Source organism: Homo sapiens, chromosome 13 (assembly GCF_000001405.40).
Source record: "Homo sapiens chromosome 13, GRCh38.p14 Primary Assembly".
In the NCBI taxonomy this organism is placed as follows: domain Eukaryota; kingdom Metazoa; phylum Chordata; class Mammalia; order Primates; family Hominidae; genus Homo; species Homo sapiens.
In genome coordinates, this window is record NC_000013.11 from 112619189 (window position 1) to 113122410 (window position 503222).

The window sequence follows — 503222 nt, forward strand, 5'->3', positions numbered from 1 at the left end:
CCTCCCAAAGTGCTGGGATTACAGGTGTGAGCCACAGCGCCTGGCCGGTTGTGACACCTACTAATGGTTTCTACTGTTATTGTTCCTAAGATTCCTTTTGACCCTGGTTGGCACGTGGGGACTCGGCCACTTTGAGCAGAATGCTGGGTTCGTCCTGCTGTGCATGCTTCCAACACCAGCCCGTTTTTCCTAAACCATGAACGTTTGGGGTTTAGGAAATGGAATAAATTAAAATTCATATCACATTCTGTTCTGTCTATATTTTTATGAGATACATTGTAAGGGATACATTTGCATTAATGATTCCGTATTCTTTATTGCTGAAAGGTAAAGAATAAAGATTCTCTTCTATTTTAGAATGCACAGGTAGTCGTAATAACTAGGCATGTCTTGTGTACCAAATTTAAGTATATTACATATGCCAACCTATTTGATTGCCGATCTCCTGACAATCCAGTGAGGTAGGCACTATTATTATCCCCACTTTAAAGATGAGGAAAAGAGGCCCACGTGTGGCAGGAGAACAGGGAATGAGGGTAGCCAAGGGATAAGGCAGAAGCAAAAGAACAGCAGGTGCAGCCAGTTCTGGGCAGGATCAGGCAGCACTCAGGCCACAGCCTCACTCCTGAAATAACGAGACTGTCTCCACTTCAGCCTCTGATTGGCCATGAGCTGCCTCCACTTCAGCCTCTGATTGGTCGTGGGGCAATAGGATGTAGCCAATTGGAGGCCTCTATAGGGCACCTGGGGGTGTTACCAAATTCTTTTAGCTTAATAACATCCCTAACGGGGGACTCTGGAGCCGCTGGCGCAAGTTCCCTCCCACTCTGTGGAAGTACTTTTGCTTCCGTAAATCTGCGCTTTTGTTGCTTCTTCTTTCGTTGCTTCATTCTTTTGTTGCTTTGTTTGTTTTGTTCAATTCTTTGTTCGACGTGCCAAGAACCTGGACAGCTCTCAGCCGAGACCCTTCATCTGGTGACGAATGGACGTTGAGTGAGTGCTCAAGCTCAGACAGCTGCCTAACAAGGTTCTCGAAGTCCCCGCCACACACACACCTTTTTTTTTTTTCCTGTATAGATAAATACGTGAGAGACAGAGGACTGTGCTGTATTCTCCAGGGCCCAGGAGGGCTAGTGCAGAGTGCCATGCTTCTTTCCAGTGCTAATTTGAAAAACCTCAGTGCACCGTGGGTCACCTGCACGGCCACCTTAGGAGTGAGTGTTGTTGTGGCACGGCCTGCACTCAGGACTGGGTTTATCATCAAGAACCTGGCAGGCTGCCTCTAAAGAGAGCGTCACCTGCTTATGGGGCCCATGTACGTCTTTCCACTGCAGCTAGACAAGTCCCGAATTCAAATGACGATTACGCATGTTAAAAGCTTGGACTAGGCCAGGTGTGGTGGCTCATGCCTGTAATCTCAGCACTTTGGGAGGCCAAGGCAGGCGGATCACCTGAGGACGGGAGTTCGAGACCAGCCTGCCAACAAGGATAAACCCCGTCTCTACTAAAAATACAAAATTAGCCGGTTGTGGTGGCACATGCGTGTTATCCCAGCTACTTGGAAGGTTGAGGCAGGAGAATCGCTTGAACCCGGGAGGCAGAGGTTGCTGTGAGCCGAGATTGCGCCATTGCACTCCAGACTGGGCAATAAGAGTGAAATTCCGTCAAAAAAAAAAAAAAAAAGCTTGGACTAGTTATGAAGTCAACACTTATTTTTGCAATGAGAAGACATTTTCTGGCAGAGACCAGCCTAGGCAACATAGGGAGACCCCATCTCTACAAAAAAAATATGCAGACAAAAAATTAGCCGGCCGGGCACAGTGGCTCACGCCTGTAATCCCAGCACTTTGGGAGGCCAAGACAGGTGGATCACCTGAGGTTAGGAGTTTGAGACCAGCCTGACCAACATGGTGAAACCCTATCTCTACTGAAAATACAAAAAAATTAGCCAGGCATGGTGGCACATGCCTGTAATCCCAGCTACTTGGGAGGCTAAGGCAGGAGAATCACTTGAATCTGGGAGGTGGAGGTTGCAATGAGCCGAGATGGTGCCACTGCACTCCAGTCTGAGAGACAGAGTGAGACTCCATCTTAAAAAAAAAAAAAAAAAGTGGACCAGGGAAGCACAAAACGTGCCAATGTATGAGTATTTTAGATAAACCCAAGCGACTCATCTATTATGAAGAATGCTGTTGATTCGGATTTTATTGATTGTATAGTTTCGTCTTATTTGATTTGTTGTAAATATAAAGAGTTCATACATAATTTCACACTTAGGTATAGTTAAGTCATAGCATAATTTTAAAATACTTTGTTGAAAATATAAAGCCATAGAAATATTTTTTTCAAATGGGATCCATTTATTTCTCAAGTTCAACACAAAGTAATAAAGATAGCTTACACATATGTTAATGTTCGTTGGTTCTAATCTATCGGGGGGACTAACAAACTTCAAATTTTTTATTGTGCTGAATGTGTTGATACTTCGTCTCAAAGGTTCTGCCGGCTACAAATTGAGTGATGACTGCAGCTTAATTTCTAGAGCTTACTCTACTCACATATAATACTGAGATAACACCAACATCACGGGGAATTTGTGAGCACTTGGTTTATGATGTGTGTGACCACACCCTGTAGACTCCTAGCATAATGTGAGTTATCTGTGTATGTGCGTGTATGTATATTTTTACTGAATTTATTCACATTAAACTTAGCTACAGACTTCAGGCAGCTCTCTAGCCTTCCTTTTCTGAAATTAGGTAAACGAGTATTATTAATCCACTAATCATTACATTTTCCTAAGATATATCTTTTATTTTCAAACTTAAAACTCAAATATTTTCTTTTATTAGTCTTTTGATGAAAAATCTCTCTGTATACATGAGAATAGTAATTGCTTTCTGGACTTTTCCTTACTTTAGTATTTATTTCTCAAGTTCGGCAATGAAAAGAATATATAGATTTCCAGGTGCGGAGATAGGCGGGAAGACGTGTTCTGCTGTTTCCAGCGTCCTTCCTAATAGAGCACAGCAATATTTGCTGATGTTTTTGTTGACCACAGCTGTATCCTGGGTTTGGATTTCATCTGCCTGTGCTGGGACGCTCCACCTGGAGGCTTCTCTTAACCGCAGACTCATCCTGTCTGGAGGGAGGCCTCCCATCACTGCCACCTGCCTCCCCTAGCTGTCCCTGTGTCCTTCCCATCACACGCCTTTATTCCCCTCACCCAGTTCCTGTCGCCAGGTCCCTCCGTTCTCCCTGCCGAGGTCCTGGCCCACCCTTTCCTTTCTGTGTCTGCTGCCAGACCCCAGGTCCTCCACACATTCATTCAAAAGGTTTATTTAGGGACTCTATATGCCAGACCCTCTGCTGGGGTGGGAGCCGGGGTGAGCACTCCACCATAGTCCCTGTCCCCAGGCCCTCTGCTGGGGTGGGAGCTGGGCGAGAACTCCACCACAGTCCCTGTCCCCAGGGAATTCATACGTCAGGCACACTTGTGACAGGTCCTGAACAACAGGACAACTGGTATACTGGGTGAGCCAAGGAGCCACAAGCTGGGCCAGGAGGAGGTGCTCCTGGTTTGCTTTGTTCAAAGAATCCTTCCCAGAAAAGTGGATGCCTACGGAGGATGTTAATGATGAGTATCAGGAACGTTCGAGGAAGAGAAGGTAGAGAGGAGAAAATACACACAGATGGGTGATTCATTCCCCCTCACCTGATCTGCAAAACTCAGCTAATCATTGCTCTTACCTGGTGAGGTTGTTGTGAGAATTAAATCTAATGGAAAAATACATGCAAAGTGTTTAACACCCGACACGGAGGAGGCACCCATACCTGTTGGCTGTTATTATCATTCAGACTGTACAGTCTTTTGGGGAAAATAAGACATACAATATGAAAAGTTCTTCAGAGACAAAAATATCTAAATAACACACTAACCTTCTCCTGGGCAAAGGGCTGAGGTGAGCATCCTGCCTGCAGCTTCTCTCCGTATTATTCCTCCACTTATTTACAACAATCAGCCGCCGCCAGCCGCCAGCACTTACTGCATCCCTGCTGGGCCCTGCGGACTGCTGGACGCTTTGCACGTGTGGTTTTGAATCCTGCCATCATCTGTGCCATCATCTGTGAGGCGTATGTCATATTTCCACTCGTGGATAAAGAAATTAAACCTCACTTTGATAAGGATCTGCCCCCATCTCATAGGTATCTGGGCTAAGATTTGAACCCCAGCCCGTCTGGCTGTGAGCACAGGCTCCCTCCACCAGCACAGAGATCTGGGCTGAGATTTGAACCCCGGCCCGTCTGGCTGTGAGCACAGGCTCGCTCCACCAGCACAGTGAGCACACATGGGAAGCCGTTCTTCATCACCCGCCTCCTCCAGGAATAGCTCAGGAGGACGTCACTTGGGTTCTTCAGCCATTTATGAAAGTGTTCAACCAACTGGTCACAGAAATGTCCAGGCAGGGATCCCTTGGGATGGCAGAACCATGGCTCTGTCAGAGGTGGGCCGGACTATTCTGAGGATAGTCTGTTGCCAGGAGTTCATGTGGGTACCAGGCACCCCTTGGAAGGATGTGATGGGAAGGGCACTTCTTCCCAGAACCCCAGTCGAACCATGGGTAGCACATCAGACAAACCCAAATCGAGGGACTTTCTTCAAAACACAGAACGGTCCAGGTCATGACAGACAAGGAAAGGCCGAGGACTCGCCACAGACTGGAAGACGCTACAGAGACAGGACATCCACATGCAGTAGGCACCTTGGAGGGGATTGTAGGACAGAAAGGGGGCCCTCGTAGAAACACGGGTGAGGTCAGTGAAGTGTGGAGGGTAAGAGCAGCAACCTGTGTGGACGCTCCATTTCCTCCTGTGTTTCCAGGGCTGGCACTGCACGCTGGGCGCCTATGCATGGCCCCAGCTGGACGACCCGAGGGGCTTGGCCTGCGGGGAAGGTGCAGGACATGTGCCAGTGCCTCCGGCAGCAGCACTTGTTCCTGGAATGGAGGCACCACTCAGGGGTCAGCACGGAGCACCGGCTCAGTCCTGCGGCCAGCGCTGCTGCGAAGTCCTTAGAAAGGCTTAGCAGTCCTCCGTTCATTGCCAGCCAGCAAGAAAGTGTCGGCTGAGAGTGTTGTCTCACTGTCTTGCACGACTGTGCACCCAGCTTTGCAGCTCAGACAGACACACTGGGTGGGTGCCACTGCCTGGGATCTACTTGCACCTCCCAATTTACGCAGAGGGAGTCATTCCACTTAGAGCCCCAGGCTGGGGAGGGCGAGTGGCATTTGGGTTGTAAAGACTGAATGCCTACTGTGTTTGGAGCAAAGCAGTGAGCCCCCAAGTCACAGCCCCTGGTGTGGACAGAAACGCCATCAATGGGAACCCCTGAGTATCTTCAGGATTCAGAAGAGGGAAGAGCAGCAGGACTTTGCAGACCTGGGAAACTTCATAGGGAAAGAGGAGTGTTCAGGGTTATTCCAGTAGGGTGAGAGAAGGGAGGAACACCAGGCAGGATGAACACGCTGTGGCCATAGTGGGCTTGGGGAGCAATGCACCGAGGTGCTGTTCCTTTGTTTAGCCCGCATGTTGAACCTACTCTGTCCGATGCTATGCTGGGTGACTTGCGTAATGCTGAACATACAATCAATACATGTCTCTGGCTAGCTGGACATGTAGTTCAAGGAATCAGAAACACAGTCAACAAATAAACAACATTGTAGCTACAAATTGTGGGGAATAAAAACATGAGGGAAGTAATCCCAAGAAGAATAATGAGGCCTCCCTGCGGCACTGGGCAGTTGGCCGTGTGAGAGCTGAAAGGGGAACAGAAACCAGCCAGGTGGAGCTGGTAGAAGGTCACTGCAGGTGCACTGGCCTCCTCTGTGGCCCTGCCCCAACCCCCGAGTCCCACCTCGTGTTCTCATCCTTGCCCTGGTGGTCAGTGTCACACAGCTGCTCTCTGCGGCCCTCGCTTTTCTCCGGGGCATTCCTGATGCAGCGGGGAGGATCCCCGGGCTGGATACATGAGGGCATCAACACTCCCTGTGGCAATGCTTGGACACCAGGGAATAGGGGCCCAGGAGTAACGGGACACCTCCCACCCCACTGCATGGTGGACAGGGCTCCCCTGAGGCCCGTCACCAACAGTGGTGGCCAGCCTGGCAGCACACGCTTAATTTGTCCTTCCTCCCTGCCGGCTCCACACTTCCCAGTCTCCCTCTCCTGCCCCCGGCCTCCCTTCCCAAATCAACCACCTTCACACAGGCCCTTGTCTCCAGCTCTGCTGTCTGGGGGAGCCCAGAGGTGGCCTGAAAAATGCATCCTCAGGATGGGTTTGAGAACTCACTGCTGATGGTACGGGAAGTGGTGTTTTAGTCAGCCCAGGTTAGTATAATACAAACACAACCTGGGTGGCTCAATTTCTCTCTCACCATCCTGGAGACAGGTAAGTCTAAGATCAAGGTGCTGGCAGATTTACTTTGTGATGAGGGCTCTCTTCCTGGTTTGCAGGCAGCCACCTTCTTTCTGTAGCCTCACGTGGCAGGCAGAGAGAGAAGGCGGTGCTCTATCTTCCTCTGCTTAGAAGGAGCCTCACCATTGTGACCGCACCTAAACCTACATAATGCCCAAAGGCTCACCTCTAAATGCCCTCACACTGGGTGTTAGGGCTTCAGCACGGGAGATGTGGAGGGACACACACACTCAGTCCATAGCAGGTGGTGACACACAGGAACATGCAGCTGAGGCTCATACCGTGACCCTCCCAGAGGTGCTCAGGGTGAGGTGCAGGTGGAAAGAAATGCATTAGCTTCCTCGGTCACTGTGGTATTGAACGAAATGGAGGAAATTGCTCTATAAAGACTGTGGAGTTGGCTGACTTTAGAAGCCCCTAAGAAAGAAAACGATGGGCTTGGCAAGCCACCCTCAGCTCAAGGCTCCCTGTGAAAGCCAGAAGGTTCCAAAGGCAGTGTTGATAGAGGCCTCCGCCTCCTGCGGCTGCTGGGGAGGCTGCAGAAGGTCAGGCCCAAGGGCTGATTGAAGAGTAGCAGAGCTACAAGAAAACAGAACTTACAGCCTTGACATATCTCCTGTGCCAAGTCAGGGCCCTGTGATGAGCAGCCCCCTGCGACCTGGGAGGAAACACCTGCTGTCCATGGCCTGACGCTCTCGAATGCCTGACACCCCTGAACCCCCAGAGTGGGCAGAGCGGCTCCCTCCTCCTGCTAGTCACACAGACACTGGCCTGCAGGAGTGAACACGGAACCTGAGTGTGTGTCTCACATGAACACTCTCCAGAGTGTCCACTCCAGAGAAGGAACTTAGCCCCGGGTTACAATATGATGTGTGTGCCTCCCTCAAATGTATATGTGGAAATCCTGACCCCTCAGGGGGTGGTACCAAGAGGTGGGGTCTCTGGGAGGCTCCACCCTCATGCATAGGATTAGCATCTTTTTTTTTTTTTTTTTTGAGACAGAGTCTCACTCTGTCGCTCAGGCAGGAGTGCAATGGTGCCATCTCGGCTCACTGCAACCTCTGCCTCCTGGGTTCAAGTGATTCACCTGCCTCAGTCTCCTGAGTAGCTGGGATTACAGGCACTTGCCATGATGCCCAGCTAATTGTTTTGTATTTTTAGTAGAGATGGGGTTTCAACATGTTGGCCAGGCTGGTCTCGACGTCTTGACCTCAGGTGATCTGCTCACCTTGGCCTCCAAAGTGCTGGGATTACAGGTGTGAGCCACTGTGCCCGGCCGGATTAGCGTCTTTAGAAAAGATGTGTCAGGGGCTTGGGGTGCCCACCTGCCACTCGAGGGCTCTGCAGGAGACACGGTCTGTGAATCTGCCGGCACCTTGGTCTTGAACTCGCCAGCCTTCAGATCCAAGCAACACATTCTTGTCTATAAATTACACCATCAATGACATTTGCTTATAGCAGCCCAATCGTACCAAGCTGACCAGGAAGACAGAATGAGCTGTGGGTGTCAGCAGGCCCCTCTCAGCACTGGTGCCTTCTGGGCCGGTGATGGCACAGCAGGGGTTGGGAGGAGGTGGGTGCAGGCCCACACAGGGGCTCCCTGTCACCCATTCTGCTCCCGGTTCTGCCCACAGCGCCCGACCCTGATGTGGCGTCTCACTGAGGGAACAGCGGGCTGTGCACGTGTTGATCACCTGGGAAGAGGCGGCTGTCTGCACTAGAGCCACCTCCGCTCTGTGTAGGAGGGAGGCTGCTCTGCTAGGTGATGGGCAGTCACAGCAGCAAAAGGGGCCTTGAGAGAACCCACCCAGCTTAGAGGCATGAGGCTCCTCAGAGGGAGGCAGCCCTGAGCGAGGCTGGGGCATTGCTGGTGAATCCGGGTCCCTGGAAGTTGTGTGTGTGTGTGTGTGTGTGTGTGTGTGTGTGTGTGAGAGAGAGAGAGAGAGAGAGAGAGAGACAGGGTCTTGTTCTGTCACCCAGGCTGGAGTGCAGTGGCACGATCACAGCTCATTGCAGCCTAGACCTCCTGGACTCAAGCAATCCTCCCACCTCAGCCTCTTGAGAAGCTGGGACCACAGTCACACACTACCATGCCCAGCTAATTAAAAAAAAAATTTTTTTTTTAGAGATGGGGTCTTGCTGTGTTGCCCAGGCTGGTTGAAAGCTCCTGGCCTCAAGCAGCTTCCTGCCTTGGCCTCCCAAAGTGCTGGGATGACAGGTGTGAGCCACCATGCTCAGTGGAATTTTGCTTCATTGCTTTTTTCAACTAAGCAAAAACTGATTGAATTGGCCACTGTCAGATGCACATGAAAGAAACAGTAAAGGGAGTATTTGCTGCAGAGGGAAAATGATCCCAGATAGAATCCCAGTGATAAAGGAATAAATCGACAACTTCCAGTGACCCGTATTCACCAGCGCTGCCCCAGCCTTGCTCAGGGCTGCCTCCCTCTGAGAAGCCTCATGCCTGTAAGCTGGGTGGGTTCCCTCAAGGTCCCTGGTGCTGCTGTGACTGTCACCTAGCAGAATCTAAATAAAAATAATTGTATAAAATTAACAATTCATTATTTATTTTTAAACATACAGAAAATTAAAATTCATGAATCTGATATCATGTAGGTCCGCGTGGGGTGTTCTATGGGGAAAAGAGCTCTAGGGCCCTTGCATTGTCTCAGAAGGGGTAAAGGTGCTCTCTCACTTCTATTAGAGTTTAATAAGTCAAGGATACATGCCGTAAACTGTAGGCTGACCACTAAAAATAGCAAAAGAATGTCTAACTAATAAACTACTGGGAAGAAATGTGTGATAAAAATTTCTTAAGAGCTTGGCACCGTGGCTCACGCCTGTAGTCCCAGCACTTTGGGAGGCTGAGGCAGGCGGTCACCTGTGGTCAGGAGTTCGAGACCAGCCTGGCCAACATGGTGAAACCCCGTCTCTACTAAAAACGACAAAAATTAGCCAGGTGTGGTGGTGTACATGCCTGTAATCCCAGCTACTCGGGAGGCTGAGGTGGGAGAATCGCTTGAACCTGGGAGGCAGAGGTTGCAGTGAGCTGAGATCACAACACTGCACTCCATCCTGGGCGACAGAGCAAGACTCCATCTCAAAAAAAAAAAAGTTATTAATAAAAAGGTAATCAATAAAAGAGAAAAGGGGATGGCAGAGGAAATGTGAAAAATAGTAAGCAAATAGTAAACTGATAGATTTAAACCCAACAGCTTCTATAATTACACAGAATGTAAAATAGCTAACTATACTGATTTAAAAAATAAAGATTAACAGTTGGAACAACGACAACAAAAAAAACCCAAACCATAACAACTAAGTGTTTCCTAGAAGACGAAATATACCATAAAAATTATGTACTAAAAATAAAAGGATGAGAAAAAACGCATGATGCAAACACCATCTCTACAGGAATGCTGGTGTAGTTACTCCAATATCAGACAAGTAGCCCTTAAAGCAAGAAGATTTACTAGAAATAAAAGTGGAGCGTGATGAGAAAAGTGCCAATTAACAGGGGAGCTGCAGCTCTTCTAAATTTGCATGTGGCCAATAAGAAAGTCTCAAAAGTTATAAAGCACAATTGAAAGACACGAAAAGAGAATTGGACCAACTGACCACCATAATGAGTAAACGGATATTCCTCTTCCGGTGGCCGAGGAGCATAAGGAGGAAACGGAATATTCCTCTTCCGGTGGCCGATGGAACACGTTGACCCCTTCCCTCCTCCCCTCCCCCAAAAAGACTAATTGTGTGGCAGATTTAAACAATCTCAGGAACATAAGTAAGCAAGTATAGAACATTGTACCCAATAACTATGAAATACACATTCTTTTAAAGGTCCTTTGAACAGCTCTAAAGCAAGCCATGGTTGAAAGCACTGCAATGACACAAAGTAGATACTCTTTTTTTTTTTTTTTTCCGAGACGGAGTCATGCTCTGTCACCCAGGCTGGAGTGCGGTGGCTTATCTCGGCTCACTTCAACCTCTGCTTCCCAGTTCAAGGAATTCTCCTGCCTCAGCCTCCCGAGTAGCTGGGATTATAGGCGCCTGCCACCGTGCCTGGCTGATTTTTGTATTTTTAGTAGAGACGGGTTTCACCATGTTGGCCAGCCTGGTCTTGAACTCCTGACCTCAGGTGACTTGCTCGCCTTGGCCTCCCAAAGTGCTGGGATTACAGGCGTGAGCCACTGCGTCTGGCTGAAGTATATACCCTTTAATCTCAGTAGGTTTACGTCAGTGTTTCTCCATCCTTTTTTCATTATTATTCTCTCTAAGGATAAAAATTACACTTAATTTAATTAGTTTAGATTAAATTAAATTTCTAATGAAAGAAATGAAATACTAATGGATAAGATTTTGTCAAAGTTGAGCTTCAGAGAGCAAAATGTTGTAATACTGAAGGATTTTTTGGTCCCTGAATAACGAATTTTTACCACTTCGGTGATGATGTCGCCACTAAACCCTGCCCAATTGAGACTGCATGGTTTAAATGAAATAAAAATCCCCAAATATTCTGAAATTAAGTAATATTTTAATTGTTCATGGCTAAGAAAAAAATATTGGAAATTTAAAATGTTTCAACTAAATGAAAATAAAAATAAGGCTTGTTGAAACTTGTGGCATGCAATTAAAGCCAGACTTTAAAAAACTACATAAATGTAAATGCATACTTTAAAGAAGGTAGAAAGCCTAAGAGGTATCTAAGTATCTACCTTCAGAAGTTAGGGCCGGGCGCCGGGGCTCACGCCTGTCATTCCAGTACTTTGGGAGGCCAAGGCGGGCTGATCACAAGAGATCAGTAGTTCAAGACCAGCCTGGCCAAGATGGTGAAACCACGTCTCTACTAAAAATACAAAAATTAGCCGGGCATGGTAGCAGGCACCTGTAATCCCAGCTACTCGGGAGGCTGATGCAGGAGAATCCCTTGAACCTGGGAGGCGGAGGTTGCCGTGAGCTGAGATTGCGCCATTGCACTCCAGCCTGGGTGACAGAGCAAGGCTCCATCTCAAAAAAAGTTAAGAGGAGAAAGGAGATAAAACATAAGAAAATATGAAAAAAGTGATGATAAGAGTAGAAACTATTGATGTGGGAAAAAATAAAGAGAACCAACTAGGTAAAAACTTATTTCTTTGAAGAATTTCGAAAAACCCAGACAATTGGCAAGATTGATAAACATAAATTTAAAAAACTACACAGATTACCAATATCAGAAATGAAAAATGAAACATCACCGCAGCTCTTACACGTACAACAACAACAAAAGGATATTTTGAACTGTTTTATGTAAGTACTTCGACATCTTAGATGAAATGGATAAATTCCTTGAAAAACACAATTTACCCCAACAGAGGCAAGAAGATATAGAAAACCTGAATAGGCTTTTTCTATTAAGGAAATTGGCATCCATAATTTTAGAACTTTTCACAAAACAAAATCCAAACCTATATGCCTCTCCAGTGAATTCTTCCACAACTTTAAGGAAACACAGTGGTCTCACATGTGCTGATGGAGACAGAAGAAAGACGAGGAAAGTGCACCAACTCGTTTTTGGAACCAGGATAGCCTTCGTACCAAACTTCTAAACACATTGCCAGAAGTAAAACTTACAGACCAACATCCTTTATAAACATAGATGCAAAAATCACATTAAGAATAGCAAACAGGCTGGGCGCGGTGACTCATACCTGTAATCCCAGCACTTTGGGAGGCCGAGGTGGGCGGATCACAAGGTCAGGAGTTCGAGACCAACCTGACCAACATGGTGAAACCCCATCTCTACTAAAAATACAAAAATTAGCCGGGCACGGTGGTGCATGCCTGTAATTCCAGCTACTCAGGAGGCTGAGGAGAATCGCTTGAATCTGGGAGGCGGAGGTTGCAGTGAGCCGAGATCATGCTCCAGCCTGAGTGACGGAGACTCCAACTCAAAAAAAAAGAATAGCAAACTATGTGTAGTATATCTAATTAAAATGAGGATACATTATGACCAAATAGAATTAATCCCAGGAATGCAAAATTAGTCAATGTTAGAAAATCCATCAATATAACTCAGGACAGTAGTAGAACACAGGAGTAAAATGTGTGACAATCTCCAAAGATGCACAAAACATAAAATTCAACATCCAGTCATGATCAAAGTTCTCAGCAATTCATATGGCAACACTTTAAATCTGAAAAATATAATTTACAGAACAACTATAACAAGCTTTCTACTTAATCACACAACAGTAAACAGTGTTACCCTGAGATCAGGAACAGAAAGCAGGTTTACTGTTACCACTCATGCCCTCGCCTTTTAACTGGAGGAGTTCTAGACAGAGAACGAAAGCAAATAATAATAATAATAATAATAATAATAATAATACATTAAGGATTGGAAATGAAGATATAAAACTGTGTTTACTCATGGAAAAAATTATTTTATACGTAAAAAAATTAAATACAGATGAAGGTGACTACAGGTCAATATTCAAAAATAAACTGTGGGCTGGGTATGGTGGCTCACGCCTGTAATCCCAGCACTTTGGGAGGCCGAGGTGGGCGGACCACTTGAGGTCAGGAGTTCAAGACCAGCCTGGCCAACATGGTAAAACCCTGTCTTTAATAAAAATTCAAAAATTAGCCAGGCGTGGTGGTGCACACCTGTAATTCCAGCTACTCGGGAGGCTGAGGCACGAGAATTGCTTGAACCTGGGAGGCAGAGGTTGCAGTGAGCTGTTATCACGCCACTGCACTCCAGCCTGGGTGACAGAGTGAGACTCTGTCACAAAAAAAAACAATAAATAAATAAACAAACAAACTATGAAGATCTGTCTCTAGTGATGACCAAGTAAGCTCCTATCAAACCAATCCTACTGCAGAAAGTACTATAAACTCAAGACAAAGTTTAAAAAAAAATCAACTACCTGGTCAGGCACAGTGGCTCACACCTGCAATTTCAGCACTTTGGGAGGCTGAGACTGGGGGATTGTTTGAGCTCAGGAGTTCAAGACCAGCCTGGCCAACACGACAAGACCCCCGTCTCCACCAAAAATTAAAAATTAGCCAGGCATGGTGGCACGAGCCTGTGGTTCCAGCTACTTGGGAGGGTGAGGTGGGAGGATCGCTTGAGCCTGGGAAACGGAAGTTGCAGCGAACTGAGACTGTACCAGTGCACTCCAACCTGGGTGATAGAGCGAGACCCTGTCTCAAGAAAAAAGAAATAAAAATTCAACTACCTGAAGAATGACTCAAAAGAAGACAAATTCTAGAGGTAAATTGACACTTAAAAAAAGGAAACAGCTTCCCGGTATGTTAGTTTGCTGGGGCTTCCATAACAAAGTACCACGGGCTGTGTGGCTTAAACAATAGATATTTACTTTCTCACAGTTCTAGAGCCTGGAAGTCCAAGGTCAAGGTGCCAGCAGGACTGGTTTCTTCTGAGGCCTCTCCCCTTGGTTTGTAGACAGCTGTCTTCTCCCTGAGTCCTCACCTCGTCTTCGCTCTGTACGTGATATAGTGAGGAACAATTATTCAAAGAACAGCTAACTCCTCATCAGAAACAACAAGGCCAGAGGAGAGTGGAATAATATCTTTTTTTTTTTTTTTTGACAGAATTTAGCTTTGTCACCCAGGCTGGAGTGCATTGGCGCCATCTCAGGTCACTGCAATCTGCCTCCTGGGTTCAAGTGATTCTCCTGCCTCAGCCTCTCGAGTAGCTGGGACTACAGGTGCCCACCATCACACCCGGCTAATTTTGTACTTTTAGTAGAGATGGAATTTGCACCATGTTGGCCAGGCTGGTCTTGAACTCCTGACCTCAGGTAATCTGCCTGCCTCGGCCTCCCAAAGTACAGGGATTACAGGCGTGAACCACCGCACCCGGCCTTAAATATTAATTATTAAACACTTTAATTAAAAGGCAAACATTATCAGAGTGGACTTCAGAATGCAAAGCCCACTGTATGCTGTCCTCAGGAGCTCCCCTTCAGATATAAAGAGTGGGCTAAGAACCAGTGATGACGAAGGATACACCATACAAATAATTAGCTTGAGAACGCTGGACTATCAGCTGTCCCAGTCTCAGTAGACTTCAAGGCAGAGAATTAAGAGAAACAAAGACACATTTCATAATGTCTGAGGAAAAAAAATTCTGTTTTTCCCTACTCTTACACAATGCTATTGAAACCAAACGGGGTGTTTTTCACCCACATCAACCAACCTCCAGTGCTCCAGACACCAATGCAACGTCCTAAAACTCAGTCATGGTATTACTTGGAGCTAGTGGGACCCCGTGGGTTGAGGGCTCAGTCCTGCAAGACTGCCTCCACTTCAGACACCAGTTTCAAGCAGTGGGTCCCCAAGTGACCACTTCTGTCCAATGTAAATGCATATTAGGGTTTCCCACGAACCCCTCTTCAGGTTTCATAGTTTGCTGACAGCTTACAGCACTCAGGGAAACACTTATGTTCACTGACGTATTATAAAGACTATGGATGAATTCTCAGATGAAGAAAGTTGCCAGTGCAGGAGCTGGGGTGCACCCGCAACAACCCCACCTGCAAGCATGTGGGGTTGCTCACCAAATCGGAAGCTCTCCGAACCTCCTAGTTGGGGATTTCACCAAGGTCTCGTCACGTGGGCGTCATCAGTTATGAGCTCCATCTCCAGCTCCCCCGGGAGGTTGGAGCTGAGAGTTCCAGGCTTCTCATGACGGCTCGGTCTTTTCCGGTGACCAGCCCCTCTCCCACAAGCCACCAAGAATCACCTCATTAGAACAAAAGGTGCTCCTATCACCCCAGAAATTCCAAGGAATTAGGGGCTCTGTGCCAGGAACTGGGGACAAAGACCAAATATATATTTCTTGTTATTTCACAATATTACATCTCAAATTAATTTCGCAAATGAGGCAGAAAGGTGAAAACCCGTGCCTTGGTCACTAGAAATGGAACTAGGAGGAAAAGATGAGGGAGAAAGTGCAGCTGTGTGACTCTTAGACAGATGTTGCTCCTTGATAGATCACAATTCAGCCCAGAGCCTTGAAACTTCTTGGTCAGAAACTTGCAGCCTTATAGAAAATTTGCAAAAAAAGTACAAAGAATATCCAATCCTTTCCTCGACTCATTTACTGTTAACATTTTGCCCTATTTGCTTTAGCATTTGTTTTGCTCTCTCATCTGATATATAGTATATAAAATGTGTAAATATATACATAAAAAGGAATAAAATATCCTATATAAATATATATTTTCCCCTAAGTTATTTGAGAATAAATTGTGTATGTTGTGGCCTCTGAATGCTTTATTTAGCCTCTGAACATTTACCTTCTAAATATTTCAGTGTCTTTCCTAAAACCAAAGACATTCTCTAACATAACCACAGGACAGCTATCAATTTCAGTAAATTTAACATTGATAAAATATTTTTATCTAATCTACTGCCTGTGTTCCAGGTTCACCACAGACTGATAATGTCCTTCAGTGTCCTCTTTCCCCCAGCACAGGATCTATTCTAGGATCATAGATGGCTTTTAATTTTCTTGTTTTTTAATCCTCAGCCTTCCTGTCTTTGATGGCATCAGTGCGGTGTTTGCTTTAATGATAATACAGAATGTGTTTATGGCATTGGAGCTATTCCTCTGGTGAGAAGAAGAGAGCCAGAGTCAGGGGCTTCTAGGGTGGGGCAGGCACCCCCCCCAACCCACCGCAACTCTCTCCAACCCAGCAGAGCACCAAGCATCAACAGCCCTCACCTGTGACCCCTCCCCTAACTCTTTCTTGAATCCATTACAGGACCCGCAGGGCAGACAGTCTGCAATCACAAGGCATGGATCTCGTCTCATGCAGGGCAGCCTGTCCCTTGCTCCCACTTTCTGCCCACAGGTGTCAGAGGAAGGGAGGAAAAGAAAGAGGACTTCTGGGACCCCAAGACCCCCACCCCAGGCTTAGAGGAGGCAGGAGTCAGCAATGCCATTCTTGATAGCCCAGGTATCCTGGATGTCAAAGAAACAGAAAGACAGGCTCTGAGAACAGGAGACTCCTTCACGTTCTCCCGTCCTACAGCCACGTGTGCTCCCACCCTGACAGAGATTTGTGGAGTTCAGACTCCAATCCTCGGCTTATCTGAAACAGTCAGAGAGAACCGTGTGCGATCTGCCAGAGGAAAACATTCAAAACCAGTTTTTAGGTGGTACTTAAGTTATTTCAGGCTATCTGAACTCTGGGCTAATCCCAGTTATTTCAGAATTTGAAAATCTTCAAAAGAACAAAAGAAAGCCCTAGAGGCATTACAGATAATTATAATAAAACATGAGTGACATTTTTAATTGCAAAATTGCTCAAGAAATAGCATCTTCAAAGTGGGAATTGATCTATAGCTGATACTGACTATTGCTTATGGTTGCTTCCAAATTATATTCTGCCCCTGACGTTTTTCCGATGGAAAAATCAACATCTCTTTCAAAGATCGAATATTGTGTTTTCCTTAATTGAGCATCTAAATGATTTGCCCCTTCCAGTGGGTTCTTTTTCTGTCTTCATTCACCAGCCGGCTTCCATTTCTATTCTGCAGCGCTGCTTGCTAGCAGTTTCTGTCAAGCCAGTGCTCAAAGTTTGTCAATTACTCATGCAAATGAGCTCGGTTGCCAATCCAGAATTGGAAGAACTGGGTTTCCCTTTTTATTTTAAGATTGTGCTAGAGTGCAGGGAAAACCAGCTGTGTCCGTCAGAATGCTTTCAGCTGCAAGGGACAGAGAACCTCATGAGGGGAGCTCGGCCAGTCGGGAGAACGGGTCACCTCGAGTCACAAGTCCGGGGGGAGTGCAGGTCTGGGGACCCCAAGGAATTCAGGGGCCACAGACACCACAATTCTTCCCTGTCTCTGCTGTAGAATCCAGGCTCTCTCCTCCAAGGGGTGCAGCTGAGGAACTCAGAGAGCAGATTGACCCCGCCGATCCCGGCTGCAGGACTAGCAAGGGCTTCATCTGCAGGTCCCATCCCCTCCAGGGAGGATGGGGATGACAGCCAATGCCCTCGGGTGCGCACCATGGCCAGGACACTGCCCCAACACAGGCCATTCTTTTGATGACCCTGCGAACGTGCACGATGACTGACTCCCGTGTTACAGAGGAGGAGCCAGGAGCACGGAGACGTCAGGAGTCACCCAAGACCATGCAGCCCAGGAGCCAGGATCTGCTCTGCCTGTGCTTTGCACCGACAACCCTCACTGTCTGCACCTCATGGGGTTGTCTGGGTCCTGGGGTTTGTATGAGTAACACGCAGGCAGGCACATGGTCATGCTATCCACTGCCAGCTACCAGTTTTCCGAGCACTATCCCATTTCTTTCCTGGTTCCCAGCTTGTCCCCATGTGGCACCTGGAGGCCAAAGGCAAATCTGGGGCTGTGCATGACAAGGGCTCGGGTGGGAACTCCGCCCACAGACACACCCACCCTCCTGAGGCCCATGTCTGCTCTAGGGCGAGGCCCTGGCTTCCATTGGGTCCACGACAGGCAGGGCTCGAGGTGTCATTATTTCACCCCACAGCCCAACGTGCTTCTGTCAGTCGACGGTTTTTACTCCAGCGAGCAGCATCACCCTTAAAAAGGTGGCAGAAACATGGGAGATGGGTGGGAGGAGGGCAACAGAGCCACCGTCTGCTTTCATCGCCCAAGCGCAGCGGCTCTGCCACCTGGCAGCCGAGGCCATGCAAGATTTCGCAGGAGGAGCCCATGGCCGCGGGGAGGAGGAGTGGGCGCAGGAGCCCACGGAACAGGCCAGGCAGGAGGGAAGGAGGAGTGGGAGACCCAGGCCATTCTCCTTCCCACTTTGGCGCTGGCAGACAGATCCAAGGAGCTGCCGCCAGGGCGGCCTCCAGGCCCCCGAGAAGAATTCCTCAGAGATTTTGCAAAGCCAGGGTTTCCTTCACGCAGTGCCACTGTCACAGGCGTTCGAACCAGAGCAACTCCATCTTGAGTGAGGGCTGGAAAATGAGGCTAGGCCTTGCTGGGCTGCATTCTTAGGAAGTCAGGCATTCCGAGCCTCTAGATGTTTACAGTTCAGGGAACAAATTAACAATGTTTACTAAACAGACCCAGACTTGAGAGTGTCCAGATATCCCCATAACTGGAGAACAAAGGCATTCCTAACTTTGCTTTAAAGCGAATAATATCTATTCTTGTAAAATATAGTAATTAAGAAACCTAATCCTTTATCACAAACCCTTGTAGCAGAGCACATCTCCCCATATGAAGCAGCATTTTCCCAGGGTGGACGCGTCCCTCCTCTTACTTTCTGGAACGTTCTCCTCTGTCTATGGAGCAGCTGCACTTTCACCACTTTGCTTTCTTAATAAACTTGCTTTTACTTTGCCCTGTGAACTCGCCCTGAATTCCTTCTCGCGCAAGACCCAAGAACCCCCTCTTGGGGTCTGGATTGGGACCCCGTCCTGTAACATATTTCTGGCGACCACAGAAGGGATGATAGTGCAGAATCCCTGAGCTGATGGCCACCTGAGGGTGCGTGGTGGGTCCTGCAGCACCCCTGCCTGCCCCACTGGCCACCTCTGCTGCAGGGGGCTTCAGCTGCCACCTCACAGCAGAAAACGTCTCGCCCTGGAAATGAAGTGGGTTCTGCAGGAACCAGGAAGATTTTATTTGATTGCAGTGGTGAAGAGAGAAACGGTCAAAGCTGACTCTGGCACAGGACAGGCTTGGAGGGCGCCGAGGATGAGGTCGAACAGACGATCGCGTGTGCGCCTTGACCTTCCCTGTGCCCTTGCCCTGCCCTGCCCAGCACGATCTGGCCGCCGACATTCTACACGGATAGCAAATGAGGGTCTGAGTCTTCATGTCTTTCCCCTGGAGCTACGCTTCCCACCTGGGAAGCTTTCAAAGCAAACTGGCTGGGACTCCACCCTCAGGTTTCCGATTCCATCACCTGGGGTGTGGCCCTGCCATGGTGTTTCCGACAAGTTCCCACGTGACGCGGCGAGGCCGGCTGCAAAGCTCTGCTCTGGGTCTTTGTTTTGCAGTTTGGAGTAGAAGCATCAACAACGCAGTTAAGCACCAATTCAATGACCCCCTATTTAGTACCTGGCATATTTTGTACTGGGCATGGGACTTGGTTATTGCGCCCCACGTAATTACAGGGTACAGTCCGGGCTGAGAGCCACTTCCCCAGGGATATACACGTCCAGCCCCTGCCTAGGAGGTGTTCCTGGTGGATCTACCTCTTCCTTCAAGTTTACTGTTAAGGGGAGGGATGATTTTTATAGAGAAGGGAGAGTTTCGAAAATGCCAAGTCTCTTAGCTCAGTGTCCGTGCCAGACCCTGCCCTGCTCCAACAGCCCTAGGGCCCCTCTTTCCTGTTCCCTTCAGCCTCTGTTCTTGCTTTTTTGCTGAATCAGCAGAGCATAAAAGTGTCGTCAGATCAACTAGCATCTGCTCCATGCTATGGCCATGTAGGTAGGCAGTGGCTTCTGTCCCACCAGCCACATGGCCACAGTCGTCCAGTTGCCCAGGAGGGGAAGGTGAGTGTAGTATGCCGTCACCACCCTCAGCAGCCTCTCGCGCCACGTCCTGTGACTCGACCCGCATAGTCCTCCCCTCCCAGTGCCCCATCTGGAAATGTAACTCATCTGCCTCTCCAGGGGCTAAAAATCTGATAAATTAATTTCCTTTTAAGATATAAGTGGATTGATAAAGCTTAGTACAGTTACCATCTTAGAGATGCCTCTATTCTGTTGGCCATAGTACCTCCACGTTGAAAGCATGAAGATTCTGTAATGTACATTGGGAGAGAATTCCCCACAGGTCTCTCACATTGCTGTGTGTCTTGCAGGCAAGGCACTAACTGCCTTTGTCCAAAGCTGTCTTTTCCAGAATGACTGTATAGCAAACAGCCTTGAAAGATACAGATCGTTTCTCTCTGGAGCAAAGGGTAAGCATGTTTCCTGCCTATGATAAAAGATTTATATCTTCTGAGCTCAGGGTTTCTCTCTGTAATGCACCTGCTCTGTGTGGGGGCACCCACCTGTGCCCATCCACTTCCAGTACCCCATGGCACTGGAAGACAAGAGGAACTGCCGTAAAGATGCAGATGCCTGTGCTGCCTGTGCCACGAGTGACAGGCTTTTGTCTCTGACCTCGGAATCTCATGCCTCCTACAGAATCTCTGAAATGGGCAGGCTGATGTGTTAGCTCACAAGTGGTGAAATCTCAGTCTTTCACAGTTTCTGGCACTATGTTCACACGGTGGATGATTACACAGCTGTCAGAATGAATGCACTGCAGTGAGACACAACATGGTAAAACTCAGCAACGCAATAGTAAGGCAAAAAGTAGTCTAAAACCACTACAGAAAGCATAATACCACGTTAGTAAAGTTAAGCACGTCTATATTAACACACTTTTTAGGAATACCTATGGGTGCAAAACTATTTTTTAAAAAGTGAAAGTGGAGAAGCAGGGACATGGGATTTAGGATGATGGTCAGCTGGGGGTGAAGAGCTAGGGGATGGTGCGGGAGCATGGGATCAGGTGCAGCCGTGTGGTTTAAGGCAGGTTACAGCCAAAATCCTGGCTTCTGTTTGGGTTGTAGACACTCCATCCACATTATCAAAATAAAACTAGTAGCTCACCGTATTGGCCAATGAATGAAACTGTACTATGTGAAGCAAGGATTATTATTAATTTAGTTTGTTTACCTGAAAATAGTTAGATAAGGATGGACAGATAAATAGATTAAATAAATAAATGCATGGATGAATAGACGGATGGATACATAAACAACAGACAAAAAGCTTGGCGGAAAACCTCCTTCCTGAGGAAGTTTCTTACTCAGGAACTCTTGTCCTTTCTTTTAATCTAAAGATGAAATGAGACATCTTATCGGGAATATTGGTTTAGAGGACTGAGTACCAATGCCACGTGGCAGCGCTTTTTTTTTTCTTTTTTTTTTTTTTTTTTTTTTTGCATAAACACCTGTGATAGCAATTTCTTACATTGCGCAGCCCAGAGACATCCTTCAAGTCCCCCAGTCTGGGCGTGGTCAACTTTGCTGTATGTTCAGGGAGACCCAGCCACAGCATTGAGGGAATTTCTAGAAAAACTCAACAGCTGACCTCTTTGCCTGGCTCCCTGAAGTCCCAAAGAGGCTGAGGGACCCTGGGAACAACTGGAATTGCGGGTTTCTCCCTTGGGTGTTCGCGGGCCTGGGCACAGCGCGATGGGAAACGCAGGTGCCGCCCACCCAGTCGGCAGTTCCGGACCTGCACGGCCGTGCACTCTGCCCCCAGGTGGCGCTCTTGGGATCTGGCCCGCATGGCGGGGTCCTTTGGCTCAGCTTGTTCTGAGCCCCCAGAGCTTGAGCTGCCTGTGCCAATGTCCCCCTAAAAGGGATGCCAGTTTACAGACTTTTCTAGGCCTCTAGGCTTGAGGTAAATCTTACAAGTTAATTTCCTTGAAAGACAGAATTGCTGTGGGTGAAGAAAGGCTTGTATGGCTTGTATGGCCTGAGCAGGGAATGAGGTGTGTAATTTAAAATTACTTCATGGCTGGGCATGATGGCTCACGCCTATAATCCCAACACTTTGGGAACCTGAGGCAAGCAGATCACCGGAGGTCAGGAATTCAAGACCAGCCTGGGCAACATGGTGAATGAAACCCCGTCTCTACTAAAAATACAAAAATTAGCCGGGCATGGTGGCGCATGCCTATAATCCCAGCTACTCAGGAGGCTGAGGCAGGAGAATTGCTTAAACCCGGGATGTGGTGGTTGCAGTGAGCCAAGATTGCACCACTGCACTCCAACCTGGGCAACAGAGCAAGACTCTGTTAAAAAATAAATAACATAAAATAAAATCAGTTCCTAGAAAATGAAATATCGACCGTTGAAATGTGGAGTTTCTGAGGCTACGCAGCCCAGGCCCTGGCTGGAGATTTGTGCTAATAAGCCTCGTGACCCTGGGCACAGCCCAGCTTTATCACCTTCCCTGTGGGTCAGATGCGGAGGCAGCAGCCAGTCTCCAAGTCTGCTTCCAGTGCTGAGATGCCGTCATTCCTGCTTCCACACCACACCCTGGTCCTCGCTGCAGGTGTCCGTTTCCCAGGCCCCTGAAAGAGGAATTGGAAGATAAAGATTCTATTTCAGGCACGATGACCGCTCTCTGATCCCTTCGTCTACACAGCAATTGCACACAACTCCTTTGAGGTTGTTGTTTTTCATCCATGGCCTTCGGTTCACGATGCCCATCACGCCCCCAGTCCAGGAGGATTCATTAGACAATGTCTGTGAAGGGCTGACCTCATCAAAGGGAAGTGCTATATGAATCCGAGGCATTAAAAATAGAAGTGAAGCCAGAAGATGTTTAATCTCAAGGGTAAACGTTTCCTGTGCTGCTCGATAAACCGCACGTGTTCAAAGAGGAGCAGGCAACACAATGCAAGGAGGAGGACGGCGTCTACACGGGAGTAAAAGCAGGCCAGCCCATCGGGCGCTGGAAGAAAAGGCACCCCCGTGCTTAGAGGCCCACTGATGACCAGAGGGGCTGTCCTGGGGCCCACATACGCAGGAGGTGAACAGCATCCCCGTGCCTTGCTCGGCGTTTCCGTGAGGTGTCAAGGCAGCCCTAAGCGGTGCATGTGCCCTGCAATGGGAAGGCGGGGTGGGGCCCTAACCTTCCCCTGGACCTTGGGCAAGCACTTCCTGCCTCTGAGTCCCATCTTGGAGAGGAGGGCTGGCCATACACTTTTCAGTTTGCACAAAGGCCTGTGATGCCTTTGCTGCATGAATTCCATCAAACCCATCCCTGCCTGAGAGGCGTCGGAGCACCGTGGCCAAGAACCCAGATCCTGGAGCCTTGGTTCAAATCTCACTTCTGTCACTTAATATTTCCCCCAATATTTTGTTAAGGAAAAATTTAAACATGGAAAAGCTGCCAGAATGGCTCAGTGAGCACCTGCCCACCCGCCGCCTGCCCGCCACCCACTCCTACATGCTAGCAATGGACATTTTATCACATCTGCCCCCAGGTCCAATGCTCTGTCCACCAACCCATCTTGCTTTCATGTATTTCAAATGAACTTTAGGCCAGGCAGCCTTCCTATCAGGAAGGCTGAGGCATTGGCCTCCCATGGCTGCTCCAGCAACATCTCCAAACCAACAAACAACTCTGCCCAAGAGCAACCAGAGTCGTGTGGATTTCACTTTACAAGTAAGATGCCAGATTAGGGAGAAGGATTACAAATGGGTAGGAAAGTCAGGGATGGTCCCTGTGTGCCTGAGTGCTGTCACTGAACAGCAGCGGGCATCCGTGATTCCGATGCCCACATCAGGGCCCTTCTGAGCACCAGGTAGGTGGCATGTCCAGCACTCCCAGACCCACCAACAGATGACTCGGAAAGGCTGGGCTTTTACTGAAACATCTGTACCAAGAAGTCATCTGCTAATAGTTTTCTTTGTCAGACTCTCTGTTTTCATGTTTCATCATGAGCAATCTCAGCGTTAGAGGAAGTTTGGAGAAAAATAACCCATTGCCCACACCTAACTATTTATGTTTATTTTTATTTATCTATTTTTTTATTTTTTTGCCGGGCCACTTCATGAGACCTCATGTAGTTCACCCTCGGCAACCTCAACATGTCTCTGAAAAACAAGGATGTTCTCCTGCACAGTCAAAGTACCATTCTCACACCTAAGAAAGTCAGTAACGATTCCTTAATACCATCTCCTATCGTGTCCAAATTCAGAATGTCCCCGTTGTCCCCACATGCCTTGTATTACAGAACCAGTCAAAGTTCATGCATTGTATTTTGTTTTTCTGTCTCTATTGCCTCTTTATTTTATTTTATTTTATTTTATTTTATTTTATTTGAGACATAGTCGCACTCTCTTGCCCAGACTGGAGTGCAGTGGTGCCATCTTGGCTCACTGCAACCTCTGCCTCCCGGGTTCAAGCAATTCTGCTGCCTCAGTCTCCTGAGTAGCTGGGATTACAGGTGTCCGCCACCAGGCTCAGCTAATTTTTTGTGTTTTTAGTAGAGATAGGTTTCACCATGTTGGCCAGGCTGGTCTCGAACTCCTGACCTCAGGTGATCCACCCACCTCAGCCTCCCAAACTGTTGGTGGCGTGAGCCACCATACCTGACCTAGAAAAATAATTTACTCTTTAAATTTGATTGGATTTTAACAAAAGTATGTTCATGCCTCCTCAATACATCTTCTATGAGAACTGCATACAGACATTCACCTGTTCACAAGAAACTTTAGTAAATTATTTAAATGTTACTGTGCCCTCCCTGGATTGGACTTTGGAATTTGCCTTTCATTAACACACTACAGTCTGACATGGGGCTAAAATATAAACACTGTCTCTATTTTAAAATAAGTGATCCTACTTAAAATTAGCAAAATGGAACCCTGTTAGGCTGTGAAATGAAGTGCCCAGTTGGACGTCAAGCAAGTGCGGCCTCCCCATTGCCTGACCATCCACCAGTCTCCCTGGAGTGGTGGCTGCTGCATCTGACCCTGACTCAGATGTTAGTTGACTCCAGAGTGTCCGGAGTTTGCCAGCTTCCTGTGTAGAGCCAGAGTGAGACGGGCAGGCAGCCAGGAACGCACCTGCAACAGATGCCCATTGGATGGAGTTTCTCTCCCGGCTTCCCTGCCCTGCTCCCGGAGTCTCCCAGGTCCTAGGCCCTCACTGCCTGAGGCCACAGCCCTGAGTATGCATCAGCTTTTCCTCCCTGAGCTGTGCCAGAGCCCTGAGCCCACCTCGTACCCCCAGGATCCCATCCCTGTCCTCTGGCTTCAGGCTGGAAAGATGGCGGTGTCAGTGGCCCCCAAAAAGGTCATGTCCACTAGAAGCTGTGAATGTGACTTTATTTGGAAATAGGGTCTTTGTGGGCCAGGTGCAGCGGCTCACATCTGTAATCCCAGAACTTTGGGAGGCCAATGCAGGTGGATCACGAGGTCAAGAGATGGAGACCATCCTGGCCAACATGGTGAAACCCCATCTTTACTAAAAACACAAAAATTAGCTGGGTGTGGTGACCTGCACCTGTAGTCCCAGCTACTCGGGAGGCTGAGGCAGGAGAATCACTTGAACCTGGGAGGCAGAGGTTGCAGTGAGCCGAGATCACGCCACTGCACTCCAGCCTGGTGACAGAGTAAGACTCCGTCTCAAAAAAAAAAAAAAAAGGAAATAGGGTCTTTGTGGGTGGAATCAAGTTAAGGTGAGGTCACACTGAAGTAGGGTGAGCTTGGATGCAACCACCAGTGAGTGTCCTTAAAGGAAGGAAATTGGGCCGGGTGCAGTGCCTGTAATCCCAGCACTTTGGGAGGCCAAGGCAGGTGGATCACCTGAGTTAAGGAGTTCGAGACCAGCCTGGCCAACATGGTGAAACCCCATCTCTACTAAAAATACAAAACTTAGCCTGGTGTGGTGGCAGGCGCCTGTGATCCCAGCTACTGAGGAGGCTGAGGCACAAGAATGGCTTAAACCCAGGAAGCGGAGGTTGCAGTGAGCTGAGATGGTGCCACCGCATTCCAGCCTGGGTGACAGAGCGAGAGTCCATATCAAAAAAAAAAGAAGAAGGAAATCTGAACACAGACACACACACACACACACACACACACACACACACACACACACACACACGGGAGACCAGCAAGTGACGTTCAAGGCAGAGGCTGGAGCGATGTGTCCACCAACCAGAGGACACCGAGGATGGCGAGGATGGCGAGGACAGTGAGGATGGTGAGGATGGCGAGGACACCGAGGACGGCGAGGACACCGAGGACGGCGAGGACGGCGAGGACGGCGAGGATGGCGAGGATGGCGAGGACACTGAGGATGGCGAGGATGGCGAGGACGGTGAGGACGGCGAGGACGGCGAGGATGGCGAGGACACAGAGGACGGTGAGCATGGCGAGGACGGCGAGGATGGCGAGGACGGCGAGGACGGCGAGGACGGCGAGGACACCGAGGATGGCGAGGACGGCGAGGACGGTGAGGACGGCGAGGATGGCGAGGATGGCAAGGATGGCTGGCAGCCAGCAGGGGCTGGGAGAGGGGTGAAGGGTCTTCCCCAGAGCCTGCCAAGGGGGCATGTTTCTGCCTACACTTTGACCTTGGGCATTCGGTCCCCAGAACGGTGAGAGAACGCACTTCTGTTGTGTATACTATGCAGTGTGTGACACTTTGTTACGGCAGTCCTAGGACATGAACTCAGGAGGCGTCAGTGACTGGCCAGGGTGTCCTTTCCAAGAAGGTTTTAAAGCAGGACAGTGTCTCAGCTCAGGAGGAAACATCTAAAATGGTGAAGGCGTCGGACCAGCTACTCAGCAGGTAGAAATCATATCTCAGAATGCAAGAAGAGAATTTGAGAAAACTGCTTTGATCTGCAGGTTTTGAAGGAACGGTGGGCATTTTGATGTCACTTTTCTGAGCAATTGTGCTCAAGGCGACCATGTAGACATGGGAAGGCATAACTGTCTGTTTCTAAGCACTGCTGGTAACAGACACCCCTGATCAGACAACCCGATCATTCCTCATCCCAGACCTCCCCCTTTTCCCTGCTAAGGAGATGCTGGCCAGGGAAGAGGCGAATTCACTCAATAATTCAGCAAAATAACTCGATGACTTTTTTTTTTTTTGAGACGGAGTCTCACTCTGTCACCCAGGCTGGAGTGCAATGGTGCCGGCTCGGCTCACTGCAACCTCCACTGCCTCCCAGGTTGAAGTGATTCTCCTGCCTCAGCCTCCTGAGTAGCTGGGACTACAGGAGCCCGTCACCACGGCTGGCTAATTTTTGTATTTTTAGTAGAGACAGGGTTTCACCATGTTGGCCAGGCTGGTCTGGAACTCCTGACCTCAGGTGATCTGCCCACGTCGGCCTCCTAAAGTGATTTAAAAAGGAAATATTCCCTCCTCCCCACTTTCATCTGGTTGTTCACATACTAATTCTGAGAAACACAGCCATTGCACTTTGATACTAATTATTCCATTTCTTACAATCTTTAACCAATACTCTGACAAATTGTTAATTTAAGAAGAATTTGCAAAGCAAGTAACCCTACTATGTTTTTTAAAAGGCAGACAAGAAAAGAGTGTGTGAAAGTGTCTCTTACTGTAACCTGCCCTGGAAGGGTAAGCCTTTTAAAATCACAGCCTAACACACCTGAATTCTGCATCGAGAACTTCAGCTTTCTGTGGTGTGTGACCGTATAATACAAGCTACATATGGTGGTGACCTACCAGTTTGGGTTGAATTAAATATTGAAAGCAAACTCCAGAAATATCTAAAAGGAAACACACCAGCAATATTGTATTGATTGTGGTAGGCTGCTTAATAATTAATTCCCTCACCTCAGTTTTTGAATGTTGTTCTGTTTATGCCTCAGTATCAAAAACAACTGAGAAAGGGGCCGCAGCTCCGGCCTTCATCTGCTATTGCAAATTCGGAGCAGGGTGCTACTGGGGGGTGGGGGAGTAAAGAGAACGGGCCCTTTCTTCGTGTGTCCACTTCGTAGGAACCCAGGCAAGAGTACCCAAGCAGACCTCTGCTTAAAGCAAAAACAGACTGAAGTTGTTTTCCCCTCAACACGGTGACCATCCCCAGGTTTAGCAGAGAGAATCTAAACAATGACCCTTGCAAACACAGCAAGGATACCGACAAACGCTGGAAAGCTCAGCTGTGGAGTTTTAGTCGTGGCTGAGTTTAGGTGGCCTTGCTTCAACGCCATCAGGGTTTTGAACACCGTCGGGGGGAAGACGCCAGTCTGCTCAAGTGGTGCCCAAACCAGAAATGCCAGTGTCATGTCCACGTTTCCGCTTCTTCGGAGAAGGGACCTGTCTCACACGTCCAGCCAGAGCTTCTGAGCTGGAGATGCAACCCTGCGACAGAGAAGCCCTGGTTTGTAATCATACCGAGCTTGGGCAAGGAGGCCGGAAAAGGTAGGTTCTATGTCTTGGGTGGGGCCTTGCTTAATTCTTTTTTGTTGTTGTTGTAGTTTTGAGATGGAGTTCCACTCTTTCACCCAGGCTGGAGCGCAATGGCACGATCTTGGCTCACTGCAACCTCCACCTCCTGAGTTCCAGTGATTCTCCTGTCTCAGCCTCCCAAGTAGCTGGGATTACAGGCATGCGCCACCATGACCGGCTAATTGTTGTATTTTTTAGTAGAGACAGGGTTTCACCATGTTGGCCAGGCTTATCTCAAACTCATGACCTCATGATCCGCTTGCCTCAGCCTCCCAGAGTAGTGGGATTACAGGCGTGAGCCACCGTGCCACGCCTCCTTGCTTAATTCTTAAAAGGCCTGATTGAGTTACGGATTTAACAACTGAATTCGTGAAAATAATCTCACTGGAAGGATTTTGCCAACAGGAAGAGTTCGGGATTGTTCATGGGCATTTTTTGTTTTGTTTTGTTTTCCTCATCACATGCAAAGCCTTCCTTGTTCCACCCACAGATGGGAGATGGAGACGAGTCTTTTCCTGACCAGGTTGTCAAGGCTCACGGGGGGCACACAGACCCTTCGGTCAGCTCCTACCTGCAGCCGGGAGCGGTACTGAGTGCCCAGCTTCAGGTTTCACGGATCTCGCAATGATCCTGACAGGCGCAGCAGCAGGGGGCCCAAGCAGGGTGGTGACTGCCCTGGGGGGCTCAGATAAAGCCAGCAGCACAGGAAAGCACAGCAGGGGCGGGTTTGTAAAGCAAGGGTGATGGTGAGGGGAGGGTTACCACATGGAGCCTGGGGCCGGGCCAGGCAGGAGAAAGAGGGCCTCATTCTGTTTTTCTAACCTTTGTTAGTTTCAGGTTTTAAGTACTGTGAGTATTCAAATTTGGGCTCCTTGCATTACCTGGTTTATGCAGGTAGAATGTAGAATACTATATATTAGGCCAAAAGACCAGTGAAAGCAACATTTCCTACATTTACTCTTTTTTTTTTTTTTTTTTTTTGAGACAGAGTCTCACTCTGTCGCTCAGGCTGAAGTGCAGTAGCGTGATCTCGGCTCACTGCAACCTCTGCCTCCTGGGTTCAAGCAATTCTCCCCCCTCAGCCTCCCGAGTAGCTGGGATTACAGGTACGTGCCACCACGCCTGGCTAATTTTTGTATTTTTAGTAGAGATGGGGTTTACCATGTTAGTCAGGCTGGTCTCGAACTCCTGACCTCACGTGATCCACCTGCCTCGGCCTCACAAAGTGCTGGGATTACAGGGTGAGCCACCACACCTGGCCTCGTCCATTCAATCATTCGTCCATTCAATTCATATTTCTCAAGCACCATCTAAGAGCCGAGCCCTGTACTGGGCCCTGGGTGTGTGGGAAGCTCCACATAGAGCTGCGCTGAGTCCGGTCCTTCCCGGGGCCGCCGCTGGGATTGGTCAGTGCTGCCTCCCACGCGATGCTGTCTCATCGGCGTACCTCCGAGAACACACTGGGTTCTCTTGGCTTTGTGCTGGGAGTCCCGTCATTTGATAACTGACATTGATAACTCGCGTAGGCACCCGAGACTCTACTTCACTGGCTGACATCGCTGATCTAAAATTGGGCGCGCGCCCACTCACTCCCGAGACCGCCCAGTTCCTACATCTTGCTGCAAGAGGCCATTTGGTCTGGGGCAAGGTGGCCTCTGGGTAGCCAGCCTCCACTTCAGCACAGCGTCTGCGAGGTTCAGAAATGCTCACTTCTCTCCAGAAGGCAGGGTGGGGTCCTTGCCACGGTGGGACCCCTCCATCTGACGCTAAGAACTGCAGCGGTGGTTTCTACTCTTGGCCTTTAGGTGCCGTGTCCCCAGGGGCCTTCTGTTTCCCGCCTAGGCACTAGACAGAGCCAGCCCTCCTTCTCTTCTGCCCACACCTAGAGGCCACACCCAGCCCTGGTCCCGTCCCCGCTCCCAGAAGCAGATCCAGTATCACACTCAGGAATGAGAAATTTGTACGGAAGAGTTAACGGGCAGGGGACTCACTCTTCATGCAGCAGAAGGTAACCTGATTCCTCCTGGGCAGTTGTGTTCCCCTCCTAAGTTCTCTCCTTTTGCTCATCCCCACAGTCTCTATGTGAAGCATTGACCTCTCTCTCCCTTGTTGTGAACCATTTACCTCTGAACTCAGCTTCTGGGCTCCATTCAGCCAAACAAAAGTCATGCGGATACTCGGACCATCTATGGTACTTTAAGGGTGCTCCTCGGTGGTCTCAGCCTCCGCACACCTTCCCAACACAAGATGATGGACATATTTTTTCAACTAACAAAATATAAGCAAACAGGCCGGGCGCGGTGGCTCTTGCCTGTAATCCCAGCATTTTGGGAGGCCAAGGCAGGTGGATCACGTGAGGTCAGGAGTTCGAGACCAGCCTGGCCAACATGGTGAAACCTTGTCTCTATTAAAAATACAAAAATTAGCCAGGCATGGTGGCGGGCGCCTGTAATCTCAGCTACCCTGGAGGCTGAGGCAGGAGAATTGCTTGAACCCGGGAGGCGGAGGTTGTAGTGAGCCAAGATTGTGCCATTGCACTTCAGCCTGGGCAACAGAGAGAGGCTCGGTCTCAATAATAATAATAAGAAGAAGCAAACAAAAATATCCTGGCTGGAATGCTATTGCGAAGGAAACATGTTCTCCTTGATATGGGTGGGTGAGGCTTTTCCTGTGATCTAGCCTTGCGCCCTCGGGTCACTGACTCTCCCTGGGCCTCAGTTTCCCCAGCTATAAAAGGAAAGGGTTGGTCTCATAGTCTCAAGTTCTAACTGGATCTGGAGCAACCGGGGACCACCATGGGAGAAGCGTCACTAACACAGAGAGACAATGGCCTCCTCTTCCCAAACGGAGTCATGGAACCATCTTTGGACCCATTAGCCAAATAGTCCTCATTCTCTGCATCATCTGGTTGGAGATGTCTAGAAAGAGACAGAATTCCAATTGTGTGCTAGGTGCCATAAAGAGACCCCTGCGCAGGTGGCTGAGGGGTTGCCATTCTGTCTCCCTGCAGGGCACTGACTTTCACACTAACAATGTCAACTCACCGACAACCCTAGGTGATTCTCCAGAAGTTCACGGCCAGCTGTCTGTTCTCACCACACAGAACCAATGCCCGTTCCCTTTTCCTCTAGCTCTGCCGTTGTTCCTACCTAAGTCACGTGCTGGTCCATCGAGCTCCCTGCATTTTAATGGTTGTTTTTCTGTTTGTTTGAGAGTGGAGGTTGCAAGAGAAGTCTGGTGTACAGCTTAGCGGGGGACAAGACCAAGCCCATGAATGCCGCTGCTATGCTAAAGCTTCCACACAGATCTTCTCTGGGCAAAGCCAGAACCTCATGCCTGTCAAACAAGTCAAAAGGGGTTTCTCTAAAAGCTTTGAAATGCAAGACTGATTCAAGGTAGAACTCAAAAATAACAATGACAACAGCTCCCCAAAGGGCCCACAGTCTCTATCTAAAGCCCTGGTGAGCTAGTCCATCACTCCAGAGCGTGTAAGCATGCAAAGCACTGCCGCGTGATCCCAGGCCCTATAAGCAAGGAAGGCACTACCCTTGAGGGAGGAGCCGTGTGTTAATTCCCATTTTAAAGCAAGTAGAAACCCAGGAAGGTAGAGTGATGTGCAGAAGAGAATCCTGTGGGTCAGAGATTCGGAGGTGCTGGGTCACACGACAAACCCAGGTTTCACCCTGTGCTCTGCCCACTCCGAGGCCCTGGGACCCAAATGTCATAAAACACTCATGCACTTCCCAGGGGCTCAGTGTAAATGGCGCACTCTTGGCACACCTGATTTTAACACTTGTCAAGCAGATAAGGCCTTGAGAAAATTTAGAAGAACAATGATTGGCATTTTGCCACTTAAAACCTTAAATGAACTCCCACTTTAAGACGTCAGCCTTTGAGGTTTATTATCAGGCAGCCTCTTCCACTGGAAAGATTCTCTGTTGCACTGAGGTCTCCGGCTTCACGTGCTGCACAAGAAAAGCACAGCTATTGTGCAAGGAGAATGAGAGGAGCAAAAATGAATATGAATCTGCTGCAAAATGCCCTCCTGATACTCATGTCTTATTCATGAATGTGCCTCATCAACATTGAGACCACAGGGAAATTTGTACTATAAGTGGGAATTCTAGAGAAAGTGGCTAACTTAAATTTTCTTACTTTAACCAGCTCTTGATGAATAATGCATAATATACAAGATGCTTATCAAGTTTGACTTAGAAAATGAGAAAGTAAATTTACTGAAATAAGAAGGAGAGAAAAAAACTCCAAATTATTCAAGGACTTGAGATCTACAATAACAACAAAATATCACAAGCACTTAAAAAAAGCTGACCAAGAGAAATTCCTCTCCTTAGTCATTTAGTCTACATGGAAAAAATCATCATCATTTATGGAGAACTTTATTTAATAAAATAGGCTGGCTGTGTGTAAAACACCCTCTTGTCCTATGTTCCTGTCAACAAAACGAAAATTCAACTTCTGCCTAACACCAGATGCCTAGATGGCCTGCAGTTTCCCTTCCAGCTGTCTGATAACATTGAACAGATAAAATCCTCCTTTAAGAAACAGAGAACTTTTAAGAGTCTGGCAGGCCAAAGAAGTTCTGCTTCAAAAATTAAAGATCTACAATTCTATTAGGACAAAAGGGAGCTTGGGAGCTCCCATGGGAAAGATTCCGTGTCTAGTCTGCAGAGCATCAGGCTTTGATGGGAAACTGGAACACTCAGCCAGCGCCATCTCCCCTGCCAGGAGACGGCCACGGACGGAGGTCACCTGCTCCTGCAGCTGTCGTGGCCACTGGCAGGTCTCAGCAGATCTCATGGTCCCTTAGTCCTGGGGTACCTGGGCATGAGAGGACAGGGACTCAGACTACAAGAGAGAGATGCTAATAAAAAGGAGAGAGTCAGATCCAAGTGACAGAGAGAGACAGAAAAGAGAGCGACTCACCAAAACCAGCACACTGTGGGCCCTTTGTGAACCCCAGATATCTGAGACAGACAGCTCTCAGTTAATTTAGAAAGTTTATTTTGCCAAAGTTAGGGATGAGTGCCCGTGACTCAGTCTCAGGAAGTCCTGGCATGTGCCCAAGGTGGTTGGGGCACAGCTTGGTTTTATACATTTTAGGGAGACATAACACATCAATCAACACGTGTGAGATGTATGTTGGTTCTGTCCAGAAAGGCGGGACAACTCGAAGCAGGGAGGGGGCTTCCAGGTCATAGGTAGGTAAGAGACAAAAGGTTGCATTCTTTTGAGTGTCTGATCAGCCTTTCCAATTCCAGCCATCAGATATGCATCTATGTCAGTGAGCGGAGGGCGAGTTTGAGTTCTGTCTGTCCTTTGTCCACAGGGAAATTCCTTATGAGGGAGGTATGTCACTCTTTTTTTCTTTCTTTCTTTCTTTCTTTTTTAATCTTAGTAGCTTCCTTTTTAAGGAATAGAATGGGATGCAGCTTTGCCCTAAGCAGTTCTCAGCTTGACTTTTCCCTTTAGCTTACTGATTTTGGGGTGCCAAGATTTATTTTCTTTTCACACCTTTCAAGGCAATCCTGCTCTGTCTGCAGAGATGACAGAAAGCTGCACTCAAGCGGGACCCAGCCCCTTTCCATTATGGACGCAGAGAACTGAGGCCCAACACAGTCCTGGCACCCAGCCCCCTTTCCATTACAAACGCAGAGAACTGAGGCCCAAGACAGTTCCTTGGCTGCAGAAGAGAAAGAAAATGAGAAAACCAGGAAGAGCAAGAAAAGGAGGAACAGGAAAGGGAGTTTATCAGTTTCAAATAACACTGTTTAATGAAGCAATTTTTAACTCATTTTTATTTTATTAAGTTGAACCTAATTCAATGTTTTACATTGAACCATATGAAATAGCCATTTTTGCCAGTAAAACTGGAGAATTTCATGTAGTTCCACTTGATGTATCGTCGGTGGGAGTCAGTTCTGACTTGATATATCGTTGGTGGGAGTCAGGTCTGACTTGATATATTGTTGGTGGGGGTCAGTTCTGAGTTGGACCCACATGTTTAGACCCTCTGGGTCAGGAATTCACAGACTTTTTCAAATTACCAAATTCAGGAATGAAAGAGTGGATGACACTGTTGACCAGCCTTACAGAAACAGAAAGGGATGTGATGGGGATTGCTAGGAGAACTGTGTGCCAATAAAGTAGGTAACTAAGAGGAAATGGAAATTTTTACAATAATAAAAGCTACTGAAATGAACTCAAGAAGAAACAGAAAATCTGAATACACCTATAACAAGTAAAGAGACTTAATTAGTAATTTTAAATTTTCCTACAAAGAAAAGCCCAGGCCCAGATAGAAGTAATACCAAAACTTCACTAACTCTTCCAAAAAATAGAAGACCACTTCTAAGGAACACCTCCTGATTCACTGTATGAGGTCAGTATTACCCCAATACCAAAAGCAGGCTAATACTGTCATCACAAGAAAACTACCTCAATGAATATAAATGCAGCCGGGTGTGGTGGCTCAGCCTGTAATCCCAGTACTTTGGGAGGCCGAAGTGAGCAGATTGCCTGAGGTCAGGAGTTTGAGACCAGCCTGGCCAACATGGGGAAACCCCATCTCTACTAAAAATACAAAAATTAGCCAGGCATGGTGGCGACACCTGTAATCCCAGCTACTGGGGAGGCTGAGGCAGGAGAATCACTTGAACTCAGGAGGCGGAGGTGCAGTGAGCCAAGATGGCACCATTGCACTCCAGCCTGGGCGACAGAGTGAGACTCCGTCTCAAAATAATAATAATAATAATGATAACGCGATTTGCTTTGCTTTTTCTTTTACATTGGCTAATTACAAGACACATTAAGAAGGTACTTGAGCACAATTAACTGGGGGTTGAGGGAGAGGGAAGGCCAGAGGCAGACAGAGCTCTAGTGATGATCCTGTGGGTTGAACCGTACAGTCTAGAGTGGCATGAGGGCGTGCACACGCGTCTCCTCTCCTGGCTTGCAATCCCACCGGCCTCACACCCCTGCAAGGTGCTGTCTTCAAGATTATTATAAATAGCAGTGCTGGGGGACTGCAGGACCAAGGACCTGGATGTACTCAATGTGATTGATTACAATGTGATGTGATTACAAAAACTTAACGTTTCAGCTGGGCGTGGGTGGCTCACACCTGTAATCCCAACACTTTGGGAGGCCAAGGCGGGGTATCACCTGAGCTCAAAACTGGCCTGGCCAACATGGTGAAACCCCATCTCTACTAAAAATATAAAATTAGCCAGGCATGGTGGCACATGCCTATAATCCCAGGTACTTGGGAGGCTGAGGCAGGAGAATCGCTTGAACCCAGGAGGTGGAGGCTTCACTGAGCCAAGATCACGTCATTGCACTCCACCCTGGGCAACAGCGAGACTCCGTCTCAAGAAAAAAAAAAAAAAGAAGTAACATTTCTTAGCATAAAGAAAAAAGAGAATACTTCAAGGAAAAAGACAAGTATCAAACTGCAAAAAAAATTTGCAAACATATGACAAGAGGCTAATTTACTGATGCAACAAATTTTACAAAAGAAAAAACCACAGTGGTAAAACTGTCTGAATATGCATCCAGAAATAAACAAAATGGCCAATTGACCAACTTCACGATGAATCTGAGAAATGTCAATTCTAACAGTGATTAAATATTTCACACCTATTTGATTAGCCCTCAGCATTGGAGAGACAGGGAGGTGAATCCGGAACTCTCCTTGGCTGCTGGGGGAGAATAAATTGGTAGAATCTTTTGGGGAGAAATTTGACTTTATAAATGAAAATCATCTATTAAGATGCACACTTTTAAGGTGGAGATTCCACTTAAGACTTCACGCTGAGACAATGGTGATCTGTATGGACAAAGGTTCACTCTGGCATATTTTGCAATAACCAAAAATGAATACAATATGGACGTCTATCACAAGGAGACTGGAGAGATGAATATGATAGAGTGATATAATTCAATATGGGTTTTTTATTTTTATTTATTTTTTTTTGAGATGGAGTTTCACTCTTGTTGCCCAGGCTGGAGTGCAATGCGATCTCGGCTCACTGCAACCTCCGCCTCCTGGGTTCAAGCAATTCTCCTGCCTCAGCCTCCCAAGTAGCTGGGATTACAGGTGCCTGCCACCACACCCGGCTAATCTAATTTTTTGTATTTTTAGTACAGACAGGGTTTCACCATGTTGGCCAGGCTGGTCTCAAACTCCTGACCTCAGGTGATCTGCCTGCCTCAGCCTCCCAAACTCTGCTTTTTTTTTAGTAGCATAGGAGGACCTGATACCTCCCTGCAGCCAAAACCCCTCCTAGCTCCAGGTGGACAGGAGGTGAGAGGGAGAGGAATCACCACAAGAAAAGGTCAGAATCGTCTGAGAGAACGTTTCTCCTTGGGGGAATCCCACAGCAGTGGAATAAAGCAAAGAACCTAGGAGACAGATGCCTCCTGCCAGGGGGCCTGATGTGGGTGCCTTGTTTACTAAGCATTTATTTATCACTGCTAAACACCCCCAGGCCGGTGGCTGAGCTGACCTCAAGATCTGAGATAAAGCTAGGGTGGGTAGAAGCAGAAAGTACAACTGCATAATTTCAGTGCCAATGAATAAAGGAAAACGGTTGTTGGCTAAATGGATCAAGCAGCCCACCCCACAGCCCCAAATACAGCATACGGTAGGAAAACAAATAAGTTATTTCCACTGGCATTGATGCTTTTGGGTCTTTTTGAGAATAATTTACTATAATTCGTGTAGAAAACCTTTGATTTTAGAAAAATGTTTTAAATAAATTAATTTTTTCACAGTCTACTGTTGATACAGGAGTTAAGAAGAAATTAGGCAGATAGTAAGGGTGTGGAAGTCCTCGGTGCGGTTTTTCCTTTTAATGAAAATCAGCCCCAAATCATTTTCCTTTCTAACAAAGAGCAGCCTGTGAAATCGAGCTGCAGACATAGATGCAGGCAGTTGTGCCAATCATTTTCAAGATGGCGGCCCCCTCTTGTCTGTAATCCCAGCTACTCGGGAGGCTGAGGCAGGAGAATTGCTTGAACCCAGGAGGCGGAGGTTGCAGTGAGCCGAGATCGCACCACTGCACTCCAGCCTGGGCGACAGAGTGAGACTCCATCTCAGATAAATAAATAAATAAATAAAGCAGGACTCAATTACAAATCCAAAAAGTGCTGGTGCTCTCAGACAACAGTGGAGGAAATTACCTCTCAATTCTCCTTTAAGGCAAACGGGTCGTGTCAAGGTCAGGAAGAGCAAATGCGTCTCCACTCAAAGGTGCGATTCAGAGCTGCCGGTGGCTGGGGCCCGTCCGCAGCCTTCCCTGAGCTCCCCTGTGAATGCTGTGCGGATTGTTCAGATGGAGATCACTGAACACCTACTAAGCGCCAGGTGTCTGGGGGAGCACGTCACTGAACACCCACTGAGCTCCAGGCGTCTTGAGGGGCACTTTCCACCGATTTTGTCCCTGATGGCAGAGCCGCTGTGGGACTGGAGGTCATAGAATTCTCTTCATCACACAGACAAGGACATGGAGGGTGGAGATGGCCGAGGGTGGCTACGGGCATCTTATCAGGAAGGAGTCTGCCTGGGACCCCACTCAGGGCTCACACCCACACACACACTCTCCATGCCTGGGACCCACACAGGGCGCGCACACACACACACACACACACACACACACACACACACATCCTCCACCTGATTCTTCTGCCTCCTGGATTCTGTCTGGGGCTGAGACCCAGGTAGCGGCCAGCACCAGGTGTCTTTCTGAAGCAGCCAGTACAGAGACCCAAGACAAGGCCCTGGGGCCTCCTTCCTGATGGGGCCTCCTTCCTACTAGGACCTCCTTCCTGGTGGGGTCTCCTTCCTGGTGGGACCTCCTTCCTGATGGGGCCTCCTTCCTGTTGGGGCCTCCTTCCTGATGGGGCCTCCTTCCTGGTGGGACCTTCTTCCTGGTGGGACCTCCTTCCTCATGGGACTTCCTTCCTGGTGGGACCTCCTTCCTGGTGGGGCCTCCTTCCTGTTGGGACCTCCTTCCTGATGGGGCCTCCTTCCTGTTGGGGCCTCCTTCCTGGTGGGGCCTCCTTCCTGGTGGGACCTTCTTCCTGGTGGGACCTCCTTCCTCATGGGACTTCCTTCCTGGTGGGACCTCCTTCCTGGTGGGACCTCCTTCCTGGTGGGGCCTCCTTTCTGATGGGACCTCCTTCCTGGTGGGGCCTCCTTTCTGATGGGACCTCTATCCTGGTGGGGCCTCCTTCCTGGTAGAGCCCATGGGGAGGAGGTAGGGACGGGACTCCCCCTCCTAAGGAGTCTGTCTGCCATGTGCATAGAGACACCTGACACCAGGGTCACAAAGGACCCGCCTTCCCCTTAGTCCCAAACTGAGGGGTTCCCAGAAGGATGGGACTTGCGGTGTTAAAACCAGGAATGTCCCAGGGAGGTGGGAGTGAGCCCAGAGCCCAGGCTTTTGCTGGAGCCCCCGAGTCGCAGGGCAGTGGCCTGGACTATCTCACCAGCTGGAGGAACACTGCCACCTGCCAATGGCGGCACTGCTAATTTCCGGTCACCGCAGTCAGCTAAGATTCATCCCACCTGCCTAGGGGCTAGGCCTCAAACCCACGTCATCTGCGTTGTCTGCAGCTGTCAGCGTCTTGGAATGTGCACCCACAGGGCTCACACGCTGAGCGAACTTGGCTGTGTGATTAGAGCCCCGGGCTTCTGGGTGAAGATTTAATTTCTCTTGTTAAATAATTTACAGCTCTGGCAGGCAGCTGAAGAAGTTTCATTTGCAAATGCCAGTGTTTTTAGCTTAGCTTTTTCCCTCAAAACTCTGAGTTTGAAAGAATAAACTTAAAAAGGATACGTTTCCAGGCTTTCTTCTCCCTTCATTGAATGGTGTTTCTTCATGTAGCTTGAGGAAATGGCTTGGAGTCAGTTGCAGGAAATAAAGTGAAAATTAGAGACTCACAGCCATATTGGCAAGAATGAGAGAGAGACAGACAGAGAGGAAGGTAGGAAGAAAAGAAGGCACATAGAAACCTAGGTTTGTATTATATGTGTGCATACACATGTGTAACCCTCTAGTACATAACGGGAATATGGAGGAGATATTGGGAACCCCTGTGAGACAGTGCACCAGTTTGAGACGATACATTGTGTACTTGGAAATAAGAGAGAACATGCTATGAGTTGTATTTATGTGCTACTTTGTTTATTTATTGTTGTTTTTCCCTGTCAGCAGCAGAATATGTGATATTTTGTCTAAACCTGACTATGTCCATATGTGACAGGCCTGAGGGGAAGCATGGTGTTTCTAACCTGTCTCTCTCTCTTCACTCCCTGCCCCACCTCCTGCCCCTCCCTGTCTCCCAGACCCTTCCCAGGCCTCTTAGGCAGCACGTGGTGGCCAGCAGAGGAAAACAGGATTCCAGAACAGTCATGCCATCTCTTTCAGACAAACACATGTTGTTAATACCAGCTTCCCTAACTTGAAATAAATTCATACATGTTATCTACCCTCACAGACAGTTTTTGAAAATCTCTGTAGTGTCCAGACTGAAACAGAAAAGAGAAGCCAAGATAAACCAAAGATCACAGGGATCCCCGAAGCTCTCCAGGGGCAGGGATGATCCTCCCCAGGGGTCGGAAATTCCCAGGTAACTTTTGACTCTCCAAAAACTTAACCACTGATAGCTTCCTGCTGACCGAAAGTCAATTAACACATATTTTATATGTTATATGTACTGTACACTGCATTGTTATAATAAAGTAAGCTAGAGAAAAGAAAATGTTATTAAGAAACTCAGAAGAAAGAGAAAATGCATTTATGGGACTGTACTGCACTTATGGATGCCGTAAGTTTACTTTCTTTATAAGATGAATCGTCCGTCTGAAATAGCGGCAACCACAGCTGCAGACCTCGATCTACGGTACATACCAAGCATTTCCACTTTTTCTGTTATGTGGTGACGTTTTTCTGCTTCTTGTGGGGGGGGGGGGGTTCCAGCATCACCAGTGGCACTTCGTGTGGGTCCTGTGGTACTATTCAAACACGAGAAATACGTGAGAACTGCAAGAGGTCACTGTTTCCTACCGAACGCGATGTACTGAAGAGACACCTGTTCACATGGAGATGATTAGCGTCACACGGAGTTTTAAGGGATTCCTCAGGATGCTCACGCTCACCATGACAGCTACAGGAGGTGGCTGTAAAGTCTTTGCAGTAGTACAGTACTCACTACAGTTAATTTTTATTCTATTATTATTATCTTTTTTTGACATGGAGTCTCGCTCTGTCACCCAGGCTGGAATGCAGTGGCACGATCTTGGCTCACTGCAAGCTCCACCTCCCAGGTTCATGCCATTCTCCTGCCTCGGCCTCCGGAGTAGCTGGGACGACAGGCACCTTCCACCACGCCCGGCTAATTTTTTTGTATTTTTAATAGACACAGAGTTTCACTGTGTTAGCCAGGATGGTCTCGATCTCCTGACCTCGTGATCCACCCGCCTCTACCTCCCAAAGTGCTAGGATTACAGGCGTGAGCCACCGCGCCCGACACTCACTACAGTTATTTTTATGCAGTTATGACATCACGCTGCATCTTTTTTTGTTATTGTTTTGTTTTGTTTTGTTTTGTTTTGTTTTGTTTTGAGATGAGTCTTGCTCTGTCGCCCAGGCTGGAGGGCAATGGCACAATCTCGGCTCACTGCAGCCTCTGCCTCCTGGGTTCAAGCAATTCTCCTGCCTCAGCCTCCCAAGTAGCTGGGATTACAAGCGTGCACTACCACACCTGGCTAATTTTTGCATTTTTAGTAAAGACGGGGTTTCTCCATGTTGGCCAGGCTGGTCTCAAACTCCTGGCCTCAGGTGATCCACTCCCCTCGGCCTTCCAAAGTGTTAGGATTACAGGCGTGAGCCACCGCACCTGGCCTCACACTGCATCTTCATATTGGTTTACATTTCTCTCAACTGTGAGTGGCACCATGTACAGTCTGTGTTTGTGTGCATACGTTTTCATAAATTTTAACTTTTTATAATCATTTGTGTATATTTTATTTTGGTAAATAATAAAATGGACTGGTATCTACATATATTTTATGTCTTCATGAGATATCTAACCTTTTCTTAATTTTTAAAATATTTCTAGGCTACACATTTTATCTGCAAGTTTTTTCAAATTGTTGCAAATCTCCAAAGTTTTCCAATACATTTGTTGAAAAAAATCTGTGTGTAAGTGGACACATGCAGTTCAAACCCGTGTTGTTCAAGGTCACCTGTAGTAGTTTTGATTTTTATTTATTTTGGATTTCTAATCATTATTTTTATTTTTAATTGATAGAATAATTGTACTTATTTATGGGGTGCAATATGATTTTTTTAATTGAAAGCAAGTTTATTAATAAAGAAATTAAAGAGTGGCTACTCCATCAACAGAGCAGACACAATATGATATTTTGATACATGTATACATTGTGTAATGATCAAATCAGAGTAATCAGCATATTTATGACCTCAAATTCTTATCATTTTTTATGATGGGAACATACAAAATCCTGTCTTCTAGCTAGTTTGAGATATATAATACCTTATGATTGATTATATTCACCCTACCATGCAATAGGACACCAGAATTTATACTTTCGATCTAATTGTAACTTTGTACCGATTGACCAATCTCTCCCTGTTTTCCCCTTACTAACACCCTCCCCAGCCCCTGGTAACTGCTATCCTACTCTCTACTTCTATGAGATCAGGATTTTTAGATTTCACAGATGAGTGAGACACGGGGTATTTGGCTTTCTGTGTCTGGCTTACTTAACATAATGTCCTCCAGGTTCATCTATGTTATTGTAAATAACAGGATTTTGTTCTTTTTTATGGCTGTATAGTACTCCATTGTGTTTATATACCACATTTTCTTTATCCATGCATCTGTTGTGGGATACTTAGGTTGATTCCATATCTTGGCTTTTGTGAATAGTGCTGCGATAAACATTGGAGAGTAGTCATCTCTTAGACATACTGATTTCATTTCCTTCAGCTATATACCCAGAAATGGGATTGCTGGATTATATGGTAATTCTATTTTTAATTTTTTGAGGAACCTCTATACTGTTTTCCATAATAGCTATACATTCCCACCAGCAGTGCACAAGAGTTCCTTTTTCTCCACATCCTCGTCAACACTTATTATCTCTTGTCTTTCCAATAACAGCCATTCTAACAGGAATGAGGTAATGTCTTCTCGTATTTTGATTTGCATTTCCCTGATGATTAGTAATGTTGAGCATTTTTTCACATGCATGTTGGCCATTTATATGTTTTCTTTTGAAAAATGTCTGTTAAGGTCTTTTGCCCATTTTTACATCTGATTTTTTTTTTTTTTTTTTTGCTGTCGAGTTATTTGAGCTCCTTATGTATTCTGGATATTCATCACTTGTCAGATAGATTGTTTGCAAATATCTTCTCCCATTCTATATGTTGTCTTCACTCTGTTGCTTGTTTCCTTTGTTGTACAGACACTTTCTAGTTTGGTGTAATCAAAATTGTCTATTTTTGCTTTTGTTGCCTATGCTTTTGAGTCTTTTTCTTTTTTTTTTTTTTTGAGATGGAGTCTCACTCTGTTGCCCAGGCTGGAGTGCAGTGGCACGATCTCAGCTCACTGCAACCTCTGTCTCCTGGGTTCAAGCGATTTTCCTGCCTCAGCCTCCTAAGTAGCTGGGACTATAGGTGCATGCCACCACGCCCGGCTAATTTTTTGTATTTTTAGTAGAGACAGGGTTTCACCGTGTTAGTCAGGACGGTCTCGATCTCCTGACCACATGATTTCCCTGCCTCGGCCTCCCAAAGTGCTGGGATTACAGGCGTGAGCCACCGCACCCAGCGCTTTTGAGTCTTATTCAAAAAAATCCTTGTCTAGTCTAGTGTCATTAAGTATTTCTTCTATGTTTTCTTCTAATCATTTCATAGTTTTCTGTCTTACATTTAAGTCTTTAATCCATTTTGAGTTGATTTTTGTATATAGTGAAAAATAGGTGTCCAGTTTCATTCTTCGGCCTGTGGACATCCAATTTTCCCAGCACCATTGATTGAAAAGGCTATCTTTTCCTTAATGCGTGTTTTAGCATCTTTGGTCTGAGTGTTTGTTTTTATACCAATATCAGCTTTGTAGTATTATATTTCAAAGTCAGGTAGTGTGATGCCTCCAGCTTTATTTTTATTTAACGCAGGCTCACTTTGGCTATTCTGGGTATTTTATGAATGTGAACTTTATAATTTTTTTTTCTGTGAAAAATGTCATTGGCATAGGAATTGCATTGAATCTGTATATCACTTTGGGTAGTATGGACATTTTAATAATATTAATTCTTCTAATCCACGAACACAAGATATCTTTCCATTTATTTGTGTAAACTTCAATATTTTTCATCAATGTTTTATAGTTTTCAGTGTACAGATCTTTTACCTCCTTGGTTACATTTATTCCTAGGTATCTTTTTTTTTTAGTAGCTATTATGAATGGGATTGTTTTCTTGATTTCTTTTTCAGATACTTTGCTGTTAGTGTACAGAAGCATTACTAACTTGTTTAGGTTAATTTTGTATACTGCAACTTTACTAAATGTGTTTATTAGTTCGTGTTTTGGTAGAGTCCTCAGGGATATATATCAGTGATTGTGTTGCCTGCAAACAGGAACAATTTGAGTAAGTTCAGAAGCAATACTGTGCAAGAAGTGGAGAAAAAGGGTACAGTGGTACAAAGGGATACTAGAATTTTTTAAAACTCTGTATAGTTTGCATTTTTAAGTCATACAAAAATGCTTTCTGTTTAGGACAGGCACAGTGGCTCACGCCTGTAATCCCAGCACTTTGGGAGGCCAAGGCGGGCAGATCACTTGAGGTCAGGAGTTCGAGACCAGCCTCTCCAATATGGTGAAACCCCATCTCTACTAAAAATATAAAAATTAGCTGGGCATGGTGGTGTGCATCTGTGATCTCAGCTACTCAGGAGGCTGAGGCTGGAGAATTGCTTGAACCTGGGAGGTGGAGGTTGCAGTGAGGCAAAATCATGCCACTGCACTCCAGTCTGGGCGACAGAGCCAGACTCCATCAAAAAAAAAAAAAAAAAAAATGCAGGCCAGGCACGGTGGCTCATGCCTGCAATCCCAGCACTTTGGGAGGCTAAGGCAGGTGGATCACGAGGTCAGGAGTTCGAGACCAGCCTGGCCAGCTTGGTGAAACCCCGTCTCTACTAAAAATACAAAAAAAAAAAAAAAATTAGCTGGGCATGGTGGCTCATGCCTCTAGTCCCAGTTACTCAGAAGGCTGAGGCAGGAGAATCACCTGAACCCGGGAGGTAGAGGTTGTGGTGAGCCAAGATCACGTCATTGCACTCCGGCCTGGGCAACAAGAGCGAAACTCCGTCTCAGAAAAAAAAAAAAAGCTCTGTGTGTATATGTAAACTGGATGAGGTCTAGACTCAGAGAATTATAAGGTGCCTGTGCTCCTGCATGAAAGTCCTGGGTGACATTGAAGACACCTAAATGATAGCCGGCATCCCTGGCGCCACTCACTAAATGCCCTTCGACTACTGACAACAGAAATGCCTCGGTATGTTTCCAAAATGCTCCCGGGAGATGCCACCACCTCTGTTGAGAAGACTGACATCCGAGGGTGGAGAATCACTACTGCGAGAAGGAAAACAAAAGGTGTGTCCTTGAATGTGCTGCCGGAGCGTCCAGTGTCTCATAGGGCCCCACGTGTGGGACCCACCAAAGAGAAAGTGATAGGATATCTATGAGTCGATCTCGTCAATGTCCCCACCTTGAAAAGTACAATCCAATGTTGGAACCACTTCCCACCCACCTTCCTCTTCTTTCTCCTCAGCTAGGAAAAGAGGGTGGCGCAGGTCAGTGAGCCCAGGCCAACAGCACGCTCATCTCATCCCAGACAGCTTAGACTTGGCTGCTCACAGCACCATCCACTCCAGTGGCAGCAGCATTACCCAGACATGTTTTAGAACCACGGAATATCAGGCTCTGCCCCAGACTCACTGCATTGGAATCTGTCTTTGCACAACATCTCCTGGTGATTCTGTGCACGTGGAGCGTGAGAAGCACTGCCTTAGAAGAGTCAAATGAGGAGCTACCTTCCTCCTGTGGCAGATGGAGTGAACCCTGATCATCGTTGCTCAAGACGTCCCAGCAGTTAACAAACAGGACACTCTGTTGCATCCCACATCTGGTGGGTTCTCCCTGATAACAAGGCTGAGCGAAGTTCCATCCCACATGGAACCGCCAGGTGTGGTTCTGCATGCATTCTGGCCACTCGCAGCTGGGGCGTCGTCAGGGGCGTGCTGCTTACGTGAACACGGATGTGCTCCCCACCCTGTACATCCTTGGCCTGCAGGAACTTGGTGAACCTGCATCGTTGGCAGAGCTGCGTGTGCACCACCTCCCTCCAGGTTGGGCTGGGTTGCAGGCTGCTCCCTTTCCCTGCACGGGGCCGTGCTCTGCGCTCAGCGCTTCTCCTGGAAGCCTCGCCAAGCCTGCCTCTGCTGCAGCAGGTGCTTTTCTGGTGGCTTCTGCATCACAGGCTTCCCCTGTGATTCTCCTCCAGTGTCTACTGCTGAGTTAAGAGAAGAAATGTTTCTCAATTCTTTCTTCCCAGGTTTAATGTTTCTTCCTGATGTTTGCAGTTTACCAGCTGCCCTGGTCAGATGAAGCAAGTATCACGGCACTAATAAAAGGGTTGTGCTTTATCCTTAAAAATATAATTACAAGTCCCACATATTTTCTTTTTCAGCCTTTACCAAGTAAGTAAGCTTTCCCCGTATGCCCACCATTCGATGCTCCAGTTCTTCCCTAGTGGCAGATGTAACCCAGGTATCATCTGTGGTCTCCCTGCCCTTTGAAATTGCTGAGAAAACTGGGCTCAACCCCCTTTCTATCTTGCTGTTTCCTTCTCCAGATTCAGAAAAACTCTGACAGCTGAGTAAAGCAAGGCAGCTTGTGTATGTGGGTGCGAGAGGAAGCGTGTGAGTGAATGCAGGCCTGTGTGCAAGTGCACTCATGAGTGTGTGTGTAAGGATGTGTGTGTCCGTGTGTGTAAGGGTGTGTGTGTAAGGATGTGTGTGTCCATGTGTGTGTAAGGATGTGTGTCCGTGTGCATAAGGATGTGTGTGTCCATTGTGAGTGTGTGGGAGTGCGTAAGGATATGTGTGTCCATGTGAGTGTGCGGGAGTGTGTAAGGATGTGTGTGCATGTGTGAGTGTGCGGGAGTGTGTAAGAATGTGTGTCCATGTGAGTGTGTGGGAGTGTAAGGATGTGTGTGTCCATGTGTGAGTGTGTGGGAGGCATAAGGATATGTGTGTCCCTGTTTGAGTGTCTGGGAGTGCATAAGGATGTGTGTGTCCATGTGAGTGTGTGGGAGTGTGTAAGGCTGTGTGTGTCCATGTGTGTGTGTGGGAGTGTGTAAGGATGTGTGTGCCTGTGTGTGGGAGTGTGTAAGGATGTGTGTCTATGTGTGAGTCTGGGAGTGTGTAAGGCTGTGTGTGTCCATGTGTGAGTGTGCGGGAGTGCGTAAGGATGTGTGTGTCCATGTGTGAGTGTGCGGGAGTGTGTAAGGATGTGTGTCCATGTGTGAGTGTGCGGGAGTGCGTAAGGATGTGTATGTCCGTGTGTGTGTGGGAGTGCATAAGAATGTGTGTGTGTCCATGTGTGAGTGTGCAGGAGTGCATAAGGCTGTGTGTGTTTCCATGTGTGGGTGTGCGGGAGTGTGTAAAGATGTGTGTGTCCGTGTGTGTGGGAGTGTAAGGATGTGTGTGTCCATGTGTGAGTGTGTGGGAGTGCATAAGGATATGTGTGTCCCTGTGTGTCTGGGAGTGCATAAAGATGTGTGTGTCCATGTGAGTGTGTGGGAGTGTGTAAGGATGTGTGTCCGTGTGTGTGGGAATAAGGATGTGTGTGCAGGAGTGTGTAAGGATGTCTGTGTCCATGTGTGAGTGTGTGGGAGTAAGGATATGTGTGTGTCCATGTGTGAGTGTGCGGGAGTGCATAAGGATGTGTATGTCCATGTGTGAGTGTGCGGGAGTGCATAAGGATGTGTATGTCCATGTGTGAGTGTGCGGGAGTGCATAAGGATGTGTATGTCCGTGTGTGTGTGTGGGAGTGCATAAGGATGTGTGTGTGTCCATGTGTGAGTGTGCAGGAGTGCATAAGGCTGTGTGTGTGTCCATGTGTGGGTTTGTGGGAGTGTATAAGGATGTGTGTGTCCGTGTGAGTGTGTGGGAGCACGTGAGGATGTGTGTGTCCGTGTGTGAGTGTGTGGGAGCACGTGAGGATGTCTGTGTCCGTGTGTGTGTAAGGATGTGTCTGCGTCTATGTGTGAGTGTGTGGGAGTGCATGAGGATGTGTGTATGTCCAGAGCTGTCCAGACCTCTGTTCTGGGGGGGAAAGTGCTGAGATCAGAAGCAAATCAAGCAGGATAGAGACACTAAGAGCAAAGGAAAGGAAAGCCCAGACCACAGTGAGGGAGAACAGAGGAGGCTCATCTCAGAAAGCACGAGGCCATCTTTTCATTCACTTTGTGGACACAACAGAAGTAACAGAAGATGGACCTCTCTGCCAGCAAGTTAGATAACTTAGGTAAAATGAGCCAGTTCCTAGAAAAACAGAAACTGCTAAAAGAGACTCAAAAAGAAATGAAAAATCAAGTAGACTAACAACAAACAGAGGTTTAATTAGTAATTAAAACTTTTCTGCAAAGAAAAGCCCAGGCCCACATGGCTTAACTTGTAAATTCTACCAAACACTTGAAGAAGAATACCAACCTTCACAAATTCTTTCAAAAAGAAAGAAAGAAAGAAAATAGAAGAGGAAGAAACACATTCTAACTCATCCAATGAGATCAGTATCATCCTAACACCAAAATCAGACTGACTTGTGATCAAAGGAAGAGAAAACTACAGGCCAATATCCTCATTGAATATCAGTGCAAAATCCTCAAAAAAATACTGGCAAACCAAATCCAGCAACATCGAAAAGCATTATACAACACAGCCGAGTGGGATTTATCTCAAGAATGCAAGGGCAGTTCAATACGCGAAAATCAACGTAACACAACACTTCCAAAGAGTACGGGACAAAAACCACGTAGTCATCTCAATAGGCACAGAAAGAGCATTTGAGAAAATCCAACACCCCTTCAGAATAAAGCGCCTAAAAAACTGGGAATAGAAGAGAACTTCCTCAGCCCCGCAAGGGGCATCTACAGACAAGCCACAGTTATAGACAAGAATCTGAACGCTTTCCCTGTAGCTCAGGAGCAGAAGGAGGAGGTCTGCTCTCCTGTTTCTATTTAATGTTGTAATGGAGGCTCTAGATAAAACAGTTAGTACAGAATAAGAAGAGAACGAAAGACAGAAAGAGAGAAAGAAAGGCAAGGTCTCCATGCTGGAAATGAAGAAATGAAATTATCTCTGTCTGAAATTTCATGAGAACAGTGCAGACCGAGGCAGGGTGGGCGCAGTCGAAGTGGAGCAGGGTTGGCCAGGAGCTGATAATGATGGATGAACTTTTCCTCTAATTTTTTACATGCTTAAAATTTTATGCAACCTTTGGCCAGGTGCAGTGGCTCACACCTGTAATCCCAGCACTTTGGGAGGCCGAGGCAGATCACCTGAGGTCAGGAGTTCGAGATCAGCCCAGCCAACATGGCAAAACCCTGTCTCTACTAAAAATACAAAAATTAGTCCAGCATGGTGGTGCATAACACCCGTAATCCCAGCTACTTGGGAGGCTGAGGCAGGAGAATCGCTTGAACCTGGGAGGCAGAGGTTGCAGTGAGCCGAGATCACGCCACTGCACTCCAGTCTGGGCAACAGAGTGAGATTCTGTCTCAAAAAAAAAAAATTATGTAACTTTTAAATAAAATTTAATATTGGAAGATGTTTTTAGAGGAGTAATACACATTATCAGAAAATTCAGAGATTTCTAAATCAAAAGAGAAACCATGCCACCTTTTCCTTGTTCTTTTTGAGGCAGGTTAGCCCCAGTTCATGATTGGGGTCTAAAGCTATTGGTAAATTTTACACAAATCAGAACCCATTAACTTTTCATTTAATCCAAGTCTATCACAAAACATCTAGTGAAATATTTACTGATTTTATTTTATTAATAGGGAAAAACCCAACAGTCCGCGCTCATAACAAACAGGTATGTAGAGATGTAAGTTGTTGCCACCGTTTTCCCTGTCATTCTTCCTTACGGAACATAAATAATTCACAAATCCAGTCCCTCTCCTCTTCCCCTAATTAACCTGTAATTAACCCAATGAATTCTTTAAGAACTCGGTTCCGATGTCACTCTCCTGGGGATTGGCTTCCCAGCGCTTCCTGGCTGGGTCTCAAGCCTCTGCCACACGTAGGAGGCTCCGTCACTTTTCCCCAGCGTCTAACTCAGGGGGTTGCCGCAGGCTCCTTTGTAAGATCAGGGGCCACGGTGGGGCTCCCTCACCAGCCTGCATCGTCCTTACTCGGCCAAGGGCTGTGCCTGGCACACACAGGACAGGGGATGAGCCTGGCAGGGCTGAGTGAGAAGATGTGAGAAGGGACAGATGAAGAGACAAACGAACTCACATTGTTACTCGCCAATGCCTCACCCATCGTTATTGTACACCACACAATCTACAAAAAGGAAGTTTCCATGTTTTTCAGTATCTTCTCTATTCCTTTATAAAGTACATCAAACTTAGCCATTTAAACTTATTTATTTGGTTTATGATCCCTCTGTTTTTAATCTTTTAATATTTCCATATACTCAATAGGATACTTCCCTTTGATCATTTTATATTTTTATCCAAGTAAAATTCTAGGCCAGGCATGGTGGCTCACACCTGTAATCCCAGCACTTTGGGAGGCTGAGGCAGGCCAATTACCTGAGGTCAGGAGTTCGATACCAGCCTGACTAACATGGCGAAACCCCATCTCTATTAAAAATACAAAAATTAGCCAGGCGTGGTGGTGGGTTCCTGTAATCCCAACTACTCAGGAGGCTGAGGCAGGAGAATCTCTGGAACCCGAGACCGTGCCATTGCACTGCAGCTTGGGTGACAGAGTGAGACTCCGTGTCAAAAAAAAAAAAAAAAGTAAAATTCTACTTGGCCAGAACTATTATTAGGTTTTTTTTTAATGTCATGGTGTAATTAATTAATTTAATTGGCCCCTTCCAAAAGGAAGCTTATTAAAACATTTAATAGAACCTTAAAGAAAATCCTCACTTGTTGTATTTATTTTGTTAAATTGGTTCGAGTTTAAGAAATCCTCATTGAAGCTTTACTTTCCTTACAGAATGTCAGTAAATTTACCAGGAAAAAACACTTGTACTGTCATTATGTGAGTGAGCCCCAGAAGATGAGGATGCTGCATAATTAATGCCTCCAGCTCTTAACATATGCAGCCATCTGTGCTCTCCCCTACGCAGTCTGCTGGTTTGTTAATAATGTATTCACGTTTGTCTGCAGCCCATACGAGTTGTATGACAGGAGAGATCAGAAAACACAATCCATTTCACGCAGTCTAAGTTACCGGTCGGGTGTGGAGAACAGGTCAGTTTATTATTAACTGTAGTTTCAGGTGAGAGTGACATGACTCAAAACAATGTGACCAAACTAGGAGAAGAACATGAAATCCACGCTCATACAGACAGTGCAGAGGCCAGCAGCCCAGGCTGGAAGTCCTGAGGATCCCAGCCTCCATCCAGCTCACCTTGCTTTGAAGACAGCGCCACCACTGTCCCAGCTCCCAGTGACATGAGAGTGGATGGGGTCACCCTGGCTCCTGCCTGGGTGCCCTTGTTCTACCCCGGCCTCTGCTGCATTTCTTGGGTAATTCACTCTCCTTCCAGGCTCCTGTCAGAGAAGGCCCTGGTGCTGTCATTGCCAAGTTTTTTCTTTTCTTTTTTTTTTTTTTGAGACAAGAGTCTCGCTCTGTCACCCAGGCTGGAGTGTAGTGGCACGATCTAGGCTCACTGCAACCTCCGCTTCATGGGTTCAAGCGATTCTCCTGCCTCAGCCTCCCAAGTAGCTGAGATTACAGGCACGCACCACCATGCCCAGCTCATTTTGTATTTTTAGTAGAGACAGGGTTTCACCATGTTGGCCAGGCTGGTCTCGAACTCCTGACCTTAGGTGATCCACCCGCCTCGGCCTCCCAAAGTGCTGGGATCACAGGAGTGAGCCACTGCACCCAGCCCCCTGAATGTAGTCTTAATAGATTAACAGTCCTCGTTCCCAGATCAGATAGGAGAGCAGCAAGACCGGGTCCAAGTTGCCCTGTGCTGTGAGGAGAAGCCATGATTGCTCCACTGAGGCTGAGAGACGACCTTGGAGTGGAGAGGGTTAGAGGGCAGGCCAAGGGTTGTCGGGTCACAGTAAGAAGTGAAGCTGGCACGATTCCAGTTGCCGTCAACTCCCTGCTGGGATGTAATCTGCATGCAGGTTGGAGTCATCAGAAACCAGAACATTCTCTGACAGAAAACAGGGAAACCACAGAGCACCCGTCTTGTTGACAGTGCTGTCCAGGGCTCGCTCCTGAAGAGGCTGTGAGATCCGGGGGTGCATGTGATCTTCTGGCTGGGGAGGTACCAAGGCCACAGACCCCGATACCTGTGCGGAACCATGTACTCCCCGCCCAGGCTTGGTGCGCTGGAGGGAATGAAAATAAAGAACCTCTTAAAATTTAGTTGGAGAAATAATAAAATATCATTTTCCATAGTCAAACAGAATAGGAAGAAATAATAGCAAATACTCCTCTGACACCGTTTCGAGAGCATTGTGTATAGGAATTCATGCAATCCCACCGTCATCCAGTGAGGCGAGGACTGTCATTGTCCCTGTTTCACAGACAAGGGGCCGCGGGCTCCTCTAGCTTTCCCATGCCTCACAGCTGGTACATGCAAACCCAGGGCTTGAGCCCCAGCAGTGTGGCTCAGGTCTGCGGCACTGACCCATGTCCAAGTCGTTATGTGCACAAGGGATGCTACAGATGTTTATGAGACACACGTGGCGGTGGCTGTTATACATTATCACTGGAGAGCTGAATCCATCAGGGGTCCCAGTTATAAGCAACTGAAACAAATCATGCTATTGCTTTTTTTTTTTTTTTTTATGGAGACAGAGTCTCACTCTGTCGCCCAGGCTGGAGTGCAGTGGTGCAATCTTGGCTCACTGCAACCTCCGCCTCCGGGGTTCAAACGATTCTCCTGCCTCAACCTCCCGAGTAGCTGGGACTACAGGCGCCTGCCACCACGCCAGCTGATTTTTGTATTTTTAGTAGAGATGGGGTTTCATCATGTTGGCCAGGCTGGTCTCAAACTCCTGACTTCAGGTGATCTGCCCATCTTGGCCTCCCAAAGTGCTGGGATTACAGGTGTGAGCTACTGCGCCCGGCCAAATCATGCTATCTAAGAGTCAGAGGGAATTAACTGAAAGGATACAGGAGCTCAAAGAATTGAAGGAGGCCAGAAAGCCAGGATTAGAAATGGCTCCGAAAATTACCAAGAGAGGTGGAGGGGCCGGAGCTGCAGGCAAGTCTGGCTGTCTGAGCTGCAATCATTCCTTTGGGTCCCTGGTCCAAGAATAACATCCGTGCGCTTTGGTCTAACACCACGCACTGGCTGTCCCAGGGAACAGAAAGAGGAGCCTCTCTCCTCACATTCCTTGTAGTCGAAGACCATACTTTGCCCGTTCCACACCAAATGGTCCCCTCCCGTATCAGGTGCCGAAGAAGGGGTGCGTGAGGGAGAGCCGCTCACCTGAAGCAGTAAGGGGCGAGTGGCTGTTGGAACGATCCTCCATCTGAGGCCATGCACAGTGGCACCTCCAGGAGGGAGAGCAAGGCTTTAGAGGCAGGCACGGGTGCCTGCTGGGAAAAATGGAAGCCCAGAAACCATCCCACATCCCCCAGCAGGCCCCACCAAGAGGAGGAAGCTGAGTCCAGCCTCCACAGGCAGAGGGAACGTGATACACAGTTGACGTGTCAGGGGAGCAGCTGGGGTGAACAGGGAGGGCATGGAAGACACCAAGAGACGTGTCCCAGTGCCCCACAGCCTGGGGGGCTCACACCTGCAACAGGGATGACTGTCAGGGTGGGGCTTTGCAAAAAACGGTGGCAACGTGAACGTCCCTCCACCAAAGGAATTCACAAAAGCAGTGCAAGAGGCCATCATAGCATCAGAGAATTACAGTTCTAGCCCTCTCTCTAGCAGAGAAGGCCACACCATGTGCCACAGGATACCTGTCTTTGTTTCTTTCTCTCTTTTTTTTTTCTTTTGAGATGGAGTCTCTTTCTTTCTTTCTTTCTCCCTTTCTTTCCTTTCTCTCTCTTTCTTTCTCCTTTTTGAGATGGAATTTCTTTTTCTTTCTTTCTCTCTCTTTCCTTTCTCTTTCTCTTTTTCTTTCTTTCTCCTTTTTGAGATGGACTTTCGTTCCTTCTTTCTTGCTTGCTTTTTTCTTTCTTTCTCCTTTTTGAGATGGAGTTTCCTTCCTTCCTTCCTTCCTTCCTTCCTTCCTTTCTTCCTTCCTTCCTTCCCTCCTTCCTTCTTTCTTTCTTCTTTTTTGAGACAGAGTCTTGCTCTGTCGCTCAGGCTGGAGTGCAGTGGCGCAATCTCGACTCACTGCAACCTCCACCTGCCGGGTTCAAGCTATTCTCCTGTCTCAGCCTCTGGAGTAGCTGGGATTACAGGCACCCGCCACCATGCCCAGCTAATTTTTCTATTTTTAGTACAAACGGGGTTCACCATGTTGCGCAGGCTAGTCTCAAACTTCTGAGCTCTGGTGATCTGCCCGCCTTGGCCTCCCAAAGTGCTGGGATTACAGGCGTGAGTCACCGCGCCCGGCGCCTGTATTAGTTTCTTTTTGCTGTATAGCAAATGATCCCAGGTTTAGGTGCTTAAAACCACACACGTTTCTCACTCTTCGTTTCCATGGGTCAAGAGTCTGCATGTGACCAGCTGGGTCCTCTCATCGGGGCCTCACAAGGCTGAAGTCAAGGTGCTGCTGGGGCCAGGTGCTCATCCGAAGGTCAAGGTCACCTTCAAGCTTACTGGCTGTTGGCAGCATCCAGGTCCTTGTGCTTGTGGGATTGAGGCCCCTGTTTCCTGCTGCTGCCTGCTGGGAACTGCTCTCAGTTACTAGAGGCCCCTCTGCTCCCTCTCATGTGGCTCTCCACAAAGCACGGCAGTTTCCTCCCTCAAGGCCAACAGGAGCATATCTCTGCAGCCTCAAATCGCTCTAACTTTCCCTATCTTTTATCCAGGTCCACCCAAGATAACCCTCCCTTTGACTAGCTCAAAATTGACTGATTAGGGATCTTAATTCCACTGCAGAATTCCTTCATATTTACAAGAGAATGTAGCCTGATCAGGGGAGAAACATCAGCCTCCGTTCCCACCAAGGAGAGGGGACTGCACGGAGCCCCCGAGCATGGGGTGGGAACATTGTGAGCCCTATCAGAACTGTGCCTCCCGAAGTCCCAGAGACAGAAGCGGCTCAGGAATGAGGGGAGCACGGCAGCACTGAGTCTACAGGGTGGATGCGGTTTGCCCAGCACGGAAGGAAGATGTTCCAGGGGGATGAGACAGCAATGCTGAGAAAGGAAGGAAATCTGGGTAAATATGTAGAGGTTGGCCACATTATGATAGACTGTGACGACCAGTTGGAGAATTTTGTATTTCATGCTATAAAAAGCAACCAAATCTAGTTAATATACGCTAAGTTGGGTAACAGGATCAGATTCTTTACAGTAAAGCTTACAAAAGTAAAATTATTTTATAATTGTATTATAGCAAACAACAGGGTTTAAAAATGGTCCCTTAAAAATGAGCCTTAAAAATAAGCAGCCACTTAATACTCATTTGGGCCTGAAAGCCACAAAGCTATTGACATTTTCTTTCTGCTGAGGAAGTCTTGGTGGTATCGATTCTCATACAGCAGAGATCAAGACAAACATCTTGTACCTCCTCTTCCCCACCTGCCTCTAAAGCAAACGCTGATCTGATGACATTGTCATGAGGCCTGCTCACCCTCAGCAGCTTCCTAGTGTGTCCTGGGTGTGGGCATCCAGTGCCAATAAATGGAGGAAAATGGGCAGACAGGGAGAGGTGGGAGCAGGTGGGAGGAAAGGAAGGGGGGAGGGAGGGAGGCGGAGAAAGGCAAGCTTAAGGGAAAGGTGGGGCATCCTGTCATGCTAGGGTTCACGGAGTGGCAAGAGGTTCCCAGCCCTGCCCGCCGCTGACCCCGGCTCACATGGCCTCACCAGCCTCGCATCAGTCATGGTTCCAAGTCCTCAGGAATAACAACAACAACAAGAGTTAATTTTTTTTATTTTTCCATTGTAATTTATATGGAATTCTGAACAATGGAAAATCAGAGCCCAAACAGGTGACAAAGAAGTTCATTAAGAGCCTTGCGAAACTGAGAGCACATCCAGAATCCCTCTCGCACTTATATCTGTGAAAGACACGACCTCTGGCCAGTCTCCCACAGACACTCCCCATTCCCTATCACGCAATGTGATGTACTCACTGCGACCGCAGGCCTGCTCCTGCTTCCCATCACTTCACCCGTCCTGTTCAGCAGATGCTCCCCTTGAAGAGCTGGAAAAAATTGGTGTTTAGGAAAGGCCTTGAAGATAGAAATGAATGCAAATGCTGTTATTATTATTAATAATATTTCAAAGTGGGCACACGGAACTCGATGACATTTTAATTGTTTGATTTTATTGGACAGGAGGCAAAAGACTTTTTATTTTTATCTTCAAAGTCTAAAGGCGCGTCAGGTGCACAGACTGCAGTAGGGTTTGCTCTGGGTGTTGGGTTCTGGCTGACGATGTTTGCTCAAAAGCTCATTTCTTACAGCTTCTGAAAGTAGATTGAAGAAAGCGCTCCCCACCGTAGCCTCCGTGGTGCAGAGATTCTCCAGGCATTTGCTTGTCATGTGAGATGTTACACTAACCCAAGCACTATAATTTTACTACCTCCTGCTAAGCTAGTCCAGAGATTGATCATTTCTATCCAGAACTGGCAAGCCTCCCTTCCTTTATATTTCAGATTGAAGAACAGGAGAAAAAACTTTCAGAAAATGATTTATAGTGGAAAGGTACTGGTTTAAACTTAACCTACTTGCTATTTGAAACAAGTTCTTTTAATTAAAGTGAAATTCTCTGTGTAAAACATCATTTTAAGAAATTTTCATAATGCATTTTGCTTTTTTAAAGTCTTGTATTTAGTAAAATGCAAAAAGTCTAGTCCTTCTGAAGACTCCCTCATAACATCTCCTCACACACCCACTTGCACTCACACCTCCAATCCAAAGGTTCATGGGGATACTTTGTTATCTAATTTTGTTGTCAATGTGATTCATAGGTTTTTGGTTTTGCTATCTAGTTGTTCTGTTTTAATTTTGGGATTTAGAAAGATTAAACACTATGCCACCACCACGTTTCACTTTGAACATTTTGAAGACAAATATTTCCTACCTGTGACTAACATATCCAGCCAAATTATCCATCACTATAAGGTCAGAAAAATATTTTAACTGCTGATGTTTCATGCACCCTTTCCCAGGAAGCTACTAGAGAATACAGTCCACTAAATTAAACCGATAAATCAAGGAGGAAGAAAAAATCATGGAATGCAGAAAATAAGGGCTTATGAGAGAAGTGGAGGGAATTCCTGATACCTGTGAAGTGTAGCCAGAGTATAGAAGTATGCAGCAAGTTTAGAAACTCACCGTCGATTGCAGCAGGATGCCAAAGGGTGGCAGGAGGGATGTCTCCAGAAAAAAATAGAATGGCACTGACAAATACGAGTGTATGGCTGTGACCGGAGTATAGAAGTATGCAGCAAGTTTAGAAAGTCACCGTCAATTGCAGCAGGATGCCAAAGGGTGACAGGAGGGATGTCTCCAGAAAAAAATAGAATGGCACTGACAAATACGAGTGTATGGCTGTGACCGGAGTATAGAAGTATGCAGCAAGTTTAGAAAGTCACCGTCAGATTGCAGCAGGATGTCAAAGGGTGACAGGAGGGATGTCTGCAGAAAAAAAATAGAATGGCACTGACAAATACGAGCGTATGGCCGTGAACTAGTAGAAACTATACAGAAAGCTAAGAAAATGAGGCCGGGCACAGTGGCTCACACCTGTAATCCCAGCACTTTGGGAGGCCGAGGCAGGAGGATCACTTGAGGTTAGGAGTTCGAGACCAGCCTGGCCAACATGGTGAAACCCCGTCTCTACTAAAAATACAAAAATTAACCAGGCATGGTGGCGGGCCCCTGTAATCCCAGCTACTTGGGAGGCTGAGGCAGGAGGATCGTTTGAACCAGGGAGGCGGAGGTTGCAGTGAGCTGAGATTGTGCCACTGCACTCCAGCCTAGACAACAAAGTGAGACTCTGTCTCAAAAAAAAAAAAAAAAAAAAAAAGAAACCTAAGAAAATGAAAGATGGAGGCAATGATTATCTTCAAGGAAAAAAGGTGGTATAAGAAAGAAGATGCAGTGAAAATGCATGAACAACACAGGGGCAGCGTGTAGCACATGCACGGACATGCAGCTATGAGAATGTAATCTTGTTACCATCACAGGCAGAGATTGAATGGAGACCGGTGTGGCCTCTGTGGGGACACGTGCAGTAGAGAGAGGTAGAGGTAGGAGCACGAATGAGCTAAATATTTATCTTCCTATGTAACTGGTGCTGTTGAAATTTTCAAAATCATGCTATAAGCACATAATTTGGAAATATGGACACAATAAAGGTAGAAGAGCAAAGAGCTATGAGTGATTGTCTCTGCAGGGGGCTCTGGAGTAGGTGATGACAAGGACATCGGGTTATTCTTACAGGCCGGGTAGCACCATTTTCTTTTAAAACTATGCAAATGCAGCCAGGCGCACTGGCTCATGCCTGTAATCTCAGCACTTTGAGAGCCGGAGGCATGTGGATCACCTGAGGTCAGGAGTTTGAGACCAGCCTGACAACATGGTGAAACCCTGTCTCTACTAAAAATATAAAAATTAGCTGGGTGTGGTGGTGGCGCATGCCTGTAATCCCAGCTACTCTAGAGGCTGAGGCAGGAGAATCACTTAAACCCGGGAAGCAGAGGTTGCAGTGAGTCAAGATCACGCTGCTGCATTCCAGCCTGAGCGACAGAGCAAGACTCCAACTCAAAAAAAAAAAAAGCATTTCTTTGGCTAAAATTAAAATAAAGTTGTTTTTTTTAATTTTAATTTTAATTTTAATTTTTATTTTTTAGTATTTATTGATCATTCTTGGGTGTTTCTCGGAGAGGGGGATTTGGCAGGGTCACAGGACAATAGTGGAGGGAAGGTCAGCAGATAAACATGTGAACAAAGGTCTCTGGTTTTCCTAGGCAGAGGACCCTGCGGCCTTCCGCAGTGTTTGTGTCCCTGGGTACTTGAGATTAGGGATTGGTGATGACTCTTAACGAGCATGCTGCCTTCAAGCATCTGTTTAACAAAGCACATCTTGCACCGCCCTTAAGCCATTTAACCCTGAGTGGACACAGCACATGTTTCAGAGAGCACAGGGTTGGGGGTAAGGTCACAGATCAACAGGATCCCACGGCAGAAGAATTTTTCTTAGTACAGAACAAAATGGAGTCTCCTATGTCTACTTCTTTCTACACAGACACAGTAACAATCTGATCTCTCTTTCTTTTCCCCACATTTCCCCCTTTTCTATTCGACAAAACCGCCATCGTCATCATGGCCCGTTCTCAATGAGCTGTTGGGTACACCTCCCAGACGGGGTGGCGGCCGGGCAGAGGGGCTCCTCACTTCCCAGACGGGGAGGCCGGGCGGAGGGGCTCCTCACTTCTGGGACAGGGTGGCCGGGCAGAGACACTCCTCACCTCCCAGACGGGGTGGCAGTTGGGCAGAGACACTCCTCAGATCCCAGACGGGGTCGCGGCCGGGCAGAGACGCTCCTCACTTCCCAGACGGGGTGGCGGCCGGGCAGAGGCTGCAATCTCGGCACTTTGGGAGGCCAAGGCAGGCGGCTGGGAGGTGGAGGTTGTAGCGAGCCGAGATCACGCCACTGCACTCCAGCCTGGGCACCATTGAGCACTGAGTGAACGAGACTCCGTCTGCAATCCCGGCACTTCGGGAGGCCGAGGCGGCAGATCACTCGCGGTCAGGAGCTGGAGACCGGCCCGGCCAACACGGCGAAATCCCGTCTCCACCAAAAATACAAAAACCAGTCAGGCGTGGCGGCGGCGCCTGCAATCCCAGGCACTCGGCAGGCTGAGGCAGGAGAATCAGGCAGGGAGGTTGCCGTGAGCCGAGATGGCGGCAGTACAGTCCAGCCTCGGCTCAGCATCAGAGGGAGACTGTGGAGGGAGAGGGAGAGGGAGACGGGAGAGAGGGACACGGGGGAGAGGGAGACGGGGGAGAGGGAGACCGGGGAGAGGGAGAGGGAGAGGTAAAGTTTTTACAAAGTTTCATTGTAATACAGAAAATAAACTCTTGGTGTACCCTTGTAGAATTACACAGAAGAAAACCAACCATTCGATGCCTTTCTTCTTCCATTCCCAATCAGAAGGTTGTTTCTGACCCATTGAAATATTACCTACAAAGAAGACGGGAGCCTCCTGCAGCAGCCTCTAGTGATCTGAGAGCTGAACCAAGGTTTGAGGCCCATCTCCAGGTGGTCCTGAATATCCGTGCATCCTGGGACCTTGTTAGGATGAACTCACCAGAGGCGAGGCTCTGCGTTGCTCAATGCAGAGACTCTTACCCAGGGTGTCAGCCTCTGAAAGATACACGTGCCTGGGCCTCTTCCCTGAAGATGGACCCGGCAGGTCTGGAGGGAGGCCCCCGTGATGAATCCCGTGATGAGCCGCCGATCCGAGCTCAGGCTGCGTCATGGGACCAGCCACAAGGTTGCCTGACCTATAAAGGTCGCAGGAGTGCCTCAGGGACACAGAAGCAGTTACAGCTGCCAGGTAGGGGCTGGGGAGGGCTCCGAGCTGTGGCTGCAATTTGAAAACTGTGCGGAACCTCAGCAGGGGTGTGAGCTATCAGGAACCTGCCGCTGGACTACAGCGACCAGGAGAATACGGGTTCTGTGCATCCGATGTGGGGGACCAAGCAGAAAGGAAAAACCCTTGCTGAGCAGACTGTGCATTGGGCAGCCTGCCGGCCACTTTATACAGATTCTGTCATTCAGCTGGGGTCTCTCTGCTCCCTGATACTAACCACACCCACCAGACCATCTTCCCTCCAGCTGGGGAAACGTGCCACAGAGCCCTTTACCTTCCAGAGCCTCGGCCCATCTGGCTCTCCTCATCACCCTGGGCCAGGCCCATCACTCCTGTTTCATGCTTGAAGGCAGTGAGGTGGGTGCCGGGCTCCCCTCTCCCACAGGGTGCCAGCGTCTCAGGTGGGACCAAGCCCAAGCCCGTTTGTCCTCGGTCCATGCACTTCTCAGCCCAGCCCTGCCTCTCAACACCTTCCACTGGATGGAGAGCCGCCGCAGTGCTTAATAAAGGGCAAGGGCGGAGACGCGTGGAAGGGGAGGACTCTCCCGGACCTGCTTAAACCTCTCTCCGTTTTTCCCAGACTGATGCTGCCAAGTGTGGAGGAACAGCAGGGGTGGGCGATGCCCTCCTCCCCTCCTGCATCTGCCCTGCTCACTGCAGCAAAGGGTGGGCGGGCCAGGGTCACAGGAGAGGTACCCTGGAGGCAAGACCAGTGCTCGTGGGCATGAGGAGTCATTGAGTGGTGGGGAAATGCAGGGCCCTGGGACCCAGGCCGGGAGCCACTGCCATCCTGCTTTCCACATCCACAGGAGGGCAGCAGGGCAGGAGAGTGTCCCGCCCTGGACCTGAAGGAAGAGATGGACCTGGGCCAGGGCCTTCTGTGGACAAGGTGGGGAAAGCCAGGGAGACCCAGCAGGACGGGTGAGAGGAGTGCGCTTGGGGAAGGTGGCCCCTAGTGCCCGGCCTCAGGCAAAGTCTTTCTCTGTGGATCCAAGAAGTAGGTGGCATGATTGTGCCCAGTTTACAGACAGGCAAGCAGGGGCCTCGGCAGGCTGAGGCATTGCTGCAGGATGCAATGGGCCCTCCCCTGACTGCACAGCTGATGTTCTCAATTCCCTCTTGTTCCATCTTAGCAAGATGGGCCTTGGAGGGAAGTGGGGGAGTGAGGGAGAAGCAGGTGTGTGCCAGAGACCAACAACACCCACTGTGGGTCCCAGCCGTCCTGAGGTGGGTCAGCCCAGCGGACCGCAGGGACCGGGCTGGGAATGGCCGTGATTAGGGGACAGGTGATCCAGCCACAAGCCTGTGGTGGCCTTGGGATCCAGCTGGCCCAGGGGTGATTCCTGCCTTCACTGTCTTCAAGCAGTGGGATTTTGGACTTAGGTTTCCTCATCAGAAAAACCGGAGCAGTGGAGCCCACCACTCGTGTTGCCATCCTTTTACAGAAGTGCACAAAGGTGGGTGTGAGATTCCTGGCACATGGCCAGGTCTCCAGCGCCAGCTTCCATCTCCTCCTTAAAGTTATCCAAGCTGAAGCATGTACCGGTGCAGCCTGTATCACGACATTCAACGTGGCGAGGTTGTGGGCTGCCAACACAACTACGGTGGCATCAGAGTTTTTCTTCACGTGTGTTACTAAGGCAGAAGTCGGTCTCGTCGATGTTGTTTTGTTTCTGTGGTTGTTTTGAGACAGGGTCTTGCTCTGTGGCCCAGGCTGGAGTGTAGTGGCGTGATCACAGCTCACTGCAGCCTCAACCTTCCAGGCTCAGGTGATCCTCCCACTTCAGCCTGCTTCGTAGCTGGTGCCACAGGTGTGAGCCACCACACCCAGCTAATTTTTTATTTTTTGTAGAGACCAGGGTCTTCCCATGCTGCCTAGGCTGGTTTCGAATTCCTGGGTTCAAGTGATCTGCCTGCCTCGGCCTTGCAAAGTGCTGGGATTTCAGATGTGAGCTACTGTGACTGGCTGTTTTTTTTTTTTTTTTTTTGAGACAGAGTCTCACTCTGTCGTCCAGGCTGGAATGCAGTGGGGTGATCTTGGCTCACTGCAACCTCTGCCTCTCAGGTTCAAAGCGATTCTCATGCCTCAGCCTCCTGAGTAGCTGGGATTACAGGCACATGCCACCACACCCGGCTAAAAATATATATATATATATGTACTTTTAGTATAGATGGGGTTTCACTATGTTGATCAGGCTGGTCTTGAACTCCTGACTGGTTTTGGGAGTCTTTCTTCTTCTTGAGCTCTGTCTTCTGAAGTGGAACTCAGAATAATTGAACATTAACATAAAAAGTTATCTCTAGGCCGGGCGCAGTGGCTCACGCCTGTAATCCTAGCACTTTGGGAGGCCAAGGCAGGTGGATCACGAGGTCAGGAGATCGAGACCATCCCGGCTAACACAGTGAAACCCCGTCTCTACTAAAAATACAAAAAATGAGCCGGGCGTGGTGGCGGGCACCTGTAGTCCCAGCTACTCGGGAGGCTGAGGCAGGAGAATGGCATGAACCTGGGAGACGGAGCTTGCAGTGAGCTGAGATTGTGCCACTGCACCCCAGCCTGGGCGACAGAGCAAGACTCCGTCTCAAAAAAAAAAAAGTTATCTCTGGTTCTGGAAACAGCATTTTTTTGTTGTTAACATACAATTGTTGTAACATACAATTTGCCATTTTAACCATTTTAAGTGCACAGTTCAGTGGCATGAAGTATTAGACACTCACATTGTTGTACAAGCACCACCATCCATTCCATGACTTTTACATCATCCCAAACTGAAACTCTGTGCCTATTAAATACTTACTGTCCAATCCTCCCTTACCCCAGCCCCTGTCAGGCCCCATTCTATTATACTTTCTGTCTCTATGGATTTTATATCTCTGGGGATCTCATATCAGTGTAATCTTACAATATTTGCCCCTTGAGTCTGGCTTCACTGAGCAGCATATATTCAAAACCATTTTTTTTCATACTTTTTTGGCTTTTTGAGTAGACTGAGATAATTTCCAGTTATCTAAGAATATTTAAGTATTCTTATAAGTTACAATAGATGAAAAATATTTTAAGGGAAACCATTTTATCTTTCTCTTTAAAAAAGTAAAGGGGTGGCCAGGCGCGGTGGCTCACACCTGTAATCCCAGCACTTTGGGAGGCCGAGGCACGTGGATCACGAGGTTAGGAATTCAAGACCAGCCTGGCCAACACGGTAAAACCCTGTCTCTACTAAAAATACAAAAATTAGCCAGGTGTGGTGGTGGGCGCCTGTAATCCCAGCTACTCGGGAGGCTGAGGCAGGAAAATTGCTTGAACCTGGGAGGCAGAGATTGCAGTGAGCCGAGATCGCATCATTGCACCCCATCCTGGGAACAGAGCAAGACTCTCTCTCAAAAAAAAAAAAAAAAAAAAAAAAAGCAAAGGGGTGAGTTTTCAGTTTTGTAGAAAGTAAACAGTTTAGTTTTACCTTTAAAAGTAAAAAGTTTGATTTTCATAAATTGAACATTCATTAAAGTGATGTTATGTAATATCCAAGCAACTTGCTTGACCAAAGGTACGAATTACTTTGAATAATGCTAAATTTCTAATTATCATCCACCTCTTATTTCAGATACCCTATCATCTTTACTCTGTTGGAGAGGAGCTATAATGGTCTATATTAAAGTTACTGTTCAGACAGATGATTCCAACAAATTGCTTTCATTACTTTATCGGTAATTTTAAGCACTACACAACTTAGTTGTTTTTTTCTGGAAGAAAACTGGAATTAAAATCATTGATCCTTTAGAGAAATAAAACAAAGGAGAAGGGAGTGTACAAAATAAATAAGAAAAGAATTCTTACCATACTTTCCTGTATTCTTACTGAGAAATAAAAATGGGACATTGAGAAGCAAAATTAATCCCGATTAGGCTCGCTTTGGGACAAGCAACCACTTTGCATGATTACCCATCGTTAGGTGTGAAACGGAGCCAATGATCGCTCATTGTCGAGGAGAAAAGACCTGGAGACCACGGCTTATCCAGTCTCGCTCCTGACCTGCATCTGAACACCTGAAGGAAGAAACTTTAACAAGAAAAAGACTTCAAGTGACAGAGGAGACAAAAGTCTCAAAGGTGCAGAATTCAAGAACTCATGGTGTCTCAGGATGGGTGTGAAAGTAACAAATATGAGATCCCCTGACAACTAAACCCAGGCATGTCCAGGAATCCCGGGATGCGGTGAAAGTTTTCACAGTGGAGCTCACAGGAATCCCCAGATGCCGTGAAAGTTTTCTCAGCGGAGCTCACACCAGCATTGTCTGGAATATTAAATGTTGTTATGCTTTGAGATTGGCACTTATGCCATTCAAATTTTTTTATTAAGAAGTACAATGAAATTTAACTTATTCCATTTTTGACACCAATGTAATGACCAAATTAAACTAGATTTTCAAAAATAATCAGAGGCCCTGCCCCACAAACTCCTCCTGGGCACAGGAAGATGTGGGGCCAGTCAGTAGTGACTCCTCTTGGGTGCTGATCCACCATGCTGAATTCAGACCGGCGCCAGTCCCCTGAGCGCCTCCCAATTCCTATGTGATTTCCTGTCCCTAGTATATGAACATGTCAGCCTTGATGTGATCACACAAATTATGGGCCATGACGCATCTACCACTCTTGCCTGTTCTGAAGGGCTGCCTTTAGTTGTCTTGCAAAGAGCACTTACACCTCTTCCCTACGGCACAGAAGCCCTGGGTCTGGGGTGACAGGGGCAGAGACCTGCCTGTCCTCCAGCCACCCAAGACCATGCTTCTGTCTGTAGGTTCCCCCAATAAAACACCCTTTACTGACAGATTTCATTGGTCTGGCTTATTCTTTGGTTTCTCAGCTCCTTCGGCGTTTGAGGGCCATGTTGCATATGTGGCCCTTTCCCGGAACAGGAGACAATGTTCTACGTCACGTTCCAGGACAAATGGCCTGGCAGAGCATGGCAGATGATCTCAGGGGGCGTTTGAGCAGGACCTCACTCTCCATAGCTCTCCTTCCCGGTGACAGGAGTCATGCGGGATAGATGGCCTTGCACGGGGCACTTTTCACTCTGCGAGTGCTCACGCCTTATGCTCTTCATTTTGTTAGTGCTCGTCAGCTAAAATAGCAGGTTAACTAATTCTTTCAGCATCTGCTGAGCACCACGCTATGCCTGAGGAGAGAAAGGTCGATAACTGATGATAACTGATCATCCAACAGGTTCACGTTCAGGTGGGAGACAGACATTGAGATGAACGACTCAGAAACCTGCTACACTGGGAGCTTTTACAAAAGCTTGGACCCCACTCCAAACCAACTGAGTCAAAATGTCTGGAGAAAGGCTGCCTGGGAAGTGCTATTTTATTAGTATTATTATTTGAGACAGTCTCACTCTGTCACCCAGGCTGCAGTGCAGTGGCATGATGGGAACTCATTGCAGCCTCAACCTCCCGGGCTCAAGCAGTCCTCCTACCTCAGCTTCCTGAGTAGCTGGGACTACAGGTGTGGGCCACCATGCCCAGCTAATTTTATTTTTTTGTGTTTTTTTGTAGAGATGGGGTCTTGCTATGTTGCCTAATCGTCTCACCTTGGCCTCTCAAAGTGCTGGAAGTACAGGCGTGAGCCACCACGCCCAGCCTGGGGAAGTGCTATTGGTTAAAAAAAAATTCCCTAAGTGAGTTTAATCTGTAACCGGGGTTGAGAAATACTGCTGTGGAAAAATAACTAAGCTTTACTAAGTGGTGCCATTAGGAATGCTAAGTGGGGGAGTGATTAGTGATAACCGAGCCGGAACCCAGGCAGGTGTAGGGAGAGATGGCATCTGAGAATGACTAAGAGGGGGCCAAACATGGGGTGGGGCAGAAGATTCCAGACCAAGGGACCAGGGAGGTTAGAGAATGGCCTGCGGAGGGGCAGAAAGTGACGTTTCTGCCATTGAAGAACTCTAGGGGCTGGGTGCAGTGGCTCACACTTGTAATCCCAGCACTTTGGGAGGCCAAGGCAGGTGGATCACCTGAGGTCAGGAGTTCAAGACCAGCCTGGGCAACATGGCGAAACCCCATCTCTACCAAAAATACAAAAATTAGCCAGGTGTGGTGGTGGGTGCCTGTAATCCCAGCTACTGGGGAGGCTGAGGCAGTAAAATCACTTGAACCTGGGGGTCAGAGGTTGTGATGAGCCTGGATCACACCATTGCACTCCAGCCTGGGAGACGGAGCAAGACCCTGTCTCAAAGGAAAAAAAAAAAAAAAAAAAAGAACTTTAGGACCAATCCCTGGGGAGATGGTCACCTAGGTAATTCTGGACCTGTGGGGATAGCGACTGAAGACACGTGTGCACAGCATGGGCCAGTAACTTGGAGGAGCAAGGCTGTTTGCCCTCGGAGGCCCAGCTTGAGTCACCACCCTCAGGTAATAGCTCTTTCTAGCACCAAAATGACACTCATTAATAATTCACACTTCCTGGTTCTGTGTCTACAGCAGTTGGCTCTGGCTTTGGGTTTGTCATTTCAGGTCTCGGTGCAACAATTCTTCTGAACTGTCTTTGCAGGAAGACCTCATTTTTTTGCCCCCACTCCCTTATTTCCCCCCAGTTTTTTTCACTTAGGGGCCAATGAATCCAAGATTTCTTTGGAAAGAAAGGTGGAGGGAGGAATGCAGGATAGGTGTTTATGAGTCTGTGTGTAGGTGAGGGTGTGGCCAGGGTGTCACCTGAAGCACCCATTTGCAAACCCACAATTTCAAGTCTTGGGGTTGGCCTCCTAGCTGTTGCCTCCTCCTCATTCATCCCATCCCTCCAGCACTGTGAAGCAGCTGTGCTCGCAGTGGGTCAGGGGTAGGTCCTGGTTATTTGAGGCGAAGACAATTTCATTCCCCTTGGACACTTACTAGTTTGGTGATGTGCACTGACCTCGGGCCTAAGCCAATCATCTCAGGGACTCTGCTACTTGCGTGACAGACTGGGCAGGAGTGGGCACGTGACTTAGCTGGCACGTCACTGTGAAGTCTCTCCTTCTGCTTAGATGTGAAGGAAGAAACTTGCAGGCCCTGGAGTTCTGGCAGTCGTTTCACTTTTGAATGCACTGGGAGGGGCACCAACACATTACATTATCATTTATTCAGTCTATGGTAGATTATTTCCAAAGATAATCCCCCATAAATTCTCTGTATGATAATCCCTCATAAGGATTAGGAGTTCTCATAATCCCTCATAAGGATCCCTGTCTGTACATGGGATCCTCCCATCAAGGAGTGAAATCTACGTTCTTATCCCTTGAATCTAGGCTGGCCTTGGAATTTATATTCACCAGTAGAACATGGTAGAAGTCATATTCTTGGACTTCCAAACCCGGGCCTTACAGGCTGTATAGCGTCCACATTGACCCTCCTGAGCTGCCATGTAAAAAACTCAGGCTAGACCACTGAATGATGAGAAGCCAGAGAGAGACAGCAAGGCCGGCCTGCCCCCAGTGTTCTATCACCCTAGCTGAGACCCCAGCTGTGTGACTAGACCACAGGAAGCTTCCAGCCCCAGCTGACCCCCAGAAGAATGCAGCTGCAGGACAATCCCAGCCAACAACAGGTGGAGCAGAAGCACCATCGCACCAATTCCGCAGGGTCCTGAGAAATGGTAACCCACTCACTGCCGTTTCAGCTCCTGCACTCGCGGTCACTCGTGACACAGCCAAAAATAACTGACTCACAGGGTGTCTTAGTCTGCTCAGGCTGCTGTAACAAAATCCTTTAGATGGCTATTCATACACACAGAAGTTTGCTTCCCACAGTTCTGAAGGCTGAGAAATCCAAGATCAAGGTCCCAGCAGATCTGGCATCTGAGAAAAGTTCTCTGCTTCATAGAAGGCCTCTTCTAAGCATCTTCATATGGCAGAAAGGGCAAGCAGGCTCCCAAAAACCTCAGTTTTAAAGGGCACTAATCCCATTCCTAACCACCTCCCAAGGCCCCCACCTCTTAATATTTGGGATTAGGTATCAGGTATTTGGGATTAGGTTTCCACGTGTGAATTTGGGAGGACACCTTCAGACCATAGCACAGGGTGAGTTGGACTTTGTTTTTTAATAGCCCTGATTTTTTTTTCTTAGATTTACCGTGAAGATGCTGACATGTGTTAGAAACAGAAAATCCAGCTCATGTGGTTTAAACGGAGACGTCTCTCATAGCAGGAAATTCCAGGTGAGGGCAGCAGGATTTTGGTGAATTGCCTGGTTGTGCCACCAAGGACTCCTGCTCTTCTCATCTTCCCAGGCGGCCACCCCAGGGTGAAGATGCTCTTCCGGCCACCTTCTCTTATAAGTGCAAAGGGCTGCGGAGCACCAGGCATTGCATCCAGACAGGGAATGCAACATTCACCAGGGAAAAAGGAGCATTTCCTCTTTATGTTCCTGTAGGAGTGAGAAAACCTTTGCCAGACAACCCCCAGCAGGCTTCCTGTTGGGACTCATTGACTTGAGCTTGTTTGAAGCCAATTGTTGGAAAGAGAAATGGAGTTACCAAGATTTTCTCAAGAGACAGAGTTTACCCTTAGCCACACAGAGTGGATACCTGAACCAGCAAGGATAGAGAGGGCATGGCTGCTGCATTGTCAACCAACAGTATTCACAACAGAATGAAAAACAATTCACATTTACTACTGAATAAAGCAGACACTCCTGACAGACAGGCAGCCTTGATCTAGTGCCTTATACAACCTCTGATTGCGCCTCGACCCCAATCCCACAGTCACGGTTTACAAGGTAGAAGCTTAGTCAAAATCCGGCTTCAGCAGTCAGGGTTCTTGCAGGAAACTGAAGGTGTTCTTGGGAGGGGATTTGGAAGCGAGTTTGATGAAGGACTCTTTGTTGCGGTGTGGTCATGGTTCAAGGATCCTTCAAAGGGTGCTGCTATTTAGGGACCAGCAACAATGGCAGACCGACAACATGTCTCACCCTAAGAGGCTTGGGGGCGGGGAGAAGTTCTGTTCGTAGAGCCTAGAGGAGTTGTGCAATGGAAAGGGCACCCAGGAAGAATCGTAGCCACAGAGTGAAACCAACACTGGTGGGTGTGGGGCCAGGCCAGGAAGGAGAGGGGAAGAGGCCCCTGCCTCCCTCCTACCCGGTCTGCAGCAGGTTGTCCCTGTGGGTGAAGATCCACTGAGGGGGACCGCCAGCTTCCTGAGCACAGGGCAGGCCAGAGCAGGACAGGCTGGGATGGAAAATGAAGAATCAGTGCTTTAGCCGACAACAAATGGGAGCCGTTTACTGTTTAGTCACTATGATTAGTGTTCACTAGTACTCATTTCTCTTCGTCTAAAAAGTGGCCAACACCATCTCTTTTCCACAAGCACTCGGGAGAACATTCATATTCAATTGCCTTCCTAAGACCCAGACGGGGCAGCGCTCTCCACAGGCCACCAAAAGGTGTTGCCTGTTTGGTTTCATCAGTGATTATCTGTGGCAGCAAGACAGGAAGTTGGAAATCAAGTACCTCAATTAAGTCAAGGCTGACCGTGGAATTAGAGAACAAGTGTTTGTTACCCCGGCCAGGTCACCCTAGGGAAAACAGGCATTCTCCGGGATTGAAATGGTGGTGTTTGTGTGGTAAATAGTTCTCAGTCCAGTTCAAAGCCAGCAGCATTAAGGACACGCCACCGCCACCGGGAGCTGGAGACCAGGCGAAGCTGAGCTCCTCTGTGGTTCACCAACCCCTCAGGCCGCCTAAGTGTCTTCTGCTGTCGCAGCTTTGGGGACAGAGGGGTTTCGGAAACAGGGGCCTCTTGTCTGCACCCTCCCCTCCCACTGACAGGCTGGCAGCCCAGGGCAGCCACCTGAGGAGCGTCCCTGTGTCTCTCCATCTGCAGAGCAGGAAAAGCCTGCGGGTCGGTGGCGCCACGCTGGGGCGAGACCCAGCTTCGGCTCAGGAGATCTCCCACCCAGCCGGACTCCCGCTCTCTGCCCGCGGCCCCCTCCCACACTCCCACCTCGCCCCGCGATCTCACTGCCCCATCGAGGCTTCCGGGCGGAGGAGAAAAGTTTTCCGGCAGGAACCCGGGAAGGAAGCCCTGGGACCCTGGCTGAAACTCCGGGTTTCCCCAGTGCCGAGTCCCTTCCCCGCCGCGCCCAGCGCCTGCGCCCCGGGAGGCGGAAGCAACAGGGGGGTTCCTCCCCGCGGCCTCTGACCTCTGCCCTCTGCCCTCTGCCCCCAGGGTCTGGGGCCCGGGCGGAGGCGCGAGGGGGCAGGGCCGGCGCGCGGGTGCGAGCGCGGGTGTGGGCGCGGGGCCGGCGGGGGCTGCGGCCGCGGGGCGCATGCTCACTTGCGCCGGTGACGTGCGCGCCCGGAGCAGGGGCAGGAGCCAGCGGGGCCCGGAGGCTCCAGAGGGCGGCGGGCAGGGGAGGAGGAGACTCGGGAGGAGCAGAGCGCAGGCTCCGCCGCGGCCGGGGTGCTCCAGCCGAGCCCAACCGAGCGGGCGGACCGACGGGGAGAGAGAAGGCGCCAGAGCGCGCGCGCGCGGCCCCGAGCAGCAGCCTTGCCGCCAGTGGAGCAGCTGCCGACGCGCGGGGCCGCGGACCCAGCATTCGCCGGCCGGGCCGGGCATGAGCGCGGAGGGGCCGCGGCCGCCCCCTGCACCGCCCGGCGCGCCGAGGCCGTGACCGGAGCGGGGGGCGCGGCCGCACTAGTACCCCGGAGCCCATGGGCGCGCCGAGCCGGGCGCGGGGGCGCTGAACGGCGGAGCGGGAGCGGCCGGAGGAGCCATGGACTGCAGCCTCGTGCGGACGCTCGTGCACAGATACGTGAGTGCTCCCGGCGCGGGCTGGGGGACCCGGGGACCAGACAGACGCGGGCCGGCCCCGCAGCCCGGACCCTGTGGCCGGTCCAGCCCCGGGGTCCCGGGAGGTCTCCGATGTCTGGGACTCGGACCGCCCCCGGGGACGAGCGGGATGCTGGGGAGGGGCCTCGGAGTTGACACCCTGGGGCTTCCGACGGGGTCTAGGTGGGCACAGCGCGGGGCCCCAGCCCCGGGCGGCCACCTGCTCCCTGGCCGCGGCCGCCTGGCGCCCCCTTCCCGCCCGCAGCGCCCTGGGGGTCCCTCGGAGAGGCTGGCTGGGGTTCGAGCTGTCCCGGCGGACCGGGCGCCCGGAGGGAGCCAACTTCGACCCCGCCGGGGCCCGGGTCTGGGGAGGAACCTTCAGATGCGGCTTCCGCGCAGCCGTGTCTGTAAGATTAAGGGATTGGGAGGAAGCGTTACACTTCTGCAGAAAAAGGTAGCAATTGTGTTTGTTCTTTAACACCCCTGGGGGATTCAGAAGCGGAGTTTGGAATCTTTTTATTTTTTACCTTAAAGTAACCAATTAGATCAGAAGTCCGGGGTCTTCTTGGGTTCCTCTGGAATTTGCCCCTTCAGTGATAAGCAAGTGAAGAGCTCAGGAGGGAAGACTCGGAAGGGGAAAAGTTGATTTTGTTTTACACCAGAGGAGGGGAAACCGGAATCCCTGGCGTTAGGTGTAAAAAGGGGTGTGTGGCCGGGCGCGGTGGCTCACGCCTGTAATCCCAGCACTTTTGGAGGCCGAGGCGGGCGGATCACGAGGTCAGGAGTTTGAGACCAGCCGGACCGACATGGTGAAACCCCGTCTCTGCTAAAAAATACGAAAATTAGCCGGGCGTGGTGGTAGGCGCCTGGGATCCCAGCTACTCAGGAGGCTGAGGCAGGAGAATCGCTTGAACCCGGGAGGCGGTGGTTGCAATGAGCCGAGATCGAGCCACTGCACTCCAACCTGGGTGACAGAGCGAGACTCTGTATCAAAAAAAAAAAAAAAAAAGGGTGTGTGTGTGTGTGTGTGTGTGTAGGAGAGGAAGAAAACTGTCCCAAGCACAGCGTTTCCTGCCACTGTCTTGCACAAGAGGCTTCATTGTTCCATAGAGGCTGGCGGTCACTGGTCAATCACAGGTTCGAGAAGTCGCATGCACCGGGTTTGATACTAGAGAGGGCAGTATTATGGGAACTTTGTTCTTTCCCGGCATAGGAATTACCTCAGGCAGCCTTTCATATTTATGAGCCTTCTTTAAATAGGAGACCTTGGCCAAAGATAGATAGGTTTCTTTTCAGTGGGGGATGCCAGATCAATGCTTTCCCCCGGATTTATTTATTAACCAAAAACCTCGGAGAGTCAAGGAGACTTGAGTGCACCTTACATCGTTTCCTGATCTCGGGGAAGCCTTAGGAAGGTCAGCCTGACTTACTTAAGTGGAGAGAACTCACCCCTGGTGATTCTGATGATTCCGATGCTAGATCTTGAAAGGCTTGGCTCCAGGAGCCTTGTGTTACTCCCTCACTGGTGCTCGAGCCCCCAGTTCAAATCCTAATGTGAGTGGTAAACCTGTGTTTCACTGTGGTAACGTTATAGAAGACCCAATCACAGTGACTATAGGTAACCTGCAGTGTAAGAGAAATGCTTTATTGGGCGGAAGCTTCTGTTCTCAGTTGTGTCGCTCAGAAGTGTGGGTCCCTAGACACCTTATTTTCCTGCTTTGTTTCCTTCGAGCGAAATGGAAGAGGGAAGGGACTAACACTCACTTTGCCCGCGGTGTTCCCAGTTCATTCCGTTCCCTTCTAACACTCAGTGTTAAAAAGGAGGGTCACGTTGTGGGGCTAATGTGCAGCCTCTTTCCATAGAAATGAGAGATGGATGGGCCAGCCCGGCTCACCCTTTGGAGAATCCCCCCTTCCCAGCCGGTTTCTGACCCCTTCATCTTGGGAGGGGGACAGACAGACGTCCAATTTTGATGCTTGACTCCCTTTCTCCAGGCCTTCAGCTGTTTTCTGTTATATAGATCTATATAAGTGTTTGCGTAGCTTGCATTTTTAATTCCCCTTTGCTGTATTATTACGCTTATGGCATCACATTTTCTTTTAATCTAAGCGGTAAATATTCTTTAGTGAACTTTTCCAGCATATACATTATTGGATAACGTCTCGGGAATACGAGTTGTGGGATAATATTATTTCTGTTTTTCTCATTCCACCTGTGTTTTTTGCAGTGTATTCATCTGGCTACCTCACCCATATTTACACACAGAGCCATTCATCTCTATCATTTTAAGTTCATGTCTATGGTATTAAACTAATTTGACTTTTTCCAGAAACAGTCATGATCTGTTTTCTTGTAATTGCGTTATCGTCCACTATGTAGGACTAAATTATATTTCCTTTTGCTACAGAAAAAAGAGTCTGGGATTGAATACTCATATTTCCTCATGGTTTCCTTATGTGACTTACTTTATTAAAAAGGATAGATAAATAGACCCTGTTCCTTCTTGGTGTTCACATAGTCAGAATTCCTGGGACAAAGAAAGCTTTCCAGCTCCTTCTGATGTGTGAGGGTGGCTAAAAGATAAAGAAGTCCTTGGAAAACATTGCTGTAGGCATTTTATTGTGGATTAACCCTGGAGAGATAGCAGAGGCAAATGAGTGAGAGAACAGATGAAGGTTAGGCCAGGGTAGCCAGGTACTCCACACTGTGTGTTACTGGTGGTTTGGGTGTTTGGATGGACCGGAGCCATGCAGAGATACTTTGTATTTGTAAATGGTGCCGTGTTTGTATACCATGAGGAGTGCTTGTGCTTATGGGGTAGTGTATGCTCCCTGGGGTGATGTATGTGCTCTGGGGGGCGTGGGGAAAAGCGTGTGTGCCGTGGGGTAGTGTATGTGCTGTGGGGTAGTGTATGCTCCCTAGGGTGATGTATGTGCTGTCGGGGGCGTGAGGTGGTGTATGCTCTCTGGGGTGATGTATGAGCTGTGGGTACGGGGAGAGGGGACGGGGTGGAGAGTGTGTGTGCCGTGGGGTGGTGTATGTGCTGTGGGAGCCATGGGGTAGCGTGTGTGCCGTGGACTGGCGTATGTGTTGTGGAGTAGTGTATGTGCTATGGGGTAGCATATGAGCCATGGGGTAGTGCATGTGCCATGAGGTAGTTTGACCTCCATGACGTAACACTTTAAAAGCACTTCTAGGCCAGGCGCGGTGGCTCATGCCTGTAATCCCAGCACTTTGGGAGGCCGAGGTGGGTGGATCGCCTGACATCAGGAGTTCAAGACCAACCTGGCCAACATGGTGAAACCCTGTCTCTACTAAAAATACAAAAATTAGCCGGGCATGGTGGCGGGTGCCTGTAATCCCAGCTACTCAGAAGGCTGAGGCAGGAGAATTGCTTGAGCACAGAAGGCGGAGGTTGCAGTGAGCTGAGATCGCACCATTGCACTCCAGCCTGGGCAACAAGAGCGAAACTCGTCTCAAAATAAATAAGAGTATTTTTAACAGCATGGATGGAGAGCGAGTTCCATTTCCTCTTCAGAGCTGTAAGGTGAGCAACACCGATTCAGGTAGTTTAAGTTCCGAGAGGAACCAGGGCAGCCTCAGCGGGTAGCTTAGATACTTTTCTTAGATACTCTCTGGGCAGTGGCCTGAATGCTGAGTGGGAGCCTCCCTGCCCTTCTTAGCCATGTGGCCTTGGGCAAGTGGCTTAATTCCTTCTGCCTCAGTTTTCTCCTCTGAGGGTAAGAGCAGTACTCATTTCATAGCTATTGTGAGGGTTGAATGAGGTAATCTGGGTGGAGAGCCAAGAATGGGGAAGCTCTCAGTCCGTTTGTCATGCCTGGCTGTTAACATAGCTGAGTCCCTGGGTAGGGTTGGCTGGGGAGAGAGCAAACCTATGGGCTGCCAGTGCTGCTGCTCAGCTACCTGTGGGTCCCGGCCTGCTGGCGTCGTGGGTCACAGGAGAGGTAAACCGGGCACCCTGACACTGAGCATGGTGTGGAGCTCAGGTAGGATTCAGAAAGCTTTACACGCTGTGGTAAAACAGCCCTTGATCTCTGTAAGGCTGAGCATCCCGGCGTGGGCAGGATGCTTCCCTCCCTCTTCCCTTCCATGCCTCTATGTAGGGCATTTGATTTTTCTTCAGAGTTCTGTGGGTCAAGAACTCAGTCTTGTTATGGTCCTATAATCTTCTTTCAATGATTCAGCCCAGATATTCCTTGTTAGTTTTGTTCTTTTGCCTGTCAGAGCTTCTGCTTGTTTCTACCTTACCATTCTTGCTTCTTAACATTCTAAGATAGAAAACATTGAAGGATCTGAAGGATTTCCTTGCTGACAGTAGATAATTACTTTCAACACAAACTGTTATAAGTTTTTTTCTAAGAGAAAAATAAACATTTTTGCTTCCCGAGAACTTGAAGCAGTGCTATATTAGAGTGTGTTAAACCTTCTAGAAAGTCCAGCTATTTATATGCATGCATACATATCTGCTTCTTTTATTTATTACCGAATGGTGTATAATGTGAACATCAGTGTTCAACTGTGAGGTTGCCCCTTCTGAAAGACAGACTTATTTATTTAACTCAGTTATGCCAGCCCCTGTTTTAAAATTTTAGAAATGCCACATAATTTTGGAGTTTCTTTTCCTAATCCAGGATTAGACGATCCAGTGGGACCTTGCTGTTGTTCAGCTGCTGGAGTCTACACCACAGGAGCACTAAGTTAAGCTGCTTTAGCTGCCAAGGTCTTCAGGTATTTGAAATAAGTGAATCCTGAGGCATAGAATCCAAGACTAATAATCTGTCTCCAGCAGTGTGGTGGCAAGCCTGCAGTACAGACTCGTAAAGTGTTCATAATGAACAAATGTTTAACCAGGCAGCTCATCACACGAATTCACCAAGCACCCTTCTTGTCTTCAGGGCCTCGTGTCTTCCACCTGGACATTCTAAAGCAGTCTGCCCAGATGCATAATTTCACCTTTGTGTCTACACAAAGGTTGAATCATTTCCATTGCTTTTTGGAACCCTGTTGAATATCTGCTTATTAGGAACAAGCATCTTGAGGTGCTTTTATTTCTTGCCAGGGAGTGAATTTAATAACCTAGAGGGAAAAAAGTTTGTATTATTAGGTTTGGCTATAGTCAGCTAAATTTCTAGGGATAAGAACACTGTCTTCAGTTTACAATTAGTTAAAACTGTGTTGAATCCATGAATAAAAATACATAGTTGCTTAACTACACATGAAATCCTCTATTTACAGATGTATTAAACCCTAAAACCCAAAATACAAATTGTTCTCTGGTGCTTGGAGCATATGTTCAATAGAAACAGGGTTAATAAAAGATTCTCAAGTCCCAGACTTATCAATGTTTTTTTAACCAAGTTAAATGCTGGTAAAAATGCTATTTATTTGCAATAAAAATCAATAGCAAGCAAGTTTTACAGAGTAGAAATTCAAGAAGATCAGATAAGGGATGATTTTCTCTTTCACTTGGATATTATTATCTGAGAAGAACAAAATGGTACATCCCAGAGGTGCCGAGGTTAGGCGTCGGAGTCTGACAGACCCACATTCAAGTTCCGTCTCGGCTGACGGCTGCGTGGCCTTGGCAAGTTGGTTGCCCCCTGTACGCTTGGTGCCCCATCTGCAAGGTGGGGACTATGATGGTGCCCACCTGGTGGGTCTGTGCAGTGACGGGACAGGTCACGGCGCTCGTGCACGCTGGGTGCCCAGTGCACGGGGCGTCTTTGTTGCGCGCATGGACCTGCGGCTGCATCACCGTCCATGCTTCTGGGCTTCTTAAGGAGACCGCCTCTCACCTTGGGCTTTCCGGAACCTTCTCCCCGCACTCCTCTTCACGTGGAGAGTGGGTGACCTTGCCCTGCTCTCCCGGGGAGAGCGGTGGTCACTGGTGGGAACGCCCCTGCCACGCCCAGCAGCCTTTCTGCCTCTGCGCTTGCCTCCTCCGGTTGGAGCGAGTGACCCGTTCTGCCGAAGTCCAGTCCCGTGTGTGCTGCGGCCCCGTCTCTCTCCCTCTCTGAGTGACACTGTCTGCCCTGCTGCTTGCCGTCCCGCTGTTGGCACCGCTTTAGACCCCATATTTCCCAGCGGTCACCGTGCTCATTTTTGGCTTCCAGCTACCGTTTTTCTTAGGTTACCCCGCGTAGCTGGCCCGTCCTTCCTTCTCCTGTCTCTTCTGTGCCTACCGCGGGGGGTTCCCTTACCAAGGTCTCCATCACCCCCAGGCCCACCTCCCTCGGGCCCCTCTCTGCCCTTGCCCTCCACCTCAGCGACTCCGTGGGGCTTTTGTGATCCCAGCTGCAGTTAGCGAGCGCCCCTGTGTGCTCAGAGACACGCCAGTGAGCCGGGAAGGACAGAGACCCAAGTCCCATCCCTCTGGGGCCCCCTTGGAATGGGGGAGGCGAACAGGAAACCACCACAGTGAGTGTTGGGGTGCCCCGCAGGCGACGGTGCTGAGAAAAAGAGAGTGGGGTTGGGGGCAGTGCGTGCGCAGGCTGGCGGGTGGGCGAGGCGGGTGGAGGATGCGTGGGGCGCAGTGCTTGCGCGCAGTGGGTGGCGGGGTGGACGAGGTGAGGGCCTGGCCAGGTGGGTGCCTGCGTGTCCAGCCTGAGGGGCGGCCCACGCAGCAGCCTCTGGGAGCCCTGGGGCCTTCCGTGGGCTGCTTCCTGTGGCGTCCTGCGGGCTGGCCGCCCCTCGGTGGGCTCCGGTGCTGGCCTCTGCCTTCCCCAGGGCCACGGTGGGCTCCTAGTGGCCTTTCTTCCCTCTCCATCAACATCCTTGTCCCAGGAAGAGGCGTCCACTGCCTGCTACACGCCACCCAGCCGTGTTCATTTCCGTGTTCCAGTGTCACCCGTGTGCCTAGAACGTTCCTGGCACAGAAAAGCCACGCAGAAAACAGCTGCTGGGCCAACACCGAGACCCCAGGTCATTAGTGTTAATCAGAGTGATGAAGAGGTTGCCATTGGCAATTCGGAAGGGAATTCAGGGAGAGCAGCCGCAGTGCCCTGTCCCCAGAGCCTGGTGTCCAGAGCCAGAGTTCCGAGGGCCTCCTCATAGTTTTAAAACTCTTTATTTTATTTTTATTTTTTATTTTTGAGACAGAGTCTCACTGTGTTGCTCAGGCTGGAGTGCAGTGGCTTGATCTTGGCTCACTGCATCCTCTGCCTCCTAGGTGCAAGCAGTTCTCTTGCCTCAGACTCCTGAGTAGCTGGGATTTGTGCCACGACGCCCGGCCAGTTTTTTTTTTTTTTTTTTTTTTTTTTAGTAGAGATGGGGTTTCACCATATTGGCCAGGCTGGTCTCGAACTCCTGACCTCAGATGATCCGCCCACCTCTGCTTCCCAAAGTGCTGGGATTGCAGGTATGTGCCACCACGCCCAGCCCTGAAACTACTTTCATTTTAAAACGATGAGTTCCTAAGAACTAGACTCTGATCCCTGGAAACAACATGCCAACCTCTGGCATGCAGGACCTTTGCTTTCCAGGCAGGCATTTCCCAATTTTGTTAGATTCTCAAGGGAGCCCCTGCCCCTGCTAAAGTTAAGACTCCTGTGCTGGGACAGGCAGGCTCCTCTGATGTGGCTGCACGGGCGCACTCAGCAGCCTCGATACAATTTGAACTTCTTGCTGACATTTGAACACAGAGGACGGCACATACATCCCCACATTTCCCCACTTTTTTGGAAGTCTCGTGACTCCTGGCCTGCTGGTTTCCCGAGGACCGCTTCTGCTGGAGCGATGGCCACTTGGGGAGGGTCGGTGCTCTCCACTGGCCTGAGTTGCTGGGCCCATCACTGCTGCGTCGAAGCCTGAGACCACCCCACCCGGTCCCAAGGAGGACACAGGCTTTTCTGGTTTGGTTGAGACTTGCAGAGCCTAAAGAAAACTGCTGAGTTGTTTTTGCGAGTTACCTAATGGTGCTTTAGCTGCTGCATGCTTTTGTCCCATGGTGCGTTTGTTTGTAATTCACCACAGCTGTAATTGCAGCAGAGCCAGAGAGCTTTCTCCTTATTACATATCCTGAGAAGGAAGCCCTGGCAGCCCGACCTGAGAGAGGGTGATGTGGCTCACTCATGCAGGGATGCTGGGACATCAGGCTGGGAGTCAAGAGATGGAATTTTAGGCTTTCTCTGCCACCTTTTACCTTTGTAACTAGGGTTGATGTGTGAACCCTTTGGGCAGATTAATCATTAGTTGCCTCTTTAAACCAATCTTTTATTTATTTATCTTTATTTATTTATTTTTGAGACAAGGTCTCACTCTGTCACCCAGGCTGGAGTGGGTGCAGTGGCGCTATTTCGGCTCAGTGCAACCTCTACCTCTTGGGTTCAAGTGATTCTCATGCCTCAGCCTCCCAGGTAGCTTGGATTACAGGCGCCTGCCACCACGCCTGTCTCATTTTTTAATTTGTATTTTTAGTAGAGACAGGGTTTTGCTATGTTGGCAAGGCTGGTCTCGAACTCCTGACCTCAAATGATCCATCTGCCTCGGCCTCCCAAAGTACTGGCATTACAGGTGTCAGCCACCGCGCCTGGTCTTTAAACCAATCCTTTAAATCTTCTCCATTTTCAAAGTAGAGTGGGAAGAAACTGATTTTTCTATGAATAAAGATTGTGTAAGTCGTTCTTTCAAATGTGATTTGTGTTCACATTCAGAAATTTGTTAGTGACATATTTTCACTTATTTGCAAGTGCCTTTCCTTACAGTTTTTCTGCCACTCAACTCAGATGAGTTATTCTCAAGGATAAAGACCACTTAGATGAATATATTTTCAAATTCTTACTCTGAATGTGTTTAAGTAACCACCCTCTACCCCGTTTGGCAAAATGTTTCCCATTTTTCTGTGGTTTTTATTTTATTTTTTGTGGCTTTCAGAACCAGATCACTTCTTGGAAGGCATATTAGAAGTTTGCAGTTGAGACGATAAAATAAGTCACTTTTTCCTGGGAGGTGGTATTATGTCACACATCATTTGGTATCAAAATTTCCCCCGGCTGTGGCTGCAGAGTTGAAGGACATCAGCTGGCTGCGCTTGGGGTTGGTGGTCCGTTGTGAACTCTGCACCGTATAGTGTGTGTGCTTTATGTGCAAACGTTTTAACAAAGACAGGTTGCTGCGGGCAAGAAGGGTTTTAACTTCTGTTCGTGTTACTTCTGCTGAGTTGGAAGGAGCACATTTCACAGATGATGTCATTGGTGGAGGCCGAGCCTGCCAGCACCTTGTCTGCGTGTGCTTTGGCTGGACGATGGTCTACACTGGGCCCCTGTGCAGCCTCCTGCCGGGGAGCCTGTGTCCCACCTGGCTCTGCTCTGAGCCATTCATGTCGCCTCCAGTGGCAGCTGTAAAATGAAACTCATGGCCTTTGCTGTCTCTCTTGTCCTGGGTGGTGAGGATCAAATGAACCTTTATTAATGGACATGAAAATAACCTTGTAATTTCATACACTGAAATTACACTTTTCGTACGCTTTTCAATGTAACACATTGTAAAGCGCTGTAAAAATATCTCAGGAAAGGGCTGCCAATTTTTGTCACATCTCATGTGACAAAGGTAATTTTTTTTTTTTTTTTGGCTTGGAAAGGGAACGAAAATAAGATCATTTTTCCTGGTAGGAAGGTAAAAGATTTTAAAGAGAAGGTTTGTTACATGTGAAAAAAACGATTTGATCAAAGGCATAATTGGTTGAATTATGCATTCGACAAGGATGGAAATTACACGTTCAACAAAGATGTGAAGAGCGTGCAGCCTGGCAAGGCATCTCTGTCCTTAGCGTGCCCACCCCCAATACGGGAAGGGCAGGAGAGGCTGGCATGAGGCACCCGTGGTCCGTGCTGTGGGCACCTCCGGGAGGCAGCCTGGGACAGGCGGGTCCTGCTCCAGAGAGAGAAGGGGCTGCCGTCCGGCATGTCTGGGAGGCTGGGTCCTTCCTTCCCCAAGGGTTGTATCCACAGCCCCTCTCGATCCTCACAGCAGCCCTGTGAAGGAGCACTGTGCCATCCTGTGACAGGGCAGCCAGGTCTCATTGGCACTGGGTGCTGAGGGTGGTGGGTGGGCGCAGGCCTTGATGCCTGACTCTGACCTTGTTCTCCCCGGCGTGGTCTGCACCCTGTGAAGGGTGAGTGAACGCCCTCCTGGCCCAGTTCAGCCCCAGGTTGTGCCTGTTGTCCCCACATCGTTAATAATTATCCATAGCGTCCCCTTCACTCGCAGAAGCGTCCGAGCTTAGACAGCAGGTTCCACGGCCACTCCAACATGCGGTCTCAAACCCAGGGCCTGCAACTCCCGCCATGTGCCCCGTTCTGCTTGTCACCCGCCTCGCCCTGAGGAGCCTCCAGCTGCTTCAGGACTTGTCCCTGTGTCACACATCCAGGGCAGTTGTTCACTAGCATCCCCGCTACCCCTGAATCCATCTCCACGTGCGTGGGCTTGGACCTGCTTCTCTCGCCCACTTATCTGTGTATCTCTGAGTAGTGAGACTTCCACGTTAGCGCTGTGGGGAAGAGGCTGGGCTTGGCTCAGCTGCTGAGGGATCAGCCGACCCCAGGTCGCTGCGGCCCTTTCAGGAGGACGTTGGGGGGCAGGAGTGGCCGGCGGCCACCTGAGAATGGGAGTGGCACCCGAATATGTGGAATACACAGAAATTCGAGTCCGCCTGTGGCCGTCTCCACGGTCCTTTCTACCATGATTTCTCCATGTCCCCTGCAACAGCGACCCATCCCAGCCAGGAGAGGAGAACTCTGGGAGGTTGCCTGGCAGTTACAAGTGTGTTAAGTATTGTTGCTGCGTGCTTATCAGTTAGGCTCAGGCACAGCTACTAACTTCCAGGCATCTCGGCAGTGTCTGGCGTTTGGCAGTCAAGTTGTGTTTAGTTTTGACTTAAAGATTAAAAGGTTATAGAATACAGGAATAATCTACCTTTTGAAGGAAAACTTGCCAAGTTCGCCTGACCTTTGAAATGCCAAGAATCCCAGAGATGTTGAAGGAAGTGCCCAGAGGAAGATCTGGTCCACAGTGGGTATTCAGCACACTGATTTCTTTCCTATAAAAAATTATCTGTCAGGGCCGGGCGCGGTGGCTCATGCCTGTAATCGCAGCACTTTGGGAGGCCGAGGCGGGCGGATCACGAGGTCGGGAGATCGAGACCATCCTGGCTAACACGATGAAACCCCGTCTTTCCTAAAAATACAAAAAAATTAGCTGGGCGTGGTGGCGGGCGCCTGTAGTCCCAGCTACTCGGGAGGCTGAGGCAGGAGAATGGCGTGAACTGGGGAGGCGGAGCTTGCAGTGAGAGGAGATCGCGCCACTGCACTCCAGCCTGGGCGACAGAGCAGGCTGTCAACACATTTATAACCCCAGCAATGGACTGAGGTGTGAGTAGGTTCCGCGTCGCCCTTTTCCTCCCAGTGTTACCCCCGGCACTGTGCTTGTGTCTCGGCATCCTGTGGATGGGGCCTGCGGTTATCCAGCTGGTGGTTCATGAGCACACACATGCCTGAGGAGATGGATGGAGACAGGCGTTGCTAGTAGCAGTTCCTCCTCTTGTCACAGAGTGTGCAAAAACACTCTTAAGTACAGCCTGGTGCGATGGGTCAAGCCTGTAATCCCAGCACTTTGGGAGGCCGAGGCGGGTGGATCACCTGAGGTCAGGAGTTCGAGATCAGCCTGGCCAATGTGGAGAAATCCTGTCTCTACTACAAATACAAAAATTAGCTGGGCATCGTGGCGGGCACCTGTAATCCCACCTACTCGGGAGGCTGAGGCAGGAGAAGCGCTTGAACCCAGGAGGCAGAGGTTGCAGTGAGCCGAGATCGCACCTTTGCTCTCCAGCCTGGGCAACACAGTGAGATTCTGTCTCAAAAAAAAAAAAAAAAAGAAACCACTGTAAGTACAGACACCGTAGCAACCACACGGAGGCCCCCCGCCCCGCCCCCCGCGTGTTCCAGTGGGAAGCAGAGCCTCGGAAGGCGTGCACACGGGGGGTGCGTGATGGTGTCTCCCTCTGCCCTCAGATGGCCAGGCCTCGGGCCCGATGTGCCAGGGTGGGTTCTTGTGTTCCGCGGGCTTCTTGTCCCTTCTGTCTGCTGTGTTGTGCGTGCGTCTCTCTGGGTGGCCTTGGCCGGGCTTCTCTCTCTGTGAGACAGGCGCATCTCTCAGGGCTTTCTTCGTTCTGCTGATATCTATCCCCTCTCAGGACCACTCGGTTTCAAAAGCGGTAACTAAACTTGTCTAACACGTGTGCATGAGAGGAAGGCGGCCAGAGGCATGGGTCTGAGGGCTTTGCTTGAAGAGCGGGCGGTGTGCGTGTCTCGCAGCGCCCCCACCTCGGTGTCTCAGGGCCTTGCTGTCTTCCGCCTTTTTCCCAGCGTCTCACCAGCAAAGTGAGTTTATGAGAATCATGTTAACACACAGGCTTGATGATTGAGAAAGCAGATGCTGAGAATGTGACTATGGAATGAATAATTTTCATTATGAAAAACTGATACATTGTTTACGACATGATTCTCTGAGATGCTTGTTGCTGAGATTACAAACTTAAATGGTTTTATTGTTATGTAAGCACCTAGCATCTTAGTGTGGAGCTGAACAGGTACTGCCTGTGTTTCAGAGAGCTCAGCCGCTGTTACAGAATACTGCAGGCTGCATGGTTTACGCAATAGAAATTTATTTCTTGTAGCTCTTGAGGCTGGAAATCAGATCAGGGTGTCTGCATGGTGAGGTCTGGTGAGGGGCCCTCCTGGGGGGCAGGAGGCTGTGTCCTCCCAGAGGCGGGGAGAGAACTCTCTCTCTTCCTCCTCGTAACCACACACCAATCCTGTCTGATTAGGACACAGACCTCATGATCTCATCTAATCGTAAGTACCTCGTAAAGGCCCAATCTTCAGGTCCAATCACATTAGGGGTTAGGGCTTCAATATGAGATTTTTGAGGGGATCACAGTTCAGCCCACAGCAGTGTCCTGGTGACCGAGGCACTATTTAGATGGCGAATATTCAGACGGATCGGAAATGGCAAAGAGGACAGTCAGAAAAACACATTACGCCTTGTCTGTTGCTTTATGAAATAGATGACAGAAGCATGTTCCACGAAGTCTGGAAAGACAGAACGTAATTACTTAGTGAGAATGGGTTATTTTTTAAGTTGTGGAACAAAGTTAGGTAATTTGACCCTTCTTAGATGTAACAGACCGCAGTTCCCGTGGTTGGTTCGGATCTAAGGTTCTGTGTATTTATGTCTTCTTTTTGCTTTTTTTTTTCCCACTGGAGAAAGCTGGTAGGGGAGAGGTGGTTGGTATTAAAACAATGCTATAACATATTGTTTTGGTGTTTGCATTACAATCCAAACACACAGCATCTGGCTTATTGACAAGACAGATGTTAGGGTTTACATCACAAAACGGGATTGGGCCTGTCTGCTCAGTAAACTCAGAGGCTGCTGGATCATGATCTGGTTCTTCCAGTAAATGGAATTGCTTTTTGGAGCCCATACTCTGTTCACCTGCGTGTGTGGAGGAGGACGTCTTACCGTTGACAAAATTGGACCGTGCTAGTTGGAAGTTGCACTTGAAATGCAGGTCAGAACAATGGGATACGCTGGTCCTGCTGTCCCAGGCGGGGGAGTCACGGGAGGGCTCGAGTGCCACACCACCCACACGTCAGCCACCATGTGGGTTCCCAAGGCAAGCAGTGAGTTCCCAAGCCAGCTGTCGTCCACCTTTCTGGGTTAGTGTCTTTTTAAATAATCAAAGGTCTTTACCATCCATTAAGTACTGGCCCAGTTGTTGTACGCACAACTCAGAGGTGATTGTAGGTTGTGACTGCTCTCAGTCGGTAGTTAGGGTGGCCTCTGGCGATTGTTGGAGGAATTATGGGTACTTTGCGCTCTCTTTCACTGAAAATGCAAGGCCAAGTGGCTCCAGCACTCAGCAGAAACCATAACTGGTTTTGATGCTCTTGGGAGCCCAAGGCCACAGTGGCTGCTCTGCCCCCGCGTTGTCTTATCTGGAAAGGTCTGTGGGAGGCGAGGCTCTGACTGCGGCGTGCGTCTCAGGTTTGTATCTGGAGCACGTGAGAGTATGAGATGGGCTGGGGGTGTCCCCCTCCCTCTGTACTTGCTCAAGTACAGGAGCAGCTTGCCTGAGTCTGAGATGGGCTGGGGGTGTCCCCCACTCTCTGTACCTGCTCAGGGACAGGAGCAGCTCACCCATTTCCTTCATTCTTTCTGGCTTTGTTGCTCACCATTGCCTGGGAAGGAAGTGGCTGCCTAAATAATTAAATAATCTCCTGCTTCAGAGAAAAGAGGATTTCCTCCAACCTATTTTCAGCAAAGGATTAGGGACAATGAGGTCCTGCCAGTAGAATGCCATCTAGATTTTGGTGTGGTTTTCCAAGGTCTCAGATTGCCCACGAAGACATGGAAATGGCTTTCAGACCTCAGCGGGACCCCTGGTGTGGGGGATGGGAGGTTTGCAGGCAAATGGGACCACAGATTCTCCTTCACTTTCCGATAAAATGCCTCACAAACGTGGAATAACGGGCATCTCCTTTTCTCTCTAGAAAGTGCAGTGAGGTGACGTGATTTCACTCAGATAAATGGAGACAAACCATTAAAATATTAGGTAACCATCAAGTATACACGTGCTTTTTTGTTTTCAGTAATAAATGACTTTGGTATAAATCTGAAAGCAACATGTAAAAAGAAAGCTGGAGCGACTGTCATGGTGGCTGGAGTTTCCTTTTGTCCTCATTTCTGATGTTATTTAACTCCTTTTACCATTTCTCGGATGTAATGTGGAAACAAAATGTGCAGGCCCTCGGCAGCGAATGACACGTAGAGAGGGAAACCCTGGGATTCTCGTAGGGGAGGGTGTGTGATGTCCTCAGCACGCGGGGGTGCTCAGCAGTTGATGTTCATCCCGCACGCACTGAGCAGCTGCTGTATGCGCTGAAGATTCTGTGGGGAGCAAGAGGTACAGGCGCCCCAGCTCTCCTGGAGACTGGGCAAGGATGGAAGGCACATGGCATGTAGCACACCCGCTGTGAGGAGGCGCCAGGGACAAAATGAGAAGGGAAGGGTGTCCGGGACGGGGCATGGAGGACGGGAAGCCGGCAGGGACCATCAGAGGACAGCTCCAGGCAGAGGAAGCCCCCCAGGAGGGATGAGCAGAGGCCTAGTCTGAGACCTAAGCAGGTGTCGACTGCCCCTTTAGTTTTCTTGCTCACAATACAGAATGTATGTGTTGCTTTTCAATAGTGTTTTAAGCTTGTTTAATATTATACGGCCAAAGGAGGAAAATGTTACATAGTAGGTAAATTTGGATGATTTTTAACATTATAAAGATGTATTGCTTTATTGAACGAATATACAATACATTGATTTATAGGTAATTTTTTTATTGTGGCAAAACATACATAAACTTTACCATCTTGTCCATTGTGAAGCGTACAGTTCCATGGCGTTAAATACACTCAGTGCTGTACGATCATCACCGCCAGGTACTTCCAGATCTTTTTCATCATCCCAAACTGAAACTGATTAGGGGCAATTTTAAGTAGTTTCTGCATCTACTATTGTGTAGCTTGCTTTTTGGGCAACACTCTTTTTTTTCATCAGTGAAAGAGATCTTAACGGGTGAAGAGAAGACATTGAAACACAAGTGCTAGTTACGTTTAAATGCAGGATGGACCGAGATAGGAGGATTTTTTTCTTTTAAATAATTGGCCATAGTAAAAGGTAAAAAGGTAAAAACTTGAATGTGAGGACTCATTTGCACTTCATATTTTGCTTAATATGCTGAGAGCTGCAAGAGAGGAGGATCTGGTGTTTCATCTTAGAGCAAATCATACTTGATAGTAAGAGACAGAAAGTCATAAAAGCGTGATGTTCAGCAGGCAGGACATTTAAATCATACAGCTCATAATGATGTTAGTTGATGGTGTTACATGGTTCCATGGCTTTTTCCTAAGTGTGTTTATAAGAAATTGGAACGAGGATGTTTTCTGTGGCATTTTCTTCCAGGAGCTCGGTTCTGCTAATTGCTTGGTTTGAATAAGTGCTCTCTTTCCAGTTGGTCTATAACATTTCTTTTACTATCTAAGAAATTATGAAGAAATAGATTGATTAATTTGAAAATTACATTTAAGAGTATTTTCCTGTAAAATTGTTGGTTCTGTGAAAAACAATTCCTGTTATTTCTTCTCTAAATACAATGAGAATTTTTTTTGTTCTTATATTGAAATAGCTCTTTGATTTCCTAAATTGCTGTGCTGCTTTTTAAAGGACGGCATGGTTTCAGAAGCTATTAGGTTGGTGCAAATGTATTTGCGGTTTTTGCATTGTTGAAATTTGCTGTTTGATATTGGAATACACTCTTAAATCAATGTGGTTATGCCACACATCATTTTAATGTGAATTTCTCACTTTATGCTTTTTTGCGACTGAGTTATTACTTGCCGTTTAAGTTTATTTTAGACTGTGGAAAAGACGTTAGACAAAAAGCAAATTCGAGCGATTTTCTTATTCGAGTTAAGAATGGGTTGTAAAGCAGTGGAGACAACTCGGCAACATCAGCACCACATTGGGCCCAGGAGCCGCTGGGAACCACTAAACGAGCATACAGTGCAGTGCTGGGTCAAGAAGTTTTACAGGCTGGGCGTGGTGGCTCACACCTGTAATCCCAGCACTTTGGGAGGCCGAGGCAGATGGATCACCTGAGGTCAGGCGTTTGAGACCAGCCTGGCCAACATGGTGAAACCTTGTCTCTACCAAAAATACATAATTAGCCCTGTGTGGTGGCACACGCCTGTAATCCCACCTACTCAGGAGGCTGAGGCAGGAGACTTGCTTGAACCCAGGAGACAGAGGTTGCAGTGAGCTAAGATCACACCATTGCACTCCAGCCTGGGCAATAAGAGTGAAATTCTGTCTCAAAAAAAAAAAAAAAAAAAGAAGAAGAAGTTTTGCAGAGGAGACGAGGGCCTTGAAGGTGAGGAGCGTAGTGGCCAGCCTTTGGAAGTTGACAACGACCAACTGAGAGCAGTCATTGAAGCCGATCCTCTTAAAACTACACGAGAAGCTGCTGAAGAACTCAATGTAGCCATTCCACAGTCGACCGGCATTTGACGCAAATTAAAAAGGTGAAAAAGCTCGGTAAGTGGGTGCCTCATGAGCTGAGCGAGAATCAAAAAAATTGTGATTTTGAAGTGTCATCTTCTCTTATTCTACACAACAAAAACAAACCATTTCTCGATCAGATTGTAACGTGCGCCGAAAAGTGGATCTTATATGACAACCAGTGACAACCGGCTCAGTGGTTGGACCGAGAAGCTCCAAAGCACTTCCCAAAGCCAAACTTGCACCAAAAAAAGGTCCTGGTCACTGTCTGGTGGCCTGTGCCGGTCTGATCCACCACAACTTTCTGAATCTCCACAAAACCATTACATCTTGAGAAGTATGCTCAGCAAATCCATGAGACGCTTTGAAAACTACAACGCCTGCAGCCGGCATTGGTCAACAGGAAGGGCCCAATTCTTCTCCATGACAAAGCCCAACCGCACGTCACGCAACCAACACTTCAAAAGTGGAAAAATTGGGCTGCGAAGTTTTGCCTCATCCGCCATATTCACCTGACCTCTCACCAACCAGCTACCACTTCAAGCATCTCGACAACTTTTACAGGGAAAACGCTTCCACAACCAGCAGGATGCAGAAAATGCTTTCCAAGAGTTTGTCGAATCCCAAAGCCTGATTTTTATGCTACAGGAATAAACAAACTTATTTCTCGTTGGCAAAAATGTGTTGATTGTAATGGTTACTATTTTGGTTAATAAAGATGTGTTTGAGCCTAGTTATAATGATTTAAAATTCACGGTCCGAAACCGTAATTACCTTTGTACCAACCTAAGTCCCCTTATTATTAGTAAGAAACTTAATTGTAAAATGGAGTAATTATATATTTTACATCGTTAGACTCATTTAAAAACCGCAAGTATAGCATGAAATTGACTAGAAACCCTATTTGTCAGGTAATCTTCGCAGTTGACAGAAAAGTAAAACGTAAAAGGAGTATTAATGGCTTTTCCTTAGCACCCTCACTCACAATTTTAGTTCATTAAAAAATGGGTTGATATTGATTTCTATCAACATGTCACCCTTGCAAACCTCAGAGCGACTGAGTCTGATGGACAGTTTCTCGGCTTCCCTGGCTGTCACTCAGATGTGGCCTCTCACTGTGGGCCCCACGTGGGCTGCGTGTGGCCCTGTGAGTTGGTCCCACCCCTGCCCGACAAGCCTGTAGCTTTGGTCGTCTTCCAACGAGTGGCTCTCCCGCCTGTGTTTTGAACTCATGGAGGGGGAGGGGGAGTTTGTGCAGAGAATCTAGGATCATGTGCATCTGATTTTATGTTTTTAATGGGCCTGGCCAAGGAAGAGAGAGTGATTTGGTTCCTGTCTTAACTTGAAGACCCTCTGGGGCAGGCACATGTTCCAGGGTAGACTCCGGGAGGGATGGGTGTGATGTGTCTGTAGGGTTCCAGGCGGGAAGGGGAGTGCCGGAAGCAGGTCTGGGAGGGGGAATTGGGTGTCCCCAGCCAGCCTGTCTCAGGGGCCCATGTGGGACTCTTGGCCAGCCCTCTGTGCCCCTCCTGGCTGTGTCTTCAGGACTAAGCTCTGATTTTTTTTTAAATTTACCCAAATTCCTTTCTAAGGGGTCTGGGGAGTCATGCCCTACAAATCATAAATTCTCATCAGATGGGTTTTATTTAACCCTGTATATCATGACTTACTTTCCAATCTGACTCTGGCATAACAAGGAAGAAAATCAAAATGTTTTACCCCAAAATATATTTCCTTGTCATACCTTGAAATTGCCCTGCAAGGTCACTTGTGGGAAAAATCCACATTCTGTAGAGAATCCTCTTCCCCCTTTGTTTTCCTTCTTTCCTTTCCAGGTCCAGGCAATAATCAACTAAGATCCAGGCACCCTTTTAAGTCTGATAAAAAGCAATTTACAACCTGCCTTCTCTGAAGTCCGCTATCTAAGAGCTTCCTCTGCACAATAAAACTTGGTCTCCACAATCCTTTATCTTAACCTGAACATTTCCTTTCTGTCATCCCAGGTCTTCAGATAAACTCAACCAATTGTCAACCAGAAGATGTTTAAATTTACCTATAGCCTGGAAGCCCCTCGCTTTGAGTTGTCTCGCCTTTCTGAACCAAACCAATGTATTTCTTAAATGTATTTAAGTCTCATGCCTCCCTAAAATGTATAAAACCAAGCTGCGCCCGACCACCTTGGACACATGTTCTCAGGACATCCTGAGGGTTGTGCCACTCATATTTGGCTCAGAATAAATCTCTTCAGATATTTTACAGAGTTTGACTCTTGTTGTCAACTGTCTGCAAATAGGAGCTGCGCCCATGAGGGCATAGCCCAGTTAGGCCGCGCTGCTCCCTGCTGCTGACCAGCCCCTGTTGGAGCTGATGCTGCCCACATCCCACAGCTGAGAGCAAGGGTCTCAACAGCACAGGTCCTCTGCCTGCACTCTGCCCTGGAGCTGGGCATCAGCCATGGTGAGGGCCTGGAACTGCGTGACACCCGGGTGTCAGGCGGCCACTCTCAGCATCCACATTCCCTCAGCATCACGGGGAGGCCGGCTGCAGTCGGGAATCACGAGTGTCATCCATGTGGTCCTCCCTCTTTGCAGACGTGTGTGTGGCCGTGGTGTTTAAGTTGTGTCTGCTGCCTTGGGGGCCCTTTGGAAAGGCTCTTTCTCACAAAGAATGCATCGTGTTCGCAAAGCCAGCTCATGCCTCCTAATGTAAACTCAAAACCCAATTCACCCCTAAGCAAGTGGCCCACACCGTGTGTGACTGGAAAAATCAGTGTTTCCCGACAGGATGTGACAAATGGGGCTGTAGCAGGGCAGGGCCGCTCCCCAGAAAACAAGCGCCCCAGGTTTTCCCTTCTCCTGTACCACTGCCCTGGAAGAGTTCTACCCATGAGGGCCCTTGGAGCCATCTCGACTAGAACGTTAACAGGAAGGAAGGAGCCTGCGGGAGAAGACAGGGCTCCAGGAGGCGGCGGAGGCCTCTGTGGTGGCCAAGCAGGCCCCGCAGGGCTGAGCTGCTGGGTTTTCCTGGGCCTGGGCTGCTCTCTGGTTCCAGGGAGGGGTTGTAACACTCCCGGCAGAGCTGTCTCATGGGGAGGGCGTTCACAGGTGGTGAGTGTGGACAGTGAGGGGAAGACCAGTTCCAGTCTTTGGCAAATGCTGATAGTAATGAAAATCATTTTAAAAATCATAACAGGGCAGACAAGTCACAGCTCTGGTTGGTCTTCACCTGCCGTCACTATCATCCCTGCAGGGAGAGAAGGTTCGGCTCCCTGGGGCTCTCCCAGCCCCGCGTCATGTGAGGGGGCACTAGTCACAGTGCGGGAGGCTTCAGAGCGGAGGGCAGGGCCCCTGCCAACCACCCGGAGCCACCCACCCACCCACCCACCGCTGTTTGAAGCAGGGACTCGGTTCTCAAAGTGCCGGGGTCAGAGGTCACCAGAGGCTGCTGAAATCAGGGTTGGAGGGCTGGCATGTTCGTATTTGGGGGAAGGAGGCAGGATCCCAGGGGACCCGTCCTGCGTGCTGACACTTTACCACGAGGCAGCTGGGCCGCGTGCGGCTCTTCCGACTTTTCATCATGCTTCCTGAGCCAGAGCCATTTAAAAAAAAATGCTGAAATTTAGAAGGTAGTATTCGCTCTAAAATTTTGTCGCTTAAAAAAGTGGCTTGAAGTATTCAGCAGGAAAATTGTCCCAAATTACTTGTTAAAACTAAAAGCTGGGCCAGGTGTGGTGATGCACACCTGTGGTCCCATCTACTTGAGAGGCCGAGGTGGGAGGATCAGATCCCCTGAGCCCAGGAGTTCGAAGCCAACCTGGGCAACATAGCAAGACCCTGTCTCTGATACATACGTAAATAAAATAAAAGTTAAAACTCAAAGGGGAGGAACCTGAGATCCAATTTTAAATCCACCTGATGAGAAAAAAAAAAAAGCAGCCCAGGGACGTCACCGTAAACAGGCACCGCATCCACCAGGGGTCAGGAGTCAGGTCAGGGCTCTGGACTGGGAGGGGCACTGCAGGGACATCCCGTCAGCGGGCACCGTGCGTTGAGCCAGGGGTCAGGGCTTTGGACCGGGCAAGACTCTGTTTTGCTTCCATTTTTTAAGCCTCTGGAAGTCCTGGCTGTTCAGAATTCCAGGCTTGAATTGCTAGTGTTCCCGGGACTGGGAAACAGCCCGGATGTGTGGAGTAAGAGGCAGCTCTTGGATTGCTGTGAACGTAGGGGAGCAAGGCTCCACGCCCTCTCCCAGCCTCTCTGCCTTCTGAATACAGCCCAGGAGCCTGGATGACTCACTTTCTGGAGCACATAGATAAGGAGCGGGTGGAGGGGAGAGGCCTTAGTTAATTAACATTCCTAGGAATCTGAGGCTCCTTCTCCCAGCCCTGTTGTCTGGGTAGCAACGTGCTGAACCCAGAGTGAGAACAGCTGGCTGCAGTGTCAGGGGCAGGACCTTTTGTCGATGAGTTTAAAAAACAAAGCAGAAGCTGCCAGGTGCCTCCTTCGCATGTTGGCTCCCACGTGTTTTCCCCGTTCTCCCTCCCCACCCTGAGTGACACACGCTATGCTGCTTGAAAATAGCACAGATGCATTTTGCTTCACGGTGAAATGTGGCCGGTAGTTCCCCAGGAGTAAACAATGTGGTGGTGCCCACGGGGGAAGAGCAGCTTAATTATGCACCCAGCCCCGCATACAAAACGCTCCCTCCATGGTTAGAATTTGCTGGGGCTAAGGGAGTCAGGGCTGGTTTTCTCCAGCAGCCTTGGAGCTAGGTGGTGTCATTTAAATGGCCCTCAAAGCCCTACCTGGATGTCTTCATTGTGCCACACCAGCCTTTATCCAAGCTCACTGGGCCCCACAGTGTGGCTGATAGTGAGGGTCTGGGGGTGGGGGATCGTGAGGTGAGGGACAGCAACCCCGTCCTGTCCTTGTCTAGGCCTCTGAGACAGGCCCGAAGGACAGGCTTTTCTCTCTACTGTGGGTGATGGTCCCGGCTGGTCAGCTAGCGTCCACAGCCCCTCGACTCCCTGCGCAGAGCCCCTCTCACTGGACCGGCGTCAGTGCCCCACAGAGACTGGAAACCTGTTTCCAAGGTGTGGCTCTATGGCCGGACCACAGTCGGTGAGGTGAGGGCCAGTTCCAGCCAGGGTGCCACCTCTGCCTTTTCTTATGTCCACTGGAAAAAATAAAGAGGGTGTTTGTCATCCCCTGTCTTTTGGGACTCGGGGTTCAGTGCAGGCCAGGGGAGGTTGTGTCTCTGGTGTTTGCTGAACACAAAGCGTATGAAAGTGGTAACACCTCGGAGGTGAGGGCTTTCTTTTTATAGCAGCCATGCTGGAACTCAGTGTCTGAGGAGACCTAGAGTATTTGTTTGAATGTTTGAAAGAGACGTATCTGGTTAATGTGAGCAGAGGCTTGGAAATTTAGAGCACGCTCGACTGTATTTCAGTAGACTTATGACAGCAGCTACACATCCATCCATTTTAGCATTCTCAGAGTATTCTAAAACATGGAGGGCTGGGCACGGTGGCTCACACCTGGAATCCCAGCACTTTGGGAGGCTGAGGCAGGCGGATCACAAGGTCAGGAGTTTGAGACCGGCCTGGCCAACATGGTGAAACCCCGTCTCTACTAAAAATACAAAAATTTGCTGGGCATGGTGGTGGGCGCCTGTAATCCCAGCTACTCAGGAGGCTGAGACAGGAGAATTGCTTGAACCTGGGAGGCGGAGGTTGCAGTGAGCCAAGATCATGCCATTGCACTTTAGCCTGGGTGACAGAGCAAGACTCCGTCTCTAAAAAAAATAAATAAAAACATGGAGTTCACAAAGTGGCATGAATAATCATGAAACGAAGTGACTTCAAAGTGTAATGGTTCTCATGCATGTAAGAATTCATGTTATTAAACAAGTATAAATAAAAAAATTGTGCACTGCATAAGTGACAGATAGTTTTGTAGTATTTGTTAAAGTGCCATCATAGCCGCCTGTGAAAGAGGTCTCAGTAGGTGTCTGATTCTTGTTTAATGCCACAGCTTCTGAGACTCCATTTGTTTCAGGCAGAGTGGACATTTCACTCGCGGTTTAATTTGCGGGAAGATCACATTCTGGCCGTTTAATCTTCTGATGACAGACAGCTAACTGTTGATAAGGATAAAATGAAACCAGACATCGGTTTGCATGTGTCCAGTTGAGGGGAAAAAGGCCGAGGATGCTGTCAGGACGCAGGCAGGCAACCTATTTAGGATGGGGAGTAGCAGTTCAGAGGGTGTAGCTTCCATTCCTGGCCCCAGCCTCCCTTCCACTCCTCCCACCCCTGATCCCAGCCTCCCTTCCATTCTTCCCACCCCAGATCCCACGCCTCCCTTCCCACCCAGCTTCCATTCCTGGCCCCAGTCTCCCTTCCACTCCCCCCCACCCCTGATCCCACACCTCCCTTTCACTCCCCCGACCCCTGATCCCACGCCTCCCTTCCACTCCCCCGACCCCTGGTCCCAGCCTCCCTTCCACTCCCCGCACCCCTGATCCCACAACTCCCTTCCACTCCTCCCACCCGGCTTCCTTTCCTGGCCCCACGTCTACTGGAATTCCACTCCTCCCAGCTGTCTTGCACCCGCTCTCTTTCCCCTTGTTTTCTCTTTTCCTTCCCAATTAGCACCGATTTTCCTTCCCCGATTAGCACCTCCCGCTGCCGCTCCAGCTGTGTTCTCCATCTCCTGGTCTGGGGTGTTCCGCTGCAGCCACAGGACCCCACTGTGGGAACCCACGTCTCTGCAGGGAAATGTTTACGGTGACTTTCCTATGTGTGTGGCTGGCTCGTCAGGGAGCGGTGTGGAGGAGACCTGAAGGACAGCCCTTCCCCTTCCCTTTCTCCCTCCTCACTCCCCGAACCCTGCCCAGCTCTGGGCCTCCCCAGGGCTGAGGAGAGGTGGCGTCTCCACTCCTGACCTGGAGGCCCGTCTGGCTTCTGGCTCCAGCCCCCTCTGCTGCCTTCTTTGTGTGTCTGTGATGGAATACGCGTTCTGCGTGATGAGACTGTTATGGAGACGCAAGAGAATGTGAAGGTGAAGCTTCTCGACCTTGGGCTGGAGCGGGTGGGGTGCTGAGAGCACCGAGAGCCCCTTGCCACCTCGGCTTCTGGCAGGTCAGTGAGGCCACTGTGGATCAGGCTTTTAAGATCATGGGAAAACACACATAACAAACATGCAACATCTTGTCTAGATTTATGTGCACAGTTCAGTGCTTTAGCACGTTCACCTTGTGTCACCATCACCACTGCCCCCCCGCAGAACTTCCGCTTCTTCCCAAACTGAAACTCCGTCCCGCTTAAATTCTCTCCTCCTTCCCCCTTCCCGTAGACCCTGGCAGCCCCATTCAACTTTCTGTCTCTAGGTATTTGTCAGCTCAAATGAGTGACTCACACAGGATTTGTCCTTTTGTGACCAGCTCATTTCACTCAGCACAAAGTCCACAAGGGTCCCTGTGTTGTAGCCTGTATGACTCCGCCGTTCCTTTGCATGGATATACCACGTTTTGCTCACACATTCACCTGTTGAAGGACACTTGGGTTGTTTCCTGCGGCAGCTTTTCCTGACCGAAAGCTTCTCAAAAGGACTAGCCCCCTCAGGTGCCCCAAACTCGATTGCAGAAGACTGTGTTGTCACCTGCCTGCTTCTACAGAGAGGCACCAACCTGGGGTGACATGTGCACTCTTGGCTTTGTAGTGTCCTGGCCCATCCCCGGTACCTGGCCAATCCCCTACACCTGGCCCACCTCCCCACACCTGGCCGATCCCCCCACACCTGGCCCACCTCCCCACACCTGGCCCACCTCCCCACACCTGGCCCACCTCCCCACACCTGGCCCATCCCCCACACCTGGCCCATCCCCGTACCTGGCCCATCCCCTGCACCTGGCCGATCCCCACCCTTCACTTGGCTGAGGCCCCCCCCCACCTGCCTGATCCTCCCCACCTGGCTGATCCTCCCTACCTGGCTGATCCCCCCACCTGGTCACACTGCCCCTCCTCCCCAGAGGGTTGCCCCTCTGTATTTACAGTTGATTAAAATCTTACTTTCTCTGGGAATTCTTTACAGATTAATCTTCTTCCAAAGACAACCCTAACCTGTGCCTTTTCAGCAGTTGTGCTATTTTGCAGGACGAATTCGCACCTGTTTCTGTGTTGCTCTGTGATCATTCCCAAGTGGCTTGGGCTTGGAGCCCTGTTGCTCACACCTCTGGGGGCCGGGGAAGGTGTTTGCCAGAGAGACAGAGTGTATGGCCTTGAGGGCACCTTCTCCTTAGAAATCCGATCCCATTCCTTTCCCCTTCTCCCACTAAGGGCTCTCTGAGGGATGGTAGTGGCTGGGTGTGGAATTGGGTTTTGCTTTGCTTTCTCTCCCCAGCAGCTCTGGGCAGGCTGGCTCTGTGGGGGCCTGGGGGTGGCTCCTGCCTGGACTTTGAGAATTGGAGAGGCTTGGAGCTCATTCTCAGTGGAGTTCCCGGTGGCTGCTCCGTCTTCTGAGCCTGGTCCTCTGGCCTTCTGCAGATGCTGGGAGCCACAGCACCCTGTGATAGACCTTTTGCCAGAGCTCCCATGAGAAGCATCCACCGTGGTGGGGCCAAGTCCCTAGGCCCCAGGCATTCCCCATCTGGTGGGAAGTGGGGGCTTTAGCAAGTCGCATCTCTCTCTGCCCCTCCTGGTGAGCTCTGCTCCGACAGCTGTGGGAACCCGTGGGAATGCCCACCTAGGTGCGTGTGGCCTGGCGTCTCCCCAGATTCACTTCCTAGTTTTTCACTTCACGTGGCCCAGACACTCAGAAGGAACCACCAACCCAGTGGTCTGTGGTGGCTCTGGGGGCCTGTGGGGGCCACCACCTCTAGTCTCCTGGTAGGCATCCCCTCCGCCTCTGGGAGGACGGGAGCCGGGACAGAGGGGGCAAGGAGGCCTCCTGGGACTGGGGCGTTCCCCACCTTCCACTGTGCCGGTCTTCATGCAGGGCCAGAGCCTGGCTCGGGGCTGGGTTTGCACTGAGCCAGGTCCTGACTCTCACCCATGTCTTGGGCACGTCGATGGGGCCGGGCCGCTGGAGAGGGTGTGAGAGCAGGTTCCTCCCCAGGTCTCAGCCAGTGACGGGGCCCATCCTGGACTTGGGGGCTCTGCGTGAGTGGGGCAGTGGCAGCTCCTGCAGGGCCCAGGTGGGGTGTGGGTAGGTCGGGGAGGCTGCTGGCCTCCCAGCCTCCCTCAATTTCTGCGTTCTAAAGATGGCTATGTGCAAAATAAAGGTGAAATGATGGGGCAGTACTGGATCAGGTGGACATCCGGGAGCTGGAGGCCCGTGCACTTTCCCTGGGACGGGCAGAGGCTTGTGGTGTCCACCCACAGACGCAGACCCACTGGCCTGCAGGGCCCATAGAGGCTGTTGTTGGCCCTGGTGATGAGTGGGGGACACGAGTATGTTCTGAAATGAGGGGGAGGCTTCTGTTGTGACCTTGACCAGGAAGAGAAAGAGAAGCCAGGAGGAGAGCAGACACGCTTCCGCCTTGAGGACGGCACTTGTTCAAGTGTAAAGAACGGAACAATCGGGACAAAATTTAAAATGCAAATATGGTCTCATTTATTTGTAATAAAAGGCTGCTGGAAAGTAGGTGCAGGAGTGGCCCAGGTTAGCATAATACTTTTTCTCCTAATCACATCCAACTTGTTTTTCTACTCTTATTTCAGAACATGCCCCCCCGCCATCCCAGGAGAAGCAGCAGCTCTCTGCCTCCTTGACTGAGCTCCATTACCTCCAAGCTGAGAGGGTTGTTCAAGAGGGCGTGTGGGATTCTTTTGAAAACACATTTTTAGAAAGCACCCTTTTAACAACTGAACATGATTTGGTTGAAAATAAACATCCCCGGGTACTCTTGTGGTACATGTTTATGATTTTGATGCTTCTGGTCTGAATGTACAACCTTCACATTGTACATTACAAACACTACTGTCAAGTTTATAGATTTTCATTTTATTTGCTAATTCATTTTTCAGTTCTCTGCACTGCTTGTAAATCAGGCAAACCTGATAAACTGTCTAAACATATGATGATACTGAATTGATTAAGTTATGGTCGTAGGTGAGAAAACAGTACATGTTGTGTGATGCCATTCCGAAAAAGTTTCAAACACACATCTGTGCATTAGAAATGATTGCCACGTGGCCAGGCACGGCGGCTCACGCCTGTAACCCCAGCACTTTGGGAGACCGAGGTGGGTGGATCACCTGAGGTCAGGAGTTTGAGACCAGCCTGACCAACATGGTGAAACCCCATCTCTACTAAAAATACAAAAATTAGCTGAGCGTGGTGGTGCATGCCTGTAATCCCAGCTACTCGGGAGCCGAGTCAGGAGAATCACTTGAACCCAGGAGGCAGAGGTTGCAGTGAGCCAAGATTGCACCACTGCACTGCAGCCTGAGTGACAAGAGGGAAACTCCATCTCAAAAAATTAATAAATAAATAAATGATTGCCACCGCCCCCTGCCCCCCACCCCGCCAAGGCGTGAACAGGAGTTGTCTCTCCCCCTTTGCTGTGTGATAGTCTTTTTGCTTGAATTTATTTTGCTTTTCCGTAAAGAACACTCATTGCTTTTACCATTGGATAAAAAGCATAAAAACAATATAGATATTAAAAGCACCTGGATTTTTTTGACGCTTTAACAATTTTAAATTTCTTTTCAGGTGACAATGTTCAACTCTGCTTTTTGTTTGTGCTCATGAAATTTTATTTGTTAGCCAGCCAAAGCCAAGTGTTTCCAGTTAAATTTACAACTCTTCTGTCTGTTCCAAACACAGCCTAAGCAAGAAGACAACTGTGCCGCCTGCCGCAAGTTTCATGTGAAATACCCCCAGAGGGCAGCCGCCTCCGCTGGGGGTCCTCCCTCCGAGGTGTGTGCGGTGGGGATGGGAACCCGCAGAGGCAGCACCCAGCTACTTGCCACTTAGGTTCTTCTAACTGCCCTCGAGAGATTGTCACTGGGTCCTGGATCCCTGGGTTTGGATTAGCAGTCGGACCAGGGTGGGCTTGCAGGCTGCACTTTTTTTTTTTTTTTTGAGACTGAGTTTCATTCTTGTCACCCAGGCTGGAGGGCAATAGCACGATCTTGGCTCACTGCAACCTCCGCCTCCCAGGTTCAAGGGATTCTCTTGCCTCAGCTTCCTGAGTAGCTGGGATTACAGTTGCACGCCAACACTCCCAGCTAATTTTTTTTTCTTTTGTATTTTTAGTAGAGATGGGGTTTTACCATGTTGGCCAGGCTGGTCTCGAACGTCTGACCTCCGGCTATCCACCCGCCTTGCCCTCCCAAAGTGCCGGGATTACAGGCGTGAGCCACTGCACCTGGCCTGCTTTTGAAATAGGACGTAGGGATTGAGGGAGGGTTAGGATTTCAACGATGGCTTTAACAGAAGAAGAGAAGATGCTGAAAGTCCGGCTTATTTGAACTGTGTGTGTGTGACTTTGAATTGCGTCAAATGCCATCTTGGTGAACAGTTGGAGGGGCCCTCAGGATGCCCTGTGACGCGCAGGTGTGACTTTGAATCGCGTCAAAGACCGTCTTGGTGAATAGTCAGGGGCCCTCAGGATGCCCTGTGACGCGCAGGCAGGAAATTATGATGGTGTGTTTCAGGTATGCAAACTGCACCAGAGGCAACACAAAAGCAAGTCAATATAAAAAGACTCAATGCCTTGCATGCCTTTGTTATATTCTCACGTAATCTTCAATCTTCTGTTCATGACTTTGTTTTGAAACACTTTTAAAATGTAAGATTAATTAACTTGTAGGCTGTGGGAATAATCCCATTTGCCGAATCAAAATAATGTATCCTTGATTCCAACTGTCAGAAGACAAAATTACAAAACATTTAGTTATAGATCTGATTGGATTTTAATTACAATTCCTTAACGGGGCAGCGTCCGTTCTACATAATGAGAGCTCCCACTGGGCAATGGCAGAACAGTCAGTTTTGTAAGGTGGAAGCAAGGAAACAGAATAAGAAGCTGATGGTGAACTTCAGGTTACTTCAGGTTACTTCAGGTTACTTCTTTGTAGAGGGTAAAGCAGAGGGGACTTTGTCACTTGCTGACTCAGGTCAACAGAATCTCCTATTTTTGAGAAAAACCGGTCTGTTTTGGGACCTGTCACTTCTTTAAAGTTCCATTTTGGTGACGTGGCATTGAGCAGGAGCAACTCCATTCCTGTTTGGTCTGGTCTGTTGGGGCCTAGTGCTGGAGCTCAGTCCAAAACAACAGTCTCCCATAATTTAAAAAAAAGTATTTCCATTTCATTTCTGGAAATTCAGCCTAAGAAAGTCATATCCCAAGTGCCCACAATCATATCAGAATGTTCTTTGCAGCAGTATCTGTTGTAGCAATGAAAACATCTCAAGTCTGTGGATAAGGGATTGATCAAATACATTAATGACCATTCTGTTAATGGAAAGACCAAAGTCTGTAAACTATTTTAAAGAGGTTTATTCTGAGCCTGTCTAAGTGACTGTGGGCTGGGGAAACAGAGTCTGAGAAGGTGCACCTGAGGCAGTCAGATCACAGTTTGGGTTTGTATATTTTAGGGAGACAGGACTCACAGGCAAAGCCACAAATCGGTACATGGAAGGTATACATTGGTTTAGCCCAGAAAGGTGGGATTTCTTGAAACGGGTGTCACAGGCCATAGGTGGAGTCGGAGATTCTTCAGTGTGCGATTGGTTAAAGCAGTAAAGCTTTGTTGAAAGCCTGGAGCCAGTGGAAGGGAGTGTTTAGATGAGGAAACCCACGCCCGACGCGCAGGGTCAGGGTTACCTGTGGGGTGCGTTCACCTTCGTCTGCTGTGGCCGCGGGTCCCGTGAGCCTGGGTTGAGGCAAAGAGGTTGTGGAGACCGGGGCTTTATCACGCAGATGAAGCCTCTGGGTAGAGTCTGTTTGTTTTTTTTTTAATTTTTTTGAGACGGAGTCTCGCTCTGTCGCCAGGCTGGAGTACAGTGGCATGATCTCAGCTCACTGCAACCTCTGCCTCCTAGGTTCAAGCGATTCTCCTGCCTCAGCCTCCTGAGTAGCTGGGACTACAGGTGTGCACCACCACGCCCGGCTAATTTTTGTATTTTTTGTAGAGATGGGGTTTCACCGTGTTGGCCAGGCTGGTCTCGATCTCTTAACCTTGTGATCCACCTGCCTTGGCCTCTCAAAGTGCTGAGATTAGTCTTCCGTGATGTCTACTTTGACATCAGTACCTAAAATCCAAATGGGAGGGGCCAGGCGTGTTCAACCTCCCTTATGTCGTGGCCGAGAATTCAGTTTTGAAGTTGCCTCTGGGGTTCCTTTGGCCAAGAGGGGTCCATTCTGTTAGTGGGGGCCGAGCTGGAATTTGGCTCTTGAAGTCAGAAGGTGAACCACAGGCCACAGTCCGCAGCCTCCAGGAGCTACTGCCGCCAGCTGAGGGCCACAGTTGCTGATCGGGAAAGGGTGTATGTAAGGCCAGTCCTCTGTCCGGTCAGAAGTGGAAGGGTCTGGGTTGTAAATCAGAGTTAGGGTCCGATTGCTCCTCTCATTAGGGAGTTGGAGTGTGTTTTTTTCTTGTAGCCTTAGGAATTTAGGAAGTTGCTGGAACCCTCTGCCCCGCAGGTAACTTTTGTTTCCTTAGCGTTAGGGTCCATCTTAGTCAAGAAAACTGTTTGTTTTGGTCTCTTAGATCACAAATGTTACGGGAAAGAAGCAGGAAGGAAGGCTGAAAAGAGAAAACGTACCTTTGCTCACTAAGCACTAAGAACAAAGAGGCTTTGTTCTCTTGCGTGTGCATTTGGATATGTCGAGGGAAGCCGGGTACTCCAGGCAGGGCCCAGAGGTGGTGTCACCCTGGCAGCACACTGCAGCGGTCACTGCTGAAGACACAGAAACAGCTTCCCGTGTTCTTGGACTTGACATCAAAGATGGAACGGGGATGTGGCCTGGGAACGAGGAACGTGGAAGCCAGGAGTGAGGAAGTGGGAGGGTCCCACAAGACAGCAGAAGGGCCTGGGGTTAGTCCCGGGGTCAGTTGTGGGACGCTGGTGCTCCCTCTCCTCCACGGCTGGGCTTCCCGGGGTCATGAACCTGTCTCCTGCCCGCCTCTTCTGGCCCCCAGCGAATGACATTGCATATAACTGCTTTTTTAGAGTGTTAAGAAAAAGGCTGTTTCCCAAATTCAGATTAGTATGAGCAAAAAGAAGGAGACCACATAGGAGCCAGGATGTGAGGGCGACCAGGAGGTTCACCAGGCCGTCAGCACCGCAGCCGCTGGAGGCGCCAAGTGCAGGCCGTGGCAGACAAGGGGAGGCCGGCACACTGCCCACCATGGGAGCTGCTGGGTCATTTTAACTTAAATATCCTGGGGCCACATAACCCTGCAATCTGAAGGACGCTACAGTTTGCAAAAACCAAACTCTGTATCAGTGAAGGGTCCAACTCACAATATTTGAGGAGATTTATTCTGAGCCAAATATGAGTGACCATGGCCTGTCACACAGTCCTCAGGAGGTCCTAAGAACAGGTGCCAAAGTGGTCGGGGCACAGCTTGGTTTTATACATTTTAGGGAGACATGAGACATCAATCATTGTACAATGGTTTTGCCCAGAAATGCAGGACAGCTGTAAGTGGGCCGGCGGGGGGTAGGGGGACCGGGGAGGAGGGTGGGCCCGGGGAGAGGGGGGCGGCCAGGGGAGAGGGTTTCCAGGTTATAGGTAGATTTAAATTTTTTCTAATGGACAGTTGGTTGAAAGACTTATCAGTAGAAAGGAATGTCTGGGTTGGGGTAAAGAGGTTGTGGAGACAGGGCTTTATCAGGGTAGCGAGTTTCAGGGAGAATGAATAGATTGTAAATGTTTCTCAGTGGACTTCAGGTCTGTGCCAGCGTTTGTGCTGGTCAGCCTTTCCTGAATTCCAAAAGGAAGGAGGGGGTGAGGAGGCATCCGAGTCCCATCAGGGCCGGAAGCAGGTTTTCAGGATAACTTTGGAGTGCCCTTGGCGGAGAGGAGGGCTCCATTCAGATGGGTGAGGGCCCTTCAAATTTACTTTTGGTTTACATACGTAAAATACTTTAGAAAGATTTATTCTGAGACAATATGAGTGGCCGTGGCTTGGAAAAACACAAACCTGAGAACCATCGAGGAAGTGGTCCAAGGTGGTGGGGCTGGTTGGATGTTACACATTTCAGGGAGGCAGGAGTCATAGGAAAGACGTAAATCAATGAGTGGAAGGTCGACGTGGCTCAGCCGGAAAGGCAGGATGACTTGAAGTAAAGTAGGCGGATTCAGAAATGCTTTACTTTTTTCTTTTTAAGTATTTTTTTTCAGAGATTCTTTAATTTGCAGTTGATTAAAGGAGTAAGGTTCTATCTAAAACTTGGAGTCAACAGAAAGGAATGTTTAAGATAAGGAGGCCCTGTCAGAGTCAGCCACAGGGTCAAAGAGCCCTGTTTAGCAGGTCTGACGCCCGCAGGCGGGACTTAACCCTCATCTGTAATGGCACTGGGCCCTGTTTATAATTTGGCATCTTAGTGCCACAGAGTCTGGTTTTTTTTCTTCGATCCTGTGAGCGTGGGTTGAGGTAAAGAGGTTGTGGAGACCAGGGCTTTATCACGCAGATGATGTCTTATTGGTGTCTTATTGCCACAGAGTTCCCCACCTCCCCCCGCCCTCTTGTCATTCAGGCTGTTGTGCAGTGGCGCGATCTCGGCTCACTGCACCCTCCGCCTGCCGGGTTCAGGCTATTCTCCTGCTTCAGCCTCTTGAGTAGCTGGGATTACAGGCACACACCACCACACCTGACTAACTTTTGTACTTTTAGTAGAGACGGGGTTTCACAATGTCGGCCAGGCTGGTCTCAAACTCCTAACCTCAGGTGATCCGCCTGCCTTGTCCTCCCCAAGTGCTGGGATTACAGGCGTGAGCCACCGTGCCTGGCCAGAGTGTATTCTGTTTGTTTTATGATCTCTGTATTGATGTTAATGCTGGTCAGTTGTGTCTAAACCCCAAAAGGGAGGGGGTAGAAGGAGGTATGTGTAACCTCTGTCATGGCTGGGAGCTCAGTTTTTAAGATTTTTCTGGGGTTCCCTTGACCAAGAAGGGATCCATTCAGTCGGAAGGGGCTTAGGATTTTATTTTTAGTTTGCAAGTTGAATGTCTAGGCAGCTGACTGAAGGTTATTTGATGAAGCCAAATGCCTGGATGCTCCCAAAGTGTGCATATCTGGTCCTCTGTCTCGCCCGAAACCCGGAGGCCCTCAGGGCCTGTGGATTCCCGGGAACGCTCGTGTCACACGGGCTCGGGTGGCATGTGCGGGGACATACCACTTAATGTACATACAAGCCTGTCGTGTGGCGCAGTTGATCTCAACTTTTAAATAAAGAAGATGAGCATCGCCCCCTCCATCATCCCTGCCCACACCTCTCACCAGCGCCCACTGCCTGGGTGTGGACCAGCCCCTATCGTCCCCATCGCCCCCTTCGCCCCCTTCTCCCCCATCGCCCCCTTCACCCCCTTTGCCCCTATTGCCCCCTTCTCCCCCATCGCCCTCTTCGCCCCCATCGGCACCATCGCCCCATTCCGACACTGCATGCCCTGAGTTCAAGTGGACCCCACAGGTTATGGGCTCTGTCCCCCAAGACGGCCTGCTTCAGACACAGCTACAAGTCTCAGGGACCACCTACACTTCTGAGCACCTGCCATAAACGTCAGGGAGGGCCCTGTGACTCAGGGTTGACGATTTACTGGAAGGACTCGCGGAACTCAGGAGGTCACTGTGCTGAAGACAAGGGGCTTATGATGGTGGGAGCAATGTGATGGGTCCACTGGGAGCCCCCTGTCCCCGTGGAGCTGTCACGTGGCCCTCCTCCAGAACCGTGTATGTGCGGCAGCCAGGATTCGTGCATCCAGAGTTTCATCAGAGTCTCATCACTGCTTGGGGGTCTCATCACACTATTGGCCAAGAGATTGAGTTCAGTCTCCAGTGTCTCCCTTCTCCCCACAGGTCAGAGGTCAGGCTGGGGATGGAAGCTGCAGCCCTGTCCTGGGGTGAGGCCGGCCCCCCCCCAGGAAGCTGTTTGGGGCCCATCTTGAGTCTCCTCATTAGCATAAACTCAGGTGTGGTCCACAGGGGCTCTTGGTGAGCAACAGAAACACTCCTGCCATGTGGGAAATTCCAAGGGTCCTGAAGCATGCTGGGCACCGGAACAGAGGCCAGGTGTGTTCCTCATTCCACCACGGAGCCAGGGTCTGACCCAAGTGTTTCTGTTTCCAAAGGTGATCTGCCTTCCTCTGCTCCAGCCACCCCTGCGGCCATGCCTGTGGTCCCCTGTGTGGGCTGGGCTGTGGCCTTGGACCTGGTCCCCACGTCATTTTCTTCTCCCTTGGGGTGGATTGTCTGTGGGCCCGGTGTGGGACCAACAGCTGATGGCCGACGCCTCTTGCCGTAGGTTGCCGGCCATGCATACCTGGGGGAAGACTTGAACTCCATCCCTCTGTCAACCCTGTTCTGAGTCACAAGAGACACTGCAAACCCCCCTTGTGGGAGCTGACTCAGGCTCGGGCTGGGCTCAAGGCAGTGGGGTGGGGACAGACAGGTAAACCTGTGATCATGATACGATGTGGACCTCCCATGGCCAAGGTGAATCCCAAATGCTTTGGGAGCAGAGTGACCAAAAGAAGACCCCTGGGGAGCAGACGAGGTATGGGCAGAGGCATCACCCCCTCCACTCTCTCTGCTCTCAGCCCTCACCAGCCCACTGCCCGGGCATGCACCAGCCTCCTTCGCCCCCATCGCCTGGCCCCTGCCACCTGGGTTTCTCAGCCGCTGCCTTCACTCACCCCTCCCCACACCAGTCTGGAGTGATAGGCTGCGTCTGCACGCGGCTGGCTCTGCCTAGGTGCCCAGGAGTGACTGGCACAAGTGTGTGCTCTATGTGCTTAATGCCTCTAACGACCAAGTGTGGGAAGCTTTTCTCGTGTGTAGTAATGAAATAGCTCAGATGTAAGCAGAACAGATGCACCAGCCCTCCCATGCCCCAGCCAGTGAGTGTGTGGCTACAGCTGTGGCTGCAAAGTCCCCATCCCTGGAGTTCCTTGGACAGGAGAAGCTTCTATTTGTGGAGGATGACTAAGGACAACGTCCCTGAGGGTGGCCTGTTGGTTACAGGAAGCTGAGGTTTGGAACAGATCCCTGCGTGCAGGTGAGAACGATAGAAATGGGTGAAGGAGGCTGAGAGAGACTCAGGAGCCCCTCCCCGGCAGCTGAGGTGACGAGGGTGCCCCTGAAGGACGCCCTCAGAGCAAGGTGCTGGGGAGGGGGCGGGAAGCGGTGGCCCTGGGGCCTGCTCACCGCACCTCTGTGCCAAGCAAGCTTTGTGCTTTTAGTTTTCACCGACTCTGCTTCTGTAAACGCAGCTGGTGTCTAGGGAGTCACAATCGGTCCTTGAAAAGAGGAGGCTTCTCTGAAGGGAATAGTGTGTGTCACCAGGAGGTGTATGCCGGGGATGGGGCACGGCGTGCGTGCAGGGAGAGGGGCCAGGGGGCACAGTGTGCATGCAAAGAGAAGGCCCAGGGGGCACTGCATGCGTGCAGGGAGAGGAGCCAGGGAGGAAGCACGTGCGTGCAGGGAGAGGGGCCAGAGGGCACAGTCTGTGTGCAGGGAGAGGGGCTGGGGGCACAGCGTGCATGCAAAGAGAAGGCCTGGGGGGCACTGCATGCGTGCAGGGAGAGGGGCTGTGGGGAAACACAGTCTGCATGCAGGGAGAGGGGCCATGGGGCACCATCTGTGTGCAGGGAGAATGGCCGGGGGCAGTTGATAGGTGCTGGGGGACAGGCCTAAAGGCAGTTGTACTTCCGAGAGCTTTTCCCGGCAGATTCCCAGATCTGCAGGTGAATGAGGTGAAGGAGCCCAAAGGGGCCGTCTGGATGGCAGCTCCTGACCTTCTCCATCTGTGCTGCTGCCATGTCCTCTCTAATGCTCCAGCCGGGGGTGCTGCAGATGCTGGGGGACAGAAAACAGAGCCAATCAAATGCCTGGCTTTGCAAACTGGAAAAAAAAGTCCATTGCTTTTGCAATTTGAAGGGCTCACAGGAGCAGAAAATTAGTGGTGAAGAGTGTTATAAAATTATTGGATACAGTGCCTTAACCTGTAAACTTGAAGCTGAAAGTGTGCCATGAGAAAGGTACAAGCAGAATAAAAAATGCACCACCTAATGCTACTGTAGGTCCTCTGAATAAATAATTGTAAAGACATCTTCCTTGGGACATGGATAATAGGGAAAAATCTCACAGAAAACTGGGGACATTGCAAATTTTTTTTCTCATATACAGCTTTACAATTCTTGCATAGCTTATGCGAATTTCTTACTATAACTTGGGGTTGTAGGTAATAGTAAATCTGAACGCTGCTGCTGCTGCTTCTTTTTTTTTCTTGAGACAGATTGTTGCTCTGTCGCCCAGGCTGGAGTGCAGCAGCACAATCTGGGCTCACTGCAATCTCCGCCTCCCAGGGTCAAGCGATTCTTCTGCCTCAGTCTCCCAAGTAGCTGGGATTACAGGCATGTGCCACCATGCCTGGCTAATTTTGTATTTTTAGTAGAGATGGGGTTTCACCATGTTGGCCAGGCTGGTCTCAAACTCCTGACCTCAGGTGATCTGCCCGCCTTGGCCTCCCAAAGTGCTGGGATTAGAGGCGTGAGCCACTGTGCCCTACTGAACGCTGTTTCTAGTGATAACTTGCTGCTCTATTTTTAGCAAGTTTACTATATTTATTTACTTTATTCAACCAGCAATTACTGAGAATCTGCTATAGGCAGGTTCTGGGAACACAGGAAACAAAGCAAACAACAGAAATAAGAATTGGTCTTTTCCTGGTAGGAATTTAAAATCTAATGGGAGCAGCAGCAGTCTCTTTCCAAAAAAAAAAAAGATAAATGCCACAGGTGACTCTAGAGAACACTGCTTTTGTTCTTTGCACGTGAAGGAACCAGGCTGCCTGAGGTGTAGAGGCTCCACACACCATGCAGGGCCCGCACAGGCCCCATTTGGCAGGCAGAGGTAGTCCCTGCCCGTTTTCTTGAGGGCTGGTGGCTGCCTGGGAAATTCACCTGACACCAGATTGAAATGCAGATCGGCTTTCATCTGTTTCTGGAGCTAAACTCTGGCTTCGTGCAGCCTGCCACGCAGCTCGGGGACTCCGGCGCTGGGCGAGGAACTCGGCTCCAGGTGCATCTTGTTAAAGGCTGAGCCCCATTTCTCACATGCGTTGCGGAATCGAATTCTCCGTGTAACTCAGAACTCAGAGTGAATGAGAGATCGATACATGTAGGGTTCCAGCAAGGGCCGTGTCTGGTGAGCAGGGGAAAAACACCCCTTTTTCATAGACCAGGGACTGGCAACCTTTTTCTGAAAAGGGCAGATAGTGAATGTTGTAGGCTTATGGGGCCTTGAGGTCTGTGCACCTGCTCACATCTGCCATTGTAGCAGGAAAAAGGCCACAGAGAAAATGGAATGAGTGAGTGTGGCTGGTGCCAGTTAGCTTAATTTACAAAGCCAGTCACTGACCTTTACCCAGATAACTGGACTGGTGGACCCAACATGGAGGGGCCATGAGACCATGCGGCCCACCTCCCTGTGTTACCTGTATGTACCACGTTGTCAGTATCCACGCGTGGATGGGCCATGAGACTGCGGCCCGCCTCCCTGTGTTACCTGTATGTACCACGTTGTCAGTGTCCACGTGTGGAGGGGCCATGAGACTGTGCGGCCCGGCTCCCTGTGTTACCTGTATGTACCACGTTGTCAGTATCCACACGTGGAGGGGCCGTGAGACCGTGCAGCCCGCTTCCCTGTGTTACCTGTATGTACCGCGTTATCAGTATCCACGCGTGGAGGGGGCCGTGAGACTGTGTGGCCCGCCTCCCTGTGTTACCTGTATGTACCGCGTTGTCACTATCCACTCGTGGGGGGGCCGTGAGACCGTGCGGCCCGCCTCCCTGTGTTACCTGTATGTACCGCTTTGTCAGTATCCACGCGTGGAGGGGCCGTGAGACTGCGGCCCGCCTCCCTGTGTTACCTGCATGTACCGCCTTATTAGTATTCATGGACCTTTAACTACAAATATTCTGTGATCGCTTACCTCTGCTGTTCCTCTTCTCCTTGTCTATCTTGATATAGTTATGGACTGATTGGATTTATGGAATGGATATACAAACAGTTCAAAATTCAAAGCTAAGAGAAGAATACACAGTGGCTGCTGACCTCTGCTAGCGGCTTCCCTCCTGGGGGTGGCCCACTGCAAACTCCACCGTGGCCCTGGTGCATGTGACAAGCAAATGCAGTGATCAGAGGCTTGACTAAAGCAGGTTTTCACGTTGGCGACATTTAGGATGGTTAGTTTTTTAACACATTTAAAGCAAAGGCTTTGTTCTCTGTTGAGAGTCCAGGAAAGGATCCTGACGTCTTAAGAATCTGAGTGACAAAATCGGTGAACCTGAGTGAAAATTTAGAATTGGAAGACATTTCTGTTAGCGTATCATCCCGGGTGCTCCTGGACGCAGGACTCTCCACACGTCTGGTTGGCGGTCAGCTCATTTATGATTGAGCCTGACCTTATGACAGGCCACCTCGTTAACGATTGGATGTTGTTTTTATCACTCTTTACTACGTTTGCTTTCCCACCCCTGCTGTTTCCATGGGTTTATCCGACTCTGCCCACTGAGGCAGCACAGTCCCCTCGCCTTAGCATTGCGGGCCCAGAGTATCTAACGCGTCCGAGTGCGAACAGTGTCAGAAGGCACTGAGGCAGCGCGGTTCCCACCTCGGCATTGCAGGCCCAGAGTATCTAACGCGTCTGCGTGTGAACAGTGTCGGAAGGCACTGAGGCAGCGCAGTCCCCACCTTGGCATTGCAGGCCCGGAGTGTCTTACTCATCCGAGTGTGAACAATGTTGGAAGGCACTGAGGCAGCACAGTCCCCCCACCTCGGCATTGCGGACCTGGAGCATGTAACACGTCTGAGTGTGAACAGCGTCAGAAGGCACTGCCGCAGCGCTCCTGCTATTTTTAGCGTCCTGCTATCTTTAGCTGATAGAGTCAGGCCACGGTGAGGCCAGCAGGCCGCTGAATCTCACGGAGGCTTCAGAAGTTGTGATGCTGGCCCCTCAGCTTGCGGGAACTCTTCGAGGAAAAAAACGCGCAAACTGTTAATGTTGTCAGTGATTAATCTGATTGAAGCAAACGGGGAATGGTTGTTACTTTTAAATGGCTCCTGACAATGGTTTGGCCAGGGCTTAGATGTAACAGTAGTACTTACTTCTTCAATAGCCAAAGCTTGAACTTAGGAAAATGGGCAGCATAATTTTTAGTTACAGATTTGGGAGCTGGAAGGGTGCAGAGTCTCATCTCTGTGTCCATGCTAAGTGCAGCTTCTCATGATGGTGGAGGACGAGTTTCTTCATGGGAAATAAAAGAGCCCGTGGGAACCCTTCGCAGCGGCCCACATAGACCACGGACCACATGGGAGCCGTGGGGCTGGTGACCTGGAAGGGGGCATCCTGCAGTCACATGGCAAGGGCGACCTCGGAGGAGTCCAATCTGCCAGGACATGGGCAGCCGCAGAGCTTCTGTACCGGAGGCGATGCTGTTATCTTTATTTGTGTGGATCTGTGATTCATGTGGATCTGTGAAGCCTCATGGAGGCCGGAGGACGGGCATTGATGAGGGAAGGTGAGGCTGGCAAATTCCTGGCATGGAACAGTTTGTTCTCAAAGAGCCAGCTGAGCCCACAGCAGTTTTGTAATCTGGAACCTCGTGGCTGGCGTGTGATGTGATGAACTCCCCTGCTGATGCGTGAATAACTCCTGACACATCCCTGTTCTCTAGTAACACGGTGCTAGGCATGGGACACACAGCCGCTTCCCAGGAAACTCCACAGCGTGAGCACCGGGTGCCTGCGCAGGTGCGGGAGGATGGGGCTCCCGTGCGGAGTCTGCGCAGGGCCTCCTGGTGAAATTGCGCCCTTCTGGACACACTGCTGGGTCCATCACATGAGCCTACCATGGCAGATCATATATTTGTAAATGAACCTTAAAAGGTGAGGTTTTTAGGCTTTCAGATATTTGGGGGGAAAGGGTAGAAAACTGCCCCCAGGAGGCCTGAATGAATCAAGTCGTGCTGCAGAGCAGGGAGGATTTTCGGAATTAGATGCCGCTGTGACGGCAGCAGGTCGGTGGCAGGGTGGGAGGAAGTGTGTCTTCGGGCAGCACTTTCTCATGGGACAGGTGTTCTTTCCGTAGACAGTCTATTTATTTATTTATTTTTTGAGACGGAGTCTTGCTAAGTTACCCAGGCTGGAGTGCTGTGGCGCGATCTCTGCTCATTTGAACCTCTGCCTCCTGGGCTCAAGTGATTCTCCTGCCTCAGCCTCCTGAGTAGCTGGGATTACAGGTGCCCACACCACGCCCAGATAATTTTTGTATTTGTAGTAGAGACAGGGTTTCACCATGTTGGCCAGGCTGGTCTGGAACTCCTGACCTCCAGTGATCCACCCTCCTCAGCCTCCAAAATGCTCCAGTGATCCGCCTGCCTTAGCCTCCCAAAGTGCTGGGATTACAGGCATGAGCTACTGTGTCCGGCCTCCTATACAGTCTTTCTTAGATAAAACAGGAAGGGTTAGCTTTATTACTAAAGAAAACAGATTAGCTTTATTACTAAAGAAAACAGAAATGCCATCTAAGCAGAAATAGAAACTAAGTATCAGAACTCCCTTGATGACTGCGCCACACACTTCATTCCCACTCCATTCCCAGCCAGGAGTCCACAGCCCAAGTCTCATTCCAGCCAGCTGAGGTTCTGTAGTTGATAATCAATTGCACGGCACTCACTAGTTTTCTGTTTTATTTATGAGTAAAGTTTTAAGTGTGACGATGTAAGTGAAAATTCAAGAGTGGGAACTGGATGTGAATCAACTCATTGCCTATCGATGGCCCAGCAGGTACTGCTGTCCCCAAGGAAGGTGCGGGAGGAGACAGTAGGTGTCACTTATGTTCATGGCTGTCCCACGAGGCCTGTCACGTCCTATCCTATGAGATCCATCACATCTTATCCTGTGAGACTTACAACAACCTATGCTACGAACATATCACATCCTATCCTTCAAAAAATATCCCATCTTGCCCTACAAGCCTCTAGGAGCAGGTGCAGAAGTGCACGTGAGGAAGGGAGCAGTGGCCTGAGGGGTGCATGGGACAGTGGCAGTCCCAGCAGTGTGTGGGGTAAACCTACTAGATGGTGGAGAAATGGGGGCGGGGGGGGGCAGGTGGCCCATGTTCCGGTGTGGGAAGGCATAGCGTGCGGGCACTGGCCTCCCCAGGTGAGACAGTGGCCCGCAGCGGCATCCTGTGCATACCTGCACCTACGGTGTTGTGCAGTGAGTAAAAGGCTCCGGCATGAGTTCGGTCCTGTCGGGAAGTTGGTTGGGAGTTTTAGGGACGTGGCAATAACTGCGTCCCAAGCAGCTCCTCCATTCAGGGCCCGTGACGGTCTGGAGTCGGAGGAGCCACAGACCACCTTCTGGTTCCTCCATTGCACTCAGGTGGGCAACTTTAAACGTTTCTAAGTTAAAACAAAGTCTAACTTACTGTAGAATAGAATGAAAACTTGGCATAAAAATGTAAGAATATATACAAAAACTAAAAGAAATAATGTGTTGTAGTGGGTGATTAGAGGTCCTGGGCCAGTGAGTCTCTCTCTCCCCATCCTCTTCTTTCCTACTCCCTGCTTCCCTCTCTCTCCAGCTGTGTCTCTCTCCATCTCTCTCTCTCCAGCTCTGTCTCTCTCCAGCTCCATCTCTCTCCAGCTCCATCTCTCTCCAGCTGCATCTCTCTGCATTTTCTCTTCTGGCCTTTGTGGTTAAACTTGAGAATAAAAATAAAAGCACTTACAAATTTATTTTATGACCATATCTGCCTCTAGTTTGTTTGTTTGTTTATTTATTTTGAGACAGAGTCTCGCTTTGTTGCCCAGGCCGGAGTGGAGTGGTGCGATCTCGGCTCACTGCAACCTCCCCCTCCCAGGTTCAAGCGATTCTTACGCCTCATCCTCCCGAGTATCTGGGACTGCAGGCGCACGCCACCATGCCTGGCTAGTTTTTATATTTTTTTGTCGAGATGGGGTTTCGCCATGTTGGCCAGGCTGGTCTTGAACTCCCGACCTCAGGTGATTCACCTGCCTCGGCCTCCCAAGGTGCTGTGATTACAGGTGTGAGTCACTGCACCTGGCCTCTGCCTCTAGTTTAATTAGTGCTTATGTTTTATTTAGGTGGCAGGTGTTGAATTACAGTTTTGATTAAAACCCTTCTATTTTAGAGTTGGAGCAATAGACACAGGTTTACAAGTTATTTATATAAAGATTTCTGTACATGTTTTTGTTCTAAAAATACATTTCATTGTTAAATTGGGCATTAGAAGCACAATGATACATTTCTTAAAGAACTAATTATACAGGCAAACACTATTAATATTTAACAAGGCATCTGTTTTTCTCCTTGTCCATGCGCTTCCCCACAAAAGCAGAGAGGGGAAGCTGAATATGGCTTGGGGGCACACGGCGCGGGGCACAGCATCTCCACTTTACTTAAAGATGAGCAGTGGGTGGAGGATTCAGGCGCACTGAGCATGCAGGGCACTCACAGGATCCTGCTGTGCAGATGCAGGATCCGCAGTGGGGACAGGATGGATAGGACTGTAGAGCTTGTTTGATGCAGAGATTCTAGGCAGGAATGTGAAAGCCTCAGGTGTTAAGTTTCACTGTTTTTACTAACACTGGATATTAACAATTTAAAACACCTTTGACATATTTTCATTTGTATTTCATGTCTTGATGGTTAAGAGTTGAGCTGTTGAGCCTAGTTCTATTGTTGACTGGCTTTCTGCTGAAAAGCTAACAGGTTAAATGGTTTGTTAAATCCAGAACCTTCGAGGTAGGCCCACATTATCACATTAAACTCACAAGTGTGGATCACAAGTGAAGGAGTATTGCACAGAATGTTTTTTCCTTTCCTTATAAAATGCATTAGTCTATGCAAATACAACTTTAGGGGAAAAATAATATATTTAAAATATATTAAGTTTATCCTATATTTATATATTTTGGTTTCTGTTTTGTCTAAGAGCTCCAGAAATTCCTTGCTGACATTGTCCAAGTCAGTGGACAGCCAAATCTCATTTTTCTGACTCAATTCTGTGATTCTTATCTTCAGAGCTGCTTGGATTATTTAGCAGTGGTTCTCTCTTTCCTTTTCTTTCCAATCTTAAATTAGCAGTTCTATGTTTCACTGATCGGTCATTTGTCAAACAAATACTCATTGAGTTTCTATTAATACCATTACACCAGGCTTTTGTGTTACTTAGTTATCGAGAAAATGATTTCATCCGGGTTAATGAGCTAAAATGGCACAGTAGACAGTGAGCCACCAGGAGAGTGAGTGCTCCTGGGCTTCACTAACTGTGCTGCTTCCAGCTGATAATGAGGTTTTGTTTGAGAAACTAAGCCCTCTGGACGTGGCCTCCCAGCAGGATGGACATGCGAGCTCAGCTGTTCCCCTGCTTGGCTTTTAATTGGTGCTGGGATGAGGCAGGTGCAGGGGGCGGGGGTGAGGGGCAGGGAAAGAACCTTGAAATACTTGAGAAAAGGGCCTTTCCTGCAACTTGGTTAAGAAACCGTTGCAAGCACAATAATATTGGGCTGAAAGAGGTTGGTCTTCATGGAATTTTAGTAACCCAAAGTTTAAGACAGGAGTGAAATTTCTTGTCTTTATTTCTAATTTGCAAACTGGAAAAGTGAGTCTGGGCAGAAATTGGGTTTCTAGTGCCTGTCAGTGACCTCAGCCATCAACCGCCGAGGAACTGCAGGCTGCCCGGAGAGTCAAACCCTGACTGTATCGGACTCAAAAAATAAATATCAGTGACAAATGCAGACTTCGAAAATGTGACCCAATGCTTTCACACTCCTGTACTTTTCATAAATTAGTGGTTTTCAAAGTGGATAGCAATATGAATATTTCTCTTTTTCAGTGATACTGTTTTTCTCGACACCACAAAACTATCCTATACCCTGTACTTGGCTCACCTGCCCTCATAGCCGCACTTGGGGGGGATCACTATGGTGCCTGGTGGGGTGGCAGGTGCCTCCTCCTGAGGCAGCAACCCCAAAAGGTAAGCATGGTTCTGCCCACGCCCCCATTTCCAGCAGGCCTTGTCAGCGGTAGGACCATGAATACCGACTGGTGAGGGGGAGTGCCAGGAGACAGAGAAGACGGCTGCCCACTGGGGCTTCTAGTCTCCCTTCCAGGAAGGATTTGAAGTAGCTGACACAATTAAACACAACATAAAAGAGGACTTTTTTTAAAAAAAGAAAAAAGCTGAGAAAAATGTTAGCAGACGTCTGGGATGGATTTAGCTGTGCATTTTCTGGCAGTGAAGGTAAAAAAGGAAATCTCCATCTGGGTCTAATAAAAGGCACTCCATAGATACACTGGGGAAAATAAACTTTTTCATTCAAGGGAGAATTAATTATAGAAGGACACTGGGAAATCTAAATACCATAAACGGGTTTTGCTAACGTTTCAAGAATGTTGAGATTGAGTTTTTTTCCGTTAAATAAAAAGTTGATTTCTTTGAGTGCCCCGAAAGCCGGGCATTGCATGGCAGCCCAGCGATATAGCCTTCCGCGTGGCTGATGGAGGCTGTTTCCAATTGCCTGAGCTCACACAAGGGCAGGAATTACAGAACCCACAGCCGTGATTTCTACGGGTTTGTCAACAGAACTCCTTCTCAAAGCATTTTATTTGTATAAATTTATAAATTCCAAGTCTTAACATTACTTAGTATGAATTCAGTGAAAAAGTAAGACTTTAGTGAACACAAAATCTGAAGCGAGAGGTTGTGATGCTTGCTGGAGTCAATCTGTTCATTTCCAGGTTCTGTTTTGGTTGCATTGTGTAGAGGAAACCTTCACTCGCGCAGATAAGAAGTGCTAAGTGGTCACAGGGCTTAGAATCCTGCACCGTGCATCCTCAAATAGCTCCAGAACCTTGACAGAGGCATTACAGAGTTGAACTCACCAGCCATTGCGTGATTCACCTAACATCGCTTACATTTCTCAGTGTAAAGTTAAGCAGCGCACCAAACCTTTCAGCAGTCGCTAAGTTGGGCTCAGCACTAAGGAGCACCTGACTTTTCCGAGGTGCATCCATAAGTCCCATGGTCCGTGTGCTCCTCCATGCCTCCGTGTGCGCATGCTCTGCTGCCGGGCCACCTCCCGCACCTCCGTCTGCACATGCCCAGAGCCTATGCAGAGCCTCCGTATGCGCATGCTCAGAGCAGGTGCAGGGCCTCCTCCCGTGCCTTTGTGTTCGCGTGCCCAGAGCAGGTGCAGAGTCCCTTTGACCTTGCTTAAGGAGCGCACAGGTGTGGACCATGGTGCCAGGATGCGGGTTGTGAGGGTAGCATGGACAGAGGGTGAGAACTCGAGCCCTGATCCAACCACACTGTTTGAACTTGACCCTATCACTTAGCACATGTTTTAACTTTGGCACGTTATCTATTTTTTCTTAGCTTCAGTTTGCTTGTCTCTAAAACGGGGATTATATGGCACCTTCATGGGAGTTGCATGATGATCAATAAGAAACCCATATAGAGCTGCTAAATAGTGTCTGACACATAGGAACACACACAAAAAATCAGCTAACTTTATAGGAAAAGATGTTATCACTGTGTTTTCTGGGGTGGCCTGGAGCTTTCCTCCTGCGGTAGCATCTCAGCAACGAAGCGTTATCTTACATGTGCTTCACGTTCTACAATATAAGGGGGCCTGAGCCACTGATGCTGTTCAGCCAGGAGCACCAGGCAGGTGAAAGAGAAGAGAGCTGCTGATGAGAAGTCCTGATCTTTCTCCTCCCAGTTAAATTAAAATGTGTGTTGTTTCCAGCATGCCAGAATTATATTTATAATACAATTGAGTGTGCAGGTTTTCTATATTGAGTACATTTTGGAAATCTGTCCCCTAGTGGCATGCATCTAATGCACTGTCCATTTTAGGCAGAGATGACAACAAACAAATATATTACTAAACTTACATTGAGACTAAAATTAAAATTAAACTAGATTTAAATTAAAAACTTTTGTGCTTCAAAGGACGCCATTATGAAATTGAAAAGAAAATCCACAGGACGGGAGAGAGGATTGGCAGAGCGCAGGTCTGGTCAGGGATTTGTATCCAGGGCAGCGTTGGAAGGCTGTGGAGCTGTGGGAACCCATATGTGCCTCTGGTGGGAGCATTCAAAACCATTTCAGAAAACTGTTTGGCAGTTTCCAGTAAATATATGCTCCTGGAAACAACCCACATGTCTATCAACAGTAGAAAAAAACAAAAATAAATCGTGAAATGTTCACATTAAATAAAATGAACAAACAACATGGGTGACTTTTGACAGCCTAAACAAGGAAAAGAAGCCAGACAGGAAGAGTATGTTATAAGATTCATTGATGTGAGGTTCAAAGCTGGGCACTCCTGGGGGATGGAGGCAGAGGTCAAAGTGGATGAGACCTTGGCAGGTGGGAGGGTCCACAGTCACAACAGGGGCATCTCAGATGCTGGTGATGCTGTGTTTCTTGGCCCTGATGACAGTGGTTACCCAGGTGAAGGCTGAGCCGCACACCCAGGGCAGGTTAGGCACTTTGTGAGCAAGTTATCCTTCGGTGAAATGTTCGTTAAAACAGATCATGACTCATGTGGCGTTAAATATTACAGGGAAACCTCCAGAAGGGATGGGCTTCCAGGGACGGTTTGGCAAGGGCCAGCTATGCTGAGCTGCCGTGGTCATAAAGACCAGAAGGAGAGGAGGGAAGGGGCTGGGCTGAGGAACAGCATGGGCAGAGGCCCCAAGACAGGACTCAGCTTGGCTGTGTCTGAGGAGCCATCAGACAGGGAGGTCACCGAGGGCCTCGTCTGCCTTCTCCTTTTATCTGAGTGGATGGAAACCTCGGAGGGTTTTGAGAAGAGGACAAAACAAGCAGGCTGTAAGGTTACATGGTCACTCTGGTTTGTATTGAGAATAACTGCAGTGGGCTCAGTGGTGAGCTCAGGTGGAAGCAGCTCCGTGTCTTGGATTGACAAACACAGGTTTGCTGCCAGTGCTACAGCGGTCAGCCTGGTCCTGTGCCTCCATAACTGGCCTCTCTGCTTTTTCGTGGTGCAGGGAAATGCTGCTTCCGGAAGCCCATTCATAGTCTCCTCTGTAGCCTGGAATTGACCCTTGAAGAGTTCACAGGTCCTCTCCCTCAGCCCTTTTACTTTTTTCTGAACCCAAGCTATGGTCAGAAGCACTCAACATTCCCATATCTGTTCAGCGCCGGCTTCCCAAAGCTCTTTGCCTCGGGTTGAAATAGCTCCAACTTGGGCTGGGCACAGTGGCTTATGCCTATAATCCTAGCACTTTGGGAGGCTGAGGCAGGCAGATCATTTGAGGTCAGAAGTTTGAGACCAGCCTGGCCAAACATGGTGAAACCCCGTCTCTACTAAAAATACAAAAATTAGCCAGGTGTGTTGGTGGGTGCCTGTAATCCCAGCTACTCGGGAGGCTGAGGCAGGAGAATTGCTTGCACCCAGGAAGCAGAGGTTGCAGTGAATTGAGATCACGCCACGGCACTCCAACCTGGACGACAAGAGTGAAACACCGTCTCAAAAAGAAAAGAAAAGAAATAGCTCCAACTTAAAGTGTTAGCGACTCAGAAAAGTATTTACCCCTCTGCTCGTAGAGTATTGAACGAACCTGAGATTATTGCCATAATTTACTGCAAATAGGAAAAGCAATGTGAGCTGGGGACATTTTGCTTGTTTCTTCTCACCAGAGCAGTGCCGCAGATAAGCCGACTGGCTTCATGCAGCGCAGAGCTCCTTTAAGCATTGTGGGACAGGTGGATCTGCCAAGCAGGAGCTTTCTGTGCTGGCCCAAGGCAATGTGGCTCAGTTCTAGCCCCTCTGACCCTATTCTGCTGCCGGTATGCCCCCACCCACCTGCCTCCCCGTCCCCCTCCTCCTCCCCCAGGTCCCAGCCGTCAGCCGTGTTGTTTTGCTCACTGTGGGATGACTGTTCCCATAGAGGCTGTTTCTCCTGCCCCGCCCCTACAGAGCCTCCCTTCTCGTGTCCCACTGTGAGTCTAGGTTGGCCCATGCAGTTCTGGGGCCTGCTGTATGTCTTCTTCCCCTAGTGAAACAGCAGATTCCTTGGGGTAGGAAGTGGCGTCTCACCTGTCTCACCTACTCCATGGAGCCTAGCAGAGGACTAAGTATACTGCAGATACTTAGGACTTACTTTATTGAGTTGACTGCAGAAAACACAGGGACAAATCATGGTGACCTTGGATTAGGCGATCTTTTCTTAGATATGGTATAAAAAGCATAAGCAACCAAAGAAAAAGATAGATAAATTGGACTAGATTAAAATTAAAGACTTTTGTTCCTCAAAGGACACCATTACGAAAGTGAAAAGAAAATCCACAGAATGGGAGAGAAGATTGGCAGAGAGTGGCTCTGGTCAGGCATTTGCATCCAGAAGACACAAAGAACTCTGTCAACTCATAACAAAATGATGCTCTAATCTAACCGTGGGCAAAAGATTTTAATTGGTGTTTTACCAAGGAGGAATACAAAGGGCCAGCCAATGAATGAAAAGATGGTCAACATTATTTGCATTTATTTACATTAGAGAAATGCAAATAAAAACTTTATGCTTCATACCCACTAAGAGGGCTGTAATAAAAAAGACAGACAATGAAGAGGTGTTAAGGAGGATGTAGAGGAGTTGGAAGTCTTGTGCATTGCTGGTTTGGAATGTAAAATGGTGAAGCTGCTCGGAAACACTTGGCAATTCCTCGAAATACAGGAATATGAAGAGTTACCAATATGCCCTGCAATTCCACGCCTAAATATGTCCTCAAAGCATTGAAAACACGCGTCCACACGGAAACTTTCACACAGATGTTCTTGTGTTCTTGGCAGCATTATTCATCATAGCCAAAGAGCGGAAGCATCTCAGATGCCCATCAGTAGACGAATGGGTAAACAATGTGATTTATCCTTACAATGGAGTAGTATTCAGCCACAAAAAGGAACGAAGTACTGATTTATGTACACCATGAATGAACTTTGAAAGCATGATGCTAAGTGAAGGAAGCTAGAAATAAAAGGCCACACGTTGTATGATTCTATTTATGTGACATGTCCAGAACTGGCAAATTTGTAGGGACAGAAAGTAGATTAATGGTTGGCAGGGGCTGGGGGAGGGGGCGTGGGAGCGACTGTAGGTCTTGTGCCTTCTTGGGATGATGAAAATGCTCTAGAATTAGATGGTGGTGACGATTGTGCAATTCTGTAAATGAACTAAAAAACCACTGAATTGTACATTGTAAAGGGTGAATTTTATAGCATGTGAATTCTCTCTCTCTCTCTCTCTCTCTATATATATATATATATATATAGATATCTATATGTATATATATTTTTTTGAGACGGAGTCTCGCTCTGTTGCCCAGGCTGGAGTGGAATGGTGCTATCTCGGCTCATTGCAACCTCATCCCAGGTTCAAGTGATTCTCCTGCCTCAGCCTCCTGAGTAGCTGGGATTACTGGCGCACCACCACACCCGGCTAATTTTGTATTTTTAGTAGAGACAGGGTTTCGCCATGTTGGCCAGGCTGGTCTTGAACTCCTGACCTCAGGTGATCCACCCACCTCAGCCTCCCAAAGTGCTGGGATTCCAGGCATGAGCTACTGTCTCGGCCCAAATCTTTCTTAAGTTGTGTCTGGCCTTTGGCAGAAATAGCCACAAAGCCAGGGTAGGAACGTTTTACTCTTCAAGTGATGATGGCATCCGATAACCTTTTAGAGGGAGGTTTTAAAATGCAACGTAGCCCAGGGCTCCAGAAAAAGACCTGCACGGAGAAGAGAGGGCTTTGTAGCTCTCAGCAGACAAGGCGTGCTGCCCAGGGAGCTCAGTTTTCACTGTAACTGGGTTGCACTGTCACCACCGGTCTCCTCCCCACAGATCCCACGGGAGGACTTCCTGTTGTGTAACATCCAGAGAAGCTTCTGGAAGCTGGGGAGCTCTGGCTGTGCAGGAAAGATCTAGCTGTTTTGTTGCAGAAGGCGCTCGCCATCAGGGTCCCGGGTCGTTGACCCACCCACTTCCGCTGCTGACGTCATGCTGCGCTCAGCGTTATTCAGGGCGGAATTTTCACTCGTCAGAAATGGATTTGGGAGCATTTTAAAATAGTGCGTTTTCAGAATTTTTGTGGTTGTCTGAGAACCAAACAAGCAAGGCACAGCACGGGTCTGAATCACTTACATGGGCCTTGTTTGCTTGTTTAGGTCAGTGTTTCTAATACTTTATATTTCTAATGTAAAGCCAAAGAAAGCCACAAAGAGATTTAAGATGTGGGTGGAAGTGCTCTGTTTGCTGTGTCTGTGTTTCCACAGAGCTTTATGTTTTTTTGGGAGGCTGGGGACTGGGGAGGTGAGGGACATGGAGCTGTAGTCGGGAGGGTTGGGCAGCCACACTGGGGGTGGAGAAGGTGGCCCGGTCCCTGCGGGGCTGTGGGGCAGGAGCTGTAGTCGGGAGGGTTGGGCAGCCACACCAGGGATGGAGAAGGTGGCCTGGTCCCTGCGGGGCTGTGGGGCAGAAGCTGTAGTCGGGAGGGTTGGGCAGCCACACTGGGGTGGAGAAGGTGGCCCGGTCCCTGCGGGGCTGTGGGGCAGATGAACTCTCTGGGGGCACCTGTCATGGTGGAGGGCAGAGAACAATGGTCCAGCACCATTACCCTGGCCTGGGCTGCTCCAGGCTGCCCGTTGCATCAGCGGTGGAGGGTGGAGGCACTAGCCAACTGGGGCAGGCCATAGCCTCACTGTGGGCTGGAGACTCCGTCCCTGTGCTGATCTGGGACAGGTGGGCTGCAGGGAGACTCAGGGGCCCGTGCTCCTTAGTCGTTTGTTCCCGCCAAGCCACCTCTCTCTCTGCCCATATTCAGTGGATGCCGGCTGTTTTTGTTTGTGGCTCTCTCTGCACTGTTTTCCATCTGCCTCTGTGCATCAGGGCCTTTAATGTTTTACCGGGTATTTTGAGCCTCACAGTGACTGTTCCGGGTCCAGGGGAGTAAAGAGTGCTCTGCTCCCTGTGGAGGTGTACTTCTCTTCCCCCAAAGATTGCTCCTCTTCCCCAGAGCGCTCCTCTTCCTCCATAGACTGCTCCCCTTCCCCACGGAAGAGCGCTCCCCTTCCCCACGGAAGAGTGGTTCCCCCACCACAGAAGAGTGGTCCCCCTCCCCACAGAAGAGTGCTCCCCTTCCCCCACAGGGGAGTGCTCCCCCTCCCCACAGTGCGCTTTTCTCACGTGTCCTAAGTATGGGTGGTGCGGGGTGAACGCATTGTCCACAGGGAGCAGCCACCCCTGGAGGCAAACAGGAACACTCATTCTTGATCTAGATGGTGCCAGGTTGAAAGGAGGTTTTTAAAATAAGTGCAGGCTCATGTAGAGATGGCTGCTGCCTGGCCTGATGTTGCATGGGAAATGCAGCATGGGAACCCTTGGGGGGTGGGGGAGACACCTCCTGTGGAAGGGGGTGCTGTCCTGTCACCTCCCATGTCGAGTTGCGCCTGAGACACTAGTGTCTGTGCTGCTCAGCATGTGGTCCCACGGAGGAGCCCCTGCGGGCGCTGGTCTCTGTGGGAGACTGGGGTGTGAGCACGCGGTGTCACAGGTCGTGTGTGGGGGGACTTATGACAGGTGCTGTCTGATTTCGTAGTCTGGATGTTCATTAGCATTAATTTCAGGCACTGGACGACCAAAAGTGAGAAAAGGGAAAACCTGAGAATTTGCTCAGCTGTGTAAAAATGATGCCACTTACGATAATTCTGCGAAGCTACCGCTTATGCCAGCTACCTGTGGAGCGCAACATCGGCTTCCTGAGGCAGTCTCAGCCTGCTCCATTTTATTTCACTTAGATGGTATCCCCCGTGTGTGACGGCCGGCCTTCGCCCTGTGCCTCCCCGCAGTGTGGCTGGATCTCAGGGGGCTCGGACACGTGCTCAGACTGAAGGTCAGAAAGAGCATTTTCCATTCTGACCCCTGACAATGGCAAGACTTTCCACAGGTAGACACCTGTTTTTCCAATCCTTACTGTGTAGCGAGACTTTCTGCAGATAGACACCTGTTTTTCCTTATTGTGTACGTGGGCAGAGGGGAGAGGCACTCACTCAAGAATTTCCTAGATGTCTGATACAGAACTCACCCTGTGAATCTAGTTAGGTTTCTAAGCATCAGTAGCACAGTGTATGACAGCACATGTGCCAGCAGACCTCACCTGTGCAGAGGGTTCTATGGAGAGGCGAAGTCGTTAGCCTGCTGTGGCTTCTCTGGGGAAGATTCAGACTGGCAGACAGTTGCTCCAGTGCCCTCATCCTTGATCTGCTTACTCCCTGTGATGAACACATGTATTTTGTGAGATGTCTGCCACATGGGTGGGAAACGTGTATTTTCACCATCGTGAAAAAAATATGGCTGTATTCAATAGCATTGCTGGAAAATAGAATGGGCTGAGGGAGGTTTTTAAGGGTGTGGTTATTGGGCAGATGTTGCAGGTTCCTGCTACAGTGTGATGATCTGTGCAGATGTTGTAGGTTCCTGCTAGCACTGACGGCATAGGCAGGTGTTGTATGTTCCTGCAGGTTCCTGCTAGCACTGATGGCATAGGCAGGTGTTGTAGGTTCCTGCTACAGTGTGTGATAACCTGTGCAGATGTTGTAGGTTCCTGCTAGCGTTGACGGCATAGGCAGGTGTTGTAGGTTCCTGCTACAGTGTGATGACCTGTGTAGATGCTGTAGGTTCCTGCTAGCACTGACGGCATAGGCAGGTGTTGTAGGTTCCTGCTAGAGTGTGATAACCTGTGCGATGTTGCAGGTTCCTGCTAGCACTGACAGCATAGGCAGGTGTTGTAGGTTCCTGCTAGAGTTGACGGCTTAGGCAGATGTAGGTTCCTTTGAGCTCAGGAATGTAACACAGTAAGCTTAAGGTAACCTATACAGCTTCAGGAAAAGAGGATTGGTTGTTTATTTCCTGTGGTCTCAGGGTGTCCTTCCCTGGAGTTTAGTATAGGCCCATCCACCATCCAGAGGCTTCATTTTGAATTTGGGGAGTTTGCTAAGAACTTTAACCAGGTCTGAAGGAAAAAGGGGAGTTGTGCATTTGTAAAGTATTTGGTTTTGATTGAACCAACAGTGCAAGTTACAGGTTAAGCCAGTTTTCAGGTTAGAATATTTCCTGCTGGTATGGACGTGGTCATTTTAGTCATCATACTATGACGGCTGAGCTGCGTGTCCAGCTGCGGTGAGTGGGCCACTTGCCTCTTTCACGTAAGGAAGGCTTCCTCTTCACGCATTTGTCAGTGGTCAAGAAAGTTAAAACAAGAAGGCAGGAGAATGTCGCTGTCCTCCCAGCACCCGGTTTGGGACGGTCTGGGAGGGTGTGATGGAGTGCAGTGTTCTGTATGTTGATGTGTGTTGACGGATTTCTCTGTCCTCCCGGCACCCGGCTTGGGACGGTCTGGGAGGGTGTGATGGAGTATGGTGTTCTGTATATTGATGTGTGTTGATGGATTTTTCTTTCCTCCCGGCACCCGGCTTCGGATGGTCTGGGAGGGTGTGATGGAGTGCAGTGTTCTGTATGTTGATGTGTGTTGATGGATTTCTCTGAGTGGCGATTTCAGGGATGCTTATTTCTGTCCAGTGAATCTCAGACATGGGGAGCCTAATCTTCACATTTGGTGACTCTCCCTGGCAGCTTCTCACGTGAAAGCTGATTGTTAGCTGCTGGTGCCTCCCTCCCCGGCCCTCTGCTCACCACCTGCCCTCACGGGTGAGCCGCTGCACTTCTCGGGCTCGTTGGCCTGCAGTCAGCTCTCGGCTCGGTGCTGTGGAGGTGTTTTGCTTTTGCCAGGAAAGTGCATCCTCCACACCTTCCCTCCTGGTCGACTCTTAGTCACCCGGCTGGTGTGTAAAGCACAGAGTGCTCTGAACAGTGTTCCAAGTGTGTCCCAAGTTAAAACGTTGTGGTTAGCCAACTCCAGTTCAAATTCCTTCCCTACTTCATGTAAGATATGTGAGCTCTCCAGCCTCAATTTCTTCAACTGGGAAATGAAAATAACAGGGATGTCCCTTTCAAACAATGGTGAGTTTTAAATGTGATCATACATCTGGGAGTCTTAAAATAGTACGTGGCACACAGTGATTCATCAGAAAATGTGAGGATTTTACTGATGGGGTAATTGGGCACTGGATAGCTAAGACTTACTAGTTTCGAGATAAGTTAGTAGCATAATAATAATAACTATTACTATTATTTGAGACGGAGTCTTACTCTGTTGCTGAGGCTGGAGTGCAGTGGTGCCATCTCGGCTCACTGCAATCTCCGCTTCCTGGGTTCAAGCAATTCTCCTGCCTCAGCCTCCCAAGTAGCTGAGACTACAGGCGCCCGCTACCACGCCTGGCTAATTTTTGTATTTTTAGTAGAGACAGGGTTTCACCATGTTGGCCAGGCTGGTCTTGAACTCCTGACCTCAGGTGATTCACCCACCTGGGCCTCCCAAAGTGTGGGGATTACAGGCGTGAGCCACCGCCCCAGCCCATAATCAGAATTAGAATGTAGCTATTTAAAATTTTATCCCAGTGTTTTAAAGTATGTTTAGAGTATTAGTACCACCCAAATAAATAATCATTCATTCTTTTATTCAGTTGGTAATAATGTGAATGTTTAGTGAGTACTAAGCTCTTACTGTGTACCCTAGTATGAAGAGAATAAAAGGATGCACAATAAATATACATCCCCTAATCAGAGACAGTTTCAAATTTTAGTTTATAATTTGTAGGTGTTCCTCCTCACAGCTATATATTAGAATCATATGAGAATGAGTGAGGAAAGCCAAAAAAACAAAAGGATCATCGAGAAGCATAAAACAAAAAGATTAGGAGCGGTGAGAGGCAGGACCCAGGCTTGGTATTGTTATGTTTTAAATAATTTTCTAAAGTTTTGAATTGTAAAAAAAGCATGCATGGAACTGACCATCATAGCCATGTTAAGTGTACAGTTCAGCAGTATTGAGCACCTCCACATTGTCGTGCAGCGGAACTCCAGAAATTCTCCGTCTTGCAAAACTCAGCCTCTGGGCCGTTAAACTAGGTGTCCCCACCTCCCCTCCCCCAGGCCCTGGTGACCACCGTTCTGCTTTCTCTGTCTGTGATTTTGACCACTTTAGATACGTCATTTCAGTGGACTCATCCTGTGTCGTTTTGTGGCGGAATCACGTTCTGTTGTGTGTATACACCACGTTTTTCTTGTCCGTTCACCTGTGATGGACTCTTGGGCGTCTGCCGTAGGCCGCTGTGAATGCTGGCGGCGGTGATCGTGTGCTGACGTCTCCTCCACGTACTGAGTTCGTGTCTTTTGGATGCGCGCCCAGAGGTGGCACTGCTGGATCCTGTGCTGGGTCATACCTATGTTTAATTCTCTGAGGAACCTCCGTGCTGTCTCCATAGCAGCCGTGTCGTTTCACACTTGCACCAACAGTGCACAGGGCTCCGGTTCCCCACGTCCTCACCGGGTAACTGGGGTTCCGGCTCCCCACGTCCTCCCCGGGTAACTGGGGTTCCGGTTCCCCACGTCCTCACCGGGTAACTGGGGTTCCGGCTCCCCGCGTCCTCCCCGGGTAACTGGGGCTCTGGTTCCCCACGTCCTCACCGGCACTTGGCACTGTCTAGTGTTTTGGTAGCAGCCATCCTGCTCCGTGTAGGTAGTATCTCATTGTGGGGTTTTGTTGTTGTTTTTTAGAGACAGCACCTCGCTCTCTTACCCAGGCTGGAGTGCAGTGGCACAACCATACCTCACTGCAGCTTCGACCTCCTGGGCTCAAGCGATCCTCCCACCTCAGTCTCCCCAGTAGCTGGGATCACAGGCGTGCACCACCATGCCTGGCTAATTAAAAAAAAAAAAAAAAAAAGACAACTTTTTTTGGAGAGGGAGGGTCTCATTAGGTTGCTCAGGCTGGTATTGAACTCAAGTGATCCTCCTACGTTGACCTCCCTAAGTGCTGGGATTACAGCTGTGAGCTGCTGTGCCTGGCCTCATTGTGGTTTTAATTTGAGCACTTTTCATCTCCTTATTAGACCTTCTTGCTACAAATGTCTATTGAGGTTCTTTGCCTATTTTAAAATCGGGTAATTGATTTTTTTCTGTCATTGGCTTGCATTGGCATAGTTTTTTTTTTTTTAACTTCCTAAGTGGTACTGACGTGTGGCCGGGGTGAAAACCTCTGGCCTAGGTATGGAACAGGTAGAGGGTGTTACCGAGATGATGAGTAGGAGTGTTCAGAAGGTGGTAGGGATCACCCGTCTGCTCCGGAGGGATCGCTTGTTGAGATGAGATGAACGCTGCACTTGTGGACATGCAGACGTCTTGCAAACAAGTGGGGTCAGGATGTGGTACTCAGGTGCAGCCTCAGGGCCAGGGTGGATTCGGGAGCGTAAGGGAAGGGACTGTTGCTGGAAAGAAAAGTAGGTATTGAAGGAGGTGGAGGCAAAACAGTCCCTGCACCTCTCCACCTGCAGACTCAGCTGCCGCCACTGCAGCCTCCCGGAGCTTGGCGTCCACGGGTAAGGACCTCCCTCAGCTTGTGGGCAACATGTCTTCAGCCAGCGTGCCAAGAAACTGCAAAGGCAAAATAGTGTTTTTGGCAGTGTTTCAAAGAAACAGAGAGTGCATTATGTGCACATTCAATAGCCCTACTGTAGCTTTTTAGCAAATTACAAAAAGTAACACAGGGCCTGGTATGGTGGCTCATGCTTGTAATCCCTGCACTTTGGGAGGCCAAGGCCGGCGGATCACTTGAGGTCAGGAGTTCGAGACCGGCCTGGCCAACATGGGGAAACCCCATCTCTACTAAAAGTACAAAAATTAGCCAGGCATTGTGGTGCACGCCTGTAATCCCAGCTACTCGGGAGGCTGAGGCAGGAGAATTGCTTGAACCTGGGAGGCGGTGGTTGCAGTGTTCAGAGATCACGCCATTGCACTCCATTCGGACGGACAGAGTGTAAGACTCCATCTCAAAAAAAAAACAAAACAAAACGAAGGAACACAGGATTGTATGCAGAAAGAAAGGGTAAGGCAAAATTGAAGGGATGGGATGAATTTGAGCATCCCTCATTCCAAAATCCCAAATCCAAAATGCCCAAAAATCTGAAACTTTTCAAGCACCAGCATGATGCCACAAGTGGAAAATTCCATTCATAAGCTGTTGACACAAACTTTCATGCATAAAATTATTTAAAATATTGTATAAAATTACCATCAGGCTGTGTGTATGAGGTGTGTGTGAAACACAAATGAATTTTGTGTTTAGATTTGGGTCTCATCACAAGGTATCTCATGATGCATATGCAAATGTCCCAAAATCCAAAGCACATCTGGTCCCAAGCATTTTGGATAAGGGCTACTCAACCTGTATTTATAGACAGAAGCTAGAAGGCATTTGTGGGACTCTCAAACTAAGATGGGTCTTCATTACCTTCTAACTTTGGCGATCATGTAGTAGATATATTTATTCTGAGAAACAATCATAAATATAAATGCATTTCTTTCATTTCTTTTTATTGAGATGGGATCTTGCTCTGTTGTGCAGGCTGGAGAGCAATAGCATGATCTCAGCTTACTGCAGCCTCCGCCTCCTGGGCTCAAGCAATCCTCCCATCTCAGCCTCCAGAGTAGCTGAGACTGTAGGTATGCGCTCCCACACCCAGCCAATTTTTGTATTCTTTGTAGAGACAGGGTTCTGCTCTGTCACCCAGGCTGGTCTCAGACTCCTGGACTCATGCGATCCATTCGCCGAGGCCTCCAAAAGTGCTGGGATTACAAGCGTGAGCCACCACGCCCGGCCTGAATGCAATTTTTACATTATAGTCATTTATGCTTCTTCCTGTTAATCCGAAATAAGCAATTGTGTTTTTGCTAGCCAGCTACAGAGATAATGTAAAAAATGTTTTAAAACCATATTATCAAGCAGAAAATGGTGCTTGTAGATCAATATCTTCAACAGTTTCCCATTAAAATTTCAGTATGTGGTCGGATCTAACTACTGGAGGAGCTTCGAGGTCATGCCAGTGTCCTTAACACTCGCGTTTGTTAAAGACAGCCACTGCCGCCCTTTGCGGCTATGTGCCTCACCTCTTCCACATCACGGAGCACACACAGAATGTTGCCATTTGAGCCATGCACTGGGTCACGGGTGGGCTGGGCGTCAGGGTGCCCACAGCTGGAGTGACCTACAGAGCCCAGCTCTGCTGGGGCCCCAGGGCAGGTGGCTGCAGCGTCCCCAGCGGCCTCCCTGGCGTGCCACAGCATGAGGCTGTCTGCTCTGGTGGATGCCGTGGGCCATGGATGCGCCTCCATCTCCGCACAGTGCAGCCGGTCTAGCTCCCTAAGCCGCCAGGCTCTGTGCCCAACTCAAGCAGCAGCCAAGTGGAGAGAGCTGGAATGTGTCATCCCTGGTCCCAGCCTTCTATTTCTTAATAGAAATTAAGAACTTCTGCCACGCTTAAAAGAATAAGGGAAACTTTCATTTCGTAGCATTCTAACTTTTATTTTAAAAGTCTTTCACTATTGAATGACTTTCCTGAATTAACTACATTCTCAAAAATATTCCCAGCATTGGTCAAAGGCTTAAGGAATTTTTTACTAAAAGTTGCAACTTGTTGAGTATTAAAAGTCTTACAGATAAAAATAAGCAAAGGAGATTTACAGAACTCAGAAAAGAAGAGAAGACACAGATATGCTTTGGGGAAAGTACTGAACCTAGATATTAATCAGAGAAAAGCTGGGAACGTTGATTCCTAGGAATGTGGATACTGTGTTAGGAAGAGAAAGGGAAGGAGAGTCTCCATCCTCCCACGTGGGGACACGTCTGCTGAAGGATGCGGGGTTGAATCCCCTTCAGCCTCTCGTGAATTTCTGTCTTAGGGAAGGAGAATCTCCATCCTCCCACGTGGGGACACGCCTGCTGAAGGATGCGGGGTTGAATCCCCTTCAGCCTCTCGTGAATTTCTGTCTTAGGGAAGGAGAGTCTCCATCCTCCCATGTGGGGACACGCCTGCTGAAGGACGCGGGGTTGAATCCCCCTTCAGCCTCTCGTGAATTTCTGTCTTAGGGAAGGAGAGTCTCCATCCTCCCACGTGGGGACATGCCTGCTGAAGGAAGCGGGGTTGAATCCCCCTTCAGCCTCTCGTGAATTTCTGTCTTAGGGAAGGAGAGTCTCCATCCTCCCACGTGGGGACACGCCTGCTGAAGGATGCGGGGTTGAGTCCCCTTCAGCCTCTCGTGAATTTCTGTCTTAGGGAAGGAGAGTCTCCATCCTCCCACGTGGGGACACGCCTGCTGAAGGATGCGGGGTTGAGTCCCCTTCAGCCTCTCGTGAATTTCTGTCTTAGGGAAGGAGAGTCTCCATCCTCCCACGTGGGGACACGCCTGCTGAAGGATGCGGGGTTGAGTCCCCTTCAGCCTCTCGTGAATTTCTGTCTTAGGGAAGGAGAGTCTCCATCCTCCCACGTGGGGACACGCCTGCTGAAGGATGCGGGTTTGAATCCCCTTCAGCCTCTCGTGAATTTCTGTCTTAGGGAAGGAGAGTCTCCATCCTCCCACGTGGGGACACGCCTGCTGAAGGACGCGGGGTTGAATCCCTCTTCAGCCTCTCGTGAATTTCTGTCTTAGGGAAGGAGAGTCTCCATCCTCCCACGTGGGGACACGCCTGCTGAAGGATGCGGGTTTGAATCCCCTTCAGCCTCTCGTGAATTTCTGTCTTAGGGAAGGAGAGTCTCCATCCTCCCACGTGGGGACACGCCTGCTGAAGGACGCGGGGTTGAATCCCCCTTCAGCCTCTCGTGAATTTCTCAGTCTTTCAGTCCACTTTGCTCACTAGTGTTTACTGCACTAGGTTTTCGTTTGGGAGAATAACAAAGCCTCCTTTGAGTTCGGGGAAGGTTGGAAGTGGAAGCTGCCTGTTTGGGAGAGATGACTTCTGACCTCTTCTGGGTCACGTAGCTTCCCCCTGCCTTTTTATAACAAGTAGAATTGTTATGATAATTACCGTCATCATGATATTTTTATTTATCATTATCCTCTCCTTCATCAAACATTTATAGAGCAATTAATTCTGTGCCATTCTAACTTCATCGGTGTAATGTCATCATGAGGTACAATAGCATTATTATTCCCACTTTAGAGATGGGAATTGAGGCATAACACGTAGACGGCTGCCCACTGTGGAGGAGCTGAACCTTGGCGGTGGGGCCGCAGGGTCTCTCTGCTCCCTGTGGGACCGCCCTTTTCTCACTGTTGTGAGCAGGGCTGTTCCTTTCCAGCAAGATGAACACCGGTGTAAGCGCGTCTTCGTGTCCTTCCATGGATGTTTGTAGAGGTGGAGCTACTGTGTCGAAAGGCATGTGTCTTGGTATTGTTTGTTTACTGCTAAATTGCCACCGTACGTTTTTCTTCCATGAACAGCCTGCGAATACACCCTGCCATTTGTTTATTGGGCTGTTCATTTTTTTCTCTTGATTTGTGAGAGCTCTTTTTATATTAAATAAATTAGCCCTTGCCAGGTACAGTGTGGCTGATGCCTGTAAACCCAGCACTTTGGGAGGCTGAGTTGGGTGGATTGTTTGAGGCCAGCAATTTGAGACCAGCCTGGCCAACATGGTGAAACCCCATCTCTATTAAAAATACAAAAATTAGCCGGATGTGGTGACGCGCACCTGTAATCCCAGCTACTAGGGAGGCTGAGGCATGAGAATCACTTGAACCCGGAAGGTGGAGGTTGCAGTGAGCCGAGATCGCACCAGTGCACTTCAGCCTGGGCGACAGTGAGGCTCCATCTCAAAAACAAAACAAAACAAAACAAAAAAAAAAACAGACATTGGCCCTTTGACTGATATGCATACTGCAGATAATCCCCCCCCCCTTTTTTTGAGACAGGGTCTTACTCTGTCACCCAGGCTGGAGTGCAGTGCTGTGATCCCGCGTCACTGCAGCCTGGTTCCAGTGATTCTCCCGCCTCAGAGTGCTGGGACTACAGGCATCAGCCACTGTGACTGGCCTCCCAGTTTTTCATTTGTCTTTTGACATTATGGTATACACATACACACATGCGTGTGTGTAAATACACAAATATATATGTCATTGCATCTTTGTAAATAACGATGTGGCTAAGTCGTTCATCTTTTCCTGAGCCCTGGAGTGCCCCATGCTTTTAAGGGACCCCTTCCCCCTTTCCACAGGTATAAGCCTTTCAGGAATTGGTCTAGTATTGGTCATTCATTTGTTAGGAAATTAGGATGTTTCCTTTCTTAGGGCCTCTCACTGTAAACCCTGTGTCTGATTATGTCATAAATGGCCTGCCTCGTTTCAAGGTGGGGGACGTCTGGCAGCAGAGAAGTCACAACAGTGACGGCGGCTGTGTCAGGTGGGGATGTACATGGAGAAGAAAATGGGGCAGGACAGTGGGGCTCGGGGCCGGGAGGAGGGCAGCCTTTTTCTGTGCTGCAGTCAGGAAGGCCTCCTGCGAGGACCTGTTTGAGCACAGGAGTGACATGCAGCGCCATTCCCAAAGTCTCCTGGGTTCCCGGGGGTGGAGAGTGCAGCTCAGGAGAATCCTCCCGGCGGGCGCCCCTGTGTGGAGCGGGTACCCCTGTGCCTGGTGGGCGCCCCTGTGCGGAGCGGGCTGTGAGGGACGGGGGCTCCTCTTTCTGTCCCCACCCCCAGCCTGCTGCCATCGTCTTCAGCACTGAATACGCGTCCGTCTGACGGGTTGTGTATTTCTATGTGAGAAAATTAATGAGGAATTTTACTGAGAGTTGTTCTGACCATACAAACTTAATTGCCCTTTCAGTGGAATGAACCACACATTTCTACAACACAGAATACCGTAATGTAGTTTAATAGCCTGGAATAGCAGTAGGATGCCAAGAATTTACTTTCCACCGCCGATAACCACAGTGTCCTTGCTGGCCATCCTACAATTGCTAAAGAGAATGTAGTTGTCAGTGTAGCATCGGGACTTTCCAGGAAAGTCAGCCAGGATGCACCCACCTGGGAGTGGCTTCCGCCTGGCCTCCAGCAGCTGCCGAAGGAGCCGTGTCCTTTGGAGTTAATGGAGGGACTGGCTGTGTATTCAATCACATATGCTACATGGTCTACACATCCTGCCCACAGGTGAGTTAACAGGTCATCTTTTCATCTTTCACTCTAAGTCTTGGGGCAGGAGGTAGAAGTCAGTGACATCAGGCCCAGGGTAAATGAGTCAGTGTTCCCAATGACATATACGGTGGCTTACAGTTACCCCGGCCCAGACTTTTTTCTCTCTGTCCCTCCGTCCCTTTGTACCTGCGTGTTATGTGGATGGCGTGCATGTGTCTGCACAGCTGCGTGATGTTCCCCTGTGGACTCAACCTCCCCCGCCCCTGGCCGCCCCACATCATGGACAGCTGGGCTCCAATCTTCTGCTTTTATAAATAGTGCTGCAGATGCCTTGTGAGTACATCAGCTATATTTCTGCGAGGACAGCTTTGGGATCGCTTTGGAGAAGGGAGATTTCTGAGAAGGGGGGTACGTTTGCGGTTTGCTCTGTCAGTGCCGTAGGAGGATGCCTGTTCTCCACCTACCTCGCCAGCAGCCTGCGCTGCCCGGCTTGCCAGCTTCTGGGCCTGCCTACCGCTGCTGGATGAGATGCCACGTCCTGTTGTGGTTTTATCTTGTACTTCTCCTGCTAACAGGCAGGTTGAGAATCTTTTTATGTGTTTAAGTCCATTTGCTGTTCTTTTCTCTTTTTTGAAAAAGAACAGCTTGTTTATATCTTTTGCCCATCTTTCATTTGGGTTGTGTCTTGAGGAGCTCTTTATATACTTCTTTATTCTTGATATTTTTGTGTGCCTGATTCCTGACATATTTATTATTAATAATAATGGAGCAATAAAGTGAGTCACATAAAAAAAATAATGGAGACAGTGATTCCCAGGCCAAGAGACACATAAATTATTTAACTGCAGTCAAACAGGCTTATGTTAGAAGCGCTTTTTCCAAAATGCAATGTAGAGTTATTTAAATTTAAAAACATGCTGAGGAATTAAAGAAAGAAGCCATCTATGTTCTTCCTGGGGCATCATTTGAGCTCATTACGTGGACACCGCTGCCTCTGAAGCTGGTTCTGCCACACGCCTGACAGGCCGATCACAGCCTGACCTTGACCAGGCAGCATCCAGGGCGTCGCTGTCTCACCGTGGTCCCCAGTGTTTTGGGATTGAGGAGGGGTTCGGCTTCACTCTCTTCAGCGCCTGGGGCCTTCATCCTGAGCCGCAGTTGGAGCCACGGTCCCTGCTGCTGAGATGTGAGAAAGGCCTGCGCTGGGGTCTGGGAAATTCGTTTTCTCGCAGAAGGCAGAGAAGGCCGTGGAATAACAGGGCCGGGTTCTCACTGGCGGGACTGTTCACCTCTGCAATCTGCCCCTTAGTGCCTCGGCTGATTCTTGGTCTTTGGAGACCTGGTCCCCAGTCCCACCTCTGCATATGCCTCCAGATAACGCTCGCCATGTTTGGGGTGTATGAGCATGCTCCTTGCGTTCACTGTCACCCAGGCATCCCTCCCAGCGGCCCTGTGAGGCAGGTGCCACCCCACAGCCCTGCTCTCCCGCCGAGGAAACTGAGTACTGGGCTAATTCACCTGCCAAAGCTGCATGCTTGGAAAGTGGTGCTTAGAGCCAGGCAGGACTCACTGCGGCTCCTGTGCTCCACGCTGCCCCCCCGAGAGGCAGAACTTTCTCAGGCCACCTTCAGGGCCTCCTGGAGAGGTTGAGCCCCAGACTCCTGGGAAGCTGTTCCCCCACGTTCTGTACTCCACTCACAGGTGGACCCATCGCCTCCAAAGCCTGTGGGTCTCATTGGCTGGAATGTCTCACACTGCAGGGCACCTGGCCACCCAGGGGCGTGTCACAAATGCGGGCGGGGGGCAGGGCTCCACCCCACAAGCCTGCTCAGGAGGCCTCTCCACGATCCACAATCGACCACCTGTCCATGGAGCTCCGGGAATGCTGGCCCGGCCCCACTGCAGGGCTTCCCCAGCCCTCCTAGACACCCTGCACTTGCCCCTCCCGAGCGCGTGTGCCTGACCTGCTCCGCGGTGGGCGCAGAGCTCCTGCCGAGGGCTGGATGGCGCGGACCTGGGCATCGTGGCCTCTGCAGTGCCAGCTGTGCCCTAGTAGCCAGGGCGCCGTCGTCAGTCCATGGCTCAGGAGGACCACTGTGGGCCGATGAAATGCGACTGTGGACGAGGAAATTGTACTTTCCGAACATTTTCACGTGTCCCCAAACAGTTACTTTTCTTTTGATTTTTTTCAACCATTTAAGGACGTAAAAGCATTCTCAGTTCATGGACCACACAGACAGGCTGCAGGCTGCACGTGGACTGGGGGCGGGTCTGTGGGCCTCTGCTTCACAGGTCAGAGGTCGCTGGGTTTTCGTGTCTTCTGCTTTCCATTGCACAGTCCCACCCTCTCCTTGGATCCTAGAACTCTGCCCAGCTTGGACAGTCTCTCTACACCCAGAGACCGGTTTTCCGCTTCTTGTCTGCGTCCCTTGTAGCAGTCACCCACAGGGCGCTTGCCAGAGGACGGCCCCGAACTGCCTATGGGATCCCTCCAGGTCCTCTCAGAGCCTCCGTTTCTTGCATGTAAAATTGACACAAGAAGAGCCTCCCTGCAGGACTGCAGCCAAGGTTAGCCAGAACCATTTCCAGTCACGGAACCGTCACTCAGAGCAGCTCCCAGAACCATTTCCAATCATGGAAGCGTCACTCAGAGCGGCTCCTAGAACCATTTCCAGTCAGGGAAGCATCAATCAGAGCGGCTCCCAGAACCATTTCCGGTCACGGAACCATCACTCAGAGCGGCTCCCAGAACCATTTCCGGTCACGGAAGCGGCACTCAGAGCGGCTCCCAGAACCATTTCCGGTCACGGAAGCGGCACTCAGAGCGGCTCCCAGAACCATTTCCCGTCACGGAAGCGGCACTCAGAGCGGCTCCCAGAACCATTTCCGGTCACGGAAGCGGCACTCAGAGCGGCTCCCAGAACCATTTCCCGTCACGGAAGCGGCACTCAGAGCGGCTCCCAGAACCATTTCCGGTCACGGAAGCGGCACTCAGAGCGGCTCCCAGAACCATTTCCGGTCACGGAAACGGCACTCAGAGCGGCTCCCAGAACCATTTCCGGTCACGGAAGCGTCACTCAGAGCAGATTCTAGAATCATTTCCAGTCATGGAAGCATTACTTAGAGCAGCGTAAATTTCTTAGCAACCCTGGTGTTGACATATGTTGATTATAATGATATCCTTACAACATTAAACTACAAAGCCAAAACCAAAATACAAATTAAATAAAACTTAGTCTGTGAAACAGGTTAGATTCCAGGCAGGGTCTACGATTCTGGCTGGCTGTGCGAATCGACCTCTGACCCCAAATAACTAAGGGTCATGTCCATCGTTGCGGTGCCTTCAGGAAAGGGGAAAGTGTTTTTCCTGGCAGTTCTTTCTCTCTAGACCCTGCAGGCCACCTCTCTCACCTGCGTGTTGGGCTTCAGGATCAGGGTCCCCTTCCAGTCCAGGAGAGGCACCTGTATCTGCCTTCTGCCCAGAGTGTGTGTGCTTGTTGAGTCTGACCACTCACTGGGGCGCTCTCTTGGTAACAGGGTCCCTGTCACCTAGACCTTACCTCCCAGGGTCTAGCGGATGGCGGGGCAGGTGGGGGACGGCACGAAAAACAGCAGACACGATTTCAGACCGCTGGTGGCGGCTGAGCTCAGGTGGGCCTCACCTGGAGAGCCTGGACGGTGTCAGAGGTGCTTCTTGGCTGGTGGCTGAGGCTTCCCAGATGCCTCTTTGCCTTTCTTCTGGGGCACGGCCCTCTGCACCCCAGGGCAGCCTGTGTGGTGTCTGACGATTTCCACAGCAGCCAGAGCAGCTTGTGGCAGCCGGGGCCTGCTCCCAGCGAGGGGTCTGCTCCCAGCACGGGGCCTGCTCCCAGCGCGGGGTCTGCTCCCAGCACGTGGTCTGCTCCCAGCACGGGGCCTGCTCCCAGCGCGGGGCCTGCTCCTAACGCATCCACTACATCTAGTAATTTACTAGTTGAAATTGTTACATACTAGTTACATCGTTTACAAAATGATCATATTTGAAGAATTAGCTTTCTGTGGATTTAGTCCACATTGATGTGAGCACCTACTGTACATGAGATAGCATGCTAAGTGCTTTTTATTTATTTAGGCAAAAGATAAAAAGTTACTGCTGCTACAATCTGTAGTGTTACTGGTGGAGCTATGCAAGCTCGTGGATTTAGGGAGTCCAGCCTACGAGAATGGCCGCCTGTGACAGAAAGCAGGGGCGAGCGTCTGGGAATAGAGCTGTGCTCATGGCAGAACAAAGACGTGCTGTGTTTCTGGCCTTTGTGTTCTCTCCAGTGGTGAACAAACATAGGAAGCTTTCATCTTCAGAGTAAACAGAAATTCCAAACCCATTTCACGCAGCTTTTTCTAGAAGGCAATGTGTTTAATCCACTTGTTTTCCGAGTCTCTTAGTGTCATCACGACTTCCTCTTATGTCGGTGTTAATTACTGTCACAGGTATTTGCGAAAACTACAAGGTCTATTCAGGTCAAGACTAGCTTCTCTATTTCCACATTTTACTTTGTGTTTCCACAACTGGGCTGTTTTAGACCTCTGCAGAGGAGAACTGATTTGAATCGGGAAAAGCAGGAGGTCCCCTCACGGAGGTGGACAGGACGCCCACTCCTTTCCCAGGCTGGCCTCCTTGTCTCATCCCTCAAGGGAAGGGCCAGGGGCACGGACCAGCAGGCCAGTTGTTCAGTGTTCAGGAATCTCAGGAGACATTGTTAAACATTAAATTACAAAAACAATTAAGTTGTATTAAAAAGAAAAGTCTTTAAAAATACCTACTCAAAACGTCTTTCTTCCTGATTGTCTTGCTGAGTGTTTCGCTGCAGTCTGTGCTTCCAAGGATGGCGTCATGTGTGTGCGGCAGAAAGGCGAGGTTCTGGCAAGAGTGAGTGGCTTTAGGTCTGCACGCTGTGTTAGGGGAGCCAGGGGCCAGCGTGGTGGGGTTCCCAGAGAGCTGCTTCTGAACTTCCAGAAGCTTCCAGGGAGTCCACGCCACATGCACGAGTGCGGGACACATGCTACTCAGGTTCCATCCAAGTCTCAACCTTTGTTTTTACACTAAAGACATTTTTGTTGTTGTTTTTGAGACAGAGTCTTGCTCTGTTGCCAGGCTGGAGTGCAGTGGCACGATCTCGGCTCATTGCAACCTACACTTCCCAGGTTCAAGCAATTCTCCTGCCTCAACCTCCCAACTAGCTGGGATTACAGGCACGCACCACCATGCCTGGCTAGTTTTTGTATTTTTAGTAGAGACAGGGTTTCACCATGTTGGCCAGGCTGGTCTCGAACTCCTGACCTCAGGTGATCCACCCACCCCTGCCTCCCAAAGTGCTGGGATTACAGGCTTGAGCCACCACACCTGGCCACTAAGGACATTTGAAGTAAGAAGAATGGATCAGTAAACACTTCACATTTCTTTTTTTTTCTTTTTTTTCTTTTTTTTTTGAGACAGAGTCTCTCTCTGTCGCCCAGGCTGGAGTGCAGTGGCACAATCTCGGCTCACTGCAAGCTCTGCCTCCTGGGTTCACGACATTCTCCTGCCTCAGCCTCCCGAGTAGCTGGGACTACAGGCGCCCGCCACCATGCCCGGCTAATTTTTTGTATTTTTAGTAGAGATGGGGTTTCACCGTGTTAGCCAGGATGGTCTCGATCTCCTGACCTCATGATCCGCCCATCTCGGCCTCCCAAAGTGCTGGGATTACAGGCGTGAGCCACCGCTCCCAGCCTACATTTCTTAAATCTATCTTGCTAGCTCCTCTCGCACTTGAAATCAAATACTCCAGCAACTAACACTTGTGAAGCATTTTTCAATTTTCCTGCACAGTTACATTATCTCAGAACGGTTCATTACCGTGGGGTGTGTGCTCTTCATAAATGCAAACTGATGCAGAAGCAGCCACCAGCCAAAAAATCGGCTTTAGAACGTACAGTTTTGTAGCCTTCATTTTTTACGTTACATTTTCAGTTAAGATGTGAAAATCATTGAACCAATTCATTTAATAAAAAGTTGAGTAACATTTATATTTTGTCACTTCCGTGGGTAAACATAACACCAAATACTTCTCTTGTAAAAACAGCAACGTGTGCAGGGTATAGAAATTCATCCATTCCCCTGTCCCCTCTTATCCTTGGTGAGGACTCAGAGGTTTGCTGCAGAAACATTCGTGCCTGCAAGCAAAGGAAAGGATTAGAGCAGGAGGCGGCTGGGGGAGCTCTGGGTAACTCTGGGTGGATGAGGCCACATCCTGCAGCCCTCTGGTGAGGTTCTTCCTGTTGCGTGCTGGGGTTTAAACCTGGATCTGTCTTGCTCTGAAGCAGAGGCTCTCACCTGGGAGCAGTCTTGTTCCAGCCACCCGCAACACACTTGGCAGAGTCCGGAGACTTCTGACCGTCATGACGGTGGGGGTTGCTCCCAAGACCCTGCTCTGAAGACTTCCTAACCTGCGTGCTCTTTCAACAATAGCGCGTGGACACATTTTTAACCTGAGCGATGTAACAAATTCAGCCAGCTGTGACGATGACTTTTCAGTTTTACATTAACAGTTCATTGAACTTATACACCAGTAAAACTTCTGTATCACTGTGAAGGGCTCAGCAAATGTACTTTCATTTATTGATGCAGAAATTGGAGATTGGTACTCTTTATCATCTGCTTACTGTGTAAAGGATGTTTCCAGGATGATCTAGAAGGTTTTCAGTGCCTGTTTTGTAAACTTTTAATTTTTTTAATAGAACAATTTTATTTTTTCCTATTTTGCCAAGAAGACAGAATGAAGTCAATTCCGAAATGGCAAATTCTTCTGTTTATAAAATGTTATAAACATTTTATCACCAGATAATCACGTTAATTTTTGTAAACGCCCTTGGGTAGGTTATTCGCACAAGTTATGCATTTTTCATGTGAGTTGCTTTTCACTTAAAAAGTGCATGCAACAGAAAGCACCACCTTGTCGAATCGATGTGCTGAGCTAATTCCTGTCATCATTAACTGGACAGGAACCGAAGGAAGCCGTCTGGCAATATGCCTTAGGGTGGCAGATGCAGCTTGGGGCTTAAAGGAAGAGAAATAGAAAGATTTGACTCTGTTGAAGAGCAGTGTGTCATCCCCGAGCCGGATTCCATTTAACATCTTATAAACAAAACGTGAGTCTTTTCATTTCTCAGTCTTCCGTGTAAGCAATCCAGAAAGTGGGAATAAAAGTAATTTCTCTTGTTTTTCTCTAATTATTCAAAATTCATAGTAGTACAGTTGAGGAAGGGGCACCTCGCTGTGAGTTTCATGCTTCCCTTCGTCCAGGCGCTGCTGTGTCCTGGGTGCTGTGTGTATAGGGCCCCCGCCGAGTCCAGTGTGGGTGGCAGAGACGCATCCAGAAGCCCCCAGTAAGTTTAGCATTACCCATTTGGGTGAGGACTATGGAAGAAGAGTTCCTGGTGATTTCAGTAAAAAAGATGTTTTACATGCCAGATAGAAACATGCTCAAATGATAACAACATGATTTGGGTTGGGTTATTAAGTTGTTTTTTTAATGTTCTTTTTAAAAAAGATTTGATCTCAATGTAAACAAACTTGCCTAATTTTTTTCAGCTAGTTCACACAGACATTCAATATGCATTCATCAGCTGGCCCTGTTCCCTCTTCTTGCTCAGAGGCTGGAAGAACTTCCCATGCACCAGGTCATGTTTGCGTAAATATAATTACACTGTATTATGTAAATATAGTTACCAGCATAGTTGTTAACAGTTCTGCCAATAAATATTTATTGCTTTGATCTGAATTTGATAATCAAACTGAGATTTAAAACACAGTGGCCCGGGAAGAATCAAAGGAAATTGTAACGACACATTCCTCATTCCTTCAGTCCACAGGACTTTTTAGATGTTGTTGGGAGGTGGAGTGGGGATGATGACCCCTTAGCCACAGTTTCCCTTTCTGTAGTTTCAGTTACTTGAGATAACCGAGGTATGAAAATATTAACAGGAAAATTCCAGAAATAAACAATTCCCAAGTTTTAACTTGTGCACCCTTCTGGGGAGCGTGGTGAAACCTGGCTCCGCCTGCTCCATCGCTCCAGGGACTGAACCCTCCCTTCGTCCAGCGTCTCCAGGCTGCGGACGCTCCCCACCCCCCTTATGGCCTCTCGGTTATCAGATCCGTGGTCCAGGGGTCGCAGTGCTCGTGTTCAAGGAACCCTCATTTGACTTCATCATGGCCCCAAAGCACAAGAGCAGTGAGGCAGGCAATGCGGGTACACCTAAGAGAAGCCAGAAGGTGCTCCTTTAAGTGAAAAGTGAAAGTTCTCGACTTAATAAGGAAAAAGAAAATGGTACGCTCAGCAATCTCAGGAGATGTTGTTATGTTGCCAAGATCTCCAGTCAGATGGAATCTTCTCTCTGTGAAACTGGGAACAGCATATTGTTATAATTGTTCTATTTTATTATTAGTTATTGTTAATCTCTTACTGTGCCTAATTTATAAATTAAACTTTATCAGGGGTGTGTGTTCATAGGGAAAACATTGTGTCCATAGGATTCGGTACTCTATTGGTTTCAGGAATGCCCTGGGGTCTTGGAAGCACCCCTGAGGATAAAGGGGACATCGTGCACATAGGTTTGGGTACTATCTCGGATTCAGGAGTCCCCTGGGGTCTTAGAAGCACCCCTGAGGATAAAGGGGACATCGTGCACATAGGTTTGGGTACTATCTCGGATTCAGGAATCTCCTGGGGTCTTGGAGGTGCCCCTGAGGATAAGGGGGTTGCTGCACCCACACCATTGCACACCTTAGTCTGTCACTTGTCAGCCGGTGTGGCCCCGGCTGGAACACTGTGGCTCATTCTAGCTGTGCTTTTAGAAAATTCTTGAGACACACCTGTTCGGCCAGGTTGCATAGTGAACCTGCAGCAGGGGTGGGGCCTCCCCAGGGACATTTTGGCCAAGCTGGCATCAGCTGCCCCAGGCTTACAGGCTGAGTGTCACACTCACCTCCTCCCTACTGGAGTCAACTGCCTAGCCCTGTGGGTGTTTGAGTTCGTGACCTCGATGGAAGATAGAAAGCAGCAGGAAAGACAGTCCCTGTTATCAAGGCATTGTAACCTAAGGTCATGGAGACTCGTGCTTATGAGGTATATGTGGGTTTTAAGTGTGTGGGAAACCTTCACAGGGCAGCTAACTGCAGACCTCCCAAACCCCTCCTCCTCCTCTGCCCCAGCTCAGGGTGGGCTTCTGGGCCGGGTCCTGCTGGCCTCCTATCACAGCGAGGTTGGAATCTGTACTGTGGAGACTGTGGCATTTCTGCATCATTCCTGATGCCCGATGCTGAGATTAGGAAATCGGTCTCTGAGGCTGAGAGGCAGTTTCTCAGAGTATGAGCTGGGACCTGAAAGGCCGCTGTTGGAAAGACAGCAGCAGCCTGCAGGCCTTTGTGAGAACTGTCTCTATGGGCCCCCGAGACTGCTGTGCGCCTGATGCAACAATCACTTGTTGACAGGAGGTGTCTTCAGTCCCGGCCGTGGTTCGGAGGAGACCACGATAAACTCCTTCAGGATACTGCTCCATCATTTTCCTCACCCGAAGATAAGAGCCAGCTACAGACGGGTGTGTTGGGTGTGACGCAGGCTGGAAATGTGCAGAAGTGGTTCATTTTTCTTCCCCTTAACTCCCATGTCCCTGTGGTAAAATTCCATTGCTGTAAAGTCATGAGCTCGAAACCCAGTTATGCTCAGCTAAGTTCCACGGAATAATTTCATTCAAGATCATAAAACGTAAAACATCACAAACAAAAAGTGTCTCTTTACAAATGCTCACGGTATGACGGGCAGCCCTCCAGGAGTGGCGTGGAGGCCGGGGCACTCAGTCACGTGTGTGCCGGGAGCACAGGCCTTCCTCGCCGTGCGCGGCTCCTGAGCTCTGAGTGAGGCAGACGGTGGCAGTGACCCATCCTTTTCTGGTAACTTCTTAGGGGCAAAGAATAAAACCATTCTTCAGTTTGCCCCATTTTATGCCTTTAATTTCAAAAAGCATTTGACAGACGCAGAAAAGCGCATCCCTGAGCAGCCCTGCGCGGTGGCTGAGTGCCTGCGTCCAGGGAGTTGAGTATAAAGATCTTCTTCCTTCGTGATAATTTCTATGCCTGCATGTCTTACCATGCCTGATTATAGCAAATCCCAGGTACACGTTATAACAACAGCTATTACGTTGTAAACCGAAAACAAAATTCTAAGCCCCCAACCAACGGAATGGACCTGCATCTTGGCCAAGGGGACCCCAAGGAAATGGGAAAGGCGAGTTCAGGCTCTGATGGGAAGAGGGGCTCGGACAGGCCTCATCCCACCCTCCTCCCTTTGGACCAGCAGTGACATTAAAACAGAGACCTGAGACTGACAAAACAGACTCTCTGTACCAGTAAGTTTCCAACCTGACTCTAGTGTACCCTCACATGACCGATAGCAGGCCCTGAGAGAAATTATCTTACCTCAAAATACATTTCATTGACATATTTTGAAATGGCCCCTCACAGCTGTCTCTTGTGGGGGAAATTTGCATTCTGTAGAGAATCCACTTCCCTTTCCAGCTCTTTTCTGGAGGGTCTGAACCCTTTTAGGCTCTGCTAAGAGACACTCACCATCTCTTCTCTCTGAAGCCTGCTACCTGGAGGCATCCTCTACATGGAGGAACCTTGGCTTCCACGACCTCCTTATCTTAACTTCACGCTGACTTCAACTCTTCGTGCCGAGCTTCACTCTTTCAAGCAGTCGCCAGTCAGGAAATCTTTGAATCCACCTGTGACCTGGAGGCTCCCCCACCCCCTGCTTGGAGATGTTGCACCTTCCCAGGCCAAACCAACGCCACCTTCCATGTGTTGGTTTATGTCTTTGCCTGTCACTTCTGTCTCCCTAAAATGTGTCAAATCAAGCTGTGCCCCAACCGCCTTGGGCACACGTTCTCAGGACCTCCTGGGGCCATGTCACAGGCCATGGTTTTAACTTTGGCAAAATAAACCCCTAAATTGATTGAGAGCCATTTCAGATACTTTTTGATATAAACGTAAGTTGTGGAAAGAGATGACATGTTTTGTTTGGAGTGTTACCAGGAGTTGTTAGGATCTTGGAAAGTCACAGCTTGCAGTAGCCCTGTTTGGCCGTAGCCCCCATAAAAGCAGGAGTATCTGTGTGGGGTGATGGAACCCTGACCCTAGGCGTCCTGGCACGGTGGTGCCTCTGCATTCACGGTGACATCGCTCCTGGACACTTCGCCTCTGACACCTGCGGGGCCCCGGCCTGTTCCTTATAGGCTCATGCTTGAGTGTTTATCACGACTTAGCTTCCTTGTGTCTGTCACAGACAGTGCACTGTAGTGGTTTGTAGAAGTTCCTGGTGCAGGTAGCCCTGTTCCTTACGATTTCATGGAATGGGGACATTAGGAATATTTGTTTCCTGATGGAGGGGTTCCTGGGTCTGTCAGGGTTAGAAGACCTCCTGATGATGAGCAGAACAGGGCAGGGAGAACTCTGTCTGGAAGGTCCAGGCCTGGGCTGGGCCCCCACCCTGCCTCCCATCCAGACAGAGTCCCAGGTGGGGCCTGTGGGCTGTGACTGCTGCAGGGATGGCATTAAAGGAGCCGAAGAGGACCTGGAAGCCCAGGAAGCTGGTGACGTGCCCCCTGCATCAGGCTGTGCATTAAGTCACCGCATTCAAAGGGTTTGTGTCCCCTTGATGGGCTCGTCTGCCTGGGGCTGGGGCTGCAGTGGGCTGGAAGTGCAGAGTCCTGCGTTCACACTGGATGGCTACTGAGGTGAATGGGACCCAGGCACGTTTTCTTATGGAATGTCCACAGCCTGGTTGTTTATCCCAGAAGATCAGTAATAGTGACACCCTCTGACCATGAGCCAACCTCTTTCCTTAGCTCAGGGCGCTACCAGTCTGGGCTGGTAGAAGCCCCGACACTTGCCTCACTCGGATCCCTGGAGGAGGATTATATGGGCACTGGGGCAAGGCAGGGACATCTTGGCAGCCTCCCCACCGCACGCTTTTCTTGCAAGTCCTTTGAACGGCACCTGCTCCTTAGCTGCTGCCTGGCAACTTTGAGGGTTTCAGTGAGATGGGGTGAGTGCTTCCCAGCCAGCAAAGTGCGTTGACAGTGGCTGGCTTGCCCCCCCTCCCCCCCGCCCCGGCTCTGGAAGCTTCTCCCCCTGGGTCTTCCAGTCTCATGTCTGGACACAGACAGGAGAGGTGAGGAGGAGCAGCAGGGGTGGCCCGGGCAGTTCCTGTGACCTGGAGGCCTGGCAAGTTGTTCTGACGGCCAGGCCCATCCTTGGGGAGGCCTCTGAGGACGCCTGGAACCCCAGGCCCGCCCTGCCTTGTTTTCTGGTCCTGGCCTGGGGGGGTCGTGGTCTCGCTGGTGCAGCCTCCTCCGGGCAGGCCCCGCCTCTGCTCCCTTCCCCTCACTCCATCTGATTCGGCCCCGTTTCCTTGTCCACTCCACGTTCTTCTGAGCGTGTCTCTGGGACATGGTTAAGGTTAAGAAGCGGCCTCTGAACGAGGGAGAATGTACTGAAATTGCCTAAGTGAACTTCAAACACAGGAAGAAGCGCTCAGTCGATGTTCATGGTGAGAACGAGGGTTGATCTTTTGAATGAGTCACGGGTTTGAGAGAGACCTAAGAACCATTCGATCTGAAAACTAGATTCACTTTGAACAAAATATCTCAGGTGCTAAATACTCCAGTTAGTGTGGGGAAATGTCTCTGAGAACGAAAGCTCTGACTGACCGGAGCCTGCTACAGTGGATCTGAAAGATGCTCACGAATAATTCTCGCTGCAGAGCTTAGTAAACCAACAATACAAACGATTTTCTGTAACGACCTCCCGTAAAGCAGCCACTCCCCTCACAGCGCTGAGCAGGCGTAACCGCCAGGGTCCTCCCCCTTCTGAAGCCGCGGCTTCCTTGCAGGCCGGTGTCCGGCGTTGATCCTTTAACTGACCATGGGCAGTTTTAGTTCACGAGTGTGGATTCTTGGGATACGGTCGGGGGCGGATCCCCCTGTCACGGGTTGTAGAAATTGACGCAGCGTTTTCCGATGTGCCCACCTGCTTGAGGAAGGAATAGTGGTGGAGACGGACTTCTTATTCTTCAGATGTGCCCACCTGCTTGAGGAAGGAACGGTGGTGGAGACGGACTTCTTATTCTTCCGACGAGGCAATCTCTGCCTCTCCATGCAAGGTCGTCCAACCTGCCTTATTTTGTTGTTTTTCTGTTTTCTTTTGTTTTAGGCTTTTAGCAGCCTGAAGCCATGGTTTTTCATTTCTGTCTCTAGTAATAAGCAGAAGAGGGATGAGTAAGGGGCTTTACTGGCCCAACCAGAAACAAAAAGTAAGAACCCAAAACTGTATTCTCTCCTTTGGACACCTGTGCTGGGGGGAGAAGCCCCTCACCCAGAGGCTGTCACAGGGCATTCCTGGGACCCTCTCTTTCCCAGACTGTCCTCCCTGCAGAGCTGCGTCCAGAAGGTGCGTCCCGGCTGAATCTATACTGCAGCCTCAGGTCAGTGACTGGCCCGGCAGTGTCTTCTGGGGTCAGGGTCCTTGCAGGACCACCGTCACATGCTTGCATCCGTCTCCCTGTAAGGGAAGGGGAAGGGGGAGGGTTTCCCTCATTGGCTTCTGCCCACCCCCCAGGATGGGGGCAGAAGCACCTGAGGGAGTCTGCCTCTTCCCTCCATATTCACTGTGCTGAAAGCTGCAGCAGGTGCCCAGTTCTGCAGGAAACAGGCTTTGAACATGGATTCCTGTGAGGAGGATGTGGGGGCGTTGGGGGCCACTGTGGGAAGGTGGGGAGATGTGGGGGTGTTGGGGGCCCCTGTGGGAAGGTGGGGAGGGTGTGGGAGTGCTGGGAGCCCCTGTGGAAAGGTGGGGAGATGTGGGGGTGTTGGGGGCCCCTGTGGGAAGGTGGGGAGGGTGTGGGAGTGCTGGGAGCCCCCGTGGAAAGGTGGGGAGGATGTAGGGGTGTTGGGGGCCACTGTGGGAAGGTGGGGAGGATGTGGGGGCGTTGGGGGCCCCTGTGGGAAGGTGGGGAGATGTGGGGGTGTTGGGGGCCCCTGTGGGAAGGTGGGGAGGGTGTGGGAGTGCTGGGAGCCCCCGTGGAAAGGTGGGGAGGATGTAGGGGTATCGGGGGCCCCTGTAGGAAGGTAGGGAGGATGTGGGGGTGTTGGGGGCCCCTGTGGGAAGGTGGGGAGATGTGGGGGTGTTGGGGGCCCCTGTGGGAAGGTGGGGAGATGTGGGGGTGTTGGGGGCCCCTGTGGGAAGGTGGGGAGGATGTGGGGGCGTTGGGGGCCCCTGTGGGAAGGTGGGGAGGATGTGGGGGCGTTGGGGGCCCCTGTGGGAAGGTGGGGAGGATGTGGGGGCGTTGGGGGCCCCTGTGGGAAGGTGGGGAGATGTGGGGGTGTTGGGGGCCCCTGTGGGAAGGTGGGGAGGGTGTGGGAGTGCTGGGAGCCCCCGTGGAAAGGTGGGGAGGATGTAGGGGTATCGGGGGCCCCTGTGGGAAGGTAGGGAGGATGTGGGGGTGCTGTTGGGAGCCTGGCTATTTGCCTAACCACAGAATATCTGTGACTGTCTGATCATCTGCACATAATTGGCTTTTGAAAGGGGTGTGTGACTCTTTTACTCTGAAGAGAGGACATTCTTCTGATACCCAGTCTCACAATAAAAAGTTGCTACCTTTACTTTCCCCACTTGGCCAATGATATCAGTAGCCACACTGCAAACTCTGAAGTCTCTCAGAGCTCTAGTCTAGGACTCCAGAGCGTGAGTGCGTCTGTGGTGGTGGGCTTGACCTGAGGCTCATCCTTGTCACCTGCTCGGTGGCAGTGCCTGCGTGCAGACCCCTCGCAGCACTCAGGTGTGGCCCGTGGACTTGTGGTTTCGCTGCTGGCTGGGGAACCCCCTCCGGCTCCTCACTTCCCCACCAAGCGCTGGTCACAGAAACGCCCTTCTCTGGTCACTGCTCTCTGGCCTGGCTTGGTGGTGGCTTTGGTGGCAGCCCCGTCACCCCTGGGATCCGTGTCCTCCTGTTTCTTTCGTTTCTCCTGAAGGTTTTCCAAGTGCCTGTTTGCTTCTGGGAATTTCCTCTCTGCCTTCCTCCGACTTCCTCATAGCCGTTCTTTTATTCCGGCCTCCCAAGATTGCGTGGAGCCCGGCCACTGCCAGGGCGGCCCTGTGATGAGCTACATGGGACACAAGAGGCAGCCCCAGGCGCCCGCCTCCACCTCTACCAGCAGCGTCTTCGCTTTCACTTCTGCCTTCTGCGGCGTCTTCCTCTGTGGAGTTGGCGTCGGCCACTGGCTGTGGGGCAACCTCAGCCTCTCCAGCGGACGCTGCACCATCCCTATGGTGGAGTCTCAGCTTTGGGGATCCAGGGTGCCTGCCGGATTTCAGACAGCGCATTCACAGACTGTCGCCAGCTGAGCCGCCCTGGTGTCTGGAGTTGTTCTGTGTATGCTGTTATCCAGTTACTGACTCGCAGTCCTGCAGTTGTCTTCATTAGATATATATTCAATATTTTGGAAATATGCCTACAATGCATTCGTTGTCTCGGCCAGTGGCTCGTGACCCTCTGCACTTGGAAGGTATATAATTTCCGTTGCTTAAAAGGCGACACGTATACTAACATGTTTGTTTGTGAATTGGGATATGCTTGCTTAGTTTTCTGGCTAATTCATCTTTAGAAGGAGGGACTCAGTCGTGGGGAATAAACGCAGCGACCCCTCGGTGTTCCCGCTGGGCTCGTGGGTGACGCAGTGTTTTCCGGTGGCTTGGGAAGAATCTGGAGGTCGGGTGCTGAGGCTTGAGCGTCTCTCCTGTAGGTTGGTTTCGCCCGGTCCTCAGGGCGGAGTTGCTGCTCATTCTCATGCTGGGCCTGTTTTCCGATTCCTGGTGCTCTCTTGTCTTCACCTGCAGTTCACTTGCGGGCAGTGGAGGCTGCACTGTGACGTTAGTAACTGTGAAGGTGTGACCCATGGTGGAAAGTTGGTTATGTCTGTGATTGATGGGGAGGTGTTTGTGGTCGGGGGTGGAACTGCTATGGGGGGAAGGTTTGCAAGTCGGGAGACGGGAGCAATGACAGGGCCCCATGGGCTGCCCCCCGGCTCCTCCTTCCAGGCTCCTACCCTTCCCCATGCCCGGCCTCCCCCACTTGCCTTTCTCTTCTTGAGTCAGCACCACTACTCACACCCCTGAGCGTGTGCCAGGGCTGAGCTCCAAACCGGGCACAGGACCTCCCGGCCCCACGGCGTGCCTGCAGCCCCGCCCTCCTCTCTGAGGCTCAGAGGCACAGCAGGTGCAGCACAGCCTTGGCCCTGAGGCTCCCAGCATGGTTGTCCCGGCCAGTGGCTTGTGACTCTCTGCCCGCTGCGTTTGGGGGTGAACTGAAGGAGCCCGTGACCCGGGTCCCTGGCAGCTGTGGCCTCTTTGCTGCGCTTCCTCTTTGGCCAGAGCCAAAACCAGGTTCTCTTCTGCACACTGGAGCAGGGACCTTGGCCTCAAATTCTAATGCCTGAGTTTATAGTTCTCCCAACTTCCCCAGAGCCGGCCCATAGCTCAGTCATGTGAACCTCGACACCACCCTGGTTTTCCAGGTGAGATGAGCCTCAGTGACAGGCAGAAACACGTGGCCATGAGGAATGCACCAGCCTGAGTCTAAGGGAAAGCTGCCGATTTCTAGCACTGATTTGCAGAGGGGTGGGCGAGCCTGCCCAGTGCCCTGTGGTGAAGAGGAGTCTCTGTCCTGAGAGAGGCACCGTGAAGGCACCGTGCTGAGGCCAGCCTCAGAGCCGCGGGGAAGCCAGGTCTGTCTGATCGCTTCCCAGCACTTCCCGTGCCATCCCACGCGGCTGTAAATGGACACACGTTAGCCACAGCTGCTGCTTCACAGGCAGCCTGGTCAGAAACGTACTCCTGTCGAAAATGGAGGGTGAATCGCATGAAATCAGCGTTACGTTTGCTCCTGCTGCATTTCATGAGTCCAGCGGAGTCTGTTCCAACTGCACCCCCCAATCCTGGACGTGCTGTGGGCTCCAAGCGATGCTTTGGTCACCGGCTCTTTTCCTCTGTGTCTCGACTCTTAGGAAGCTCTGTGTTTCTTCCCACTGTTGTGAACTATCAGAATTAGGCATTCCAGAGTAGGCCAAGAATGATTTGGGGTGAGAATTTATATTTTTATTTCAGTTCTGGACCCAGTAAACTATGGTCTAGGTCCGCTGGCACCCCACATTTCCCAGGTCGACTGTGTTTCCAGATCAAAGGGATGTCCCTGTGCTTTTGTGGATCATTGTGACCCAAGTGATTTTGTGCAAAAAATATCTTCATGGCAGGAGAATGCCACTGAGAGCCTTGAAAATACCTGAGATTTGTTTGAGGAAGAAAAGAAAAAAGGAAGGAGAGAAATCCAGTCGTTACCATGAGTGTGACGAGAGTGGGGAGAACCAGTGGAGCTTCTGATCCTGTCCCAGCAGATGCCAGTGGCTCGGACCAAGGAGGACAGAGGGATGGGCGTGCCCACGTGAAGCCTCACCCCAGACCCCAGACCCTGCTTACATGCCGGGACGAAGGTGGGAGAGAACCGTGCATCTCAGCACGGCGGTGGAAACGTGGTCCACCTGCGGAGGGCCTGTTTGCGTTTATTACACCCGAGCAAGGCCCGCACGCCCACCAGAGGGGCCAGGGTGCCCCTGGGAGCCACTGAGAGACGGGGGAGGCACAGGCTCCACGCGCCGCTTCCCTGGACTGCTAGGAGGCGGCGATGGCGAGTCAGGAGGAAGCCTATTTTTAGAAACGCTTAAGTGCCCACGATCTTCTGACCATCAAACAAGAAACGTTGCTGTTTGAAGCTATACACGGACGGCAGAACAAGAAGTGGCTGTGTCACTGGATACCTGTACATTTGAATACCGGCCATTAGGGAGAATCGCCCTGTAAACATTGATCCAGTGATTGAGGCCGGTCGGCTTGCTTCTGTTCTGCCCCGCGGTGTAATTCAGCTAATAGGTTTTGTTTGTCTCAGCTGAAATGTGAAACTTCCATTAGGTGTCTAACCCTGGCTAAAAGTGGTTTTCAGCCTATTTTTAAAAAATCTCCTTTGTCCCTGCATGCATTCTAACCCCATTCTAACCTGATGCGGGCAGCCACAACCCAGGCCCTAACAGAGTTCATGGTAAGGATGGTGAAGGCGTGACCCACGGTGGAAAGTTGGTTATTTTGGGTAATCCAGCGATTTTCTGATTGAACTTCGAATGCGGAAACATCTTGCCCTTACTGGGGCAACGAGGGGAGGCAAGGCGTGCGCCAGGCAGAGACACCTTGGAATCCCACCCAGCCCAGATGTGTCTCCTGGGTTCTGGGACGGGCGCAGGTGACTGTATTTGCGCTGGTGGGAGGAGTTGCCCCCTTGGTTAAATCCGGAGGACACAGCTGCATGGTGCTTGCCCTCAGCCGTTTCTCTCTTCTTACTTTGAGAATAATCTCTTTTTTTTCTAGTTTCTCTTTTCTTAGGCATACTCCTTTGGAAACTTACTGGGCTCACTTTTACCCACTATGAGACCCTATCTGTCATGAGTAGTGCAAGGTTAGAGATAACCAGGTCCACATGCACTTGTGTCTTTCTGTAGTGTGAGGCCTTTGTTGACGTTATTTCAGTCACAAAAGCCGGGAACTGCTGGTGCTTCCCGTCACTCGGGTAGTCCCAGCCGCGGGCACACAGGCTCAAGCCACTCCTCACATCAGTCAATGTTGTAAACCATAGTAATAGTATACCTAATCAATACATAAATGTTATAAACACTCCACAACAAACAAAGTAACATTTAATATCAAGAGAAAAAGGGAGATAGGAGGAAACGTTAATGAACCAGTCCGGTGGGGAGTGAAGCAGACACCGGGAGCCCTGGGCTGGGCGGGGTGGTCCGTGGTCTTACGAGGAGGACTCAGGTGGCAGAGCCTGCGGGGCAGATGCCAAGTTCTTATCACAAGTGACTGCGAGGCGGCAGCGGCTGAGGCAGAGTCCTCCCATGAGAACTGAGTGCTTTTTGTGTCCTTACCTGGTTGGATACTGTCCTATTTTTTTTAATTTGTTTATTAAGCAAATCACCTTATCTTTGTTGGCAAAGTGCCCTATGAAATGTAAAACAAAGTCTTTTTCTAAGACGGAGTTTATTATGTCAACAGTGCTCTATATACTATATATAAAAACTAAACTTTAAAAATGTTGCTGACACGAAAATTGAGAGAAGCCTACGTTTGTGCAGAAGATGGGCAGGTAGAAGGTTCCAGCGGTGAGGGGTGCTGACCTGGAGCGGCTGCGGTGGGGCCATGTGGCTGGAAGCAGGGCAGTGAGCAGTGCTCAGCCTGTCGCGAGTGTGTAGGAAGAGAGCTTTGTTGAAATATAACTTACATATCATAAAATCACCCACTTAAACAATTTGATGAGTTTTATTATATTTACCAAGCTACACAACATCACCACAATCTAATTTTAAAACATTTTCATCACCCTCAAATGAAACCCCATGCCCAGTACCAGGCCCTCCCAAGTGCTTGTCATCACCCTCAAATGAAACCCCGTGCCCAGTACCAGGTGCTCCCAAGCCCTGTCCCCAGCTCCCCTCCCGTCATGCCCCAGCCCAGCCCTGGGCAGCTGCTAATGCACCTTCTGTTGCCCGCAGATTTGCCCGTGTGGACGCTTCTCGTGGATGGAGTCAAGCAGCCTGGGGCTTTGTGACTGGCTCTGCCACTTGGCGGGGTCACCCCGCATTTCCCTGGTGACTAAGGGTGCTCTGCGTCCTCTCCTGGGCTTGTTGGCCATTTGCAGGTCTCTAGAGAAATTCCGCCTTGTCTTTTCTATTTTTGAGTTTGAATCATTCTGTATATATTCCAGGTACAATCTCTAATTGTTTATGATTGGCATCTGATCACGGATGCTCCATGTAGGGAATGGCTCTGCCATGAAAGCCCAAGAACCCTGAGTGTGTCCACGTGGGCCATACAGGGAAGGCCTGGTCCATGGTGATCTCTGTCTGGGAGGGACTCAGGAGCCTCCCAGAGCCCCGAGGGCTGTGGCCTGTGAGGTGCTCCCTTGTGCCATGGCCCATCCATCTCTCTCCCCAGAGGGTGCCATGAGGCTGTTTCTCATCGCCTCTGGGTTCTGATGAGCTGTGGCGCCTCCTGCCCTGCCCTGCCCTGCCCTGCCCCACCATCGCCACCCTCAGAACAGAATGCAGGCTGTAAACCGCTTAGTGGTGGCCTGGATTGGCCTGCAGCAGTTTGCGTGGTGTCACCCTGCCCTTCTGTTTTCATGTATTTTAATTTATTTGCTGCTTAATCTGAGCAAAGGAAATGCCGCCTCTCTCTGTATCGACCAAACCCACCATGGCTTTCTCTTCCCACGGGTGAGTCTTGCTTTCCCGAGCTGTACGGGTCCCAAGCCGATGCCAGGCATTCAGCCAGTGGCCAGGAGTCCTTCCCCACTCTCCCTGCCCTCTGAAAGAGCAAATGAAGGGAATCCTTGAACCTCTGGGAAGCTGTAGCCCTTTTGTAAATGTGCAGCCCTGTGGCGGATGGGGGTCCCAGGAAAGGCCCAGGGCTTTGTCTGCAGAAACAGCTTTTTCCTGTGCTCTTTTGGGTAACTGGTCCTTCCTCAACACTGTTGATAGCAGCTGTGGCGCTGGGCTCCATGCAGCCTGCAGCAGAACAGGGTGTTTTTAGTCGTGGTGCCCTCTGTGTGGCACCTGCCAACGCCCCGCGTGTGTGAGTGGCGATCTGCGTCTGTGGGTGACGCGCATCACGGGGTGTGGAGAGGTGCACCTGTGCGGGATTTCCACGCCACCTCCACCCTCCACCCTCCACCCTCCACCCCACCTCGTGCCTTCCCAGGGAAGTCCTGCCTGTGCCTCTGCTGCCTTGGGAAGAGAAGGGGTCCCGGAGGAACTCACAGAGCGGTGGAAGGCATCAAAGAACCTCAGCTCCTCAAACACAGTGCCCGCTGCCTCCCTGCTTCCCGTCCACCTCACGGGGAACTAGGAATTCCCTCCTGTGTCTGGCGGAGAGAGAACCTGGCTAAGCATTGCGGCCGAAGGTTGCAGCCTCCTAGGAAATGTCCAATACAAAGGATAGACTGCAGGCTATTTTGATTTTACTCATTTTTTAACAGAACTTTTATGAAAGCAGATTTTACTTGGGTCTGGTGCCAGGATTTGTCTTTACTTGTCACATCAGCTGATGCCTCCCAGGTTTCGTAAGTCATCTGTTCTAAACTGGAAGCCAGGTGTCTTACATCAAAGCTTCCGGTATCTCCAGTTGCAGAAATTAGAAGAGGGTGGTTGAGGACCATGTCTTCCTGGGTGACGCCCTTGAGAAGATGTCACACCTGGGCCCTGTTTATTATATTTGGAGAAATGGGAGACGATGATACTTTAGAGGAACACAGATCCCATTCCAGCAACTATTTTAATCAGGGACTCTCAGGGGAGGGTGAGATTCCAACTTACAAATTGCAAATGTGCGATGTGCTGCACCCACTCACAAAAGACGTGTACCAGATCACAGTTGCGGCTCATTTCAAGGTAAAGCAGCCCTGAAAGACATGCAGAACCAGAGCGGTTGCAAGACCCAGACTGAGCAGACAGGGGAGGCTTCGCCTTCCTGTGTTTGCATGCACAGCCCGGACTGCATGGTGACTTACAGTGTATTTCTCATCCCAGGTCACAGTCTCAGAGTGTGAGAGCCCTGGGTCTCTGGGTCAGGTCTGAATGAACGCTCTTTCCTATGGGCCTTTTCCTGTCACTGCCCTGTGTATGTCAGACTGGCTAAGCAACACACATGTCTACCGGCATCGGTGAAGAGCGTCGTTGGCGTGCGAGGCTGTGTGTCTGAGCAGCTCCTCCCACCTTCCCCCGTCACGGGAGCCGCAGAGTTGCAAGACCCTGGGGAATGGAGGCTTTGTTGTTCGGTGGGTCCCACTTCATCGGGGTAGGCGGCAAGGCCAGCGGGCTGCAGCGTGTGCCTCGGATGTGGCGTCTGAGGGACAGCGAGTGGGTTGCCCGCAGGGGCCTTGCTTGCACTGGCTTAGAGAGCTAACAGCGTTTGGTGGGACTCAGTTTATCGTTCTTTCCCTGCTTTGAGGCAGGCCCTTGATGTGCAGGTGAAGTGCCCGTGGGCTGGCCGCGTAGCTTCCAGGTGTTTCTTCTTCCAGTGGGGTTGGCAGAACACGGCGTGAAGCTCTGCTGTGAAGATGCCGAAAACAGCGCCCCTCTCTGCTGAAGGGCTCGTTATCCGACTCTGCCTTAGCCCCGTCCTCTTCCTTCCTACCACACAGCGGGAGGCATGGGATGCACACAGGCGGGCTTCCACAGTCGGGGGGCCGCTGACAGGAGGAACCCCTCCCAGCAGCTTCAGGGTGCTTTTGGCCCAGCAGCCTGGGGCCTCCAGGACATGCCTCCTCTAAAGGGGTGTTAGGTAACTGCAGTTTTCTCCTCTCCTACTTACCGTTGCCAGAGTTTTTAAAAAGAAGGAGGCGAATACTTTCAAATGACTTATATAAAAATCTATATTTTAAATTTATTTCTGTAAGAAAAAAATTGGTTGGTACAAATATAGCAAAAATGTTAACATTTGTGAGATCTGGGTGATTTATTTCCTTACTCCAGTTTTCTGCACGTTTGAATTATTTCATAATGCCCCCCCCGCCTGTAAGTGGGTGTATCTGGAGAGGTGTCATCCTTCCTGAAGAGGGACAGTGGCTGAGCCACTTGTGACCAGGGAAGCCCAGCCCACACCTCCACGGCCCTGGCGCAGGGCGGGCGCGACTTAGTTCACGACAACCTAGTTTCTGCCCCCAGTTCCAACTTGGGGTCAGCCAGAGAACAGCAAGTACGCCCCCGTCCCCTTCTCCCCTTGCCAGCCCCACAGGCTGCTGCGCCTCCCGGGCGTGAGCCCACGCCGTCAGGCCCACAGCTGCCCTCCCAGCCCTCTTCCCCGGACCCCTTCCCGCCTCCCTGGCCCGGCTGGAGTCCCTGGGAGCCCGTGGAGGCGGCTGACCTGCAGGCTCGGAGTCCGTGGCTGCTGCTGCTTGTTCCAGTGGCTGTCGTTTGTTTCCACGGGGATTCATGTTGACATCTGTTACTCGTCCTCAAGTGAGCCCGTCTGCATGAAGGCACACCTTGGGGCTGCTGAGTCAGCCACATCCTTGACAGTTCCCCACAGCCCCTGTAGTGTGTCCTGTGTGTGAGCAAAAGCGCAGGCCAGATCCCAGACCCTCCTTCCATCCCCGGACTGGGCGCATTGGAGCAAATTCCTCCATGCTGCCTGCTCCGTCCTCTCCCTTGCCCTGTTCCTTTCCATGCTTTATTAACGGGGAAATGTGGGGAGGGTCAGAGGGCCAGTGAGGCCAGTGCTGCCCCTCAAAAGGCAGGTGTCTATGCTGCGTGACACTGAACGCTGCCTAAACCATCTGGATAATTGATCGGGTGTGAGTTTGCACGCTGTGCTCCGGCCTGCCTGGCGATGGTTCTGGGTTTGGTGTTGCGCTCTGTCAAGTAGGAAGTGATAGTAAATTCTATTTTATTTATTTATTTTTTTGAGACAGAGTCTCAATCTGTCGTCCAGGCTGAAATGCAGTGGCACTGTCCTGGCTCACTGCAACCTCCACCTCCCAGGTTCAAGCCATCCTCCTTGCCTCAGCCCCCCAAGTAGCTGGGACTACAGGCATGTGCCACCACTCCTGCCTAATTTTTGTATTTTTAGTAGAGACGAGGTTTCGCCATATTGGCCAGGCTGGTTTCAAACTCCTGACCTCAGGTGATCCACCCACCTTGGCCTCCCAGAGTGCTGGGATTACAGGCTTGAGCCCCCGCGACCAGCCGAGATGACCTGTCGGGTGAGAGGCTTCAGCTCCTGGCCTGAGATTAATATCTGACCAAATGCTGTGGTGCACACTGAGAGTGTCGCATCGTAGATCTTCTGAAACGCAGCGTCTTGCCCCTTGAGCCTCTCTGCACCGCGGGTTTGGAGTTCATGCTCCTGTGGCAGTGGCCTCAGGGGTGTTTGCTCCTTAGGGAAATTTTCCTCGACCACTGAACACAGGTCCTGGGCACCTGTCAGAAAGCCACACTGCCAGGCACCACCAAGCTCAGGCGCTGGCACCTGTCAGAAAGCCACACTGCCAGGCATGTGCACAAAGACTGTGTGTTTTCAGGCAGCAGTGGATCAATCCCAAATGTCAAAACTATCTTTAAAAAAATAACTAAGGCTGGGCATGGTGGCTCACGCCCGTAATCCCAGCACTTTGGAATGCTGAGGCGGGCAAATCACCTGAGGTCAGGAGTTTGAGACCAGCCTGGCCAACACGGTGAAACCCAGTCTCTACTAAAAATACAAAAATTAGCCAAGTGTGGTGGCATACACCTGTAATCCCAGCTACTTGGGAGGCTGAGGCAGGAGAATGGCTTGAACCCGGGAGGCGAAGGTTGCAGTGTGCCGAGATCACGCCATTGCACTCCAGCCTGGGGGACAAGAGCAAGACTTCGTCTCAAAAAATATATATAATAACATAATAATTAAGGGAAGGAGCCACAGAGGCTGCCCAGGTAGCTGCATTGATGCAATTTGTGGTGACATTTTCTCTGAGGCTGCTGTGCTGTGCGGTTACAGCTGCCCCTCTGCGAAGCCCCCTCCCGCTGGAAGGTGGGTGGGAAGGCTGCCGGAAGGCTGCCAGGATGCTGTGCGGTGCCAGGTCCTGAGCACACATATCAGGAGAAGGGATGTGAGACTTCCTCCCCCGTGGGCTCCATGCAGCCAGGAAGCCCTGCCGCTCCCTCCCCATGCGCTCCCCACACGCCGCTCACCGTGCCTTTCTCCCCCAACGCCAGATGTGGAATTCCTCTCGGAGGTGCTCTTATGGCACCCTGCACGGAGAGGCCTGGGCCTGGCCCCGAAGAAGGCACAGCCCATGTGCAGGCGCCTCTGTCTGGAAGGCATGCTGCGTCCATTTTACTGTTTCCCCAACCCTGTGGCACTCCTTCCTGTTCCTTCTTCTACAGTCTTCCGTGTGAATCGTGGAAATGAGTCAGATGGGCATGTTTAACATCATACCACACATACCTTTTGCAAAAATGTATTTTTTAGCGGCCAGGTGAGCAGCTGATGTGGTGGACAGAAAGCTCACCGGAGGCCCCAAGGCCTTGCAGCCTCCACGTGCCTCTCATCAGTGTGTGAGGTGCAGTAGGCGGAGGTTTGCTGAGCTTAGCGGCTCTGTGAGAGGAGGTCGTCCAGGTCAGCGGCTTTGAAAGCCCCGGCACACTCCAGCTCCCATGCAGTTATGCTGTGTAAGAAATGGCAACAGGGCCAAAACCTTGTAACTCTCTTCAGAGTTGGACGTAAAACACTGAGGTAGCTAGAAATACATTCTAAGTTGAGGTAATTTGGGGCATGGTGGCATGCCTGCAATCTCAGTGCTTTGGGAGGCTGCACAGGGAGCATTGCTTGAGCCCAGGAGTTCAAGGCTACGGTGCACTGTAACTGTCCCTGTGAACAGCCGCTGGAGTGAGTAGCCACTGGAATGAGTAGCCGCTGGTTTGAGGAGTAGCCACTGGAGTGAGTAGCCGCTGGAGTGAGGAGTAGCCGCTGGAGTGAGGAGTAGCCACTGGAGTGAGTAGCCGCTGGAGTGAGGAGTAGCCGCTGGAGTGAGTAGCCGCTGGAGTGAGGAGTAGCCACTGGAGTGAGGAGTAGCCGCTGGAGTGAGTAGCCGCTGGAGTGAGGAGTAGCCGCTGGAGTGAGTAGCCGCTGGAGTGAGGAGTAGCCGCTGGAGTGAGTAGCCGCTGGAGTGAGGAGTAGCCACTGGAGTGAGTAGCCGCTGGAGTGAGGAGTAGCCACTGGAGTGAGTAGCCGCTGGAGTGAGTAGCCGCTGGAGTGAGGAGTAGCCGCTGGAGTGAGTAGCCGCTGGAGTGAGGAGTAGCCGCTGGAGTGAAGAGTAGCCACTGGAGTGAGTAGCCGCTGGAGTGAGGAGTAGCCGCTGGAGTGAGTAGCCGCTGGAGTGAGGAGTAGCCCCTGGAGTGAGGAGTAGCCACTGGAGTGAGTAGCCACTGGAGTGAGTAGCCGCTGGAGTGAGTAGCCGCTGGAGTGAGGAGTAGCCACTGGAGTACGAGTAGCCGCTGGAGTGAGGAGTAGCCACTGGAGTGAGTAGCCGCTGGAGTGAGGAGTAGCCACTGGAGTAGCCGCTGGAGTGAGGAGTAGCCGCTGGAGTGAGGAGTAGCCACTGGGGTGAGTAGCCGCTGGAGTGAGGAGTAGCCGCTGGAGTGAGGAGTAGCCGCTGGAGTGAGTAGCCGCTGGAGTGAGGAGTAGCCGCTGGAGTGAGTAGCCGCTGGAGTGAGGAGTAGCCACTGGAGTGTGTAGCCGCTGGAGTGAGGAGTAGCCGCTGTGCTTCAGCTGGGACAGGGCAGCAATACCCCATCTTTAAAAAAAGTAATTAATTATTGTTTAAAAGTAAATAGTTTTCACTTCCTCGGAGATTTTCAGGAAGAGCTTTATATCTAAGTTTCTAGAATTTACACAGAAGACTGAAACAGAGAAGCACTTCTGACATCTAGGAATGACTTTTCCTGCCAGGCGCAGTGGCTCACGCCTGTCATCCCAGCACTTTGGGAGGCTGAGGCGGGCGGATCACCTGAGGTCAGGAGTTCGAGGCTAGCCTGGCCAACACACCATTTCTACTAAAAATACAAAATTAGCTGGACGTGGTGGCGCTTGCCTGTAATCCCACCTACTAGGGAGGCTGAGGCGGGAGAATTGCTTAAACCTGGAAGCGGTGGTTGCAGTGAGCCGAGATTTTGCCATTGCACTCCAGCCTGGGTGATGAGAGCAAAACTCTGTCTCATTAAAAAGAAAAAAAAAAAAGAATGACATTTTCCTCTAAGGTAGTAAAGAAAATCACTTGAGTCATTAAAGCATTAAACCAAAGGCAAGCTGAAAATCAGAGCAAGTTTGATGGTGGTAGTTGTACAGATGAGTGATATCTCTTGATGCCAAGGTGACTGTTAGGTTTCTAGAATGAGAAAGTGTGGAAATAATGATCTCGTGTGCAAACCATGCATGCCTTTCATTTGGCAAAAATACTTACAACATTTTTACTGAGGTATAATTCACATACTGTAAAATCCTCCCTTTTAAAGCATGCAATCCGTTGGTTCCAACTGGAAAATATTCAAAGTCGTGCACCCACCACCACCCTCCAACCCAGAAGGTTTTCATCCCCCAGTCAGAGGCGGTCGGCAGCCACCACCGCCCTCCAACCCAGAAGGTTTTCACCCCCGGGCAGGGGCCATCAGCAGCCATTTGCCCAGCCCCCGGCAGCCCCCGTCTCTGCGTTCGCCTTTTCTGGGCATTTCCTCAGAATGGACTCACAACATGGTGTTGCTTCACACATGGGATGCTTTCTGTCCCCACGCGTGTTGCTGTGGGTGTCGGCGCTTCCTTCCTTTCCGTGTATCCCTTCATCAGTGGACGCGCGTTTGGAGGCTGCCACCTTTGTCTTCCATGAACAGCGCAGCCGTGAACCTTCTCGCCGAATTTTTTGTGCCCCTCCAGGAGTCGCTCGAGATGTTTCCTTTGGTCGGTTTGTGTCCTATGGTCAGTCACATCAGCACAGGGTAGATTTTTACTTCAGCTGGAACTTGATGCCAGCCCTCCAGGGGACTTGCCACGTGGCTTTCTCGATGCAGTTTGGACAATGGGTTGTTAATGAGTCATTAGGAAACCTGTTACTTGACATAGACAGTTTGGTGCCTGGTTTCAGCTTTGCTTTGCTGATGGAAGCCTCTGGCCGTGGGTGGGTTCTGCTGCGAGGAGTTGCACAGGGCTGGCTGAGCTGTGTGGCTGATCCTGTCTGGGAACGCGGAGAGAGAGAGGCTGGGGTCTCCATCCTCCTGCCCTGGAGAGCTTCCCGACTACCCGTGTCTTTGCTCTGAATCCTGAAAACAGCCCCGTGTGATGTGACCCCGTCTTTTGTTTGTTTGTTTGTTCGTTTGTTTGAGACGGAGCCTCGGTCTGTCATCCAGGCTGGAGAGCAGAGGCGCCATCTTGTCACTGCAACCTCCACCTCCGGGTTCAAGCGATTCTCCTGCCTCAGCCTCCCAAGTAGGTAGGACTACAGGCGCCCACATGCCCGGCTAATTTTTGTATTTTTTTTTTCAGTAGAGATGGAGTTTCACCTTGTTAGCCAGGCTGGTCTTGAACTCCTGGCCTCAAGCGCTCCGCCTGCCTTCGCCTCCCAAAGTGCTGGGATTACAGACATGAGCCACCATGCCCGGCAGGGACCCCGTTTTGTCTATGTCCCCGTTTATGCACAGTATGTCTGGCCCTGGATTCAAGACCGGTGAGGTTCAGAAGTTACACGATTGAGGCTCCTGAGTTTGTTTTCGTTGCTAACTGTACAGAGAACCAGAATCCTAGGGCTGGGAGGACCACGAAGGTTGGGCCTCCTAATCCCTTCATGTCGCTGCTGACAACATTTGACGGACGCGTGGTGTGAGGCAGCCGCAGCCACAGAGCCAGTGAGCAGCAGGGACCGGGCGCCCTGTCCCCAGGCTGCTGTTAGTGACGGTGTCTGCATCCTCTGGGGGTCCAGCGTGTTTTCGGCTCTGTTCCTTTTGGGCAGTTTAGTCTTCCTAGAATTTGACCATGTGTGGGCTGCTCTGTCTATGGAGTAGCTGTTCTTTTATTCATTTGCTTTCTTAATAAACTTGCTTTCACTTTGCAAAAAAAAAAAAAAAAAAAGAATTTGAACATTTGTGGAGAATACAACACAAAGAGCTCCCTTTGGTTTGAAGTGTGAACCTGAAGAGACATGTATGTTTCCGACCTTCCTGATGCCCTGGGTGAGGCCGTCTAAGTGACCTCATGGCTTCAGGTCCTTTCCTGTTCCAATCTGGTGTCTGTTATGCTGACGAGGCCATCAGGCAAGGCCGCGCACTTGCCAGGCAAGGCCCACTGCATGTTGGCAGGCAGCCTGTTTTCTGAAGCCATGGCACAGACAAGAATACTCATTCCTACTTGTGTCGGGTTAAACGCCGCTACACTGTTGGGCTGTATCTGAGTTGTTTTTGATGTAATTATTTAATGATAAACGTCTGCTCGCCGGTGTTGAGACTTTGGAGTGGGCTTCATCCATTCATCCTGATCGTTCCTCCATGAGACAGGGTCCCTTTGTTGCTGGCTGGAAGCGGCCGGGAAGCGTGGGCTCGCTGTGGCATGGGCAATGCCACACGGCTCCAGGGAAGCGTTCAGCTTTCCAAACCAGTGTCTGGGCTCGTGGCCACTCCTGAAATTCAGTTGCCGTCTTTGAAGCTTCGAAGAAAGTTTCTAGGATTTTCACTTTTGTATTAAAAGATATCTGTATGCTTTTCTCTCTTTTTCTGGTTCACTTATATTCTTATTCAGTGCAATTTCCTGATTTCACGAGAATGAGAAGCATCTATTTGGCTATGTTCTGTGAAAACAAAGGAGCCAGGGACTTTGCTTAGCCTTTATAGGCAGCAGTTTATTTATGAAGCTCTTAGGATGCTTTTAAAGTCCACATCCCTGTGGTTTGTTGGCTTCACCACAAAATAGAGACAGCAGGGAAGGCCCCCGTCAGGCAGGGAGACCCAGTCCCGGAGGAGGAGGGCCCGTCCTCGTGGGGAGGGGCAGCCAGGCTGTGGCATGGTCAGGGCAGTGGGGCTGTGCTGCCCACCTGGCTTTGAGTCCAGGATGACGGTTACTGCATGGCCAGCAGGCTCGCGGGGAGGCCACGACCCAAGGTCGCGCTGAGGAAAACTGCGTCTGGCTCATTTGAGGGTGGAGTGTTCCTCCCTGGCCTGGTGGCTGCCTTGTACGTCTGTCCCCAGGAGCATGGAAGCCTCGGCTCCCCGTGGAAACACTGGTTGATAGTCTCAGCCAAACATCTCTGAAAACACAGTTGGGGCACATGGAGACTGCTGTGGTCTCTTTCCGTTATTTTACTTAGACTTTTCTGCAAAGCTGAGTCCTAATAAAAGAAATTGCAGGTGAATTACCGATGGAATTTATTAAAGCAAATGTGCAGACATTCACACAGCTCCTGTCCGGGACGTTCTGGGTGGGACAGTGTGGAAAGACTTCCTCTGAGAGGTTGGTAGGGGAGCAGAGGAGCTGATGACATCAAGTCCAAAAACAGCCCCATGAGGTTTATAAACAAGAGCACCACGCAGACAGGGACTCCAGACTGTTCAGACCCTGCCTGCCTTTTTTGGCTTTAAAAAACGAGAGTTCCCTGAAGCACCGAGGGGCAGCCCACACAGAGAGGACTTGGCCCTGAGCATTTACAAGTGTCTGTGCTGGGCCGGGCCCCTGGCCTTGTTCTGTTCCCGTTGCCTCATTTCATGCTCCAGGACCCTGAGAAAGTGCTGGTGTCCCCCTCATGGGTGAGAAGCTCAGCGGGAAACTGTCCCCGTGCCTGCGGCGAGGAGTGGCCCAGCAGCCAAGGGTCAGCCCTTCGACGGCAGTGCCCGCTCGTCCTTCCCGTCCCACTGCACCAGCATTCCCCTCATGGAGGAGGCTTCCGTCTCCTCTTCAGCTGTGTTTCTCATGCCCCAGAAAGGCTGATGTCTTGCAGTTCCTACAGAGAACTGGGGCGTGGGACGAGAGCCACACGCTAAGGCCCCGTATTCCGAGGTGGGCTCAGGGCCATGGCCAGGGCTGCGTATTCAGATGTGGCGTTTGGATTTCCCGTTACGAGCTAAAGTATTTTTGTGGTTTTAGTGCTGACATCAAATGGCCCGCCTGAGTGTTGTTGAAATATTTCTTGTCAGAGCTGTTTCCTTAACTCCTCCAAATACAGTGTTCCGAGTAATACAGAGATGGTCAGGCCCAAGTCAGCTTTGCAGGAGAGCCTTCCTGTTCCTGAGCAGACACCTAGCAGGGTTGAGCGACTCTTACCCATCTGCAGATGCAGGGCCGGTGACCCCACAGTGGGGCAAGAGCCTGGAGAGCTCTTGGCTTTGCCCAGGAAGGAATTCAAGGGCAAGCAGGAGGCGGAAGAAACAGCTTCATTGAAGAGGCTACAGCTCCCTGACTGCCCCTGCAGAGCGGGGCTGCCCTGTTAGGCGGAGAGGAGTAGCTCAGGGCAGATTTAATTGCATGCAGATTAAGGGGTGGTTTATGCAGAAATTTCTAGGAGAAGGATGTAACTTGTAGGCGATCGGGTCATTGCCATGGAAAGGGGCCGCAGCTCCTGGCTGTTGCCATGGCAATGGTAAACTGATATTCACACCGCGGGCATGTCTTATGGAAAGCTGCCTCTGCCCCAGCCCTGTTTTCACCAGTCCTCAATCTGGTCCGGTGTCCAAGCCCCACCTCTGGAGTCAAGTCCCGCCTTCTACCCCAGTATCATAGTTTTTCTTTCCTCTTCCATTAAAGACCTTTCCCAACATCACTGTCTCTTCTGTTTTGGAAGCCTTACGATTTGGCCACACGTTCTGTTCTTTTTTTTTTTTTTTGAGACAGAGTCTCGCTCTGTCCCCCAGGCTGGAGTGCAGTGGTGCTATCTCGGTCACTGCAAGCTCCACCTCCCGGGTTCACGCCATTCTCCTGCCTCAGCCTCCTGAGTAGCTGGGACTACAGGCGCCCACCACCACACCCGGCTAATTTTTTGTATTTTTTAGTAGAGACGGGGTTTCACCGTGTTAGCCAGGATGGTCTCCATCTCCTGACCTCGTGATCCGCCCATCTCGGCCTCCCAAAGTGCTGGGATTACAGGCGTGAGCCGCCGCGCCCGGCCGCGTTCTGTTCTTATGTACACGCCCTGAGCTGTTTCCACTGGCAGTCAGCTTTGAAGTTCACTGTGTGGCTCTCACAGGAGCGCAGACCCTCCTGGTGCTCACCAGAAGACCTTGGCCCATGAGGGCTGCGTAAGACAGGGTGGCTCGGGCCTGGGGTGCTGGGCCCCAGGTCTCCCTGCAGCCCTGAACGATGCTCTCAGCAGCAGGTACAGGTCTCCGTTCCGACGAACGTGCCTCAAGGCAACACTCTGGGCAAGAGCTTTTGATGCAGGTTCTGAGGCAGCTGCCTAACACCGCTCTCCTTTCCGCAGTGTGCAGGAGAAGAGAATTGGGTGGACAGCAGGACCATCTACGTGGGACACAGGGAGCCACCTCCGGGCGCAGAGGCCTACATCCCACAGAGATACCCAGACAACAGGATCGTCTCGTCCAAGGTAACTTGGCTTGGGTCTGAGTGTCCATAATGTGTCTAAAAAGCAGCTGCCGGGGGGTGTTAGTGCTTCTCGGTTTCAAAGAGCGGCTCTGCTCCTGGCCCTGCTGTCACAGCCACCAGCCACCCCCAGCAAGGGCTTCGGATCAGGACCTCACCGAGGGCGCTACTCTCTCCCTCTCGGTGACTGCCCACAGGAGGCTTTCCACCTGCCCAGGGCTCACAGCGCAGTGTCTCCATTCTCGGGTGACCGTGCCACAGAGGCAGTGCAGGTCTGAAGTCCAGGATCCAAACCCTACCCAGGTCCCACTTCTGAGGCGCCTGGCCACGTGCTTGTCGTGGGCCACCCTGGCCAGAGTCTCAGTGCCAGTAAGGTAGAAACGATACCAGCCACCCCGGAGAAAGAGCCAACAAACGCAGGCTGGACAGCAAAACCTGGGGGGAAATCTTTGAGCTTGTTCACGAGGTGCAGCCCAGGTAAAGCGTAGGAAGCACAAGCAGAGTGCCGCGGTCTAAACGAAGCGTGTTTCTCTCCATGGACTAGAGCGTGGAAGTGCACACACATTTCCCACGTTCAGAGAGTGACCTGGAAACAGGTCTTAAGAACAAGGTGGAAATTTAGCTGCTGCCATTAAACATGGGGTAAACTGTGCTTTCCAGGTAATGCGGAACGCACGTGCCTGCGTTCAGACTCCATTTATCTTCACCGTCCTTCAAAATGGATGAGCTAAACCCACGCACACGCGTGGACGGGCTGCACATGGGGTAAACTGTGCTTTCCAGGTAATGCGGAACGCACGTGCCTGCGTTCAGACTCCATTTATCCTCACCGTCCTTCAAAATGGATGAGCTAAACCCACGCACACGCGTGGACGGGCTGCACATGGGGTAAACTGTGCTTTCCAGGTAATGCGGAACACACGTGCCTGCATTCATACTCCATTTATCTTCACCGTCCTTCAAAATGGATGAGCTAAACCCACGCACACGCGTGGACGGGCTGCACATGGGGTAAACTGTGCTTTCCAGGTAATGCGGAACGCACGTGCCTGCGTTCAGACTCCGTTTATCTTCACCGTCCTTCAAAATGGATGAGCTAAACCCACGCACACGCGTGGACGGGCTGCACATGGGGTAAACTGTGCTTTCCAGGTAATGCGGAACGCACGTGCCTGCGTTCAGACTCCGTTTATCTTCACCGTCCTTCAAAATGGATGAGCTAAACCCAGGCACACGCGTGGACGGGCTGCACATGGGGTAAACTGTGCTTTCCAGGTAATGCGGAACGCACGTGCCTGCATTCAGACTCCGTTTATCTTCACCGTCCTTCAAAATGGATGAGCTAAACCCAGGCACACGCGTGGACGGGCTGCACATGGGGTAAACTGTGCTTTCCAGGTAATGCGGAACGCACGTGCCTGCATTCAGACTCCATTTATCTTCACCGTCCTTCAAAATGGATGAGCTAAACCCACGCACACGCGTGGACGGGCTGCACATGGGGATGCCTGTGGCGGCCCACCATTCACACGTGTGCCCTCACCTGTAGACGCATTTAATTTACATTGGGTGTCCTGCCGTGTAAACTTCTGTGGAGACCTACTTAATTCACACCAAGTGTCCTGATGTGTAGACCCCTGCGATAGACCTACTTAATTCACACCGGTGTCCTGACGTGTAGACCCCTGTGGAGACCTACTTAATTCACACCGGGTGTCCTGATGCGTAGACCCCTGTGGAGACCTACTTAATCCACACCGGGTGTCCTGATGCGTAGACCCCTGTGGATACCTACTTAATTCACACCGGGTGTCCTGATGCGTAGACCCCTGTGGAGACCTACTTAATTCACACCGGTGTCCTGACGTGTAGACCCCTGTGGAGACCTACTTAATTCACACCGGGTGTCCTGATGCGTAGACCCCTGTGGAGACCTACTTAATTCACACCAAGTGTCCTGATGTGTAGACCCCTGTGGATACCTACTTAATTCACACCGGGTGTCCTGATGCGTAGACTCCTGTGGATACCTACTTAATTCACACCGGGTGTCCTGATGTGTAGACCCCTGTGGAGACCTACTTAATTGACACCGGGTGTCCTGATGCGTAGACTCCTGTGGAGACCTACTTAATCCACACCAGTGTCCTAATGTGTAGACCCCTGTGGAGACCTACTTAATTCACACCGGGTGTCCTGATGTGTAGACCCCTGTGGATACCTACTTAATTCACACCGGGTGTCCTGATGCGTAGACTCCTGTGGATACCTACTTAATTCACACCGGGTGTCCTGATGTGTAGACCCCTGTGGAGACCTACTTAATTGACACCGGGTGTCCTGATGCGTAGACCCCTGTGGAGACCTACTTAATTCACACCAAGTGTCCTGATGTGTAGACCCCTGTGGATACCTACTTAATTCACACCGGGTGTCCTGATGCGTAGACTCCTGTGGAGACCTACTTAATCCACACCGGGTGTCCTGATGTGTAGACCCCTGTGGAGACCTACTTAATTCACACCGGTGTCCTGACGTGTAAACCCCTGTGGAGACCTACTTAATTCACACCGGTGTCCTAATTCACACCGGTGTCCTGATGTATAGACCCTTGTGGAGACCTACTTAATTCACACCAGTGTCCTCATGTGTAGACCCTTGCGGAGACCTACTTAATTCACACTGGGTGTCCTGATGCGTAGACTCCTGTGGAGACCTACTTAATTCACACCGGATGTCCTGATGTGTAGACCCCTGTGGAGACCTACTTAATTCACACCAAGTGTCCTGATGTGTAGACCCCTGTGGATACCTACTTAATTCACACCGGGTGTCCTGATGTGTAGACCCCTGTGTAGACCTACTTAATCCACACCGGGTGTCCTGATGTGTAGACCCCTGTGGAGACCTACTTAATTCACACCAAGTGTCCTGATGTGTAGACTCCTGTGGAGACCTACTTAATTCACACTGGGTGTCCTGACGTGTAGACTCCTGTGGAGACCTACTTAATTCACACCGGGTATTCTGACATGTAGACCCCTGTGGAGACCTACTTAATTCACACTGGTGTCCTGACGTGTAGACCCCTGTGGAGACCTACTTAATTCACACCGGTGTCCTAATTCACACCGGTGTCCTGATGTATAGACCCTTGCGGAGACCTACTTAATTCACACCGGTGTCCTCATGTGTAGACCCTTGCGGAGACCTACTTAATTCACACCGGGTGTCCTGATGCGTAGACTCCTGTGGATACCTACTTAATTCACACCGGTGTCCTGATGCGTAGACTCCTGTGGAGACCTACTTAATTCACACCTGTGTCCTGATGTGTAGACCCCTGCGGAGACCTACTTAATTCACACCGGGTATTCTGACATGTAGACTCCTGTGGAGACCTATTTAATTCACACCGGGTGTCCTGATGTGTAGACCCCTGTGGAGACCTACTTAATTCGCACCTGGCATCCTGACGTGTAGACTCCTATGTAGACCTATTTAATTCACACCGGGTGTCCTGGCGTGTAAACCCCTGTGTAGATCTACTTAATTCACACCCAGCATCCTGACCTGTAGACCCCTGTGGCGACCTACTTAATTCACACCCGGCATCCTGACGTGTAGACTCCTATGTAGACCTATTTAATTCACACCAGGAGTCCTGATATGTAGATCCCTGTGGAGACCTACTTAATTCACACCTGGCATCTTGACGTGTAGACTCCTATGTAGACATACTTAATTCACATTGAGCATCCTGACATGTAGACCCCTGTGTAGACCTACTTCATTTACACCAGGTGTCCTGATGTGTAGACCCCTGTGTAGACCTACTTAATTCACACCGGGTGTCCTGATGTATAGACCCTTGTGGTAGACCTACTTAATTCACACCGAGTGTCCTGATGTGTAGACTCCTGTGGAGACCTACTTAATTCACACCAGGTGTCCTGATGTGTAGACCCCTGTGGATACCTACTTAATCCACACCGGGTGTCCTGATGCGTAGACTCCTGTGGAGACCTCCTTAATCCACACCAGGTGTCCTGATGTGTAGACCTCTGTGGAGACCTACTTAATTCACACCGAGTGTCCTGACGTGTAGACCCCTGTGGAGACCTACTTAATTCACACCGGTGTTCTGACATGTAGACCCCTGTGGAGACCTACTTAATTCACACCGGTATCCTGACATATAGACCCTTGCGGAGACCTACTTAATTCACACCAGTGTCCTGATGTGTAGACCCTTGCGGAGACCTACTTAATTCACACCGGGTGTCCTGATGCGTAGACTCCTGTGGATACCTACTTAATTCACACCGGTGTCCTGACGCGTAGACCCCTGTGGAGACCTACTTAATTCACACCGGGTATTCTGACATGTAGACCCCTGTGGAGACCTACTTAATTCACACCGGGTATTCTGACGTGTAGACCCCTGTGGAGACCTACTTAATTCACACCGGGTGTCCTGATGTGTAGACCCCTGTGGAGACCTACTTAATTCACACCGGGTGTCCTGATGTGTAGACTCCTGTGGAGACCTACTTAATTCACACCGAGTGTCCTGACGTGTAGTAGACCCCTGTGGAGACCTACTTAATTCACACCGGTGTCCTGATGTGTAGACCCCTGTGGAGACCTACTTAATTCACACCTGGCATCCTGACGTGTGGACTCCTATGTATACCTATTTAATTCACACCGGGTGTCCTGGCGTGTAAACCCCTGTGTAGATCTACTTAATTCACACCCAGCATCCTGACCTGTAGACCCCTGTGGCGACCTACTTAATTCACACCCGGCATCCTGACGTGTAGACTCCTATGTAGACCTATTTAATTCACACCAGGAGTCCTGATATGTAGATCCCTGTGGAGACCTACTTAATTCACACCCGGCATCCTGATGTGTAGACTCCTATGTAGACCTATTTAATTCACACCAGGAGTCCTGATATGTAGATCCCTGTGGAGACCTACTTAATTCACACCCGGCATCTTGACATGTAGACTCCTATGTAGACATACTTAATTCACATTGAGCATCCTGACGTGTAGACCCCTGTGTAGACCTACTTAATTCACACCGGGTGTCCTGCCATGTAGACTTCTGTGTAGACCTACTTAATTCACACCGGGTGTCCTGATGTGTAGACCCCTGTGGAGACCTGCTTAATTCACACCGGGTATTCTGACATGTAGACTCCTGTGGAGACCTACTTAATTCACACCGGGTGTCCTGATGTGTAGACCCCTGTGGAGACCTGCTTAATTCACACCGGGTATTCTGACATGTAGACTCCTGTGGAGACCTACTTAATTCACACCGGGTGTCCTGATGTGTAGACCCCTGCGATAGACCTCCTTAATCCACACCGGGTGTCCTGATGTGTAGACCCCTGCGATAGACCTCCTTAATCCACACCGGGTGTCCTGATGTGTAGACTCCTGTGGAGACTTACTTAATTCACACTCAAGCATCCTGGCATGTAGACCCCTGTGGTTCTTAATTATTTATGTGCTCTTGAAGAGTTGCACATTTTTAAAGAATATTTTACAACAGAAAAGGTCACCTTTTCAAAGCCTTTTTTATGGGATTAATTTGTAACTACAGGATTGCAAAAAATTTTAATAGCTTTAACCTCTAGAAACAGGATATGTAAATGCTGAAAAACAAAGTCCCAACCAGATAAGTCCTGTGGGTGGTTTCCCAGTCATGATTCATGGAAGGAGAAATGTACTGATGAGAAATCACATCCAAAATATTGTCTCTGCAGTGGTAATACTTACAAAGTCGACGCAGTCTCAGGCGGAGCTCACTGAAGATGGTTTCCAAGCTTATATGTACTTCACCCATCCCCCACCCTCCAGCCCAAAACAAATCCCAAACATACTGCTTAGAACTCAGCCTGCGCAGCCCAGAGGTACAGAGAGGCAGGAAGCACCCAGGTGTCCACATACGGTGCCATTGTGGACTTGTAGGGCAGGATTCCAGGATATGGGTGATGGGCGTGTGGAACCGCGGCGCCCCCTGCACAGTGTGGCTCATTTGAGCCGGATGGGGGCCGTGAAGGCATCACCCAGCCTGCCCCCTGGGAGCTGGCTTCTCCCTTCCTGGGGCGGAGCTCGCCCGACAGCCCCACATGCCTGGTTCTCCCTGCAGATGAGGGTGCTGTGTGGGGTCACAGGGAAGAAACCAGCAGCAGCGGCAGAGCTTGATCCAGGCATTGGAGGAGGGTCCTGGTACCCCTGGCAGGGGCTGGCGGGAAGCTGCACTTCTGTCATTGCCCATGGCGGCTTTGGAGGAGATGACAGAGCATGGCGAATTCTGCCTCCCACTCCTGACCCCTCTGCTGTGTCATTCAAGTTTTGTCCTTTTCCTACTGTCCGTTTCGAACGTCACTGCAGGCAGTGGCCTCGGTGGCTTCGCTCCGCCTGGCCCTGCTCCCTGGCTCTGTGCTACCCTCTCTCCCCCTCGGCTGGGCCCTTCCTCTCCGCTGCTCCCTGTGGAACTGGAGCCCCTCAAGGTCTCTTCAGTTTCTGATCCGGGGAGCCCTGCAGGTTGTCAGGATGGGTTTTGTGGGCTTATTGCTGCTTTCCAGGACCTTTGAGAAGCCGTAAGTCTCCTTCCTACCAGGAAGCCCTCACTCAGGAACGCACAGACCGGGGTCAACAGGCTCTCAGGAGCGCCGTCTGCGTGCAGGTGGAGGGTGTGGCGGGGCCAGGAGAGCACTTGGCCGCCTTTCATCTCAACCTCTGAGGACAGAAGGGGGCTCTCAAATCCGCCCATGCATTGAGATCTTCGCTCTTCACAGAGGTGGGATTAGTAGCTTAGTCTCAGTTTCAAGTGGATGAGGTTGTGTAATTTCAAGGGAAAATTACATCCGGCAATACCTCTTTTGCTAATGGAACTCAGGAAGGAAAGGCCCTCAGAAAGGCTGGAGTCTGGAATCTAGGCAGGTAGCTGGCCTGACAGTAACCTTGATCCAGGTAAACCAAAGTGGAATTCTCGAGCCTGGAATTGATGACTCATAATTGTTTTCATTTAACAGCTCAGGATGTGTGAAAAAAAAATGCTGTTTAATTTGTAAGACCTAAGTTTACGACTGATTTTGGAGAATACATTTGTGATAATGTATCTATGTTTTCCTGGGGTGGCGGAGGAAATGATTTCTACCTAAAAAAAAGAAATGCTAGTAGTTAAGACTTTTTAAGTGCCACAGAAGCTTGTTCTCAGCAAGTTTGCTTTTATGAAATCAAAGGATGAAAGCCTTTGTCATGGAAGAAGTCGTAATAGAGGATGAAAATGCTGTCGGGTTATTTTTAACTTCTCATCTGTTTGACGGAAGTGCAGTTACTGGTGATAGGTGATGATAGAGTTTGTTTCCTTCTTGGGGGAGAGACTTTGGGCAGTGTCAAAACCTGAAATGACAGCCCAGCACGCCCCGTTCCCTGCTTCCTGTGCTGTGCAGAGCTCCCCCAGGCCTGCTTGCACCCCCCACGTGGGGAATCCTGAACTCCACAAAGGGATGGATCACTGCATGCCTCCTTTTCCAGATTTGTACTTTGGGGCACAGAATTCACATGGTTCCCAGCTTTGCCCACAGGAGGCTACAGAATTAAATGTTGGCTTAGACTATACTGTCCCTCCATGCCTTCAAGAAAGTTGAATCCTTCTGGTAATTGGGGAGAAAAAATTCCCTCTGCAATTCGTAGGTATAGCCAGTGTTTTCATGACTTCTATTTGTATAAATGATTTCCATGTTTATTATATCATGTAATCTCTAAAACAACCCTGTGAGCCCACCAATACTGATTATTACCAATGTATCCATGAGGAAGCTGAGGCTTAGAGCTCAGTCATGTGCCTGAGGCCACAGAAGAGGATAGAGCCCCTGTAGTCTGGCACTGGGCTTGGACTTCCTTCCGCAGAGCCAGGGGCCCTTTCTTTTCATTTTTGAGACAGAGTCTCTCTCTGTGCCCAGGCTGGAGTGCAATGGTGCGATCCTGGCTCACTGCAACCTCCACCGCCCGGGTTTAAGTGATTCTCCTGCCTCAGCCTCCCAAGTAGCTGGAACTACAGGTGCCCACCACCACACCTAGTTAATTTTTATGTTTTTAGCAAAGATGGGGTTTTGCCATTGTTGGCCAGGCTGGTCTTGTACTCCTGACCTCAGGTGATTCACCCGCCTCGGCCTCCCAAAGTGCTGGGTTTACAGACGTGAGTCGCCGCGCCCATCCAGGGGCACGTTTCTTAACAGCCCCTCTGGGTGCTCACGAATTTCCGGCATCAGCAATCCACCATCCTGGCATAATTTTCTGTGTTTTGCATCCCTGCCTCCCGGTCATAAACAAAAGAGTGACCTCAGTTCCATGCGAGTGGCTGCTTGTCCCAAGCAGATGGGTGTCCGGCGTCCCCGCCTTTTTCAGGACTGTCAGGTGGGCCCTGTGGTGCTGGAGCTGTGTTCAGGTGAACACTAGTTGAGGCTTCAGACAGCTTGTAGGTGCTCCTGCGGGCGCCTGGGCTGCTGGCAGGGGACAGTGCCCGGGTTCGTCTCGCAGCCAGAGGCCAGAGGCAGGCCAGGTGAGGCCATGCTCTTCCCTGTCTGCACACCACACTGCTGGCAAGTAACACAAAACAGAGACTGGCTACCCCAAGGGGCAGGAGGCAGCGGAAACCTGAGGCTCAGACACTAGTGAGGCGTTCCAGCTCAGGGCCAAAATCAGAGCCAGGGCAGCTGTGGACTCTGGCTATGGCGTCTGTCGTACAAGTGAGAAACGAAAAGAATGACTGTCCCGTGTCATTCAGCAAAACACATGGTGTCTTTGGAGGTGAAGAGAGGTGCCAAGCACCACTCGGTTTTCCCAGATTTCCTGTAGGAGGAAAACCACTTGGTTCTATGCTGTGGCTTTCACGCCAGGAGCTCCTAGGATTGAGGACGTCTACTGATTGTATCACAGTCGAAGGGCCCAGTGTTACATTACATTGTGTCCCCAGGCAAATACTTACATTTTTACAATTCAACAACGATGAGCGAAGGATAACTGTCCACCATTGTCAGCCTTCCCACTCTAACGTGTGGAATAAAATGCTCATTTCAGTTGATTGTATCCCGATGGTACTGCTGTGTCAGTGCAGTCACGACCCTTTAAATGAGTTCCCTGGGATTTCACTTTTCTTGTTAGACATCACCAGGAATTAATAACCCTCCTTTTGACAATAGTAGTGGTCAGCAGTAATAACTTACTCTGTGAAACATAGAGATTACACAGCATCATGGGGCTTGGCTGCAGCCCTCAGTGCCTGATTAGAATAAAGCAATTGAGGCCAGGCGCAGTGGCTCACACCTGTAATCCCAGAACTTTGGGAGGCCGAAGCGGGCGGATCACGAGGTCAGGAGTTCTAGACAAGCCTGGCCAACATGGTGAAATCCTGTCTCTACCAAAAAATAAAAAATTAACTGCGTGTGGTGGCGGGCGCCTGTATTTCTAGCTACTCGGGAGGTTGAGGCAGGAAAATCGCTTGAACCCGGGAGGCAGAGGTTGCAGTGAGCCGAGATTGTGCCAACGCACTCCAGCCTGGGTGACAGACAGAGTAAGACCCTGTCTCAAGAAAAGAAAAGAAAAAAAGAATAAAGCAATCATGCAGGTGGTTTCAAATTCCAAAGCTGTACAGTAACATTCAAATATGGCAAGGCCCTGCCAGGTGCGGTGGCTCACGCCTGTAATTCCAGCACTTTGGGAGGCTGAGGCAGGTGGATCACCTGAAGTCAGGAGTTCAAGATCAGCCTGGGCAACATGGTGAAATCCCGTCTCTATTAAAAATACAAAAATTAGCCGGGCATCTTGGGGGGTTGCCTGTAATCCCAGCTACTCGGGAGGCTGAGGCACGAGAATCGCTTGAACCTGGGAGGCAGAGGTTGCAGTGAGCCGAGATGGCGCCACTGCACTCCAGCCTGGGCGACAGAGTGAGACTTCATCTCAAAATAAATAAATAAATAAGTTATGGCAAGTCCATGAGTTTGCACAGCCTTCCAGGCCTGATGGAAGTAGATCTGCATGTTTGGAAGGATTGCAGATCATATTTTATCTCATAAATATTACCAGAACTTCCTCGTGTAACATGGGAACTTTCAAAACCATAGAGAGGAGCATTGTAAATCTCTGTGGCTCGTCTCCACTGTCACAGTTCCCAGCTTGTGGCCAGCCTGTTGCATCTGCACCTTCACTGTAGTTCCAAGGGTCCTTTGGAAGGAATCCTGGACAGCGTGTACTTTTCATCTGAAAGTACTTCAGTAAATGAAAGGTGGAATTTTAAGTAGACTCTTTTTTCATTAATGTGACTTTGTTACTGAGTGATGTATTATAGAAATTTGTGGAAACGTATAATTGTAATAAATTTGTTGGCTTGGATGCTGGAAAGTAAGACTGGCCTCACATGGGTGAGCTAAGGTATTTCTTTAATGTATCCTTTTAAAAGCTAATGGAGAGTAACTGACTTTTTCATTGTGGCCCATTTGAGAGAAAATATATCTTTCTCAAATATTTAAAAAGGTCGATCACATGTGTAATGTTTGCCAAGTTGTATACACAAGAAAACTAGAACTCAGAATCATTAAATAATTTGCTGAAGTTTACATGGTTTTTAAATGGCAGGGTCAGGATCGAATATGGGGACTGACTCTGAAGTCTATGTGTTTCATAGTATGCTAAAGAGTAAATATTTCCAGAATTTCGATAGAGTACCTAAATTATCTTGAGGTGGGGTTAGCAAATTGTGAATTAAGATTGTGGTTTTTGTAAAGGAAGAAAGTGCCTATACTTTTATTGGCAATCTGGTGTTTTTGTTTGCTTTTTTTCTGAATGAGAAACAAAAGAAATGAAGAGCTAGCCATGTGTTCTCTACTCTGTCTCAGTTTGTATGGCTACTTTTCCATCCAGAGCTCTTGCCTTTTGGTTCTCAATTTGGTTGCATTCCCATGAAGAAAACCTAGTGTGGCAGGCAGAAGGATGGCCTCCCACAGATGTCCACATCCTGATCCCCAGAACCTCTGACTATGACACTGTCTGTGGCCAGGGAATCAAGATTGCCAAACAGCTGACATTAAAATAGGGAGGTGATTATAGAACTATTCATGTGGCCAAAAGTAACCACAGAGGCACTTGTAAGTGGAAGAGGGAGGCAGAACAGACTGTCCGAGCTACGACTGGCTTCAGAGGTTGAAGGGGACCAAAGGATGTAGGCAGCCTCTGCAGGAAGCAAGAAAAGGCAAGAAAAGTTTCTCCCTGGAGCCTCCAGGAAGGAACCAGCCCTGCTGATACTTTAATTTTAACCCAGTGAATCCCATTGCAAACTTCTGACCTCCAGAACAGTAAGGTAATAAATTTGCATTGTTTTAAGTCACAAAGTGGAATTTGTTATAGCAGCATAAGAAACTCATACACCTGTCCTAACTACTTTGGGGATTTATAATACAGACTGTACGGAGATTGACGCGGTGTCAAAGGACCCGTGACCTTGAGACATGCCCATAGAATCATACACCTGCCCTAGCCACATCGGGGATTTGTAATACAGGCTGCTCAGAGACTGACGTGGTGTGCAAAGGACCCGTGACCTTGAGACATGTCCATAGAAACTTTCCAAACTGAAGAGCAAAGAGGAAAAAAGAGTGAAGAAACAGAACAGAACTGTGGACAACTACAATAGGTGAAGCAGGCCAGGCACGGTGGTCACGCCTGTAATCCTGGCGCTTTGGGAGGCTAAGGTGGGCAGATCACCTGAGGTCAGGAGTTTGAGACAAGACTGGCCAACATGGTGAAACCCCGTCTGTACTGAAAATACAAAAAATAAAAATTTTTTTTAAAAAAATTAGCCAGGTGTGGTGGCAGGTGCCTGTAATCCCAGCTACTTGGGAGGCTGAGGCACAAGAATCCCTTGAAGCTGGGAGGCAGAGGTTGCAGTGAGCCAAGATAGCACCACTGCACTCCACCCTGGGCAGCCAGAGTGAAAACTCCATCTCAAAAAAAAAAAAAAAAAAAAAGGTAAACCATATATGCATAATGAAAAAAACAAAAGAAGAGAGAAGAAATATCTCCAGTAAAAGTGGCTATTTCCAAAATTAATGGCAGATGCCAAACTACCGATCCAGGAAGCTCAGAGATAAATACAAAAGCAGAATAAATTTTTTAAAAAGGGTACACCTAGACATATCACATTTAAATTGCAGAAAATTAGACTCAGAAAAAATCTTGAAAGAAGCCACAGGAAAAGAACATTTTACCTGCTGAGAAACAAGGGTAAGAATTATATCAAACTTTCTTCCAGAAACCATCTAAGGAAGAAAAGAATAATGTAAAATATTTAAAGTGTTGAAAGAAAAAGCCAGCAACCCAGAATTCTGTATCTCATAAAATTATCCTTCATTCGTGAAGGAGAAATAAAGACTTTTTCAGGCAAACAAAAATTGAGCGAATTCATTGCCAGTAGACCTCCCTTGCAAGAAATGTTAAAAGTTCTTCAGAAAGAAGGAAAATTATATAGGTCAGAAATTCAGGTCTACTTAGGAAAGAAGAACACAGCACTAAAGTGTGAGTTTTTGTGCTGTTACAACAGAATACCACAGACTGGGTAATTTATAGAGAAGAGACATTGATTTCCCCACAGTTCTAGAGTCTGGGAAGTCCAAGATCAAGACACTGGCAGGTTTGGTGTCTGGTGAGGGCCCCATCTCTGCTTCCAAGATGGCTCCTTGAGCACTGCATCCTCTGGAGTGGGGGAAGGCTGTGTCCTTATGTGGCAGAAGGCAAAAGGGCAAAGGGGCAAACTCCCTCTGCCGAGCCCTTTTATACAGGCACCTAATCCCATTCATGAGGGAGGAGCCCGCATGGCGGAATCAGAACTCTTGAAGGCCCCGCCTCCTGGGACCGTGACTAGTTGTCACATTGGCAACACCTGAATTTTGGAGGGGACACATTCAAACCATAGCAAGAAGGAATAAGTGAAGGTAGTAAAATTAAATATTTTGCTTTTTTGTTGTTTTTTATTTCTTTTAGAGACGTGATCTCACCATGTTGCCCAGACGGGTTTAGAACTTCTGGGCTCAAGGGATCCACTGCCTCAGCCTCCTGAAGTGCTAGGATTACAGGGCACAGCACCCAGCTTGCTTTTCGTGTTCTTAATTGGTCTAACAGAGAGTACTTTATTCAGAATGATAATAGCATTTACTCAGTGGTGATTGCTCAGGGGTGAATGAAATGTATGACAGCAGTGCCCTGGGGGGCAAGAAGGAACTGGGCATGCTGTTGCGAGGAATCTGCGCCACACACACAGTGCGGGTTATGTGAGAGTGGGCGTATATTGTGGCCTCTAGTGCAACCACTAAGTAATTTTTTTAAAAAATAAGTATAGTTGATATTCTAAGACAGGAGAGAAAATAGTCACATCAAATGCTTAATTAAAACCCAAGATGGCAGGAAAAGAGTATAAGTCACAAAAGAAACAAAGACTATGAAGAAAGGAATAAAAGTCAGTTACAAATATGGTAAATATTAATCCAGCTATATTAATAATCACTTTAAGTGTGAATTGTCTAAATAAACCAAATACAGAAACTGTCAGAATAGAAAAAACAAGACCTAACCATATGTTGTGTGCAGGAAAGGCACTTTAAATATAAAAACACGGGTTTAAGAGATAGAGGAAGATGTACCATGCTGCTACTACTCAAAGGGACACAAGATTAGCTATATTAATTTCAGACAAAGCAGACTTCAGAACAAGAGAAGTTACCAGGGATAAAGAGGGGCATTGCCAAACAACAAAGAGGTCAGTTCTCCAAGACAACATAACAATTCTCAAAGTCTCTGTAACAACAGAGGGTCAAAATATGTGAGGCAAAAACGGATAGAACTGGAAAGAGAAAGAAAATCCACTGTTATATTTGGACACTTCATGACCTCTGTCCACAGGCAGAAAATCAGTAAGGACACGGTTGAACTGAACAGCACCATCAGTCCCTTGGATCTAATGGACCTTTATGTCTCACGCGTCCATGTGAAGAGAGTCCACCAATAGGCTTTGTGTGAGCAACAAGGCTGTTTATTCACTTGGATGCAAGTGGGCTGAGTCCGAGAAAGGAGTCAGCAAAGGGAGATGGAGGTGGGGCAGTTCTATAGGATTTGGGTATGTAGTGGAAAATTACAGTTAAAGGTGGTTATCCCTTGTGGGCAGGGGCGGGGGTCACAAGGTGCAGGGTGGGGAGGTCATGAGACTCATTGTCCAGGGGGGAATGTCACAAGGTTGATTGATTAGTTGGGGTGAGGCAGGAACAAATCACAAAGGTGGAATGTCATCTTTTGTGGTTCTTCAGTTGCTCCAGGCCATCTGGGTGTATATGTGCAGGTCACAGGCTTAGCTTGGGCTCAGAGGCCTCACAATTTATAAAATACTTCATTCAACAATAGCAGACCACACATTCTTCTCAAGTTCACATGGAACATTTGCCATGACAGATCACATTCTGGGCCATAAAATACACCTTAGCACCTTTTCAAAGAATAGAAATCATACCAAGTACTCTTTCAGACCACAGTAGAATTAAACTAGAAATAAATAAATAACAAAGTTAACTGGAAAATCCCAAAATATTTGGAGATTAAACAAAACACTACTAAATAACACATGAACCAAAGAAGTCTCAAGAGGCATAAAAATATTTTAAGCTAAACAAAAAATATAACTTATCAAATCTTGTGGGATGCAGGAAAAGCAGTGCTTAGAGGGAAATTTATAGTATTGACTACATAGATTAGAAAAGAAGAAAGATCCAAAATCTACAAGCTTCAACATTAGGAAACTTAACAAAAAATTAATAATCAACATTAGAACAGAAATTAATGAAATTGAAAACAGGAAATCAGAGAAAATTTTAAACATCAAAAGCTGGTTCTTTGAAAAAAAAAAATCAATAAAATCAATAAAACTTTAGCCAGGCTAAACAAGAGGAAAAGAAAAGAGACACAAATTCCAAACATCAGAAATAAAGGAGGGGCATCACTACTGGTAACATGGCTAATAAAAAGATTAAAAGGAATATCATGAACAGCCCTACACCCATAAACTTGGTAACTTAGATAACATTGGCCAGTTTCTTGAAAAACGCTATCTACCAAAACTCAAACAAGGAGAAATATAATCTGGGTGGGCCTACATCAATTAAAAGAAATGGAATCCGTAATTAATACTCTTCCAAAACGGAAAGCACAAGACTCAGATGTTTTCACTGGTGAATTCTACCAAACATTTAAGGAAAAAAAAAAAAATCAATTCTCTACAATCTCTTCCAGGTAATAGAAGCGGAAGGAACATTTTCTAATTCGTTCTATGAGGCCAGCATTACCCTAAAACCAAAACCAGAAAAAGATATTACCAGAAAGACGATATCACACACCAGTATTTCTCATGAACATAGAAGCAACGATTCTCAATAAAATATTAGCAAGTCCAATTCAACAATGTATAAAAAGAATTATACACCATGACCAAGTGGGTTTATCCTAGGTATGCAAGGCTGATCCAACATTTGAAAATCGACTAATATAACCCATATTTACAGGCTAAAAAAGAAAACTTACATGATTATATCAATAGGTGCAGAAAAAGAATTTGACAAAATTCACTACCCACTCATGTACTGCAGCAAACTAAAAACAGAGGGGAATTTCCTGAGCTTCATAAAGAGCATCTCCGAAAAGCCCTACAGCTGACGTCATACTTAATGGTGAAAAACGAGATGGTTTCACCCTAAGATTGGAAAAAAGGCAAGAAATCCCTTATCACTGTTCTTATTCAGCATTGTACTGGAAATCCTAGCTAATACAGTAAGAGTAGAAATGGGAATAAAAGGCCTACAGCTGACGTCATACTTAATGGTGAAAAACGAGATGATTTCACCCTAAGATTGGAAAAAAGGCAAGAAATCCCTTATCACTGTTCTTATTCAGCATTGTACTGGAAATCCTAGCTAATACAGTAAGAGTAGAAATGGGAATAAAAGGCCTACAGCTGACGTCATACTTAATGGTGAAAAACGAGATGATTTCACCCTAAGATTGGAAAAAAGGCAAGAAATCCCTTATCACTGTTCTTATGCAGCATTGTACTGGAAATCCTAGCTAATACAGTAAGAGTAGAAATGGGAATAAAAGTCCTACAGATTGGGAAGGAAGGAATAAGACTATCTTTGTTCACAAGTGATATGATTGTCCATGCAGAAAATCCCAAAGAACCAACAATAACAAAAAAACTTCTGGATGTTAGAGGCGATTATAGCATGGTTGCAGGATGCAAAAATTAATCGCTATCCTATATGCCAGCAATGAACAGTTGGAATTTGAAATTGAAAACAACACTATTTACATTTAACCCCCCCACCCACCAAATTACACAGGTATAAATCTAACAAGATATGTACAAGGTCTAGGTAAGGAAAACGACAAAACTGTAACGAAATCAAAGACTTAAATTAATGGAGAGATGTTCCATGTTCATGGATGGGAAAACTCCATGTTTTTAAGATGTCAGTTCTTCCCACTTTGACCTGTCCTAATCAAATTCCCAGCAAGTTAATTTCTAGATATCACCAAACTGATTCTGCATTTATATGGAAAGGCAAAAGACCCAGAATAGCCTCGCAGTATTGAACCAAGTTGGAGAACTGACACTAGCCCACTTTAGGACTTACTGTAAAACTACGGTAATCAAGACAGTGTGGTGTTGCTGAAAGAATAGAGAAATAGCGGCTGGGCGTGGCGGCTCACACCTGTCATCCCAGCACTTTGGGAGGCCGAGGCGGGCGGATCACGAGGTCAGGAGATTGAGACCAACCTGGCCAACACGATGAAACCCCATCTCTACTAAAAATACAAAAAAAATTAGCCGGGCGTGGTGGTGGGCGCCTGTAGTCCCAATTACTCAGGAGGCTGAGGCAGGAGAATGGCGCGAACCCAGGAGGCAGAGCTTGCGGTGAGCCGAGATCGCGCCACTGCACTCCAGCCTGGGCAACAGAGCGAGACTCCGTCTCACAAAAAAAAAAGAAAAGAATAGACAAATAGATCAATGAAACATCATAGAGAGCCTGGGAGTAGATCCACCCAGTAAATCCACCCAGATAGTCAACCCATTCACCCAGATAGTCAACCCATCTTTGACAAAGGAGCAAAGGCAATTCAGGGCAGACAGAAAAGCACTATTTCTTTTCAACAAATAGTGCTAGAAAAACTGGACATGCAAAAAAAAAAAAAAAAAAAAACCCAGCAACAGTGACTCTAGACAGTGATCACACACCGTTCAAGAAAATTAGCTCAAAGTGAGTCATAGACCTAAATGTAAAATGTATAATAATGAAACTTGTAGAAATGTAGGAGAAAGTCTAGGTGACCTTGGGTTTGGCAACAAGTTTTTGGATAACACCAAAAACACTGTTCATGAAAGGAAAATTGATAAGTTGGACTTCGTGAAGATTAAAAACTTGAGCTTTGCAAAATACAGTTAAGAGAATTAAAATATGAGCCACTGACTGGGAGAATAGATTTGCAAAACACACATCTGATAAAAACCTGGTATCAAACAACACATGGAAAATAAGGGTGTTTGGATGGGTAGGGCGGGATGACCTAGGGAGGACATGGAAAGTTAGTTTCTTTTTTAAAACTCCAGAGACTCTCTTCTGGAGCTCCCCTTGCCTTTTTTATTACAGTCAACCTGAGATGGGAACTGAAAATATGGCCGTAGTTGTCATGAACTGGGGGGAGCCACTACTCTGTTTTTACCCTCATTAAGGAACTTTATTGTGAAAGGTAAAATCACTTTGTAAATGTGAATTAGAATAGAAAATGGAAATTCCTTATATACTCTCTAAGCCACTGGAAACTTGAGGCAGAGAAGTTTTAAAAGACGCACATGGATTTCCTCTGAAATATTTGTAAACACCAAATTCAGAACATGTTGGTTAGTTTAGGACCATACCAGGCTTTAGTTGTTACATTGAATTGTAAATAACTTATATTCATGAGCCTGGAATTAAAGAAATTCTTGGTATGAGAATTTGACAACTACTTCTGGCTTCCAGGAGCCAGAACCCACCTTCGAATGGGATTTTGAAATAAGCCCCGTTGAAGAGACACACAGATGGCAGAGGCCGCAGCACAGGCTGTGAGACCTTCTTCAGGTTTCGGTAGACTGTCTTCATTACGGCGTAAAAACATGTCAGATGAAATTTCAGAAACTATTTCCAAACTCAGTGAAGGTTCGTGACATCTGGGACGTTGTTGTTTTCAACACAGAAGTTGAATGAAACTGCTACAGAAGCAAAATGAGAAGTGTGGAGAGGAGATGCTGTGGTGGCTGGGCATTCTCCCTCCTTCCCCTCCCTCCCCTCCTTCTCTCATTCCCCTCCTTCCCTCCCTGACCTCCTTCCCCTCCTTCTCTCATTCCCCTCCTTCCCTCCTTCCTCTCCCTCCCCTCCCTGCCTTACTTCCCCTCCCTCCCCTCCTTCCTCTCCTTCCCCTCCTCCTCCTTCCTCTCCTTCCCCTCCTTTTCCTCCTTGCTTCCCTTCCTTCCCTCATTCCCCTCCTTCCCTCCTTCACCTCCCTCCCCCCATCCCCTCTCTGCCCTCCTTCCCCTCCTTTTCCTCCTTTCTTCCCTTCCTTCCCTCATTCCCCTCATTCCCCTCCTTCCCTCCTTCACCTCCCTCCCTGCCATCCCCTCTCTGCCCTCCTTCCCTCCTTTTCCTCCTTCCCTCCTTCACCTCCCTCCCCCCATCCCCTCTCTGCCCTCCTTCCCCTCCTTTTCCTCCTTCACCTCCCTCCCCCCATCCCCTCTCTGCCCTCCTTCCCTCCTTCACCTCCCTCCCTGCCATCCCCTCTCTGCCCTCCTTCCCCTCCTTCCCTCCTTCACCTCCCTCCCCCCATCCCCTCTCTGCCCTCCTTCCCTCCTTCACCTCCCTCCCCCCATCCCCTCTCTGCCCTCCTTCCCCTCCTTTTCCTCCTTCCCTCCTTCACCTCCCTCCCCCCATCCCCTCTCTGCCCTCGTTCCCCTCCTTCCCTCCTTCACCTCCCTCCCCCCATCCCCTCTCTGCCCTCCTTCCCCTCCTTTTCCTCCTTCCCTCCTTCACCTCCCTCCCCCCCATCCCCTCTCTGCCCTCCTTCCCCTCCTTTTCCTGTCCTTCCCCCTGAGGCCTCAAAGCCCCTGTGCCTGAGCTGTGGACAAGAAACACGCCTGCCTCAGAAGCTGCCTGGAGCTGGGTGAAGGCTTCCATTCAGCTCGCTGTCATGCTCTCACTCAGAGGAGAGATCATGCAGAAATTACTGAAGTAAAATGCTAATGTGTTGAGTTAATGATCACAGGTTTACGTTTTATAAAAGACATCTTAATAATCAAACTATTGTTGAGCTACCTTGCGTTTTATCTTGAATTCTCTGGAGTTAGGTAATTTACATACGTGTTTCAGAGTACACACTTTGTTTAAGCTGTCTTAGCTGTCAACAAACACTCTAAATTATGAATTATGAGTTTTATATCTAAAGCTAAACATTTTGTACTGTAAAATCCAGTGCTACTTACTATGCCCTAGAGTAACACTACAAGAGTAAAATCTGATCTCAATGATGGATGTTTGTTTTTCTTTTATGCAGTACACATTTTGGAACTTTATACCCAAGAATTTATTTGAACAATTCAGAAGAGTAGCCAACTTTTATTTCCTTATCATATTTCTGGTGCAGGTAAGGCCGGTCATTGTTTTCCATCTCATCACATATAAATCTAAATAAGTGACATTTTATTCTCAGGTAACTGCCACACGGCTAATGAAAGAGCAAGGACATGGTGCCCCTCACCTATGATTAATTTATTTATTTTCTTAAGGAAGGGCAAAATGTCTTGGTTCTGTGAGATCCACACAAGCTAAACTACACACGACGCTACTTTGGGTTTAAGTTGGTGACAGCCTTTCCTGCCCCTTTCCTTCTAGTACCAGAGGGGAAATCAGAGCTTTGTCATCATTTGGACAAGTTCACTGCCAAGCTATGCATCGTTACACTTAATTTACTCTTCCTAAGTGTGTGTGGATGCTCTAAAGAAAATCCAGGCCGGGCACAGTGGCTCGCCTGTAATCCCAGCACTCTGGGAGGATCACGAGGTCCAGAGATAGGGACCATCCTGGCCAGCATGGCTAAACCCTGTCTCTACTAAAAATACAAAAATTAGCTGGGTGTGGTGGTGCACACCTGTAGTCCCAGCTACGCGGGAGGCTGAGGCAGGAGAATCACTTGATCCCAGGAGTGGGAGGTTGCAGTGAGCTGAGATCGTGCCACTACACTCCAGCCTGGCGACAGAGCGAGACTGTCTCAAAAAAAAAAAAAAAAAGAGAAAGAAAAAGAAAGAAAGAAAATCCAAAGACAGTACACATGAAAAGAGAGTTTAAAGGAAAGAAAAAAAAGAGTGAAAAAATATCTCGGGGTATGAGTTAGGGAGCAATGTGCCAAATGTGTTTTAAGAACAGCACTCTAATTTTTCTAAATCATACAAAATGCTACTGAAGGACTTTAAAAATTTTTCCAACATTAAATTATTCAAATCATGTAATTAAAATGTGACACTGAGGCCGTGGGGTGAATTAATACAAGGCGTGCCCCGACTTCAGACTGGGTCTGCCACTCTCGGTGGTTTCCTTGAGCATGTTCCTTAATTTAAAAAAGGTGCCCTCATTTTAACAGTCAGTGAAATAGGACGATTGACTTGCTATCTCCCGTGGTGGGCAGTCAGGTGCCAGCAAAGGTCTTTAAATAAGTCAAAGCGAATGGGAAGTGCTGGCTCAGGGCAAACTAACCTGCCTGAAGTCACTCATTTGTGTTTTTGAAGATGATTTTACAATTCTCTCTTTCTGCAGTTGATTATTGATACACCCACAAGTCCAGTGACAAGCGGACTTCCACTCTTCTTTGTCATTACTGTGACGGCTATCAAACAGGTAAGCATTTTACAGACGAAAAAGAAGCAATCGTCATCTTCACCATGTGAATTGCCTTTCATTCAAAGCGAGGTGATTGGTTTGTTGTAGCTAGTTCACAGAAAATTCAACCAAGTTCTAGAAATTCATTTTTATAACTGCGTTAGATTGATACTTGAAGCGAAATAAGAGATGTTATATAATTTAGTTGCTAGTCTGGCACCATGCGAGTTCGAGAAGAAATCTGTGGTTTTCACATCCCAAATCACCCAGAGATGATCTGATCAGATGAGTCACTTAACCTTTCTGTATCCTTGACTGTCTTGACCACCACAGAACATGCTGTTTATGGACTCCAGCAAATGGGATGCTGTTTTTTGTTTGTTTGTTTTTGGTTTTGCTTTTTTTTTTCATAGCCCCAGTAAATAAGGCCAGTGACTAACATGGAGAAGAATACATCTCAGTTTTACTCTCTACGTATCCATTTTATCACCCCCAGATTCCCTGTACACGTGTTCAGTCCCTCCCCATTTTCTCCTCCCCGTCCCTGGCAAAGACTCATGTTTCTGTCACCGTAGAGTCGCCTATTCTAAACATTTCGTACTCACGGCTCATAGGCGGTGTTTTGTGACTGGCTCTTTCACTCAGCATGATGTTTTCAAGGTTTCTCTGCATCTGAGCAGGCGTCAGCGCTTCATTCCGTCTGATGAATGAGTCACGGTCCCCTGCACATACCTGGCATTTTGTGTATCACGCGTCCTCTGTGGATGGACATTTGGGGTGTTTCCACTCTTTGGCTGTTCTGAATAATGCTGCTGAGAACATTTGTGTTTCACACCCACCAGATTGGCTTTCAGATGTGAAAGGCTGGAGAGGGCATGGCGAGGGAGGCACCACGGGCCGCCGGCAGGAGCGTGGCGGAGCCACCAAGCACAGCAGTTGGCAACATCTGACACAGGCAGAGATGGGGACACACAGGGTCCAGTGCAGATGATAAACATGCAGCTGTGCAGTCAGTACATGGGGCCTGTGTGTCTTCACTAGGCCAGAGCCGGCCGTGCCTACCGGGATACGTGAACTAGGATATTCATGGTGGCTGTCATTGATTAGCAAAGGACTCGGGCAACCTGGTGTCCCTCCGTAAGGAAATGGACAGCTCCGCCGCGGTGCATGGCAGAACACAGCACAGTAACGAAACGAACTGTGCTGCCTGGAGAACAGAACATGAGGGAGACTCACGCTTCCCAAGGACGCGCTGCCTGTGACTCAGGCAGTTTAACTCCTACCTGGGATAAGGCCTCACTTCATGTCGGTGGCAGGCTCTTGCAAACTTCAACTTTAAGCAAAACGATGGGTTTTCTCATCAACTTCACAAGGAAATGGTGCTGAAGGAAACGATGTTACTCGGGGACCTGCCATGTGTCCTCGGGCCCAAAGTCACAGTTTCCAGGAACCCATCGTGGAGATTAGGTGAGGGCGTCCCGTGCTATCTGTGATACATCTGTGTGGTAGGAGCAGAGGCTGCAGACAGGAAGGAGACCCCTGAGCCTCTCAAGGGGAGCAGAGAGAAGGGGCGCGGGGGTGCAGAACAAGGGGCTGAGGCTCTATGGCTCTGTTCTTTCCAGCCTGGCCCCAGGAGGCAGGCGTAGCACTGTTCTTCAGCGTCCTCTTCTCTGCATTTGTTAAGGATTCCATCCCTCCCGGGACTCTACTGAGCAGGAAACTCCTGAGATCTCCAGGAGTGTCCTGGAGGAGAGGAGAGGAGAGCGTGGAGTAGGGAGGGCGGCTCTGAAGACGCATCTGGGCCAGAGAGGCAGCGGCCGGGGAGCCCGAGCCCCCATGGATGCAGAGGCTGCCTCTCTACACTGTGCAGACCACGGCCCCAGACAACATGTGGTGTCCTCGGCCCGGCTGTGCCCCATCCCTGGCTGTGTCCCCTCCCATCGGCCTGGCTATGTCCCCTCCCTGGCTGTGTCCCCTCCCATCCCAGGGCAGTGGGCGGGCGTTTTGGGGATGTTAAGAGGGGGTCAGGGCAAGGCGGCAAATGAACAGAGCTGCAGTTCTGGGCCCCATCACCAGCACCCCTGCCTCTGCCCAGAGGGGTCTCTTCCTCTCCCGCGCGTCCTGCTACCCAGCTTTCACTCTGGGGATGGCCTTGCTTCCCCTACTGCTGGTCTGGACCTGTGTGTGCCAGAGCCCCCCCACCCCCTCGACCTTCCCCCACTACTGACCTCCTTGTCCCTCTTCCTTGGGAACAGCGCCTCTGTCCGCAGCTGGGACTTTCCCAAATGGCCTCCCCACACTGTGGCTCCAGCAGGGCTGTTTGTGCTGGGGTCCCCATGCTCCCGGCCCCTCCTCGCTTGCCTTGGAAAGCCCCCTGCACTCACAGAGGCCTCCCTGATTTTCTCTTAGGTCCCCGCCTCTCTTTTCACACCATCTCCCCGCTGTCTCCGCTGGGCACTGACGGGCATCTCACTGTACCTGGCTCTGCCGCCGCCATCGCCCAGGTCCTGCCAGAGCGGCCTTTCCCTGTGGCACCCAGCCTCCCCTGCTATGTGCAGGGCCCCTCCGATCAGCCCATCACATGCATGGGCCTCCACGTGTCCTTCCCGTCCCAGCCAGGCTGGCTGGTGGGCAGTGCCAGCCCCTGGGGACTCCCTCACCGCTGGGCATTCCTGGGCACCTCCTCTTTGGCGTCTTCCCGCAGCCCGGGCGCTAGGCTTTTCGGGGATCCTGGGTGTCTCTCACCTGCATTGAACTTGCAGTTATTTCTGTTTCTTCTCCACCAATCCTGAGAGCAGCAGCTCTGGGGACAAGGTCTTTCGTCTGTGGGCCCCTGGTGCCTGGCACTTGCTGAGCATGCAGTTGGTGCTAAATAAGTGTGTTTAATGAACCCAGGAATCATCTACCCACTGCCACCTTCCAGGAAGACTGTTCTTCAGTTTCCCCAGAAAGAGAGTATTTCAGCGATTTGGGAGGAATCTCTGAAAAGCAATCAGATGCCACAGTGTCACTTATTAATGGTCACAGCTGGAGAAAGCTCGCACGTTTGGATATCCATGCGTCCCAGGCTTCTTAATTCTCCAGAAGCTGGAGGTTTTGGGTTACTTGTTTATGCTCCCTTCGGAGGAGACTCCAGTCACAGGGCCACTGATGCCGCCACGTGGCCCACAGGGAGGAGGTCCCCAGTGAGCCTCCTGCCCCACAGGCTCTTGCAACCTACCTGCAGCGGGCCCGTGGCACAGGCTTCCTGCCGCCATCCTGTGTGGTTGTGTGTCTCAGCACACATGCAGTGGGCCCGTGGCACAGGCTTCCTGCTGCCATCCTGCGTGGTTGTGTGTTGTGTGTGGCAGAGCTGTGTTTCCAATTTCGACACTCATTAGATGCGGTGGACGTGGACGCCCATAGGCCCCTGGTGTGCAGTCTCTCACATGCTGGGGATTGTTACTGAGAACGGCATTCCCCATCCTTATCTAAGGCACCTGCACCCAGCAACGCCAAACACAAAGGCACGTTTGTCATCCCAGGAATCATCTGTGTGCAGCATCTCCTATTGTCGCTTCTTTCAAGATGCCACCTGACTGTCCAACCAGAGGGTGTGCCTTCGTAGTTGGAATCGGAGTGCACGTGTCTGCGCCAGTGGAAGGCATCCAGGTCCGTCAGCGCGGCCGGGGTCAGGGTTAGCTCAGGCTGCTTTTCCAGCCCCCTGCCTGTGCGTGCACGGGAGTCACGATGGGATGTTTCCCGCGTGGGTTACTCAGATGCGGAAACGCACAGAGAGCCTTAAGGCTGCTGCGGGTGTCACAGAGTGAGCCGGCGTTTCACCGAGAGTCTGGGCTGCCAGATCTCATAACAATCAGTTTTTAATGAAAGAGAAGAATGGCCAGTGGGGGCTTTTCCAAGTGGAAGGTTGACACTCAGCGGGTGGAAATGTAACTGGCTCCACGTCTTCGGGGCTTTTCGGTGTGGATGTGAAGAGCCTGGAAGGCTTGCTCATCATTTCATTCAGACACTTCTTTTTTAGGAATTTATCCTAAGTCCATGTCATGAATAGGCACAAAAAGTACAGTTGTATAGTACTTATACACACTTCGATGAGCATCTTTCTCCAACGTCTTCGAAGTTCTACAACTGCAGACATTTAAAGCAGCTCGCGTTGCCATGGAACATGCCGATGCTCTGTCAAGGATAGTGTGTGTAGTGCATCCTCATGCTGAAAAATACACCCCCACAGGCTTGGATTATGCTTAGACATAATTAAACACAAGCCTTCTGTCTCTCCCTCCCTTTCTCCTCCTTCCCTCTCTCCCTGCTTCCTCTCTCCCTTCTTTCCTTCCTTTTTTTAGGGTTATGAAGACTGGCTTCGACATAAAGCAGACAATGCCATGAACCAGTGTCCTGTTCATTTCATTCAGCACGGCAAGCTCGTTCGGAAACAAAGTCGAAAGCTGCGAGTAAGTGACACCCGACACATTTACGCTGGTGAAGTCCAGTAACTGTTTAAAAAATAAGTTTTACCCAGGTGCAGTGGCTCGCGCCTCCAGTCCCAGCTACTCAGGAGGCTGAGGCAGGAGGATCGCTGAGCCTGGAAGTCGGAGGCCACTCAGGAGGCTTCACCGTGCCTGTGAATAGCCACTGCTCTCCAGCCTGGGCAACCGAGAAAGACCCTGTCTCTTAAACATTTTTAAAATACAAATAATAAATGTTTTTAAGTTTTTATTTTCTTTGGCAAAACAGACTGAGATGTTTTTTATTGGGTGTAGGCCCAAGCTCCCTACTTCTTTTTTTTTTTTTTACCTTTAATTTTTATTTGTTTATGTTTAATAGACTTTTTAGAGCAGTTTTAGGTTCACAGCAGCATTAGGTGGATGTACCCACTGCCCCTTCCAACACACACACACACACACACACACACACACACACACACACACACAGCCTCCCTCTGCCAGCATCCCACACCAGGATTGGTGGAATATAAAATCATTATCACTGCCCCCATCCCCACACACACCCTCCCTCTGCCGGCATCCCATGCCAGGATTGGTGGAATTTAAAATTATTATCACCACCCCCATCCCCACACACAGCCTCCCCATCACCAGCATCCCACGCCAGGATTGGTGGAATTTCATCCCACACCAGGATTGGTGGAATTTAAAATTATGGGAACACACGAACCAATCAAGACAGAGAAAGATTGGAAACACTGTTTCTAAAATTTGTTTTAGAATAAAGTATAATAAAATCATATCAATATAAACTCGACTAGGTGGAAATTTATGAAAATTGGAACAGAAAACTTCATTGAAGATTGCATTTTTTTAAAAAAAATGTATTTATTTATTTTTTAAGAGACAGAGTCTTGCTCTGTCACCCAGGCTGGAGTGCAATAGCATAACCTCAGCTCACTGCAACCTCCGCCCCCGGGTTCAAGTGATTCTCCTGTCTCAGCCTCCCCAGTAGCTGGGATTACAGGCGCCTGCCACCACACCCAGCTAATTTTTGCATTTTTAGTAGAGATGGGGTCTTAACAAAATGTTGGCCAGACTGGTCTCGATCTCCTGACCTTGTGATCCGCCTGCCTTGGCCTCCCAAAGTGCTGGAATTACAGGCATAAGCCACCGCATCCGGCCAAAAAATTGTTTTTTATTGATGTATAATAGTTGTACGTAGTTGGGGGTCCATGTGATATTTTGATGCCTGCACACCAATGTGTGATGATGAAGTCGGGGTAACTGGGATGTCTGTCACCTCAAACATTGATTCTTTGTGTTGGGAATATTACAGTTCTTCTTGAAGGCTGCATTTTAAATCTGTTTCAAATGAATTATCTGTGTAACTAATATCTCAATATGTTTCAAAATATGTGATTAAATTATTTAAATGAGATAGTTTCAAGCTTATACTAGTCATTTGGAAGCACCTTTATAGGTAGAAACCATGAGTGTGGTTTTTCACGTTTGTGTCAAGGTAGCGGTCAGCAGCCTGCTCCAGTCCCCCATCTGATGTGGATCTAGGTGCCAGGCCCACACCGGCCCCTTCCTGCCCCCACTGGTCCTCGTGCACCCTGCCTGGCTCTTTCCAACTCCCACGCCTCCCTCCCTCGTGCAGCCCCACTGCCTCCCTGGCTGTTTTCCCAGCTGAGCCGTAGGAGGTTTGGTGAGGGAGGCAGGGAGCACCCCAGTCCTGTGCATGTGGAGAGCCAGGTGCGTTCCAGAAGCCTGGAGGGAGGGCCTCCAAGCAGCCCAGCCAGCCTGGGCTCAGTGAACCTCTCCGGACAAGGCCGCAGCCCTTCCCTGTCCAGTGGGACGGGACCCCAGGAGGCACTCAGAGGCCCTTCAGAGGAGCCAGCATCAACCACTAACCCCCCACCGCTCACCTTGCTCTCACTGTTCTGTGTATCACACACGTCACCAAATGTACTTTTAAGCATTTAAACATTTTCACTTATAAACGTGCTATCCAGGTGTTTAAATGCTTCTGAGACAGCTTTTCCCTTCAGTGAGTTCAGATGAGTGATGTTTCCCTAGAGGTCGGGGGTTCAGAGAGCAGATGGCCCTGGCCTGGGGAACAGCCGCGAGCTCCATGCCTGTGTCAGCAGGCATCCGGTCCCAGGCCTTCAACGCCATTTCCTTTAATGATTATATTTCCCTTGCAAAGCCTTCATACTTGTAGCTAAACATCTTTCTTAAAAAATAGACCTAAACAGTGTCTGCCCACAGAAAATTGAATTTTTAATGTATCGGTCTTCTGTGGGAAATGCCAGCTCTGTATCCTGTGTGTCGTAACCAAGAGGATGCTAAACAGGCTACTCAGGACGAGAAAGAAAAGATCAGGCTTTTCCTACAACGGCAGACATCCAGCTTCCATCGGTCGTAATGGCTCAGGCCTTTGAGAGTGCTAGAGCGTCCTAGAAAAGCAGTCCTTTAATTAGTTTTTCTTTTTTAATTAAACTTTTTATTTCGAGGTAATTACGGGATCACATGTGGTAGTAAGAAATAAAACACAGGCATCCTGTGTTCCATTTGCTCGGATGTGCTGCCCAGCTCTAAGATTTTGTCATCTCAAGGATATGATATAAAGAGAATCCTGCAGCCTGTGACCTTTTGGGGTTGGCTGTTTTCAGGCAGTCTAATTCCCTCGGGATTCACGAAGTCTGTGCACCAGCCATTCCTTCCCTTGTATTGCTAAGGAGCGTTCCATGATGGGGGCGTACTGCAGTTTCACCATTCACAAGTTGAAGGGCTTTTCGATTTTTCTAGTTTGGGGCTGTTATCAAGAGAGCTGCTATGAATATTTGTGTGCAAGTTTTCTTGTGAATTTAGTTTTCATTTCTTTTGCATAAAAGCTCAAGAGTTGGATTGCTGGGTCATCTAGCATATCCACGTTTGGTTTTGAAAGGAACTGCCAAATGGTTTTCCAGCATGGCCATCCCATTTCATTCCCACGCACGACGTTGCCAGCATCTTCACCAGCACTGGGTGTTACTGCTGTTCCTGATGTCTCGGTGCAGCTTAAATATGTCCCTGACGGCTCTGTGGGACATCTTTTCACGCTCGTTTGACATCTGCATATCCTTGTCAGTAAAAATAACTCTTCATGTCTTTTATCCATTTTTCTAGCTGGATTCTTTGAGCTTCTTTTTACTGTTAAATGTTGAGAGGTCATATAATCTAGATAGTAATACTTTGTCAGATATATGATTTTTAATACTCAGCAGGATATTTCACAAAGCAAACGTTTTTAATTTTGTTCAAGTCCAATTTCTTGATTTTTTTTTTCTTTTTTTTAAAATTATTATTTCTTTTGAGACAGAGTCTTGCTCTTGTTGCCCAGGCTGGAATGCAGTGGCGCAATCTCGGCTCACTGCCACCTCCACCTCCCAGGTTCAAGCTATTCTCCTGCCTCAGCCTCCCAAGTAGCTGGGATTACAGGCGTGCACCACCATGCCTGTCTAATTTTTTAGTGTTAGTAGAGATGGGGTTTCACCATTTTGCCCAGGCTAGTTTTGAACTGCTGGCGTCAAGTGATCTGCCTGCCTCGGCCTCCCAAAGTGCTGGGATTACAGGGGTGAGCCACCACGCCTGGCTGATTTTTTTTTTTTCTTTTGAGGACTGTACGTTCAGTGTCCTGAATGAAGCATTCTTTGCCTGGTCCTAGACCCAAAGACTTTCTCCCATGTTTCTTTCTAAAAGTGTTATAGTTTCATGTTTTACATTTAAGTTCATGATCCATTTTGAGATGATTTTTGTATAAGGTGTGAGGTTTCAGTCAGGTTTGTTTCTGTCCTTATTATTTTGCCCGTGGCTGTCTTGTCGCCCCTGCACCAGGGGATGGCTGGCTGTCCCTTTTCCACGGAGTGGCGCTTGTACTCTGTCCCAGTCAGTTAAACACATTTGCATGGGTCTGTTTCTGGTTCCCTGGTCTGTCCCATTGGTCTCCATGCCCATGCCCACCAATCCCACACTGTTGGTCACTGTAGCTGTCTCAGAAGGCTGGACATTGGGGATACGTATTCCTTCCCCCTCAATCTTCTTTTTCAAGGTTGTTTTAGCTATTCTAGAGCCTGTGCCTTCCCATATAAGTTTTAGAATTAGCTCATTTATATCTATAAAAATCCTTGCTGGGATTTTGATAGGGATTTTACTAAACCCAAAGGTCCATTTGGGAAGAGTAACCCTCTGATTTTAAAGTCTCACAAATTCGCAGTGTGCTGTGACCATCGTGTAGTGGGACAGAGACCTCTGTTTGCAGTGTAGACAGAAGCAGGTGACGCCCTGATCCTGGCATGCCTCCCGAGTGGCAGTGAGACTGGCTGGAGCCCTGCAGTGACTCACTCAAGGGTTCTGATGATCGTTTCCCCTTCAGACATGCAGCCCAGATCTGCAATGGCTTCCTCACCCTTCAGACACACAGTCCAGATCTGCGATGGCTTCCTCACCCTTCAGACACACAGTCCAGGCCACTGAGATGCCTTCCTCACCCTTCAGACACACAGTCCAGATCTGCGATACCTTCCACACCCTTCAGACACACAGTCCAGATCTGCGATACCTTCCACACCCTTCAGACACACAGTCCAGGCCACCGAGATGCCTTCCTCACCCTTCAGACACACAGTCCAGATCTGCTATGCCTTCCTCACCCGGCAGACACACAGTCCAGATCTGCAATGCCTTCCTCATCCTTCAGACACACAGTCCAGACCTGTGATGCCTTCCTCACCCTTCAGACACACAGCCCAGGCCACTGAGATGCCTTCCTCACTGATGAAATAAAATGGATACAGACACAAACTAGACCATGACCTTTAATTAAAAACCCACATGATCAACTTTCTGTGATTGATTTTTACTTTAGTTTTTGAAACATTGTTGCCACTTTTGCTTTATTTGTCCTCATGCTTTGATGATCTGGGCAGCGCCTTGGTTCTGTTGATCAGGAAGCTCTCAGAACTCGATTACCTGGTTCATAAAACGCCTAGATTTAGATCAAAGCTTCTCACAGGAGTACTTCCCACTTGGCCACGCTCACAGAACACTCCAACTCGTCGTCTTGGTCTGAATCAAAGATAACCTTGTTACAGGTGTTTGTCTGTGTTTTTGCTGCGGAAGTTAGAACATTGAAACCTGACCTGGTCTTTCCTTGGTCCCAGCAGAATGTCTGGCAAGAGTCTTTTCCTGAAACCGTGTCCACATCCCCGTGTCTTCCTGTGAATAGATGAGCAGCTTGAGGGAAGCGGTCCCACAGGACGGGCAAGCTTTCACGGAGGGGCTTTCCATTGACCATCCTTTCTGCTTTGTCCTGTAGGTTGGGGACATTGTCATGGTTAAGGAGGACGAGACCTTTCCCTGCGACTTGATCTTCCTTTCCAGCAACCGGGGAGATGGGACGTGCCACGTCACCACCGCCAGCTTGGATGGAGAATCCAGCCATAAAGTAAGGGGCCTTTTCATTAGACTCCAGGGCAGGATCTTCCTGTCCTGCTTCGGACTGTGCCCATGCGGCCACAGAAACTAACATCCTGTTTGAAAAGTCACCGTTTTCATGTAACCCAGGGAGTTACACCAGCCATGTTTTTCCTCACTTTTCCTTCCTCCTATTTTCCACTTTCTTCTTTTTCCTTTTTAAAAATAAATTGTATTGTGTATATTTGAGGCATATATTATGATGTTATAAGATACATATTTTTATAGTGAAATTGTTATTAGAGTGCAACAAATTAACACACCCACATCTCACTGATTTCCCATTCTCTCCCCTGGCACCCATGCAGGAGCAGCCATAACCTACTCGATGCGGCAAAACCCTGAGCCCAGCACGCTCTTGTCCACTCAGTGCGGCAAAAACTCTGAGCCCAGCACGCTCTTGTCCGCTCTAGTCCTCGTGTTGTACGTTGGGTTTTTGGACAGTTCATCCTAAATAATGCTACCTTGTGTTTTTTGACCTACACCTCCCCATTTCCTTTTCACTTTTTCTTTCCAGTCTCAATGTCTGTAACAACCAATTACCTCAGGTTAACAAAAATAACTTCAGTGTTAACCTGTGTCAATTAGCTAATGTACCAAATTCAGGATTTAATGAATAGATTGTTGGAATTTTAAGAATTTTCATTTTATTAGTTAAAATTAGTGTGAAAACTGGCCTAGAATTATGTGAAAAGTCACACACGATTCTAGATTTTGCCTGTTACTTCAATGAGTGTCTTTTTGTGAATGTATCTTAGTCAGGATTTTCTGAAATTACTACATAAGTAATTTCCTGCACTCAGTATAAAATTCTGCACAGGCAGTTGATGCTACAAGAATTTTAATTGTCAATCATACAAGAAAAGATATAGCACCATTAATTTTAAGATTCTTCTTATTTAAAAAATCTTGAAGTTTCTAAGGAGTTTATGAAAGTGAGCATAGCTCAGTGGATTCAACTAAGTCATCAGCTCACAAAATTGCAACTCTAAAATGGTATTTAGGTAATACGTATGGATATAGGCCATTTCTACTATGAGATAGAGACATTTTCTTTACAAAATCACTGAAGGATATGCTAGTCTTTCATAGATAATTCATGATATGTATCATGAATTGATAGATGAAAAACCTATGGATCTTTTTCAGTTAAATTAGCTTTCACATTTTCTGTGTAGCATATCCCAGGAGAATGAACACGCTAACCTAAAAGATTGTCAGCAGTTTCTAGGGGGTCGGAATCCCTGGATGATTCAGGTATTCGCTGTAAGCGGGTGTTGGTCCCTCTGGAACCTGGGAGGAGGTTAAGGTTCCATCCACCCAGAGACCCTGTGAGCCCTTCACACTCTCTGCAGCCAGTCGCTGCCTTTACACCCCTTCCCTGCAGACTGTGGCTGGTCAGGCTCAGATGAGTCCCAGCCATGCTAGTGAACAGATGCTGTGGGTCTCCAGATACACCATGTTTGTCCAGATGAAATGTTGTAGCAGTTGTGGAAGATGTTAAAACAGCTATTGCACTTTGACCTTTTGTGGCTTTGCAGTTTGCATTATAGTTTTGTGTTCTCTAATGTCCTTTTTGTGCATTTTGTTTAGCTTGAGGGACTGGAATTATTTGAGCCCTTTCCTTAAAAGCAGAGTAGGGGCGTGGGAAGGGTCCACCCGACCTCTGTTTGGATCCCGTGGGGCTCACGTGACTGCACAGGCCTGTTCACTTCTCTGGACTCTTCACATTTGTGAAATGGGGACAACCCTATCTCTCAGGGGCTCTTGTGAGGATAAGATTAGAAAATTCCTACTGAATTTAGAAAATAAGCGCCCCCTGATTTGTGTGCTTGGTGACGGGGCAGTGACTGTTGGTGTGCTTGGTGACGGAACAGTGACCGTTTGTGCGCTTGGTGACACGGCGGTGACCGTGTGTGCGCTTGGTGACAGGGCGGTGACCGTCGGTGCGCTTGGTGACGGGCAGTGACTGTTGGTGCGCTTGGTGACGGGGCGGTGACCGTTGGTGCGCTTGGTGACGGGGCGATGACCGTTGGTGCGCTTGGTGACAGGCGATGACCGTTGGTGCGCTTGGTGACGGGGCGGTGACCGTTGGTGCGCTTGGTGACGGAACGGTGATCATTTGTGTGCTTGGTGACGGAGCAGTGACCGTGTCCCCCTGATTTGTGCACTTGGTGATGATGCAGTGATTGTTTCTCCCATTTGTTCTGACTCCTGTGTTTTATTTGTCCAATACTCTTCCACTAGAAAGAAACACAGGAAGGGATTCAGAGATGCTGTTGCCTCTTCGCAGATCCCTGGGCACAAGTTTCTCCTCTCTCCTCCCAAGGCAGGGCCGGTGCAGCCCTCATGCCCACCTCAGGTGGGCCTTCAGCCGACCTGCTGGTGCTCACAGATGCTACTGAGGTCACCAGGCCTCAAAATGTGTTCTGAGAGCAGCAGCATCGGCATCACTGGGCACCATATTAGAAGTGCAGTTCTCAGGCCCTCCCTAGACCCACTGCATCAGAAACTCTAGGGCTGAGCCCAGGAATCAGGTGCTTCAGAAGCTCTGGGTAAAACTCACGTTGAGACAGGCTTGAGGAGCCCCCCGGCCCAGGCCATGTGAACAGTTAAGTAGAAGGCCTGTGCCACCCAACAGCAACGGGCACAGGCAGGTTGTTGCCGAGAAGTGAAAATGAAGTGAAGTGATCCTGTGACCGCTCCCCGTAAACAACAGGGCGTTCTGTAAAAGGAAAGGGATATTTCAGGTCCTGGATTTGTTTCCTAATTAATAGCTACTACTATGACAGATAAATCAGTGTCTACCCTTGAAGAATTCGAGCATTGCTATCTGTCCTGTTAGTTTTAAGTGGAGGACACTGGGTAAGAATGGAAGGATGAGAATTTTCTGGCACCTGATAGGTGCAGGAATAACAGTAGTACCTTATCTTTCTGTAACTATTAAACATTTACAAACTCATAGGGTCAGCCAGGCTTTGTAATCACTTGGTTGGAGGCACCAGCGTCTGGGTTTGTGTTGACCGTTTTGGCGGTGAGCTCACATGTCTTGTGCATTTGTAGACGCATTACGCGGTCCAGGACACCAAAGGCTTCCACACAGAGGAGGATATCGGCGGACTTCACGCCACCATCGAGTGTGAGCAGCCCCAGCCCGACCTCTACAAGTAAGCGGGAGCTTTGGGTTCTTTAGAAACGGTTTTTTATGCCCTCAACATTGCTCTTGCTTTTTCACCCCAAGTAGTCCAGCCATGTGGTGGTTTGGAAAGAGAATGTAAATCACTGCTTAAAGATTAAGACTGAGTCAAAAATACATTACTTATTTATTCTCATAGACTTGTACCACTCAGATTTGTAGCTTTTTATACAAATATTTGAAGTGGCTTCGTGGAACCATATTTGTGGGAAAAAAAAAGAATAAGTTTTCTTTATTTTACGGAAGACGTTTGTAAACTGTGGGTTAAGGAAAATCACCGAAGCCATGAGCTGATCAGAACAGAAAGTACGACAAGGGAAGGGGCTGGAGCGGGGCTGCTTTAGCCGCACACGGAGCGGGCCAGGTGAAGACGTGTGGCTCACAGAAGGCAGGTGGGCCAGGCGCGCGCTTCCCGGGGGCCGCTGGGCGCGTCCGGTCAGTAACGTGGCTTTTCTGTCGCCAGGTTCGTGGGTCGCATCAACGTTTACAGTGACCTGAATGACCCCGTGGTGAGGTGAGTGCCTCTGCGGATGCCTTGGCCACGGTCACCTCCCTTGTTGCGTTAGAAATGCATTCTTTGACGGACAAGGGTTTCCACGGCGGCTGCTCTGGTAGATTTGGAAGGTGGAGTTCCGCTTTCCCACAGGGCCGGGCTCCACTCTCGTCTCTGGTTTGTCTCAGGCACACATCTGTGAATGTTGACAAGTTAGTGATGCTCGTGAAACAAGTTTTCGCGCAAGACTCTGCCGAGAGGGTCGTCTCACAGGCCAGGAGGCGTCAGGGTCCCGTGGAGCAGTTTCAAAGTGAAGGGCGGAGTACAGCTTCCCTGGGAGAAATGCCCTTTCATGATTCGGGTACTGATTTGTCTTCAGATATGAAATTGAAAGACTTCTAATTTGGAGGCCGTTTTTGGGAATCTGTTCATCCACTCACCATCATTCTGGGGTGCATTACTGGCTCAAGGCCTATCTGAGGCTCACACCTACCTGAGAAGGTGGAATCGGTAGCCGGGGCAAGGCCGGGCAGCTCACGGTTGGCTGCTGTGCCTTCCCATTCACCAGCATGGACCCAGCGGCAGTCACATCGCATACCCATGAGGAAACAGCGACCCTCAGACACCTCATCTATGGCCCCGAGGCAGCCTCGGCTGAGAGCCAGCCTGTGCTGAGCCCAGCTCTGAGCAGCACCCACCTCCCAGGCCTAGGGATATTTTCTCTGACATTATTTCAAGATCTAGCATTTGTTGCTGACGAGATATTTGAATGTCACAGTTTAGGGAATTGGCTTTCACTGGATTTTAAAGTTGCATCTTCTTCATAAACTCCACTTGTTAGGGAAATGATTTTTCTTCCATTGTAAGCACTCTCCAAGTTGTTGATGTCTGGGTAGGTACAGCATTGTGTGTTAAACAACACATCTCCCAGACACAGAAACACACTCACTGGGAAACTACTGCAAAGTGAATAGTTCCTGAAATGCTTAGCTCCTTGTAAGTCTCCAGGAGCTACTGTTTTAAGAAAACCATTTGTGCACTTCTTAGCATGTGCTTGTTATCATTACCCATCAGCAGGCTAGGAGGTGCTTTCGAGAACTGATAGTGACCTTGCCTTGGTTTGCCTACGTATATACTGTTCTAAAGGTAAATTCCTCCTTACTTTGGAGAAATCTCTTGTATTTCTGTGTGCCGTGAGAATTAATTTGTGTTTGAACAGACTTAGGCTTATTCATATTACCTATGGGATGAATCCAAAATAGTAAACATTGCAGGCTTTTCATCTTTATAGTTAGACCAAGTTTATTGCTGAACAACTTGGGACGATAATTGCTAATGTATTTTGCATTTTGATACTAACTCTGGTTTCACTTTTATTTTATATATTTTATTTTATTTTATTGGAGACAGAGTCTCGCTCTGTCACCAGTCTGGAGTGCAGTGGCACTATCTCAGCTCACTGCAGCCTCCACCTCCCGGGTTCAAGCAATTCTCCTGCCTCAGCTTCCTGAGTAGCTAGGATTACAGGCGTGTGCCACCATGCCCAGCTAATTTTTGTATTTATAGTAGAGATGGGGTTTTGCCATGTCGGTCAAGCTAGTCTCAAAACGCCCTCAGGTGATTCACCCACCTCGGCCTCCTAGAGTATTGGGATTATAGGCATGAGCCACCGCGCCTGGCCTAGTTTCACTTTTAAATATTTATGGTATTCCATAGACTTTTAATATTTAGATTATTGAAGATGTTTGTAAATTTGTGATGTGGACAGTTAAGAATTACGCACCCAAATTCTCAATCCATTCAGAGTGACGTTTCTTCTTCCTTCTGTCCTAACTAGAAGCAAAGTACTTTTCCAAGTAAATTATTTTTAGACTTCCCTGAGTCACTTTTTAAAAACGCTGTTTGTTTTCGTAAACACATGGCAGGAATTATTATAAGTGTGTTGCAAACAGAAGCTGACAGTCCTTATAACACAGCCAGACAACCCATATGCAGCCTGGGAGCTCCATCTTTAGTGATTGCCGGGGAGGACGCGCGTGGAGCCCTCAGCCGCAGCCTGGGGTAGACAGCCCCACTCTGCCTGTCTTCAGCCGGATGCAGTTCTGAGGTCTATCGACCAAATATACTGCATGCATTTTACATTCATAATATTCAGTAGGTTCTTAATTTTCCATGATAGAAGGACAGTAAATACAATGATAAATGAAAAGCAAACTTCAGCAAACACTTTTGACCCTTTACCCTCTGAAGCAATCCTCTGAATGTTATCAATAGCAAAATTTATACATTTGAATCTTGCTGCTTATTTCTCCCTTACTACTTAGGAAATGAGAAGAGATTATTTTTCCATCAGCAGGGAACCCTGTTATATCAAGAATATAAGCCCCTGATGGCAGAGACCCTGCCTGCTGCTTATGTGGCTTCAGTGCACAGAACGGGGCTTGTTCTTCCATGTGTGAGATTTTTAAGTTCTTTGGCTGTTGCTTGTTTTCCCCCCAAAGCAGCCATGCATGGATTGTCCCAGATTTACATGTCCCCCCCATTCAGAGGAGCTTTGCAGTGTGGCTACCAGTGTTTCTAATGGCCAGATAGAGTATCAGCCTTTGTCTCCAGGAATAAGACTGTGTTTCATGGGACTCCCTGAATCTCACTGAGGATGTAATAGAAACAATTGAGGCTGGGCATGGGGATGCCCAACTGTAATCTCAGCACTTTGGGAGGCCAAAGCTCAAGTTCACCTGAGCCCAGGAGGTCAAGGCTGCAATGAGCTATGATCGTGCCCCCAGCCTGGGCGACAGAGTGAGACCCTGTTGCAAAAAAAAAAAAAAAAAAGGAAACAGTTGAAAGTTGAGTGACTTTTATTTTATTTCACATCCACCCCTCTTTAGCCTTTCCAGAACATTCTGGGACCTTCCAGTGCAGCTGTTCTCAACCTGAGGCTTGTTAGGAGAGGGCTGCTGGGCCCCACCCCAGGGTTTCAGGTTCTGACTCGGTAGGCCTGGGACGATCTTCCTGACTAGTGTGATGGTTCCTGACTGGCTCCAGGTGCTGCTGACGGCACTGGTGGGGCCACCTCAGGGACCCCTGCTCTAGAGGTCTCTCGGGGAGTGTTGCTGAGGCTGCCGGGCGCAGCTCAGTGGGTCTGGATGGGGCCTGAGGTCCCGCATGCGCCAATGGGAGGCCCTTGCCGCTACTCCTGGAGCCATGTGTTCGTCCCCCAAAGATAAGCCCACATCTGTTCACATGGACCTGGGCTGACTTAATCATCTGAATATAAGCAAACCTCCGTGTATGCCATCTCCTCTGAAAATGAGATCTGCTGAGCAAACAAGTGGGTTTCACGTCTGCCTCTTGCCCCCCGCCCTGCCCACTTGCCTTCGTGTCCGCATCATTTCTGATCATCGTATCTTTACAGGCCCTTAGGATCGGAAAACCTGCTGCTTAGAGGAGCTACACTGAAGAACACTGAGAAAATCTTTGGTAAATATTTAATTAATTATTAACCATTGCCCCTAACATTAAGGATGCATGAAGCAAAAGTTAAAACCCGCAGCGGAACCCGAGAGCGTTTCTTGGCACCTTGAGGTGCTGGAGGCTTTCTGGCCGCGCAAGTTCTGCCCCACTGAGATTTGATCAGTGAATAAGTGCAATCCTGAAGCAGCAGCATCAGAGAATACGGCTTACGGATTAAGGCCTCTAGTTTTGGATTCAGAAACAGAACATTGCATCCGTGAAGGAATTTGTGAAGTTTAGTTGTGCAGGAAATGTTTTTCATGTCTGCGTTTCTTGACTAGGATCTCCCATTTCTTGTGGGTTATTGTCTGTTTTAATTGAGGTAACCTTTAGAAGTATACAAGTGTGCCCCACTGTCAGAAAATGCTGTGCAGGTGTTCCTCAGTGTCCTTGGGGGACTGGTTCCAGGATGCCTGCAGATGCCAAAATCCACGGATGCCCAAGGCCCTATTTGCATGTAGCCTACGCATGTCTGCCCCTGTAGTTCACATCATCTTAGATTACTTCTGATACCTAGCACGATGTAAATACCCTGTACTGTTTTTATCGTCTGTATTTTGTATCATTGTATTGTTATTTTTATTGGGGATTTTTTTCAAATATTTTCCATCCCCAGTTGGTAGAACCTGCAGATTAAGAACTCGTGGACATGGTGGGCCCAGTGTATATTAAGATATGAACTCTTAAAAAATGAAGCATAGATTGCTTCCTATGCATGAAGAAGGGTCTTTATCCTAAGGAATCAAGTGCTAGTGTTATGTGGCTATGGACACTAGCTTATGAAATTAAAAATAGGATTCGCTTTACCCAAGAATTGATTTTCCCCGCAGCTGTGTGTAACTCACCATAAGGCAAGACACACTTGCGCCCTGGTCATCACCCTTGCTCTTCCTCTCTGTAGGTGTGGCTATTTACACGGGAATGGAAACCAAGATGGCATTAAATTATCAATCAAAATCTCAGAAGCGATCTGCCGTGGAAAAGTAAGGCTGGATGCGCGTGAGAACCTGCAACTTAAAAGTGTCATTACCCACTGTAGAAATGGAAGTAGCTTCCTCTTGGCCTTATTGGCAGTTCCTTTGCCACTGTACAGCATCTTAGTAACTGCAGAGCTGACCATTCAGATGGTCTTTCTTATTTTGTGGTGAGGTGGATGGCCACACCCCTCCTTCCTGCTCTTTCTAACGCCTGATACCAGGTTCACAGCGCTGCCTCTTACGGACGCCCTGACGTTCCGGTTCTGAAATCAGTTCAGTATCCAACAGCTCCTCTCACCATTTCATGAAAAACTCCAAATGGGCTTACTTTTAACTCTGGGATTTGGTCAAAACCACGTATTCTCTGCTATGGTTTTACAAAGGAAAGCGTTAGCAGAGAGAACAGAATCATCTTTTCATTAAACAGTAAAGTCCTGATGATAAATATGTCAGGATGGTAGCTGAATTTGTGCTGGAAAAGAAAGGCTTCTTCCTGAGATCTGCTAAGACCTTAGTTAAGGATCTGTGCTTTTCCTGTACTGAGGACACTTCCTTTCAGAGTTATTTACTTTTCTCCCCCTCCTTTCCTCCCTCCCTCTCTTCCTTCCTCTCCTTTCCTTCCTTCCTCTACAGTGGTGGGTAGTCACTAAGTTTTGAACTAATTTGTTGATGCTTAATGGTAGAAATTGATTTCTGGATGTACTTTTCAATGACGGAAGTCCAGGCAGTGCAGAAGCATGGTCCGCAGTGTGGCTGTGAGCAGCCCTCTCTCTCCTGCTTGTGGCACTTTACCCCGTCTTGGTTCTTACCTTTGACCTCTAGAAGTACGTGCCAGGGACCATGGCATGGACGCAAGTGCAGAGGACCCACCGTGGTGCGTTGAGGGCGAACACATCACTGTGCCCTTCCTATTCTGTTTCTTCACGAGGTGTCATCTTGATATCTGTGAGAAGGAAGTGCAGAGCTCATTTCCTCAGGGACCAGTGATCACCTCTGTCCTTTTGTTTTAGATCGATGAATGCGTTCCTCATTGTGTATCTCTGCATTCTGATCAGCAAAGCCCTGATAAACACTGTGCTGAAATACATGTGGCAGAGTGAGCCCTTTCGGGATGAGCCGTGGTATAATCAGAAAACGGAGTCGGAAAGGCAGAGGAATCTGGTATGGAGAATCACTGCCCTTGTATGATCCGAGGTGACCTGTGGGCCATTATTACGAAAATGTGGTGCAAGAAAAAGATGACGGTGAATTTACTGTAGGCAAAAAGCAGCTTGATTGATTCAGTCTCTGTGATAGATGCATTCACTGAAATTTAAAGTCTCAGTGGACACCAGCTGCTCCTGCCATCTTTGGATCTGGAAAGGTACAGGTTCCCACAGTGAAATCATCAGGACAATACCTTAAATACTTGCACTGTGTCCTTTGTTTAGAGAGTGCTGAGAAAATGCTTGTTAATGATTATGAGATAAATGGCACATATTTGTGGTAAATACTTGGAAAAAAGGGTCTGCTCCCAGTCCAGAGCAGGGCCATGTGCAAACCGAGACCTGTGTCCACTGAGCCTAGAGCAGGACTGTGTGCAAACCCAGACCTGTGTCCACTGACCCTAGAGCAGGGCCATGAACAAACCCAGACCCATATCCACTGAGCCTATAGCAGGGCCGTGTGCAAACCCAGACCTGTGTCCCCACTGTCCAGAGCAGGGCCGTGTGCAAACCCAGACCCATATCCACTGAGCCTGGAGCAGGGCCGTGTGCAAACCCAGACCTGTGTCCCCTCCGTCCAGAGCGGGGCTATCTCTGCATCATCTGTCCTTCCCACAAAACTAACATGGCCCCACAGATCAGGATAAAAGTATACTGAAAAGTCATTTCACCAGGCTTAGTTTTTACATCTGTAGGTTGTTACCAAGTATGTTTTGTTATAAGAGACACAAAGAGATCCCATGAATATGCAGAAGTAAAATTGCCGCTGGTGTCTGGTTGGCGTGTCTCCTGTCATCGGCACATGCTTGTCTTAACTCGTGATTTAATCTCCACTTGCTGGCAGGACAGCCCCACAGCTCAGCCCCTGGACCCGGCAGGTCCTGGCTCAGAGACCAGGTGACCCAGTGGCTGCCTTCCGCCCATAGTCCTTGTCTTTGGACTCTGAAATCTTGTATTTAGTAGTAGCGCTCGTATAACTTATGCCTAAGCCTGAGGTGTTAGAGCAGCATGTTGGAGGCCTGCTGTCCCTCCTGGTGGAGGTGCTGACCCGCACCTTCTGCTCTTGCAGTTCCTCAAGGCATTCACGGACTTCCTGGCCTTCATGGTCCTCTTTAACTACATCATCCCTGTGTCCATGTACGTCACGGTCGAGATGCAGAAGTTCCTCGGCTCTTACTTCATCACCTGGGACGAAGACATGTTTGACGAGGAGACTGGCGAGGGGCCTCTGGTGAACACGTCGGACCTCAATGAAGAGCTGGGACAGGTTGGTGTCTCCTGAGTCATCTGCTGTGATTTATTAACATCTGGGTGAGTCTGCTTCACGTTCCTCAGGTCCTGTGCCTGTCATCCGAGCGTGGCTGTACCTGTAGCTGGCGTAAGACAGCAGCAGGGTTGTTTTGAACCCTATTTATGAAACAGTCAGCCGTGCTGTTACATTTACAACAGATGCAGAATTACCTGCACTTGCTGACTCCTGGAAACTCATTGGAGCTTCCTGGGCAGAACTCTTTCTGTGTGCAGGTGTGAATCAAGGCTGGTGGGTAAAAGTGGCTTTGCCAGCCTTGCACTCTGCTTCTGCACCTGATATTCAAGTCTCATGGCGAGCTGGGTATTTTCACTTTAAAGATGAACAAACCAGATTTTCAGTGACTTGGTGGATTGCAAAGAGTTCAGACGCCTCCATTCAGATCCTGCTGCTGCATGATGGCTGCGGGAGCTCGGGCTTCACCGCCACACCTCGAGTGTCTCAGTCTGTGAAATGGAGATGATAACAGATGCTGGCCTTACAGGATTGGGTTGCAGATTAAATGAGATAATGGACACAAGGTGCACAGCACAGAGTCTGGTGTGACCACCGCCCTGCCACCGCACCACCGGGAGGCACACACCAGACCTGCTGGCTTGAAGGGAGCTAGGGAAAGACCCATTCCCTGGGTTTCCCCAGCCTAGAGCGGTGACCTTCCCTACCTTCCCAGCCTTAACGTTGCAGAGTGCAGGGTTGCCGGAGCAGGTACCAGTAAACGGTAATTGGATTTTTCGGAAGAAATAGCGATTTTGAAGGATATTTTAGCAAACAAGGCCACTTTAGACAGGTAGCTGAAATCTCCATCTCGCTCCCAGATGACAGCCTGTAAATAGACTTAGACTCTGGCAGATACAGAGGCCTCTCTCTGCCTCCTGTGAGGAAGGCCAACAAACGGAAGGATCATGTTCCACATTTGATGAGTTTGACTTTTGAATGTGTTCCTCCAGCATGTCCCATACTCCTCACAGTGCTTTATTGTTTGAGTCAGCAATGCGCAAACTATAATTTAGTTGTTCAATAGTCAGGTATTTTTATCTAGGAATATTCTATCTCCTTTGCAACAATAGATGGTACATTTTGTGAGCTTCTGATAAATTCTTTGGGAAAGAACTTTTTTCTGTAACAAGGAAAGTGCCCAGCAGCGTTGAGTGTGGGGGAAAGCGCCCAGCAGCGTTGAGTGGGGGGAAGCGCCCAGCAGCGTTGAGTAGGGGGGAAAGCGCCCAGCAGCGTTGAGTGGGGGGAAAGCGCCCAGCAGCATTGAGTGCGGGGGAAAGCGCCCAGCAGTGTTGAGTGCAGGGGAAAGCACCTAGCAGTATGGAGTGGGAGGAAAGCACCCAGCAGTGTTGAGTAGGGGGGAAAGTACCCAGAAGTGTTGAGTAGGGGGGAAAGCACCCAGCAGTGTTGAGTGGGGGGAAAGCACCCAGCAGTGTTAAGTAGGAGGGAAAGTGCCCAGTGGTGTTGAGTAGGGGGGAAAGCGCCCAGCGGTGTTGAGTGGGGGGAAAGTGCCCAGCAGTGTTGAGTAGGTGGGAAAGCGCCCAGAAGTGTTGAGTATGGAGGAAAGTGCCCAGCGGTGTTGAGTGTGGGGAAAGCGCCCAGCAGTGTTGAGTAGGGGGGAAAGCGCCAAGAAGTGTTGAGTGCGGGGGAAAGTGCCCAGCGGTGTTGAGTGCAAGGGAAAGCGCCCAGCAGCATTGAGCACGGCAGATTTCTTCTCTGCCCTCTTCAGTCCATCTCCTTGGAGTTCTGCAAAACAGAATTTAATTTCTGTTGTTCTGTCCTGACCAAAACCAGGCTCCAGCTTGGAGGCTGACCTCCTCGTACACAAAGAAGTGTGTACTGTTGCTCACGGGGGACACACTGAGGTCAAGACGGGTGGACAAGCCCAAAAGGCAGGTTCATCTGACCGCAGCTCTGTGGGTAAACGCCTGTGCCCACTGTCGCTGTGCAGTACGATAACACGACTTCTTTTGTATGTGAAATAGATTCACCCACCAGTCAAGCGTCTGTGTCCACAACAGAAACAACCATCTGCCATGGAGATCCTGTGCCAGAAGCACTTCGTGCACCTTCTCTGTGTCCTGTGCACACTTTATGCACCTTCTCTGTATCCTGTGTGCTCAGTGCTATTGCGCCGTTTCTCAAATGAGAAACTGAGTCAGGAGCAGGCAGTGCCCCGTTCTGCGATGCAGTGCTGCCTCCCGAGCACGAGTGCCTTGGAACACAAATCTTGCTTCAGGCCAAGTTAGCAGGCAGGCGTGCGTTGTAGTGAGGGCCATCTTTTGTTCCTAGAGCTGAGGGTGATGGCAGCATTGACCAGCACTGGGCTTAGGGTTGACTGTCCCACCACCAGAAAAGAAAATTGCAGGCCAGGACCCCTGATGAACAAAGTTGCAAAAATCCTCAACAAAATACTAGCAAACCAATTCAGCAGCATACAAAAGGATCATACCCCACCTGTGGGATGCCAGGGTGGCTCAATGTGTGCAAATCAGTAAGTGTAGTGCATTACGTCTGCAAAATGAAGGACAAAACCATATGATTATCTGTGATGCAGAAAAGGCATTGGACAAAATTCAGCATCCTTTCATAACATCTCTCAACAAATTTTAGGTATAGAGGAATGTACCTCAACACAATAAAGGCCATAAATGAGAAACCCACAGCTGGCAATGGAGAAAAGGTGAAAGCTTTTCCTCTGAGATCAGAAAGAAGACAAGGCTGCACACATTCACCCCTTCTATTTAGCATAGCACTGGAAGCTCTAGCCAGAGCAGTGAGGCAAGAAAAAGAAAAGGCATTCGTATAGGAAAGGAAGAAGTGAAATTGTTTGCTGATGACACAATCTTATATATAGAAAAGCCTAAAGACTCCACCAAAAAGCTTTTAGAACTAATCAACAAATTCACTAAATTTGCAGGATACAAAATCAACACCCAAAATCAGTAGTGATTCTATATACCAGACAAGAAACTATTTGAAAAAGAAATCAAAGACTTTAATAAACTTGCTTAATAGTAACAAAGCAAACAATCTTATCTCTGCGTCCCGAGCTAACAGAACTGACTGGATTTGTGTCCAGAGGTTTTAAGCTTTTGTTTCCACGTTCTTAAAACTGGGATAATAACACAGTTGATGTGTTAATAACAGTTGAAGATTAAATGAGGCTCTGCCCAGTGGCTGGCACACCCTGAGTGCTCAGTAAAGGTCTTTTATAATTAATTTTTTTTATTGTTCACTTTCATGGTCATGTTTCCTAGAAATATGCCACCTATTTAGTTATAGCTAAACAGGATGATAAACCAAACCTCTTAACATTTGTTATCTCATTCTTATCCATTTTACCCTTTTAAAAATGCTTTTAGGGCCAGGCACAGTGGCTCATGCCTGTAATCCCAACACTTTGGGAGGCTGAGGTGGGTGGATCGCCTGAGGTCAGGATTTCAAGACCAGCCTGGCCAACATGGCGAAACTCCCATCTCTACTAAAAATACAAAAATTAGCCAGACGTGGTGGCAGGTGCCTGTAATCCCAGCTACTCTGGTGGCTGAGGCATGAGAATTGCTTGAACCTGGGAGACGGAGGTTGCAGTGAGCCGAGATCATACCACTGCACTGCAGTCTGGGTGACAGGGTGAGACTCCGTCTCAAAAAAAATAAATAAAAATAAAAATGCTTTTGGGATTGAAAAGCGTTTATTCTAAGTTACTTCAAAGTCCTGTATAAGAAGGGTACACAGGTTGAATATCCCTTATTCAAAATGCTTGGGAAGAAGTGTCCCTGTGGACGCGCCCAAGCTCAGTCTCAAGATGCTGCCGTGCGTTCCAGAACTCCTACCTTCAGTTATTCACGATAAACGTGTGACCCATGAGCTTATCTAAAATCAGAGTTTAAGACGGGTTGTATCTTTAACACATATCACAGTTTTCTCTGAGATTTGTTTTGTCCTTATTTGCTTGAATTTTACCTTCTCAACCTTACATGGTATTGTAGGTTTTGACCTCCAAGACTGTATAGAGTAAGTTCGTCCTCTCTGTAGCCTTGGTTTTTTATTGTTGTTGTTAAGATTCGGGACAACCCACTTACACTCTGTCTTCCCAAACAAATGGAGCCCTGGCCCCACCCATGTCTCTGTCCCGGGGAATGGGACTATGAGACCATACTCTGTTTTGCTCCCAACCCAGAGAAGGTATCCCGAGGCCTCCCCACCCATCCTCCTGAATTGCACCTGCCAGGACTGCAGGGTCCTGTTGGACGCTGGGAAGGAGGATGAGGCAGGAGCATGGCTCAGCCCAGTGAGGGGGTCTGTCTGGGGGAAAGCCTTTAGAAATCCACCGCCTATTCAAGTCACAGTGGGAGCTGGGGAGGAAACACGGCTGCTGTGTGTCTGAGTCGGGGACGTGCGGGCCTCCCTCAGAGCGCCCTGACTTGCTGTGCCCTGCCCGCAGGTGGAGTACATCTTCACAGACAAGACCGGCACCCTCACGGAAAACAACATGGAGTTCAAGGAGTGCTGCATCGAAGGCCATGTCTACGTGCCCCACGTCATCTGCAACGGGCAGGTCCTCCCAGAGTCGTCAGGAATCGACATGATTGACTCGTCCCCCAGCGTCAACGGGAGGGTAGGTGGCAGCCCCCACGCCGTCCAAGTGTGTGAGTGAGTGGGCGGCTGTGCATGCTGAGTCCACCCCTTTTCACTCGAGTGTCCAGGAAAATCCAGGCCCTCTCTACGGACTTCAGTGGGAGGGATGGTCAGAAGGTGCGATGTGTGTGGTGTCCCGTTAGGACACATCTGCTCAGTGATACCCGTGTTAGAATTGGTTATGAAAACCATAGAAGCAGGGCAAACACACATGCATGCACCCAGACACCATGTGCACACGGACACACATGCACACACGCTCACATGCAAACACATGCACTCACACACGCCCAGATACTGTGTGCACACACACACATGCAGACACACGCACTCACACATGCCCAGACACTGTGTGCACACACAGACACACATGCACACATGCAGACACACACACTCACACATGCCCAGACACCGTGTGCACACACAGACACACATGCACACACGCTCACATGCAGACACACTCTCACACACTCCCTGACACTGTGTGCACACATGCTCACATGCAGACACACACGTACTCTCACACACGCCCAGTTACCGTGTGCACGCACAGACACATGCTCACACGCAGACACACACATGCACTCTCACACACGCCCCAAATGCCGTGGCTCCAGATCTCAGCATCTCTGGGCAGGGCTGAAGTCCCAGGCTGATGCTGTTCCTGAATTTCCCCGCACACAGGGCAGCCTCGGGGATCAGGTCCCAGCCGGCTGTGGCCCTGAGCACATCACTTCACCTTCCTAAACGCTGATTCTGCAGCTGCAGGCGCAGGATAATAGCTCCAACTTCTTAAGGGGTTTCAGGGTGAATGTGACAATGTGAGTCAACAGCAGGAGCGCCACAGGTCACGCCTAGTCTAACACACGCTTTGGTTAGGAGAACGTCCCCATCGCACAGGCACCAGGGCAGAGGCACAGCCAGGGTCCAGGGTGTTTGTGAATGTCTGTGTTCGTGGCACCGTGTGACTCAGTCTCCCTTCCTGGACGCTAGCGGTCACTTGCCATTTCTGAGCGCACGTGAAGCCTCTGTGGTTTCTAGAAGTGTCGGTGCTGAACGCACGCCCGTTTAGCCTTCCTCACCCGTCAGTCTCAATTACAAAACAGAGTGCTTGAGAACGATGGAAAGCTGTAATTCCATCCCACTGTATAACCCCTCACCGCCCACAAGCTGCCTTCGTGGCCGCGGGGACCCCCCCCACCCCGCTTCTTGTTATCTCTCTGCGCCTGTTTCCCTCTATCTTCAGTGGACGCACCGTGATTTGGGGGTTCTGGGAACTGCTTTTTTATAGGAGCGCGAGGAGCTGTTTTTCCGGGCCCTCTGTCTCTGCCACACCGTCCAGGTGAAAGACGATGACAGCGTAGACGGCCCCAGGAAATCGCCGGACGGGGGGAAATCCTGTGTGTACATCTCATCCTCGCCCGACGAGGTGGCGCTGGTCGAAGGTGTCCAGAGGTACGTCGCGGGCCAAGGGTCTGCCTGGGTTTCCTGATGTGACTCAGCCCCTCCCCAGCCCCAGTCAGGGATTTGCACCTAGAGGCGTCCTCAGCCCCACCCTGTGCCCTCCACACTGAGCTGTGCTGCCTTTGCACCCAGCTTCTCTGGACCCCCGTCCCTGTATGAGCCCCTCCCACCGTGATAAGCAGCGTCTGGTCCCCGGCGCGTGAGTCTTCATCTCTGACTTTGCGTGGGTGGCTTTTCCTCCTGAGGTCTGCAGTAAGTTAGAGGTCATTCCAAATAACCACAGGCTTCAAAATACGGAAACAATCATTCTTTTAACACAAATCTCCCTCCTGCATCTCAGAAAACTGAAGCCCAGAGGCCCAGCGGCCTTCCCAGAGCCACAGCCTGGGCCGGACAGAGCAGAGCTGGTGCGGGACCTCTCACCGCCCACCCTTTAAGCAAACGCTTGGAAAAATACTTTAAACATTCCAGATACATGGCATAATTTCAACTCAGGGGAGCCATTTTCAAATCCATCCAGCTCATGACTTCTGTATTACTGAACCTCCCCTCCCCAAAAGTGCCTTCAGGGACTGAGTATGGTGAGAATCATGTTCGCGCTTCTCACCTCATTACAGCCATGTTTTTGTCGCTGCTAAACTAATGTGTTTTCTCCATGCAACTTGAGTAGCAGCACAGATACGTCAACAGTATCACCGGGGCCCTTCGTTCCATGCGTAAACCCACACATGCGTAGGTGAGGCTTCTTGGAGCTGGGTTTCTCTCTTCTTGAAACACAAGTGCCCAGGAATGCCACTGCCTTCATCACAGGTGTTAGAAGTCAGGGCAGGCTACCCCGCCCACCTTTGAGACTCCTCCCTGCCCTGAAGCTTTTCCTCCAGCCGCTGCTCCCACCTGGGCTGGCCAGAGGCCTCCACTGCCATCCCCCTGGTGCCGCGAAGCACGTCTGTCTCCCGGGTCCTCTGCTGGCCTCTCGCATCCCAAAGCCATGCTCTGTCTCTGCCGTCCCAGTGGCTCCCACAAGGCCCTGAAGGTCGCTGACCCCCAGGCGTGCAGGAGGAGGCATTGTATAGATGGGTGCACCCACGTGCTGGCTGAAGGCCTGCGCTGGACCTTCGTTCCCCGTCAGTGACTCAAGGGCCTTGGTGTGGGGGTAACAGCCTCTCAGGGTCCCTCTCCCTCTGGCATCGTGTTCTCCGCTCAACAACAACAAAGTCCACGAATCAATGAGCAAAAGTGTCATCGAAGCAAGGATTGCAGGCCATGTGCCTGCCATGCTCTTCTGGAGAACAATACTGACAAGAATGTGCCTCACTGCTGTGTGCCAAGGAGGGTTGGGTTGGGTAGAAATTCTCTTGCTCTTGGAAGATTTTTTGAGATGGTGAATAAGTTCATTATGATAATTTCCTAACTTTATAATGCAGTTTATAATCTCTGTTTAACTGAAAGTATTTCTTTTTTGAAAAGAACGCTTTACCAAAATATAAAGCAAATACTCTATGAAAGAGGAACATCAGAATCTCAGATTCACCCCGAGGTTTCCCTTCTCATTGCAGACTTGGCTTTACCTACCTAAGGCTGAAGGACAATTACATGGAGATATTAAACAGGGAGAACCACATCGAAAGGTATGTGCAGACCTCACCCTCAGATGTGAAAGGACTAACGAATAAAGAGTGTTCTTTATAAGGTTCTGCGTTTGAGGGAAAAGACAAGTTCTCTATGTTCTCCCACAATTCGCTTCCTCTCCTTCCCAGTGACACCCCAGGAATGTCACCAGAATGTTCTGGAGAAGTGCTGGACACTTAGAGAAGGGCTTGGGTGCAGCCACAGCGCTGCTTCCCCTGGATGGTTTTTCTTGGAGATGTAAATTGGAGTTCAGTGAACAAAAGTTCACTGTCAAATATGTTTTGGGTTAAGCCACCTGAAGTCAGGTTTTGCTGCAGGCCGCGTTCTGACCTCTCCAGGCCCCTTTGCCTCCACGAGGGGAGTGAGCAGCTGCCCCCGGTGTGGCCATGAGTCCCGCAGGGAGGAACCCTGGCTCACGTGCTGGGAGCACAGCGTCGTGTCGAAAACAGTTTGCACAGTTACGCTTTTCAGTCACCAGTTTGATGTTGGATTGTTTTACTTTTCATATCTTTAAAACTCTTCCCATTTTTTAGGGACTGTCTCTGTCCCAAATTGCTTGTCCCTGAGATAAGTGACCCATCTTGAGATCTGACTCAGGAGAGGGGGTGGTGGCTTATCAACAAGCACGAATGTGCGGTCATGGTTCCGGCAAAGACACAAGATCTGGTGGTGATGGCCTCAAAACACGTGGATTTTAAAATTTCATTCTTAGGGAAAATAAACTCCCCAGTGGAAGAGAAAGGACAAATCCCTTGATTCGGCGGGGCTCCTGGGCCCTCCGCTGGCACCAGCTGCACCCTCTCCACAGCACCCTGGGCTTCCCGGGGGCCGCAACTCACTGCCGTTGAGGCTCCGGGTTTGCAGCCGTGGAGGTAGTGAGGTCGTGGCCTAGATGAGAGCCCCCATCAGGGCTCTGCCAAGGGACCCCTGGCTCTGAGCTGGGCTGGCACTGCGGCCAGAGCCCCTCCGCAGCTTCCCACTGAGTCCAAGGCCCTGAGGAGGCTGAGGGGCAGCAGCGGGGGCTGCCAAACACTTCCGATGCTCCAGACGCCACACAGGTTTTCTGAGTCTTCCGGTAACAGGACAGCACCAGCCAAAACGCTTTTTCCTTTGGTTTTGATCTCTTAGGGTAACGCCAGTTCATTGACAAGGATCCAATCTCTGACACAACTTTGAGTCTCTGTTCAGCGGTGTTTAGGGAGGGAGTCGGTGCGTAGGGAACGCAGCCTGCTTGGCAGAATCTGAGCCTATGCCCTGGGTAGGATGGGGACGTAGTGAGGAGCCGGTGCCACAGGGCCCAGACTCTGCCCCACTGGGTACACCTGCTGCGTCCTTCAAATCCAGGCCTCTCAGGGCATCCATGGGAGGACACCCCTCACCCAGCAGCCCTCTGTGTGTCCCCTGAGGAAGGGCCAGGGCTGCCCCAGCCATTCTGCTGTGGAGAGCTCCACAGTTACCAGATGGAATCACGTGAGCACCCGTGTGGACGGTGTGACCTTCTGCATTTCTCTTTCAGGTTTGAATTGCTGGAAATTTTGAGTTTTGACTCAGTCAGAAGGAGAATGAGTGTAATTGTAAAATCTGCTACAGGTAAAATTTCTTTTTCTTTTGATTTATTAAGTTATACGTGGTGGTTGTGTTTTATTCTGATGACTAAATTCTACAGGAGCTTTAAGGATTTAGGGTTTAAGAATGATTTATTCTTTTTTTAAAAACTATAGACAAATCCTCTCAAAATACTAATTTTTTATTTTTAAAAAGTGCAACATTTCTGGAATGCTGAGGAAGGAGTCCTGGGCTAAACATCCGGCACCCTTGCTCTGTCCATCTTTTAGTGTCGAGTTGGGGCCACTTTACTGTTGAAAATTGCTTAATTCCATTTGTGAAAGTTCCTCTGCCCATCCCTATCCCCCACCCGCTTTTCTCCATGCAGAGCTAAATGACATAAAATGTTTTTAAATAACCATTTTCAAGGAAAAGGTAATGTGGGTTTGCAAATGTATCTATAATAATGTTCAAAGTTGCAAAGTGAGCTTTGTTGATTGGCAGTTGCCGTAACAGTGTGTCTGTGAGAACAGCACACTCGGTTCGTGCTCCGGAATGCTGGGATGAGCAGTGGCGGGGCACAGTCAGAGCCCTGTGGCCGCCATGATGTTTTGGTGACCCACACGGTTGGGCACTCTCCTGATCCTCCCACTCTGACCTGTGGCTGCCCCTGTCCCTGACGATTGCCTCTGCAGTCCAGGTGGATGCATCTGTGGTCCCCTGACCTCCCTGCGAGGAGCTCTCCCAGGCACTTTGCATCCCCCAAGCACAGGTGGACGACCTCGTCTCCCCCCACCCTCAGCAGGTCACGACACATGCCACAGGTCACTCAACACCGCAGCCCCTCAGGCTCCCGCCCACAGTGCTGAGGCTTGAACGTGCAGGCGCCCCTGGCTGTTTGCCCTGGACAGGCAGGGCCCGTGGGCTCCGTCTGCAGAGGCCACCCCTTTGCATGGCCATCACTTCCTAAGAGCTCCCACCGCCCCCTCTGAGGCTCTCACTCACCTTCATCACCAGGTTGTCCTCAAGTGTCCCCAGAGGGCACTGCCCACAGCCCCCACAGTGGCCTTGTTCCCCGCTTCCTGCCGTGGGCTTTCCCATAGGAAGGGCCTTTCACCCATCTGTCCTTTCCACGGACGGCTCAGGAAGCCTCTCCCGGACCTCAGCCCCATAGCAGCGTGCAGGACATTGCTCTATGGTGGAGCTGTCTGTCCGTCTGCAGCCACTGGCTGCCTGCACGCATCCCGAACGCAGAACCGATGCTCTTCTCAGCAACACGCTGACGTCACGCCACCCTCCGCCGAGTGCTCCCAAATCCTGTGCCGTTCAGAGCCCTCCACGCAGCGTCAGAGCAGGGCTTCATTAAGAGCTGTGGGATCTCACTCTTCATTGTTTCCTAAAACCAGACACTCCCAGGCTGCATTTAGCTCTTTGGAAAGATGCCTGGCAAACAACCAAACAGCCACTCCCCGGAACCAGACAGGCTGGAGAGCTTCATGCCAGCATTTTCCTAAGATGTGCCGAGTTTAATTTTAACACAGTAGACAGAGCAGGGCCATCATCAGTGCCGTCGGGCACCCTTCGGATCAGGACCATGGTGCCTCACTTCCTAAGACCCCGAAGGAGCTGTAGGGGGAGGCAGTGTGACTCTCGGTGACGCCCTGTGAGTCATAGCGGCTCTGGGGTGGGCAGCAGCCTCAGGAGGGAGGAGGGTGCCATGGCTGCTCTGGGGGGCTGCCGCCTGCCTTCGCTGGTTCCTTAGACACAGTCCCACTGTGTCACACAGCATCACCTCTGAGACACGCCATCAAATGTGGGATGAATCCAGGCTCCACAGTGAGATGTCTACTGATGGTCATAGGATGAGGAACAATCTGTGTGTGAATGTTGCCAGGACTCCCACGAAGAGCTTTTGCCAGCCAGACCGTGGGATCAGCAGGACAGGGTCTGAGAACAGGTTCAGATGCGCGAGACTTCTGTGTGTCAGAACCCTTCCCCCCGGCTCGGATGAGGCGCAGTCCTGAGAGTCTCAGCCACTCGGAGTTATCTGGGATAAACGCATCCTGGGTGGGAAGTTCCTGGTCCATCCCGTCACGTGGTTTTCCCCGTAGCAGTCGAATCTAGCTGTTGAGCCATGGCTGGAACATGCTGCCCGTGACCTGCGGGGCTGACTCACGTGGTTTTCCCCGTAGCAGTCGAATCTAGCTGTTGAGCCGTGGCTGGAACATGCTGCCCGTGACCTGCGGGGCTGACCACGGTGCCCAAGAAGGCAAGCATCAGCCACCCCGGAGCCGCCCCTGCCGCGCACTCACCCCGGAGCTGGCCCTGCCACACGCTCACAAGGGGTTTTTGCTGCATCCTGAATGCCCAAGACCTCAGGGCATTGTGGGCTATGCCGTGGAATCTTTGTAAATAACTTCTGTTACTATCAAAAGGCTGAAGAGCCGCTGGATCACTCGAAGAATCCGGGTTGGAGGCATTTGTGCCATGAGAATATCCCTATCCGCACTGGGACGCCTGTGGACCTCCTAGGGCCTCTCCAAGGAACTGAGAGCTTGCAGGAGAGACGGCCCTGCCATCTGAAGCCAGCCACTCATCAGTTACTTTTAAGAGAAGTTTGAATATGTAATTAAGCAAGGTGTTCTGTAAGTAGTAGTCATCCCCGGAGAGGTTCACTAATTGCACTGGAGTTCTCCCTGCTGGGCGGGGAGACCCTGCAGCCAGCTCACAGCTCGTGTTTCCTCCTGGGCTCAGCCCTGTAGGGGGTTGCGGCTGTCAGAGCCGGATCTCACTGTTTTGGGGCTGAGCAGCCCCAACAGGGGCCTCCCATGATGTCCGCAGGACCCTTTTTTATATGTCTGTACCTCAGTCATGTGTGCTTTCCTGGGATTCTCCACGGTGGAATTTTGAGGAAGGACTTCGGAAGTCACAGGCCACTCGGCTGCATCAGGCCTTCCCTTTCAAAGGCAGATGTGAAATCTCTCTTTTGGGGGATCCTGCGGATGCTTACTGCACCCAAGGTATTATGTACGCAGTACACAGAAGACCGACTCGAAAGAAGAAAAGGAGAGTACATAAGCATATTCATCTATGAAAAAGAAAAGCAAGCAGAAAAGATGAAAGAGAAGGAAAGTCCTAACAGTGCACCCTCCTGGAGCTCCTCCAGGAGCTGCTTCCTTGATGCCCTTTTTCCAGCCATTTCGGGGACATTTGCTGTCACGCCTGGCTTTCCATGTCCTTGAGCTGGTCTGTGAGACACAGTGAAAGACCCCCCACCATGGGCTCAAACTGTGGTTCTATAGCCCTTTCTCTTCTCCAAATGGCAGTAAGCCCTTCTTGGTCCCAGAGGGGACAGCCACCAACCACGGCTGCACCTGCGACACAACCCAGCTGTCTTGGGGACAGGATCCTGTGTGTTCGGTTATGTCACCTGTGTGTGCACGGTCTTCAGTTGCTCATTGTAGATTAACTTTTGCTCTGTCCTCTGGGTTTTTTTATTCCAAGGCTGTTCCTCACCAAGTCTTCAGGCTGAAGGTGTCCTGTGTCTTACAGTGGAATTCACAAGCTGAGACAGTGGGAAAGTTAAGCCATTCACATGCTCTTGGCATGAGTTGTGAGCCATGAAACATGAATTTTCTAGTAAAAAATGTGCTGTTGTTCAAGAATGCATCATTATGTCATTTGGACCACAGTTCTCATTCTGAACTGTATCTGATGAAACAACAGCGTTGGCTGGAAACCATGGGAGTCGGGAAACGGCTCTGACATCGATTGGGTAGTTTAACCCCCGGGCCCTGCTTTTCTATGCTAAGCAACTGAGACTCTGTGGTCACACCTCTGCAGTTCTGCAGAGATCCTCCAGGGTCCAACTCCCAGCCTCAGCCTGCTCACTCCCGTGCCCTCCAGCCTCAGCCTCCCCACTCTCCCGTGCCCTCCAGCCTCAGCCTCCCCACTCTCCCATCCCCCCCAGCCTCAGCCTCCCCACTCTCCCGTGCCGTCCAGCCTCAGCCTCCCCACTCTCCCGTGCCCTCCAGCCTCAGCCTCCCCACTCTCCCGTGCCCTCCAGCCTCAGCCTCCCCACTCTCCCGTGCCCTCCAGCCTCAGCCTCCCCACTCTCCCGTGCCCTCCAGACTCAGCCTCCCCACTCTCCCGTGCCTTCCAGCCTCAGCCTCCCCATTCTCTCATCCCCCCTGCCTCAGCCTCCTTACTCTCCTGTCCCCTCCAGCCTCAGCCTCCCCATTCTCTCATCCCCCCCCAGCCTCAGCCTCCCTACTCTCCTGTCCCCTCCAGCCTCAGCCTCCCCACTTTCTCATCCCCCCCCAGCCTCAGCCTCCCTACTCTCCTGTCCCCTCCAGCCTCAGCCTCCGTCCTCCCCCATGCCCTCCAGCCTTTGCTCGGCACTGGTTTGCTGCATGTATTGGCAACACCTGTGTCACCAGGTGCCATCCTCTCTGGCTGCAGGTTGGCAGCCACCTCAGCCACATGAGCGTCAAGTGTAGCCATGTTCCCACAGCTTCCCTGTTGGTGTCTCAGGAGTTAGTGCTTCCTGGCATCCAGGAAGGAAGGCAAGGCGGACCCCTGTTCCTACTCCTGAGTCCTCGTCCAAGCTCCAGGCCTTGGATCCGGGTCGTCAGCCCGAGAGCGTCCCCTCCCCATGTCCCTCCCACCACCACCCTGGGGACCACTGCCTGCCCACTCTGGGGCCCTCTGGATTTGGTCCCCAGTAGACTTCCCGAGGGCCCTCAGTGTCTGGGGGTCTCAGGGCTCTGCCCCGCCAGGAGCTGGGCATGGAGCTTCCTACGCGTGCCGCTCAGGCTGCTGTGGTGTTTCTCCCACCCTGCCGTCACCGCGCCGTAGCACGGCGTTTCCCTGCACCCAGGCACAAACCAGCCGCCTGGCAGAGTGCCACGTGGCTTCGCGGACCAGGGATGCTTCAGGTGCAGAGGGAGCTCTGTGTGTCGGGAGCACCTGCGCCCAGGCACAAACCAGCCGCCTGGCAGAGTGCCACGTGGCTTCGCGGACCACGGATGCTTCAGGTGCAGAGGGGGCTCTGTGTGTCGGGAGCACCTGCGCCCAGGCACAAACCAGCCGCCTGGCAGAGTGCCACGTGGCTTCGCGGACCAGGGATGCTTCAGGTGTAGAGGGGGCTCTGTGTGTCGGGAGCACCTGCGCCCAGGCACAAACCAGCCGCCTGGCAGAGTGCCACGTGGCTTCGCCGTCCAGGGATGCTTCAGGTGCAGAGGGGGCTCTGTGTGTCGGGAGCACCTGCGCCCAGGCACAAACCAGCCGCCTGGCAGAGTGCCACGTGGCTTGGTGGACCAGGGATACTTCAGGTGCAGAGGGGGCTCTGTGTGTCGGGAGCACCTGCGCCCAGGCACAAACTAGCCACCTGGCAGAGTGCCACGTGGCTTCGCCGTCCAGGGATGCTTCAGGTGCAGAGGGGGCTCTGTGTGTCAGGAGCAGGTGACATCACAGCAGAACTGTCGTGGCCTTTGCTGTATGCTGCAGTGCCTGGAAGAGAAACTCGCTTTATCTGAGGCCTGAGAAGCCCACGTTCACAGCACAAGTATGTCCACAGCGATCACAGTGTTACTGGACGTGTGGGAAAAAATGACGCAAACGTTTCCCCTGACTCTTCCAAGTTCAGAGGTGGCCCGGCTGCCTTGCTCTGCATGAGGACAGATGACTCTCCGAAGGGGATTTGTGTTCACCTTCCAGCATTTCAGAAACCAGGACCCCCTTTGGGTCACCCCAACGCCCGTCCCGAGGGCATTTTGTCCCCTTTCGTGTCTTTCCCAGAGAAAAAACAGAGTCCCGGAGCCAAGTTCTTTTCCTCGTTCCTGCCTCTCCTGTGGAATTTCTAGGGTGTAGGAATAAAACGAGGCTTTGGAGGTTATCTGTGGGTTTATTTTTTCCTGACTGTAGCGTGTTAACTGGTCCATTAAAATCTTTAAAAAGCTTTCCACACTGCTATCCCTGTTTTTTGTTTTTTAATAATGGCATAATTTTAAAAAATAATCTAGTCTTCCCCATATTGTGATTAAACTCCTCATTTTTCTCATTTTGTAGGAGAAATTTATCTGTTTTGCAAAGGAGCAGATTCTTCGATATTCCCCCGAGTGATAGAAGGCAAAGTTGACCAGATCCGAGCCAGAGTGGAGCGTAACGCAGTGGTGAGAGCCGGGCTGGGGAGGGCCTCGTGGCGGTCAGCTCCCCTGCTGTCAGGAAGGAATTCCATGTTCCACAAGTTCCTGGCTGGGAATGGCGTATTGTATTCCTTGGGGAATGTTTAGAAATCAGCTGGGCCAGAGGCAGACAGACAGGCAGCCTCAGCCGGCACCGACCCCAGGGGGCCTCCGATACCCAGCCAGGCACAGGCTGTCCAGCCAGGCACAGGCCATCTCCTCCCCAGCCTTGCACAGGGTTTTATTTTCGGGTGGGTGCCAGGTTGGTTGATTGATGTTTTGGGGAGTCAGAATTAGCACGTTTGTGGTTATTGTATTGGAGCAAAAAGTCTTTGTGTTGACGTTTCTAGTGATTTGCTTCAAAACAAATCAGCACTTTCGTTTTCTGTTGTGACATCACCTGTTTGGGTTTCTTTCCCCATCTGGGTCTTAAGCTTGTATGATAAGGTTTCTTTCCACCACTTGTTGTATAGCACCGCCCAGCAGCCCGCACACCTGAGCCTCCCACTCCGTGGGTCCGGCTTTCTGTCTTTGGGGCTGCTGCGGTAGGGGGCCGGCCTGAGTGTCTCTCACAGCAGGGCCTCCCCTCCCCGTCAGACGCGCTAAAGCCGGGCAACACGTGGCTGGGGTGGACACGCTCCCTCCTGTCAGACACCTTAACTCCGGGTGATGCGTGGCTGGGTGGACATGCTCCCTCCTGTGAGAGGTCCTAACGCCGAGCGACGCATGGTTGGGTGGACGTGCTCTCTCCCGTCAGATGTCCTAACGCCGAGTGACGCACGGCTGAGTGCACATGCTCCCTCCTGTGAGATGCCCTAAAGCTACACTGTGCGTGGCTGGGGTGGACGCACTCCCTCCTGTCAGACGTCCTAAAGCTGGGTGACGCATGGCCGGGTGGGCGCGTTCCCTCCCATCAGATGCCCTAACGTTGGGTGATGCGTGGCTGGGTGGACGCGCTCCCTCTGCTCCCCACGTGGCTGCTTTGTCCCACGGTGTCTGCACCCTTCTCCCGACACCACCCTGGGGTCTTCTCCCTCACTCCAGCCCAGGGCAGCACCTCCTCTCACACCGACCTTATCATCTTTTCATGAAAAAGAAACAGTAACTGACAGGCTCTCCTCCCAGAGGTCCAAAATGACGCTGGCCAGAGTGGCTACGCACTGGAAAACAAGACTTCCAAGGCTGGCTCTGCACCAAGGAAGGCTGAACCGAGAGAACCTTGGACTAGAGGTCGTGGTACTCAGCGCTCCCTTCACTGACCATTTAAATGTAAAGCAATGTTTGTCCTCGCTGTCAGTCGCAACACTTGATTACTGTAGATGTCAGAGCATTAAGAATTCCTGCCGATGGACAGGAGCCCTTTCGCTCGCGAGCCCGTGCGTGCAGCAGCCAGAGCCTGTGAACTTCGTGGAATGCTGTCGACGTGCGGATCATCATCTTTACGTTGCTATTAAAACAGCTCCTGGCACTACAAAGTAGCTGCGTTGGAGCCAACAGGAATCCATAAATCAGCAGCAGGTTAAAGATTGTTGAACTTCTCTGTGAGGGATCTGGAAAATACATCACTGACTTCCACCAGCCACAGAGCTGCAGGGTGGGAGCCGAGCGGGTTCCTCTGAGCAGCACAAGCGTCCTGCGCTTCGACACACAATGAGCCTCAGTACAGGGGCGTGTGGGGGCTCCTGAGGGGGCAGCTCCATCTGCAGCTCGCTTTCCAATAGCGCGAGGCTGTGCTTTGCTGTGACGTGGTCGCCGTGCCATGCTGAGCACACGATGGCTACAGGTCACAGGTGACTGGTCCTCCATGGAGGGTCTTCATGGCCTGAGTACCAAATATCTTCCACCTGCTGGATCCCCACTGCTGCTGCCCAGGAGAGTAGGCGCATGGATTATGTGAATTGTGATGATTGTAAAGTCCACTTGCTGCTTGTTTCAGAAAGTCTTCTTGAGATGTAATTGCCATACATTGATCTATACATATTTAAAATGCGAGAGCAGCAAGGGCATTGACACACGAACACACAGGTGGAGGCTTTGCCTGCTGGGAAGGGGACGCATCCCTCACCCTAGAGACTGTCTCGCGCCCTCATACTCCCATCCCTGCCAACTCCCACTCGCTGGAGACCACCGCTCCACTCGCCGTCACTGCAGATTCGTGCCCACCTTCTGGAGCTTCCTATCAGCAGAATCACAAAAGGCGGCTGTTGTATCCGGCGTCTTTCACTCCCATAACTGCTGAGACTCGGCCGTGTGGGCCCGTTCATTTCTGTCGTGAGGAACAGCAGCACTCGTTCAGTTGCCGAGCACTAGCGGTACTAGTTCAGCGGCCGCTAGTCCAAGTACCTCTAGCGGTACTAGTCCAAGTGCCGGGCACTAGCAGTACTAACCAGTCCAGTTGCCGGGTGTTAGTGGTACTAACCAGTCCAGTTGCCGGGTGTTAGTGGTACTAACCAGTCCAGTTGCCGGGCACTAACAGTACTAATCAGTCCAGTTGCCGACTGCTAGCGGTACTAGTCCAGTTACTGGGCACTAGCCATACTAACCAGTCCAGTTGCCGGGCACTAGCAGTACTAGTCCAAGTGCCAGGTATCAGTGGTACTAATCAGTCCAGTTGCCAGCCGCTAGCAGTACTAGTCCAGTTACCGGGCACTAGCCATACTAACCAGTCCAGTTACTGGGCACTGGTGGTACAGACCAGTCCAGTTGCCAGCCACTAGCGGTACTAGTACTAGTCCAAGTGCCGGGCAGTAGCAGTACTAACCAGTCCAGTTGCCAGGCGCTAGCAGTACTAACCAGTCCAGTTTCCAGGCACTAGTGATACTAACCAGTCCAGTTGCCGGGCACTAGCAGTACTAACCAATCCAGTTGCCAGCACTAGCGGTACTATTCAGTCCAGTTGCCAGGCACTAGTGGTTCTAACCAGTCCAGTTGCCGGCACTATCGGTACTAACCAGTCCAGTTGCCAGCACTAGCGGTACTATTCAGTCCAGTTGCCAGCACTAGCGGTACTATTCAGTCCAGTTGCCAGGCACTAGTGGTTCTAACCAGTCCAGTTGCCAGCACTAGCGGTACTATTCAGTCCAGTTGCCAGGCACTAGTGGTTCTAACCAGTCCAGTTGCCGGCACTAGCGGTACTAACCAGTCCAGTTGCTGGCACTAGCGGTACTAACCAGTCCAGTTGCCAGGCACTAGTGGTTCTAACCAGTCCAGTTACCAGGCACTAGCGGTACTAACCAGTCCAGTTGCCAGCACTAGCGGTACTATTCAGTCCAGTTACCAGGCACTAGCGGTACTAACCAGTCCAGTTGCTGGCACTAGCGGTACTAACCAGTCCAGTTACCAGGCACTAGCGGTACTAACCAGTCCAGTTGCCGGCACTAGCGGTACTAACCAGTCCAGTTTCCAGGCACTAGTGATACTAACCAGTCCAGTTGCCGGCACTAGCAGTACTAACCAGTCCAGTTGCCGGCACTAGCAGCACTCGTTCATTTGCCGGGCACTCGCAGTGCTAGTTCTTTCTACGGATGGACCAGTTTCTTGATTCTTCCGCCTGTTGGCAGACATTGGGTTGTTTCCAGTTGGGGCTGTTTTGGAAGCAGCTGCTGCGGGCCGCCTGCTGTGCGTGTCTGGGGCTGAGCCGATGTGTCCTTTTCTCCTGGGGACCCTCCTGTCAGAGCGTCTTCATTTCTCTTTCCACAGCTTCCCTTTTCTGGCTGCTTTTGAGGTGTTTCGTGATGGGATGCCTTGGTGGAGTGATGCTGTGTTTCTTTGCTCAGCCGTGTTGAGCATCTCGGATCTGCGGCGTTTCATCAAGTTTAACATTTTTCAGCAATTATTCTACAGATATTTTTCTTCCTTGCTCCCTTTCAGCAGTTCCAGGACCCATGTACTCAACTGCCGGATGTTGTCTCACCGCTTACAAAGGCTTTTCCCTTTAAGGTTTTCCACGTTTCTTTAGAGACGGTTTCTGTTGCCATGTCACGAGTTTTTCCCGTGCAGCGTCTAACCTGTCAGCACCCCACGCAGGACACCCCTCTCCTCAAACATCGGAGTTTTCATGTCTAGAAATTCCGCCAGCGTGGTTTTGTATCCTCATGCCCCTACTTAACATGGGGCGTGTGTGATAACGATTGCGGTGACTGTTTAAATCCTCCTCGCTAACGGATGGGACGTGTGTGATAACGGTGGCAGTGACTGTTTAAATCCTCCTCGCTAACTGCACCCCTGCTGCCAGCTCTGGACCAGCCACAGTGTTGCACAGTCCCCTCGTTTGGGGCAGGGACGGTGCCCCTGCGTGATGGTGGCCTGTGGCCGGATGCCTGCCTGTGGGCTTTGTTGGATGCTGGGTATCGTGGTCCTCCTGGAGATCTTAAATCTTGTTCTGGGGTGTGGCTGAGTTCCTGGGAACAGTCTGTTCCTTTCAGGCCATGCCTTCGTGATGTCCAGCAGACCCACAGCAGTGCCTGCCCCGGGTGGTGCTCCCCAGACTGCCAGGCCCTGAGCGCTGTGCCTGGTGAGTGGCCATGCCTCCTGGCAGCAGGCTGTCCCACCCTCCTCCTAATGGCTTGTTGCTGGCCTCCAGGAGCTTCCTCACAGTTGCAGGTGCTTGAGGGGCCGTCCACAGCCTCTGGCATCCACTCCATCCTAGGAACTCTGGTGCTTGTTCCCTTGACACCCAGGTCTGCCCCATAACTCAGGGAATTCACTGGCTCCGGCTACGTTCCCCTGCCCGAGCCTCGGCCTGGAAGCTCTCCGGGTAGTGAGCTGGGCACTTGCAGGGCCCCCTCGGTTGGCAGCATTTTATTTTGAAATAATTACAGATTTAGGAGAAGTTAAAATAAGTAGAAAGACAGTCCAGAGGGGCCTGTGTGTCCTTCGAGTCCAGTTAATTTCTCCTTTCGCTGGCTGTGCTTGCTGTCATATCGAAGAAACTGCTATGAAATCCAAGATGATGAAGATTTGCCACCACTGTGTTTTTTTCTATAAGTTTTCTAGTTTTAGCTCTTAAATGTAGGAGTGTAATCCATGTTTGGCTAATTTTTGCATCTTTCATAAAGTGAGGGTCCTACTTTATTTCCCTGCATGCAGTTATCCAGTTTTCCCAGCACCATTTGGTGAAGACTCTCCTCTCCCACTGAGTGATACTGACACTCTTGCTGAAAAGCATTTGATTACGGTACCTGGAGGTTTATTTCTGGGCTCTCTGTTCCATCCCATTTTCTCTATGTCTGTCTTTATCCCAGTTCCCGCTGTTTTGATTACTGTCAGTTTCTAGCAGGCTTTGAAACCAGGATATGTGAGTCTTTCAACTTTGTTCTTCTGTTATAAAATGGTTTGGCTATTCTGAACCTCTTGAGATTTAATAGGAATTTTAGGATGGGCTTTTTCATTTGTGCAGAAAATGCCACTGGGGGCCAGGTACGGTGGCTCATACTTGTAATTCCAGCACTTTGGGAGGCTGAGGCATAAGGATCACTTGAGGCCAGAAGTTTGAGACCAGCCTGGGAAACATAGCAAGACCCTGCCTCTACAAAACATACAAAAGGAAAATCAGCCAGGGGTGGAGGCACACATCTGTGGTCCTAGCTACTAGGCAGGATGAGATGGAAGGGTCGCTTGAGCACAGAAGTTTAAAGCAGTAGTGAGCCGTGATGGCACCACTGCATGTTTCCACGGGCAACTGAGTAAGACCCTGTCTCAAAAAAAGAAACGGAGGAAGGGCGGGAGGGAAGAGCCATTGGGATGTTGATAGGATTTCATTTAATCAGTAGATCACTTTGGGTAGTGTTGTCATCTTAACAATCCATGAACATGGGATATCTTTCCATTTATTTAGGTATTTTATAATTTCTTTCAGCAAACTTTGGTATTTTTCAGCCTTGAGTCTTTTACCTCCTTGGTTAAATTTATTCATAAGTATTTTACTTTTGTTGATGCTACTGAAGTGGAATTTTTTTTTAATTTCCTTTTCATATTGTTCATTGGTAGTGTATAGAAATGCCACTAGTTTTCGTGTGTTGACTTTGTACCCTGTGTCTTTGCTGAATTCAGTTAGTGGGGAGCACATTCTTCATGGTCTTCTGGATATAGGATCATGTCATCTGCAAATAGGCCTTAGAAAGGCATCCTTTCTAATGTGGAAACTTTCTTTTTCTCTTTATAGCCTAATCCTCTCACTTAGAGCATCTAATACTCTGTTGAATAGAAGTGGCAAAAGCAGGCATCCCTGTCTTGTTCCTGATCCTACGGAAAAGCTTTCAGTCCTTCACCATGGAGGGTGATGTTAGCTGTAGGTTTTTCTTTTCTTTTTTTTGAGACAGAGTTTTGCTCTTGTCGCCCAGGCTGGAGTGCAATGGCACGATCTCGGCTCACTGCAACCTCTGCCTCCTGGGTTCAAGCCATTCTCTTGCCTCAGCCTCCCGAGTAACTGGGATTATAGGCATGCACCACCACGCCTGGCTAATTTTTGTATTTTTAGTAGAGATGGGGTTTCACCACGTTGGCCAGTCTGGTCTTGAATTCCTGACCTCAGGTGATCTGCCCACCTCAGCCTCCCAAAGTGCTGGGATTACAGGCGTGAGCCATCATGCCTTGCTGGTTTTTTCACTTAAGTGGTTTTTACCACGTTGAGGAGGTTTCTTCTCTCCCCAGTTTATTAAGTGGTTTTATCACCAAAAGGTGCTGGTTTTTTTTCAGATGCCTTTTCTGCATCAGTTGAGATGATCATGTGGGATTTATGTCATGTATTGCATTGACTTTCATATGTTGACTCACTTTTGCATTCCTGGAATAAACCCCACTTGGTCGTGGTGTATGATCCTCTATGTGCCATTGGATTCAGTTTGCTAGTATTTTGTTGAGCATATTTGCATCTATATTTCTAAGGGATATTGTTCTACAGTTTTCTTGTAGGGTATTTGTCTGGCTTTGTTTTATGTGCTGTGTCCAGGGTTTTCGTAGTACTTAGCAGGAGGAATAGAGAAAAGTATTTCTGTTCTGTGTTACCACAAGAGAAAGTCCCTGATTGACTTTTAAAAGCAGCGACATATTTATTTCCAAAAGCTTCTGCTTATCACTCACAGCAACCTAAGTTCTGGGACCATTTTGGGTTATTATCCTGTAAAACCATTTTCTTGTTATGTAATTTTTCTGGTTTCAGACTGAAGCTATATATCTTGTATGTTTTATTGCCTCTTAGGAAAAGTCAGAGAATTCATTCTGCAATTCGCATTTATGTCTCCAATCTGTAACTTGATCAACAGGTGCACAAAAGATCTAATTTCAACCACTTATTTATTCAGCAAACGTTGTTGAGTTTTGGCTGTGTGCCAGGGATTCAGTGGTGAAGTCAGACACAGTGCCCACAGCCAGAGAACCCAGTGCCTAACAATAGAGGCAAACCCGTGAGCAGAAAGCTGCAAGGTCGTGTGCTCAGCAGGAGGTGAGGCTGGGGTGGCTGAGCAGCGTCTGTTCAGTGCTACTTTCCTCTGAGACGGGTCCACTGGCTTCTCACTTATTCTTGACCAGGAGACAATATCTGGAGGATGGGAAGGAAGGAGTTCCAGAATGTTCCTGGAGAACAGGACTCAGGCACACATAGACCCTGTCTTGTGTTCTGACTTCTTCAACTCCCCCTTTCCCAACTTCTGGCTTTTGAGAGCTCAAGGGCCATGACAGCCGTTGACCCAGTGGCAATTCTGTCCACACCAGTTAAGAGGTCGGAACTAGTGATAAATATGAGCCTTCCCTGAGAGTTAGGAGACGCTTCATCTCATAGAACGGAAAACATTGTTTCAACTCTTACAAACCAGCATTCTGCCGGATTTTAAAATGGTTATTTGGGAGGATTATGGTTCTTTTACTATTATCAGTAGGGCTGGGGCTGAAGGAGCAGGGAAAACGGAAGGGGAACACCCTAGATGATCAGGTGTGAACCTCTGTGACGGTCGCGCTCAGCAGCCTTGACTGATGGAATGAAGAGGTTCATCTGTAAACCGCCCCCTGTGTGGCTGCTTCAGCCTCTGCCCCCATTCCTTGTGTCTTGCTGGTGGCGGCTGCATTCTCTCTGTATGGTAACATCCAGAATGATGATCACAGTAAGGAATTTGTGATTCTTGATTTCTTTTGTTCCTGTGCAACCAATGATTTTGATAAATAACCTGGCAGGTTTCCTTCATTGTGAAAGAACAACCTACCTTACAAACTTCCCACATAAAACATGTTTACTTTAGAAATATCACTTGATATTACCCATAAAATTACAAATGATTATCCTTAAAAAAAAAAGGTTAAATTTAACTCTGCATTTGTCAAAATAAAGGAACAAATTTTATCTTTTGATAGATGACTCTGATTTCTGTTACTTATTTCCAGGCTTTCTAGTCTGAAAATGCTGTAATCCATAATGATTCTTGGTATTTAATGTAGACTTAAATAATTCACTTGTTGATGACTTACTCCTTTCAAGATTTGGTTGGATTATAATCTTTCTTTCTTTGTTTACTTAGTACTGTAAGTTTTGAAAGGGTTACAATTCTTGGGTTAGTTAGTCTAATGAGAGAAGGGATACTGGGAAGGCCGTGGAGCGTAATATTTCAGCAAGTGACACCTTGAATTCGTGCTAAACGCTGCATTGTGTTCTGCAGGAGGGGCTCCGAACTTTGTGTGTTGCTTATAAAAGGCTGATCCAAGAAGAATATGAAGGCATTTGTAAGCTGCTGCAGGCTGCCAAAGTGGCCCTTCAAGATCGAGAGAAAAAGTTAGCAGAAGCCTATGAGCAAATAGAGAAAGATCTTACTCTGCTTGGTGCTACAGCTGTTGAGGACCGGTAAAGTAAACGCATGCATCCCGTCCTGAGAGACAAACTGGGATGCAGGCCGACGGCCCAGGGCGTGTGAGGGCGAGTGGACGGGAGGGAGGCCATCCGCACAGCCGACGGGGCGTGTTTGCTGCTCAGGGAGAGGCTAGGTGTCTTGCTACACCCTGGAGTCATGTCAGGAAGGTCATGCCTGGGGGATATTTTGTTGTCCATGAAGAAGATGCCTGAAAGCACACTTTCCCAGGAAGTAGTGAAAATAGCTTTGTCATATCATATTATGAACAGGCAAGATAGAAGGGCTCTTACAAATTCTTTCTTCTTTTTTTTTAAGGGATGGCATCTTGGTGTGTTGCCCAGGCTGGAGTGCAGTGGCACCATCACAACTCACTGCAGTCTAAAACTCCTAGGCTCAAGCTGTCCTCCCTTCTCAGCCTCCTGAGTAGCTAGAACTTCAAGCACATACCACCATGCCTGGCTAATTTTTTATATTTTTTGTAGAGATAGGATCTCACTATGTTGCCCAGGCTAGTCTCAAATTCCTGGCCTCAAGCAATCCTCCCACCTCAGCCTCTGAAAGTGCTGGAATTGCAGGCATGAGCAGTCATGCCTGACTGTAATTACTCTTTAGAATGGAATCAACAACTAACTCTGTTCCTAAACTTGTTGCTAGTTCTTTCCAAATACTGGTATTACTTCTTAGATCATTACATACTCAATGTGTTTATCATTACTTGAAAAAACTTAATGAAGTAGAAAATTACAAAAACTAATAATCATCATAACTGGCAAAATTACCAATTACAGATTTTCAGGTACCTCTAAGGCAAGAGCTGCCAGTGTGCCCCAGCTCCACAATGGGGACTGAAAGTTGTTTGAGGCTGAGGCCACTAAGAAACAGTCGTCTGGTCCACATGGTGCCTTCCGAGCTGAGTGAAAGGCATGGATTTCAGTGGTTTGTAGGAATGGAAGAAAAAAAATGCCCCAATTGATGAGAATGAAGCAGAAACTTCAGAAAGTTCACTGGGAGTTTATCTCCTAGAAGAGGTTAAAGGCATCAAGTTTGAAAGTCTTTAAGATCCATTTCGGTCCAAAACTGAAATCCTTATCACTAACCCTGCATTTTCTGAGCGTGTTGAACAAATGTTCCTTGAGTTCTCGATCTGAATGGAGTATTAGGCGAAGTGGGAAGTTTTGGTTTGGTGGTTTTGTGTTTTGTTTTGAAGTCACTCTCCCCTGTTCAGTCCAGAGTAAGTGCACAGAGCACCGTGTAAAGAACGCGACTTGCACGTGGGAAGGCTTCAGAGCGCAGGGCCACGGCCGCCGAAAGGCTTTGCTGCTGGGGGCTGCGTCCTTGCTCTAGTGGCCAGTCACTCACCTGCTGTCTGTCCAGGAGAAGAGGGGTGTCCGTAGGATGGTGTTTGCCTGGGGAGCAGCTGGGTCGATCTTTAGAGGCCTTGGTGGAGGAGCGTGGGGATGCCTCCGGCAGAGCAGATGGGACAGAGCCCCTGGGGCGGGGGGCAGGTTGACTTGACTGGAATGGGAATGTAGAAGAGTGGAGAGTTAATGCCTGGTTGGCGGGGGGGGATCTCAGTGGCTTTTTCGTGATGATACTTGCTTATAAATTATTTCCTTATAATCTCCAGTCAGCAAGTGCGAAACATCTCTGAGCCTCAGCTTCCTTTTGAATCGAATTGTAGGGCCAGGCCCGGTGGAGCACGCTTGTAAACAGGGCCAGGCCCGGTGGAGCACGCTTGTAATCCTCGCAATTTGGGAGGCTGATGCAGGAGGATTGATTAAGGCCAGGAGTTTGAGCCCAGCCTGGGCAATATAGTGAGATCCCATCTCTTGAATTTTTTTTTAATTAGTCAAGCATGGTAGCAGGCACCTGTTGTCCTAGCTACTTGGGAGGCTGAGGAGGGAGGATCGCTTGAGCCCAGGAGTTGGAGGCTGCGGTGAGCTGAGATCATACCACTGTACCCTAGCCTGGGCAACATAAGGCGTTCTCTCGTTCTCTTGCTCGCTCTCTTTCTCTCTCTCTATATATATATATATGCACACACACATATGTACATACACACACACACACATATATATATACACATACATACACACACATAAAATTACAGGCTTTTTTTTCATCTATAGAATACTATGATTGTCTGATCTTGAGACTTTTAGCTAGGAAGTTCTTCCCAAAACCTAACCAGATCCTTCCAGTTAGAATTTAAATCCATTCCTTTCATACTTTCTAGAAGCATGGCACGTTACTTCACACGAAAGTAGTCTGAAACTTAGAAAAAATGGAGGCCCCAAAGTGAGGCAGACATGGTTTGACCCCAGATCTCCCAAGGAGAGGGCAGTGGTCTGACTGCTGTCGGAAGAGCCGCTTACCCCCGACACCTTCTGCAGCGTCTGCAGGCTTTGGGTTTTCCATATGTAAATAGGTGTGGTGCTAGCGTCCTTACTCGTGACATCATGGTAAGCATGAAAGATTGCACATAGGAAGTGTCACACAGGCCTGGCATGTGGCAAGCCCATGGCACCTGTTGGCCATAGAATCACTAGTGTTATTCTCAGTATTTTATATTATTTAGAGGTACCTGGACCCCAAGTGGGTTCTAAGTGACAAACTTAGAACAGTTTATACAAAACAAAAGACAATCAATATTCCTGACCACCTTGAGTCCAGATCCCATCTTTCCATGGTTGAGACATTTTTGGTGGTGGTTATAATTTCCTGAAACCCTCCCCAGGTAGTGAGTCCCACCTACACACAAAACCGCCAGGCTTGTCAGACGTCAGTGACACAAGACAGCCCTTTACTTCTCACATGTTTGATCCATGTTTATCTCTCTGCTGTTAGGAAGTGTTTCGCTGTGAAACACTAGTTCAGACCTTCAGAAGCTGCTTCAGTACTTCGTGGTGAGATCATGAGCCACAGTGTGGAGTGTTTTGATTTTGAGGGGCTACGATATTTTGACAGCTTTGCAAGTTTCTGCAGTTCCTTATTTGGATTCCTGGGTCAGCACTGACTTTTCTCTATGCTGTGTTTGGTTTTGCCTCCCTCAGGCTGCAGGAGAAAGCTGCAGACACCATCGAGGCCCTGCAGAAGGCCGGGATCAAAGTCTGGGTTCTCACGGGAGACAAGATGGAGACGGCCGCGGCCACGTGCTACGCCTGCAAGCTCTTCCGCAGGAACACGCAGCTGCTGGAGCTGACCACCAAGAGGATCGAGGAGCAGAGCCTGCACGACGTCCTGTTCGAGCTGAGCAAGACGGTCCTGCGCCACAGCGGGAGCCTGACCAGAGACAACCTGTCCGGGTAGGCAGCGCGTCCCCGCCCCCACCCCCACACTCCCGCAAAAGGGGCTTCAGACCCAGTGGCCTTCACCTGCAAGTCGGGGAGCCGCATTGTCTCTACTGGGAATTCGGTTCTCCCCTGGGGCATTAATGCCAGCTTCTTAGGGGTCAGGTGAACACTGGGAACAAAACGGGCTGTTTTTTCCAGCAATTGTGATGTGTCTTTTTCACATATGTGTGTGTATGTGTGTATGTTCAGTTTCACACTGCCGGCTAACAGATGCAAAAAGACATGATGGATAAAATATTTTGAGTGGGATAATTCTCATCTGTTTCTGAGACTTAGGGGCTCTGCTTCAGGCACCTTCAAGCATCTGCTGGAGGAAGTGGAGATATTAATAATGCATGGTTGTTCGTCTAAGACGAAGCAGTACATGCCCAAGAGTTGTTTTTTTCCCAAGAATATTCAGTAGTTTATTCAGATACATTTTATCGATGCTGTCCTTACTGGTGTTAGATGCATTATCTGAGATTACATGTTATTTGAATCATTTCAGTTTCATTCATGTACATAAAGCGAAAGCAGCTCTCTAATTTACACAAATGTTAAGTTATTCATAAATAGCACAGATAATTCCCTCTACCTGATCTGCAATCTGCAGAACTCCTTTTAGGGATTGGAGGGTTTTTTTTGTTGTTTTTTGTTTTTTGTTTTTGAGATGGAGCCTCAATCTGTCGCCCAGGCTGGAGTGCAGTGATCTTGGCTCACTGTGACCTCCGCCTCCCAGGTTCAAACAATTCTCCTGCCTCAGCTTCCCAAGTAGCTGGGATTAAAAGCGCTCACCTTTTAATAGAGACAGGGTTTCACCATGTTGGCCAGGCTGGTTTTGAACTCCTGACCTCAGGTGATCCACCCGCCTTGGCCTCCCAAAGTGCTGGGATTACAGGTGTGAGCCACCGCATCCAGCCTTCTTGTCATTTTGAAACCCAGCAAAGAGGAGATTATGACCATGTTCTTTCCAACTTAGGTCATCCAGGCAGAAACCCAAGGACTTAGCTGTAAAGACTGTGACCAAGAAGGTTGAGAGTAAAGACCAACCAAGATCTTAGACCACAAGATGAACGCCTTCCTGTTGTTTCAAAAGTACAGGGACTTAACGAGTCCACAAAGAGAGTCTGCACTTGCTTTACCTAAAATAGGAATGTTTCATAAAATACACTCTTAAATGTCGACAAAAGGTGTTATGTTCAATACTATAAAAATTGTATTGGTAAAACAAGAAACACTAGTTTCTTAATCCCATGGATTTGTAGCATCTGTCGATATCCAAAAACAATACAGTCTTCTAAAATCTATAGATTTAGTGATTGAGCAATCTTTCTGACTCACGTACTCTAACAGACTTTCAGCAGATATGCAGGACTACGGTTTAATTATCGACGGAGCTGCACTGTCTCTGATAATGAAGCCTCGAGAAGACGGGAGTTCCGGCAACTACAGGGAGCTCTTCCTGGAAATCTGCCGGAGCTGCAGCGCGGTGCTCTGCTGCCGCATGGCGCCCTTGCAGAAGGCTCAGGTGCTGCCCGCCCGTCCTCGATAGCTGGTGGTCAGGGCGTCCAAAACACTGAAAACCTTCCGTTAGGTCTCACCGCCTCAGATTGTTAAACAATCTAGCAGGGTACCACCTGTTAAAAATAGAAGCAACCGTGATAGAGATTTAAAACGCAGATCTTGTTTTGCTTGTCGGGCCAGCTTCTGTGATTAGTGGGTGATGACCAGTCAGATGTATGACCCTTCCAGATGCAGTGGCCAGGACAGCTGCCCTGGCTGACTTCTGTTAAAAAAAAAAAAAAAAGCTATCTCAATCACTCCTGAGAATCTACACTAAAGGTGTAAGGGAAGGGAGCTGACATTACTGAGCACCTAGTGTGTGCCTCCTACAGATACGAATGCATTTAGTCTCAAAATAACCCTCTCAGACAAATGAGGGCACCAGCTTTACAAATGGGAATAATTTGCCGAAAAGGCTGCAGATGGGAAATGCCACGAGGATTCAACTTGTCTTGTCCATCAAACTCCAAACGTCTCACGCGGCCATGTTCTTGTGGGAAACGCACACCTGAAGTTTTTTCTTTAAATAGTTTTGAAAGCACTATGGAATGTATTGTAAACATGGATGTCTTTCTGGTATCAGGAAGCCTAGAAAAGTTCTGACTTTGTTATACCACATTTTAGATATGATAGGCCAATTTCTCTTGAACTGTTCATGAATAAATCCATCATTGGTCAGAGCAAACCAGTGGTTAAGGTAAAATGCGTCTCACACAAACTCTGGAAACCAAGGAGGTGAAAAGTTGAGCCTTTGTGCATGTGGGTGCACTAATCTGTCAATTTCACTAAAAACACAGAACCAGGGTCCTCAGAATGACGAGCCTAGAGCATTCACAGACCTTCCATGTGAGGAAGACGGTTTGATGTCCTCCTCTCCCTCACATGCGTAACTGCACATAAACCTTACAGAATTACTTCCCAAATGGAACAGCAACTAAGGATTTGCCATTCGCTCTTCATGTATTCCATAGTACTTTTTTAAGTTCTCAACTGGCTTTTGAAACATTTCATACAAATTAACTTGTGTTTCAGTTTCCTATCTTGAAACAAGAAGGCACCCACGTTTCCCCCCATCTCTTCATTCTTACAGCTTGAACTGTTACATTTAGGCACATAGATGGGGGGGAAAAGATTATAAAGAAATTGACTAAAAACTTGGAAATTATTTTTACATAAAATTGTCATATTTGATTTTGCACGTTACAAATTTGAAAATTAAAATAGCATTAGGAATAGTTTATGTTTAGAAATAGATGCTTTATACCAAATAGCTTGAAGTACCTTGGAATAGTGATCTTACAGAATGCAGGGTTCACATTTGCCCCTGTATATTTAAATATATTTTCCCAGGATTTACACACTTTTCCATATATTTAAGTAGAGGAATATAACAATAACTACAAGCTACTTCATATATCTCACATCTCTACTGCCAAAGTTTGTCTACCAGCCTTTTCCAGCTCACGTCATTTTAATCATACCTCATTTCTTTTACTTTATTTTGTTTTGCTTTCAATATGAAAAAGGTTTTATCCTATATGGAGAAAACAGACAGAATGTCGTAAATTACCTCTAAGTAGTTAATTTTTTTATTTGCCTAGGCTAACTTTTCATCTTTGTTATTTCTGCCTAGTGAATGAATAACCTGTTCAGAAGTGAAACAGAGAAGATAAATTCCGCATTTCTTTCTTTTGCAGATTGTTAAATTAATCAAATTTTCAAAAGAGCACCCAATCACGTTAGCAATTGGCGATGGTGCAAATGATGTCAGCATGATTCTGGAAGCGCACGTGGGCATAGGTGAGCTTCGTCCTTGCTGCTGGCACATCCTGGTGGCCAGGTCACCCCTTCGCTAGACAAAGGCCCATGGCAGCACGCAGGTGCATTCAGGACACCCCCGTCACCACCCTCGTGTGTGACCGGGAAGGCTCATGATGATGGTTTCATCCGTTCTTCTCCCCGTCCCTGCCCTGTGTGTGGTGTGCAGAAAGCATTTCTTCAGCTCCTTCACCTCCGTCTTCTAGGTGTCATCGGCAAGGAAGGCCGCCAGGCTGCCAGGAACAGCGACTATGCAATCCCAAAGTTTAAGCATTTGAAGAAGATGCTGCTTGTTCACGGGCATTTTTATTACATTAGGATCTCTGAGCTCGTGCAGTACTTCTTCTATAAGGTAGGAGGGTCGCCGCTCCCCCTCACGGTGTTAGCAACAGGTCACGCACAGGGTGGCACGACCCTTGTCTGAGCCACTTGATGCCACAAGAGGTCATTGATCTCCGAGGAGCAGCAACTGTCAGAAAGGAAGGGGTGAATCTGATTGCAGTCATCTCTTGCTTAGCTGTGACTTTGCTTTTTACAGTTTCCATTACCTACAGTCAACCCATGCCCAAAAATATCAAACGCAAAATTGCAGAAATAAACAGTTCCTCAGGTTTAAATTGCATGCCATTCCGAGCAGCGTGATGAAGTCTCACGCCGTCCTGCTGTCTCCTTCCTGGGATGTGGCTTGTCCCTTTGTCCGGTGTGCCGATGCTGTGTGTACACTACCTGCCCCTCAGTCACTCTGTAGCTGTCTTGGTGATGAGGTTGACAGATCACAAGAAGAAGGGTGAATATGACACAATAATATATTTTAAGAGGAGGAGGGAGAGACCAAATTCATGTAACTTTGATTACGGTATATTATTATAGTTATTCTATGTTTTGTTGTTACTCTTTCACTGCACCTACTTTATAAATTAAACTTTATCATGGGTGTGTATGTATACGAACACACATACCCATCTAGAGCATAGACAGGGTTCAGGACCATCCGCAGACTCTGCATCCCCCCAGGGTCTGGGAATGTACCCCTGAGGATGAGGAGGGCCTGCCGTGCCGCGGGAGGAGACCCCCAGCCCTTTTCTCCCCCCACAGAATTGAGTGTGGAACCAGTGAGAACCTTTCAGGTGGAAATGTTTGAGGAAGGATTCCTTATTCACTGTGCAGTTCGATTCTTTCCCGTTTATACTGATACCTGCATTGCCTTCTTGTTTCTCTTGGAGCTGACAAATTTCCTCTATACGTTGTCTGTCCTGAGTGGCCAAAACGTGGTCACATGTGCATTTCAGTTGCCCCTGAAATAAGAGAAAGCTTTCTAGAACCCATTAGTGCTGTTCTGCCGCACGCTGGGTGCACGTGGATCCCTCCTCCCATGTGGGGTGGGCCACGTCGGTAGGTGGCGGCTGCCTCCCTCTGTCCCGTCACCGAACTAACAGTTATGCCTTGCCTTTCAGAACGTCTGCTTCATCTTCCCTCAGTTTTTATACCAGTTCTTCTGTGGGTTTTCACAACAGGTCAGTCCTAGGGTCTTCAGGGACAGGCTGTCTGAGCCTTCTTTTCCTTCCCGCAGTGGGTGGCTGCTGTGGGGAGGGGAGACTTGGGAATGAGCAGCACTCCCCGGCACCACGAGGGAGCCAGGGTGCCCAGCAGCAGGCGGGGGTGAAGGGTCGGGCCTGGGGAGGGGGGCCACGGAGCTGAGGAGTTGCCGTCCTGGAGGCCCCTTGTTCCATGTCTTCTGAAACTGCCGTGGCCCTGAGATGCGGGCCAGTGATGATGTGGTCTCCTCAGGGCCCAGCAGTGCTGGGCTGGGCATCCTGATGCCACTGCAAGAATTAACTCCAACTCGAGGTCCTTGTGGACATGGGCCACCCCGGTGCCTGGCACGTTAACACATGCAACGTGCCCATAGGGGAAGAAGACAGTTCCCATCCGGGAGGGGTGAAGGACTCCCCGGGCATCTGCCCTAGATGGACACCTCCTTCTGTCACATGTGTGCTCAGTGGTTGGCGGGCCAGCTGCCTTCATGGGAAGTGACTGCGACCAGAGTCACTGAAGCTTGAAGATGGCAATCAGAATTGCAAATGTTTTCTGTGACTTTTTTCCTTTTTTTTTTTTTTCTTGAAGTTTGTGCTGATAGAATGGGATGAGTCAGTGTTAGGCTTTTTGCCAGCTGTGACTTTCATCCTGAAATCACAGTTGATATCACAGACCCTAGTTTATATTGTTAAGCTTTGAAAAGCGCTCTGGTCTTTCTATGCATTTCAGAAAGAAAATATATTTAATCAAAAGATCCAAAAAGTTTGTAACAATGCACTGAGGTGCCACTTCTTGTGACTTTCCTCTTACAGACTTTGTACGACACCGCGTATCTGACCCTCTACAACATCAGCTTCACCTCCCTCCCCATCCTCCTGTACAGCCTCATGGAGCAGCATGTTGGCATTGACGTGCTCAAGAGAGACCCGACCCTGTACAGGTACCATCCTCCAAACAGCCTCTCCTGAGAGCAGAGAGAGTAACTAGGCAGCACTCTGGCAGTTCCTTCCAATAGCCACCTGGCAGACCTCAGTTGAGGGCCAGAAGCATTCGGCATCTGCTGATATTCTTGCTTGATCAGGAGCTTGTTTAAACTGGAAGCAACATAGCTCAAATGGAGATTCTTCAAGTCTTGCTGGATGGTTTATGCTGCATTTGGAACATCTGTGTGGAGCCAGTTTGCACTTTCCTGTGCTTTCTGACAGTCCTGAGGGAGCTGGGGTACAAGCGTCTTCCTCGTTGTGACCCTAGGGAATCTGTGGCCTAAGTTATCCTTTAAAACCATGTGTGTTCCATTCAGTGAGAAAAAACAAAAATTAACAGCTCTGGTTTCAGGGTGTCTTTTCTCCCCGTTATTTTTTAAAAATAATATGGAAGAGATATTTTTCTGCTATTTCAGAAATGCCCCCCAAGGTCTCTGGCAGATTCAATATGTTACTGTTTTCCATGGTCTTTTAAATTGTATTAGTCCATTTTCATCCTGCTGTGAAGACATACCTGAGACTGGGTAATTTATGAAGGAAGGAGGTTTAATGGACTCACAGTTCCACATGGCTGGGGAGGCCTCACAATCATGGCGGAAGGCATGAGGAGCAAAGGCACGTCTTACATGGTGGCAGACAGGAGAGCGTGTGCAGGAGAACTTTCCTTTATAAAACCATCAGATATCGTGAGACTTAGTCACTATTACGAGAACAACATGGGAAAAAACCACCCCCATGACTCAATCACTGCCCACCAGGTCCCTCCCATGATGCGTGGGGATCATAGGTGCTACAATTCAAGACGAGATTTGGGTGAGGACACAGCCAAACCCTATCATAAATTAAAATTTTATTTTTCAGATAATTTTACATCCATATGCAGTTGTAAGAAATAATAGATTCTGTGGGCCCTGATCCCATGTCCCTTAGTGGTGACACGCAAGAAACTGCAGTCCAGCATCACATCCAGTGTACTGATGTTGGTGCCGTTCACCCGTTCCCTTATTCAGATCACCCAGCTTTCCCTGCACTTACGTACATGTGTGTACATGACACGTGTATGTGTGTGTTCAATTCTGTGCAGTCTTCTCACATGCGTGTTTCCTGCATCCACCACCATAGCCAAGACCACTCACTTCCCTGCCTGGGATTCTGCAGGAATCCGTGCATCGGCCTCACTGCCCTCATCAGAATATTTAGCCATTCTGTGGGATCTTGACGGCTTGGATCCAAAAGTAATCACTGTAGGTGATTAAGGACGATGATAAAAAGGCAAACTTCTGAGTTGGTTGTACATCTTTAATAAATCTAAAGAAAATGGGAATAAATCTAAGAAAATGGGAGAAGATATACTGTTCTAGACATGTGTCTGAAAGGAATCCTGCAAATTCTGTCTTATTGAACAGGCATCTTTAATAAATCTAAAGAAAATGGGAATAAATCTAAGAAAATGGGAGAAGATATACTGTTCTAGACATGTGTCTGAAAGGAATCCTGCAAATTCTGTCTTATTGAACAGGCATAAGGTGTCACGTCAGGCGTAAGGTGTCACAGCAGGCGTAAGGCGTCACGTCAGGCGTAAGGTGTCACAGCAGGCGTAAGGCATCACGTCAGGCGTAAGGCGTCACGTCAGGCGTAAGGTGTCACAAGCTCGGTGAACGTCAGGGGTGTGCCTTGTGTTCTCTGTTCGTTGCTTTCAGAAGCAGCAGCATGTGGCAGCATCTCTGTGCCTATGACGATATTGCAGTGAATATGAGAGAGAAAATATCTGAGCAAAAGTTAGCCAAGGACATGAGTGGGTAGTGAAATGCTGGTTGTGATGAACATGCCACATTTGTGGCCAGAGCACAAACTTGATGTTTACTGGCCGTGCACATCTTATCCCATGAAGACAACGTCCAGGGATGGCCACCCCAGAGCCTGGGGGAGGTGCCGGGCCCTGATTCTCGAGGACACACGCTGTGCACCTTTCTCCTCACCAGGGACGTCGCCAAGAATGCCCTGCTGCGCTGGCGCGTGTTCATCTACTGGACGCTCCTGGGACTGTTTGACGCACTGGTGTTCTTCTTTGGTGCTTATTTCGTGTTTGAAAATACAACTGTGACAAGCAACGGGCAGGTCAGTACAGAGCTCGATTGCGCTGACTTAGCTGCTTAGGAATAAAGCCTCCCAAGCCCATATGATGATTTTGCCAAAGCAGAATTCAGTGCAGCCCATGCAGCTTCCCAGCGGGGTCCATCACCACCTGCGCAGTAATTCAGTGCAGGCCACGCAGCTTCCCAGCGGGGTCCATCACCACATGTGCCGTAATTCAGTGCAGCCCGTGCAGCTTCCCAGCAGGGTCCATCACCACCTGCGCAGTAATTCAGTGCAGCCCATGCAGTTTCCCAGCGGGGTCCATCACCACGTGCACAGTAATTCAGTGCAGCCCATGCAGCTTCCCAGCGGGGTCCATCACCACCTGCGCAGTAATTCAGTGCAGGCCACGCAGCTTCCCAGCGGGATCCATCACCACGTGCACAGTAATTGAGTGCAGCCCATGCAGCTTCCCAGCGGGGTCCATCACCACCTGTGCAGTAGTTCAGTGCGGCCCATGCAGCTTCCCAGCAGGGTCCATCACCACCTGCACAGTAATTCAGCGTAGCACATGCAGTTTCCCAGCGGGGTCCATCACCACCTGCACAGTAATTCAGTGCAGCCCATGCAGCTTCCCAGCGGGGTCCATCACCACCTGCACAGTAATTCAGTGCAGCCCATGCAGCTTCCCAGCGGGGTCCATCACCACCTGCGCAGTAATTCAGTGCAAACCATGCAGCTTCCCAGCGGGGTCCATCACCACCTGCGCAGTAATTCAGTGCAGCCCATGCAGCTTCCCAGCGGGGTCCATCACCACCTGCGCAGTAATTCAGTGCGGCCCATGCAGCTTCCCAGCGGGGTCCATCACCACCTGCGCAGTAATTCAGTGCAGGCCCTGCAGCTTCCCAGCGGGGTCCATCACCACCTGCGCAGTAATTCAGTGCAGCCCATGCAGCTTCCCAGCGGGGTCCATCACCACGTGCGCAATAATTCAGCATAGCACGTGCAGCTTCCCAGCGGGATCCATCACCACATGGGCAGTAATTCAGTGCGGCCCATGCAGCTTCTCAGCGGGGTCCATCACCACCTGCACAGTAATTCAGTGCAGCCCATGCAGCTTCCCAGCGGGATCCATCACCACCTGCGCAGTAATTCAGTGCAGGCCTGCGCAGCTTCCCAGCGGGGTCCATCACCACCTGCGCAGTAATTCAGTGCAGCCCATGCAGCTTCTCAGCAGGGTCCATCACCACCTGCACAGTAATTCAGTGCAGGCCATGCAGCTTCTCAGCGGGGTCCATCACCACCTGCGCAGTAATTCAGTGCGGCCCATGCAGCTTCCCAGCGGGGTCCATCACCACCTGCGCAGTAATTCAGTGCAGCACGTGCAGCTTCCCAGCGGGGTCCATCACCACCTGCGCAGTAATTCAGTGCGGCCCATGCAGCTTCCCAGCGGGGTCCATCACCACGTGCACAGTAATTCAGTGCAGCACGTGCAGCTTCTCAGCAGGGTCCATCACCACCTGCACAGTAATTCAGTGCAGGCCATGCAGCTTCTCAGCGGGGTCCATCACCACCTGCGCAGTAATTCAGTGCAGCACGTGCAGCTTCCCAGCGGGGTCCATCACCACCTGCGCAGTAATTCAGTGCAGCACGTGCAGCTTCCCAGCGGGGTCCATCACCACATGGGCAGTAATTCAGTGCGGCCCATGCAGCTTCCCAGCGGGGTCCATCACCACCTGCGCAGTAATTCAGTGCGGCCCATGCAGCTTCCCAGCGGGGTCCATCACCACATGGGCAGTAATTCAGTGCAGGCCATGCAGCTTCCCAGCGGGGATCATCACCACGTGCGCCATAATTCAGCGTAGCGCGTGCAGCTTCCCAGCGGGATCCATCACCACATGGGCAGTAATTCAGTGCAGCCCATGCAGCTTCCCAGCGGGGTCCATCACCACATGCACAGTAATTCAGTGCAGCCCGTGCAGCTTCCCAGCGGGGTCCATCACCACCTGCGCAGTAATTCAGTGCGGCCCATGCAGCTTCCCAGCGGGGTCCATCACCACCTGCACAGTAATTCAGTGCGGCCCATACAGCTTCCCAGCGGGGTCCATCACCACATGGGCAGTAATTCAGTGCGGCCCATGCAGCTTCCCAGCGGGGTCCATCACCACCTGCGCAGTAATTCAGTGCAGCACGTGCAGCTTCCCAGCGGGGTCCATCACCACCTGCACAGTAATTCAGTGCGGCCCATGCAGCTTCTCAGCGGGGTCCATCACCACCTGCGCAGTAATTCAGTGCAGCCCATGCAGCTTCCCAGCGGGATCCATCACCACCTGCGCAGTAATTCAGTGCAGGCCTGCGCAGCTTCCCAGCGGGGTCCATCACCACCTGCGCAGTAATTCAGTGCGGCCCATGCAGCTTCTCAGCAGGGTCCATCACCACCTGCACAGTAATTCAGTGCAGCCCGCGCAGCTTCCCAGTGGGGACCATCACCACGTGCGCAATAATTCAGCGTAGCACGTGCAGCTTCCCAGCGGGATCCATCACCACATGGGCAGTAATTCAGTGCAGCCCATGCAGCTTCCCAGCGGGGTCCATCACCACCTGCGCAGTAATTCAGTGCAGGCCCGCGCAGCTTCCCAGCGGGGTCCATCACCACCTGCGCAGTAATTCAGTGCAGCACGTGCAGCTTCCCAGCGGGATCCATCACCACATGGGCAGTAATTCAGTGCGGCCCATGCAGCTTCCCAGCGGGGTCCATCACCACCTGCGCAGTAATTCAGTGCAGCCCGTGCAGCTTCCCAGCGGGGTCCATCACCACATGTGCAGTAATTCAGTGCAGGCCATGCAGCTTCTCAGCGGGGTCCATCACCACATGTGCAGTAATTCAGTGCAGGCCATGCAGCTTCTCAGCGGGGTCCATCACCACATGTGCATAGCTCTGGGTCACTTTAAAGATCGCATTACCTGAGTGCTCAGTGTTGCTGTAAGGAAATGTCCTGCTGAAGTTTTTTTTTGTTTTTTTGTTGTTGTTGTTGAGACGGAGTCTCGCTCTGTTGCCCAGGTTGGAGTGCAATGGCGCAGTCTTGGCTCACTGCAAGCTCCACCTCCTGGGTTCACGCCATTCTCCTGCCTCAGCTTCCCAAGTAGCTGGGACTACAGGCGCCCGCCACCACGCCTGGCTGACTTTTTGAATTTTTAGTAGAGACGGGGTTTTACCGTGTTAGCCAGGATGGTCTCCATCTCCTGACCTCAGGTGATCTGCCCGCCTTGGCCTCCCGAAGTGCTGGGATTACAGGCGTGAGCCACCATGCACGGCCAGCCTGCTGAGGTTTTCAGACTTTATCTCTGTAACTAACAGTTCACCATCAGTTTGTTACCTAGTGGTACCATTATACCATTTAGACATTGCATTTTTGATGTGGGAATGAATTCCACGTTGAGCCCGTGTTAGATTTCCCCGAGTACCATACTTAGTCGTCTTCCTCTGTGATGAGTAGATTTGTAGTTTTCTAGCAGACATTCACTCTCTGGTTGTTTGCCTAACCCCTGGGGGTTTGTTTTATTTGTATCTTGCTTTTTTCTTTTTGCCACTGGCGTCCCTTCCCACCCTCAGATAATGACTACCAACACACATATGGTAAGACAATCATGGGTTTGTCGTTTCTCTGTGTTTTTGGAGTGCATTACAAATGAAATATTTCTCGAAAATATTTTCAAACGTGAATTCCTGTGTGCTTTGTCGGTAGAAACGCTGTTAGCCGCTGCTGCCCCACACACCCCAGAGCTAGCTCTGTGTTAGAAGGGTGTGTGCGCCTCCTGACGCACATCCTTGCTGTGTTCCCTCGGTTGCCATGTCAGGGTGGCCCATTGAGCCAGGGATGTTTTCCGAATTGACTGGATTCATGGGAGCTTCCCTCGATTTTAAATTAAAGGCAGCACAGGCATGTGTGGGAGGCCCGGTGGGGCCCTGTGCTTCCTGAGAGAGCCACACCAGGCATTCGGTAGATGTCAGAGACCATCCCTGCTTAAATGCCTCAGGTATTTAACTAGCCGTACAAGCAGACACCAGCGCTGACCTCGGAGAAAGTCCCTCTTCAGCAGCCCCTTCTGGGTGACTTCTAAACAGAAATCGGCTTCGTTCCTTGTTTAGCCTGACCTCTCTCTCCCTGTGTGTTTGTCCCTCAGACTGCTGGGTTCAAACACAAAAGTCCTGCTATGTGTCCTGTGCACCATTTACCTGCTTTAGTCGTTTTCATTCCTCTTTACTAAACACTGCTGTTATCCTTCGTCATCACTTAAATCAGTTTTTACCAGGTCTATCTTGAGAACCAATTCAAATATTATTTCACTGTTTTAAAAGCTTTAAGTTTTCTAGAACTTATTCTTTGTCTTCATTTATTTTAATTGAATAATTCCTGAATGCCACCAGGCCATGAACGTCATCAAACAGAGCTACCTGTTGATTCTTTTGTATCTTTTATGAGATTTTCTTCCGAGTTGGGCTTACGTAAGCATCTCGCGTAGCCCTTAAGAGAGAACTAAGAGGTAGTGTCCTGAGCACTGAGATTCCAGGCTCCTGGCGGCTGCCAATGGCAATAGCAAGTCCCCTTTTTCCCACACTTGATTTTCCAGTTTTCTCTCACAAACACCACCCTGGTTCACTACAACCACCCTATCAGCTGGACGTTCAGATCATGTGAAAGCTGAGGAAAGAGAAGTTCGGACAGACTAGACACCCTGTGCGGTGTCAGCTCCCGAGAGGCAGGGCCTGGGTCATACCCGGACGTCCGGCTCCAGACTTCATGGTGTTGCCCAGTGCGGCCTCTGGGTTGCTCTAGTTCCAAATTTCAGCGTGAATGTGAACGTGCCTCCCAAGAGCCCCCGGAGATGGACTTCAGGGGCAAGGACACGGGCGCCACTGTCCTAGGAGGGCAGCCCGGCTGTGCTCCTGAATGAGGTGCTGGCAACGCAGTGCCAGGGGCTTCTCTCAGCCTTCCTGGCAGGGTCTCTGCAGCGTCTCCGCCTTCTCGGATCCCTGGACCCCTGGCGTGTCCGCAGTCAGCTGCACCTGGTGGTCAGTGGGCACTGTGGCTCTGCTGCCTTCCTGGGATCCGAGGATTTCTACTAGCTCCTGTTTCCTGGTCTCTTCCGGCTGTACCCTCCAGCCCCTGGCTATGTCCTGGAAGGTACCTTGAGCCCCCACGGAACCCGCGTGCAGCCCCGGGGTGATGCCAGCACTCAGGGAACTTGGGGGCAGTCCTAGTGGCTGACAGCCCTCTTGGTCCTTACGTAGCAATTTGGGGTTGGGGTGCTCACCCCTGAGAATCTCCCTTCCAACCAGGATACTCCCAACGGGGTTACAGTTCAGAGGCCCTCTGGGATTGATTGTTCTTGGGTGAGAGCTACTTTGTTTTAAAGACCTAAATTATTCTATAGGAATATCTATAGATCCTGTGTAGGATTGGAGGAACAATAGAATTATGGACATCTCTTTCAAAAGTTCACCAATGGAGCATTTTCTGCACTGACATCGTAAGCCATAGTAACTTCTCATTTTGATGCCACAAATGAGAATGCGAAGACAACAGTTATTTGTTGAACAGCAAGACATTCCTAAGTGAACGGTTAAAAGCTCGGAACGTGCTTTGATAGACGTAGGATGCGATGAGAGCAGCTGAAACACGAGCGGTCCGCGTATGGGCCAGGTGGGAGGCAGAGGGATCTGCACAGGGAGGGGAGGCAGTGGATGCCACTCATGACCGTGACCTTGAGAAGGCGCAAGTTATGCTGGCCGTGGATGTTTTTATACATCAGAGTTAAATGGGTCTGGTCTGAGGACTTTTTGAGCAGAAAGCTTCTATAGGAATACCCATTCTCAAAGGAGGGAGGAAGTGGGGGCATGGGGCTTAGCCTGCAGTGGTGGAGGGTGGCCAGCCCCAGAGGCAGATCTGCTGAAGGAGTGAGGCTTTCGCACTGGTCAGGTTCTTGGCTGAGATGTGCCTGTCACATGAGGACAGGGTTCCACAGAAATCAGAAACAGGAGCTTCACTGGGGATGGCGTTGATGTCACTTGGAAGAAAAGGGTCCCTGTGAAAAGCCCTTTGAAAAAGGAGATTGGTATCCCAGGGATGCCTGCCACCCCCAGAATCTGATGGAAATAACGACCAGCAATTGTAGTAATAAACTATCCGCACATGTTAGTCCATTTTCACATGGCTCTGAAGAGCTACCTGAGACAGGGTGATTTAGGAAGAAAAGAGGTTTAATCGAGCCACAGTTCTGCAGGCTGCATAGGAAGCATCGCTGGGGAGGCCTCAGGAAACTTACAATCATGGCGGAAGGCAAAGGGGAAGCAAGGCCCTTCTTTACAAGGCTGCAGGAGAGAGAGAGCAAAGGGGAAAATGCTACACACTTTGAAACAACCAGATCTCATGAGAACTCACTCGCCCACCGTCAACGAGATCTGCAAGGAGGACGTCCATGATTCAGTCACCTCCCACCAGGCTCTCCCTCCAACACACGGGGATTATAATTTGAGATGAGATTTGGGTGAGGACACAAAGCCAAACCACATCATGGCAGTTCACCTGGGGGCCCCACTTCAGGCCACCAAGGGAATAAGAGGGCTTTCCAGAGATGCGTTTCAGGATAGCTCCACAGTGGACTAGCTTCCAAAGGACGTGGACACAGGTTAGTAATGGGTCAGCGTTTCTCAGGGGCCCTGACCAAGGTGCCTGATTCTGGATTCACGATAGCTGTGCTTTGTTCCTCACCTATAAAGCTTACAGCTGTGGCCCATGTGCTCTGCAGGACCAGGCATCCTGAGGCCTAACTCCTTATCCCAGTTCTGCCATTACCCCCTAAACCCAGGGAGCCCCAGCTGGGAGCTTAGAAAGGCAGTTTCTCGGCTCACAGCAGGGAGAGGGGACAGTGAGGAGGCCGTGTGAGTTGACTGCAGTTATCACCTGTGGCGCTGTTGGTGACACACACTGCTTCACAGGGCACCCTTGAGTTCATGTCTTGCTGCCATCTAACTCTTTCAGAGTTCTGTGTTGGGATGGCCAAGGTGAGGCCTGGGGGAGGAAGAGGAGAGCTGGGCAGCGTCAGGGGCTTTTCCTCCAGGCCCAGCTGATGTGGTTGTCTGGGTGCAAAGCCGCCCTCAGCTGCTGTGGAGGCACCACTTGGCTGAAAGCATCAGCTTCCAGTTACAGCACAGCAGCCTCCCGCCCTCCAGCACCTTGCTGGCCACATGTGCTTGTAGGCTGCTGCCAAGCCACAGCTGTTCCTAGAGGCATGATATTTTCCTGCCCCAGAAGTTAAGCCACAAAGAGACGGCACTTTTTGGTGAGTGTGAAACAGGCTTCTCACCCGGGCTCTGCTGACATTGGGGCCAGATGTACATCCTCGTGGGCCACTGTCGTGTGCACTCAGCAGCCCCTCCACCCCCCCATCCAAAGCTAGCAGACCCCACGCCCCAGAAATGTCTCCACCACGGCCAGGTGTCCCTGGGGGCAAGGCTGCCCCAGCCGAGAACCACAAGCATGTGTAGATCTGAGTGACACTGTAGGCCAGGCATTTCCAAGCCAGAAGGAGGAGGCCCACTTCTGATCACAATGAGGAAGTGAGGGAAAAACTGAAGGATGTGTTGATGGGGGCCCCTAAGAAGCGGTGTTCACTACAAAAGGTCCTAACACTTTTTTCTATAATCTACAAATGAGATGTTATCCTGTTATCCCACTGACCATGTGGGAGGACTGTAGCCCACACCCTCCCTCAGCTAAATCAAGGGGTATGGTGATGGGTGTGTTGTTTTGGTTGAAACTGAATTCTGAAGAACAGCCATTTGTATTCCAGCTTTTTAAGAGACAGAGTCTGTGCTCTGTCGCCCACGTTGGAGTGTAGTGGCGTGATCTCTGCTCACTGCAACCTCCGCCTCCCGGGCTCAAGCAATTCTCCTGCCTCAGCCTCCCTAGTGGCTGAGATTACAGGCAGGCGCCGCTACGCCCGGCTAATGTTTGTATTCTTAGTAGAGACGGGGTTTCACCATGTTGGCCAGGCTGGTCTCAAACTCTTGACCTCATGATCCGCCCACCTCGGCCTCCCAAAGCGCTGGGATTACAGGCATGAGCCACCACACCCGGCCCGCTTTTTAATTCTTTATAAAATAAAATTCCCTGCGAGGTGCAGTTCATGGAATCCGATAAACTAGAAATCGTCTGGGCCACAGCGCAGGAGCGTCCCAAAGGAAAGCAGGTTCTCCCGAAACAAGTTTCCAGTCGGGGGTTTTCCCCAAGGCGGGGGGTGGTCTGGGCAGCAGCCCTTTCTGGCCTGTGCCTCGTGCGGTAGAGAGGCGTGCTGTCCTCACGGGTCGGGCACGCGGTCCTCACGGGTGTGTCTGTGTCTGTGCTGCGTTGCCAGCTGGCAGCTCGTGGGTCCCACTGACCTTCCCTCCTCCACGGCCACCTGGGCACCACTGCTGGCGGATCTGTGGTTCTGGCCGCACGCGGGGCAGCCTCTGTCCAGCCCTGTCCTGTCTGCCGGCTTGTCTTCTCTGTCCTGAGGGAGGTTCCCCGAGGGAAGCCCCCAGGCTTCCCCCTCTGCATGGGTGCCTGGGGTGTTTCCTCTGCATTTACTCGCAGAACGTTCCCGCCGCTGTTCTTCAACAGCAGGCAGGAGTCTGAGCTGAGTTCAGAAGGGAACAGACACAGTCTGTGAGTTTGTTCCTGAAACCCGTGGAATGTAGCTGGGTACTCAGGCAACTGTCTTTTCTACGTAAAACACAAAACAGAAAAAGGAGGTTTGCGTGTACCCGAGTTTGCATTATGGATATTTAAATGCCAGCTGTGAGGGAGTTTTTGTGCTCAGTTTGAGACCTTGGGACGTCTGTTGTGGCTGAGAGCATTGAGCAGGGCCAGCGTCAGGAGCGGGCAGCAAGTTGCAGATAGGCAGGCTCTGAGCCCATCACCAAGCCACAGAACTGGTGGTGGGAGATGCAGCCGGGAAATGGGGGCGTCCTGCCGTGCTCTGGGGAGTTGCTGCATCTTCTTTTACGGGATAATAAGAAAATATAGTGCTTATATCTTTGGGGTTTGAAGTGTTGGCACACAAGAAAAATGAGGTGTATTTTCTAAAACTCTTGATTGTGAAAGAGAAAAAAAAATACATAAAAACGAGATGACTTGGACTATTTTCCCCAAACAGATATTTGGAAACTGGACGTTTGGAACGCTGGTATTCACCGTGATGGTGTTCACAGTTACACTAAAGGTAAGTGGTCTCGCGCTCACGTTCCTCCCCCAGCCACAGTGAACCCCTGCAGTGTAGGCCTCACGCGCTCTGAGCTCTCTGAATTATAACTCTGTACTGAGGCTGGAAGCCACTCTCCACCCAGCCTTGGCTGGCTCCTGGGGCACCCCTGGGCATCCTTGTCCTGCTGTTTAGACAAGTAATGCACAGCCACTCAGCACACCCGGCCACCCCATGTGCAAACCCCAGAGCTACACCGGAGGTAACCTCGGGAGCAAGCTGCTTCTTTGTGAAAGAATTCAGGCTAGAATTGTTTTCAGTGGCAAGTAGCCCTCCCCCCAGCGCCATCAAAATACACTTTAATTGAAACAAATTAATGTATTTTGAAAAATTTCACTCTTTAAAGTTCAGTGAAATTATATACAGAATATATCATTATGAAATCTCAAAACCTATCAGACTGAGTCTTAAAAAGTGATACCAAAACATTCCTAAGGTGATTTTCTTAGATAGTGATGTAAACAACACCTGACTCTAAAGTAACTTTCTGGCCAGGCATAGTGGCTCACACCTGTAGTTCCAACACTTTGGGAGGCCAAGGTGGATGGATCACCTGAGGTCAGCAGTTCGAGACCAGCCTGGCCAACATGGCAAAACCCCATCTTTACTAAAAACACAAAAAGTAGCCGGGCATGGTGGCACGCGCCTGTAATCCCAGCTACTTGGGAGGCTGAGGCACGAGAATCGCTTGAACCCGGGAGGTGGAGGTTGCAGTGAGCCAAGATCGCACCACTGCACTCCAGCCTGGGCGACAGAGCGAGACTGTCTCAAAAAAATTTTAAGAAGTAACTTTCTTCAGTAGAGACATAAAGAACACCTTAATCTGAATGACTTTCTTCGGTGACGATATAAACAACACCTTGGTCTGTGGCCCGCATGCTGCCATCTGGGAAATACATCCATGGCTCCCTTACCTAGGACCCAGGGCTGTGGCGTCCCCACATTCTTCCTCTCCACTCACACTGTGAGGTGTGGCTTTGTCTTCCTGAGCAGTGTGAGGTGTGGCTTTGTCTTCCTGAGCAGTGTGAGCTGTGGCTTTGTCTCCCGAACGGTGTGAGGTGTGGCTTTGTCTTCCTGAGCGGTGTGAGGTGTGGCTTTGTCTTCCTGAGCGGTGTGAGGTGTGGCTTTGTCTTCCTGAGCGGTGTGAGGTGTGGCTTTGTCTTCCTGAGCGGTGTGAGGTGTGGCTTTGTCTTCTGGAGCGGTGTGAGGTGTGGCTTTGTCTTCCTGAGTGGTGTGAGGTGTGGCTTTGTCTCCTTAATGGTGTGAGGTGTGGCTTTGTCTTCCTGAACGGTGTGAGGTGTGGCTTTGTCTTCCTGAGTGGTGTGAGGTGTGGCTTTGTCTTCCTGAGCGGTGTGAGGTGTGGCTTTGTCTTCCTGAGTGGTGTGAGGTGTGGCTTTGTCTCCTTAATGGTGTGAGGTGTGGCTTTGTCTTCCTGAGCGGTGTGAGGTGTGGCTTTGTCTTCCTGAACAGTGTGAGGTGTGGCTTTGTCTTCCTGAGCGGTGTGAGGTGTGGCTTTGTCTTCCTGAGCGGTGTGAGGTGTGGCTTTGTCTTCCTGAGCGGTGTGAGGTGTGGCTTTGTCTTCCTGAGCCGTGTTTTGCAGGCATTGAGTCGTCATTGCTGGGTCTTGCGTTTGGTTTAGTTTCTCGTCACCCCCCGGCTCTCTGTCCTGCCCATCACGATCATTCTCACTGCTCAGATGACACCGTTAACTGCCCTTTTTTTTTTCCTTTTAGCTTGCATTGGACACACACTACTGGACTTGGATCAACCATTTTGTCATCTGGGGGTCGCTGCTGTTCTACGTTGTCTTTTCGCTTCTCTGGGGAGGAGTGATCTGGTAAATATCTGATAAGTAGCTGATAATCTGATAAATATCATGTGGTTGTTATTTTTTTATCAAGGGTTGAAGACACATTTTCCGTGCGGCCCTGTTGGTTGGGGCAAGTGTTTGTTGAATGGCTGCTGTGTGCTGGGTGTCGTGGGGTCCTGGGATACAGTCGGGGGCAAGACACCGGGGGGTTCCTGCTCCGGTGACTTGCATCTTCCGGGGGAGAAAGACGCTAACTGATAACAGCTTGTGACGAGTTATACGGAGGAACAGACCAGGATTCCGCACCAGGGGACCCATGTCAGATTGAAAGGCCAGAGGTGACTTTTCAGAAACAGTCATTTGAAACCTGGAAGAAGAGCGCCATCATCACAGCAAGTCCCAGCTGGTAACCGCCTCCCACAACGAGGCACTGGCCAGGCATTCGACAGGTCCTGTCTCACTCCATCCTCACGCCCCGCAGCAAGATGGGGCCCAGGCATGGTGGGGCTGGACCTTGCCCGCAGCAGCCTGACTCATCGGGGAGCCTCTGGTTTGGGGGAGAGCAGCAGGCACGCAGGCCCGGGCGGGAGGAGGTCCTCCGTGAGTGGGAGCCGTGGCCAGCGGAGAGGGGCCCGGACCAGGCTGCAGAGCAGGCATGGTGGCCTCCTGGACCGCCGGCCGTGAGGATCCTGGCTCGAGGCTGTCGTGGTCAGTCGAGGCAGAGCACAGCAGAGTTGAGTGGCTCTTTTAAAAACCCCACGGTGGCTGCGTGTTGAGCTGGTGAGAGCGACATAGGCAGGGTGGTCAGTCTAGAGACTGTCGCTGTAAGCCAGGAAACGACGCTGAGTGGTATGGGCCCAGGGCCAGGTCCCAGTCTCAGCCCCAGCGCAGCAGCCTCTGCCACAGCCCTCTGCAGACCTGGGGTCAGTAGCCGGCCTAGGGAAAGCCAGCAACCCACTCAGGATCCCTCAGGGCCCCTGACCTGGGCGGGACTCTCAGCCCAGGAAGAGTCCCTCCGGATTCTCTCGTTCAGCCAGCGGCCCCTGGTGGCCCCAAGTTGCATTACACAGTCTCAGAGATGACAGCCCAGCTTGGAGGGTGTCAGGCACCCTGTCAGCCCCAGAGAAACCTGCTTAGCTCTAGAGAGCCCAGCCCGGCTCTGGAGAGCCCGGCCATTCTAACAGCCCTGAAGGCGATGGCTCTGTAAGAGGAAGATTCCATCCCAAACCTCTCTGACCAGCTCCTGGGCTTTGTAGCCAAGGAGCCACAGCCCGTCAGCCTTGGTAGAACCACAGCCTCTCACATTGTTTCCTAAAACATTGACCCCACGTCTTTGATGTGCTGGGAGCTCACCATGTCACCACCGCTTGGTGATGAGACCCCATCCTCCTGCCCGCCACCAGCACCACGTGGGTGCCCCCAGCCCCATCCCAGGTCTGCCAGCAGCTGCGTGTCCCTCCCGTTACCCACCATGCCCTGCTTCCGTTTCCCTCCTGTTGTCCACACACCAGTTTCACTGTGCTTCCTGGAGCTGGGGCCCTATCTCTGTGTCTCTGCCACCATCCGTAGTGCCTGGGATGTGAAAGGCGATCAGGAAACGTTACCGGAAGGCACGTATAGACGTGGACCTGTGGGCTCGGGCTGGCTGCGGGTCACTGGTCCCTGCATCCTTGCCAGCCTCCCTCATGGAGGCTGACGCAGACGTCTTTGAATCATCCTCTTTCTGGGGAGAGAAGTCATTGCTTGCTCTGTACTGACGACCAGTGCTCGGGACGTCCTTCCCATCCGAGACTTCAAGATAGAAAAACATCCCTATTTCAATCCCTTTGTGTTTTGTTTTTTGTTTTTTTTTTTTTTGCTTCTGTGAAACTGAACTTCAGAGACTTCTATGTCCCATTTGAGATGACTTCATAGAATTCCTTCTCCCGTTCCTCTTACCCCAGCATTACCGGGAGGTTCAGTGTTCATTTTTTATATGATAAATTCAGAGCAGGCTCCGTGGCTTGCCAAGCAACTCTCACTGACAAAAGTGTAAACTCCCTGAACAGACGGCCTCTCCAGTGAGTAGAGAGGCCAGCCCCAGGGAGTACATGCCTCACCAGCGGCTTCTCTTCCCTGCCCCTCAGGCCGTTCCTCAACTACCAGAGGATGTACTACGTGTTCATCCAGATGCTGTCCAGCGGGCCCGCCTGGCTGGCCATCGTGCTGCTGGTGACCATCAGCCTCCTTCCCGACGTCCTCAAGAAAGTCCTGTGCCGGCAGCTGTGGCCAACAGCAACAGAGAGAGTCCAGGTACGGAGTGTCCCCAGCCGGGGCGGGGGTGCCTCAGGGCCCTGGCCTTAGGATTGGGAGATGACCGTTTTGAAAGACAGTGTGAAAGGTTTGGATTTCATGAAACGTGATCAGTTCAGGTATCACTAATGAGTGTCCTGACGGTGCATGATGTTAAACATCAGGTACATTTGCGATGACCGATGTCTAATTTTATGTTTCAACCTAAACAGTCATCTGAAATGAGACACAAATAAGAGAAAAAAGACTGATGCAAAAGGCAAATTATTTCATGTAAATGGAAACCTTTTTTAAAATTAATCATTACTTTAAAAGGTTGAATTACATAATTTTTAAGGATGGTAAATCTGGCTGGAAACGGTAGCATCTGTATCAGGAAATGCTGGTATTGGTGGAGCTGCTTATTTTACACACTCCCAAGTTTTAGGCACAAGCAGAATTCTGGGTCCAGGGAAGACGTGACGATGCCGAGTGTCCCCCCAGGTGCAGGGTTTGGCAGGTGTGAGGACTTAGCTCCCGGTCCCCCATCCTTTTCAGCAGCTGGCCTCTGCCTTCAAGCTCAACCCTAAATCAGAGGCAGTGACCACGACCCACCTCTGCTGCTTTACTGGGAAGCCTGCCTGTCCTCAGAGGGCCGCTGCACCTGTCACGGTCCCTCAGGACTCTATTAACAATGCAAGTTTTCAAGTTTCATCCCCGAAATTTCCAATCACTCCTTGAGGTGGAGCCCTGGACTGGGCAGTGCTGAAGCCCAATGGGGAAATGAGGGGTGGGGGCCCCTGGCAGTGGCTGCTCCTGCAGGGTGTGAGGCTCCCCAGGTGGGAGGAAGACGGGGAGTGAGTGGGGGCCGGGGCCCCAGCCCTGACTCACTCACGTAGCTCAGACACCCGGGGGCTGGCTCCCAGCGGTGCTGCTGTGCTGGGAGGGAAGACAGGTTGCCCTCCCTTGGGGGGCACAGCCTCACCCACCACCCACCTCCAACAATCAGAATGGGACCCTGGCTTGAGAGCTTTCTTGGGACATTGGTGCCGATTTGAAATGTTGAAACCGATGCCACCAGTTCCCGGCACTCCCTCCTTCATGCCTCCTGCCACAGTTTGTAAAATCAGAGCGAGCAAAACTCGTGGTGAAGAGACTGCCTCTCAATGTAGTGAAAATGTCCACACACAGCTCCACTGACTCGGGGGCCACAGGCAGGAGAAACGCAGCAGAACGTGCCAGTTGGCTGCTTATAAGAAGGTCCCACTGAGGGGCCTCTGTGCAGGAGGGGAGACAGTGGGAGCAGGAGCCGGGGCCCTGGCTGAGACTCCGCGGCCCCCAGTGCTTCAGGGGAAACTCACCGGCCCCAAGCAGCCACTCACTGCCCAGCCCTGCCTGTGGCCCGAGAAGCAGCTGTCCAGTGGTGGTTTTCTCTAAGCACGGTCCTTGGTTACTGAGCTCTTTAGCTGTGCAGTTCCACAGCGGGCACACGTGTTCATGACAGGGCTCTGTGCATGGGACACGTGTTCATAACCACATCCCATACATGGGGACGTGGCAGACACACATGTAACAAGGACATCAGGCACAGAAGAGACAGCAGGGCTGGGGGTCTGACCCCGAGAGAGAGCAGGTGCAGCTTGGGGGTGTCTGCTGGGCCCCTAGCTGTGGCCACAGTGGTGTGGCTTGGGGTTTGCACGAGTCTCAGCCCCACCTGGCCCCTGGGTGCATGTGGCTGCAGAGGTGCTTGGTCAAAGATGCCTGAGCAGGCAGGAGTTGAACTCGGGGGGTTAGGAGGGCCTCTCCCCGCAGGAGTCTGGGCTCTTCCATGCACTGTGCACGCAGCCTCCAGAGTCGGGGCTGCCGAGGGCCACGCCCCCGGATGTGTCTGACCACAGGCCCTCTGCTCTGCAACTCATCTCCAGGATGGGTGGGCACTTTGGGAATGCCAGTGAGGACCCTCCCCGTCCCACCCTTTGTTTAGAAGCCCCTGTATTGCTGTGGGTCTCTGCGTCCCACAAGAGCCCCGGGAATGCTTATGAACAGCTACACAGCGGGACCTGCAGAAGGCATAAAGCAGGGGGTGGGAGGGGCTGGCGGGTCACGGTGGGGGGCACCAGTGTCCGCCCAGAGTGACCAGAAGAACTTGCACGTGGTGGCGAGCCTCTGACTAACTCAGCTCTGTCTCTTGTTTCTCTTTCCTTCCCATTTCCTTCCGTCTTCCGACCGCTTTGCCTAAATCCTCACACCTTGTTCACACACCCCTGTGTGCGTGGCCGCTGACCTCGGGACTAAGACTAAGAGCCAGTGCCTTTCTGTCGAGCAGTCAACCATCTTTATGCTTTCTCAGACTTCCAGCAGCCTGAGTTTCTGATGGAACAAGGTGATGCTCCTCTGCCTTCCACGCACCTGGGATGGTAGACACGGGGCAGCAGGGCCATGCCCATCACCAGAGCCCTGAGTCCACGTGCTCTGACGCAGCGTCCACCAGGCGCTGGGTACAGCAGCCTCACGTCGGGAAGTCCCGCCACCACTTACACCTTCTCATGCACAGACTGATCATGGGCTGTGCTTTCCATCAGTCACAGTTAACCAGGGTTTCTCCCTCAGCGTCCGTGCAGCCTCAGAACCCACCTGTGTGAGGGTTCAGACACAGCTGACAGCGGAGAGCTGGCCACATGACCCCTCACACAGGTGTCAGAGGGGTTCCTAAGCAGGAAGGTGTGAGAGTTTGCAATTCACAGGTCATCCAGGCTCTGAGCTCACACACCCTTCCCTCTGCAGCCTGTAGAGCGTGGATCACAAGGCCTCCTCCCTCACGCACCCACTTCTGTGCCCATTCTGCAGCTGGAAAGACTGAGGGCAGCTAGGATAACACGGTTTGCTCAGGACCCATGCACATTTCAGAAAAGGGGAGCCAGGCTGAGCCACACAACTGGAGACAAAGAGGGGACGGAAGTGTTTGGTGTCAAATGTTTGACCAAATTCCCTTTTTACTGTTTTTTAAATGAAAACCTCATTGTTTTTCAAAAAAGCCTTCTATTAATAATTTGCTTTAAAAATGACGACCTTGGCCTTTCTGGGCAATGTAGAGGCGTTCACACGCCATTTTTCTGCGGTGGTGTCCATGATAAGAGCCGAGATTGCAGGGGCCTGCACGCCGTCCTGAAGTCGCGTTCTGTCTTTTAGCCGTGTGCTCCTGCACCAAATACCGCCTTCACGCATGCCTCCAAATCAGTGATGCTTTGAAAATGCATACTTGGTATTACTGTTTTACCAAATGCAGCTTAGAAAAATGCCCAAAGCAGAAAAAGGCTTCTTTTCCCTTTAATAACATCATCTTCTATATATTTTAAACAGGATTTTTAACTGACAAAATGGTCCTTTTTTAAGTCCAAGCAATTAATCAGAATCAACAGTTTTCTAATTTAGTGTCATCAGAATTTGTTAGATTAAATTGCAGAATTTCATCTCACCATTTCTGTACTTGAAGACATTTAGGATGAAATTATTAGGAACATTTTAATGACTCATAAGAGGTCCTTAAGAAACTGATTAAATCATGCCAACTCTGAGCTAAAAATAAGCATTCTAACGATTCATGTAGTTTGTTGAGAGCTGATTTGCTTCTGAGCATGTACGGAAGCTGAGCCCGGCTGCGTAGAGACAGTGGCACGGAGTTTCTCCTGCCCCCTGCGAGGCCTTGGGCCCCGGCATGACCCCCACAGACAGGGCCGGCGTCCACACTTGAACAGAAAGCGCCTGCAGCCAGCACATGCCCGGCGCACACGGGAACACGCCGTGGCGCCGAGACCACCTGCGTTCTGCAAAACTTTGGAGGAATAAACGTGTCACTAGTCCTCACGTGGGGCATATGTTACTTCCAGTGGATGGCTTTCTTTTAACCTGTTCCTACGGAAAAGAAAAGCATCACAGGCCTCAGATGTATATGTTATATATGTGCGATTTGCACATATATGCCCGTGCTGGCATCTCTGCGTATCTGCATGCAGTTCACTTCTCCGTCACTGTCCCCAGGAAGGGTGGCAGCCTCATCCTCTGTTTCCTACTTCTCCTCACCTGGGCGTTTGCCCATTCAGACGTGCAATTGTGCAATTCCAAGCCCGCAGTTCTTCAGCTCCTGTGCTTCCCTTATTCCTTGAATAAGGCTGGGCTACAAGATCTCAGTGGAGTTCTGTGAGCACGCTGGACTCAGGAAAGTCCGTCGCAGGGCCCTGGTAGAGCGGTTACTGGAGCTCGCTGTCTGCCGTGGAAGTGGGCGTGTGGCTGAACGTGTGGCTTCAGGATTCCAGCGGTGCCTGGTAGACCTTCCAGCCGAGGGACCTCAGACCCTCTGCCTCCCGCGGGTGCATGGCCCGTCCCTGAGCCTGTCGCTGTCTCAGTTCTGGGCTCGGGCCCCTCATGGGAGCGGCCCTGCTGGGACAGTGTTTTCCCAAGACGCCCCAAGCCCTCGCCCTGGCAGCTCCATGACACCCCATGCAGACTCCAACAGGGGCTTCGAGCCTCTTCCTGCTGGGGTCCCACGGATGGTGCAGGCAGAGGCCCGAGCACTCCTGGTGGCCCCGTGTGGCCCACGTCGCTCAGTATCTTTCCTCGCCTTGCAGAGGGGTGTGAAGCACAAGGCTCCAGTCCAGGCCGCACAGAGCAGCGATGGGCCCCTCCTGAAGGACCTCCTACGGCGGCCAAGGCGCAGTTAGCTCCACGCTAGGTAACTGTGCGGCTGCTGGACGCCGCCCGTGTGCTGTGACTGTCAGACCCGTTTTTCCTCCAAAGTTGTGCTGTGCTGTGCTGTCTTTGATAACAAAGGTTCACGGTGAGAAAGAGCAGCCCTCTTTACACACACATGCATTTGCTGTCCCAGGTAAGTAACACGCCTGAGGGCAAGCTGACCACACATGGAACATGCTGTGCACACACACGTGTGCACACTCACCCCACACGCACGGCACACAGCCTGACCAGACCCAGCATCGTCAGACACAGGCTCACGATCCTGGTCTTTCGGGGGACACAGCTTCACTTAAAAGGCCCATCAGGAAGGACCGTGCTTTGAAATCAAACGTGGTTATTGCATGGTTTGTGTGGAACTGGGGCCCAGGCAGGTGTGAGTGCAGGTCTTCTGTGTGCCAGCCGGAGCACATAGCTTGTCGCCTCTCCAACAGACATGGAGGCCATGAAGACATCTGCTCCTGCCAGCATCCGCCGCTGCCCCCTGGTCTAAAAGTGGGCTGACCTGGGGACGGCCCCTCATCAGACAGATGCGTGCTGCCGGCCTCCTGCCGCTCCCCTTGCTGGTCAGACCCACAGGGCCCGTGCACATCCGGGGCCCCAGTGGGCTGTCAGAAGCCATGCAGGCCCCATCCGTATGGTGACATCCTAGGCAACATGTCAAGGGGATGCAAGCTGGGCACGTCCAGTACTAAATCAACCCGGTCCCTGTGGGGTGGGGCCTGCCTTCCCTGGGGCAGTGAGTTCGCCTTTTGTTCAAGGGTCTCTGGGTACCGGTATGGCGTTCGAGCTCACTGCACAGGAAGCCAGCTACAGGGAGGAAGCTCGTAGGTTTCCCGTCCATGGCCTGTATCCCTGGGGCCCCTGGGTTCTTCCCTGGGATGGTGGGACAGGGGGACGGTCACTCTGTTGGTACTGAAAAGGAGAGGCCCTCATTCCTAGACAGAGACCCCTCGCCTCCATATGGCTTCTCTGGTGGGGTGGATCCCGCCCGGCCTGCCCTCAGGACGAGGGTGTGTCCTGAGTTGAGTCTAGCAGTTCCTGCAGGAGGCGATGGTAGTGAGTGCATCCCAGAGTGGCTCAGGTCACCCCAGGCAGCCCCGTGGGTATCCCTGAGACTGACCATGTGTCTCGTTCTCTCAGCAGAATGGGTGCGCACAGCCTCGGGACCGCGACTCAGAATTCACCCCTCTTGCCTCTCTGCAGAGCCCAGGCTACCAGAGCACCTGTCCCTCGGCCGCCTGGTACAGCTCCCACTCTCAGCAGGTGACACTCGCGGCCTGGAAGGAGAAGGTGTCCACGGAGCCCCCACCCATCCTCGGCGGTTCCCATCACCACTGCAGTTCCATCCCAAGTCACAGCTGCCCTAGGTCCCGTGTGGGAATGCTCGTGTGATGGATGGTCCTAAGCCTGTGGAGACTGTGCACGTGCCTCTTCCTGGCCCCCAGCAGGCAAGGAGGGGGGTCACAGGCCTTGCCCTCGAGCATGGCACCCTGGCCGCCTGGACCCAGCACTGTGGTTGTTGAGCCACACCAGTGGCCTCTGGGCATTCGGCTCAACGCAGGAGGGACATTCTGCTGGCCCACCCTGCGCGCTGTCATGCAGAGGCCATTCCCCCAGGCCTGTGTCTTCACCCACCTGCCATCATTGGCCTTTGCTGTCACTGGGAGAGAAGAGCCGTCCAGGGACCCATGGTGGCCCACATGTGGATGCCACATGCTGCTGTTTCCTGCTTGCCCGGCCACCACCCATGCCCTCCATAGGGTGAGGTGGAGCCATGGTGGTGCGTCCTTTACTCAACAACCCTCCAATCCGGATGCTGTGGGAAGGGCCGGGTCACTCGGATACCATCATCCCTGCGGATGCACCGCCGTACCCTGCTCATCTGGGAGTGGTTTCCCTGCGGTTACGTCCAAGCCCGCCTGCCCTGTGTGTTGGGGCTGGCTGAGTTTCGGTCTCCCCATCACCGGCCGCCTCGTGGAGAAGGCAGTGCCACGTGGGAGGACAAGGCCACGCCGGCAGCTTCCAGCCCTGCCGCAGAAGTGCCAGGATGTCCATCAGCCACTCGCCAGGGCACGGAGCCGTCAGTCCACTGTTACGGGAGAATGTTGATTTCGCGGGTGCGAGGGCCGGGAGACAGATACTTGGCTGTGATGAGCAGACATCCTCTGTCCCCGTGGAGGGGTCAACACCAAGGTGGTGTTCGTGCACCAGAACCTGTCTCGGGCTGACGGGGGTGGCACACAGGACACGGGTGGATCCCAACAGGCAGCACCGCACCTCTGCCCGCCTCCCGCACTGCAGCTCCGCCCGCCGGGCTCTGCGTCCCCACGTCCCCTCGTCCCATCCCCACGTCCCCTCATCCCGTCACCTCGTCCCCACATCCCCTTGCCCCGTCACCTCGTCCTCATGTCCCCTTGTCCTGTCACCTCGTCCCCACGTCCCCTCGTCTCCTCATCCCCACGTCCTCTCGTCCCCTTGTCCCGTCCCCACATACCCTCGTCCCCATGTCCCCACGCAGGGCTCTCCTTCGTCTTAGGATCTGTCCAGCGCTGCTCTGGGTGGGTTAGCAACCCCAGGGCTGCTGTGATAGGAAGTCCCTGTTGTTCTCCGTACTGGCATTTCTATTTCTAGAAATAATATTTGACATAGCCTTAATGGTCCTTAAAGAAGACATTTCAGTGTGAGATTCAGACTTCAGACGCTGAAACTGCTGCCTTTCAGGAAAGCACCACCAACGCTGGAGGAGGAGCCGGCCCTCACGCCCGCCCCGCGCCACGCTGTGGAACGGGGCTCCGGCAAGTGAAACCCAGAGGGTGTTTCCGAGGTGCTCGACAGTAGGTATTTTTGGAAGCTCAGATTTCACCATTTGATTGTATAATCTTTTACCTATAAAATATTTATTTGAAGTAGAGGGTAAATCAGCGGTAAGAACAGTGAACACAGTGGTTGGGATAAAATAAGGTGACAAACATCACACCAAAGATGAGGGTAGCGAGCAACTGGCTTGAGCAGACAGAACGGGGAAGACTCCACTCTGTCCCGAGGGGCCAGCCGCAGGCGTCCCCAGGGCCACCCTGCCCTGAGGTCCTTGTGTGGCCGCCCTGGCTTGGCAGCCCTGCCCACGCTGCCCCCGCAAACAATGGTGTGTGCGTTTTTACAGCCCTTTTTAGGAACCCAATATGGGCATAAATGTAACACCTGTAGCGGGGGCAGATTCTCTGTATGTTCAGTTAACAAATTATTTGTAATGTATTTTTTTAGAAATCTTAAAATTGCCTTTGCACTGAAGTATTTTCATAGCTGTTTATATCTCTTTTATTCATTTATTTAACATACTGTCTAATTTTAAAAATAGGTTTTTAAAGCTTTCATTTTTAAGTTTATGAAATTTTGGCCACTTTACATTTAGATTCTGGTGAGAGTTTTGACTGAATGTTCCAATCTCTGATGAATGCGAATTTTCAGATTTGATTTTATTCTCTACACACACCTCTTCTTTTCTTGGTATTTCTGGTGGCAGTGATTAGTTGAACAGCACATTTAAGGCACGATAATTTGCTACACTTTTTCTTTACAATTTGTTGCAATTTCATCTGCTTTCTATGTTTCATTGTTAATTGCCATCCTTCAGCCTTAAAAATAGAAGATTCTCACGTGAAGGTTTAGTAAGTTGGGTCCCAGCTCTGCCTGTGTGGAGATAGTCACCATGTACCTCTGACAACAAGTTTTAGTGTGAAAGTCACTAAACTTTTACACACTCCCAAACGTCTTTTTAAAAATTGCTTGGGAAATTATTAAATGAATGTGCCTGATGATTTGAAATAGACAAGGGGCACGAGATAAAAAAGAAAAGGATGAGAAGATCCTCAGTGAATGACGTTGCAGGGTCTTCATGCAATTTTCCACCTCGCAGTAGTTAGTATTTACTTGCCTTAAACTAACTTTGAAGCAAGTAATGTCAACTTTGAGCACTTTGTTGAGTTTTGAAAAATCTTATTTGTTGCTGCACAGGTTAATAAATTATCAATTTGTAATTCAGCATGTTGGTCAGAGACACGGTCACTGATTCACACCCAGTCCCTGCCACAGACCGTCTCAGACACGCACAGTGGGCCTGCTGCATGATTCACACCCAGTCCCTGCCACAGACCGTCTCAGACACGCACAGTGGGCCTGCTGCATGATTCACACCCAGTCCCTGCCACAGACCGTCTCAGACACGCACAGTGGGCCTGCTGCATGCGTGTTACCTGGCTTTTGGCTCCACGCTCACTCATAGCCATGTCCACATGGGGGCTTGCACACAGGATCACTCACATATGTACATGTACCCACCACAAACGTGCAAGCTCCTGCACACATGCATGCACACAAACGTGTACACAAGTGTGAGCTCCTACACGCATACACACACACACGTGTACATGCACCAAAGCATGTGTGACCTACAGACATGCAGAACATGCACGTGTACACATACCACAGACACGCGTGTGCATGCTCCTACACAATACATATGCACATATCATGAACAGCGTAAGTTCCTACACACGGACGTGTGATACACACATGCATGTACAGGTAAGCACACATGTACAAGCTCCTACAGGCTTGCTCTCACACACGTGTATGCACAGCAGAGAGACGTATGAGCTTCTACTGCACACATGCACACACACACGCACACGTACATTCACTACAAACGTGCAGCCTCCTGCACACGTGCACATTCATGTGTACACCACAAATGAGTTCCCAGACGTGTAAACACACGTGCACACATCGTACACATGTGAGCTCCCACACGTACACACAGATGCACATGGACACACCCCAAACACGCACAGGCTCCTACACACATGCACACACGTGTACACCACAAACGAGCTCCCAGACATGTAAACACACGTCTCCCACACGTGAGCTCCCACACGTACACATGCACATGTACGCACCACAAACACATGCGCAGGCTCCTGCAGGCGTGAATACACACATGCACACACATATACACACATGTGCCACAAACAAGTGCACACTGTCCTGGTGTCCTGCACTGCATCCTGCCTCCTTGCTGAGGGGCCCCTGTGAGAGGCCTCTGGATGGGCATGGGAAGATGGGCTCCCTGGCCCCCAGCCCATGCCTCCCTGGGATGAAGAGTCCCCCTCCTGGCAGAATGTCTGGGCTTTGCAGAGCAGGCCCCGGGGGTGAAGTCGCAGCTTCACTTACACCAGCTGCTCTGTGAGCAAGGCTTGGTGCCCTGGACAAGGCCCTTCCCCTTTAGGGAGGTCCAGCCTCGCAAGCTGAAACCTCCCCTCGGCTCAGCCCTATACCAGGCGGCCACAGCAGGACTGGCCACACCCACGCCGCACCTCATCCGTGCACGCGTCGGAGCACGGCCAGCCTTCCGCCACGAGCCAGCTGGGAAGGGCCGCGGCCGCCTAAAGCCCCAGTCAACCCAGCCTGTGTCTGAGCAGACAGGGCGAACAAGCAGGCCACACCGTCTCGAGGGAGGAGGCCAGATGCGGCCAGCGTCTCCAACAGGGTGACCATCCGCTCGGCTTGCTGAGCGTTTAAACAAATGTTTAGACAGGCTGTGGGGACTCCCCTGAGTTGAGCCTTGGCCAGGGGTCCGGTGCTGTCGCGGGAAACCTCCAGCCTTGTTCTTCAAACCACTCAGCTCATGTGTTTTGCACTGACTAGTACTGAATAATACAACCACTCTTATTTAATGTTAGTATTATTTATTTGACAACTCAGTGTCTAACAGCTTGATATGCAGGTCCTTGCATCCTACATTTCTTTAGGAAGTTACCCATTTGTAACTTTAAAAACAGGAAAAATATCAGTTGGCAAATGCAATCTTTTTTTTTTTTAAGCTAAAGGTGGGTGAACTGGAATGAAAATCTTTCTGATGTTGTGTCTATAAGCAGCCTTGATGGGATATGTTAGAAGTGTCATGAAAGTGTGATTCTACTTTTGCAGAAAAATCTAAAGATCAATTTATATAGCTTTATTTTTTACTTTATCAAAGTATACAGAATTTTAATATGCATATATTGTGTCTGACTTAAAATTATAATGTCTGCGTCACCATTTAAAATGTCTGTTCATTATGTAATGTAATAAAAGAAGGTCTTCAAAAATGTATTTAACATGAATGGTATCCATAGTTGTCATCATCATAAATACTGGAGTTTATTTTTAAATTATTAAACATAGTAGGTGCATTAACATAAATCAGTCTCCACACAGTAACATTTAACTGATAATTCATTAATCAGCTTTGAAAAATTAAATTGTTAATTAAACCAATCTAACATTTCAGTAAAGTTTATTTTGTATGCTTCTGTTTTTAACTTTTATTTCTGTAGATAAACTGACTGGATAATATTATATTGGACTTTTCTCTAGATTATCTAAGCAGGAGACCTGAATCTGCTTGCAATAAAGAATAAAAGTCTGCTTCAGTTTCTTTATAAAGAAACTCACACAAGTGGTGTGTACATTTTCTGCTCTGAGAAACTGTGCAGTCAGAACACTTCGCAGCGTGCTTCTGTGCGGGATGGAGGTGGCAAGCCCAGTGGGTGATGTGGGCCCTCCCTGGCTGTTCCCTCGGCTGCCACCCCCTGCAGGGATACCAGGTGTGCCAGGTGCAGGGCCCTGGTGCTGACTGCCCTGGATGCCAGTGCCTGCACAGAACCGGAAACACCACTGGGTTTCCCAACCTTCTGGTCCATCCCCACCACAAGCTCCTCCCTGACCTCTGCCAAGCTCCTGCCTGCCACCTCGTGCTTGGGGTCTAGGTGCCCCCTTTCCATCCCAATTTTCCCTCTTGACCAAACCCCAGGCTCCTCCAGGCCCTTCAGCCTCCTGGGCTCTGTTGGCTGAACCCAGCCTTTCCCACTCTGAAGTAGAGGGCATTCCCTGCCCCCTGCCACTCCCAGCCCTGGCAGAATTCTGGGTGCTGCCACGGAGCCCCCGGAATGCCCCCTGGCCTTGGAGGCCGTGGCCTTGTCCCAACCCTGACCTCACCCTCTCTCGAGTTCCACCCAGCCCGGCCGTGTCATACTCTGCAGTTTTGTGTCTTGTCTGGAAACACCAACTTCAAAACACCACCAGGTCCCAACTTCTGGGATCCCAGCTCCATTGGGGCACCCGGAGAGGGGCCTTGGGGTGGATCCTAGAGCATCCCTGGTGGCTGGTGCCTGAGTCCCGCCTGGCTACATCTCCTCTCCCTGCTCAGCCACCTGCTTCCCATGGAGTCTCAGCTCAGGGCCACGTGGGAAACACCCCGGGAGGGGACAGAGGGCCCCTGGCTCGCAGGCTGGAATTCTAAACATGGGACTTTTTCTGGCTCCTGAACGCCACAAAGTCGGGGGTACTTTTCACAGGCAGTGCTCCGAAGGCATCTGTGGGGTGAATGAACCTACAGCTGCCCTGGATTCTCTCCGAAATGCTTTCCTCTCGTTCCCTGGATTCTCAGCATCTTCATGTGGGCTTACCTTTACCTTTCCAGCTCGTAACCCTGAAGCCATCTTCCGTACAGCTGTCTCTTCCTCTTGTAGCAGGAAAACAGATAATGCTGTGATTTTGCGGGTCATGGGGAGAAGAGGGGAGGGGCAGAGCAGGCTGGTCCCAGGGGGCGGCACTAGGGTGGGAAGGCCTGGCCCTAATGAGTGACCCAAACTCGCTTCACCTCCCCCTGCTCTCCAGACAGAAGACATGAATCCTGAAAGCGAGATGCCCAGTGACCCTGCCCACTGCCCAAGGAGGAGGAAGCCTGGCCCTCCCTGCCCATCAGGGCCTCCTGGGGAAGCCAGAGGGGGATGCAAGCTTGCCCTCCACACTGGCCCATCTGTCCCGTGCCAAAGATCTTTTCTTAACTGCAGATGCTAGGTCACTGGGGGCCTCTGTGGGTGTTTAGCAAACATCATCAACCACACAGGCCACCCGAGGCCCCCACAGCAGATGATGCCGCCTGTGGACCTGAATGGGAGTGTCTGTGTGCCTGCAGCGGTGAGGATGGAGGAAGGCGTGGCTCGTGTGGCGCTGCGTGCCCCGCGCTGATGCTGGGGCTCCCAGAGCCGCCCACGTGGCCTGTGGCGCACTTGCTCAGTGGCGGGTCCTGAGGTGGACGAGGACTGGCCCTGTCCTGAGGAGGCTGCCGGTCCTTTGCACGCGCAGTGAACCCGCTCACCTCGTGCAGCCTGTCCTGACGACTGCTTTCCACAACAGCATAGCGTGTGGCCTGCCAGTGAACGGGCCCAGGTGTGGGAGGGACGCAGGGACAGAACCCACAGGAGCCCCTTCCCGGTGTCTCGAGAGGTGTCCTCAGGGCGTCCTCGGGGCATCCTCAGGTGTCCTCCGGGTGTCCTCAGGTGTCCTCAGGGTGTTCTGGCATCCACCAGCCTGCCCAGGGCATCCGCTGCTCCCCCACATCAACTGAGGGCTGTTCCATGCCAGCCTCATACTCTCACCTGGGACAGGATTGCTGGGAGGGCTCAGGGGACGGGGCAAGGCCAGCCAAGCCCAGAAGGGCTGGAGGGAGAGCGAGGCCGGCATAAAATGGTTCTCAGCTCATGTGGAGCCACAGATGCTGGCTTGGGGCAGCCTCCAGGCTCTGACAGGGAGGCTGGTTTGTTCAGGTGTCCTCCAGTGTCCCAGCAAAGGGGACATTCCAGCAGCACCTGGGGCCAAGAGAGAGGGAGGAGGATGGAGCCTGGAGAAGAAATAAAAGTTGGAATTAAAAGTTGTTTGCTGGGAGAGGAAGAGCCATGTGCCTATCTCAAAAGCGTGGGTGACATGCGTGCTTCCTGTGAGCGCCCTGCGGAGGCTCGTCTGTGCACCAACACCCCGGGGTCTCCCCAGGTGTGGCAGCACCACCCTGTCCTCCACCTGCATCTCCTCTGGGCGCTCTCCATGCGGCGCTGGGGTCAGGGCCCGCCCCACTGACCTCCTTTTAGCTCGGTCGCCTCTGTAAAGACCCCATCTCCAACCAAGGCCACATTCTGAGGCACTGGGAGTTAGCACTCCGACATCTCTTTTTGGAAGACACAATTCAACCCCCAACACTCCGTTCTGGGGGGCCATGGAAATGCCTCATCCGGCTTCAGGGCAGTCACACCTGGGAGCAGCCGCGGCCTGCGGGGTGGATCCGGGCCTGTGCGGCGGTGGGGTGGGGTTGGAGGGGTGTTTGAGGCCATGGCTGCTCCTTGGATGACAACCTGGAACACACCAGGGGAGCTCGCTTGCCATCGGTTCTGAGTGGCTCAACCTGGGTGACTGCAATGGACCGAGAGGGTCCGGGTCGTCCCCAACCCGCAAAGGCATCCAGGAAGCCACCCGGGGACCCTGCTCAGAGCAAGGCAGAGCCAGACACACAGCAACAGGCAAGCCGCCCCGCAGAGGATGAGCCGAGGCAGCACGCACCAACACGGGGCTAAAGTCAGCATCTCACTCATCTCACAAGGCTTCCTGACTTCTTAAGACATCAGTGGTTACTCTAAAAGAGAAGAGCAGGCCGTGGCGGGCAGGTGACCCCTCACCGTCGCCCTGGGGGAAGGAGCGGGCTGTGGCGGCCGGGTGACCTCTCACCGTCTCTGTGGCGGCATCACTGTCTTTCTGCCGGCCAAGCCATCGGGGCAGCAGAAGAGTCTCAAACAGAAACCCGGCTCAGCTCTTGTTTCTCACCTCCTTGTTTCAGCAAAATTCTCCCCAAAAGGTGGCTATATTTGTTGTCTCTGTCTCCGTACACACCCTCATCTGCCTCCCGATCTGTGGACGGCTTCTGGGCCCTCGTGGGACGGCTGGGTCCTGTCTGTCTCTGCTTCTCAGCGGGCCCCGGCGCAGGCCACCACCCCACCTGCCCTCGTGGTCTGCGTTCTTTGCCTTCACAGCATGAATCTCACCCCGATTTGAGGCTGTGTCTGTGTACATTAACCTATTTTATGTATTTTTACTGAGACATAAGCTCCAAGAAGTGAGAGACTTTGCCTCGCTCTGGGCCGAGCCCTGTGTCCAGCATGGGGCCTGGGGTGCAGGAAGGACGCAGTGACCATGGGGCTGGCTGGACACAGACTCAGGGCCCCTGCCCGGCTCAGCTTCCCAGTGAGGATTCCAGGTGCTGGGTGCCTGGTTGTAGCCAGCCAGACCACCCTGGTCAGAGGTTTCGGGACAAGGGCTGGCAGGAAGCCCTTCCCATACAGCTGGAGCCCATGAGGCCGAGCCCGACGGCACCTGGGCAGTGAGAAGCCAAGACCTCGGCACTTTCGTTCTGGAGGAGGGGGTGAGGGAGGGACAGTACCGCTGTCTTGTCTAGGCAGGGTTTGTGCAGATTTGGGGGCTGGAGGAGGCCAGCGTAGCCCTGCCCTGCTCCCTCCAGCCACCCAGAACTGCAGAGGCGCCAGGCCCAAGTCTGCCTGTGGCGTGTCCAACACAGAAGGGCAGATTCCGAGACAAACCAGGGTGGCTACAGGTTTACAAGGGGGCCCTGTGGTCTTTCCTCTGTAGGTGGGAGGACACTGTCGCCACCTTCCTCGGCTGTGTAAGGCGAGCACAAAGGAGTCTCCCACCTGAGATACGATCACTCCTTTTCTTTCCCGTACAGACATCTCTGTGGGAGCGATGCTTTCACATAAAGCGCTTAATCTCCAATGGTAAAGTTTCCAACACTAAGTCGAGACGTTGGAACAATTTGGAAGCAGATGAACCTTCCTAAACTGCTTATGGGACACAGTGACCACACGGAGATGCCCTGGAAGGATTCCAGCCTTTGGGGTCACAGGCACGGGCACCACAGCTTCCCGGGTGCCTGCTACCTGAGCTCGCTGTAAGTGCCGCACGGCTTACGTGGAATCCACAGAGGCAGCCCGTACTCCCCCCTCCATGTGCAGCGCCCAGACACGTGTGCCGAGGCTGCAGGTGTGCTACAGTGCGGCGGCCAACCGGCTTTCCCCTGCAGCCTCAGCTCCTGCGGGATCTGCTCACTGGTAGGCAGTGACGCCCTGGCGGGAGTTGTCCCTGAGGTCTCTGCTCCTCCTGCTGTGCTCGCAGGGGAACCTGTTTGTGACGTAGTCTCCTTGTGCCCCACTGGGCTTCTGAGGCTGTGAAAGCTGGTGGAGCACAAAGGGCTTGCCCGGCCCTAACAAGCCTGGCCCCAGCAGGGCACCGCGGGCAGCCTCTGATGCGCGGCTCTGGGCCTTTGTCCTCGGCTGAATTAATTTCCTCTTGAATTGCCTCAACTTTAGAATGAGCCCTAGCCTTTTCTGAAGCACACACATCTTGGGGTTTTGTCCTCTGTATTTTCGCTGCATTGGCTGCCAATGCGGAAAGCTTTCATGGAGAAGACGTTCTGGCTTCTTGTCTGTCTGTCCCCTGAGGGCTGCGGGCCAGCTCCATGCCCGTCCACGGTGTGCAGGTGGAGGCATCTTTCAGGGTATCAGGTGGGAATCCGTGCTTCCTGGCAAAGTCTGTTCCAGTGTGGTGCCCACTGTCCATGCGCCTGTGGGTGTGAGCCTGCACCCTGCACGAATGTGTGGAGCGGGGTCGTGGCTGGCTGGGGTCACTGCCTGTCCCCTCCTTTTCCGCAGCCACGGTGCCATCTGCTTGCACGTCCTGCAGGAGATCCTCAGGGCGGGTTCCCACGGGCAGCCTCCCTTTGGACTTTTATTGCTCGATTAAATGATATTTAATTCAGCCTGTCTGACAGTCTGACAGAATGTGCTATGTTACCAGAGGGTCTTATGCCAACATGAGAAAGGGGGCGTTGGTCTCCAAAAAGACAAACAAACAAAAAACAGGTAAGAAACACCATGTGGGCCCACTCTGACCTTTTTAACTGAGGCACCTTTGAGAAGGAAAGCCTGTTCCACTCCGATTCTCAAAGCTCCTGAACGCATTGCTAGTGACAATCCTGTCTCCGTGGCTAATTATGTGAAGAAACGTTACTGGGTTGAGGGAGTTCCCTTGGGTTTAATTTCCTGTCCCTCTCAAATCATCCCTCCTCCTTCCCTGAGCCCAGCCTCCCCCTTTCCTGCCCATGCTGGCAGGTTCTGGCCCTTCCTGGACCCCTCTCCTGTCCCCTGCACAGGTCTCTGCAGGGTTTCTGCACGCTGGGGAGGGCAGGTTCCCCAGTGGAGCCACTCCCTGCGGGTCTGAGTGGGGCCCGGGGTCTCTGCACGGTCACCGATGCTGCTGCTGCTCCAGGGAGCGGGCTTGCAGGAGCAAGGATCCAGTCCCTGAACGCACGTGCTCCCCCCGGGAGAAATTCTGCAGCCAGGCTTGGTCCACGCACCGTCCTCCCGGCCCACACACCCTCCTCCCGGACCTCAGTCTGTCTCTGTGTATCACATGCCTGTTCCCAGTGTTCTGACCTCAGGTGGGCACGGCGCGGTGGACTGCACTTCCCGCTGCTTGCTTGGTTAATGTTTACCTCCCTCCTGCCAGAGCTTTGTTTTCATTTCATTCAAACAGGCTTCCTCTTTTTACCCACTAAATGGAGACATTTTAAAGCTCCAACTGCAAGTGCTAAAGTCTATAGCTGGGTCCACATCTTCCATGATTTCACCTTTTTATGCCACTTTACTTTGTTTTTAAGTTATCAATAAGTTTCCACTGAATCTTGGAGACACAAGAATTAAATGGTGGGGTCTTTTATAGTTTTTTTGTTTTGTTTTGTTTGTTTTGCAAACAACTTCTGCTGCACTGTTAGGTACCAAAGTGAGGCCGCGCTGACAGGGGCCAGCGTCCTGTACCGCGACCCACAGACCAGCGGCTCCTTACCCACTCCAGTACTGAGGAGTGAGGTGGGTTCTTGTCCCTTTTTACCCTAGGACCTAAACATGGGAAACCCTAGCCCTTCTGATACGTAACAGGGGCAGCCCTGATTTCTGCTGCTAACCTAGTTAACTGGTAATCTGTCTGCTCTTTGGCATGCTGGGAGCTCTGTGTGCACTAACCCGTGGACCCCAGGACGCTCTGGGACGGCTGCACAGATGAGAACACAGGCCAGAAGGGTTTGTTAGTGACTTCTCTGATGTCACAGGCTGGTCAGCTCAGCTGGGCCACATTCCAGCGGCCCCAGCCCTGTCCCACGTGCCCCAGCTTTCTCCTGGGAAGCTGCAGGGAAGGGTCCAGCTAGGGCGATCCCAGCTAGGGCGATCCCAGCTGGGTCCCTGTGGGGCTTCAGAGTGGACACAACTTCCCTGCCAGCTGGCTCGGATCCAGGGGGGCAGGTGGGACCCCGTTTTACATGTGAGCCCAAGGAAGTGAGGCCTGGGCCCCAGAAGACCTCCGACCCGTCCCCTTGTCCAGCCCTCTCCCCTCTGGAAGGGGCCGAGGGTGACCCCAGGTGGCAGGAACTGCACCCATTAGGCACGACCCCGCCCCGCTGCCCGCCCCGGTCACACCTCCCCCTGTCGCCCCCTCCCCCGCCTCGGGCACGGCGGGGAGGAGGGGGAAGAGGGGGATGGGTGAGGAGAGCAATGGGTGGGAGAGGGGGAGAGGGGGAGAGGGGCAGGCTGTTCCCATCGCCCCGCCTCGCCGCCCTTCCCCCTCCGCTCTGGGCTCTGGCCCCCGCCCCGCCCCCGCCCCCGGGCCCCTCTCCGCCCCTCCCCCTCCGGCCCGCCCCCGCCCCGCCCCGCCCCTTCTCTCTCCCCGCCCAGTGTCGGCGCAGCCCTGGGAGGAGGCGTCAGGACGCGCGGACACCTGCGGGGCGCGGAGCTCGGCGGACGCGGGAGGGCAGCACCACGGGCGGCAGGTGCGCGCGGGGCGGGGGCCTGGAGGGGGCGCGGGGGTGACGGGAGGGGGCGCGGGGCGGAGCCGGGCAGGAAGCGTCGCGGTCGCTCCCGGAGCGGGGCCGTCTCCCCCGCGTCCCCCTTAGCCTGGCTGGGGACAGGCGCTGGGACCCGGCTCGCGGTCAGGGCGGCCTGGGATCGGCCCCCGCGGCCCCTGCCCAGCGTCCTGCGCTGGGAACTTCGAGGCGCCTGGGGGGCTCGAAATGGCAGTGGAGGAGACCCCGCGAGTGTCCAGGCGCCCAGGGCCCCTCCGCATTGTCACGGGGGCCCTCACACCCCGGCAGGTGTCACCCCCTGGACGGGCTTCTGCCGACGATCCCTTGGGCACCTCGTAGGACCACCCCGGGAGCTCTGCCCACCCCTTCCTGCCAGAGCGATGGGGGGCCAGTGTCCAGGACAGCGCCTAGGGACAGGGCTGGAGGGAAGGGTAGCCTGGGGTCCGGCTGGGGTCGGGCCCACACCTGGTGGCTGGGGACAGTGCTGGAGGGGAGGGTAGCCTGGGGTCGGGCCCACATCTGCATCTTTCATCTGCCTGCTTGTCCCGGGCCAGGGTCCCCTTGGCCACAGGTCCCCAAACAGACAGCGGGAAGGCCGTGGAGCGCGGGCTGGGCGGACTCCTCCTGGGAGCTCCTTTTGACCTGGCTTGGTTGCCGTGGGCCCTCTGTGGCTCTTCTCCCAGCTGTGGGCCCCTGGCCTTGCTTCAGACCCTTATATAGGATGCTGCGGGAGGGCTGGGCCAGAGGGGGCTCTGGAGCCCAGGCAGGCTCACTCCCTGGAGACTCCCGCCCAGGGGCGTGGCCCGCATGACCCTCACAGAGCCGGGACCCCGAAGGGGTTAAGGTGGCCCGGGCCGCCCAGGCAGGATGTGCCGGCATGGCTGTAGGAGGCCCCAGGATGTGTGGCCACGGGGACCGACACGGCTGACCACAAAAATAGAAATGCAGTCCCCAGGGCTGCAGGCTGCAGAGTGTCGGTGTGGTCCCCTCCCTGGCAAGCAGGAGACCCACATGGCCAGGTGGGTGCTGGATGCTGGGACTGAGGAGGAGCCTCTAGCCCCCAGGACTCCTAACATGCGAACTGTGGAGCGAGGGGTCCAGGGCTGGTCGTGAGAACGGAGTGCACACCCAGGCATTGCCTGAGTTCTGCAGCCTCCGTGGGTAGCTGGGGGGACGGGACCCCGGGAGCCTGTGGAGCCCTCAGTCCCAGGGGGGCAGTGAGGACTCTGGGGCAAGCTGACAGCTAGGTGGGCAGGAGACCCGGGTTTTAAGGCTCCCTCAGGACTCTCCTTCAGCTCTTCCCCATCCTGTGGGGCCGGCTCCGCCCTCCCAGGTCCCAACTTCACCGGGCTGTGCAGGGGCCCAGGCGTCCCCGATTTCACCGGGCTGTGCAGCGGTCCCGGTGTCCCCGATTTCACCGGGCTGTGTAGGGGCCCAGGTGTCCGTGGCTCAAACTTCCACATTGGGTATCCCCAAGAACCCCCCACACGTCTGTGAAATGAGGGGGGCCCCTCCCCTGGGGGCCTGACAGAATTGCTGTGAAACCTGAGATTGTGGGAAACTGCTGGAATCCGTGAAGGGTCTGCAACGTTAGACGGTGGGCTTAGGAACCTGCAGACTTTGGCAGGGACCCCGTGGCACCACCTCCCCCATCACTGTGCTGACTTCAGGGCCTGCAGGCACAGCCAGGTGCAGAGGGGAAGGGGCACAGTCATCATCCTCACCAAGGTGATGGATTCGCTGCAAGATGAAAGGTCTGTGTGCAGCTTCACATCTGTCCTTCTCTGGAATTCAGGTCTCTTCACCGCCCCCCCGAGGCCTCCTCCTGAGGTTTCCCTTTACCTGGTCCCCAAATGGGTGGTCCCAGTCACCTCTGCTGTGGAGATGCACCCTTGCTCACATCGAGGACCCCAGGGAAGACTTTGACTGGAATCTGAACGTTTATTTTGGAAAGGCAGCCTCTTGGTGACTCCAGGTCACTTCAGAAGAGAGGCCCCCCCTGTCTTTACAGCCATGTAATTTGCATTTGTAACGTGGTGGGAGAAGGCCTGGGATTGGCAGAGGGCATGGAGGAGATGAGTCGTGTAGATAGACTGGCCAGGAACGCCACCGGTTGGCAGCCTTTTGTCACCAGTTGAGATGATTTGGGATCATTTTTGGAGGCTCCTGGAGCAGCCACAGTTAGCACTGTGACCAGAAGGATGGAGTTGTAAGGTTCTGGGTGCAGCTCACCTTTCTGTTCAGCCCACCCCGCTTCACTGTCTGCAATGGCTCCCAAGGACGCTGTGAGACTCTCATGTGGCAGGTGCACGGCTCTGGGCTGCATCTTGGTGACAGCATCCCTCTGGCATCCCAATGCAGGTTCCTGAGTCCCACCACAGAGCTTCCCGCCTCACAGATGGAACAGGGCCCTGCGTCTTCGGCAGGTACTCAGTGGTGTTTCTAGGTTCCAACTTGAGTCATCAGTGGATTCCCTGTGGAGGGTCCTTCAGGGGACAGCAGGGCACTGGTCAGGGGCCATGCAGGCTGAGAGCCCACCCTGAGAGGAGGCCAGGCCGGCAGAGCACAGGGCCCCAGCTCGGAGTGCGGGTGGCAGAGTCTTTAGTGCGTGGCCAGCTGGAAGCAGCAGTGGCACTTTGAGAATTTCAAGTCTTGTCCAGGGGCCTTGGTGGCCTCTGACTCACATGGCCTGTTCATGGCAACCCCCGCTTTGGGAAAGCTACATCATGAGGGTCGCTCCTGGCGTCCTAAAGTGAACCTCTCCGAGCTTTCAGCCAACGGTAGGATACGGGACACGGTATGGCCACCGAGAAGCTTTTGGACATCTGTGAGGGCCACCATCGTGAACGTGGTGGTCAGGAGCCCAGCATGAACCGGACTCAGTTGAGCATCAGGGCTGCCCCAGCCGGCTCTGCGGGGTTCACAGGAAGCCCACTCCTCCTCCCCAGCCATGCCTGGGATCTCCTCGGAGCCCTGAAAGGTCGTCCCCATGGGGTTCCACAGCAGGGACAATGATGGCTCAAGCGGCCATTGGAACCAGAGCTGGGAAGCTGTGGGACGTCCCGGATGAAATGTAGGATGTAAGTCCCTGTTGGGGGCCATGCAGCCCCACCTGTTGAGAAAGTGAAGAGCATTACTGACATTTCCATCATGATGTAAGGAAATCAAAGCACATCTAGTGAGAAAGTGATGCTGTGGAGACCGGAGAGGGTAACCGTGTTTTCTTCGCAGTCACCATCTTCACTTTTCATTCATTAAAGAAATGGCAGAAAGAAAGCAGAACTGACTCCTGTGGGGACAGGCCCACTTCTGTGTCCAGGTGGGCAGACTAGAGTGAGGCAGAGACATGGCAGGTGGAGCCGTGGTGAGGGTGGTGCTGACTGGCAGTGGGGACTGGAGTGAGGGCTGCAGTCAGGGGTGTCGGCCTGGCACCCGCTCTGTGCCAGGGCCCAGCTGACCTCTCACCCTGCAGCATCAGAGACAGCCCTGGAGGTGCCATGTGGCCCGTCCAGCCCCAGCCCCGGCCCCGGCCCCGGCCCTGGGTCATGGCTTTGCAGCCTTCACTCTTTAGGGAAGGTCTCCCAGCTCCCCCTGTCCTAGGGCCGCCGCCCCCACCTCTACTCCACGTTATTATTAATACTGGCGATTTACAGTGGATGACACGGTGTCGTGAGTGGAAGCCGTGTGGCAGCGGCGGGGACCTTCCTATCTTTAGTGCCCAGTGCCTGGGATGAGACACACTGTGTGACCGCCAGCTCACTGCTTCCCCCGCATGTGTGGCCGACGTAAAGTCCACCCAGTCCTCAGCAGCTTCCCCCAGCACGGACAGGTGCTCCACGGCCTCTGGGCCTCTCCGCGCTCTACCCGAGCTGGTTGCGGGGCGTGAGGTGGGCGCGTGTTTGTTTTGTTCGCTTGGAACCTGTGTGCGGAGGAGGCTGCCCACGCTGCTGCTGGGTAAAGGCACCATCCCCGTGAACCGAGCTCGGCAGGTGCCGGAACTGAGTCCAGGTCCAGCCTTTCACCACTGGCCACTCGCAGCCTCCCTCAGGCCCATCCTGCCAGACACGGCAGCAGCAGGGGTAACGCCCACGGCCATGCAGGCCCTGCTCCTCCTGCCCCAGCGCCCTTCCCTCCCCGGTGGTACTCCCACCCCTGGGACCGTCAGCACTTGCCTCCCCTCCTCCATTTGCTATTCGGCTGCCTGTGTCACTTCACCAGCTATTCAGGCTAGAAGCCCAGACGGCCTCCCTGCCCCCCAAGTCCCTGAGTCCCCAGCTGCCATCATCTCCAGACTCTCCTTGTCCATCACACCTCTGCCTCCCGCTTCTCTCCTCGGGATCCCTCCCCACCGGTCAGCATCAGCTGCTCTCAGGCCCCAGGTGCCACTCTTGGCCCTGAGCTTCTGCCCCTATCCTGCCTGACTTCTCGCCACCTGCTTCAGGCCCTGCACCCACCACCACCCCATCCCACCACCCCACCCTGTGCCCCCTCCCAGGGAGCACCGGGCAGGGCCCCCTCCCCCCATGCCGGGTCTGCCCCCGCTTGGTGGTGGCTGCTGAACCTGCGGAGAAGCTGGCTCTCCCTGGGATCCGAGCTCCTCGGGGACAGGAGCTTCCCTGACATTTGTGTCCTCGGCACCTGCGTCATAAACGAGGACCGAGCAAACGAGTCACAAAGCCGTGCTGACTTGGTGCTTCCGTGGGGCTGGGCCGAGTTCTAGCCGCCTGTGACCGTGTCTGCATCTGTAGACAGATTTAATTGTGTGTGTGTGTGTGCGAGGCGCCTCGCTCAGCCCAGGACCACAAAGCCCAGGGGGCCTGGCTCTCGGTCCAGCCTTCGGCCTTCACTGCTGACGGCTTCTCAAGGTTTTGCCCAGGGGAAAGCAGACGCTCCAAGGGTGGCGGCGCCTGTTGGGTGCCTTGTGGTCAGGCCGGTCTTGGGATTTTGAAGAGAACAGACGTGAACAGGACTGCGTCTGGCTTCATCATCCATCCTCTCGGGGCGGGAAAGTCTGTTTTCTTGCCCTCAGGAAAACCCACTGCTGGAGAAACAGCAGTTTCCAGACTCTCTCTACCCACGTATCTTGGGGTTAACTCTGGTGTCCTTCACCACGTGAGAGCTGTTGTTCGAAGCAGCTGGAGGAGTGAGATCCTAGAGGAAGGAGGAACCTTTAAGCAGGGGCCACACCTGCCCCAAGACTCCTGGCCCCAGGTGTCCTCACACAACACCCAGGGGTCCTCAGGACCCCGGAGCTGACTGGCACCTGCTGCGGAAGAGGATGGCCTGGACCTGCCCTGTGGACGGAGGGATCGCTGCATCCCTTCCTCCACCATGTCAGTGTGACGGGCCGCGCGTGCCATCTGCAGCCTTCACTGGGTAAAAGTGAAGGTCCCTCACCTGGATCTTTTCCACCGTATCTTGAGATCAAGTGGTTAGGAATGCTTGCAGGGTCTTGCCTCATAGTGGAGAGAAACAGCGGAACAGCCCCTTGGGTTGGTTTCTGGATGGGGAGGATGTAGCCCTCATGCCTGGTGTCTACAGAGTCCAGCTTGGGGACGCGATTGCAGCCAGGGGCATAAACGTGACCGTGCACACCTGGCCTTTCATTTTCCCTTTTGGAGGTTTCAGATCACGATCAGCCAGCTCATGTTTGAAATTCTCTGAGGAGAATTTGGAAGAGAAAAAGGACAAAACAGCATTTTGCTTTTGTTTTTTTAACCAGGGACATTTTTCTTCCTACTTTTTAATCATTGAAATTAGATTTAAGCAATCAGAAAATAAGCCTTTAGACCTGCGCCAGGTTGTCCTCAGGTCTGTGCCCCTCCCGGACCTTTCTGCAGAGATGAAGCAGGTGCCCGGACAAGGTGGTGAGCACAGCTGGGTCCCAGTGCCAGCCACTGAGGGTGGGCATGAGATGCGCAGGCAGCCTCGTGGCAGGCTCTGCAAGTCAGCTGGAGAACACGCCACACGTAAACAAAAGACATGTATGAAAAACCACACAGGAGCCAGGACGTGTAACAAGTTCTGAACAGTAGCAGCAAAGGGATGAGTTGAACACTGAGGGGTGAGTGTTTGTGGGGTGGTCTCGAAGGCCTGTGCCCTGATGAACACCAAGGGGTGAGTGTGTTTGTGGGGTGGGAGTCAAGGCTGTGGAGCTTGTGTGTTGGGGGAAGAGGGGCGGGTGGAGAAGCACAGCCTCTGCTGTGAGGGGCATGGGTGTGGCCCTGGTGTCCCCAGAGTGTTTGGGACCTGGACTGTGGGTTGGCGATGGGTATCACCCTGTCCTGGGCAGGCTTCGTCCTTCAGGGCTCCATGTGGTGGGGCAGTGGTTCTCGGGACGGGCCTGCTCTCCAGGGCCGGGCATTGGTGTTTGCAAAGCTCCCTGGGGACTGACAGCAGTGGCCCTGAGAGCGCCTGTGGGGTGGTCTGGGCACCTGCAGGTCTGACCTGAGGGATGGGATGGGGTTTAGCTGAAGACAATGAAAGGGGGAGATGTCCCAGCAGGGGCCTCTGAGCAGGGATTTCAGGTTGGAGGGAGGCAGGCGGCCCCTTCCCAGGGGAATACCAGGGCAGGAGGGATTTCCCCAGGGAGCTGAGGCCCAGGCAGCAGCAGAACTGGGCGACAGGATGCAGTGTGAACAGTGGCGTGGAAAGCGACATCCCTGGTGGAGCCACCGATACCGTTTATTTTTTATTTTATTTTTTTTGAGACGGAGTTTCACTGTTGTGCCTAGGCTGGAGTGCGGTGGTGCAATCTCAGCTCACTGCAACCTCCGCCTCCTGGGTTCAAGTGATTCTCGTCCCTCAGCCTCGTGAGTAACTGGGATTACAGGTGCCGGCCACCACGCCTGGCTAATTTTTGTATTTTTAGTAGAGACGGGGTTTCGGCATGTTGGCCAGGCTGGTCTTGAAATCCTGACCTGAGGTGATTCGCCGGCGTCGGCCTCCCAAAGTGCTGGGATTACAGGCGTGAGCCACAATACGGTTTATTTAAGTAAACTGTTGCTGTCTTTATTCCTAGGGAAGGGGTCCTGCGGGTGGGACGCCAACAGTGGGAAGTAGCAGTGAGCCATAAATGTGCTGAAAGACAGCACGGAAAGGCACCACAGGTCACCGCCTGGGAGGGGAAGGGCTGCCGGCAAGTGACTCTGAGGCTTCGGTTGGAAATGCAGCTACTAGTTTTCTCTTTACATTTAAGATTCTTCCCAAAAACTTCGTGTAAGTTTCTTTGCCAAATTTTCAGTGAGGAATTATGCTTTAAAGTTTCTGGAACTCGGAGGACATTCTCTACTTAGGGGATTTAGAAATGTTTTTAGGTAATCTGAATAAGCAATCAGCACTGATTTTGAAAGTTTGCCAGTTCGGCGAATTAGATACTGAAACCTGGAGAACTAGGGACGTCTATGTCTTTGAAACAGGAGTCTGAATGTCGAGGGGAAAACCTCGGTTGTTGTTGTTTTTCTTTTCTTCAGCAGCAGAAGTTGATAATATGTTTTGCTCCTGCGACCCTTTATTCTGTGTCAGAGTTATAGAAGAAGGTTCCTTGTGTAAGTGAACCCTGATACAGTGGAAATTGACCGGAGAAGAATGAATTTAGTTTCAAACATACTATCTTCACTGCAGAATAAATACCACGAAGGTTGTAACTAGTTATTTCGGTTTTGTTCAGAGCAACAGTTCTTAAGTCTTTCTGCAGCATGACCTCATCGTGCTTTTAAAATCTTTTTTCTGCAGCCTCATGTTTGACTGTTGGAGATTTATCCTGTGCAAGAGACCTGGAAGCAACAGTTATTCTTCCCCACAACGGCCCAATGAGGCCAAAAAGGAGGAAACGGATCACCAAATTGATGTGTCTGACGTCATCAGGCTTGTTCAAGACACACCGGAGGCGACGGCCATGGCCACAGGTAGGCGCCTGGTGCTGCGGCCTCATTTGATTTTGCAGGTCTCACTGCTGATCAGACCTGTGCTGTTCTTTGCTATTCCGGTCCTTTTAGAGATTGACAAGGTTTAGATCCTGGGAATGCATGACCCCCCAGGTAGCAGGCTGTGGGAGGGGCCTCGAATGGGTTCACGTGGCTTTTACCTGCCCAGGTCCAAGTTGGGACGACTTGCCTCAAGATGTGTGGTCATTTGTTTGACTTGGCATTGGTTATCTAAGTGAGTATTTTAAAATGAGTTTGGCTCCGGTTAGAGATCATGAGAAATGTTTCTTTGGGTTCCAAATAAAGCACAGTATACCTGAAGGGAACAATTTGTAGGCTTTGCTTCATTCTTTAGAAACAAAAGAGCTATTGTCTGAATTTGTATGTTTTCATATTAACATGGCAAAGCCTCAGCTGGTCTCCAGACCAGTGCCCCTGCCTGGGCGTCTGGAATTGGCTGTACCCCGAGGTGAGAGCTGGGCAGGCCTGGGGTGTGAGTGGCCTCTCCAAGCTCAGCCTGACCTCCTGATCCAGGCCAGACAATGCTTCTCTCTCCAGCCCCTGCCTGTCTGAATGTTCTGCATGTATTTTCTAACCTGAGCAAGGGGCTGAGTTCTCTGTTCCTAGTTTTGCCTGCATTTAATTATTTGTTGCCATTTCTTCCCAAATTGATTCCAAAATTTGTCACTAGACAAACCCAGTGTGGGCACTCACCACTGAGGGCAGGCGTGGATTTGATGGCCGGGTGCTGGCCTGGCATTGCAAAATCCATCCTCTGGCTGGACAGGACGTGCAGGCTTCCAGCACCAATGGGGTGGCCACTGAGCTGAGAAGGGATTTTGATAATTCTGCTGCCTGCTCTAAATCTGGTGCTTTTCTGGGCCTTGTCCTGAGCTGGCATTTGCGCTGATTAGTGGAGTCTTGGGAGTTGCTGGGTCAAGGCATCATTCTGAGACTTTCGCATTCAGAGTCCATCCTGTCCCCATCCCACGGCTGCTGCCCTGAGGGCTGGTGCCCAGGAATTCCCTCCTGTTTCGTGTCTTCAGGTGAGAACTGCCCTGGCCCTGTCTTCAGAGCTCAGCTCTGTGTGTCTGCTGCTGTAGAAAGAGATTCCACCTGGTGACTGCCGAGTGTCTGTGGTTCCCTGGCCCAGTGGTTCTGGGCCACAACTTGTGTAGACTCTTGCACTTGGAAACGCAGGCTGTTGGTTTAGAGCTGGCTGGCTGGGGGGCTGCGTTTCGGTATAGTCACCCCAGTCAGGGTATGTGCTTAGTTCTGCGGGATTAAGAATTTGATTTCCATCACTTCCCTTGTCAGTGACTGTCACGAATGAGAGGTGAGGACTGAGCCTCTTGGGACCTCTCACGGACTGAGAACCAGGTGCTCTCATTATTCCCTGGCACACCGCCTGCTTCTCTGGGATGTACACACCTGAGAAACCCTGTGAGCGAGGAGACAGCTACTTCCTACAACAGTGAAGCGGGGCTGTCAGGACAGTGCTGCACACAGCTTAGCTGTTGTGCAGGGGGCTTCAGAAGAGGGCAGGAGTGAGGGGCTACTTAGCGCGTGCAGACAGCTGGCTGCCCTGACCTCTGCAACTGGAAGGTTGCTGAGTCTTCCCGCGCTCAGCTTGGCTGTGAATTAACTGCCCGTGGCCACTCAGAACCTCGGACTGGTGCCTTTCCCTGAGCGCCCAAGTCTCGCGTGGACCAGCTCTGGGGACTGAGGAGCTGGCCGCGGTTAGGGTTAGGGTTAGAGGTTAAGGTTAGGGTTAGGGGTTGGGACTGGGGTAGGGGTAGGTGTTAGGGGTAGGGGTAGCGTTTGGGGTAAGGCAGATTTAGGACTAGGGTTAGGGAACCCTCACAACTGAACCAAGTGCTCCTATTATTTCTCAACGTACCGAGCTCTCCCAGGCTCAGGAGCATGTCAGGGTCCACCGTGCACCAGCCGTGGAGCAGAGCCTGGGCCCACGCTCTGGCTTTGTTCCTGCCCCTGCTGACCCCACAAGCTTGGGTGGGTTGAGAAGCCTCTGCAGTGTGGGCAGCAGTAGTAGCATCCAGGCAGCTGCTGTGAGGAGCCCAGACATGTGGCTGGTCAGAGCACCCACTTAGCAAGCCGTGGCTCTTAATAATGTCACATCTGACTTCTTCCTCCCCTAACTCGCAAAACCTCTCTGATCCCTGAGTCCTGGAGGCCCAGGGCTGGCTTTACCAAGAAAGCCCTTTAGGCAGCTTCCCTCCAACCCTGGACTCCAGGGGATTGGAAGATAATCTGCTTAGAGTTCTGAGCGGTGAAGCCCTTCTGGCTGTCCTTGCCTCGTCTGCTCTGTGGAAAGAGAAGCGCACGGCGTGGACTGCGGCCTGCGGGAGAACCGCACTCGGCTCTCAGGCCCTGCCTGCACCACACCTGCTCCGTCTCCAGGTGACCTGGGGCCTTGGCAATGTCCTAGCCCAGCTGGCTGGAGACAGTTGGTGGTGATGAAACCTGTTTGTATCAGAACAATTTCGAAATCAGTGATAGTTTTTTTTGTCATAAAATAGACACCCATGAAATGTACCATTTTAACTACTGTCAAGTGTAGAGTTCCCTGGTATGAAATATACTCACACTGTTGTACAACCACCACCAGTGTCCATCTTCAGAACTTTCTCATCTTCTCTGAAACTCTGTCCCCATTAAACACCCGCTCCCATTCCCCCTGTTGGAAATAAGAACTCGGAGTTGCAAAGAAAACGAGCACGTAAATAAAGGATTTCTCAACAAGGCAAATTTACTTCTGCAGAAGGGTGCTGCTCACTCTTCTGGTCGCTGCAAGAGCACACCGAACAAAGGAGGAGAGGGGGTTTTATCCCTAACGCAGCCAGTCCCTGCTACTGTGTCCAGTCCCCATTGGCTGGAGTCAGACTACACAATCTCAGCTGATCCTGATTGGCTACTTCAAATGGAACAGGGGTGGGGGCTACAGTGGTGGGAAGAGCAGTTTCAGAACTAAAGGCACCAAATAAGGAATAGATGTGGGTTGTTACAGATTGGGAATGGATGTGGGTTACAGATTGGGAACGGCACGAAGTTTGTTTACCGTAACTAGGGGCAAGGAGGCAAGGAAGTTAGGCTTTGAGCATAAAGGACAAAGACGAGGGATTTGAACAAGTGGAACTTTTGAAGAGGATCTCACTGTATCCAACACCCCTGCCCCCAGCTCGACACCCACCATCCTACTTTCTTTCTCTATGAAATGGACAACTCTAGGGAGCTCATGTAACTGGAGGTTATTACACTGGGCATAACATTCTGAGGTTCATCTGTGTTGTACCGTGTGACACAATTTCCTTCCTTTTTAAGGCTGAGTAATATTCCATAGTGTGGGTGGACCACATTTGTTTCTTCACACATTCATCCACGGACGTTTGGGTCACAGCCGCCTCTGCTATTGTGAATAACACTCCTATGAACACAGTGTGCAAATACCTGTGCAGGCCCCTGCTTTCAGGCCTTGGGGTTGCCTCCCCAGAAGTGGAATTGCCGCATCATGCAAGTATTTATTTTGAAACCATGATAGAAGGTGATTCCCCCTGGTTCTACCTTTATTTTCCTGCTGGGCGATGAACAGTGTCCCGTCCAACTTCCCTGTTCTCAGTCAACAGACACTGGTCTTTGAGAAGGTCACAGGAGGCCTGGGTCCTGCTGGGTAAACATTGATGAGCTTATTTTCCAGCTCGCTCGGTGCGGTCTGAAGCTGCTCTGTTTGCTCTTGGTTTCCTTCAGGCTTCTTCATTTCAGCTATCGTGACAGTGTTCCACCACATTGTTTCAGTGACTCTGCGATTAACTGTTTCACAGTCAGCTATGGAAGGGCCTCTAATCCGAGGGGACACACTGCAGACAGGCCTCCTCAGGGCTCCTGCCTGAGCCTGCAGCGTTTTGTAAGCTGACTCACTCCACTAAAGGTCAGCTCTCACAGCTGTGCTGCAGGATTTGCAGGTGAATGGGGAAGGCGTGGCCAGCATCAGCTCCCTGTGGCTTCTGGCGCTCACCCTCTGCAGGGCCTGTCTCACTGAGAATGGCAGGTGCCCACAGGAACATGCACACACGCATATGTACACACACGCACACACGGTGCAGTTCCATGGGGTGCGTGTGGAGCTTGTCTGGCTCTCCTCTCCCTGGCAGTGCTTTCCTATCAAAACACCAGTGCCCGCTCTGCCGTGAGTGCGTGGTCTTGCTTTTCAGTGGTGCGTAATGCGTTCTGGCTCTGGTGGGCCAGGTGAGAGCAGAGGCCTGGGAACATGTTGTTCAGCCTCTTTGGAAGGACCGCTATCATCTTAGAATTGAGCGTGAGAGAGCAAGAGGGTTCGCCCACAACTTCCTTGCGCAGCAGAGGTGAGGTGCCCCCGGCACAGGCGAGCACCTCTAGCTCTAGGGTGGCTTGTGGGGCCTCCTGTTAGAAACTCCATCTATCCCCATTGGTCAGTGGTGTCTTTAAAGATGCCAGTGATTTTCGTCCCAGCAAACCTTTGAGCATCACACTGTTCAGGTGCTGGGCAAAGCTTTGAGGATAAAAGAACAAGTGGAAGACAATCCCTGACTTGGGCTTAGGGTGAAGAAGAGCAGCGAAGAAACAGACACATTTGCCGCCTTGGGTGGAGTCGCGACATTGCTGTTTCTATGTCAGAAGCCTTGGAGCATGGATGATTCCATGGCTGGACCTAATACTTCCATGCTTTATGGTAGGAGATTACACAGGATTCTGAGGGGGGACCTTGTCTCCACCTGGGGGCACGCGGGAGGGTTGGGAAGCACTTCGGGAAGGACCAAGACTTGCCCCAGCCTTGAGAAGTGATGGGGCTGCAGCATTCAGATATGAGTCTCACAGAGGGGTTTGCAGAAACAATTAGCTGGAGCTGAAAATGTACTTTGGGGAAGGGGAAAATGACCACAAGAAACAGATACTTGGAAGGAAATTGGCTTTTTGGCTATCCACAGTGTTTCTGGCATGGGTCATAGTCGTGGCTTGGTGGAGAATCCTCGGTGTTTGTGGCATGGATCGTAGTCATGGCTTGGTGGAGAATCCTCGGTGTTTCCAGCATGGGTCAGTCGCGGCTTGGTGGAGAATGGCTGAATCCTGGCAACTGTGGCCTTTGCAGGGGCTGTAGTTGTGCATTCGTGAATCTGACGGGGGAAGATGTGTTTCTTCACATCTTCAGGCTCCTTCTGTGGTTGGGTGCTAGCTGTTGTATGCTGATGGACTGGTTTCTCTTGGCCCACAGAAAATGTTCTTTAATAATTTGGTAGACTCTGGACTTGAAACTTCCTGGTTCTTCATGCAGTTCTCAAAGCTCATGATTTTCTTGGGAGATTCATTGCTTTCTCCTTGCATGCCATTTAGTGTTGCAGAAAACAGCTCTGAGAAAAGGCGATCTCAGCAGCACGCCGTGTTAAAGAACAGCGCATGTTGGGAGAATGAGCACCCACTGCTCCCTCCACTCATCTTTTCTTTATAGTTCTGAGTCTCGAGTGAGACGGCCTCTGAAGATGAACATGTTGTTTGTGGAAATGGTACTTGCAGTGTGGCTGTCAATGATTAACTTCTTGTTTTCAACCTTTCCTGATTCCTCAGCATCTTTCTACTTGGACTTTGTGTATTACTCAGGAAGCTGGCAGGAATTCCTAATTTTTTTAAGACATGTGTTCAGTGCATATGAACCTCCAGACATTTGGGAACGAGTTGTGTTACTGGTTAATGTTGGAAGCATGGCTGGTATCTGCTCGTGTCCAATGCCAAGGGTGTGGGCAGCTTCCCAAGGCCAGGTGAGATGCTGGCATGGGGGCACAGGTGCTCTGACTCACCAGGGCTCCTGTGTTAGGGGGATGGGGTGGACCACCGCCCCAGCTTGCACAGGGGACCTCTGGTCTCCCAAGCGCCCTCTGATTCAAGGGTGCCTAAATGGACTGTTCTGAATGGAATTGGCTGCAGTATTTTTCATCTTTTAATTAAAATGGATGTGGCGGATTACCTGAAACCAGGAGTAACTGTTCTGAGCTGCTGGAGAGACTCCTCAGGTGAACGGAAGGTGTCTGAAGACAGCAGGCAGCTTCTCTCCCAAGAGCCCCTTCTCAGAGCCAGAGCCGATTTTGCATGCCCCAGAGCACACATGATTCTGTGGGTGTTTTATCAGGAAGTTAGGGGTTTCTGCCTGAGTGCTCTACAATATGTGCTCTATGATTAAAGTCGGATTTCTCCTCTGAAGAAACTGTGTTTGACATGACAGAATCAAAGGCAAGCATCACTAGTCACCAGCGTGTCAGACACAAACACCAGGCTCATGTTTTTTGTTTTGTTTTGGTTTTTTTTTGTTTTTTTTTGAGACAGAGTCTCACTCTATTGTCCAGGGTGGAGTGCACTGGCATGATCTTGCATCCTCTGCCTCCTGGGTTCACGCCATTCTCCTGCCTCAGCCTCCCAAGTAGCTGGGACTACAGATGCACGCCACCGCAACTGGCTAATTTTTGTATTTTTAGTAGAGACGGGGTTTCACCATGTTAGCCAGGATTGTCTCGATCTCCTGACCTCGTGATCCGCCTGCCTCAGCCTCCCAAAGCACTGGTATTACAGGTGTTAGCCACCGCGCCCCGCCCATGCTTATGTTTATCCATGCTGCTCTCGGCTTTGCCGAGGGGATGATCTGGGTAGGGGGATTCACTTGGTTTGAACTGTTCCCACTGCAAAGAAATTCTCTCCCTCCTGCTTGCCTCATCCGCTTCTGGGTTAAGTCCAGGACTGGCAAAAACACTGCCTGTTCCCGAGGGAGCCCCTGTAACCAACCTCTCCCCAGATGTCTAATCCCTTGCTTGTGATTCCAGCAGAGGTCTCGGCATCTCGTCCACAGTGAGCTGGTGTCCTGCCAGTCTCGGGAGGCACTCGGCAGTGTGAGTACATCCTTCACCTCTGTGTCTACAGACCCGGCCTCCCCGCCCAGCATGGGTTGAAGCCAGGCTAAGGCGTTGATCCCAAGGGGCTGTCTGCAGGGGTTTGGGGCAGGCCTGAGCATTCACCCCAGCGTCCTGTGCAAACGTCTTCGTCAGGAGCGCACTTGGGAAGTCCTACACTAGCGCAGAGGGTGCGCAGCCAGCGGGTCTATCAACTTGGATGCAGGTAGTGCTCAGTGGCATTTGGAGGAGAGTCTAATAACCAAGAGGATGAATCTCTTTGAAGGATCTGATGGAAACAAGAAATGAAGAGGGTTGTTTTGTTTTGTTTGTTTTATGAGACAGAGTCCTGCTCTGTTGCCCAAGCTGGATGGAGTGCAGTGGTGCAATCTCAGCTCCTTGCGGCCGCCGCCTCCTGGGTTCCAGCTATTCTCCTGCCTCAGCCTCCCAAGTAGCTGGGATTACAGGCATGCACTTTGACACCCCGGCTAATTTTTGTATTTTTAGTAGAGATGGGGTTTCACCATGTTGTCCAGGCTGGTCTCAAGCTCTTGACCTCAAGTGATCCGCCCGCCTTGGCCTCCCAAAGTGCTGGGATTACAGGCATGAGCCACTGTGCCTGGCCACGAAATGAAGAGATTTTACTACCTGAACCTTAAAACTGTTCCTGAGAAATCACCAAGAAGACTGACCAGCAAATGAAAACCTGGAAAAAAATTGCAACAAAGGATAGATATTTATCTATGCATCTGTCTTACATAGCAGAGTGAAAAGGAGGCACACGTTCATAGAAAGTGAATATAAAGCTTGCACAGAAATAGGCTGACCTGTTCAGTTTAAAGAAATGTAATGCTGACCACAAGGTCTCTTTCTCTTTCCATTTTTATGGCCAAAAATTCCAAGCCTGCTGGTAGGAATGCCAGTCCTTATCGATATACTGGAAAACAACTGATGTCAGTAAAAGTCTTCAAATATTTTTAGTTTTCGTCAGCAATGTTCACTTCTAAGAATTTAAAAGAAGAAAATGATAAAAATATTGTCACAAACATTCATGAACAAAGGTGATCATCACAGCCGTTATTTATAATTATGAACACTTGCAGGAAAGCAAAATTACAGCAGTAAGGGTTTGGAAATGATTTAGTTGTTGAGATCATAATTCTCCCTGGCACATCTTACACTATAATAAGTGAAATTGCCAGTTATAAAAACGATACACAGTCTTCAATTTTGTAAACACCAAATATGTGCAGTTTTGTAAAAGACTTAAGATATGCACCTAAATATAAATGTTTTTAATCATACATGTGCCATTTGTTGTTCTTTTTGTTTTTCTGCATGAGGAAACCTTCTTATCTATGTCAGAATAAATGCTTCTTAGAAAAGGAAATTAGACTGAAAACAGGCACGAGGGGGGCTCGGGCTTCCTGCCCCCCGGTCCCCTGGTTTGCCGCTGACGCTAGTGGAGAGCTCTTCTCGCCTTCACCTTCCTGGTGGCTGTCTCGCCGGGACTGTGCCGCTGGTGACCTGGGGGGTGTTAATTACCTAACACTTTTCAAGGGGAAAATATTTCGTGGGAGAATTCGTCTGAAATTCTGCTGGAGGCACCTTGGAGAAACAGCTGCGTGTAAATGAAGCCGCAGCCAAAACGCAGGCCAGGGGGCCCAGCACTTTCCCAGAATTTGGGGGGTGGGGGCGGGGCGGGGGTGGGGCTGACTCTCTCGCCCCTGCCCTGGGACCTGGCCGCTCCCCGGCGTCAGCTGGTGCATGCATGGTGATGGAGCTGGTGTTGAACCCCCGCGGGTCTTCGGGAGCTCGTCCTGGCGGTGGGTGGCGAATGCCAAGGCCCCCTCAGGAGCCTAAGCCCAGCTTTATTTTCCATACCATGTCAGTGACTCCAGAAGACCCAGAGGCTGGGTCTGGTCAGAGGTGATGGCCAGAGGGAGCCCGTTTGCAATGTCCCACGGCCAGGATGGGTCTGGCTGGCGGAGCCCTGTGTCTACACACGTAGCCTTGGGTCCCGGGGTCTGTCTGCAGCTCCGCCCGGCACCGTCCATGCAGGGTGTAGACCCAGACACTCTCCTGCCTGGGAGAGCGGCCCAGCCGCTAGTCCTGTGCGCCCACCAGGTTCTTCTCTCCCAGCGTGGCCGCCATGTTGGCCGTGATCCCCGGATCCTGCCTGCTGCAGGCTCCTCTGGGAATGGCCCGCCCACCATGCTCCTCTGAAACCCTCCCTCACTTCCAGAGACCTGGGCCCCGGGCCTCACCCAAGCCCCTGCTGTGGTCACCCGGGCTGCAGGCGTCCTCTCAGGTGTCTCAGCCGTGGGCCCGGCACCCCCTTCTGTGTTCACCTCCTTCCCCGAGGCCGAGGGCGCGGCGGGCCTGCGCCAGCCTTTCCTCACAGAATACCCGGGACCTCACACGGATGCGCTGAGCAGCGATTTCTTCCGTCTTCCTCTCTTCCGACTTCTTTCCTTCTAGAAACAAATGTGATCTTTGGTTACTGGGTTTTCCCTAAACATTACTGAGCTGTGTCATCAGAACTTAGACTTCAGGTACCTCAAGGAAAAGAGGTTCTGTTTAGCAGCAGAGAAGAAAAAGGCTACACGCAGGCTAGGTGGCCAATCCGCCAAGAATAGGAATGAGATGAACTTTGAATTCTTTTTAAAAAGAAAAAACAATGTCTTCATTGAGTAAGTTCTACCCCACCCTCACCAAGAGTCACGTGGCTGGGGAGGTGGCCGTGCATGTGGCCCAAGTCCCTTGTTCTGTGAAGTTTCCCATCCCCGGGCCCAGCAGTCACATCCTCAGAGTGTCAGTTAACATGTGTCTCTGTCCCCTGTGTTTAGTTTATTCAGAACCTGAACCAGCTCCAGGAGGACACCTTTCTCTTCAGGCAATTTCAGAGTGGTGCTCTCCATCTCAGGAGTGGGTAATGTCTGGGTGTGAGTGTCCGGGGACATTGGCAGCCACAGGTCATTGTTGCTTAAATCTATTAATTTATTCCTTTTTTTTTTTTAGATAGAGCCTCGCTCTGTCACCCAGGCTGGAGTGCAGTGGTGCAATCTGGGCTCACTTGCAACCACTGCCTCCTGGGTTCAAGCAATTCTCCTGCCTCAGCCTCTCAAGTAGCTGGGATTACAAGCGCACGCCACCACACCCAGCTAATTTTTGTATTTTTAGTAGAGACGGGGTTTCACCATGTTGGCCAGGCTGGTCTCGAACTCCTGACCTCAGGTGATTCACCCGCCTTGGCCTCCCAAAGTGCTGAGATTACAGGTGTGAGTCCACCATGCCTGGCCAATTTATTCTTAAGAGCTGCAAATGTCCTCATTGTGTCATTTCTTTTTTATTTATTTGCTGGAAGTCACCTAATAAATATCCCCATATATATTTTATATCCTTCTTTTCTTATATAAATGGCTTGTGTCTTTGTGTGGCTGTGTGTGTGTCACATGTCTGTGTGTGTGTCTGTGGTGTATCTCTGTGTGTGTATGTATGTATGGGGTGTGCCTGTGTGTGTGTCTGTAGTGTATCTGTGTCTGTATGGGGTGTGTCTGTGTGTGATTGTGTGTGTGTCTGTGGTGTATCTCTGTGTATGTATGGGGTGTGTCTGTATGATTGTGTGTGTCTGTGGTGTATCTGTGTCTGTATGTATGGGGTGTGTCTGTGTGATTGTGTGTCTGTGGTGTATCTCTGTGTCTGGGTGTGTCTGTGATTGTGTGTCTGTGGTGTATCTGTGTATATGGGGTGTGTCTGTGTGATTGTGTGTGTGTGGTCTATTTCTGTGTCTGTATGTATGGGATGTGTCTGATTGTGTGTCTGTGGTGTATTTCTGTGTCTGTATGTATGGGGTGTGTCTGTGTGATTGTGTGTGTGTCTGGTGTATCTCTGTATGTATGGGGTGTGTCTGTGTGTGATTGTGTGTGTGTCTGGTGTATCTCTGTGTCTGTATGTATGGGGTGTGTCTGTGTGTGATTGTGTGTCTGTGTTTATGTGTGTGTGTCTTTGTGTGATTTTTTGTGTATATGGCAAACCCAGAACAGAACATTATCACTCACCTCACCTGGCAAAACAAAAAGCTTTCAGAGAGATGTGTGGCCGTCATGATGTCTCAGCTGCAGGCATTTTTCAAAGTTATGTTTGATGCAGCTGGCACCTTTCTTCTCGGGGACAAATGTGATCTTTGATCATTGAGTTGAGAATGAGTTTACTCAATAATTTTAAAATGCCTCGGTGTGAGAGGATGGGCTGCTAGTAAACATTTGTGGCAAATATGCGTTGTCTTTTCCTCCTTCAAGTGCATGGGGCAGGCTGCTTCTCTGCACGTCCATCTGTGGGTCAGTCTGTCCTGCCACCTCCCTTGCCCCAGGGCTTAGTGCCCTGTGTGGATCACGGCTGCCCCAGGGATGCTGGGGAAGGATTCAGCCCAACAAATAGATTCGTTGACGTCCTCTCAACGAATGTGTGCTTTTAAAAATGTCTTTAATTTTGCACTCCATTTCATACAACAGGTGCACATTTAAAACATTTATTTTTAAACAGCTCTGTCTTCTCAGCACTGCAGACTCTTTCTCGCTCACTTGACAGGCAGACGTTGGGACTATGTTCTTTTCCTGCCAAGAATCCATCAGCCCCCCAATGCCTGCACCTCGAGTCCAGACTCCTTAGCGTTGCGTTGGGACGTAATTCCCCGTTAGCATCCCCAGCCCCTTCTCCCCCTGTGAGCCAGCCTGGGTTCTTTTCTTTTTCCTTTCTTCCCTGTTTTCCTTCTTTCTTTTTTGGGTTTGTAATAAGTAATATACAGTCTTGTGGTTAAGAAATCAAAATAATAAAGAAGATACGGCTTGAGGATTCTTGCTCTGCACTGGTCCTTCCGCCAGGACCTGGTGCGTCCCCCAAGAGGGCCTTGCCATGTGCGAGCTGAGACACATGTTCACACTTTCCTCCTTTTTTGTACAAAAGGTAGCACATGGTAAATAGCGTCTGCACGCTTCTCCCCTCGCTCTGTCTTCGGGACTACTCCACATCCATGAAGAAGCAGCATCCTTATTCTCTTGCACAGTGGGCAGTGGCTACACTGTATTCACTCGTCTCTGCTGATGGGCACTACTGTAGTGGTGCAATTAGTAACCTAGTATACATGCCCTTCAGCGTGTGTACTGGTGTATGGATCTCACATTCCCAGAGGCTGAGTGAAAGAATAAAGGCTTTTTGACAGTATTCCTCAGGTACTCACACACTCGCTCTGTGAGCCACGTGATCATGGGAGCGGCTCCCTGCAGAGGTGTCTGATGGGAGAGGCTGATGTCCTTGTCTGATGGTTGCTCCAACCTGAGAATGGTGAGCTGCTCTCCCAATGCAGACTTTCATCACTTGCATCTCATGCGTGAGATTGAACTGCTTCTCATTTATGTTTTTATCTTTGTTTGCCCATATTTTAGCTGGGTTGCTAATCTTTTAATGTTTTCTAGGCGCTTTTCATAAATTAGGGAGTTTAGCTGTAGTGATGTGAGTTGAAAGTATTTTTTCAAATCGTCATTGTCTTGACTTTCCTTTTTTTTTTTCTTTTGCCACTTAAAATATGTAGTTGAATCTCAGTATTTGGGGGCTTCTGGATTTTGAGTCGTAGTTGAAAAGGTCTTCCTATTCTGAGGTTATACAGGAATTCACCCATTTTTTTCCTAATATTTTATTTCCATTTAAACTTTTGACCCACTTGGATTGATTTTGTTGTATGGTGTCAAGTATGGGTCCAAGTTTGCTTTTCTGACCTGGGGATCCTAACATCGTTCATCAAAATCTCCATGTTGGCCGGGCGTGGTGGCTCAAGCCTGTAATCCCAGCACTTTGGGAGGCTGAGGTCGGTGGATCACAAGGTCAGGAGATCGAGACCACCCTGGCTAACACGGTGAAATCCTATCTCTACTAAAAATACAACAAATTAGCCGGGTGTGGTGGCAGGCACCTGTAGTCCCAGCTACTCAGGAGGCTGAGGCAGGAGAATCGCTTGAACCCGGGAAGCGGAGGTTGCAGTGAGCTGAGATTGCGCCACTGCACTCCAGCTTGGGTGACAGAGCAAGACTCTGTCTCACAAAAAAAAAAAAAAATCCATCCTCACTACACGCATCAGCAGTTGCCACCATTAAAATAGATTGAATTTTCATACATATTTGAGTCTGTTTCTGGACTCCCTGTTCTGTCTCATTTCTGCTTGCCTTCCATTTTCCCACACCCACTACTTTAATTACTAGGGCTGGTGGTCTCGTTTCACTGCTGTCCTTGGTAAGAGCTTCCTGGACACTCTTGCTAGTGTACCTTTTCCTAGGAACCAAAGTTCCTGTTATCTAATTACATGATTGCATGAACAAATCTGCAGATAATCATGGTTTTCTTTCTTGTCAATTTTTGTGCTTCCCATCTCGTCCCGAGTGGATTGCCCAGCATCTCCTGGACGTGATTAAGTAGTAGTAGTGATGTTCAGGTTTGGTGATGCTGCCTTCTGTAATATCCCTATTCAATATTATACTGGCCTTCAGGCTGAGATGGGTACTTTGTTGTTGTTGTTGTTGTTGTTTTAATTTTTTAAAAATTAAAAACAGGCCGGGCGCAGTGGCTCACGCCTGTAATCCCAGCACTTTGGGAGGCCGAGGCATGTGGATCACAAGGTCAGGAGATCGAGACCATCCTGGTTAACACGGTGAAACCCCGTCTCTACTAAAAATACAAAAAAAAAAAAAAAATTAGCCGGGCATGATGGCGGTTGTCTGTAGTCTCAGCTACTCAGGAGGCTGAGGCAGGAGAATGGCGTGAACCTGGGAGGCGGAGGTTGCAGTGAGCTGAGATTGCGCCACTATACTCTAGCCTGGGGACAGGGCCTCTGATTCCGAGGCGACTTTTCCCCTTTCATTTCCTATTTTAAGTATTTGTCCCTTCTCTCTTTTTCCTTGATTAGGTTAGCGGATAGTTTATCTATTTATTGCTTTTGTTCCCAGAAGCCATTTTCAAAATGTAGTTCTACTGATTTTCCAATTTCTGATTCACTGATTTGTGCTTTTGCCTCTACTTCTTGTCCTTTTCTTTAGAAAATCTTCTGAGCTCCTGCTTGACTCACTGGTGTTTCATCAGTCTTTGGGGAGGTGGTGGGATGAGTCTCCGCACGTCCGCGCTCTCGCGTGCCTCACCTGTGAGGTCCTCTCCCTTCTCACCCAGCGTCACGCCCTGACCCCTCGGCTCCCGTGTCCTCTGACTTCCTTGCACCAGCACCCTGTTGAGCTCCACCCCTGCACTGGGGTCTGTATAGGTGGCTGTCATGTGTGCCGAGCATAGCTCAGTATAGCTGCATGAAGCGTTCCACCGGGCAGACGGTGTTGATCCTCCAGTCTCTGAGCCACAGTGGTCCTCCGAGTGGTCCTTAGAGTGGTCCTCAGGGCCACTCCCCGAACAACCAGCTCACGCCTTGCTTCTCCCCTCGCCCCCAAGGCCTCTTCCCCATCCTCACTTCTAATGGGTGGACTGGATTCCTGCTTGACAGAGCTGAACCAGTTGGAAGAGCATCCCTGCCTGTCCCCTGCCTGTCCCTGAACCTCTGCTCTGCACCACATCCCTGCCTTCCTGCCGGACCTCTGAGGGTCCTGCACGCTCTCCCCACACTGGTCTGTGTCCCCATCCCTCTTCCCACTCCAGGGCAGTCATCCTCCCTCATCGCCAAGTCTGAGTTCTCCCCGGATTCCTGTCAACTCAAAGGTGCTGTCGTTTCTCCTGTCTAAACCTGCCTGATCTCTCCATCTGTACTCAGCCCCTCGGCGATCTCAGTCCCCTGGCTTGTGACCCACCTGAGTGTGATGATTCCTAGTCCACAGCTCCAGTCCGGACCCCTCCCCCGGGCACTGCACCGCCCTGCCTCCGCAGAGCCTCCACCCGCATCCTACAGGTCTCCCAGAGCCGCGTCATCCACTGCAGCTCCATCCACCATAGTTCACTGCACCTCTCCGTCCAGTTCCTTTGGCCAGAAACCCCATCGTCCTCATCTGTGTTTTCACTCATGCCCGTATCCGACCTCCCGGGAAATCCTGTTGGCTGTGCCTCCAGAACAGATCCAGAATCCAGCCAGGCTACCGCCCTGTCTCCCACTTTGAGGTCGCGCTGCCTCTGCGCCTGTCCCTCCCCACCGCCGTCTCGCAGAACAGCAAGCGGTGACCTCTCGAAGGTGAGTGCGGGCCCTTCTCTGCTGAAATCCTCAGTTCAGCAGGGTAAACACAGCCCCCTCCGGTGGCCCACCTGGCCCTTCGTGCCTTCCTTCCTCCCTCTGGGTGGGACCCTCTCCTGAGAGACCTCCACAGTCGGCCGCAGTTCCCCCTGATGTTCTTTCAGGCCCTCCTTGGTGTCTTCCTGTTCAGCTCTGACCTGGAGGTACTTCCACTGGATGGGTAGTTTGTGTGTTTGTAGGTTTCATTTCATGTGATTTTCCCTTCTCTTGTTTGCTGCGGGGGTTCTCCTTACTAAGGTTGAAGACTTACAAGAAAGCTGGCTTCTAGACCCTCTGGACTCTGACCTAGCCTCACCTGCCCACCCCCCTGCTCCAGGCCGGCTTGCGTCCCCAGGTGAACTCAGTCCTTTCAGGACACCTTCAGGGCTGAGCCCACAGTCCAGTACCATTTCCTGGTCTGTTTGAAGTCCCCTGGGACTTTGTATCTTTCCAGATAACTTGCCACTTTTTCTAACCAGTGGCATAATTATTTGAGGATTTGTCTTCACCTAGTTGGGTGTTAACCTCTTGAAGGCAGGACCTGTCTCTGAGTCATTGTGCTGCCTTCATAATTCCTAGCAATCGCAAATTAAGGGAACGCACTGTGTCCGGGAAGGCATCTGCGCGGGAGGAACTGAAGCTCCTGAGCGCATGTTAGGGATGAGGAGGGTCCCTGGAAACAGTGCTGACAGCCCCATTGAGGGGAGAACTGTTACTACCCTAACACTGGGGATGGGGATCACAGGAACGTCACGAGAACGTCATTTTGGGAAGCCAGCTTGGTGGAAGCTCCGTGTTGGGGAACTCCAGTAGACTGGGAGAGAGAGCAGGAGTAACTGACGCAGTTCACTTCCCCGTGGGGTTTCCCACACCTCGGCAAGTTGAGGGTGTGCAGGCCCTTGTCCTTGTTGGGTTGCATATGGAGAGAATGTCCATGGGGAGAGAGTAGGGAGGGGACCACACCCTGGAAAGGCCAGTTTGAAAAACCTAGGCCTGGGGGGATGCAGCCTGGGGGATGCAGGGGCGTGGGGTGGCTCCAAAGTCAGCTGCCTTGGAAGATTCCAGTGATGAACAGGGGCAGAGCTGGTGTCTGTCACTCAGCTGGCTGGCATTTCCTGCTTTTGTCTCCTGGGAGGTGCTGTGGATATAAACATTATATGCAGAGCAGCAGTGCTTTCTGGTTAGGGATGCAGCATTTTAATTCACTGAGCAAAAGTGGACTGGAGAGTCGTTTTGGTAAGAGACCTGACTGAAGCATCGGCCCAGACTTTCACGAGCGGGGTCCCATTTTCCCAGTGCAGGAGCTGAGGCCCATCTGGATTACACGGATTCTTGAAGTGCCCCATCCTCCGTGTCCCCACCTGTGGGCTCTGCCCCTGCGCTTCCCCGACGCGCGCCCCCTTCCACTGCACTTGCTGGCAGAGGCGCTGTTGAAAGGCTCTCAGACCTCTATGCTGACACCTGTGGTCTGTGGGCCCCGTGCCTCTCTTACTATTCCTTCATTCTCTTTCCTTGTGCCTAGCAACAATTTCATTAATTCAAATTCATTTACAAGATATAAAACCACACAATATAACTTTTAGTTTTTAGGCATTTTTTCAATTATATATTCTAACAAAAGACTATCAGGTAAGAATTTGCATTTTTTTTTTTTTTTTTTGAGACGGAGTCTTGCTCTGTCGCCCAGGCTGGAGTGCAGTGGCGGGATCTCGGCTCACTGCAAGCTCCGCCTCCCGGGTTCACGCCATTCTCCTGCCTCAGCCTCCCAAGTAGCTGGGACTACAGGCGCCCGCCACTACGCCCGGCTAATTTTTTGTATTTTTAGTAGAGACGGGGTTTCACCGTTTTAGCCGGGATGCTCTCGATCTCCTGACCTCGTGATCCGCCCGCCTCGGCCTCCCAAAGTGCTGGGATTACAGGCGTGAGCCACCGCGCCCGGCCAGAATTTGCAATTTTTATAATATTTAAATGAAATTTTTCTTTCAAAACTGTTAGGAATCACTGTTTTGTTTTAAAAAAAAATGCCTAGAAACGCCTTGAGAAAATAGAAAGCACATAAAGCCTGCAAATTCTGAGAGTAATTGTTATTAAGTGGGTGTTTTTCCCAAGAGTTTGTATTTGTAGTCTTTTCTTAGCTAGTTTAACATTTGTTCTTCATACCTACTAGACAGATTTTTTTAGTTACACTCTTGATAACAGTATTCATTCATTTTATCAGTACCATCTGTAACTCCAAAATGCAATTTTTAAAATTAAACTAAGTAGACCATGAAATGTATTTGAGATGCAATATCAAATTTTTCATGCTTTGAAGGACCCCAAAACCAGTGTAATTTCTCTTCCCTCAAATATCAAGGCATGGCTGAATTATGGATGTTTCAGATGTCTCTTTCCTTCTTTTCTTATGGTAGCGAGGCACCCCTCCTCCATGAAATCAGTGTTTTCCTGCATTTGGAGTGACTGTTAGGTTTCCTTTATCTCAAGCTGTGCTGTCCCTCCCACAGTTTGGAGTTTTTCTGGGTCTCAAGTTAGAATCAGGAAGGTTACCATGCTACCTGGACAGTTAGGTGTCTAAGGGAGAGAATCTGGCAGACAAGCCCGTGTTACCTGGCTGAACTGCAGAGTGAAGAGCTCACGTATGGGTACATGGCGGAGAGGTGGGAGGAGGCGTGTGTCTGTAGAGTACAGTTCTGTTGTTCTCTAACAGAAAACATAGAGTTTTTGTTGTTTGTAGTTGGTGCAAAATGCAGAAGAAAACTCTGCATTCAAAATCAGCTATGAAGAGTGATGTCTGTGTGTTGCTGCTGGCTTGTGTGTGTGTGTGCACACGCGTGTTTGTGATCAGTTATCTGATATTCATGGGGCACATTGTACCTGTTGAGCTGAGCTGAGTTCCTGAGATTTGGTTAAATGCAGAAAGACTAGAATTTACCATCTGTTGAAACTAGATGCCTGTGGATGGCCGGTGACCCCAGAACGCAGGACAGGATGGCAAGTAGCCTGCACATTGTATGGCCTGCTGCCCTGCGGTTACCGGGCTGCTCTGAAGCTGGAGGGGAGCAGTTAGTCAACAGTAATCCAGTCAGGTTGTGGGTGGGTGCCAGGGGGAGGGCTTGCAGGGAGAGTTGGGTTGTGGGTGGGTGCTGGTGGTGGGTGGGCGGGGGGCTTGCAGGGAGGACCCGACCGAGCTCTTCCAGGTGGACAGGATTCAGAAGGTGGAGAGGAGGAAGAGCCCCACAGGCTGAGGGCACAGATTGGCTCACAAAGAGCAGTGCAGCCACTCACTCTGCACAAGAGACACTCCTGAAAGAAACACAGCCATGGCCAGGCGCGGTGGCTCAAGCCTATAGTCCCAGCACTTTAGGAGGCCGAGGCAGGCGGATCACGAGGTCAGGAGATTGAGACCATCCTGGCTAACATGGTGAAACCTCATCTCTACTAAAAAAAAAAAAAAATCCAAAAAATTAGCCGGGTGTGGTGGCGGGCGCCTGTAGTCCCAGCTACTCGGGAGGCTGAGTCAGGAGAATGGCGTGAATCCGGGAGGCAGAGCTTGCAGTGAGCCGAGATTGCACCACTGCACTCTAGCCTGAGCGACAGAGCAAGACTCCGTCTCAAAAACAAAAAACAAAACAAAACAGAACAAAAAACAGAAAACAAAACAAAAAAACTGCCAGAAGAAGTTAAAATAGAAGGACGAATAGGGCAGGCTGGTCAAACCAAGTAAGAAAACAGAGGTTGCAAGTTTGATGCCTAACAACGCAGAATTCAGAGCAAAAGCCTTGAAGGATAAAGACGCCTCCATTGATAAAGTCTGAGATTTGCAGGGAGGCTCCACACACTGTTTACCTGTCAGCATCCAGGAGTGCAGCAATAACTTTAGTAAATCAGAGTCTATAGGATTTGTGTGGAAAACAATCAGGAACCAAACGACCTCCCACCTCCTAGTCTAAGATAGATCAAAGAAAATTCTGTCAAGACACAGAAACCCTGAGGGAAGTCCCATAGAGTCGGTCAACCTGCGAACACTGCTGCAAAATAAACCTTCCTGTTAGATACACGAGACACAATTTCTAGAAAACTGATTGTATTTTGGACGACAGAGACACCCTCAAATTCCCAGGGATATGAATAATACAGGAACACTGTCCTAGACGTTAAGAATAAAATCAGAAGGCTGGAAAAGAAACAAAACAAAAATGCCGCTAAGCAGCCTTTGAGTTGGAGGCCATGCCAGCTAAAGTGGAGAGTTCCTAAAAGTACAACACACAACTTAGCAAATCTATGAAATATGGCAGGAGAGAGTGTCAGGAGGATTATATCAATACTTATATCAGTAAAAATGTAAAAAGGATGCAAATACCTACATAAAAATGGTAGAAAAAGAACAATAAAACAAGCCACAAAAAGTAGATAAAAGCAGAAAATAAGGATAGAAATAATAAAAATAATAAATCTAAAAGCTGTTTTGAAAGAGACACATGAGGCCCCAGCTCACAGTGAATGGAGGAAAAGTCCAGAGGCCCAGAGCTGGAAACGTGTGGGCCGGGAGCAGCCCCTGCCAGAGGGCACTTTATATAGTAGTCGACTTTGTACAACCAAAACTCAATAAATTTGAAAGCGTAGAAGAAACAGATAGTTTTTCAGAAAATTACAGCTTTCCAAATTTGATACTGATAGAGCCAAAGTCTAGAATAAATGGGGAAAGGAAAGAGCTCTTCCCCGAAAGAGCAAGCCAGATTATTCCACACAGAACGTCTTCCAGATCTCTAAAGATCATACAATTTCAGTGCAACTTAAACTGCTTTGTGAGGTTTTCTTTTTCTGTCCTTTAATGTCACTTTATGTAGTGATTTCAACATTGATCCCCAAACCTGGCAACATAGTACTTTGGCAGAAATAAACTATGGACTGATCTCAATCTCATTTCTCAGCATTGAAGTAAAAATCTGAAAGCATTCACAACACATAAAAAAAAAAAAAACCCATCAGCCAGGCGCAGTGGCTCACGCCTGTAATCCTAGCACTTTGGGAGACCGAGGCGGGCAGATTGCCTGAGCTCAGGAGTTCAAGACCAGCCTGGGCTAAACGGTGAAACCCTGTCTCTACTAAAACACAGAAGAAATTAGCCAGGCGTGGTGGCACGTGCCTGTAGTCCCAACTACTTGGGAGGCTGAGGCAGGAGAATTGCTTGAACCTGGGAGGCGGAGGTTGCAGTGAGCTGAGATCGTGCCACTGCACTCCAGCGTGGGCGACAGAGCAAGACTCCATCTCTACAAACAAACAAACAAAAACCATCGTGACAATTAGGGGTTTATTCAAGGAATGCAAAGATGGTTAACATTAGAATCCATTAATGCATAGAGAGAAATCATGTAAGTTTCATAGATGTGGAAAAAGCACTCGACAAATGCGGTGCCTCTTTATGTTAAAAGAAATCCAGTCATAGGAATTGGTGGATACTTTTTTCTGTAACCTTTATTTTAACAATTTCAGATGTACAGAACAATGGCAAGGGTAGCACAAAGAATTCTCGTATATAAGACACTCAGATTCCTCAATATTATGTTTCACCATGTTTGCTTTCTTCTCTCATGTGTGCATATTACACAAATATACATTATTATTTTCTAGGTGTCAGAGAGTACGTGACAGACAGGCTACCCTTTTATCTCCATGAACTTCAGTGTTTGCTTCTTTTTTTTTTTTTTTTTTTTTTTTGAGACGGAGTCTTGCTCTGTCACCCAGGCTGGAGTACAGTGGCAAGATCTCGGCTCACTGCAAGCTCCGCCTCCTGGGTTGACGCCATTCTCCTGCCTCAGCCTCCCGAGTAGCTGGGACTACAGGCGCCCGCCACCACGCCTGGCTAATTTTTTTGTATTTTTAATAGAGATGGGGTTTCACCGTGTTAGCCAGGATGGTCTCAATCTCCTGACCTGGTGATCTACCTGCCTCGGCCTCCCAAAGTGCTGGGATTACAGGTGTGAGCCACCGCACCTGGCCAGTGTTTACTTCTTAACAAATATATTTGTTTGCTTATAAAACTAGAGTATAATTCTCCAAATTGTTTGTTTTTTGCCATTACTTTGAATGGCAAAACCCACAATTACCTTTGCAGCAACCTAATAGGTAATTAACTTCAACACACTCTTCTCTAATCACTGCTGTTTTGTATGTAGATCCAGAGTCTATGAGTTGTCCCCCTAAATGTCCTTTAAAGCAAAAGAAAATTCAGGAGCATGAGAATTTGGAGCAGGAGCTGCATTCAGTTGTCCTGTGTTTTATCTTTCTTTACTCTGGAGCAGCCCCTTAGTATTTCTTTGTTTCATGACACCGCCACTTTGGAGAGGGCAGGCCAGTTATGTTGTAGAACATTCCTAAATTGGGGTTTGTCTAATGTTTATTGCTAAATCCAGGAGATGCATTTTTGGCCCAGAAATGCTGATGTGTCCTTCCCAGAGCGTCCTATCAGGAAGCATACGAGACCGGTTTATCCCGTTACTGGTGGTGTTAAATTTGACGACATGGTTAAGAAGGGAGAGCTTCTGTAACATGACCTAAAAATACGCACACACATTATCCCCAAAGCCAGCATCCTACTCAGCAGGAAATGCTGGAAGCTCTCCCACTGAAGCCAAGAACAGAGTGAAGCTCCCCACAACCCCCCCACGATGTGTCGTCGTTAGAGTGCCCCCACACGCAGCTGGGCTACAGAGACAGCACAGACACGGGAGTTTACCTTTTCCTTTTCATTATCTCTATTTTCAATTTCTCCGTATGCAGTTGTTACATTTCTGGAAAACCCAAAATAATCATTGGATAAAATGCTACAAAAAAATAAGGGAATTAATAAATTTTATACCCTGCTGCTTAACATGTAGAAATCATAGGTAGGAACAAAAACCAAGGAGAAGATCTAATGGGAGAGATAATATTTATAGTAGCAAAAATAAAGTACCTCTGTTTTTAGCATTCTCGTTTAATAAATGCTGATACGAGGAAAACTATAAAATACTCCTGAGACACAGAAGACTTGAACACATGGAAAAGGTATATGATAGCTTTAGATAGGGAAGCTCCACATGACAAAGACATCAGTTCTCCCTGAATTAATGCATACACTTAAGGAGCCCCAATAAACACATCATCTTTTTCTTTCTCAGGGTGCTAGACAAGTTGATCATAAAACCCACTTAGAGAAACAAACATGAACACCTGAGAAAACCCTGGAGAGTATCAGAGGGGAATGGGCTGCCCAGACGTTAAAATTTTCTATACAGCCTCTTTAATGAAAATGGTGTGGATCCTGGCATAAGAACAAGGACAGGTGAATGGAACAGAATAAAAATCCAGAAGCAAATCAGGCTGCCTGGGGAAGATCCATGTAGCTCAAGGCAGCATGTAAATTTCGTGCTGGAAAAGATGACCTTGGTTATCAATGGTGTTGGGATAACTGGATAGCCTCATGGAAAAAGATGAAAGTCAGGTCTTCTTCACACCTTTCACCTGGATAAGTACCAGATGGACCTGTGATTTAAATGTAAAAAGTAATCCAATAGGCATATCCAATAAGCATATGAGAATGTGGTTGGCATCATGATTCAAGGGCAAAATGTACATTAAAACCACAATAGGGTACCATTCTTCGTCCACCAGAGTGGCTAAAATTAAAGACTGGCTATTCCAAGTGGTTGGTGCAGAAGTGGGATACCAGTGCTCACATTTCCTGGTGGGAAGGCATATTGCTATGACCACTTTGGAAAACATGGACAGGGTCTAAAGCTAAGCATGTGCCTGCCCTCCGATTCCACCCTAACTGTGCACCCAAAAGGAAGGAGTACTTCTGTACGTGTACGTATGTGGACGTTCACAGCAGCTTGATGCCCAGGAGCCCCACGCTGGACACCCTAACCTCTAGGAGCCTTAAGAGAAAACGGGTTAAATAAAGGGCATCATATTCATACCCCACAAAGCTACACGAGAAGAAATAAACCACTACAACATGCCTGCAGTTCACACATCAATCTCAAGATCAGGCAAAACTAGCTTCTCTGGTAGTGGTCATAGTATTAATGGCTGCTACCTCTTGGGAAATATTGGTTGGGAAGGGGCCAGGAAGCCTCCTGGGGTACTAGAAATGTTCTTTAGCTGACCTGGGCAGTGGTCACTGGGTACATACATACGTTTGATGTGATAAACTGCTCCGTGCATGTTCCTATATCTAGTAAAGGAATCTTAACATAAAGCAAAACCACACAAGAAAGCATTGCGTTGATTACATTAAACGTATTTTAAACTTTGCATGAGAAGAAAACAAGAAGCAAAGTGAAAAGTCCTGTGACAGACTGGAAAAAATATTGGCAATTATCAAAATGAAAGGTTGCTATTTAATATATGGTTTCTAAAGTAAAGAATAGCATAATTTTTATCCCTATAGAAAAAAAAATCTAGAGATATCAACCAGTAGTTCACAGAAAAAGAAATCCATCACAGTAGCCAAGATATGGGATCGGTCACAGATGAGGGGATAAACAGAACATGGTCCGTATCCACAGCAGAGGGCTGTACAGCCTGGTCTGTTTGCACAGCGGAGTGCGGTACGGCCTGCTCTATATACACAGCGGAGTGCAGTATGGCCTGGTCTATATGCACAGTGGAGTACTGTACGGCCTAATCTATATACACAGCGGAGTGCACTATGGCCTGGTCTATATACACAGCGGAGTGCTGCATGGCCTGGTCTACGTACACAGCGGAGTGCAGTACGGCCTGGTCTACATACACAACGGAGTGCTGCACGGCCTGGTCTACATACACAGTGGAGTGCAGTACGGCCTGGTCTACATATACAGCGGAGTGCAGTACGGCCTGGTTTCTATACACAGCGGAGTACTGTACGGCCTGGTCTATATACACAGCGGAGTGCTGCACGGCCTGGTCTACATGCACAGCGGAGTACTGTACGGCCTGGTCTACATGCACAGGGGGGTGCTGTGCCACCTGGTCGATATGCACAGCAGAGTGCTGTGTGGCTTCATCTATATACACACAGTGGAGTGCTGTATAGCCTTGGAAAAGGATGAAACCGTATCATTTGTGACAACATATATGAACCCAAAGGACATTCTGTTAAGTGAAATAAGCCAGGCACAAAAAGACAAATCCTGCATGTTCTCACTTACATGTGTACTCGCAGAAAGGGGAACTCATAGGAGCAGAGTGGCGGTCGCCTGGGGCAGGGGGCGGGGTGGGATGTGCTGGGAAGATGTTGGTCAGGGATTATTGTACAGTATGGTGACTATAATGAATTTCTGAAATTGCTAAGAGTAGATTTAAGTGTTCCCACCACTAAGAAATAAGCATATGAGTTAAGACATGTGCTAATTAGCTCGATTTAGCCTTTCCACTGTGCATACATACTTCAGACCATCATGTAGTGTGCTATAAATACAGTTTTTGTCAATTTAAAAGAAAAAAGATGCTAAATCACACTTACAGAGAAATATGAATTAAAAGCACACTGGCATACTGCCTCTTGCTAATCAGAAGTTTAGCTGGAGAAGTGGGGAGGGCTGAACTCTCCCGTGGCATGGCTGCGGCAAATGGCATGACCTCATCATGTGAACTTGGCAGTATCTAGCGAGGTCATAGACACGTTTGCCCTTTGACCAGCAATTCCACTTCTAGGAATCTGTCCCAAAAGTACTCTGGCAGAAATAGAGTTATTTGCAATTTTTTAATAGTCTTCTAGTCTTGATGTTGAACTGGAAGCATCTGTATAAGTCCAGTGTCTTTTATCGTAAAATACATGGTTTCTAGACCTGTCCATGGAAAAAACTGAACACAGAGAGCCCAGTTGTGGTCTCCTCATGTCATTCCCACTGAGAAGATCTGGAGGTCTTTGGATAAATGACCGGGTCTGGGGAAAAATGTTTCCAACGAGCCTACAACATCTTGTTCTACCAGCAAGTGCAAGACTAAAAGGTAATGAATGACTCTTTATAAAACATCAACACAATACAGTCAATTCCACAGCCTCTGATCAGGAAGCTGCTGGCATCACAGAAGGCGAGTTGGACATTAGCACCTCCCTTGGTGAACTGCTCTTGCCAAAAAAGTAAAAGTAAAAGCTGAACCAGAATCTGACCAGGCACCTAGATGTAACTGTCAATTTATAGGAAATACCGGGGACAGAGGCACATGATAAACACCTCCAAGGGGGCGTAATCGACAAAACCCACCTCATGTGAAGCTCTACATGACAAATGACCTGGTTTCTCCAACAACAACAACAAAAATACAAAGAAAAGAGAATCAGCAAGAAAACCTGTCTATCAAAAGAGACTCAGGAAATAGCAGCCAATTGCAGGCTATGGACTGGATAAGATTTTGATCCTAGTTCAAACAAAATGTGTCTAGAAAACACAGAGAAAAATAACAGGAGAAACGTTAACACTGGCTAGATATTTAATTCTGAATAATTATTAATTGTATTGTGGCTGTGGAATTGATTGTATTGTGTTTATGTGTATAAAAAGTCATTACCTTTTAGGAATGTTTACTGAACTCTGCACGTGTTAACAGTTCTGTGCTGTCTGGGGTTTGCCTTGGATTGATGGTGGTGGGCAGCCGTTGCTGGGGATGCGGGTGAAACGCGGCCGGCCGTGCACCAACGTTGTTGCAGTCATTGCACCGTTTCTGATGTTTTTGCACTCGTTTGAAATTTCTATGATTTAAAGAAAACTTTTTATAATGTAAGTTGCATGGCAGACACTGCCCTACCTGCTTGATTCCTCAGTCTTCTAAGCACTGCTGTGGTCTTTTTTCCTCACAGTCATAATTAATTCTCTGCGTGAATGTGCCTCGTTATAATCCTTGGAAATGTGCACAGAGCCTATTTCTGTCTAGCCATGCCAGCCGTTACTGTACTTGCAAAGATGCTATCTAAATGGAAAGGAACTATGTCCATATCTTTCAAATAAATATGGTGCTTTTTTCCTCCCTTCACCCCCAAAAAAGTCATGATGACTGTCTACTCCTAGTATTTGTTTTATAGGAGCATTGGCATCGCTAGTGTCTGTGAATAGCTGGAGTGTGCACTCTGAAACTTTACTTTGCCTGTTGTATGGGACACACACAGGACTAAGAGACACATGTAAAACGCATGTGGTCTTGGCACGGGGAAAGGACCATATGTTTTTTAAAAACAGTCTCCAGCAGCTCTGACGCTTCCCTGCAGGGGAGAGGGATGTGCGTGCTCCTCAGACCCTCCTTGAGAGGACTTCCCGGCCGAGGGCCTTTTCTGGCCACATACATGGATGGAGGTCTGCGCCTCCTCCCAGCTGACAGTCTGTGGCATCTGCAGTGGGGCTGTCTGTGGCTGGCACCTGTGGACACAGAACCAGGAGACACAAGCCAGCCTTTACTGGAGCATGTTAGAGCCAGGACGTGCCTCTCACCTGAGCTACTCAGCGTGCAGATGACAAACAGAGGTTCAGAGTCCTCCTGGCTGTGTCTTCTGGGGCCTCCCAGCGGGGAGGGAGTGGCACTCGGTGTTTCCACATCCCTTTCTCCTGCCTGCACAGGGAGCTCCAGCTGTTGGCTCATTTTGCCTTTTCCTGCCATGGAGAAATCAGGGACTTACCTGATCAGTTTTATATTGGTTCCATAAATGGCCACTGGGTCTCCCTCTTCAAAGGGGTGTTTGCTCTTTATTCCTGGATTCGTGGTTGTCCTTAATGTGAATCTCTTTCCCCGATTCCTGCGCGGCTGCAGCAACGCTGCGGTTTGTTCAACTTCGTGGCTGCAGGACGCTGTCAGCAGTTTGGTCTTCTTGGCACACTGCCACTTATAGGCCAGGAAATGGGATAAAGCCATTTATCTTTTATCGGGATGGGAGCCTGCCCTTTCCGCCTTCTCTTAAATGCATTAGTAAAACCACTTGGGAAAAACAACAGGGAGTTCATTTGAAACTCATTTCCAGGTTAACTCTTCACACTCCTGATGAAATCTGTGAAGTGCATGGAGTCTGCCCCTGCCCTCAGGCCCCTCCACAGCAGGTGTCAGAATCACCAGGTGGGTGGAGCTCCAGACCCTGGCCCCTTACCGCTGGCCACAGCATCCTGAGCACCCTGCCCAGAACCTCCGGCCTCGGGTTCCTCTTCTGCAGAAAGCAGATGATGACGCCTGCATCACGGACTGCATGGTCGGGATGGCGGAGTGACCACAGGCTCGGGAAGTGACTTGGGACGGTCACTGTGGCTGAGTTAGCAGTTGGCTGCTTGTTGTTTTCTTCCGTTTGTGGCGATCCTTTCTTTCCCAGATGACCCCTGTTTTGTGACGTTCATTCTTCCCATTTGTCATTGAAAGCCGTTGCTGGGATAACGCTCTAATAAAAACCAGTGCCAGAAAAGATGCTCAGAATCATTTGTCATTAGAGAGTTACATATGCCCCTACACACCTGTTAGAGCATCGGCTTCCACAAAACCTCACAACGCCTGGTACTGGCGAGGACACAGGGCATGGGGAGCTCTCGTTCACTGGGATGGAGCGGAGGGAGTGGGGAAGACAGTATGGCCGTTACTTCCAAAGCTAAATGCACTCTTACCATACAGTCCAGTGATCTTGCTTCTTGGTGTTTACCCAAACTAGTTGAAAACATGTCCATACAAAAACCTGCACATAAGTGTTTATAGGAGCTTTATTCACAAGCACTAAAACCTGGAAGCAACCAGTATGTCATTCAGTAGATGAATAAACAAACTGTGGTCCATGCAGATGATGGAATATTACTCAGCAGTGAAAAGAAATGGGCTAAGTCATGAAGAGACATAGAGGAAACTTAGATGCTTATTGCCAAGAGGAAGAAGCCAATCTGAAAAGGCCACAGACTGTATGATTCCAACTCTGTGATATTCTGGAAAAGGCAAAACTATGGAGACAGTGACAAAATCCATAGTTGCTGAGAGGAGAGAGGGGTGAGTAGGTGGAGCTCTGGGGATTTTAGGGCAGTGAAACTACTGTATATGATATCATGTATTTGTCAAAACCCATACAGATGCACAGCACAGAGTAAATCTTAATACCTGCAAATTTAAAAATTATTTAGGACATGCCTATAATCCCAGCACTGTGGGAGGCTGAGGAGGGCAGATCACTTGAGGTCAGGAGTTCGAGACCAGCCTGGCCAACATGGTGAAGCCCCATCTCTACTAAAAATACAAAAATTAGCCAGGCATGGTGGAGCGTGCCTGTAATCCCAGCTACTCAGGAGGCTGAGGCAAGAGAATTGCTTGAACCCAGGAGGCAGGGGTTGGAGTGAGCCAAGATCACGCCATTGCACTCCAGCCTGGGTGACAGAGTGAGACTCCGTCTCAAATAAATAAATAAATAGTAAAAATCATTTCGGAGGTCAGAGGGGTCCCCGGAAGGAATGCAGGAACCAGGAGACACAAGCCAGCTTTACTGGAGCGTGTTAGAGCCAGGACGCGCCTCTCACCTGAGCGGTTCAGCGTGCAGATGACAAACAGAGGTTCAGAGTCCTGGCTGTGTCTTCTGGGGCCTCCCAGTGGGGAGGGAGTGGCACTCTGTGTTTCCACATCCCTTTCTCCTGCCTGCACAGGAGGCAGAGAGCCAACCTGTGCTGAAGATGCATGAAACCGCCTCACGGAAGAAGAGGAACAGGGTGCTGACCTGCGTGACTCTGGGCAGGAGTGGGGTCTGTGAGACTAGAGGCAAAAGAAGCCACACAAACGCCCCAGGCTCCACTTAATTACGTCGTTTCCCGTAGATACAGGTCGGCAGTGCTGACGCTGCTCTGCCGGAAGCTGAAACTGAGCGATTAGGTGAGCAGCTGTCTGCGGATGGGAGCTGCTTTCTCACTGTTCCAGGAGAGGCTACACCCGTGTTGTAACAGAGCAGGTGTGCGGCGTCAGTGTGAACTGACGCTTAGCTTAGTGCAGATACAGGTGGCGACATACAGAAATACTGTGCACATCCCATAGCACACGCCTGCCTCTCCTCACCTTGACAGCTGAGAGGGCCTGGAAGCAGCAGCAGCCAGTGTCCACGAGCGTCCCCAGTGGCCAGATCTTGGTTTCTAATTCCATTCTTCAGTAAAAGCAACTGGGCTTCTTAGAGAAACCGCAGATTCCAGGATGGAGGCAGGAAGTATGCAAGATGAGACTGGATCATCTTACAGTGACAGAAAGGGAGGAACAAAACAAACAAAACAAAACCCAAACCCACGTGGATGGGGGCAGGCCAGAGGGACGCAGGAACCACCGAACACTCCCCATGACCAAAGCAGAACAATTTGAGCAGCAAAGTCAAGTCGCGTTGTATTATAACCCCAAGAACAAGATGAAGAAGCGTGGGTCCACACTGACGTAAATGATTGAATAGATATTAATACATGACTGGAGACAAGAGATAAGTCTCCCTTGCAGAAGAATTCCCCATCCTTCATGTAGATGAGTTGTTGTCACGAGGGGAGCTCAGAACCCTACTTCCTGAGTGTGGGATGTGCGCAGCTATGTGGTTCCGAAGAGTTCAAGACGAAAAGAGGGAGAAAGAGTAACTTCCCAGCAGAGGACCTGACGACCTGAGCCAGGCAATCGAGGTCAGCACCGATGGCGACCAGGCGTGTAGACTCGTGCCCTGGGTAAGGCGTGACCGGGATGGCACTTTACCTCTGTAGTCCTCCTCCCCAAGCACATCCTCCCCACTCCAATCATGAGAAGGACGTCAGAGTTCCAACAGAGGCTTCCAGTATACCTGACCAGTAGCCCTCAAAACTGTCAAAGTCATCAAAAATAAGGGAGCTCTGAGAAGCTGTCACAGCCAAGAGGAGCTGAAGGAGACAGGATGACTGAATCCTAGAACAGAAGAATATATTAGGCAAAAACTGTGGAAACCTGAATAAACTGTGCATAGTTAATAATAATGTACCAATATTGGCTCATTAATTGCAACAAAGGCACCATAAGCTTAAGATATGAATATTGGAGGACACTGGGGGAGGGGTGTGTGGGAGCCCTGTTCTATGTCAGTTTTGCTGTAAATCTAAAGCTGTTCTAAACAAAGCTAAACAAAGTTACTTAAAAAAGAAGCATCTCAGTACCGTCAGTGGGCCTGTGTGGCCCCTCATAGGTATCTGTATTTTAGCAAAAGAGAAATAAACGACTTTGGCTGGGTGCGGTGGCTGGCACCTGTAATCCCAGCACTTTGGGAGGTCAACGCGGGTGGATCATCTGAGGTCAGGAGTTGAAGACCAGCCTGGCCAACATGGTGAAACCCCGTCTCTACTAAAAATACAAAAATTAGCCTGGTGTGGTGACACACACCTGTAATCCCAGCTACCCAGGAGGCTGAGACAGGAGAATTGCTTGAACGCAGGAGGTGGAGATTTTAGTGAGGCAAGATTGTGCCACTGCCCCCCAACCTGGGTGACAGAGCAAGGCTCCATCTCAAAATAAATAAATAAATAAATAAATAAACATGAAGGAAGGAAGGAGAAAAGAAAGAAACGAACTTAACCACAAGCTGAGGAGCAGGAGTGCTGGGCCGACAGCCTTCTGGGAGACCCACAGCCTCCTGGAGGTCCGGGCGCTGGCCCCGCAGGGGTTGGCTCCAGTTGTGTGTCTGATCCAATGGGACTTTCAGAGACGCCCAGGCTGCCGTCTCCTTGGGCTCTGTGTGCAGAGAGGTCTGTGTGGTTGGAATTTCGGAGGTTCCTCTGCCAGTTGTTCCTCCCACCAGGAGCTCCGTGGAAGCTGTGCTCCAGGAATACTGAGGTGTGTTCTGTCACCAGCCCTGCATCTGCTCTCCCAGCCCTGGCTCTAGCAAGAGGCTTGATGGCCCCGTGGGTCAGGACCAACCAGGTCCAGCCTCGTGCTGCCCGCCTTCCAAACCTGAGTGCTGGGACCGTGCGCTGATGGAGGAGAACAGGAGAGGCCCCAGGACAGCCCTGGCCCTGCTGCAGATTCAGAAAGTGGGGGATTGGGTCTGGGATTTCGGTATTTTTCTTTTAGTCTGTGAGCAGGTGTTTTTATTATTTCAGCACAAATATTTCTAGTAGTGCACAAAGATGGAATATGTTGATGTTAACTCTTCATCCTCATGACAACCCTGTGAGGTGTGCCCGAGTCTTATTAACCCATTTCATAGCAGAAATCATGACGCAGCTGGCCCTTGGCCATCGGTCAGCGAAGAGCAGGCAGGAGAACCCAAGGCTGTGTCCCTGACGGCTCTGCCCTGCAGCCCCTGTGGCAGGCCGAGGATACATTTCTTAACAGATGCCTGCAGGAGGAAAGGCCGCTCAGCTGGCATGGCCTGGGCTTCTGTTGGGCAGTCTGTGTCCAGTGCTGATGCCATCTGCAGGTACTGACCTCCTCCTGAGCTCTGCCCACTAGTAAATAGAAATCAAAATTCTCATTTTGCTCATTTCATAAAACTTCATCCAGCCTTTTGCCCATTCATTTATTTGCTCACTGGGTTCCTGGCTTTAAAGGTATAAGGAAACCATGTTTTAACCCTATTTCCCACCAGGGGCCAGGATCTGGCCATTCACTTGTGCATCCACCTCCCTGGCAGGGACCCTGGCGGCAGATGCATGGAAGCCCCCTGCTTGCCACAGGAATGTGACTGTCACCATATGCAGCATGCCCCTGAGGGCCCCAGCAGCCTGCAGGGCACACGTCCTTCCCACTGTAGCAACAGGAAGCATGGTCCACAGCGGGGAGGCTCAGCGCTGTCTCTAGAGGGACCTGCCCTGAGCCAGGCATGTGGTCTGCACATCTTTATCCAGTGCCTGTCACGGGATTGCCACGGGGCCAGAGAAGGGGCCAGCAGGGTGAGCTAGAACAGTGCCTTAAACTGCACTGTGCCTCAGGACCCTCAAGGCTTGTGCAACTCAGACCCCTGGGCCCCACATCCAGAGTCTCTGATTCAAGAGGTCTGATGTGGGCTCCAAGAGTGTGCAGATTTCCAGGGGATGCTGCTGCTGCTGCTGCTGCTGCTGGTCTGGAGACCCCACTTTGAGAACCACTGGTTGGGACCTCAAGTCTGTCTCTGGCTGTGCTGCCCGTTCTCAGCCGCCCAGTTGCAGGCAGATGCTGTCACTGTGACTTGGGGTAAGAGGTCACGTGTGCTGGGGCTGTGTGCCGGGGCGGCCCTTCCACAGGCAGGTGGAAGGTTGGAGGCCACTGAGCACTGCCTGGCACTGCTGGCCTCCTGGAGATGTTCAGACACCCCACATTACAAATAGGCCAGCCTTTCCCCTGGGCGCCCCCGCCACTCCCTGCAATGCTTGGGCCAGAGACACTAATGGAGTCATTCGAGGCTTGACTTTGCTTCCTGGTCCTGGACACGTTAGTGTTCATGTTCCCCAACAAATAAATACTTTAGAAAATGTGATAAGATCACATTACAAGATTGAAATCCAGCAAGGTGGTTGAATTGTGTCCCCTTAAAATTTGTATGTTGAAGCCCTAAACCCCAGTACCTCAAACTGTGTTAGGGGCACTGCCAATGTATGTAATCACAGATGGCCCTCAACTTACAGTGGTTGGATTTAATTTTTTGACATTATGATGGTTCAAAAGCAATGTACATTCACTAGAAACCATACCTCACATACCCATACGGCCATTCTGCTTTGCACTTTCAGTACAGTATTCAATAAATTACATGAGATATTCCATACTTTTTTTTTGAGATGGAGTCTCGCTCTTGTCACCCAGGCTGAAGTGCGGTGGCACGATCTCAGCTCACTGCAGCCTCCGCCTCCCGGGTTCCAGCGATTCTCCTGCCTCAGCCTCCTGGGTAGCTGGGATTACAGGCACGTGTCACCATGCCTGGCTAATTTTGTATTTTTAGTAGAGATGGGATTTCACCATGTTGGCCAGGCTGGTCTCGAACTCCTGACCTCAGGTGATCCACCTGTCTCGGCCTCCCAAAATGCTGGGAATACAGGCGTGAGCCACCACACCCGACCCCATACTTCATTTTAAGGTAGGCTTTCTGTGAGATGATTTTGCCCAACCGTAGCCTCACGTGAGTGTTCTGAGTGAGTTGAGATAGCTGGGCTGAGCTGTGATGTTTGGTAGGTCGAGTGTATTCAGTGCATTTTCTACTTATGATACTTTCAGCGTACACTGGGTTTATCGGACATAACCCCATCATACATTGAGGAGAATCTGTAGTTAAGATGAAGTCATGCAGGAGTGGGGGTTGCCTAGGCCAATATGACTAGTATCCTTATAGAAAGAGGAAATCTGGACACAGACACAGGGAAAAGGCCGTGTGATGATGGAGGCCAAGATGGGGTTGATGCGGCCACAAGCAAAGGAGCACCAGGGATCAGGAGCAGCTAGCAGAAGCTGGGAGAGGCCTGGAACCGATCCTTCCCTCGCAGCCTCAGAAGGACCCAGCCCTTGGCTGGGCATGTTGGCTCTTGCCTGTAATCCCAGCACATTGGGAGGCCGAGGTGGGTGGATCACCTGAGGTCAGGAGTTCAAGACCAGCCTGGCCAACATAGTGAAACCCCGTCTCTACTAAAAATACAAAAATTAGCTGGGTACAGGGGCATGCACCTGTAATTCCAGCTACTTGAGAGGCTGAGGCAGGAGAATCACTTGAACCCGGGAGGCAGAGGTTTCAGTGAGCCAAGATCGTGCCACTGCACTCCAGCCTGGGCAACAGAGTGAGACTCTGTCTCAAAAAAAAAAAAAAAAAAAAAAAAGACCCAGTCCTGCCAACACCTTGACCTTGGACTTCCAGCCTCCAGAGCAGACAGAATAAATTTACTATATTTTTATGCCACCCAATCTATGGTGCTTTGGTTCTGCAGCCCAGGAAGTAAACACAGTTTTCCTAATCACCCTCTGCCGTCTAATGCAGTTAATGAGCTTTGGGTGAAAGGCTTTGATCTAATGCTGGTTATTTGGGAAAAGGTGTTTTTGGGGAAGAAGAGAAGGAGGTGACAAGGGGTGTGATTTATTCACTGGCAGCAGAAAATTCAGGGATGTCTTAGCAAGTTTATTTACCTAGAACTGCTGGTAAAAGATCTTTCCCTAATCTGGAAATAATCTGAAATGTTTTACAGTATGCTCCCAAACATTTATAATTCAGATTATATTAGGAAATTGTTTCCTAGGACATGTCTTTTCATAACAATGGAGTGTAGATACCATCATCTCTCTGATGTAAAATGGTATAGAATTTGCATATAACCTACGTGCATTCCCTCGTAGACTTTAAATCAGCTCCAGGTTCCTTATAATACCTAATACAATGTAAATGCCGTGAAATAGTTTTTACACTGTATTGTTTGAGACATAATCATGAGAAAAAGTCTGTCTATGCTCAGTACAGATGCAACAGAATATTTCAATGTGCAGTATATTGAATCTACAGATCCAAACCTCACAGATATGACTGTTCTCAGTCACTGTAAAGTACAATAATTTTACTTAAAATGATTACATATTTTATTTTTTTATTTATTTTTGAGATAGAGTCTCGCTTTGTCCCCCAGGCTGGAGTACAGTGGCTCGATCATGGCTCACTGCAACCTCTGCCTCCTGGGCTCAAGCTGTTCTCCTGCCTCAGCCTCCCGAGTAGCTGCGATTATAGGCACCTGCCACCACGCCCAGCTAATTTTTTGTATTTTTAGTAGAGATGGGTTTTCACCATATTGGCCAGGCTGATCTCGAACTCCTAACCTCAAGTGATCTGCCCACCTCAGCCTCCCAAAGTGCTGGGATGATTACATATATTTTTTAAACTCCAGGTTTGAAATTATAGTATGGTGGACGTTATCTTCATTTCAGAAAAAATTTAGAACATTTTCTTAATATATTGTTTATAAGCCTTAGGTAAAGCTGATGGTAAATTATTTTATGAACAAAAGTTCTTTGAAAAGGAGTTTGGAGGAAAGAGACTTTATTCCAGTGAACAGTTTACAAACCTGGAAGCTGCAGCCTTTGGTGTGAAAGAAAGTATATTCCAGAGAACTCAGGGAGGGTTTGGGTTTTATAGTGATGGGTCCTGCCCAGGTCCCATTCAGGTCAATTTATGCACATGAAGGATTCAAATTTGGTTAGTTCTGATTGGTTGATACAGCTAAGCCCTGATTGGGTGATGCAGCTGAGCCCTGATTAGCCAAGGTAGGTGAGCACTGATGTGCTGGTTCAGGTGAGCTCTGAGGGGTTGGTTCAGGTGAGCACTGATAAGTTGGTTCAGGTGTGCTCTGAGTGGTTGGTTCAGGTGAGCTCTGAGGTGTTGGTTCAGGTGAACTGTGATTGGTTGGTTCAGGTGAGTTCTGATGTGCTGGTTCAGGTGAGCTCTGATTGGTTGGTTCATTCAGGTGATCTCTGAGTGGTTGGTTTATTCAGGTGATCTCTGAGTGGTTGGTTCAGGTGAGCGCTAATTGGTTGGTTCAAGTGAGTGCTGATGGATTGGTTCAGGTGAGCCCTGATGGGCTGGTTCAGGTAAGCGCTGAGTGGCTGGTTCAGGTGAGCTTTGATTGGTTGATTGGTTCAGGTGAGCGCTGAGGGGTTGGTTCAGGTGAGCGCTGAGGGGTTGGTTCAGGTGAGCGCTGAGGGGTTGGTTCAGGTGAGCGCTGAGGGGTTGGTTCAGGTGAGCGCTGAGGGGTTGGTTCAGGTGAGCGCTGAGGGGTTGGTTCAGGTGAGCGCTGATGGGTTGGTTCAGGTGAGCGCTGATGGGTTGGTTCAGGTGAGCTCTGAGTGGTTGATTCAGGTGAGCTCTGAGTGGTTGGTTCAGGTGAGCCCTGAAAGTCCAGAAGTTGACTGGAGGTGCGAGTTCTGGGGGCTCAAGGCATGTGGCTTATTGTCAGTAAGTGGCCTCTTGGGGCTGTTTTAAACATAGGCCCAGTTGGGCACTCCGGGTGGGCTCTTTCGGGTCCACATTTGTTCACAATTTGTTTCATTGTGAAATGAAGGAATTGCAGGAATATGACTGCGGCAGCATTGACGGCAGATTTGGGACCTGAAACTGGGGTGTTAAGAGAAGACGCTTTTTCTTTTGTTTTGTTTTTTAAACCAAAATGATCAATTTGAAAATTGAACACATTTTTGGCCTCAGTTTTATCATGCTCATGTCAACTATTTAATATAAAAGACCTGCCTTTTGGGTAGCCTGTGTAACAATCAAAGTTTTGGCGCTACCAGGGCAAGGTTCTGGGGAGCACACATTCACTAACCCAGCTCCCACAACCACCGAGGCAGACGCTGTGGCCAGGCAGGAGAGCTGGGGCAACTTGGAGGGCAACAGGGCCAGCGCAGGGGGTGGGAGGTCTTGGGTTGGAGGCAGAGACCTCCTGCCTTGCCACGCGGGGGCCAGGCAGGTTCTTCCAGCTTTGGAGTGAACCAGACATGTGGGCTGAGTTCTCAGGGCTGTGTGACAGCTGCCCCAAGTCCCTCTTGCACGAGGACAGGAAGAGCTATGAATATGTAAATAACATGAAATATAAGCAGTGTAGCTTTTTAAGAAAGGAAAATTATTCACACAGAAGAAAGAAAAATGTCACGTTTGGGTTTCAATTTCCAGATACAACTGATGGTTCACTTTCATCTGTGACACTTCACAGAACGACACATAAAGAATTTTGTTTTATAGTCTGAGCAAAGGAAGGTCAAAAGGTCTCCTTGGCATCTGAGGGCCTCCGGCAGGTTTCTCAGCCTCCACGTCGTGGACATCTGGGGCTGGGTGGCTCTTGGTTTTGGGTCCCCAACCTGTGCAGTGTGAGGTCTCAGCAGCATCCCTGGACCCTACCCACTCCATGCCAGGACTTTTCCTCAGTGGCAACACCAAAATTGTCTCCAGAAATTGCCCAGTGCATGCCCCCACTGCTCCCACACCAGGGGACAAAGTTGTCTCTTGGTTATCAACCTCTGGTCTCTAATAAGAGAAATAAAAATCCAACCACAAACATACTCTCCAGGGATGTCTTGTATTGCTGGATGTGTGGACCCCATGTCTGCCTGGCTGTCAGTCACCTGAAGATCCACTGATGCTAACTCTGTACCTGGACACTTTGGGTTAAATGGAAAGCGTCCTATGGGTGTGCAGCAGAGGGAGAGACACTCTTCTTAGTATCAAAAGTGCTAGGCAAGCCGGATGCAGTGGCTCACGCCTGTAATCCCAGCACTTTGGGAGGCTGAGGTGGGAAGATCACCAGAGGTCAGGAGTTCGAGACCAGCCGGGCCAACATGATGAAACCTCATCTCTATGCAAAAAATTAGCTGGGCATGTTGGCATGCCTGTAATCCCAGCTACGTGGGAGGCTGAGGCAGGAGATCACTTGAACTGAGGAGGTAGAGGTTGCAGTGAGCTGAGATGGTGCCACTGCATTCCAGCCTGGAAGACATAGTGAGACTCCATCTCAAAAAAAAAAAAAAGTTCTAGGCAGGTGCAGAGCGGGCTTACAGGGGATGCTTGCAGCTGGGGGTGGTGATTGGGTCAGAGGCCTTCTTCAGGGCAGTTTATCAAGTTTTTATACAACGGGGGGTGGGGGCATCCATATCATTAAGTCGGTCCCTCTATAATGTTGAGGTGCGTCAGTTTCCTTACGCAAGAATTTCATTTCTCATTGTTTTCATAATAAATATTTTGTCCTTAAAAACATCTTGATACTTTTTCATGTAAATCTGTGTTTTATGATAAGTAATTTGTAACTGGTTTATTTGGACACCGCCAGAAACTCTAGTTGTTCATTTCACTGTCTCATCTGTCTGGAGACAGGGAGTTTCATGAATGCATCTCCAGTGCCAGCACGGGGAAGGTGCCCAGGCTTTGAATGGAACTGAATGCAGAATTCCGGGGGCGCCAGGCAAGCCAGATGGCCTTGTGGGCAGTCACTTCCCGTGGTCGGGTGGGGCGGGGAAGGCCCTGAGGCGCTGCCGGCTGTGTACCGCCTGGCCCAGCTCCCTACCCGCTGCCTATGTGGGTCACCTCTCAGTGGGTTTCAGGGACACGGCAAAATAGACAACTTCCATTTTGACTTTGAAACCTCGTGTGCCAACACTTGAATATGAATCTTTTCGTAAATGTACGTGTACATTTCAATCAGTTTTTGCAGTTAGAATATATTGTTTTGCAGTCAATCTTCTGTATAGCTTTATGTGTATTATTATAAACATAAATATAGCTACAAAAATGGCATAATGTATTCACTGTGCACATATTTGTATATGTATGCCAAATATCAATGGTTCATTTCATGAGCACTTAAAAAAAAATCACATCTTCATGGGCTTGCTCTGTAGTTACTTAGCTACCTACGCAGACCCCAGCATTTGGGTGGCATGTGATTTAGAAGGCAGCCAGCACCTTTCTTTGCTCTGGGGTCATGATCGCTGAGCCCACCCTCCTCCTTGTACAGTCCTGGAAGAGGACTGCCTGGGAGCATGAAGCCCAGAGTGAGTGAATCAGACACATGGGCTCTGGATGTGAAATCCACCTAGCAGCCCCGCTGCATCTGGCACCACCATAGGGAGCATATTTTTACCATCTTTTCCGCAGGGTCAGAGTGGCCATCGTGCTTATCACATAAAAATGTAACCTACAAAAATTCAGGTCATCAGCCCGTAATGCCACCTTGTTTTATCTTGGTGCTATCTTGGTTTGCTTTAGAAACATAGTTCCTGGGATGTGTCCTGTTCACAAAGCCCAGGGTACAGGTCTGTGTGGTGTGTGTGGTGGCACTCTGGAAGCCCATAAGCCATATATATATATTTCATATTATATATTATATATAATTCAAATAGAAATTATATCAAAATATATATATTTGAATATATTATATAATTTCTATTTGAAATAAAATTCCTTGTACATTTCCTTTAGGTGTAAAAGGAAAATAACTTACAGTAAAATGTAAATCTATTAGTATTGAGCACACTGTGTGTGGAGCATCCTGAGTCAACACAGGTGTAGGCGGGCGCAGGTGTGGATGTCAGGTGATCGAGTTCACAAACAGCCTTGATGTTGTCATGGAGTTTTCTGAAATTGCAAAACCTCTGGATAAAGTTCCTAAAACCATGGTCCACTGTGGGCGGCAAGCCACCCAGGTGCCGAGGCAAGAGACCAAGGGCACGAGCTGTTCCAGTATAATAAAATATATAAAATAAGAATAGTTATACTAGATATCGATCTTAGATGTGATTATATATGAATATCAATCATTAGTTTGTAGCAATTACTCTTTATTCCAATATTATAATAATCCTTGCTCTACAATCATAACCTAGGAAAAACCAGGCCATACAGAGATAGGAACTGAGGGGACATAGTGAGAAGTGATCAGAAGACAAGAGTGCGAGCCTTCTATTATGCACAGACAGGGCCACCAGAGGGCTCTTTGGTCTAGCGGTAACGCCAGCATCTGGGAAGACGCCCGTTGCCAAGCGGACCATGGTCTAGCGGTAGCGTCAGTGTCAAGGAAAAACACCCACTACTTAGCAGACCGGGAAAGGGAGTCTCCTTTTCCCTGGGGGGATTTTAGAGAAGACTCTACTCCTCCACCTCTTGTGGAGGGTCTGTCAGGCCCACCCGCAGTTATCTGGAGGCCTAACCGTCTCCCTGTGATGCTGTGCTTCAGTGGTCACGCTTCATGTTCCATCCTGTACACCTGGCTTTCCCTTTTAGATAGCAGTAGCAAATTAGTGAAAGTACTAAAAGTCTCTGATAAGCAGAAATAATGGCGTAAGCTGTCTCTCTCTCTCCTCTCTCTGCCTCGGCTGCCAGGCAGGGAAGGGCCCCCTGTCTGGTAGACATGTGACCCACATGACCTTACCTATCATTGGAGATGGCTCACACTCCTTACCCTGTCCCTTTGTCTTGTATCCAATAAATATCAGTGCAGCCTGGCATTCGGGGCCACTACCAGTCTCCGTGTCTTGGTGGTAGTGGTCCCCCAGGCCCAGCTGTCTTTTCTTTTATCTCTTTGTCTTGTGTCTTTATTTCTACACTCTCTCGTCTCCACACACGGGGAGAAAACCCACTGACCCTGTGGGGCTGGACCCTACAGTCCACCTGTCTGATTTACACAATAATTTATTCTAAGAAAATCTAGTCTAGTTTTAAATTAGTAAAAAAACTCTGTCTAGTTACGTGTAAAACGAAGTGAATGAGTTCAGATGCAGGTAACCAAGTTTTGCCTGCAGGAATGTGCAGCGGGTGCAGGCAGGGACATCTCTTGATGTGGTTCTGCTCCCCTATTGTGGGTGACTTAACATTCTCTCCACCCACCTGGTAGGCGTGGCCATGTCCTACTAAGTCCTTCTCCGCACCATCCCCACATGCCAGCAGAGGGTGCTGTTGGGCAGGAAAGGTGGGACAGCACCCTCGTGAGCTGCTGTTCCATTTTTCCTTCTGTATTTAGGATTGACATGTGTCCAAAGGATATGGTGTGTGAAGATAATGGGGACATTTTGGAATGCCATTTGGAAGAAATGGAAATGCAGAGCCAGGAAGGCGCTCAGAGAGGCCTGAGAGATTTCTAGCAAAAACCTGGTAAACTTTGAGGTGAAGGCTGTCAGAAACAGCTGCGAGGAGCATCCAGCCTAGGGCTCAGCAGGTGTGACTTAAAGGATCGCAGGTGACAGCCCTCAGTGGACTTCTGTCCTCACCATGTTTCCCACTGGCACAGGTGGGGCGGCCACGCCTGTGCCCGCGGCGCCTGTGCTGAGTCCCGACGCTGTGCGCCCCACTCCCGAGGCTGTGGTTGGGGGGTCGCGGTCGAGCTCTAGGGCCCCCGGCCGCAGAGCCCAGGCGCGGGGAGGGCGGCGGCTCCCAGCTCCCGGTCCCCGGCTCCGCGCCGCAGGCGTGAACGCCCAACGGAGGGCGCCGGCGCCCGGGAGAGGCGCCGCCTTGGTTGCAGGGGCCGGGGCGCGGCGGCCCGGGCTTTGAGAGACGGGCCGCTCTTCCCGGCGCGGTGCCTTCCAGGGAGGCTGCGCCTGCAGCACCGCAGCCAGAGCCGAGACTCCGCGCCTTTCAAGGAGGAGGCCCCGTGCAGGCGCCCAGGCGCAGAGGAGGCGCGGGGGGCGGGACCTGCCGGCCAGTCCCTTACCCGGGGACAGACGGGGAAGGCGGGAGCGCTCGCAGTTCCCTCCTGGAGGGACCACACCGCCGGGAGCCCGAGCAGCCTGCGGTGGCTCGGCTCGGGCCGGCGGAGATCTGGGAGCATTTTCTGGAAGCCTCCACAGACTTCAGGCGGACCGGAAGGACCTGGCGGGAGGCGTAGTAGGCGGGGTGAGGGGATCTCGGTGGCAGCGGGGACAGCGCGGCCCCGAGAACTGAGAACTGAGAGGGAGACGCTCTCGGGCCTCTCAGACCAGCATTGAGGAGCTGAGCCCTGCGGGCCAGGGGCGCAGAGAGGGTCCCGGGCCGTGAGGGGAGGGTCCCGGGTGAGGGGAGGGTCCCGGGCCTTGAGGGGAGGGGAGGATCCTAGGCCGTGAGGGGAGGGTCCCTGGCTGTGGGGGGAGCGTCTTGGCTGAGGGAAGGGTTCCGGACCATGAGGGAAGGGTCCCGGGCCGTGAGGGGAGGGGAAGATCCTAGGCCGTGAAGGGAGGGTCCTGGACTATGAAGGGAGGCTCCTGGGCTGTGAGGGGAGAGTCCCGGGCCGTGAGAGGAGGGTCCTGGGCTGTGAGGGGAGGGTCCCGGGCCATGAAGGGAGGGTCCCGGGTGAAGAGCAAGCTCATGACCCTCATTTACTGGGAATCCATTGCTCTGGCCCCGTCATGAGTGGGGTTCGCAGACTGGGCCAATCCCTACAGCGTATGTGTGCTCTGGTGTCTCGGGGCAGCACAGACGTTGTTACTGCTCCATCTGGCCTGGGTGAACACCTGGGTCTCTCTGTGGAGTTGGGGGATGCCGCCTGCTCAAGGGTCGCGTTCCTAGTATGCGTTCCAGGAATGCTATGCACCACCAGTGCTAAGCCGCAGAAGAGCTGTCAATCTGTCAGTCCTGTCCCGCTAAACCTGAACTTTTTTTTTTTTTTTTTTTTGAGACGGAGTCTCGCTCTGTCGCCCAGGCTGGAGTGCAGTGGCGCAACCTCGGCTCACGGCTAATTTTTTGTATTTTTAGTAGAGATGGGGTTTCACTGTGTTAGCCAGGATGGTCTCGATCTCCTGACCTCGTGATCCGCCCGCCTCGGCCTCCCAAAGTGCTGGGATTACAGGCGTGAGCCACCGCGCCCGGCCAAACCTGAACTTCTGAAAGAGCCAGCCTCTTAGGGAAGGCCCTCCACCCTACTTGCCTGGGCTTTCTCTGCAAGCTCTGTGCAGAAGGGAGCAAGGTCTGCCTGATGCCACCACCGTGGGCCCAGTGTTCATGGTGTCCTAATGGAAGCTTTGAAATCACTTTGTGTTAGTCCTGGCTCTTAAGAAAATCGATGCAATGCCAATTAGGCACCACTATTTTTTTTTTTTTTTTGTATAAAACATTTGAGGAAGATGGTGCAGGGTGGGCCCTGAAGGGAGTGGGGTCCTGCCTGGAGCTGCTGTTTAGGCTCAGTCTTGGTGCTCTATATACATATCTACCATTGCAGTGTCATACAGAATGTTCCATTGCCTTTTTGATTTTAAAAAGTGTTTATCACACAGGGGAGTTTTAGGGCAGTGCAACTATTCTGCATGATCCATGACATTATGCACTTCTCAAGACCTAAAACTGCATAACAGGAAGCATGAACCCTCAAGTAAACGATATGCTTTAGTTAGTAATGATGTATCAAATTGTAATGTATGGGCCACCAATGCAAGAAGTTATAATAACTGTGGAAGGAAGTGGGGCAGAGGGGGAGTATACGAGGACTCCCTGTACTTTCTGCCCAATTTTTCTGTAAAACCCAAAACTGCTCTAAAATATAAAGTCTATTAATGTTTTTTAAAGTGCTTATTATATAAAGAAATGATTTTGATTCACTATCTTTGGGATCTTTTTTTATGAGATTTGTTTAAAGTAGTCACTGCTTTGCAGTGATGGCACCATTCTTCTGGGATGCCTTTTTGACCTTGAGCAGCAGTTCCTGCCCTGCTGAGCAGGAAGACACAGTGAGTGGGAGACAAGCCTGGATGCTCACATGGCCTCATGCCCTGGTCTGCGAAATGGGATGGCATCTTGCATCATGGCGGTTCTGTCTAGTGGGAGAATGATAAAGTGTGCCTGGCACAGTCTGTACCTTCAGTAAGTGTGGTTGTCAAAAGCAATAATTGGGTTGGCACTGACATTCATCATAGATGTACAAAAGTAACATGTAGATGGTGAATTGATGAGGAGGGGCCCATGGAGAGATGGGTTTGTGCCGTGTACTTTATTCTTCTAATTTTCTTATTCTCTTTGGGACTGTCCCTGTGGCTTCCATGTGGCTTCAGACAGGTGAGGAGCTGCTGCGTGTTCAGACCGGAAACCTGAGCTCATCAGCACGCCAGCCCGGGCTCTTCTGGGGTATCATGTTTTGAGAATATTTGTCTTTGAAATTTTAAACTCTCTTCCATTTGTATTTGTTGAAATTCTAGAGCTTTTGATAACTCATGCTAAAATTTTTAAATCACTTTTCACTTTATCATCTTTTTATTTGAAATGTCAAAATTTATGTAGGAAGCATCATTTTGCCACCCTGCCAAAGTATTCTGACTAAAACTATCCAAGATCCTCCAAGAAATACATATGACTAAAGATAATGTTTCTCCCTTTCTGATAAAAAAAAAAAAACTATAGTAACTTTAATCCCTAAATAAATAAAACACATGTGGTTGTGACCCACATGAGATAATCAGTAGCTAGATACCTTGTGGTAAACGTATTGCTTTGTTTAATTTTTAAAACCTATATTGAAGTACATGCCTTACTATAGGAAATTAAACATTGTACAAATGGGCTGGAAGTGGGAACTACAAAGACAAGTCAGGGTTGTATTCCAGAGGGCTCAGAGGGACTTAGAGTTCTGTGTCTGCTGATCCAGCCCCCTTGAGATTTTGCTGTGATGAAAATGGGTGTCACAGATGAGGTTTCCTCAAGGTCATTGTTTTCCTCTTAGGTGGTGAAACTGACACCTAACACTCCTTGTTGTCTTAGGACTTCCTTTTGAATGAATTCAGATACAGAACCTGAATAAAGGGTGTATTTAGGACTCGTAGTCAGAAGAGGCACTGTGAGGATGCGTATCCCGTGGCTTTACTTTAGAAACTAACCCACAAAAGACTTCATCCCAGGAAGGTGGAACAGACATACTTTTTCTTGCTCTTCCCAAGAGTAAAACAAAGAACCCTGGACTCAATGTAGGAAGCACACACAGGACAACTCTGAGGGGGGGAGGAGGAGGCAGAATAGTCACGGGCCTGAGGACCCAGGGAGCAGTGGCAGGGTGAGTTCCCAGGGTTTCTTTTGGTCTCGTGCGTCCTAAACGCAGGGCTTGTCTACTGTGGTGTGTTTGTGCTCCTATAACAAAACATCACAGACTGGGTAATTTATTAAAACCAGAAATTTATTTCCTCATGGTTCCCAAGGCTGGGAAGTCCAAGATCAAGGAGCCAGCATCACAGGGTGAAAGGCAGGAGGGCCAGTGAAGCCTCTGTTAGGGAGGAGCCCTTGTCCTAACCACCTACCAAAGACCCCGCCTGTTCACAGCATTGGCTATTAGGTTTCAACGTGTGATTTTTGAGGGGACACATACAAACCATAGCATTCCACCCCCAGCTCCCCAAAATGCATGTTCTTTTCACATGCAAAATACATTTATTCCATCTCAATACCCCAAAAGTCTTAGCTCATTCCAACACCAACTCAAAAATCTAAATTCCAGAGTCTCCTCTAAATAAGGTGTGACTGAGACTCAAGGAACGATTCATCTGATGCAAGTTCCTCTCCAACCGTGGGCCTGTGAAATCGCACAAGTTCTGTGCTTCCACAGTACAATGGTGGGACAGGCATAGGACAGACATTTCCCTTCCAAAAGGAAAAATAGGCAAGAGGGAGTAACGGGCCCCAAGTAAGTCCAAAACTCAACAAGGCAAACAACATTAAATCTTAAGGCTGCAGAATCATCTTCGACTCCATGCCCCACCTTCTGGACACCCTGGGGTGGGGTTGGGCACCCCAGGTCTCAGGCAGCCCTGCCCCCAGGGGTTGCTGGGCTCAGTTCACCTCAGCAGTTCTCCCAGGCTGGGGCTACACACTGGTGGCTCAGTAGGTCTGGAGTCTCAGGGGTGGCCCTACCTCCGCAGCTACACTAGGCATTGCCCTGGTGGAGACTCTCTGTGGTGGCTCTGTCCCTACAACAAGTCTCTGCCTGGGCACCCAGGCTATCCACAGCATACTTTGAAGTCTGGGTGGAGGAGAAAGCCATGCCCCCACAGCTCTTGCACTCTGTGTGCCTGCAGAATTAGCACCACGTGGACTCTGCCAAGGATGACTGCTTGCATCCTCTGGACACCTGAGCCATAGCTGTGTGACCAAGGAGTGCTGTGCCAGAATGTGGAGAATAGAGACCTCAGATGGCTGTGGGCAGTGAGGTTGCATGGGTGTCCTGGGCTTCTCTCCCTAAACTATTCTGTGCTGTGATGGGCATGGCAACCCTGAAGATCTCCGAAATGCCCTTGGGGCCGTTAGTCCATAATCTTTATGAATAACACCAGGCTTCCTTCAATCCATACTAATCTTATGAAAGTAGGCCACACTGTTGGTTTTCTTCCCTAAATACTCTTTGTTGTTCTTTACATGGCCAAGCTGAGAATTTTTAAATCTTTATATTCTGCTTCCCTTTTAATTATAAATTTTGTCCTTAAATAATTTTCTGTTCTCAAATTTTACCATAAGCAGTTAAGGAAAACTATTCTGAATACTTTGCTGCTTAGAGATTTCTTCTGCCAAATTATCTTAGTTCATCACTCTTAAGCTCTGCCTTCCACAAAGTCCTAGGACATGGACACAATTCAGTCAAGTTTTTTGCCACTTTGTAACAAAGAAAATGAAAATACAGCATATCAAAATTTATGGAACACATCTAAAGCAGTACTGAGAGGGGAATTTTTAGCACTAAAATGCATGCAATAGAAAATAGGAAAAGTCTCAAATCAATCTCAGCTTCTACCTCAAGAACTTCTTGTCTACCTCTCTAGAAAATGAAGAGCAAAATAAACCCAAAGAAAAGCAGAAGGAAGGAAATAACTGAAATCAATGAAATAAAACACAGAAAAGTGGCTGGGCATGGTCACTCATGCCTGTAATCTCAGCACTTTGGGAGGCCAAGGTGGGTGGATCACCTGAGGCCAGGAGTTCGAGACCAGCCTGACCAATATGGTGAAACCCCGTCTCTACTAAAAATACAAAAATTAGCCAGGCGTGGTGGCATGCACCTGTAGTCCCAGCTACTCATGAGGCACAGGAGAATTGCCTGAACCTGGGAAGCGGAGGTTGCAGTGGGCCGAGATTGTGCTACTGCACTCCCACCTGGGTGAAAGAGCAAGACTCCCCAGAGGTATCACTACAGACTCTGCAGATATCAAAAGGATAATAAGGGAAAAAACTGCAAACAACTGTATACACATTAATTTGATAACTTAGACAAATTGGACTACTTTCTTAAAAAGCACAAACTACCACAACTCACCCAACAGGAAGTAGATCATTGAATAGCCCTATAGCTATTAAATACATTGAATTCATAATTTCAATAAAGAAACATTCAGGCCCAGATGGTTTTTCTAAAGAATTCTACCAAACATTTAAAAAATTAGCACCAATTCTACACAATCTTTTCCAAAAAATAGAGGAGGAGGCAATACTTCTCAGTCATCTCATGAAGCCAGTATTACATTGATACCAAAACCAGACAAAAACAAGAAAGAAAGCTAGTGACCAGTATCCCTCATGAATATAACACACAAGCCCATAACAAGATATTGGTAAATATATTAAGCAATAGATAAAGAGAATTATCCACCATGACCAAGTTTTGGTTTATACCAAGGATGCAAAGCTGGATCAATATTTGAAAATTAGTCAACGTAATCTACCATATTAATAGACTAATGGAGAAAAATCATATAATCATGTCAACCAGTGCAGAAAAAGTCTTTGACAAAATTTAACACACATTCATGATTAAAAAAAAAAACAACAAAACTCTAGGACAGATAGGAGTAGAGGGGGGGACCGTCTTACTTATTAATGACTACCTACAAAAAATACCCACAACTAACATGACACTAAATGGTGAAAACTATATACTTTCTCCATAATATCAGGTACAAGGTAAGGTTGTCTGCCTTCATCGCTTTTATTCAACATTGTACTGGAAGTTCTAGCTAGTGTAATAAATCAAGAAAAATAAAAGGCATATGGATTGGAATGAAATAATTGAAACAGTCTCTGGTTACAGATGACATGATCATCTGATTATAAAATCCCAAGGATTCTACAAAAAAAAAAAAACTCCTAAAGCTAGCAAGTTCAAAAAGGTTGCAAGATACAAGATAAACATAGAAAAGTCAATTGTCTTTCTTTGTAGAGCATAAATACCAAAATTATGTACACCAAAATTAAAAATACAATACCATTTAAAATTACAAAAAAAAACCACTTAAGTGTAAATTCACCCAAATATGTACAAGACTTTTGTGCTGGAAACTGCATGATGCTGATGAGAGAAATCAAGGAAGATCTAAATGCATGGAGAGGCATACCATGTTCAAGGATTGGAAGACACAATATAGTAAAGATGTCAGTTTTCCTCAAACAGATGAACAGAATTCTTATCAAAATCCCAACAGAATTTTTTTTGTAGGTATAGTCAAGATTATCCTAAAATTTGTATGGAAAGTCAGAGGAGCTAGAATACCTAAATCAGTCTTGAAAAAGAAGAATAAGATGAGAGGAATCATTCTACCCAATACTAGGGCTTATTATTGCCACAGTAATCAGGGCAGTGTGGTCCTGGGCAGACTGACAGATAATAGAACAGAACAGAGAACTCAGAAACAGACCCACACAAATATGCCCAACTGATTTTTGACAGAGATGTAAAATCAATTCAGTGGAAGAAAGATAGTCTTTTCAACAAATAGTGCTGAAGTAATTGGATGTCCACAGGGAGACAAAAGAACCATGAGCCAAGTTTTACACCTTATATTAGAATGATAAGTTCTAACAATGAACTACAAATTTAAACATGAAATATAAAACTATAAAAGTTTTAGGAAAAAATATAGTAGACAACACTTAGGACCTAAAGCTGAACAAAGAGATCTTAGACTTGATGCCAAAAGCATGATCCATAAAAGGAAAAAATGATAGATTCGACCTTACCAGCATTGAAAACTTATGCTGTGTGAAAGCACCTGCAAAGTGGATGAAAAGACAAGCTACAAACTGAAGAAAATATGTGCAAACCACATAGCTGATAAAGGATTAAGAAATCTCAAATCTCACCAGTACAAAAACAAACAATTCGCTTAGAAAATGGGCAACAGACATAGAGACATTCCACCAAAGATGCCACAGTGAGGGCAGAAGAGCACACGGAAAGGTGTCAGTCAATAGTAGCCAGTGGAGAAGTGCAAGACCTGGGTACCACTGCACACCCTCAGGAGAGCTAAGATAAAAGATAGTGCCAACTTCGAATGCTGGCAGGGATGTGGATAAACTGGGTTACTCCTAAGTTGCTGGTGGGAATGTAAAATAGTATAGCCACTTTGGAAAACAATTTAGCAGTTTCTTTTAAAACAAAATATGCAACTCTCATATGACCCAGCAATTGCACTCCTGGGAATTTATCCCAGAGAAATCAAAATTTATGTGCACATAAATACAGGCATATGAATGTTTATATTCGTTTATTTGTCGCAGTCAAAAACTGGAAAGAACCCCAATGTCTTTTGGTGGGTGAAACGTTAAATTGTACGTCCGCACCATGAACTATTGATACCTGTGACAACCTGGATGAACTCTCCAGAGAATTATGCTGAGTGAAAAAAGCCAATTCCAAAAGGTTACTGTATGATTCCATTTACATAACATTCTTGAAATGGCAAAAGTGTAGCTGTGGAGAATAGTTCAGTGGTTGTGGGGGGTCCACGAGGGGTGATCTGGGAGGAACATGGGTGTGTCCAGGAGGGGCCACAAGAGGGTCCTGTGGGTAGAGACAGCCCAGGTCTGGCTGCGTCATTGTCAGTATGCTGGCTGCAGTCGTGTGCTGTAGTTTGGCAGGATGCTACCCCTGGAGGAAAACGGTACACAAGACCTCTGTTTACTGTTTCTCACAACTGCATGTGAACCTACAGTTATCTAAAGCAAGAAAAATCAGTTCACACCTATTCACTCTCTGTCAACAAACCCACATACACGCACCGCATTACAAGGGCTTTACCAATATGTAGAATCACGTGAAGTGGGAAGAGGGAAAAGGGCTTTCCTTTTAGGGAATTATGACCTTGACTGACTTAAAATCAATATTTGCTTCAGATTTGCAGGTCCAGATCTAAAAGTTTAAATAGATGTCAAAGTAGGTTAATTCAATTTCAGTGACCTTGGTGTTGAGCCTTTGAAACACTGCCTCCCAGTTAAGGCTTGAATAAGTTAACAGTTCTAAGGTTGAATCGGGTGTGTTTAAATATTCAGAGCCGGGCAGAGGGAGGTGGAAGGCAGCAGGCTACACTGTGCTTCGGGCTCCCTCCTGCTCTCTGTGAGCCTGGACTGAAGCCTCCTCTGGTTCAGGCTCAGAGACCTTGCAGCCCCACCCCTCCCTCCAGCCAGGTGGGTGTGGGTGGCCCAGGGATGCTTCAAGTGGCAGGTTTGTTTTCTGGGGATCCCAATGTGATCGTGAACTTGCTGCATCACAGTTTCCTGCCAACCACCTCCTTCTAAAGGAGAGGTGAGGAGGAATCTCCGTTTTCTTCAAATGTTTGGGTCTCCCACAGACCAGTCACCGGATCCTCTTGGCAAAATGAGGACCCCAAGGGTTTAGAATCTGAATAACTTTGCCTTCCTTCTCCTTATCTTTTCAATAGTTTGTGGATTGTTTGGGGCATATCTGGTGGGGAGAATCTGAAAGTTGAAAATAAGCAATAAAATGAAGGGTAAATGCATTACTATTAGTAAATTTCTAAACAGGGCAATGAACACCAGCTAACTAGAAACTGGCATGTCCCCAGCATTTGCTGTTTGGGACTGGAGTCATGTGGAGCAGGAACATAGCATCAGTTGCATCAGCACTCAGGTTTCACTGTGCTGGAGCTCCCAAAACCTAGCGTTTTATGGTCCCAGGGTGTCCATTGTTCCAGCTTCCTCTCCATCAAAATGTCAGAGCCACTGGCCAGAGAGAACACGGGGCGCCCCGTGTGATCAGCCACAAAGCAGGCGACACTAAATGCCCACTTTTGGAATGGACTGTTTACACGGGGGGCAGTTGGTTCTCAGAAGGTCTAAATGGGATGGGCCCGAGGGCTGCTGCTTCTGGGTGATCCTCTGTCCTGTGGCCTGGACTTGGGCCCCACTCCTCCTGGAGAGAGTGAAATGGAATGGCCTCTGTTTACTTCAAGAGTTAAATAAATACAGGCCTTCCTTGCTTGGAGCCGTGTTTTGGAATCAGTATTTACTTGGTGTGCTCTTGGTGAACTGGAAGGTACGTTTCCAGGTCTGCTTTTCTGTAGGAATGTGGGGAAGCTCTGGCCATCTGACAACTGTGTCAGCCTTGGCGTCCTCCTCCTCCAGCCCCCATGGACAAAGGGTGGGTGGGGTTGCCTGGCCCCCTTCTCACTGAAGGAGCTCCCAGGGAACATGGCCCAGACAACAGCACAGCTGCGGGGAGGGGCTCCTCGGTGAGAGGTGGTCACTGGTGCTGAATTGATATGGTGTCCGCTCCCCTCTCAAAAACAAGCTAACCGGTATGCACGGAGCCACAGATCTGCCAAGGGTGTTGGGAGCTCGAAGACCACAGTGCCTGCTCTGTTCCACGTAATTTACCTCTGCAGAGACAGGAACAAGGGTCAGGCAGAAAGCAGGGGTGGGAAAGATCCTGCCTGCAGACTTCACCTGTGGCCGGTGGTTCTAGAGGCCTGGGCAGGAGACCAGCTCAGTCTATGTTTTGTCTGCCCCCAGCTGACCTGGGTTCCCAGCCACCTGAGGCCAGGCCTGCCTTGGTCCTGCGTCAGAGCCCTCCCTGCCCAGGGGAAGTGCAGACCTGGGGCTGAGCCTGACCCCAGCCAGACCCCAGCCTGACAGGAGCGTTCAGCCACCTGGTAGGGGCTGGGTCAGACGGCAAAGGCAGGGAAGACGAGGAGGCTGCCAGGGCCCTGCTGTGGGCACTCGCTGCCTCACCTCTCCTCCCCCTGCATGTTTCCAGGTCGCATATGAGTGTCTAGGTTGGGAAAAGGGTCTCTGTGTGGCCAACGGAACTGTCTGCTCTGAGAACGCTGTGGCATGCTGGGCTTGGCTTGTGCACCACTGCCCTCAGAATGTCATTTTATTGTTGATCTTGTGCCTGATGTTGCGAAGTGAGGTGAGGCCATTGTGGAATGTGCACTCATCCTGGGACTTGCTATGCACTTGTCTTGTCACCCGAGGAGAGGGGAGGTGGCCTGGAGCCTGGGGCCTGCTCTGTCTCCCTGGAACTCCTGTTTCCAGGCCTCACACAAAGCCACATTGGAAGAGAAAGTGTGCCCAGCTCTGCCCACCAAGCACTGTCCTGGGCTTTCTCAGCTGAGCCTTCTCACCTGTCCACACCCCTCCTCCCTGCTCCAGGACACCTCCTGGGGCTGGAAAGTGGCCGAGGCAACCACCCTTTCCTGAAACCTCGAGGAGGCAGCACCCCCGGCTTCTGCCAGCTGCATCCTGACGTGCTGTTGATGCCCTGCTTCCCATTGCGATGTGGAGGACCTGCGGTCATTTTCACTCCCTCCTCATTTAACTTCACTATCCCTTGGCCTTAGTGGAGTTCATAGGGTGAAACCAGAGGAGGGTTTGCATGGAATGACTGCTTTGCTTGGAGCGAGCCTCCCTCTGTGGCATGGCCCTCAGTGGGCTCTTCCCACTGGGCTCTGACTGGCTCCCGAGGGGGCATGGGTGGGCTCAGGGTGTTTTCAGCCCCAGTGGCTCTAACCTGCCCCATGGTGCAGAACAGCTGCTCCAGGACCTCTGGGGTGCTTTTTGCACTCTTTATGGAGCTTGGCACGTTGCTGTGTAAATAGCAGGTGCTCCTAGTCGCTGCTTTGCTGTGAAAAGAGAAAAGCAATCCTGAATATTTAGAGCTCTGTGTGCTACACCTTCCTGCTGTCACCTGTGGGGCAAGTCCAGCACCTGGGGGGCCTGTGGGAGCCATGGGAACTCATGCTGTTTAGGGCGAGTTGGTCACGATGGCTGTGGCTGCAGGGTCCCAGCTATAGTGGAATCCAGCAGCCACAGTTTAATGTAGATGCTGTGCCGTTGGTGACATGGATACTTGCATGCATCAGACCTCCAGAGCTCTGCTGAGTGACGGGCAACATGGCCGGGACCCTGGTCCCAGGCGTAGCCTCTCTGGGGACTCAGGGACCCGAGGGAAAGCTGCCTGAGGCAGCAGGAGAGGAGTGAGGGGCTTCATGAGGTGGGGACCCCGTCCCATTGCTCAGTGCTGGGTCCCCAGCATGAAGTGTCTGACACAGAGGAGGCCTCACACGTCCTAAACCTGCATCAGAGCAGGATGAGTGGAGCCCAGCCCTCCGTCCTGGGTCCCCTTAGGCAGTAGCCAGAGGCTCCCAGCAGCCCCTCAGGAAGCTACCAGCAAACGGAGACATGGGAGCCGCACCCGATGGGTCTGATTGGGTGTGGCTATTTCCATGGCCCATTTTTGTGTTCAGGTTCTGATTGTCTGAACGTTGTGACATTGGCTGATATTTATTTATTGCTCACCACATGCCCGGTTACTGTTCAAATCAATTATATGCATTTAATCCTCGAAATAACCCACAAGGTGGGGACTTTGTGACCCCATTTTACAGATGGGGCTACTGAGGCAGAGAGATTGAGTAACTCCCTCAAGGTCACCCCCTGATAACTAGGATTGGAACCCAGGCAGGTGACTCTGGGACCCAAACTCTGAACCCCTTTGCCATAAGGCAGACTGCGCTGGAGGCTGTTTCCATTCCCCAAAAGAGCCCCTGCGCTCAGCATTTTGTGAGCTTTGAATGTGGAAGCTAAGACCGAGGGCTTGTCTGCTGTCGGAGAGTGGCCACCTACACACATCTTGAATGTGGGTGCCTTTAAAATACAGATATCCAGGAGATCCCCAGAAACGCTGGAGAATAAACGTCAGCTCAGGTTGCCATCATTTAGACGTTGCATTTAGTCCCGGAGGATGGATGCCATACCCAGGGGCCAGAGGCATTCTTCCCTCTGGCTTTTCATTTGGTTTCTTTTCAGTATTTGGAACGTAGAAATCAAGTCTGGATGTCAGAGTATTGATTTAGTTTTCTTTTTTCCCAGGAGGCGTGATTAACAAAGAGCCAAAATGGCAAACTGTGTGGAGGCCGTGGCGTGGGCTGTTCCTCGAGAGCCGTGCTTGTAGGGCTGGCCTGGGAGGGCATCCCTGGTCCGCAGAGGCCGGTCTGTGCCGCAAAGCCTGGGCGCAGGCACGGGAGTGGCAGGAGGGTCCTGGAGTCAAGGGAGCAGCTAAATTTCAATGCAGCAGCTTCTTTTTGCCAGAGATCCAGGTTAAAAAAAGAAAATGTTTCACCTTTTAAAAAATATCATACTTAAGACCTGCATTTGTTCTATACCCAGATCATCTTTTTAGAGCCAAAACATCAAGAAATATGGCCTGAAAAAGGCTCATGAAAATACTGTTCTGAGAATTAAGTGTTAATGACATTCTGAAACCTCACTGTTTAAAGAGATCCACTGCTAGTATAACAGGACCCCTGATATATTTATGCATTTATAAATTTATAAAATTCATTGTTAAAATCGAGCAATGCTGGAAGCGTCTGGCCCACGGATGATGAGGAGGCAGAGTTTTCAGAGGATGCTGGAGGACAGTGCACAGCTCCCTGCCAGTGGCTGCGGCTTTCAGGCTGCTGGGACAGTGGCCGGATGCAGACCTGTGTGGAGCAGCTGCTGCTGCTGCAGCGAGGTTGGCCACATAGGTGACGCCCTGCTAGGCGCATCCAGGTCCAGCCTCGAGGTTGTCCACTTTGAGGCCAGGTCTGCTGGGAATCCAGGCCTGCTGTGTCTACACTCTCACACTCCTTAAACTCTCCTGACCGGGACACACGATGAGGTTTTCCTATCAAACTCTACATGCATTTCGTATGACATCTCTGGATTTCATCAGCTCCGAGTAAACCAAGCCTTACTTACAGCCAGGAAGGCATTCAATACCCAGATCTGGTCACATTCTGCCCATTGGTGCATGTTTTAGAAGCATGTGTGTGTTTCTGCCCACCTCATGGCTGCTGAGGAACAGTGGCTACTGCGTGTCGTTCTTGTGATGCCTTTGTGATTTTGTGTGCAGAGCCTTATTTACAGGCCGCCCCCGAGAGCAAAGGATAATGGTGCATTATCTGTTGACGTGACCCTGGAGAGCTCTAACTGAACTGCACAAATGGGAGAATCCTCCCCTACCGGCCCCTGCTGCTCACAGACAGTACGCTCAGCTCAGCAGGGGCTGCTCTTACAAATGCCATCGCAGCACAGGCGGTCAATGCTTGGCATTTTCTGGGGCCCCTGGTTTCCTTTTAGAGGACGCAGTATTTTCAGAAATGGAGTTCACATGTGTGCTCATCAGTCAGCAGCAGTCAGCTGTGATGTCTCCAAACTGTAGAGGCTTTGGACTTTTTGGCCCACTTTCTTCATAGAACGATAGAGATTTAGGATCTTACTGCCCTAGTTTAATCTTGGTTTGCAGATGAGAGGCCGAGGCCCCGGGGTCCTGAGCCACGTGAGCTGGGCTTCCACCCTGGACTCCATGCCGCGCCTCCTCGCCAGATAGACGCCAGATAGACGCCAGATAGACGTGGCCAGTCGTGCTGTTTCAAGGTCTTATTCCAGTCAGGTTTTTGTTTTATTGATTTTTTTGTTCATGAAGTAGAATATGGTTCATGTATTACATACTTTTCTGTGTGTGTGTTTTTATTACAATATCTCATTTTCATGGGTTTTTATAACTTAAGTTACCTCTAACCTATGACCCTTGTAGTCTCTTCTTCCACCTTGTGTATCCTAATGTGGGAATTCTGCTTTGGTGGATGACTTTTGTGAAGTGAATTAACATACATTTCATTTAGAATAATGCTTTGAGCAACTCAAAGAAAGTGAATTTAATTTTATCACTTAGTTTTTATTTTATACTTAAAGAGCTCTATTTGCCTTATTCAGATTTTTGCTATCAGTGTTGTATATACACAAAGGGAAGCTAAGCAAAATAACTTGGTTAGATTTTCCTAAAATTTCTTCATTCAGCATCCAACTCTTCTGACTCCCTTACCTGGGACGTTCCCCAGCTGTCGCCGTCAGTCTTCCTCAGATGCCAGTTTGTTGAGGTGTTTCTCTTTCCCTGATGCCTCTTGTGCCAACAAATAAAGACTTTCAGCTCTTCCTGGGCTCTCGAGACCAGGCCTGCTGCATTCTCAGAGAAGCAGAACCTTAGGAGATGCGTGGACGTGCGTGGTTCGTCTGTGCCCCGTGTCATGGGCTGGCTTATGTAATTGTGCGGCTGGCATGTCTGACCTCAGTAGTGCAGACACAGGCTGGAGACCCACGCAGGATTTCCATGTGACAGTCTGCAGGCAGGTGTCCGCTTCTCCGGGGGACCCTGTCCTATTCTCTTAAGGCCATGCAGGGATTGAATGAGGCCCAGCCCACTGTGGAGGGGCACATGCTCCATTCGGAGCCAGCTGACCGCAGGTGTTAATCAGCCACATCCACACGACACCCGCACAGCCCCCGACGAGGGTGGGACTGGGTGGCGGGGGCTGGGGCCTCAGCAGGCTGACCCCTGACCCACCAAAGACCAGGCTGCATCCTGACTCACCTTCCTCATTTCCCTGAAATGCATCATTCCTTCCTGGCCACCTGCCTGGCACACGCCCAGGCTGACCGCATGGACCATTTGCTGTCTCCTAGGGTTTGTTACTTCCCGTGCCTTCATTACCCCTGGGGCCTCTCCTCATGCAGCTCCTCAGGCCTGGAATGCCCCCAGCCCTGCTCGTGTGTGGGATACGTGTGCCAGGCACCTCCTGGTGGGATTCCAGGTTCTGCCTTGGGGCTAAGAGCACCTGGAGGCTCAAGGTGACTTCTTTGAGACCCTCCCGCACAGGGTCTGGATGGCTCGTGGGAGAGCCGTGAACACAGAAGCTGCCGTGGAAGCAAATCCTGGGCGGGAGGATGGCTGCACCTCCCCCCGGAGAGCACCGGGGTCCTGCAGGAAAAGCAGAGGTCTCCTGTGGCCGCTATGCCTCTTCCAGAAACTTCCGTACGCACAGAATGAGCGTCGCATCCCAAATGCCTGGTAGTGGTATTGCGGATAAATGTTAACCTAGAGGTTTTTATCTGAAAAGTTCCAGTTTAATTTTTAAAGTCTTGTTTTTACCAATTCTGCTTGTTCAAGACATACCATATGCTTTTTTCCTCTAGTTTTTCTTTTAGAAAGAATTTAATGAATTGTGCTGGGATCACCCTCATATCGTTCTCCCTCACCACCCCCCGTCCTCCGGGTCTCTCCACTCTGGCCCCAGCAGTTGGCGTGTCAGTTATATTTATATTATACATCCTGCCATCTGGGGCTCTCATCGAGAGTTTCTCGGACATGGTGTGACATCAGTGGGTCCTTTGTTTCAGAACAAGCGCGTTCTCCTTACTCTCTGGCACGGCCTCGGTGTTTAGGGGTTTCCTCTCTCTGGGAAGCTGTTCCTTCTCGAGAACACAGTGTGCTTTGTTCCTGCAGTGAGGGAGGAGGGTCATCCTGGGGGGAGAACTCCTGGCAGCATACAGAACAATAGGACAGGAGGATACTGTCCATGGCTGTCTAGGTCTGAGCTGTTCAAAGGTATTCTCCATGTTTCCATGCGTTTGACTTCTAGGTTAGATTTTCTCCCTATTAGAGGGAATATCTCATTCCTCTAGCATAGACAGAGGGGGAATATCTGTTGGCAAGAGGGATGTCAAAACCCAAAAGTGAATTATTGGTAGCAACCCACGTGCAGTACACACCCACGACAACCAAGCTGCACAGTGGCCTGGCATGGTGTGTCCACAGCAGCAACGCACCGGTGCTGGAAACCGAATTTAGACTATTTGGAGTGCACACAGGCTCACGAGGCTTTCTGAATGGTCGTGCCTGTCTCCATCATGGGAGATGCACAGTGGACACGCTGTGGCCTGTGCTGTCTGTGACGGCAGCAGCACCTCCTGCAGGTGTGGGGAGAGCCCTCTCTCTGTTCTCACGCGTCGGGCTGCGGCAGAGGTGCCTGTGTCACCGAGGTCCCTCGGTAACTTCAGGGCAGAGGCCTTCTGTCCCGGACGCCTGCCCTCAGGGGCTGTGTCTTTGTCTGTTTTCTGCTGCTATAACAGAGTATCACAGATTGGGTAATTTACACACAATGGAAGTTTAGTTGGCTCATGGTCCTGGAGGCTTGGAAGCCCAAGATTGAGGGGCTGCATCTGGTGAGGGCCCCTGAGCTGCGTCTTTCCAAGAGACGGCCTCACCCGGTGAGAGAGCGGAGAGACCGAGAGGGGGCCAAGCGCGCTCTCACAACTGAAACAGCGCTCGTCCAGTCATGAGGGCAGGGTCCTCAGACCTGGTCACCTCTTCTTAGGCCCCATGTCCCAGCACGGCGGCATTGGGGGTGAGGTTTCCCACACACGACCTTTGGGGGACACATTAAACCCCAGCAGACTGCCTTGTCCCCTGCTCATTTTGGTTGTTGCATTGAAATGTGGGTGTGATGGATGCTGGAGTTTCTCTCCAAGGGGGCGGGATAGGCTGTCATTCTGGGGAAGGGGGGCTTTGGGGTTTCGGTGTCCAGGGCTGTGTCAGTTTCCTATTGCAGTTGACAGATCACTGCAAACACTGGCTAACCACACACATTCATGGTCTATAGCTCTGGAGGCCAGAAGTTCTAACACCAAGGTGTGAGCAGGGCTAGTCCCTTCTGGAGGCTCCAGGAAGAATCCTTTCCTCGCCCTGTCCAGCCCCAGGTGCTGCCTGCATTCCTGGGCTCATGGCCGCACCACCCAGACCCTTACATCCATCCTCACATCTCCTCCCTGCCTGAGCCTCCTGCTGCCCTGCTGGAAGGACCCTGGGATGACCCTGGATCTCCTGGATAGCCCCCAATGGCTCTCTGTGGTACGTGGGGGCCCAGGTTCTACCGTGAGTGACTGCAGGCCGTGCCGCAGCTCAAGTGGGGGCCCCTGAGGGGCCTCCAGTGTTTGGGCTGCAGTGACCAGGCATCAAAACACACACTTCCAGGGATGTTGGGGTCCTCCCTGACCCTGCTCTTCCCATGCATTCCTACCAAGGGGAGTCTGCTATGCCTCCACGTTGCATCTGCTATGCCTCCACGTTGCACCTGTTCTCCACGTGTGTCCATGTGAGCACACGGCAGAGCCCTGAAGACTTCTGAAGATGCGGGCTGCTAAGCTTTCTGCATATACCAAGTCTTAAAATAATACAAAATGTGATGAAGTGACTCTGCTGTTATTGTATTGTCATTATAATAAAATACAACTGGGCACTAATTTGAAAGTGTCGAGTGATCTTTGCAGGTATTCACTGCTTTGTACTTGGGCAAGCATTTGCCTTCCCACGAGCAGTCTTCTGCCTTGGGGTTCGGTTGGCCCTGCGAGGAGATGCCTGGTTCCCCAGGGGTAATCGTGCAGCAGGGCTGGGGGACAGGGCCTCAAGTCTTCCTCTAAAATCTGAGGAGCTCTGGTTCCTCCTCAGGGAACATGGTCAGGCCTGGTGGGACTGGCCCTGCCGTTCCCTTCCTGCTGCTGTGGGCTTGGTGTGGGGTCCCAGGCCCAGGCCAGAGCCCACCCCTCTCGAGGCCCTTCCTGCCATGGCCTGGCCGGGACCTGCAGCCCTCCTTCCCATGTCTGTGGCCACACACACAGCTGGGCTGTTGAGGGCATCCCCACTGCTACTTCCCGGGAGCTGCAGTCACCCTCAGTGAGCCCCTCTGTCCTCCTAGTTCAGGTCCTTCCGGAAGGTGCTTCCTGTGACACTGAGTCCTCGCCCCAGCCCAGGAGAGGCCACTGATGGATGGCCTGCTGGGGTACGGAATCAGAGGGGCCTCCTGCCTTGCTGTGACCACGAGAGGCCACTCATTCACCCTCACTCCCACCCTCCCGCTCTGCTCCTCACTCACCCACCTCCTCCAGTTTCTGCCTGCGCCAGCTTCTCCGTTGCACAGCGAGGGGACATGCACACACACATGCACACACAAACACGCTTACACATGGGCTCACACCCAGGCATGCACACACACACACGGACACGCACACACATGCACACACAAACACGCTCACACCCAGGCATGCACACACACGCACGGACACGCACATGCATGCACACACACACTTTCATGCAGACATGCTCACACCTGTGCATGCACAGATGCACACACACGCATGCACAAACATGCTCACACACTTGCACACAGTCACACTTACACATGCACACACACTTGCATGCAGACATGCTCACACATGTAGGCACAGATGCTCACACACGCATGTACACACACTCAGGCACATGCACATACACATACACACCTGCACACACACATACAAACACACATGTGGATTTTCCATCTAGTGAGGTGGTGCTGTCTCCTCGGAGGCCTGCATGTGCTGGTGGGTTGCGGTCCCTGTGTGGTGTCGGCTGGGCCTGCTGTGCTGTGAGGAGCCAGCCATGGGGGTGGGCCTCACTTCTAGCCGACCCAGTTGGTGGCCACATCCCTGGTGCCCAGGCCTGGTCCCTGGCCAGTGCAGCCTTCACACCTGACAGCATGGACAGACCCTTCTTGCCCAGACCGCAGCAATCAGGCACTCCCTCTCCTTCAGCTTAGGGCTGCTGGGCAAAGCACAGGCCTAACTCCGGAGCAAAACCCCTGAAGGCCCCAGCTCCCTAGCCGTTCTCCCGGGACCTCCCCCCAGGCTCTGGGAGGGAAGGCCCCAACCCCTACCCAGAGAGGGTATGAGGAAGGAGCCCCCCGTGTGCACCGGCTCTGCCCCTTTCTCCAGGGTACAGGCAGAAGGGGAGCCCCCCAGGCAGCCGATGCCCTCAACACAGTAGTTTGCTGAACCCAGAATCCAGGCATCTTTGCCTTCATTTTGGCTCTTCCAGGAAGAATCCCGTAGGTACCCACTGCTGACCAAGCATCTGGCCTGTCCAGATGCGGGGTGTGCTTCCCCTCTCTGAGCAGCTAAAAGGTGTTTGAAGGGGTGGGTCCCGTGGGTGAGAACCTGTCTGGGCCTGGAGCTCTGGGAGGTGGACGAAGGGGTTCTGGAATATTCCAGGCTGGTGCCAGATCTGTCATGGCAGCCTTCTCTCATGCCTGGCTCGGCTCTGCCCTGGGCACAGACGTCCCCTCTGAAAGGGCCCGTGGCTCCCACCCACCTCCACCACTCTCAGCAGGGAATGCCGCTGTCTCTTCACGTCCTCCTCCCAAACTGGGGCCCAGGCATGTCTCGTGGAATCTTAAGTTGCTTTTGAAGGAATTCTTTCTCCATGGAGCAGATTCCTTCTCCTCCTCTGGCAGGGTCTGACCGTGCTCCTTCTGGCCAGGATTCTGGGGCCTGGCATCAGAGCGGGTGGAGGGTCACTGAGCCTCCGCAGCTCCTCAGAGCGCTCTCTTTGCTCAGGACTCCACAGCGCGGCATGGCTAGGAGGGAATGACTTGTGTGGGGACTGGGATAGGCACCAGGTGGAACCTCAGGTCTGTCAGCAAGGGCCCTCAGGGGGTCCCCAGGGCCACTCACCTCCCTGCACCTGTGTCTCCAGCCAGTCCTGCATGTTGCTGCTCCATAGCCTGTCTTGGTCCCTTTCCTGCTATTGTGGGTAGAATTGCGTCCCCTGAAAAGATGTGTTGAGTTCTAACCCCCAGCGCCTGTGGGTGTGGCCTCATGTGGAGGTAGGGCCGCTGCCTCTGCAGATGCATGAGCTCAGATGGAGTCGCCCTGGAGTAGGAACCATCATCCAACCACCGGTGTCCATGGAAGACAGGGAGAGATACAGGGAGACGGGCTCGCAGCTGGGTGGGGCCACAGCCAAGAGTGCTGGCCCCCCAGAAGCTGGCAGAGGCAGGGCGGCTCCTCCACTGGCTTCAGTGTGCACGGCCACGCCAACCACCCACTTGCTCCAGGCCCCAGAGATTCCACCCCAAGGACGCAGGGGACTCAGAGAGGCTTGGCCTGCAGCCCCCACTGGAAGGGCTGTGGATGGGGTTCTGACACATTCGATGTAACTGAGAGAGGTTGGGTTAACCAGGCTGCCTGGGAGGAGACGGCGTCCACTTGCAGGTGCACTTCGGTGCAGGGTTGCAGGGGGCGGGGGGGCGGGGGGGCCCAGCTGGGGCTGTGCATAGCCCACCTCGGATGGCCCCTGCCCACAGCAACAACTCTTGAGGTTCCCTTGAGGCAGCCCCGGCACCCCAGGTTCTACAGTTGCCCACGTTGATGTCAAGCTTTGAGTTGTGGTTCTTGCCTCAGGAGCAGGTCTCCCCACCATGCAGAAATGGTCTCTAGCTTAAGTGAGTTTGCCTTTTGTTTTTTAACCAAACAAACCCATCCTAGCAATACCCGGGCTGCCCCCAGGATGGCATGAACCCATCATGATGCTCCCTGCGACAGGGAACCCCTGCCAAGGAACAAGGTGCAGAATCCCACAGCGCCCTGTGTCTGCTCATGTGGATGCATGTTACCATAACACGGCACATATAAAAATCATGTACAGATTTCAGAAACTTTAAAATAGCCATACCCTTTGTCCTGTATCTCTACTTGTAGGAAATTAACACAGAGAAACAATCAGATGTGAGATAATGATTTGCCTGTGTGTTTCTTTGCCACAGTGTTTATGACAGTCAAGAATCACTAGAAAACCTGATTAAAATTTGAAACACACATCCCAGGAAATATTCACTCAGCTATTTAAAATCATGTAGAGTAGCAGCATCATGAAAAAACGTTTAAGTGAAAAATTTGTTACAAAGAATAGACATTGCTGTTACAATTTTGTATAAAAAGGCATCAGAAGGATAAAGACCTCTAGGTGATGCTGTTAAAGTATATTTTATTTTTATTTTCTATATTTTCCAAAGTGAACACAATGATTTTATACTCAGACAAAAATACATATTAAGTTACTTGTTTCATGCATCACAACGTAATGGTCATTTGTGTGAGAACTTTAGATGACAGAGTCCAGGTCAGCAATCCTGCCAGATTTTATCCCCAAAAGACCATCTCCTCACTAACTGTCCTCATCAACTGATTCTGCGTTTATAGTTTATGTTAATGTGAATTCCAGACTTCCTTGCTGGGCAAAGCCATAAAAAAAGTCAGAAGTCCAGCAGCTCCTCCTCTTCCTTCCTCTCCTGCCCCTCCCCTCCCTGTCCCCCACTTCAGAAGTGCAGTCCTTCAGTCGTCCGTGTGTGGACCAGGACCTGCTTGCTGCTGGGACACAGGGACCTGTTCACACGTCACACTGGCCCCGGAGGGGGAGGTGCCAGCAGGTGCCCTCCCGTCACCACATGGAGGCTGTCACATACCCAGGTGCCATGTCACCTCCGCTGCAGCATGAGCTCTGGGCACGCAGGAGTCACCAGCCTTGCTCAGTGCTGCACCTCAGAGCCAGCCCTGGTTGTCCGGAATCGAGGGTTCGTTTCCAGATTTCTGGGGCCACGGCTCCAGTGCATCCCTGACATGCTGGGTGTTGTCCCGCGGGGCTCTCCCAGTCACAATGAGCTTGTGAATTTCCTCACAGTCCTTTTCCAGTCTCTACCCTCTCTGATACCCCTCCCAAGACATGGAGTGAGGCTGTGCAGGAAACACCTATGCCTGCCCTTCTGTGGCCGGGGCCACTGTGCCACTCCATAGCCCTGCTCCCCTAGCCTCGGGGTTGGCTCTGGGAGCCTGGCCCTGCCTGCTCCAGCTCCCATTTCTCACCTCCGCTTTGTGGCTGATCATCCAGAAAGGTCGCCATGAGGATGTTTGGTATCCAGGTGTCGCTTTACCTTCAGCCTCCCTCCTGGGGCGCCTCTGGTTCCCGGGAGAGAGGCCGAGCCAGGGATGGAAAGAAGCCCATCCCTTGGGACACACGGCTTGGGACCTTACCTAAGTGTCCTGGGTCTACCTGTCGGGAACTCTGTGGATGCCATTCCCCTCACGACACTACAGGCGTCCCCGATGCAGACACCACAGGTCTGCATCTTTGTGCCTCTGTGTGGCCTGGGGCAAGTCGCTGAACCTCTCTGCATATTCTGTAAAACGCGAAAAACAGTGCCTTCTCCCAGCTCTCTGTAAAGACCAATAGTTTACAGCATGGGGAGCACTCTGGCAGGTACCTGGAGCGCCTAGTGCTCCCTAATGCCAGGTGTAATGGTGACAATCGTTCTTTAGGCAAGTATTAAATGATGTTTATGGAAAGATGGCATCATCTGTGCTATAATTTAAGGCAGAATAAAGACTAGACAGAGCTAGAGAGAGACTTAGCTGAACAAATCAGCTCCTGAAATTGTGGGTGTTGGAAGGTCCAGGGGCAGCTGGGGACTGGGGAGAGTTGGGTTGCAGTCCAGGCTGTCTGGGAGCAGAGCTCCCTCTTCCTCAGGGAACCTCTGTCTTTTTCTCTCAAGCCCCTTGATAGATTGGGTGAGGCCCACCCACGTTATGTCACACACCTTACTCAAAGTCTACTGATATAAGTGTCAATCTCATCTAAACATACCTTCACAGAGACATCTAACCTAGCATTTGACCCAATATCTGGGCACGGTGGCCCAGCCAAGTTGACAAGTAATAAAGCCAATGACCACAGAGACCAAGGGTCTCCACCCTGGTGCCCCAACATGACATGGTGCCAGCCAGAGGATATTGGCCAGGGGACAGAGTGGATGGCACAGGGTTGAGGAAAGAAGCCAATAGCATGTGTGGAGATGCCCAAGGGGTGAAGAGGGAGATCGGAGAAGCGGGACAGGCCAGAGGGTGTGGCCCTTTCCTTTCATCTTGCTTTTAAGATGCAACAGATTTCAGCAGTGTTTCTCAAAGTGTGGACCAGCACATTCAACATCCCAGGAAATTTTGCTAGAAATGCACATCCTCGGGCCCCATCCCAGACCTCCTGGATCAGCAAGGAGCCATCAGAGCCCAGCTGTGTGAGCTTAACAAGTCCTCGGTAGATCCTGACGCAGCCCAAGGCTGGGCAGGCTGGAGGGCACCTGCATGCCAGGAGAGCGGCCGGGAGAAGAGGGCAGGTGCTCAGAGGGAGTGTGGCCTAGGGCCGTGTGGGCTGAGGACCAGGGAGGGTGTTGTGCCTTAGACTAGTGGAAAGGGCAGGGCCTGCATTTCAGGACCCTTCTGCCTGATGACAGGCTTTCCCTGAAGCTGGAGGGGCAGGGTTGGGGTGGGGGGGCGGTGGGGGATGGGGAGTGGTGAAGGTTCCCTGAACTGACAGGGAATGAGAGGAGCAGACCCATTTGAGGGCACTTTTTGCAGACCATGTGTAGACAGGAGGTAGCAATTGTGCCGCCGTAGGCACCCTGGGCAGCCCAGGGAACGCTTGTCCACAGAGGGAGAGGCTCCCATCCACTCTGAGGCCTTTCCAGAGTTCTCCTTTCACTGGTCTCCAAAGAGATTCTGTAGAACCAAGTGAAACTGCTGATACTCAATACGTTTCTCATGTTAAACAAAAACAAAAACAAAGCAGCCATTTCTTACAGATTTATTCAATACTTTCTATCTGGTTATTATGCCTCTTATTCTGTAATTATTTTTTATTATGAATTATTTATTTCCAGATCTGTCTGGCCTATAAGGCCTGTAGGCACTATAAGGGGGAGTACTGCGTCACCTTCATCTTTTTATCCCTTTGGCCTTGCTCCGTGCCTGAAAGCTCACCACACTGGAACGTCCAGGTGCACATGTGCCACTGGACACCGGGATGTTGCCGGATGCTCTTTTGGACGCTGGAATGCTGGTGCATTGTTGCCGGATGCTGGAATGGTGCACGCACGCTCTGTTGGACGCTGGAATGCTGGTGCATTGTTGCCGGATGCTGGAATGGTGCACGCATGCCCTGTTGGACTCTGGAATGCTGGTGCATTGTTGCCAAATGCCGGAATGGTACACGGATGCTCTGTTGGACGCTGGAATGCTGGTGCATTGTTGCCGGATGCTGGAATGGTGCACGCATGCTCTGTTGGACGCTGGAATGCTGGCGCATGTGCACATGTTATTGGCATGAGCTGTAGTTCAAACCTCAGCCATATGATGCTTGAATTCCCAAACCATTCGTGGAAATGTGTACTTCTTCCTGCTGGAATTCTCTCTCTCTCTCTCTCTCTTTTAACTGATTGGGGAGTGAGGTGGGGGGGGGGGTCTTGCTACATTGCCCAGGCTCAAACTTCTGGGCTCAAATGATCCTCCTGCTTCTGCCTCAGCTTCTGCCTCGGCCTCCGGAGTAGCTGGGACTACAGGCCTGAAATACTGTTTCTTTAAGGAAGGGCATGTTACCTATAATACCAAACCACAAAAGGATAGCTGCGGTTTTGGGCGAGGAGAGCTCAGAGAGTTTCTTGCATATGGCCCTGTGATGGCGGCCATGGCCCTGCATAGACACGAGCTGGAATCTGCAGGTGGCAGCCAGGACGCTGCGTGTGTCGAGTGCACAGTGTGGCTTGGTGCCAACCATGGCGAGGGTGGAGAGCCCCGTGCCTGCAGCGCGCGCTTCCCTCACTGGGTCCTGCGTCCTTGGGCAGGCGATGCCCCTGCGGGGAGGGGCTGGTCCATCCCCGGCCAGCCACGGACCCACGCATGGACCCAGCGACCCACGGACCTGCTTACCTGGGCGCGGCGCGGGTGGCATGCGGCCACACGGAAGGGGCGCGCTGGGCTGCTGCGGCCTCTGCAGCTTCTACACCTGCCACGGGGCGGCCGGAGGTAAAGGGAGGCGGCGGCCAGGCGCGGCCCCGCGGAGGCAGCTGCACTCGCTCGGTCCACTCGCGGCTTCGCGGCTGCCCGCAAACCAGGAGGGCGTGGAGACCCGGAACCGGGGGGAAGGGCGGGGGCACTTGTGCGGCACCCGCGGGGCTCCCAGGGGACCTCGGCGGTGACACGAATTTCTAGGTGACCTTGGCGGTGACACGAATTTCTAGGTGACCTGTGTGATACACTAGGTGACCTAGTGACACAGGTGACACTTCCAGGTGACCGCGGCGGTGACCCGCGGGGCTCCCAGGTGACCTCGTTGGTGAGCCCCGGGGCTCCCCGACGACCGCGGCGGTGACACGCGGGGCTCCCAGGTGACCCCGGCGGTGCACTCACAGGACTCCCAGGTGACCCGCGGTGGTGACACACCGGGGCGGGCGCGCGCCGCTTCCGCTTCCGCCGAGCCGCCCCCCGCCCCCCGCGGCGCAGCGCGCGCCCCCCTCCCGGTGGCGCGGAACCAATCCTGGGCAGGGAGGCGGCGGCTGGAGGCTGAAAGCGCTGCCGTGGCCCCCTCCCCGCCTCCGCCGCGCCCCCTCCGCACTCGCACGGCCCCACCCGCAGGCGCCCCCCGTGCGGAGGAAGCGGATCTGCCAGGATCATTTTTGTTGTGTCGGAGGATGAGGTTTTGGCTGAGGACTGAAGAGATGGCCTTGGAAGAAATGGTGCAGAGATTAAATGCGGTTTCCAAGCACACGGGTAGGAGGAGCTGCTGGCCGTCAGTGATCTGTGCTTAAGCTTGACATCATGGGCTGAAATGTGGGGAAATGCGTCTGATTTTTGTAAGCCGCCCTCGTGTTCCTTTCTAGCCGTGGTAGCTGTGACATGGGGGGCACTGGTTGGCAGCTGGTGTGTTTTCAGAGGCTGTCGGCGATCGTATGCTGCCCGGGATAGTCAAAATGACTGCACGTTGGTGACACTGGCTCTCTCAGGGTTGCTGGGTCTGCATGCGGAGCCATTTGTGTGTCTGAAGTCTGCCCATCAACCTGCCTGTCCGCAGCCCTCGCAATGGAGAATGCATTGCGAATGGAGAATGATCTGAGCCAAGGGCTTTCAGAGCTTGGGGTTTCAGAGCCAGGGGTAGGGATGGTGAAGCTACCTGGAAGCTCGTTTTGAGGATGAAAAAACCTGGACTAATCAGGTGGTTCTTTTCTTCATTAAATGCAATTTAAACCTAAGACAGATGTTTGAGACGGTATGGGTAAAGAGTGGACTGGACGTTCATTTTCAGTATTAATCGAAATATTACTTCAAATAAGCTTTGAAGAGTAGTTCAGATCGATTCTTTTAGGTGTAAGCAGAGACTGGGCTGACAGCTTGCATCTGGCCGTGGCTTTCAGGCGGTCGCATCTGAGTTCTCAGGCTGTGTTATGCAGAAGGGAGAGGCATCCTTAACTCGTTTTCCTTGAAATGAAGAGGAAATAATGATATATCATTAAAAGTAAGTTGCCAAGTGTTTTGCCTGATGTTGCCATATGTTATGTCATATATGCCATTACTAGTTGTCTAACTAGTACTTGCCTGGGAGATTAAAATGTCAGTTGCTTGGTTTGGGTGTGGTTCTCTTTCTCTGCCCACCCCGATGGATTCTGAGAGTGAACCAGTGATTAAATCAGCATAAGCACCATCGTATGGGATGGTCTAATCAAGATGTTTTTAATGGGGGCTTTTATGATCAAAGCTGCTGGGTTTATTGTATGTGGGTCGAAAGAAAACAAAACCATTTTCATGCCGTCTGCTCCCTGATTCTTAGAGAATCAGCTCTTTTTCTGAAGCTTGAGTGGAGCTTTTCCGTGCAGGGTTTGCAGGGTTTGAGTATGGTGAAGGGCTGCGTGGATGCCAGGTTCACAGGGAGGCTTCCGATCGGCTGTGGGGGTGGAGGAGAAAGCCCCCCTTGCTCTGCATGCCTCTGCGTGCCGTTCGGTGTCAGAGTCACAGAGTGGGAACCGCTCCAGAGGCTGATGTCATTCCCCAGGTTTTTAGGGATTGGGGTTTCTTCATGAGCTCCAAGAGACATGTGCGCATTTTTAATTGGAAAAAGGCTATCTCAGAAGAGCAGCAGTGACACTGTCTGCTCACTGAATGTCGTGCGAGCCGGGCGCTCGGTGTGGGCCATCGTCTCATCTGGAACAGGCAGTGAGATGTGCGTCCTCCCACACATCTGCATTACCGATAATTGCATGCTTCACCAGGACTTTCAAGTCCAGCTTACCAGATATCCTCGGTTATGAGCACCCTGTAGCGTTTAGTTAGGGGAGGTGACCCTGCATCATACTCCACTTACCACCCATTAACACTGGCCTCTTCCTTCAGCACAAACCCATTTTCTGCTCACGCTGTGTGAGGTACTGCTCAGCGGAGGCAAGTTATTAGGTTGAAGGCTGTAAAACCATCATGAGGGGGTTTATGATGCAGTATTGACATGATGCTACCACAGAGTGTACGGGTATGTGGTGCACATTCTCTGGTAGGGGTGAAGGTCAAGGTAAACCTGATCCCCACCTCGGGTTTAAATTCCAAGCACTTCCTCAGGAGAGTTCCCCACCTGCAGCCAAACACTCTTCAGCGGGAGGTCATGGAGCTGCTTCTCCTTCTGGGGTCATGCTAGGATCCGTGCCAGGTAAAAGCTGATGGCAACAGGACACTGATGTGGCGGCTGGTGTAGGTCCTCAGGGCAGTGGCGGGGCTAGGTCACAGCTGAGGGATTGCGTACAGCGGCTGGCCTTAGAGCAGCTGCCTCATTCAGCTGTGCAGAGCTTCACCCTCTGTAGATTCACCCCCAACCCACAGGCATTTTATCTTTGCTGCTGTCCAGGACATGCTGCTGTGTTTTAATTTCAGATTTATGCATTTCTTCTGTCACCTAGAACCTTCATTAGCTAGGCTAATCTGCATGTAAAGGAGGATAATGTGTGCTGTCCATATGGTCTGTGAATCTGTAGCCTTTGACCTTGAGAATTGACATTTTATATACTTTTCTGAACCTGATCTTCAGTAACAAGGCCAGGGGCACTTTCCAGTGGCAACTTCCCCCTGGCCCCCCTTCTATGTGATAGGGCTCATTTTCGTCTGTTTTGGTTTTCTCTTTGGAATTTTAGTCATTGGTGAAAAGGTAGAAGACATTCGAGGGAGCAATGCTATGGATCTAGTTGATTTAAGCATTCGATGAAACAGAACAGTGGTCCTCCAACTACAGCATGTACATGCGTCACCTTGGGGGCTTGTTAAAGCACAGGCTGCTGGGCCCACCCTCAGAGTTTCTGATTCAGGAAGTCTGGGGTAGGGTCTGATAATTGACATTTCTTAAGTTCTTGATGAAGTTCTTCAGGAATCAAACTTGGGGAACTACTGTGGTAGAAGAATCTTTAAATCTAGCCCCACCTTTTCCATTAGTTGACCTAATACTAACTCTTGTCATAGACAGATGATGATAGATGGATAATGCATGGATAAATGAGTGGATGGATGGATGAATGGGTAGATGGGTGGGTGGGTGGATGGATGGGTGGGTGGATGAATGTAGGGGTGGATGAATGGATGTGTGGGTGGGTGGATGGATGGATGGATGGATGATGATGGATGGATGGATGTGTAAGTGGGTGGATGGATGGATGGATGGATGGATGGATGGATAAATGAGTTAGTAGATAGTGGATAAGTGGGTGGATGGATGGGTGGGTGGATGAATGTAAGGGTGGATGAGTGGGTGTGTGGGTGGATGGATGGATGGATGATGATGGATGGATGGATGTGTGAGTGGATGGATGGATGTGTGGGTGGATGGATGGATAAATAGATAAATGGAGGATGATGAATGGGTAGATGGATGGATGAGTGGATGCTTGGACGGATGAGTGGATGGATGGATGGATGAATGAGTTGGTAGATAGATGGATGAGTGGATATATGTATGTAAGGTAGATGGAGGGGTAGGTGGATGGGTGTATGGATGGATGGATGACTGGATGACTGGATAGATGAATGGGTGGGTGGATGGATGGAGGGAGGGAGGGATGGATGCATAGATGAGTGGATGCATGGAGTGGAGGAGTGGATGGATGGATGGAAGGTGGATGGATGGATGAATGGATGGATGGATGGATGAGCAAAAGCTGTGTGCTGCCTCCTGTCCTTAAGCTCTTCCTGGGAAGGGCCTGTGGCCTGAGCAATGGGCTGAGGGACACAGCAGCACGGAGGGGCTTTGGGGGATGAGGGGGCTTCCCAGGACCACCACACAGGCACAGCTGTTCGGCACCCCCCAGTTGCAGGTCTCAGAGGAAAAGCTCTGGGGGGACGCGCCCAGGAGGCAGGGGCACGCATTTCTGTGTGGAATTGAAGAGCTCTCAGTGGAGTAGGTGCGGCTCCCTGGCAAAATGCCACCTGCTTATTAGCCAGCCCAGCGGTTTCTGACGGACGCCTTAGCACTCCCCTCTCACGCCTCTGCCTTCGGCCTCAGTGATTGGCGTCTCCTCAAGGAGCCATGATTTCTTTGTCCATTTTTTAAATGTGCTGAGGCCCTTTAGGAGAAAAACCACGCAGCCAAATGAGGTACGTCTGTGTGGGTTGCTGACTATTTTGTAACATGAAATTTAGGTCTCTAATTAGATAGGTGTGACTATAAAGTACAGAAACATTTAAAAAACAATTAGCTTTCATGGGATGTTGTTATGGATCTTGTTAGTAGGGATTCCGGAGCAGGTTTTAGAGATTTGAGCGGAGGGAGGCTTGTGAGGAAACCGTGAGTCCTCTGAGCATCCTTGGTGTCCTGTGTTGCTGACCTTCTGTGATCTGACGCCACGGCTCAGTGCTTCCCAAGAGCTCCTGAGAACGCAGCGCTCAGGCCTCCCAGCTGGGTGAGTCTGACGCCCTCCATGCGAAGACGGCGCGAGCACGGCTTCACCTGTGGAACCAGGGGCAGACTTATGAGCTCCCGGGGGTTTCAGTTCCGGCCTGCTCTGAGGACACTGGGGGGCCGGCCCTGTGTTTGCTTGGAGCGCCCTTCAGGGAGACCCGTGGCTCCAGGGGCTGGCGCTGAGTGACCACAGGCAAGGTCTCAGGAGTGAGTGATGCCAGGCAGCACCTGAGAAGGGGATGCCTGCGAGGTGTGTTCCGAGTTTCATGGGGACTTGTGTTGGCCACCGCCTCCTGAGTCACTGGCCCCTTTTCACGCTGCACCTGTGCCTTGGGATGGTGGCCGCCTTCCAGCGTCTTCCTGATCTCCGTCTTCAAAGCCGCTCCTGACTCTTCCACTGCCCCCTCTGACCCCATCCCCCACTGTTTCATCAGCTCCCATCCTGGCGCTTCCTCACCTGGTGCCTCATTGCCCGGCACTTCCTTATCTGGCATTTCATCACCTGCCGCTCCACATCACCTGCTGGCTTCCTCCTCCTTTAGTCTTACGTTTGGAGTTCCCTGCATTTGGCTTCCCTAAGGGTAAGACCACCTTCTATAGTGGTGCAAACTCCCCCTCAGAACTAGGGGCACCAGTTCCGCAAAGGCACCCGGGCATGGCTAACCTCTGAGTCTGCAAAGCCCCTTGCGTGGCTGACTTCCAGGTCTGCAAGGGCCCCCGGCGTGGCCAACCTCTGAGTCTGCAAAGCCCCTGGCATGGCCAGCCTCTGAGTCCATGAAGCCCCCGGCGTGGCCAACCTCATTGGATGAGTTTGCTTGGACTTTTGCACCCCTGGCATGCTGCTGTTCTGCTGCTTTTCATAAGCCTGGCCCCTTGGGTGTGGAAAGTGCATGGATTTTAGGGGTTCCACTCATTTTGCAGACGTTCTGGGGAAAATCACATTTGTTGATCATCAATACCAGCTGAATACCAGAGGGTGCACTCCAGAATTAGACCTTCAGGGACTAGTAAATATGAGAGATACTGGAGGATGAACTCCAGAATTAGAACTTTAGGGACTAGTAAATATGAGAGAAGCTGGCTCGGGAGACCTGCTTTCGCCATAATAAAAAACAAGGCATAAGCATCACAATCAGAAGTTCTCCAGGCTTCAGCTGCTCATGAAAGGCATGCTATGTCTGACAAACACATTTTCATGAGTAGAGAATAATTTTAACAGACTCTAGGGTCTACTGACTCATAATTTAACCAAATACAGTTTCTGGAGCCAAGCTGGTTCTGCAGCCTAATTATGGAAAGCTCGGCTGCCTTTTCCGTGTGTTTCGTTTCCTCCGCCGCCTACGACGTGCAGGCAGCACTCTCAACATAGCCCCTTCTTTCACCAGAACTATCGTTTCCACGTCAGCTCACGTCACCATCCGTAGAGTTGGAAGGATACCACTGTAAGTAGTATTTTCACACTTCTACCCTTCGGATTAACTCAGAAGGTATCTGGTCACATTCATTTTATAACTCTGGGTGTGGAGAAAGAAGCATCTGTTACGCCTTTTGGAATGTTTACAAGCTAACTGCCCTTGTCTGATACACACACAAAAATGGAGCTGCCTACATTGGAATTCTAGCGAAGTACTGAAGTTAGAATGTCTAATGTCTGGTGGTCATATGTGGATAAGATGTGGGATGAGGTTTGCACCTTGTGAGGTTAGCGGGGCCCCTATGAAGGGTTGCATTGACTATTAGGTTAAAATCACTGGTGCTGGACCCGTGACCTGTGAGGTCAAACCCCAGCTCTGCCATCTGTGGCTGTGTGGTGCCTCGGTTTCCCCATCTGCAGAATGGACTCAGGAGAGCACCTACCTGCTAGGGTTGATGTGACAATCAAATGAGTTAAATCTGCATGAAAAGCACTGAGAAGCACCCAGCAGGCAGGAAGCTGTGGGGACCCGTTTGCTGTTAGGGTCACTTGTGCACATGGTCAGTGCCGGCGGGTACCCGCCATGAGCACCTGTGCACAGCAGGGAGCCGCTGCCGTGGTCATCCTCAGGGAGCCGCTGCCGTGGTCATCCTCACATACAGTTAGGTGTGTGACCGCACTGACGATCCCAGTAATGAAGTATGTGGGGATTTTCCAGGTAAATGAGAAGGAAAAGGAAGGTTCTGAGAGGAAGGGTCTGTGGTTGACCTCGTTGCGGTCGCACGGTGATAGAGGTGACATCCGTGGTCACTGTTCTCCCAGATGCCCACGGTCGCAGAGAGCTCGAGCCCGGGCTTCAGCACGCAGCACCTCACAGGCCCCTCTGCCATAGCAAGCTCCTGGCCTCCCTCCCTCCCTCCTTCCACCCCAGGAGCCTTTGTCCAGTGTAAACCCCAGGAGATGCGCAGTGCTGGGAAGAAACTGAACCTTTGGGAAGAGACACTCAAGAAAACTTACAGTTGCGAGTTTGAAAATACAACAGATCCGATTGTTCCTTCTAAATTATGGGATTGCCTGGCATTTGCCTCTAAATTGGGCTCTCAGCGAATGTTCCGGGTTTTTTTTTTTGTTTGCTTGTTTGTGTGTGTGTATGTGTGTGTGTGTGCGTGTGTGTGTGTGTGTGTTTGCTTTACTCCTTTATTAATAATGTTAAAGAAATGAGACAAATCCCCAAAGCATGAAAACCAATTTCTCAGCATTAGTCATATTACTTAATTGTGCTACTTAATTCACTAAAGGAAAGAACTAGTATTAAGTTTCATTAATGACATTTTTGGCAATATATTAGAGATGGTGAGCTAATGCCCCAAACAAGACTTCGTTTCTGTAAGAATGCCTTATCTTTTAAAACGAAACTTGTCATGGACAATGAAGAGAAGCATTCCAGCTGGAGCACCTGTTAAACGCTGCACAGGGGACCACACGCGGCTCTGGGCTCGGCCTTCAGGTCGCTCATGGGGCGGCAAGGCTGTGGCGGACGGCAGTGTGTGATGCTCACGCGGGGAGCAGCACTGGGTCACCTGCACCTCTGAGGCAGAGCTGTGTGGCCTTCCCAGCCATTCACCAAAGGTGCCTCCACCAGACCGGAGCCACGACCTTCCCTGGCGGGTCCCGGGCTGGGACTGAAGGAGAGGAGGGGCTGCTCGGTGAGTGGCCTCTCAGACACCATGGCGGGAAGACGACAGAGCCGTGAGGAGACACACACCAAACCGGACACACAGGCCTCCTGGGCAGCGGGAAACCTGGAGACAAGGACCTGGTCCAGCAGGGCTGGCGCAGAGGGGTTGGGGTCGCCCAGTCGGACAGTGCGGGGCTTCCCAGTGCTGCTGTCACTACCCTGTGGGGGCTGCATGGGGGAGTCATCGGTTTCCACAAGCACGCTCTGTCCTTCCCTGCACCCCACGCTTTACTGAGAGAGGAAACGAGACACCTTCGTCTGTGCCACAACCCAGGTGTGCACGGCGGCTCCCACCCGCATCAGCCCAGGAGCGCTGAATTTTAAATCACCCAACAGCTCATTTAAGACCGGCCCTAAACAACTCCCTACTCCACGACTAATGGAGTGGCTAATGTAAGACTCTTTTACTGCCAAAAATGATACCACTTACTGATATGGATTTCTTAACAGTAGCTTGGGGCCACATTGTATAAAATAGACTCCCGGGGTTCACAAAAGTCAACCCACTTCTCAGGGGCCCAACCATTCTCGAGCCTCCCTGAAGCCAACCAGCGGGGTGACAGGAAGAACTTGGATCTCACATGGGTTTTTTGTGTTTTCTCATGGAGGGGCTACCACGGAGCTTAGGGAGGAAGTGGCCCCCACCAGCCAGGAGAGGACGGCCGCGTTTTCACGATGGTCGCTGAAGCCAAAGCTTGTATGAGCTACATATAAGAAGAAATCAGCAGATCGTGAGTGAGGTTCATATCTCAGGATTAATTTTTGAAAAATGGTTTTAATTAGTAACATCTTTAAAACTATTTAGATGTTTAGGACATTGAATGATGAACGTCTGTGCACATCCAATCTGCGCAGCTGGAAGTGGCCCTGCTGTTCCGATTTCCTTGACTTCCTCAGCACCTTACCACGCACAAGGGAAGGAAAGGCAGAGAGAGAGGTTTGGTGTTGACCCCAGAGGCGACCCTGATGGCTCCCGTGCGCACCGCTCACTGCTTCCGTGAATACAAAGCCTGTCTGCGTCTGTCCTTGTGGATGAAACCAACATTTAGGGCTTGATTTCCTGGTTATTCAAAGAGGCCCTTGGAGGCTCACCTTAGGTCAGGAGTTGGAGACCAGCCTGGCCAACATGGTGAAACCTGGTCTCTACTAAAAATACAAAAATTAGCCGGGTGTGGTGGCGGGGGTCTGTAATCCCAGCTACTTGGGAGGCTGAGGCAGGAGAATTGCCTGAACCCAGGAGGTGGAGGTTGCAGTGAGCTGGGATCATGCCACTGCATTCCAATCTGGGGGATAGAGCAAGACTCTGTCTCCAAACAAACAAACAAACAAAACCAAAGAGGCCTGAGCTCTGGAAACACCACGCGAAATGCGCCATCTGTTTCCCCATTTTCATGTGAGTCAGGTTAGGGCTGACCTGTCCTGGGCTTGCACACAAGCCCCCAACAAAACGGGGTTCGTGGTCTCTGCTCCTGGGTGGCTGAGACATCGATCCCATCACCCTGCTTTCCTCTGTAGCTGTTTTGGGGGATGCAGCACAGACAGCAAGCGTCCAGCTGCTTCAGGGGACGGCAGCCTTGGGACCACCTTGTTGCGTCTGGCAGGTGGGTGTGGAAGGCAGGAGGGGGATGGTATGTGGAGCTCTGTCTTTCCTGGCAGAAGCTGGCTCTCAACACCTGTAGCTCTCAGAGGAGCAAACCCAGCACAGAACACTTTGAACAGAATCACTGTATTTGTGGAGGCTAATAGGACACCAAGGCGCCACCTCTCAGGCTGTGGAAGCAGCCTTTTCCTCTTGATGTCCCCGATGCCAGTGGGAGGACATGGTAGGCAGGGACCCTCCATACGTTCTGGGAGCGCCTGTGCAGGGTGGCAGGACGGGTGTGCACTCAGTAAACAATGTTGAATAAATGCCTTCTTTTGCTGCAAACCAGATGCGTGTTCTAATCACATCAGCTCACAGAAGGGCACATGTGGTGCTCCAGACAGCATGTGGGCTTTCACAAGCAGGCCTGAGCGCCAGCCCTGCCACCTTCTCTTCCTGTGGCCTGGAGCACATAACAATGAGTTAAAATGGCACTAGGCCATTTGCACGGCCTTGCACATCAGCTGTGAGGCCTGGAGCCCTGTGTGTGCCCAGCACGGTGCCCAGGGACTCTGAGAGCCTGAGGGTGGCACGTCACCTCGGGGGCCATTGGGAGCCCTGGATGCTGTCACCTCTCACCCCTCGGAAGCAGCCATGGGGCAGAGGGTGGGAGCTGCTGGCTTGGGACGGGCTCAACACCTCTTGGGGAAAAGCATCTCCGGCCACGCAAAGCAACCTCATCACTTCCTCCCTCGAGGAGCTCGGCAGCAGACGGGAGCCACAGGCGTGGAACTTCCCACTTTGTTTCAGGACAGCCAGCAGCACGTCCCTCCCTTCCTCTGGGTTTGTAGTTGTTTGTTTGAACTTGAGACTTCCTGAGGCCTGGAAGGTGTTTTTGGCTTGCTCCATAAGGCAAGGAGGTCCAGCCCACGCAAGCCCCCGCCCTGTTCGAGGAAGGAAAGGCCCAGAACTTGCACACAGCAGGCAGGCCCAGCGGCTGGGTTTCTCTAGCACCTCGGCATTGTCTGCCTGCTCTTCCAGGCGTGCAGGGCAGTGGTGGCTCGGGCCAGGCTCTGGGAGGCCGGGCACTCTGAGGAGGTGGCTCAGCCCTCTTGGGTTCTTTCTTGTGAGTTGGCGAAGCCCAGAGTCACCAGGGTCCTGAGCACCTGTCTCTTGTGACCATGCGGCACCCGCCCGGCTTTTAGCTGTCGCAGCAGAGACCCGAAGGCTGTGGCTCTAGCATCAGGGGGTCGCCTGTGGTCCCTGCGTGAAGAACCAGAGCTGCCTCCGCTTTGTAGCAGCCTTTGTGACAGGGCGGTTCGATGGCCGAGAAGGGAGCATCCCGGGGAACCCTGCGGCGGCTGTGGTCACTGCCCAGGAGGCGCCGGGGAACTGCAGGGCGCTCGAGGCCAGGTGAGATACAATGGGGTCGCAGGGCATGGGGGCAGGTGCTGTGTCCCCTCTGCAGGTGTCCTCTCTGCGGGCAGGTGCCTCCCTGGGGTATTTCTCTCACCACTTGACCAGCAAAAACCTGTGCAGCTCGGAGACTTCTTAAAAAGGTAGAGATAACTGCTGAGCATCCCACTCCAGGTCTGTGGGTCCAGTTTTCTTTGTTCATCTCTGGGTCGGCCCTGTCCTGCAGTTCTGGAACCTGGGCTTACGAATTTCCGCTCCGATTGGAAAGACGAGTGGACTCAAAGCGAGGGAAGCGGCAGTGGTGGGTTTAATGAGGCTCCCCGGGCACACGCGGTCTGTGGGCAGGTGGGTGTCCTTTGCATCACAAGAGGTGTGTTTTGGGTGGGATGAGGGTGCAGAGCTGTCACAGGCGTGGCCCAGGCCAGGTGGACCAAGAATGCCATTCAGGAACAGCACGTTTGCTCGGCCTGATGGAACAGCCTAAACTCTCACAAGTCACAGCCAGTGCTTTTGTTCACTTCAGAGGAGCAAGGGCATTCTGCTGGCTTGAGGGGGAGAAAGGAGCTTGTTGCTGATTTCCGCTCCATCCTGCCCTTTCCCCTGTCTGGCGACCTGGAACCACGGTGGGCTGTGGAACGTGGGGCAGAAGTTGGCTGGGGCCAGCCCCCACCCCTGCTTTGACTTGGCTCCCCACGGAGTTTGGGAGCATTTATTTCAGAGATGGATGGGCGGCGGCTGGGCATTGGCAGGTGGGCGTCAGGGAGAGGAAAGGGAGGCAGCGAACACATCCAGGCGATGCCTGACTGTCCTGGGGCTGAGCGGCGCCAGCCAGGAGGGCCACCATGCGCAGGAGAGCCTCTCAGGCTGCCGCCTTCCCCTTTCCCCCGCCTTCCCCTTTCCCCCGCCTTGGGCACGGACAGAGCCTGTAACACTGAGGAGGGCTGTGTCACTCACTGCCGGTCAGCTGAGCGTGCACCGTGTGGGTGCAAGTACCCCAGGGCTAAAATAACAGATCCCAGCCTCCCTCCGAGTCCACTGACATCCACCACAGCACCGTGTGAGGGAGGCAGCCAGGGGCTGTGCGTGAATCCCGCACACGCCAGGGTGTCCAGCGCTCCATTCACGCCCCACCACCCTCCCAAAGCTGAAGTCTTAAGACCCTGGACATGAGCACAGTGGGGGCTTGGAGATGGGGACCCCAACACATCCCCTTCCTGTGCACTGGGGACCCTGATACGTCCCCTTCCTGTGCACTGGGGACTCTGACACGTCCCTTTCCTGTGCACTGGGGACCCTGACATGTCCCCTTCCTGTGCACTGGGGACCCCGACACGTCCCTTCCTGTGCACTGGGGACCCCAAGACGTCCCTTCCTGTGCACTGGAGACCCTGACATGTCCCCTTCCTGCGCACTGGGGACCCCGACACGTCCCCTTCCTGTGCCTGAGAACTCCTGAGACATCCCCTCACTGTACATAAGGACCCCCAAGATGTCTCCACACCATGGGGTACCACCCTGTTCCTTGTGGGAGCAGGAGAATGCAGGAGCTACAGTGAACTTGTCCCTGTAACTCTCACAGCGACAGGGCCTCTCTGCGGTGGCAGTGTTGGGAGACGCGATGAGAGTGTCATCCGCTGTGAGTTCTGCGGTGCTCTGGTCCCCCGTGAAGACATCGTCCACGACATTCACACTCACTGAGCCACGTCCTGCCCTTGGCTGGAATGTGAGGGCGGTGAGACACCCCCATCCTGTAAGGAAGTGTGCACCGAGCCCTGGTCCCCAGATGCACCGAGCCCGTGGCATCTGGGTGGAGCGGCCTCCGCGGCACAGATCACCTGGGTGTAGTGAGAGGCAGACTCTGGGTCCCTGGGCCTGCGAGCCTGAGACCGGATGACCACCAGCTCCTGGCAGGGTCCACACCCCGAGGCACAGGCAGGGGGACGCATAGCCCAGGTGTGGGACCTCCTCCTTCAGGCCGGGCGGTGCGGGTGCGGCTCAGAGCCCAGTGCCCTCTGCCTCCTGTTGCCTGGGCCGCCAGCGTGACCCACCTGGCATGGACGCCTGGGGACTGAGCCTTGTCCGGCCCCCTCCCAGCCCTGGCTGTCTCCCTCGGCAGGAGCTCGGCACCCCGCAGGTTTTCTTCCCAGGATGTGCGTCTCCGATTGGAAGGTGGAGGAGTCACAGATGCCCCTTTGTGTTTCCAGGCCTGGACTGGGCAGGCCCCGGTCAGGGCTGGGGGAAGATGCTCAGCTCATGTTGGACCTGAAGGTTGTGGGAAACTAGGCCCGGAGTGCAGCAGTGGAGGCCTTGTCTGAGGGGTCGGGCAGTGGGGGCCCCAGCAGAGAGCATGGGGCCGACGAGGGGGACAAAGGGACAAGAGCTCAGGAGCTTTGGAAAGAGGTCTAGGGGCCTAGTGGGCTCCAAGGAGGGCAGAGAAGCCCCACGTACTCCTAGTAATGGAGGCCGTGCCCACCTCGTGAAGGGGATTTCTGAGCTGGGGCCGAAGGCACAGGATGTGGTGGCGTAGGAAGAGCAGTGATGGAGGCTTTCTCCAAGATGTTGGCCGTGCCGTGGAGAGGACTGGACGCTGGGCCAAGGGTGGCCGCATCCATGGGGCCTGGAGCCTGCGGACTGCAGGAAGCCACAGAGTGGGTGGCAGCAGGGGACCTAGGGATGGAGCGAGCCCAGGCTCCGTGGCAGGTGGCCGGGGGCATCTCCCCAAGGCTCTGCCCCTCTGCCCATCAGGTGGGAGGTGCGGCAGATGGGGAGTCTGGGGGGCCTCCTGCGGAGGAGGGTGTGCGCCACGGAAGGCTGCTGAGCCCTCATTGTGTCTGGTGGGAGGCGGGCGTCACAGCTGTGCCGAGAGGCCTGCTCTCGCGTGCTGTGGGAGGGGGGAGACGTGGTGAGGGAGAGCTGGGCAGGGACCATGCCGCTTACCCTCAGGACAGGGTGAGCTGTCCCAGCAGTGGCTGAGCCCGTGCTGCATAAGGGACTTGGCGTGATGTCTGTGATCGTGTCTGTGGTTGGAAGTGACGTCTGGGCTGGAGCTGACACCCAGCTGGAGCTGTGACAAAGGACAGGATGATCAGGGAAATTGCAGAGAACAAGGGCGAGGATGGAAGCTTGAGGGGCGCCGAGGTGTGGAGGGGGTGTCGGTGGAAGAACCCTCAGGAGCTGGGCTGGGGCTGGGGCTGGGGCGCAGCTCGTCCCCGAGTCCATGGTGGTGACGCTCAGGAGGCGCTGGTTCCAGTGGGGAGGTTGGGGAAAGCACTTCCTGATGCCTTTGGGTGTGGAAAGTGGTGGGGGCAGCCAGGCTGGTTCAGTGCAAGGCCTGAGGTGAGGTTCAGGTGCGGCCCACGGGCTGTGGCAGGGACGCAGCACTCAGCAGGTGCCTCAGGGTTTGTTGGAGGTGAGGGGGTAGCAGAGCCCCTCACACAGGTCTAGGTTGCAGGTTCATGGCAGCTGGGTAGGGACGGGAAGCTCCAGTAAGATTCACCATGGGATTTTTCACCAGAAACTCCTAGAAGTTAGTTCTGTGTCGTGAGAATAAAAAAGTTAACATGTCTTTGGCTTCCCATCTGCTGGGGAGTGTGCCCAGTGGCACTGCGGAAACCCAGGCCGGACCTCACAATTGCAGGATGAGCCTCCTCCCTTCTATCCGGCAGGTGGCCTTCTCCAGGCATTGCCCTGCACCTCGAGGGGCAGCGGGGCTTAAGTCAAGCTCTGTAAATGCGGCACCCGACGTCTGAGGCCCGCCACGCTGCAGGTTCCCATCTCCAAAGCCCGTGGTGCTGGGCACGGCAGAGCCGTAGGCGGAGACAGGGAGCCGGGAGGAGCGTCAGATGCCTGTGGCCTCTTTACAGCTCTGTCCCCTGCCTTATCTCGCTGGCTCTGCCCTTGGTCATCAGGATGTGAGGCGGTGACGGACACTTCAGTGCTCTGACGCACTGTGGCCCCGGGGAAGCGTGGTGTCTGCAGCCTCCTGGGCCTTCCCTTCTGCCTGGCTTCCTCCTCCTCCACCCGTCCACCTGTGTGTCTGGGTCAGGCTGGCTTCTGCATCTCTGTGGACAGACCTCTCCCCGTGCTGCAGCTGTTTTCCTTGGGTTGAGCACTGAAAAGAGCCCCTTTGGGTTAGGAGGCAGGTGGACTTCCACTCACATGGAGGAGGAGCCTCCTCTGCCCGGAGGAGACGGTGCTGGGAGAAAATGTAGCTGCAGGTGGAGATTTTCTGATAACCAAGAGTGGATGTTGTCTGTTTACTGAGTGGAGGTTGGGGCCGGTGCCAGGGTTGTCCATCTCCCCTCTGTCCTGCATGGCATGGTGGCAGAGATACCACCATACTTCAGAGGCAGCAGCACCCTCGCCGGGTGCCGGATCTCCCAGGGTCCACCTGTGCTGCCCTGCCCTGGGGTATTTGGAGCTGAGTTCCAATTAAGCCAAGAAAAACAGATTGTTTTACTTAGAATTTAGAAATTCTCCTTTTTTTTTTTTTGAGATGGAGTCTCGCTCTGTCACCCAGGCTGGAGTGCAATGGTGTGATCTTGGCTCACTGCAACCCTGCCTCCTGGGTTCAAGCGATTCTCCTGCCTCAGCCTCCCGAGTAGCTGGAATTACGGGTATGTGCCACCGCACCTGGCTAATTTTTTTGGTATTTTTAGTAGAGATGGAGTTTCGCCATGTTGGCCAGGCTGGTCTCAAACTTCTGACCTTATGTGATCCGCCCGCCTCAGCCTCCCAAAGTGCTGGGATTACAGGCATGAGCCATTGCGCCCGGCCTAGAAATTCTCTTCATAAAACGTGTTTGAGATTGGCACAGGAAGTTTCAAACAGAATCAGGATTCACCATAAGAAGCAGATAAATACATTTGAGGCACCCAGGGTGAGTGATCTCAGCGGAATTCCCCTTTAAGCTTCCTAGTAGCGCGTGCAAAAAGGAAAACGTGTGGATCTAAGACTGTGCACAAACAAAAGCTGTTCTTCTGGGAGGAACCAATCCCTCAGCAATCACACTTGACTCCCTCGAAGGAAAGCTGGAAGGGGAGAGGGCGTCAGGATGCAGGTCCCGGTGTCTCTGTGCAGCTCATCCTCCTTCAGAGGCCGCTCTGCTTCTGTCCATCCCTCCAATTGCCAGTGGTGTCAGCATTTGGGGCCGTGATCAGATGGAGGAAGACTGGCAAGCAGTCACCCCCGACAGGACTCTCTGGCTCAGCCTCCCCAGGAATATGCTGCTCCCCAGGCACAGCGGAAGACCTGCTGCGTTTCATCTTCCGGCTGCCTGTTTAAAGCAAGGGAGGCCATGCCCCCAGCGGGGTCCCTTGTGCCTGGACCCAAGGCAAGAATAGCTCAGGCTTGTTCCTTTTTCCTCAAGTTCCTCTCGGGCGGGCACGGTGTGTCGCCTGGACCTGCATGTAAACATCAGGGCGGAGCAGGAATCGGCCTCCAGGAGGGTAATTGCCTGGCGTACTCTGTCCCAGGTAGTGGGTGAAATGAAAGTAAAAAGCCAGCTGGTCCCTCATGCAGATTTTAGGGGACAAAGTTCAGCATAGAAAGGTCCTGTTACAAGGAGAGGGTTGTGGCGAGCCCAGGGCAGCGCGCGTCCTCCCCGGCAGCTGATCCTCGCCATGGGGGACGGAAAGGCTGTCCGGATTTCCGTGGCGGAAATGAAAAGCTACTACCTGTATTCTGAGTGGTGCTCCTGGCTGCTGTCCGTGGCTGAGGGTGAGTCTCCTCGTCCCCTGTGAGTCCCTCGCAGGTGGTGTGCTCGGAGCAGTCGAGGCGGCCTCTGGGTGAGGCAGCATGGAGGTGCCCTCTGTGGATGCCCCGTGCTCCACAGGGCAGTCTGTGTCCCCTGTGGAATTTGCAGTAGCTCAGGGAGTGGGGATGAGAAGCAAATGAGCTTTTCACCCTAAAGTTATCATCTGATCCTAATTTATGTCACAGTTACCAAAAGCAAATAACCTCCTTTTGTCTGGCAAGCCTGAGCCTCACAAACTGTGCAAACAGCTGGGGGCTCAGCCTGCACCAGGCTGCCCCGCGTCTTGAGAGCTCTGATGTCCCGGGGCCATGGCTGCAGGTGCAGGACAGAGACAAGGCCGTGACCGAACACTTTGCTGGTCCCCTTGACCATGGGACACCCGGTGACGTGCCTGAGGATCGGCCCCGGCACACCGAAGCCCGGTTTATGCAGAGCTTCCCACGGTCAGCCGTGCAGGGAGCTGTGAGCCCCGGCCACTCTTCCTCTTCCCGTCCCGTGGTCAGTGAGCCCCCAGGGCCGTGCGTGGGGCTGAGCAGGTCTCCTGCCTCAGAAGGCATTTCCTTCATTCCACCTCGAAATCCAGAAAATGCCCTGGAACAAGGGCTCGCCCCTTCACTGGCTGAATGCCATCTGTGTGTCTGCCTGGCATGACCTGCGGTCGGGGTCTGATCCTGCCTGTGAAGACACAGTCTCTGTGAGGATGGGGCCGCGGCCGGATGCCATGTGGCGCTTTCCCGGGGCCCAGAGTGCTGAGTCCTTGTCCTCAGAGTTGCAGCTTTGCTGTTTATAAAACTGCATCCACTCTCTTCTGAACTCACCCGTTCTGCAGATGAGGAGAGTCAGGAAGTCACGGAGAGAAATGCGCATCACAGGGTTGTCAGAGCGTCCCACGAACGGTGTGGGAGGACACAGCAGTAGACGTCAGCACCACCACCGCCCCATTCACACCTGGGCTTCCCCCAAACCTCCCACCTCCCCACGGTCCCACTGCCCTCGGAGGACCCACCGCACAGGGGTGTTTAAGACAGTGGCGGTGCTCCCGGGAGACCACGGGGTGTCTCTGAGGACAGGCGGTCCCCTGGGCCCCCTGGTTAGGACAGAAACGCAAGAGCCACGCAAACCTCTCTGTGACACTGGGGACCCCCTGAGGGAGGGAAGCCCCATCGGAGGGTCTGCTGGGCGGGCCTGCCTGCCTGTGGGTGGACACTGGGCCGAGGGTGCCAACCCTGCCCACGGGGCCTCAGTCCTGCAGCCGGGTCTGCACTGCGCCCTCACTCCCCTGCCTGCCTCACAGACCGTGGGGGCTCCCCCAACAGTGGCGCGTACGCTGCACTCTGCCAGGGCCGTCTAGGGTTCTCTCAGGACTGTGGGGATGCCTCAAGGGTGGCAGGAGCCACTTTTGGCCAATATGCAGTTAGATTTGATAAGAAAACAAGCTGGCGTCCTGCCCAAGGCTCCGGGGAGGTTTCAGGTGGGACTCGGAGCCAGTGTCGGAGCTGGAGCACATGAGGTCGCGGGGCCACAGCCACCCTGGGCTGCCGCATTTCCATCTCGGTGGGTCCTTTTACACAGATGGCACCCGGTGAACTCACTCAGTGGAGCTGCCTTTCCCTGAAGCCATTCCTTCACCCGGCTGCAGGGCCGCAGACAGCACGGGCCGCAGGGTCTCTGCAGCTTGTTCAGGTTCAGATTGGATGGGGTCCCAGAAGGCATCTCCCTCCACCTGCCCCTTCCAGCGCTTTCCCGAAACGCTGTTGTCTGCAGCCACGCAGAGGGTGGCGTGCGCCTGGAGCACACCTTGTGGACGCAGCCCAGGGCTCGTTGTCTGCCCCCTGATCCACCCAGCACAAGGTCAGCACCAGCACCCATTGGTCTTTTTCCTCTCTTGCTTTTCACTCACTGCTCACACTCCCTTCCTCAGACAAATTAAAACCAAGTCGGAGAGGCCCAGCAGGGGAAGCAGAGTTGGCCTTCTGCAGCCGCACAGTTGAGTCCTGGAGTTCAGAGATTTTAGCTGCTCTGCCCAAAACGGTCTGGCAGACTAAGGAGGAGGCCGGGTGTGAGGTCTCGGCCTGCGCTGCATGCAACGTTTTCACTTCCATGGTAGTGGCAGAGGAAAGGGAAGTCCTCCATACTGTGGCTTGCTGGTCTTTGCACGGTGGTGAGAGGGTTGGGCGTTGGGCTCCCTCGCCCCCATCCGGCCTCTCATCCCTGTCCAGGGCCTGGAAGGGGCCAGTGTGTGTCTGGAAAGTGTGAAGTCTGGCAGGGGTGTGGGAAGTACCCATGAGCACCATCGCTGTGGGCGGACAGTGATGGGATTGTCCCCCTCGTCACAGCGGACCTGTGAGAAATGACCAGAACTGACCCTGCCCAGCCCACAAGGGGACAGCCTCATCCAAGCAACACACACCCATTGTCACAGTTACTTGGAATCCTGCTCTATATTTTTGTTCTTCAGAGAAGGGGAAAAGGGCTGGGCATCAGAAGATTGCTCTGAATAAACAGTGTGTTTAGAAGAGAGTCACAGGGTCAGGCTGCGGGGCGAGGAGGCCTCCTTCTGGAGGTGCACATGCCACTCGTCTTGGGGCTGAGACCAGGAGTTTGCACCGATTCAGAGGGAAGTCGACGGCATCTGTGGCAGCGCACATGTACACACCGTGTGTGGTGGTGCAGCTGCCTCTGCCCGGGATGCATGATGCTCTCTGTGGTCCTCGTCTACTGTGTTTTTTTTTTTTAATTCTACATGGTGAGCCAAAAAGGTTGTTAAGCACCTTTGGGGTACAGCCCTGCCATGATAAGAATGTATTTCTAAAATAGTGGAAAGGAAAGTCGTGGAGAAGGCCAGCACCTGCCCGGTGTGGGGAGCAGGGCCCGGGCACGTGAACCTTTCCCTGCGGAGCTGGTGCCTGTGGGTGCACGGGTGTGGTGCGTTTTAATTCTCGGCAGCTCTGTGCGGCCTGGAGGGACGTTCTGTCCTGAGCAGGGGATGGAGCTACCACACCCGAGTCCTCCCTGAGCAGGGGATGGAGCTACCACACCCGAGTCCTCCCTGAGCAGGGGATGGGCTACGACACTGGAGTCCTCCCTGAGCAGGGGATGGAGCTACCACACCGGAGTCCTCCCTGAGCAGGGGATGGAGCTACCATGCCCGAGTCCTCCCTGAGCAGGGGATGGAGCTATGACACCGGAGTCCTCCCTGAGCAGGGGATGGAGCTACCACACCCGAGTCCTCCCTGAGCAGGGGATGGAGCTACCATGCCCGAGTCCTCCCTGAGCAGGGGATGGGCTACGACACTGGAGTCCTCCCTGAGCAGGGGATGGAGCTACCACGCCCAAGTCCTCCCTGAGCAGGGGATGGAGCTACCACGCCCGAGTCCTCCCTGAGCAGGACATGGAGCTACCACGCCCGAGTCCTCCCTGAGCAGGACATGGAGCTATCACGCCTGAGTCCTCCCTGAGCAGGGGATGGAACTACCACACCCGAGTCCTCCCTGAGCAGGACATGGAGCTACCACGCCCAAGTCCTCCCTGAGCAGGACATGGAGCTACCACGCCCGAGTCCTCCCTGAGCAGGGGATGGAGCTACCACACCGGAGTCCTCCCTGAGCAGGGGATGGAGCTACCACACCGGAGTCCTCCCTGAGCAGGGGATGGAGCTACCACACCGGAGTCCTCCCTGAGCAGGGGATGGAGCTACCACACCGGAGTCCTCCCTGAGCAGGAGATGGAGCTACCACGCCCGAGTCCTCCCTGAGCAGGACATGGAGCTACCACGCCCGAGTCCTCCCTGAGCAGGGGATGGAACTACCACGCCCGAGTCCTCCCTGAGCAGGACATGGAGCTACCACGCCAGAGTCCTCCCTGAGCAGGGGATGGAGCTACCACGCCCGAGTCCTCCCTGAGCAGGACATGGAGCTACCACGCCCGAGTCCTCCCTGAGCAGGACATGGAGCCACCACGCCCGAGTCCTCCCTGAGCAGGGGATGGAGCTACCACACCGGAGTCCTCCCTGAGCAGGGGATGGAGCTACCACACTGGAGTCCTCCCTGAGCAGGACATGGAGCTACCACGCCCGAGTCCTCCCTGAGCAGGACATGGAGCTACCACGCCCGAGTCCTCCCTGAGCAGGGGATGGAACTACCACACCCGAGTCCTCCCTGAGCAGGACATGGAGCTACCACACCCGAGTCCTCCCTGAGCAGGGGATGGAGCTACCACGCCTGAGTCCTTCCTGAGCTCTTAGACTCCATGCGAGTTCAGTGATGCTTTCTTTTCTAATTTGCCAATCTCTTAAACCAGCAGTCCCCAATCTTTCTGGCACCGGGGACCAGTTTCATGGAAGATAACTTTTCCACAGATCAGGGGTAGGGATGGTTTCAGGGTGAAACGGTTCACCTCAGATCATCAGGCATTAGATTCTCATAAGGAGCTCACAGCCTAGATCCCTCGCATGCACAGTTCACCATAGGTTCGCTCCTAGGAGAATCAAACGCCACTGCTGATCTGACAGGAGGCGGAGCTCAGGCAGTCCTCACTCACCCGCCACTCACCTCCTGCTTACCCCCTGTTCACTCACCTGCCGCTCACTTCCTGCTGTGCAGCCCGACCAGTACCGGTCTGTGGCTCGGGGCTTGCAGACCCCTGTGTTAAACCATTCAGATCTGTGGGAACCTTGTCTATCCTGAAAGTGCAGGAACTACCACACCCTTCGTCACTTTCTTATGTTTAAAGACCCCTGGAACTTACAGAATGTGGTGGCTACACCAGGTCCAGCCCTGTCGTGGGATATTTGTTCCAAACCCTGCAGTGTCAGGTAAGTTCGGGGACAGGAGACCACTTTGTCTTCACCCCAGAGAAGCCTGTTTTTCAAGGACAAAGTAAAGAGTGTGCTAAGCAAACCCAGTGCAAGTGCTTATCCCACATACGGTGCCTTGAGAAGTGTGACATAATAAACCACCCGGTGGCCGAGGCGGGGAGCAGTGGCTGGCAGAGACCCTCGCACAGTTTCCTTCAGAATCACATGGAGGGGTCTGCTCTTGCAAGGAGACCTTTGCTTTCCATGATTGCCAAGAGCAGTTCAGAGGACTTTCCACGACTTCTATGTACAGGCACGAATTTTCAGAAAACCAAACTGCTTTCTGTGTGGAGCTAAGAACAAATGAATTAGCAGAAGATGACAAAGGTCCCAGGGGTGCTTTTCTTCATCCCGTCCTTCTTCACTTACTTGGGAAGTGTGTGCCCAGCGTCTGCTCTGTGCCAGGCCAGGCCAGGCCCAATGCTGCAGGGAAAGCAAAGAATCAGTCCCTGTTCCCTAAACAACGGGCAGGGATGACCTGGGGTAAGGAGAACTGGCGTGCTTATCAGCTTTGAGGAGAGCGCAGCTGGCTGAATGCGCTCCTGAAAACCCGCTGCCTCCTCCCCTGAGCCACCACCCTGCAGCCATGTGACAGTAAACTAGGTGTTTGCTGGTACATTGTTGCCACAGAGACAAAAACAAAGAAAGCCTGCTCGGCCTCCGCCACCTGGCTCTGCACCTGGGGCTCTGTACCTGGGTCCAGCTGCTCTGTGGGGCCTGCAGGAGGGGACGGGACAGGAGCTCTCCTTCCAGGAAGCAGTCTCAGCTGAACTTGAGTGTGGCCACAGCACTGCCCTCACTGAGGCTTTCTGCGAAATCCGGCCGCCTGCCACCTGCTTCTGTTAACTTTGTACACGTTGTGTGGGACCTGATTCGCTGTGTTTTGGGGGGCATCTCCCGGGACCTGATTTGCTGTGTTTTGGGGGGCGTCTCCCAGGACCTGATTTGCTGTGTTTTGGGGGGCATCTCCCAGGACCTGATTCGCTGTGTTTTGGGGGGCATCTCCCAGGACCTGATTCGCTGTGTTTTGGGGGGTGTCTCTGAGGACCTGATTCACTGTGTTTTGGGGGGTGTCTCTCAGGATACGAACACCTTTCAGACACATTATCCAGTTACAGTACTCATTCCACAAGGAAATAATAGCAGATTTTTAAAGTGTGACTTCATTAGAACATTGGAAATTTTATTAGAAGTTGCTAAGTATTTCAAAAATCTATCAGAAGTTTGCAAATGATTTTATAAAGACAGACCCTCAAGATGACAGCTCAGGATGCAACTGAAATTTGCTTTTTTGAGTGTATTTGGCGTTTGCTGTTTGTGACCCTGATTTTCATGCTCTGCAGCAGTCTGTGCTCCCTGGCCGGGAAAGGGGGTCATTTGCTCAGAGCCAGGAGCCCTTCCCTGCGGGTTAAGTTACCGGAAGTCATGTCTGGCAGGGCAGGATTTGGCTGGTTCTGGTCTCAACCACAGCCGACTCCACAGGGCTTGGCCTATGTGGGATTCAGCCCACGAAAACAATTTCTTGTTAAAAGCACCTGTCTTACCCTCCCTAGTGATCTCACTGTATTTAAAATATTTATTTAAACAAGGCAAGTATTCCCTTTTTATTACAGGTTGAGTGCCCCAATTAGAAAATCCAAAATGCTCCAAAACCTGAAACTTTTGAGCTCTGACATGACATCACAGGTGGAAAATCCACACCTGACCCGACAGTCACAGTCAAAACTTATTTCATGCACAAAATTAAAACAGTGTATAAAATTACCTTCAAGCTACGTGTATGAGGTGTGCGTGAAACATAAATGAATTTTGTGTTTAGACTCGGGTCACGTCCCAAATGTCTCATTATGTATATGCACATAGTCCAAACTCTGAAAAAAATCCAAAATCCGAAACATTTCTGGCCTTAAGCATTTTGGATATGGGATACCCAGCCTGTAGGAGATACTTGGCCATGTTTAGTGGGAGCCAATGGATGTATACCTAAGAATCTGCCTAAACCTCGACCGTGCTTCCTGATGTCATGAGGCCCAGTCGGAATGTGCCCGACTTCCCCATCTCAGTGAGGGCAGTGGAAGGGGAAGCCGTGCTCCTGTGGGGAGAGCCACCACCCACCCAGGTGCTCCAGACGTTCCCGCCGTGCGTCTGTGGTGGCCACGTCTCATCCTCAGTGGCTGCACGTCTGTTCCTTGGGAGTGGATTAGGGAAATAAGCGTGGCCTGTAGGAAGCTGAGTTTGAAGCAGTGAGCTGGGCCCACTGAATAATGATGTGGAAGCTTCTCAGCCCAGTCTCGTTTTTGTGAAATGGACACTGAATATTCTAGCTGGGGAAAGGTGGAACTTGGCACTTACGTAACTTACCCTTCTCCCCTTGGTGTTTCGTAGCCAATCATTTTTATTGCATTAGGTCTCCTATACTGTAAATCTACAGAACATCGGGAACACTGAAAAGTTCACCTCAGTTCTGGCTTTAAAAGCACTGACTTTCACATTATATTTGAGCTAGGACAAAAGAAAACATTTCTCTGCAATGTGTGTTCATCTCGTAAGGGTGTCTACACTGAGGTCAGACCCTGGTGCAAACCCCAAAATACTTACAGTGGCAGCCCCGGCTCAGTCTCTGCCAAACGTGCGCGGGCATCAGGCAGGAGTCCATGGGCCATGGGGGTGAGGAGAGAGCGGCTCGCTGCCTTGAGAAGCTCCCGCTTCTGCAGTAAGGTGGCTTTTAAGCCAGAGATTACCACGCGCTGCCGCGGAGGGAGAGGTAGCGCGGGGCATGGGGAGGCCACAGAGAGGCTGTACTGACAGAGGCTGGGGGAGGATCTGGTGATGGAGACACGATGGCACAGCCCCGGTGAAGCCACGTGATGTCTTCGTGTGAACATGGTGGCGGGGGAGCGCCGGGCACACAACATGGTGGGTGTTCCTGGGCAGAGGCTTGGTGGGCAGTAGGGGCCGACCTGAGGGCTCTGGGGTCAACACCGGTCCAGGAATTTGACTGTTAGCCACAGAGACCGCCAGGAGGGCTTTTAGGAGATATGTGAAATGAGACTCAGCTTTCAGCAAGGAAATCAGGGAGCAGGTGGCAGTCGGGAGGGACTGCATGGAAACAAGTGGCTTAGGACCACCCTAGTCGTTCAGGCGTGGGATGAGGCTCCAGGATCGCAGCCACAGAAGTGGCAGTGGGAGGGGAGGGGGAGGGTGCCTGGAGAGAGGTTTCAGGGCAGGAGGGACGGGGCTTAGGGATGTTTCTTGGAGAGAGGGAGCGAGAAGTCATCGTCAATGGCCCCACGATGTCAGGCTTGGAATTTGGGGTGGACGGTGGTGCCATCAGTCAAGAGAGACTTCAGAGGGAGAGGTTAGGTGATCCCATCCCATTTTAGCACCAGAAGTGGCTGTGTGAGCTGGGAATGGGGTCCTGGGTGAAGATGACACCACAGATACCTTGGAGATCTGCCTCCAGTTAAGAGACGTGTTTGCCTCCTGGGTGGGTAGGATTTTCCCCTCCCTTAGATCGGAAGGCGAAGAAGGTGAGATCCACAGCTCGATTTCCCTTCAGATAAAAGGCACAATCACAACAGCAGCAAACACACCTTCATTTTAAAGACAGCAGAGGAGGGGTGGGGTGGGAGGGCAGTACCCAGGACAGGGTCCCAGCCGACCCTCCGCCTTCGTCTTTTTCCTGATTAAAAAAAAGCACCTTCATGCGGGGTGCGGCGCTTGGGACCCCCCAAGCTGACGTCACTGTCTGTGCCGGTGTCTCGGGCAGGGGCAGGTGTGGATGCCAAGCTGACGTCACTGTGCCAGTGTCTCGGGCAGGGGCGTGGCTGCCAACGGGGCACGGTGCGTGGGATGCCAAGCTGACATCACTATGCAGGTGTCTCGGGCAGGGGCTGGCGTGGCTGTCGGCGTGACGGGGCGCGGCGCGTGGGACGCCAAGCTGACGTCACTGTCTGTGCCGGTGTCTCGGGCGGGGGCCAGTGTGGCTGCCAATGGGGCAAGGTGCGTGGGACGTCAAGCTGACGTCACTGTCTGTGCCAGTGTCTCGGGCAGGGGCTGGCAGGGCTGCCCAGGAGGCTGTCGGTGGGGCAGTTCCTCATGAATCTCTGAGCTGAGTTTGTAAAAGTGTGTGAGAGTGGGGAAAATATGGGTGAAAATATTTTCAGACATTTGGATTCCCCTTTGGTGAGCTGTCTCGTTTCTTCCCGCTGGTCAGGGATGTGGCTGCTTGAACAGCTGGGCGCGGTGACCAATGTGTGGAGAGCCGGGAAGCCTGCGGTGAGGCCGCGCGATGTCCTTCATCCCGGGCAGTAAATCCAGCCCCGAGGGTGGGGCATCCTCCCGGGCACAGGCTCTCCTGCCTGGGGTCGCCGCTGCGGGCAGGACATATGGGCCTCCCAAGCGGTCCCATCTACACAGGTCGGGTAGAGTGAGTCGGAAAGGCCACCGAGGTTGGGGGCTGCGCAGCCAGTGGGCTGGGCTCAAACCCAGGCCTGCGCTTCCCCTGTGAGCCCAGGCAGCCCTCGACCTGTGTGTGGCTCGGTTTTATCGCCCAAAAAGGGGAACAACGCCTGCGTCCGTGTGCACCGGGCTGCGGAGACTTCCCCAGGTTTGGCTCCAGGACGGTCCCCAGGGGCGCCTCCCTCCATCCCCTCCTGTCCTGTCACCTTTCTGCACACGGTGTCGCATCCTCTGACCTGCGTGGCACTCACGTGTGTCTGCCCCTCCCGTGTTCTCCTCTCCAGGATGCGGCTGTTTGGTGGCACTCCGCTGTGTCGAGGCACTGTGCCCGTGCCCCGGGCTCCCCTCGTTTTACAGACTCGCTCACGGAGGCTCAGGGCGTCTCTGAGGGCACGAAGCTCATGTCAGCCAGCAGAATGGGGATGTAGACCGGGGCTCGCTCTCGAGCCTGTCCGCCTCCTGAACATGCCTGTTTGCTGAGCATATGATTAAGAGAAAGAAGGAAAGAGGGTCCATTTGAGAGCTTAGGGCAGCGCCCAGTATACCGTCAGCACTAAGCTGTATGAGAGCTTAGGGCAGCATCCAGTATACAGTTGTGCTTAGTACGTGTTGGCACTGCAACTGCTGTCCTTGCCGCTGTGTGAGCTGCTGCTGGGTGGCAGTGTCTCAGGGCTGCCACTTCTGCCCCAGGAGAGCAGAGGGGAGCTGGCGGCCGAGGTGGGGTCGGTGGTGGGGTGAGCCTGCGGCGTTGTGGCTCCAAGGCCTGCTGGCCTGAAGTCACCCCCGGGATGTGCCCCGTGTGGGACCGTGCGGGATGCAGGGAGGAGCGTGGCTCTGGGTGTGGAGGTGGCGGGCTGCTGGCATCCTGTCACCGAACCCTCCTTCCACAGGAACGGGGGAATGAGTGGGAGAGCAGTGGGAGAGTGTGCCCTCTCCCCCAGACTCCTCTCTCCCTGTGGCATGAGAAGGGTGGGATCTGGCTTACCAGGTGAGTGAGCAGGCGTGGCCCGGAAGTCCGTTCAGTCCTGGGCGCACCCACAGGAACTGACATCCGCATGCCAAGCAGCACCTGGCGGCCACCGGGGAGTGATGCCGGGTGCAGCCTTTACATTCATCCCAAGCACAGTACAGCCCTGCCCTCACCCCATGCCAGGCTGACTTTCACCAGATCCAAGCCTGACGTCTTCTCTCCACATAGTCCCGAGTTCCCCTCCCAGGGCCCCATTTAGAGACCTCCCCTTTTCCCGAAGCCACCAGACTCATGCAGTCTCCAAGGCTGGGCTAGCCCTCGTCATCTTCTAAGGTTATCCTACATCACAAAGGTAAATGGCATTTAAAATAAAATGTAGGCCAGGCTTGGAGGCGTGCACCTGTAACCCCAGGAGACTAAGGCGGGAGGACCACTTGAGCTCCGGAGATCAAGGCTGCAGTGAGCCGAGATCGCATTATTCCACTCCAGCCTGGGTGACAGAGCGAGGCCTTGGCTAGAAAAAATAAATAAAAGGCGTTGACTTTAGAGAGTTTCTGACAAAAGAATGGAAATGTTTCTGGTCCCTGCATCTAGCCAGCTGTAGTGACCCCGACACGCCAGGATGGGCCGTGCTACCCTGGGCTATGTGTGCAGCGGGGCTGGGACGGGCCAGGCTCGACCTGTGCTGTGATTTTCCACCCAGAACGTCGCAAATGTTTCCCACCATGTGGAACGTCTGTTGGGGAAATGGTGTTCCAGAGTGTGCAGTGCCCTTCAGAGGCCCTGCGTCTCCATCTTTTCTCCACGGCATCCTGCGACCGTGCTCCTCAGGTGTGCCCCACGGGCCCGGGAATGTCCTTCTTGGATGCGCCCGATGGTCCCGAGACTGTCGTCCTCAGATGGGTTCATGGCCCAGGATGGCATCCAGGCTCCTGGTGAGCCCTGTGGGTGGAGACCTGGTGCCGCCCCTCCTCTCTCCTGAGTCCTGATGGCTGGCAGTGCCGCCCACGGCACCTGGACGGGGGCTGTGTTGTGTTGTCTGCATCTGTGCACAGCTGAGCCCCTGCCTAGGATCCTCAGCTGCTTTCTCTGGCTTCACCACCCCCATGAAACTCCTGCACAGATCTGGACGCACCCTGGCAGCTGCTGGGCCAGTCCCGCCCTCGCTATCTCAGGTGTGGCCGGGCAGCTGTGGGAGCTGGGCCTAGGCGGGTGCTGCTGCCAGCCCCGGGCCGCCCTCGCCTGCACTGCTTTCCCAGCTGAGCGGCTGCTTCCCGTGAACGGAGGGACTCTGAGATCATCTCGTCCTCACGTCTCCATCTGGGGAGAGCAACTTCCCAGCTCAGTGGCAGACCCAGAGCCCCAAATTCCCATCGAGAGCCTCGGGTGAGTCTTGAGACCAAGACCACTGTGGGTCTGGCCCAGGAAAACACACTGCCCTCTCTCTGCTGCACTGAACCCAGGCAGCAGATGCCATCTGCGCTTCCAGGTTTGCGATGGGGTTGCTGCTGACGCCCCTGTGCAGGGTGGGAGCCGAGGAGCTGGCAGACAGACTCTCAGAGCAGTGTTACACAGGCAGCTCCTGCAGACACCTGTGTAGACATCCACGTCACCCATAGCTGGGACCCCGTACGTGGACAGCAGAGTGGGGGGCATGGGTGTCACTGACCTTTGCCCCGTGTCCACTGTCCCTTCAGCCCCAGCCACCTGGTGAGCCGCGCCCTCTGCATCTGCTGCTACAGAGGTGTTTTATTTGACTTAAGGTTTAGCTGTTTGCTTTGGCAGCAGGTCCCACCCCACAGCCTGATGGCTCCAGACAGGGCTGACCAGGTTTGTAAAATGAAATTGTCCATCCGGGAGGAGGAGAAAGCAACCCCCCATCCAGGTCGGTCACCCCACCCTCGTCCGTCACACCTGGTGCCATCACTCCCACAGCTCCTTGGGGTGGGAAGCGATGGGTCGAGTTCCTGCTGGACACGGGCCTCAGGCCCCCCGGGTGTCCCCAAGGTGCAGGGACCAGCGTGGTGACGCTCATTGTTCAGAGCTGCTGATCTGGGGCTGGCGTGTGTGGTTTCCTCTCCAGGCAGGGAGCACCTTCCTGTTTAACTGATTGGGACAGGGCAGGAGTGGGCTCTTGGCTGAGGTGCTGGGCCTGCCCGCAGCAGCAGCTGTATGAAGCCGGTGCGTCGGCTCTGTGCCCTGCGTGAGCCCATGTGTGCGGGGCCTTTGTGTTGCACTTCACTGAGGGCCCCGGGGTCCACTGGGCACCTGCTGGGCTCAAACTGCAGTGCCTGGGCCACTTTCCATCCTGTGTTCCGAACCCCGTGCACAGCGCAGCTCCTAGACACGGTCATTCATGTAATTTCTAGGCACATTTGTAAAGCACAACACACAAATAAAAGGTAAGGGCCAAATAAAGCACGAAGTCTCCTCACTGCTGTTCTTGGGAAGGCAGAACTTAAACGTGTGAAAAAGCTGGAAAACAGCATACCAAATACAACAACTAGAAACCCAGGGCCCTGGCATGTCAGGGAAGGGGGAGCTCAGAGCCAGGCCAAGCGTGAGGAGGCCGTGAGCCACAGGCCTGGCCGGGGCTGTTGGGGAAATGGGCTGGGGACATTTCTGGAGGGTTCCGGAGGGTCCTGGAGGCCTCACCAAGGAGGCTGGAGTGATTGGTTACATTATTCATGGAGCTGACTGGGCTCCCAGGACGGGTCTGAAATCACACCAAAGGGAAGCCTGCAAGAAATCACAAGAAATGTGCTTTCCTGGGGGATGGGATGGTCGTGTGTTCAAAATGTGTGTCCCTGGGGAACGGCTGTGTGTCTGGCATCGACTTGGCCTGGACTTGGCTTCTCTACTGCGCTCCCGATCCCAGGTGTGGGGTCGATTCTGTCTTGCGCCGATTGGAGGCCTCTGCTGTGGGTGTGGTTTCACGTGCACTGTCTCTGGCTAAAGGTCTAGGTGCTTGGAACAGCTTTTATGAATCGGAAACTGGACAGAAACCAGCCTGAGGCCGTGCGAGCTCCCACGGCCCTTGGAGGAAAGCTGTTTCCCATCTCCAGCCAGAGAAGCTGCAGGGATGCCTTTGGCCTTGACTTGGTCAGCAGGGAGCTGGAAGGGTCAAGAGCTGTGGGTGGGGAGCCCTCAGTCTCCTGGACTGAGTGAGAAACGGTGGGTGAGCAGCCATGGCCACAGCGATGAGCCCGGGATGGTTTCCCGTGTGTGGTTCGGGCCACGTGTTCCGGCCTCTGATGGGCATTACTGTGGCCCCCCAGGGACACAGAGCAGGGCCAGCCCTCCCTGGCACAGGGCCATTGTGAGCCAGTCCCTCCTGAAGATGGCCAGGTCCTCCCCGGCTTGGGGCCAGACCGCCTGGGTCTGCCCTATGGTGACTGTTGCGTGGCCCCCTTGCTTGTTGAGCAAATCCATGAGACTCCACTGTGTACCCTGAAGGAGCACAGCCTTTGCCCACCAGAAACTTCAGTGTGACAAGACATCGGGGGCCAGGAGAGACGCACAGAAGAGGGGAGCAGCTGATTTCTCGGGGTCCTTGCATCTGTACCAGGGGCCCCTCCTTCCCCACACGACGCCCTCTCCTTAGAGGACAGCCTCTGGCACCGCTCACTCACTGTCCCTCTGTTTAAAAACTGAGGCCCTTCTGTGAGAGCCTCCTGCTCAGAACACAGTCCTCTTTTTCGGCTGATCTTTGCTCACTCCATCTGCATCAGCCGCTGTACGGCTGGCTGCCTGAGACGTCCCAGCCCTCCGTGTCCTCCAGTGCTGGGAGCACCGAGGGAGGAGGTGGGCCTTGGGCCTCGGGGGTCTCTGCAGGCCTTGAGCACATTGTGGGAGAGGGGGTGTTTGGTACATGTGTCCCAAGCCTGAGGCCTCTGGGCGTGCTTTGCTGTTGGGGGTTGGAAGCTGGAGGTGAGGACACGTTGGACTGTGCTCAGCTGTGAGGGGACCCACCGTGTGGCACCGTGATCTGCTCCTGTGCCCCTGCCGCCTGATAATGTAGGAGTTGTGCCTGCAAAACATGCTTCGGACATTAGAGTCGGCTGGGAATGAAGATGCCTGCAGGCCCCAGAGCACAGGCAGGGCTGAAGTGCGGGCGGCGAGTGGGCTGGGAATGAAGACACCGGAGGGCCCCAGAGTGGAGGCAGGGCTGAGGCACAGGTGGCGAGTGGGCCGGGAATGAAGACGCCGGCAGGCCCCAGAGTGGAGGCAGGGCTGAGGTGCAGGTGGCAGGTGCATCGGCTGGTGCCGTGGTGACGGCGTGAGGGGCCATGATGCCGTGGCCTCCCCCGGGGCTCGTGTTCCAGGGATAGCTCATCTGGGATGCGTTCTGACGGTAGAAGATAGGAACACAGAGATCCCAGACACAGGAGGTCTGGGTCAATGTGCACAGCCCAAACCTGCTGTGGCTCAGGGGGCAGCTCACACCGTGGGTACCAGCCAGCCCTAGGTCCAAACTTACAGGGAAGGATGGCTGGGCTGGGGAGGACAAATAATTATGGATGGACATCACAGCCCCTCGGTGGTCGTGAGTGGGTGCAGAGGGGCTTGCAGAAGCGACATTCCTGCCCCAGGGATGAGGCTGCCTCTCAGAGGACCCAGGCGTGGAGGAAGCAGTGGCCCCTCTTAGGCATCCCTCCCCTAAGTGTGTGCAGCGTGGAGATGAGAGTCTTGGCCCAGGAGGAAGAGTGAGCTTCCAGACTTAGCTTTGGTGCTTGTCAGCGCAATCATGGCTGCAAGAAAAGCCTCCATGGCTGATGTTCCCAGAGGCAGGGCCTGGCGAGGCCACGCTTTCCTCTCCAGCAAGCGTTTGGACCTGAGGGAGCCGAGGTTTCCAGAGGCAGGAGCCAGGTGTCTGGCATTTGGGGTCAGCCACCCCCAGAAGCCGGTGTTCCCAGCGGGAGAAGCTGAAGCCTGGAGGGCTGGCTGTGCTGTGCTGGGCACACGCAGGGCAGGAGTCAGTGCACATGTAAGGCTCTGCGGAGAAAGGCGCCGGAAGAGGCCGGGGCCAGCAGGGACATAGCAGGCCGGGGTCCCACCCAAACCCAGCACCCCTCCCAGGCCTTCTCGGCTGGGGCTGACTCCAGCAGTGGGTGTGATATTCTCAGGAGATGTGCGTTGACTCCAGCACTGGGTGTGATATTCTCAGGAGATGTGCGTTGGTCCCCTTAGCTCCTTGGGATTTTCGGCTCAAACTCTGGGCCTGGACAAATGGTCTCAGGTAACTTGGGAGCTCGTCAGGGACAGAACCTGAGTTTGAACGAGCTCTCTGTGGGACTCCCACCCAGGGCAGCGGTTAGGAGCCCCCTCCTGGACTGCCAGTTTTCAAGTGACGTATTTAAGTATCCCCCTCCCGGTCCTGGAAAAGTAGAGAGGCAGCCGGGAGCCTGCCTTCTGTGTTCTCGGTGCAGGGGTATTCTGAGAACGGCCCCTGCTCACACGGGTTTAAAAGGAACTCAGTGACCACAGACGGATGAGAACAGCGGACGCAGCTGCCTCCCAGGCACTCAAAGGCTCAACTCCCCACAGGCGTGTGTTGCCAGGGGCAGAAGGCTTGGCCCCTGGGTCAGCATACTCTCCGGACAGCTCATCCCTGCCAGCCCAGGTCCCTGCAGCCCTGGGGCTAGCACAGGGGATGCGGACCTCGGCCTAGGTCCCCACAGCTGTGGGGCTGGCTCGGGGGACGGATCTCTGCTAAGCATGGCCCCTGCCAGCTCAGGTCCCTGCCACTCAGTGGATGGGACTTTGGCGGAGTGTGGGGCCCCTGCAGGGAGGGTCTAGACAAGCAACACCAGGAACCTGAAGCCTCCCTGGCCGGGGCTCAGCTGTCGCCAGGATCGCAACAGTTAAGCTGCCTGCAGCAGGATAAGTGAGCCGATGCTGCTCCTTAATCAGGGACATCGAATCGGAGGCCCTGGGAGGAGCAGCCGGCTGGCTGCCCTGCAGAGGCCAGGTCTGCCCAGCAAACCCAGGAAGGTGTGGCGTCCCCGCTTCGCGGCCAAGATGGTGCTGGTGCTGCGCCATCCTTTGTGTGCCCGGGAAGGGCGTTCCGGGAGCCGGGTCGGGGGCTCCTGACTCGCACTGGGCAGCATGACGGTGCGCCGGCTGTCACTGCTGTGCCGGGACCTCTGGGCGCTGTGGCTGCTGCTGAAGGCCGGCGCAGGTGCGTGGGGCGCGGGCGGGTCCTCGCCTCCCCGGAAGGTGTTGTGGGGCGACAGTGCGGGGACGCCGGGCGGGGGTGGACGTTCTGGGCCCAGCCCTGTCCTCAGAGGCTGCTGGGGCAGAAGCCCGGGGCTGGGGGATGCCGGGGATGGATGTTGGGGTGGGTGCCTCCGAGACCAGAGGAGCCCTGTTCCTTGGCAGGGAAGGTGTGCACGGGCCTTGCCCGATGGATGGTTTAGGGCCATGGCCCTGGGGTCCCTGGTGAGCAGTGGGGCCGCCTCTGCCCTTGGCCTGTGAGGGACTGTCTGTGCTGGTCCCAGAAGGCTGGGATCACCTTTCCACTGGCTCCTTTGTTCGAGGTTTTTCATAGACAGGCTATGTGGACAAATGAGGGCAGCGCCCACGTCTGGCTGGTGGAGGGGCTGCGGCTCCTCCTTGGAGGGGACGCCTGGCCACTGCTGTCCCCACAATGGGGCCACCCGTGGTGCAAGGCGTGACAAGCTGCCCTCTCTAGGTAAGCAGGACTTGGGAGGCCCCTGGCCAAGCCTGTGGACCCGGCTGGGCGGCCTCTGTGGTCTCAGGTTTGGGTGTGTTTGGTCTGGTCAGGGCTCAGGGGCTGCTGGTCCACACTGGCCCCATCCTGACAATTGGAGCTTTGGGGCAAGGTCCCTGGAGAAGGGGTCACGTGGGGAGGAAACAGCCTGGGTTTTGTTGATGCTTTTCTAAGAATGGAGTACTCGTTTTCAAGAGATTTGTCCTAATTATATTTTCCAGCGGGTACTTATGCCAAGTATTGATGAATAATTCATAAAATAAGCATCTTTGTGAATTTTAGTGAATCAGACCTTAACTATCAACGGCAATGAATGAACATCTAAAGTTTCCAATTTTAAAGTAAAGAACTGGCTGGGTACAGCAGTTCACGCCTGTAATCCCAGCACTTTGGGAGGCCAAGGCTAGAGGATCGCTTGAGCCCAGGAGTTTGAGATCAGCCTGGGCAACATACCAAGACCTCATCTGTTAAAAAAAAAAAAAAAAAATTAATAGGCTGGGTGTGGTGGCGTGTGCCTGTAGTCCCAGCCACCTGGGGGGCTGAGAGGGGAGAATCATTTGAGCCCAGGAGGTCAAGGCTACAATAAGGTATGATTGCACAACTGTACTCTAGCCTGGGTGAGGGCGTGAGCAGGTGCAGGTGGCCACCCCAGGTTATGGGGTTGGCTGTGGAGCACTGGGGAAGGCTCCAGGGTAAGCAGGGGTAGGTGGCCCCCGTGGGTTTTGGGGTTGGCTTTGGGGCACCATGGAAGGCTTCGGGGTGAGTAGGGGCAGGTGGCCCCCTGGGTTATGGGGTTGGCTGTGGAGTACCGTGGAAGGCTTTGGGGTGAGTAGGGGCAGGTGACCCCCTGGGTTATGGGGTTGGCTGTGGAGCACCGTGGAAGGCTCTGGGTTGAGTAGGGGCAGGTGGCCCCCTGGGTTTTGGGGTTGGCTGTGGGGCACCGTGGAAGGCTCCGGTGTGAGCAGGGGTAGGTGGCTGCTTTAAGAGAGGTTGTGTCCCCTGGGTGCCCCCTGGTTTTGCACCCCTGAAGCCCTGGCCACCCCATCCTGCAGTTCCCTCCTGAAGGACCAGGCAAAGCCAGGACCACCCTGGACAAGAGGAGGAATTGTCCTTCTGAGCCCTGACGGTTCCGTGATCAGACCCGGGACCTGCTCCAGGCTCTGTTTTAGTGTCTCACGTCCTCTTAGGGTACATTGAAGAAGCATTGTCGGTGCCAGGGTCAGCCAGGGTCAGCCAGGCCTGTGTTCCTCACTGTGCCCCTCCTCACTCCTGCAGAGGCCTAGGGACCTGGAAGGAACTTGCCACCTGTGGGTGACCTTTCTCAGAAGGTAAAATGCAGGGTGGGGCGAGCCCCACTGGCCTTGGAGAGTCTGTCCTCGGGCCCAGAGGGTGCCAGTTGGGGGAGGCGCAGAAGGACTGAGACACTTGGATTCCACAGAGAGGTCACCGTGGTACAGTCCAGACTGTTGTTTTTAATTTTAAAGGAAAGAATTTGTTATGACGACTGTTCTCATTCTCCTTTAGGCATTTTTAACATGTGTTCCAGGCAGACCAGGCTGTGGCCCTTCCCTCGTGGCTGGTGCAGGCCACGCCTCCCCCCGGCCCAGCGAGTAGGGAGGTTTGGCTCTGGCATGACCCTCCGGGGCACAAGTGTCCTCGGGGAGCTGGTCCCTACTACATAGAGGCCACCTGGCGTCACTTGGCAGAGGAGGACGGGGCACCACCCTGCAGAGAAGCGTCCATCTGCCCGTCAGTGTGCGGCCACACTTGGTGGTCCTCTTCACCTTGGCCTCTTGTTGAGCGCACCTCCCACCTGCACAGCATCCTGCGTCGTAGCCAACACCACCTCCTCCATGGACCTCAGTCTGCAGCCGTCACTCCATGTCTGCAGCTGGGGCCCTGGCCAGCCCCCATGGCGCAGTGCTGGGGGGTTCCTCTGGGTCCCTGTAGCCTCCATAACATAACCTGGGAGCAGGAAGATCCCCCTGGGTCTGCTCACCTGGTGGGGGGCAGCCATCACCAAAGCCGTCTGCCTGCATCACCGGCTGAATTGCAGCCATGATCCCACAAGGAAGCCTTGTCTCAGCTTTACAGAGGAGGAGGAGGCCCAGAGAGAGAAAGCAACTGCCCAGAGTCACACAGCTCAGGGAGGTTGTGTTCAGGGTGAGGTCTGTGCTCCCGCAGGGCCAGTGAGTGTCTTTCCTGTGGCAGCCGCTGGCCCACGTGTGTGGTGATGACACCAAGCACACGGACCACGCGTGTGTTCAGATGCTGCCTGGGCTTCACGTTGGTGCCCATTTCTCTCTGGACCTTACGAAGACAAGTTTGCGGAGGCATGGCAGCCCGTGCATGCTGTTGGTGGGCACGTAAGTTGGTGCAGGTATCACGGAAAACAGTGTGGGGTATGGAGGTTCCTCAAGTAATTGAAAAGAGCACTGTCGTTGGAGCCAGGAGTCCCCACTGTGGGTGGGTATCGGGGAAAGGAGTGAGCGTGTTAAAGAGCCACCCGCCCTCCAGAGCTCACCAGCCCACACGTGGAATCGACCCCAGTGGCCGTTAGTGGATGGGCGCGTGAAGATGATGTGGGGCACACACAATAGAGTGCTGCTGGGTCTTTGTTAGAAAGGAAAGCCTGTCATTCGAGACAGCACGGATGAGCCTGGAGGACAGTGCTGAGCAAAATCAGCCACAGGCAAAGCCACGGCCTGCTGAGTAAAACCAGCTGCAGGCACAGAAAGGCAAAGCCACGGCCCCACTCGTGTGGGGTGTCAGAGACGCCGACAAGCACGGTGGCTACTGGGGGCTGGGGTGGGGAAGCCTGGGGAGATGCTGGCCGGAGGACACAGAGTTTCCGTTGTGCCAAATGAATGAAGTCTGGGGGTCTGTTCGTGGTGGGCCATGGACTATTCGTGGTGACTGACTGTGGTCTGTTTGTGGTGGCCGTGGCGTGTTTGTTGTGGCCATGGTTGGTTTGTGGTGGCCGTGGTCTGTTTGTGGTGGCCGTGGTTGGTTCTGGGTGGCTGTGGTCTGTTTGTGGTGGCCGTGGTCTGTTTGTGGTGACCATGGTTGGTTCTGGGTGGCTGTGGTCAGTTCATGGTGGCTGTGACCTGTTCAAGGTGGCCGTGGCCTGTTTGTGGTGACTGTGGTTAACGCTGTATTTGTACCTGAGGTTTGCTGGGAGTGGATGTTGGGTATTCTAACTGTAAAAGGAAATGGCAGCTGTGGGAGGTGACAGTCAGTCACCAGTGAGTTTGGTGGTGGCTATGGTTTCACAACGTGAACTATATCAAAACAGCACGTGTGCGCCTTAAATACATACAATTATTTTTCTCAATATAGCTGGAAAAAATAGCCAGAAGCTGTAAGCTCAGGAAGTGATGAGCCAGCCAAGGGCTCCGTTCACAACACCCTGCACAGTGAACAGAGCTGAGTAAATGGGGCTGCTTAGCGAAAATCATCGGACTCGAAGCTCCCTGATGGCTCCAACATCTTCCGTGACTCTGGGCAACTCCTGTGCAATGGGAGGCCGTGCCCTGCCATGTCCCCGCCTTCCTGCCCACAAGCCTGCCCTGTCCCAGCCACTGGGGTCTCACTCACCCATCAGCCTGGAAACAGACGCATGTCGGCACCCTCCCAGCCCCTCTGCGAGAGCCTCTCCATAGCCTCGCTGTTGAGCCCGTGGCAGTGAAGGTCCCAGGCGCTGGAGCAGACGGCGTGGGCTCAGTCCTGGCACTGCCTGCCCTGCAGTCCTGGGCTGCTTACAGCTGAGCCTGACCTTGAATTCCCCGTCTTTAAAACAAGGATGATGAGGCTTCATGCTCCCTAGGTCCTCGCGAGGACTCACTCAATGCACTGGAGCCAGGTGTGAGTAGGAAACCTGCCTTTCTGGCCTGATCCTCCCCCCGGGAGCACAGGGTGGTCCTCATCTGAACCCCGAGGGGGTCTCCCTGGCATGCCCTTTCTCCCTGGACCCCTAGCCATTCCAGGTGCAGCTGCCAGTGCGACCCCTCCTGCGGACAGGAGGTCCATGTGAGGGCTCAGCTGCCTCTGAACCGGAAAGGCGCTGGCAGGCAGTGGCTGGGAGAGCAGGCGCACCCTGGGCGGCCTCCAGGAGAGAAAGGGAGACGTGTGCATCTCAGTGGGGGCTGGCGGGAGACACTAAGGTGTTGAAGACCCTCGGGTCTGGGCCCTGTGGAAATGCTCCCTGCGGGTGCCACCAGCCCTGCCCACTCAGCAGTCACTTGAGAACGCCCCGAGCATCTGGCCCAGGAGGCTCGGCCTGGAGCCTCACATGTGCGGAGGTTTGGCTCAGCCCCCAAGGGCAGGCCCAGGTCTGTGGCGGGGTGTGGGGAGGCAGCGGAGCCATGGGTACTGTGTAGCGGGTAGGGCTGTGACCGGAGGTGGCAAAGCCGGCAGCCAGCCCGGCCCTTGGGGGAGAGGGTGGCAGGGTCAGGGTCTCTGAACTCTGGAAGGAACCTGCGTCCCTCATCCTGAAACCCGGCCTCCTGTGTCTCTCAGACAGTGGCTCTCAGTCACTTTGGTCTCTGGTCCCTCTGCCCCTTGATTTTTTAAGTTGTTCTAGCTCAGAAGCCATTGTGTGTATGGTGTGACTACACCCCAGCCAGGGCATGAGTGCACACAGATCCAGGGTCCGTGCAGAGCCCGCCAGGTGTAGGGTGGATGCTGAGGCCCACCTGGCTGAAACTGCACTCAGGCCATTTTACTGATGTCAGGAAACGTTCATGAAAATGCAAGCTGGTGAGCAGGCAAGTGCCCCCCTGCATGACAGACCCTCCTGGTGCCCCTGGCTCAGACAGTGTGACCTTGAGAACAGCGGGGGTCTAACCCCTGACCCCAGCGTCCGTGTCACCTGGGAGCCTCACCTTGAGACCCCTGCGTTGTGGTTCTGAAATCACTTGAGTGGGCCGTGGCCACCGTGAGGCGGAGAAAGAGGAAATACCTGCCAGAAGATCAAATTGCAATCCGTGTAATTTAAAGATCTCACTGGGCTTTGTTGGCGATTCTAGAGTGGGGCAGCACTGCATTCCATGAACTAGAATTAAGAGCTCCAGTGAAACACGCAGTGCGGGGCCGGCTGTACAGACAGGGCTGAGGAAAGCAGAAACTGTGCAAACGCGGTTCGGCGGCCTCAGTCACTGTCCTTTGTAAGCTTGGGGAGTCGGCGGGAGAGACGTGACCCACTGGCCACTTCAGGCGGCTCTGTGTCGTAAGGATCAGTTTCACATTAGGTGATTGCCGGACTTACATCAAGCTTGAAGAAGCAGAAGATCCCTGCACACACGTGTGGCCCAGACCAAGAGCCGTCACGTGACAAACTTTGTGCTTAAATGGGTTTTTAGTATGTGTATCTTTTCTTTTTCTTTTTTTTTTTTTTTTTTGAGATGGAGTCTCGCTCTGTCACCCAGGCTGGAGTGCAGTGGCACAATCTCAGCTCACAGCAACATCCACCTCCCAGGTTCAAAAGATTCTCCAGCCTCAGCTTCCTGAGTACCTGGGACTACAGGCACCTGCCACCATGCCCAGCTAATTTTTGTATCTTTAGTAGGGAGGGGGTTTCGCCATGTTGACCAGGCTGGTCTTGAACTCCTGACCTCAAGTGATTTGTCCACCTTGGCCTCCCAAAGTGTTGGCATTTATAGGCGTGAGCCACTGTGCCCGGCCAAGTACGGGTATCTTTTTGGCAGTGTGAAGAATTTATTTAGGCTTGACTGTTTTAAAGCACCATAATGAATGTATAATTAAGTTATGATAAAGTCTTAACCCTTTGTTACAGGGGAACGGTAATGTTGTGAGTGGCTGTGTCTCAGCCCCTGGACTCCAGCAGTCACCCTCATAGGAGTCCCACCTCTGCGGGCAGCTCAGAGCCTCCATGTTTTTATATTTAATTCTCATGGTTAAATTCAGTGCCGTAACTCATGGAATTAAGTCTTTTTAAAATCTAAGCAAACTGTCTTTAAGACAGAAAAAGTTGGGTAATTCTTCATCTATTTGAAGTGATGCTCTCTGGATGGGCTGCATCCTAAGAATGTATCAAAAGTGGAAATTCTGACCACTGTTTTGATTGTCCTTTTACATATTAAACAAGTTGAGAGCAAGAACAACAAAAAGAGGGACCTCCGTGACCACGCCGAGGAAGACAGAGCCTGGCCTGGTTGGAAGATTGGCCTCTCCTCTGTCTCCTGTTTTCTCCAAGGTCCGATAACAACTCAGTTTCCCTTGGAGTGTGGGGACTTCATTTTGATTTTCAGTCTGATCTGTTGGGGTCTAGGCAGGAGCTTGGTCCCAAACAACACACCCATGTGTGCTGAGGACACGCTCCAGGGGATTCTTACGCCCGCCTGCATCAGAGAACCCAGGTCTTGTGGGCGAGGCAGCGTGGAGAGGGAGCGCAGCTCTGGAGACGGCCCCCAGGGCTTGCGGGCGGGCGGGCGAGGCAGCGTGGAGAGCGGAGAGCGAAGCTCTGGAGACGACCCCCAGAGGAGATTGGCCAAGTGCGGATGTGCGAGTCCTCCCTGCCCGAGGCGCAAACTGTCTCACTCCAAAGGGCGTCCGGAGGGTTCTGCGGGGCGGCTGTGCACTGACACCTGCCCCCCACGTGGGAGTCCGCCGGCTCCTGGCCCTTGCCGGTTGGTGTTGCGCGTCTGAGATGACGCCCCTGCGGTAGGAGCGGGGTTTCCCTGATCACCGCTTCTTTTGACCATCTTTTCTGGCAGGGCCTTGTATTTTTAAAATGTGTAAAGGTTAAGCTTTCTGAGATCAGAAAAATAATATTTAGTGAACCATGTGATTTAAGTCACTGTGTATGTGACATGAAATATTTATACCTAACCCACTAGCAAATGGCTCGTTAAACATATTTGAGATTTAATGTAAGTGAGAATTCTGCCAACCAAGTCAGGATAAACCTTAAACATCGGGAATGCAAAATCAAACAGATCCTTTAACACACATCACAAACAGAGGTGTGGACGCCCCTTTTGTCCCAATGGCAGGGACGGGGCGCTGGCCCCCAGGGTGTCCTGTTTATCCCCTGACCCACACAGTGTCAGGAGCTTGTCTGGAGGGGACGGGGATGCTGGCCTCCTGGGGTGTCCTTATCTGAAGGCTGTGGTTTCAAGCATCCTCCTTACTGAATTTAGATTTTGTTCCGATTTTGTGGCCTGCGTTTCTTCTTACTGCCCTGCTCTGTGGCCCTGTTCTTCCTGGGTTTGGAGATCCTCAAGGATGGGCTTCGGGAAGGCCTCTGGCCGGATGATCTGGTGACGTAATCCCATCTGACGCTCAGCCTTGGACTTTGAAAAGGCACGACTGTCCTGTCTGATGGACAGGATGCAGAAGCCTTTGGGAATGGGCATTTTGCCAGAATAAATAAAAGAAGACAATTGGCAAAAGATGGACTGTACCCCATGGCCCCAGGCTGCTGTGTGGAGAGACTTGTCCTCTCCTCTGCCCACGGTCACCAGTGAGCACCAGGGACGGGGTTTCCTGCTGCACCTGGGCCTCTTCCTGCTGCCAGGAGCTGCCTTGCTGCCTCCACCTGTGACAGTCCACCCCCCATACCCCCCCCACCCGCACCATGAGAGGATTTCCAGGGCCCACCCGCCTCCAGTCCCCGTTCTCTCTGCTGCTTTCGAGGTCACCCTGGGCTGGAAGGGGTGCCTGGGATACTGCTCAGACGTCTTGGCCGCCCTCCCACCCCGCAACACCCCGCTCCTGGTTTTCAGGATGAAATTGTCCTCAAATAAAGCAAGCTTTTGAGTCAACTTGCAAGAGGAAGGAAGTTTGCTTCAGTCGTCTGGTTTTGTTGGAACAAAGAGATCTAAAGATAGACACATGGTCCCCCTCCCTGGACTGCCATTGCCAGGACCCTGTTTCTGTGAGGAAAAGTCAGTGGTGGGGCCTCACCTGTGTATCAGGTGAGCCAAGGGCACCTCTGCCCTTCCCACGCTTGGGAAATCTCACCACGTCGTCCCCGTAGTGGCCAGAAGAGATTGGCCCTCCCAGGTGGGGCTGCTGTGGTCGGTGCTGGGGATGGGCAGGGGCAGGCCTGGCCACCCCCTCGTCGGCCCCACCTGCTGCCTCTGCCCGCGTGGCAGGGGAATGGACGGGGCAGCCTCTGCCGGGCCTCAGATGTGAGGCCCTAACCCTCCCCTCTCAGACCTGCCTCTGAGCAGTGGGGTCATCACTGGGGAGTTGGTTGGAGCAGGGCTCAGTGAGGGAGCTGGGCCTGGCCTGGCCTTGGGTGGCACATACGGGTCAGGGGCCCACCACCTCCCAGACGTCTGACAGCACAGAGCCCCACAGAGGCCATGCTCGCCTGCCTGCATCTCCTCTGGGGACCTGTCTCCTGAACTGAGTGGCCACTATTGTTCCTCCGTGCGCTTCTTAGTCTTATGGCTGCAAAATTAAGTAGACTGGAACTTTTAAAGAAACTATGATCATAAGGGCAGATTTTCCCATCATTCTTGAGTGGGTTCAAAAAATCAAGAAGAATGAAAACTTACACACATAAATGGAAGAAACGCCCAGCGCCCTGAAAATCCCAGGGCCCCGCCTGCAGAAGGCCTCCATGAAGAACGGAAGAAGGCCAACACTCTGGTGTGGGTCAGAGAGCATCCACAGGCCTCTTCAGGTTCACAGAGTGGCCAGTGACCACTTCAGATGTAGCGATATTTTAGAGTTTATTTGTATGAGGGCTTAGCTGTGTGCAGTTTCTGATCACACACAGGGGGATCCCTGCTTTTCATACCCAAAATGAGGCATTTGATCTGAGGGACAATATTTAGAGTTTGTCCTGGCCCAGAGAGTCCAGAGGCACTGCGGGCTGCCAGCAGGTAGACAGTGCAGTGCAGATGATGGACAGGTGGTGTGGACGGTGGACAGGTGGTGTGGATGGTGGACACTGCAGTGCAGATGGTGGACAGGCGGTGTGGATGGTGGACAGGTGGTGTGGACGGTGGACAGGCTGGGTGGATGGTGGACACTGCGATGAGGACGGTGGACACTGCGATGAGGACAGTGGACAGGTGGTGTGGACGGTGGACACTGCAGTGTGGATGGTGGACAGGTGGTGTGGACGGTGGACAGGCAGTGTGGACGGTGGACACTGTGATGCAGACGGTGGACAGGCGGTGTGGACGGTGGACACCGTGATGCGGACGGTGGACAGGCGGTGTGGACGGTGGACACCGTGATGAGGACGGTGGACAGGCGGTGTGGACGGTGGACACTGTGATGCGGACGGTGGACAGGCGGTGTGGACGGTGGACACTGTGATGCGGACGGTGGACAGGCGGTGTGGACGGTGGACACTGTGATGCGGACGGTGGACAGGCGGTGTGGACGGTGGACACTGTGATGCGGACGGTGGACAGGCGGTGTGGATGGTGGACAGGCGGTGTGGACGGTGGACAGGCTGGGTGGATGGTGGACACTGCGATGAGGACGGTGGACACTGCGATGAGGACAGTGGACAGGTGGTGTGGACGGTGGACACTGCAGTGTGAATGGTGGACAGGTGGTGTGGACAGTGGACACTGCAGTGTGGATGGTGGACAGGTGGTGTGGACGGTGGACAGGCAGTGTGGACGGTGGACACTGTGATGCGGACGGTGGACAGGCAGTGTGGATGGTGGACAGGCGGTGTGGACGGTGGACAGGCTGGGTGGATGGTGGACACTGCGATGAGGACGGTGGACACTGCGATGAGGACAGTGGACAGGTGGTGTAGACAGTGGACACTGCAGTGTGGATGGTGGACAGGTGGTGTGGACGGTGGACAGGCAGTGTGGACGGTGGACACTGTGATGCGGACGGTGGACAGGCAGTGTGGACGGTGGACACTGTGATGCGGACGGTGGACAGGCAGTGTGGACGGTGGACACTGCAGTGCGGATGGTGGACAGGTGGTGTGGATGGTGGACAGGCGGTGTGGACGGTGGACAGGCTGGGTGGATGGTGGACACTGCAATGAGGACGGTGGACACTGCGATGAGGACAGTGGACAGGTGGTGTGGACGGTGGACACTGCAGTGTGGACTGTGGACACTGTGATGCGGACGGTGGACAGGCGGTGTGGACGGTGGACACTGTGATGCGGACGGTGGACAGGCGGTGTGGACGGTGGACACTGCAGTGTGGATGGTGGACAGGTGGTGTGGACGGTGGACAGGCAGTGTGGACGGTGGACACTGTGATGCGGACGGTGGACAGGCGGTGTGGACGGTGGACACTGTGATGCGGACGGTGGACAGGCGGTGTGGACGGTGGACACTGTGATGCGGACGGTGGACAGGCGGTGTGGACGGTGGACACTGAGATGCGGACGGTGGACAGGCGGTGTGGACGGTGGACACTGTGATGCGGACGGTGGACAGGCGGTGTGGACGGTGGACACTGTGATGCGGACGGTGGACAGGCGGTGTGGACGGTGGACACTGTGATGCGGACGGTGCCCCCACGGTCTGTGAGGCAGGCAGGGGATTGAGGACAGTGCCTCCTGGTTTCCTCTCAGGTCACAGTCGCTCCTGGTGAGAGAGAAAAACTTACCGTAAAATCTGAACATCCAACTGCGCAGTCTAGGCTGCCGTCGGCTGCACCAGACACACATTCCAGAGAGGTGTGCACCAGTGGAAGTCACCTTGCCAGGAGCATGAGATAGTATTTCATGCTTTACTGATTGACTGTTTCTGTCTTTCTCCCACAAAAGAAGCCATCGCCGAGACGTGGTTGCGTACTGGGAATGGGTCTGTGCCCTGAGCTCGCCCTGCAAGGCTCTGGGGAAGGGCCTTGACATCTGCTTGGCTCTGGCAGGTCCCATGACACCGTGGCCCTGCTGCTTCCCCCCCAACACCAGGGTTGTGTCTGGCTCGGAGGCAAAGCAGTCCCATAGCTGGCAGGGCCGCAGCCAGCACGGCCCAGGAGGGGCCCCTTTGTGTTCCACTGTGTCCCGTGTTTACACTTGTTTGTCTGCAAGACTGGAAGAGCAAGATTTAAGTCTGATGCCAGGTAGATATTATCTGGCAGCCTCCGCTGGGAATTTCCAGGTACAAACACCTCTGTCCCATATCTTCAGGCTGTTAGTGACCTGGGTCCTCAGGTGTGGAAAAATTGAGCGTTTAAGCCATTCTCAGGTCATCAGCGTGAGTCCTGCATCTTTTAGAGAGAAATTGTGTGGATGTTCAAGACTGCAAATGTGGCTATATGATGAGAGCGTTGGCCAGAAATCGTGTCTGCTCCGTGGTCAGTGGTCAGTGTCCCCCAGGCACAGTGGCCTGGCAGCCGCTCTGTAGCAGAGACCACCAGCCTGTCAGTCCGTACAGCTTTCCCTGGAGGGTCTTGCTGGCCCCATGCTCCCGGCTGGTGCTGGCTCCATGCTCCTAGCTGGTGCTGACCCCATGCTCCGAGCTGATGCTGGCCTAGTGCTCCCAGCTGGTGCTGGCCCCGTGCTCCTGGCTGGTGCTGGCCCCATGCTCCTAGCTGGTGCTGACCCCATGCTCCGAGCTGACGCTGGCCTAGTGCTCCCAGCTGGTACTGGCCCCATGCTCCCCCCGTGCTCCCAGCCAGTGCTGGCCTGGTGGCTGCAGGTGCTGCAGTGCGTCCAGAGCCATCTGGAACCTGCTGGGTGGGGGGATGGGTGTGGGGGTCGACCCTGCTGTTGCCATCCTGCCTCATTTGTGTCCGTCTAATGGCGAGGCCAGGGTTGTGGCACAGACCCCCGAGGGTCCTGTGTGTGCGGAGGCAGAGGCCCATTCCATGGCCAGGTTTTCCTCCTGGGCCACAAGTTACTGCACCTGCAACAGGTGCGGGGCAGGGGTCGCCTGAACATTTTCCCTAATGTGGGTGGGACTCAGACCAAAGTGTATTTATCCGAGGAGCCAGGACCAAGCCCTTTCCCACTGCTCCCCTGCCTCCCCTCTGCCCAGGTCTCTCTCTTTGTCCCTCCCTCTCTCTGTCTCTCAGTCCCTCTCTCTGAACCTCTTATATCACACTTTCAAAATTGATGGTGAATCACTCAACACACAGCTTTTATGCGCTGAGAAACAAAGGCCTCCACGTATTGGAAACTGAAAAGCCTTTTTCCAGCCACGTGACGCCACTCCCGTAGGTGCCTGTGGATGTGCCAGCTCCGTGTGGGATCGGGTGGGCGCTTGCAGGGTGAGGCAGCTTCCTGGGACTGACACGTGCCGTCTGCTCTTTCCGTGCAGATGAAATCATGCACCAGGACATCGTCCCGCTCTGTGCTGCCGACATCCAGGACCAGCTAAAGAAGCGCTTTGCTTACCTGTCCGGTGAGTTCCAGAAGCTGGGATGGGGTGGAGAGGGAGGGGTCTGGGGCCGGGTGTGGGCCGAGCAGCCCCCGTGGCCTGGCCCAGGCTGGAGCTGGGAAGGGTCATGCGAGGGGCTGTGTATTCACTGCCTTGGGTCTGACCTGTGACCTGGCTCTCCCCATCTCTGTGAAGTGGGCAGCTCCATGCCAGTTGGCACATGGCCACTGGGAGGAGGTGGGTGGAGGAGGGTCAGGGTCCCCAGGGGGATGTGGCCTGGGCACCCCTGACAGCAGCCTCCAGGGACAGATGGAGTGGTGTGTGGGTGGCCGAGCCCATGGGCCTCAGTGAACCCCAGTTCCTGCTGCATCTGGGCACCTCCCAGGCCACGCCTCTGTCCACTGTGGCCTCCAGCCCTGCGTCTGGCACACCTGTGGAGGTGGTGCCTGCAGCCATGGGGACATAATGAGGCTCCCAGCACCCCTGTGTGGGTACAGCAAGGGCACCTGCAGTGGCCCCGAGCTATGTAGATGCCGTTCTTATGTGAACAAATCTGCCCAACAGGACCCGTCAGAAAAAACACCATGCACATGCATGCCCACCCTGGGCCATCAGGGTGCCCCGATGCTGAGGAGGGTGCCCCGATGCCGAGGAGGGTGCCCCGATGCTGAGGAGGGTGCCCCGATGCCGAGGACGCGGTGCTCTTGGGAGCTCAGCCTCTGCCCCTCTGCATTCCCGTCAGCATCCCGGCCCCCAATCCATGGCTGGCACGGTGGGGCCTCCATCCCGCACCTGCACCTACAGAGCCAGCCTGCACCCCAGGCCGGGCCTTGGGGTCTGAGGGAGGCTGACTGCGAGGTGCAGCTGGTGAGTTTTATGAGACCAAAATCGAAGAGACAGCCAGCAACATGATGGCCAGAGGAGAAGTGCTGTGCAGTGACTTGGTCCCTGCTTCCCATGGCCAAGTGGCCCAGGAGGAGGAAGGAGAGAAAGCAGGGGGTCTCTGGAGAACTGAAAACTCCCAGAGGACAAGGGCTCCAATCCCCCTGTGTCGGGGACCAGGCGTGGTGATGGCTCAAGAGAGGCGCCGTGGTTTCTGCCGGTTCCTCCTGCGTCCCCAGCCTCTCCCCGCCCCTTTCACAACCCCAAAGAGGCTCACAGCTTTGCCACCAGGAGGGCCCCGACCTGGGCCTCCAGCCTTGACCTTCCTCCAGTTGCCAGGCAGTGCCCCCACCCCAGCGGTGCCTGGGAGGGCAGAGTCCCAGGACGGCCCCAGCCACCCACCTTTTCTCGATCGTTCCTCAGACGCCAGCCCAGGAGCTCTGGGGGGGATTTTGCAGATGAATTTAAGGCCCCAAATCAGCTAACTTTAAGATCTTCCTTGGTGGGCTTGACCCACTCAGCTAAGCCCTTAGAAGAGATGGGGCTCTTCCTGGCATGAGGGATCCCAGGTGCAAGAAGGATTTGACACAAGGGGGTTCTCTGTGTGGCCCCGAAGGAGGCAGAGGCCGCCTGACCAGGACAAGAGCCGCCCCACGGGCAGCCGCCAGGAACCCGGGGCCTCAACACTGCAGCTGGGGGCACAGCTCTGCCAAGCCCCTGGGGGAGCTGGAGAGACTGGGCTCAGGATCACAGCCCGGCAACCCCTCCACGTGGGCCCAGAGACCCTGAGCAGAGACCCGCAAGCTGATAAGTGCCTGAGCGTCAATGGTCTTGGGAACCACACCAAAGCCTCCGTCGGCTCCTCTCCCTCCTGGAATATAAGATGGAGTCCCCTGTGGTACTGCTGCCCCCGCGTCATATGCTGCCCCCGCGTCGTATCCTGCCCACCCCCTGGAGGCAGGCTGCCTCCCCATCCCCCTGCCTCCCGCCAACCTCGGGGCCTTTGCACAGCCGGCCCTCTCCATGCAGCGAATTTCTTCCGCGGGGCTTGTGGCTGGCCCGGCCCCTCAGGCCTTGCTCAGAGGCACGCCCTCGTACATGCCCTCTCCCTCCTCGCCTGCGCTCTGCTCCGCCCCCTTCGTTACACCACCTCACGTCCTCCCGTGTGTGGCGTGGGTCCCTCCTGAGGGCTGGGTTTGTTCACAGCTGCCTCCCGGCTTCTAGAGGTGCACCCAGCCTCAGAGCCATGTACTGAGGGCTCAGCCATGGGCCCATCTGGGGTGGGACCCTGGCACACCACGCTGTTCTCAGGATCCAGGTCGTAGCAGCAGTACCACGTCTGAGAAGGATCAGTGTCGGCTGGCGCTTCTCCTGCAGATGTGCGCGGATTTGGAGGAAGCCTGTGGCAGCCTCGGGTGTGTGCGTTGCCAATCGCCCCGTCCCCTCCTCACCACGTCCAGCACTGCTGTGTCCTGAGGCTGCGCCTGCACTCCGGGTTCCTGCCATGAAGCCCCCTTTTGTGTCCTCATGACAAAGGCCATGCACTGGGGGACCGAAACAACTGGGGCTCGTCTCTCAGGTTCCGTGGGGCTGTGCCCCTTCCGGAGGCTCCTCCTGCTTTGGGGACGCAGGTGTTCCTTGGTGTCCCTTGGCATCTTCATGCAGCCGCCTCACCTGTACGTCGGTGTCTCCTCTTCTGCCTCAAAGCCCCTCTGCCTTTCTCCCGGGACACCCGTCACGAGATTTAGGGCCCACCGTATAATCCATTATGGTCTCACCCTGAAAACTTTGTTACCTCTGCTGCAAAGACTTCTCCAAACAAAGTCATGTTTACAGGCTCCTGGGACAGGGAGTGGACGTGCCTTTCAGGGGCCGCCTTGGACTCAGGGTAAATCTGGCTCAGAGGTTTGCTGTCTTGACAGCTGCCCTCAAGGGGGCTCCCCTCCCGCCCCAGCATCACCCATGGGACTCGCTCTCCCTGTCTCGCTCCACTCGAAGGAAACACAGACTCCCCCGCCCGCCACTCCTGCACACTGACCACCATGGGGCTGGGGTCCAGCTGGGTGAGGCCCCTCATTGTGACTGGAGCCCACAGGTCGACACCCCAGCCTGTTCCGTGGACTTTTGCTTAATTCCCTGGTCTTTGGATGCCTGGAATGGCTTCCGTGAAGTGCCAGAGCAAAAAACTAAAGATGTCAGGAAGGAATGGCTCCGAATTTTCCTTTTCAAGAGGAGACTGCGTTTCTTTCCACTTGCCCTGCTGATTTCCCCTCCCTGCGACGTTCGTGCCAGCCCTGTGCTGTCTGCCGCGGAGCCATGGCTGCCACTGTGACATGTGCGGTCCCGTCTTCTCCCTCCATTGTCTGTAGACGCACAGGTGCCACGCAGAACCCTACAGCTCTGTCCAGATCCTGGATCCAGATGAGGCAGCTTTTGAAAGGCGGCCAAGTGAGGGATGCGTAAACCTCGGGGGCTCCGGACTCCTGTACGTTGCCGCCCAAAGTCAGGACGAGCTGCGGAAGTCACACCTGGACTCTGTGTCTGTCATCCGCAGACAGCAGCTCCCCATTCAGCCTGTGTCCCTCGTAATCCACACCCTCTACTCACAGTGACATCTGCCCCAAAAGCGCTTCGCTTAACCCTGAAGCTACGAGACCTGCCACCCTACTGTCCCCTCTAGTTTTCTGACATTTGAGGAACAAGGAATTGGGTGTAAAATCAGGAAATATCCTACATGTAAATTCTTGATTATTCTTGTCCTTCCGGGCAGAGCTGCCTCCTGAGTCATCCGTTTGACTCTTTCTTACTGAAGGCTGAGGGTTGGGGGGTGCATGGGTGCTCCAAACCCAGAGGCAATGGCGCGTCCCCTGGCATGGCAGTCGGAGCAGGCCCCGAGGAGGTCGTGGTCTCAGAACTCAGTCCTTGTGTCATCCTAGAAAAGATACTTCAACTTGCTGACCGTCAGCAAGAGCTAAAAACAGGGCGGGAGAATTTACCACTGAGGAACTTATGATCTGAAGTGAAAAACGCAGAGAACAGACTTGCCACCGGTGAAAACCACAAAGCTGAAATGGAGGCCCTGCCCGGAACGCAGAGGCCACCGCCACTGTGCGTCTCACTCCCTGCAATGGACGGCGGCCCCCCTCCCACTGCCCAGGCGGCTCTTGGGAATTTCGTTTTGCTTTTACGGGAATGTGGCATGGTCAGCGGTGGCCATCAGCCATCCAGGAACCTGGATTTGACAGGATTGCTCCATCCCATGTCCAGGCAGCCTCAGGTGTGTGGAGACAGGGCAGACTTAGGAGTTCCTCCCCTGGCCTGTGCTCTCCTCCCGGGAAGAACGCTGGAGACCTTCGTCTCTTCTCCTTTCCTCACCTTCCCCAAGCGCTCGCTGCACAAGCCCCCTCCTGCCTTGCCCCTTCTCCCACCCCATTTCGGTTTTGGTCCCAGCTTACATCTCGTCCTAAGGATTAAGTGTTTGTGCAGCTGAGCCGCAGTTCTCAGGTGAGCTGCAGGGCTCCAGCATGGCACCTGCCTGGGCAGTCCTGAGAGAGGGATTCGAAGTGGGGAAGGACCCCGGAGTCTCCCTGGCACGTGGTCTGAGGCTCCAGCCACCAGACCCGAAGCTCAGTCTACACTCACCAAGGCCCGACGGCTGCTCCAACCTGGGAGGACCGATCCGATCCTGCGCTCCCTGAGGCCGATGGCTTTTTGACACCCAGGCTTCAGCCACAGACAGACAGACGTTCCCTGCCCGTGGGGGTTTGCCCTTGCTGGAGAGAAACAGAAATGGACAGAAGGTCACTGGGGTGGCCCTGGGTGTTCTGCGGAGAATCAAAGTCATGAGACGGAGACAGGAATCCCGTTAGGTTTGGGCAGAGTCGCACGTGCTCCTTTCTGGACCTGCTTCAAGGAATCCGATGGTTTCACGACATCCAACCAGTTGCTATAGGATAAATGTTTGTGTCCCTCCAAACTCAGATGTTGAAACCCTAACCCCAGAGGTGATGTTTGGGGAGGTGAGGCCTTTGGGAGGAGATTAGGTCATGAAGGTGGAGCTCCCAGGTGGGATCAGAGCCTTTATAAGGGGCTGAAGAGACCAGATCTCCTTCCGCAGCATGGCCATGCCTCAAGGAGACCTCTGAATGGGGAAGCCGCCGTCACCAGACACCAAGTCTATGGGCACCTTCATCTTGGACTTACCTGGCCAGAGCTGTGAGATAAATTTCTGTTGTTTGGGCCTCCCGGCCTATGGTGGTTTGTTACGGCCGCCCAGACAGACCAACAAACAGCCTGTGTGAAAATGCGAGCCATAAACGAGTGGTGTTGACAAAGGCATCCTGTCCAGGTAGGAGTTCCGTGTGGCTAAGTAGTGTCTAGTTTCAGAATGTGATGCCTTCTTGATGTCATCTCCACACTGGCAGGAGGAGGTTTTTATTTAGTTCTTATTTTAAGATTTTTCTACCCGACAGTTAACTTAGGATACAGATGTCATAGTAAATTAACCACTGGAATGCTTTCATTCCTAAGCAGCTCATGTGGGTGAGTTTCTAAAGCCGTGTTTGGGCCGAGGCATCACACAAGAGGGTGTCCCTAAGATGCATCACGTCCGTGGAGAAAACAAAGCAGGACACACGTGTGAGTCGTCACACCCTTGGTCACCCGGCTTGGCCGTCACACATGCCTCCTGCCCAGGACGCGTGTGCGTGTGTGTATCTACCTGTGTGTCTCAACTCAGGCTGCTTGCTGTGACAAAGTCCCCTAGACTGAGTGGTTTAAGCCACAGTTTATTTCTCTTGGTTCTGGGGCAGGAAGTCCCGGATGAAGGCACCGGCAGATGTGCTGCCTGGTGAGGGCTCACTTCCTGATTTACAGACTGCAGCCTTCTCGCTGTCCTCATGTGGCCAGGCGAGCAGAGCAAGCCCACAGAATCCCATTCACGGGAGCCCCACTCCCACGGCCTCCTCCCCTCCCACAAGCCCCACCTCCCAGCACTGTCCCCGTGGGGGTCAGCATTTCAACACATGAATTCAGGGGAAGACAGACATCCAGTCCATAACAGTGTATATGTGTAGCTGTGTGTATGTGTAGATGTGTGTATGTATAGTGTGTGCGCGTGTGAATGTGTAGCTATGTATGTTTGCATGTATGTGTAGTGTGTATATGTGTGTATGTGTAGATGTGTGTATGTGTAGATGTGTGTATGTGTGTGTATGTGTAGTGTGTATGCATGTGCATGTGTAGCTGTGTATGTGTATATGTGTGTACTTGTAGATGTGTATGTGTGTGTATGTGTAGCTGTGTATCTGTATGGTAGCTGTGTATGTGCGTGTAGCTGTGTGTGTATATCCATGTGTGTATATATAGGTGTGTATGTTTGTACATATATGTACATATACATACCTACACATCCACATGCATATGTGTGCAGCTGTGTATACATGTGTGTGTAGGTGTGTGTCTAGCTGTATGTGCAGCTATGTATCTGTGTATAGCTGTGTACATATGTGTGTGTTTATAAGTAGCTGTGTGTGTAACTGTATGTGTGTATATGTACATGTATGTGTGTATAGGTAGCTGTGTGTAGCTGTGTGTGTATTAAACTGAGTGTGTATCTCACACTAAAGCAGATCCCGTAGGAACCACACTTCTTTCTGGTGATGGGGATGAGAGGGAGTTGCATCTGCCTTCTGCCCCTAGCGAGTGGATGTAGGCCCAGTTGCTTGGGTGCGAGAGTTCACATGCAGGTGTGACAGGTCTCAGCCAGGACAGTGGTTTTTGGACGTGGGTGGGGACCGGAGGCTGCCCCTGGTGCTGTGTGGACAGGGTGCTGTTCTGAACCACAGAGGAGCTTCGGAGCCCTCTGTCCTCTGCGGCGTTCAGTCCGCCTCCAGTTACTAGGCCGGGTGTAGACACAGAAGTAGAGCCTGTTCTTGGTGCCATTGGCCCCGGGTCCTGGCACTGCCCACCTTGGTGGGGAGGGTTTCTCCAGAGAGGGGCTGTGCCCCCAGCTCCGCGTCCAGCGGTGTTTTGCTGCCTCATAACCTGCAGGTACTGGGAGCTTTGGCGCCTGCTTTTCAGTCTCAGTGGACAGACTGGGATTTCCACTCCTGACTTGGGAAGAAAGAACAGGGTCTTTGCTTTGCATTGAGGCTGTGGTGGAGCACAGAGAGTTCAGAGATACCCAGGGTAGCAGCAGCCTGAGACCAGCACCAGCTACCAACTGAACGAGGCTGTGCGGCCCAGGCCAGGCCCCCGTGCGATTTCAGCTCCGGGTCACCTGGCCCCCATCCTCTCCCCTGGGCAGCTGGAGGCTCCAGGCCTTCCTGTGGCTAGCTCCTGCCCCAAGGCTGCCCTGCTGACTGCACCCTCGACCCTGTGGCTCAGGCTGGCCTCTGGGGGTCCCCGGTCTCTGTGGTTCCAGTGAGGCAGCAGCTCCCAGATGCCACCTCCACACTGTGGGTGGGCCAGCCAGTGCTGAGAGGGAGCCACTCTCCACCTCTGTGTCCACCATCCACTCCAAGCTCCCAGGCTGCCTCCACGTTGTGTCCACCGTCCACTCCAAGCTCCCAGGCTGCCTCCACGTTTGGGCATGAGGGGATCTTGTTGCATCCGCTCCTCTTCCTAGCTGGGCCCTCCACAGCCAGTGTACCCCAAGGAGCAGCTTCTCCCTCCCACCCACCCCCGCCGGCCAGGGGTCCTCATGCCGTGGCCCATGCCCATTTGCACAGGGACGCAGGGGGTCTCACACACAGGCAGGGTCCGCCCCCAGCTGCCGTCGGCGTCACTCCACACACATAGGCTTCTGGGCGGTGCTGGAAGCTTCTGGCCCCTGAACGTTCCCCCCAGGCCCCGTTTCAGGGAAAGGAAAGGCAGGCGCAGGCTGCGGCCGTTTCCACAATCCACCTCGTAGCTGGGGCGTGCCGCTTGCCTCGGCTTGTCCCGGCAGAACACTCTTACCTTTAATGGCGACTGAAAAGTTGCCACGAGTTCCTGATCATTGTGGTAGGTGCTGCGTGAAGCTGAGACGTGCGTGAGCCACATCCCAGGGGGCTTTGAGCCCCCACCGCGGCGGCGGCTGAGGGGAGGCTTGTCGTACTCGCACAGGAGGACACAGGGCTGCAGTGTTCACTCCAGGGCCTCTTATCATTGGGATCTGAGGAATTTTCCGAGAGGAAGTGCGAATTAACAATGATGAAAGGTTTGTGAGTGAGTGACAGGCACGTTCTATTGAGCACTGCATGGGGCATTATGTGCCACCAGAGACGGGGGCAGAGGTCAAGAGCCCTCGAGGGCTGGGAGAGTTCGGAGGATAGAAGTCATCAGAGCACAATGAAGCCAGACCCTGCAGCCGCCTTCCCCTTCGGGGGCTTCCTTAGAATGCAGCATTGCGGGGACTGAGCTGTCCCAGGTGAAGGGGGGCCGTCACGGTGTGTGGACGCCCCTCGGCTCAGCCCTCTAAGAGACTCGGCAGCCAGGATGGGCTCAAGGCATGAGCCCTCAAAGGAGGTTAGGAAGGAGCGAGGGAGAAAAGATATGCTTGTGTGACGTCCTGGCCGAAGTGAGAACAATTGTATCAGATAATGAGTCATGTCCCATTGAGGGGTGCCGACAAGGACTCGGGAGGAGGCCACGGAGCCCTGTACTGAGGAGACGCCCACAGGGAGCCTCGGGGGCCCAGCGTCCCGGGATCACTGGATGGTAAAGCCGCCCTGCCTGGCGTGGCTGGGCTTGGCCAAGACCCAGAAGCAGAAGTTCCGGAAGCTGGAGACAGTGGCTGTGGGGGGCGCAAGGCGGCGGGGGACTGTCGCTGTTACGAGACAAAGCTGCAGTTGTCGGAGGCTGTGTGCACCCTGGGTCTTCTCAGTGAGGACGTGGATGAGGGGCGGCGAACCCACCATTATCTGTTCTCCATAAAAAGCTACCCTAAACTTAGTTAGCTTGAAAAGCCCTATTTTACAGATTTATTCTTCATTTAGTGGCTCAGAAGTTCCAAAAGGGCTCAGCCAGGTGGTTCTTCACTCCACGCACGGGGCACTGACTGTGTCCTCTGCTCAGCTGTGTCCTCATGGGGGCTGGGCTGGAAGGTCCTGGGGGCTGCAGTCCCGCACCTCCACCTCCCTGCCCTTTCACAAAGTCCACCCTCAACCCTGGGTACTGGCCTCCTCAGAGCAGGTGGATGCAGGGTCGTGGGACCACCTGCCCAATGACTACAGGGCATGAGAGGGCAGCTGCAGTGTTCTGAGTCCCAAGCTCACTTCCGCTGAGTCCTGTGGGCAAAACAGATCGCAAGGCCAGACCCAGGCTCGGGGGAGGGAAATGGACTCCGTCCGGCCAAGGCAGTGTGGCAGGGTCAGTGGCCGGCTCCAGCAGGCAGACCTGGAGCCCAGCCTGTGTGACTCCAAAGTCAGTGTTCGAATGGAGCTCTTTGGAATTGAATTGCTTAAAAGGCGCCAATGTCGGAGAAGCTAGACGATACCCACAAACAGTACAGTTAGGCAGGTTATTAGTGCACATGCATATATGGAATATTATGCAATATTTAAAATAATGGTTACATTGTTTAAAAGCATGGAAGCGGTTTGTTCTCAGTGTCAGGAAGGAGGCAGGAGACAAGCTTCTCTATGCAGTATCACCTCAACAAGGTTAAAAAAGCCCATAGAAAAAGGCTTGGAAAGAAGCATGTTGAATTGTCACGGTAGCTGTCCCATGGTGGCCAAAATAACGAGTGATTGTCTAAATTCACATCACTTTTGTGTACTTTCCAAATATTTTCTTCAAGCAGCACACATTTCTTTCAAATAAAAATTATGCAACGATGAAGAACATGCCTCAGTTTTAACTGAAATACTGGGTGCTGATGAAAACGGGCCGACATCTGTGGAACCCCCGGGGGCATGGAGCCCTCGGCTAAGGGTCTGCCTCTGGTCTCTCCCCAGGTGGGCGGGGGCAGGACGGAAGCCCGGTTATCACCTTCCCTGACTACCCGGCCTTCAGCGAGATTCCGGACAAGGAGTTCCAGAATGTCATGACCTACCTCACCAGCATCCCCAGGTACGTGCACCCAGAGCCCGGCAGACATTGTGGTTTGGGGCAGAGTCCCTGTGAGATTTCACCAGGGTGGGGTCCCTGCAACTATGGGATGAGGCAGAGTCCCTGTGAGATTTCCCTGTCATGGGGTCCCCGTGACTGTGGGTCGGGGCAGAGTCCCTGTGAGATTTCCCCATCATGCGGTCCCCGTGACTGTGGGTCAGGGCAGAGTCTCTGTGAGGTTTCATCATGGTGGGGTCCCCGTGACTGTGGGTTGGGGCAGAATCTCTGTGAGGTTTCATCATGGTGGGGTCCCCGTGACTGTGGGTCGGGGCAGAGTCCCTGTGAGATTTCACCAGGGTGGGGTCCCTGCAACTATGGGATGAGGCAGAGTCCCTGTGAGATTTCCCCATCATGCGGTCCCCGTGACTGTGGGTCAGGGCAGAGTCCCTGTGAGGTTTCCCCATTGTGGGGTCCCCGTGACTGTGGGTCGGGGCAGAGTCCCTGTGAGATTTCCCCGTCATGGGGTCCCCGTGACTGTGGGTCAGGGCAGAGTCTCCGTGAGGTTTCATCATGGTGGGGTCCCCGTGACTGTGGGTCGGGGCAGAGTCTCTGTGAGGTTTCGTCATGGTGGGGTCCCCGTGACTGTGGGTCGGGGCAGAGTCTCTGTGAGGTTTCATCATGGTGGGGTCCCCGTGACTGTGGGTCGGGGCAGAGTCTCTGTGAGGTTTCATCATGGTGGGGTCCCCGTGACTGTGGGTCGGGGCAGAGTCTCTGTGAGGTTTCATCATCGTGGGGTCCCCGTGACTGTGGGTTGGGGCAGAGTCTCTGGGAGGTTTCATCATGGTGGGGTCCCCGTGACTGTGGGTCGGGGCAGAGTCCCTGTGAGGTTTCCCCATTGTGGGGTCCCTGCAACTATGGGATGAGGCAGAGTCCCTGTGAGATTTCCCTGTCATGGGGTCCCCGTGACTGTGGGTCGGGGCAGAGTCCCTGTGAGATTTCACCAGGGTGGGGTCCCTGCAACTATGGGATGAGGCAGAGTCCCTGTGAGATTTCCCTGTCATGGGGTCCCCGTGACTGTGGGTCGGGGCAGAGTCTCTGTGAGGTTTCATCATGGTGGGGTCCCCGTGACTGTGGGTCGGGGCAGAGTCCCTGTGAGGTTTCCCCATTGTGGGGTCCCCGTGACTGTGGGTCGGGGCAGAGTCCCTGTGAGATTTCCCCGTCATGGGGTCCCCGTGACTGTGGGTCGGGGCAGAGTCTCCGTGAGGTTTCATCATGGTGGGGTCCCCGTGACTGTGGGTCGGGGCAGAGTCCCTGTGAGATTTCCCCATCATGCGGTCCCCGTGACTGTGGGTCGGGGCAGAGTCTCTGTGAGGTTTCATCATGGTGGGGTCCCCGTGACTGTGGGTCGGGGCAGAGTCTCTGTGAGGTTCCACCATGGTGGGGTCCCCGTGACTGTGGGTCGGGGCAGAGTCTCTGTGAGGTTCCACCAGGCTGGGGTCCCCGTGACTGTGGGTCGGGGCAGAGTCTCTGTGAGGTTCCACCATGGTGGGGTCCCCGTGACTGCAGGATGAATTAGGGTCTCTGGGAGCCATCATTGAGTTCCCCGTGGCTTTGCTGAGGGGTTAGAGCTTTGTCAGCATCATGGTTCCGAGGAGCTCAGGAGTCTGCCTCAGATCTGATCTGGGGTCCGAATCCAGCTTTTTCGCTCCTGAGCTGCCGTTTTTTCCTGGAGCTCGGAGGCCCACCTGGAGGCCCAGTTGCTCAGCAGTCGGGATCTGACTTAGCCTGAGCGCTGCTGTGCTCCCTCGTATACCATCACTGCGCATGCCTGTTCGATCAGCAGAGTTCTGCGGTGCGAGGGCTTCTGTGTTCTTAATGCCGAGGAGCCCATCTGCACGGGACCTGATGCTCATGGGAGCAGAGCCCGTCCACGTGGCCTCTCTGTGTCGTGGTCAGGCCCTGGGGGCGTGGCCGCCTCCTGCCCTTTCCAGGAAAGAACTGACCCCAGAGGTACCAGAAAATCCAGTTAACAAAAATGGTTCCCTCAGGCTGCAGTTTTTTGTTTTGTTCCAGACAGAGCTGGGTCCCTGTCCTCTGAAAAGGTAGGGAGCCCAGTTCTGTGTCTCCCCAGCGGCGGGCAGGAGAGCAGCATCAGGCCGGTGAGCTGCAGGCTGACTTGGGAGGGGTGCCGCGGGGGTCTCTCATCTGATGTGCTCGTCCCAGCCTCCAGGAAGATGCTGAGAATGTCAGCCTCACACCAGACAGTGTAGTTGCTGCTTCCATTTGGGGTATAGTGAACACACACCAAGTAAAAACAGAAATATCCTTAAATATGGCATCTGTATCCCGCACATTACATAAGGTGGCAAAACACAGAGGAGATGTTTAACCATCAGCGTGAAAGTGCAGCCGTGGCCATTACCGTGAAGGTTCTTCATTCTTCAGTCTTTAAAGACAACAGCGCACTGGGCCTGGTAACTGAGAGCTCAGCCCGTCGGCCTGACCTGGAAAGCAGCACATTGATCCCCTGATAAATATCACATAACCACCAGCTGGCAGCAGCCAGCCTCTGCAGTCATGCCTCAAGGAGAGGGAGAGCGGTGGGCACCTCTGTCCACTTGGCGGGTTGAGGTGGGAGCTGGAGGAGCAGGGAGCCTCACCGGTGGGCCTTTCGGGGGCAGGACGTCTTGGTGGGCAGAAAGAAGGGGGCTCGTGACTGACTATGGTCAAAGCCCTGGACATGGCGGTGTCCTGGTAGCCCCAAATCACTGTGTGTTGGGTTTGTGGTTTTGACCTCAGTCTCTTGTCTGTTGTGAGAATCTTGCACCCCCTATGCGCCAGGCTCTGCTGGCTGAGCTGAGTGCACGGAGGAGGGGCTGGGTCTCGGGCCGAGCGGCCGAGCTCCCTGAGGGGCTGATGGGACCGGCTTGGTGGGGCAAGGCTGCGATGCTGCAGACGGTTTCCACACATTCCTCCCTGGTTCTCAGCCACACTGTGGCAGGAAGGCAGTTATTAAGCCCATGTTATAGATGAGGCTTAATAACACGGTGATGGCTGGAGAAAGGGGATGGCTGGGCAGGGGAGCGCCCGAAGGCTCAGACCACATGGCCGTACCCCGAGGACGTAGGCTCCAGGTGTGCTGTGGCCAGAGGGGTGTCCTGGGGAGGGCGGTCATCTCCAAGCCTCCAGGCCTTTGTCTGTCACCTGCACAGGAGGAAGGGCCTGTGTCCCAGGGGACGGCCGGCCTGACAGGTACATCCGCCCCCTGATGGCACCTCCTGGCATGGGGCTAAATGAGATTCTGTGGTGTCCACACTGAATGCTGACTGGTCAGACTCATGCTCAGAAATCAGGGCTGTTGTCAGTGCTTGCTACTTGGAGCCATGAGCTGGGGCGCCTCCTGTTTGTTGAACCTTCCTGTCTCTTTTGTCTTAGAAACTTCATGGAGTCCCTTAGCTACCCACATCCCTTTCTCAAGATTTTTCTAGAATCTGCGGAGTTCCTTAGCTACCCACATCCCTTTTCTTGAGATTTGTCTAGAATCTGCAGCACTCAAAGGCCACCCATCAAGGCCATAAGAGTGTGGTAGGCGGCACGTGTTCATGTGTGCACGCCTCTGTTTATCCGATGTTCTGGAACCTTCCATGGCCTCCTTGCTGCTGCCCCACTTGTCTGTCTGCTTCTCCTGAGATCCAGGAATCTCAGATGGGTCCAGACTCCTGCAGGACAAGACCCACTCAGCCACCTCTGTAGATTGCGCATCTGTGAGTCGCACAGCCTGGTCTGGCTGAAGGTGGCCGGAGCGCAGGCCCAGTCCCCGCTGTGGACACGCGGGCCCCAGGTTGCTCAGAGGCAGCTCCATGGATCCCCACTGTTCACCTGTGTATGGAAACTCAGGTTTTCTGGTCACACTTAGATAATAAAAAGTGGAAGAGGCCTTTCTATCACCAAACGCTCTAAATCAGATCCTGGAAATGCCAGCTTCATTCAGCCATGAGCAGTGCTGCTGACCGTGGAGCTGTTTCCCCCACCAGACTCAGTGTGGGTGTCTGAGTGTGTGGTGTGAGTGTGTGTAATGTGAGCCTGTGGTGTGTGTGGGGTGAGTGTGTGGTGTGTGTGGCGTGTGCGGGGTGTGTGTGGGGTATGTGTGGTGTGTGTGTAATGTGAGCATGTGGCATGTGTGGGGTAAGTGGTGTGTGTGGTATGTGTGGACTATGTGAGGCATGTGTGGGGTGAGTGTGGGGTGTGGTGTGTGGGGGGTGTGTGTGAGCGTGAGTGTATGCGTGCATTCTACCCACGTTTCCTTTCTTCCCAGGTAGGTCTCATCAGTGTCAGACCCAATGCTCCCTTTCTATCTGGAAATAAAACTCTTTGATAACAAAACCCAACCTGTGTGAATTTGGGAGGACGCCCATGTGCCCTGATCAGAAGGACCCACAGAAGGGAAGCTGCGGGCCTGTAAGAGCCACCTGTCCCCTGGCTGTCCCGGCATCCTAGGGCGCAGCAGCCGCGGCAGCTCCCCTGGATTTCTGTGAGCACGGGGCTGCAGGCGTGCTGTGGGGACCCCGTGCCTCCAGGGTGTTGCCATTGAGCATGTCCTTCCAGAGAGAGTGAACAATTCTTGACACATTTCTAAGGGAAATCTTCTTCCTAAGGGCATCTACGGGATGCCTTCTTGAGAAGTGCAGAGTGTGTTAAAAATGTGGGGGTCAATCATGGCCTCTGCAGATAAAACCAGGGTCCCTGCAAGCCTTGCAGGTGCAGCTTGGCAGAGGGGACCGTCCCAGAGGAAGTCTCTGCATCCCTGGCGAGCAAAATTGCCAGGCTAGTGACAAGGAGGAGACCTGCCCACTGCGCCCTGAGGGTGCTGTGTCCCCGGGAAGTACCCTCTGCGGGGGACCCTCTTCCCAAGGTGGGGGCGGGGCTGCCCTCTGCTGGAGACGCGGAGCATTGCGGCTCGGTCCCGGGACATCCCTGGGAGACCAAGAGAGGGAGGGGAGCTTGGACCTTTTCTTCCAGGAGATGGTGGACGAGACCCTGGCACAGGCGGTTCCCCAGCACGCAGTTTCCAGACAGCTGCACAGCCAGCACATTCTTTAAGTGGGAAAAAAGTGAAATTGACCAGGCCTGTTCTTTCACATGTCAATGCAAATTAAATGGACAAATCTCTCGTGAAGGCTGCTTTTAAGGGGTTTCAACTGTTACATTCTAAACCAAGCATCACTTTTATCAATTTAGAAAGAATGTTGTATTCTAATTTTAACTTTCCTTCTGTTTTCATATGCAAATGCCAGGTGTCCCAATTTAAGCACTACATCTGACTATACTCATCATTTTTGGAATATTAGACTGAAATAGGTTTGCCCCAAATGGTTTGGGGCACCTGTTAATATAAACCAAGTTTTTGGTCCTTGGAAAGACGACTCATCAGGGCGAAGGGGGTGAGCTCGTGCTTTGCTGACTCAGGTGTCTGCCGACGCCCGGTGTGGACTCTCAGGTGTCCGCTGACGCAGGTGTGGACCCTCGGGTGTCCACTGATGCAGGTGTGGGCCCTCGGGTGTCCGCCGACGCCCGGTGTGGACCCTCAGGTGTCTGCCGACGCCCGGTGTGGACTCTCAGGTGTCCGCTGACGCAGGTGTGGGCCCTCGGGTGTCCGCCGACGCAGATGTGGGCCCTCGGGTGTCCGCCGACGCCCGGTGTGGACTCTCAGGTGTCCGCTGACGCAGGTGTGGGCCCTCGGGTGTCCGCCGACGCCCGGTGTGGACTCTCAGGTGTCCGCTGATGCAGGTGTGGGCCCTCGGGTGTCCACCGACGCAGATGTGGGCCCTCGGGTGTCCGCCGACGCAGGTGTGGACTCTCAGGTGTCCGCTGATGCAGGTGTGGGCCCTCGGGTGTCTGCCGACACAGGTGTGGGCCCTCGTTCGTCAGAGGGCAGGTTCGGATCTCTGAAAACCCTATAGCCCTTCCTACTCCTAATGGAGCTCCATTTAACCAACATCGGCCAGGCCTTGATAGGAGCCAAGGTCTCAGAGAGGCGATAGAGACCAGCGACAAGCAGATTCCAGACCCTGTATGGCCCCCTTAGAACCACATGGCCGGGGAGGAGATGCACAGGTAGACGGTCAGACCTGTGTGTCCAGGCACTGCTTGCTGAGAAGTCTCAGTGGTCAGCACACACTGGGAACACAACAGCAAATAAACAGAGAAAATTGTGGCGCTGAGACAATATGTCAGCTATGGAGGGCGTACAGGGCAGCAGGGCTGTGGGAAAACAATGTGAGAAAGAAAGAGAGACAGAGAGACAGAGACAGACAGATACAGACAGAGAGACAGAGACAGACAGATACAGACAGAGACAGAGACAGAGAGAGACAGAGACAGAGAGTGACAGAGAGACAGACAGAGACAGAGAGAGACAGAGAGAAGAGACAGAGAGTGACAGACAGAGACAGAGAGACAGAGACAGACAGAGACAGAGACAGAGAGAGACAGAGAGAAGAGACAGAGAGTGACAGAGATAGAGACAGACAGACAGAGACACGGAGACACAGAGATAAAGAGAGCACGAGGGAGGCAGAGGGCAGGGGTGGCAGCATCACTGCAGACAAGGAACTTAATGTAAACTGGGAAGCATTCGTCACAGAGATCCCAGGAGGGCGCCAGCGGCATCTTTGGGGGCAGCGAACGCACCAGGGGGCAGGACAGAGTGCCGGGGAGTCGGGGGCTGTAGGGACAGAGTCTGGGAGGTGAGACAGGGTCTGTGGAGCCTTTTCTGAGGAGCTGTGTTTTCTGTGAAGTGGGTGCCAAAGAGTTCATGAGCTGCCAGAATGCAGGGTGGAGGGAGAATGCGGGGTGGAGGGAGGAGCTGGGAGATGGGGAGGAGGGCGGCGGCCCTCAGAGAAGGGACGAGGTGGGAAGCCTGGAGCTTGCTGGAGGAGCAGTGTGGAAGGAATTCACTGAAGCTGATGATGACGCTTACTTTCCATGGGCCTGGCTCAAAGCTCCCAGCTCCTTGGGAGGTAGGGACTCCATCTACCAGCCAGCTTGCCGGGACAGGGGTCACATTCAGCCCATAAGAGGCATGTACACATACAGATGCACACACGCACCTACACAGGCTTGCACATGCCACACACACACACACACACACACAGATGCACGCAGACACGCAGGCACTCATGCACTTACATACACAGATGTGCATGTGTATAACCACACACGTGCGCACACACACACATGCAAGTGCATGCATACCCCCCCACAGACCTGCACATGTACACACCACATGCATGCACAGTTTGTGTGGTGTATGGGGAGGGTGCATGTGGGACGCAACAGAAACACGAATGTAATCATTAGGCTTCCAGTCAAGAGGAGAGTCCTCCTATCTCACTGATTCTAAGATAAGCACCTGGAGCCAACTCGGTTTGTCGTCCCCCTGCGGTGACCTGAGCACCCTGTCCTGCTGTCTGAGCTGGAGGGCAGCTGGACCCCAGCCCTTGGAAGAGCCCCACTTCTCGCTGTGGGTTTGATTTCCTATTGAACTTTGAATTGGCTTTTGAATATAAGGACAGGAAGTGTCTGTGAGCGTGTGTGAGCGTGCTAAACAATTTAATACGTGTGCATTAAAAAGTGAAGCTTCCACTTCACCTCCTGCTTCCCTCCCCCACAGCTAACTGTGGAGCTGCACTGGGGTGACACCCAGGCTGTTCATCCACGTGTGGTGGGACAGCACAGGACATGCCGCCTCGCAGCTTGCTGCTTCTGTTCAGCGGTGTGTCGTGGCGCCCTTCTACCTTGGCGCCATTTGCTGCTGCCTTTCATTTTATATATTTTTTTTTCATGTTTTGAGACAGGGTCTTGCTCTGTCACCCAGACTGGAGTGCAGTGGCAGGATCTCAGCTCACTGCCACCTCAACCTCCTGGGCCCAAGGTGATCCTCCTGCCTCAGTCTCCTGAGTAGCTGGGACTGCAGGCATGAGCCACCACACCCGGCTAATTTGGGTATTTTCTGTAGAAATGGAGTCTCACCATGTTACCCAGGCTGATCTAGAATTCTTGGGTTCGAGTGATCCACCCACCTTGGCCTCCAAAGTGCTGGGATTACAGATGTGAGCCATCGTGCCCGCCTGTGCCTTCCTTTTAAAGGCTTCCTGGCCCCTGTGATGTAAGCGGACCTGGTGTGCTCACTTGGGCTGGCCCCCGTGACGTGAGTGGACCCCGTGATGTGAGTGGACCCTGTGATGTGAGTGGCCCCCGTGATGTGAGTGGCCCCCGTGACATTAGTGGACCCCGTGGCGTGAGTGGCCCCCATGACGTGAGTGGCCCCTGTGACATTAGTGGACCCCGTGGCATGAGTGGCTGCCATGACGTGAGTGGCCCCCGTGATGTGAGTGGCCCCCGTGACATTAGTGGACCCCGTGGCGTGAGTGGCCCCCATGACGTGAGTGGACCCCGTGACGTGAGTGGCCCCCGTGACATGAGTGGCCCCCGTGACGTGAGTGGCCCCCGTGACATTAGTGGACCCCGTGGCGTGAGTGGCCCCTGTGACATTAGTGGACCCCGTGGCGTGAGTGGCCCCTGTGGCGTGAGTGGCCCCCGTGACATTAGTGGACCCCGTGGCGTGAGTGGCCCCCGTGACGTGAGTGGCCCCCGTGATGTGAGTGGACCCCGTGGCGTGAGTGGCCCCCATGATGTGAGTGGCCCCCGTGATGTGAGTGGCCCCCGTGGCGTGAGTGACCCCGTGTGCTCACTTGGGCCTGTTCGCGGGCATTTCGTGGTCCCCACTGTTTCCCTGTTGGGGTCACTGCTGTAAAGGGTCGCCCCGCCATGGTGTTCTGTCTGTGAGATTGTGCCCTGTTTCTGGCAGTTCTCAAATGCTCCAGCTGGGTGATTTCCCCCCCCCACCCCAACGGAGTTGGCAGTTTCAGGGCTACCCTTGTCTGCCATCTCTGGCTGGCCTGAGGCTGTGCTGGCCCCGGTCGCCCTCCATGGTCTGAAGCCCTGAGTGGAAGCTCTGCCACCCACAGCCAGCCTCGTTAGGAGGAACCAGGAGACATCACGCGGCCCAGGTGTCTGTGCGCTGTGCTGGGTGGGAAGCCACCTCTCAGGTGTGTTTCCCGTCTCCACATCAGCATTTTGTTCATGGAGTCTGCTGCTTCTGAGCACTGGGGACAAGTCGCGGAGGCCCTGCCATTCCTTCCTCCGGGTTCTGCACGCACCGCGGTGACCACCTCCCCCCGAGGTCCTCTCCCCGCACCTTCCCAAAACGTGTTCCCCAGGTCCTTTTCTGTTACTGCTGTTGAATTCAACAGCTACTGACCACCTGTGGCCATTTAAATGTAAAATGAAAGCAAAATAAAATTAAAAATCCAGCCCATGGCAGGCAGGGCTGCCTCTTTTTTTTTTTTTTTTTTTGGAGATGCGTCTGGCTCTGTCGCCCAGGCTGGAGTGCGGTGGCACGATCTTGGCTCACTGCAGCCTCAACCTTCCCAGCTCAGGTGATCCTCCCACCTCAGCCTCCCGAGTAGCTGGGATGACAGGCGCATGCCACCACGCCCGGCTAATTTTTGTATTTTTTGTAGAGATGGGGTTTCACCATGTTGCCCAGGTTGGTCTTGAACTCCTGGGCTCAAATGATCCACCTGCCTCAGCTTCCCAAAGTGCTGGGATTACTGGCGTGAGCCACCATGCCCGGCCAGGCAGCCTCATTTTCATTCACACATGACCAATGGCTGCTTATTGGGCTGCACGATGGTTATGCTGGCTCCGTCCTGGAGGAGTGAGTGCCCTCACCCTCACCCTCACCCTCGCCCTGGTCTCACCCTCGCCCTCACCTTCTCCCTCGCCCTGGTCTCACCCTCGCCCTCACCCTGGTCTCACCCTCGCCCTGGTCTCACCCACGCCCTCGCCCTTGCCCTGGTCTCACCCTCACCCTGGTCTCACCCTCACCCTGGTCTCACCCGCGCCCTTGCCCTTGCCCTGGTCTCACCGGCATGAGCAGAAAGACAAGGCCCGGGGTTGCAGTGTCTGTGCTCAGGGTCCAGACACAGCTCAGAACCGACCTTCCTTGGGGAGTGACAGTCCCCGGAGGTTAGGGGCTGCTGTGGCCAAAGAGCCACAGATCGGAGGTGAGGAAGGTCTGCCCGAGGTGAGGAAGGTCTGCCCGAGGTGAGGAAGGTCTGCCCGAGGCAAGGCAGGCCCGCAGTCCCGGGCGGTGGCATCAGGGTGAGCGCCCTGATAGCAAGGGACCTATGGCGCCCACACCGGAGGGCGGGAAAAGGAGGAAGAGCATGGCCCCCGTGAAGCCCCTCGGGAGGAAGGGTTCCTGTCCACGTTCAGCACCCCCGTGCAGACCTCACCATTCCCGACGGGAACACTTGTGATATTCACTTCCAACCACACGAGGGTGCAGCTGGGCAACCGCAGCTTTTGGAAAAATGTTGAAACTGGGGCGGCTTCTCTGGGTGACTCTGACGCTCTCATTGCTTCACGTTTAATTTTTGTGTCCTGCTGTAACTACCATGTAGTGCACTTATGAATCGTGCATATTTTACTCTAAGGCCTGTCTGTAAACCCTAATAAATGACCCTACTCAGGTAAGACGTCCTGACAGTGAGGTTTTTAATATTTACAAGCCACAGAATTATTTCCTGCAGCCACAGAGACTTCCTTGGCGGGAAACCAGGTCCTCTGACCTCACCCGGCTCTGCAGTCTGTTTTGCCGTTTTCCGCCTCAAACCCCCTCTGCGATGTGCAGCTCTGGGTGTCTGATCCCTCAGGGGTCCTGTCTCCCCTCCTCTGGCCCCCTCCCTGGCTCCTTCGCCTGCTGCCTTTTTCTTCCATGAGGATGCGGTTCCCGTGTCCCCCAGGACAGCTTCGTGGCCGGCCGCCTCCATGGATTCGGGTGGGCACAGGTCCTGCAGGGAGCTCCTGTGTTATCTGCCCTCCCCGCGAAGCTCCTTGGAGGATGGAGATTTTAAGGTCTTACTGTGGTGTGAGCGATCAGAGACCCCAGTGTTTACCAGGTAGGCTCTGGGCTCAGACCCCAGCGCCCCACTTGTTAGCTGTTTGACCCTGGATATGTCATTCACTTCTGCGTTCCTCAGTTTCTGCACGTTTAAAATGGCAGAGGCCCCTTTGGTAGTGAGTCTGTGTGACAGGCGATGGGGCCTTCCTCTCTGGTACAGCAGGGGCCTAAGGGATGTTTGACCTCAGCAGGTAGAGTATCATCTCCGTGGTACAGCAGGGGCCTGAGGGATGTTTGGCCTCAGCAGGTGGAGGATGGCTGCAGGTCAGGATTTTGCATCACAAACAACACTGCTGCAGTCACATTAGTGGATTTTGTTATTATAGACAACACTCGTGTCTATAATTCCAAGGACCCATTCTCCATGCCCAGAGGCACCTCAGTCCCACAGACCGCAGCCTGATTCTGAGTTCGCAGTTGGCCAGTGTTGCAGAAGCTCACAGAGGAGTCTTTGGAAATGAGAATGACGCCACCATTCTCTTTTAATTGTGTCATAGGTCTTCCTTCCTTTTATACATAAGTTAACTGAGGCTGGTTTGCTTTCCACAGCCAGAGTTCTAAGACAATTTTAAGTAACACTTTTCTTTCGCTATTTCTTTATGAATGTGTTGGGTTTTAGGGATCACAGATGTGCTTGGGCAACCAAGGCTGCCTGTGTCTCTGTGCTCTGGGGGGCTTTTCCTACGAGCTTTGCGTGAGATGCCAGCTGCCCACAGGCAACTGGGCACAGAGAGCAGGAGAATAAAGCAGGCCAGGGCATCAGGTGGGGCTGATTCCATGGAGGGCAACGGCAGTGGTGGGGGCAAGTGCGGGGTGGGTGAGTGGCAGCAGCCACCCACAGAAGGACGCGCTGTCCCGGCCCCGCATCCCCAGGAGTGCGTGTGTCGCAGGCGACCCTGTCCTCTCACCCAGGAGCCCTCTGAGCTCGCGCCTTTCTTCAGGTGTCTGCGATATCATGCTCCCCTTGTGTTCCTCCTGCCTCCTGGCTGCTGCCAGTGGGTGGCCCCCCAACTCCTCCACCAGACCCTGACTCTCAGAGGACTCCAAGCCTCTATTTGTGTTATTCCTATCCAGTCCATGGGGTTCAGATACCAAGTGGAACTTTTAACAACCATGAATTCCTAGGCCTCACTCTCAAATCATCACATCAGAATATCCAGGAGTGGCCCGAGAAGACCTGCGTTGTAGCAAGCTCCCGGATGTTTCTCTTGCATCCATCTGGCACTGGTCTGCACACTGGTGTTTGGAACCCCCAGACTTGAACTTAGTGCCGTGCGGTCCAGCGGCCCTCCTGTCCATCTCAGTGCAGAGAGGGGCTGGGGGAGGTGCAAGCGTGTCATCCTAGAAGAATTCCTCTCGACTAACAGCCTGCCGTGTTCTTGGCATCTGTGCACAGTGGAGCCCCACAAGCTGGCTGAACCCTTGGCTTGCGTCCTAAGCTCTGTGTGCTGTTAGGATGATGATAACGACCACGATAGAAAGCACCTTGCTGAGCCCCTAGGAGTAGAAGGTGGAGGGCAGGCCAGGGCAGAGTTGAGCTAGACAGAGTGAAGAACACAAGTTCTGGGGAAGCAGGGAATTGTAACCAAAGATGAAACCACCCCTGCCCAGCGGCACCATTTGTAGGGACCTTGGAGAGTTGGTTGAACATCTGCAGAGCATGGGGTCGGAGACTCAGGTCAGACTAAACTGGTTCAGAGCCAGGATACCCCTTTCGACCTGGGTTACATTTGTCATCATTCATGTAAATGTTTCTGTTAGATGGAAACAGGTTCAAAACCCACTACCTACTTCCATTCTGGCTCTAATAGAGTATCTTGTAGCCAACTGATATTTCCACAAAGAGCAACTGTAAAACCTGGGTAAAATTTTGTTTAAAAATATGTTTGAGGGATTGAGAGGCTGCAGAGGCAGCCAGGACTTGGGGAGCCAGGTTCTGGAATTTTACAGAGGTGAGCCCCACTTTCTGCATTTCATGGTGAGGTATTGAACGCTTTGCCGCTGAGGTCAGGAACACTGTTCTCATTTCTATTCAGGATTGTGCTTGGAGGTACCAGGCAGACAACAAGACAAGAAAAGAAAAGTCTTAAGGATTGAAACAGTAAGAAACACAGGTATCATTCATTATTTGTAGACAATGTGGTTGTGTATGAAGAAAATCCAAATTAAGTAACAGTCAGACTCTTAAGCTGAGTAAGTAATTTAGCAAGATCAATGGGCAGGGGTCAATATACTAAACTTAATTGTATTTTAGTATTTTTATATATATCAATGATGTACAATTGGAAAATGAAATTTATAGATATCACTTATAATCACATCAAAATTGAGTACATAGGAATAAAATCATATCTAATAAAAGACGTGCAAGACTTCTAAGCAGAAAACTGCAAAATGTTATTGAAAGAAATTAAAGGGGCCAGGCACAGTGGCTCATGCCTATAATCCCAGCACTTTGGGAGGCCGAGGTGGGTGGATCACGAGGTCAGGAGATCGAGATCATCCTGGCTAACATGGTGAAACCCTGTCTCTACTAAAAATACAAAAAATTAGCAGGGTGTGGTGGTGGGCACCTGTAGTCCCAGCTACTCGGGAGGCTGAGGCAGGAGAATGGCCTGAACCCGGAAGGCGGAGCTTGCAGTGAGCTGATATCGCGCCACTGCACTCCAGCCTGGGTGACAGAGCGAGCCTCCATCTCAAAAAAAAAAAAAAAAAGAAAGAAATTAAAGTAGCATGAATAAATGGAAGAATATTTTAGTTCACAGATTAGAAGACAATTAGTATTATAACAATGTTAATTCTCTCTAAATAAACATATAGATCGAATGCAGTTCCCAAATAAAATTCCAGCAGGTTTTTCTTTATTTAGGTGTGAACATTGGCAGGCTGCCTTTACATTTTATATGAAAATGCAAGGGGTGAGGAATAGTCACCCAACTTTGAAGAAAAAAGTTGAAAGCTGATACTGCCAAATATTAAGACATTATTAAAGTGACAGTGATTAACACAGATGGTGTAAACAGAAGAGCAGCAGCACAGAATATTGAATCCAGACAGACCACACATCTGCAGTCTCTTGATTTATTTATTGATTTATTTATTTATTTTTGAGGCGGAGTCTCGCTGTGTCACCCAGGCTGGAGTGCAATGGTGCTATCTCGGCTCACTGCAAGCGCCGCCTCCCGGGTTCACGCCATTCTCCTGCCTTAGCCTCCCGCATAGCTGGGACTACAGGCGCCCGCCACCACGCCCTGCTGATTTTTTTTGTATTTTTAGTAGAGACGGGGTTTCACCGTGTTAGCCTGGATGGTCTCGATCTCCTGACCTCATGATCCGCCCTCCTCAGCCTCCCAAAGTGCTAGGATTATAGGCGTGAGCCACCGCGCCCGGCCATTGCAGTCTCTTGATTTATTTCTTAAGTGATACTGTAGCACAGAGGGGGATGGACGTCCTCAGTAAGAGGAGTGGATGTGATTGGCTGTCTGTGTGGGAAATTATGAATGCTGATACCTGCCTCACACCATATACAAAAGTTAATTCCAAATAGATCACAGGTGTAAATGTGAACTCTAAAGTAATATAGTCTCTATTCTCGACAAACATAGGAAAATGCCTATTTCAGAGTAAGAAAAGATTTCTTACGCAAGGTTTAAAAAGCAGTTATCAAAAAAGCAATTATCAGAAAGGAAAAGGTCAGTAAATTGGGCTACATTAAAGTTAAGTTACTCTTTTCATCAAAATGAACCATGAAGAGATCGACACGGAAAGCCACAGTGTGGAAGCAGATGTTTGCAATATGCACATCCAATAAGAAACTTGTTTCTAGCCTATACAGAGAACTACACACCAACAAGTTAAAGGAGAATCTAGTAGAAAAACAACCAAAAGATGTGAACAGGCATATCATAAAAGAGGATAGCCACTAGACACAGAAGGCTTCCTGCCTCTGGGAAATGCCAATTAAAGCCATATCAGGACGCCACTCTGTATCCACAAGAGTGGCTAAAATTCTACTGACAGACAGTATCCAGTGCTGACAAAACCATGGAGCAACCAGAAGTCACGTGCATTTCTGGCAGGTGTACATTTGTCCACATCTACATAATTACAGCAATTCCTAAGAATATGTCCAACAGGAGTGTGTATTGTGTGCACTAGAAGACATGTATAAGAAGCTCATTGTCTTATGTTCAGTTTAGCCCCAAACTGGAAACAACCCAAATGTCCATTAAGAGTAGAATTTATTAATAAATCATATTTCATCATATATGTATACCATAACCCAGCAACAAGAATGAACAGACACCCTACTGCAACAACATGGGTGAATCCCACAATGTTGAAAGAAGCCAGACAGCAAAAAAGCACATATTGTATATTTTTATTTGGACAAAATTCAACGGCAGGCAAAACTAATGTATGGTGACAAGAGTCGGGATGGGGCACCCTGGACGGTGGGAACGGCCTCTCAGTCTGGGCACTCGCTGCCGTCACTCACACTCTGTGCTTCTGCATGATGTGCATTATAATTGGACAAAGTATTCACATAAAGAATGGTGTCCTCCAAGGAAAAGAACTTAGGTGCCACCTACTCTATCCCAGATGGGCCAAGGTAACCGAGTCGCACTGTGCAGGGAGGGCCTTCCTGTGTGTGTGTGTGTGTGTGTGTGTTTCTTTTCCTGAGGACACAGCCACCCTGCTGTGCAGGGACCCTTCTCCCAGACTCCTCTTCTCATCTTGGGTGCAGGTTGACGTTTGAGAAGCAAAGACACCAAGGGTCCCCTTCCTCCCACCCAGGCCTCACGTCCCCTCAGCGCCTCCTGGCCACGCACTGTTGATTCCTAAGGTCTGCTGCCCTCTGCAAGCACTGCTCCTCCCGTGTCCTGGCCTCCACCTGCCCCTGCCCTGGGACAAAGCATCCTCCTCGCCCCCACCATGTCCACGCAGCAGAGGCAGATGTCCAGGCACTGGGGGAACGTGGTGCTGGGGCCTCCCCGCCCCACTGGTAGAGAGGAGCCAGCCTCTGCTTGCAGACCATCCCTCACGCTCTGCTCCTGTCCAGTGAGCTGTGGTTGCACCCGCAGGCCAGTGGGCTGTCTGCCCACATGGGTGGGGGACCATGGGGCTCCCAAGGTCACGAGCCCTGAGTGGTTTGGGTCTCTGTCACAGAAGACGCAGCCAGTTGGAACATTCCTGAAACTTTATGAGACCGCTGGGCCTTTTTTACTTATTTGGGCCAAAAGTGAGCTCATTGGCCTCAAACTCAGCTGCTGGGAAACTGGCCAGGGCAGCCCCTCCAAGGCCAACTGTTGCGGAGTTGGCAGCTGATGGGGCATCTATGGGCTGTGTTTGTGCCCTGGGTGCGAGGGACATTTCTGGGGTGGCTGCCAGCTTGAGTTATTCTACCCCAACTCCTCCGGCACCATCACCTTCATCCCTCTGGTGACTCTGGGGACTGCTTCCTGCTGAAACTGGGCAGAAGCCACACCACCCTCTCCCTCAGACACAGGCCACAGATGTGGGCATAGATCCGAGCTCCGTGAGCCCTGGGTCCTCACTCCTGTGAGCAGATCCAGGTCCTGCCTCACGGTTTTGGGCAGTGCAGCCTCGGGAATGCCATGGGCCGTGGGGGGGCGGGGAATCACGTGGCCCTGCCCTCATGACCACAGTCAGTATGGGGGATCATGTGGCCCTGCCCCCGTGACCACAGTCAGTATGGGGGATCACGTGGCCCTGCCCCCATGACCACAGTCAGTATGGGGGATCACGTGGCCCTGCCCCCATGACCACAGTCAGTATGGGGGATCATGTGGCCCTGCCCCCATGACCACAGTCAGTATGGGTAGAGGAGGTGCTAGGGGCTCTTTACATCCTCACGTCAGAGGCTTTTTTAGTCCAGGCTTTGCACCTTCTGAGTCAGTGTTCCCGAAATGTGGTAGGAGAGGAGACATGGGGCTGAGGGGGTGTGGACGAGTGTCCACCTGGGCCCTGCATAGGGGGCAAGGTCGTGGTGGGGGCTGCGCAGGGCAGGAGGCTGAGTGCTGGTGTGTGGGCATCTGGGGTCAGGTCCCTGCTTGGTGGGAACATTAGGAGGCCGCCAGGGTGGACGTGGCCTTAGGGGCAGCACACGTGGTGTCTGAGCCAGGTTCCCCTGTCCGTGCTCACAGCTATGTGACTTTGGGCAAGTGACTAAAGCTCTCTGTGCCTGGAGAGGATCATAGCACCAGCCTCACGGGATGGTCGCTGGAGCTTGATGAATAGCTGTAGGGCTGTTGGCACAGTGCCTGGTCCATAGCACAGCTGAGGATAGTCTCTAACCCTGAAGAAGCATGCCTCCTGCCTGCACCCCGTTCCCACACATGCCCTGTGCCCGCACCCCGTTCCCACGCGCACCCTGGGCCCGCACCCCATTCCCACGCGTGCCCCATGCCCGCACCCACGATGGTGAGCATGGCTGGGGCAGGAGGAACCAGCGCTGCCTTCCTGCCCAGGACCCACACCTTCTGCAGCTGAGCGACAGTGACTGCCCCATTAACACCACCTGGAAACCAGTCCGTCCTTCTCGTTGAGAAACTGATTTCCTAGTATGCATTTTTTGAATCGAATAAATTTATGACACCTTAGATTTCACTTGCAATTTTGACTTCTAAAAAATGTTTTAGTCGTTGGTAACTGGTTTCTCATTGAAAACGGATGCCTATTTGTGATACTGGTGTTCCCATTACAATGTAACACAAAGATTTAAACGTAGAGTGAGTGGAAGCCCCACACAGGCAGGCCGGGCGGCATCCAGTGGCATCGGGCGCCTTTTTCGTGGCTGCAGCGTCAGCCTGCACTGCCGGGTGTGAGGCAGACGCGCACTTAACGGCGTGAGAAGCCAGATGTGGGAGGCACCGGGCACTGTGGGCAGTGAGGCAGGAGCTTGGCCGCGTGTGGGGCAGAAGCTCCATGGCTAGAATGGGATGTGTTTGGGTCACGGGTCTGGGGGAGGGTGCGTTCTGGCTATAACTGGATGTGTTTGGGCCACAGAGGTCTGGGGGGTGCATTCTGCATCCAGCAGCTCTCACATGGCAGTCGTGGTCCCCGTTGCTGGTCTGGGCTGTTGTGGAGTAGCGGGGGCATTTGTGGGCGAACCCAGAGGCTGAAATTCCACCCCAATCAGAGCTCTATTCCAGGGAAAAGGGGAGAAATTGAGTCAGGCTTTGTTGTTCTGCAAAACAGTGACGCCGCTCAGGCAGCGCTGCGGGTTACAGCATACTCAGTGGCTTCATTTCACTCTCACGGTAACCGCTGGGGGTGGATTCTACGATTGTCCTCATTTTTACAGAAAAGGAAGCAGAGATGGTTCACAGCCAAGTCACCTGTCCAGGGTGATGCCTTTGCGGGGCCCACCAGAGCCCGCCAGTGTCGCAGAGGCGGTGAGCCCCTCCCGCCCAACACACAGCCCCTTGGCAGGGGCTCTTGAGCAAACCTGCAGGTGGGCAGCTTGGGGCGTTTCTCAGCTAGCATCACCCCTGCTTCAGGACTTGAAAGCATTTGACTGGGTTCGCTGGCCTGAGGATTACGTGCTCGGTGGAAATTAGTCATTCTGGGCTCTTCTCTCCTTCACTCTAGGAGGACTGGGACCCAGAGAGCTCCGGGATCAGCTCCCTGGCTTGGAGTCCAAAGGCAGCTCTGACCACGCCGCCTGGGGCAAGAGGGAGGGCAGCTGGGTTCCATCTCCGTGGCCTGGCACATCCAAGGTCCCTTTGTGGAAAAGGCACGTGTAGCACCTGTTACTGGAGGATAACCTGTAACTTTGTGCCTCTCCCAAGGGAGCACACAGGTCTACACGGGAAGTAAGATTCCCTGTACCCACTGTGTCTCACAGTTCAGAAAAAGTCGTCAAAGTGCTCAGACTCAAGAAGTAAATAAGGAAATATGAAAACATGACTTTATTTCTTTCTTTTTTTGAGACAGTCTCGCTCTGTTGCCCAGGCTGGAGTGCAGTGGCACCATCACAGCTCACTGCAACCTCAAACTCCTGGGCCAAGCAATCTTCCCACCTCAGACTCCCCAGTAGCTGGGACCACAGGCATGCGCCACCACACTCAGCTAATCTTTGTATTTTTCATAGAGACAGGGTCTCATCATGTTACCCAGGCTGATCTCGAACTCCTGGGCTCCAGTAATCCACCCACCTTAGCCTCCCAAAGTGCTGGGATTGCAGGCGTGAACCACCACGCCCAGCTGAAAATATAACTTTAAAAAAAATCTTAGCTCCGTAAGAACTAAGCCAGATCAGAAAACGAATTCTGTCTGTGGCCCCCACAGCTGTGAAATGGAGTCGCTGACTCGCCATGCTCGTGCACGTGCTTAGTGCCCACTGCAGAAGGCTGCTTTGAATGAAAGCTAGTGTTTATTCGTGTACTCACCCAGAAGGTTTCTGCTGTTATTGAATCAAATTACCCTACATGTGAGGCATTTTTCACGGCCAGATGCAGACAGGGACACAGACGCAGCAGCACCCACCACACATGAACGTTCGGGGGTCACTGCCTCGTCTTCATGTCTTGGGAGTTGCTGTTTCTGTCTTTAAATCCGAGCGTCAGAAGGATCTGAGACACCCGATATAAATCCCTGGCTTGTTAATGATGCTCACAGAGAGCGGCCACGCCCATAGACTGCATAATTTATCTCCATCCTGCAGAATTCTGATTTTCATGTAAACCTAGGACATGTTCAGAGACTTGGAAGTTAGCGATTCTAGCCCCTGCCTTAGGCATGCCCGTGTGGTTGTTTCTGCTTTGGATTGGCTGGTGGTAGCAGCTGCTGGCATCACGCAATTGGCTTGGCTGCAGAGTGAGCCCACGGAAGAGGGCTCTCCGCACCGACTCTGTGACTCAGGCTTCTACTACCAGGCTCATCCGAGGACGGAGGCTGTCGTTATACAACGCGCAAGTGTGGTCTCTGTCACAGATGTGGCTGTCGCAGAGAGTGCTGCCTCCTCTCCCGTTTCCAGCAGATGCTTGGGAACCTTCAGAAGTCTTGGGGATTTTCTCCCAGCACCGTAGCCATGCCACCACGAGTGAATCCTTAACGTGGACCAGCACGGGCACCTCAGATGCCAGGACCGGCGTGATGTATGCGCCATAAGACTGTTTTGGAGGGTTTAGTCAGCTGGTCACCCAGGAAAGGAAAATGACTCGGCTCTTACTGTGGAATAGCAAATGACTGAGCTCGGGAGAGATGGTTCTGCCTCAATCTGTGACTCGAGGTGGTTGGTGTTAGGCTGAGAAATAAGAACACACCAAAAGTGCCTGCCCTTCCGTAGATGAGAGCAGGTTCTGGGACTGCGGGGATGGGGCTGCCGGGGCCCCCGTGTGCCATGCCTCTCACCTGGTATTGCAGAAATGGCATCATGAATATGGGGGATCGCTCTCCCAAGAGGTTTTCTGAGGGATTTCGTGGGCAGCCGGCTTCCCACCTGCACACATTAACGGCGGCGTCTCTTCCTCACTGCAGCCTGCAGGACGCTGGCATCGGATTCATCCTGGTGATAGACCGGCGACGGGACAAATGGACCTCCGTGAAGGCGTCCGTCCTGCGCATCGCAGTAAGTGCCACCCGGGGCTCTGCCCTGCGCCCGGCCCCTCCCTGGGCTGCATGACCGCATGGTGCCCTTCCTCTGTGTCTGCCGCAGTTCCTGCTTTGTGCTGAGTGGGACAGAGCCCAGTCCCGGCGGGTGGAGGCCGGCGCCAAGGCCCCCCCTGCTTGGGCTCCCAAGGCACTGGTGCCTGGGTGTGAGTTTTCCCAGATGAAGGAACTCTTAGGGAGCCCAATGTGACTTGCAAACAATTTCCCCAGGCAGAGCAGCCCATATGTTTCCGAACACCAAGTCTGAGATGCTCGGGACTGAATATGCCTCTTACATATTTATACATTAGTGATTTTCTCCTTTCCAAATCGGGCCATCTATCTTTAGCTGTGACACTGAACGAGCCACCACCGCCTCCCTTCCCCAGTGGGATTGAACATGCACTTCCTCTTACACAAAGCACAACAGTCCTGACCAGGCAGGACGGGGGCTGTGTGCAGAGACGCTCCAGGCTGGAAGTTGGAAGTGGTACTGCACAGCTTTCCTATGTGATTTTCTCCTTTCCAAATCAGGCCATCTAGCTGCGACACTGAACTAGCCACCACCGCCTCCCTTCCCCAGTAACCCAGCCTCGCATGTAGCCACCCTCCTTTCCAAGGACTTTCCCTTGGCATCCGAGAGTCTGTTTGCAGATTCTGCACGCTGCCTTCCATAGCAGAAGGGGAGCTGGGTTTGCTGTTGGTTTTAACCCAGAGTAATCATTTAAGAGGGAAGAGATTAAGTCAGCAGAAGCCCCCAAATCTTATTTTTGTCGGTAGCTCCCACCCGTATGCATGACCCCGGCATGGAGCATTTTTCACCCACGCTCGCTCTCCCCGCCTGTCCGTCCAAATTTCATTGCTGCCAAAGGACCAAAAAAGGCTGCCTGTCTGCCAAGAGGTGACCCAGAGCCTGGGTCCAGGCACCTGCATGTTCTCACGCCCGCCACAGCCCGTCCCTCCCAGGCTCTGGGACCCTGGGTCCTCAGCTGTGATGGCACAATTGCTCCAAGCATTCCCCAGCACCAAACCCCAGTGAAGTCAGATTCTCCCAGTGAAGTCAGATTCTCCTGGCCTTTCCTGGGTCCCGCGTTCAGACTACCTTTGGGTTCCCCAGCCTCTCGGTGGCTGCTGGCTGGTGCGCCAAGGTTTGAGGTATACTGAAAAAAGTCATTCCTTTCCCCGCACATTGCCTCATTCCTTCATCTTTTACAAGAATTAGAGGCCCCATATCTGCTCCGATGCCCACAACCTTCATCGTTTTGGTGCAAGCCTGTCCCTGAGCCGCTGGTTCTCATCGAAGTCTTTAGGATGAGGCATCTCCTTGCACCCCCACGGCACCTCTCTGCCCCTCGCCGCGGCGGATCCCCGTTCCTGACCCTGACTCAACCTGGCACACACCACCTATGGCATCGTTATCTGAAATAATTCAAAACGCTTCAGGATGCTTCCAAAAAAGTAGACGTGTATAGAATCGGTCTTCCTTTGTTTTAACAGTGCGTTCGTTTGCTTTTGCGTCACTATAAAGACGTACTTGAGCTGGGTAATTGATAAAGAAAGAGGCGTAATTGGCTCACAGTTCTGCAGGCTGCACAGGCTTAGCACCTGCATCTTCTCAGCTTCTGAGGGGGCCTCAGGGAGCTGCCAGTCGTGGTGGAAGGCAGCGGGGAGCCGGCATCACATGGTGAGAGAGGGAGCGAGAGAGAAGGGGGAGGTCCCAGACTTTTGAACAGCCAGATCTCCAGTGAACTTACTGAGCGAGAACTCACCCGTCACCAAGGGGATGGCGCTGAGCCATTCATAAGGGGTCACGCCCAGACTTAATCACCTCCCACCAGGCCCCACCTCAGCACTGGGAATCGCATTTCAACATGAGACTTGGAGGGGACAAAAATCCCATCCATATCAAGCATCCCCAGAAATGCAGAAAGTTCTTTAGATAAAAGCCATCACCAGCTAACAGCCATGTGTGCCTTTCATTATTGTACGTCTTAAATGAGTTTGCACATGAAGTCATAGGCAACTCTAAAAATTAAATCATAAGAACCCACGGGGTCAGACACACATGGACGGACAACAGATACTCTTGGGAAGCACCCATCCGTCCTGGGCGGGTCCCACAATGCTCCCAGCAGGCACGTCGTCGTTTAAACAACAGACAACACCGTTACAGCCGCATCTTTTATGCTTACCTGCCGCTGATATAAACCAGCCATCAGGACGACTCTTAGCAACACGTGGGTGTAGGAGTCGGCCTCCCTGCCAGGGCACTTGCGGTGTCAGGACGCACCTGGGTGCCTTTCATGCCCGTGGGGTCCAGGCACCTGCATCTTCACACACCTGCCACAGCCCGTCCCTCACACGGCTCATGCCTCACTACATGTGCCCCGTCCCCTCTGCTCACGCCTCGCTACGTGTGCCCCGTCCCCTCTGCTCACACCTCGCTACGCGTGCCCTGTCCCCTCTGCTCACGCCTCACTACGCGTGCCCCAGAGCCTCCGCTGATGCCTCGCTACGCGTGCCCCGGCCCCTCCGCTGACGCCTCGCTACGCGTGCCCCAGTGCCCTCGCACACACATCACCACGTGTGTGTCTCAGATTAATCAGTCACTCCCGGGTTAGATGACAAGAGCTTCCCCAGATACGAGGTTACTTTTTAAGAAATACAAAAATCATTTTCTAAAAGCAAAGTATTTCTGCGAGGTCACCCTACAGGATAGCGAAGCAGCCCACAGCAGACCCGTGATTTAGGTGTCGATCTTCAGCTGCCGAGTGTCCTGTTCCGTTCACCGAGTGTGTGATCGGATGAATTTCTTAAGCAGGTTGGCTCATCTTGAAAGCTCTGTCTTGTGAGCATCATAACTGAACAGTTAGTGTTTTAGTTTTTATTTTTGCATTGATTCTTACACCATAAAAATATGGCTTTTTCTGTCCTTCCTTTAATTCTCAGAATTGACCAACATTGGTTTGGAAGTAACAGAAGCCAGCATTTTCCAGCAAAATCACCCAGAATTCTCTCTGAACACCAGTGCTTTCTTGCTATAATAATTTACGGTCTTTTTTTTTTTTTTTTTTTTTGAGACGGAGTCTCATTCTTTCGCCCAGGCCGGACTGCAGTGGCGCGATCTCAGCTCACTGCAAGCTCTGCCTCCCCGGGTTCACGCCATTCTCCTGCCTCAGCCTCCCAAGTAGCTGGGACTACAGGCACCTGCCACCACGCCCGGCTAATTTTTTATATTTTTAGTAGAGACGGGGTTTCACCCACGTTAGCCAGGATGGTCTCAATCTCCTGACCTCGTGATCCGCCTGCCTCGGCCTCCCAAAGTGCTGGGATTACAGGTGTGAGCCACCGCGCCCGGCTTATGGTCATATTAATACACAGACTCTGTGTAGTTAGCACGTCCTGAGGCTTTTCTCTGTCCCAGGCACTGCCTGGGCATCACGGATGTGAGGGAGGAAGTGAGCAAGGCTCACCGCCAGCTGGGTGAGGACAGTTGAGGGGCATCACAATGGGGTCACAGGCAGGGGCAGCAGGGAGCAGCCAGGAGGGTGGCTGAGCCATGGGGAGGGGGCAGAGTTAGGCCCCACATGCCAGGCCCCATCCACCTGGGCTGTGACCCTGGAGAGGGCGTCTTCCTGTCCCCAGGCCCCTGCTACCCAGGAGCCCGCCGCCTCCAGAAGGGTTTGGTGCAGGAGGGGCATGAGAAACCGGCAGGAGATGATGATGGTGGACATTGGATGGGCCAGGAGACATGGAGCTCACAGCCCTGGTTTCATGAAGGAGAAGTGGGCCACAAGGCCAAGGAGGCAGGAGGCGGGCAGTGGTGGCACTGTCATAGGAGCTGGTTGTGCATGTGCTGAGGCTTAGAGGGTCACTGGTCAAGGGAGTGAGGGCAGCTGTGGACCCAGCCAAGCCTAGGTCCTGGGCAGACCAGGAGGGGTGAGGGTCTCTGCAGTGGGGAAGGGGTGGGTGGTGGGGCTGGCGGGGAGGCCCCAGGCTCTGTCCATGAGCCACGCACTCCTTGGAGAGGGCAGACCAGGGATGACCCCTTGGGCATCTTGATTCAGTTTTTTGGAAATGGTGCAGTTGACCTGACGTGGGGACACCAAGTAGTGGCTGCAGCGGGGCACCTGGACGCCAACCCCTGGGCTCCAGGCCTTGACAGCGAGCTTTGGCTGGCCTAGGCTTCCACCTAAAGTGGCTTTGGGAAAACTAGCACTTAGCAACAGTCCAGGCCAGCCGAGCCCTCAAGCAGGTTTCCAAACAGGCACAGGCTCCAGCTGCCCGACCCCACCAGGGTGCCCAGCTCATGGTGCTGCGGGCGCCACAAAGCAAGCCCGTGGCAGAGACTTGCCTCCAAGCGCTCGGCCACCGAGGAGGACGCAGCGCTTACATAATGTGCCGGGATCCGGGGCTATTTTTAGCCACCATATGTGCTGTCTTAAGAGCTGAGCTCTCCCTAATTTGGGGTGTTCTTTTTTCTTTTCTGGATGCCTTCAGCATGGCTTGGAATAGAAAAATTAGACATTGGAAGAGCCAAAATCCAGTGTTCCTAAAACCAGGCTCCCAATCGAGAGCAAGACCCATGTGATGCTGAGGGCGTGTGGGAGAAGGATAGGTTCACAGCTACCCACCCAGGGGGCAGAAAGATGAGATCCTCTGAGAACTCACGTCTCTTCTCCCTTAGGCAGTTGTGCGGTCCTCAGATAGAAGCATCTTTTATAAAATGCTGTTGCAACATCTAACCCTCTTCCACTGTACTGCATGTGTGAGTGTGTGAGTGTGAGTGTGTGACTGTGTGTGTGTGCGAGCGAGTGGGAGTGTAAGTGAATGTGAGACTGTGTGAGTGTGTGAGTGTGTGCGCGAGTGGGAGTGTAAGTGAATGTGTGTGAGACTGTGAGTGTGAGAGTGTGTGTGTGTGAGAGTGAGTGTGTGTGTGCGTGTTCACATTTTGGGAATTTGTAATAGAGTATATATATTCATGTTTAGAGCTAGCCTAAATCAAACTAAATCTAGATCCTCAAGTAGGTGGCTGGAGAAAGTGAATCTGATTTTTAGACTGCATGGGGCCACAACTCTCTTTCCTGTAACGCCGGTGCAGTCTGTGTGTGCAGGAAAGGTAGAAAACAAGGTGTCTGAGGGACCCCGGACTTCTAGGTCGTCCAGCAAATCTTTCACATTTGCAAAGTACGATTGTATGCGGCCCCCCTGTGCCAGCTACTGGGGCTCTGGGGAGGAGCTCACCGTGGGGGCGGTGGGGGCGGTGGGAGCCGTGGGGGCCGGGGCGGTGGAGGGGGGGGTGGCTGGGGGAGCGGGGAGGCGGGAGGAGCAGGGGGGGCGGGGGCGGGGGGGGCGGGGGGAGCGGGGGGGTGCGGGGGGCGGTGGCGGGGGGAGGGGGGCGGCAGGGGGCGGTGGGAGCGGTGCTAACTCCAGGAGGACTTCCCGGCGGAGGTGATGCTTGGTGAGAGCCTGACGGGAGGAGGAGTTGTCCAGATGGAGGGGGGCGAGGAGCTTCCCCTGGGAACACAAAGCAGCTGGCTGCCGAGGGAGAGAGGGCCAGGTCCGTGTGCCCCTCTCGGAAGAGGCGAGACCGTCCCCCAGGGCAGGGAACTGAAATGCGCGCTGCATAACTGCGGCGACACGGGGGTGGGGGACCCAGCTCTTCCCGGTGTGGCTGAGCTTTCTCAGAACACCGCTGCTGTGTGCAGCAAGCACCTGCCCAGGTGAGCACAGTCCCCCCGTGGTGGACAGAAGGGGACCAGGATCTGCAGGCTGTCTCCTCCGCACCAGCTGCTGTGGCAAATGCGTTTCAGCGCACCCTGCGCGTTCACCAACCGCCGATTACAGGGGAGGAGCTGGGCTTCGGGGCGACGAGGGAAGCTGCCGATGGGGTGGGGCGGCTCTGGGGGCGGCCTGGGCCTTTCTGTCTCTGAAGCCCGAGCTCTCTCCCTACTCCGGTGGTCCCAGGGCCACGGCGGTGGGCGGTGCCGGTCATGCAGAATATTGCAGGGGGAGGCAGCCCGTGAGGCTTCCACGACGCTGAGAGCGTCTATTTAAACGACTGTCCTTCATCCGAGGGTTCGCTCCTCCCACCTAAGGGTGGATTTGACAGCCTTGGGGTATCCAGCAGGGGTGGGAGATCCAGAGGCCCCAAGCCCTTCTTCACTGTGTATTTCCTGGAACATGGAATCCAAGGGTCCAATAACGGGCGGCACGAGCCACTTTGCTCTCTCTAAAGACCTCGGAGGCGACACAGTGAATAACAAGGTTGTCTTAGTCCGGGTCTGCTGCTTATATGTCAAGAGTATCTGAAACTGGGCACTTTACAACGAAAAAGAATTCATGCCTTACAGTTGAGGAGCCTCACCTGGTGAGATCCCTCTTGCTGGTGGGTCCTGAGGCGACGCGGGACCTCACCTGGCGAGGGGAGAGTGAGCCAGCCCAGGGCTGCCCCCGCTGCTTACAAAGCCACCAGGCCCCCACCCACCCCCACGACAGCCCGTTAATCCGAGAATCCGTGAATGGATGAATCCATTCATGAGGGTGGGGCCGTCCTGACCCAGTCACCTCTGAAAGGTACTGCCTCTCAATGCTGCCATGAGTTTCGAAGTTTGGTAGGGACGAACATTCCAACCACACCAAATGTATATTTCAGAATTGCTAAAAGAATCCATTTTAAATGTTCTCAGCACAGAAAACTGGTGAGTGGGTGAGGTGACAGATCGGTTAATTGGCTTGATTTAATCATTCCACTGAGGATACCTATAGCAAAACATCACTGGGTGCCCCGTAAGTAGATACAATCATGATTTGTCAGTTAAATGTAGAAACATTTTTTTAAAAAGATAAACAGAGAAAAAGAAAGAGCTCTGAGACCCGGGCTCGCTCAGCGGTTTTTTCTCGCAGAGAAGAGGAAGGAGCCCGGGGGTCCCTGGGACCAGGTGCCTCATGAGGCTCCGTGTGGGCCGTGGACCCTGCAGGCCACGCCGGCTTCCCTGACTGATAAACCCAGAGCCAGGCCTTGCCGGTGAGAGGCCAGGGACTGCTGGCTGAGCTTCTCCAGCGCTGCTCTTCACTCCCCTGGATGCCTGGAGCGAGACTATTTGCCTGGTTTATTTTTTTCAGCTTAGAGCTCGTTGCACGGAGTCAGAACCCCTGCATCCCGGTGGCTCAGGCATTTGAGTGAAGGTCGGATCAGGAGGGAGGGGAGATGCAGCTGCCCCACGCATGGAGGAGAAGAGCTGTGAGCTGCAGCAGCCTCGTGTCTTTTTCCTCTCAACTTTCAGTTCAGAAAAATTTCAGACCTACAGAAAACTTGGGAGAGTCTCACAGTGAACAAACCTCAGCTGTGGCCATAAACAAAGTGCCCATTCGTGTGTGTGTGTGTGCGTGTGTACAAAAACACACAGACATAGACACAGACATGTACACACATCACACAGACACATCACACAGACACAAAACACATCACATAGACACATACACAGACACACACATATATATACACATATACCCACACATACATCACATAAACACACACACATATCACACAGACATGCATACACTCAGAGACATACATCACACAGGCACAGAGACACACATCACACACAAACACACACATATATGCACATATACACACATCACATAAACACAGACACACACACACATTTTGCTGGTGAGAGCCGGCTCTGCCATCGTGTCAGTTCATCCCGGATTGCTGACATGGTGTCTCCTGAGTGGAGCTGCCCTCTGCATAACCACAGGCGAGTCTGCATCGCGGCCACACTGCCCTCTGGATGCCCACACATGGGGCTTTCTCCACGTGCCCCGTCATGTCCTTCCTGTATTTGTTAAAATCCAGGTCCAGTGAAGGACGGCGCCCCCGTCAGCTGTCCACCCTTCTCAGTCGTCTCTAATCCACCCAGTTGTTGGTTTTTGTTTTGCTTTCTGTCTTTTGTGAGATTGAGATTTGCGAAGGGTTGAAGCCAGTTGCTTTATGGAATATCCTTTCATCTGGTTTCCTTGTAATTAGGTTCCACGTGGTCCTTTGGGGCGGGAATCCTGGTGGGTGAGCTTCTGGGGCAGCCCGTGGAGGCCCAGGATGTCCATGTGTCCCGTGATTGGGGCGGTGTTGTGTGCTCAGACGGCCAAGGAGGCGTCCGGATTTCCCCAGGAGAAGGTGCCTCTCCTCTTGGTAATCAGTGGGTCATGTGTGGTGATGCTCAGGACGGGGCGAAGGTCCCGTGGCTGAGGTGTCCACTGACCGTTTCTGCCTGAATGGGTGGTTCGGTGGTGGTTGCCACAGGGCTGTGTTTTCAAGGGGAGCAGCAGGTGCCTGGCGTCTGCATCCACACCTGCCTGGAGCCTCCTTCCATTTGTTACTCTGTCTCCTCCTGTGTCCCTGCAGCTGTGTCTCCAGTGATCTTGCCTGTACTCTCCGCCTCTGCAGAGTGAGGTTTTCACTGATTGCAAAGTAAACATGCACGCCCCTTCAGGGTCCTGGTCCTTAGGGAGCTGGTTAACAAGTTGACCAGAAAAACAACCCGAATACTCCTCAACTCTTGATGGGAGCTCAGTTCACACGGCTCCGAATCGGCGAAACGCAACCAACGCTGGGCAGAACCTTGGCACAACTTTGCTGGTGTCTGCTGAGAAGCCGAGGGGAGGTTCTGGGGCTTGGCTTGAGCTGCGGGGTGAGTGTGGGAGAGACGGCGAGCTCCCTCCCATCAATCAATCAACAGACTGTCCTATTTTCATAGTAGTCCCCACCCAAATGTCATTCGAGTCCAATCTCAGGATCCTGGATGCACGCCTGTTCTCCAGGTCTGCTTCCCGTGAAATTCGTGGAGATTATTGTACATTCGGGAGTGGGAGTGCGATTGGATGTGTGTCTGCAGATTCTCCCTGTATTTTCTCCCAGGCTTTCTAGAGGACCATTTGCTAGAGGACCAGTCCCCAAACGGCCGCGCTTTTAGGATTGGTTTTAGGAGTGATGGCCTCACGCACACGGCAGCGGCCATTCTGAGCACTCGTGTCTGAACATCTGCAGGAACAGGGTCCACGCCCATTGTTTTCCTCACCCGGTCCAGCGTCTCTGATTCCGGCTCTAACGTCTTCTTCATCTGTTAACACAGAGACACAAACAAACTTTCAAATGCATATTTTTTATATAAACTTGTGTTTACTGTTTGGCTACTGTCAGACAAATGTAGTTGGTGAGGTTTCAGTTGCTCTGAAATTAAATATATAATGTCAAGCTGGATAGGTGTGGCTTGGAGCAGACCTTAAGGAAGGTGATTTGAACTTGGGGAGGGTTTTTCAAACAGGGTTCCCCAAAGTACCCAGTTCTACAAAGTTCCCAGCATGTCCTGTTGCTTTAGCTGCATTGGTAAATACATGCAGCGATTGTTTTCTGAGTCTCTAAGAATATTAACTCAGAAACCAGTGAACTCTTTTTCTATCTCCAGACTACAGTGCTGTGGTCATCACACATATCTGTTCCTAAGTTCATCCAGGTCAGCCCAGAAAATGAGCAATATTGTTTTCATGTTAGATAGAAACCTATAGGATTACTTTACTGTTGAGTAATTTACAAAAAGACTTGACAGCCTCCATCCCAAATTCTTCATCCAGTTACCATTTATACTTACCCCCATCTTTTAAAATAAAGTTTTTATTTTAGAACTTTCCCCAGCTTTTAATACAAACGGTCAACTCCAATTCAGAGAAAATTTTATTTGCTGTTATATTTATTCAAAGTATGTGTTTGTGTACATCGTTAGCACCTTCTCACTCAGCTAGGATCTTCCAATTTATTCTATTTAATATAATGATCCAATAACTTAAAATACGAAACCCTAAAACTGAGCCAAGGAAGAGGGGGTCATGTTTGATGCTGGCAGAGCCTCAGGGACCAGCCTTGCTGCAGGGGTATGCTTCACTCCCAGAGGCTTTAGGGGCAAATAGTTGCACCTGCTGGAGACGTGGACCCCCCCCCCCGCCACACACACACACACACACACACACACACACACACACACACACACACACACACACACACACACCTGGCTTCATCTCTGAGCTTCAGGCTCTCAGCTTGTCCTTAAAGATCCAGGTGATAAAAACGACAGTGAAACGTAGAAGAGCGTGATTCATCGCACCATCAGAAAAAGACTGGTTTTCCGTAAATAGTGGTGTCCAATTTCACAGCAGTGTGAGGGATTTTCAGTCCGCCCCTTGCTGAGACACAGAATCTGCCCTGGGGCGTCCCACTCTTTGGGGCTTGCTTCTCGAAGGAGGACTGCCCAGGCGCCTCGTCCACCAGGATCACACTCCTGGCAGATGCTCAGCTCACGATTCCCTGCTTGTAATTCAGCCTGTCCGTCACAGCATCTTACCCACACGTGCTCCCTGCAGAAGGTGAATGGCTGTGGCCTTAGTCTATGTCCAGGCGTCGTGTGAGATGGTGGGGCAGAGAGGGCGCAGATGCAGGGCCCCTCCAGAGCACTTCCCTGGGGGCCGAGGCTGGAGAGAATGGGTGTGGAGAGCAGCGGAGACAGGAGAGTCCCCCGGAAGCCATCAGCCTCCCCTCCCTCATCCACTCCGCAGCAGACACCCGCAGAGGACCTGCCAAGTGTGCCGGCCACTGAGGGCCGTGGTCCCTGCCCTCCCCACGCAATGCAGATGAAGCAGAGGTCTCCATGGGAGGGGTCCTGTGGGAAAGGTGTGCAGTGTCCACCCAGTGACAGGACATTGTCCACCTGCCCTGGACGGGGAGGGCAGCCGCCCAGTGACCGAGCCCTTAGTTTATGCACAAGGGGCAGGGGCACATCTCTGGTTTTAATTCCTACAAGGCAGGTGACCTGGTCCATGTTTGGGTGCTGAGTGTTTGGGTGCTGTGTGTTTGGGTGCTGAGTGTTTGGGTGCTGTGTGTTTGGGTGCTGAGTGTTTCGGTGCTGTGTGGGTGTGGAGTGTTTGGGTGCTGAGTGTTTAGGTGCTGTGTGTTTGGGTGCTGAGTGTTTTGGCACTGAGTGGGTGCTGTGTGTTTGGGTGCTGAGTGTTTCGGCGCTGAGTGGGTGCTGTGTGTTTGGGTGCTGAGTGTTTGGGTGCTGAGTGTTTCGGCGCTGAGTGGGTGCTGAGTGGGTGCTGTGTGTTTGGGTGCTGAGTGGGCACTGAGTGGGCGCTGAGTGTTTGCGTGCTGTGTGTTTGGGTGCTGAGTGTTTTGGCGCTGAGTGAGTGCTGAGTGTTTGGGTGCTGTGTGTTTGGGTGCTGAGTGGTTGGGTGCTGTGTGGGTGCGGAGTGTTTGGGTGCTGAGTGTTTAGGTGCTGTGTGTTTGGGTGCTGAGTGGGTGCTGAGTGTTTCGGCGCTGAGTGGGTGCTGTGTGTTTGGGTGCTGAGTGTTTTGGCACTGAGTGTTTGGGTGCTGTGTGTTTGGGTGCTGAGTGTTTAGGTGCTGTGTGTTTGGGTGCTGAGTGTTTCGGCGCTGAGTGGGTGCTGAGTGGGTGCTGTGTGTTTGGGTGCTGAGTGGGTGCTGAGTGTTTCGGCGCTGAGTGGGTGCTGAGTGGGTGCTGTGTGTTTGGGTGCTGAGTGTTTGGGTGCTGAGTGTTTCGGCGCTGAGTGGGTGCTGTGTGTTTGGGTGCTGAGTGGGCACTGAGTGGGCGCTGAGTGTTTGGGTGCTGTGTGTTTGGGTGCTGAGTGTTTTGGTGCTGAGTGTTTGGGTGCTGTGTGTTTGGGTGCTGAGTGCTTGGGTGCTGTGTGTTTGGGTGCTGAGTGGGTGCTGAATGTTTGGGTGCTGAGTAGGTGCTGTGTGTTTTGGTGCTGAGTGTTTAGGTGCTGTGTGTTTGGGTACTGAGTGGGTGCTGTGTTTAGGTGCTGTGTGTTTGGGTGCTGAGTGGGTGCTGTGTTTGGGTGCTGTGGGTGCTGAATGGGTGCTGTTTTGGCACTGAGTGGGTGCTGAGTGGGTGCTGTGTGGGCGCTGAGTGTTTGGGGGCTGTTTGGGCACTGAGTGTTTGGGTGCTGAGTGTTTAGGTGCTGTGTGTTTGGGTGCTGAGTGTTGGGCACTGAGTGGGTGCTGAGTGTTTTGGCACTGGGTGCTGAGTGTTGGGTGCTGAGTGGGCGCTGAGTGTTTGGGTGCTGAGTGTTTGGGTGCTGAGTGTTTAGTAGCTGCGTGTTTGCTGTGTGTTTGGGTGCTGTGTGTTTGAGTGGTGTGTGTTTGGGTGCTGTGTGTTTGAGTGCTGTGTGTTTGGGTGCTGAGTGTTTGGGTGCTGAGTGTTTAGGTGCTGTGTGTTTGGGTGCTGAGTGTTGGGTGCTGAGTGTTTGGGTGCTGAGTGTTTTGGCACTGTTTGGGTGCTGAGTGTTGGGTGCTGAGTGGGCACTGAGTGTTTGGGTGCTGAGTGTTTAGTAGCTGCGTGTTTGCTGTGTGTTTGGGTGCTGAGTGTTTGGGCACTGTGTGGGCGCTGAGTGTTTGGGCGCTGTGTGTTTGGGCACTGAGTGTTTGGATGCTGAGTGTTTGGGTGCTGAGTGGGTGCTGTGTGTTTGGGTGCTGAGTGTTGGGTGCTGAGTGTTTGGGTGCTGAGTGTTTTGGCACTGTTTGGGTGCTGAGTGTTGGGTGCTGAGTGTTTGGGCTCTGAGTGTTTGGACACTGAATGGGTGCTGAGTGTTTAGGTGCTGAGTGTTTGGGTGCTGAGTGTTTCGGTGCTGTTTGGGTGCTGAGTGTTTGGGCGCTGAGTGTTTGGGTGCTGAGTGTTTAGGTGCTGAGTGGGCGCTGTGTGTTTGGGCGCTGAGTGTTTAGGCACTGAGTGGGCACTATGTGGGCATTGAGTTTTTGGGCGCTGTGTGTTTGGGCGCTGAGTGTTTGGGTGCTGAGTGTGTGGGCGCTGAGTGGGCATTGAGTGGGTGCTGAGTGTTTGGGCACTGAGTGGGCGTTGAGTGTTCGGGCACTTTGTGTTTGGGTGCTGAGTGGGTGCTGTGTGTTTGGTCACTGAGTGGGCGCTAAGTGGGTGCTGAGTGTTTTGGTGCTGAGTATTTGGGTGCTGAGTGGGTGCTGTGTGTTTGAGTGCTGTGTGTTTGGGTGCTGAGTGGGTGCTGAGTGCTTAGGTGCTGTGTGTTTGGGTGCTGAGTGGTGGGAGCTGAGTGTTTGGATGCTGAGTGTTTTGGCGCTGTGTGGGTGCTGAGTGTTTAGTAGCTGTGTGTTTGCTGTGTGGTTGCTGAGTGTTTGGGTGCTGAGTGTTTAGTTGCTGTGTGTTTGCTGTGTGTTTGGGTGCTGAGTGTTTGGGCACTGAGTGGGCGCTGTGTGTTTGGGCGCTGAGTGGGCACTGAATGGGCGCTGTTTGGGCACTGAGTGGGTGCTGTGTGGGCGCTGAGTGGGCGCTGTGTGTTTGGGGGCTGAGTATTTGGGGGCTGAGTGGACACTGTGTATTTGGGCACTGAGTGGGCGCTGTGTGTTTGGGCGCTGAGTGTTTGGGTGCTGAGTGTTTGGGTGATGTGTGGGCGCTGTGTATTTGGGCGCTGAGTGGGCGCTGAGTGTTTAGGTGCTGAGTGTTTGGGTGCTGAGTGTTTCGGCACTGTTTGGGTGCTGAGTGTTTCAGCGCTGTTTGGGTGCTGAGTGTTTCAGTGCCATTTGGGTGCTGAGTGGGTGCTGAGTGTTTGGGTGCTGAGGACAGACTTGTCAAGGTCTTGCTACTAGGATTCCACAACTGTGGAAAAGGCATTGTATAATCCTAAGTGAGGTCCCAGCCACTTATGTTGCAATCCCAGAGCTGGGTTGGAACTTGGGGTGCGCGATCTAGAATTCCCGCCTGAGATCATGTTGTCAGCAGTAGAGATGAGCCCAGGTGTCCCTGCAGCCAGCGTGGCTGGAGGGCCCAGACTTGGCCCACGCCCCACGCGTCCCCTGACTTCAGACCCTACCCCAGCTTCCTAACCTCAGGGCCCTCTTCTTATGGTCCTCGCTAGGCCAGCCTGAACATTGGAGTGTGGCTGGGGCAGTGCCCAGGCAGGACATCCTGGTGAGTCGGTCACTCCTCCTCTAGTCCTTGCTGCTATATTCCTTTCGGGCTTTAGGGCAATGCCATTCTTTTCTATATGTCATATTTTAGGTGCATTTAACTTAGTTATCCAGAAATCAAACTCAGTTGCTTCAGTTTCTTTTTTTGGTGATGGGGTCTCCCTGGATTTCAGCATCTGGACATAACTTGGTGTCGAGAGCAACCATCACTGCACGTCTGTCATCGCGGCTTTTGAGCGCTTCCTTGGTGCAGGTGTCCACTGAACGCCACGCACGCCTTGGTCCATTTCATCTTCGAAAGGGTGTCATGAGTAGGCACTGCCGGTCTCCCCACTTTCCCAATGGAGAAGCTGAGACACAGAGAAGGGGAGTGACCTACCCAAGTTCCCACGCCTTGTAAGAGGCAGAGCCAGTTTCCAAATAAATTCATGTAACTGTGTCCAAGGCCGTGTGTGCACACCAGGGCACAAGATTATTTTTATTTTTGTAGGTAACACACACATGTGTCTATGTTGCTTTTATAAAATTTGACAAGTGTCTTGGTTTCCTGGGGCCATGGTAACAAAGTAACTACAGACTGACCACTGGGCGCACAGAAGCTGTTCCCTCCCAGCCCCGGAGGCGGAGTCTGAACTCAGGTGTGGCCGGAGGGGGCTCCTTCCAAGGCTATGGGGAGCGTCTCTCTGCTCGAGGCCTCTCCTCAGCTTCTGGTCTGGCTGCCTCCTGGGTCTCCCTGGGTGTGGAAGCACCGCCCCGGCCTCCACCAGCAAATTCTCTGGGAGCTCTCCACGCGGTGCTGGGATCAGGGCCTGCCCTAATGACCTCACTTTAGCTTGGTTACCTCTGTAAAGACCGCGTCACCAGCCAAGGTCACGTTCGGAGGCACTGGGAGTTAGGCTTCGACATCATAATTTGGGGGGACACAGCTCAGCCCCTAACAACTGTCGTAAGCTTTGGACTTTTACATTTGTAAGCAGCATAACGTTCTGCCAAGACATGAGGCTTTTCCTCTTTTCTTTTAGAAAAGAGATGCCTTTCACAGAGGCCAGCATCTCTACCATGTTTATCTCAGCATAAACCTGCTGCGTTGAGGATGCCTGGCCGCTAGCTGCGCGCCCCCGGTCAGCCCAGCGTGCAGGCACCGCACTAGGGGGGCTGCTGTCTGCAGAGCACGCTGCAGGCCCTTGTCTCTCGCCCTCTCTCACAGGCATCTTTCCCGGCAAACCTGCAGCTCGTCCTCGTGCTTCGCCCGACGGGTTTTTTCCAAAGGACTCTCTCCGACATCGCTTTCAAATTCAATAGAGATGACTTTAAGATGAAGGTGCCGGTAAGTGCGCCCCGCCTCCATCCTGCGGTAGCAGAACGGAACTCATTGCCGTCCTGGCCCATCTGTGATCATCGAAATCCTCGAGGAGCTGACTTCAGGGCCACACGGTCAACAAAACCCCGCAGGACCTGGCGGGAAGTTGCACCTCCTCAATGCTGCCAGAAGCAGTACAATCCTTTCTTCCCCCACCCCCGCCCCCAGCCCCCACCCCGCCAGAGGTGCACAGAGCATCAACCTCAGAGAGGCCACCGTGTGGGCATCCCATCAGGACGCGGGTCACGCGACATTCATACCCCCAGGAGAACTACAGAACTTGAGACCCTAAGGGCTGAGAGTCCGCCTGGCCCACCCGCGAGGAACTCAGCCCAGGCCCTGCCTGCACCCCAGGGATGAGAGAAGGGCTGGGGAGGGGGCTGTAAGCATCTCTGGACCTGGGAGGGAGCACCCACTGCTGACAGGGATGGGCCGGACCTGTCCTGGAGCAGCCAACAGGGTGACCCCTGCCCCATCGCCACCACACTATCCCGGCACAGGGCAGCATCTCCCAACACTGCCCACTGAGAAAGCACCTTCAGTCCTGATCTGCTGTCCTTTAAAGAACAAAGGCTTCACAAAGTCCCTTAGAGCCTGTGGAGCCCGGTCACCAGCCCGAGCTGTGTAGCTCCCCCGGAGAGCCCTGGTCAGCTGCCTTGGCGAGCTCACATCTTCTCTGCCACAAAGAGAACAGAGACATATGGGCCAGCACCAGGCACCGCAGAGCACCCCATGGCACCAGCCAGATGCTACTGGAAACCAGGCAATCTGGGGTGCAGGTCGCTCACTGTGAAGCTACTCCCTGTGCGCTGGGAATCAGGTGGCACCAGCCCTCCCTCCCCACCCTCGTTGCGCTACAGCCTCAATGCCAAAGGTGCAAGAGCCCTTCTCTGACAGGGAAGAAAACGGCCTGGGGCCTTTCCCCATGTACTGCCCCCTTCCCCTCCCCTCCCCTCCCCCTTGCCCTCCCCTCCCCCTTGCCCTCCCCTCCCTCTTCCCTTTCCCCTCCCTTCCCTCTCCCCCTTCCCCTCCCCTCCCTCTCCCCCTTCCCCTCCCTTCCCTCTCCCCCTTCCCCTCTTTTCTCTCCCCTCCCCCTCCCTCCTCCTCCCCTCCCCTCTTTTCCCCCTCCCCCTCCTCCTCCCCTTCCTCCTCCTCTCCCCCTACCCAAGACAGCCCTGGGGGTCACAAGGCCCCATCCACTCTGCCCACCCCCACGCAGTCCACTCTGGGTGTCACCCGTGACCCTGGTGCCTGGCCTGGGGCAGTAACTGCAGGTGCAGGGTGTTCTGCATGGCACCCATGGGGCTCTGTGCCATCGTGCTTTGGTGGCCCCAGAACCACCAGCTTCCAAGCCATTGGGAAACTCTGTGCATGTACCGTTTTTTGTAGCCTTGGAGAAGCCTTAGTGTCTGAACAGTCCATTCCCTAGAGACGACCAGCGACAAAACCGTGCAGAGCAGGGACTCGTGGGCAGTGGGAGGCTCATGTCCTGACACCAGGATGAGCTAGGCATTGCGTGTGCAGCTCAGAGCTCCTCTGACAGCTCCTCTCGTGATGGCGTGTGCAGCTCAGCACCCTGCAGACAGCACCTCTCGTGGTGGCTTGTGCAGCTCAGCGCCCCGCAGACAGCTACTCTCTTGGTGGCTTGTGTGTGTTATGGCCCTTATGATGGAGATAACTCCGTGCGCCCTCCTTCCCTGCTATTTGGCAGGCACTGCACACTAGCCATAGGCTTTGTGACCACAGACGTGTCACGGGGAGCAAGACCGACCTCACGGGTCATCCATGCCACAGGCTCCCCTGCACAACGGCTCCACAGCAAGCCGTCAAAATGGGTTTCACAGAAATCACCGGCATCTTCAAACTCACAGCCCCACTTAGATAATTCTTGAAATTAGAGTGGATGATGTGAAGGATGCAGTTGTTGACACGTGTGTGTCCGTGTTTCAGTGCCGTGTGCTGGACTCAGCCATAGAAAGGAGACATGAGGGAGAACAGTGGCCCCGGCACCTCTGCTGCCGTGACTGACTGTCCAAACCCATGGATGGAGTGACCTCAAAAAGGGCAAGAGAAATGCAGAAAAATGAAGACAAGGCGTGTGTAGAGGAGCTTATGCGGCCGTCGCAACCACAGGTTTTCCACATAACCATAACCGTGTGGGAACTGCCAGCCACTCTCCCCGTCCGGCCTCAGTGGTGGTGTGTTGATTTCAACTGGTGTCTACAATGACCGCGGGGTATTTTCGGCAGGAACAGGGACAAAAATGATCATCTCTCCCATCAGAGCACTGTTTGATGATGTTGCTGGAGGAGGTGTAAACGCCTGTTGCATGTCCTTGGCCATCACAGGCCGCACTCGTGTGGAGTTTTGTGCACCTCCAACAGCACCATTTGCTGCTCACCGTGGCATGATGAGCTCAGGCACAACGTGCCCATTTACGAAGGAGGCAGCTGAGACACAGAGTGGGCGGCTGGCCTGCGGGCGAGTGGGACCCACATCTGGGTCCACACAGGTCCGAAGCCAGGCGCCCCTGTCCACACAGCCACCCACAATGTCCAGGCGCCCCCATCCGCTCAGCTGCCTACAGTGTCCAGACACCCCTGCCTGCACAGCCGCCCACAGCGTTCAGGCGTCCCTGTCCACACAGCTGCCCACGGTGTCCAGACACCCCTGTCCACACAGCCGCCCACAGCGTTCAGGCGTCCCTGTCCACACAGCCGCCCACAGCGTTCAGGCGTCCCTGTCCACACAGCTGCCCACAGCGTTCAGGCGCCCCTGTCCACACAGCCACCCACGGTGTCCAGGGTTTGGATAAAATCTAGGCTTGGCTTTGCAAGCAGTCAGACGGGACCACAAAATGGGTCTCCTGAGGTTTAGCTCAGGGGTTATTTGACACCACATCATGTTTTATTAAATACCGTATCAGTCTAGAGTGGGGACTCCACTGGGGGTGATTTTGCCAGATAGTCACGGCAGCAGAGGTGCCGGGGCCACTGTTCTCCCTCATGTCTCCTTTCTACGGCTGAGTTCAGCACACGGCACTGAAACACGGACACACACGTGTCAACAACTGCATCCTTCACATCATCCACTCTAATTTCAAGAATTATCTAAGTGGGGCTGTGAGTTTGAAGATGCCGGTGATTTCTGTGAAACCCATTTTGACGGCTTGCTGTGGAGCCGTTGTGCAGGGGAGCCTGTGGCATGGATGACCCGTGAGGTCGGTCTTGCTCCCCGTGACACGTCTGTGGTCACAAAGCCTATGGCTAGTGTGCAGTGCCTGCCAAATAGCAGGGAAGGAGGGCGCACGGAGTTATCTCCATCATAAGGGCCATAACACACACACGCCACCACGAGAGGAGGTGTCGGCGGGGCGCTGAGCTGCATCCCATCCGCACATCCATCCGCAGTGTCCAGGTGCCCCCACCCACACAGCCGCCCGCAGCATCCAGGCAGACGTGGTCCTCTCTGTGCTGCTGGGTGTTCTGCTGATGGGGCAGCTCTTTTGGGAGCCAACAATAATCCCAAACACTACCACGCATTCCCTTTCTCCTCCAGGTCATAATGCTGAGCTCCGTACCAGACTTACACGGTTACATCGATAAGTCGCAGCTGACCGAGGACCTGGGTGGGACCCTGGACTACTGCCACTCCCGGTGGCTGTGCCAGCGCACGGTGAGCCGCGTCGGGGCCAGCGGGGCTGGCTGATACCAGCTCGAGTACTTCCACAGAATCGCTCTTGCATTACAACACGGCCCTTTCCAAAAACACATTCACATTAACAGTCGTTTTCTTTCCCAAGAATGAGGAGATGGTCTCAGTGGACCTTAGTCATTGTAAAGAAGTAACGTGAGTCATAAGTTTGGGAGTGGCTTTCTCTGGGCTTGGAGACCAAAAAAAAAAAAAAAACCCTTGCGTTGTGGTTTGCAACACTCACTGCTCTCAACGGGGAGAGGCAGCGCAGGCACAGGCGACTCTAGGTGACGGGCACACGTGTAGAGTGTGCCTGGTATGTTTCTGAAGAGGTCAAGGAGGGCAGGACGCTATGGGAGGGCGTTCACCGTCTTTGCGTCAGCCGGTCTCACCTGATGGGTCTGTGTGGGAACGGTTTCCGCCGGTGTCTGCTTTCAGGGCAGCAGGAGGTGGGTGCAGTGCACAAGGCATGCAATTGTGTTTTCTCTGTCCCCAAGGCCATCGAAAGTTTCGCCCTCATGGTGAAGCAGACGGCTCAGATGCTGCAGTCCTTCGGGACCGAGCTGGCTGAAACAGAGCTGCCCAATGACGTCCAGTCGACAAGCTCAGTGCTGTGTGCGCACACAGAGAAGAAGGACAAGGCGAAGGTACATGGGGGGTGCTCCGGCTGGAAGCTGTGGGGGGCTCCGGTCAGTCAGAAGCTGCGCGGGGCTCCGGTCGGAAGCTGCGGGGGGTCTTTCGTCCCAGCGGGAGTTTGTGTCAGCAGCACGTAAGACCAAGAAGTCAGCAGGCTTGAGATGCCTTTTGATGGCAATTAGCTCGGCAACCTCTCCGACGAGAACGGAATAAAAGGAGTGTAAATGAACCCTGTAGATTGCTGGCTGCGCCTGCCATTCTGGCGTTGGGTCAACCATTGGCCCTGGGTGGCCGTGGCTTCAGGAGTGGGACCAGGGGTGGCTCCTCTCAGGAGCACTTTTGGCTGTCTGTGCGGGGAGCTCCCGAATAGACATCTCTTGCTTCTGAGTGTGACCGAGACAGGATGTCTGTGCCGGTTTCTCATGCCGAGCAGGCGATGAAGTGGCGGTTGGAATTCCTGTTTGCAGAACACTCCCAGTGCTCACGTGTCCACAGCGCTTGCTGGAACAAACGTATTCTGAGGAGCACGTGCTCCCTGCTCTGTGCTGCCCCTGGCCCACCGGCACGCTGCTGGCTTTGCAGCAATGGTAGCCCAGGGCCATGACCTGCTGGTGTGTCCCCGAGGACTGTGCCTCTGTGCTCACCGGGCCGCTCCACCGTGAGGACACTGAGGACCAGGAGCAGGCACCATGAGAAAGCCTGGTCTCCAGTGACTCTTTCACCTTAACCCGTTGCCCTGAGTGCCCTGTAATGGCAGCTCTGCCCCGGGGCACACAGGAGTGAGGGAGGCCCCCACATCACCCCGCCTGCCCGCACGACCCCACAGAAGAGACTGGGAAGACTCGGGGGTCGGGGATTGACCCCTTCCTCAGTCCCCGCCCCCTCAAGAGCAAGGCCCCACGAGGCCTCACCACCAGCCTGCGCTGTGTGCCTGGACGGGGCCGGGACATGAGGCTGCATTCTCTCCACAGGAGGATTTGAGGCTGGCACTGAAAGAGGGGCACAGTGTCCTGGAGAGCCTCAGGGAGCTGCAGGCTGAGGGCTCAGAGCCCAGTGTGAACCAGGACCAGCTTGACAACCAGGCCACCGTGCAGAGGTGAGGCCCGGCTGCCTTCCTGCCCTCATCCTGTCCCAGTCCATGGCAGGATCCTCTCAGGCACACAGCTTCTGCAAAAGAAACAGGCCACGGAAATAGCAAGCAGCGTGGCAGGCAACCCCACTCCTGGCCAGGGCCAGCACAGCAGCCGGCCTCCGAGCCTCTGTGTGGGCCTGGCTCCTCCTGCTGAAATGCTTTTCTCTCGAACCCCACAGAAAGCCACTGTTTTGGGGACAATTTCCTAGAGCAAACGCCCTTTTGCCGGCATGAAGGAGGCGTTAGGGGAAGCAGAGGCGATGGGAGTGCCTTAGACCTGGGGCTTCTGCATTCCAAGCGGGGCTTCCACAGACAGGGAGAAAGCCTGGGGTTCTCCTTGCTGCAGATAGTGTTTCTTACTTTCATTGTGAAAGGTGTGATTCTCATATTTCTCCCTTGGGCTTCCAGCTTTATAGCAGCACAGGGTAGGGCACTCGTGTGGTTGGCATGGTGCTCTAGGATGTCCAGAACTCCCTGAGCATCCCCCTCACCCCCCGAGAACTCCCCGAGCCTCCCCCCGTCCCATCCTCCCCAAGACTCCCCAAGCCTCCCATGTCCCATCTCGCTGGTGGGTGCTATCAGCCCTGCCTCCGAGCTGAGGAGCAGGGCCCGCACAGCTGGACAGCGGCTTGTCCGGCAGGGCCGTGCGGGGCGCACCCAGGCCTGGACCAAGCTGGTCCTTTTGACTCTCAGCTGCCTTTGACTCCCACGCAGCGTGGCCCACACCCTGAGCTGCCTTCTCTGCCAGGGACATGCCAAGGGCCCCGGGGACTCGACGGCGCATCCTTGAGGGGCTCCTCGTAGATGGGGTGCCGTGACCCACGAGGCAGAGGCTGCAGCACAGCCCATGAGGGTGGGCCCTGCCCTGGCCTGTGTCAGGCACCTTGTCAGCTTCCCAAAGACTCAGTTTCCTCATCTGTAAAGTGACGCTGATCCGTGCACACGCCTGGCAGGGTGGGCGTGGGGCTGACTGGGTGGTGCACAGCTGGAGTCCCAGCTACGCGGAGGCAGAGGTCGCAGTGAGCCGAGATTGCACCTGGGTGGTGCACAGCTGGAGTCCCAGCTACGCGGAGGCAGAGGTCGCAGTGAGCCGAGATTGCACCTGGGTGGTGCACAGCTGGAGTGCCAGCTACTCGGAGGCAGAGGTCGCAGTGAGCCGAGATTGCACCTGGGTGGCGCACAGCTGGAGTGCCAGCTACTCGGAGGCAGAGGTCGCAGTGAGCCGAGATTGCACCTGGGTGGCGCACAGCTGGAGTCCCAGCTACGCGGAGGCAGAGGTCGCAGTGAGCCGAGATTGCACCTGGGTGGTGCACAGCTGGAGTGCCAGCTACTCGGAGGCAGAGGTCGCAGTGAGCCGAGATTGCACCTGGGTGGTGCACAGCTGGAGTGCCAGCTACGCGGAGGCAGAGGTCGCAGTGAGCCGAGATTGCACCTGGGTGGTGCACAGCTGGAGTCCCAGCTACGCGGAGGCAGAGGTCGCAGTGAGCCGAGATTGCACCTGGGTGGTGCACAGCTGGAGTCCCAGCTACGCGGAGGCAGAGGTCGCAGTGAGCCGAGATTGCACCTGGGTGGTGCACAGCTGGAGTCCCAGCTACGCGGAGGCAGAGGTCGCAGTGAGCCGAGATTGCACCTGGGTGGTGCACAGCTGGAGTCCCAGCTACGCGGAGGCAGAGGTCGCAGTGAGCCGAGATTGCACCTGGGTGGTGCACAGCTGGAGTGCCAGCTACTCGGAGGCAGAGGTCGCAGTGAGCCGAGATTGCACCTGGGTGGTGCACAGCTGGAGTGCCAGCTACTCGGAGGCAGAGGTCGCAGTGAGCCGAGATTGCACCTGGGTGGTGCACAGCTGGAGTCCCAGCTACTCGGAGGCAGAGGTCGCAGTGAGCCGAGATTGCACCTGGGTGGTGCACAGCTGGAGTCCCAGCTACGCGGAGGCAGAGGTCGCAGTGAGCCGAGATTGCACCTGGGTGGTGCACAGCTGGAGTGCCAGCTACTTGGAGGCAGAGGTCGCAGTGAGCCGAGATTGCACCTGGGTGGTGCACAGCTGGAGTCCCAGCTACGCGGAGGCAGAGGTCGCAGTGAGCCGAGATTGCACCTGGGTGGTGCAACGCTGGAGTGCCAGCTACTCGGAGGCAGAGGTCGCAGTGAGCCGAGATTGCACCTGGGTGGTGCACAGCTGGAGTGCCAGCTACTCGGAGGCAGAGGTCGCAGTGAGCCGAGATTGCACCTGGGTGGTGCACAGCTGGAGTGCCAGCTACTCGGAGGCAGAGGTCGCAGTGAGCCGAGATTGCACCTGGGTGGTGCACAGCTGGAGTCCCAGCTACTCGGAGGCAGAGGTCGCAGTGAGCCGAGATTGCACCTGGGTGGTGCACAGCTGGAGTCCCAGCTACGCGGAGGCAGAGGTCGCAGTGAGCCGAGATTGCACCTGGGTGGTGCACAGCTGGAGTGCCAGCTACTTGGAGGCAGAGGTCGCAGTGAGCCGAGATTGCACCTGGGTGGTGCACAGCTGGAGTCCCAGCTACGCGGAGGCAGAGGTCGCAGTGAGCCGAGATTGCACCTGGGTGGTGCAACGCTGGAGTGCCAGCTACTCGGAGGCAGAGGTCGCAGTGAGCCGAGATTGCACCTGGGTGGTGCACAGCTGGAGTGCCAGCTACTCGGAGGCAGAGGTCGCAGTGAGCCGAGATTGCACCTGGGTGGTGCACAGCTGGAGTCCCAGCTACGCGGAGGCAGAGGTCGCAGTGAGCCGAGATTGCACCTGGGTGGTGCACAGCTGGAGTCCCAGCTACGCGGAGGCAGAGGTCGCAGTGAGCCGAGATTGCACCTGGGTGGTGCACAGCTGGAGTGCCAGCTACTCGGAGGCAGAGGTCGCAGTGAGCCGAGATTGCACCTGGGTGGTGCACAGCTGGAGTGCCAGCTACGCGGAGGCAGAGGTCGCAGTGAGCCGAGATTGCACCTGGGTGGTGCACAGCTGGAGTCCCAGCTACGCGGAGGCAGAGGTCGCAGTGAGCCGAGATTGCACCTGGGTGGTGCACAGCTGGAGTGCCAGCTACTCGGAGGCAGAGGTCGCAGTGAGCCGAGATTGCACCTGGGTGGTGCACAGCTGGAGTCCCAGCTACGCAGAGGCAGAGGTCGCAGTGAGCCGAGATTGCACCTGGGTGGTGCACAGCTGGAGTGCCAGCTACGCGGAGGCAGAGGTCGCAGTGAGCCGAGATTGCACCTGGGTGGTGCACAGCTGGAGTCCCAGCTACTCGGAGGCAGAGGTCGCAGTGAGCCGAGATTGCACCTGGGTGGTGCACAGCTGGAGTCCCAGCTACGCGGAGGCAGAGGTCGCAGTGAGCCGAGATTGCACCTGGGTGGTGCACAGCTGGAGTCCCAGCTACGTGGAGGCAGAGGTCGCAGTGAGCCGAGATTGCACCTGGGTGGTGCACAGCTGGAGTCCCAGCTACGCGGAGGCAGAGGTTGCAGTGAGCCGAGACTGCACCACTGCACCCAGCCCAGGTGATGGAACCAGACCCTATCTCAAAAAATAAATTTTAAAAAAAGTTTTTAAACTTTTAAAAAATAAAAATGAACAAACTCGGCGGCTCAGCCTAGTCGCAGTGACCTAGAGGGAGAGAAGCAGGAAGGAAAGGACACAGCCCCTGATGCTTTCTCCAGGGCCTCCCTCCCATGCTGACGGCCCTGAGTGCCCGCGCCCGCAGATCCCAGGTTTAGGTGCAGGGAGTGAGCGGAGGCCAGGATCTCAGGAAGGCCCGGGGTGGAGATGAGCCTTGGGGTCGCTTGAACACCCACCGCGCTCCACGTTGCATGGGGCGCCGTGGGCCACACAGACGGTCAACTCCTCCTCTTTCCCAGGCTCCTGGCCCAGCTGAACGAAACCGAGGCTGCCTTCGATGAGTTCTGGGCAAAGCATCAGCAGAAACTGGAGCAGTGTCTGCAGCTCCGGCACTTTGAGCAGGGCTTCCGGGAGGTGAGTGGCCCTGGGTGGAGCCGGCAGCCGCCCTGATGCTCACGGGGCCTCCTGTGCCTGCGCCCTGGTCCCAGTGCCGGGAGCTGAGCCGTGCCACCCAGTTGACTTTGGCTTAATGCAGAAAAGTCTCCGCTTGCCAGGTGGAGCCTGTGAGATTAAGTCAGGCTGAGCCTTGAAATGCACGATTGATGACTGCGTCATTGTATAGAAAGGTGATTGAAAATCAGCTCACTGGGATGCACTTACACTGCATTATTCGTAAAGTAGCAGGAAGCCTTTGCTCTCCCTTCATAGTCATTTGCATGCCCTTTTATTCAACATGCATGTAGGATGTGCCTGCTGTGTGCCAGACTGTAGGACGGCGTCACAGTCATGAGGTGCACAGCGACACGGCCAGTGCAGCCAGACCCAGACGTCTCCCTCCTGCGGCCCTTCGTGGACTCACCCATGTCCCTCCTCAGCCCCCGGCAACCACTCATCTGTTTCCGTGGCTGTGCTTTTGCCATTTCAAGAATGTGACATTAATGAATCCCACAGAATGTCACTCTCGGGATTTGTTTGTTTGCTCAGCACAGCTCTCTGCAGACCCCCAGGTGCCGGTGGCTCACTCATTGTGTTCCCCGGTGTGGACGGACCACAGTTCTTTCAATCATTCACCTGTTGAAGGGTATCTGGGTTGTTTCCGGATTTGAGTATTACAGATAAAGCTGTTACAAACATTGATATACTGATGTTGGTGTAAATGTAAGTTTTCATTTCTTGGGCTTAAGTGCCCAGAATGTAATTGCAGGGTTATATAGTAGTTGCATGTTTCGTTTAAGAAAATGCCAAACGGTTCTCAGTGTATGAGAGACTAGTTGCTTCCCCTTTCCCCAGCACGTGGTGGGGTAGTGATTCTTCATATTATGCTCACATCCTGATGTGTGTGCCATCTCACGGTGGTTTTCTGTTGCGTTTCCCCAGTGTTGATGGTGCTAAACACCTTTCCACGTGCTTATTTGCCATTCGCATATCCTCTTTGGTAAAATGTCTTATTTCTGTTGCCCATTTTCTAACTGGATTGTTTGGTTTTGTGCTTTTGTTTTACGGTTTTGTTACATTTTGAGAATTCCTTATATACTGCAGATACTAGTTCTTTGCCACATATGTGGTTTGCGAATATTTTCTCCTGGTCTGTAACTTGTCTTTTCATCCTCTTTAACAGGGTTTTTCACGTAGCCAAAGCATTTAATTTTGACGAACTCCAATTTGTCAATTTCTCCTTTTAAGGTTTATACTTTTGGTCCTAGATTCCAAGTATATTCCCCTAAGCCTTTTTCCCCTCAAATTTCATAGTTTTACATTGAAGTCTATGACCTAATTTGAGCTAATTTTTGTATAAGGTATGAGAATTAGATCATGATTTGTTTTACCTCTGGATGTCCAATTGCTGTAGCACTGTTTGTTGAAAAGGCCCTTTCTTCCACTGGATTTCTTCTCCACCGTTGTCAAAGCTCTGGGCACATTTGTGTGGGTCTGTTCTGGAGACTCTCTATTCAATTATGTTTATCTACATACCTCTTCCTCTGTCTGTACCACAAGGTCTTAATTGCTGCAACTATATAATGTCTTGAAATCAAGTACACTCATTCTTCCCTCTTTGTTTTCTTTTTCAAAATTGTGTTAGCTTCTAGTTCTTTTGCCTTTTCATGGCAATTTTAAAATTATCTTGTCTACATATATGAAAACAAATTTCCTGGGGTTTTCATAGGAGTTGTGTTAAACCTATATTTTAAGGAGAAGAAATGTCTTTACTGTGTTGACTCTTCTAGTCAACAAACATGGTATTCCCAACATTTGATTTCTTTCATCAGTGTCGAGTAGTTCTCAGCACACAAGTTCAGTACGTATTTTGTTTGACTTACCTTTAATATTCCACTTTAAGAAGTCATCACAGTATTATATTTTTAATTTTGGCATTTATGTATTCATTGCTGCACATAGAAACACAATTGATTTTTGTATATTTATCTTGTCTCCTGCGACCTTGCTGAGCACACGTATTTGAGATGGTTTTTTGTGAAGTCCTTGACATTTTCCATATAGACCATCATGTCATGTGCAAATAAGGACAGTTTGGTTTCTTCCTTTTTGAAGATATGCCTTTTATTCTACCCCCCACCCACAACACCCTGCCCCACTGCGTACTGCCCCAACTAGAGCTTCCACCATATGATAAGAGTGGCGAGACTGGACATCTCTGCTTTGTCCCCAACCTTAGGAGGAAAGTGTTTAGTTTTTCACTGTCAGGTGTAATGTTAGTTGTAGGATTCTTGTAGATGCTCAATAAAACTATCTGGGCCTAGAGATTTCTTTGGGAGACTTTTAAAATTATGAATTCAGTGTCCTTAATAGTTACGCAACTATTGAAACTATCTGTTTCACAATGAGATATAGTAGTGTGCTTTTCAAGGCAATGTGTAGGGTTGTTTATAGTATTCTTTCTTATCTTTTTGACGTCTGCAGGGTCTGTAGTGATATTCCCTGTTTCATTTCTGATATTTGTAATTTGCATCTTTTCCTTTTTTCTTTGTCAATCTAGATTGAGATGTATCACTCCTCATCTTTCCAAAGAACTCGTTCTTTGTTTCATTAGTTTTCTCTGTTGTTTTCTGTTCTCAGTTTCATTGATTTCTGATCCTACCTTTATTATTTCTACAAATTGCTTTGGTGGGAACTTACATTCTTTATTTGAGACTGTTCCTCTTTTCTAACATACATATTTAATAAGAACACTATAAATTTCCCTCTCATCACTGATTTAGCTGTGTTCCACAAATTTTGATGTATTGTATTTTCTTTTTCATTTACTCCAGCTTTTTTTTTTTTTTTTTCCAATTTCCCTTGGAACTTCCTCTTTGACCCATCCATTCTTTAAATGTATGTTGTTTGGCTTCCAGTGTTCAGAGATTTTCCCGTTGTCTTTCCATTCTTGATTTCAAGTTTGATTCATTGTAATCAGAGAACATACTCTGTATGATTTCTGTTCTTATAAATGTGTTGAGATTTGTTTTGCAGCCCAAGAATATGGTCTTTCTTGGTATATGTTCCTCACTTGAAAAGAATGTGTATTCTGCTATTGTTAGGTGAAGTTTTATACATATCAGTTAGATCCTGTTGGTTGATGGTATTGAGTTCTTCTATATCCGAGCTAGTTTCTGAGAGGTGGTGCATTATCCATAACTCAGTGGCTGTGCGTAACATGGAGAGAAGTCTCACTCATCAGCTGTGCCAGATGCAGGGGGTTCAAGGATGGACAAGAATCCTGCCTTCCTGGCCTTCAACCCCAGGCCATCTGAACTACAACCCCCTTGGCACTGGGATGTCTGCGTACACACCCATTCTCAGGATCATTTCCAATAACAAAAATTAAAAGCTTTTGTATTTAAAGGAATAAGTGGTCATATGTTTTAAAAATCAGGCCAGGCATGGTGGCTCACACCTGTAATCCCAGCACTGTGGGAGGCCAAGACGGGTGGATCACCTGTGGTCAGGAGTTCAAGACCAACCTGGCCAACATGGTGAAACCCCATCTCTACTAAAAATGCAAAAATTAGCTGGGCGTGATGGCTGGTGCCTGTAATCCCAGCTACTTGGGAGGCTGAGGCAGGAAAATCACTTGAACCAGAGAGGCAGAGGTTACAGTGAGCCAAGATCACGCCACTGCACTCCAGCCTGGGCAACAAGAACAAAACTCCGTCTCAAAAAAAAAAAATTAAAAATTAAAATAAAAATCATTTCTATGACACCCATTGTCTTCCTGCCAACAGCAGAAATCGTAGACATTAGAAGTTAGTAGCAAGCTAGAAGGGACTGAGTTACATAACTCTCCACACCTAGGATCCAGTAGGAATGCTGACAATTCCAGTGTCCATATTGCTGCTGGCTTTCGGCTCCCAGGGCCTTTGTCCTTGCGTGATCTCATCTTCTCCTCATGCTGTTTTCAGGCGTGTGGTTGATAAACGGAGGCACACACAAGCCACAGAGAAACAATTGTTCTGCCAGTGAGGTCACTGGTGGGTAGCGTCGACCCAGAGGCCCCACGGTCCCCGCTTGATTGGTGACCACTCGGGGCCGACTTTGCACCTGTCTGACTGTGGTCCCTGCTTGATTGATGACCACTTGGCCCGACTTTGAATTCTGTCATTTCCCTGATCTGGAGCACTGGAGTGGGTTCTCTCTGTTCAGGTGAGGGAGACACCCCCCTGAGATGGGCCCTCCTCTGTTCCAGGTCAAAGCCATCTTGGACGCAGCGTCCCAGAAGATAGCAACCTTCACAGACATCGGCAACAGCCTGGCGCATGTGGAGCACCTGCTGAGGGACCTGGCCAGCTTCGAGGAGAAATCAGGCGTAAGGCGGGGTCCCGGCGGGGGCGGCGGGAGAGTGTGGGCAGCATCATCAAGTGCTGCTCAGGAAGGCGCAGGAATGGGCCTCCCGCCTACGGAGAACGGACCCCACAGCCCCCCGGGGATGTCCATGGGGTGGGGGGTGCTGCTGCCTGTACCCCTCCCCTCCCACACCCCACCCACAGCACATGGCCCTGCCCGGCCTCCTCTGGGTCAGGTCCCTGCAGACGGTCAATGCCTTTGCTGGGACCACCACAGCCCCCAGAAGCACTTGCCACAGAACAGCTTCGGGGATTAAGCAGCATCTCAGGCATCCGCAGCAGTAAACAAAGAAATCAAGACACACGTGTGCCCCGGGACACACATCCCGTACAGCAAGGCACTGTGTGCCTCGAACAGAAAGAGGCCTGAGCTGGTCCTCTGGGTGGCCGTCCACAGGTGGCCGTGGAGAGGGCCCGGGCCCTGTCTCTGGACGGCGAGCAGCTCATTGGGAACAAGCACTACGCGGTAGACTCCATCCGCCCAAAGTGCCAGGAGCTCCGGCACCTCTGTGACCAGTTCTCTGCGGAGATCGCAAGGAGGAGGGGGCTGCTCAGCAAGTCCCTGGAGCTGCACCGCCGCCTGGAGACGGTAGGCCGAGCCGGACCCCACCCCACTCCCCCCCAGCTGCGGAACCAGCCTCTTCCTCCCACATCCACCACCGGCTGACCCTTGTCGTGGGGAGGGCAGCTCTTTGGCTGGAAAATGTCCTTGCACCCTTCGTTTCTGGTCTTGTTGGCCTAGAGGGTCTTTTTCTAGAATTCATTTGCCACAGTTTTATTTCTTTTTTTTTTTTTTTCTCACTGCAACCTCTGGTTCCTGGGCTCAAGGGATCCTCCCACCTCAGCCCCCAAGTAGCTGGGACTGTAGGTGCATGCCACCGTACCCAGCTAATTCTTGTATTTTGTGTGTGTGTGATAGAGATGGGGTCTCACTATGTTGCCCAGGCTGGTCTCGAACTCCTGGGCTCAGGTGATCCTCTCACCTTCACCTCTCAGAGTGCTGGGATTACAGGCGTGAGCCACCCTGCCCAGCCAATAATGATTTCTTTAAAAGATCCAGAAGCTTAAGGCCTGGTTGATCCTACTGCACTTACCCTGCCTCTCCAGGCCCCGCCCTGGGTAATTCACTGGTGTTGTCCAGCACTGTGTCCCCTTGGGATTGGCCTTGTCCAGCACTGTGTCCCCTTGGGATTGGCCTTGTCCAGCACTGTGTCCCCTTGGGGTGCTTTGGACAGGGTGGCGGGAGCACGAGGAGTCGGTGGCCCGGGATCTGTCGGGAGGACACCCCGGCAGTGTGTGCCTGGACAGGGTGACGCTCTCACCCTCTCACGGCGTCCTGCCCTCGGCAATGCTCTGTGTTTCCAGTCCATGAAGTGGTGTGATGAAGGGATTTACCTGCTGGCCTCACAACCTGTGGACAAGTGCCAGTCCCAGGACGGCGCGGAGGCTGCCCTCCAGGAAATCGAGAAGTTTTTGGAGACCGGTGCGGAAAATAAGATCCAGGAGCTCAACGCGATTTACAAGGAATACGAATCCATCCTCAACCAAGATCTCATGGTAACGCTGACTCGGGCTCTCCATTTGCAGCTTGCTGTCCCGAGCAGTGAGGCATTCCTCTGTGGGAAGTTTGAAAGAATCATTTAATGAATTATTTGTATTTATTTATTATTATTTTTTTTTTGAGATGGAATCTCGCTCTTGTCGCCCAGGCTGGAGTGCAGTGGCACGATCTTAGCTCACTGCAATCTCCGCCTCCCAGGTTCAAGCAATTCTCCTGCCTCAGCCTCCTGAGTAGCTGGGATTACAGGCGCCCACCACCAAGCCTGGCTAATTTTTGTATTTTTATTAGAGACAGGTTTTCACCATGTTGGCCAGGCTGGTCTCGAACTCCTGACCTCAGGTGATCCACCCAGCTCAACCTCCCAAAGTGCTGGAATGACAGGTGTGAGCCACCGCACCTGGCCCATTTAATGAATTACTACCAAATAATAGGCATATGAGAGAAACACACAGTTGGGAGGTCAAGCTGAATTTTCCTTTCAACACAGAAATTATTTCCACGCCAACCCTGCGAGGTGGCCATCCCGCCTCCGCTGGCAGACTTTGTGGCATGGGTGTGTTCTTCAGGAAGGGCCTGGCCCTGGGACCTGGTGATGCCCTTGAGACCAGGCTCCTCCTGAGCCCTCCACATGCCTGGGGAAGGCTGCAGGCCCCTCCCTCGCATGGAGCTGCCCTTTCCCGAGGCCGGGGCCCCGTCCCGTGTGGGGGCTGCATCCCCCTCTCCGTCCGTAGTGGCCAGGGCTGGACACAGCTGCGCTGCGCTGACAGACCCCGCATGGAGAACATTTAAAGCGGGGGTTGGGCGTGCCCCGGCACGTTCTGCGCCTGACTGTGTATTTTTAGTGATGACACCAACATGTGCAAGGCACCTTACTGAGCATGCGGTTTCAGGAGCACGTGCGAAAGGTCTTCCAGAAGCAGGCAAGCATGGAGGAGGTGTTCCACCGCAGGCAGGCCAGCCTGAAGAAGCTGGCGGCCAGGCAGACGCGGCCCGTGCAGCCGGTGGCCCCCAGACCCGAGGCACTGGCAAAGTCGCCCTGCCCCTCCCCAGGTCTGTGTGGCCGCCCGGTGCCCCGGGTGCTGTGGGACCCTCGGGGGAGCCCCGGGCGTTGAGAGCTTGGTACATCTGAGGCAGCCACCTGCGAAAACTGTCTCCACACGCCTCCTCCCCTTCCACCTCCGGGCCCCAGTTCAGGGCCTGAGGGCCGGTTCCCGCCACCCCTCACCCATGTTTATAAATGGAGTTTTGTCAGGACCCGGCCACGCCCATCCTGTGCCACGCACATCTTGTAGGCATCGTTGTGGCTGCTTTTCCATGAGGCTGGCAGGGTTCAGTGGTCTCAGTGAAGCCCACGTGGCCCAAAACTGGAAACACAGAGCTCCCACAGAGGAACCATCTCCGGCCTTCCCAGCTCCAGCCTCTCCACGGTCTGTCCTTTCCCGGTGCTATTGCCAAACAACATTCCTCACACACGGCCCAGACCCTGGGCTCCAGGAGCCCTGAAGAGCCACGTCCGCGCACCTCAGTCCGGCGCGCATTGCTGGTCCCAAACCCGCCCTCTATGCCGAGCCAGGCACGGCGCCATTTCCCAGAGACTTTCCCGCCACCTCTGTGTCTCAAAACGAACCCTCTTCCCATCCTTGCTGGTTTCTCACACACGAACCCACCAGGCGAGCTGCTGCCCCAGCTTTGGCGAAAGTCAGCTGTCAATCTCAGGGGCCCCGGGGGCCAGGCTCTTGCCTTCCTGTGCTGGGTCCCAGGCGACCTTATTTTCTGCCTGTTGGGAGCTCTCCCAGGTCGGAGCCCACAGGCGCTGTGTCCCCGTGGGCTGTGGGAACGTGGGGTGACTCAGGGCAGTGAGGCCCCACCGTCCTCCCCCTTCCCGCACCACCACCTGTGGCCTCAAAGGCCAAGTCCTGCCCACGCCACCACCTGTGGCCTCAGAGGCCAAGTCCTGCCCACGCCACCACCTGTGGCCTCAGAGGCCAAGTCCTGCCCACGCCACCACCTGTGGCCCCAGAGGCCAAGTCCTGCCCATGCCACCCCCTGTGGCCTCAGAGGCCAAGTCCTGCCCACGCCACCACCTGTGGCCTCAGAGGCCGAGTCCTACCCTCTCCTCGGGGCCTTTTCCCGCTGGGTGCACTTCCCCTCTCCAGAGGGTCAGAGGGGACTTCATGCCCCGCTCCCCTTCTTCCCAACAGGCATTCGGCGAGGCTCTGAGAACTCCAGCTCCGAGGGCGGTGCGCTCCGGAGAGGGCCCTACCGGAGGGCCAAGGTGAGGCTTGCCCAAGACAACCCCGCCATCCACACCCCCCTCCTTGGTTCACGCTGGGCCTGGTTCTCCGTGTGGCCCCCCCTCCCGGGCACTGCCCAGCTACCTGGCCAGCTCCCCATCGTGGGAATTCAGCCCTGTCCCCATACGGGAACTGGTGGGCTCTGGCCTTGAGAGTTGGCCCTTGAGGTTCCGTCCCGCCTTTCAGACCTGACGCTGTTTTTCTCCCCAGAGTGAGATGAGTGAGAGCCGGCAGGGCCGCGGCTCAGCGGGGGAGGAGGAGGAAAGCCTGGCCATCCTGCGCAGGTGGGTGCGCTGCCCTTCTGTCCTCACAGGGGCCCTCCGACCGCAGCCTGAACCACCAGATGCCGTCAGGCACTCGAGCAGATGCCTCACAGATAGAAGGCTGGTGCAGAAGTCATTGTGGTTCTTACTTTTGCACCAACCGATACCCAGAGGGCCTGCCGTGGCTCGAGCGTGTGTCCTGGTCCCCACCGCGTGAAGCACACACACGCCGCACACACACCACTCGGGATTCAGGAGGGAAGAGAGGGCGATGGCTGAATGCAACAGTGAAGGGGCATCTTCGCCCCAGCAAGAGCCTCCACCCGCCACTGCCATTCACAGGAGACACCACTCAAAGGCCCCAACCAGCACCAGCTGCAGCAGCAGTCACCAGCTGCTCAGGGCTCAGTGTGGCAGGCAGTGGTGCCAGGCAGCTGGTGTGTGGGAGGGCATCGTCTCCAGCCCTCCTTTTCCCCTGGGATTCCTGGACCCTCAAACTCAGGGAGTGTTGTGCAAACAAAAGCAGTTCTCTTTCCTCCTTCACCTTTAAGAAAGAAAGACCTCACTGGTGCAGGGCCAGGGAATGCAGGTCCCCAGAGCAAAACTGGGAAGGAGCCAAACACCCATGAGGCACACGCGGCTCCCTCCCAGAGGCCCTCGAGGAAGAGGAGGAGGCCACACACCGACCAGGCACCCGCCACTGGCTTCACACTTTGCACTGTCTCCGTTTTTAGTATTTGCACTGAATATGTTTGCAAGAGACGCTTGGAACCACGTCTCCCCCTTTCACCATCAAAACTCCAAAATCAGGAAAGAAGAAAAGGCTCTTCCTGATGTGTTGACAAGCAGGTGTCCGCAGGCAGCGCCAGTGTGACCCTGCAGGGTTGGGAGACGGCGCAAAATTGGGAATTACAGGAAACTGAGCTTGGTGTGAAAGCTGAGTCTGTCACTTCCGGCTTCTGATGGAAGCTGGTGAAACAGGATGGGAAGGAAGAGGGGCTTGCCAAGAAGCGTCCAGGCAGAGGATTGTCCACACGGAGGAGGGTCCAAGCAGAGGGGCGTCTGCACGGAGGAGGGTCCAGGCAGAGGAATGTCTGAATGGAGGAGGGTCCAGGCAGAGGAGAGTCCATACGGAAGAGGGTCCAGGCAGAGGGGCATCCGCACAGAGGAGGGTCCAGGCAGGGGAGTGTTCGTATGGAGGAGAGTCCAGGCAGAGGAGTGTCCATACCGAGGAGAGTCCAGGCAGAGGAACGTCTGAATGGAGGAGGGTCCAGGCAGAGGAGAGTCCATACGGAAGAGGGTCCAGGCAGGGGGGCATCCGCACAGAGGAGGGTCCAGGCAGGAGAGTGTTCGTATGGAGGAGAGTCCAGGCAGAGGAGTGTCCATACCGAGGAGAGTCCAGGCAGAGGAACGTCTGAATGGAGGAGGGTCCAGGCAGAGGAGAGTCCATACGGAAGAGGGTCCAGGCAGGGGGGCATCCGCACAGAGGAGGGTCCAGGCAGGAGAGTGTTCGTATGGAGGAGGGTCCAGGCAGAGGAGTGTCTGTACGGAGGAGGGTCCAGGCAGAGGAGTGTCCATACGGAGGAGGGTCTAGGCAGAGGGGCGTCCGCAGGGAGGAGCAGCAAGTGCTCGGCCCTGAGACGCAGAAGGAGTGGCCCTCGGCTGGCAGTTCCTGGGTTGTGAGAGGGAGTCCAGAGCCCTCTTGCTCCCCAGTCCTCTCCCCTGTGCCGAGTCCGGGGCCTCTGCGGGCCGACAGCTGTCTTAGAACAAGCTTGCTGAACAACCTCAACCCAGGACCAGCCCCCTGGCTCCAGTTTCTGTGCATCACATAAGCAGGCAGGGCCGTAGGCTGCTGAAAGGTGCTCACACCCACAGCAAGACCTGCGCAGCCAGCTTGTGCACCCTCCCCTTCTGGATCCAGTGTGGTGGGTGCAGGGTCACTCCCCGGACCACCACTGCCCACCTGCTGTGTGTGAGGGCGTGGGCAGGGGGCAGCTCCGGCGATGCCAGACCCCCGCCCTGGCCACGAGGGGCCACACAGATACCCACCACGAGGAAGGCTCAGGGAGGCCGGGCAGCAGGCGGGCGTCTTCTTGGCAGAAGAGACTCGGGTGGATTCTAGGGATGGGTCCTAGGAGTAGGATGACTTGCCCATGAGCGTGAGGAACTCAGCTCATTTTGCACAGGTGGGACCCAAAAGCCCAGGAGGCGAGTCTGGGAATCCCTCCTACCAGGCGGTGTGTGCCGGGCCAGGGGCAAGACACTGCCGGCCAGTCTGGGAACCAGGGAGGCTTCAGCCGCCGTCTGCAGGGTCTGAGGCCGCGAGCTGGGAGGGGAACCCCGAGGAGCGTCCAGCCTGTGGGCTTTGGGTCGCCGCCAGTCCCCTCCTGCTGGGCAGGCCATCATTCTAGGTGGCACCTGTGAGACTGTGGAGCAGACCATTCCTGCTCTCCCAGTGCTAACCTTTTTTGCTCTCCACATGACCTGCCACCAGGCACGTGATGAGCGAGCTCCTGGACACAGAACGGGCCTACGTGGAGGAGCTGCTGTGCGTCCTGGAGGTGAGGCTGGACTCGGGGAGGGCCGACTGCCACGGGGACTCCCCTGGGCCAGCTGGTGGGGCTTCCTCTGACAACTGCTGCTCGGAGCAGCCTGCTGTCCACCAAATGCATGTGAGAGAGCGCCCACAGCAGCCTGGTCGGGCCCCAGACGGGGAGCCCCTGGGGGCCTATCAACAAGACACAGACCAGGCAGCTCAGGGGGGTCCGTACAGGGGACAAGTGTAGTGATAAGAAAGAGGAGCTGACACACAACAGATGCACAAACCACACACACATCGTCACCAACACAGGCCACAGGGTGCCTGCGATTCCCGGCACGGGGCACTCCAGGGCAAGCAAAACTCGTCGGAGGTGGGAGGCAGATTAGAGGTGACCTTGGCAGTGGGCTGTTGCCTGGGTGAGCTTGATGTGAGTGGTGGTCACCTGAGTATAGACAGGCATCTCATTCACCCAGTGTGCACAGGTAGTGATCACCTGAGTGTAGACAGCGAGTGTGCACAGGTGGTGGTCACTTGAGTGTAGACGGGTGTCCGAATCACCGAGTGTTCAGAGGTGGTGGTCACCCAAGTGTAGACGGGTGTCTGATTCACCGAGTGTGCACAGGTGGTGGTCAACTGAGTGTTGACAGGTGTCTGATTCACTGAGTGTGCACATGTGGTCACCTGAGTGTAGACAGCGAGTGTGCACATGTGATCACCTGAGTGTAGACAGCGAGTGTGCACAGGTGGTGACCACCTGAGTGTAGACAGCGAGTGTGCACAGGTGGTGGTCACCCAAATGTAGACGGGTGTCTGAGTCACCGAGTGTGCACAGGTGGTGGTCACCTGAGTGTAGTCGAGTGTCTGATTTACTGAGTGTGAGCAGGTCACCCGAGTGTAGACATAAGATTTGTGCCCTCTGTTTCAGTTACACCTGAATCATAAAAGGTTAAAAGGGAGAAGGGTAGAACCTCCACCCCATTCCCCCAAATTGGTGCTGTTCATAATGCTTTTGCTTTGATGGATGCCTGTCCCGGTAACTTAGAAATCACCCGAGAATAAAGATGAAGGGCTGGCCTGGCCCACAGATGAGCCGGCATCCCTGGCCCACCTGCCCCCCCACAGCATCAGGCCCAGGACCCCCGCCGACCTCTGCGCTCTCCCTGCAGGGCTACGCCGCGGAGATGGATAACCCACTGATGGCTCACCTCCTGTCAACAGGCCTTCACAACAAGAAGGATGTTTTGTTTGGAAACATGGAGGAAATCTATCACTTCCACAACAGGTGGGCCCTTCCCCCCGACACAGGCACGCACCCGTGATCTCTTGCAGCTAATGGTGCTGGCTTCAGGGGGCTGGAATGGGGGTGGAGGCCAGGCCATGCCTGGCTAGGGAGGGGCGCCCAAGGGGTGGACTCACAGAGGCACAGGCTTGAGTGTGGGTACATGGGGCCATCTCTGAGCGCCCACGTGGCACCGTACCTGGTGGCCTGTGTCTAGGCAGCCAAGTTGTAAGTGAGCCGCCAGCCGTGAGGAGAGGGCTCTGAGCCCGAGTGCGCCCTGTTTTGTGGTGCAGGAAATGGGACCCGCCTGCCCCTCATCCCCTCCTCATCCTGCTGGGCAGGTGGAAGCCGGAACCCCCTCCCAGGTGTGTATTCGGCCCTTTAGGGGGTCACCGAAGGCCATACCACATAGCAAGGCCTGTTTTGTTCCCAAGCTCTTGAAAAGGACGGCAAACTAGGCGTTCCTTACCCATCATGGGGGCTGCTTGTCCCCCGAGCGACCCGTGGCCTCTCCAGTGCAGGTGGCCTGTCCGGCCTCTTGTCCTCCACTCCTCTGAGCTGTTTGGCTGCTTTAACACAGTTTTGGGGAGCTCATGGGAAGGTGTAGGGTGCACACGCAGTGCAGAATGCCAGGGAGGCTGCAGTGGACAGCCCCCGCTGCGTGTCCTGGAAGGAACCCATGTGAGTGGCTCCCATGCGGCCATGTGCTTGGGGACCAGCGTGCCCCACTGGCCATGGGAATCGCCAGTGCTTGGGATGTTGTTCTGACACCTGTTTCTTGCCCTCTCATCACCTCACCTGCCACTTACAAGGAGGCAGCAGGTCTGCAGTTGACCACCAAGGAGCCTTCCACGTCCACGGAGCTTGGGCAGAACCTTAGTGTCCCTTAGTATCTGTCCTCATGGCCCCCAGGGTCTCAGCCAGTCCTGCACGCAGGGGTCCCCACAGCTTTCAGCTGTTGTGCTCATGCCCCAAATCCATCCCCCAGACGGTTTTCCCCTCCAGCCGGACTTCCTCCAGGGGACAGATGCAACAGAAAACAGCCCAGGAGCCTGGGGGCGGCGCTGCCTAGGGCCAGGGCTCAGGGTGTGTCTGCAGAGAACCCACAGACCCACGGCCAGTTATGGGGGTGGCGCCTCCAGGGCCCTGAAAGGTCCCATCTCTGTCTTTGCCTGCGGCCCTGTGAGCCGTGTGTGTGCTGAGGGAAAAGCAGCTCCCTCCAACTTCTGTGTGCAGCCAAGGCCAGAAATATAAAGAGACTCAGCCTGGGGCTGCACCTGCTGGCGCCTGAGAGCTTGGTGCTCAGGACAGGCGTGGCTGCGGCGTCTCCAAGTCATGCGGGGCAGATTGCCCAGAGCAAGGCGTAACAGGCTTCTGAAAAATGACGTCCATCCACTTGTCACTGGTCCACGTGACTCGGCCTGTCTTTCATACTACTTAAAAACCTTCTTTGTCTAGGATATTCCTCAGGGAGCTGGAAAACTACACTGACTGCCCAGAACTGGTTGGAAGATGCTTTCTGGAGAGGGTAGGTGGTGTTTTGACGTGTATTTTGTCACAACTTCTTAAAAGTACTGAATAATGACTTCAGATTCTACTGCAAGTTCCTATTCTAACCAACTGAAATCACAAAATACGATGTTTTCAATTTGGCTGAGATACCATGATGCTCCTGTACCCCTAGAACCTCCTGAACCCCCAGAACCTCCTGAACCCCAGAAAACCTCCTGAACCCCAGAAAACGTCCTGAACCCCCAGAACCTCCTGTACCCCAGGACCTCCTGTACCCCAGAACCTCCTGAACCCCAGAACCTTCTGTACCCCCAGAACCTCCTTTGCCCCCAGAACTTCCTGTCCCTTAGAAACTTCTGAGCCCTGTGCCTTAAAACCTTCTGTGCCCCTAGAACCATCTGTGCCCTAGAGGCACCCAGGAGCAATTGCACTTCACAATGGGGCTAGGGTCTGTTTTTTGCTAAATAACAGGTAATTTGTAAAACTGCCAGAGAAAATGCTAGAAGTTCTATTATATAAACAAATCAACAAACCACACCATAAATGGCCTTCTAAGAATGGCTGCGGTGGAACCCCGTCTCCACTCCACGCCTGTGCTCTGGGAAGTCAGGGGCTCTGGGACAGGGAGCCCCATTAATGGAGGGCAGGCCCCCCAGCGGAGCCTGGGAGCCAGTGCCGGCCCTCGGAAGCTATGGGGCCAGCAGCAATGCCTCGCAGGGCCGGGAAGACGCTGCGTGATGCGGTGCCCGTCCCTCACCGCGTAATGCGGTGCCCGTCCCTCACCGCGTGATGCGCTGCCCATCCCTCACTGCGTGATGCGGTGCCTGTCCCTCGGTGCAGATGGAAGATTTCCAGATCTATGAGAAGTACTGTCAGAACAAGCCCCGCTCTGAGAGCCTGTGGAGACAGTGCTCCGACTGCCCGTTTTTCCAGGTTTGTCCCCGGACCTTCCTTTAGAACGTTACTCCCTTTCCTAGCCGACTCCTGAGGAATAATGAAAATTGTGCAAACCAAAGGCTCTGGGTTGGTTCCAGGAATGCCAGAGAAAGCTGGACCACAAGCTGAGCCTGGACTCCTACCTGCTGAAGCCAGTGCAGAGGATCACCAAGTACCAGCTGCTGCTCAAGGTGGGCTCCGCGGTGACCGTGGCCCGGCCTCCCCAGCACCTGCTGGCCAGGTGTCTGTGCCGCCCTGGGGCCCCGTCCCCATCGCGCCCTGCCCCTCCCAGGCCAAGGGCACCTCTTCCGAGCCTGTGCTGAGGCTGGGATGCCTTTCGAGGTCCTACTGTGCGCCACTGTTAGGGGTCTGAGGACGCAGGTGAGCAGACGAGTCCCCGTCCCCATGGGTTGGCACACAGCCCAGCCCACATGGGATTCTGTGTGATGTGCTGACCCGTCCCTCCAGGGTGGAGCCGTGCCCGGATTATCTGGCACACAGCAGGGACGTGGGGCGGCCTAGACTGGGGATTCCAGCTATGAGTTTGCCATGTGGGTCCCTCTAACCTTCAGGCAGGAAACTGCAACTCCATGCCTTTGGCCAGGGTTAGGGTGGCGAGAGGAAACTCCCCAGGGAGCAGGTGCGAGGGGTTTGCACCTGGCATCAGGGTGGCAGGAGGGAGCTCCCCGGGGAGCAGGTGCGAGGGGTTTGCACCTGGCATCAGGGTGGCAGGAGGGAGCTCCCCGGGGAGCAGGTGCGAGGGGTTTGCACCTGGCATCAGGGTGGCAGGAGGGAGCTCCCCGGGGAGCAGGTGCGAGGGGTTTGCACCTGGCATCCGGGTGGCAGGAGGGAGCTCCCCGGGGAGCAGGTGCGAGGGGTTTGCACCTGGCATCCGGGTGGCAGGAGGGAGCTCCCCGGGGAGCAGGTGCCAAGGGTCTGCACCTGGCAGGGGTGCTGCCCCATCTGCAGCACCACTCAGTCTGTCCCAGCTGCAGGAGGGCAGGCAGGGCAGCTCCCCACAGACCAGGGGAGGGTGAGCAGCATCCCTACCTCGTGCCAAGCTCCTGAGGGGTCTGTTCCAGGGGAGCCAGGGCTCTCCGTGTCCCGACGCGGTTGCCTCACCCCATGCCCCTCAGGAAATGCTGAAATACAGCAGGAACTGCGAGGGGGCTGAGGACCTGCAGGAGGCGCTGAGCTCCATCCTGGGCATCCTGAAGGCCGTGAACGACTCCATGCACCTCATCGCTATCACCGGCTATGACGTAAGGCGCCCAGATGCCCGGTCTTCCCCGCCGCCTCCGTGGAATACACCAGCCCAGCAACTTGGCGGCCTCCCTGCACACGCCCCTCGCTTTGGTGTGAATGTGCAGGTTCTGGGCAGGAGGTCTGGGGTGGTCCCTAGATAAGCCCACTCCCAGGCCCCACAGCCGGGTCCACAGACCCCACAGCCGGGTCCACAGACCCCACTGGGCTCTCTGGGACGTGGAGAAAATCAGGAAGCGTCCCTTGCTTGGAGGGCACGCATCTCCAGCAGGAACGCAGCTCAGACCTCCTCACTCCTTGTCTTCTCCTGGGGAGGAGGCGTGGCTCGGAGCAGACGTGACTTCTGTTTTCTGGGCTGCGATTTGCAGGCTGGTGACTTAGAGCAAGTGGCCCCAGAAGGCAGATGTCACTTTCCCCGTAGAGCCCCACATCAGGTCACAGCTTATTCATCTTTTGTCCGTCTTTATGTCCACCCAGCACTCATTCTCAGGTGTTTTTTTTTTAACTAATAGAGTTGATTTATTGCAGCAATTTTTGGTTTGTGAGATAATTGAGTATAAATCAGAGGCCCTGAGGCTTCCCCTAGTGTTGACATTTAGCATGGGTGCCACACCTGCCACACATGGTGAACTAGCGCTGATGCTGATTAGTGACTGAGGGCCGTTCCCCTTGGAGCTCACTCTGGGTGCTGTGCATTCTGCGGTTTGGACAGGCGTGTAACATCCTACACCCAGCGCTAGAGCATCACACAGAGCAGCTTCACTGTCCTAGAAGCCCATGTGCCCCGCCAGTCCATCCCTCCTCCCCCAGCCCCTGGCACCTGCTGACCTGTCAGTCTCCACGAGCTTGCCTTTCCTGGGACGCCCTGCAGCTGGAATCCCACCGTGGGTGGGCTTTGCAGAGTGGCTGCTTTCACTCAGCGATGCGCGTCCATGGCCCCAGGCCCATCCCGTCCTGAACACAGCCCTGCTGTCGCACATTTAGGGGAATCTCGGCGACCTGGGCAAGCTGCTGATGCAGGGCTCGTTCAGCGTCTGGACCGACCACAAGAGGGGCCACACCAAGGTGAAGGAGCTGGCCAGGTTCAAGCCCATGCAGCGGCACCTGTTCCTGCACGAGAAGGCAGTGCTCTTCTGCAAGAAGAGGGAGGAGAATGGGGAGGGGTATGAGAAAGCTCCCTCCTACAGCTACAAGCAGTCCTTAAACGTAAGTGAGGCCGGGTCTGCAGCAGCACGCTCCTGGCCACAGACCCCGACGGGGGAAGTCTGTAACTCGGTCTGAGGTGGCCACGCTGACACCCAGCTCTCAGCCTTAGGTGTAGGGGTGGGGTATTCTGCCATTCTTAGCCCTCACCCCCAAAGTATTTCCATCATTTCGTGCCTGCACCAACACCTTTTAAAAACAAGGCAGTGGGTTCACTGTGCACGCGAACCCCATCTCCACTCTCTGCTCGCAGATGGCTGCCGTTGGCATTACGGAGAACGTGAAGGGAGATGCTAAGAAGTTCGAGATCTGGTACAACGCGCGCGAGGAGGTCTACATCGTCCAGGTGGGCCACCCACCCTACCCCTGGCCTCTTACACATTGCCACGAATGGTTTCTCATGGGAACCAGTGCAAGGATCTGCCATGAAGTTGCATCGAGCCCAGGAGCAGCCGCTGTACACTTCAGGATGCTGCCCTGGGCTGTCTTCACCCTGAGCTGGACCCAGAATGAAATGTGGGGAAAAGTACACATCAGACGGGGTGCTGCGAGGAAACGGGCTCTCCCTCCCCAGGGGAGCTCATGTGTCCCTGGACGGTGCAAGTGTGCATCTGGCACGCAGGGCCGATTCTCACGGTGGGGAGGGTGCCGTGCCCTGGGTGCCAGGCACAGTTCTTCAGTCAGTCCCGTGCATGGGGCACAGAGGGTCCCGCAATGCGGGGCCACCCACAGTGCTTTCCTCCTCTCCCCTCACACGCAGCCACCTGACCTTTGACTCCTAAGATTATCTTTGGATGTTCCGAGAGTGAAACCAAAGCGTGTTTCCTCGGGGGCCTGAGTACTCACCTCCTGGCGTTTCTTTTGGGGAAACAGGCGCCAACTCCTGAGATTAAAGCCGCGTGGGTGAATGAAATTCGGAAAGTGCTGACCAGCCAGCTGCAGGCTTGTAGAGGTGAGGCTGTCTTCAAGCGATCGTTTCCCGTAGCTTCCGCTCCAGGTGCATTTTTACCTATGTTCAGAGCAACCGCACAGTCCCCCCATGCGCAAGGTGCCTCGGCGTTGAAGTAAAGACGCTCGTTCACGTGGTTTGTCTGCTCCCTCCTCGCAGAAGCCAGCCAGCACCGGGCGCTGGAGCAGTCACAGAGCCTGCCCCTGCCGGCCCCGACCAGCACCAGGTGAGAATGGACACGCTGCCGCAGGCCTGCGTTTCTGGAGCAGTCCCGAGCAGGCCATTTGCACGCCAGGGTCCTCGGCCTCTGTCAGTGGGACCCTGTGGTTATTGGGGTTTTCCTTGAGGCCCCTGGTGTTTATGTGCTGACGGGTCCGTCCCAGAGGGTGTACTTCACAGATGTGTGCCTCCGACAATGCCCAGTCCCTCTCCAGCTCTTCCCGGGGTGGGCTGTTCCACAGCACGGCAGTGCGCACATGGCCTGTCCAGATCACAGCCACGCCCCAGCACTCCTCAGACAGTCGGGGCTCAGCTGGGAGCCGGCACTGATGGCCCAGCACACACGTGGGCACGTTTCAGACTCCGACCCTGACCGTGGCTTCGTCGTGTCTCTTCTGCCCTTGTTTTTTCTTTATTTTGTTCATCCACTTATTTTTTTCACTTTATCCTGTTTCTTATATAAGCTACCTTTAATCATTCATGGAACAGGATATGGCCTAAATAAATAATCCGTAGAACAGTAGTTTTAAAAAAGAAACACTCCCCCGCCCCCCCCCCCGCCCCCCGAAAAAAAAAGCCTCATACTTCAGAGCAAGTAGGGTGGGCGTCTGTTCTCATCCAGCCCGTCCGGGTTTAACTTAGAAGTGTGTGGCCCCTCAGAAGCAGGAGGGTGGGCATCTGCTCTCATCCAGCCCGTCTGGGTTTAACTTAGAAGTGTGTGGCCCCTCAGAAGCAGGAGGGTGGGCGTCTGCTCTCATCCAGCCCGTCCGGGTTTAACTTAGAAGTGTGTGGCCCCTCAGAAGCAGGAGGGTGGGCGTCTGCTCTCATCCAGTCCGTCCGGGTTTAACTTAGAAACACGTGCAGGAGATGCTGCTTTAGGATCAGGCCGGGAGCTCAGAGATATCTGAATGCCTCAGGTCCTCAGGGCGTTCTGAAAGACTAACCAGGCAACACACTATTTCCTTTTTGATTTGTCTGATGTCATCAGTCCCTCAAGAGGAAACTCAAGGAACATCAAGAAGCTGGAAGAAAGGAAAACAGACCCCCTAAGCCTGGAGGGATACGTCAGCTCAGCGCCACTGACAAAGCCCCCCGAAAAGGGCAAAGGTGGGTATGTGCAGGGACCGGGCCTCACACGGAGGCCTCACACGGAGCTGCTCACGGAGTGCTCACTGCATCCGAGAAACCTGCGCTTCCTGCAGTGTGAAGAAGCTTTGCAGAGCATTCAGGGCCCCTTGCTCCCCTCTTAACAGAGCCCTAGGACCCCACAGAAGAGCCCCTCCCTCTCCATTGCTCTGCACCCCTGCATCAGCAAGGCCAGCCCCAGAAGGAGCCTCGGCCGAGCGTGCAACCCGGAGCCGCCTTGGGCCCTCCCTGCGACAGCCGGACCCGCCTCCGCATCGGGTTGCGATGCCCTCTGCATAGTTTCTTTCTCTTCCTTCATAGATGACACGGTCACTAGCTCTGCCTCAGAAAGCTCTGCGCTTTCCAGAAAGCGCTTTACCCTGCAGGGTTTTGCTAACCTCAAAGGTCAGAAAGGTAAAAGTAGTGCCTGCCCCAAACCCACCCTCACCGTGGTGGCGTCTGTCATGCATCGTGTGTGACCATTCGTGCCTCCTTCGTCACAAGGGCGGCCACGCAAAAGCGTTTCTTTCCACCCAATCACGTGTTCCCTGATGCTGTGTCTCGCGCACAGACACCAGAGTTATTTAGAGGTGGCTTTCCTTCGGGAAAATGAAGGCGAGCTTTTCAAATGGAGGCTTGCTCAGAAACGGAGCTGTCCTTGGCTTTCCAGGCCCCCTCCTTCCTCTCCCTGCCCCCCACCCCCGCCTTCTCCCGCCTTCTCAGGTGAGTTCCCTGCAGGGTGCTGACCTTGCTGGCTGCGTGTCTCTGCTCCGCCTGGTGGCAGAGGCCGCTCAGCCATCTTCTGGGGCATCCACTAGTGAACAGGGCTGATGGGACCCTTGAGACGGAGACGTCTAATGCCCTGCTCACCTGCGAGAGCTCCATGATGGGAAATACATGGCGGGGAAATGGGCCCAGGAGGCCCTGGAAGCCGGCCCTGGCGTGCAGGCGGCTCTTCTGGGAAGCCCTGAAGGCCAGCGTGGACAAGGGCTCTTTCCAGAGAAGTAGGAGTGTTTTCCAATTTATAAAATGCTTTTAAGTTGGCCTGAGACTTGAAACAAACAAACAAACAACAGATTCTGGTGCTGCAAACTCTGCTAGCGCAGAACTAAGAAAACGTCCCTAGAGACGGGCCCCGAAAGGACGCCTCTGAGTGCCGCAGCCCCCACTCCCATGCCCTCCCGGCCCCTCCTTCACTGCGCGGCCCCTCGGCTCCCTGTGTTTTGCTCACAGAAGCTCCTTTTTCATCGGTGGAAAGGGGCCACAACGTCGGTGTCCCCTTCCAGCACGAGCGCGGGTCAGCCTCCTCGCCGCCTCCCTCCGTCCTTCACACTCTCTCTCCGGTTGTATTTCTGCCTCCTCCTCCTCTTGCAGCTTCTCCTACCAGTCCTGACAAAAAAGCCAAGCGGCATGAAGTAAAGAGCGACCCGACTCCCTTTGGTGTGCGAGGTAGAGTGGCACCCTCGGGCACGGCACCCACTCTGCGTTGGCAGGAAGCGCGGCCCAGCTGGCTGTCAGGTGGCCGTCAAGGCCACCTAAGGGGGATGCTCTCGTGGGTCTTTATGCTGCGGAGGCAGACACGCGGTTGTGTTCAATGTGTGATGCTCTGGTGACAGGTCCTCGAGGACAGCACGCCTCTCAGCCAACTCCTCACAGCAGGTCTATCTGGAGCCTGCGGAACTGCCCACCCCGTCGGTGGCTGCTGGCCACGGCTGCTGCGCTGGTCACCTGGCCGTGCTGGGTGGAGCTGGGTGGGGTCTCACTGCCCAGTGGCTGCTGTCGGCTATAGGGCACCCTGTTCCCTGCCCTTCCCTGTGGCACAGTTTGCCCCGACACTTCCTGCTGGGAACACAGAGCATAGCAACTGGCAGGGCCGACCCGGACCCTCCTTTCCCGGGGCCAATGAGGCCGAGCTCCCTGTCCGACCCGGACCCTCCTTTCCCGGGCCGACGAGGCTGAGCTCCCTGTGGAACCTGGCCCTTCTCGTTTCCTGCCTCCCTTATATTCTCAGGGTGAAAACTGCCCTGTGAAGCCCAGAGACCTCCCCTGGCCTGTTGAGGACCTTCAAGTGCAGGGACGGGGCTCATGTTTGCAATCTTGAGTTTTCAAAAATTTGCAAAGGTTCCCAGGGGTGTAAGCAGAACCAGCCTTCCCATTCCGCCCGCCTCCACAGCCTCCTCACATGACACAGCGAGCCTCACAGAACCAGGCAGAAGCTGTGGCCACCCTGGGCATGAGTTCAGAGGCAGGGAGCTGGCCCGGCGTTACTGACTGTCCTGCCTGCAAGTGGGTGGGCGCCCGGCTTGCTGCTTCGAGGCCCCAGGAGTGCTTGGGAGAAGGGAGTCATTTCCCTGTTGACAGTCTCCTGGGAGAGGCTATTCTTGTCTGTCAAACCCTCTCCGCTTGTGAACTGGAGTCGGCAGAGCCGGTCCCTGGTGGAGAAGGTGGGCCGGGTGGGCCCTGTGGGCCAAATGCCGCTTCTGCTGCACTTTGGCCAAGCTCAGCCTCTGCTTCCGTCTCGTCATCCATGAATGAAGACAGTACAGCCTTGCAGGGTCTCGAGAAAGCCAGTGTGGTGTTGAAGCCGGGCCACTGCCCGTGGGTCATTTCCACCGTGGTCAGTGTGGTGTCAGAGCCGGGCCACTGCCCGTGGGTCATTTCCACCGTGGCCAGTGTGGTGTCGAAGCCGGGCCACTGCCTGTGGGTCATTTCCACCGTGGCCAGTGTGGCGTCGAAGCCGGGCCACTGCCCGTGGGTCATTTCTGCTGTGGTTGGTGGTAGTGAGCCCAGGTGGTTCTGGGTGGCCTGAGCGCTGCCCAGCACCCACTCCCCAAGCCCTGCAGGTGGTGACTCCAATGAGCAAAGGCCAATGGCTGTTTTACAGAAAACAGAGGGCACCTTCCTGGCCATCACCCGGCCTCCTGCCTTCACACAGAATCCCCCAGCTCCTGGTGCAGCAGTGCTGGCCTGGCCTGTGGCTGCCCACTCCCAGGCACTGCCGTTCCCATCATGGTCAGACCTCTGCGTTTTGCTGTTGGCCTCCCCCGCGCCCTGTTCCAGCACAGCGCTCTTGATGGCCCGCAGAGAGGCTCTGGGGAGCACTGAGCACCCACGGCCAGGGCAGCTCAAGAATCCTTTTGTGTCTCTGGTGGTGCCAGGGGCAGAGTCGCTTGGGTTTCACCCCGCACAGGCCGGCCTCGCTGCCCCTGTGGACAGGTTCGTGTGTAAGGTCCTGCCCACGCCACACCAGCTCCTGTGCACACACAGCAGCCCCCCTTTTTTTGTTCCCACTGTCCTCAATCAGACTTTTGGTTCTGTCTGGCCAGAGGCCCCACGTGCGGTGCCTCAGAGCGACTGGGGGCCTGGACGGGGAGGGCACGCTGGCAGCCAGGCCCCACAGGCCAGTCCCTGCTGCTGTAGAGGAGGCACCTGGGCCCCCACCCTTGCTGTCTCTCAGCCTCCCTTGCTGGGGGCAGCTGCAGGTGCACTCAGGAGGCCAAGCTGCAGGTCTGCAACCGGAAAATCACAGTCCTCAATTCTCACACAGATGCAGGCCTGGTGTGGTGCCTGGAAGGCTCAACTGCCTCCAGCTGTGACCCCAAGAAGGCAAAGCACCCGGGTGGGGTGGAAGGAGCAGCCCCGTGCTCTGCTGGCTGACAGTGGTGCCCAGGCCCAGCTCCCTTCTCTGCACAGACAGCAGAGTTCCGCTTAGCACAGGCTTTTCCTTGCCAGCGCAGACGCTGTCAGCCATTGGAACTGGCCTGCAAGACAGCTTGCTGTGGCGGCTTTGCAGGCACAGGGCACACAGGCATCCGTGCACGCAGCTCCTCTGTCCTCCCCATGCCCCACACCCTCCATCGCAAGGAAACGCTTGCTTCCAGTGGTACCAAATAGGATTTGGAACCAGTTTGTGCCCAAGCTCAAATCTCGTTAGCATCTGCCTGTTTCCCTGGTGTGCATGTGTCCTGCCTCGATGCATTTGGCAGCAGGTGGGATGCGCTGGGCCTGCTGCCTGGTTGCTGGCTTTGCGTGTTTATTTAGCCCCAATGGCGTCTCCCATCTCCCCCGCATGGGAAAGGCCGGTGCTGCCCTCTGGGAGCCTGGCAGGAGGAACACTGGGTTGGGGAGGGGGGCATGTGTGGTCCCAAGTCTGGAAGAAGCTCCTTCCTCTTCTCCCGCTGGGAGCTGCGTGGCCGATGGGAGCCCATCTCCACCGCGGCACCTGCATGGTCTCAGCCTTCCGGTTCGGTGCCGCTGTGCCGGGGGCTACTCTCTTGCCAGTGGGGACCACAGCCCTCGGTATCCCATAGGTCAAGGGCGTCAGGCCCTCTCAGTGAGCTTCAGTCATTCACTTTAGAAACTGCTTCCCGGCTCGGTCTGCTAGGTGTTGAACATGACCGTGGCACTCACTGAAAACACCTGCCTGGGAGGGCATCTGCGGCAGGAAGGCTGCTTCCCTCCTGGCTGAGGGGCACTGCCCTGCCTGACAAGGGCGTGGCTTCCCAGGGCCTGGGGATCGAGGTCTCCCACAGGGTGGCCCAGCAATTGGAAGCAGATGGTCTCAAACCCTGAAACGTGCCAGGCATTCTGGAAGTTTGCAGGGGTGTCCTGCTCAGCTCTTTATGAACCCGGGAAGATGACAGGCTCTGTTGGGGGCCCACGGCACACATTTCAGGGGGTCTGTGGGACTTAGCTGACCCCACCTCAGACAGATGCAGACAGCGGCTCATCACCGGGGGGTCCCTCACGGGTGTCTGTCTCTCTTAGGTTGGAGCAAAACGTCCCACTCACTGGAGGCACCTGAGGACGACGGGGGCTGGTCAAGTGCAGAGGAGCAGATTAACTCGTCCGACGCAGAGGAGGACGGCGGGTTGGGCCCCAAGAAGCTGGTAACCACGGCTTCCCTGTGGGCACTTGGGGTGGGGGCTGCCCTCCGGGGATTAGGGGTGCTTCTGGCAGGTCCACCCAGGCTTGGGTCTTAGGACACAGCCCCAGCTCCTCCTAACCCTGGAAGGTCCACATGGGCCTGGGTCTTACGGGCAGTGCCAGCTCCTCCTAACTCTCTCTGGAAGGTCCACCCAGACCTGGGTCTTGGGGCACAGCCCCAGCTCCTCCTAACTCTCTCTGGAAGGTCCACCTGGGCCTGGGTCTTAGGATGCAGCCCCAGCTCCTCCTAGCTCCTCTGTCTCAGCAGCACTTTGTGTTTCTGGGTTAATTTCCAGGTGCCCACCCAGCCTCCTGTAGAGCCCACTCGTGGGTGCACCTTCCTCAGAGGAGACAGTCCCCACCCCCCTACCCTTTATGTCATAGAATGCTGTCACTGAGCCTTCCTAACTATACATACAATTCTCATTTTGTAAGAAAATGGAACTGCTAAGCATGGATTTGCATTTGAAAAAACATTCATTGTTAATGTCAGAAGCAAGAAAAAGCTGCCATGTGTTAATCATTCCAGTGAGGGTTACACCAAGAAGTGTCTGCTGCACCTTCTGTGCTGTGCGTGGTCCATGCCCCAAGGCTGGAGGTGCAAAGGGGACAGGTCCCGGAGGCTCTGGAAGGGCAGAGAAGCCAGGCGTGGAAGGGTAGGGAGAGCCCTCGGGGCCTCTGGCCTCTCCCACAGAGACAGCATGAAGGAAGGCCTGGGCGTGAGAACAGATGTGGGGGACACAGAGGCGGAGGCCACGTGGCAGGAGGGGAAACAGGCTGGTGGAACAGGGTGCACGGGGCCTGGGGAGGGATTTGGATCTCATTCTTTGTGGGGTGTGGGGAGTGATCCTGGCTACTCTGGGCACCACAGAGGCAGGAGCCAGTACAGGCCATCACGTGAGGGCAGGCAGCCCAGTCACCGTCCTCTTGCTCCAGGCCATCATGTGAGAGCAGGTGGCCCAGTCACCGTCCTCCTGCTCCAGGCCATCACGTGAGGGCAGGTGGCCCAGTCACCGTCCTCCTGCTCCAGGCCCTGCAGCCGGCAGCACCCCTCCGCAGCCCACCACACGCAGCACCAGGAGGCTGTGAATCTCCCCACTCTGTAGGAACAGCTGCCGCTTCCTGGGTCCCCATTCCCCAACGGAACGTGTTCCATGACATCTGTGCAGCATCCGCTGTGTGCCAGGCACAGTTCTAGGCCCCGGAGACAAAGCGGGAACAGCACAGACAGGAACCTCCACTCTTACAGTGAGGAGAGAAAGAGGAGTGAGGCTTGGGGAGGTTGGGCAGGACAGCTGCAGGGAGAGGGAGGGCAGAGGACGGGCGAGTCGGGGAGTACCAAGGAAGGCCTCAGCAAAGCAGCATGGAAATAAGACCTGAAAGCACGGAAGGGCCCTCCGGGAGGCGGGTATGCAGGCGCAAAGGCCCTGGGGCCGAGAGCTGTGTGTGGAGACCAGCGTGAGGGGCTGGGGCAGCTGGGCCCAAAGACAGATTCACAGACGCCTTCCATCGCCGCTGCGGTAGTCATGCCCTGCGGCGTAGCCTCCTCCCAAGGCTGGAGCCCTTCCCCGGAGCTGGTCGTGGCCAGGAGCTCCCACCGGGGCAGGGCGCTAAGGCCCGGCACTCCGCCTGGCTGCTGTGGGGCTGCTGCCGGGGCGGGTGCTGACGCTGTCTGTGCCCCTGCCCGTCTCCCACCAGGTTCCAGGTAAATACACGGTCGTGGCGGACCACGAGAAGGGAGGCCCCGATGCGCTGCGCGTGAGGAGCGGGGACGTGGTGGAGCTGGTGCAGGAGGGCGACGAGGGCCTCTGGTAAGACCCCGCGCTCAGCCCCGGACTGCCCCGCACGTGGCTGCCGCTGACCCTCGCCCCTTGCAGGTACGTCAGGGACCCGACCACTGGCAAGGAGGGCTGGGTGCCGGCCAGCAGCCTGTCCGTCCGGCTCGGCCCGTCCGGCTCGGCCCAGTGCCTGAGCAGCTCAGGTAAGGCCCACGTGCCCCGAGCCCACCCGTGACGCTGCCAAGGGCCCGGGCGAGGAAGCTGCCCCGTGTGTGCCCGGCAGAGCCGACGCCGAAGCCCGTCCCCGCCTGATCTCCCCGCAGAGTCGAGCCCGGGGTCGGCCGTGCTGAGCAACTCGTCCAGCTGCAGCGAGGGCGGCCAGGCCCCCTTCTCCGACCTGCAGGGGTAGCGCGGCCTCGGCGCCGGAGACCCGCGCGCTGTCTGGGGCTGCGGTGGCGTGGGGAGGGCGCGGCCCCCGGACGCCCCGAGGAAGGGGCACCTCACCGCCCCCACCCAGAGCGCCTGGCCGTGCGGGCTGCAGAGGACCCCTCCGGGGCAGAGGCAGGTTCCACGGAAGACCCCGGCCCGCTGGGGCTTCCCCGGAGACTCCAGAGCCCACAGAGGAGGGGCCGCAGGGAACAGCCCCGGGCGGCAGGCGCCGGGCAGCGGCATCTCGTCCTGGCTCCACCGTGCTGCTTCTGCCTCTGGACGGTGCTTTCAGGGGACGCGCGGACCGTGGTGGAGCTGCTTCCGGAGAAGTGGAGGATCCTCTGGCCAACGGCCTGAGGAGAGCGGGGCACGGGGTCTCTTTAGCTTTTACAAGTTTTAGGATTTTTTCAAGCAGGGATCAATCCCGTGGCCATTTTTTGTGGTACTTTGGCCTCAATTCTTCACCAGGAATCACTGTGTTTACATGAAATGACAATTTGATACTGTATTTGATAGAAAACTATTTTTTTGTTACCGGGGTTTACATAGAAGCACGTTGTTTATACCACTAAGTGACTTTGGGGGGGCTCTCCCATGGAAACGGATGGCACTCCCTGAAGCTCCCTGGTCACAGGTGGATGAAAACGTGTCCGTGGGTGACATCAGGTGGTGTCTCCACCACCAAAAGCAGTTAGAAGCCAAGGAGATTCCTTTATCTACCTAGGGTTCATTTTCAAAAGAAAATTTAAACTATAATTTAAACAATTAACGTTCTTTTCTACAAAAAAAATGCAGGGACTTGATTTTTTTAAAGAGCTTCACTGAATTAGGATATTTTTATTGCTTTTAAAGAAAATACAAAGATGCAGTTTCTGCAGGGTGTGGCGTGGACCAGTGCTGCCGACCATAGCTCAGAGAGCCCTGCCCCTGCCTCACTGCACTGCAGCCTCCTCGGAGGCCGCACCTCCACTCCACTCCCCACGCGCCCCCTGCCTCCCACCCAGGTCCACCTGCCACCTGGTGACCACCTTGAGTACAGAAGTGAAAGTGGGGAGAGTATTTTATTCAAGTCACAGCAGAACTGGAAAAAAACTCTTCTGTTTTACCAACTTCTTGTGTTTCAGAAACATATTCTGTTCAAAACTTTTGAAGCCCTTTCGGTGTCTAGTCTGCAGATGTTTTTGTATGTGTGCACCTCTGACCATGTGTGTACATATGTGTCTTGCTGGAAAGGACATATTCGCTGTCCCCGTGCTGCTGGGAGGGCCGCCTCACAGCCTCACGGTTCCCAGCCCCAGCACAGTGGAGGCAGGCGTGGCTGCATTCCCCTCACGCTACCCTCCCAGCGGCTTGTAGCCGTCACTGGCCAGACCTCCAGGGTGCGGAATCAAATAGGAAGCATGCAGAGACTCGGCAGCTTTTCCTCTGATGTGTAAGTTATTTGGAACGCGTGCTGTGTCCCGCGATGTCCCTGATGTACTGTGCAGGCGCGGTGCCTCCGTCTCGTCGCACAGCTGCGCGCCCTTGTGTGACCCTCCCCATAAAGGCACTTTACAGCTTCATGTTTCATCCACTGTCACTTTTTTTTAACTGCTGATGTAAATGGAATTTTAAAAGCAGAGTTCTTTATTGTATGGATGACGTTTGAATAAATATCAGCAACTCCTGCCATCTGCCTTTGTCTGTCAAGACACAGAACGTCTCAGCAGTCGGGGTTTCCAGGGCCGCAGTGCACTGTGCTTGCACATGGTAAGTCATTGTTGGGACGGAAAAGAAGCCGGCAGTGGGCAGGGCCCAGCGTGCGGCTCAGGCACCGAGCAACCGCTTTGCTTTCTTCTGTCAGACGGCGATGATGACAAAATAGCAACAAGGTTGTGCGTGTCAGAAACGCAAAGGCAGCAGAGGAAGCGTAGTGGAACCATTACAGAATCACAATGCAGCCGACACTCTCCAGACCAGAAAAGGGAGCATAAAGAAAGGGTATTGATCCAATAGAAGAAGGGAAGGGTGGAGAAAGGGGAAAGCATGGTTAACAGGAAACAACATGTAACGGAAGAGACAGCCCAGATGTGTCTGGCTCACAACAGACGTGATCATGTTATGCTGGCCTGGAAGAGCATCGGATCAGACGTGACAAGTCACTGCTTAGAGACCATCAAGCAAATTTATATATAGATTGGAGATTTAAAATAAAAGAAGACAGAACAGACAAACACCATAAGAAAGCTGGTGTAGCAGTATCGATGACCTGAAATGGGATTCAGGACAGTTCATAGAGTAAAGGGGGCTGCGTGGCAATCAGGAACTCATAAGCCACTGACTATAAAGCTCAAAACACAGCAAAGTTGGCAGTCGGCAGACAGCAATGTTGACTGTCATGAAAAGTGATCCCTGTTTGCCCCTAAACGTAGAGAAATCTGCGTTATTTTCCAGCACACATGGAGCACAAACAAAATATTTGCAAAACAATGGGAAGATCATTGAAACACTGTTTGGCAATTTAAAAGCTTGTTTCTAACTCACGGGATGCGGGCAGTCTGCTCTCTAGAACTGGACAGCGTGCACAGAGCCACGGGAGGGAGCAGCCACGGCCAGCTCAGATTGGTGTCGACAGCTTAGTGGTGTCTGATTTTATACATGACAAAATGAACGAGTTAACCATTTAAGCCAAAAAAATAAGACTAGCGTAACCCAAAGAAAGTATTTAAATACTTCTGTCAATTAGGACAGTTGAGAAAAGAGAATAACAAAATCAAAAGCAAAACTCAAACTTTGTACCTGAAAAATCTAATAAAACTGACTAATTTATAGAAAACCTAAGAAACTCCATATCAAATAAAAAATTTTAAATATGAGAGAACCATTATGAACACCTTTCTGCCAATATATTTGAAAACAGATAAATAGGATTTATTGTTAGAATTGGTCAAGAAGAAATGAAATACTTGGGTTGATGAATAACAGTTACAGAAATTGCATTGCAATTAAAAAAAAAATTACCCCAAACAGATACCAGATCTAGGTGATTTTGTAAGCATACAAACATATTTATAAAAGCTATTTAAAAGAATATAACAAGAGAAAGCAACTCAATAAAGTTATGAATCAAATTTAACCTTGGTACCCAAACCTGACAAAGATTATGTAAGAAAAGAATCAGCTGGGCCAGGTGGCTCACATCTGTTCTTCTAGTACTTTGGGAGGCCGAGGTGGGAGAGTTGTCTGAGACCAGGAGTTTGAGACCAGCCTGGGCAACATTGCAAGACACCATCTCTACATGAAATTTAAAAATTAGCCGGGCATGGTGGCACATACCTGTAGTCCCAGCTACTTGGGAAGCTGAGACCTTACAAGTGAGCCCAGGAGTCCAAGGCTGCAGTGAGCTATGATGATCATGCCACTGCACTCCAGCCTGGGCAACAGAGCAAGACCCTGTCTCTCAAAATCAACCAAACAAAAAGACAATGTAAGAAAAAATAAAATTATGAAGATGAATGCAAAAATTCCAAATGAAATATAATTAAGTAAAACCCAATTCTGTGTTATAAATAAAGGTAATACTTTCTAAGCAAGTAAATTCATCCCAGGAATGCAAGGGGTAGTATGTTAATGTGGCTATAATTTGCCATATTAATGAAGTGAAGGGTAAAATCACCAGCTTAACAAATGCAAAACAATAATTCAATTTTTATTCAACATGTACTTGTCATGTTAGGCCAACTAGGAGTAGAAGAAAATTTCTTTAACTAAATAATATGTATCAAACAAAATCTTTGCAGCGAACTTTTTTTTTTTGTTTGTTTGTTTGTTTGTTTTCTGAGACGGAGTCTCGCTCTGTCGCCCAGGCTGGAGTGCAGTGGCGCGATCTCGGCTCACTGCAAGCTCCGCCTCCCGGGTTCACACCACTCTCCTGCCTCAGCCTCCCGAGGAGCTGGGACTACAGGCGCCCGCCACCACGCCCGGCTCATTTTTTGTATTTTTAGTAGAGACGGGGTTTCACTGCGTTAGCCGGGATGGTCTCGATCTCCTGACCTCGTGATCTCCCACCTCAGCCTCCCAAAGTGCTGGGATTACAGGCGTGAGCCACCGCGCCCGGCTGCAGCAAAAATTTTAAGTACTGAAATCCTTTAGAACCATCCCCATTGGCAGCAGAACTGAACGGGGCCCCACTACTCTCCAGCGCCATTTAGCCGCAGTACTAGTGACTACCACCGCAAAGGAAAAGGAAACAAGGCCAGCGCGGCGGCTCAGGCCTGTCATCCCAGCACTTTGGGAGGCCGAGGCGGCAGATCACGAGGTCAGGAGATCGAGACCATCCTGGCTAACACGGTGAAACCCCGTCTCTATTAAAAATACAAAATTAGCCGGGCGTGGTGGTGCATGCCTGTAATCCCAGCTACTCGGGAGGCTGAGACGGGAGAATCGCCTGATCCCAGGAGGCAGAGGTTGCCGTGAGCCGAGATGTCGCCATTGCACTCCAGCCTGGGCAACAAGAGTGAAACTCCATCTCAAAAAAAGAAAAAAAGAAAAAGGAACCAAGGCATGCTAATTGAAAAATAACTTTTCATATCTAGAAAAACCAGGTGAATTCATAAACTATTGAAACTAAGAAGTCCACAAGATCAACCCACAAAAAGTTATTAACATTCCTAGCAATAACAATACTATTTTAACAGCAACCTAAATACTAAAATAAATGTAACAAAAGTTTTGGACAAAATTATGAAACATGATAGAAGGTCATAAAAGAAGGCCTAAATGGGAGATTTTTATGGATGGGACAATTCAGTATCACCAAAGTGTTAACTCTCCCCCAAGTTAATCTGTGTATTTCATCAAAATTCCAACAGAATTCTTTGTGGAATTAGGAAGTTGATTGTAATAAACATAGAAGATAAAGGTCTGAGTATAGCCGTGGTGATTCGGGGAGCAGAGGCAGGAGGAGGAGGGCTCACCTACCAGGCATCTGGATAGATCATAAACCTGTCATCAGTCGTGACAAGGGGGAGAGAGGCTAAACTGGTCGAGCAGAATTCAGATTCCCAGGCAGGGATGTGTGCAGGGACCTGGCTTGTCCTGGGGCTGGTCAATCTTTGGCACGGAATGGCCTCTTCAGGAACGGGTGTTATTGGGACAGCTGCCTTTCCATGTGGATGATGGCATAAAAGTATAGCCCCCCCAAACTTAAGATTAAAACATTATTATGAGGAAACAGAATATTCTTATTGCCTAGGGCAAGGATAGATTTCTTACAAAAGACAAGCTACACTTTAAGAGATGGACAAAAAGATAAGATGGACAATCTGAGCACATCCCATGGTGAATTTCTCTCCACGCTAAGACCCCAGACAAGGGTGAAAAGCAGGACCAAGGCCCAGAGAAGAAAAATTCTGCTCAAAATCATAACTGTTCAACCTTGCATACATTCTCTCTCTTAAACTGAAAGTTAGCATCCTACAGCACTGGTGTGACACCCGGCAGGCCCGAGGGCTCAGCTGCCTCCAGCTGTGGCCCCAAGAAGGCAAAGCACCCGGGTGGGGTGGAGGGAGCAGCCCCGTGCTCTACTGGCTGACAGTGGTGCCCAGGCCCAGCTCCCTTCTCTGCACAGACAGCAGAGTTCCGCTTAGCACAGGCTTTTCCTCGCCAGTGCACACACTGTCAGCCATTGGAACTGGCCTGCAAGACAGCTTGCTGTGGCGGCTTTGCAGGCACAGGGCACACAGGCATCCGTGCACGCAGCTCCTCTGTCCTCCCATGCCCTGCACCCTCCGTCACAAGGAAACCCTTGCTTCTAGGATTGCACCAAATAGGATTTGGAACCAATTGGTGCCCAAGCTCAAATCCTGTTAGTGGCTGCCTGTTTCCCTGGCATACATGCGTCCTGCCGAGATGCATTTGGCACCAGGTGGGATGTGCTCACTGGTTCCCAAAACGAGAACACATAGCAGTTTCCCTGGATGTTTGTTCAATACTATTCCCGGGACCTGCCCGTAGATTCCAATTCCTTATGGGTGTGGAAGAGCCTGGAAATCACGTGTGTGTAGGTGTGTGGCATGTGTATAGGGGTGTGTTTATGTGGTGTGACTTTGGGGTATGAGTGTGGCATGTGTACGGTGTGTGTGAGTGTGGTATGTGTATGGCGTGAGTTTGGGTTGTGCGAGCGTGGTTCTCATGTACGAGTGTGAGCATGGAGATTCTTTGGTAGGGAAGGAGTCAGGGTCTCCCTCTGTCGCCCAGGCTTGAGTGCAGTGGCACAATCTCAGCTCATTGCAACCTCTGCCTCCCGGGTTCTCTGTCTCTGGGACCACAGGCATGAACCACCAAGCCCAGCTAATTTTTTTATTTTTTGTCTAGCTTTGGTCTTGCTATGTTGCCCAGGTTGGTCTGGAACTCCTTTCCTCAAGCGATCCTCAGTCCTCAGCCTCCCAAAGTGCTGGGATTACAGGCATGAGCCACCACCCAAGAGATTCTGATGTCACAGACATCTGACTCACACACTCCCTGGACAGCTCACGTGTGCCCACCACCACAGTCAGGGATGGCTGCAGATGAACAAGGTGCTGACGTGGTTTCTGTAGCCCCCAAACAAGCAACTTGCCTTGAGATGACAACCAAAGTTTTCCTGTGTCCTCCACACTCAAGAGTGACTGTGAGGCGGAGGGGCCCAGCCCTTCTTGCAGGCGGGAATGAGTGGATGGGTGGATCAACAGAGGCTGCCACAGGAGAGAGGGAGGCCTGGCCTGGGAACAGAGCTGTGACCGTGCCCTTCCCCAGGGTAGGGGCTGAAGGACCCTCCCATCCTAGTGACAGGGCCACAGCATGTCCAAGGAGGCCCCAGAGGAGGTCCCGGGAGTCCTGGGAGAGCCTGGTTAGCCTCCCTGAAGGGAGGAAGTGGGGTTTTGTGAGAGGGATGGTGCAGCAGCCCCCACACCTGCTACTCCGTGTGGCCGGGTCCAGCCCCAGGCAAGGTTCCAGGCATGCCCCTGGGACAGACGTGGGAGGGAGACCAGCAGGCAGGTCCCCCTCAGGGAGGTATGGAGCGGGTCCCCGGGGCCAGGTGGAGCCCCTCACACCTGTGTCCTCAAGGACCCACACCAGGACAATGGCCATAGGCGGGCACCTGCAGCCGCCCTGGCCAGCAGTGAGACGGGCAGAGAGCCCAGCCAGATAGCCCGGTTCCTGCCCCCTCCCGCCTGCCCGCACAGAGAGGGCTGCATGCAGGTGAGGGTCCATCACCTGAAGAGCTTCACCAGCCCCGAGGCCATGAGCCACTGAATCTCTCAGGGGGTTTTGGCGCTTGAGGTTCCCCAGGTCATTCTGCTGCCCAGAGAGGGTTGAGGACCTCTGACCTGGAGCCCCAAAGGGGAAGGGTACCCTAAGACCAGCCAGCCATCTACTCTCAGGTGGGAAAGGGGTAGGGTTTAGATATGGCCCCCTCCCCTCCACGTCCTGAAATTACCTTGGGCTGTGCTGGCCGAGAGCCGCGGGGACCAGATTTGAGCTGGACGTGAGCTTTATTCCAGACGGAGCAGCTACTTTGTAAGCGATCTCCCTGGGATCGATATCATGGAGGGGCACAGATGGGCTTCAGCTGTGCTGGGTGGAAGAGAAAACATGCCCTGTCGGCCCCTCAGCAAGTGCTCTGCTCTCTGGACTGAGATGCAGGTCAGCAGCAAGCAGGGAGGCTTTGGGGGTGCTGGGGGCTGCTTTGAAAGGCACCCCTGAGCTAAGACTTGGCTGTTGGGAAGGAATCACCTCCCTCCCTCCAGCCGTAAAAAGAACTGGACATCAGCTTCCAAAGAAGTCATCAGCAATGCAACTGTTCACATGGAGGATACTCCCTGCTTGAGGGGTCAGACAGGCCTGCTGGGCAACCCAGGAGGCTTGGATGACCGTCTACCCCAGTGTTTTTGGGATGGAAAGTTCCACATTCTGAGAACCCTCAGTCCCTGGGCAACCTGGGGTGGTTAGTCACCACAGCTTGTGGCTTGGGCCCATGACAGCAGGTAGAAATGACGTGGACTGCCGCCAGCCGGGCACAGTGGCTCACGCCTGTAATCCCAGCACTTTGGGAGGCTGAGGCATGTGGATCACTTGAGGTCAGGAGTTCGAAACCAGCCTGGTCAACACGGTGAAACCCCATCTCTGCTAAAAAAAAAAAATATATATATATAAATTAGCCAGGCATGGTGACGTGCACCTGTGGTCCCAGCTACTCAGGAGGCTGAGGCACAAGAATCACTTGAACCCGGGAGGTGGAGGTTGCAGTGAGATTGCACCAGTGCACTCTCCAGCCTGGCAACAGAGCAAGACTCTGTCTCAAACAAACAAAACAAAACAAACAAAAAGACGTAAGATGTGGACCGCTGGAGAATGGGGGTGCTGCCTGCAGTCAAAACGGAGTGGGGGTGCCCAGCTCAGGGCCAGAATGATCCTATTCCCGGCACTTCTCAGTGAGGCTCTGTGGCTCACCTAAGAAACCAGCCTCCCTTGCAGGCAACGGCCTAGCTGGCCTGGTCTGGAGGCTCTCTTCAAATATTTACATCCACACCCAAGATACAGTCTTGAGATTTGACTCGCATGATTGCTATGGGACAAGTTTTCATCTGCAGTTTAAATCTGTTTCCCAACTTACATTAGGGGTTTGGAATTCTAGATCGTATTTGAAGTGTTGGTGCCACACACACCTTAACACCTGCACGCTGGCAACAAAACCGTCCGCTCTGCAGCACAGCTGGGGTCACCTGACCTTTCTCCTGTCCCCCCCACTTGAGCTCAGTGGCTGGGCAGCAGGGGATGCATGGCCACTGGCCGGCCAGGTGCAGCTCTCAGCTGGGGTGTTCAGAGGACGCCTGTGTCCTCCCCTCCCCCATCCCTCTGTCACCCTTGGAGGCAGAGAACTTTGCCCGTCAGTCCCATGGGGAATGTCAACAGGCAGGGGCAGCACTGCAGAGATTTCATCATGGTCTCCCAGGCCCTCAGGCTCCTCTGCCTTCTGCTTGGGCTTCAGGGCTGCCTGGCTGCAGGTGCGTCCGGGGAGGTTTTCTCCATAAACTTGGTGGAAGGGCAGTGGGCAAATCCAGGAGCCAGCCCGGGCTTCCCAAACCCCGCCCTTGCTCCGGACACCCCCATCCACCAGGAGGGTTTTCTGGCGGCTCCTGTTCAATTTCTTTCCTTCTAGAAACCAGCATCCAGGCACAGGAGGGGAGGCCCTTCTTGGTGGCCCAGGCTTTGGCGGGATTATTTTTCAAAGAACTTTAGGAGTGGGTGGTGCTTTCCTGGCCCCCATGGGCCCCTGCCTGTGAGGTCGGACAAGCGCAGGGAGTCTGGGGCCTCTCAGAGTGCAGGAAGTGCGCACAGGGTGCTCCCAGGCTGGGGAGCACAGGTAGGGGACGGTGCGTGGGGGATGGCGCCTGGGGCATGGGGGATGGGGTGTGGGAAACGGCATGTGGGGCGTAGGGGATGGGGTGTGGAGGATCGGGGGTGGGGATGGCGTGTGGGGTGTGGGGGATGGGCCGTGGGGGGGTGGGGCCTGGGAAACAGCATGTGGGGCATGGGGTGTGGGGGTGAGGTGTGGGAAAGTGTGTGGGGTGTGGGGGATGGGGCATGGAAAGGGCGTGTGGGGTGCAGGGGATGGGGCATGGAGGTGTGGGGGATGGGGTGTGTGGGGTGTCGGGGATGGGGCATGTGGGGTGTGGGGGATGGGGCATGGAAAGGGCGTGTGGGGTGCAGAGGATGGGGCATGGGGGGGTGGGGATGGCGAGTGGGGCTGGGGCCTGGGAATGGTGAGTGGGGCATGGGGATGGCGAGTAGGGGGTGTGGCGTGAGGATGGCTAGTGGGGCGTGGGGATGGCGTGTGGGGATGGCGAGTGGGGGGTGGGCTGTGAGGGACAGTGCCTGGGATGTGGGGCTGCAGCCCTAGCTCACAGCATGGCCTTATGACCCCGGCCACCTTCCTGCCCCAGGCGGGGTCGCTAAGGCCTCAGGAGGAGAAACACGGGACATGCCGTGGAAGCCGGGGCCTCACAGAGGTGAGCAGGGACTGCCACTGGTTTTGTCCTGGGGCCCAGTGGGGGCCAACATCACCTCCTTCCCCTCCCATGGCAAAGAGCCAGCCCGCGGGGTGGCTACTGCAGTGCCCCCCAAGGAGGGTGTTCCCTGCTCGAGAGGAAGTGACCGCTCCAGCTTGGCCTTCCCTGGGACTGGGGTGCAGGCGATTTTATCTTCTTTGCTCCATTCTGTTCCTTCCAGATAATCGTGTGTTCTTCATCAGGTTTTCCTCAGTTCTTGAGAGCTTTTCTGATGCAAATCTGCTTTCACCCCAGGGCGGTCACCGGCTCTGCTCACACCAGCCTCCAAGGGTGTGGGTGTCCCGGGAGTGTGGGTGTCCCGGGGGCGTGGGTGTCCCAGGAGTGTGGGTGTCCCGGGGGCGTGGGTGTCCCGGGAGTGTGGGTGTCCCGGGGGCGTGGGTGTCCCGGGAGTGTGGGTGTCCCGGAGGCGAGGGTGTCCCGGGAGTGTGGGTGTCCCGGGGGAGTGGGTGTCCCGGGAGTGTGGGTGTCCCGGAGGCGAGGGTGTCCCGGGAGTGTGGGTGTCCCGGGGGCGTGGGTGTCCCGGGAGTGTGGGTGTCCCGGGGGAGTGGGTGTCCCGGGAGTGTGGGTGTCCCGGAGGCGAGGGTGTCCCGGGAGTGTGGGTGTCCCGGGGGAGTGGGTGTCCCGGGAGTGTGGGTGTCCCGGAGGCGAGGGTGTCCCGGGAGTGTGGGTGTCCCGGGGGCGTGGGTGTCCCGGGAGCGTGGGTGTCCCGGGGGCGTGGGTGTCCCGGGAGTGTGGGTGTCCCGGGGGCGTGGGTGTCCCGGGAGTGTGGGTGTCCCGGGGGCGTGGGTGTCCCGGGAGTGTGGGTGTCCCGGGAGTGTGGGTGTTCCGGAGGCGAGGGTGTCCCGGGAGTGTGCGTGTCCCGGGGGCGTGGGTGTCCCGGGGGCGTGGGTGTCCCGGGGGCGTGGGTGTTCCGGAGGCGAGGGTATCCCAGAAGTGTGAGTGTCCCAGGGGCGTGGGTGTCCCGGGGGTGTGGGTGTCCCGGGGGCGTGGGTGTCCCGGGAGTGTGGGTGTTCCGGAGGTGAGGGTGTCCCGGGAGTGTGGGTGTTCCGGAGGCGAGGGTGTCCCGGGAGTGTGGGTGTCCCGGGGGCGTGGGTGTCCCGGGAGTGTGGGTGTTCCGGAGGTGAGGGTGTCCCGGGAGTGTGGGTGTTCCGGAGGCGAGGGTGTCCCGGGAGTGTGGGTGTCCCAGGGGCGTGGGTGTCCCGGGAGTGTGGGTGTTCCGGAGGCGAGGGTGTCCCGGGAGTGTGGGTGTTCCGGAGGCGAGGGTGTCCCGGGAGTGTGGGTGTCCCGGGGGCGTGGGTGTCCCGGGGGTTGTGGGTGTCCCGGGAGTGTGGGTGTTCCGGAGGCGAGGGTGTCCCGGGAGTGTGGGTGTTCCGGAGGCGAGGGTGTCCCGGGAGTGTGGGTGTCCCGGGGGTGTGGGTGTCCCGGGGGTGTGGGTGTCCCGGGAGTGTGGGTGTCCCGGGGGAGTGGGTGTCCCGGGAGTGTGGGTGTTCCGGAGGCGAGGGTGTCCCAGGAGCGTGGGTGTCCCGGAGGCGAGGGTGTCCCGGGAGCGTGGGTGTCCCGGGGGCGTGGGTGTCCCGGGAGTGTGGGTGTCCCGGGGGAGTGGGTGTCCCGGGAGTGTGGGTGTCCCGGAGGCGAGGGTGTCCCAGGAGTGTGGGTGTCCCGGGGGCGTGGGTGTCCCGGGAGTGTGGGTGTTCCAGAGGCGAGGGTATCCCAGAAGTGTGAGTGTCCCGGGGGTGTGGGTGTCCCGGGGGTCGTGGGTGTCCCGGGAGTGTGGGTGTTCCAGAGGCGAGGGTGTCCCGGGAGTGTGGGTGTCCCAGGGGTGTGGGTGTCCCGGGGGCGTGGGTGTCCCGGGAGTGTGGGTGTCCCGGGGGAGTGGGTGTCCCGGGAGTGTGGGTGTTCCGGAGGCGAGGGTGTCCCGGGAGTGTGGGTGTTCCGGAGGCGAGGGTGTCCCGGGAGCGTGGGTGTCCCGGGGGCGTGGGTGTCCCGGGAGCGTGGGTGTCCCAGGGGTGTGGGTGTCCCGGGGGCGTGGGTGTCCCGGGAGTGTGGGTGTCCCGGGGGAGTGGATGTCCCGGGAGTGTGGGTGTTCCGGAGGCGAGGGTGTCCCGGGAGTGTGGGTGTTCCGGAGGCGAGGGTGTCCCGGGAGTGTGGGTGTCCCGGGGGCGTGGGTGTCCCGGGAGTGTGGGTGTCCCGGGGGCGTGGGTATCCCAGAAGTGTGAGTGTCCCAGGGGCGTGGGTGTCCGGGGGGCGTGGGTGTCCCGGGGGTGTGGGTGTCCCGGGGGTCGTGGGTGTCCCGGGAGCGTGGGTGTCGGGGACTGCAGGGACATGGGCCTCCCCTCCCACTCCTGCCGCCCAGGGCACCTCCTGTGAGGACTCGGAGTCCGTGAGTTCCCACCTCCTTGAGCCCGATTCTTTGGTGTCCCCGCCTGCATCCTCAGCCTCCTTCCAAACCAGACCAGTTCTCTAGGGGCGTCGACGTGTGAAACTGATTTTAAAGAAAACAGGCAGTGGCCTTTCTCTCGGCCCCACGTGGCCCAGTAGCGCTCACCTTCCGTCCCTTCTTCCGCGCTCAGTAACCAATTTAGGCCGCTCCTGCAGAACTCGGGCTCCTGCCCACCGGCCCACAGCGTCCACCTGAGGCCTCGTCCTCCCAGCAAAGGTCGTCCCTCCGGAACGCGCCTCCTGCGGCCTCTCCAGAGCCCCTCCCGCGCGTCCTCTCAGCCCCGCTCGCCTCCTCCCGGGGCCTCCCTCTCCCGCCTGCCCCCAGGCCCGTCTCCCCTCGCGGGCTGAGGCAGGTTCGGGCAGCACGGCCGCCCCGGGGCGGGGGTCACTCTCCACCACCGCGTGGTGCCCACAGCTCACGGCGCTCCCGGGTGACGGTCCCCTCGGCTGTAGGGCGTCCTGAAGAGCGGCCTGCTCGGAGCTGAGCGCACGGGGTTGCCTCGCCCTGGGCGTCTCTGGCCCTCACCAGCCCCGTCTTCCCATGGGCAAAACGGCGGTCCTGTTTGTCCACAAGTAACCGTCGGGGTTACGGAGGGGCCAGGAGCTGCGGCGGGGGGCTGTGCTCTCAGGACCGGCCCCAGGAGGATCCGCGCGAGGTCTGGAGCTCTCAGGGGTCGCGGGGGACAGAGGGGCCCCAAGCGGAGGCGGGGAAGGCGGCAGAAGCCCAGGACCGCCAAGAGCTGGCGAGGAAGCCCGGGGCTCGCTGTCGGGGGAGCCGGGCAGGGGCCGCGCCTCGGACCAGGACGGAGGCCTGGGGAAGGCGGATCTGGCCGCCGGAGACGCGGTGCGGGTGGAGACGAGGGATTTGGATTTCCGCGGGCGGCTGTACGGATTTCCACGCGCGGTTCACGTGGGCCCCAGGGGGTTGCCCGGCACCCGGGGCCGCGCCGCCTTCTCCTCGCCGGCATCGACCCGCAGCCTCACGTTTACGCGGCGGCGCCCGCAGCCCCCTTCGGCCCGGCTTCCGCGCGTGCCCCCGAGCGCGCCCTCGGGATCAGCCCCCGGAAGCAGAGAGGCCAGGCCGGGAAGGATGGGCGACGGGGGTGGCTGACCCGGGAGCACGGCAGGGAGGACACCCAGCCAGGCCCGCGAGCAGCGCCGCTCCCCTCCTCCAGGACGGGCGGGAACCTGCGATGCCCCCGCCGCGTGGGCCGTGGGGCGGTCTCCGAGGCACTGGGCGGGGCACGCGGTGGGCGCTTCACGGAACTCGCATTTCCCAGTCTTCGTAACCCAGGAGGAAGCCCACGGCGTCCTGCACCGGCGCCGGCGCGCCAACGCGTTCCTGGAGGAGCTGCGGCCGGGCTCCCTGGAGAGGGAGTGCAAGGAGGAGCAGTGCTCCTTCGAGGAGGCCCGGGAGATCTTCAAGGACGCGGAGAGGACGGTGAGCCCAGCCTCGGGGCGCCCCGCGCCGCGGACACTGCAGGCGGCGGTGAACCAGGCCGCGTGGGGCCGCCTGCGTCTCTTTGGCTGCGGCTGTGGGCGGCGAACACGCAGCGGCGCCCGCGCGGCGCTTTCTGCGGGGGTCGCTTTCCGCCCGGGGTGACTCCGCTTTCCTGGGCGATGCCCCCCACCCCCAGGCACGCGCTCTCCCCGTGCGGCCGCACCGCGCATGCCGGTTTTCACATCAGAAAATACGATTTGCAAAGCACACTTAGGGTGTCCCCCTTAACTTCCCAAGGGAGTCCCCCCAGTCCCCGAAGGGTCCAGGGCAGCCTGCGCATCGCAGACGCGCGCGGCTCGCAGAAGGGACGTGGTGAGAAGCTGGCCCACAGCATGCCACCAGCGGCACCTCCTCAGGGCACGTGTCGGGGAGAAACAACACTTAGGGACCTGGGACTTTCTCCAGCTCACGCTCACGGGTCACCTCACACTCCAAGATCACCTCAAAGAGGACACCTCACACAGGGCACACTTCACACTCACAGGTCACCTCACACTCACAGGACACCTCACACTCACAGGGCACACTTCACACTCACGGGTCACCTCACACTCCAAGATCACCTCAAAGAGGACACCTCACACAGGGCACACTTCACACTCACAGGTCACCTCACACTCACAGGACACCTCACACTCACAGGGCACACTTCACACTCACGGGTCACCTCACACTCCAAGATCACCTCAAAGAGGACACCTCACACAGGGCACACTTCACACTCACGGGTCACCTCACACTCACAGGACACCTCACACAAGACACCTCACACGGGGCACACTTCACACTCACAGGTCACCTCACACCCACAGGACACCTCACACAGGGCACACTTCACACTCACGGGTCACCTCACACTCACAGGACACCTCACACAAGACACCTCACACGGGGCACACTTCACACTCACAGGTCACCTCACACCCACAGGACACCTCACACAGGGCACACTTCACACTCACGGGTCACCTCACACTCACAGGACACCTCACACTCAGGGCGCACTTCACACTCACGGGTCACCTCACACCCACAGGACACCTCACAGAGGTCACCTCACACAGGACACCTCACACTCAGGGTGCACTTCAAACCCACAGGTCATTTCACCTCACACTCACAGGACACCTCACACAAGATACCACACGGGGCACACTTCACACTCACAGGTCACCTCACACTCACAGGACACCTCACAGAGGTCACCTCACACGGGGCACACTTCACACTCACAGGTCACCTCACACCCACAGGACACCTCACAGAGGTCACCTCACACCCACAGGACACCTCACACAGGACACCTCACAGAGGTCACCTCACACCCACAGGACACCTCACACTCATAGGTCACCTCAGTCTTACAGGACAACTCACACTCACAGGTCACCTTACTCTCACAGGACACCTCACACTCACAGGTCACCTTACTCTCACAGGACACCTCACTCTCACAGGACACCTCACACAGGGCACACTTCACTCCCACAGGTCACCATACCTCACACAGATCACCTCATACTCACAGATCACTTCATTCTCACAGGATACCTCACACTCAGGGCACACTTCACACTCACAGGTCACACCTCACACAGATCATCTCATTCTCACAGGACACCTCCCTCTCACAGGTCACCTCACACTCACAGGACACCTCACAGAGGTCACCTCACACCCACAGGACACCTCACAGAGGTCACCTCACACGGGGCACACTTCACACTCAGGTCACCTCACACCCACAGGACACCTCACAGAGGTCACCTCACACCCACAGGACAACTCACAGAGGTCACCTCACACAGGACACCTCACAAAGGTCACCTCACACCCACAGGACACCTCACACTCATAGGTCACCTCAGTCTTACAGGACAACTCACACTCACAGGTCACCTTACTCTCACAGGACACCTCACACTCACAGGTCACCTTACTCTCACAGGACACCTCACACAGGGCACACTTCACTCCCACAGGTCACCATACCTCACACAGATCACCTCATACTCACAGATCACTTCATTCTCACAGGATACCTCACACTCAGGGCACACTTCACACTCACAGGTCACACCTCACACAGATCATCTCATTCTCACAGGACACCTCCCTCTCACAGGTCACCTTACACTCATCTCACACTCACAGGTCGCCACACCTCACACTCACAGGATGCCTCACACTCACAGAACCACATCTCATATGCACAAGACACCTCACACTCAGGACACCTCATGCTCAAAGAAGCCTCACACTCACAGGAGGTCCAGCTGTCTGAGGCAAAGGCTAACATGACCCTTTCCAGACAAATTGAGGATGGTCATGCCTAGCATTTTTATACACCTAGTTTTGAAAGCATTTCTCATCTGTTGTATTCTCACAGCACCCCGTGAGTTTAAGTTCAGGTGGCCAACAGTTTCTTCAGCAATCACTTTTTTCTGTGGAGTGCTTTTGCTGTTTGTGGAATATTTTGCATCTGCTACTGCACCCTCTCCCCGTATGTGTGGCCACCCTGTCAGAGGTGGAGCTGTGGCTCAGAGCCTGTGTACCTCGTCCCAGGTCCACAGCTCAGCGACAGAAGAGTCAGGGTTGAACCTCGGGTGTTCTGACTTGGGAGCAGGAAATGTGTGGTCACCCATAGTTCCAGATGTCCTGGGGAGGGGCCAAGATTAGAAGAAACCTACCTCAGCTCCAGAGGAAAGTCTGGCTTCCTGAGCCCACCCCGCCAGACCCAGGTCCAAGTCCCCCAACCCCAGTTCATGGTGTGTCCAGTGCTTACCGTTGGGTGCTCTGGTGAAGGTGCATCTCACGAGGCTTGCTCTCTTGTTCCTTCAGAAGCTGTTCTGGATTTCTTACAGTGGTGAGTGGATGATCACCACCAGTCCTGCCTGCAACCCTTCTCAGCTTACTGACACCAGCCCACTCCACAGATGGGGACCAGTGTGCCTCAAGTCCATGCCAGAATGGGGGCTCCTGCAAGGACCAGCTCCAGTCCTATATCTGCTTCTGCCTCCCTGCCTTCGAGGGCCGGAACTGTGAGACGCGTAAGGCCCCACTTTGGGTCCCATATTTGCAGAGGGCCCTGGGGAGCTGGTGGAGGTGGCCTGGCCAACCGGGCTGCAGGGTGCACAACCTGGTGGGGTGTGTAGGCCGGGCATTCAGGGCTCAGCCCCAGTTGGAAATTGGTCTAGGTGACCTTGAAATCCCTTCCAGTCTGAGGTCTTTGACAGGGACCCAAGGTTCTGATTATCAGACTCAGTGGCCCCTTGGGCTCCCGGCCCTGGGCAATTCTCAGCCCTCGAGATGGCCCAGCTGAGAGTCCCTGTGTCCCTGTCCCACTTCCACATCCCACCACGCAGGACCGCTTGGTAAACTTCCCCTTCTCTACTTTCCATTACAAAGGTTTGAGGGGTTTGTTTTTTTTTTAACCATCTGAATATTAAATTATCACAAAGTTTGAGGCCCCCAACCTCCCTTGGGTTCAGTAATTCACTAGAAGGACTCATAGAATCCACTGAAGTGGATACACTCACAGGTACCGTTTATTACAGCAAAGGATGCAGGCTTAAGTCTGCAGAGGGACCAGGCACAAGCTTCCCCTTGTCCTCTCCCTGTGGGGTCATGTGGACAGTCCTTAATTCTCCCAGAATGACGTGTGACGAGACGTGGGAAGTACTGCCAACTTGGGAAGCTCTACGAGCCCCGGTGTCCAGAGGTTTTATCAGGGCTCAATCACATAGACCCAGCTGACCACCCGCATGGCTGACCTCAGTCTCAGCCCCTCCAGAGGCTACGCCGATAGTGCGGCCCAAGGCCCCACCATACATCACATTGTCAGCTAGACCATCCAGCATGGCTCAAGGCCCAGGTAAACACCAACATTCCCTCAGGCAAGACCTTCCAAGGGCTTAGCGGTCATTTCCCAGGAGCCAAGGCAAAGGCTACCCTTTCTCTGGCACAGCAGTTCATCCTTGACCACCCAAGACCACATTCTTACACTGAATGAGCTCTCCTGTGCAGCAGCCATTTTCTTCTCTAAGCAGAAGAGAGCCCAGCAAGCTGGAGGAGGCTGAAGAGAGAGGCTTCCTGCTGGTCATCTGGGTCCAGAATGCCTGGAGATCTCTGCTCAGCCCTGGTGCCCAGCAGCCCTGGTGTGCATCCTGCAGGGCAGGCCTTCCCGCCGGAGTCCTGGACTTGCTCAGGGCCACTCCCCTTGCCCATGTCAACCAAAGTCAGGCTGCCGGTTCTGCTTCTTCTGTCTGAGCCCATGACCAGTGCTGGGACTAACTGTCCCCAGGCGGGCTCACGGTGGTACGAGGCCAGCTTGGAGAACTGTCTCAGCTCTCTGGTCCTCTCGTCAGTTGGGTCTCTGATTGGAAAGTCCCTTGGACACTTTTACCATCCCCATTGGACTTTCACTTTCCCCCAGGCTCCCATCAGCTGCTCGGAAGAGTGGTCACCCTGGAGGCCACTGCCCACCAGCCAGGCACCCCCCAAATGCAACCGCAGCCAGCACTGCCAGCCACTGGCAAGGCTGTTCAGACATGTGGCTCCTCTGATCCACGCCTTGTCCTTTGGATCAGTCCACGGAGCAGGTGGTGCCAAGCTCAGGCTCTGTCACCCACAGCTCAGTGCCACCTTCCAGGCAGAACACCACTGCTGACCCAGGGCATGGCCACCCCGGGGGCTGGCTCTCGCTGACCCCCAGAAGCCCCTCTCAGGGTGTCCCCTTCCTGTCCCCAGACAAGGATGACCAGCTGATCTGTGTGAACGAGAACGGCGGCTGTGAGCAGTACTGCAGTGACCACACGGGCACCAAGCGCTCCTGTCGGTGCCACGAGGGGTACTCTCTGCTGGCAGACGGGGTGTCCTGCACACCCACAGGTGACCAGGCTTCATGTCCCAGTCCCAGATGACACCAGTCCCTGTCCCACTACGGATTATCTTACTGGACAAAAGACGGGTGGGAGTGGCTTCACATCTACTGAGCACTAACTATGCACTGACCAATTGTGAGGTGGGATCTGGGCACCAAGGGTGGCACAGGCCAGAGCGACAGTGACTAGGATGGGCACCCTGGGGGCAATCCCTGAATGGCCTCAGGCCCCCTGCCAATTCTAGGCAGACCAGGGGAGCCAAGCAAGGCACTATCTCACGTCCAACTCCCACTCGCAGGACCTCCGCCAGGGTTCATGAATCTACTTCGGCACAGCCAATGTCTGTACTGACTGCTGCCCACTCTGCATTCCAAAACTCGTAAAGGCTCCTGGGAAAATGGGATGTTTCTCCAAACCAGCCTGGAACGAATGGGCTGCACTTCCAAAAGCAGGGACACCCCACACCCACTGTGTCTCAAAGAGGCGGACGTGCCCACCCTGGCCACACAGCCTGGGACTCAGCCTGCCACCTCCTCGGGCTTCCTTTCTGGCCCAAGACCTTGATTGAAGCAGATCAAAACTAAGCATGGGATCAAAACAACACAGTTTGATTCATCTTTAGGTAGAATTTCATTCACCTTCTACTAAAGTCAAACAACACATCTTCTCCCTGAAAAGTGAGCAGAGGGCGGTTTTAAGACGTAAGCCCTCTGTTTCCTCCAAAACCAGCCCTGACCATTGTCTCCTCAGCCAGCCACTTCTTCAAGGGCCTCTCATGGCCGGGCCCCACCAGTCAGGCCCAGCCGAGGCCCTGCCTTCCACCACCCCTGGGCCCTGGGAGCTCCTGCTCCTGGGGGCCTCCCATAGCCTCGGCCTCAAGGCCTCTCAGAGGATGGGTGTTTCTGAATCTTTCCTAGTGGCACGTTCATCCCTCACAAATCTCTGCATCTTTCTGACTTTTGTTTTACACAGTTGAATATCCATGTGGAAAAATACCTATTCTAGAAAAAAGAAATGCCAGCAAACCCCAAGGCCGAATTGTGGGGGGCAAGGTGTGCCCCAAAGGGGAGTGTCCATGGCAGGTAAGGCTTCCCCTGGCTTCAGGATTCCAAGCCCTGAGGGTCTTGAAGCCTTTTGAATGTGAACAACAGCTCTGGAAGGGAAAATGGGCAGGTCAGCCCCAAGCCCACCAGGCTCCAAGTCAGCACACCTAGCACCTCCAGCTCGCGGCACCCCCATGCTTTTAGTGGGGCAAGGAAGGAGAAAAGAAAACGACACTCACTGAGGGTCTACCCTGTGCAGAGAACCCTGCGAGATGCCCCATCCGAGTTGTCACGTCGTCCTCACGGTTACTCTTTGAGGTGGGATCTTTGCCTGATCTTTGCAAAATCAGGAGCATTGGATCAAAGCTATGTGAAGATCCTGTGAGGTGAACAGTGAAATCTCACAGCGACATTTGTATTCTTGGGCCGTGCCCAAGAGCACGTCTCGGCTAGAGAGGGGCACAGCCTCCCAGAGCCAGGTCTGAGCAGCTTTGCCTGGGAGGGATCTGCAAAGACCCCAGGATTTCAGAAAGAAATTGTGCAATGCCAGAGGTTCCTTGGCATGCCCGGGAGGGCGAGTCATCAGAGAAACAATGACAGCAATGTGACTTCCACACCTCCTGTCCCCCCGCCCAGGTCCTGTTGTTGGTGAATGGAGCTCAGTTGTGTGGGGGGACCCTGATCAACACCATCTGGGTGGTCTCCGCGGCCCACTGTTTCGACAAAATCAAGAACTGGAGGAACCTGATCGCGGTGCTGGGTGGGTACCACTCTCCCCTGTCCGACCGCGGTGCTGGGTGGGTGCCACTCTTCCCTGTCCGACCGCGGTGCTGGGTGGGTGCCACTCTCCCCTGTCCGACCGCGGTGCTGGGTGGGTGCCACTCTCCCCTGTCCGACCGCGGTGCTGGGTGGGTGCCACTCTCCGCTGTCCGACCGCGGTGCTGGGTGGGTACCACTCTCCCCTGTCTGACCGCAGCTCTCAAGTGTCTCAGGGGCTGTGGCTCTGGGCTTCGTGCTGTCACTTCCACAGACAGACAGACATCCCCAAAAGGGGAGCAACCATGCTGGGCACGACTGCTGTGGCCACCGTGCTCTCAGCCACTTTCCCATGCCCAAATAAAACGATAAAAGACTGGGGGCTTCTGCCCATCCTGCCTCACTTGACCAAGAGCCCAGAAGAGGATGCGACACCCAGGGCCTCATGGGACCACCGGCTGGCAGGGGTTCTGCTCACTGGGTTTATGGGTGAGACGAGCACTCCCAGGAGGGCCACTGGGCCGGGAAGAACTGTGGAGAATCGGGGCACGCCCTGTCCTCCCAGCTGCCAGGGCACAGCATCCCTTCCCCACCTCAACACCCAGACCCCAGATTCACCCCAGTTCACTTGTCCCCACACGAGCCACAGGCTGCCACCTGGGGCAGGCTGGCCCCACCTTGGGGTTAGATGCAGGTCCCCTTGCCCCAGAAGGAGACTGCAGCCCCTGCAGACCTAGAAATGGCCACAGCCCATCCCCATGCACCAGGGGGTGAGGTGGCAGGTGGTGGAAAGGGCCTGAGGGGGGCTTCTTCCTTCCAGGCGAGCACGACCTCAGCGAGCACGACGGGGATGAGCAGAGCCGGCGGGTGGCGCAGGTCATCATCCCCAGCACGTACGTCCCGGGCACCACCAACCACGACATCGCGCTGCTCCGCCTGCACCAGCCCGTGGTCCTCACTGACCATGTGGTGCCCCTCTGCCTGCCCGAACGGACGTTCTCTGAGAGGACGCTGGCCTTCGTGCGCTTCTCATTGGTCAGCGGCTGGGGCCAGCTGCTGGACCGTGGCGCCACGGCCCTGGAGCTCATGGTCCTCAACGTGCCCCGGCTGATGACCCAGGACTGCCTGCAGCAGTCACGGAAGGTGGGAGACTCCCCAAATATCACGGAGTACATGTTCTGTGCCGGCTACTCGGATGGCAGCAAGGACTCCTGCAAGGGGGACAGTGGAGGCCCACATGCCACCCACTACCGGGGCACGTGGTACCTGACGGGCATCGTCAGCTGGGGCCAGGGCTGCGCAACCGTGGGCCACTTTGGGGTGTACACCAGGGTCTCCCAGTACATCGAGTGGCTGCAAAAGCTCATGCGCTCAGAGCCACGCCCAGGAGTCCTCCTGCGAGCCCCATTTCCCTAGCCCAGCAGCCCTGGCCTGTGGAGAGAAAGCCAAGGCTGCGTCGAACTGTCCTGGCACCAAATCCCATATATTCTTCTGCAGTTAATGGGGTAGAGGAGGGCATGGGAGGGAGGGAGAGGTGGGGAGGGAGACAGAGACAGAAACAGAGAGAGACAGAGACAGAGAGAGACTGAGGGAGAGACTCTGAGGACATGGAGAGAGACTCAAAGAGACTCCAAGATTCAAAGAGACTAATAGAGACACAGAGATGGAATAGAAAAGATGAGAGGCAGAGGCAGACAGGCGCTGGACAGAGGGGCAGGGGAGTGCCAAGGTTGTCCTGGAGGCAGACAGCCCAGCTGAGCCTCCTTACCTCCCTTCAGCCAAGCCCACCTGCACGTGATCTGCTGGCCTCAGGCTGCTGCTCTGCCTTCATTGCTGGAGACAGTAGAGGCATGAACACACATGGATGCACACACACACACGCCAATGCACACACACAGAGATATGCACACACACGGATGCACACACAGATGGTCACACAGAGATACGCAAACACACCGATGCACACGCACATAGAGATATGCACACACAGATGCACACACAGATATACACATGGATGCACGCACATGCCAATGCACGCACACATCAGTGCACACGGATGCACAGAGATATGCACACACCGATGTGCGCACACACAGATATGCACACACATGGATGAGCACACACACACCAATGCGCACACACACCGATGTACACACACAGATGCACACACAGATGCACACACACCGATGCTGACTCCATGTGTGCTGTCCTCTGAAGGCGGTTGTTTAGCTCTCACTTTTCTGGTTCTTATCCATTATCATCTTCACTTCAGACAATTCAGAAGCATCACCATGCATGGTGGCGAATGCCCCCAAACTCTCCCCCAAATGTATTTCTCCCTTCGCTGGGTGCCGGGCTGCACAGACTATTCCCCACCTGCTTCCCAGCTTCACAATAAACGGCTGCGTCTCCTCCGCACACCTGTGGTGCCTGCCACCCACTGGGTTGCCCATGATTCATTTTTGGAGCCCCCGGTGCTCATCCTCTGAGATGCTCTTTTCTTTCACAATTTTCAACATCACTGAAATGAACCCTCACATGGAAGCTATTTTTTAAAAACAAAAGCTGTTTGATAGATGTTTGAGGCTGTAGCTCCCAGGATCCTGTGGAATTGGATGTTCTCTCCCTGCCACAGCCCTTGTCAATGATATTTCACAGAGACCCTGGGAGCACCTGCTCAAGAGTCAGGGACACACGCATCACTAAATGCAAGTTCCCAGGCCCTGGCTGCAGTGGGAGGACCTGGCAAGCTGCACTCTTGCTGAGTCCCCAGGGTGGTGGAAGAAGAATGAGAAACACATGAACAGAGAAATGGGGAGGTGACAAACAGTGCCCCCACTCAGACTCCGGCAAGCACGGCTCAGAGAGTGGACTCGATGCCATCCCTGCAGGGCCGTCCTGGGCACCACTGGCACTCACAGCAGCAAGGTGGGCACCATTGGCACTCACAGCAGCAAGGCAGGCACCAGCAACCCACCTCGGGGGCACTCAGGCATCATCTACTTCAGAGCAGACAGGGTCTATGAACTACAGCCGTGGGCTGCTTCCAAGGCACCCTGCTCTTGTAAATAAAGTTTTATGGGAACACACCCATATTAGTGTCCATGGAGTGGCCGTGGCAGAGACGTCCAGCCGGACAGACCAGCTGACCCGCCAAGCCCAGCATGGTTAGTGTCAGGACCTCTGCTGAAGATGCTTGCTGACCCTGGCCAGACCCCGGTTCCTAATGCCCCCTAAACGGGACGGGAGCCAGTGGCGGGCCCTGATCCAGGTCAGAGCTGGCTCTGCTTTCTCTTTTGTCCGAGTGACCATGCCTCAGTTTCCTCATGTGTAAAACAGGAGCCCACCGTGATGCTTATGGTGGGATGAGATCAGCATGGATGGAACAAGGCCCTGGAAGGGCCCATGCCATGGTCATCGACAGCAAAGCCACTCTGCAGACAGATGCTTCAGTGAATTGGTAGAAAATTCTGCAACCAGAATGCCCGGGGCTCCTGAGGGCCTAAGCCCAGCCCAGGGTTCTGGAAGCCACTCTGACTTCTTGGGAGTGGAAGTTGGCAGGACTCTTCCTGGGAAGAAGCGGAGGGTGGGGATGAGAGGACAGTTCAGGAGCCCACCCAGACCCACAGGAGGAAACTAGGGGAGTCATGCGGGGTCCTGGTGGAGCGCCAGCCTCCCTTCCTGCCAATGGGAAATGCAGGCGCCCACCTCATGGTGCTGCCGGAGGAGGGGGCCCGGGACTCCCCAGAGGCTTCGCTGAAGGGCCTGGGCGCCCCCAAAGGCTACATGTTTCATATGGGACGTGCCACCTGCCACGGCTCAGCTCCAGCTTTCTGTGAGTGGCGAGATAGAATACGGGGAGGCCACTGGCCATGGGCCTGGGACAGGGTGGGATGAGGCGGCAGGCTTGGGCCACCAAAGCCAGCATCGCCACCCAGCATTGATGACAAAGACTGCGTGTCTGCCATGAGCATCCTGCTGTTGGTGCACACACCGCATTGGTCTCTCCATACAAACATGCCTAGAGGCGATGTCAGAGGGTGGAGACCAGGAGAGGCAGGAGTCAGACATCTGGTGCCACCAGGAAGGCCCTTCTCAGAGGACCAGGCTGTGCGTGGTGCCCGCCGTGGGAGGCCAGCCTGGCGTTGGCATCCAGCATCATCAGTTTGTGCAGTCGGGTGGGGCTCAGTGAGTGCCTCCTGTGTGCCAGGCACAATGACGCACAATGTGTGCACACCAGGCTCATGTGCAGGTGGCTGCGAGACAGGGCGACCCATCAAGGCAGATGCACCATGAGGCAGTGGCCAGTGCTGTGGGTGTTAGGGGCATTGCTCCCCGGCCACTACGGCATAGCAGGCAGTGATCGCCACACTGGCCAAGCTTTAGACCATTTATTCCAGAGACCCCAGAGGCAAAAAGCCCGGCTGCACCTCCCAGTGACTCCCACAGCCATTGAGCAGAGACACTCAGGACCTTGTGATGGGAGGTTTCTGCACTGGAGAACGAGCCCAGAAGCCCTCTCAGCCTCGGAACAGTGTGGCCAGTGGTGGGCAGGTCAGGAGGGGCTTCAGACACAGCCTGTCCCTCCAGATGGTCACGGGAAGGTCACTCCCCACAGAAGTACGTTTTGGGGCCATGCGGGCACAGAAGGTTTGGGGGTGGGTGGGGCAGGTGCCAGCCTGGCCTGTGGGAGGCCATGGTGCAGATGCCAAGCCCCCCCCGTGACATGAGACCACCTGATACCACCCAGAGAGTGGCTGTGAGCGGAAGGGCCCGCCCAGAAACAAGCAGGGCCTTGGGGCAGAAGTCCTGGGCTCA

At 52.2% G+C, this 503222-nt stretch overlaps 3 protein-coding genes and 8 long non-coding RNA genes across 61 annotated transcripts, besides 99 other annotated features; 6 read left to right on the forward strand and 5 right to left on the reverse strand.

Annotated features, from left to right (window-relative positions):
• Nucleotides 6015-6515: an enhancer, noted in NCBI's record as "H3K4me1 hESC enhancer chr13:113279517-113280017 (GRCh37/hg19 assembly coordinates)". NCBI's record gives its function as "activates a minimal SCP1, AML or CMV promoter by ChIP-STARR-seq in primed H9 embryonic stem cells {active_cell/tissue: H9 hESC(primed)}" and the evidence as "EXISTENCE:reporter gene assay evidence [ECO:0000049][PMID:30033119]".
• Nucleotides 17695-18364: an enhancer, noted in NCBI's record as "H3K27ac-H3K4me1 hESC enhancer chr13:113291197-113291866 (GRCh37/hg19 assembly coordinates)". NCBI's record gives its function as "activates a minimal SCP1, AML or CMV promoter by ChIP-STARR-seq in primed H9 embryonic stem cells {active_cell/tissue: H9 hESC(primed)}" and the evidence as "EXISTENCE:reporter gene assay evidence [ECO:0000049][PMID:30033119]".
• Nucleotides 23471-23654: a silencer, noted in NCBI's record as "fragment chr13:113296973-113297156 (GRCh37/hg19 assembly coordinates)". NCBI's record gives its function as "represses an EF-1alpha promoter that drives an FKBP-Casp9 reporter gene in an ReSE screen in K562 erythroleukemia cells {active_cell/tissue: K562}" and the evidence as "EXISTENCE:reporter gene assay evidence [ECO:0000049][PMID:32094911]".
• On the forward strand, nt 27856-65309 carry ATP11AUN (ATP11A upstream neighbor lncRNA). The gene is made up of 3 exons (NR_164109.1): nt 27856-28410; nt 59989-60450; nt 64086-65309. It is a non-coding gene; the product is annotated as an ATP11A upstream neighbor lncRNA (long non-coding RNA).
• Nucleotides 28562-29456: an enhancer, noted in NCBI's record as "H3K4me1 hESC enhancer chr13:113302064-113302958 (GRCh37/hg19 assembly coordinates)". NCBI's record gives its function as "activates a minimal SCP1, AML or CMV promoter by ChIP-STARR-seq in naive H9 embryonic stem cells {active_cell/tissue: H9 hESC(naive)}" and the evidence as "EXISTENCE:reporter gene assay evidence [ECO:0000049][PMID:30033119]".
• Nucleotides 49727-50021: a silencer, noted in NCBI's record as "tiled region #9322; HepG2 Repressive non-DNase unmatched - State 21:Repr, and K562 Repressive non-DNase unmatched - State 21:Repr". NCBI's record gives its function as "represses a minimal TATA promoter and a strong SV40 promoter by Sharpr-MPRA in HepG2 and K562 cells {active_cell/tissue: HepG2 | K562}" and the evidence as "EXISTENCE:reporter gene assay evidence [ECO:0000049][PMID:27701403]".
• A 2271-nt stretch (nt 65310-67580) lies between the features above and the next one.
• On the reverse strand, nt 67581-70627 carry LOC102725228 (uncharacterized). Of its 2 annotated transcripts, none has more exons than NR_187633.1 (2): nt 70475-70627; nt 67581-69681 (listed from the first exon to the last, which is right to left on the reverse strand). It is a non-coding gene; the product is annotated as an uncharacterized LOC102725228 (long non-coding RNA). The 2 variants fall into 2 exon arrangements; NR_187632.1 differs by having other exon boundaries at nt 70457-70627.
• Nucleotides 69687-70204: an enhancer, noted in NCBI's record as "NANOG-H3K27ac-H3K4me1 hESC enhancer chr13:113343189-113343706 (GRCh37/hg19 assembly coordinates)". NCBI's record gives its function as "activates a minimal SCP1, AML or CMV promoter by ChIP-STARR-seq in naive and primed H9 embryonic stem cells {active_cell/tissue: H9 hESC(naive and primed)}" and the evidence as "EXISTENCE:reporter gene assay evidence [ECO:0000049][PMID:30033119]".
• Nucleotides 70453-71382: a silencer, noted in NCBI's record as "silent region_5534". NCBI's record gives its function as "represses an Ori minimal core promoter by ATAC-STARR-seq in GM12878 lymphoblastoid cells {active_cell/tissue: GM12878}" and the evidence as "EXISTENCE:reporter gene assay evidence [ECO:0000049][PMID:35858748]".
• On the forward strand, nt 70850-267980 carry ATP11A (ATPase phospholipid transporting 11A). Of its 13 annotated transcripts, none has more exons than NM_015205.3 (30): nt 70850-71267; nt 165947-166069; nt 185769-185858; nt 187025-187105; nt 191431-191538; nt 196895-197023; nt 200116-200219; nt 200712-200762; nt 204157-204221; nt 205156-205237; nt 206242-206392; nt 207506-207703; nt 212187-212360; nt 213672-213835; nt 215401-215472; nt 216990-217063; nt 223088-223191; nt 231849-232030; nt 235091-235342; nt 236723-236897; nt 238630-238732; nt 238957-239102; nt 240205-240264; nt 241099-241226; nt 243252-243387; nt 252547-252612; nt 254385-254488; nt 256588-256753; nt 259029-259115; nt 262688-267980. In NM_015205.3, exons 1-29 carry the CDS (start codon nt 71229-71231, stop codon nt 259104-259106), a joined length of 3405 nt encoding a protein of 1134 aa, NP_056020.2. In that variant the 5' UTR covers nt 70850-71228; the 3' UTR covers nt 259107-259115; nt 262688-267980. The 13 variants fall into 13 exon arrangements, with proteins under 13 accessions (NP_056020.2, XP_011535782.1, NP_001392592.1 ...); XM_011537480.3 differs by lacking the exon at nt 259029-259115 and adding an exon at nt 261358-261461 and having other exon boundaries at nt 262628-267980; NM_001405663.1 differs by lacking the exon at nt 259029-259115 and adding an exon at nt 261358-261461.
• Nucleotides 71403-71642: a silencer, noted in NCBI's record as "silent region_5535". NCBI's record gives its function as "represses an Ori minimal core promoter by ATAC-STARR-seq in GM12878 lymphoblastoid cells {active_cell/tissue: GM12878}" and the evidence as "EXISTENCE:reporter gene assay evidence [ECO:0000049][PMID:35858748]".
• Nucleotides 72503-73004: an enhancer, noted in NCBI's record as "NANOG hESC enhancer chr13:113346005-113346506 (GRCh37/hg19 assembly coordinates)". NCBI's record gives its function as "activates a minimal SCP1, AML or CMV promoter by ChIP-STARR-seq in naive H9 embryonic stem cells {active_cell/tissue: H9 hESC(naive)}" and the evidence as "EXISTENCE:reporter gene assay evidence [ECO:0000049][PMID:30033119]".
• Nucleotides 83299-84005: an enhancer, noted in NCBI's record as "H3K27ac-H3K4me1 hESC enhancer chr13:113356801-113357507 (GRCh37/hg19 assembly coordinates)". NCBI's record gives its function as "activates a minimal SCP1, AML or CMV promoter by ChIP-STARR-seq in naive H9 embryonic stem cells {active_cell/tissue: H9 hESC(naive)}" and the evidence as "EXISTENCE:reporter gene assay evidence [ECO:0000049][PMID:30033119]".
• Nucleotides 84627-85170: an enhancer, noted in NCBI's record as "H3K27ac-H3K4me1 hESC enhancer chr13:113358129-113358672 (GRCh37/hg19 assembly coordinates)". NCBI's record gives its function as "activates a minimal SCP1, AML or CMV promoter by ChIP-STARR-seq in naive H9 embryonic stem cells {active_cell/tissue: H9 hESC(naive)}" and the evidence as "EXISTENCE:reporter gene assay evidence [ECO:0000049][PMID:30033119]".
• Nucleotides 94625-95454: an enhancer, noted in NCBI's record as "H3K27ac-H3K4me1 hESC enhancer chr13:113368127-113368956 (GRCh37/hg19 assembly coordinates)". NCBI's record gives its function as "activates a minimal SCP1, AML or CMV promoter by ChIP-STARR-seq in primed H9 embryonic stem cells {active_cell/tissue: H9 hESC(primed)}" and the evidence as "EXISTENCE:reporter gene assay evidence [ECO:0000049][PMID:30033119]".
• Nucleotides 100261-101460: an enhancer, noted in NCBI's record as "BRD4-independent group 4 enhancer chr13:113373763-113374962 (GRCh37/hg19 assembly coordinates)". NCBI's record gives its function as "activates an origin of replication core promoter dependent on BRD2, P300/CBP, MED14 and CDK7 cofactors, and independent of BRD4, by STARR-seq in HCT116 cells {active_cell/tissue: HCT116}" and the evidence as "EXISTENCE:reporter gene assay evidence [ECO:0000049][PMID:35650434]".
• Nucleotides 104033-104534: an enhancer, noted in NCBI's record as "H3K27ac hESC enhancer chr13:113377535-113378036 (GRCh37/hg19 assembly coordinates)". NCBI's record gives its function as "activates a minimal SCP1, AML or CMV promoter by ChIP-STARR-seq in naive H9 embryonic stem cells {active_cell/tissue: H9 hESC(naive)}" and the evidence as "EXISTENCE:reporter gene assay evidence [ECO:0000049][PMID:30033119]".
• Nucleotides 105261-105840: an enhancer, noted in NCBI's record as "H3K27ac-H3K4me1 hESC enhancer chr13:113378763-113379342 (GRCh37/hg19 assembly coordinates)". NCBI's record gives its function as "activates a minimal SCP1, AML or CMV promoter by ChIP-STARR-seq in primed H9 embryonic stem cells {active_cell/tissue: H9 hESC(primed)}" and the evidence as "EXISTENCE:reporter gene assay evidence [ECO:0000049][PMID:30033119]".
• Nucleotides 105841-106420: an enhancer, noted in NCBI's record as "H3K27ac-H3K4me1 hESC enhancer chr13:113379343-113379922 (GRCh37/hg19 assembly coordinates)". NCBI's record gives its function as "activates a minimal SCP1, AML or CMV promoter by ChIP-STARR-seq in primed H9 embryonic stem cells {active_cell/tissue: H9 hESC(primed)}" and the evidence as "EXISTENCE:reporter gene assay evidence [ECO:0000049][PMID:30033119]".
• Nucleotides 106219-106268: an enhancer, noted in NCBI's record as "active region_8032". NCBI's record gives its function as "activates an Ori minimal core promoter by ATAC-STARR-seq in GM12878 lymphoblastoid cells {active_cell/tissue: GM12878}" and the evidence as "EXISTENCE:reporter gene assay evidence [ECO:0000049][PMID:35858748]".
• Nucleotides 109671-110470: an enhancer, noted in NCBI's record as "H3K27ac-H3K4me1 hESC enhancer chr13:113383173-113383972 (GRCh37/hg19 assembly coordinates)". NCBI's record gives its function as "activates a minimal SCP1, AML or CMV promoter by ChIP-STARR-seq in naive H9 embryonic stem cells {active_cell/tissue: H9 hESC(naive)}" and the evidence as "EXISTENCE:reporter gene assay evidence [ECO:0000049][PMID:30033119]".
• Nucleotides 112072-112871: an enhancer, noted in NCBI's record as "H3K27ac-H3K4me1 hESC enhancer chr13:113385574-113386373 (GRCh37/hg19 assembly coordinates)". NCBI's record gives its function as "activates a minimal SCP1, AML or CMV promoter by ChIP-STARR-seq in primed H9 embryonic stem cells {active_cell/tissue: H9 hESC(primed)}" and the evidence as "EXISTENCE:reporter gene assay evidence [ECO:0000049][PMID:30033119]".
• Nucleotides 113673-114471: an enhancer, noted in NCBI's record as "OCT4-NANOG-H3K27ac-H3K4me1 hESC enhancer chr13:113387175-113387973 (GRCh37/hg19 assembly coordinates)". NCBI's record gives its function as "activates a minimal SCP1, AML or CMV promoter by ChIP-STARR-seq in naive H9 embryonic stem cells {active_cell/tissue: H9 hESC(naive)}" and the evidence as "EXISTENCE:reporter gene assay evidence [ECO:0000049][PMID:30033119]".
• Nucleotides 114676-115409: an enhancer, noted in NCBI's record as "NANOG-H3K27ac-H3K4me1 hESC enhancer chr13:113388178-113388911 (GRCh37/hg19 assembly coordinates)". NCBI's record gives its function as "activates a minimal SCP1, AML or CMV promoter by ChIP-STARR-seq in naive H9 embryonic stem cells {active_cell/tissue: H9 hESC(naive)}" and the evidence as "EXISTENCE:reporter gene assay evidence [ECO:0000049][PMID:30033119]".
• Nucleotides 115410-116142: an enhancer, noted in NCBI's record as "H3K27ac-H3K4me1 hESC enhancer chr13:113388912-113389644 (GRCh37/hg19 assembly coordinates)". NCBI's record gives its function as "activates a minimal SCP1, AML or CMV promoter by ChIP-STARR-seq in primed H9 embryonic stem cells {active_cell/tissue: H9 hESC(primed)}" and the evidence as "EXISTENCE:reporter gene assay evidence [ECO:0000049][PMID:30033119]".
• Nucleotides 116276-116776: an enhancer, noted in NCBI's record as "OCT4-H3K4me1 hESC enhancer chr13:113389778-113390278 (GRCh37/hg19 assembly coordinates)". NCBI's record gives its function as "activates a minimal SCP1, AML or CMV promoter by ChIP-STARR-seq in primed H9 embryonic stem cells {active_cell/tissue: H9 hESC(primed)}" and the evidence as "EXISTENCE:reporter gene assay evidence [ECO:0000049][PMID:30033119]".
• Nucleotides 116276-116941: a biological region, named in NCBI's record as "Sharpr-MPRA regulatory region 8271".
• Nucleotides 116647-116941: an enhancer, noted in NCBI's record as "tiled region #8271; HepG2 Activating non-DNase unmatched - State 19:H4K20, and K562 Activating non-DNase unmatched - State 19:H4K20". NCBI's record gives its function as "activates a minimal TATA promoter and a strong SV40 promoter by Sharpr-MPRA in HepG2 and K562 cells {active_cell/tissue: HepG2 | K562}" and the evidence as "EXISTENCE:reporter gene assay evidence [ECO:0000049][PMID:27701403]".
• Nucleotides 117850-118350: an enhancer, noted in NCBI's record as "H3K27ac hESC enhancer chr13:113391352-113391852 (GRCh37/hg19 assembly coordinates)". NCBI's record gives its function as "activates a minimal SCP1, AML or CMV promoter by ChIP-STARR-seq in primed H9 embryonic stem cells {active_cell/tissue: H9 hESC(primed)}" and the evidence as "EXISTENCE:reporter gene assay evidence [ECO:0000049][PMID:30033119]".
• Nucleotides 118351-118851: an enhancer, noted in NCBI's record as "H3K27ac hESC enhancer chr13:113391853-113392353 (GRCh37/hg19 assembly coordinates)". NCBI's record gives its function as "activates a minimal SCP1, AML or CMV promoter by ChIP-STARR-seq in primed H9 embryonic stem cells {active_cell/tissue: H9 hESC(primed)}" and the evidence as "EXISTENCE:reporter gene assay evidence [ECO:0000049][PMID:30033119]".
• ATP11A-AS1 (ATP11A antisense RNA 1) lies at nt 126261-135543 on the reverse strand. 2 transcript variants are annotated; one of them, NR_046661.1, is made up of 2 exons: nt 135306-135543; nt 126261-128252 (listed from the first exon to the last, which is right to left on the reverse strand). It is a non-coding gene; the product is annotated as an ATP11A antisense RNA 1 (long non-coding RNA). The 2 variants fall into 2 exon arrangements; NR_109811.1 differs by lacking the exon at nt 126261-128252 and having other exon boundaries at nt 133512-135543.
• Nucleotides 127025-127546: an enhancer, noted in NCBI's record as "H3K27ac-H3K4me1 hESC enhancer chr13:113400527-113401048 (GRCh37/hg19 assembly coordinates)". NCBI's record gives its function as "activates a minimal SCP1, AML or CMV promoter by ChIP-STARR-seq in primed H9 embryonic stem cells {active_cell/tissue: H9 hESC(primed)}" and the evidence as "EXISTENCE:reporter gene assay evidence [ECO:0000049][PMID:30033119]".
• Nucleotides 128191-128690: an enhancer, noted in NCBI's record as "H3K4me1 hESC enhancer chr13:113401693-113402192 (GRCh37/hg19 assembly coordinates)". NCBI's record gives its function as "activates a minimal SCP1, AML or CMV promoter by ChIP-STARR-seq in primed H9 embryonic stem cells {active_cell/tissue: H9 hESC(primed)}" and the evidence as "EXISTENCE:reporter gene assay evidence [ECO:0000049][PMID:30033119]".
• Nucleotides 135820-137019: an enhancer, noted in NCBI's record as "BRD4-independent group 4 enhancer chr13:113409322-113410521 (GRCh37/hg19 assembly coordinates)". NCBI's record gives its function as "activates an origin of replication core promoter dependent on BRD2, P300/CBP, MED14 and CDK7 cofactors, and independent of BRD4, by STARR-seq in HCT116 cells {active_cell/tissue: HCT116}" and the evidence as "EXISTENCE:reporter gene assay evidence [ECO:0000049][PMID:35650434]".
• Nucleotides 136999-137558: an enhancer, noted in NCBI's record as "H3K27ac-H3K4me1 hESC enhancer chr13:113410501-113411060 (GRCh37/hg19 assembly coordinates)". NCBI's record gives its function as "activates a minimal SCP1, AML or CMV promoter by ChIP-STARR-seq in primed H9 embryonic stem cells {active_cell/tissue: H9 hESC(primed)}" and the evidence as "EXISTENCE:reporter gene assay evidence [ECO:0000049][PMID:30033119]".
• Nucleotides 137559-138117: an enhancer, noted in NCBI's record as "H3K27ac-H3K4me1 hESC enhancer chr13:113411061-113411619 (GRCh37/hg19 assembly coordinates)". NCBI's record gives its function as "activates a minimal SCP1, AML or CMV promoter by ChIP-STARR-seq in primed H9 embryonic stem cells {active_cell/tissue: H9 hESC(primed)}" and the evidence as "EXISTENCE:reporter gene assay evidence [ECO:0000049][PMID:30033119]".
• Nucleotides 143303-143850: an enhancer, noted in NCBI's record as "H3K27ac-H3K4me1 hESC enhancer chr13:113416805-113417352 (GRCh37/hg19 assembly coordinates)". NCBI's record gives its function as "activates a minimal SCP1, AML or CMV promoter by ChIP-STARR-seq in naive and primed H9 embryonic stem cells {active_cell/tissue: H9 hESC(naive and primed)}" and the evidence as "EXISTENCE:reporter gene assay evidence [ECO:0000049][PMID:30033119]".
• Nucleotides 143851-144396: an enhancer, noted in NCBI's record as "H3K27ac-H3K4me1 hESC enhancer chr13:113417353-113417898 (GRCh37/hg19 assembly coordinates)". NCBI's record gives its function as "activates a minimal SCP1, AML or CMV promoter by ChIP-STARR-seq in naive H9 embryonic stem cells {active_cell/tissue: H9 hESC(naive)}" and the evidence as "EXISTENCE:reporter gene assay evidence [ECO:0000049][PMID:30033119]".
• Nucleotides 145281-146264: an enhancer, noted in NCBI's record as "H3K27ac-H3K4me1 hESC enhancer chr13:113418783-113419766 (GRCh37/hg19 assembly coordinates)". NCBI's record gives its function as "activates a minimal SCP1, AML or CMV promoter by ChIP-STARR-seq in primed H9 embryonic stem cells {active_cell/tissue: H9 hESC(primed)}" and the evidence as "EXISTENCE:reporter gene assay evidence [ECO:0000049][PMID:30033119]".
• Nucleotides 146265-147246: an enhancer, noted in NCBI's record as "H3K27ac-H3K4me1 hESC enhancer chr13:113419767-113420748 (GRCh37/hg19 assembly coordinates)". NCBI's record gives its function as "activates a minimal SCP1, AML or CMV promoter by ChIP-STARR-seq in primed H9 embryonic stem cells {active_cell/tissue: H9 hESC(primed)}" and the evidence as "EXISTENCE:reporter gene assay evidence [ECO:0000049][PMID:30033119]".
• Nucleotides 148821-149150: an enhancer, noted in NCBI's record as "active region_8033". NCBI's record gives its function as "activates an Ori minimal core promoter by ATAC-STARR-seq in GM12878 lymphoblastoid cells {active_cell/tissue: GM12878}" and the evidence as "EXISTENCE:reporter gene assay evidence [ECO:0000049][PMID:35858748]".
• Nucleotides 151485-152040: an enhancer, noted in NCBI's record as "NANOG-H3K27ac-H3K4me1 hESC enhancer chr13:113424987-113425542 (GRCh37/hg19 assembly coordinates)". NCBI's record gives its function as "activates a minimal SCP1, AML or CMV promoter by ChIP-STARR-seq in naive H9 embryonic stem cells {active_cell/tissue: H9 hESC(naive)}" and the evidence as "EXISTENCE:reporter gene assay evidence [ECO:0000049][PMID:30033119]".
• On the reverse strand, nt 154972-155664 carry LOC124903253 (uncharacterized). The gene is made up of 3 exons (XR_007063948.1): nt 155531-155664; nt 155337-155422; nt 154972-155222 (listed from the first exon to the last, which is right to left on the reverse strand). It is a non-coding gene; the product is annotated as an uncharacterized LOC124903253 (long non-coding RNA).
• Nucleotides 157214-157827: an enhancer, noted in NCBI's record as "H3K27ac-H3K4me1 hESC enhancer chr13:113430716-113431329 (GRCh37/hg19 assembly coordinates)". NCBI's record gives its function as "activates a minimal SCP1, AML or CMV promoter by ChIP-STARR-seq in naive H9 embryonic stem cells {active_cell/tissue: H9 hESC(naive)}" and the evidence as "EXISTENCE:reporter gene assay evidence [ECO:0000049][PMID:30033119]".
• Nucleotides 159443-159592: a silencer, noted in NCBI's record as "fragment chr13:113432945-113433094 (GRCh37/hg19 assembly coordinates)". NCBI's record gives its function as "represses an EF-1alpha promoter that drives an FKBP-Casp9 reporter gene in an ReSE screen in HepG2 liver carcinoma cells {active_cell/tissue: HepG2}" and the evidence as "EXISTENCE:reporter gene assay evidence [ECO:0000049][PMID:32094911]".
• Nucleotides 160642-161507: an enhancer, noted in NCBI's record as "NANOG-H3K27ac-H3K4me1 hESC enhancer chr13:113434144-113435009 (GRCh37/hg19 assembly coordinates)". NCBI's record gives its function as "activates a minimal SCP1, AML or CMV promoter by ChIP-STARR-seq in naive H9 embryonic stem cells {active_cell/tissue: H9 hESC(naive)}" and the evidence as "EXISTENCE:reporter gene assay evidence [ECO:0000049][PMID:30033119]".
• Nucleotides 166076-176499, forward strand: LOC124903252 (uncharacterized). Its single transcript, XR_007063947.1, has 2 exons — nt 166076-166725; nt 167095-176499. It is a non-coding gene; the product is annotated as an uncharacterized LOC124903252 (long non-coding RNA).
• Nucleotides 170894-171613: an enhancer, noted in NCBI's record as "NANOG hESC enhancer chr13:113444396-113445115 (GRCh37/hg19 assembly coordinates)". NCBI's record gives its function as "activates a minimal SCP1, AML or CMV promoter by ChIP-STARR-seq in primed H9 embryonic stem cells {active_cell/tissue: H9 hESC(primed)}" and the evidence as "EXISTENCE:reporter gene assay evidence [ECO:0000049][PMID:30033119]".
• Nucleotides 183141-183390: an enhancer, noted in NCBI's record as "active region_8034". NCBI's record gives its function as "activates an Ori minimal core promoter by ATAC-STARR-seq in GM12878 lymphoblastoid cells {active_cell/tissue: GM12878}" and the evidence as "EXISTENCE:reporter gene assay evidence [ECO:0000049][PMID:35858748]".
• Nucleotides 184217-184456: an enhancer, noted in NCBI's record as "active region_8035". NCBI's record gives its function as "activates an Ori minimal core promoter by ATAC-STARR-seq in GM12878 lymphoblastoid cells {active_cell/tissue: GM12878}" and the evidence as "EXISTENCE:reporter gene assay evidence [ECO:0000049][PMID:35858748]".
• Nucleotides 187446-188127: an enhancer, noted in NCBI's record as "H3K27ac-H3K4me1 hESC enhancer chr13:113460948-113461629 (GRCh37/hg19 assembly coordinates)". NCBI's record gives its function as "activates a minimal SCP1, AML or CMV promoter by ChIP-STARR-seq in naive H9 embryonic stem cells {active_cell/tissue: H9 hESC(naive)}" and the evidence as "EXISTENCE:reporter gene assay evidence [ECO:0000049][PMID:30033119]".
• Nucleotides 189491-190170: an enhancer, noted in NCBI's record as "H3K27ac-H3K4me1 hESC enhancer chr13:113462993-113463672 (GRCh37/hg19 assembly coordinates)". NCBI's record gives its function as "activates a minimal SCP1, AML or CMV promoter by ChIP-STARR-seq in primed H9 embryonic stem cells {active_cell/tissue: H9 hESC(primed)}" and the evidence as "EXISTENCE:reporter gene assay evidence [ECO:0000049][PMID:30033119]".
• Nucleotides 231648-232148: an enhancer, noted in NCBI's record as "H3K4me1 hESC enhancer chr13:113505150-113505650 (GRCh37/hg19 assembly coordinates)". NCBI's record gives its function as "activates a minimal SCP1, AML or CMV promoter by ChIP-STARR-seq in primed H9 embryonic stem cells {active_cell/tissue: H9 hESC(primed)}" and the evidence as "EXISTENCE:reporter gene assay evidence [ECO:0000049][PMID:30033119]".
• Nucleotides 253142-254341: an enhancer, noted in NCBI's record as "CDK7 strongly-dependent group 2 enhancer chr13:113526644-113527843 (GRCh37/hg19 assembly coordinates)". NCBI's record gives its function as "activates an origin of replication core promoter dependent on BRD2, BRD4, P300/CBP, MED14 and CDK7 cofactors, with strong dependence on CDK7, by STARR-seq in HCT116 cells {active_cell/tissue: HCT116}" and the evidence as "EXISTENCE:reporter gene assay evidence [ECO:0000049][PMID:35650434]".
• Nucleotides 253142-254482: a biological region, named in NCBI's record as "CDK7 strongly-dependent group 2 enhancer GRCh37_chr13:113526644-113527843".
• Nucleotides 253481-253982: an enhancer, noted in NCBI's record as "NANOG-H3K27ac hESC enhancer chr13:113526983-113527484 (GRCh37/hg19 assembly coordinates)". NCBI's record gives its function as "activates a minimal SCP1, AML or CMV promoter by ChIP-STARR-seq in naive and primed H9 embryonic stem cells {active_cell/tissue: H9 hESC(naive and primed)}" and the evidence as "EXISTENCE:reporter gene assay evidence [ECO:0000049][PMID:30033119]".
• Nucleotides 253983-254482: an enhancer, noted in NCBI's record as "NANOG-H3K27ac hESC enhancer chr13:113527485-113527984 (GRCh37/hg19 assembly coordinates)". NCBI's record gives its function as "activates a minimal SCP1, AML or CMV promoter by ChIP-STARR-seq in naive H9 embryonic stem cells {active_cell/tissue: H9 hESC(naive)}" and the evidence as "EXISTENCE:reporter gene assay evidence [ECO:0000049][PMID:30033119]".
• Nucleotides 254104-254153: an enhancer, noted in NCBI's record as "active region_8036". NCBI's record gives its function as "activates an Ori minimal core promoter by ATAC-STARR-seq in GM12878 lymphoblastoid cells {active_cell/tissue: GM12878}" and the evidence as "EXISTENCE:reporter gene assay evidence [ECO:0000049][PMID:35858748]".
• Nucleotides 256044-256233: a silencer, noted in NCBI's record as "fragment chr13:113529546-113529735 (GRCh37/hg19 assembly coordinates)". NCBI's record gives its function as "represses an EF-1alpha promoter that drives an FKBP-Casp9 reporter gene in an ReSE screen in K562 erythroleukemia cells {active_cell/tissue: K562}" and the evidence as "EXISTENCE:reporter gene assay evidence [ECO:0000049][PMID:32094911]".
• Nucleotides 260077-260221: an enhancer, noted in NCBI's record as "145 bp 13:113533651 sequence used in MPRA reporter constructs". NCBI's record gives its function as "activates a minimal TATA-containing promoter with rs1765871 allelic activity by MPRAs in C283T melanocytes {active_cell/tissue: C283T}" and the evidence as "EXISTENCE:reporter gene assay evidence [ECO:0000049][PMID:36423637]".
• Nucleotide 260149: a transcriptional cis regulatory region, noted in NCBI's record as "rs1765871 or 13:113533651 MPRA-significant variant associated with a GWAS melanoma risk locus at 13q34". NCBI's record gives its function as "allelic transcriptional activity by MPRAs in C283T melanocytes {active_cell/tissue: C283T}" and the evidence as "EXISTENCE:reporter gene assay evidence [ECO:0000049][PMID:36423637]".
• Nucleotides 261333-261477: an enhancer, noted in NCBI's record as "145 bp 13:113534907 sequence used in MPRA reporter constructs". NCBI's record gives its function as "activates a minimal TATA-containing promoter with rs9577174 allelic activity by MPRAs in C283T melanocytes {active_cell/tissue: C283T}" and the evidence as "EXISTENCE:reporter gene assay evidence [ECO:0000049][PMID:36423637]".
• Nucleotide 261405: a transcriptional cis regulatory region, noted in NCBI's record as "rs9577174 or 13:113534907 MPRA-significant variant associated with a GWAS melanoma risk locus at 13q34". NCBI's record gives its function as "allelic transcriptional activity by MPRAs in C283T melanocytes {active_cell/tissue: C283T}" and the evidence as "EXISTENCE:reporter gene assay evidence [ECO:0000049][PMID:36423637]".
• Nucleotides 262558-262702: an enhancer, noted in NCBI's record as "145 bp 13:113536132 sequence used in MPRA reporter constructs". NCBI's record gives its function as "activates a minimal TATA-containing promoter with rs1290177 allelic activity by MPRAs in C283T melanocytes {active_cell/tissue: C283T}" and the evidence as "EXISTENCE:reporter gene assay evidence [ECO:0000049][PMID:36423637]".
• Nucleotide 262630: a transcriptional cis regulatory region, noted in NCBI's record as "rs1290177 or 13:113536132 MPRA-significant variant associated with a GWAS melanoma risk locus at 13q34". NCBI's record gives its function as "allelic transcriptional activity by MPRAs in C283T melanocytes {active_cell/tissue: C283T}" and the evidence as "EXISTENCE:reporter gene assay evidence [ECO:0000049][PMID:36423637]".
• Nucleotides 263874-264018: an enhancer, noted in NCBI's record as "145 bp 13:113537448 sequence used in MPRA reporter constructs". NCBI's record gives its function as "activates a minimal TATA-containing promoter with rs3742233 allelic activity by MPRAs in C283T melanocytes {active_cell/tissue: C283T}" and the evidence as "EXISTENCE:reporter gene assay evidence [ECO:0000049][PMID:36423637]".
• Nucleotide 263946: a transcriptional cis regulatory region, noted in NCBI's record as "rs3742233 or 13:113537448 MPRA-significant variant associated with a GWAS melanoma risk locus at 13q34". NCBI's record gives its function as "allelic transcriptional activity by MPRAs in C283T melanocytes {active_cell/tissue: C283T}" and the evidence as "EXISTENCE:reporter gene assay evidence [ECO:0000049][PMID:36423637]".
• Nucleotides 266320-266464: an enhancer, noted in NCBI's record as "145 bp 13:113539894 sequence used in MPRA reporter constructs". NCBI's record gives its function as "activates a minimal TATA-containing promoter with rs1046793 allelic activity by MPRAs in C283T melanocytes and UACC903 melanoma cells {active_cell/tissue: C283T | UACC903}" and the evidence as "EXISTENCE:reporter gene assay evidence [ECO:0000049][PMID:36423637]".
• Nucleotide 266392: a transcriptional cis regulatory region, noted in NCBI's record as "rs1046793 or 13:113539894 MPRA-significant variant associated with a GWAS melanoma risk locus at 13q34". NCBI's record gives its function as "allelic transcriptional activity by MPRAs in C283T melanocytes and UACC903 melanoma cells {active_cell/tissue: C283T | UACC903}" and the evidence as "EXISTENCE:reporter gene assay evidence [ECO:0000049][PMID:36423637]".
• Nucleotides 266891-267466: an enhancer, noted in NCBI's record as "H3K4me1 hESC enhancer chr13:113540393-113540968 (GRCh37/hg19 assembly coordinates)". NCBI's record gives its function as "activates a minimal SCP1, AML or CMV promoter by ChIP-STARR-seq in naive H9 embryonic stem cells {active_cell/tissue: H9 hESC(naive)}" and the evidence as "EXISTENCE:reporter gene assay evidence [ECO:0000049][PMID:30033119]".
• Nucleotides 269925-270069: an enhancer, noted in NCBI's record as "145 bp 13:113543499 sequence used in MPRA reporter constructs". NCBI's record gives its function as "activates a minimal TATA-containing promoter with rs1278772 allelic activity by MPRAs in C283T melanocytes {active_cell/tissue: C283T}" and the evidence as "EXISTENCE:reporter gene assay evidence [ECO:0000049][PMID:36423637]".
• Nucleotide 269997: a transcriptional cis regulatory region, noted in NCBI's record as "rs1278772 or 13:113543499 MPRA-significant variant associated with a GWAS melanoma risk locus at 13q34". NCBI's record gives its function as "allelic transcriptional activity by MPRAs in C283T melanocytes {active_cell/tissue: C283T}" and the evidence as "EXISTENCE:reporter gene assay evidence [ECO:0000049][PMID:36423637]".
• Nucleotides 272589-273338: an enhancer, noted in NCBI's record as "H3K27ac-H3K4me1 hESC enhancer chr13:113546091-113546840 (GRCh37/hg19 assembly coordinates)". NCBI's record gives its function as "activates a minimal SCP1, AML or CMV promoter by ChIP-STARR-seq in primed H9 embryonic stem cells {active_cell/tissue: H9 hESC(primed)}" and the evidence as "EXISTENCE:reporter gene assay evidence [ECO:0000049][PMID:30033119]".
• Nucleotides 275147-480554, forward strand: MCF2L (MCF.2 cell line derived transforming sequence like). 28 transcript variants are annotated; one of them, NM_001438391.1, is made up of 33 exons: nt 275147-275243; nt 283011-283183; nt 395575-395658; nt 405456-405570; nt 426083-426173; nt 441405-441524; nt 445116-445232; nt 445748-445897; nt 446858-446982; nt 450871-450985; nt 455256-455375; nt 455810-456001; nt 456778-456969; nt 457864-458023; nt 459175-459248; nt 459478-459551; nt 462025-462091; nt 463239-463354; nt 464810-464879; nt 465704-465796; nt 465898-465990; nt 466936-467061; nt 468047-468268; nt 468519-468611; nt 469139-469217; nt 469374-469440; nt 470422-470540; nt 470880-470972; nt 471933-472007; nt 475326-475447; nt 477183-477295; nt 477362-477465; nt 477586-480554. In NM_001438391.1, the coding sequence occupies exons 2-33, from the start codon at nt 283015-283017 to the stop codon at nt 477669-477671; spliced, it is 3636 nt and encodes a 1211-aa protein (NP_001425320.1). In that variant the 5' UTR covers nt 275147-275243; nt 283011-283014; the 3' UTR covers nt 477672-480554. The 28 variants fall into 28 exon arrangements, with proteins under 28 accessions (NP_001425320.1, NP_001425321.1, NP_001425322.1 ...); XM_011537483.3 differs by lacking the exon at nt 275147-275243 and adding an exon at nt 282750-282915; NM_001438392.1 differs by lacking the exon at nt 470880-470972.
• Nucleotides 278781-279286: an enhancer, noted in NCBI's record as "H3K27ac-H3K4me1 hESC enhancer chr13:113552283-113552788 (GRCh37/hg19 assembly coordinates)". NCBI's record gives its function as "activates a minimal SCP1, AML or CMV promoter by ChIP-STARR-seq in naive and primed H9 embryonic stem cells {active_cell/tissue: H9 hESC(naive and primed)}" and the evidence as "EXISTENCE:reporter gene assay evidence [ECO:0000049][PMID:30033119]".
• Nucleotides 282730-283606: an enhancer, noted in NCBI's record as "H3K4me1 hESC enhancer chr13:113556232-113557108 (GRCh37/hg19 assembly coordinates)". NCBI's record gives its function as "activates a minimal SCP1, AML or CMV promoter by ChIP-STARR-seq in primed H9 embryonic stem cells {active_cell/tissue: H9 hESC(primed)}" and the evidence as "EXISTENCE:reporter gene assay evidence [ECO:0000049][PMID:30033119]".
• Nucleotides 283607-284481: an enhancer, noted in NCBI's record as "H3K4me1 hESC enhancer chr13:113557109-113557983 (GRCh37/hg19 assembly coordinates)". NCBI's record gives its function as "activates a minimal SCP1, AML or CMV promoter by ChIP-STARR-seq in primed H9 embryonic stem cells {active_cell/tissue: H9 hESC(primed)}" and the evidence as "EXISTENCE:reporter gene assay evidence [ECO:0000049][PMID:30033119]".
• Nucleotides 286238-287112: an enhancer, noted in NCBI's record as "NANOG-H3K27ac-H3K4me1 hESC enhancer chr13:113559740-113560614 (GRCh37/hg19 assembly coordinates)". NCBI's record gives its function as "activates a minimal SCP1, AML or CMV promoter by ChIP-STARR-seq in naive H9 embryonic stem cells {active_cell/tissue: H9 hESC(naive)}" and the evidence as "EXISTENCE:reporter gene assay evidence [ECO:0000049][PMID:30033119]".
• Nucleotides 287113-287986: an enhancer, noted in NCBI's record as "NANOG-H3K27ac-H3K4me1 hESC enhancer chr13:113560615-113561488 (GRCh37/hg19 assembly coordinates)". NCBI's record gives its function as "activates a minimal SCP1, AML or CMV promoter by ChIP-STARR-seq in naive H9 embryonic stem cells {active_cell/tissue: H9 hESC(naive)}" and the evidence as "EXISTENCE:reporter gene assay evidence [ECO:0000049][PMID:30033119]".
• LOC124903214 (uncharacterized) lies at nt 303670-312164 on the reverse strand. 2 transcript variants are annotated; one of them, XR_007063878.1, is made up of 3 exons: nt 311872-312153; nt 310017-310760; nt 303670-309098 (listed from the first exon to the last, which is right to left on the reverse strand). It is a non-coding gene; the product is annotated as an uncharacterized LOC124903214 (long non-coding RNA). The 2 variants fall into 2 exon arrangements; XR_007063877.1 differs by having other exon boundaries at nt 303670-310760; nt 311872-312164.
• Nucleotides 310153-310995: an enhancer, noted in NCBI's record as "H3K4me1 hESC enhancer chr13:113583655-113584497 (GRCh37/hg19 assembly coordinates)". NCBI's record gives its function as "activates a minimal SCP1, AML or CMV promoter by ChIP-STARR-seq in primed H9 embryonic stem cells {active_cell/tissue: H9 hESC(primed)}" and the evidence as "EXISTENCE:reporter gene assay evidence [ECO:0000049][PMID:30033119]".
• Nucleotides 324324-324503: a silencer, noted in NCBI's record as "silent region_5536". NCBI's record gives its function as "represses an Ori minimal core promoter by ATAC-STARR-seq in GM12878 lymphoblastoid cells {active_cell/tissue: GM12878}" and the evidence as "EXISTENCE:reporter gene assay evidence [ECO:0000049][PMID:35858748]".
• Nucleotides 332547-332841: a silencer, noted in NCBI's record as "tiled region #2656; K562 Repressive non-DNase unmatched - State 22:ReprW". NCBI's record gives its function as "represses a minimal TATA promoter and a strong SV40 promoter by Sharpr-MPRA in K562 cells {active_cell/tissue: K562}" and the evidence as "EXISTENCE:reporter gene assay evidence [ECO:0000049][PMID:27701403]".
• Nucleotides 333950-334667: an enhancer, noted in NCBI's record as "H3K27ac-H3K4me1 hESC enhancer chr13:113607452-113608169 (GRCh37/hg19 assembly coordinates)". NCBI's record gives its function as "activates a minimal SCP1, AML or CMV promoter by ChIP-STARR-seq in naive H9 embryonic stem cells {active_cell/tissue: H9 hESC(naive)}" and the evidence as "EXISTENCE:reporter gene assay evidence [ECO:0000049][PMID:30033119]".
• Nucleotides 336990-337730: an enhancer, noted in NCBI's record as "H3K4me1 hESC enhancer chr13:113610492-113611232 (GRCh37/hg19 assembly coordinates)". NCBI's record gives its function as "activates a minimal SCP1, AML or CMV promoter by ChIP-STARR-seq in naive H9 embryonic stem cells {active_cell/tissue: H9 hESC(naive)}" and the evidence as "EXISTENCE:reporter gene assay evidence [ECO:0000049][PMID:30033119]".
• Nucleotides 337731-338470: an enhancer, noted in NCBI's record as "H3K4me1 hESC enhancer chr13:113611233-113611972 (GRCh37/hg19 assembly coordinates)". NCBI's record gives its function as "activates a minimal SCP1, AML or CMV promoter by ChIP-STARR-seq in naive H9 embryonic stem cells {active_cell/tissue: H9 hESC(naive)}" and the evidence as "EXISTENCE:reporter gene assay evidence [ECO:0000049][PMID:30033119]".
• Nucleotides 338471-339211: an enhancer, noted in NCBI's record as "H3K27ac-H3K4me1 hESC enhancer chr13:113611973-113612713 (GRCh37/hg19 assembly coordinates)". NCBI's record gives its function as "activates a minimal SCP1, AML or CMV promoter by ChIP-STARR-seq in primed H9 embryonic stem cells {active_cell/tissue: H9 hESC(primed)}" and the evidence as "EXISTENCE:reporter gene assay evidence [ECO:0000049][PMID:30033119]".
• Nucleotides 341933-342656: an enhancer, noted in NCBI's record as "H3K4me1 hESC enhancer chr13:113615435-113616158 (GRCh37/hg19 assembly coordinates)". NCBI's record gives its function as "activates a minimal SCP1, AML or CMV promoter by ChIP-STARR-seq in primed H9 embryonic stem cells {active_cell/tissue: H9 hESC(primed)}" and the evidence as "EXISTENCE:reporter gene assay evidence [ECO:0000049][PMID:30033119]".
• Nucleotides 344103-344824: an enhancer, noted in NCBI's record as "H3K4me1 hESC enhancer chr13:113617605-113618326 (GRCh37/hg19 assembly coordinates)". NCBI's record gives its function as "activates a minimal SCP1, AML or CMV promoter by ChIP-STARR-seq in naive H9 embryonic stem cells {active_cell/tissue: H9 hESC(naive)}" and the evidence as "EXISTENCE:reporter gene assay evidence [ECO:0000049][PMID:30033119]".
• MCF2L-AS1 (MCF2L antisense RNA 1) lies at nt 348296-349450 on the reverse strand. Its single transcript, NR_034002.1, has one exon. It is a non-coding gene; the product is annotated as an MCF2L antisense RNA 1 (long non-coding RNA).
• Nucleotides 349181-349700: an enhancer, noted in NCBI's record as "H3K27ac-H3K4me1 hESC enhancer chr13:113622683-113623202 (GRCh37/hg19 assembly coordinates)". NCBI's record gives its function as "activates a minimal SCP1, AML or CMV promoter by ChIP-STARR-seq in primed H9 embryonic stem cells {active_cell/tissue: H9 hESC(primed)}" and the evidence as "EXISTENCE:reporter gene assay evidence [ECO:0000049][PMID:30033119]".
• Nucleotides 349902-349961: a silencer, noted in NCBI's record as "silent region_5537". NCBI's record gives its function as "represses an Ori minimal core promoter by ATAC-STARR-seq in GM12878 lymphoblastoid cells {active_cell/tissue: GM12878}" and the evidence as "EXISTENCE:reporter gene assay evidence [ECO:0000049][PMID:35858748]".
• Nucleotides 359311-360248: an enhancer, noted in NCBI's record as "H3K4me1 hESC enhancer chr13:113632813-113633750 (GRCh37/hg19 assembly coordinates)". NCBI's record gives its function as "activates a minimal SCP1, AML or CMV promoter by ChIP-STARR-seq in naive H9 embryonic stem cells {active_cell/tissue: H9 hESC(naive)}" and the evidence as "EXISTENCE:reporter gene assay evidence [ECO:0000049][PMID:30033119]".
• Nucleotides 362123-363058: an enhancer, noted in NCBI's record as "H3K4me1 hESC enhancer chr13:113635625-113636560 (GRCh37/hg19 assembly coordinates)". NCBI's record gives its function as "activates a minimal SCP1, AML or CMV promoter by ChIP-STARR-seq in primed H9 embryonic stem cells {active_cell/tissue: H9 hESC(primed)}" and the evidence as "EXISTENCE:reporter gene assay evidence [ECO:0000049][PMID:30033119]".
• Nucleotides 366341-367338: an enhancer, noted in NCBI's record as "H3K4me1 hESC enhancer chr13:113639843-113640840 (GRCh37/hg19 assembly coordinates)". NCBI's record gives its function as "activates a minimal SCP1, AML or CMV promoter by ChIP-STARR-seq in primed H9 embryonic stem cells {active_cell/tissue: H9 hESC(primed)}" and the evidence as "EXISTENCE:reporter gene assay evidence [ECO:0000049][PMID:30033119]".
• LOC107984591 (uncharacterized) lies at nt 383904-391148 on the forward strand. Its single transcript, XR_001750037.2, has 2 exons — nt 383904-385713; nt 386687-391148. It is a non-coding gene; the product is annotated as an uncharacterized LOC107984591 (long non-coding RNA).
• Nucleotides 394927-395455: an enhancer, noted in NCBI's record as "H3K27ac-H3K4me1 hESC enhancer chr13:113668429-113668957 (GRCh37/hg19 assembly coordinates)". NCBI's record gives its function as "activates a minimal SCP1, AML or CMV promoter by ChIP-STARR-seq in primed H9 embryonic stem cells {active_cell/tissue: H9 hESC(primed)}" and the evidence as "EXISTENCE:reporter gene assay evidence [ECO:0000049][PMID:30033119]".
• Nucleotides 402825-403459: an enhancer, noted in NCBI's record as "H3K27ac-H3K4me1 hESC enhancer chr13:113676327-113676961 (GRCh37/hg19 assembly coordinates)". NCBI's record gives its function as "activates a minimal SCP1, AML or CMV promoter by ChIP-STARR-seq in naive H9 embryonic stem cells {active_cell/tissue: H9 hESC(naive)}" and the evidence as "EXISTENCE:reporter gene assay evidence [ECO:0000049][PMID:30033119]".
• Nucleotides 403460-404095: an enhancer, noted in NCBI's record as "OCT4-NANOG-H3K27ac-H3K4me1 hESC enhancer chr13:113676962-113677597 (GRCh37/hg19 assembly coordinates)". NCBI's record gives its function as "activates a minimal SCP1, AML or CMV promoter by ChIP-STARR-seq in naive H9 embryonic stem cells {active_cell/tissue: H9 hESC(naive)}" and the evidence as "EXISTENCE:reporter gene assay evidence [ECO:0000049][PMID:30033119]".
• Nucleotides 408117-408618: an enhancer, noted in NCBI's record as "H3K4me1 hESC enhancer chr13:113681619-113682120 (GRCh37/hg19 assembly coordinates)". NCBI's record gives its function as "activates a minimal SCP1, AML or CMV promoter by ChIP-STARR-seq in primed H9 embryonic stem cells {active_cell/tissue: H9 hESC(primed)}" and the evidence as "EXISTENCE:reporter gene assay evidence [ECO:0000049][PMID:30033119]".
• Nucleotides 408619-409118: an enhancer, noted in NCBI's record as "H3K4me1 hESC enhancer chr13:113682121-113682620 (GRCh37/hg19 assembly coordinates)". NCBI's record gives its function as "activates a minimal SCP1, AML or CMV promoter by ChIP-STARR-seq in naive H9 embryonic stem cells {active_cell/tissue: H9 hESC(naive)}" and the evidence as "EXISTENCE:reporter gene assay evidence [ECO:0000049][PMID:30033119]".
• Nucleotides 410706-411230: an enhancer, noted in NCBI's record as "H3K4me1 hESC enhancer chr13:113684208-113684732 (GRCh37/hg19 assembly coordinates)". NCBI's record gives its function as "activates a minimal SCP1, AML or CMV promoter by ChIP-STARR-seq in naive and primed H9 embryonic stem cells {active_cell/tissue: H9 hESC(naive and primed)}" and the evidence as "EXISTENCE:reporter gene assay evidence [ECO:0000049][PMID:30033119]".
• Nucleotides 415827-416121: a silencer, noted in NCBI's record as "tiled region #5526; K562 Repressive DNase matched - State 12:CtcfO". NCBI's record gives its function as "represses a minimal TATA promoter and a strong SV40 promoter by Sharpr-MPRA in K562 cells {active_cell/tissue: K562}" and the evidence as "EXISTENCE:reporter gene assay evidence [ECO:0000049][PMID:27701403]".
• Nucleotides 421913-422659: an enhancer, noted in NCBI's record as "H3K4me1 hESC enhancer chr13:113695415-113696161 (GRCh37/hg19 assembly coordinates)". NCBI's record gives its function as "activates a minimal SCP1, AML or CMV promoter by ChIP-STARR-seq in primed H9 embryonic stem cells {active_cell/tissue: H9 hESC(primed)}" and the evidence as "EXISTENCE:reporter gene assay evidence [ECO:0000049][PMID:30033119]".
• Nucleotides 431296-431882: an enhancer, noted in NCBI's record as "H3K27ac-H3K4me1 hESC enhancer chr13:113704798-113705384 (GRCh37/hg19 assembly coordinates)". NCBI's record gives its function as "activates a minimal SCP1, AML or CMV promoter by ChIP-STARR-seq in naive H9 embryonic stem cells {active_cell/tissue: H9 hESC(naive)}" and the evidence as "EXISTENCE:reporter gene assay evidence [ECO:0000049][PMID:30033119]".
• Nucleotides 470693-471198: an enhancer, noted in NCBI's record as "H3K4me1 hESC enhancer chr13:113744195-113744700 (GRCh37/hg19 assembly coordinates)". NCBI's record gives its function as "activates a minimal SCP1, AML or CMV promoter by ChIP-STARR-seq in naive H9 embryonic stem cells {active_cell/tissue: H9 hESC(naive)}" and the evidence as "EXISTENCE:reporter gene assay evidence [ECO:0000049][PMID:30033119]".
• Nucleotides 473281-473782: an enhancer, noted in NCBI's record as "H3K27ac-H3K4me1 hESC enhancer chr13:113746783-113747284 (GRCh37/hg19 assembly coordinates)". NCBI's record gives its function as "activates a minimal SCP1, AML or CMV promoter by ChIP-STARR-seq in naive H9 embryonic stem cells {active_cell/tissue: H9 hESC(naive)}" and the evidence as "EXISTENCE:reporter gene assay evidence [ECO:0000049][PMID:30033119]".
• Nucleotides 473783-474282: an enhancer, noted in NCBI's record as "H3K27ac-H3K4me1 hESC enhancer chr13:113747285-113747784 (GRCh37/hg19 assembly coordinates)". NCBI's record gives its function as "activates a minimal SCP1, AML or CMV promoter by ChIP-STARR-seq in naive H9 embryonic stem cells {active_cell/tissue: H9 hESC(naive)}" and the evidence as "EXISTENCE:reporter gene assay evidence [ECO:0000049][PMID:30033119]".
• Nucleotides 477103-477603: an enhancer, noted in NCBI's record as "H3K4me1 hESC enhancer chr13:113750605-113751105 (GRCh37/hg19 assembly coordinates)". NCBI's record gives its function as "activates a minimal SCP1, AML or CMV promoter by ChIP-STARR-seq in naive H9 embryonic stem cells {active_cell/tissue: H9 hESC(naive)}" and the evidence as "EXISTENCE:reporter gene assay evidence [ECO:0000049][PMID:30033119]".
• F7 (coagulation factor VII) lies at nt 486603-501497 on the forward strand. 9 transcript variants are annotated; one of them, NM_000131.5, is made up of 9 exons: nt 486603-486717; nt 487657-487722; nt 491502-491662; nt 494564-494588; nt 494659-494772; nt 496472-496612; nt 497578-497687; nt 498285-498408; nt 499225-501497. In NM_000131.5, exons 1-9 carry the CDS (start codon nt 486654-486656, stop codon nt 499818-499820), a joined length of 1401 nt encoding a protein of 466 aa, NP_000122.1. In that variant the 5' UTR covers nt 486603-486653; the 3' UTR covers nt 499821-501497. The 9 variants fall into 9 exon arrangements, 8 of the variants coding, with proteins under 8 accessions (NP_000122.1, XP_011535776.2, NP_062562.1 ...); XM_011537474.3 differs by lacking the exon at nt 487657-487722 and adding an exon at nt 495772-495879; NM_019616.4 differs by lacking the exon at nt 487657-487722.

Bases quoted from the DNA above. Each gene is read 5' to 3' on its own strand.
- MCF2L (NM_001438390.1), top strand. From the start codon at position 349,349: ATGCCCCTGCGGGGAGGGGCTGGTCCATCCCCGGCCAGCCACGGACCC. The intron at 456,970-457,863 runs GTAACGCTGACT...ATGCGGTTTCAG, and splicing joins TCCTCAACCAAGATCTCATG to GAGCACGTGCGAAAGGTCTT. The intron at 470,973-471,932 runs GTAAAAGTAGTG...CTCCTCTTGCAG, and splicing joins TAACCTCAAAGGTCAGAAAG to CTTCTCCTACCAGTCCTGAC.
- F7 (XM_011537474.3), top strand. From the start codon at position 486,609: ATGGGGAATGTCAACAGGCAGGGGCAGCACTGCAGAGATTTCATCATG. The intron at 491,663-494,563 runs GTGAGCCCAGCC...TTGTTCCTTCAG, and splicing joins TCAAGGACGCGGAGAGGACG to AAGCTGTTCTGGATTTCTTA. The intron at 496,613-497,577 runs GTGACCAGGCTT...TGTTTTACACAG, and splicing joins GGTGTCCTGCACACCCACAG to TTGAATATCCATGTGGAAAA.
- ATP11A (NM_001405661.1), top strand. From the start codon at position 71,229: ATGGACTGCAGCCTCGTGCGGACGCTCGTGCACAGATAC. The intron at 205,238-206,241 runs GTAAGGCTGGAT...CTTTTGTTTTAG, and splicing joins AAGCGATCTGCCGTGGAAAA to ATCGATGAATGCGTTCCTCA. The intron at 252,613-254,384 runs GTAAGTGGTCTC...TTTTCCTTTTAG, and splicing joins TGTTCACAGTTACACTAAAG to CTTGCATTGGACACACACTA.